Source organism: Panthera leo, chromosome D1 (assembly GCF_018350215.1).
Source record: "Panthera leo isolate Ple1 chromosome D1, P.leo_Ple1_pat1.1, whole genome shotgun sequence".
NCBI classification, from domain to species: Eukaryota; Metazoa; Chordata; class Mammalia; order Carnivora; family Felidae; genus Panthera; species Panthera leo.
In genome coordinates, this window is record NC_056688.1 from 30420202 (window position 1) to 30996917 (window position 576716).

General features: G+C 41.8%; 9 protein-coding genes, 2 long non-coding RNA genes and 2 pseudogenes across 17 annotated transcripts; 6 read left to right on the top strand and 7 right to left on the bottom strand.

Annotated features, from left to right (window-relative positions):
- Positions 1–12494: 12494 nt before the first annotated feature.
- Positions 12495–18007, bottom strand: SPATA19 (spermatogenesis associated 19). 4 transcript variants are annotated; one of them, XM_042906680.1, is made up of 7 exons: positions 17857–18007; positions 17629–17685; positions 17071–17163; positions 16803–16894; positions 14296–14373; positions 13917–14022; positions 12495–12670 (listed from the first exon to the last, which is right to left on the bottom strand). In XM_042906680.1, exons 1-6 carry the CDS (start codon positions 17932–17934, stop codon positions 13926–13928), a joined length of 495 nt encoding a protein of 164 aa, XP_042762614.1. In that variant the 5' UTR covers positions 17935–18007; the 3' UTR covers positions 12495–12670; positions 13917–13925. The 4 variants fall into 4 exon arrangements, with proteins under 4 accessions (XP_042762614.1, XP_042762615.1, XP_042762616.1 ...); XM_042906681.1 differs by having other exon boundaries at positions 13901–14022; XM_042906682.1 differs by having other exon boundaries at positions 13917–13992; positions 17857–18006.
- Positions 18008–19573: 1566 nt separating this feature from the next.
- Positions 19574–26208, top strand: LOC122200903. Its single transcript, XR_006193978.1, has 3 exons — positions 19574–19689; positions 22720–22927; positions 26047–26208. It is a non-coding gene; the product is annotated as an uncharacterized LOC122200903 (long non-coding RNA).
- A 6799-nt stretch (positions 26209–33007) lies between these two features.
- Positions 33008–44508, bottom strand: LOC122200902. Its single transcript, XR_006193977.1, has 6 exons — positions 44390–44508; positions 42602–42818; positions 37664–37864; positions 35950–36061; positions 35146–35215; positions 33008–33319 (listed from the first exon to the last, which is right to left on the bottom strand). It is a non-coding gene; the product is annotated as an uncharacterized LOC122200902 (long non-coding RNA).
- Positions 44509–61903: 17395 nt separating this feature from the next.
- IGSF9B (immunoglobulin superfamily member 9B) lies at positions 61904–108770 on the bottom strand. Its single transcript, XM_042906020.1, has 20 exons — positions 108707–108770; positions 97637–97834; positions 95733–95879; positions 90117–90268; positions 89729–89846; positions 88251–88392; positions 87800–87945; positions 84963–85105; positions 84508–84648; positions 84307–84423; positions 83874–84024; positions 82424–82547; positions 79864–80039; positions 78556–78782; positions 77540–77624; positions 75143–75304; positions 74723–74768; positions 72500–74149; positions 64708–64829; positions 61904–62112 (listed from the first exon to the last, which is right to left on the bottom strand). Exons 1-20 carry the CDS (start codon positions 108768–108770, stop codon positions 61904–61906), a joined length of 4320 nt encoding a protein of 1439 aa, XP_042761954.1.
- A 79446-nt stretch (positions 108771–188216) lies between these two features.
- JAM3 (junctional adhesion molecule 3) lies at positions 188217–310276 on the top strand. The gene is made up of 11 exons (XM_042907106.1): positions 188217–188324; positions 189050–189191; positions 226161–226328; positions 299129–299194; positions 299712–299825; positions 303930–304082; positions 304551–304753; positions 305750–305849; positions 307599–307728; positions 307826–307880; positions 308169–310276. Exons 1-11 carry the CDS (start codon positions 188217–188219, stop codon positions 308202–308204), a joined length of 1275 nt encoding a protein of 424 aa, XP_042763040.1. The 3' UTR covers positions 308205–310276.
- LOC122199947 (40S ribosomal protein S15a) lies at positions 292601–293054 on the top strand. Its single transcript, XM_042905339.1, has one exon. The coding sequence runs from the start codon at positions 292623–292625 to the stop codon at positions 293013–293015; it is 393 nt and encodes a 130-aa protein (XP_042761273.1). The 5' UTR covers positions 292601–292622; the 3' UTR covers positions 293016–293054.
- Positions 310277–311704: 1428 nt separating the features above from the next.
- NCAPD3 (non-SMC condensin II complex subunit D3) lies at positions 311705–377006 on the bottom strand. 2 transcript variants are annotated; one of them, XM_042906095.1, is made up of 36 exons: positions 376930–377006; positions 376439–376577; positions 374167–374321; positions 372527–372689; positions 364138–364322; positions 363328–363492; positions 363158–363219; positions 362875–362962; positions 361006–361139; positions 359285–359357; positions 357899–358024; positions 357515–357767; positions 355912–355968; positions 355566–355655; positions 350053–350126; positions 349117–349251; positions 347554–347774; positions 340279–340470; positions 339859–339956; positions 339649–339764; positions 335053–335160; positions 333282–333396; positions 333076–333180; positions 331699–331937; positions 330686–330765; positions 324751–324888; positions 324347–324480; positions 323898–324097; positions 321570–321680; positions 319556–319693; positions 318431–318597; positions 318073–318212; positions 316591–316668; positions 312511–312585; positions 312373–312433; positions 311705–312282 (listed from the first exon to the last, which is right to left on the bottom strand). In XM_042906095.1, the coding sequence occupies exons 2-36, from the start codon at positions 376500–376502 to the stop codon at positions 312174–312176; spliced, it is 4449 nt and encodes a 1482-aa protein (XP_042762029.1). In that variant the 5' UTR covers positions 376503–376577; positions 376930–377006; the 3' UTR covers positions 311705–312173. The 2 variants fall into 2 exon arrangements, with proteins under 2 accessions (XP_042762029.1, XP_042762028.1); XM_042906094.1 differs by having other exon boundaries at positions 333076–333183; positions 376930–377005.
- A 202-nt stretch (positions 377007–377208) lies between these two features.
- On the top strand, positions 377209–400042 carry VPS26B (VPS26, retromer complex component B). The gene is made up of 6 exons (XM_042904254.1): positions 377209–377885; positions 386668–386824; positions 392096–392260; positions 395087–395262; positions 397122–397264; positions 397676–400042. The coding sequence occupies exons 1-6, from the start codon at positions 377663–377665 to the stop codon at positions 397820–397822; spliced, it is 1011 nt and encodes a 336-aa protein (XP_042760188.1). The 5' UTR covers positions 377209–377662; the 3' UTR covers positions 397823–400042.
- Positions 400043–400484: 442 nt separating this feature from the next.
- Positions 400485–405893, bottom strand: THYN1 (thymocyte nuclear protein 1). Of its 3 annotated transcripts, none has more exons than XM_042904255.1 (8): positions 405807–405893; positions 405419–405563; positions 403499–403680; positions 402682–402750; positions 402282–402416; positions 401415–401510; positions 401011–401161; positions 400485–400690 (listed from the first exon to the last, which is right to left on the bottom strand). In XM_042904255.1, exons 2-8 carry the CDS (start codon positions 405477–405479, stop codon positions 400644–400646), a joined length of 741 nt encoding a protein of 246 aa, XP_042760189.1. In that variant the 5' UTR covers positions 405480–405563; positions 405807–405893; the 3' UTR covers positions 400485–400643. The 3 variants fall into 3 exon arrangements, with proteins under 3 accessions (XP_042760189.1, XP_042760191.1, XP_042760190.1); XM_042904257.1 differs by having other exon boundaries at positions 402282–402374; positions 405807–405891; XM_042904256.1 differs by lacking the exon at positions 405807–405893 and having other exon boundaries at positions 405419–405799.
- An 85-nt stretch (positions 405894–405978) lies between these two features.
- ACAD8 (acyl-CoA dehydrogenase family member 8) lies at positions 405979–424206 on the top strand. The gene is made up of 11 exons (XM_042904253.1): positions 405979–406139; positions 407882–407982; positions 408654–408823; positions 409491–409600; positions 409997–410073; positions 410678–410815; positions 415077–415212; positions 415307–415404; positions 415784–415936; positions 416572–416674; positions 423392–424206. The coding sequence occupies exons 1-11, from the start codon at positions 406031–406033 to the stop codon at positions 423442–423444; spliced, it is 1248 nt and encodes a 415-aa protein (XP_042760187.1). The 5' UTR covers positions 405979–406030; the 3' UTR covers positions 423445–424206.
- Positions 424207–436764: 12558 nt separating this feature from the next.
- On the bottom strand, positions 436765–437371 carry LOC122200119 (annotated as a pseudogene).
- Positions 437372–477751: 40380 nt separating this feature from the next.
- Positions 477752–537372, top strand: LOC122201162 (beta-galactosidase-1-like protein 2). The gene is made up of 16 exons (XM_042907107.1): positions 477752–477855; positions 478573–478665; positions 478813–479010; positions 492941–493009; positions 495538–495633; positions 496799–496907; positions 499720–499812; positions 503224–503305; positions 515323–515403; positions 516035–516141; positions 533452–533523; positions 534037–534124; positions 534805–534892; positions 535254–535365; positions 536115–536231; positions 536340–537372. Exons 1-16 carry the CDS (start codon positions 477752–477754, stop codon positions 536535–536537), a joined length of 1707 nt encoding a protein of 568 aa, XP_042763041.1. The 3' UTR covers positions 536538–537372.
- Positions 488412–489844, bottom strand: LOC122200212 (annotated as a pseudogene).
- Positions 537373–576716: the final 39344 nt, after the last annotated feature.

A 576716-nucleotide genomic window follows, 5' to 3' on the forward strand; every position in this document is an offset into this window, starting at 1 on the left:
CAGCCAACCTTTCATGTCTGGGCAGCTTTAGGGGAGACCTAGAGTTGAGAGAATAGGAGGGAGCTGGGCTCATATTCAGGGAGTCATGACCAAGTGGCTAAAATGCACAGGATCCCTCACCAAGTGTCCTTCTTTGGGGGAATTCTTCTGCCTCTTTGCCAAACACAGCTGTATGAGTGGTAGATCCCCCTGTAATTGTTCTCTATGTACCCCGATCACAAAGGATGGGGTGAGGACTTACTCCTAGCAATGAAGCAAGCATCCAGATAGGGACTGTAAGGCCAAAGGTAAGCTTCATGGAAAGATACAAATGGAGAGAGAAAGAGACCCACAAGAAGAGGAAGTCTGTAAAAACTGCATTATGCCTATCCTTTCTTTCCATCTTTGTGTTCCTTGAGAGGCCTCTGTGTTCAGTACTAAGCAGAAATAGCAACACCAAAAGATCACCCCTGAAGCTATTAATCACTATAGGAACCATCATCCAAGTAAACTTTAGAAAGATGTTTTCATAACCAGGGTTCATTTCTGGGGGGACCTCCTTACACCCTAGCAAGGTTTCACTCAGGGAAGGAAGCACACAATTTACACATCAGAGTGCAGACAGTGATTGGAGGTGAGGGGAATGGGCCATGGAAACATGCAACCTTTAGTAATACAGACAGGGTCTGAGTTAGCCCAGGTCCCAGAACATAACAAACAAATAGGCTTGCATTCCAGTGGGGTGATTTACACTACACTGAATCAAATCAAGCTCTACCGAGCACCTACTAAAGTGAACAAAGTGAACAAAACCTAGATATTGCCCTAAGGAATCTTACAATCTAGCAAGTCTGGCAGACCCATTACCAAAAAAAAAAAGGAACTATTTAAAAATATAATATGGGGTGCCTGGGTGGCTCAGTTGGTTGAGCATCTGACTTTGGCTCAGGTCATGATCTCACGGTTGGTTGTTTTGAGCCCCACATCAAGCTCTATGCTGACAGCTTGGAGCCTGGAGCTTGCTTCAGATTCTGTGTCTCCCTCTCTCTCTGCCCCTCCCCTGCTTGTGCTCTGTCTCTCTCAAAAATAAACAACATTAAGAAAATTTAAAAATATACATAATGTAAAAAATGTGCTAAATACAGATATACACAGCAAGATGTAGAAATAAACTTGATCTTTGTTGACAAGCTGGGAGCAAGTAAACAAGAGGAAACATTTGAGCTGGTCTTAAAGGGCAAGTGCAGAGTTCAGAACAGAAAATGGAGGTAGGAAGGGTATTTCAGCCTGAAGCATAGAAGATCCACAGAGTTGTAGGAGAGAGGAATAGGCTAGCAGTGAGGCCCATAGATGTGTTGGAGAAGCAGGGTCTGCACCTGTCTGGGATGGGTCATCAATCTTTCCTGCTGGGTGCAGAGGCACAGATCAAGTGAGCTCTGAAGATCGAGCCTCATCATCTAAAATCACTCTTGGAGGGGTGCCTGGGTGGCTCGGTTAAGCATCCAACTTCGTTCGGTTCAGGTCATGATCTCACGGTTTGTGAGTTCAAGCCCTGCATCAGGCTCTGTGTTGACAGCTTGGAGCCTGGAGCCTGCTTCAGATTCTGTGTCTCCTTCTCTCTCTGCCCCTCCCCAGCTTGTGCTCTGTCTCTATGTCTCTCAAAAAATAAATAAATGTAAAATCACTCTTGGAAGTCCAGAGATGCACAAACATCATGAAGAGAATTACACACATGCCCATAACTGCTTTTGGAGGAAGCAAATAAATTAGTTGTCCAAACTGAACTTCCTGGTGCAAACCCTCAGGGTTCCTGGGGTAGAAACCAGAAGGAGTCTCAGATTTGGGGATTTGGTAGAGAGGCAGCCTCAACCTGGCTTTATCCTCTCCTATTGCGGAAATGAAAACGATGTTTGTTCACCCATCAGGAACTTGACAACATTCCCTCTGAGCCTTTTCTCCACCCTTTCAAAGCACAGGGTGAGTGGTGCCTAGATAGAAACATAGCTTTTTTGATTTAAAAAAGTCCCCAGAGAGGTGGAGGCAGGAAAAGGCCATCGCTTCAGAGTCATACTGTTATAGTCACATTTATGGGGCCACTTTGTAAGGGTGCAGGGTGCTGTTCAAAGGTGTACATACACTTGCTCTGTTCCTGCCATGTAGATGTTATTATTCCCATTTTACCCATGAGCCCAGGGCCACACAGTCAATCCAAGGTTTGATTCCCTCAACACAATTTATCGAACCACAATTCTATGTGGTTCTCAAGGCCAAGCCCCTGGGATCTGCTACCCAAACCCAGCATGGGAGAAGAGAGCAGGCAGGTCTCAGAGGACTGGACAGAGCAAAGAACAGGCAGACATCAAAGTCTTGCCAGGCCCTTAAAGCAGGAGGGAGAGAAGGGATCAGCCACATCACAACATCCATCCATACTCCACTGATTTGTCCAGGACCAATTCTGGGTGCAGGTGCTTCAACAGTCCCATTTTCCAGAGAGGTAAGCTTGGGCCTAGATACACTGAATGATTTGCCTGAACGCTTGCCCTTCTGAACTCTGGAGAAAAGGAGTACAGGGAGAGGTCGGGGTAGGTGACACCACTGAACACCAGCTCTGCCAGGCAATGCTCAGGAGACTTCACACACATTGTCCCATGACACACATCTAGTGTCACACCAGCACTGAGAGGATACTCTTACAGCTGGCAAAAACCCAAGTCTAGAGAAGTGAGATGGCTCAACCATGCTGACACAGCTGGTGCCCAGCAATGGACACAGGGCTGCTGCCTCCATCCTCTTCTCTTGCCCCTTCCCCGTAGCTTCACAGACAGTCGACCAAGGGTCCTGAGAAAATGGAGCCAAAACAGTGCAAACACAAAGAAAAGCATCCTTTTTACTCCTTTTGCTTCACAAGGCATTATTTGATGCTGACAATAGGAGAGCAGGGAAACAAAATGCACACACACACACCCACACACCCTTCAGGAAGGACTCAGAACAAGCTAGAAACCAAGAGATCCTAGGTGAGAAAGATTAAAGAGAAGGAATCAAGGGAAGGGGAGGAGTATTTCATGGGCTCAAGTTGAATAAGATTACTGACATACCCAATTTTCTGGGACTTGTTTCTCTCTCTGCTTATTTCCCTTTTGTTAATTCTCTTGGACAAAGCAGAAGAAGCAGCCCTGAGATGACACAGGGGTAATTGGTAAAAGGAGCCCCCAAAGACCAGGTGAAGTAAGCAGCTGAAGTGAGTAGAATGTTCTGCTGGTGCTGACCCTGGAGTTCCCAAGCTCTCCTTATTAAGAAATGGCAGTGGTTTTTATCCCTGTGCATCTCAACACATGGCCTGAGGACAGCTGTCTCAGAATCACCTGCGTGGATCTGATAAAAATGCAAGTTCCTGGGTTCTGTTCAAAGCCTACCCTTTAAAATAAATCAGGTGGCGCTCAGAAATCTCCATCTTTAACAAGTGCCACCATGCTTTGGTGGGACTCGGCTGCCCACCAAACCTGGAGAAGCAGTGCTTTACTTCCAGCTCTGCAGAAAGTGGACTTGGTCCCAAAAAGGGATTCTGAATCCCTAGGACTGATTCACAGTGATTCTCCTTCCTTTGTCCACACATACGCTGCATACTCTCCCCCTCATTCTACTCCTCCTCGAAGGGCATCCCAGAAGCCCCAAGCGGTATGCAGCAAGGGGCTGCCGCTCTGTAGAGTGGCCAAGTGACTGCATTCCCCAGGCCTCTGCCTGCAGTTGGGGAGCAAGGCTCTTTCTACCCTGAAAACTAAGGCTACAGCCCTCTGCTTACTCCCAAACCAGGCAGCCCTGAGTGGGCAGAGGAGCTTGCCCCACCAGGAGGACACACACAGGAGCCAAGTGCAGGTGCACCGGTGCAATGGAGCACCGGTGGCAGGGTTTGTGGTGCACACGGGGCACACAGCTGAGAAATCCGCAGCTTGGGGTTGAATGGGAGGGGGAGGCACCATCTAGGGACCAGCAGCTGGCAACACTGGATCAACAGCATCACCTGCTGGCCACCACATGCCACACCCTCCCCCCTCCTGATCCAGGCCACGGAGGGGCTGCTCTCCTCAAAACTTAGGGTAGCCTGGGGTCAGAGGAAGCAGTGCCTTTTCTCAGTTGGCACAAGATCCAGAGACACTTCCCAGAGTGTGAGGGGAGTCACGGAGTCCAGCCCGTCCCCAAGGGACCATGTCCTGAGAGTCTGCAGAGCTGGGTCTTGGTTGTTCTAGGCAAACTTTGCCTCTCTTGAAGAGGTGCAATCCCTGACCTGACTGAGTGTAGATCTCCAACATACAGCCTCACGCACTGGGCTGTGAGTTTTATTTTCACTGTTTGTCTGTATTCCCCCAGCATCTTTAGATGCACCCAGAATCTTTCAACTTCCAATATCAGCTCCTACAGACCAGGGACTGAGTATTCTTTCACAGAGTGACTAGATCACCACCTCTCACTGCAAAGTGCTGAGGAGAGTATTTTATGAATGTAAAGAATAATAGCCAACCATCCATCACCGTCAGAAAGGGGTTGAACCAGGATGGATGGCTCTTCCTGGAGATAATCACCATCATGGCCACCACGTTTTGACAGTTGACAGTTTCCCAAGTGCCAGGCACACGCCGCACACTTGACAGGGGTGATCTCACTTGATCTTCCCAAAAATTCAAGGAAACTGTGTCACAGAGAGGTTAAGAAACTTGCTCAAGGGCACACAGCCTCTAAACAGTAGAGCCTGGATTCCGGTGCAAGCAATCTTAGCACTTGTTCTCAGCAGTTATGCTATATTGCCTACAAAAAAACAAAAAACAAACAAACAAACAAAAAACATGTGCACACACATTTAGTAAATGCATCCTCTTTATCAAAATATGCCACATGTAGTTTCTCACCAGGCCTTCCATGCATCCCACTTATAAGGCAGGCACTACTATAGCTGCTGGTCTCCTTGTAATGGCCTCTCACCGACCAAACCACTTCTCAGGGACCCATTCCTTCATCTGCAGGACTTCCAGGCCCACCCACAGAAAGGTGTCTTAGGAAGGGCACCGCAAATGAGGGCCCCCAGCAATGGTGGCGGAGGCCCCTGAACCAAGGTGCACACTAAGAAAATATTAACACAAATCTTGGAGGCCCAGACTGGGCACCAGAGACCCACGCAGCCACATATTCCTTCCATCAGTATTCACTGAGCACCTATATCAGACACTCAGTAGGGGGTAGAGGCACACACCATCCCCTGCAGGTGCACACTGTGAAGGAGCCCATCAGTAAGGAAACAAATTGGTCAGTAACCACAGTCAATGGTTATGCCCAAAGAGTTGTTCACAAGCTGCTGGTTTGGACCTTCTCCACTAACCAGCTGCTGCCTTTGCTATCATCCCCTCAAAGTCCCACCACCGCCTCCCTCGCTCCAACAAAACCCACTCATGGGGACTTCTGGCTGCAAGCCTTGGTCTCCACACTCCTTGAGAAAACCCAAGTGCACTTCCTCCTGCCGTGCTGCAGGATCCCCAGGTCCCACGAACAGAACACTGGAGGAGGAGTAGGGATAGGAGTTGAACAGGAGTGAGGCAAGCGAAGTAGACGGGATGCAGTGGAGGGGGGAGAGGTCGAGGTGGAAAGGGGTTGAAGGGATTGAGCGGGAAGGAGAGAGGCAGGGTAAAGTGGGATGCGGCAGGAGAAGCGGGGAGACAGAGGAGGGAGAAGGAGGGAAGCAGGGAGGGGTGGGGAGAGGGGCAGAAGGGCGGCAAAGGGAAGGGGTATGAGGCAGGGGGAAGGGAGCAAAGTAGGGTTAACGGGGAATGAGGCAGTGGGGAAGACAGCAAGGCAGAGGAAGGGGCCAAGGGAGGGGGAGAGGTGAAGGGGGAGCAAGGGAGAGAGGGAGAGACTGGGGGCAGACGTTGAAGCAGGGGGAGAGGGGAGACAGGGCACAAGTCAAGGCGGGAGTGGGGGCGGGGGAGACAGGTGGAAGGGCCAAGGCTTGCCGAGCGTGAGGCAGGGGCTAGGGGTGAGGCTGGAGAGAGGACCGGCAGCGCCCCCTGCCGCCTGCGGCCGCCCCGCTGGCTCAGTTCCGCCTGGCTGGGAGCAAAGTTTCCCAAGCTCACCCAGAGCAGCTGCTGCTCTCCCCTGCCTTTGTTTTCCCCTCTCAGGATGCGAAATGAATTTCGAGCATCGCTGCCGAGCCTGCCAAGTAATTGGAAAGCATGTCGAACACTGCGTCTGGTGGCTCTGCGAAGGTCTCCTGGTCGGCCCCCACCCTTCCAGGACGTGGCGGAGGCGGGCGGGCGGGGGTGGGGGGGGGTGGGGGGGGGTGGGGGAGGGGATGGGCACAGGTGGCCGAGCACCTGGGGAGGGAAGGTAAACATAAGCAGAACCAGTCCCTGTGGTGCGGGGGGCCACACGTTAGCATCCTCAGCTAAGTCACCCAGAAGGGGCCTGGGCCAGGCCAGGTCCCTGTTTTGTCTTCTGGACTGCACCCTCCCTACTCCACACCTGCAGCCACATCGTGGTGTTTAGTCCCAGAGTCTGAGGAAGGTGCCTGCAGGAGCTGGAGCCTGGGTTCCTCTGTTAAATGGAAAACTACAGAAGTCACTTACAGTCCCTAAACCGGGATTTGAACCTATCTAATTGCAGTTCAACCTCCCTCCGAAATGCTGTCTTAACCAGTCAGTCAGGAATTTTCTTATCAGTGCCTTTGAAGTAATCTGCCACCTGGACCCTCTCCAACCGCCCCCCCCCCCAAAGATGATGAGGCAGCCTGCAAGATAGAACCCCCTCCCTGCTCTCCCCCTAACCAGGCTCAACCTGACTAGGAAACAATCCTTTTCTTTCCCTAATAATTTTATCGCCCCACTCCCTTTCCTATAAAAACCTTCCATTTTGCACAGCTCCTGGGAAGCTCCTCTCTACTAGCTAGATGGTAGGCTACCCAATGGTTTAATAAAGACAATTTGATCTTCTAGTTGACTGGGTTGAATTGTTTTTTAACACCTCCCTGCTGTCTCCACTTCTCCTCCCCAGCCCCTCCCCATCTGCTCCTGGGCAGCCCATCTGCCTGGCATTGTCTACTGGGTGCCTTACATTCTCCTCTGGGGATGGACCAGAGCCCCACCCCACCTCTCAGTGGACACCCTCGGACACTGGCTGGGTCTTCATCCTGCATTTCCCCACATTTGGTACTGTTCATTACAGCATGTGGATCCTAAACCCCCTATATGGACCGCATTCTGCATTGACAGACTCAGGAGGTACTGGCTCCTCTCTCCTTTGGTGTCCCAAGCCTCTGCTTTGCAAAGACCAAGTCTGTCCTCTATGAGACACCAGAGGCCCAAGGCTGGGTCTGTGTCACTATCTCTGTCTAGAATTAACAAGTTCCTTAGGACATGACACACTCCTGGATGCTGAGAACAGGCCAACTTCCCCCCACCCCCTGCCACCACCACCACCACCACCAAGAAGTCCCAGGTATAACTTCTACAAGCATCAGCCTAGACCAACCCCCCCACCCACCCACCCACCCCTATCTCCCATGCCCTCCCCTCACAGAAAGATCCATGACCCACAAAGCCTTTATTAGCTCTTTCAGCTCCATTTAACTACACAAATGGCTTGGTCACAGCTGACTGATCCCAAATTTGCCAGTGATTTTCTTTTAATTTACCATGGCTCAGTCCCCCTGTAATACAGGTAGAGGAGGCATATTTGTTCCCAAACTCCCCTCCTGGGGTTAATCATGCACAGAACAAAACTCCATTTGAGCCACTTAATGATTTCATTTCCACCCTAGGTTTGAAGGAGCTCTGGCTATAATACTAATGTAGGTCCCTCTTTCCCCAAACTCCAGATGTTTGTATGTGAGAGAGCTGTGGGGGCTTGTGAGCTCCTTAACCATTACCTCCCAAGTCAGAGCCCAAAACTGTAGGTCTCCTTTTCTTTCTGAGTGCAGTGGGCTCCCCTCTTTTCCAAGTGCCTAAAGCTGGAACCCTATGTACCTCTCCTCTCTACAGAGAAGCCTTGCCTGACCAGCATTGCAGGTTTGGCTCATCTTTTCCTTGGCGTCTTGCAGCAGGTTTCGTGGGCTTATTTTGCACCCACCTGTGGGATCCCCACCTATGCACTACTCAACCTCCCTGCCCACTATTCTCCCCACCATATCCTGCATTCCAAACATTCAGGCCCAGGTCCAATGCCCCAAACATTCTGAATGCCTTGCCATTTGAGTATTCTCTTTGCCTAAAAGAACCCTCCTTCACTACAACAGCCTGGCAAATCCTCTACTTAAATGTCACCTCTGGGAAGTCTGGGAAGGTGCTGGGAAGTCTGCACCTTTTCTCTCAAGCAGAGAAAATCACTCCCTCTTCTGCTTTACCATATATACCCTTTTGGTTCATTTACACACAACATTGAAAATTTGTTTGCATGTCAGCCCCTCCACCACTCTGAGCTCCCTGAGGATATATGACAGAGTATTCATCTGGGTATCTCCATACTCTATCTAGCACAATGCTGGGTGTAAACACTCAATAATTTTTATTTGAATGAATAGCCCCTATATAGTTCATGTATGTGGATGTGAACTGTACCCATCATTAAACTAAGATACTCAAAGGCCTTCCATCTGTTTGGACTTCCCAAATCATGCTAAAATTGAAATCCTGCCACGCACCCACGGTCTGACTCAAAGACCAGTTCACCTTCAGAAAATGATTTTGTGTGGAAATGGCGCCATCTGGTGGTTTCTGGCAAAACAGCCTCGTAGGTGGGTAGTGAAGAGGGCTTTGTCCCTTCACAAAATGCAGCCCTGGCAAGGTAATCACCACTCCTTGCCTTCCCAAGATGATGAGTGAGGGGTTGAGAAGGCAAGGTCACATCCAGGACTGCTGAAAAAGGCCTGCTTACTTCTTGCCTACCTCTATCCTCCTGCAGCTGTCGACTCCCCACTGCAAGCCCAGTTCTGTCTATCCATCATCCACCTGCTTGACATCACCACTGAGATATTCTACAGGGGCCTAAATCATTACCCAAACTTAACTTATCTCCCCCAACCAAGACTCCCCTATCTGAGTAAGTGGCAGTTCCACAGACAGCTGCACCCCCAGGACTTTTCTTCTCCCCAATTCTTCTGGTGCCACACATCACCAAGTCATGTCTGTCCTGTTCAAATCCTTTTGTTCCTCTACATCCCCTCGCCTCCCTAAAGAGACCTCTCCTGAGGTCCCTGCTCCCACCCTGTAGCTCAGCCCGCCTCTACATATGTCATCCCCTTCTTCCTCCAACATTCCTGCATTTTTCATCTTTGCTAAGACAAGGCCCCCAGACCACATGGCCTGGCCCTGGCCCCCTCTCAACAGCTTCCTCTGTGGCCTTTCTTCCTCCTGCTCCCATCCAGCCAGAGTGGCCTTTTGGCATTTTCTCTGTCACATCATACTCTTCTCCTCATCCCAGAGCCCTCTCACCTACCACTGCCTAGCTCTGCTCCTCTGTCCCCTGGCTGCTCAACTCCTACTTTGTCCTTTGCCCTCTGCCTCCCCACTGGGGCAAGCAGGCAAGCAGGCTGGAAGGGAAAGGTGATGGAGAGGGAGAGTGCAGGCATTCCTGACCTCTGGGAGTAGTGGGGCATGGTGGATAAGGACGTGTCCTACCTCCACCTCTCTCCCTTCTACAGTGTCTTACTGGCCAAGGCTCACTACCACAATCAACCAAAATGACCCTTCCCCCAGCTTAGCTGCACAATGGAGTGGTTAAGGGCACTGGATGGCTGTGTGACATCAGGAGAGCTACTTAACCTCTCTGAACTTCCAGTTCTTCGTCTGTGCGATGGGGATGATGATTTTCAAATAATCAAAAATAAATCTGTTTTATTCTCTGATTAGGGCAAGTTCCCATTATATATAGTACTTCTCCTTTATAGTAACTGTGAAAATTGTGACTGTTTAAAACTTATCAAAACCTACCAAAATGAAGTTGAAGAGAGCAGAGAGAGGGTGGGTCCCACTTATTGTTTCATTCCCCAGGCCTAGCCCAGGCCCACACATAGTACAACAGTATGGCTGAGAGAGAAGTTTTGGGAGCCAGAAGCCAGGCCATGTTCTCACACTCTGATGTCACCAAAGTAACTCAAGATACTCGGTCTTGTGTTGTCTCCTTTCATGTGGTAATAGCATCTATATCAGAGGGCTGCTTGGATAGTACATGGCACACAGTAGGTGCTCAGTCCACGTTAGCAGACACTCAATAAAGACCTGAATAAGACTTGCAATTTCCAGTCTAATATGTAAAGAGCTTGCAATTGTCACTCCCAATCTTACAGTTAGAAAAAAAAGCCGAACAAACCAAAAACCAACAATAGTTCCTAGATCCATCAGAGAATTTAGGTCAAAGGGCAAAATGCTGACCAGAGAATTGGAGAGAGAGACAGGTTATTATGGAGAATTACATCTTAGACACAGTAACCTCTAGGAAACAGCATCAGAGTAGGGAAACTTAAATGTAATTGATGAATTGCTGGTGGCTCAATGTGGACAAGCTTGAGATTTAGTAAGTCCAGGGGCCCAATCTTAAGAGGCCCTCCACTTCTGAGTTTTCCCTCCAGAAGCCCAACCAGGTTCTCACAGTAAAGATTAGAACCCCTCCTTCTTGCCCACCTCAGCAAAGGGAGATGAAAATAGCCATTTTGAAACACGTCCAGAGCATTCTGTTCTCCTTAACAAAGGCCTGTTCTCAAGGTAGACTGTTTTTTTCCAGAGCCTACCCTGAGGGAAGGAAAACATCCAACTGTGGCCCTCTCTGGCCTTCCTGCCTCTCCTAACGTGGAGGTGGGGGGAGGGGAAAGGTGAGACGGACACAGCCAGGGGCACAGGCTCCCTAAGAGACTGACACCTGATCAGAGGACCCTAGAACCTTCCCCCTCTCGTCTCAGACCTCACCACCACATCACTAGTCACCTATAGAACAATGGGCAGTGGGCGGGGGGGGGAGCGGGGGGGGAGGTTCAGCTGAAAGAATTATAAGTCTCAGACCCTTTTTAAGAAAGAACCTCTGGGGAAACCTAACAACAAGGAAGACAAAAGCAAGGGGACAAAAAGAAATGCTAGTCTCTGAAACTACAGCTGCTGGAGAGAGGAAATGCAGCCTAACTCCTAACCAGATAAACATAAAACCTCACACTATCTGTCTGGGCTTCTTTATCTCATGCAGCATATCTGGCTTTCAACAAAAAATTATGCTATATGATAAAAGGTAAAAAAAATAAATAATAAATAATAAATAATAAAAAAACATACAGCCTGAAGAGACAAGGCAAGCATCAGAACCAGACTCGAATAAGGCAGAGATGTTGGGAGTTGTCAGACTGGGAATTTAAAGCTATGATAAACATGCTAAAGAATCTGATAGAAAAAGTGGATGATACACAAGAATAGATGGGCAATGTAGGCAGAGACAAAGAAAACCCTAACAAAAATCACAAGGGGATGCCAGGAATAATAAATCCTGTAATAGAAATCAAGAATGTCTTTGATGGACTCATCTGTAGACTAGACAGAACCAAGGAAATAAACATCGAGTTCATAGAAATGCCAACAAAAAGTTCTGTGACTAAAAAGTAAAGATAACAAAAGGAATGGGAAAAAATGGGGGAACAGAATGGGAAAAAAAACTGGGGCAATTATAGAAGGTACAATGTATGCATAATGAGAATACCAGGAGGAGAAAACTGAAGAGAACAGAAAAAAAATGGTCAAAGTAATAGTAGTTGAAAATTTTGCAATGGTGGACCCCATACAACAGATCCAGGAAGCTCAGAAAACCAAGCAGGGTAAACATTCAAAACTCTACACCTACACCTACTCTACACCTACACCTACTCTACACCTCAGCATAGTATATTCAGACTGCAGAAAATCAAAGACACGGAAAAAAAATTCTTGAAGCCTGAGTAGGAAAAAATCCTTACCTAAAGAGGAGCAAAGATAAAAATTCCATGTAACATCCATTCTTAAGCCATGCAAGCAAGAAGAGAGTGGGGCATGTATTTAAAGTGTTAAAGACAAAAAAAAAACCCTAGAATTTTATGTCCCTCAAAATTGTCCTTCATGAGTGAGGTAGAAATACCTTCTCAAACAAAACTCAAGGCAAATTGTCTCCAGTAGACCTGCCTTACAAGAACTATTAAAAGTTCTTCAGAAAGGGAAAGGAATAAGTCAGAAACTTGGATCTACATAAAGATGGGAAGAGAGCTAGAGAAGAAATAAAGATAAAATAAATACTTGAGTGAAACAAACAAGGCACACTTCCCCCAGAAGTCCTCCTGTCCTGGCCTAGCCCAGCACCCTTCTAGTGTTCCAGGAGCACCCCAAATGGCCTGCTGACACAGCTCTGTTCTGGCCTGTCATCTGCCTCCACAAAAAGCTGCAAGCTGTGAGTCCCCAGAGCCAAGCCCATGAGGTGCTCAGAGCCTGATGAATGAATGGATGGCAAAGCACTCACACCAGAGACCAGGACAGTGATTAAATACCATGTCTCTTTATTAGCAGTTCAGCGGGAAGATTCCAGTGCTGCACTGTCACAAGGAAAGGCTCACCCACCAGATTCTGCCCAGGTGTAGTCGCTTCTCAGGTCAAGGGGTAATAGACGTTCTTCTGACACAGGCTGTTCCTTGACCCTAAAGGACATGAACCTGGGAAGAAGAGGATTGCATCAGAGAAATGCAAGGGTGCATCACAGATATGCAGGATGGCTACAGGGCTTGATGATCATGCCTCCAAAGCCCACAACCCCAACATTCATTGAGGTGCACCTAGAGCAGAAAAACCCATGGAGGGAAAGGACGATAGTGTATCAGACAAAGCTGGGGTTGAAACTTGGCTTTCTTCAAACTTTAAACTTTCCATTTGAATTGACCTATTTTGAAAATACAAATTGAAATCTGCTTCTTCAAACTTCAGAAGACCCTGAAAGCACCCCAGATTCCTCATCTCTTTAATATGAGTAAACAATTGACATGGCACATCATGTCATTTACTAAATGCTGGAAGCCATTGTCCTCAAGGCAATGTTCTAAAGTCTGAAAAAATTGAGGCACATGGTGTTGGACTAAAAGCCAGTATCCTGTGCCATCTGTATAGTGGGTTTGAACAATGCCCTCCTCTTAAGGTTCTTTTGGATCAGATGAGAAATCTTGACAATGCCTTGTGCTGAAGCTGGTATACAATAAGAATTCCATAAATGCCAGTGCTATATCTCCATAGCCTTCCTTGAAAGTATGTTGGGGTTCTACTGTGTTTAAATCACTCCTTCAGTCCCCTATGACATCCAGTTCAGTCTTCACACCTGACAGGGGTGCAGTAACCTTTTCCTGAATGGATGGCCTCTGTAGTGCATCGACTGTCATTGGCCTTCCACCTACCAGAGCCATGTAAATGGCCACTATTATGACCACAGGTACCAAATGCAGGCCAAGAAGCCATGGGACCCAAAGCCAAGTCCCAACTGGTGGAAGGGTCAAAACATATATGCCCTCACTCCTGACCCCAGTGCTCTGTGACCTTGTGGTTCAAGTAGGGTCAGTAGACCAACAGCAGCAATGCCTTGGGGTGTTAAAAATGCAGAGCAGCAGGCCCTCTGACAACCTACTAACACAAGATCCCCAGGTGGTCCCTTACCTGTTCCAGGCTTAGAAGCACTCACTGTGACACCACAGCTAAAAGTGTCAGAGAGGTCAAATCCGAACTTGACTTCAAGTCCTTTCAGAAGCTTTAGAAAGGCATTGCAGAAGCCTAAGGTAACTTCATCACCAATCCCACTGGCCCCAAGTGTAGGCCTCCTCACCAAAATGAAAAGCTAAACTTTATAATCAAACTTCCACCCAGGACCCTGTCTCACACCCAGGACAGCATCTTTTCCTCACCTGTTGGCCCTCTCACCTGTAGCTCTCAGCAGTCTGCATAGGAAGTTCTGTTGTGAATCTCCTGAGATGATTCATCCGTAAGATTGCATAGGCTGCAGATGAAGAACATGGCAAAGGGGAGGCTGCCAGATGGCAAAGCTTACCCAGAGTGCACATCCAGATCATGGCGTGGAGCTGAGATGCCCACACAGCCCATGCGTCAGCCATTGCCCCATTCGGGTCCTGGAGCAAAGTCCCACAAAGAGACACTCAGCCAAGAAGGGCTTCAGGCATGGCCATGGAACCCAGGTGTGGTCTGGAGCCAGGGAGACCCACAGAGGAGAGGCTAACAGCCACCCCCAATCGCCACTTGCCCCCAGTTAGGAGTACAAATCAACTTGTCCCAAATGGCTTACCTTCGTCTCACCTGCTCTATTCGGTCTCGCATAACATCCTCCCTCACCTCACTTGGCACTTGGAAGATACGGGTATGGCTGAAAAACACCATTCAAACATTTGGAGTTCCTGAGTTTCTTTATAACTAAGTATAGTGAATGAGTTGGAATCATATAAACAATATTCTGTCGCCATGAAATTTTGATCTTGTCCTTCACTCCTCTTTCATGAGGCACACAAGGGTTGTTTTGTTTTGTTTTACTATCAAGTATCCCTGAGCCACTCAATAATCCTGGGTAGGTAGCAAATGGTCCTAGGGAAAGTCGAAGAAACAGAAAGTTTAAGTGCCTTTAGTAGAGTTGCACAGCAGGTGAGTAACCTTGTAAGACATGGAATTCACTCCTTCTGAATTCCTCTCCAACTTTCTTATCAGCTCTTTATGACCTACATTGTGCCATATTCACTATGGTTTAGAGATAATTGTAGAAAATTCTGTCACAAAGAAGCTGCAGACCCTTCATTGCTGCTGTTGTTTTATTTCACCATGCTGACTTGCCTTCCTCTCTGTGGTGCAATTCATGCCCCGCTCAACTCTAATTCTCCCCCCACAAGTCCTTCACTCCAGCAAAACCAGTGTGTCCACTATATCCTCCATTTTTGCATCTATTAAAATTGCCTTGTTCTAGGTGCTCTGGGGCTTTCAATGTGAAGACTTGAAGTCTGGGAGAGATAAATGTGCTCATTTACCACTCACACAAGGTAGAGCTGGGTCAGTGTCCAAAGAGAGGCAAGAGAGGATAAAAGAATTCCAGAGAAGGAAGAGATTACTCCCAACCCAAGGCAGAAAGCAGGAAACCTCAGAGAAGGGGCCACAGCACTGGGCACTGGAGGCCAGATGGAATTGGCTAAGTTGCCAAGGCTTTCGTGATCTCTTGACACACCCCTCATTCCTGCTCCTGTTTTTCCTGTCCCTGCCCAGCTTATGGGTCAGTCCAAGCAAATGTCCTGCTAGAAACCTCTTCTGGCTACTCCAGGCAGCAATGCCTAGAGCTTGTACAAGCTGGGTCTCCCATGCTATGCTCTTATAGATCCTCTTCATGGCTTTTCTGACATTTTCTCTAACATTCGCATACCTTATCCACCTAGTTCACTTTTATCCCTTGGAAACGGGGAACTCCATCTTATTTTCTCTCTCTTTAGAGGTCCTAGCAAACATCTGGTGGTCATCTACCCAATAAATGAGTATCCACTGATGCTTAATGAAGGGATATGTATTCCCTGACTACATATTTACTGAACCTAATAAAATAATACCAAAACTAGTGGATTGTAGGGGAACCAGTCACAGTTTATGGATTAAAAAAAATCCACAGAAAGTCCAGAGTGGAAAAATTATACATGGATAATTGACTGTAGGTTGTCTCCAAAGCTTTAATCTAGTTATGCCATACAGCTAATGTTTAAAAAATATCTGAAGATGATGTTCATATTATCCAGACCAAGAAATTGCAACATTTACAATTCCATATAGTGCAGCTATGTCAGGCAGGGACAGTCTCCCACATGCACAGCAGTGGTTGTATGCAGTCCCCAACATTTATGATTTTAGAATACGTTTCCCATGCAAAAAGTCTTTCCCAAGGAGGTCTCAAATTCCATTATTTGCTACCCTTCCCTATTACATAATTACTGAGCATTTGAATCCTGTTTTAAAATGCTAATGGCACTGTAAGGGGTAAACAGAGAAAACTGGATATCCCTCAGCAAAAATACATTTCTTGAGAAATATGTCCTCCTTAGTAGAAGTGAACAAAGCTGGTGATGGAGGCAGGGGAAGGAAGAAAAGAGTACAGAAATGAGAGGGGAGCTGTTCCACAGTTTCCAGGAGTACCTGTTTAATCCCACATTTCTTTGGCTGGGAAAAGAGACCCCGAGTGAACCCTAGTCCTGAAGGAAATAGGGACACTCATGCCAGAGAGAATGAGCTGGCTTCCAGGCCCATCTCCCTCCACCTCAGGTCTCAGCCCTTCAGAGCCAAGAGAGGCAGATGCAGGTGGTCTGTGCTCCAGCAGGCACAGCGGGAGGCTGGCAAAGCCACCATAATGTGAAGCACAGAATTCTAGCCTTGGGCACTGAGAAACCTCCTCTCACCTCAGCTGCAGATGAGGGCTCAGTCTTTTGCATTTTAAGAGCTTATTTTCTTTTTGCTCTTTAAAGTACAGCCACTTCTGAACAAATCAAGTGCAAAAGTAACAGAAGTCTAAAATTTATTCAGAAGCATTTAAGAAACGGTGAGCAAGCCCAGTTTTGCAACCCCTCAAGTCATGCTAAAACTTAGGAATGAGCTGGGCTTTCAAGATAGCAAAAATATTCACTTAAGACCCCAAAGACTGAAAAATTTCTCAGCCAAAAAGTCAACATCTCTGGAGAAGAATAGCTGTGAATTTGTGTTGGCCAGGAATACTGAAGGTGGGGCCCTTGTGCCTCCCTCCCCACAACGCGGCTCAGGGCAAATGAGATGTTTTACCTCCATCTTATGAACTGGATTCTCGTTCTTTCCTCCAGGACCTCTTGACTCTGGTTTGCCAACAAATCAGACTTTGAGAGATGGTGCTTCACCTAGGAAACCCAGGTAGGGTGCATGTGACTACTGTCCAGCAAGGACTCCCTGGGAGGGGTGGAACCCAGCCTAGACAAGCTCCACCCACTTGCCCAAGACCCTTTTCAATTGGACATTGTGCATGTCCGCCTATCTGCCCACTCCCCTAGGATGATTGCCTCAAACTCTCAATTACCACATCTCTGGTCACATGTACATCTTGGCCATGCGTGGGAGGGCAGTTGGTCAACATCTTCTCCTTTATGTCCTGGGAAGCCTCTTCTTCAGTCTGAAAGGTGAGTAATTTCCCCTGAAAGTGTTGCTCTGTATCTCTTCTTCCTTCTCCCTGTTTTCCCTACACATGCTGTGTGTCTTCTCCTACACACTCTATCTCTCAAAGTTCCATAGCAAGCTTATCTGTAGAATTCTAGGGGACTCATTAAATCCTTGGCCCTATCCCAAGATACTGCTGAGATGCCCAGTAGTAGCTGGAGGTGACACATCTGAAACTTCTCATCCAGTATCCTTGAGAAGCAGGGTGGGGATAGTGATGATTCCAACACATCTCTGATGAAGACACAAGCCCCAGCATCTTCTAGGAAATTTGGTGAATTAGACACAGTTCTAGGTAAGGTGTTTGGCAATGAATTTGAGTTTCCCAGGTTTAGGAGGAAAGGAGTCCAGATTCCTGCACCCGCTGAGGCCAGCGGTCTAGAATTTGGGGTACCCTGAGTCATAGAGAAATCTTACTCACCTTTTTCAGCCAGTGCTGTACTACAGATACAGCCTCACTTTCTACAACTTCAACGTCCTGTAACAAATTGGTAAGTTAATGCCCTCAGAATACCTAGAGAACCAGCCCTCCTCCTCCATTCTTATTCAAAGTTATGTTATAAGATCTCTTTGGAAGTGCAGTAGGGGGCTCAGAAGGGAGGAGATGGATGAGAAACAATTCCAGGTAGCTATCCCAAGCTCCACCTACCGAACTGATTTTTGGTGGGAAGGGGAACCCTGCACCTTTTCGGGCAAGAATGTACACAATCCATGTTGTAATTATCATCTTTGGACTTATGCCAGGCCTCCTTCTTGGTTCCCTCCTTCCATTGAAACTGCTGAAGAACTCCTCTGGAACAAGGAGGTCATTGACGGGAGGTGCTCACCTGATTGGCTGACCAATGATGATGTGACAATGGCCTCCTTTAATCTCCTGAGTCAAAGTGGAGATGGAAAAAAGAGGTCAGTAAGTATCTGCCTTAGTGATGGCTCAGAAATGGAGAGATGGGGGGATGGAAAGAAAAACAAGATATAACCAATATAAACCTGAAGAAGATCATTATCAAAATATCAAAATTATCAAAATCATAGAGATTTGATTGGGGCAGGGGGGTTATGTCTGGTCACCCTGTTTTGAGCAATGCTGAAGCATAAAGAGGTTTTTATAAATCAAAAGAATAAATTTGTAACAAAATGATCTGAGCCCTCTAGACATTTATGCAAACAATACCACAGGTACTTCTTATTCTTACATGTAAGGAAAGAATCTGTCCACCCCAAAAAAATCAAAGATGGAAGAACAAAATTCTCAACAAGGATATTTTCGTGTTTTTTTTTTACTTTGTTTACACCAGTGATTCAAATCATAAAAAAAAATAACCCAAACGATAAGAGTGAAAGCGCCATTTCTTATTAAAAAAAAAAAATATATATGTATATATATATATATATATATATATATATATATATATATATTTCCTGATGATTTCAAGTGGACTGCCTAGGGAAGGACAGTAAAATAGAAATGAAAAGGAGATTGTGCTATGACTTCAGAGTTGGGGCTGAAGTCTGAAGCCTGATAGAGGCTCAGGTGGCTGCTATTCCCACCTAGAACCTTCACCAAGAAATTGGAAGTTCAGTATACCCAAAGGATCCTGAGCAAATGTTCAGCTGCTCTCAAAAGTAATTGTAGCCTAACCCTGAGACTATTCTCAAGATCCTAAAAACCAGGGTTGTAATCCTGTCTTTACCATTAACTTGTTGTGTGATCTTGACTCGATTGTCTCTCGGGTTAAATTTTTTTTGTCTTCAAAATGAAAAGAACTGAATAAAGTCTGCAGTTTTCTTCTAGCTCTAATATTCTATAAAGGTTTTCATTCTTATTTTTTGAAGAATATAAAGAATATTTCACTCTCCTCAATTCCCCTCATATAGCCACTGTGTCTCCTCCTTCTCCACAAATCATCTCAATTTTACATCTTCTCTATTAATCAGAATACTCTAGGCTATGTTGAGCTAACAGGCTAGTTCCGAAATTAGAAAGGTTTACTTCTCAGGGCACCTGGCTGGCTCAGTCAGTTAAGTATCCAACTCTTCATTTCAGCTCAGGTCATGATCTGGCAGTTCATGAGTTCAAGCCCCATGTCAGGCTCTAATGCTGACAGTGCAGAGCCTGCTTGAGATTCTCTCTCTCTCCCTCTCTCTCTACACCTCCCCTGCTCACACTCTCTCAATAAATAAATAAATAAATAAATAAATAAATAAATAAATAACTTTAAAGAGGTTTACTTCTTATACAGGATGATGTAGGACACTGTTGAATCACTATATTGTGCACCTGAAACTAATATCACACTGTATGTTAACTGGAATTAAAATAAAAACTTTCACACACAAAAAAAAGTTTACTTCTCACTCTCAAAAACTTTAACAGAAGTTGAGCAACTCTTCAGGGTTCATGTGGAGATTTAGAGATCTGGGAAGAATTCCATCCTGTGGCTCCAAGGTTTCATCATGTACCCTTCACAGTCACAGAAACAAGGTGAGAGAACACATGGAGGAATAAAATCAGCTCTTCTGGTTCAGCCCAAAGGCTTGTTCTTAAAGCTTTTTGGCCAGTACTACTCATATGACCCCAACCTAACTCCCAGGAAGACTAGAAATTGTAAAATAGAAGATGAAATTACTTGACAACATCTCTGTTTCTGCCACTGTCCCCTAAAAGTTATGTTTCTACTCTGATTGATGTAATTTTTTTTTAATATAAAAACATTAATGTGATTCAAAAGTTAAAACTACATGAAAAGATATACTCAGTGGGTTCCATCTCCTCTCCTATCTGTTCAACCTTGTTCTTACTTCAGAAGTAAGATTTTCATAAGTTTTTTAAGATATACATCCTGTGTTTATGTTTCCAAAATAAAACAGACACATAAATCTATTCTCACTTTTTTATTACTATGTTATAAAATGCTCACAGTAGAACATACAAATACATGCACAGTTCAGAAAAATTAGACACACACACACACACACACACACACACACTTGTGCGCCCTAAACAACTTCCAGTACCCCAGGAGGCTCAAGTAACACTCTCCCACAAAGTGACCAGGATTTTGACCTCCAACAGCACAGGTTAAGTTTTGCATAGTATTCCTTTGTATTAGCAGAACACAAATTATTTATCAGATTTGCTATTGATGGACATTGTGCTATATCTATTTTGATGCTTTTTTAGACTAATGCTGCTATGAACACTCTTATACCTATCTTTTGGTTGAAATAGGCACTAAATCTCTTGAGTATATACATACCAGAAAGTGGAATTGCTAGGTTATAGGCTTTACTTATGTTTGGTATTAGTATATACCAAAGAGTATTGCAAAGTGGTTGTACCAACTTTTGTCCATAAGCAATATATGAAAGTAACATTTGCTTCATGTTCTTGCCAATACTCAGTATGTCATTCTTTATTGAATATTTAATCCATATGAAAGAATATTTATAGTATACTTTACGTACAGTTTAAAGAATAACAATACAAGAAAACACATTTAAGAAAGAGAACATTATTGTTACTCTTGAAATCCCTTGTGTAAACCTCCCTGATTCTACCTTTTTCTTTTTCTTTTTTTTTTTATTAAGTTTACTTAAGTTATTTTTATAGTTTAGCCAGATGAATGGAGATATATTGGTAACCAAGAATAGTTTAATTTGTAATTAATTAATTAATTAATTAATTAACGGTGGTAAACATCTGAGTTACATGGTAACTCTATTTTTGAGGAACTTTCAAAATGCTTTCTAAAAGGCAGCACCATTTTACATTTCCACCACAAATGTGTAAGAGTTCCAATTTCTCCGCATCCTTGCCAGCAGTGTTGTCTGTCATTCTAATTTTAGCCATTCTAGAAGTGTGGAGTGACATCCCATTGTGGTTTTGATTTGTATCTCCCTAATCATAAATGATGCTGAGCATCTTTTCATGTGCTTATTAGCCATTTGCATATTTTCTTTGGTGAAATATCTAATTAGATCCTTTCAACTTTATAATTGAATTATTTGGGGGTTTTTTGTTGAGTTTTAAGTTCTTTATATATTCTGTGTACAAGTGTATTCTCAGGTAAATGATTAGCAAATATTTACTCCTATTCTGTGAGTTGCCTTTTCACTTTCTAGATGGTATCATTTGAAGAAAAAAAAATGATGAATGAACTTAACATTCATCACACAAAATGGTGAATTGGACTTTCTAGTGAAGTGTAATTTACCTATTTTTACTTTTGTTGATTGTGCTTTTGGTGCCATTTCTAAAACATGCCTATTACCTTGTCATGAAGATTTATTCCTGTGTTTTTCTAAAATTTTAACAATTGTTGCTTTCACATTTGTGTCTATGATCAATTTTTAGTTAATTTTTGGATATGGTGTGAGGTAGGGAATCCAACCTCTTTTTACATTTCTAATTGAATTGTCGCAGCCCCATTTGTTGAAAGCAATTTATTTCTCTATTAAACTGTGTTAGCTCCCTTGTCAAAATTGAATTAGCCATAAATGTAAGAATTTATTTCTGGACTGTAAGTTCCTTTCCATTGATATATATACCTATCCTTGGGCAGGAAAGAGAGGTAAGGGGACAAGAAAGGTCTTTCTTATACAGACAGTTGTATCAGGATTTGGTGGCATCTGGGCATGGCAGACTTGCAGACTTGGCTCTTGCTCTCATTCGTAGTCATGCATTGCCCTCACAGATTCCCCACAGGATCTTTCACTAGAGATTCATTTAATCATCCATGCCTCTGCATTACCTCTCTCTAAAGAGAGGCATATATTACCACCTTGTTACCCCACTCTCTTGATTACTGTAGCTCTGTAGTATGTTTTGACATTGAGAATTTTGATTCTCCAACTGTTCTTTTTGTAAGATTGTTTTAGCTACTGTGAGCTTCACAAATTTCCATTGGAATTTTAAGATCTGCTTGTCAATTTCTACAAAAATAATTTAAAAGTCTGCGATAGGGATTGCACTGAATATGTTGATCTATTTGGAGAATATTGTCATCTTTACAACATTAAATCTGCTGTTCCATAAACATGGGGTGTTTTTCCATTTATTTCCTCCTCTTTAAATGTTTGTTTATTTATTTTGAGAGAGAGTGCAAGAGGGGAGGGGTGGAAAGAGAGAATTCTAAGCAGGGTCTATGCTGTCAGTGCAGAGCCTAATGTGGGGCTCAATCTCATGAACCATGACATCATGAGCCTGAGCTGAAATCAAGAGTCAGACACTCAACCAACTGAGCCACCCAGAAGCCCCTATTTACATCTTCTTTAATTTCTTTCAACAAAGTTTTACAGGTTTTAATGTGCAAGTCTTGCACCTCATTTGTTAAGTTTATTCCTAAGTAGTTTATTCTTTTTGATGATATTGTAAATGAAATTATGTTCTTATTTTTATTTTTGGATTTCTCATTTATAGTGTATAAAAATAAATTAGATTTTTTAATATTAATGTGTATCCTGCAACTTTGGTGAATTCATTTATTATAATAGTTTTTTGTGGTTTCCTCAGAATGTTCTACATATAAGATCATGTCTGCTGCTGTCAAAGTGAAGATCTTAATTGAAAAATAATGGAATCTTGAAAATTGGTATGGAGGCATATGGAAAAATCCTAATAAGGCTGGAAACATTTGACTCTTAAATAGTTTTTACTCTTCTTTGCCAGTGGAAGCAGTCCTTCTGTCTCATCTGAAGAGATTGATCCTGCTTTGCTTGAGGTACTTGCCTTGAAAGACATTGCTGATTCTACTCAGGACCCATCCTTATTACCCTGTTTTGCTCTTAGATTTATAACTACACTCAAATCCCAGCAGTCTGCAACAGGTGAGGTACAAAGTATGACTGATGAGGAGTTGCACTACACTCCAAAAGAACAACATGATTTTTCCAATTTATGCAGACATAAATTTGGGGAACATGTTTGTGGATAAATATGAAGAATAGAAGATAATGGTGGAAGGAATACAAAGTTTGGTCTGGCCACATTTATCGATATGGGCCTGCTATTCAGAGATTCTGCATTTAATATTGGAGCTCAGGGAGTTAGAAAGGGCTCTAATGGTTTGCTTGACTGTTAGGATGAAACATGGATCAAAAGATGACCTACACAAAATGAATCTGAAATGCCAGAATTGCCTTGGTATATTATAGAGGAAGGCATCTAAAGGTTGTGGGAGATTGGAATGCTAGAGTGTATTGATCATGTAAGACATGCTCACCCACCCCTGGAGGGTCCAGAGAACACAACTTTTACTATGATTATGAGAAATAAATTTGTGAGAGGAGCCCCAACATCCTTGAATAGCTCTTGGGTCACTCTTCTCTGTGGGTCAGAAATTAAAGTGGGAACTGCTACCACTTACTTGAAGAATCTAAATGCAATAGGGATATTTGGATTCCAGGTAGCAGGGGCCATGTGGCAACACTTAATCATCAAAAGCAAGATGGCATGATTAGTATAATGGACAGTGGAGTCAAAGCAGTAGTAAGAAGAGTCTGACTTCCAGAGACCTTTAGTGTTGGTTAGTTGCTCATGGTGTCCTTAGAAGTGAAACAGATGACTAGTGTACTAAATACTTGCCTGATATATATAAGTAGGAGAATTCTAGGTCAAATGAACAGAAGTCTAACTTGAATCATAAAAACAATCATGGCCCTTTGACCAATTCTGAATTGAGCCAGTTACAGACCCAGAAATCCTTGAATGAAGGAGAGTCCAGATCCCCTTGAGGAAGGACCCTCCTACACTACCAAAAGCACATACTGTTAATCTTTCTTCCAGCCTTCTCAAAGGGCTTACAACCTTTTACTGGGTTGACCTACATACTCAGCAATGAGAGAATCACCACACTGCTTCCCTAACCTGTGGAGTGAAGACTATTATGGTAGGAATGGTGAAGTGGAAGCCAGTAGAACTTCCTTTACCTGGGAAGAGTAAACCAAAAGCAATACCACATTCCTAAGGGATTACAGAGATTTGTGCCACCATTAAAGACCCAAAAGATGCAGGGATGGTGATTTCCACCAAATCTTGACACAACTTGCCTATTTGGTCTGTGCAGAAGACAGAAGGGTATTGGGGAATGGCAGTGAATTATTGTAAACTTAGCCACGTGGTGATTCCAACTACAGTTGCTGTTTCAGATGTGGTTTCATTACTTGAGAAAATTAAAACAATCCCTTGTACATGATATATGGTATATAGAAACTTACGTAGCTAATGCTTTTTTTCAATACCTGATAGTAAGAGCCACCAGAAGTAGTTCTGCCACTTGGGCCATATGATCCAGTAGATTCAATAGTGCCTGAAGTGTCAGTAGCAGATAGGGATGCTATTTGAAACCTTTAGCAGACATCTATTGGTAAATCAGAGTGGGAGCCATTAGGATTTGGAGCAAAGCTTTGCCATGCTCTATGAATAACTACTCTGTTTTTGATAAATACAGCTTTTCATTTGCTACAGGGCCCTAGTAGAGAATGAATGTTTAACCGTGGGCCACCAAGTTACCATGCAGCCTGAGCTGCCCTTCATGAACTGGGTGATGTCTGAACCATCAAGCCATAATGTTGTGTGAGCACAGTAGCACTCCATCATCAAATGGAAGTGGTATAGTTGAAATCAGGCACAAACTACTCCTGAAGGCAAAAAGAGTTATTTGAGGAAGTGGACCAAATATCCAAGTTCCCTCATCTGGCTACACTACCTTCTTTCTGCCAGCACATACCTATGGCCTCATGGGGAGCTCTTTATGATCAGCTGACAGAGAGGGAAAGACCCAGATCTGATTTACAAATGATTATGCATAATCAGTCATCAAAACCTGAAAGTATACTGCTATAGCACTATGACCACTTTCTGGGATGTCCCTAAAGGACGGTAGTGAAAGGAAATCCTCCCAGAGGGCAGAACTTCAAGTAGTGCACCTGGTTGTTCATTTTGCTTGGAAGAAGTGGCCAGACTTGTGATTATATACTAATTCATGGGCTGTGGCCAAATGGTTTGTCTGGAGAGTCAGGGACTTAGAAGGAATATGATTGGAAAATTGGTAACAAAGAGGCATGGGGAAGAGGTATGTGGTTAGACCTCTCTGGATGGGAAAAAAAATGAAGATATTTATGTCCCAAATGAATGTTCACCAGAGGTGATCTCAGCAGAGGAGCATTTTATTAATAAGTGGATAAGATGAGCCATTCTGTCGATACTAGTCAGTCTCTTTCCCCAGCTACCCTTGTCATCACCCAATGGTGGTAGGGACAGAGGCTGTGCATGGGTTCAGCGACATGGACTTCCACTCACAAAGGTTGACCTGGCTACAGCCACAAATAACTAACTGCCAGCAGCAGAAACCAATACTGAGACCAAGATATGGTGCCATTCCCTCAGGTGATCAGCCAGCTAGCAGACAGCAGGTTGATTATACTGGCCTATGTCCATTATGTAAGAGACAATGTTTTGTTCTTACTGGCATAGATATTTACTCTGCATATGGATTTGCCTTCTCTGCACACAATGCTTCTGCCAAAACTACCATGCATGGACTTACAGAATGCCTTATCTACAATCATGGTATTCTACACAGCATTGCTTCTGATCAAGGGAACTTACAGCAAATTAGGTGAAGCAACAGGCCTATTTTCATGGTATTCACTCATCTTACCATGTTCCCTACCATCCTGTAGCAACTGGTTTGATAGAACAGTGGAATGGCCTTTTGAAGACTCATTTAGATTGCCAGATAGATGGCAATACCTTGTGGGCCTGAAACATTATTCTACAGGAAGTGGTACATGTTCTAAATCAGTGTCCAATGTATTGTGCTATTTCTCTCATAACCAGGATTCATAGGTCCAGGAATCAAGGGATGGAATTGGCAGTGGCACTACTCACTGTTACTTCAAGTTATCCACTAGCAAAATAGTGCTTTCTATCCCCATAACCTTGTGCTCTACTGTTTCAAAGGGAGGAATGCTTCCACCAGAGGACACAACAATGATTCCAATGAACTGGTAGTTAGTATTGCCACCTGGCCACTTTGGGTTCCTCATGCCTTTGAATCAAGAAGCACAGAAGGTAGTTACTGTATTGGCTGGGATGATTGATCTTGATTGCCAAGAGGAAATTGGACCTTACAGCAAATTATGTGCAGCTGTAAGTGAAGGTAAGGAAGAGTATGTCTGGAATATAGGAGACCCACTAGGATATATCTTATTACTGTCATGGCCTATGGTTAAAGTCAATGGAAAACTAAAACGGCCTAATTCAGGCAGGATTACTAATGTCCCTGATCCTTTTATCAGTTTATCATTTTTTCTTTATATTATGCTTTTGTTTCATGTTTCAGGAAATAGCCTTACCACCAAATCATGAAGACATTCTCTTATGTTTTTTTCTAGAAATATTTATCATTTTAGAAGTTTTTATACTTAGATCTATGATCCATGTCAAATTAATTCTGTGTATTGGGTGATGAGTTATACATCCAGATTCATTTATATTTTCCCTTCCAATAATCATTAACCTGCTGAATAAGAGTGGTGTCTTCATTATAAACAGATGGCAGTGTATGTGTAGAGCTATTTCTAGGTTCTTTTTTTCTATTCTCCCTCCCTCCTTCTCCTCCTCCTCCCCTTCTTCTTCTTCATCATCATCATCATCACCAATAGCACTCTTCCTTAATTTTAATTTTATCATTGGTAGTGTAAGTCCTCCTGCTTTTTCATTCTTCTTCATGTTTTTTTATGTTGTCTTTCTAGGTCTTTTGCATTTCTATATATATTTAAAATCAAATTGTCAATTACCACAAAAAACTTCTGGAATTTTTATTAGTATTTTATTAAATCTATAGCTCAAAATGGAAAGAAATGACATTTTATCTAAAGTGAGATTTCCAGGGGTGCCTGGGTGGCTCAGTTGGCTAAGGGTATGACTTTGGCTCAGATCATGATCTCACAGTTCATGAGTTTGAGTCTTGCATCAGTCTCTGTGCTGACAGCTCAGAGTCTGGATCCAGCTTCAGATTCTGTGTCTCCTTCTCGCTCTCTGCCCCTCCCTCGCTCATGCTCTGTCTTTCTCTCTCAAGAATAAACATTAAAAAAAATTTAATAAAAATAAAGTGAGATTTCCATCCTTAAACATGCTATATTCTTCCATTTATTTAAGTCTTTAATTTTATCAACATGTTTTACAGTTTTCAGTATAGAGGATTTGCATATCTCTCATTAGATTTATCTCTAGATATTTGATATCTTAGTGCTACTTTCATTTGTATTTCTTTTTTCACTTCATTTCTATTTCAACTAGTTTTTGGTTGTAAAGAGAAATTTTTCTATTGTCCCTGTATCCAGTAAACTTGTAAAATTCACTTAATAATAGTTACACACAGATATTTTTGGATTTTCTGCATATGAAATCATGTTGTTTGTCATTGTTGCTGCGCTGTTGTTGTTTGCTTGCCCTTTTTCTCTAGCTAGTATCTTCAGTAAAATGTTGAATAAAAATGGTAAAAACAATCTTTGCCTTGTTTCTAATCTTACAAGAAAAGTGTTCACTATTTCATCATTAACGCTGGTTCTAGGTCCTTGGTAGATCCTCTTCACCCAGTTAAATATTTTTCCTCCTACTCCTAGTTTGCTGAGTTTTTGTCATGAAAGTGTGTTGAATTTTACCAATTTGTTTTCCTGTTTGTTGAGATGATCATATGGGCTTTCTTTTATTCTATTATTATAGCGCATTCTATTGACTGATTTTTAAATGTTAATTTTTTTAACGTTTATTTATTATTGAGAGACCAAGAAAGACACAGCGTGAGCATGGGAGGAGCAGAGAGAGAGAGGGAGACACAGAATCTGAAGCAAGCTCCAGGCTCTGAGCTGTCAGCACAGAGCCCAATGCGGGGCTTGAACTCACAAACCGTGAGATCATGACCTGAGCCAAAGTCAGACACTTAACTGAGCCACCCAGGCACCACGATTTTCAGATGTTAAAGCAATATTGAAATTCTATGACAAATCCCACTTGTTCAGGATATATATACATATATACACATACATATCATACATGTATATTATAACCTTATACACTATATACCTTAAATATAAATATATAGTTTTATTAGAACTTTTCCATCTATGATAAAAACAGATATTAGCCTGTATTTTCTTTTTTGTATTCTTTGCCAGATATTGATATCAACGTTGAACTGAAATCATAAAATGGATTTAAAAGCATTCACTATTTCTATTCTCTAGAAGAATTCATTTGAGATTTATTTCTTCTGTATGTGTTTGGAGGAATTTATCTGTTATCCATCTATCTGGACCTGGAGTTTTCTTTATTGGATAGTTTTAATTATAGAATTAACTTCTTTAACATATACAAGAATATTCAGATTTGTTTTACTGCTTGTGTAAATTCTAATGTATTTCTAAAGGAATGTATCCATTTTATCTAAGTTGTCAGAATGATTGGCATAAAGATGTTCACAATATTCTTTTGTCATCTTCCTAATATTTGTAGAATTTGATGTGAATTCTTTTTTATTTCTGATAATGTTAATATATGATTTTTGTCTTTTTATCTTCACTAGAGGTTTGTCTTTGCTTATCTTTGCTAGAGGTTTGGCAGTCTTATTAATCTTTTCAAATAACTATCCTTTGTCAGTTTTCACGTGTGTATCTGTGTTAAATTTCAATAACACACTCCTTTATTACTTCATTTTTTCTGCATTCTTTAGGTTTAGCTTATGGCTATTGTTTCAGCTTCTAGGGATGGTGCCTTAGATCATTGATTTTCATTTTTTTTCTTTTCTGATGTCTGCATTTAGAACTGAAAATTGCCCTCAAAACATTGCTTTAGTTGTGTCTCACAAGCATTTTTATTAGTATATAACTAAAATGTTTTCTAGTTTATATTATATGGTAATTTCTTATTTGAATTTTGGGTTACTTAGAATTGATCCTTAACTGAGAAACTTTCAGAAATATTATGATGACTAATTTATAATTTAATTCCACTCTAGCCAAAGCACTAGTCTGATTTCAGGCTTTTGATTAGTGTTCTTGCCCAGTATATAGTCTATTTTGGTAACTAATCCAAGAGCACTTAAAAAGAATATGTACACTACAGTTGTTGAGTGTAGAGGTCTACATTTGTCAATTAGTTCAAGTTAGTTGATTATTTGTTATATTTTCTAAATCTTTACTAATTTTTCCTTCCTTGTTCTATAAATCCATGAGAAAAATGTATTAAAATCTCCAACTATGATTTTGTTTGTCTATTGTTTCTTTTAGTTCCATCAATTTTGACTTCATACATTTTGAAAGTATGCTATTAGACACAAATTTAACATTTATTTGTCTTCCTATTAAATTGTCCACTTTATTACCATTAAAACAGCCTTAATGACCAAAAATATTCTTACTTTATTTGGTGAAGGCAATGGAAACAAAAACAAACATGAACTACTGGGACTTCATCAACATAAAAAGCTTCTGTCCAGCAAAAGAAACACTCAACAGAGCTAAAAGGCAGCCTACATAATGGGACAAGATATTTGCAAATGACATATCTGATAAAGGGTTAATATTCAAAATCTATAAAAAAAACTTATCAAACTCAACACCCAATAAACAAAGAACCCAGTTATGAAATGGGCAGAAGACACGAATAGACAATTTTCCAAGGAAGACATCCAAATGGCTAACAGACACATGAAAAAGATGCTCAACATCATTCATCATTATGGAAATACAAATCAAAACCACAATGAGATATCACCTCACACCTGTCTGAATAGCCAAAATTAACAATACAAGAAACAACAGGTGTTGGTGAGGATGCAAAGAAATGGGAACCCTCTGGCACTGTTGATGGAAATGCAAACTGGTGCAGCCACTCTGGAGAATAGTATGGAGGCTCCTCAAAAAACTAAAAATAGAACTACCCTACAATCCAACAATTGCACTATTAGTTATTTACCCAAAGGATACAAAAATACACATTCAAAGGGGTGCATGCACTCCAAGGTTTGTAGCAGCATTATCAACAATAGCCAAACTATGGAGAAAGCCCAAATGTCCATTGACTGATGAATGGATAAAGAAGATGTGATACACACACACACACACACACACACACACACACACAGAGTGGAATATTCCTCAGCCATCAAAAAGAATGAAATCTTGCCATTCGCAATGATGGGTGGGAGTGGGGGAAGAGAAGAGAGGGAAACAAACCACAAGAGACTCTTCATGATAGAGAACAAATAGAGGTCTGATGGAGGGAGGTGGTGGGAGATGGGCTGCATGGGTAATGGGTATTAAGTAGGGCACTTGTGATGAGCACTGGAATTGTATGTAACTGATGAATCACTGAATTCTACCCCTGAAATCAATATTGCACTGTATATTAACTAAGTAAAATTTAAGAAAAAAAATAATAAAATAAAATAAAATAAATAAAATAGACTTTATCTACATCTGTGCTACTAGAATAAACAAGGCCATTGGGGTCTTGTGGCATTATTTGATTAAACGGAGTCAGAATGATGGAGAAGATGGTAAAATTAAATTTTCAAAAGGAAAACCCCCAAATTTAAAAAGCCCTCATAAAAAATTTTAAGATAAAGTCATTAGATTTAGGCCAACGAAAATTTCCAGGGGGAGAAAAAAGCAAAAGATTAATCTAGATAGTAAGCCAATAAAACTCATTCCTATTAGAAAAAAAAAATGGCTTTGTCTGATTTAATAAGGCTTTAATAACCCTCTTTTTGTTAGTACTTCTATGATATATATTTTTAAATTTTATTGTTTCCTACCCACCTTTCCATTTATTTATATAATATGCTCCTATAAATATCAATGGTTGTGGTTTTTAAATCCAGTTTGACAATGTTTGCCTTACTAATTGTATTTCTTAGTCCATTTAAAGTCAATGTATTTACCAATATATTTTAGATAGCTTTAAGATTAATATATTTTTATTTGTATCATCTAGTTTTATCCTTTCCTTATTTTTTTTTTTTCGAAAAAGATATTTAAGTTTAATACAAATTTTATACAAAGAAAATGTGAAAAAATACTTCCATATGCTAAAAGCAATTAGGCTTCGCAAATAAGGCCAGCTAGGCTATTTTTTTTTTTTTTTGACACCTGCAATTCACAAATGTTCTTTCTCTCTTTTTCTTCTATACTCTCTTTTTAGTTCTTCTCTAATATGTATGGGGAACTAGCTGGAAACTGTACAATTCACATCCTCTTATCAACAATGAAGAGAAAGTAAACAGGACTAAAATATACAACAGAATGTACTGGAATGATACCGTACAGTTAATTTTCTCATATACATACATCACCTTTTTGCTTTGTTCAATGCGTTTTGTTCGACACAACATACAAAATGGTACTACCGTATACGTAGTGTGACATGTGACAGGGAGTGTGGCCGGCGTCTGGCATTCTCTCCCACTGCCTTTGTTTCATGCTTACATAAAAACGTAAAATCCCATCGTATAAATAATACATACATGCTTCATCCCGGACTCCCATGTCCTCTGCGTGCATCCTGCCTTTGAGTTTCTCACTTCCAAGAGGCACAGCATCTCTTACCAAGTATGTGTGAGTGTGTGTAAAATATCCTTTCCTTATTTTATTTTAAACCAAATATTTTAAATTATTATATTGTTTACTGAGTTATAGTTTGGCTGTTCCTTTCAGCACTTTAAAGATATTCCATTGTCTATGTTGAAAAGGCTGTCATTAATCTTATTGTTGCTCCTTTAAAGATAATAGGTTTTTTTTTTCTGAACCTTTTAAGATTTTTCTTTTTATCTTTGGTTTTTAGCAGATTGACTATGATGTGCCTGGTGTGTTTTCCTTTGTATTTATCTTCCTTATAATTCATTGAGCATCTTGAATCTGTGGGATATCTTCTACCAGTTTAGAAAATTTCTCTGACATTATCTCTTCCAATATTGCTTCTGCCCATTCATTGCCTCTGCCCTGTTTGGGGCTCCAATTATATGTTCCGTTAGACCTTTTTGTTTGTGTTCCACATGTCTCTTTTGTTCCATTCCTTTCTTTTCCCCTTTCTTTTTTGATTCTGCACTTCAGCTTTGGATATTTCTTATTATCCTGGCTTCTGGTTCCCTAGCTCTGTCTTCTGCCATGTCCAGTGTGCTCTTCAATATATTTTTCTGCTAGAAATGTAGTTGTGCTCTTTGAAGGTTGTAAGTTTAGCTCTTCAGGCTCCTTGCCCCATATAGTTTCAAAATCTGGCAAATGCCTTGAGGAAAAGGAAGGTTGTGTATTTGAGGAGGCCCCAATCTCCTTAAAGATTATGGGGTATTTCCCTCTGCCTCTTGATATTTTCCAAGTAACTGCCTACCTTCCCAGCCTCATGTGCACAGCCCCAAACTCAGAAAAATACCCTATGGCAAGAACTTATCATTTATTTGGGGCTCCTTGAGTTTCCAACCCGTCACACCAGCTCTGTGTGATCCCTAAAGCTTCCTGACTTCTGTTTCCCAGTATTGTCCATCTGAGGGGGCCAGGATTAAACATAGGACTGGTCTTAGAATTAATAAATGCCTCCAGAGTAGAAAACCACTGGCAGCGACCAATTTTCCTCAGAAGGGCTCCATTCTCTCTGGAATCCAAATTATTTTATTCTTTATTGCTAACATGATCTCCAAAGTATTTTAAAATACACTTTTATAATGTGTCTGACTTTTTAAAGTTGGACTGCTATCATCTAATCCAGAAGTAGATTCAAAAATCTATTCTTATTTCCCCTTTTTTCTTACTTAAAAAGTGTACACACACACGTGCACACACATTAGCCTTAAAAATGCCTCCACCCACAAGACCCCTGCTCCTTGATATTCATGTTTTTGTACAGTTTCTTTGTGCTTTGACTATGGCTGGACTGTATGAACACAATGCTAGTTTATAAAAGACATCACAGCCTCTGCTTTGGTCTTTCAGATTGCTTGATCTTGAGGAAGTTGGAGAACATCCAAGCAGTCCTGTAGAGAAGTATACATAAACAGTAACAGGCATTCCACCAACAGCCAGTATCAACTTGCCAGCCATGTTGAAAGCAGATCTTCCTGCCCCAGAAAAGACTACATGAGTGTAGTACCAGTTAACATTGTGGCTACAACTCCATGACAGACCCTAAGCCAGAACCAACCAATTAAGCTTCTCCCAAATTTCTGACTCACATAAAAGCAGAGAATAGAACAGTAGTTACCAGGAGCTGGAGGAAGGGGAAAATGGGGAACTGTTGTTCCAATGGATGGAGTTTTAGTTATGTAGGATAGGATCTCCTGTACAACAAAAGGCCTATTGTCAACAATACTGTATTGTGCATTACAAATTGTGTTAATAGGGTAGATCTCACGTTAAGTTTTTACCACAAAAACAAGAAACAAAGGGACACAAGGAAGTTTTTGGAGGTGATGGACTTACAAGGCTATGCTCATGTCCAGACTCATCAACTGTACACATGAAGTACGAGCAGTTTTTTTTTTTTATATATATCTCAATAAGGTTGTTTTAAAAAAAGAGCCAAGGCGGGGTGCCTGGGTGGCTCAATTGGTTAAACATTTGACTTCAGCTCAGGTCATGACCTCACAGCTCGTGGGTCTGAGCCCTGCATCGGGCTCTGTGCTGACAGCTCAGAGCCTGAAGCCTGACTCAGATTCTATGTCTCCCTCTCCCATTGTCGGCCCCTCCCCCATAAAATAAATAAACATTAAATTTTTTTTTAAAAAGAGCCAAGACAATAAATATTTATTGTTGCTTCAAGCCACTAAGTTTAGGAATAATTTGTTATGAGGCAATAGATAAATTATATTAAGTGTATGTATACACATTCTTTGCACTTTTAAAAAATTTAATGATACATCCTAGAAATTATTCCATATGATTTCAAGATCTTCTTCATTTTTAACAGCTTACAGTGCTATATTGTGTAGTTTATTGAACCATCTCTTATGAGTGTGCAAATCCCAATATTTTGCTATCAGAAATAATACCAAAATTAATAACATTGTGCATGTTTGTGTTGTCAGAGGCATAGCTTCATGGTAAATCCATAGAGAAGATTGCAGCTTCAATGTGTAATGTATTCTAGTTTTGTTAGATGTTACTGGATTTCACTCTATAAGCTTGTACCATTTTTACTCCCACTGGGAATATATGAGCGTGCCTATTTCCCCATGGTCTTACCAACAGTGTTTTATCAAGTTTTAGAACTTTTGCCAATCAGATAAATGAGAAACAGTATCCTTGTGTAGTTTAATTTTCCTTTCTGTAACTATGAGAAAAATAGAGCATCTATTCATTTGTCAAGAGCTATTAATATTTTTGTGAACTGTTCATATGCCTTACCCATTTACCTTTTGAATGTTTAATTCTCTTACTTGATTCTTTTTTTTTTTCTCTTACTTGATTCTTGAGTTCTTTGTACATTACATATATTAGCTCTCTGTCTATGAGGGAAAATACTTCCTCCCATTTTATCATTTTCCATTTTGGTCTTGCTTATGCACTTTTTATTTCATTTTTATTTTGCTTTACATGATCTTTTAGCCATGTAAAAATTTTGTAATTTTTATGTAGTCAAATTTATTAATTTTTAAGTGCATCTGGATTTTGAGTCATAGTAAAAATAGTTTTTCTTACACTCCAAATTATGTAGGAATTTATCCATATTTTTCCTAGCACTTGTGAGGATAAATTTTTTACATTTAGGCCTCCAATCTTTTAAGAGTTTATTATCAGTTTACCCTGTGTATAAGTTATAAATACATTACAAATAATAAATACATTATAATAAATACATTAAAAGTCAACCATAGAATGTCAGTGCATAAAACAATAAGTGTTTGTTCCTTATCTATCTGCAATCAGTTAGGTGTCAACTACATACCTCTCCTGACTCATCCAAATAGCTGGGGACGAGTTGATCTGCTCTGGCTTCTAACATCGGCTGGATTCAACTAGAGCAATTAGAGCAATGGGGCAATTATGTCTCATAATCTCATAAAGGCTACCAAGGGCATGTTCTCATGGCAATGGCAGAAACACAATAGAGAAGCCCTAAAGCAGGATCATTCAAGTTTTTGTGCATTATCTGCTGATATCCATCTCATTGGCCAAAGCAAGATACCTGATCAGTTCCAGAGTTCAAGAAGGACGGCACTAGAAAACTATATGGCAAAGGGTCTGAACACAAGAAGGGATAAAGAATGGAGGACATCTACTACATCCTGCAGTCTCCTAGATTCAGTTCATTCTAGACCTCCTCTTATCATATTGGGCTTCTTGAAAGTCTTCATGAGTCTCTCCATTTCCTCATCTCCCAGTTAACCTAGTCCACTGCAATTTGGATTCTTCTTCCAATCTTTCCATTAGACCTGTTTCAACAAGGTTGTCAATAGACTCTAAATTGTCAAATCAATGTGCATTTTTTGGTTCCTATCTTACGTAACAGAATCTGTTAGTTGAGCATAAATCTAAGTCCTACATTTTGTAGGCAGATCATGTTAGTACCAGATATCTTCTGATTGCCCTCAAGATCCATTATTCACCCCTCTCCTCACTCCTCTCTTCTACTGTATGGATTACTGTATCCTGTGACTTCTAATTGGCTCCAGCCTGTGGAAATCCTTGTCAGGATATTGGAGGAAGAAAGGAAAATGAGATCATGGTATTTATTCCCTTGGTTCCATACCTGTGAGGACATCTGGAGGTTGCTGTCTCCCTTTTCATTGCTCTCTCAAGGTGGCCTGCTCCATATGACACCTTCTCTTCCCAATTATGGTGACCTCTCCTTCTCTTCTTGCCTTCAGGCATAGGATGGTGTCAGTCAGCCACTAATTGCCCCCTGTGCCTGAACTACCTCACTGTGGTCTTCCTACATCCCTCCCACACTTATAAAAATAACCCCTGTAGAAATACAAATCAAAACCACACTCAGATATCACCTCACGCCAGTCAGAGTGGCCAAAATGAACAAATCAGGAGACTATAGATGCTGGAGAGGACGTGGAGAAATGGGAACCCTCTTGCACTGTTGGTGGGAATGCAAATTGGTGCAGCCGCTCTGGAAAGCAGTGTGGAGGTTCCTCAGAAAATTAAAAATAGACCTACCCTATGACCCAGCAATAGCACTGCTAGGAATTTATCCAAGGGATACAGGAGTACTGATGCATAGGGGCACTTGTACCCCAATGTTTATAGCAGCACTCTCAACGATAGCCAAATTATGGAAAGAGCCTAAATGTCCATCAACTGATGAATGGATAAAGAAATTGTGGTTTATATACACAATGGAGTACTACGTGGCAATGAGAAAGAATGAAATATGGCCCTTTGTAGCAACGTGGATGGAACTGGAGAGTGTGATGCTAAGTGAAATAAGCCATACAGAGAAAGACAGATACCATATGGTTTCACTCTTATGTGGATCCTGAGAAACGTAACAGAAACCCATGGGGGAGGGGAAGGAAAAAAAAAAAAGAGGTTAGAATGGGAGAGAGCCAAAGCATAAGAGACTGTTAAAAACTGAGAACAAACTGAAGGTTGATGGGGGGTGGGAGGGAGGGGAGGGTGGGTGATGGGTATTGAGGAGGGCACCTTTTGGGATGAGCACTGGGTGTTGTATGGAAACCAATTTGACAATAAATTTCATATATTAAAAAAACAACAACCCCTGTATAAGTAAACCTTCCTCTAATTATCTGTTTCTTGTTAGAACTCTAATTGATACAGTGTAGCATCATTCATTGCTTCCCTCTCCATCTCAGTATATACTTCTACATTTAGGACTCAGAGGCTGCTCCTTCTACTCATCTAATCACATCCAATAATTTATATTGAGGCAGAGAGGGAGAAAATGGAGAATCCCTGATCCCTACACTTTGAAATTTTAGGAATTTAGGCATCCTCATGGGAAACAAAAACTCCTAAAACAGAAAGAACTAGCACCCATGTATGCAATATGTGGCTCTCTTTAGACTATGGACCACAGCACTCATGTTCGCCTCCTTCCTGCTTATTTGGCAAATGAGACATGGATGATTTCAGTGGGAAGTTAATGTGATTTCACCCCATCTTGTGAAGACATATTATATTTTGACTCTATTGACTATTTCCTCCTTGAGACTCTCTACTCCCTGGTTCTCTTCCCCTTTATGATCTGTCATTTTAGGTCCGCTTTTCTCTGCCTTCCCTTACAGGTTGGTGTTTCCCAATATTCTATTCTTGGACCCATGATCATCCCCTTTGCCACGTTCTCACAAACAATCTTGACCACTTTCAAGATTTAACATTAGACTCCATTTCTTCCTCTGCAAAATGTTGACTTAGGTACAAGTGTTGGGAAAATCCCAGGAGCAGGAGAGGAACTTGGTGGGCCCTGGAGGACTCTTGGTGTACAAAGATACCTGAGCCCCAGGGAGGGGAAGTGATAATAGCCCATGAGTCTGTGCCTGTTCTCTCAGTCCTGCAAGGAGCAGAGGAAGAGCTGAACAATTGAGCTGAGTCTTCTCTCTCCCCAAGCCCAGAAGAATAAGAGATGATCAGGGAGCTGAGAGGCTTCATTTGGTGTCTTGAAAGAGGGTTGAAAACTCCCTGCTGCTATGTTGCTGTCAAAAGGAGTCAAAAATTGGATTTGCAGATAGGCATGGTCTAGACACTATATCACCTATGAGCCCATATAAGAAAAACACTTGAGGAAAGTCTTTACTGTCAAAAAAAAATTTTTTTAAGTCAAAGACTTCAATGTAGAATAATGTAGTGAGTAATAAATACACACTAATTCCTATATATGTACATGTGTGCATTCCAAGATATCATTTTGGCTAAATATGCACATATAGTCAAATGTGCATTGAAAATGAGCATCTGAGAATATATAATCTAAGAAATAAGGATTCTTAAAACAGAAGAGACCTATTGCAGGATAAAGTCTAATAATAGCTTAGAGTAAATGTATTAAACTCTCTTAGCAAAACCTAAGTGTCAGGATGGGAAAATAGAAGTAAAAATATTTGAAGCTATCATTTCAGGTTGGGGAAAAGGAAAGTAGGGAAGCAAAAATGTTCTAAAGTCTCATCTTAAGCAGGAGTAGGAAACAGCCAGATAATAATCTTGGTGGGGGGGGGCGGGAAATTGGCATTTACCACCATTTAATAGTGGTGAAGGAAAGATAGACCCGGTTGAGTACTAGGGAAAGGAACGTAATCTTTAATAGAAAAAGATGTGATGCGCGTGCGCACACACACACACACACACACACACACACACACACTGGAATATTACTCAGCCATCAAAAAGAATGAAATCTTGCCATTTGCAATCATGTGGATGGAGCTAGAGTGCATTATGCTAAGTGAAATAAGTCAGGGGGTGCCTGGTGGCTCAATCAGTTAAGCATCCAACTCTTGATTTCAGCTCAGGTCATGATCTCACGGTTGTGAAATCGAGCCCCATGTCAGTCTCTGCACTGAGCATGGAGCCTGCTTGGGATTCTCTCTCTCCCCCTCTTTCTGCCCCTCCCCCATGTTCTCTCTCTCTCAAAATAAATAAACATTTTTAAAAATTTAAAGAAAATAAGTCAGTCAGCGAAAGACAAATATCATATTATTTCACTCATATGTGGAATTTAAGAAACAAAACAGATGAACATATGGGAAGGAAAAAAGAGAGAGAGGGAAGCAAACCATAAGAGACACTTAACGATAGAAAACAAACGGAGGGTTGATGTATGGAGGTGGGTGGGGGATGGGCTAGATGATTGATGGGTATCAAGGAGGGCACTTGTTATGATGAGCACTGGGTGCTATATGTAAGTGATGAATCACTAAATTCTACTCCTGAAACCAATATTACACTATATGTTAACTAACTAGAATTTAAATAAAAGCCTGAAAAAAATAATAAACTCCCAAATTTAATAAAAGGGCAAAATAACAATAAATAGCAACCGAAAAATACATAGCAAACAAGCAAAAATAAAGAAAAAGAAAAAGAAAAAGAAAAGCCAGCAGACCACAAAATAAAATTAATAAAAAATACAAAATAAGATAGAATCCTATAAAAAGTGTAACAGTTGTTATTCAATGTGAATGAATTGAATGTTCCTTGGAAAAACAGACACCATTAGATTGAGTTAAGTAACATAGTTATAGGGATGCCTGGGTGGCTCATTCTACTGGATGTCAGACTCTTGACTTCAGCTCAGGTCACAATCTCATGATTTGTGGGTTCTAACATGCATCAGGCTCTGCACTGACAGCATGGAGCCTGCTTGGGATTCTCCCTTTCCCTCTCTGTCCCTCCCAGGCTTGCACAGGCACCTGCTTGTTCTCTCTCTTTCTCAAAAACAAATTTTAAAAAACATTAAAAGAAAATAAAAAAATATATAAATAGGCTCTTTAGAAGAAAAGAAACAGCATAGTTTAAACAAAAACTAAGAAAAATTGGAGACTGTCAGTGTTGGTACAAAGGCTGACTAGACGACCTAGAAAGATTCCTGCCTCAAAAAATCTAGAATGCTGGATGAAATAAAGAACGTATACTTCTGAAAGCAGAGCTGCGTTCATAAGAAAAAGTACTGGTAATTGCCAGTAGCCAAAAACTAAAGGGAATTGGAAACTAGAATCCTAAGCCTAAACTGATTCTACGGTTGACCTGAGTGGGGCTGGGTGGGGTAGGGGTGATGTGGAGGGAAAGGCCCAATCCTGTAAGTAAAGAGCTGAGGTTTTAACACCTGGGGGCAAAATCTGAGCCATAATTCTGCATAAGGCAAAGTGTTGGTCCTGACATACCACATAGAGCCAGAACCCCTGTAGGACCACATCCTCAGTGAAAAGAACAATCAGAAAAATCCAGCCACCAACACCAGGAGACAGAGATACTTGTCTGTCTCAGTCTGTGGTTCACATTTATTTAAGCTTTCTCTCATGTCTTCAATTAAATTTTACCATTTCATCTATAAAGTTTAGATTTATTCCTGTGTATATTATTTTGTTGTTGTCATCACTCTTATAAAAGTAACTTTAAAATTATATTTTCTGTTGCTAGTATAAAGAAACAGCACTCATCTTAAATCCAGCAATCTCACTTAGTTCTCTTACTATTTCTAATAGTTTGTCCATAGATGTGCACAGATTTTTTTATGTAGCTATTCACATTATTTGAAAACAATGAAAATACTGTTTTACTTTCTAATTTTTAAATCTCTTCTTTTTTTACTTTTTTCAACTATAACTGGTTGGATTTCCAGTACAATATTTCATAATATAATGGATGTGTTATTTCTTTTCTTATTCTAGGCTTTAAAGGGATGCTTCTAATGTTTCACCATTGATAATAATACCTTCTACAGGTTTTTGGTAAACATTCTGTTCTCAAAATGCATGATCAATCACCAGCCCCAGCCTGGAGAGGACAGCCACTGGTGAGCCTCTCACCCATGCTGCTTTGCTTTTCACCAACACATCCTTCTCTCCTAGGTAAATGGAGGGAGAGTCCTCCAACCCTCACAGTCAGCTGGTGGGTTTCCTGGTTCTATACAGTGGTCCATAGTAGCATGCCTACTTCTCCAAACCTTTTGACCCCTTCTTCCACAGGGAGTTCTGACATATCTATTTCACTTCATGGGGCCATCACATTCATCTAGTTTTCAAGATTATTCCATAAGCTACTAGAATCACTTTTCAGGGCTCTTGCAGGATTGTGAAGTCCTATGTCATGGGAGAGTGATCCCATGTCAACAAATTCTCCTGCAAAGAGTTTTATGTTCTAGCCCACAGGATCTACTTGCAGGCACACTCTCCCAGCCCCTGCCCAGGGCACATTAGCCAGGCCCCAGTGAAATCCCTATCTTCTCAGCAGACGCAACAGTTGCCCAGTGGGGTCACATGGAGGTTTGACTCTCATTCTTTTTCTAATGATAAGAAGGGAAGAATAAGGTACCTACTAAGGAAGTCAAGAATTTCTACTTGTAAGACATCTGCCTCATTTGAGACATCTGCATATTCTTCAAGCAAGGAGGGCTTCTATCTTCTAGCAAGAGGAAATAGCCATTTCTGTTTCAGAGGAAAGTGGAGGTTTAGGGTTTTCCATTGTATTCATCTATATATTCCCATTCTGGATCTCAGGGGCTCAAATCTGTGACTTTGGCACAGGAGACTCATCAAGCTGAAATTCAGCCTTCTCCAAAATTCTTTCCATCTCACAATTAAGTCCTGGGTCTTGTCTTCAGTTTTGTTTGCCCTTCTGTTGCAGGAGATAAAGTCTCTTTCTGGGTGCAAAGGAAGCACTTTGACTCACACTTTGCTTTAAACTGGTGATTGGTGGCCCTGATCCTGCATTTTCTCTCTTTAAGGCATCAATAGCATTCTGCAACAGCCACTCAATTTCACATTCTTATAAGTATTAGCTTCCCAGTATCTCTCAAATAGAAGATATTCTATGAACCAGTTTATCCTCTTCACCTGAACCCTGCCTCTGTTCAGCACAGGTGATATCTTAGCAATTTACACTATTGGCACATGCCTGGGGTTGAGGGGGCTCTTAGCACTGTATCCAGCACCATGATGGGGTCCTATTGCCAGCAAGATGGTAAGTGACCCAACGCCAGAATGTCATCCTTAGATTCTCCAGGCAGCAGGTCTTAGAATGGGTTCCCTATGTTCAGAGTCTAAGGCAAGCAATTGGGTGTATGTGATATGTGATATAAATACTCTTAGGGGAAAAAAACACACACATAAGGGGGTAAGAAAAGCTAGACAGATTTGGCAAAAGAGGAATGTAGTCTCAGCTGAATTCTAGTCTTGCACCGATCCATGGAGATCACCAAAGAGGTCCCCCCTCTTAAGGAAAGTGGGTGGTCTTTTGTATCCCTGTGTCAGTCACTGTTAGTCCTTGGCTGTGAGTCACCTCACAGGGAGGGGAATATAACCTCTTGGCAATAAGTCTTGTGTCAGTCAAGAGCACTTCTCTGGCAACAGGGAACTTGAGCCATTAGCTGCCACCACCAGTGAAGCTGGAGGATGGATGCACCTGTCCAGTACAGAGGATCCAGGTAGAACATTATAGCACCCACTGTGCTCCTGAACCTTTAAACAATGTCCTGGGAAACTTCCACTTAGTGGTCAGCAAATTATCCCATGTTATCAGAACTTTCCCTCTGCCTCCTAACCCTATTTTAGTCAATAGCCCACTTCAGCTTGGACTGCTGTCCCCACCGTTCCACTGAGGCTGCCCTTGTTAACACCATCAATTACATGTCTCTATGCTGCCCAAACCTGTAGTCACTTCTCTGTATTTACCTTACTGTTCTTCACTCAGTGGCTTTTAGTACATCTCTTACATACCTCTTCTATCTCCCTGCTTCCTAGGATTTAAACACCATCTGTCTGAGAATGATCACCCAATCCAGATCTCTGGTCCTTGTCTCCCTCTGGAATTCCAGACTCATATATCCAGTTGCTTACTGACATGTCCAGTTGAATGTTTAATAATCATGAGATATTACAAACTCTTGATTTCCCTCCTCTTCATATCTCCTCCTCCTCTGTCTTCTCATTCTCACTCAGGTAAAAAAAAAAAAAATTAGGAGTCATCCTCAACTCTTCTATTTCCCTCACCTTCCACATTAGATCTTTCAACAAGCCTGTCAGCCCACCCTACAAACATATCCCAAATTGGCCTTATTTCTTTCCATCTGTACTATGACTGCCATAATCTAAAACACCATCTTCTCAACTTTGGACTACATGTGTGGACTTTTCCCTGCTTCTGCCCTTGCCCTTCTACAACCCACTCTCCACCAGCAGTGGAGGGATCTTTTTAAGGCACAAATCAGAGCATGCCTTTTCCCAGCCTAAAACTCTCCAATGAGTTTCCATCACCAAAAGACAAAATCTAATTCCTTATTCAGGTTTGCAAAGCCATGGAATATCTCTCCAGCCTTATCTTCTGCCTCTCTGCCACTCTTTCCTGCACACTCACATCTCATTTCTCTTTGTTCCACAGACATACCAAACTCATTCCTGCCTTAGGGTCTTTGCATGAACTGCATCTTCTACCCACAATGCTCTTTTCTGGCTGGTCCCTTCTTATCACCAATGAGACAAGACTCAAATGTTACTTTGGAGAGGTCTTCCCTAACCACCCAATCTAAAGCAGCCAATGAGTCATTCTCTTTGCATAATGCCCACTACAATTTAACGTTGATGGATTAAGTGATTGGCTGATTGGCTGACTCCCTACCCCAGAATGTAAGTTGTGGCAAAGCAGAGACTCTATCTATTGGTTCCAGACCATTTCTCTCCTTTAAACCTAATCATTTGAGATGTGTGCCTTGCAAATCTACCACTTCTTCCCTCTTGTTGTTGCTCACATCTCTCATCCTGAAGACCCTTCCATTCACTGAAACTTTCAGTACCTGCCCCAGTTTTCCTCTCCTCCCAACTTCCACCATCATTCTCAGTGATGACTTGTCCAGGTGAGCCATCTATTACCCTGACTTCCTGTCCCTTTGAGCTCCTCACCTTTAGTGAATTTTCTCTCACTCTATCTGAGCCATCCATCTACAGTGACACCATAGACCTGATCAGCACCAGAATTGTTCCTCCTTTAAATTGTGAATACACTCTTACCAAGACCAGACCACAAGCTCCTATTCTTCAAGCACTGTGGCTCAACACTGCCCTCCCCCCAAAAAACCAAGTAGCAATCAAGACTCCAAACCATTGGACCCATCACTTAATATTTATCAATCCTGTTCTATCTTATTTACTTATTGACCTTGGATTCTATGATTTATTATAACTATTATAATCTCCCTCAACTATATTGTCCCTCTCCCTCCATATCATTCTTTCCTAGAAAATCCACAAGTCTGGATAAAACACAATATATTGTCATGAACCTCAAATTCATACACAAAATAGCCCAGCAATTCTTGGCATTTTTCAAGGAAGTTAACTTATTCTTCACATTTTTTCCACCACCACCACAACCCCTCTGATCTTTCATCTGATAACCTGGTTTTTTCACTTCATAAGAAAACACAAGTCATCAAATAAGAGCTTTCTCTTCCATTCCTATCACATCCTGGCATCTTCTTCCTTCCCATCCCAAGGGATAACATATCCCACCTTTTCTCAAAAGGCCTGTTCATTCATGTGTAGTCTGGATCCCCTTTTACTGTTATTTAATCAAGAACCATGTTACTTTTGTTACCACCATTCTCTCTGGTATCATGAGTCTCTCCTCCACTGGCTCATTCCAGCAGCATAAAACACACTTTAACATCCCCTGACTTAAAAATGAAACTTTCCCTTGTGACATCATGCCCTCACTACCATCCCATTTTGCTGTTACCCTTTGCTATGAGGTGTAGTAACTCTGTCTTTGTTTCCTGTACTCTGATGCATTGACATTGGGGGCCTTGTCAAGCCTGAAGGGACTACTCCTTCCAGAGCTAGCCAATACCTAGAGATAATAGATAATTTACCCACAAGTGCAGTTTTCAAATACAAACCAACCAATCCAGTGTGTACACCTCAACCAGCTCCTTTATCGGGCTCTCACACTCTAGACCATTATCCCCCTGCCCTAATGACCCCAGGGCCAGGGACCAGACAATTAGGAACAGTCCCAGTGCCCTGGAGCCTGCTGAAATTATTCAAACTAGCCAATCCTAAACGTGATTCCCCTGTTTTGCTCTTTCCTTCCTGTGGAAACTACAATAAAGATTCTTGCCTCAGCTCCCCTCTCCTTCTGCCTCCTGACCAAACTCTGGTGCATCCTTGTGGGGCCCCTAATAGCATAACTAACAGACTATCTTTTCAGTGACAATTGTCTGCTGATCTGTTGGCCTTACTATACCTCAGATTTTCTATTTTTTGAAACACTAGTCTTCTTGAAAGTATGGCTCATAGACTTGTCTTTCATGCTTATCCCCCATGCCTCAACCGTCCAGTCTGGTTTCTGCTCCCATCAGGACACTGAAGTTACTCTTACCAAGGTTACCAATGACCAGAAAATTCAATGCTGCCAAACAAAATAGGCATTTTCTGACCAGCCATTAATTCTTTCAATAAGTATTTATTGAACCTCTCTTTTGTGACAGGCGCTCAGACTTCAGCAGTAAACAGGTCAGATAGGACCCAATCCCCAAGGAGCTTACACATAAGAAAGGCAAACACACAATGAGCTAGTGTAACAGAATGTTAAGGCGCACTTAACAGACAATACTCCTGCTGTCTTCAAATGGGCAACTAAGACCCCAAACTGAGGATAAAGGGGAGCAAAGTACCTTTCCTTCTCAAGGTAGTTGCAGTCATCAAGAGGATCAGTTACTTCACCACAACCTACCAAAAGGAAGTGGCAGCACCCCAACCCCCGACCCATGCCTCTGCACTGGTGAGATACAGGCATGGAGAGGGGGGAGAAGGGGAAGACTCAAGCCCAGAGTGACTGCCTAATGGAGAGCATCTGTAGATTCTAAGAGGCTTATCTATCTCCTCCCTATGTGGGCAGAAAGGGTGTGCTTTCCAACCAAAGCCAAATAAAATAAGGGCTCCAAAATAACCTGTCATAGAGATTGGGATTGCCAGCAAGGAGAGAATGTCCTTTCTCCTTGGAATGCCATCTGGATGAGCTGCAGAACCTTGTGGCTCAATCTGGTGTTGCTAAGGGAATTCCCCAGGAGAGAATGACCAGTGTGTTTGAGACTAAGCGCCAACACAGAGAATGCACACGTCACACCCAGTGTTTCTTGAAGGAGGGAGGCTGACAAGAGTAGCTCCCTCAGCAAAGTCAACTGATTTTCCCAAATTCATCAGATACTCAATGGCAGAACCAAGACAGGATTTCTTCCAAGGGGGCAGGGGGACCACGAGGGATGGGGAGTAAACCATTGTAAATGTGGACAGTTTATAGACTGGGACTGAGGACATAAAGGAGAAAGTTTCTCAAGAGCAGAGTGAGCTACAATCTGAGATTTCAGGGTCCTAGGGAAAGACCTTGCCCACCTGCCTTGACCGATGAAGAAACTAAAGCATCCTGAGATCCTTCCTTAACACCATGTTCACAGATAGAAGGGTGCAGGGCCCCTGTCTGTAGAGGTAAAGGATTCAATGAAAATCAAGGAAAGGGCCCAAAAAGGGAACACTGGGGATACCAAAGGAAACTTCCACTAGTTTACAAGTCTAACTTGGGTGGCGCCTGGGTGGCTCAGTCAGCTAAGCATCCAACTTCAGTTCAGGTCATGATCTCATGGTCCGTGAGTTCAAGCCCTGCATCAGGCTCTGTGCTGACAGCTCGGGGCCTGGAGCCTGCTTGGGATTCTGTGTCTCCCTCTGTCTGCCCCTCCCCTGCTCATGCTCTGTCTCTCAAAAAATAATAAACGTTAAAAAAAATTAATAAAAAAACAAGTCTAACTTGGGCTCACCATGCACCACGCTGTCAGTATGAGGACAGAGTTTCCTTTACCACCCAGGAACAGCCTGGTTTCTTCCTAAAACCTAAACACAAAGGGTCTTGACCCAAGAAATCAGTAGTTTCTTCAGGTTTATGAAGCTTATAGTTTGCTTACCACATGGTCTTTCCCCACCTTTCTTTGTCACTGTGATTTAGCTGAATCTCCACTAACAAATGTATTGGTTTTGCTCAGTAGGGTTCCAGAGTCTCATCTACCAGACTCGGGTCTATATAACCTCACAGGGAGAATACAGGTATCCGGGGACTGGGAAATGTCCATCTGAAAGGAGCTTAAGGGAAAAAGTGTGGGACCAGGACTAATGTCTGAGGCCTCTTATTTTCTAAGCAATATCTTGCTGCCTTAAAGTCTTTGTGGAATGAGGAGTGGTATGGAAGGGTGGGAGGAAATGAGGGAATAGGAGAGGAAGTGGCAGGGTTCGGGAGGTGGAAGGAGGGATGGAGGGGAAGGGGAAGAGAAAAAAAGGGACATTGATTGGTTGGCTCATTTGTTAGTCCTCACCCTCTCATTCCTGTCTCTGAAAGATAAACACCTATTTTACTTAAGCCATAAAGTTACCATGAGCACCAAATGTGAAAGACTTGTTTAAAGCATGGAGCACTGGGTCAACATGAAGTTAGGGCTAATTTTAAAAACACATTGAAGTCCCTAAAATAACAGAATATAACACAAAGAAGGGCCTCCTGACCTAAGCTATTTAATTTTTCCTCACTACTTAATTCTTTTTTAAACTGAGCTTTGCCACAGAGCTGACAAATGTAACAGAAATGTTTGTTTCAGCTTGCAAGCTCCTCCTGTCACATTCACAGGGCTAGGAGAGGATTAAGGGGACTGCTGTGATTTATAGACTAACCTGGAGAAATTGAGCAGCTGGACTTTGCCAGGGTGGGTTTGAGCAATGTTGCCACTCTCATGTAAATAAGAGACTGAAAAGTGACCATCTATTGCTTTTTTTTTTAAGTTTCTTTATCTTATTTATTTATTTTGGGAGGGGAGAGGGGAGTGGCACAGACAGAGAGCCCAATATGTGGCTCGAACTCACAAACCGTGAGATCATGATCTGAGCCAAAGTCAGACACTTAACCGACTGAGCCACCAAGGTGCCCCTCATCTATTGCTTTTGAAAATTAAGACCAGAGTCTGTAAGAAGTATCAAAAAGATTTTCATTATGGCCTGCTAAGAAAAAGGGAGGGCAGAGGAAACCAAAGGGAAACTAGGTAGGAATGCAAAACTGTGACTAGTAACTGAGGCCAAAGCAAGTTACATAGATACTAGATTCTCTAGCATCACAGTCCCATCTCATGACGCTCAGGGAATCTTATATGGAGACTTTTTATACCATGGCAAATGTGTTTAAATTTGTAGATGGCCCTGTTTTTGTTTTTGCTTGGGTGGTGGGTTGTTTGTTTTCTTCACTTAGGACTCTGAGCATAAATAGGGATATCATGGTATTGCCTCCAACCTAAAGACCCAGTGAAATTAAAAATATGCATCCTAAGAGTTATAGATGCTAAGAGTTGATAGATAACGAGAGTACTGCAGAGATAGAACACACGGAAGGATACCAAGAAACAGGAAAGATGGTGGGTCAACGCAGGGAAAGCATGATGATTTAGGCAGTCAAATCCACCAAATCACCCCTAGGGATGATGAAATGAGATGTGGAAGCCTGCTAATCCTTTCAAGTGAAAGGAAAGACATAATTCCGGTACAGAGGAGTCATGGCACCACCGACTCCTGTATGTGACATTTTGCCCAGGGCCAGCCTCCATCAGAGAGAGGGCTCAGTTAGACAAAGATGGAATGAAACAAACAAAAAAATGATCTTCACATAACTGAAAAGTCACATATTTTCTCCTAGTTTATACAGCTCTTGGGCATTGTAAAAACAAAATCTACCAAATTAAAGAACTTTATAGGTTATTAGACCCTGAGCTAGCTACCCCTTTTAGTTTTTGCTCAAATGTTATCTTTCCAAGAAGGCCTCTCGGGATGATCTATTTTAACTGCAACCAACAGCCTCCCTCTGCACGCCACCTGCCCCTTATCCTGCCCTTTTTTTTTCCAAAGCACTTATCACCTTATTATATTCTGCACAATATTCTTTAGTATGTTTTTAATTTTTTTGATGTTTATTTATTTTTGAGAGAGACAGAGTGTGAGCAGGAGAGGGGCAGAGAGAGAGGGAGACACAGAATCTGAAGCAGGCTCCAGGCTCTGAGCTGTCAGCACAGAGCCTGACGTGGGGCTTGAACTCACAAACTGTGATATTATGATCTGAGCTGAAGTCACATGCTTAACTGACTGAGCCACCCAGACACCCCTATTCTATGTAATATTCTTATTGCAATAATTGCTTATTCTCAGTCTCCCCACCACTAGAATAAAAGCCCTAGAAGAATAGAAACCTTATCTATTTTGCTCACTGACAGATTCCTATTGAATGGAACAGGGACTCACATGTAATATAACCTCAGTACATATTTGCTCAATGAATGAAGTTGGTCCTTAATCTCCAAGCCTCAAATCCTTCCAAAATCAGGTTGAGCCATGAGTTTAAAAATTTAGGATTAATTAGGGAGATCTAAAGCCAGAGGTGAGATTAGAAAAGATAAGAAAATACTTCCTAAGTATAAATAAAAATTAGAAAATAAACTTTTTTAGCAAATGTTTATTTATATCAAAATACAAAACATTTCTGAAGCAGAGTAATGTTACATGAGGAGCAATTAAATACTAAACTTCTTTTAATTACTTTAACTTGCAACACTCCCAGGATACCTTCACTGGCTACACATCTTGTCGTTCGATGTGCACTTTCTCCTCTTTTTGTTTGCTTATGTACGTGTTTGCTTGTTTCGATTTTAACTCACTATATGAACATGCAGTGTTACTGGCGATGAGTTGGTTAGTATCCAGCAAGCCTGAAAATACCAGCGAGTGGAGCCTGGCATGGCAGCCTGAGCCAACACAGGCTGCAGACCTTCTCCCTAATTGAGTTTGGGGTGTCACTCGGTTTTTTAACTGGCAAGAGTCTAAGGCCAAAGGGTCCTTGGTAGCCAGGGTGGGCATTATTGCTTAGGGCCACAGAGTGGGCGTGGCTTAGGGGTCCTCTCAAGCAGGTCTTCCTTATGGATTGGGAAGAAGGAGTAGGACAGCCAATTGGAGCCCACCTGGAGGGTGGCAGCTAGAACAGGCCCAGGTCTAGGAATGGAGGACAAGGAGGACCCCCCTTCCCCAAGAAAGCAAACAAGAGCTAGAGAGAAGAAAAGCTCCTCCCCATCTTGGCAGTCTGTGATTTTGTAGTTAGAGGTACCTGCCCCTTGGATGGGCTTTTTATAGATGCTTAGTGTCTGGAGATTTTGAGGGAAAAGCACCTGGTTAAGAGTGTAGCTGTTTCCATACACCTCCATTCCCTGACAGAGAGGAAAGGGAAGGAGACAGGAAATAAGGGAGAAGACACACTCCCCCTCTCATTCATTACAACCAGCCCACTCCCAGAGCCAACCTGGGTCTCCCTTTCAGACCCCCAGTTAGTGCATTCACTTTGGCATTGTGCACCCATAAGCACTCCCACACACACATACAAACTCACATGCACACACACGCACACATACACACACACATGCACACACACACACACACACACACACACACAAATGCCTGGTTTCCCCTCAGAGTCTACTCAGGAAGCAGAACGGTGTCCCATCTTCATCATTATCCTCTGCTCCAAGGTGTCCCCTTGGCTCACAGGTCCCCAAGACCCAGCCCCAGGCTTGGCACACGCTGGCATTCCCAGGCTTTTGAGAAGAGGGTGAGAGAGCAGGAAGTTCACCAGAGACAGGATATACAGAGTGTAAATATGTTCATATAAGGCTTTGGTACAGCACCGATTTAATGTTCTTATAGTCTGATTTCTAAGTTGTCTCTTAGAAGAAAAAAAAAAGCTTACTGAAAAAATAGTGTTTTTATTTACTTTTGAGTTACATACCTGAAGTTCAAAAAGTAAGCCTCTAGTTGCCATTCAATTTCACACTTAAAGGTGTTCTGTGTGCAGCTGTACAATTTGTTGGTTTGTCTTTAATAATTAACCAAAGTCAGCCAACCAATACCATGAAGTCAGCTGCCCATGATAACTGACTTTAACCAGTCCATACATAAAGAAAAGAGAGGGAGAGAACACAAAAGCTACCCCATGTCTCCCACCCCAAACCCCTAGGGAAAAAAAAATAAAATAGAAGACAAAATACAGCAAGATTTAAGGAACCAGTGGGACGAAGGAGGTTCAGTCCAGCTGGCCTCTTCAAGAACAGCACCATAAAGCACCCTAGCGCAGTTATGTTGTAATACTTGACATTCAAGAAATGGAAACGAGGTTTGAATGGTCTTCACAAGAAGACCTGGCATGGGTGGGGAGTAACTCCCAAAGAAAGCTGAAGAAGGAAAAAAAAAGAGTTTGAAATGAGAGCAAGAACTCCCATGACGAAACTGATAGTCACATCCAGATTCATCAGAAAATAACTATACAAGAGGCTACTGGGCATCTGGAGGTATGGAGTTTTTAAGAGGTCTTGGGGGGGCTGCATTGGGACCCCTCCCCTCCCACTGCCTAGCCACCCCCACCCTCTGTGTGTCCACAGACCACTGGGTGAAACAGGGAAAAGAAACTCATACAAAATGGCCTCCAGGTGTGCGATGGAAGAAGTATATCCAGGATGACAGAATCTCTCCTGATGGAAGAGAAAAAGTTGAAGGTGAAGGGAACCAAGCATCCCTGACAGGAAGCAGGATGGTTCCTTCAAGTCAATGGCTGTGGAAAAGGAGCAACTGGGGAAAGCACATGCCATCTGTGCCCTCAGTTTCTGGCCCCACAGATGGTAGTGTGGAAATTAAATATGAATGAGACATTAAGACCTTTTGCGATTGATGCATACGACTTGGTAAATGGAGCTTTGAACTGCTATTCCTCCCTAAACCAATGATTTCATCTAAAGTTCCAGCAATCAAGATCATTCTATGAAGTGTTCCCTTCCAGTTCCTGGACACTGCACTGTGGTTTACTAAACAATAGCAGAGACCCCCACAGTCTGGCATTGTGGATAGTCCCTTACCTTATGGACAGGAAGAGCACTGTGTAGTTCTCCTGTTCCCCCGCCTCCCACTTTTTATATTGTAAGAAGTGGCGCAGCATGGTCACCTACAGCAAAGAGGAGAAGAAGGGCCTAACAAAAAGCCAAAGAGCAACAGACAAATTCCTCTTCCCCAAGCTACTGGTTGATAATAAAGGGGGAAAGGATATGACCCACCCCAATCTGTGGGTGAGCAATTCTCAATGACTTGGTCTACTCCAAGCTCTTGTTCCATGTAGCAGACAGAGGTAGCAGAAGAAAACTCCACAGGTTCCGCCACCAGCTACCGAAAGGGAAAAACCAAAATTCAATATCCCTTCCACCATATGGGAACCAAGGATAATGGCACAAGCATATGGAACAGCTCAAGTTCCCAGCAGGGGCTATGAGCTTCACAGGCCTAATCAGAGCACCCATCCCACCAACTTGTCCCATGAACTGAGAGGTTCAAAGACAGGAGATTTTTATTCCATATATAATCAGATCTCAACCCATTTTGCTCCATGTGCCTTTGTGAAAGGCTCGTTCTTCAGAGAAATTGGAGATCTACACTGGGCTATCTATCCTTTCCCCCTCTAAGGTCTACCTACCTTTTCACCATCTTTCTGAGGGCTTATGGCCAGGATTGTGGAAAAGGTAGAGGTAAGCATTACATCCTCTCCCAAGCTCTAAAATTTCAAGGTAGGGGCTATGTCCCTTGTCGTCACTTTTCCTTCCATAAATGAAGAGTCCAACTGGAAGTTAAAGAATGAAATGGGAATGTGCAGGTGACTTTTGACCTTGTGTACTTTGATGCTGCTGAGGATTCTAAGGATCAAGACTTGAGTATAATGTGAGAAGAAGTAGAGTTTTAGAGTAACTGCAGATCTAGCGATGGTACTAACCCTCTGAAGGGCCTGGGATGTTAAAGTGACATATTCTGCTGGTTGCATGAGTACCAGAAATGGGACAGGATCTATGTAGAAAGAAAGGATGACTGATTTAAGAGTCAAAAAAAAAAAAAAAAAAGAAAAAGAAAAAAAGAAAGAAAGAAAAAACCAACAATGCCAACAATGGAAAGCACTCTGTGTGAAGGCTTGGGTAGGTTAGAAGGTGGAGGGTGTGAGTGGGAAAGGACAGAGAATGTGCTGCTTTGTCTCTTGCTCAACCTCCCTGAAAAATCTTACTAAGAAACACCCGGCTGTATCCTTGGCCTCCCTGGAAGACTGCAGAAAAAGTTAGTCAAGGGTGGACACATTACCAATTGGACTCGGTATTGGAGCACTTCCAGTTCCGCAGACAGAGCCCATTTTCCTTCAGTGTCCTTGGAACATGAGAAGTGTTTTGAACAAGTAATCCCAGGGATTCTATGACAGTGCCTGAGTGAATGGCAGAGCCCTATAAGGTTCACATTATAGGGCCAGGAGTCAGACTCAAACTCCATCCCAACCTACTCTTCCCACAATACCCCAAAAATGTAAGAGAGCCATTCCAGAGGCTGAGGCATCTGAGTCTCTCTAATGACAAAAGCTCTTAGATAACACAACACTTTGGTTGGGGAGGAGGGGTTAGTATTGCCTTTTTTTAGTTGATGAGCAGGATGAGAGCAGAGAGATTTCAGCCACAAGTCTCTCCTGGCTGCCTGTACCATCTGGCCCTTTACCAGCTTCAAACACAACACTCTGAGCTCTTGGCAAGTCAGAAGAAAAAGCTAGCACCCAAGAGACAATTGTTGAGGCTGCAAGGTGCAGAGCCCTTGCAGCATATGTGAGGTCTTGAATTCTCAAAGAGGTATACTTCAGGCCACACAAAGTGTCCTGCTCCAATGCAAGCGAGCTCCCACTCTCCAAAATCTCCAATTGTGAGTGAAATTCTTCTAATATACTGTTCAGCTCTGTAAGTCCCAGGCCAGGTGGAGGAGGTTCCACCCAGCCCCATCCTCCCCATCATGCCCAGAGTTCTTCTCTCACACCTTATCCTCCCCTCAGTGTCACAGGATTGGACCATTCCATTTTCAATGACACCTTATTTTCCAATTAAAATAATAACTGAAAAAGCATATATGATGTATTTATACTAGATATCACATTCACACTAGTTCCAAGAATCTGCAGCAAGAATGACCAGGGTATTGTTCTCCACAACTGAGCCCATACAGTCAGCCTGGCAAAGCTCTCTCAAGATGCCTCCCTCTCACTGCCACATCTTCCAGGAGTGCTTGAATCAAGGTGCTACAACCAGAACAAGTACTGCTGTAAGCCTGCAGGTAATCACAACCTTCTCCTTTCTAAGGCTGCTGAGCCAGATTCCTTCAGAGGAACTGAGTACCAACCCCAGCAGTAAGAGGAGAGATTCACAGTCTTCAGCTCCCCATCTTCACTGCATTAAGCACCTGTGCCAAAGCGTTCAAGCCTCAGTGTCCTTTCCCAGTGACAAGAGACACTGGGTCCTGATTCTTTGGGGCTATCAGATCCAACAGCTTCCTGACAACCTTCAGTTCACTTGTCCTTTCTGCAAGTGGATTATTTGTTTTGTTATTTTAAAAAATTTTCATATACACACATTTCCATCAGAAAGACCCAAGCTACTCTGAACAGTGTTTCAAAGGAAAAGAAGCATAGAGGAAGGATAGGGAAGGTGGGGGCATCAAGGCATGAGCTAGTATTCCAGACCACCTGGGGAAGGCGGTCCTGCTCAAAACATCTCTAAGCACAGGTACAAAAATAAAGCAAACTATGACTTCATATAGATATATAGATATATAGATAAGCTAGCTAGATAGACTTTATATAGGTTTTCTGTATATTTATATATGTGTGCCGAGGGCATGAGCCCCACTCCTCCTGCCCAGCTTGAGTCTCCTGTCCTACCACTTCCCACTCCCCAGATGCCCCACTTGCCTGAAGCTTCCCACACTCAACTATTACATCTGATCCTTGTACCCACCCTCCCCTTACATAAGTTTCCCTCTCCTTAAAATAGAACAAATTTTATGTACTTATATAATTTTATATACAATCTCCATAAAAAATACACTAAAGATGGTATATTACTAATTTCGCCCTCCTACCTAAACAGAAGTTACCTATCAAAGAGTCAACCAAAAAGAGGGTCATCTAGGCCTGATGCTACTCAGGCAAATTAGTGTGTCCTTACAAACCTATACATACACACACACATACCACACACCACACACATGTACCCCAAACCAGCAACACATCCCACACCACACACACCACATACCACACACACACACACACACACACACACCACAAACACACCTAACAAAAACATCCATATTGCATCATAAACACACACCACACACCCACACACCACCAAAACACACCACACCCATTCACACCCACACACATACAGCACACACACTCTCACACCCACACATACCCTTACTTCCTAAGCCCAGGAAAGGAACACAGACTAGATAGCTGGCTGGGGCTGGCGACCAAGGAGATGGTCTGGCAACTGCAGAGGGACAGGTGAGACAGCCCCATTTCTCTGACCCAGCCAGGACACTGTCTACTCATGACAGACCTCTCATTGTTCATAGTAGGCAATATAAATATTCATTGATAGAATGATTGACAATTGCCTTCGAAGGATTGTAGATAACCATGAGGGGGGTTACTCCCCTCCATCAGAAATGAAGTTTTATAGGTGTCCTAGGACCAAAGGAAGCAAAAAGCCCCTAAGCCCTCATCACCCCTGAGGAGGGTCAACGTTTGCCCCTTTCATCTACTACGTGAAAACCTCACACATCGCCCAAAAGCATGCTTTCAGTATTTCTAAGGCTGAAAATGTAACCACGCCTCCCAGCCCAAACTGTCTCCCCTCCCAGATTCCCTTCCCTACCCAACCACCTCCCCATCATAAACCATGCACAAGGTCAGGATCCCTGGAGCCATAAAGAAGTGGGGAAGGAAAGACCTAACTGGTATGTATATGGGGTGGAGGTGGAAAGCTTGCCCTAGTTCCTAAAATGAATCCAGGAAATCCAGGAAGAGGTGGGAATGGCAGAGCACACTTCTTCAAGACCAAAAAGAACATTAGGCCCAGACAGCCATTCACGTTCCCATCTAGTGGAAAGGCAAACAGCCAAGGGACCAGGGATAGGAACTGAGAATTTGTACCACTCTAACTCCCCAATCTAGCTCTCCCAGCCAGTGCTCCAAAACTGGCAATTATTCTATCAGCCCTATACAGGAGCCCTAATTGCTATTACATAACCACCACAGAAGGGAATACCTACATGATTTCAACTGCTGGCTGTGGTCCGACCCAAGTATTTATTAATCAAGATACTCTGACTCTTCCTTCTATAAGGTGTGGTGAGCCATTAATGATATGTGCACTAATGCTTATTTTTTCCTTATCTTACCCAGAAACCCTTAGGTTTAGGTCTGTCTTTTTGGATCAGACTTAATCTATTGGGAATTATTTGATCAGCTTAAAATGAGGTTAGAAAACACTTCTACCCTCTCAGCACCCCCAAACACAGAACATCTGGTGGGGATGTTATATTTGTTCATGAAAGACTTATTTGAAAGTACAGATGGTGGGGGGAGCCAGAAATAAAGGATTGGACCAGTGTAGTTTCACAACTAGTCTGAGGGAGGGATGGCAATGGATACCCCTCCCTAACCAAACATCAAGGTGCTAAGAGGGCTGAAGTCCAACCTGAGCTTTGGTCCCTATTGACTTCTTCTAAAGAAGAGATTTTTAATTCTGCCTCTTGATCTGAAAGGAGGAAGACATCAAAGAGGACAAAGGAATAGCTGGTCTCACTTCAGGATGAAACTCTCTCATCCTTCTATGGCAATCAGACTGGTGGCCTCACCTTGTCAAAGGAGGAGAAAGTGAGGAGGACAAAACCTCTAGGTATGAAGCCACTGGGTGGCTTCATGGTCTGAAGGCAGTCTCTGTGCCCCAAGAAGAAAAGATGACAAATGCAAAAGCAACCCTAATCCCTCCTGTCCACCACTAGCAACAATGTCTTATAAGCAATTTAAGATCATGGGAGAGAAGGAAAAGGCCACCTGCCACTGCTGCTTATGAACACAAACACATGAAGCTCATGAGAATGAGTCTTCCTCTTTCTCTACTGACACAGAGCTAGCAATATGATGGGGATCTCAAGACAAGTCTCCCAGCTTTGGGCCTGAGGAACCCCTGAAAACAAACAGATGAAGTTGAAATACATCACAGAGAATATGTCCATGTTTGGTTTGGGCACTTAGTGTTATAGGCTAATTCTAGAAGAAGTAAGGAAGTCCAGCCATGAAGGAAGATCTTTTCCAAGATCCAGTCTGGGCCTATGCGCTAAGGTCCTACTCCACAGTCTTTTTTCAATGACTATAACAGTCTTCCACACCTATTCCCCAAATGATCTTCAAAGCTACCACTCCCCAGCCTGCCCCATCCCAGGCAATTGCTCCTCTTTCTTTTCTTGGGATGACCCCTGACTTGTATACTGCACCCTTAGGAGTAACTAAGTTATCACATGCTCCACAGAGAAAGGTAAGATTTGATGTCCCCTGGCTCTGGCCTTACTGTCCTATCCCAGGATCCCCACCTTCTACTCCATGATCAACCTAGCTCTCTATTCCCCTTCCAGCCTTATAGACACTTGGCTAAAGAATTCGACCTCCTTTCTATGCTCCAACTCTCTAAATCCCCTTCCTGAAAACACCCCACCTGATCAATTCCCTCATTCAGTTTAGATCTAGACCCTCTCCCCAAAGCAATAAGCATAGCCCCATGGGGCTCCATGCCTATAGCCTGCTAGAGCCTGCCTCCTTTTTATTTTGGAGAAGGTAAGAAGGCAGAGCTGGCCTAGAATGGCTGGTGAAAATGTGCACTCTTCCCCAGGGAAGCAGTAGGGATGCACTCAGGGGAGCTGCCCCTCACTCCCACCCATCTCTACCCTTTGACTCTTTCCTGCTGCTCCCCAGAAATCCGTGTGATGGCGCCCAAAGCTCCTTTACATGCAAGCAAAGCAAGCTCAAGATTAACCATTAGCTTCTCTTTCCTTATGTTTCTATGTAGTAATAAAATGTACTTTATGTACAATTCTCCCCCGCCCCAGCCCACCCCAACCCCACAGAAGGCTTTTCTAACAAAACTGGAAGAAACAGCTCCAGCCACGCACACCTCAGCCCTGGATTCTAATCCTGGGGAGTGGCAAAGTCACCCTGACTTGGTGAAGTCTGTTTCTCCCTTGAAGCTACTGTTTTGTCAACTCAGCAAAAACTCAAATGAGCTAAAACAAAAACCAAACTCATCAGGAAATTCCACATCTGAACCCTACCCAGTGTCTTCTGCATAAAAAGGACACAGGGAAACAACTGGAATCAGTTTAATCCTAAATATTTTAGATCCCAAATCAAAATAAAGACAGAGAGCACTGAAAAATATTAATAATTACTCACCCCAGTCTACCCCTGCTTGAGATGCCCCCTAGAGCATGATCATGGGACATAGGCCCCTCTTCTAAATGGGGCACAGACCTCACCAGCCCTGTGGGATGAAGCAGACTGCCTATAGAGAAAGTGGAATCTCCCAAGGCCTCTCATACCCCCCATCTCTCAAGGAAAGTCACAAGGGAGATATGGCGGCAGGGCTCACCAGCATGTGCTGAGCTGGGCCACAAACAATGATACACACACATGGCCCCACACAAGCCATGAAACCCACTCAGTGTGGTCAGCCAGCAATCAAGAAACAGGATTCACCTTCTCCTTATTGCTCATTTATTCCCCCTCAAACAATTGTAGTCTCAGATCCCCCTAAGTGCTTTCAGCCTCAGGCTCCTCTGAGAATCATTTAATCCTTTCCCTGGTCTGAGAATCACCTAACCCTGAAACAATCAGTTTCCAGTCAAGGTGTGGAATGAATGGATAGGCAAAAGTCTGAGACACAAGAATAGGTTTTTATCTGAGTTGCTTCTTCTGCAAAGCTACCAGACCATAAAAGAGGAAGTCTGGAGGACGTTTGATCACCCACAGAGTGGAGCACAAAAGTCCTAGGAAGCTCAAAAGTGCACATCGCCATTGTTCAAGTGCAGAGTACAAAGGACATTTGGTCCCAAGAAAAGGCTATACCCCCATCATGCACATGTTCACAACCACGCCCTCACACGCATGCGCACACACCCAGCACGGAAGCCTGTGCCTGTGACATCTTTACCCTCCATCAGAGGGACAAAGGGGACTGTATTCTGCCAATTTCCACCACAGCCTTAAAGGAAGGACTGAAATAGCTCCCAGGGCTGCAGGGAGGCTGCTGGCCTTCAAGGACACCATCACAAGAAGGAAGCCCTCTTGGGAGGAGAAATGAGTGTGAGGCCGTCAAAAGGTTAAGTTGGCTACGTGTCCTTTCCCTAGCCTTAGGGATGTCCCAGCATAGTTGCCACTCAGTGGCCAGCAAAAAAGCACAGCTCCAACCATTTGGTCTGATGCGCTGAGGTAAGGGGCACTGCCAGAGGAAGAAGAGAAGACAGGAGTCAGCACCTTTGTTAGCCCTGGATATGGCTCACTGGGGGTCCCTGGAGATGGCTCGCTTGGGAAAGCACAGCTGTAATCTGAGGCACCTCAGCCCAGAGATAGGCTCTCAGTCTTGTAGGACACCCTAAAATGGCAAAGCCTTCCACCCCATCTTCTCCTCTTCTGTAAGCTCAGGACCTAGAATTCCAAGCGCAGGGCTCAGAAAGATTGGCCCAATTCACCCTGAAGTCCTTCAGCCCTGGCATCCCACATTCACATTTCAGCCACGATCCACCCTGGTTGGCAAACAACATGCCCAGAGAGGGTTCAAACTGACTTGGTATGAGACCCATGTCCATTCCCTGCACGCCCTAGGAGAGGTACTCAGTGAGTCACTTATCGGGCACAGTGGCAGAGGTAGTGCTGCCTCTGAAAAGCAGACAGTCACCCGACCTCCGCTTTTCTGTTTTGCTGGAACTGCCACCTGGTGGTAAAGTGGTCTTGGATGCCAGGAGAAGTGCATTGGCCAGAAGGTCGAAGCTCCACCCCAAGGGTGCAAGGCCCAGTCCAGAGCAGTGGGGCAGTCAACAAGATGAGGGCCAGAGACTGCCCTCTCCCACCTCTGTCACCATGACTCACTGCCCTTAGAAAGGAACCATGGTTATGTGGCATGTAGCCAGACCCCAAAAGTGGAGTCGGTCCCCACTCTCTAGGCAAGAGAAAGGAAGCACCAGGGCTTGTGTGGCAGAGAAGAATCCATTCCCTAAGATGGAAGTTCCCAGCAGGGAGAAGCTCCCTAGCGCTCAGAGCCCCCCTTGCTGAGGTCATGTGGGCTAAACCAGTAGCAACTGCAGTGAGACCAGCAGAAGCCTCTAGAGCTTTGACCTGGCCAACATCCAAGCAGGTAACTGGGGAGAGGTAGATGTCCCCAAACCCACCAAGACAACAGCACCAAGAAGGAAATACTTCAAGGAACCTGACAGCCACCTTTATTCCCAGGTAGTCAGAACACAGGCTCCTGCATAAGAAGAAGGGAAAGAGCAGATGCACCCCTATCCATCTTCAGGACCTTCTGTCCTGCTCTTGGGCAGCACCATTATCTTACTGGAGATGCATCTTTAGTCACTGTAAGATGACTGCACAGAAGCTTCTGGGTGCTAATAGTTTGAACTAGGACAAGATTTTGGCAGAAAAAGGACCAGAGCCCAGGCCCCTACCTATCACCCTTCTACCTTCATCCCTTTGCCTCAGCCAGTTCCACAGAAATAAAACTGAGGGAAGAGAGGGGATCCAGAGTTGCCCCAGAATCTGGAAATCTGAGGCACCCTAGCTTCATGTGATCCCATCCTGTTGGAGCTTGGGTCCACGGAATGCAGGAGGGCCCAGGGCAAAGAAGAGTCTGCAGGCAGCACGTGGAGAGATGGAAAGGAGACGCAGGCGGGCTCCCCACAAGTGGCAATTAATCAATCTGGGGAATTAGCTCCCACAAAAGGAAAGGAGGAATCCAATCAGTGCCTTTGGAGCAGCGCTCCAGAGGGTGCCGAGCCAGAGGCAGGATATAAATAGAGCCGCGGCAGCTTGGTGTTCAGAACAGATGGCTCCGGAACGGGAAGCACTTTGGCCACAGGGCTTCTGGCCCTGGCTGGACCAAAGGGGACTGACGAATCAGCTCGAGTTTGTGCATCAGGACCTGCTTCTTGGCCCCACTGCTAAGCAGCTTCTACTTCCACAGCATGGGACAAACTGTGGAAGGAAGAAAGATGCCAGTCTGGCCCTTTGCTGGCTACCCTTTCTTCACCCAGGAACCAAGAAATAAAGGCTTGTGTTTAGTTCTGTGGTAACTCATTGCTGAACCCCCAAAGCAGGCAGCTAGGAAGCATTGGAAGACCCATTTCTGCTCTGGACAGGAGAAGGTAGAGTTCAGCTGAGAAGCCATGAATCCTGTTTCAGAAGGAAGAATACCCAGGACGGATATCAGATGCCCAGCTGGCTCTCAGCCAGTCCTACTCACAAACCCCAGCAGTCTGCTGCCCTCTACCTCCTTCCTTCACTGACCACAGAAATAAACAGCACTTTGCTTCAATGTACATATATATACATAGAGAAGCCCACAAACTACATACATATGCATTTGTATCTATATCTATATATATGTAGATTTGGAAGATGGGATGGAAGTCCAGCCCTCTTCCAGGATTTGAGAAACTGAAACACAAGCAGAGAGCAGTAAAAGCCATTGCTTTCCCCTTCTTCACTTCCAAAGATATTTGAAGAGGTGAGAAAAATCAAGCCAGGGAAGAGGGGAGAGGTGGGAAGGAGGCAGATCTCTCCCTGTCCCTGGTTCACTTTCTGATCTCTACCTACAGGTCTGCCCCTGGCCTTCTGTCCTGAAAGTGAGACCGGATGGCCAGGATTCAGAGGTTCCACTCTGGCCAGAGGCAGAATGAACAGAACAAAGGTCAGAGCAGCCCCAGAAACTGCCCGCCTGCTGGCACACCCTCATCCTCCCTTGCCCCTCAGCCCAGCACTGCCACTCAGGGAACACTTAGAGTTGTGTCGTGTCACAGCAGGGTGGCATGGCCAGGGTCATCATGATCCACGCTGTTGAGAATCGCCGTCTGGTCTTCCGGAAGCTGGCGGTGGCACAGGTCTGAGAGGCGGGCAAAAGGGTCAGGCCGAGAGTGTCTCTTCTTCTTTCGGAGGCAGACGGCTTCATCGGGCCACAGAACCTGGGAGTCTGGAAGCTGCTGAGCCTGGGAGGCAGAACCGTCTAGAGAGAAGGGAACAGGTGCACCAAACAAATGGGAAGAAAATAAAGTGGGTGAAAAGGAAGATTGTCACCTCACACACTCACCTTTTTCATCTGCTGGGACATCTATCCTGGCTTTCTAGTATGACAGCGAGAATCGCTGAGTGTAGCAGGGCCTGGAGGCCACTACAGCAGAGATCCCCATGTTGGTTATATGGGTAACCAACCACATACACTTGCTCCCTGCTTGTACTGAGCTGAGAAAGTAGGATAGTAGCATAGGTCTAGTCAATTGGCATTTTTTAATCTTTTATTTAATATTTAGTATATTTGTTTAAATCTGTTATCTAGTAGTTACTAGAAATACTTTTATTTTTATTACAGTAATATCAGTATTTCTTTTTTAGTGCCACTTGGGTACCAAGCATCATTCTAGGTGTTGGGGATCAAGGAATCTAAGAATGGGTTGGGACTCATTTTTTCACCCCTCCCCTGGCCCCCCCAGAAATGATGGACTTTGCCCAAGATTTCAATCCCTGCAATAGAACCAGGCCTGGCACTTCCAAGACTTCTAGGGCCACTCCTGTGCCTCATGGGCCTTCTGCAGAAAGGGCAGTAAAGCGCTGGGTTTCTAGAAGATTATACTTAAATGTGGGGTAAGGAGGAAGAAACAAACATTACAGACTTAAAAAATACAGAAATGAAATTTTCAGATACTGATAGCAGCACAAAGAAAGCTGAAAACAGGGCCATGTGAGAGCCAATGACTGATGCACACTTCTACTCTTGGAAGGAGTCATGCCTGAGTCTTAAATGGAGCCTTCTGAAGCTCCGAGGGAGAAGTGTTACCAACAGAAGGAAGGGAAAATGTGAAACCCCTGGGTTAAGAGCCAATGTGCCACATTTCAAAGACAGAAGGCTATTGCAGATGAAGCAGAATGAACAGAGGACAGAGACAGGAAAGACAGAGAATAGTATCGTAATCAGTTTGAAATCTGCTCTGGTTGCAGCAGGAAATTTCTGGAAGGTTTTAATCAGGTGTGTGCTCATGTGTTCATGTGTGTGCATGTGTGTGTGCACACTGCCATGGCTGAAAGAGGATGCTATTACATTTTCTAAAGATCACTTCAGTTTCTGGGTGTAGAATATGTTATAGAAGGAGCGAGGATGGAGCAGGATAACCAGTGAGGCAGTCACTGCAATAATCAGAGTGGGGATGAGAGTAACTCAGAATTTAGTTTTAGCAGTTGAGGTGGATTTAGGATATACTGTAAAAGTTGGGCCCACAGACCTTACCAAGTAGATTGCACAGGACACGTGAGAGCAAGAAAAGCAAGGCTGAAGGAGCCCAAGCAGTGAGGTAGGCAGCAGTGCCATTTGTGAGGTTGGGGGAGAAGTGAAGAGATGCAGATTTGGAGAGGATAATCAATAACTTTATTTTGGACATTTCAAAGGCTTATAAAACATCTAAGCACATGTTCAACAGACAACTGGAAATATGAGACTTGTGCTTATGGAAGAGACTGGGGCTAAAAACATTTGGGAGCCATCAACATATTATGGGGCACAGGACACTGTAACAGAACAAGAGGGAAAAAAACTGATGTGGCTCTTTTTGTTAAAAAAAAATAGATATGTACGTAGGTGGGTACATGTGACTTCAACTGCAATGAGCTTAAATAGGTTGAACATTCAGCTTTGGGCTCAATTTCTCACCCAAACCCTAAAAAAAAGCTTCTTCCTCTTTTCTGCCTCAGGACTCCCATCTATAAACTAATAGGATAATAGCACCACCCAAAGGCTAACTGAGAGACAAGTGCTCACTGTCTTCCAGAGAGTCCAGGGGCCTCTGCAGGACACTTTCCCAGTCTCCAAAGAAAGTTACTCTCCAGTGGTTATTAAAGATCTGCAAGGAAACTGTGCAGCTGTCTTTTTTTGACAGCCTATCATAAGATTCCTAAAACTATTGGTAAAAAGTACATGATAAATATTAAATAGTTTTCTAAGTGTAAAAAAGGGCTGAATTATTTTTGCACAATCTTAGAAGCCATCTATCACTGGTGGATAAACAGACATATTTCAATGGAAATGTCCTTTATATGAGGTAAGGAGATTTCATTCTATCTCACTGAGAAAAGTTTGGTCATCCAGCAGAGGCTGGGTCCATGCCACAATGTCCCTTAAGCACTGAGTAGGACCCCATAATTCCCATGTCCAACTAAAAGGTCTGAAATAATAGAGAAGAAATATATAAGGAGATAGGGATATTTCCAAAAGGCATATTACAAAAAAGAAAAGAAAATATGCTATTTATAGTATTTATGCTAAAAAAAAAAAACATGCTATTTAGGTCATGATCTATAGTTCGTGAGTTTGAGCCCCACATCGGGCTCTGTGCTGACAGCTTGGAGCCTGGAGCCTGCTTTGGATTCTGTGTCTCCTTCCTCTGCCCCTCCCCTGCTTGCACTCTGTGTCATTCTCTCTTTCTCTCTCTCTCAAAAATAAACATTGAAAAAAAAAATTTTAATTCTAGAGAAAACCCAAGGTTGGGACCCTGAGCCAAACAATCCCATAATAAAGGCAGAGAGAACTGGAAAGAGAGGATCCGCCGTTTACCGGATCGTTTCTTTGACTTCGAAGAGCCCTTGGATGACTTTTTGGGCTTCTTTATCCGTTGGTATTTCAGAGCCTCCAGCCTCTCAGGTGCAGCAGCATGCCCAGGTGCAGGTGGATGTGTTCTGGAAGGGACAATTAGAGAGGCACAGGTCAGCTCCCAGAAGAGGAAGCTTTTGAAGAGGGGCTGGAAGAAAACCACATAGCCGACCCACAGGAGGACAGAGTACAGTTCTATGGAGTCCCAGATATCCACAATGTTTCCTTGACATCCATCAGCCTCTTGATTGCTCCTGGAAGGGAGAAAACCCAGTAGAAAGCTCCAGCAGTGGGAGGACTACCTCAGATGGAAACCAGAAGACCTAAGAGAGGGAGAAAGAAACTTTAATAGTGAGCCCCAGCCCATATCACTCAAACATGGAGGAGGAAGGTCAGAGAAGAAAGCAGCTTCAATGTCCAAAGCTCTCAGAAATCCTCACAACCAAGACCTTTAAGTGAAAAGTAAAAAGGCAGATTAAAGCAGTAGGTGAGTAATCCCACCCCAATTAATTGTCCTCCTCCAAAAAGAGAAGGCCAGGGCTAAATGAGAAACCCAATATCAAGTGAGATGGAGGTACATAAAACCCAGCTTCTTTGGGCTTCTTCCTCTCCATCTATAAAAGGCAGGCGGAGCCCTAGCAGCTAAAAGTAACAGATACTTGCCATCTACCAACATTTCAGCAGGAGTGTCTCCCTGACCCTCTGCAATCTAGGCTCAGATGCCATCAGCCATGTAAGCAAATAAAAGAAGGTAAAAATAGATTATGATGGTTAGTGTCCAAATTCCTTGCCATCAGTAGCAAGTGTCTAGTGAATCTCTACATTTTAAGATTCAGTAGAGAAACCAGGGTTGGGAGAGACACCATGTATATCAGTCTCTCCTTCTCCCCCAGCTGCAGAATGGATGCTGTCATTTGCCTGATGGATCAACTACGAGGTTAGAACGAAGTCCACAATTTGACTGGAGCCTGTGCAGCCCATGTGACAAAGGGAACCAAAGGTAGCTGGGAGGATGGACTTTCTGTGACAATCTGTGCATACTGGAGAGAATTTTTCAAAAGTCATAAAAGCAAATCTAGAAGACTTGTATGTTATAAATGTCATTTCTTCTCAAAGTAAGCCAAACTCGGAGCCTGAGGAATAAAGGGAGAGAGAGAGGAGTCGCTCTTTCTTTCCCGCCGGTGCTGGCTTTAGCACACCATCAGGGAAGTAGGGACATTCTAGGACCATGGTGGACTGAGGTGAATCACACTCTTCCTCAATCCCCACATCTCCTTTTTCCATCTCCGTCACAACTGGTTTTGAGTAAATTCTGATTAAAGGGAGTAGGACAGCCAACCCTGTGAGGGGAAAAGAAGTCCCCAGTGGTGAGCAACAAGCAATTTGAGATCGAACAACAAATGACAGCAGGATGGGAGGTCTGCAGCCCCATCTCCCCAGTATTGGCCACATTTGTGGGGATGAAGGAAGAAAAAACTTACAGACTAATTGTTGATAAGCCTCTGGTCTCTGGGGTTTCCTGAATTAACTGGCAATGAAGAAACCTCCATCTTCTTTGATGGATATCATCAGTCCACAGTCTTTTAGTAAATAAAGTATCAAGACTCTCCTCCAAATTTCAGGTCAGAAACAACTTGTAGATTTCCCCCTGATAGCACAGGGCTAGGGGGCCCCACCTACATGCACACACAGGCAACACATGGTCTCATCTCGTAGAGAAGTCCAACTCACCAATAGAAGTCAGTCTTCCATCCCCAAAGCCCCAACCCACCAATTCCCCATCCCCTCCTCTTTTAAACTCTACCCACAGAGATCCTATATAGCAGGTGCTGCTGCCAGGGAATCTGGAAGGCAGGCAAAGGGTAGAGATGGCCAGGGTATGAGGGAGCATGACTTTGCACTGTTGGTAGAATGTCCTCACCCCCTTCTCATCCTTGACTAGAACTTCTTCAGCTGCCTAAAAGGAAAATCAAAGGTATGAATCCGCCATTCAGTTTACCTCTCCCCTGGTCTTGGCCAGCCTTTTCAGAAAGACCACACAAGGTGAATGATGCATGGTCTGAAGAGGCATATGACAAGCAAGTGAATCCAGAGAGCAGTGTTTAAATGACATAATCCAGGGTGACCTATGAGGGCATAAGAGAAACTGGTTCAGGGTGCCCCCAAAAATTCCTAGGGATTCTCCAAGCCAGGTAAAACATCCAGAGATATATGAAAATTAACATATCATTACTTTTATCATTTCCCTTATATAGCATTTATTTACCACTTACCATGCAAGTACTGATCTATGTTTTTTACAATAGTTCTCTTTAATCCTTGCAACAACCTTAAAAGGTAAATTCTATACTGATCCTATTTTTTCCATAGGGAGAAACTGAATGTGGAGGGTTAAGCAGCTTGTCTGATAATCCAGTTATTATGTGATAGAGCCAAGATTCTTAACATTAGGCTAAACTGCTCTTCTAACTTCTTCCTAAAGAAAACAGGTACAGAATCTATCTAGAAGAAAAACAGTGCTTCCATACCTCACCTGAGAAATCAGTGTGCCCTGCTGTTATAGTCATTGACAATCTCTGTTTCAGTGGCACAGTCAGGGTAAGACAGACCAGGGATTGGAAAAAGCTGACTGATGTTATATCTTCAAGCAAAAATTCCCAAATGGTAATGATCCATTGAGAAGGATAAGCCAAATTTCCCTTGTGAAACAGCCAAGCTCCAGCCCTTCCAGGACACCTGCTATCCACCTGTTTTTGCTTTGGGCTCAGGGCTCAAACACAGAAACATGACAGAAGGCTCCTCAAGGTACCAAGACACTCTATGGATGCAGGAGAAAAAAATAAAATAAAAGCAAGTGTGTCTGGAAGGGGTGGGGTGTAAAATGGATCTTTATTTTAAGCAAATTATACAGAAAAGACACATGGAATGTGGTCCAACAAACTTTACCTGCATCATGTAAAGCCTTTTGGAATCAAACTGCCTCTCTTTTCTAGGAAGGGTGACCTTATCCCCAGTCAAGCTCACAGCAGGAACTATCAGATAATGACATTTGGGTGATGGTGTCTCTCAAGACAGTGGGAAGCTTGGGTTAAGCAACTTCATCCTATCCCTGGAATAAAGTTGGTACGTGAATTTGAGGTTGACCAGTAGGTTACCCTGTTAGAACAGCATCCAACCCTGGGCTCTCCAAGAAATGGAGGTCACAGTTCTCTTCCCAAACTCAATTCTTCTAAAATCCAGCAAACTCTGGGGCTCTCCTCCTCCCAGGAAGTAAAAATATGAGGCCTAAAAGCCTAAGGGATTTTCTGGATCTTCCTTGTCATATGGGGTTTCCCCTAATCTCCAGTGCTCTGTCCCACTGATGTTTCTCTGCAGTTCAGAACCACCAAAGAATGCCTGGAATTTACTTTCTCACTTTCTCTCTCTCTCTCTCTTTTCATAAAATCCATAAGAAACCCAAATCACAATCATTTAGCCCAGGGGCCTTGGCTGCTTAGCTCTGTGCTTACCCAGAATAGTGAAGAAAAGACACAGTCAAAAAGGTTCAAAAAGCAGGCAAAGCCACAGGACAGAAAAGTTAAAATCCATGGGACATTTCCCACTCTTACTGCACTGAGGGCTGACCATTCCAACACAGTTTGCAGCTGCCTGTCCCAGTCAGCAGAGGCAGTGATTTAAGGAGCGTTTTCATCCTCTTCATGATTGCCTGACAGCAGACTCTGCTTGTCTGACCTTAGACTAGAGCAGAGGCTGAGGAAATCCACTCACATATGAGGCATAGCCAGGAAAAAGGTCACTTCATTCTCCATATACAAAGCAGAAAGCCAGAATTGTGAAGGTCAGCATCCACCCAGCATCCACTCCACTTTCTAGTGGGGTCAGAACTCAGTGTTTGGCCTCAGAACTCAGGAGAGATTTGTTTCCAAATGGGAGCTCCTTCCTGCAGTTCACCAGGAAAAGGGGGCCCATCCATCCTCCCAGACCCACCTGATTAGAGGCCAAAGTCGGCACTAACAGGACAGGGGATTCAAGGGTGGTGTGAGAAGAGGGTTGCTACTGGTATGAGAGAGGGAGCCGAGAGAAGCACCAGCCTCCCAGACGGCCACAGAAGGGGCAGGTCCACGCAATACAACTCCCCGCTCTGAGGTGGGAGTTGGGAAGAGGAGAAAAAGGGGAGAGAGAGAGGAGGAGGAGAGGCGGGAAGACAACTGCAGGTTTGGGGAGAAGGAACAGGAGAGAGACTGAAGGAAACAGGAACAGAGCGAGAACGAACGTAGACAAGACGTGTCACATCTTCTCCAAGCAAGACCGAGTGGAGACACATGCAAAGGCGCAGCATGAAGACAGCGTCTGAAGAGGAGCCTGACGCTTCCCAATGGCCCCAGCAGCTACCGCGCCCAGGGAGCTCTCAGCAAGCAGGAGTGAGCGGTGGCTCTTGCTGCCCAGCACCATCAAGGTCTAACTCCGAGGCTGCGGGGAGCACTTTATTCTCCTAGGCTGGGGATACTGGCCAGGCCCCAAGGAACCAAATCTCCCTCGTCGCTGCCCTTGGTTTCTGGGTTTGCCACAGCAGTGAGAGTATGATAGCTCAGCTCTCAGACCTGGTGCAGTGGGGACATTGTGGAGACAGGGATCAACAGCTGGGTGAGGGGAGTGGCAGTAACAATGGGGAATGAGGTCCAGGCATTTTCCAAGAGTGGAGTGAGAACTGGTCTTGGTGCTATCACCTCTCTGGGCGTGACAGAGGGGTCACAACTAGGGTTCAGGGAGAGAGAGTAATGAAGGTGGAGGATGGTCCAGTCACCATCCCCTGGAGCACCCACCCAGTAGGCCACAGGAGGCTCCTCATGAAGGAAGGCTCATAACTACTTCCTGACACCCTCCCTGCTCTCTCCAGTACTAATGGCTGCACTGTGGCACCCAACCAGCAGCAGACGCGATCCCAGGGCCTCTTGGCTGCTACAATTTTATAGCTACAGATCATAAAGAAATGGCACAGCATCCCAGTCCTCCTTATGGGAGGCCACTCTTATGACTGAAGATTTATAGTTCTGAGTTCGGATAATCAGCCTCCCTTGACATCACTAGGTGGGCAAGGGATGCCGATGCTTCTCACCTAGGGAAACCAGGAGGCTCTCCTGACTCCACACTGCTTGTTCCCAGAAGTACAGCCAATGGCGTCCATGGAAAAAAGAAGTATCTTAGTCACCATGAGAGACAGTGAGTCTCAGGTGACCCTAAGCCTCTGTAAGGGACTCAATACCCCTCTAAAATGCCCAAGTTCCTAGATTTCCACCTGGGAGAATGCCAGAAGAGGACCAACCTCAGTGGAGAGCAGAGCGCACTGCTTTACTGCTCAATTTCTTCCTGCCCAGGGGAAGCCTGTCCTCTCTCCCTGGGAAGATCCTCCCAAGACCCTAGAGCTCTGACCCAAGGAGATCAGGAGTGACTACTACAGGGACCTTGGAAGCTATGTAAGCCTGAGGGCGAGGTCTACATCTCAGTCCTGTAACAACCAAGAATGGGCTATAGAGGGCAAGGAACATGGGAAGTGGTGACATTTCCCTGCCCTTGCCCTCACAGGACTACAGGTGACCTGGTCCTAAGGAAGACCCAGCTATTGAGGGAAGGAACTGGGCCACACCCCAACCCTGTGCTCCTTGAGAATATTAGTAAGATCCCAAGAAGACTGTGAGGGACCAGCAACCTGAGGGGAAGATCTGAGTCTCTGCGGGGTCTAGGAAGGAAGGGGCTGGTGCTATGCCTGAGGGCAGAAGGGGGTCTGTTTCTGGATATGAGTGTGGCCCTGACGTTTCCAGAGGTGCAGAGATGCAAAGCAGATTTAGGCATTCTAGGCCCCTTGGGGTACATGCAGGGTCTCAGGGGGCTTCTGTGGGAGGCCCTGGATGTGTTGGCAGCAGGGATCTGAGTGAGGAAAACTGCAGAGAGGCTCTGGGACAGGCTTGGCATGTGGGGTGGGAATCAGAAGCTGCAGCTAGGCGGTGCCCGAGCGTGGCCTGGTGAGGCTGTTGGAGCAGCATGATGTGGGGAACCCAGAAGCCGTGGGAACAGAGCAGCAGAGGCTGCCGCCCACAGAGGGGGTGAGGGGACATGGTTTGGATTCCCCTGTAAAGGAAGCGATGGCCCTGCCGAAGCCCCGTCCGCCTGTCCACCCCCCCGCCCCACCCCAGCCGCGGAGCTCCCTTACCTATTGAGCTGAGGAGAGGCTTGTCTCGACAACACTGCCCAGATAGCTGAGATCAATCAGAAACAAAGCAGTTATCAACACGGGCCGTGGGGGAACCACCCACGCACACCCAGAGGGGAGGAGGGGAGGAGCACAGGGGCCAGAGAACCACAAGCGAGGCCAGAGAATGGGGTGAGGGGAAGGAGAGGAGAGAGACAGAGAACCAGACGGCACGATGGACGAGGCAGATGGGCGCTGCACAAAGCACAGACAGGGCTGCGGCGCACAGCATCTCCTGCACAGACAGAGGCACGGGGTCCCGTGGGCGCGCCACGCCTGGCGTCCTAGCTAGAGCTCTCCTCCACCTTCTCCACCTGCCAGGAGCAGGGGGGAGTGGGAGGGGAGGCTGTACTTCCAGGTACCAGAGAGGGTGGGAGTGCATGGGGCAGGGGAAGGGCGCTGGGCTCCCTCCTCTCCAACCGCCTCCCATCCTGCCTACCACCAGACCAGCCTCCTCTGGAACACTCTGCCCCCCTGCACAGGCGGCCACATCAAGAAAAGAGACCAAAGGACGGAACCAGAGAGAAAGAGAGAGTGGGAGGGAGGGCAGGAGGGACCGGGGGCACTACAGAGATGTGGTAAGCCCTTTGGAGCAAGTCGGGCCAACCCAAAGAAGATGGAGAAGGAAGAAAGACAGACAGAAAACCAGACTTGAGGAGGAAGGAAGGGGGAGGGGGAGGAGGAGGAGGAAGAGGAGGGCCAGGGAAGAAAGATGAGAGAAAGAGAGGCACAGACGGGCATCCAGGCTGACTCTGGTACCTGGAATACCAGCTGCTACAGTTTAGTGTGTGCCCTCTCAGGCAGGCTGGTCGCAGGAGCTTGTCTGTTTGTCTGTCTGTCTGTCTGCCGCTTCCTGTGAGGCACACAGGTTGGGGTAGGGTATGTGGCTCCAGGCACACAGCTCACAGGCCTGAGATTTTGCTCCCAGCCTCCAGGAGTGCCCCCTGGAGAGTCTGTGGGAGGGGCCCGGCGCTCTCTAGGCTGCTATGGGCAGGAGATTGGGAAGAGGAGCCCCAGGCCTGGTGGTCCAGGGAAATGAGGCTTCAGGGTCCTGCTTAGCAGTGAGGACAGCCCAGGGAAGGGAAGGAGGCTGGATACAAGGTCTCTGGGTAAACTCTGGAACCACCCCCAAAGCCAGGATCACGGGGATATGGAGAGCTCTCCACTCTAAGAGTAACTGAGGTGACCCCTCACTCGGACACACCACACCCTCCTCTCCTTGCCCACGTGTGTCCATTCCGCATCACCCTGGGGGCCTCCTGAGATCTCTGGGCTGGGTAGAGGAGATCCCTCATGCTCCTGGCAGGGTACCTGGGCAGGTAAGCCCCACCTTCAACCCCATGACCACACCCTGTCGATGCCAAGACCAGAACTCTCCCAAAGGGATGCTGCACCATGTCCAGACAAGCCCTGTCATTTGGGTTGATGGAAGGGGTGGAGGGCAGGTAAGGAATGGGGGGTGGAAGATGACCAGGTGGAGGTGGGCAGGAGAAACCAGCTCACACTCACCCTGAAGTAGGTAATGGCGGTGGGGGGGGCTCTGGTCTGAGCAGCTCCTCCCCCATCTTTCGAGGGGAAGGCGTCTGTCCAAACACATCCAGGTTGTCCGCAGGCCCTGCAGGGCCTGGCGGAGGGGAGGGGTAGCCTGTGGCCAGAGTGGTGAAGCCCATGGTGGGCCGGTAGCTGGGGCTCCCGCTGCGGCTGCTCTGGGAAGGGGAGCCGGTGGATGGCGTGGACTTGCGAGAGAAGCTGACAGCGGCCGGTGGCTGCAGGGTGATCTCCGACATTTCTGCCTGCTGCAGGAGGCCCGGGCGGGGCCGGGCCCGGGCGGCAAGCTCAGGGGAGCCGGTGCGGGAGCTCAGGGGACTTTGGGTCAGAGGCGAGAGCCGGGAGGGCTGTAGCACCACTTGATGTAAACTGGGCTCGGCGCGCCTGGCCTGCCGGGGGCTGGGCCGGGGCCGGGGCTGGGGCTCGTACCACCGGGTGTCCAGGCCAAATGTGCTGGGGCCGCTGTGCCCCCCCGGCTCAGCCGGCTCGGGGTAAGGCAACACGGGTATGCCCATACCTTGGCTGGTATGTCTTAGCTGCCCTTGGCTCACCAGAGGTTGCATAGGTCTGTCCTGCCACTTAGCGGAGGCCGGTGCTGGGACGGGGCCTCTGCCCGGCGACTTGCCTGCCCAGCCCTTGGGCGCCTCCAGAGACAGGATGCCCGGGTAGGCCGCGGGCACCTGCAGGGAGGTGGGGGGCAGTCCTCGAGGGAGGCAAGCCTTGGGCTGCAGACTCTCGGCTACGTCACAGGGGTGCAGCTGGTGGGGAAACATCATGGCCGGGGTTTCCAGTCCCCCAAAGGGGAATTCTGGCCGACCCCAGGGCTCAGGGGAGCGCCCTCCTGTGGGTGTCTGAGTCAAGGGCAGCGTGCTGTTGGAAGCGTTCTCTCCGTTTTCCTCAGGAATGGTGGGGTGGCCAAAAGGCCCCTCAGTATGCAGGGGTGGGGAGGACATGACAGAGCTCAAGGGGCTGCCCACTTCTGGCATGTAGAAGGGCGGTGGCTCCACCTCCCCAGGGCTGCTGCTGCTGAGATACCCATAATACTGGCCATGGTGGAAGGGCCGGGGAGCGGGAGGTCTGGCTTGGCCTGTGGCCTGGAGCCGACCTTCCAGGCCGCCGGGGCCCTCCAGCCCACGGGGCTGGAACCGAGGGCTGTATGCTGGTGGTGGCAGGTAGGACTCCTGGCTGGATGACAGAGGGGTCAGCTGGGACTTCAAGGCAGCCACAGATGTGGGCACCAGTGGGTCCTCGTTCTCCTCATCTGACTGGCGGAACTCAGGGTACATGTCCGTCTCCTCGGCAAAGGGAAAGCCCTCGATGCGCCTGCTCTTCATCGAAGGCTCCATCTCAGAGGGATCCATCACAAAGCGGCCATCAGGGCCTCTGCTGATGAGCTCAATGGGTGTCGTGGCCTCAGCCTCAGCCTCAGCCTTGGCCACGCTGTACTTCTTGCTGCTGATGGCCCTCTTGGTCTTCTTGTACAATGACAGCTCTTTCTCCCGGGTGGGACTCAGCATCCTCTTGGCTGCTGGCTGGCCTTGGTCATCAGAGGACTCCGATGGGGCCCGGAGAGTGCGGATGCTCTCAGGGCTCACCTTGCCAGATGACAGGCTGTGGGGGTGAGTGAAGGAGCCGGAGTGTGAGGCAGGGCACACCTGCTCCTGCACTTCTTTTTCTTCTCTTAACAAACAACCACAAACACCTAAGATAATACTAAGGAAAAGGGGTGCAGATGGGCTGCATATTTTGGCATGAAATACCTTGGCCAACTCTCCACTGTCTAAATGTGTGCTGGCCATTTTTTGAATGAACACCCACATTTCTACTTTTATTCTGCCCTGCCCTTATTGTCTGCCACACTCTGTCTAGTCACCTTCATTTCCAGGGTGTTCAAGCAATGCAAGCCCATCTTAATATTAACTTAAGCAAAACACACTATGAACGCAAATCTATTAGGATGAAAAAAAATAACAAACACGTTCCAAAGCTAAGGAGATTATCTGCTAATTTGGACTGTCCACTCTACTGCTCCCTCTGTTAATGTGGACAACTTAAAATTACCATGCAGATCAGTTAACAGCAAACAATTCGGAAACACTTGTCTTGGGGCTGAGTGAGACAAACCACCTGCCTGTCTCCACCCTCAACCCTCTGCCCATACGTCACAACAGCAGGGGCACTTACGGAGACTCCAAGCTCTTTCTGCAGTGAGTGATGGAGAGTGGAGGATCTGGAAGGAAAAAGAAGGGGAAGAGACCCTACTGAGGCCAGGGATACAAAATTTATCTCAGGTGTCCTCAGGGGCTGGAGCAAAGCCACATAGGACAGCAAGCCCTTCCAATGTTAGGCATCTTTGGGTCCAGTCCAGAGTCCTGTGCCCACCACTACACCTGCCTTCTCTCTCATTCTGGCCCCAGCACACCCTCCCCAGCATCCTTCTTCCTTACTCCCTCTTCCAGATCAAGTCCTGCTGGTAGTTCTACCCATAAGATTCCAATTTCCCTTTTTTTCGAGGGAGACCATGCTAAAAGTGGACCTTCTGTCCCAATGGGGAGCATTTGAAACTGAGCCAGGTAGAGCAGGGTGGTGGGGGCAAACACCCACCTTTTTTGCGCTTGAGCTTACGCTTGCGCTGCTTGTTGACAAAGCAGGCGGCCAGGGTGCTGAACAGGATGGCAGCTGCCAAGAAGCAGATGGTAGCTACGATTCCAGCCAACACAGGCCGAGCTAGCCCGTCATCGGTCAGGTCCGGCTGTGGGAAGATGTCTGCAGGGAGGGGCGAGGAACACACATGACTCCCTACCTCCCTCCCATAACAGCCCCCACCTACACTGACAACTACCTCCCAAGTATTTTTCCCTACCTCTGTAGAACAGACAATGTTAAAGCTCAGGCTCCATGTTCAACTCTAGCACTTGAAGAGGTTTGTATAGATGGGGAAGAGACAGAAAAGACTAGTTTATGGGAGTCAAGTGATAGCTACAGAGCTTGTAAAGAAGAAATCACATCTATACCTTACCCCATAAGGGTAATAATTTCAATAATAATCTATAGTTGGCTACTGCTGTTTGCAAAGGGCTCTCACGCATATTACCTGATACCCTCAAATGAGACAGAGCACATGCTATTGCTCTCATTTTCTAAGGTAAAGAAACTGTCATGGCAGAGTTTGTGCAAGTTGCTTACATAGATACTACGGATCAGTGCCCAAACCACAACACTGCTACTCTGACCTCCTGTTGGTATTTTCTGCCTTCTGCTATGTCATCTTAACAAAATGAGAGTGTAGATGTGAAGGTACCTTGAGGGAAAAATGCTATAGCAGGGAGAAGAGGTTGTGACCACAGAATTCAGATCTGTCTATTTCTAAGTCATTATAGCACAACTAAGCAACTTCTACAGGGAAGGTTAGCACGTACTGATCGTCTCAAGTTCAGAATACTGGAGCTAGCACAGACATTCAACACAGGTCCCACTTCATTTTACAGGTAAAGAAGTGAGTTTCACTTTGTGCCCAAATCCACACAGCTTGTTAGTGGAGCCAGGACTACACCCCATCTACTGTACCCTACTTCAAAGTCAGTTATAACAGTAAGTGCCACTTTTTAGGTTCTGTGCAGTCTGATATATTTGGCTGGAACCCATTGTTATGGTGATATAACGATGGATGAAAATAACCCAAATCACACTGATGAGTTGAGTTGGCAAATGAATGCTACAGCTTTTGGGAATGGGAGGCTTAAAGATGGGGGGAGGGGGGCTGAGGTTGCTGCACCTTCATTCACTCATGAGGAATCTTCCCTGTACACAGAATAGTTCACTGATGAAAACCTTCACATCTTCTATCCTGCAAACTCTGTTCCCTGTTCCTCTGAGTCTCTTCTCTAGAGGGAAGCCACGACAGAGGTATGTGTCCATAGCAGGACTTTTGTATGAAAGAAGAAAGAAAGAAAGAAAGAAAGAAAGAAAGAAAGAAAGAAAGAAAGAAAGAAAGAAAGAAAGAAAGAAAGAAAGAAGAGAAAGAAAGAAAGAAAGAAAGAAAGGGAGGGAGGGAGGGAGGGAGGGAGGGAGAAAGAAAGAAAGAAAGAAAGAAAGAAAGAAAGAAAGAAAGAAAGAAAGAAAGGTCCATGGTGCCTAGCATGATGCAGAAGTCACACCCCACTGCCCCAGGGCTCTGGTGCCTCTTCAGTCTTTCCTTCTCCTCCCCCAAGTCTGCCTGCTCTGGTGCTTCTATAGCTCTGTGAGTACTACTGCATGAGTTTCTTGGCCAAGCTCTGAGCCAACTGGTCCCAGAGGTCTTTGTGTGAGCAGTGCCCATGGAAATGGTGCCATTGCTTGATCACTAAGCAAAAGCCTCTTCCCAGACCTAGGGAGCCACTTCACTGGGCAAGGGAGGGGTTCTTCTGTGTTCAGGCAGGAACTGTAGCGGAGAAAGATGTGTATAAATGGGACCAGGGCCAAGACAAAGAAAGATAAATGGGGAAAATGCTAGGGAGTTGGCTGTATTTAGCCTGAAAAAAATCTAGAGAGACGAAGGGGTAGAGGGAAACAACACCAAACAGTAATTTTCCAAATAAAACCACCATAATTATAAAGCAGTCTTATAATAGGCACTCAATAAATATGTGCTGACCTGTTGTCTCTCCAGTTCACTGCCCCAGCCCATTATAGAGGACAACACTGGAGGAAACAGGGATTTTATAGCAAAAGAACTTAAGTCAAGTTATTTTTGACAACTATAATGAGATTAGCGACATTTCTTTCTGCAGCTATCTTTTAGAAAGTGTCATAAATGCAGCTCTTTAGTTGGAGAAATCCTGTCCATCATGGATGCAGAAGAATGGGTTGGAGGGCCTTAAGAAACACTACAACTCAAGCTTCAACCAGAGCTCTCCGTTGTTTCCAATTCAGCCTTCTTTCCTCATTTTAGCTATCTCACTGGGGGATTCCCACGTGGCTTTTACCCCCCACAGTTGTAAGAGAACCCCCCAGCCCAAGTACCTGTGCTGGAGACACCGGCAATGTTGCTGGGCTCACTGATCAGATCCTGCATGACGGCCAGAACCCGGAACTCGTACCAGGTGTCCTACAGTCCCAGGGATAATAGCCTGTCAGCCCAGAAATCTGAGACAGCCACTGACCCACCACTACACCCACCCTGCAATGACCTTTCATGGAATGGGGTACCCAAAGCAGTGGCATACTGCAAGTGTTGAACAACCAGCTCTCAGGTTAAAAGAAAAAAGTCCTGATTTGAAAAACGCACTTGCCAATTTCCATGATAAAAATACTCCTACCATGGCAGATTTCAATCTACAAAAGTGAGGGCACTGAAAGCAGAGTTGGAAAGAGATGCTCACACAGGCTCTCAGGAGCCCCAATGCTATCATTAAATGAGTGTCCAGGGAAGGAAGACAGAAAGATAGATGAGGCTATCTATATCCATGTAATAATAAGCTGTTTCCTCTCTCCAGCTAGAGTGACATCAAAGTTTAAAGCAGGGGGTCAGCTGGAATATATATATATATATATATATATTTATATGTATGTATGTATATTCCTCTAAGGACTCTAAATTGTTAAAGCAGGGGTCCTTCCCTGGGCAAAGCTAGAAGACAATCCTTCTGGGAAATCCTTCACCCAGCCCAAGTTAGACCCCTAGCAGGGAGATGAGGTCACTGTCTATTTACACAATCTGGGCTCCTAACCTGCTCTGCCTGGCTCCAGCTTATGTCTGTATGTGGAAAAAGCCCTCAAGGCAATAAAAGTCACCACTGCCAAACACTGGTCCTGAGTCTGTAGGACCCCAGTTGCCATGATCTACGGATCCCAGACCTCGGTAGCAGATCTGAGAATAAAGGAATCACGGTGTGGGGCAGCACATGGCTCAGCCTTGTACACCTTGTACACCTTGTACACCTGACTTGTACACCTCACTCAAAGCGTTCAGTGACTCCAGAGAGTCATGACACTTCCAGAATTTGGGAACAGCAGCAAGGAAAGGCTGGACACCTCACCTGTGACAGATCCTTGGCAAAGAAGTCTCCATCAGTGCCCGGGATGGCACCATCTAACGTCTCCCAGTGTTCCCCGACACGAAATTCCATGATGTAGCGGTCAATGGGAAAGCTGTGATTGGCAGGGGGTAACCAAGACAGGAGCACACCCTGCTGGGTCCGATTGGCTGTGAGGCACCTCGGTGGGGTAACCAGCACCAGGGGTTCTGGAGTTGTGATAGGGAATGCTGTGGCACAGAGGGGAGAGAGGGAAAGTATGTGGCGATGCCGAGATCATTGTACCCTCACCTCTCTAAAGTGCCTTCTGGCTCAGCATGTGTCTCTAGGGCACTGTGGCCCCAAGGCAATGGTCACTTTGCCATGCAGGAGTCATTTCAGGGACAAGAGTGTCACACAAAAGAGCCCTCCTCACCCAAGGGAAGTGGCCCACAGCCACAAGAACCTACTTTCTCAGCACTTCTAAAAACATAGATGAGGGAATGAAGTGTCTCAAATGGAAAAAAAAAAAAAAAAGAAAAAACAGAAATCACCGGGGTGGGGCGGGGCGGGGGGGGGGGGGGTCGTGTAGAGAGTTAGGAGATGGGAGAATTAAATGTAATCTTTTAAATAAGATAGTATCTTTAAAAAGATACTACAAAATGTATTTTATGTTCTCTTCCAAGGAGCTAGAATTGTCTTCTCATAGCACATTGTCTACTCTCAATTGCCTTCTTGGCACAGGTGGGGAATAAAAAGGCCAAGGAGGAAAGCTCCAGAGCAGGGGTAAGCATCCCATCACTGCTGCACCCCCTAGTGGCAGTAAAGGATCCAGGAACAGGCTGGAGGGGTGCCACCTGTTGACGGCCACTCTCCAGGTGGAATGCAGTAAGCCACTGGGTCCAGGAAGGAAGAGTCAGCATGACTAAGATTTGACAGGGAGAACTGGCCACACACCAGCCACCAAATGAGGCCAAGGGCCAGAGGAAAGAATAGGCAAGGGTGCAGAAGGAGGAAGAAGGATTCCTAGCCTGCCCTGTGAAGCCACAGGAAGATGCAAACATGTGGATTACCAAGGAAGGATAAATGTTGAAAGGAACCTGGCCCAAAGTGCTCTGATGTGGGTCAAGGCACTATGGTCCAGGCAAAACTCAAAGAATGGGATGAGAAGTCCTTCTTGGGAGATCAAATGACATGATTACCTGAAGCATGTAGCAAGGTGCCTGGCACATAGTAAGAAGTAAATGTTATCTGCTAGGATCATCACCATTACCGTCTTTACCCAGATCCTCCAGGAAATATCCTCAAGACATCCCAGCCCGGGGTCCTCACCTAAAGTGTTCACAGTGACCACCTCACTGAAGGCGCTCGTTCCCAGCTTGTTCTGGGCCAGGACGCTGAACTGGTATGCTGTCTCAGGCTCCAGGGCATCCACTAGCAACCAGCTGGGTCCCGGTGGCACTGGCAAAGATAGCCAGTCATGGGGCCCAAACTGTGCCCGCTTCATCCTGGCCAAAAGAAAGAGAGAGGATCGGGGACAAGGAGGTGGGGTGGGTTACACTGGAGACACGAGAATGCATGCAAGGTCCTCAAGGAGGTGGCATTGGGCAGACCTGGCCTTCCCTGCCTTTAGGATAGAAAGAGGAAATGACCAAGGTGGGATGACCTTCCCAACTCTGGCTGTGCCAGTCTTTAACGCCGGTCGCCAGCCACCAGTGGCATCACCTCTACTAAAAGGAACCCTTAGATATAAGTGAGGCTTACAATACTGGTCAAACTACCAATTGCACTGGGGGGCGGGGGATCTTTATCCTGGTCACAGCCCTAAGAGTACATCTGCCTTGGGAGAGTAAGGACAGTAGGAACAAGGCAGGTACCATCGTGGGGAAGTGAGGATGAGCAATTCAGCAATGGCAGGACTAGGGAAGAAATCCAGGTGACCTCAGCTGCCCACCCTCCCAGGGACAGTGAAAAGTAGGGAGTAAAGTAACCCAGAGGGCTCACTCAGTCCAACAAGGTTTGAGTCACCTGAAGAAGCCTAGGGTATAAGACAAAAATGAGCAGGGATTTCCCCACAGTGAGGACCAGGATCCTTAAGGCTTTAACAGTTAGAACTCATAATCAAGGGCAAGGTCACACTGTGCATGGAGGACCCTGGAACTAGGGGTGAAGGTTAGCGTTTGTTCTACACCTCCCACCTAACTCTCCATCCCTGCTATTTCCAGGTGCAGTGCCCTGGGATCACCACGGGGAGGAGACATCATCCTATGGGACTGAGACCCTGGGCAGCTTTCTTCCTGCAGCCCTGAGCTACAACTTAGTGGATGCCCGCTCACGGGGTTCCCTCTAGGTTTAAATGCTTACTACCATGAATGCTTAGGAGTTTGAGCTGAGGCAGCAAAAAGCACAGCAAAAAGAGGCCAGTGCCAAATGTCTGAGTCAATACGTGGAGAGTCAGAGGCAATCAGAACAACAGGAGGAACAACAGGAGGGAAGAAGACCTCCCCAAACTTTGCAACTACCCTTCCCACCCGCCCCCACCCCACCGCCCCGGGCACCAAAGCAAGTGAGCAAAGTGTGATAAAGCGGTGCAGATGAGCAGCAGCATGGAGCAGGACCGCAAGCAGTGAGGGAAACCCCAATCTACACCCAGACCTGCCACTTGGACATCCCCAAAGATGGCTTGGCCTCGCCAAAGGCCCTTGCCTGGACACACAGCTGCCCAGCAGCACCATGATTCTTGCAGCAGTCACCTGGCAGGGTTGTCAGGAGCCCTCCCCCGCCCAGCCCCCCACCTTGCCTTGGGAGGAACAGAGATTAAGGGGTGGAGGATGTTCTGGTTGCAACTCAGAGAGTTCCCCACACTCATCATCTAGGTTGTTTGCCTAGTCAGAACTCAAAACATCCAGAATATTCAGGATGTACCCACCAAAACATCATGATGGGAAAGAGGGCAGCTTCCTCTTAACCCCCCTTGATGTTGACTAGTGTATCAAGGGCTCTCCCTGAATCTCCATGAGTTGCCCTCTACAGGAATATTTCCTCCTTCCTAGGCCCTGATCGAGCCTGGCTGGAAATACATAGCCAGATGAGGCAGGTCTGAAAAGGAGGAAGTGAGAGGGCTCATCCTTCCCACTCAAGGATGTCCCATGTTGCAGGTGGCCAGTTCTTGGCTCAGGATAGGAATGTGGGGGAGAAAAACCCTTGCGTGATGGGAAGGAAGTCCACTACAGCCCCTCTCTCCACCTTTTCTGTGCCTCCTGACCTCAGCCTGATTTATGTATGCATCTTTAAGATCCCTTACCTACCCCAAGGTTTAAGCAAAGATCTCAAATCACTACATCTGGCCAAATTAATAGCAGAGATATAAACACAATAGAAACACAGGGTCCTAGAGAAAATGAAGATGCTGAAGACAAGGCCAGAAGGCAAGCACCACTTCACATCAGTTTCTGGAACCATTGGGAAAGCGAGAGAATAAAAATTAGATTCTACGCTTCCAGCTGGGCTGTTTCTCAATGCCACTGAAGATTGGGAGTCTCTTCCAGACTCCAGAGGACAGAGGAACCTAAAAGAAGCATAAACCAAGGACACAAAAAGGGGTAGTGAGATAAGCTGAAGAGAGAGCAGCAGAGGGTGATGGTCAATTCAGGCAACAGCCTAAATTGGCATCCAAACCTTTTAGGCTAGGAACGCAGAATGCCCCGAATCCCTCACAGACGTGCCCATTCCCCACAAGACCTAGTCACTATGTCAACACACCTCACTGACTGGAGGTCTAGCAGGCAAAGAACTGTATCCTTCTCATAACGTCCACCCGCCCCAGGGACTGACTGAAGTCAGGGGTTGGGGGAGGGAGAAGCAGAGAGCAAAGCATGCGGGGGTGACTCACAGAGGTCCGTACCAAACTGAGAATGTCTGCTCGAATCCTCCATCATAGCCTGGCTCCCAGGACACGTTGGCAGTTGTCATGGAGACCTGGACCCGGACACTGCCCGGGGCATGGGGGCTGGTGCCTGGAGACCAAGTGGAGTGCTCTCAGACTGAAATGAACTGGGCCCAGTGAGCTGGGCACCCACAGTGGCACTGCGTAGTAGCAAAATGCAGTGCCTCAAGTGGAGCGCGGAATGGTGAGGGATGCTGAGGAGCTGATGCCCTGAGCAGTAGGACTGCAGAAGAAAAGCCATCCCACTGTGCCATAGAGTCCTTCTAGCAAGATATGGCACGAACATCAGGAACATGGCCAAAGGGAAACCAGAACCTTCGTCATCCCAGGCCAAAATCCTGTGCTCACCTGGCAAATACAGAAACACTCTCCCTCAAGGTCACAGTCCAAGCTAAAAAGCCCCTCTCCTATAAAGTTCTCTGGCCTCATGAAAGGTAGCCATATTCCACCCGAACATCAAAGTGAGAGGCAGCACAACACAACTATTAAGAACTTCTACTTGCCGGGGCGCCTGGGTGGCTCAGTCGGTTAAGCGTCCGACTTCAGCTCAGGTCACGATCTCACAGTCCGTGAGTTCGAGCCCCGCGTCGGGCTCTGGGCCGATGGCTCAGAGCCTGGAGCCTGCTTCCGATTCTGTGTCTCCCTCTCTCTCTGCCCCTCCCCCGTTCATGCTCTGTCTCTCTCTGTCTCAAAAATAAATAAACATTAAAAAAAAAAATTTTTTTTAAAAAAAGAACTTCTACTTGTGTTTGAGTCCGGGACCCAGCAGTTATTAGTGATGTGATGTTCGGCAAGGTGTGTGATCCATGCCAGCCTTGGTTTCAATGATGTACACTGGGGAAATATCAGCTCTCACCTCATAGGTTAAAAATGATAGGGCACCAACTGGGACAGAGCCTAAAACTGGTGGTAAATGCTCGAAGTGTTGGCCACTGTTACAACTAGCTATCAGTCCCCAGAGGGGCAGGCTACAAGCTGAGGTCTTAGGGACACACACCTCAGGCAAAAGAAGTGGGAACATAACCCCTGGCACCCAGGAAATGGGAACGCCAGTAACCTCCAGGCCAGGCCCAGCTGCTGGAGCTCAGCACACTGGTCCCCTCCCAGATCCCCCTCATTCCATTCTTCCAGCTCCCCTTCTAGGCCTAGACACAGTCGCTACTGCCCACACACATGCCTCATTTCTATGGGGGGTGTTGCTGGGTACATTTTGCCAGAAAAAGATCTCCCCAGGACAGACCCCATGTTACCTTCCCTTGTATAGAGTCCACAGAGGGCTAGGGTTACACATGGCAGGCTCCTGATTCAGGGGTGGGCCAGCTCAAGAAAGATGCCCAGAAAGGGTAGACAGTGTCCGGTGCCCAGACCACAGCCCTCCTGCCCACAGCCCCCGTACCGATGACGGTCAGGTGGGTACTGGCAGTGATGCTGGTGACCACGTTGGTGGCGATGCACTCCCACTCCCCGTGGTCCTCCTTACTCAGGGCTCGAAACTGGAGACTCCCGCTGGGCAGGGCATTGTGCTTGCTTCTGCTGGGCTTCCCTACCTTGGCCAAACAAGGGGGCAAAGAGGAAGGCAGGAGCGGGTCGGCAGGGGAGGAGCCGGGTCAGCAGGGAAGAAGAGAAGCCACCAACACATCAGAGGCTCAAGAACAGGAGGAGCAAGTGGTGCCTGAACATTCAGCCCGCACCCCCACTGCCCCTCCTCCAGAGCACCCATCACTCTAGAAGTCAGCCCCACTGCTCAGCACCTGGCCCGGTCACAACAGAGCACTACCAGGTCTTGCCCCTCCAGCACACTTCCCAAGAGCTCCAGAACCTGAAGGTACCTTTCTCCAAGTGATGACAGGGAAAGGGTCCCCTGCAGCAGCACAGGGGATAAGCAGCTCCCGGCCAGCCTCCTGCCTATACTCCCAGCCTGGTAGCACCGTAAAATACGGGGGGTCCTAGGGAGAGCACAGCAAGGCCATGAAGTCAATCATTTCAGCTTGCCCACTCCCATGGAGGCCACTCTCAGCCCTGGGCCTCACCTTCAGGACAAGCCGTGCAGGAGCAGACTGGCCCATGGTCCCCAAGGTGTTGTAAGGCACACAGGTGTAAGTGCCAAGAGCCTCCTCTGTGGCCTCCTCAATCCGAATAGAGCCATCCTCCATCAAGGTCCAACCCAGGTTCTGTCAGAGCACAGACAGCAAAACAGGGAGCAATGGTCAGGGGACAGAAGCTCGGTCCCAGCCCCCACCAGACCAGACCTAACTTCGCAGACCTGGACACAGCACCAGCTAGTGTGGGGTAAGGGGTTGTCTAAGTTCCCTGGGAGAATGGCAAAAGCTCTACTAGAGTGTAGACCTGCCACAGGAAGCAGCTCTTTGCTTTCTCAGAGTTTTTTGGTAGGACTAGAGGAATCCTACAGGGAACCAGACCCTCAGAGGCAGCAGCTCAGCATCAGGAGAGTCTCACTGTGACCGCACATGCATCTTTTCAGCACCTTCTCAACCTGCAGGGGGCGGCCATCTTTGTTCCACTTGACCACGGTGGCTGGTGGCTCTGCATCCACAGGGCATCGGATATAGCCGTGAATTCCCACGGGCACGTAGATGACAGGGGGCATGTTGAGGACACGGGCTGGATCTGTAGAGGGGTAGCATGGGGTGGGAGAGAAGAAAGGCAGGAGGGCAGTCAAGGAGTGAGAGATCTGGGCAGGGGGCCAAGCCACCACATAAACCCCCGGGGTCTCATACAGACACTCCTACTCCAAGGAACTGCCATTCATACCCATCCACCCATTCAGTAAACACTGCCTATGTCCTCAGTGCTCACAACAGTGCCAGGTACCTGGACCACCATGAGGAACAAGACGGACAAAGCCCGGAGGCCACATCAGGCTGCCCCAGTGCAGTGTGGGCTGCTGGCGGCTTTTCATCTGCCCAGCCTACTGTATTCTTAAGAACTTCTGTTTCAAATGTCTGGAGGCACCCAAAGGCATGTTTTCACCTGCCTAAATCCCTAACACCCCTCAAATGCTCCTACACATGGACTGAACTGCAGACTAAGGACCCTGGATGTCCAGTTCCCCAGCCCCTAGACTCCAAACTCAAAGTCAACATTTGACCCTATCCTCCACCGACCATTCCTCATCCCAAGTGTCTCTTGGACACCAAGCAGCTCTCTCTCGCTCCACATCCTAAACCAAAAGTGGAACGTCAGTTCTACATTCTGTGTTCAGAGACATGACCACCAGTGGTTCTTTCCTCTCCTCTCCATTCTGCTAGCTGTCCAGCCCCTCTTGGCCTCAGTTTCCCCTCTGTGCAGCTGGAATATGGAATCAGCTTTGGCCACAGAATGGATGAAAGTTTCCCAGGAGAGCAGCAAAAGGAGCACATCCTGTGATGTGGGTGACTCATCACCTTTCCATTCTCCCCAATTTCCCCTGAGGGTGACCAGGAGAAAGATCCAGAACTTCCAGTGAGGCAGTGAGGATGAATGAGCTGGTATGTTTTAAGCATTTGGAGCTCTTCAGAGAACAGCATTACATAAATATCAGGCCGAGTTATATATTTAGACATAGCTTCCTTCTTTTGTATGTAGAGTTTTTTTGTTTTTTTTTTTTTTGCCTCCAAGATTTTCAAAGGGTTTATGAATGGGAAATACTCTGAACGCTGCTTTTTAGCAGAAATAAAGATCCTTGTCTCACCCACCTGAAAATCTCACCCCCCGGATTCCCTCTGAAGGCAAAAAGGAGGTAAAAAGGGACAAGCTGCAGTGGGTAATGGCACTGGGGAAAGACGCAGAAACCGCACACCCCTCTCAGCACAGAATGGCCCATGGCTTCATGGATGGGGGCCTTACTTTTGGTTACATTCCTCATCCTTCTGAAGACTACCCCTGCTGGTTCTCTCTCTGCCCCCTCCACCTTCTAGCCCAAGTGACATAGCTAGACAAGATGCTACTCCAAGTGGACTCTTCCCTGCCCTTAGCTCCTCCACATCTAGCACAGCTTGGGGCACATGGTAAGTCATGTTTAAATAGCTTCTTGACTTCCTTTTTCCTACTGCAGGTCAGGGTGGGACGTGCTTGATGTCCTGGGTCACACCACATAGCTTTCCTAGGGCCTCATAGCCCTTAAAAACTTAGACTCATCATACAGCATGCTAAAAGCCCTTTTTAAGTTGATGACAATGGAAGTGGAAAAATGATGCCTTTGTCCCCACAAGCAAAATCACTGCATGGAGAAGGAAACAATAAGCATGTGAGGTGAGAAGCTGGACAGGGCTCAAAGGTCCAGCTTGGCTCCACCACCACAGCGCCCACTCAGCAGTAGACAAGTGCAAACACCCAGCTGTGTGGAGTGGCTTTGGAGACCAGCCCCACTTCCTGGGGTCATCAACTGTCCTTCTGCTTGTTCTCAGCTCACATGCTGACCAGGGCATCTCTAGGCTATTGAACTTCTCACCCAGCCACGGCATGCCCTTGCGGGTGAGCAGTCTTCCCACACTAGCCCTCAAGTGATGAAAAGCCTGTCACCTACGGTAACCAGGCAGGGCCTTTGTTGTCTGAGTGACAGGGCCATCCACAAATCAAAAGAAAGAAATTAATCCTCATTACTCATCCTTCTGTCTCTTTCTCACAATGATCAGCTTGCCAGGGGGTGGGAAAGCATCGACTACACTGCCGGATTCAAGATTAGCAAACTGAATTATTGCACTTGCACAAAAGCCCTCAATTGTTCTGGCATGAGGAGCAGCTCATCCATTTGGATCTCTGACCACCCTAGAGAAGAGCTAGAAGAAAGCCAAGAGGGAGCCAGATGCTGGCAGAACTAGATCAAGTCACCCCAGAAGAGGGTTCTGTCCCCTTCACTCCAAACAGCTGTCCACAGTGGGGAAGGCATAGAGCTGGCAGGAAATCTAACTCTACTTCAGCTTCACCTACACTCCCTCATATACCTGAGAAAAAAAAGGACCAGAGACCATCTCATTCAACATCCAGAGAGAGGAGATGGCTAGCATTCAATACAAAGACAACTGCTCAAAAGGTCTACCGATCCTTGAATCCAACCTAAGCTTGTTGACTGATGGAATGAATCAGTTAACACTTGTAGTGATGCCTGGCCCATAGAGGACACCCAGCAAGCACTGTTTCACCTCAATTGACCAGCCCAAGTCTTGGCCTCATGTTGGGCTATCCCTGCTTCCTGTCATTCCTCTGCCCACATTCCCTCAAATGACACTCGGTCTCTTACTATCCTCCAGCCTCCAGTCTGGCTAATGTGGCTTGGATCTTCCGGAACCCCCACCACGTGTTGCTCTCCCTATCCCTACTCACACTGCACAGTTAAGTATGCTGAGGCAGAAGGGGAGCGCCCCAGGCTGTTGCTAGGAACACAGGTGTATTTCCCTGCATCCTCAGGTTTCACCCGGAAGATGATCAGGGTCCCATCGATCAGGATCCGCACTCTCAACTTCAGGTCACTACAAACACACAAAGAGACAAGGAGGGGTGGGGGAAGAGGGTCTTCCATGAGACAGTGGAGCAAGGCAGCGAGGAGTCCCCTCTCTGTGAACGAGGCAAGGAGAGCCAGAGCCTCCTCATATTCCTGGCCCATCTCAAGGCCACTCTGTGCAGACACTGGCCTTGCATGAGGGACAGATTAGACCTCCCTTCTGCAAGCTCCTAGAGCCCAAGAGCAGCCTGCAGCAGCCCCTGCTTAGAGGCCTTGCCCCTGGGAGGCCTGGTGTCTGGGGACCCCACTGAGAGGGCAGGGCAGCATGCTTACTTCTGGAAGTAGACGTTCTCGTCCTGCCAATACCAGGTGTAGGTAAGGTTGCCGGGATACGCCTCTGCCCGGCAGGTGAGCAGAGCATCCTGGGATATGTTGACAGTGATGTTCTCAGGAGGGGAAACGATGAAGGGAGGCCCTAGGGAATAGGAAATAAACATAACCTTACCTGGTATGGGAGGGGAGCACAGCAGTGCTGGGACCTCCCAGGAAGCTCTGAGAGGTCTCAGCAAGCAGTGCCTAAACTCCAGGAGGGAGCTGGAGGGTAGCACTGGTTCAAGAGGCAACAGCACAACCCTGGGCAGTCGCCACAGAGATGCTTCCAGCTACTGCTAGCACTCACGTTCTTACTCTCCTTACAGGTCCCAGAGATGCAAAAAGTCCTGGGGTGTGACCACAGTGAGCCCCAGCCCCCTGAACCAGCTGCAGGACACTCTTGTTGGTGTATACCTGCACCCTGCCTCCATGCACAAGCTCCCCAAACCAGCCATCTCACCCCTAGACACATAGACATACATAGCCCTTCCTGCTCATCCTTCTCTCCAGCAGAACCTGAGCAGGGGACATGTATGAGGGACAAAGGCCACTCTTTTCAATCCAGAGCAAGGAATAATCTTGCTTCTAAAGGAGTTAAAAGGCTTGTGCTGCTTATCAGCCAGAGGTCAAGAGGGCAGATTTGGGGAGAGGAGGCAGGGGGATAGCAGAGTAAACAGAGAGTGAAATCCCAGAACTCCCTGGTGCTAGCTTTCCAGATAGGCCACAGCTGCCACTTGGCTCTCTCCTGAGAGTGGGCAACTCTTCTCCAATCTACAAAGGGACCTCTGGTCCATGCTGCCACTCAACACTCCAAGTCAGAAGGAGGCAGAAAGAACATGTATCTCAGCAGGCCTGGCAGCCCAGACAGCCACCACTAGCTCTCACCCGCTCCTTCAGCAGGCAGCAGGTGGGAGGCAAAGAGGGTGGATGGGCTCAGTACAAAGAGATTCTGCCATCCTGACGCTAGTCCTTCTGGGGCATACTGGGGCCCCAGGCAGGGAAGACTGGCATTTCCCAGTGCTGACCATGCAGACCCCAGCTTTGCCAAATGCCCTCAGTGTTATTTTAAATGTCTGAGGCTTGGATTGAATTCCTATCTTTATTTATTGAAGCCGTCACTAACAGGGTGGAAACCTAAGGGAGGTCTTCTCCCCTGGGGAAGATGGAGGTACAGCAGGACACTACTCAGACAGAGTAACCATCAACATGGTGCCTCCTGTCATCCCGTGTGATGGCCACAACAGGCCACCATGGGCACTCGGGCTATGAACTACACAATGCTCAGGGGGAGCCCAACCCCACTCCTCATGAGCTGCCCATCTCTCCACCTACCTCAGCTGTGCCAGTCGTGCCCTGGGCAAACCCCTCTGCAGCTCAGATGGGATGGAAGTCCCTGTAAAAGGTCTGAGGCATGAAGAAGCCAGAGAAATCTCTCTTACCTTGGACAAGCAGGTGGGTGGTATGAACAGCCTCCCCCTGGATACTGTATGCGCGACAGGTGTAGGCACCTCTGTCCTCCCTACTGACCGATGTCACTGTCAGGCTGCCATCACTCACCTGGGGCCAAAGAGAGATGGAGCTCAGCACCCACACTGGGGCCCCACCAGGGGCTATCTCCTCAGGCAGAGATAGCCTCAGGGCTCATGCACTAGGGGGATATGGAGCCAGGCACTCCGTTCATCTCCCTTCAACCACAGACACCAACAAGGCTGCCTGCTGTGCAATGTTACTGGTCACATGAAGCAGGGGACCACCGTGGAGAGGGAGGAGGCAAAGGAAGGGCAAGCAAGGAGAAGTGCAGCAGCCCCAATGGAGAACCACACTTACCTGGTATTTCCCACTAGCACCTAGGAGTGTCCCCTCCTTCAGCCATGTGACAATGGGCTTGGGGTTCCCAAAAGCTGTGCAGGTCATGGTAACACTGCCGCCCTCCTTGGCCTCGATGTACTGGGGGGGTGTTTCCGTAAAGGTGGGAGGAGCTGCAGAGAGATGCAGGGTGGGATTAGCCAGGCTACCGCCCTGCATGCAGTGCCCACCCACGCTAGGCACCATGGCCATTGTGTTCATACTTAACCTTCCGCGAGGTGCTAGGATAAAGGAAGGAAGGGGGACACAAGTAAAATCCTCTGTGCCTGAGTTTTACAGGAGAAGAGGAGACCTGAATTTCAAAGTCAGTCTGGCTGGGTGCAAATTCTAATATTCTCCCATTGTTCTTGGCTAATTCCCAATAAACAAATATTTGCTGAGCACCTACAAGGAGGCCACCATGCTCAGCACTAAGGACAAAGCGATAAACAGCACAGCTCCCATGACTTGCAGAGCACACACTTGCTACTAGCTCCAGACTGTTCCATCACCCCCCACTCCAGTCTTTCACCTAAAGATCATCCCTGATACTCCAACTTCCTTAACCCCAGCCCAGTCAGGCCCCATATTTCCAGGATGTCTCCCACCTGAGCTCCATCTAGGCCTACTACAGACCACAGGCCATGGTGACAAGGAATCTCACTCTTCCAGATTAGGTAGAGAAAATTTTCCACCTTCTTCCTTTTCTGGCATCCAGACAGAAAGACAGCCCACTCTGCAGATTACTCCTTTTTTAATTTTCTTCTGATTATGCCAGGTTATCCCCACACTACCACCTGCATTGTTGTAGTTTTGACCAATATCCATCCCGTTTGGATAATCAACTGTTCAGAGACTCAGTCTCATCAGTCTTAGCTGCTTGTAGAGGCAATCAGATCATTCTTAACCTCTTGGACTTTCATTGCTTTTGAAGTGACAAGAAGGGGCCCCACTTTTAACCTTGAGTCCTAGGGTTCACAATGCCTGGCTGAGGCAGGACATTTTTAGCTCATCTCAAGGTACCCAAAGGTCAAGACCAAGTTACAGTGCAGCCTGCCACTAGTTGGGTAACCCTGAACAAGTTACTCAGCCTCTCTGGGCTTTACCCAAATCTGGCCCCCTCCAGTATTGAGGTGAGGAATAAGTGAGATACGGTTTGTGAAAGGGATCTTGTGAATGTAGATACGTGTGAAATGTTGGTTATTTTGCCATGACTATCATCATTGTCATCTCCCCAGAAACATCTGAGGCATCAGTGAGAAGCTTTGAGGGGCGCCTGGGTGGCTCACACAGTTGAGTGTCCAACTTCAGCTCAGGTCATGATCTCACAGTTTGTGAGTTCAAGCCCTACGTTGGGCTCACTGCTGTCAGCCTGGAGTCTGCTTCAGATCCTCTGTCCCCCTCTCTCCCTGCTCCTCCCTGGCTCACACTCTCTCTCAAAACTAAAATAAACATTTTAAAAAGAGAGAGAGAAGCTTTGAGATAGGTGTCACCTCTCCAGACAGCGTTGCCCCGAAAACCAGTCAGAGTGCTTTGAGGTTTGGTACTGTCTGCCCCCTGCTCTGCCAACCTCGTCTGCTACCATATACACCTTCACTGTGCTCTAGCCAACCTGGCCATCTTTGTCTTTCTCAAATGTGCTAAGAATGTCCGACCTCAGGGCCTTTGCATTTGCTGCCCTCTCTGTACCCAGACCTCACTCCTTTGGTTCATGCAAATCTTCGCTAAAATGCTATCTCTGCCTTAAGTGGTCAGCCCATCTAAGATAGCACTTCTAACATTCTCTACCCCCTTAGACTATTTTATTTTCTTTAAAGTACTGATCACTGACTCTCCCTGAGAACAAAGATTTTTTCAGTAAATCACACTGCATGCCTGGCTTTTAGCACAGTTCCTAGCTTGTAACAGAGCACTCAACAAATGTCTGCTGAATGGATGAATGAATTAAATGTACATAAATACACACACCTACAGACCAACACAAATTCAAACACATAAAACTTCCTAGTAACAAGACCATGGCAACACCACTTTCTTCCATCATTTCCAAAGCCCTTAACTCAGTGTGGGCACACAGAGGGCACTTGGAGAGTGAATACTGAGTGAATTAAGAAGCATAGTTCATCACACACAAAACACACACAATGGACACCTTCAAGCACATCAATACTCATCCAGCATCTAATATAATAAAAATGATGGCAAAAACCATCCCAAATCCTTATAAAGGAATTCTGGAATTCTAGCTTCCAGGCCTCTCGTGCTGCTCTGGAATGTGTGCTCATCTCCAACAGAGCCCCTCTTGCTAGGCCTGTCCCTGGAAATATAGCCACAGCCTCATTACCTCTGGTGTCAAGCTTAAAAGAAAAGATAATAAATTAAATTATGTCCTGAAGTGACAAATTAATTACTAATTACATAATTACTTTATTATTTAGGTGCTAATCAGGAAAGTGCTTTGAACAATCTCGAGTTTTCAGGAAAACAATGGTTTGACTCTCAATTATTTACAGAATTAGGTGTTAGCTTGCCAGCTGCATTTCTAGGCTTAATTCTTTTTTACAAGTGCTCTATAATTAATAGTGCAGGTTAGAAATAGACTGGCCTCTCCTCCAAGTAATTCACCAATGTAAAGCAAGACTTGGCTTGGGCTTTTTGGGTATTTTATGTGATAAAGGAATAATTGGGTCTGTTTCCACCCAACTGGTCTTTAAGAAAACACAGAAGGAGATTGAGACCATTTGTAATTCTAATTTTTCACTGGCCTTTCATTTTCCAAAGGTGATCTCTGTCAGAAAATGCCTGACACTAAACATTCTAGTTTGGAAGCAATGGAATGCTGGCACTCCAGACTCTTTCCTTCCATAATGGAAATATTTATGCTGGAAGGAACCTCAGAACTGGGGGTGAAAGCAGGAGGGAATAAAGGGAGACAGCTCTCTCACCTTCAAATGTGTCTGCTCTAATCTATCCACTTGGGAGGCAGGCTCCTTGGTAAGGGCAAAGCCCCAGTTTAAACCCTGGAGCAGATGAGGGAACATTCTTAGCTTTTCTGGCCAACACTTTCTATAAACAACCTCTATGAATGCACTGACTCTCCATCTGGGCATCTGGGCATGCTGTTCCCTCTGCATGGAATACCCCTGCACCCGGCTAACTCCTCCTCCCTAGTTGGGTCTCTGCACAGGAGTCCTTCCCTCAAAGAAGTTCTCCTCCTTTGTTCTCCCAAAGCCCATATTGCAATTTTCTCTGGACTTACTGCCTCTGGAAGTTTCCTTAAAGCTGAGTCTGGATTGGGCCCATTGCTGTGTCCCCAGAGCCTGCCACAGAGCAAATATCCAAGATGTGTGTGTGTGTGTGTGTGTGTGTGTGTGTGTGTGTGTGTGTTACTTCCCTTTATTTACAAAATCTACAAAAAGCACTCCAGCCTGATCTCCAGGCCCAGGATATACAGGTTACTCATGTAAATACTAAAAGCCAAGACTCAAGATGTGTTATGAATGGATAATTATTGGTGAGTTTATAAGAACTTTCAAACTACTACAGTCCTCTGCATCTTCCAGTCTGAGGACCTTCCTGTATACCACCTCCCTGCCACTACTATTTCATTTGATTTCATCTTTTTTCTCTCTTGAGAAAGAGAATGGCCAGCATCTGACCCACATGTAATTAATGTCACAGACACTGTGCAGGACACTTTCTTACACAGCATTTCATCTGATCTTCACAACAGCTCTGCAAACAGGCATTGGTTTTGGTAACTGAGGGAGTTGATGCCCAGAGAGTTGCCTGGGATCTTACAGCTACTGAATGCATGAAATAAACCAAACCTTTTCAAGGCCTTCTCCCATGCTTATTCCACTCTAAGTCATTGTGAACTCTCACAGAACCAATTCCCACTCGTGCAAACTAATATAGAGATGTAATACAACACACAATCTCCAACTAAATTCTACCTTCCTGTCACGTGAGTGCCTACTGAACACCTGATGTCTCAGGTCACTGAAGTGGGTGCTGCCAGGAGGACATGAAGGGAAAACAAGGTAGTTCTTGGAGATTACAGCCCAGTTTAGAAAGGGCATAAGAGAGAAAGAAAGCAACGTGGGGACTCTTGGCTCGGCGTTCAATCAGCGAAGCTTTTAGCAGCAGATTTACCTTCCTAATTATGTTTTGCTTGGGCTAATATTAAGATGAGTTTTCATTCTCGGCACACACAACAGCTGGCATCAAAAGGAGGTGACTCAAAAGCTTGCTATGTGGTGGGGACAGCCCACCCAAGACTTAAAGTAAGCCTCCAATCAGTCTCTTTGGACTGACTGAGGGGAGCCAACTATATCTAATGGGTTGGGCAGCCTAGACCAACACTGTTCTAGGACCACCATCGTTAACTCTGCTCTTCTCAGATAACAGTGCCCTGGCTAAAATACTCTGTTCTTTCAGGACCCTGGAGAGGTTCTCAAGCCAAGGAACATGGTCTGGCCCCCTTGGGAGGAATGACCCAACCCCACAAGGTAGGGCAGAGAGAGCCATCCTTCAGAGCAGATCAATACTATGAGAAACTTCCAAGCCAGGAACAACATCAATTTCTCTCTCCCAACCACAGCATCTATAGTCACAGATATCAAAACCACAAGGACCCAAGCTCTGTGTGGCACATCCAAAGCATATATGCCACTTCTCCAGATTTTTCTCCACAGTTCCAGCTTCTCCTGGCTCCTCTAGAGTATCTCTTCCCAAGTAAGGACTCCCAGGGACATAAGAGAGACTCTCTTGTGGAATGCACGCAGAGGGCCCAACCCCTGGTGTGGTCACAGCCTTAGAATCAGGCCCCCAGCCTGCACCAGCACTGGGAACTCAACTAAGTCACTTGGGCCTCTGCAAAGGGCTTTGTTGCCTTTTCCCAAACACTTGAAAAGCATCAACACATAGCAGTTAACTTAACTGAACTATAATAACTGATAGCCATTAAAACGGTTACTCTTCACAGGATTCTTACATTTTCTTAGACAGTAAACCCAGCACAAGAAGGGACCATGTCTGGGTTGGCTCACCATCATTTCTCTTCCCCTAGTGCAAGGCTAGGCACACAACAGACACTCATTACATATCACTCAAATGAACATATTTAACAAGGAACCAAGATATTAACCTAAAAAGGAAAATGGTTATGGTGGGGCTCCAGAAATCCCACTAGAGCAAGAAGCCATTATTTGGACTAGCAGGGTCTTCCCAAGGCTGGGAAATGGTGCCAGAGGGTATAAACTGGGCTTCAACAAAGCCTTAAACCTCCTGGTTCCAAGAACCAGCTACCTACCTACCTCTGAGGAACTCTGACTCCACCACCCACAGCAAACCCCACTTCGTGCTCAGGGAGCTGCTCCTCCTATGCACCTCTGTTAACCCAAGGCTCTAGGAAGACAACTGAAGGGGCGTAGGAGGTGAGAGCTACTAATGCAATGGGGCCTGGCCCTGATGAGGCTCCTCTTTGTGGCAGAGATTTGGGGCAGGAATAGTGGCTTCGCCTAAAGCAGGTCCTCAGAGAGCAGTCTTCTGGGTCATCTCCCACCCGCCCAGCCCCAGGAATAAGCCCATACACACCATTGATGGTAAGGTGGACCCAGCTACCATTGTGAAAGGTGTCATATTGTTGGTCCAGCATGAGCACTTTGCACTCGTACCAGCCCTGGTCCTCAGAGCGAACCTGCTCCAGTCGCAGGGATGCTTTATCATGAAGACTTGCCCGGCCTGCAGGAAGAAAGTGGACAAAAGCCCAGGAGGCCATCAGGGTGAGGCTAGCAGTGTGACACCTGCCAAAGGCAGAGGACCCATTGTAACCTTCAAGCCATTTCCCATGATAGGACCCCAAAATAACACCTCGCACCAATCCCAGGCAGTAGGCTGAAAGGAAAAGGCACGCAGCCTTGCCGTGGAGCCACTCTCCCAGTCTCGGCTGGCCCAGCCCCACTGCAACTGTAACTCTGGGTTTGGCCCTGGGAAGAACCTCAGTCCCTCAGAATACTCCTATTCTTTTGGAGATCTCTTGGGATAAAGGAAAGGCATGGGGGATGCAGAGCTGAAGAAAGAGAGTGGGAGGGAGCGAGGGAGGGAAGCAAAGGTGCAAATAGAAGAAGGTGAGGTATGGGACTCTAGAGCAGGCCCTAAACCTCAATTCAGGCTGAGTGACATCCTTCTCCCACCTGGGTCCCCACCACCAGCATCTCTCTGCCTGTCTTCCCTATGGTAAAGCAGAGGAAAGGCAGGCCAGGGACCAGGGTGGAGAGGTCCCCTCCAGGTGCTGCTGCCCATGCCTGAGGCACTGCACATCTAGCCAGAACCCAGTGTCCCCAAGAGCTAAGACGCCAGAGTCCATAAGCCCAAGAATGAGGACAGGGCTGGCAAGCAGAGCAAAGGCCCCCCAGCTACCCTCCTTAACTCCATCCTCCTCCCCATTAGGAGGCCATCTTTGTCTCACTCATGGTGATGAGATGGTAAGAATTGAGGCAGGAGCAAGCAGAATGGGAGTCTAAAATGAGGATACAAAGCAGCCCTCAGGGTCCACCTTCCCCTCACCCACCACCTCAGCCCAGCCCTCAATGCCATGTCACCACCTTCTCAGTTTTCATCCTGTCTCAACACTGGCAATCTGCCTAAAAACCAGAGCATCAAATGGCCAAAAACAGAGTGAGAGAGAGAGATAAATGGAAGCTTTCTGAGAGATGCAAATCAGACCTCAGAAGTCTGACCTCAAAGTCCTGCCAGCTTCCTGTCTTCCATTAAAATTCCAGCACACATATGCACACGTGCATGCACACACTCCTACACGCATGCATGTCCCATGCTCTCCTCCCTGGCAGGCTGGCAGACAGGCACTGGCAGTGACTCACAGTGAGGCCCCTTCTGGCAGGTGGAACCACAGAGCAAGACACCAAGGGGACCAGGAGGAGAGAGGCTGGAGCAGCAGAGGAAGCAGACAGCAGGTGCAAGCCACAGCCACAGCACTGCCCGGACCAGCCTCAGACATTTACTTCCACTGCTCACGGATGGGATGAGGCCCCAACTTCAGAGCTAGAGGGAGGGAGTGGGCAAAGGCAGACAGAACAAAGTCTACAGTGCCACCAGCACACGTGGCCAAGGGCAGCAGGGCTCTGACTCAGCTTCTTTCTGCACAGAGCTCCCCTTCTGCCAAGCTCTCCTCCCCTGCATGGTGGGCTCTCTAGGCTTCCCTGTCCTTACTCCTGCCTCTGCCCCTACACATCCATAGCTGTGCAGTGATGCTTTGTGTCTGCACCACCTCCTCTTCCCTCTCCTCCCCACCACTTAATTAAAACCTACCAAAGTGCAAACGATGGGAGGAAAGAGGCAGAGACTATGGAGAAAAGATAACAGACCAGTCAGAAAGATAAGAAGCAATAGAAAGGCAGGAGGAAGAGTGCCATGACCATAACCACTGAGAGCAAAAACCAGGAGAGGAAACAAGCAGCCCCCTGCAGCCCAGAACTTACCTGCATACTCAGGGTCCACATGAGGGGGATAGTAGCCAAACTTGATGAAGATAGGGATGGGCACCCCAAACTTGAACCACTCCACGACATAGGGCGGGGGCTGTCCCGTCACTGGGTGAATCACGTCGCATCGCAGGACCACGCCCTCACCGGCTCTCGCAGTAACAAACTCAGGCTCCTCTCGAAGGCCGTGGGCAGCTAATGGGTCAGCAGAGTTGGGATGCACAAAGGGAAATGACAAGGAGATCCTGCCCCAGCCTCCCAAGAGGCAGCCCCTTGCCCATGTCTAGGGACCTCTGCATTCCCACTTCCTCCCCAAGGCCAGCGGCCCACCCCAGCCCTCCTCCTGAAAAGTAGTCCAGTCACTTCCCAGAAGGTCCCCAATACATTTTTAACCCCCTTAATCCCCTCTCTGCTCATACCTCCCACAGCTCTGGGGGCCCCAGCTATCCATGAACCTGAGACAGGTAGGAAGGGGAGAAGAGGAGAGAGAAGCAGTTCTTTCCAGTCCTGCATGCCAAACCTTCCCTCCCCAATCCCAAAGAGCAGATCCATGACCATATCCTCCTCCTTTGAACTCCCAACAATCCTAAGGAGTCTGGCTACTGAGAAAGTAAAGGGGCCTCAGCCTCTCTGTGGAGACCTGCAGCCTGGGTTACAGAAGCCTGCTGTAGCGGAGGGTAAACATGGAATCTCTTCCTGTGCAGGATGCTTCCCACCAGAGCCTGGTAAGAGCTGCAGAGCCAGCCTCCTCCTACGCCCCACCCCCAGCTCAGCCTGATGTTCACAGCACAAAACAAGAGTACTCCATACAGGAGCAGGGGAATCCCTAACAAGCTGAGCAGAGGCTGCTCATGGCAACACCAGAGGGAAAACCCCACAGGCCTGACTAGCCTCTCCAGGCTCCTCCCTCCCACGCCCCACCGCACCTGCTACAAAGAGGGGAACAGAAGGGTCCTCCAGCCCTCCAAATTCCAAGCCCAAGACATCACCATTAGGATAGCAGTATGCTGGGGGCAGAGCAGGGATCCTGGGGCTGCTAAATTCAGCCAGCTATGGAGAAATCACCCCACCTTTAGTAGATGATAAAACATATGGCTGGATAGGGTGCACCTATCCTCTTGGCAGCAGAAGGGCAAAGTGGAGAGAGACCCATCCCCACCCACAAGCTGGAGGACACAGAGGACAGGCTAACTCAGGCACTGCTTCTCTCACTGGTCAGCCTGTTCATGAGCCCCTACAGGAGGCATGCCACCTCCACCTCCAGCCTGAAACTGCTCCCTCCCGCATGAAGCCTCCGTGCCCACAAAGTCACCTTGTCCAGCTTGCTTCCCAGTGAAAGGGACAGCCTGGAGAGGCCTCTTCTTCCTGGCTTCCCTCACACTACCCAACACAATTACAGAGGAGACCTCCCCGGCTCTCCCCATCCAAACTCACCTCCCCTCCCAGTCCCTGCTGGGCCGCTCCAGGCAGCACCAAGGACAGCAGCTGCTCTACTAGCAGTGCAAAGCCAAGAGCTGATGGACCCTCCCAACACAGAAAGGATGCCCAGAAGAACAGCGTGTCTGTTTGTCTGTCTGTCTGCCTATCTGTCATGGTGCTTCTGTATCTGACTCTTACTGCATCTCTGACCCCTGTGTGCTACTGCCTGTCTCCTTCTCTCATCTCTCTCTTTGCTTCATGTCTCTGTGTCTTTGGCTCTTTCTATGTGTCTGTCTCTCTGATTCTGTCTTCTGGTTCTGAGACAGAAGTCTCTCTCCTACTCCTTCTTCATGTGTCTCTGTGCTGTTCCATCTCAAATCTTCAAGTCTCTCTGTCTCTGTCTCTTCCTCTTTAGCTCTCCCTCTATGTGGATGCTTCTACTTGTCTTTCTTGGTTTGTCTGTGTGTGTGTGTATTGGGGAAAATATGTGGATTTCTTTTCACCTATGCACTGAGAAGGGATTCTGCCTGCTTTTCTGTGTGGAGATACCTCTATGTGCTTATGTTTCTGTGTTTGCGTCTTTCTGTGTCGGTCTGCATGTTGGCTGTTCATCTGTGTCTCTCCTTCTCTCCCTCCCCATCCCCCTCTCCCTCTCTCTCCTCCCTAAGTTGCGGAAGGAGGAGGAGGCAAGCCCTTCTAGAAGCTGATTGGCTACTGGTGACATCACTGTTTTCTAGAGAAAGAGCTAAGATCACAGAGTATTTTTGGAGCAGAGCGGAGTGTTGCACTCACCTGCCAGAGGCCCCAGCAGGTTTCCCAATACCCCCACCCCCAACCTTGCTTCAGGCTAGGTTTGAATTCCAACCCCTCAGGGAAAGCTCCAAGAAGGCCCAGCTGCAGCAGGCACCTCCCCCACAGCCCCAAAGGCACCTGGATAAGGACAGAGCCTGCCTCCTAGCCTCCAGGAGCACAAAGGCTGATCCTGGACCCAGAAAGAATGGGAAAACAGTGGGCACCATGTGTGAACAGGGGGAGCAATGTGTGTGTGCATATGTGAATGTGTATATGAGGCTGCTCTTGGCAAAAGGATGTATATGTGGATACATGCCTGTGTGCAGATGACTAGCTCTTAGCAAACGGACAAGGATGAGTCGGGGGGAGGGGTGCTGCATGTGTGAGTGTGTATACGTTTGTGACTGTGTGTGTATAGCACAGACTTTCCAGGAGGGTAAAGGAGGAAATACAGGAGCCTGGGAGAAGAGGAAGGAGGTATTCCAGGGCCTAGTTACCTGGTGTGCAGGACAGAGGCTCTCCACAGAAGGGGACCCCTTCCCAGGGCTTTGGCCCCTAGAGCCTAAGGCAAGAGGCAGAGAGGCAAAGGAAATGACCAGCTCTGCTGAGCAGGTGGTTGCCCACTTTTAGCAGTGAAGCTCGGCTCTGTAGCACCATGGCTACTGGGGTTGAGGGCTCTGGAGAGCAATGCCAGGAGGTAGGTTGGCTCCAAAATGGGTTCCCACAGTGCCTGCTGCTCAGTGCTGCCTCATTCTCACCTCCTGGCAATGAGGCAGCCTCATTCACACCTCCCCCAGCACTGGGGCTGGCTCCAGGTTTCCACTTCCACCCCCAGCCAGCCCCTGGGCTCAGGACTGAGCACCCAACCCAAGGCCCACCCCCAAGCCAGTCAGCCCCATCCCTCATCTCTGCACAAGGACCCTTTCAACCAGGGACAAGCAGCTGGAGAGAGGACTCAGTGAGATAAGCATCCCAAATATGATAAGCAAGGCAGAAAGAGATGGAGTTTCCCAAGAAGAAAGCAGAGGCGTGGGAGCTCCTGGCCCAGCCTCTGCACTTGGTTCAACCCATTTGGTTTTCTGAACCCTGAAGTATTTATCACCTTCCTCAACTCCTCAACACACATACATACACACACACACACACACACACACACACACACAGCACTCTCACTCCATCACCTACAAGCACTTCTTCCTAAGCCTGATCCTTCCTGAGCCAAAGCATGTCTAATAAGACACTTTCTCTAGAAAAGCTCAAAGCAAGAAACAAAAGTAAACAGGGTGGCAGTAAATAGGGAAGGGGTGCTTGATGGAGGAGAAACTCTCACCTAGGACACCAAACCCAAATTGAAGACTTTGAAAGAGACTCAAGAAACCAGGAAGGAGAGAGACACAGAGACAGACACAGTGCAAACCTGACACAGGAAGAGCCCAGCCCACAGCAAGAAAGAGAACTCTGGGGCACAGAGGACCCAAAGACATAGGCCTTCATAGGAGCCCAGAATCAGGAAGACAGAGCAGAGGCTATTCGTTCAAGAAGCAAGTGGGCTTCTCCCCAGCAGATTGACTGGAGCAACTGCCAGTGGGCAGGGGGCAAGAGGAGGAGAAGGAAAGGATAGAAAGTGACCTGAAGTGAGGAGGGGCTGCAAGAGGAAGAGACACCCCCAGGCCCCTTCCCCACCAAAGAAGCCTACAGCAGCCCAAAGAGGTGTGGCAACAATCTCAGAGGGGAAACTGGCATCTGCAGGAGTGAGGGTGGTAGGAGCCCATGAGGTGCCCTGGATTCCACATACCTGTTTTAGAGAAGGCAGGAAACAGCAATACCCTAAGCCGAGCAAATCTGCATCTTGGGGCTCTGCCCAGCCCACTTTGGAGTTGTTTTCCCAGGATAGGGTAGAGAAAGCAGGAGAACAAAGGAAGATGAGGTAGCCCCTGCAGTCTGGCTGACCTTTCAGGAAGCCCATAGGGTACAGGTCTCCTGCTCTCTAGGCCAGGTGGTGCCCAGCAGGCAGCCAAGTCCAGGTTGCCATTGGATCCCCTGTGGACATAGAACCATGAGGAGCCAGGCTCTGGCACAGCCCTTGGGCCCCACACTTACAGCCTGGGGCTCTTCCACCAGAGCAGGGCTGGGGGAGGAAGGGTACCTGAGAATGAGAAACACTAAATGCCTAAGAAGTTCTAGGAGCCAGGCCAGGGAGAGCTTCAGCTGTCAAGCAACCAAACTTCCTCTAAATATCTACCACATACCAGGCTCTGTGCCTGGCGTGTAACACAAATTTCACTTAATGCTCACAATGCCCACCTATTAGAAATACTACCAGCTCATTTTCACAAATGAGCAAACTGGGAGGCTACCTGGCTCAGCCAAGTCACTCAGGTACAAGTAGGGGAGTCAAGCTCCAGCTGCTGTGTCTCCTCCTCCTCTTTGCCCACACTCATTGACAATATCCTGACCAACCACAGGCCCAGGTACCACAGCCTCTCCCACATTGCATCCCAGACATCCCAGACACTTTCCTCCCTGAGTCAGAGGGCAGACCTTCTCCACTACACATTCTGCTTAGGTTCCAACAGCCAGACCCATGCAGCCCAAGACCAGAAAAGGATGACAAGGTGGGTCTATTTCAGAACGCAGCTGGTGCTCTCTGGCTGGCTCTGGGCTCAGCACTACTCAGCACCTCTGGCTACGTCTGGTAGTGGCTACCATAAGGGAAGACCACCGGGTGAGGACCAGCCTCCTTCATTCATGAGTACAAATCCTTACTGGAGCCGCTGCTGCTGCCTCCTCCTTCTCTTCCTTCTCCTCCTCCCCTTCTTCCTCCTGCTCCTCCGCCCCCTCCTCCCCCCCCCCCCACCCCGCCTCTTTGTCCCCAGCCCCCTCATCCTCTGGGCACCAGACTCCCAAACCACAGGCCTGTTGTCTAATAATACCAGCGACAGCCACCGCCACCTCCATCTGCCAGCCTAAAAATAATCCCTGCTAGTCCAAAAAAGGCACAGCCCCCAATAGTCCCCCAATCACTCCTCCCCAACAAGCCAGAAGGCTCCAGGAGATTCCAGGAAGCCGGGGACTCAGGCTCCCAAGGAGCCTCCCACAGAGGTACACACCCAGAGGGATGGCATGAAGAAAGCAGAGAACAGAATCCCTATTGCCCAAAGCAAAGAACACTCTACAAATATAAGATAGACAAGAGGCCTGTGTCCAAAACATCTGGCCATGTCCTTGTTCTTTCCAGAAGGCAGGTGGGCTAGAAGTCATCTGGCCATCATTCTGCCTCCATCAAGAGCCCCTGCACCCAGCCTAAGCAGGTTCTCAGAAATGTCCCTACCTTCCATGGTCTCCATCAGTGTCCTCCCAGCCCTTCTGGCCCCCACTCTGCATCAAACCTCTCAGGGTGGGAAGTCAGAGGTCAGGTGAGCCCAGACCAGCCCTAGCCAGCAAACCCTCCCATCTTCCAAACAGCAAGGCATGGAGGAGGGAGGGGCAGGAACTGCAGGCCTCCTTCCTCCTGTAGGTGACTCCTTCCTAACCCTCTTGGCTGGGCTCCCCTCGAAGCCCATGAGGCAGTGATGCTATTAGCAACCTTAATTTGCTCTCAGCTAGATTGTATTTCCAAGAGCCTTTTTCCCATGAGCCACTGACAGGAAGCAGTCAGTAATTCAACCTCCACTCTGCTCCTTTAATGGCTCCTCAGCAGAAAGGTAAAGCCACACCCCACCCCTGCCACCTGGGCGGAGGCCTGCACCCTCCACACTCACATGTGGCCATGTGCACACATGTGTTCCAGAGCAAACAGACAGGCCAGCCCAGCCAGGTGAGGGCACCACGAGCTCTGCCTGCCACTAGGCCACCCTCCTCTCCTCAAGGAAGACAAGATAAGAAAGAAAGGGGGAAATTGAAGCTCCATATTTACTTACAGTAAGGTATCAGCATTCCCTACTCTGAAGCCAGAAAATGAGGACAATGGCTCACCTTATACAATTTGTGAAGGCAGGCCTGTGTGCAAGCTGTCTGCCACAGACCTTCCTGGTGGGTGCCTGTGACCAGGAGGGAGGTAAGGGGAAATGTGGAGGGGAGGGGGGGCTGGAGATACAATGACAGGCAGAGGGGACTATCCCAATCCCCTCTTTTCTCAGAAGGACAGTTAAGCTGGTTGCCACTTCCCTCAAAGCTTTGGCTCACATGGAATTGTTCTCCAAAACCCTTACAGAGGCCCTGTCTCTGCTCACCAGTCTCCTGCTTATTCACGCAAGAGAGAACAGAAAAGCAGGAAGATTCCTAAGAAAAATAGGTCAGCTGCCTCGGGCAGATCACGCTGGCACCCGTGGGCAGTGCCCCTGAGGGGGCCAGGCTACAAGCTGCCTCTGCAGTCCCAGCACCCTCTCCCATATCCCCAGGGACCCAGCCCCTTCTCTACTCTATCTAGAGTGCACTGGGTTAACAGGCAACTGATGCCAGAGCCCACTGTAGTAAAACAGGCCCATTTTTTGTCCCCTGGAGCTCTGTCTGGGTTTGTCCCCCATTTAGGCTTTCTCTCAGGGACATCAGGCATCCTTCAATCCAGTCCCTGGGCTAAGCCTCCAACTTTGGAAACTTCTGGGCTGTCTAGACTCAGGTACAGAGCAGGGGGATAAGGAAAGTAAGGCATCTGCTCTGAGTACAGTCTGGCTGCCAACTATAGCACTTGGAGGGGAGTGACTCCCCACCTCGTGCCTGGAGCTTAACTGTCCCCCTGTCATCCTGCATTCTATACACGTGCATGCAAACACTCAAGTGCACACACACACACAGGTGTGTGCACACACATGCACACACATAAAAGCACAGGCATGTATACATACACACACATGCAAACATGCACACACATAGAGGCATGTGCACACATCTCCAGACAGCTCACACCAATTACAGCTATTTTCATAATTCAGATCCACTCTTCACACAAGCTGCTTAACCAATGCTAGGGAGCAGACAGAAGAAAACTGCCCCCCTGAAACCCTGGGCCCCAGCCTGAGAAGGTCACAGGATGTGTCTAGGAAAAGAGGATACTTTCAAGGGGAAGAAAAGTGCATTAAATCTCAGGCCTAGCCCCGTATAGGACATATCTCCTGGCCTTCACTTCCCTCCCCCTGCCAGCACACAGGAAGGCTGGGAGAGAGAAGAAAGCAGCCAGCAGGCCTGAGAAAGACAGGGCCAAGGGAGAAGAGAGAGCAGCAGGCCAGGCTCTGAGAGCCGCACCCTGGCTGGGGCGGGCAGAAGGGAGAGAAAACGCAGGCATCAGAAGAGCAGTGCCAGGAGCCAGGAAAGAGGGAGGAGCAGAGAGATGCTGAGTTTCAGCATCTCCCCAGCTAGGCAGCCTCTGCTCCTTGGGTAACCAGATCCCAGCTTTCTGTCTCAGAGCCACAAACATGAAACCACTGAGCTCTGGGACCTGCCTACTCCAAGTCTGGCACGTGTTGGGCCTCAGGTCAAGAGCTGAAAGCTGATTCTTCCCACTGCCCCTTTGCCATGCCCTTTCCAACACATCCCTTCCTCAGCTTCTCCCAGGGTGTGTGCTGCCAGACACACCCCTGTCTCTGGCAAGTGTGCGGGGGATGCACACACACAGGCGCGCGCACACATACACACACACACACACACACACACACCACTTGGCTACTTGCTGAGCAGAGTCCTTTGCTGATGGACTGCCCATGGGGTCTTGCTAGCAGCCTCCTGGTCCAAATCTCCTCTCTCTCATCTTCATCAGCAAAGGGAAGAAGGGAGAGTTAAGGCCAGGCACTCTACCAGCAGGATCTGAGTCAGAACCCCACTTTATTTGGGGACGCTGTAGTCAGGGATAGTCCAACCACAGAATCTGTGGTTGACAGGAGGAGGCAGCCTTGGGAATAAAGGTCCAGACTTCTTCTCCCCTATGGGAGGTCCAGAGTCATCTAGGCATGGCCCAAGGTCCTGCCCCAAGTTTCCTCAGTCTAGGATGTTGAGGCTTCAATCGCCATCTTCCAGATTCCAGATGCCTATCTTCTCCCTACCCTCCCCAAGCTCTCCACTGACCTCAATCACCTCCCAGACACACATGATCAAAGTCAGATGGGAAGCCCATCCCTAACTGTCCCAACCCGACACTGGCTTAGGGGCCCATTCCCTTTTACCCCTCTGCTAAAGCAGCCCCTACTTTGGCCAAACCCTAAAGGTGGCATCTGAAAGTCCCTCCCTGTCAGAAATCTCCCCAGAAGTCACCTCTGCCAGTCAGAGAAGAGCTGAGCTGTCACACAGAGCCAGCTTTTGAACAGTGACTGGTATTTCCCATATGAGCCAAAACCCTGCCACACAGATCCCCTCCCCCTCCCCCCAGAGTCTGTGATGCTAGGACCTGCTTGGCTCCTGGGCTCCCTGCATCCTTCCCACAAGCCTCTCTGGCCACTGACAAACTCTGAGTTTTGCAGATCTTTCAAAGAATGTCCAAGTAGTCCTGAGGTCTGCACACCCTCTGCATACCTCCCTGGGATTCAGAGGAGAAAGGGGTTCTGCCCAGGCAAGGTCAGCCTGTGAAAGGGTACTTGATTCCTACAGAGGCAGTCTTCTGAACTTCCCTCAACACACTTCTAGCTCCCAATGCCCTGAATGGTCCAAGGGAAAGAAACTGAGAAGGGGCCTGGAACTCCAGAGATACTGAATGTAATAATAATAATATTCACATTTATTGAGCAATTACTATATAACAGGTAGTCATTCATTTCTTTACAGCACTAATGTTCACCAAAAAACCCTGCAAGCTCATACTGTTAATCCAATTTTTCCATTGAGGCAAGTGACATTTAAAAGGTTGAGCAACTTATCCAAGGTCACAGGGCCAGCAAGTGGCAGAGCCAAGATATGAAACCAGATCATGTGACTCTATACCTAGGTCCTCAACTACCATATATATTGGCTTTTTAAGCTAAAAGGACTCCAAGACCAACAGAGGTGGCAGGCTCAAGGGTGCATGTCAAGCCATCCCAGACAGAAGGACCTCTCCACACCCAGAAAGAGGGTATAACCTTCATGCCCAATAACCTTCAATGTTGTTTGGAAGTCCTTCCTTCTGTCTAGCCATTCTGTGTGTTGCTGCCATTTGCCTTTATTCTGTGCTTAAACTTGCACAAAGTCCATTTCCCTCACCCTGACTTCTCCAGTTTAGAAGCTATTTCAGAGCCTCCTTTCAGTGTCTCTTTTTTATTCAAAGATCCCAGCAGCTCCTTTTGGTGCTTTCAGCGACAGTCCCATAGCAGGAACGTACCAAAAAATGGAGGGGAGGAGGAGGAGGGCATTGGAAGACTACAAGGAAATAGGGGAAAGGAGGAGGCTGAAGCTAAGAACAATTTCTCACACACAACTCGACCGATCTCACACCTACCCCCATTTCATAAGCTTCTGAATTCCCCTGGCCTCAGTTTTCCCACCTGACAAATGGAGTTTTTAAACCATCCAAGGCAACGTACCATTTAATAAAATTACCCTCCCTTCACCTTCCTCTGGTTCGGTTTTCAGACTCACTCCCCTCCTCCAATAGCATGGAAGACATTCCATTCTAGAAACTTTCTCAAATCATTCCTTTCTCCCCCTACACACCCTCAGACAAGAGAGGACCCTGTCTGTAAAAGGCGCCTCCAGCGAACCCCCTCTACCCTAGCTCGGCTGGGAGCGGGTTCTCTCTTTGCCGGGTCCTCCCTGCTGACTTCCACCCACCGACGGGCTATCTCCCCGCTCTCCTCTCCTCCCAGCTGTGTGAACTTGCCCGCAGCTGGGTCGTGTCTGCGTGGTGAAAACGGTGAGCTCAGAGTCCTCGCACCCTCCGGGCTCCGCTCCTACTTCCATACAAGGGCCGAGAGCCTGGGGTGCCACCCAGAGGCTTGTAGGTCGCTTTGCCCGTCTCCAAAGCAAAAGCGCGCGCGCTCACGCACGCATCAACCAAGTCGCTGGCTTCCCTCTTGTCTCTTCCCCAGCTCAGACAGAGAAACCAGAAAAAGAGAAACCTCCCTCCGCTCCGAGATGAGGCAGTGGGGACCCCTACCCCGCCACCCTCACACCCAGCCAGCTCTGCCTCACAGCCGGTGAGGGCGACGTGGAGTCCGCACGCCTGGGGCCCGCTCTTAGGGAACTTTTGCCTGGCCAGGGCCCAGGTGAGGCTAAGACGGGCGCGGGCGCCTGGCAGGGCTAGGCAAAAGCGGACACTCCTTTGAGCCGGCCAAGAGACTCCCTCGTTTAACCTGCTCTTCTCTTTCGGGGCTGCCTGCGCCCCCAGCCCCGCAAGGGGAATCCAACCCCTAGCTGCCAGGATGTGTGATCAGAAGGGATGCGAGTTGGAGTTGGGGCGCCCGCAGGGTCGAAAAACCAGTCCCTTTAGCTAGCTAGCCGTGGGTGCCGAGAGTCCCAAGGCTGGTCTGTGGAGCGGTGGCGCTGCGCGCGGCTCGTGCGTGCTGCAGCCTACCCAAACACCCACAAACTACCCGGCAGCCAGAGTTAGGAAAGCCGCCGACTCCCCAGCGCTAGAGAAGGCGGCTGCTCCGGCAAAGAGCACCTGGCTCGGCACGCCGGTATGAAACCCTGAGGCCGAAGGTGGACAAAGTCGACCCGGATCCCAAGATCTTTTCCCGAGTGCCAGGCAGCCCTTGGATTCGGGCCCCTTCCCACCCGGCCCCTTCGGCCCGCGGCCCACAGCGCTTCCCCGCAGTGCTCCGGAGCGCTCCTCACCCGAACCAGAGCCTCGCCCGCGGAAAGGCGCAACGCTCAGCGGGGACGGGGAGCCCGAAACGAAGAAGAAAGGGCTGACGCCGGGGAGGGCCAGAGGAGGGGCGCTGCACTTCAACTCACCTTGAGCCGCAAGACCTCGGGTGCTGATCACACTTGCTATCAAAGTGGCCACATACCAAATCATAGTACTACCGCGCGCCAGCCAAGAGCCTCATCCTATCGCAAAGTGCTCCTGCGCCCGCACACTTCTCGCGCCCGAGCGCCTGCTCACGCCCGCTCGCGCCCGCCTACGCCCCACGCCGGTGCTCCTGCAGCCCCGCCGGCCCGCTCTCCATCCCTCCCCGGCTACGCTCGGCTCGGCGCGCAGCCTCCCCGGCCCCCGGCGCAGCGGCACCTGCACTACTAGCCCAGGCAGAGCGCAGCCAGCTCCACGGTGAAGCCTACCAGGGCCGGGCCTCCGGGACCGCCCCCGCCGCCCTCCCATTGGACACTGCTCGCAAGCCTGGGGGCCGATTGGCTCGAAAGTCTGTCCATCGTGGCGCGAAAGAGGCGAGCCCATTTCAAGGTGCGTTGAAGTGTGGCGAGCTCAGAGCCGCAGAATCATGCGCATTGCCAGGGAGAAGGCGTTGTAGCGTCTCTGCTCTGTTCTGTTCTCTGCTCACACTGCATGGCAAGTTCCTGGTGAAGGGAATGGTAGCTTCTCGGGCTTGCTAACGGGACCCTGGGAATCTCAATTACCCCAGAAATGTCCGAAGGGACGTCGCCCCCGCCCACCCAGGGAACCCAACATCCGGTTTCCAACCAGCAAAAAGCAGTTCCCTAGAGGACCATGCTGATTCAATGATGGGGAAACCCAGGAACGGGCAGGGCAGCCTGGGAAAGCTAGGGAACGTCCTTCACTTGGAGATCTTTTCAAAGAGGTCACACAATACCCCCCGCCCCCGCGCCACTCCTTTCCACACACGGACATTCTTCCCTCAACAACGCACCCCCTTCCACCCAAACATGATATTGTTAAGTTACGCTCCATCCGGCCTGAAGGCAGGGGGATGACTAAAATGACCTCCAAAAGTCACTCCAATTTAGAATGAGTCATTGGCTCAGCTGAGGGAGTGTCAGAGAATCTTCTCCCCCCCACACACACGTACACACACTACCACCCCCAGTGCAGGTCATTGTTGCTCATCATTAGTAAATCTCTACTTTGAGCAATAAAAGTGTTTTTTTTTTCCTTAAAAAAGGCTGCCTCTTCATGCATAAAATTCCTCCCCTGCTCACCTATCTGAGAATTTAGTCCCATCTCAGCATCATGAAGCCAGGATGGATTTGTAGAGCAGTTTAGGGGTTTGGGATGGAGGGACCCAGGGAAAGGGGCTGATGGACTTCTTACTCCTACAGAGGAAGACAGATGAGGCAATCGCAAGGCTCCATATTTCTCAGTCTCTCTACTCTAACCTCTCATCCCCTCCCCCAACACAGTTGTATCTGCAGAAGAAATAAATGAGTGTCATGGAAACATCTACTATAAACAATCACCTCACACCAGTGTTCTGAGGCTGCAGTGAAGATGTTTGTTCTTTCAAGGAGTGAAAGCAATGTGAGAGTGGCACAGTTCCCTAGGATGGGCTGTGGGCCAAGGAAGGAAGACATAGGGGCAGCAAAGGGGAGTTAAGGAATTTCACCCTCTCAAAGCATTCATTGGACACAAAGCACTGGCTCTGAGACATGAAGCTCCTAAAAGGACATGAAGCTCATAAAAGAGCAAGAAGGATACTTGCTTCTGGGAAAACACATCCACACAACATGCATCAAAACTTGCCTTGAGTGCTAGAGGAACAGCTTTCTCTGAAACCTGAGACCTTTTAGCTCACAGTCAGCCAGGAGGTGGAAAATTGGGATCCCCCCTCCCCACCGCAGAGTACCAAACCCATGGTAAAGGTTTAGCATCTGGATATAATCTGGAGAACCAGAACATCCTACCACTACCCACCCACTCCGGTCACGTAAACACACTCAAGGTGCATAACACTGAGGCCATCTCTCCTTGGGCCTTTGCTTTAGTTTCTCTTTCTCTGCCTAGATGCCTTTCTTGGGAATATAAATTGAATTGGAAGCTCTGAGCCCCCATTGATGGGCTAATTCCAGCCAGTATGCCAAAGAATAACAACTTCACTCTCAGCATATACATACACACACACACACACACACACACACACACACACACACACACACACTTTCCCAGAGTTCTGGGGCTGTAAAGCCTTACTGGGATCCATTTGCAGAAATAGTGATAAGAGAATTCTTCCCTTTCCAAAACCTCCAAGCAGCTAACTGGGGTAGAGAGAAATGCTGAATTCCCAAGGGCAAGCCCCAGCTCCATAAGGAAGAAAGAGGGGTGAAAAGCATCTGTGCTCAGGTAAACATTCTTCCAGTGGCATGCAGGGTAAGGAAAAATATGGAGCCACTCTCACCATCCATCTTGATTGTATCTGCTTGGCAATCTTCTTTGTCCTACTCACTGTAGTGGTTTCTGCTAGGGAATTAAAACTGTCAGGTTGGCAGGAGGGGGAAAAAACCCATAAAGAGCTTGATAGCATGAGTTGGGTTTGGAATGTGTACAAAAGAACTATCTAAAAAAGAGGCTAAATTTCTTCTGAATAAGACTATCGGAGATGGGGTGGAACAGGGAGTGAAGACAGAGAGCAAAGGAAATAAAATTGAGATACAAAGGGAAAAGTTAATAGCATCACCACCACCACCAACATCATCATCATCATCATCATCATCATCATCATCATCATCATCAGATATGTCTCAGTTTGGTTTCATCTCAGATCAAAAGAGATATACTGTTCCAAGTCACAGTGAGGAATAGGTCCCAGTAAACCTTCACCTCTTGGCATATGGCTAATTTCTGGACCCAGGAAGGATGGCAGACCCTCTCTGGCATGGACACATCCAATAGAGTATTTGAGATAAGCATGGACCCCAGCTGTCCAAGAGGGATGTTAGGGAAGAATGGAGCCTCTCTCATGAGCAGCTTCTAGGTACATGATTAATAATCAATGACAGTAATAAATGCAGTGTATGTATATCAGGTATAGGAGTATATGGCATCCCTTCTTTTTGGAAATACAAAATGCTAGTGTTATCAGTTACTCTATGAAAAAAAATACATCTAGCTGCCTACCTATATATATCCATAGGCCCTTGAAGCTGACAGAAGCTTCATATCTAGGAGAAGAGGACACCATCCGTACTCCTTCCTCATATCCACTGAGCAAGTGGGACTCAGAAACAATAGTTCACTCACCTGTCATCATTTAGCTTCCTCAGCAGTTGCAGACATCTCTGTAGAATCTAGGTTAGAACAGTTGTTAGGACAGCTGCCTGTGAGGAAGAGAGGCAGCTCTAAGTCAAAGCAATTTACCCAAAATAAGCACCATGTTTAAGCATGTTTAGTGTTTATATAATTAGGGAACTGTATCAGTTATCTTGTCGTATAGAAAACCATACCAAAATGTAGTAATTTAAAACAACAAGAGTCAATTATTTCCAAAAAAAAAAAAAAAAAATCTGCAATTTGGACAGAGCTTGGTGGGGGCAGCTCTTGCCTACTTTGTATGGTATCTGACCAACTGGAGGATGGAGGCCGTGTTTCAAGATGGCTCACTCTCATAGCTGCCAAGTTGATGCTGGCTAGTTAGCCAAAGCTATAGGCAAAGCTGTAGTTCTTCTCCATGAGGGCTTTTCTACAGGCTGCTTGGACTTCCTCACAGCATGGAGGTTGGGTTCCAAGCGCTGCCAATCTAACAAAATCAAATGGAAGATGTTTTCCATACTGTTTGCCTGAGTGGCTGCACCAGTTTGCATTCCCACCACAGTGCAAAAGAGATCCTCTTTCTCCACATTCTCGCCAACATCTGTTGTTGTGTGAGCTGTTAATGTTAACCATTCTGACAGGTGTAGGTGGTATTTCATTGTGGTTTTGACTTGTATTTCCCTGATGATGAGTGATGTGGAGCATTTTTTCATGTGTGTGTTCACCATCTGGATGTATTCTTTGGAGAAGTGTCTATTCATGTCTTTTGCCCATTTCTTCACTGGATTATTTGTTTTTTGGGTGTTGAGCTTGATAAGTTCTTTATAGATTTTGGATACTAACCCTTTATCTGATGTATCATTTGCAAATATCTTCTCCCATTCCATCTGTTGTCATTTAGTTTTGCTGATTGTTTTCTTCTCTGTACAGAAGCTTTTTATTTTGATAAGGTCCCAATAGTTCACTTTTGCTTTTGTTCCCCTTGCCTCTGGAGACATGTTGAGTAAAAAGTTGCTGCAGCAGAGGTCCAAGAGGTTTTTGCCTGCTTTCTCCTCTAGGATTTTGATGGCTTCCTGTCTTACATTTAGGTATTTCATCCATTTTTTAAATTTTTTGAATGTTTATTTATTTTTGAGAGAGAGGAAGAGAGACAGAGCATAAGTGGGGGAGGAGCAGAGAGAGAAGGAGCCACAGGATCCAAAGCAGGCTCCAGGCTCTGACCTGTCAGCACAGAGCCCAATGTGGGGCCTGAACCCACAAACTGTGATATTATGACCTGAGCTCAAGTCAGACGCTTAACCAACTGAGCCACCCAGGCACCCCATTTTCATCCATTTTAAGTTTATTTTTGTGTATGGTGTAAGAAAGTGACCCAGGTTCATTTTTCTGCATGTCACTGTCCAGTTTTCCCAGAACCATTTGCTGAAGAGACTGTCTTTATTCCATTGGATATTCTTTCCTGCATTGTCAAAGATTAGTTGGCCATATGTTTATGGATCTATTTCTGGGTTCTCTGTTGTGTTCCATTGATCTCAGTGTCTGTTTTTGTGCCAGTATCATACTGTCTTGATGATTACAGCTTTGTAATACGTCTTGAAGTCTGGGAGTGTGATGCCTCCAGCTTCGGTTTTCTTTTTCAAGATTGCTGAGGCTATTCGGGGTCTTTTCTGGTTCCATACAAATTTTAAGATTGCTTGTTCTAGCTCTGAGAAGAATGCTCGTGTTATCTTGATAGGGATTGCAAGACAAAAATGAACTTTAGAGAAAATTCCTACAAAGAAAGGGTTTGCAAACACTATCTAGATCTTAGAATTTTCTCACTTCAATTCAAGCTGCTGCCACTAGTCCCAGGCACACAGGAATGTAAACTTCACCCTTATAAAAGTCTAGCCCATGTTTGAAGCAAATCTTTTCACCTTGTTTTCTCTTAATACTCCAGGGACCAGTCAGCATGTTTTAAAAGAACTTGTAAGGAGAGAAGAAAACAAACAAAGGAAATTAGATTTCGAAAATATAAATATCTAATCTTAAAATCTGATATAGGAGAAGTGGATTAAACTTTACAGGATTCTCAAAACTTCTTATCATAAGAATTTTCCATCTCAGCTCAAAATGCTTGCAAAACTTTGTAGGCACCTTGCTTGGCTTACTTCTCTCCCAGATCCCTCTTGGGCAGGTGGCCCCTGGTCATAAATTGTTTTTCTGGACACAAGTAGTTCTTCTAACAATCCACTTTGCCCTCTCCAAAAATAAATTCCTGAAGACTATGTCTTAATAAAATTCAAACTGAATTATGATTCAAACTTTTCAGAGGTTCAAAACTTTCCCTAGTCTGTTCCCACTTTCCCTAAAGGCTACATCTTGGTTAGGTGGTAATGATTGGCCCAGAGACAGATCCAGTCCTTCATGGCTTAAGACACTTGTTCTGATCACCATAGGATCATTTTATGATATTTCACCCAGATGAGTCCCCAAGCATGGGAAGAGAAACTATCTATTATAGAAGGGCAGTAGGACATTGCTTAACTATACACTAGTCATCAATCATGTGCATATGTTAGATACAGCACACCAGTGAATGGGAAGGAGATGACATTCTCCCACAACATGCCCTGATCATATATGTGTGCACAGGTGCCAGTTCCTGGAACTGTAGCCATACTATATTCATTTCTTGTCTGACTGACAAAGGAACAAGTTCTTGTCCAAGGAAGAAAGTAGATCCACTACTTAAGATAAGTTTATCTGAAAACCAGATACATAGCCCCCTCAGCCATACCAAATTCCTCTCCTCTTTCTTCTTGGTTTTCCAGACCAGCTATGAACAATCTCAAAGAAGGCATGTTTCATGTTTCTCTGGCTTAATCTAAAAATGCAGAAAGGAGGTTCTCTGTTTTATATCAAATTTGTCCACAGAAGTCAGGTGCCCCCATGACAGCCCTCCTTATGAGGTGCCCCACAAGAATATGCTGCCATCAGTCTTCAGCAACCTCTCACCTTGCCAAGGACTGCATCATATAAAATGTTATTTACAGGACTCCTAGGCAACTCTGGCCCACCTGAGTATACTCTTGCCTACACAAAGCTAAAGGCCCAGCCGTGAGGTGCTGAAACTGCAGTGACCCCCCTTACACAGAAGTCTAAAAGACAGCTAGGAATCAGGACTCTGCCAAACCATCCCAGCTCTGGCCTTAGGAAGTTGGTGTTCTGAGTCATTCTTTTGTCTGAGTTATGGTTTCCCAATTTGCAGAAAGGACAGTAGACCGAAGGTCTGCAGAAAAAGAATCTAAAGATTCTTATGTGCTGTTGCTCTGTCTCAGTCCCAAACAGTCTCAAGCCATAGCCCAACTCCACGCTCCTGTTATACTATATAGGAGGAAATTTGGACCTAGCTTTACCCCAAGACTTTTGAATTCTCAGGGATTCTAGTACAGTATAGAAGCTTCCACAGAGGTAAATGGAGTCATGGACTAGAGCAGCTGGCATCATTGAAATTGGCAAAATGTTGACATGAGCAGAATATCAGAAAGATGTGGGGAATCAGCCAAGAAACAGGTCATGCTAGAATGCAAGAAGGGAGAGATCAAGGACCTAGGTCAAGAAACACCAGAAGAAGGAATTCTCCAATTAACAAGTAGCCGCTGAAGAGCAATTCACAGTCAGCACTGTGCTAAGTATTGAGGACGACACAACAGTGACAGACCAGGATCCCTATCACTCAGGAGCTTAGTATGTAGTTGGAAAGATAAACATGACCACCTGAGCAACACTTAATAAACTCTGTCAACATGGAACCTAGAGAGAGATGGTGGCCCAGACTTGAATTGCTGCAGAACCTCAAGAAGGTGGAGATGGTAGAAACAGGTGAGAGCTAAGTAGAGGAAGTGAGATGTGAGCCAAATCTCAGAAAAAGGAGAACAAGAGACAGGATGGATGAAACAAGGCACTGCAGTCAAGGGTAACTACTGGTCTGTCACCCCCTGAGGGCAAAGAGTTTACTAGTTTACTGCTCTCTAGTATCCTAGTACCAGCACGTAGTGGATGTTCAATAGAGATTCGTGGGAAATGAGTGTACAGAAGTGGTAATAAAATGACATGGCTGGCATGTCTGTGGCATAAGGCAGAAGCTTCCATGTTTAGAGCAGAGACTATGTTAAGGGGGAATGAGAAAATAGGTCAGCTAAGAAAGGTGAGAAGGAGGAGTAGGCAAATAGGAGTAACACAAGTGCGTATAGGGTTAATTAGAAAGGTAAGGAGGGAGGTGGTGAGAAACAAGTCTGGGCCCAAGAAAAAGCTGAGGAGAAAGCTCAAAGCCAAAAGCTCTCTCTTGGCTCAAATAAAACCAATGGGCAAGGAGTTGGGGGGATGGGGAGTGACAAGTAGTCCAATAAATAGTGTGGGAAGGGTCTGTGCTTCTGCTTTGGACCCACAGATGGATGGGTTGGGGATGGGGGAGGAGAACAGATTCTGGAGCCACAGCTGGAGGGCTTTACGGGGTCTATTTCTGGCACACATTCGACCCCCAGACCTCTCATTCTTGGACCCCTCCACATTTAGTTCTCAACCCCCACACAAAAGGGCCTTGTGTGGGAGAGCTAAGAGATGCCAAATGCATCTTTATTCCATTGCCTCCCCCTCCACCCCTTCCCCAGAGCCTTGGCTCCAGTATCGCTCTGCCAGGTGCAGGAAACAGGAAGAGAGGGGCTGGGGACCAGATGTGAGCCAGAGGTCGGCTGGAAATGTCAGCTCCATCCTCCCTGCCTCCAGTCCCCTTACTCTCTGCTGCCTCCTCTCTAACTCCCCATCAGTGACACCCTATCCTTACCCCTTCCCCTTTTGTCCCTGTCCCCATCCTTCTTTCACTGCCCCCTGTATCACAAGACCTCACTTCTCAATCCTCTCTCCTTCTTTTCCTCTCTATTCCTCCCTTTGTTGGGCTTTAGAGTGGTGTGGAGAGCCTGGAGACAGAACTGGATTTATTCTTGGAAAAAACACCCATGGCAGAGGGTACCACAGCAACAAGTTTCCATGGTGCTTGGCCACAAGGTAAATATGCTATGAAGGAGCAATTACTGGACTCAGAGTTAGAAGACCCGAGTTCCATCCCTGACTTACCTCACCAACAACATATCCTGAAGTGACTTGTGTAACTTCCCTAAGCCTCATTGGGAATTCCACAAATGTCCAACCATTTAATCAATAGCTGGCATTCACAAGTATGTATTGAGTACCTGTTATGAGTCAAGCACTCTGCTATGTACAGGACGAGCAATGTAGACATGGTTCTTGCCTTCATATAACTTACAGTTAATAACTAGTAGGGTTGTTCAGAAAACTAGAGTGAGCTAAAGGGTTAACACAATGGCCAGTCCATAGTAGGTATTCAAGAGGCACTGTGCACAGAAAATATTTCAGAATCCCAGTAAGGAGAGCAGTCTGGCCTCATATCCCCCGTGATATGAGCTGCTACATACATGTAGCAGCTGCTACAACACTGGTTTAAAATTAGAAGATGCTGCTGAACTTCTAACCTTGCTTGCAGCCCAGTGTCTGTTTCTAGGTGGTTAGAAACTAGGGAACAATGTGAGATACTAAAGATTTATCTGCATAGGAGACAAGATTGCCCAATCTAGGAAGGTTCAGATATGTGGGAGATTCTGGTGGATGTGCTTGAGAAGGGTGTATTCCTGGGGGTAGGATGGGAGAAATATATAAATGGTGATAGGAATTATTTGGGAAAGGAGAATAATTCATCCAGAACCCTGACTTCTGAGGGTTTAAAAGCTAAGCTCCTTCCCCAATCCCTTTCTAGGAAACCAACTTGGAAAATCTTGTGGACTTGGGGGTAGTCACAGATCCCAGGGAAGCCCATGACAGGAGTATCTTATGGAAGAAGGCCAGTTGGGGCACTGAAAAGAGAGTCTCATAGGGAATCCCAGACAATGAGTTGATAGAAGGAGGAATGTGGAGAGAAGGGGGATAAAGGGGCAGGCTGCCATGACGGCTGCTTTCCTGGCAACTTCCCAAGGTTAATGGAGGGGCACCAAGAAGCCTCTGCAACATTCCAACAAGAGGGAGGCTGGTTTGAAAAGAGCATTTGCTGTGGGGAAAAGGGGCCTTTCTCTGCCCTAGGCTGCTGTTCTTTTGAGGCATGAGTCCTGAGAAAACACACTGGGCAGGGGCAGAATGGATGATTTGCCATTCATCATCAAGGCAAATGATGTACACCTAGAAGACAAGAAGAGGTCAGAAGCTAGGTCAGCTGAGATGATGGTAGCTGAGAAACTTCTATATAAGGAATTCCAGAGCCTAACTGTACCCCATGAACTATGGGTATTTAGAGAAGGGCAGAAAGAGAGAGAAGGGGAGAAAACTGAGTATTAACTGAAAACTGAGGAGTACTTGTAGAGAGAAGGGGGGATCAGGAGTTTACACTGTAGGAGAAGATGTTGACCCTTCCCAAGCTCAGGGCCCTGTGTCTAGGTTGAAGAATTTGACTTAAGAATGCCCAGGCTTTTACCATATGGTAAGTTAAGACAACTAAAACCTCCATTCTACACACACACACACACACACACACACACACACACCATTGCACACATACCCACTGTCAGGACTCACATACACATATGCAAAATCACACACATAAATGCAGGATGCTCTTATGAACACATTCAAGGCAGAATCTCTTCATATAACCACACATATGTCATATCTACATCTGTACATATTTACAAAGTCCACATCCTCTTTTTTTGATGTTTATTTATTTTTGACAGAGAGAGAGAGAGAGACAGAGCATGAGCGAGGGAGGGGCAGAGAGAGAGGGAGACACAGAATCCAAAGCAGTCTACAGGCTTTGATCTGTCAGCACAGAGCCCAACACGGGGCTCAAATTTACAGACTGCGAGATCATGACCTGAGCTGAAGTCGGACGCTCAACTGACTGAGCCACCTAGACGCCCCCAAAGTCCACATCCTCTTAAGCTGCTCATAAGGGCAAGTGGATGCCATATCCTCACGCATCACAAGGCTGACACACATTGCCCCATAGTTTATATGTATGTGAGATCTCCTGCTTTCCCATACCAGAACTCCCAGCATAGATGTCCCTAGAATGTTCTCTTCCTACTGGCCAATTCATGTCCCAAGGAGACTTGTCCACATGAAACCCACCTTCCTAAAACTCATCCTGAGCCCAGTGTCCAGGTTGCCCTAGACTTCACCCTACATTCTGTCTCTAGGGTGCCCAGCTCCCCACCCCCAACTTGTTATGACGCTGGGTAGCAGCTACCAGCAGGTGGCGCCAGCAGGAGCCTCAAGTAACCAGGATTTGTATTAATGAGAACAAATCCACATTTCTGAGAGGAAAAGTGGTCATGCCAGTGTGTAACCCTCCTTACTGTGTCCAGGGATGAGCCCAGTGAATGGATATACTAAGAGCACCAGGTCAAGGAAAGCCACTCCCAAGGAAGAGGGCAAAAGATGCTGAGTTCAAGAGAAGATGGGAAGCTAAAGATTAGGGATAGAATGGAAGAAGGAGGGAACTGAGAGCATTTCTGTACAATTTGTCAGAGGTTTGGACATGTGTGTGCTCCTGTTTTGTGTGCACATGTGTGTTTTCATGCACATTTGAGTGCCGTATTATATTGCTGATAGGTTACTTGTGTGTCAGTGGATACAGAAGAAGTAGGTGTGAATAGGCTTGAGAGTGCAGGTGTGTGTATGCATCTGTGGGTGCTGCTGTGTGTGGTATGGCTCATGGAGACAAAAAGATGAAGCTGAGCAGACTAGACTCCTCACAACTACAGTGCCATCAGCACCACACACACCACAGTTGTTAGCCCCCTCCCACACACTTTCCACACACACACACTCCAGGGACACACACACACTCTTACACCACCCACACAGACAGGTGCTATGCTGCCACGTACAGACCTGCCCACCCACACACTTTCACACATATATACAGGCCCTGTACAGAACCACAGGGATACATATAGATGCGGCCAAGATGCACACAGAAGGGTGTATTCCTGGGGGTATGATGGGAGGCACACATTGACCCTGCATGCACCTGCACATGTTTGCACACTTGCACATTCTGCGCTGTATGTCCAAACTCTCAGTACTCCACGCCACTCACAGGAAAAGGGGAGAGAGGTTAATAGATAGTAGATAACTCTTCTAGTCTGTAAAGCATCCTAATTTCTGTTCCTATGGGGATTAAAGAGAAAAATATGAAATCTGACAACTTCTTTGTCTGAGGATTGTGGGAACACATGAAACAACCACTCTACACACCCCTCTACCAGAGTCAGGAGCAGCAGTGGTAACTCCCTGGCCCACAGGTCCTGCAGAGATCCCTCAGCACTGTGGACAGCGCCTCAGCTAGCAGGAACCTGTCAACCCAGAGCAGTTCTCAGAGCTTCAGGGCACTGGAGCTCCCTTATCTGCATCCAGAAGGGCAACTGAAGTCAGACACATCCAAATTCCAACTCCTTTGACTAGAGTTGGAACTCCCCAGCACTGTTCCTGGCACACATCAGAGGAAACTATAGAAATAATACCTGCTCTGGGGTTCATACCCATGAATTCCAGACCAGACAGTGAACAGTCTGTGCAAAGAGTATTGATGGGCTTGGTAATATGGCATTGCTGTGTTGTGGGGCCATAAGCCAGTCGATTTGGGTTCAACCCCAACCTTTTCAAAATTTAGCTCTGAAACCTAGGCATATCGCTTACCCCATCTAAGTCATGGTTTCTTCTTCGGTTGGCCTGGAATAATAACAATAATGAAAATAATGCTAATTTTGATCCCCACACCCCAGGCCCTGTTATAAGTACCTCACAAAGATTAAATCAATGGGGCACCTGTGTGACTCAATTGGTTGAGTGTCTCACTCTTGGTTTCAGCTCAGGTCATGATCTCTCAGTTCATGAGATTGAGCCCTGCATCGGGCTCCACACAGATGGTGCAGAGCCTGCTTGGGATTCTGTCTCTCTCCCTCTCTCTCTTCCCCTACCACTACACTCTCTATCCATCTCAAAATAAATAAACTTTAAAAAATAGTAAATCATTAAATCCTCATGACATTAAAAATTGGTTATTGTCCCCATTTTATAGAAGAAGAAATGAAAGCACTTGCTTAAGATCATACCAATAGTAGAAACAGAGACAGGATTGGAACCCAGATAGTCTGCCTCCAGAATCTGTGTTCTTAACCATGACACTGCATTACCCCCTTCACAGTGAGTGGTGTGCATCAAATGACATCACGGGTATAAAAGTAGTTAGAAGATGGCAAAGCATTATACAAATCTGAAGGTATACTGTTATACATCTCAGCCAGGCTCAGCCTATGAGTAATTGCACAAGGAGTGAGAAGCAAGATGAATACAGGAAACAGGATGGGGATGGGTGCCATCTGGGACTGGCACATCACATGAAGAAGAGAGAAATGGGTAGAGGATAGACCAAAGGAGCAAGCAGCCATGAGTATCTTTGCATGGCTTTTCACTCTTAACCCATTACTAGCCTGGAGGTCAAACTACTGTATAAAACATTAAGAAGGTCATTTTCAAGTCATCCTGAAATGTTCCTCTTAATTTTAACCATGGTCTCACCAGCTCCTTTCCCCCTCTACACCTTCCATTACCACTCCTCGACCACAGTCCCTAGTGTAAAACATGTCACCTACTCTGTGATATATTTGAGGATCGTGGTTATGGGGAACTGCTGTTATTGCAAGAGCATCCTAGGGAAGTGCAGTCAAGCCAAGTGGCCCCTATGGATCAGAGCATGTCTCTCTGCTATCTGAAAGAGGAGGATGTGGAGACCAGGAACTTTGTTAGCAACTTATTTCAGGAAAGAGAGACCTCTGGACACTCTCCCTGATCCCCCCTCCCCCGGCTCATCCTGATATGACCTACTGCTTTCTGGAGAAGACTCTCTAGTTCTCAAAAAAGAACTCTTCCATGTACATGAGGAAAACTCCATCTTTTTGGAAGTTCCACATCTCTCATCCTGGCTGGCTACATTTAAGACTGAATAGTCACTGACCAGGGAGGGAGAGTCCTTCAAACCTCTTACATTATGCCACCTCTTACTTTTTCCCCAATTCTCCTGTTCTTTACAGAATATCCTCCAGCCTAGTTATTCCTCTCTTCTTCTCCTGGCTGATGAATCCATTAGAGCAGAGTTCTTTTCTTTTGACGCTCAAGCTGGCAAAGTGAACCCAAGCATTTAACAGGAACGACTGTGAGTCTGACACCAATAACAGTGCAGTGAAGGCACACAAGCACTCCTGGATCTCTATATGATTCTTGTTCCCTTTCCATTTCCTAACATAATTTCTCTACAACTAAAGCTGGACCACCCCCTACCACTGCCTATGAAGGCTATGCTAGCTCCTTCTCTAAGTCCAGTCGAAACACTGTGAGGGAGTCCCAGTAAACCTCAGAAGAGCCTGGGTTTTAAAGAATTGTCATTCCACCCTTCCCTCTTTATTCATGGCTTAGAGAGTCCACTCTCTCCAGCAGCTTCCCTTCCTTCTTCCATCTGCCACAGGCAGACAAGATGCCCCACCATTTATGTTTCCTCTTAGCTGTTCCTTGACCTGAGCTGGAACTAGCTGTTTTCTAACATCCTCCCTCCTCTTCCCACTCCTTAAAGTCGTGTTTCTCCAAACATGGCTCCTGGACTACCTGCCCTAGGATCACGTAGAGCATATAATTAAAAAAGATTCTGGGCCCCATCTCAGCTCCACCTCAGACCCACTGAATCAGAACCTCTGGGGGTAGGACCTGAGAACCTGCAGCCTGCAATGCTTCCTGTGGCTCAGGCATACTACAATTTGAGGAACTACTGCCCTAATAGAGTAGAAACCATCCTCCAAAGCTTCCGGGTTACTTTTTTTCTCATTAACCTTCACCCCAGATGAGTAAAAGTCATACACATGCATATCTGTGCCTTATTTGAGAATCACTGAAATGGGAAAACCCCTATTACAGCCTAGAGCTGGTTCTGAGCTATTATCCCACCTCTACACCTAAATCCTTATGGGAGATTAGGCAAGTCACTCTGCACATGTGCCTCTGTTTCCTTATCAAAAAATGGGGGCATGATACTTATGTTTTCACCTCATAATTACGTTGTAAGATTCAAATGAGTAAAGAAGAGTGAAAGGTTGTTGAAAAGCTAGAAGTCTTAAATAAAAGACATATGTTTTTATTATGCAAGAGATGCATGGGAGTGAAAGATATAGTATTCATCAAGAGATACTGTTCCCACACTGCAGATAAGCAAGGGCAGAAAAGTGAGAAGTTCCCTCCAGTCTCCATTACTCCATGGGTGATCCTTTCAGAACCTGTCCTGAGCCTGGTAGAAAATGGAAAGTAGAGTTGGCATAATAGGTACAAGGGAGAATGCCCTGGATCCACTTAAATAAGTCTCTTCTCCACCATACTCTACCAGTCTGCCCCTAGGCCAGCAGCCCCATCAAGGGCAGTGGGCCCAGCCCTTGGCGTCAGCTCCTCTCCCTCTAATTACTTTTCACACACTCTGGCTCCAGGCCTTCTAACCAAATAACAATTGATTCTTCACTCCTCCTGGATCAATGCCATCGACCCAGAACAAGGAGGATGAATCCAAACTCACCCTCTAGGAAACCAATGGCCCAAGGCAAAACCCAGCAGAGAGATCTACCTACCCAAACTTTGGCACATACATGCACACACACACATGGCCACACACACATGTATGCACAGAAGGCACATGAATGAGGATGTGCATGAAATGCACTGGGTCACGAATAGATATTCTTATCTATACACATATATACCTAGATATTCTCATAAATGTCTACACATGTGTACACAAACACACACATATATTCTTACATGGGGGCACATACACATGCCTGTATTGACTAGGAGAAGGCCCTTTGGAACCACAGAAAGCATCTTTTGGCCAAGTGTTGAACAGAATTCTGGCTCCTTGCCAGCCCCCTTTCCACCTGCCCTCTGAGCTGCACACTCAGGAGCATGCACTGCCTGTGAGTCATGGTATGATGAGCCCAACACACTTATGACACACACCTCCAGCAGAAGCTCTTCTGCCAGTTGTGTGGGACTCTGGCTCCCACTCCTCTGGGATGTGCCCTGCCTGCTAATCTCTTCAGGGGTGTTGGAGAAATGCCCAGCCACTTCTATACCAGACAGAGCCCATTATAACTCAGCTGGACTTTCTCTACACCTCCATCCTCAGAGGAGCCTGGAGTACCTCTGCACCTGAGGCCCCAAACAACAGGAAATGAGGTGCCAAGCCTTACAGAAGCCAATGCAGAATGACAGCCACCAGCCTAATACCATCAGGCGTAGATATGGGGACACAAATAGAATGTCAAATACAGAGTAGAGAGAATACAGAATGGTACCACACATTCAAAATAGTGCAAGCACATGACTACACTACCCCCTGCCCTTGAGGTCAAGCTTGTCTACTCTCCCTTACACATATACTCAGGCCACTGGCACATCCACCTCTGGGTCAAATCACAGAAATGCAGAACATCAGAAGTATAAAAGGCCTTAGAGATTTTTAGATCATTGTCTCTTCATTCTCTCAATGCCTAAATTTCCTTAATGACTTTCTCAACAAGTGACTGTCCATCATACTGAACATGTTCACTGGGACACCTTGGGGAATGGAGGACTCTTATTAAGCAGCTTGTTTTCTGGCTGAACAACTATAAAATTCTCTCAACATAGAGTCACAATCTTCCTTCCCATAATGTCCACCAATTGGCATGAAGAAGAAGGAAATTAATTGTAAATGTTTGGTTGTCTTACTGAAACTGCTTACAAGAAGGAACACTGTCTTATACTTCTACTGACATTCCTCAATATGAGACTTTGTGCAGATGTTGAAAACCCAGACATCGGATGCTATCTGACCCTTGGAAGGATGTGCAGGTGATCTTAACCTCCCATATGTAAGAAGAAGACCTTGAAAATCCTAAGATAGTTTTCAACCTATTGAAGAAGCACAATTGAGCTTTTGTTTCTAATTTTATCTACTAATTTTCCTATGTGACAATAAGGAAATTCTTTCTTGGGACACTCTGGGCTCAGCCTTCCCCAAAATAAAATGAATTAATGGGATTAAAACAGATGATGATGTGTCTAAGGTCTGAGAACATTTTCAGTGTTTTGTGTGCCTGTACATTGACACCAAAGCCTTGGCTCCAGCACTAGAATCAGAAACTTCCCACATGAGGAAGTCTCTGAATTTGTGTTCTCCAAGTGCATGGTTTAAAAATTCTCTGTGTAATCTATTGCCATTCCTCACTCACAGAGAGTGTTTCCAACCCCTCCCATAAGGGCCTGAGGACCATCAGTTATGCCCCCGCTGCCTCCACACCCCCCACTACCTCTAACTGCTTGGACTGAGGAGCATTTCTTGCCATTTACCTGTCACTTGCAAGCCAGTAGAGGGTCATCTGATGCAGAATCACCCACCATGTGAATTAGATCCCACACACTACATGTAGTTGCATAAGATTTGAAAGACAAACAAGAGATGGAGGTGATCTTTGTGGAGCTTCTGATGGTTATCAAGGCCATAGTAGTATTACAGGAGTTTTCAGTGTTCATTCTTCATTTTCCACGTTTCAAAAACAGTAGCAACAGCTTCTTTATCTGACTGCTTAATCCCTGGATTCTACTGTCTATTCTCCCATCTCCAGATCTCCAGAGGCTTCTGGAGCATGGTAGTTCCAATGGTAGTTTCAACCTTGATGTGCTTAGTCCCAGTGACACCTCAGAGGTGCAGCATCCCTAATTTTGCATTGCTGTAGGAGTCGTTTTAATAAGCTCAATACTGTATCTGCTTCTTCTGCCTTTATAACAATTGTGTAAGATCCTACATTTCTGTATTAAACCCCTTTCTGCTTTAAATATCTAGAGTGGAAATTTTTCATTCACTTAATCTTGACAGACAAGGTGAAGCAGGGTTAAAAACAGTTTTGTTGTAGAGCTCAGTTCAACAAATATTTAATAAGCACAAACCATCTTGACACTCTACCCATAGAGACACATAAGGCACAGTTAAGCAAGGTCCTGACATGGTGGGATAGGAAGGGCATAGGAGAGCAGAAGTTTTAGTATCCACCCAGGCAGCCAAGCTGAAGGGAGAGAGGCATGAAGAAGAAAGGCAGCCTCTGGAGGCAGACAGATGGGGTTGGATCCTGGCTCTGGAGGTTACCACTGAATGAACTTGGGCAAGTTGCCTACTCTGTCTAAGTTTCAGTTTCTGTGCTTTACTCTTGCTATTCCTTCTCTGCTTTGTGCTTGTTATTCATTCTTCAAGATACAGGACAGATGTCCTCTCCCTGAGGTCTTCCTGGATCTCCTCCCTCAATGCCTCTGTTCTATGCTAACCTATCTCCTGACCCTTTCCATGTGGTTCATGGAAAGTGTTCAGTAGATTGAATTAATCTGATTCATTCTTTCCATATTCTCTCTCTGTCTCTATCTCTCTCTCTCTCTCTCTCTCACACACACACACACACACACACACACACACACCTCACTGGAGTAAACTATGTCTAAGTTCGGGTTTCCTAGGTGTAGGACTTGAGATGTCAATTCTTGTGCAAGGGATTTATTTATGGAAGGCTCTCAGAATATACCTAAGAGAAGCAAGGCAAGCAGTATGTGTAGGAGAAGAAACCAAGGAAGAGTGGAGTTTCAGCTAAAGTTCTGGAGTTCTGCAGCATGAACTCCATGGGCACCGCAGAGCTGTCCCACCTTGAGGAAAGAGGGATTGCCCTTTGTAATCTGTATTGATCACACTACATTGTCCCAGGTTGGGGGCATAACCTCCCAAGAATTTTCTTGCAGGGAAGGGTACAGTTATAAACCAATAATGCCCAACACTCACGGAGCAACTAGGGTGGGCATTCCATCCCGATAAAGGGATCTAGGAAAACACCAACTGCAAGAGATATAAAATAGCAAATGCATTGCAGTATCCTAAAGAATAAGAATTGGGCAGGTGGGGTCAAGGGAAAGATAGCAGGTTCCTAATCAAGTTGCCTTCCTCCTCCCATCAGCTGAGCCAGAGCTTGGGCAAAGCAGATTCCCACCAAGACAACAACATGGTCATAACAATGAATTGGCTATGTTTGCAGATGTTTAGGGATTAATAGCAAGCTTATTAATTAAGCAACATAAAGCTGCAGGATGTTTTTTTTTTATTATTTACCACAAACAGAGCTGTTGTTTTGGTTACAATGAATTCTAAACTGTGTGGTCAGACCTGGGGGCCCCCAAAGGGCACAGTGGGTGGAAGGTACCTGGAGCTGTGCTTTGGCAGAGAGCATGACACTCTGCCTGAAATGCTTTCCAAAGCCACACTGTCTCAGTTTTTCCCAGGATACAATGGAGTGTCTGGCCCATCCTCTTTTTGACTAGCCCGTAGGGAAGCCTCCTTCCTCCCCAGCTAGGAGTCAGTGTTGTTCTATCCAGAAGCCAGGAATGGACAAGAAAAGTTTTGTGTCCAGAATGCAGTGGCAGCCTTGTAAAGACACACATAGCAAATAGAGAATGTATTGCCTGAACCAGTCATTAGCCCAGAAAGAGAAAAAGCAATGCTGGCCAAAGCTGGCCTTCCCCCAGAGAAGAGACACAGTCCAGCAGCCTGTAGGGTGACCTGTATCCTTGCACTTTGGCAAGGAGGGACAATGCCACAATGACCTGATGCCTAGGATTCTGTGCCCCGGAGCCTTACATAAGGACCATACAATACCTACCTTCAAGTGAAACTCTAATCTTAGTTCATTAGATTTTTTCTCACCTGTAAGCCAGAAATCTTTTGTCCTACAACCCCTACAACAGACTTCTTTGGGAAGCCAGACTCACCAAACCAAGAAAAGAAGTGCTCTGGGAAATTCTGCAGAGTGTTTTCTAATCTGATCTTCTTCCTCTACCTTCAGCATTACTGCCTTCTCATCTCTGCCTTTTCTTGCCCTAATGGAGTAGGTGGCGATTCTTCTCAGAACAGAATTGGCCCAGGGGAGAAACTCCTCTAGCCAAGAAGAGAAAGTGACAGCAACAGGTCCCAGAGAATATGTCTGTCTGGAGATGTTGAATGCCAGAGCAGTGAAACCTGACCTGGCCCCTGCCAGCCCCAGGTCTCTGGCAGGGTGCCCCCACTCTGTTCCCAAAGAGACAAGACAACTGGTGACTTCCTGCTCACTAGCCTGGCATTGTGTGAGCCATAGTCAGATTGACTCTTATTTATAGCATTGAGCCAGAACATTGGAGAAAGGGTCATTTTTGCAATAGGATCATTCCTCATATGGCAATAAACTTCTAGAAATGGAGCTTTAAGCCAAGAAGATGAGACTTGGGCTCCAAGGAATTAAGAAAGATGGTGATGATGGGCCTGGGGTGGGAAGAAGGGAGTACCAGGGAGCAGAGCACATACAAGCGTATGGTCTGCCTGGATCAAATGGTGGGCCCTGGTCAGTCTCTCACACTAAAATCTACCCTTATTACCTTTCACATCCCTCATGTCCCCCATTCAGCATCACCCACTTACCTCTTCAACCTCTGCAATGCTGCTTCCTCTGTGGCAATCACAGCATTGGCTCCACTCCAAAGACTGTTCCTTCTTAAGTCATTTTCTTAAGCAATTTCTGAAAACTAGAAAGGTAAGGCTTAGTGAATCTGGGGTCATACAGAGAGGCCAAGCCACTCAACCCCCTACCTCTAGAAATTTACACCTCCTAGAATGTAAGGTATTCTCCTATTACTATGTATAAGTCATGTTAAGACAGAAGATTATGCTTGGCCAGGGACCCAGAGCTGGCTTGCCTACATCTTGCCCTGCCACAGCCACTGTTAACTTCATGCCACCCCTGTAGTGTTCCCGCAGAAAGAGATGCCTATGTGGAGGGCAAAGCCAAGCCAAAGCATGCTCTTGAAGTTTGTGCTGCAAACCCTAAAACAACCCCTGGGGAGCAGTCTATACACATAGAGGTCTCCTTTGGCCAAGAATGAAGGCAGGTGTTCTTCCTTTTCTCTCTAGGTCTACACCCTCTTGACCAGAGAAGAAAGAGGACTCCAGAGCAAAGCACAAAATGAAAACAGAGCATTTGTCTTTAGGCCCCTGCCAGGAATCCACAAGTCAGGACACTTCACCAGTAGAAGAGGAAGAAAGTCGTAGGCTTCACAGTCCTAAGGAAAAGAGACCATACTTGTAGCACCTTGGCCCCAAACCATCCTTTCCCTTGGCCCATGGAAATAAATCTTTTTTTTCCACTTGTACATGAAATAAGGGAGGGTATAATGGGGTAGAGGAATCCTGAAGCTTCCCCTGGTGTCCCAGGTAAGCTGAGTCCCTAGGTCAGTCATCACTTCCCTGCATAAACCTGTTAGGAATCTGACTGTATCTCCAGTGTCTTCAGGGTCCTCTTACTCTCACCTGAGCTAACATGATGAGAAGCCAAATTACTGATGCTGTGGGAGGCTTCAAATGGTGTTTCCTGTGGGTATTATTTCCAGCCTAATGTTGTATTAACATAGCTCTGCTTGGTGATTACTATATTATTATATATTAATATATATTAATCATAGGATAATGATGCATACTCACCTTGCTTCTCTCCTCAGTCAGTTAGATCCTACCTAAAGCCCAAGGCACAACACCTGCTCTCCCTGAATCTGCACCCCCATCCCACCCTCAGGGGTCAACCTTGGGCTTAGCACCCCTTCTTACAGGTAAAGTCAGAGGAGGATAATTTTGTGTGTGTTTGTCTATGTGCCAAGCTAACAGTGTCCAAAGCTGGAGTTTGGAGCCCATGAGTCTGGACTACCAATTAGCCCTCTTTCTTACCCTTAATTGAGGAAAGGTCTTGAAGGCAAAATAAGGTCCAGAAGAAATGAAAGATGGCTTTGATGGCTTTCTGGGTCCAGAAGAAGGAGAAAAAGACTGGAGCTATGGCAATTTGAGCCTTGTTAACTCATCCAAGTACTGATTTAGCATTACTTTGTGCCAGCATTCATTCATTCATTCATTTAGTAAATATATGTTCAGCCTTTATTTGACAAGTATTTTTTTGAGGCAAAGAAAGAGATCCTGCCCTCATGGAACTTTATTTCTAAAATAGTTTCCATGACAGGACTCAGAGATACAACAGTGAAAGGTTGTTGTTCTTTACCACTTACTGAAGACAGTCAAACCAGTCACTTAAGGGTGTGGTCCAGGTCCTCACTGGGACACTGACTTAGAAGGAGAGAAAGATACCCCGAAGGGAGAAGACTAACTCCCTGACATCAAGGAATATATAATCTAGTAAAAAAGAAGTACAAATGAACATATTACAACTGATGAGGCACCAAAGAACCAAGGGAATGTGCCACTGAAATGAGCCTGATGAAGATGTCATAAGAGTATCTGCTCCAAGGAGTCAAAGCCTATGCCTGTGATTTATACTTTTCCCTTGAAGGCCTGTGCCTTTCTTCAGGAGTCTTTGTATATCATGAAGGCCATTTATACATGCACACCCACAATATGACCAGGGCACAGACCACACCCAGACATAGGGTATAACATCCTGTGCTTAATGGCTATTAATGATGGTAGAATGAAAAGAAGGAAGCTAGTGGTGGTGATGATACCAGAGATAAGAGGATTTCCTAGGCAGGAGAATTGGTAACCTGGAGATAATATAAGCATATGCAAAGATCAACCCACACCAATTTATTCACAAGACATGTGCACTACAGGGAATTTGTTCATCTTACTCATCTTTGTATCCTCAAGTAAGCACTCTACAAGATGGCTCTCAATGCTCTTGGACTTCTTGAATCCATGTTTTTATACAGTTGCCTTCCTTAGGGCTGACCAGTGTTTCCAACAGAGCGCTATGGATGTGATGGTATGCAACTTCCAGTGTTGGATCATAAAGGTATTGTGGCTTCTGCCTTTGTCTCCTGAATTACTCACTTGGAGGAAGTCCTTGCCATGGAGAGGAAATGAACACTTCCACCAGGAACCAGAGCCATCTTGGCAACATGTGAGTAAGCCACTTTGGAAACGGGTCCTCCAGCCCCAGTCTGGGTTTCAGATGATGACAGCCCAGGCTGACACCTGATTATAATCTCATGTGAGACTCCAGGCTAGGACCACCTAGCCAAGCCACTCCTGAATTCCTGATCCACAGATACTATGAGAGATAATAAATGTGTGTGATTGTTTTAAAGTTTGGGGATGATATGTTATGCAGCAGAAATAACCAATACATACCCCTAGTGTTAGCACAATTCCCAGGACACAGCAGGTGCTCAGGAAATATTTGATAATTGAATGAATGAATGAATGAATGAAGCCTGTTAGCAGAGGAACTACATGTCAAACATTGTGACCATTGGTGGGAAAGGGGGAGTGGTCATAACCAGGAGAACAAATATTCAAAACTTGGAAAGATAATAAAACTTAACCCATAAATGTGCATGCTCAAGTAATGTCCTAGTGCTTCATTTTCTTTAACTCGAAGTAAATTGACTCAAAGCCACTATTGTTACCCAAGATCCCTTTCTACCCCTACTTCAGATTCATTCAAGAATCTGAGAAAAGACCCCATATGGGGAAAGTGCCTCTACTCCCCAAGTCTATTAATAGTCACCTCTGATGCCTTCAAAGCCCACACACCCTGGCTCCTTAAAGCCATACTACTCTATAACTATAGGGACTTTCCTGGAAGTCTCAATGTCCAGAATGTAGTCTCTTAGAAATACAATAAAGTCAGTCTCTTCTGGAGTCCTACACTTAATTTAGTCATTCATTCAACAAATATTTATTGGGTACTATATTAGGGGTCACCAGACAAAAAAGATCAATACAATATATAGAGAGATACACACATATAGGGTTACATACAGATAGGTAGATGGATGGATGGATAGATAGATAGATAGATAATAGATGATACATAGATACATAGGTAGACACATATAGATGATAGATAAATAGATACACATAGATAATAGAAGATAAATAATAGCTACATAGATAAATGATAGATGATAGGTAGGTAAGTAGATAGATGATAGATAGATAGATAGATAGATAGATTTAAAGGAACTGGCTCACATGATTGGAGCTCCAAAATTCCAAAATCCCTAAGGCAGGCTATCAAATTGGAGACCTGGGGAAGAGCTGATTTTATAGCTCAAGCCAAAGGTAGTCTGCTGGCAGAATTCCCTCTTTCTGGGGTGACCTCATTTTTTTTCTCCTAAAAAGAGAAGGCCTTCAACTGATTGGATGACCCACACACTTTATGGACTGTTATCTGCTTCACTTAAAATCTACCAATTTAAATGTTGATCCCATCTAAAAAGTACCTTGATAGCAACTTCCTGATTGTATTTGACCAAATATCTGGGTACCATGGCCTAGCCAAACTGACACATAAAATTAAACATCATAGATGCCATTAACTGAACTAGGCATGAGGCTATAGTAGTAAACCAAAACAGACAAAATCTTTGGCCTGCTGGAGCTTTTACATTCCAGGGGTGGGAAAATAAACAAATAGTCACATACATATATGCCAAGTAGTTCTGATGTTAAGAAAGAATATAAATCGGGCATAGTGAAAGAAACCACTGAAGGTTGCCATTCCTGAAAGGCTGGTTAGGGAAGGTCACCATGGGAATATAATGCTTGCGCAGAGACCTAAATGAAGTGAAAAAACAAGTATCTAGGCAGAAGAACCCTCTGGACTGAGCAAACAGCAAGTGCAAAGGCCCCACTTATCAGGAAGGTTGGGCATGTTTCACTCACTGCTGACACAAGAAGGACCCCTGTCCCAGCCCCACCCCTCTGATGTTCTCTTCCCACCTCTTCCATTCCCAGCAGAATTCCTCCAAGGAGCCCAGACTTTCAGGAGACAAAAGCTGGGAAGGAAATTTGTGAGCATGTTCTCTTTTGGCAATACAATCTGTTTAAGCAAGGGAACAGAATGTAAAAGACCTGGCTGCTTTCTTGGAAAGGAGTGGGGTGGGGAAAATATAACAAATCAGAAATTAATTTCTCAGAAAATCAAACAACCACAGGAACAGCTGCTCCCCACCCCACTCCCACTACCAGCTGGGGTCTTCAGGCAGATTTGGGGTGAGGAAAGGGGAACCAGGGTAGGAGAAGAAAGAACTTTCTCAATTTTAGAACTTTCTGATTGAGAAGAATTCACAAATTTCCTGACAAAAACTAAACTGTAAACTAAACCAAACTGTAGGCTTCTCCTTCCCCAAGAAATCCAACATAGATTGGTGGGCTGAGCACTGTAAAAGGCAAAGGGGTAACTCTCCTTTCACACAACCTAAGAAACAGGAACCAAGAGCTCCCTGGAGAGAAAGCCACATGGCACCTGCTATACCTGACTCCAGCCTGGGGTCAGGCCCTGGGTGCTGAGAAGAAGCCTTCTGGAAGCCATCCCCAGACAGATCTGAAGCCATAGTGACCACTCCCCAAGGGACAGGGAGTCAGTAATGGGCAGTGGCCTCCATGATTGAGCCATTATGGACTTAAGGTGGAAAGGCTGGAGGAGAGGTTAACTGACATCCAATATCTTCTGTAAGAATACTGAGCCTAAAGCCAGAGACCTGGAGGGAGGCAGGAGAGGAAAAGGGGTCAGGATGGCTTAAGGCCAAATGGTCATGAAAAGATAGTATGGCTCCCCTGAACCTTTTCTCTCCCTCACCCGCTTACACTCCAGCTCCGACACCCACCCACACCCACACATGCACATGCACATGTACTCACACACACAGCCCCCAGAAAAGGTGGTATCCAGGAAATTGAAATCAGTTCGATTCAACAAATCTGTATCCATTAATTCTCTCCTCCATGCTAGGTACCCCACCAGTGCTGGGAATGCCAAGAGAAACAAAAGTCACCTCCTGCCCTCTAGAAGCTTACCCAAGGTTGTGGCATGAGAACTGGTGTGTCATTGTTATGACTAAAGTTTGATAAGAGTACAGAGGAGGAAAAAATTAATTCTGCCTAGGGGCTTGTGCAGGAGGAGCAGATTCCTCCCAGGAGGTGACATGTGACCCTTGGAGACTGAGTTGGGGTGTGCAAAGATAGCAGCTTTGTCAAGGGTGAGTGGCAGTGCTCTTCCCAGAGTGGTCTCAAATGAGGCTGGGGAGGGGCCTGTAGTCCCATTATGAAAGAAATTGACCTTAAGGCAATTCCTTAAATTAAATATTACTAAACAGGGAAATGCTCCTATGAACCCTCAGCTGTATCAGCAGCATGGGGTGAGGGTGCAGTCGAGGGGAAACGTTATCAAGGAGAACATGGAAGAGACTGGCAGTCCAGGTCAGTGGTCCTGCAAGAAGATTTGCCAGCCCCTGTGAGGATGGAGAAGAGAGGCACATCTAAGCAAGATTTCAGTTGGAATACCTAGGGTTGGGGAACAGCCAAATAGGGCAGATGGGGGCATAGAGCACCCAAAGATCACTCTCAGGTTTCTGATTTGGTTGGAAGAAAATGGGCTAAAACATGAGCCCCATGAGGGCAGGGCTAGATCTATCTCATTCACTGTCATCCCCTAGCCCTAGCACAGTGACCAGTAATAGAAGGCCCCAGTAACGTTTATGGACCAAATGAGCAGAGGAATAAAGGCAGAGTGGTGAAAAGGAACAGTCAACTTGCCTGGCACTTTTGGAACTTCTATGCAATCCCTCCTAGGAACAGCTGTGTTTCACAAAAGGGCACTTAACATGCAGGAAGGGCCCACTGCTGACAGAATTCTGAGCATCACTGTAGACAACATTTCTAGTTGGTGGGATCTGCCACTTGCTCCTGCTCTGCCTAGCTTTCAGACTAGGGTCCAGTGGTGAGTGAGAACAGCAGACTCTGTAGTGAAATGAAAGCTGTCAGGAGGCAGAAGGTACAGTGACCACAGCAGAACAGGCAAGAAGAGAAAAGCAAAAGAACTCTAATCTATTAACAGCAGGAAATCCTTAACTGGGTCTGAGGCCAAGAAAGGGATTTGCAAAGAAAATTCTATTCACGGTGTATTTCCTTCTTATCACAGTAAATGGTCTGCCAAAGTGGTATTGCTCTGTATTAAAAACCTGCTATCCTTTCAAAATTGCACACAGACACCCATGCATTGTATCTGCTGTGTGTACATAGAGAAACATATCCATAGCTCCCATTCATAAATGCAGGGCCTGAGGCGTTCTGATTGAGGTGGGGTGAGAGAGCAATTTCTGTAGTAGAAACACTTGTCCCTGATGCAGGGTTCATACTACAATTGTGGATTATCCTAGAACTTGTGCTTCTGGATAAGTTCCATTCTTTCCCTTTTTAAAGATATTTTAATTTATTTAAAAAGTATTGACTCCCTTTTCCATTGGTGTATAATTCTGTGAGTTTTTACATATGTATAGATTCATGAGACCACTACCATGACCAGGACACCTAAGCTGGTCACCCCCCAAAAAAACTCCTTCAACCCTCACCTATTCCCTCATCCCTACCCCTCACAACCATTGATTTGTCTTCCATTACTATCATTTTGTCTTTCCCAGCATTTCAAAAGCATACAGTATGTAGCCTTTGAGACTGGCTTTCTTACTCAGCACAAGGGTTTGGATATTCTCGGAGCTGTTACCTGCACCAGCAGCCCATGCTTTCTGTCTAGTTGTGTTCCACAGAATGGAGGGACTACAGTGTGCTCCCCTGCTCTTCTAGTCCACTTCATAAACCCTTAGTACCTTTCTCACAGAGTGGACTGAGAAAGAAAGAAGGAATGACCCACTGACTTTTCATCTTCTTTCACTCAGTAAGTACTGTCTGGGCCTCCAACATGTGCCTGCCACTGTTCTATGCCTGGAGATGCACAGTGGAACAAAGCAGGCAGCACTCCCTGCCTTTGTGGGACTATAGTTCAAGAGCACCATGAACATATAAGCTAATGGTATGGGATGGTAAGAGGTGATAAGTGCAATGGGGAAAAGCAGAGAGGAGCAAAAGGAGTCAGAAGTGTGGGGAAGAGCCTGGGTTTAGAAATGGAGGAGACATTCAAGGACTTGAAGAAGACAGACTGTGCTTCTCTGGTTCCTGAAGAGCAGCCTGGCAGAGGAAGACACCTTTGTGAGGGAAAGATCTGGAGGGTTCTGTGGATGCAAACTAAACAATGTGGCAGGATTTGGGAGAAAAGCTCAACCACCACCATGCCCCTACAGCTCCCTGTCACTGCAACATCTCAGAACATCCAGGATAGCTAGCTGTGTCTCAATCATCTCTTGATAGCCAAGTTCAGAAGAGGTTCTTAAAGTAGACTCAAGCATGTGCTCATGGTGGGGAGCCTTTGGCAGGCTTCCCTGAGCCCCATCATGACAGCCAAACCCAAAAACAACCTCACAAACTGAAAGACTCCTGGGTCCTGACCCAAGAGACTTTTCTCTGCTCCCAGGAAAGTGGTATTTTTGTCACACTCTGCCAGCACTGCCTTAAGCCAAGGAGCCAATAGGGTACATCAGGGGTCAGAAACAACCTGAATCCTGGGGGCACAGGCCCCATGAAGCTGAGGTCATAGGGACAATTGAGTCTAGCAGGCATCCCTCAAGAAAGCTCTTATTAAACTCTTCTCCTAGAAGCAGTCAGAAGAGCACTGATCCATGCCTGAACCACTGGCTAGGGTTCCAGATCTCATTAGCATTTACAAAAAATTATTTAATCCTCCCCTGAAAATCTGGTGGTTATTGATTTTTATTTTTAACTCTTGTTTTATGAAGATAAATAAAGTGCTTTCAGCAGCACAGATGTTCCCAGAGGTACAGAAAAACAGGAGAGAGGGGAACCAGGTGTTCAGACAGATCAAAGGATTTCTTGTGGCCTGGACAATCAGTCCTGGGAACAAGATAGTATGCTAGAATGTGGCCAGTCAATTCAACTGATCAGGAGCACAGAAGATGCCCAAAGAGGACATAGAGACCCAAAACTCTAGTGCCCCAGTTAGGACCATCTGCAGCTGGTAGAGACAGCTCTGATTCATCTTAATCACATGCAAGTTAAAAATAAACACCAATAACCAGTGCCTGGAGAAAGGGGGTGAAATTTTGAGGTGCAAATGAAGTGGGAAGTCCCAAAGCTAGGCAATAAGAGTGCCCGATCTTTGATCTCCTCAGCATACCCTGGCCTGAGAACAACACAGAGGCCGCCCACCAGCCCCCATACCTCTGAGGAACCAGCACAAACAGCATCTACCAATTTTCCAGCGCTGGAAGCGTGATGTCCTATTGCATCCAGCACCTTCACAGTCAGCAAAGGTATGCTGGAAAAACTTGGATCCCGGTGATAGAAGCTCAGCCATGTCCCAGCTCACATAGCTGAGTCATAGACCTATAACACCTCAGTTAAAAGACATGATACAGGTACAATGCCCAGAAAAGTCATGGTGCATAATAGGTGCCAATAAGAACTTTTCTTTCATTCATGTTCTGCTTCTCTCAGAACACAAAATTTACCACTTAAAAAGTTGGTTTAAATTATAGAAAATAAAAATCTTAATTAAACATCTCATACTAAATCAGGTGCCAAGGACTGTACAGGAATATGTGAGATCCTTGGAATACATATTAAATAATAAATTCCCAACCCCTACCCACACAGAGCTTAAGAAATCAAAGAGGGGCCACTGAGCATGAGAGAAACTAGTTGATAAAGGCTGTGTTATCCACTTCCATGTAGATATTGCTGTTCATCTCAGATTCTGTCCTGCCTAGAAGTAATGGTGAGAGGGGAGGAGAAAGGCAGTTGCCTTTCTGTATTTTCTGTCTATGTGCCAGGCATTTCCACCTACAATATCATATTTGATTGTCACAGGTTTGCACATGAGGAAATCGGAATTCAGATGAGCAGGGGGACTTGCTCAAGCCTGGGAATCAGCCTATCATCCTAGACCCTTGGTTGCTGCTCATCCCACCCAGACATGCAGTTAAGAGAACACCAGTCCAGAAAAGAGATGAACTAACTCACTGTGATTGACTCACTGTGGCAGCCTGGCAGCAGGGCCCTTTCCTGACAGGGCTCCTGCAGGGCTCCAGCCCCTCAGAGCACATCCAGCATTCTCTAACTTGCCCTCATTACCACAAACTCCCTGAGCCCCTTTCCTCATGTGGTTCCGCTCAGCTTCCAGCGGACTTTTCTCCACTCAGCTCCAGAGCCCACGGGTCTGACAGTCTCCCAAACCACCACCACAGCCCCTGGGGGGGCAGTGGGGGCCTGAGGGAGGGCTCAACCCACTGTCCCTCTGCTGTGGAGCCAGCTCACCTCTGGGGATAGGAGAGACATATATCTGTAGAGAAATCTTCAGTATCTCGTCCTGGTATGGGGGATCAGATGCAGCAATTGGCTGATTAGGAAAACTGCATTAACACCCAGTCAAAACAGCTCCTTAAAACAAGCTTTGACAAAATTGTCACATTAGATGTTTCTGAATAAAGTCAGCCGGGCGGCTGGCAGAGCACAATTCTACATCATTTTGACAGCCTGCGTTAAGAAGCTGCAGGCACCACCGGGAAATTACCTCCAAGCGAAGTCCAAATTATAGCCAATGCAGCATATTCAATCTTTGGTGGGTGAGGGGCTGCCAGGGAAGGGGCTTGGAGGGCAGATGATGGACATTTTTCTCCCCTCTCTTCCCACAGTCAGGAGTGGAGAGGCTCCACCGCCTGCTGGGGAAGCAAAATGGATTTTAGTGCAGCTAGGGAAGACTCTTCTTCCTTCCATCTGAGTAGGAGTCCTCGTGCCTGCACTTCTGTCTGGGCTCCCAAGTTTGGGGCCTGGGAAATCCTGGATGTGGAGGCTGTAAGTCCAAGTCTACCTCCCTCCTTCTGTTCCTAATGAGCTGTTTGATCCTGGCAACTTACCTTTCCTCCCTGGCCTTCCATTTTTCTTTCCTGGAAAAAAAAAATCAATGTTTTGTACACTGTGCTCCTTAGATCTCCAGAAAGTGTCCCAGAGTGATCTGATGGGAGGGTACGTGGAGAAGGCAGAATTCTTTCCATCCTCAACTATGCATTAACTGAACTGCTGCTGTTTTTATCCGTTTTATATGCTGTGCATCTAGGGAAGATGCCATTGAAGGGAAGTTTCTGTTGCTAATTTAAAAAAAAAAGGAAAAAGGAAGGAAGGAAGGAAAGAAGGAAGGAAGGAAGGAAAGAAGGAAGGAAGAAGGGAGGGAGGAAACTAAGGAAAGAAGGAAGGAAGGAAGGGAGGGAGGGAGGGAGGGAGGGAGGAAGGAAGGGAGGGAGGGAAGAAGGAAGAGGGGAAGGAAGGAAAGAGGGAAGGAAGGAAGGAAAGAAGGAAAGAAAGAAGGAAGGAAGGAGGAAACCACCAGCAATCAGGAATAACCAGACTTCAAATTGCTCTAATAGTCTGTGCTTAAAGGACCACATATTCTAGTGCTCATGGTATGTCTTTTCCAGAAGTAATCATCCTCATAGGCTTTGGGCAAGTAAGGCAACCTGTGCATTTTGCATTTTTCCAAATAGGGAGATCTGATGGCCTGAGCTTTGTGGCCCCTAGAAGAGGGGAGGTAGTGAGAGCTAGGACCTCAGCCCTCCTGCATTCTCCCATCCTTGCAGCTCAGGAAGGAAGCTTGAGCTCTGTGGGCCTCCGCCCCACCCCCATCTGCAGATGTGAGAATACAATCTGATGGAGCAGGCTGGGTTGGAAGACACTTGAGAGAGGAAAATGCAAAAGGGCGTGAGGGCTCTGAATATTCATGTTGCTAATTAAGCAACAGCTAATTGGAAAATGTTGGATTTTATTAAGACCTCAGACTTATATCTTTGCAACAGTCACCAACACAATAACAATTATCTAATGGGCACTTTGGGTTCTTTCCAGAGTTGCTTTCCTCTCTCCCTGGCTATTAATGTGCAGGAGAGAGCAAGCCAGTGAGCAGATGAGGCCAAGGGAGCTAGATTTAGAGCTTGGTTTGTGCAACCTAGAAGCAAAACAGTGGACTGGATGATGGCCTATGGAGACTCCTTCCACATCATCATGAGTGGAGCTGCGAAAGGAAGGATGGAGGGATGTTCTGTCTTCTCTGCACCCAGGATTCCTGAGATTGGAGGGGCAGAGAAACATGTGCAACGAATATATTTGCTAACCTCAAAGGTGGAAGGAAGATTCCACACTGAGCATGACGCCTTTCACTCAGCAGAGAGTCAATAAAAATTAGTGGCACTGATAGGAGCAAATGGGCTTTAGGATGAAGTTCCTAGAGGGAGGTCTGCAGTCTCACTGACTTGCTCTCTCATGGAGCTGGGTACCAGTTGTTCCTCAAATCTTGGGAAAACATTTCTCAAGGTCTATGCCAACTGGAAGCATCGAAAGTAGCTCAGAAGTGAGGGAAGCTCAAGTCTACTAATTTAATTCCCCTTCCCCATAGAAAGGAAGAAACACCGCCTTAAAAGGAAAAAGTATAAAAAGTAAAGAGTGCTCTGGATCCTTTGAAAAATGTCTAATATGACACTGATATTACATTTGAGGGCAAAATGCGATCATACCTTCTCTACCTTCAGATTTGCTAAAACAAGGTAGGGTATGAAGTAGAACAGGGAGGGGCTGTCATGGAAGCCCCCTCCTTGTGTGTGACAGTATCAGAGCTCAATCCTACCACAAGCACACAGTTCCACCTGTATTGTAGAAATGACAGAGAAGGAGGAGTAATAAACGCTGAGTTAGAAAATAAGAACTGCACATTGGAATCAGGGAAGGGAAGTGGCCATACATACCTCCTGATGAGTCATGTATTTGATTAATCCACGGCTTTGCAGAACAGCCATCATCACCAGTAACAGGTGACTACTTCTCTGGCTCCTAAGACACAGTGGGAGAAAACAGGGACCCCTGAATTAGGAGCAGGATGCAGAGTTGTTCTTGCGCCCCATCCAAATGAGAGGTGATTCCCTTCCCCATTCCACTGCAGACCACCACCACCCTCTCTCTATCACCACTACTTTTCCCAGCCCAGGCCACAGGCCCTTCTAACGTGGCCTTCAGGTAGGTCCTTTCAGGGATGGTCTTCCTTAGGCAAATGGGGCATGCCTGAAATCCCACACAAGCACCAGGTGAGGAGGAACTGGAACACAGGTTCAGGCATGGCCAGGAGACACTGGATCCCTGCAGCAGGTAAGAGTGCTTCTGGCCAGGAAACAGAAGCAGTCAAGACAGGAGCATCTTGAGGAATGATTCACTATTTGAGGGACTTTTTCATGAGGAAAGGATCAGCAAAGGCCTAAACTCTCAAAATATCTCATTAGTTTCCTTTTTTTTTCCAACTGTGGCAAAGATTTATTTTTATTGGCAAGGAAAAATGTTTGTTATATTAAATCAAAAAGCAAGTTGGAGGGGAGCCTGGATGGCTCAGTCAGTTAAGCATCTGACTTCAATCCAGGTCATGATCTTGCAGTCCATGAGTTCAAGCCCCACTTCGGGCTCTATGCTGACAGCTCAGAGCCTGGAGCCTGCTTTGGATTCTGTGTCTCTCTCACTCTCTGCCCCTCCCCTGCTCACACTCTGTGTGTGTGTATCTCTCTCTCCCTCAAAAATAAATAAACATTAAAAAAATTATAAAAAAGCAAGTTGGAGAGCAGCAATCTCTATGCAGATTAAAAGCAAACAATATATTTCTTTAAGGTTTTTTTCCTTATTGGTTTGCTATCTGGAGGATAGGCCAGATTGCTATCTGGGAAAGGCCTTATGTCCCTCTTGTAGAATCTAGTTTGAGATGTAGTGTTACTTATGCCCATGGTTCTCTTACCTCTGTCATCAAAAGCTTATTGAGAAAAACACGTTGATGAGGAGACCGGGAACCCTCATGCACTGTTGGTGAGAATGGCAGTTGGTGCCGCCACTATGGAACACAATATGGAAGCTCCTCAAAAAATTAAAAACAGAACTACCATATGATCCAGCAATCACATTTCTGGGTATGTATCTGAAAGAAACAAAAACATTAAATTTGAAAAGGCACGTTTGTTGTGACATTATTGACAATAACCAAAATATAGAAGCAACCCAAATGCCCATCCATAGATAAATGGACAAAACACATGTGGTATATATGTAGTGGAATATTATTCAGTTGTGATAAAGAAGAAAATCTTGCCATTTGTGACAGTATGAGTGGACCTTGAGGGCATTATGCTAAGTGAGATGAGTCAGACAGAGAAAGATAAATACTATATGATCTCACTTATATGTGGAATCTAGAAACACAAATAAAAACAAAACAAGCTCATAGATACAAAGAACAGATTTATGGTTATGGAGGCAGGGGAGGCAGGGAGTAACATGGGTGAAGGGGGTCAAGGGATACAAACTTTCAGTATAAAATAAATAAGTCAAAAGGATGTAATATACAGTTAATAATACACCGTAACATATTTGAAAGTTGCTAAGAGAGTAAATATTACTTACAAGTTCTCATCATAAGAAAAAAGAAGTTTCCTAATTTGTATGGTGAAAGATGTTAACTAGATTTTTTGTAGTGATCATTTCTCAACATATACAAATATCAAATCATTATGTTGTACACTTGAACCTAATACAATGCTATATGTCAATTATATCTCAATAAAAATTAATTAATTTCTAAAAAAGAAAAAAGATGATGGATAGATGGGTTGATGATAGATAATAGATGATGATAGACGTAGATACAGTTGTGACAAGAGATGATAGATACAGATATACAAAACAATGCAAAAGCTCAATGCTTAACAATATTTAAAGCACTTTCCCAGAATATTTTTAAGGCACTTCTCTGTCTTTCGTTAGAGGCTGTAAAGGTTGCAGGGCAAATGCTCTTATGCCTATTCCCACAGATGAGGAGCATAACACCCAGAGAGGAATGTTATTTGCTCCACATGGCACAGTCCAGAGTTTTTTGTCTTCTGATTGACTTCTCTCTTAATTCAAGAGAGCAATTAGTTATTAGCATTTCTTTTTTTAAATGCTTATTTATTTTTGAGAGAGAGAGAGAGAGATTGAGAGAGAGAGCTCACAAGTAGGGAAGAGGCAGAGAGAGAGAAGGGGACAGAGGATCTGAAGCGGGTTCTCTGCTAACAGCAGAGAGACAGATGCGGGGCTCAAACTCACGAACGGTGAGATCATGACCTGACCGTAAGTCAGACGCTTAACTGACTGAGCCACCCAGATGCCCCAGTCAATAGCACTCCTGAGTCCCAGCTAAGGACTGGGAGCAGAATACAACAAATTCCGTCAAGGGCGGAAGCATAGCTACAACCTCTGTGGGGATAATGCTGTATCTAAAGCCAAGAGGAGTCACAGATGTGAAGTTTCGCTAAGTTTCCAGGGTTCTTCTGTGTCATTCTCTCAAGGTTCAGAGGAGCCCTCTAACCATCTGTGCATCCTGTGGCCTGCTTGTGGATATACCTCAGCACTTTGGAGAAGTCCCAAGGGAGGCTCCTACTCCCATGATTACACACACCTACCTGTCCAGCCTTCCTGGAGCCACTATCATCTCGCTGCTTGCCCCATTTTAGGAGCAGATTAACTAGGGAAGGAGTTGCCTCATGGTCTGCCAGTCACAAGGCTAAGAGAGAAAAATGAAGATATTTATACTTTTCCAGCAATTTGTATCAATTACTACAGTGTCAGCATCACCCAGGGGTGGTTTCCTAGCAGGACAGACCGTGGATCTTAGGACCCCCTGGGACTAGCTCATTGATGTCTGCCCTTATCTGCCCTCAGCCCCAGCAATAATCTCTCAACCCCTGATGTTCTGGGGATAAGGGCTCCAGTGAACTGACGCAGTAAACTCTGGCCCAGACAGACATCTAGGCCTTCCTTCAGTCTGAACCATGGTGTCCCCATCTGCAGGTGGCAAGAGTACATAGCGACCAGGGTCTGTGGAGGAAAAGTGCCTGGACATCTTTGTACATAGTGTGTTAGTCAAAAGCTTCCCATAAGGTCTGGGGTTGGTCATAATCCCAGGCTCTGCTGCACTACAGAAACTGAGCCTGGCTCATACTTAAAAATCTTGGGGAGGTGGGCTCAAGCAGTGGATATCAGTGAAACTGGGCACGGAAATGAGGGTGCTTACATGAGAGTGAGGGTCAAAAAAAGGGGAGAGGGCATGACACAGAGGGTCACACTGGACAGAAGTAAGGGCAGCTGCCTCCACCAGCGCAGAGGGAAGAGCAGCAAGGCCAGGCCCATGTGGCTCCCTGCCGTGGGATACAGACATCCTAGCCAGAAGCCTGTCCTCACTGCAGGCAGTCTGGCGCCAAAGCCCATTCGCCCCACCATATCAGGCTGCCTCAGAGGAATCCGCAGGGAGAAAAAAAGAGCCATTATTTTCCCAATTTCCACGTTTTCTTCTTTTTCTTCTCTGCATGACCGTGTTTCATTGAGAGGAGATAGCCAAGCCAGATGAGGCCCTGTGAGCCTGTCTCTCCCCACTGCCAGCTTCACCCACCACCATCACCACCACCCGCCCTAGGGCTGGATCCAGACTGCTCTCCTGGGGCCTGGAGCAGATCTGCTTCCCAGACACAGATAGCCCTGCTATGGAACTGCTTGCTTTGTGCCCCTTTGGTGGCACAGTGTTAATAGCTGTCCCCATCCCACCTACACTCTGAGCTCCTGAGGACAGAGCCTCTCTTTCCTTCTCTATTCTCCCACAGGGTGTCGGGCAGCAATAACTAATGCAGGGTTCTCTCCTTTCAGCAAGTGTGCATCCGGTCTCCCAGGTGGCAGCCACAGTGCCAGGCACCAAGGATCCCAACATGAAAGGTTTCAGACCCTGGTTGACTGACACTTTAGCAGAAAATGCTGGGGGAGGCCAGAGAGACCTTAGCCTGCCCTATTTCTCTGTCTCTTCACCATCAATAATGAAAGACCCAGGAGCAGACTCCCCCAACACTTCCTTAGCCCAAGCAACCAAGTAGGAAAGCAGGTCCAGGCAGCAGCCCCACAGGGGGTCTCCAGGAAAGGACTGCAGACACAAGCTGCCCCCATGCTGTCTCACATGTCCCTGGCCTCATCCTCTGAGTCTTTAAGTGACAGATTTGGCTTCTCCTCACCCCACTGTCTGGCTGTCTCCCTGCCAGGCCTGGGTTTCTGCTCCCTCTGAGTCACCCTGACCCCAGCTGCCACTATCAGCAGGCTCTGTCGGCCACGGCCGTCTTTTCCTGGTAAGTGACAGGTCTGCTACATCACTGCAGCGCGGCAGCACACTGCGTCCTTGAAGATTTTCTCCTGCCTGCAGTGCATGCACGCGGCTGTCCCCTTGCCCTCTGCAGCCATCTCCACACTCTGCGACCAGACTGCTCTTGCCACCCTGAACCCCCAACATCTGGGGGACACCTGAGTCACCTCAGCCCCGGCTACACCACAGCTACATGTTTAACCTTGGCAAACCTCTGACCCTTTCTAATCCTGTTCTCTCACCTGCGAAATAGCAATAACAATGCATCCTCACCCACGTCACAAGATTACTGGGAGGTGAAATGAGATCACGTATGCGGATTTGCAAAGTACTGTAAGGCTCTGGTTATTATTATTCTCATTCCTGTCCTACAACACATCCGAAACCTGAGCATCATAAAGCAAGACTGAGGGCAATTTCAATGCCTAAGAACTGTCACCTCCTACCTTCCCCAGTCATATTCTACTGGAGTCTCTCATGGCTTAAATCCAGCAAGCTCAGTTCTCCCAGGTCTTAACATGCAGAAAGAATATCAAGGCCCTACGTGGTTGTGATGGTTAATTTTATGTATCAACAGGATGCTCAGTTATTATGTGTGTCTGCGAGGGTGTTTTTGAATGAGATCAACATTTGACTCTGTAGACTGAGTAAAGATGATTGATCTCCCTAATGTGGATGGGCCTCATCTAATCAGTTGAAGGCCAAGCTAGAACGAAAGGACTAACTCTCCCACAAGTGAGAGGGAAGTCCTACCTGACAGCCTTGAGCTGGGACATCAGTCTTTTTCCTGCCTTGGATTCAATCTAAAACTCAGCTCTTCCAGAGTCTTGAGCTTACTGGCCTTCAGACTGCCACTTACACATTGGCTTTCCTGAATCTCCAGTTTGCTGACTGCATATCTTGGGACTTGTCAGCCTCCATAATTGCATGAGCCAATTCCTTATAATAAATATATTCATATATAAGTGTCTTGTTGGTTCCATTCCTCTTAAGAACCCTGACTAATATACTTATCTTCCAGTGGTCTTTATTAAGCAATGTGTGGGAATGGAAACATGTTGGGGAATTTTTTCGTTGTCAGAATGACTTGGGAGAGGAGGCACTACTCGCATTTAGTGAATGAGGGCGAGAGATGCTAAATACCACCTAATACCCATGCTTGACTCACCCTAAATACCAAGAGCACTCCTTTAAGGAAGTCTGGACTGATGCCCTGCCAATCTCTCTTAAGTTCATCCCCCTTTGGTGAGGCTCGCTCCACCAAAGCCACATGAGCAACACTGGCCTCCTTTCCTGTTTCTCAAACACAGCAAACTAATTGCTACATAGGAATTTCATGCTCCCCATCTTCTCTGCCCAGAGCAGTCCTCACCCCCACCCCCAAATGGTTGTGTCATTGGTTCTTCATGTCCCATGTCACCCCTGAAAGAGGCCTTTCCTGATAACCTGATTGATCCACGGTGGTCCCTCCACCCATGACACTAATCCTCTATTCTCTCTCCTGAGAGCACTCCATTCCTTATGAAATGATCACACACATTTGCTTGTTTGCTTTGCTATTGTTCATTCATTCCCATGAGGACACGAACTTCATGTCATTCACCCTTGTATTCCAAGAACATGGTAGGAACTAAATATTTATTAAACCCTAGATTGGGAACTTGTAATAAGACAGACACCCTGCTGGGCACTGAAAGATACAGAGTAGAATAAGCTCTCCTCCACTATGGGGGAGGGGGCAGCTCAGGAATTCCTTTGGCAAAAGCAGTCATGACCCCTAGCATTCCTGGATGAAAGCCCCAGACACCTACATGTTCACCAAGGTCTTTGTATAACCAGGCTTGCCTCCATCCTCCAGAGCACCTCGTCACCTCTAGGCTGCTTCACCACAAACTCAGCCCTCTTCCTCCTCCAGCCCTCACCAACTCCCTCCCCCAGGGCACTTCAGACCAATTGTCTCCACAAGTCTGATTCAACGTGTGCTGAGGACCCACCAGGACTCTGCAGCCAGTCTCTTGCTGGGTTTTTCCTAAGTTGCCCTCCTCACATCTGTCGGCCCAGAGTTGTCTTGAGTCTGTCCTGCCTCTCTAAACACTTCATCAAGTGCCACCTGTAAACACAGGAAGCAGCCATGGAACATGGGCACATTTCCCAAAGCTCTTACTCTATGTAGGTCTAATTTCTTATGGTTCTCCAATTCAGGTTTCCAGAATCCCAGCTTGCCTTGTATACACAAGCCCACTTAAATTCAGAATGACAGACACATCCTTCCCAGGATTTGGTCTCAAGAACATTTGAATAGTGACTGGCTTTTTTTTTAATTTTTTTTAATATTTACTCATTTTTGAGAGACAGAGATAGAGAGATTGGGGGAGGGACAGAGAGAGAGGGAGACACAGAATCGGAAGCAGGCTCCGGGCTCTGAGCTGTCAACACAGAGCCTGATGCAGGGCTTGAACTCACAAACCGTGAAATCACGACCTGAGCCGAAGTCGGATGCTTAACCAACTGAGCCACCCAGGTGTCCCAAATAGTGACTGGCTTTTAACTTGGTCCCAAGTATCTCCTCACTGGCCCCATGGCCCTTCAGGTTAGCAAAGTCTCGGAAGCTCATTGATGAATCTCTTACCTGATGACACATGGGGAAACCCAGGGCTAGGGCTGTCTCTGCAGAGAACAGTGGCCTTACTCAAGACAACAAATGGTGTAAGAAGAGGCCTCAGGCATGCCAGTGACCTGGCCAAACTTGCTCCACAGGTAAACACCCCCTTGCTGTGACTTGAGGTATCTGCTCCCTGCCTCTAATTCCCTCACTGTCTCTAGAAGTTTTTTGTTAAAAATGTAAATGTTATTATTAATATGCAAACTGGAAGAAGTAAAACATCAATATTACCACACTATCATTTTTATCATACCAACAGATCACTCAAGGAGAAGGGAACCAGAATAGGGTATAGAGAAAAGCAAGGGAAAGCAAGTGCTGCAGACAAAAATTTTTGTTTCAGGATTTTGCCTCAGGTCACACCTTCGAGATATTCTCTCTGGAAGGGAATACCCCAGGCAGATCACCAGATGTCATCCAGCTCACTTGGCGGTCTGCCTCAGCAGTACCCTGTTCCCTGAGTGGGAGCAGTCACTGCCATCCCTCCCTGCCCTTTAGGGATGCTGATCTGATCTCTGAACTACACTAGAGTGTGAACAATGATCTTTGTTACCTTAGATAAGCCGATATAACATGGAAATTATTCAAAGAGAATTCTTGAAATGTAAGAGGAGAAAACACAAAATGAGAAACTAGAAAATAAAGGCAACTTTTTTCTTCCAACACAAGGTATCTTTTTCTACAGGTGGGAATAACCTTGCTTACTGATAGAATGTCCAATTCCCCTCAGGATTTGAGATTCCTGTTCATTAAAAATAGTATTAAATCAGGGCACCTGGGTGGCTCAGTCAGTTAAGCATCCAACTTAGGCTCAGGTCATGGTCTCACAGTTTGTGAGTTCAAGCCCCGCGTTGGGATTTGTGCAGAATGTGGAGCCTGGAGCCTGCTTCGAGTTTTGTGTCTCCCTCTCTTTCTGTCCCTCCCCCACACCTGCTCACACACTCTCTCTCTCTCAAAAATAAATAAACATTAAAAAAAGAATTAAAAAATATAAATACATAAAAATACTATGTCCTATTTCTCTTCAAATTGAGTTTTATTATAACTTATTTGCACAACAGCAGGATACATTCTAATAAATAATATAAACTGTAATATAGACTGGAGGCAAATATTCTACTATCAGGCATTTTCCTTTGATCTATAAATCATATCTAATGTATTTATTGAAACTACCTGGCAGCTGGGAACAGAGGCCTCACCTGGACCTCAAACCCGAAGTAGCTGCTGGTTGAGTCTTTCTGGGGCAGGGCTCACCTGGGTGTCTAGTCCAAGCAGGGCTGTCTTCCTTCCCTCAGCCCAGGCTCCCATGGCCACGCCCTGGTCTCTGCTCCCAACCTGAGGGAGGAATTACTCCCTCTGACCCACAATGCATTTCAGTTCCTGAAATTGAACCGTGAGGACTCTTCCTTTGTCCTTCTGCTGGAAGAGTCTGTGGCTCTCAGCCCTGGAAGCCTCTTCTCACCTCGGCCTTATCTCTGTCACTAACCAACAGTTGTCAAGGTTCAATGAGATTTATATTTGGGACTAGGCTCTCTACTTCTGTGCCATCCAATAGAACTTTCTGTTATGATGGAGATGTTCAATATGGTAGCCACTTGCCAGCCACATATGATCTTTGAGTCTTAAAATGTAGCTAGTGTAACTGAGGAACTGAGTTTTTAATTCTATTTAATGGCAATTTAAATTTAAAGAGCCAGATGTGACTAGTGGCTACCATGTTAGTGCGACTCTAGTCCACATGGCCCACGAACACTACTATCATGCTGGCATTGCCTGGCTCATGTCAACTGCCTGCCCAACATTCCCTTTAAGTTACAAGAACACGTACAGTGGATCTTACATTCAAACCCTTATTTAGTCTAAGCGATGTCTTATTTTCATCATAGTTGCAAAGCAGATGTACATCTTTAACTTTCAGTTATACCTTTAACCCACTGAATGATCTGTTTCTTTTCAGTTTAGGCTACTTCCTGCCACTTCTCCAGTAACTTCTTTCTCATGGGTGCCTGAGAGGCTAAGGAAAACCCCCTGACTGGAAAGGAGAAAAAACCTTAATATCAAGAGGAAAGAGTTTAGATGTGATGACTTAAGAAATGAAAAATCATTGAAAATTTCATAGCCAAAAGTGACAAAGATAGCAGGCATTTGAAGAAAACCTGAGAGATTGGAAGTCTACACGAGCAGGATTGGCATCTTCCTAACTAGCTGTGAACAAGTGACTGGACATTTCTGAGCTTCAATTTCTTTGTCTGTAGAATGGGAATAATACTCACTTGTATTAATCCAGTTTCTCCAGAGAAACTGAGCCAATAGGATGTGTATACCAAAAGACGAAGAGATCTAGTTTAAAAAAATCAGTTCATGTGATCTTAAATCTGCAGGGTGGGCTGACAGGCTGGAGACCCAAGGAAGAGTCAATGTCACAGCTCAAGTCCAAAATCTGTCTGCTGGCAGAGTTCCTTTTGCTCAAGAAGGTCTGGCTTTTGTTCCATTCAGGCCTTCAACTGATTGGATGAAGCCCTCCCAGAGCTTTGAGAGCAAACTGCTTTACTAAATGTTCATTTATTTAAATGTTGTTTTCATCCAGGGATGCCTGGGTGGCTCAGTCAGTTAACATCTGACCCTTGATTTTGGCTCAGGTCATGATCTCATGGTTTGTGAGTTCAATCCCCATGTCAGGCTCCTCACTGACAACATGGAGCCTGCTTGGGATTCTCTCTCTCTCTCTCCCTCTCTCTCTCTCTCTGCCCCTCCCCCACTTGCTTTCTCTCTCTCTCTCTCTCTCTCTCTCTCTCTCTCACACACACACACAAAATTAATAAACTTTTACAAAAATAAATGTTGATTTTATCCAAAAGTCACACTCACACAACATACAGAATGATGTCTGACCACATATCTAGATACCATGACTCAGCCAAAATCAACGTAAAATAAAACTAACCAATATGCTGCCCTGTAACAAGGGTCATATTCACTTACATATTGACAGAATATATATGAAAGTGTTTTGAAACTCTCAAGTGCTGTAAGAATGCAGTCATAATGAAAACAATGCCTGTGGTCCAGAGGTGATAAAAAGAACTGAGCTGAGTGAACCTAGAATCCAAGTGGGTAAGGCAAGGCAGGACAGTGCAGTAATGGCTCAGAAGATGTGGCCTGGTGGCCATGGATGAGTGTGGAATGAGGAAGCAGTGGGTATGAGTGCTGTTTTAAAGAAGGAGGCCCTGAACTTGATAAGGAATCAGACATGGCAAGAGAGAGAGAGAGAGAGAGAAAAGGGGCACTGCTTCCTTAAATGTGACAAAGTACCACTGGCAGAGGCAGGAATGCTGTACCACAGGGGAGGGGAGCAGTAGGAATGTGAGTGACGATTTCAGTTCTGAACATGTGGAGTTTAAAGTGGCAGCAAGTTATTTCAAAGAACTTTTTCATAAACAGTGGAAGATTCCAGTTTTAAGTAGTGTGGAGGGTCTGAGATTTTATTCCAATTGCAAGTTAACAAGGTAGCCTGCAACAGCCTAATGGATGCTGGCAGAAGATATGAGACCACTGGGTCAGAGACAAAGGACTCACAGCAATGACAATAGCCACAATGTCAGAGCTTATGCCAGTTCCCCAAGCTCTACTCCCACAGAACACCATGAAAAATGGCCAGGCAATGCCTGTACCACTGGGATGGGTGCATTCCAGGAGCGGAGCTCTCAGTTCAGAAAACTCAGATTCTTTATAGTGAGCTGTAAGCCTGCTGCCCTTTGTCCTAGGGGAGGACTAAGACGTACTGGACAGTAATCAAGCCTACTCTTTACTCTGAAGGGAGACCGGATCTCAATCTCCCAAATCCATTTGCTCAACAAACAACCTTAGAAAGATCATCTGGAAAAGGAGAGTCAGTACCTGTGTCCACAAGATGTGCAGGAGCATGAGACCCATGGAGAACTGGTTCCCAATATCAGTATGGATCTTAAGGAAGAGAAACAAACAACTGGGGGTTTGGATTTGGGAATCATCACCAGAAGTCCAAACCAAGCGAATGGATTCATATTCCTCAGTCTTTATCAGGCAGAATCCTGGTGGAAAAAACGAATTCACCCCTGCTGATTCACAAGTAGAGATTGTAATGGCCAGGTGACTTACAGAGGCAAGTGCAGGGTGAAGGGAGGGTAGGAATATGCACAAAGCAAGCACTAGCCCTTGATGATTTGCAAGGGTCTCAGGTCTGATGTGGATGTGGTGCTTTACAGTACCAAAGCAATTTCACCCCATCCTCCTACTTAACCCCCACAACAGATTGGGGTATCTGGGGCTCAGAAATGTTAGACAACTTGCCCAAGGTCACAGAGTTGGGTCTTGGGTAGTTCTATCTCTTTCTACCATGCCACACAGCTGTCCCCAGATGGGGGGACATGGTGACATACCTTGTGAAACATCTACAATTTAAGCATATATCTCCTGACAGTGCCTACTCTATGGTAATTGCTCCCAACAGCAGTGGAGCACATAGCAGCTGGAATGATCCCTTTAAATGTACATCAGATGATACCCCTGCAATGACTCACCACCCCCAGTGAATAAAAGGAAAAGTCCTTACTTTTGTCGATAAGGCCTTCCACAATCCATCCCCAGCAAGATGATCTCTCAGCCCTAACTTTTTCATTCTCCCCTTCCCTCAGAATATTCCAGCCAAACTAGGCCCTTGTTCTTCCACAAACATGTCAATCATGGGCATCATCTCAGGGCCTCTACACTTGCTTTTCCTTCACCTGGAATTCTCTTCCCTCAGGTTCCATATGGCTTGCTTCCTCACTTTATTCAGGTGTCCACTAAAAAAAAAAAAAAATTTCAGGAGGCCTCTAAACACTGCAAATGTAGTCTCTCTTTCTCTCTCTTTCTCGATGTCTCCCTCTCTCACTCTCTCTCACACATACACACACCTCACCATCTCTCATCCCTCTCACCTTGCCTTTCCCCTCTTCATTTCCCTGATCACTACTTGGCAGTTTATTTACCTGCTTACTGTCTGAGCTTTTCACTAGCAAATAAGCTTCATGAAGGTAGAAACTTTTTTTTTTCTTTTCCACTCTATCTACAGTACCTGGGGCAGCACAGGGAACATATTAGGGACACAAAAAAATCATTGCTGAATGAAGACTGAATGAACACATGTATTTGTGAAGAGGATGGGGAGAGATAAGAGGGTGCAGGGGTTCCAAACTGGATGGTTCAGCCCATCTCTTTCTGCTCCTTCCTCCTCTCTTCCTGATGCAGACTGCAGCTGTGATCTTCCAAAGGTTGACTCAAGTGCCTCCTTGTGGAGCTTGGGTCTGCTAAATATTGCAAAGCCCTCCTGGGCAGAACAGATGCTGGATGTCAGGAGAAGGTTTGTCTTCAGGAACAAAAGCAGGAAATGCTCTCACCACTCTGAGCCTCCAGATGTTGGGGTCCCTGACACAGCAGGAGGGAGCGTTGGCTAGAAGTCTTTCCCTTTAATGGAGAGAGTGATGCTCATCTCATCCCATTCCCTTGTTCCTTATGGGACTTTCTTCAGGGTAGATAACTGCCCCTTGTTCCCCACAGTACCTTCTCCCAGTTTGCCTTCCTTATTATCCCACAGAAGTACGAGGTTCTGGTGAGAAGGGCGAGGAGGAGGATTTTACTTATTTTTCTCCCCATCCAAAGGAGAGTGGTTTGCTAGTTGAAATGATTTTTTTTTTAAGGCAGGGGCAGGGTGTCTGGGTGACTCAGTCGGTTGAGCATCTGACTTTGGCTCAGGTCATGATCTCATGGTTCATGAGTTCAAGCCCTGCATCATACTCTCTGCTGCCAGCCTAGAGCCTGCTTCAGACCCTCTGTCCCCCTCTCTGCCCCTGCCCTGCCTGTGTGCTCCTCTCTCTCCCTCTCTCACTCTCTCTCTCTCTCTCAAAATAAATAAACATTAAGAAGAAAAAAGACAGGGGCTTCACGAGCAATATTTCCAAATACAAAGTGCCTGACACATAGGAGCCTACTACATATGTTGTAACAAAAGAATAATGCAATATTGCCAACCTACATGAGTTCAGGGTGGGGTGTACAAGAAGGCCACTACCATTAGTACCTTGAGGAGGCTCACATGAAAATGAAGCCAAAAGGTCTATTTTTCATGCTGACACCACAGTTTTGTTTTACAAAGCTGGCCTTTGATGTGGCATCAGGTCATCTCCCTCTTTCTGGCCATCTGCAAGCACACTTGATATAGTCCTTTACATGGGGAACCTTAAACAAGGAAAGAGGTAAGGCTGCCCTCAGAACTCTGAGAGGTATAATTACAGATTTTCCAGATCATTCACCACTGACACGGTGATCTCTAAACACCAGAGGGAAGACTCTCTTCCAAAGTAGGGAAGCCACCGCAGTGCCAGCTACGGGGCCACAGGTCAGGGCTTCCATGGTGGCAAAATTGCAGCCAGCAGTCATGAGAGCCCAAAGTGGACTCCAGCCATGTGGATGGGAGCTGGGCAAGGCATGCATTCAGGCCTCTCTGGACAGAGCAGAGGCAGGCTGCAGCCCACCTCTAGGCTCCTGCCACAGTGGACACCTTGCCAGGGCACTAAAGGCTACAGAGAGGCCCATAGTAAAGCTGAGGGGCCCCCTTCTGGGAACTAGAAGGCCTGTTTCTGGATTCAGCTCTGCCGCTAAGTTACTGTGTGCTTTGAGCAAACCATTTTACCTGTTGGAAGCTCATGTTTGCAAGGCCAGTGATGCACCCCTCAGACTTGAGAGGATTCCATGGCCCCCCACACAGTGCCCACCTCCAGCCCTGCTGGGAATGACCTGCATTTCCCACCCCCTCAGTCCTCTGCTTGCCCAGCCCTGCTCAGTGTGAGCTGGTGGAGGACACTCCTGCCTCCTTGGCCAGGACAGGGATGAATGTCCATACCCCAGCTCTGTCTCTGCATCTCCAGCTGTGACACATGACCTGATACAAACGAGAGGCAGGGGGCAGAAGAGGAGCCCAGGAAGCAGCCCCTACTGCTGGGCCTTGAACCAGAGGGACAGGGAGCAAGCAAGTCCGTGGAGCAGAAGGCAGGATGAAGAAAAAGCCAGGAATTCTCTGGATTTTTTCCTTCAGGTATGGATATTTGTTTGTTTGCTTGCTGAGAGGAAGCTGTGCTTGGGGCCAGATCACAGTAGGGGTTAAGACGGCCACAGGGACACTGATGCTGAGGTCCCCTAATTCCCACCATTGTACTTCATTTCTCCTCTTGGATTTAATAAAGGGATCTAATATACCTACAAGAAAAGGCTTTGAGACAAAGCTGGTCTACTGGCTCGAGGTCTGTGGTAGGCATCATTAGAATCCTTCTGGGGTGACTAACTAATGTGGTTTGTCAGGTACTGAGGAGTTCCCAAGACACCACCGTATCCTTCCCCGCTCCTAGCAAGCACGGTCTCAATAACAGGACAGGTGACCTTATTATTCTAAACCTGCCTTCTCTCTCAAATCTCCCCACTTTCCACAAAACCCTCCAGCCCCTATATCTCCCTCCACTTTTGCACTGACAGCATCTCCTCCAGCCCAGGAAAGAAAGAATTAGGGACGTTCTGTGTCCATCTGAGTCCATGTTCAGGGTAGGACTAGTCTTTCTAGAAGCTGACCTGGGATAAGGAATGAAGGCAGAATCCAGAGGTGAGTGAGAAACCAGAAGAAGGCCCAGAGCCATTCTATTAATGAAATACCACCCACATTTTTGAAAACCGGGCCCAGTCCCCCAAGATCTCCCCCTTGGGACTCTGCATGTTCCTAGTTCCTTGCTATACTTGAGAAGCAGTGACATCCTGCTGACAACTTTGACAGAAGCACATCTAATTTAGACACAGCAGAAAAGCAGTCACTGTCTCCCTGGGCCCACAGGGGATGGACCTTCGGCCCCAGGGGAGTGTCCCTTGTCCCCTCCCCTAGGGACAGGGTCAGGCCTCCACTGCTTGGACAGAACCTTATCTTTGAGGAATCATGATATTTCTGAATTTTAAGAGCATTTTAAACCTTTATAAATGATATTGTCCATACAACATCTTTTTTTAAAAGAAATTTTCTTTATTTTTCCATCTTTATTGAGATATAATTGACATATAACACCATGCAAGTCAAACCATCACATCGTATACCTTAAATATGTGTCATCTCTTGATCTTCACACAACCCTGGGAGTTCCTGGAGTCTGGGTGATTCACTCAAGGTCACACAGCAGAGCTGCGCTGAGGTCCAAATTCTGTCTGTTTGCTCTTTTCTGTGGCCTGTTTTGCTTCACTCGTGGACAACGCTGTCAAACAAGGCCTGCCAGACTCTGGGGTGGCCCAGGCAGATGAGGAAAGTGTCAAAGCCATATCCTGATGAACACCAAGCCACAGGCACCAATGACCTGAGACATGGCCCAGATGTCACCACCTCCAGGGGCTCCACTTTAGCTGTCTCAGCCTGGCCTGAAGCCAGAGGAAACACCTTTCAGGACAGACTGTACCTGCAGAGCTGTCCACAAGAGCTCAGCGGGTCCCTAAATACCAGTGCTCTTTCCAATAGACACCAAAATATAACAGAGCTCTTTTAAAGCGGCATTTTCTATAGTTTTTCCAAGTTAAAGAAGCATTCAGCAACCTTATATTTTCTGGGTGATTTCCTGCCAAATGAGAGGGGAAGAAAGGCCATACTTACACACCAATGTTGAAGATGTCTGGACATAAGATGTTTCCTACATAGTCCTTCTTCTAAGACATTAGCATTAATAAGAGACCAACAATAGGGAGACAAATACAAAAGGGTCCGGTCTCTCCAATCTTTTCTTGGAAACTTCTTTGAATCATTGTGTCAGGACAATTCTTATTCCAAATGGGAATTGCAATCTTTGATGACAAACTGGAGAGTATTGTCCATGGGCCTTAATTCACACATGCTAAACACTTACAGTGAAGCTGTGGGCACTCAGCTTCTCTGTGCCTCAGCTTTCTTCATCTGTGAAGCAGGAACCTTCATAATGCCCATATGTGGCAGTACAGACTTGTAGAGATGGGTTAAGTGAAAACAAATCAATAGGAAGTGTCCTATAAATCTTGGCTACTCTCATTCCTATGCACAGAGAGCACAGAAGGAGGTACTCATAGGGACTTACATGGTTGTCTAATCCTTACAAGGTTGTCTAATCCTTTTTAAAGGATACCTTGAAATGTACCATATAAATCCATGTTTTACAGATGAGGAAATAGAGTCTTGGGTCGCAGGGAGATTGGGGGTGAAGGTGGTGCTAGGAAGCAAAAGATGGAGGTCACTTTTAAAAACACAAATCCTGCTTGAAGCCTTCCCGGGCTTCCTAGTGCACTGAGACTGAAGTCCCAACACCTGGCGTGGCCCACAAGGCCCTGCTCCAAGCCCACCTGCATACCTGCCTTCCCTGCCTCTTCAGGGCCCCCCTCTTGTGTTCTGAATCTTGTCTTTTTCAGAGTCTTCATACATCTTGTTCCTTCCTTCCCAAGCACCTGTCACCTTGCTACCCCTGGTGGCACCTTCTCAGGGGCCACCTGCCCATAGAGTGACCATTGTGAACAAGGAAAAGGCATCCACACTGGGCGGTGCTGGCCATGCAGGCACTCGGCCTGGAGGACATATGCAGGCAGGACCTGACTGCTACTCCCACTCACAATCGCCACACAATTCAGAGTGACTCCCAAGCTCAAATATCCCTCAGAGAGGCTCCCTGACACATAACACTTGCAAGTCATGATTGTGTATTTATATGTGTTTATTTGTCCATATTTGCATCTCATTCTAGACTCAACGAGAGCAGGAACTGCACCTGATCTATTACTGTCCCTGGCACATACTAGGTACTAAATAAATAAGAATTGAATGAACAAATGAATGAATGAAACAACAACAGATGCCTGCATGAACTAGGTCATCTATCTGGATTTTGAGAGCATCCTTGATTAGGGTAAAAGAATATCTTTGGTGAGACCTACAAAGGGACCTTAACCTGAAGATCTGGACCCACTTATAGTGCTCAGTATCATATTCTCAATTCCAAAATAGTGACTGCCATCACAATATGAAGGCAAGGACTTGCTCTTCTTGCTTACAATTATTTCCCCAGTAATGACATTTAGATGGTCAGTCTTAATATAGTTTTTGTTAAATGAATAAATGCTTCTAGCAGGTGTGGTTTCAAAGCAGTTACATTTCTGTGTTTAAGCCAGAATCCTATTTCATTGATCAAATGTAAACAGGAAAATCATATTCTTTGGAAATTGTAAGGAAGATCCCTGGAAATTATGGGTCTGAGCTTTCAAACATCACGATGTTGAATGGGTAGATGTTGCTGCCATAGTCTCATTATAAGTAACTAATGCAATGCACACAGTAAATACTAATAATCTCCATCCAAATCCAGTCTCTGCCATTTTCCATCATACGTCCTCTAAGCCTCAGTTTACTCATCTGTAAATATAGGGGAGTAAGAATGCCTACCACCTAAGGGAGTTGTGAGATATTACCTGGCACACAGAAAGCAACTATTATTATAATTGCTTAAACAGAAGGCATCATTTCAGAACTAAGCTGTTTAAAGCTCTGAGAATATACTGTCAGAAAATGTCCCTGACATCATTAGAAATACAGAAAAAGTGAGGAAATTCCTTGAAATGTACTATCCTAATAAGAGTATTCCCTCCAAATTCCACTTCTGCCACAATCAACTATCCAGTTTGAGGTGTATTCTGATAGAAATTATAAAAAAAAAATTGGCAACAAGAATGTATATTGCAAAACAAAATGTGTTGCTTTTAAAGTGATTTTGGAGCTTCAGTAATTAGTCTAGCAAGTTCCAAAGATACATTCTGTAGTCATCATTCAGTATTTGTTTCATTTGGTAATCTGCCTTTCTAAAAAAATAAAATAAAATAAAAATAAAAATAAACTGGGGTAAAAACATCTGTTATGAAGCTGTTTGGGACCAAAGGACCCCCCCCCAGGCTTTGTTGAGCTCCATATTACAAGGAACCCCCCTTGGATCCCACATTCTTTCTTCCTGCCAGGCTGCTCCTGGGTCACTTCTCAGCTCTGGTGGCTGCTGAAACAAGACAGATGCTGCTATACAAAATAACTCAAGAACATACCAGAGCCTGTTGCTTCCAGCACTTGGAAAATTTGACATTCAAATATGCAAATATTTTATGGCACGAAGAGAAAAAAAAGAGAAAGAAGGAGCTGGAAAGTCACATTTGAAACGAAACATACTAGAGATGTAAGCAAACTGGAATTTACACTTCTCGATTATAATTAAACTGGTGCTATCATCAGAGAAGAGCGCGGAATTTGCCTTGATCCACTGCAAGGGTCTCTTTTACTGCTGAAGCCACCAGATATACCACCCAGTCTTCAGCACTGACCGGTGATGGCATGGCTGTAGTTGAAGCCCCAGGATGTGAACCTCCCTCTCTGCCTGACTGAAAGCATCCGTTGGCACAAAGGGCAGCTGGGAAATCAGAACACAGTCTTCACCCCATTTTCAATAGTGCAATATTTATGTTTATTTAAGAAATGGGATGCCTTTAAATATGTGGATTAAAATTCTGTCTGATATTCATCAGAGTGATCCTAGACTTTGAGTTGGTTTTCCAGGAGCAAAGTCAGTCTCACTGCCTCAAATGGTGAAATGAAAAGAAAAACAAACCAGAAGTCCAAAATCAATTTGGGTCACACCATTAATAGCAGAGCTATTTTGATCAGTCGCTTAACCTCTTGGAGTTTTTATGTCCTCACGCATGTTAGTGGAGTTAGTCTACATGATTTCGAAGTCACCTTCTAGATCCTAGATTCTGTGAAAAACTGCCATCAAAAGATATGAATCAGACAGACCCAAATTTGAATAATGTTTTCATTATTTACCTGTTTGGTGGACTTGGGCATGTTACTTAATATCACAAGACCCTGATTCTCATCCATAACACAGGGATAATAATAGCTTCTGTCTCACAAGGTTGCTGCAAAGTTTAAATGCAATTATGGTAAGTGAAGCTTTTGCAGTGAGGTAAAACTGGTTTTACTTCCTCTTTTTTAAAAAAAAAAATCTATTTATTGGGCACCTGGGTGGCTCAGTTGGCTGAGCGCCCAAATTGGGTTCTGGTTGTGATCTTGAGGTTCACTGAGTTTGAGCCCTACATTGGACTCACTGCTGTCATCATGGAGCCCACTTCGGATCCTGTGTCCCCCTCTCTCTCTCTGTGCCTCTCTCTCTCTCTCAAAAATAAAATAAAAACATTTAAAAAATTATTTATTTAAATTCAAGTTAGTTAACATGCAGTGTAGTATTGGTTTTGGGAGTAGAACCCAGCCATTCATCACTTTCATAAAACACCCACTGCTCATCCCCACAAGTGCCCTCCTTAATGCCCATCACCCATTTGGCCCATCCCTTACTTCCTCTTTCTTATAATTTCTTTTGTGATGCAAGCTACAGAGTAGAGCTGGACGATAGGAGTGTGGCTGGGATGCCTGCAGCATTAACCTCATGAATACTAAAATAACTTTTGAAGGTCTGGATACATGGGACTAGTTGCTTAAATGAAAGACCACCCATGGCACTTTTTCATCTGTAATTGTCCATCCTCTAATGCCAATTGCACTCCTGATGTCCTATCACCCTCAAGTGGTGTGTTAGTTAGTGACAGTGGTTGTTGTTGTTTTTTATTTTTTAGTTTATTTATTTATTTTGAGAGAGAGAGAGAGAGAGCAGGAACATGGGAGGGGCAGAGAGAGAGTGCAGGAGAGAGAATCCCAAGTAGGCTCCACCGTCACCACACAATGCATGGCTCAATGCCAGGCTCAAACCCACAAACCATGAGATCTTGACCTGAGCCAAGATCAAGAGTCGGACACTTAACCAACTAACTAAGCCACCCAGGTGTCCCGACAGTGGTTATTTTTAATACCAATCTAGCAATAAAGTGTGAACTTTACTACCTGACTTCCCCTCCCTTATAAATCACAAAAAGATACACAAAAATTAGTTTTATGGTGCTTTGACTTTATCAGTAACACTATTCTCCCTTATTTGACATAGAACCTTGACAGTCATTGATTTCATTAATTCAGCTGATTCCACTGGCATTTGCTCCATATTTTTTACTACTGAGACATACTATTTACCAGGCACTATGCTAAGTATGCAAAATAAATGAGAGGAACATTTCTTCAGTTTGGTAAGATAAAGGAATTCTGATTTATCAACAGGCTTGGCTACATTAAAAGACATTATTGGCAAGGACACAATGAAAGAAACCGATTCTTAGAGAAACACATTGTATTAGTTATCTACTGCTGTTTAACAAATTACTCTGAAACTTAGTGACTTAAAACAATAAATGCTTCATGCAGTTTCTAGAATCCGGGAGGAATCCAAAAGCAGCTTTGTTGGGTGGTGTTGGCTCAGGGAGTCTCATGAGACTGCAGTCAGGTGTCAGCCTGGGCTGCTGTCACCTGAAGGCCTCCTGGGGCCAGGGGATCCACTTCCAGAGTAGCTTCCTTACATGGATGGAAAGTTAGTCTGATTTCTGGCAGGTGCTCATCCCCTGGTGGACCTATCCATAGGGCTGCTTGGTATCCTCATGACCTGGGAGCTGCTTCCCCCAGGAAAGAGCAGTCCAAGAAAGAGCAAGGTGCAAGCCACAGTGCCTTTTTCGGCCTCATCTTGGAAGTCACGCTCTCACATCTGCAGTTTCCTTCTGGTCTCAGGTCAAGCCAATTCAGTAGGGGAGGGCTTTGAAGGGTGTGAATACCCGCCTTATTGGAGGTTGGCCATCACATGGATTAGACAGAAAGAGATTTCTGAGTTTAGGCCATGGAGGGGACACTGGGGCAGCAATTCTAATCAAAGAGTAAAAGAGGAAGGAACAAGGTCATCCACTGGGATAAAGGTCAGAGAAGAAACTGTTCAATACATTTAACCTCTTAGGAAGGTAGAGTGGGTCTCCCACCAGAGGCGAAGCACCCACCACAGGGAGTGAAGGCAGGAAGATTGTAAAGGGGTCAGAGGCAGCGGGTCCCAGGAGGGCTGATGCTGCCCATCTGGGGGTCCACTACACAGAAAAAGGAGGCTTTGGGGGGCCAGGGCATGGGCAGTGTGATCACCTCCAAGGCAGCATCCTGCTGCAACATTCTGGGACACAAAGGGAGTCAAGAGGGTCTGGGGATAGCCATGGGCCATTGCCCTGGACTCAGCCTGTGGTTTTCTTTTCATCAAAAGAAACAGTTCAACTCTTGCATTTAGCCCACACACAGGCTGGAATTCCAGTCTCCCTTCCCTTGTTCCACATTCCAAGCCACATTCCTTTTCCTCCCATGAGGCCAGGACAATCCCAAGAAAGAAGCATTTATAAAGACCTTTCATTAGGAAGTTTTACCTGGACATAAACCTCCATACAGCCCATCAGCTAAGACCCTGAAAACCAGTTCTAACTAGGATTTTTTCCCTTTCATAATTTATTCAGTCAGTACTGTAATTGAGAAATTATAATAAATTATGTTTAAAAGTGTTATCCTATAAGGCCCCATTCCAACACTCCCTGTTCCCCATTTCCCACTAAGCAGATAAATGTGGCTCTGTTTTCTTGCCCTGGGCATATCCTTGAGGGAGTGCCTCCTGGCCTCTAGGCCCAAGTCTACCCAAGCTGTTTGCTAGTGCTAAGTATTTCCCTATAACCTCTGCCCTAGAGTGAAGTCCCAAGAGCAGAGATGATTGTGTATCTGCCACTTTTTGAGATGCTGATGAGTAACCAAGCCTTTACCAAGGAAGCCTCTCTCCCTTCCCTGTCTTGAACTAAAGGTCTCAAATGTAAGGAAGATGAGGTAGGGGAGGAAAAACTCCCCACCGTTATGTTACTCTCCTTCAGGGGGCTGACATAGCAGAGGACTGGTGTTATTCCTTTGGGGACCCCAGCTCTGTGGGGAAGTGAGTCTAATATCAGAGATTGATGTGTTTTGCTGATGCTGCTTACTTCAGTGAATAATAAAATCAGGGTCAATCTGCTCAGAACCACCTGGCTTCATCCCTCAAGGGACAATATGGTGCAGGGACATGCTGACTGTGAGATGGAAGGGCAGCTGGGACCTTGTCACCCACAAAAATTATGTCATCTGATAAGAGAAGATCTGGCCTCAGATCTTCTTGGGGGAAGAGCTTCTTTCCTGACTTCCACACCCTTCAGGGCCCCAGGTAGGTGTCAGGATCTCTGCCAGAATGGGGCAAACCAGACTAAATGAAACACATTATGCAAACAGAAGACGGCCAAAGGGTGAATCTAGATGCAAAAACTAAGGGTAGAGATAACAGTATTTCCCTAAGCCCTTTTGCTTCAGCAAAAAGATGGTTCACCTTCTGCTTCCATCCAGGAGCTCCATAGTTACCTGAAGAAGCCACCAAAGGCCTTGCCAACTCCTATACCTCTGTCCCACTGCCCCACAGTGATGGTAGGCTCATGTAGAGCATCTTGGCCTCTGAGTTCTTCCCTTTCCATGTAAACCCTACACCTAAGAGATTCAGTCACTTTACTTTTCCTGAGAGCTGAGAGCTGTAAAACGGTGATAAGCTTTGCTCATGTTTTTTTGCATGGATTATATCATACATGGTTTCAAATCTTACCTTGATTTGGAAAAGTCATATCTCCAAACGCATTATTTGTTTCTCCTAGCACAATTCCCCAAAAGAGGAGAATCTGCATATTTTCCCCTTCAAGGAGAAAAGTCCTTAATCTGAATCCCTAATCTAAGTGCCTAATCCCTTACCTAATGGCCTGGCAAAGGCATCCCTACCTTGACAAAGGGCTTGAATATATATATATAGACGTGTATATATATATATATATATACGTCTATATATATACGTCTATATATATATATATATATAATAAGAAATTTTGTATAAGAAAACATATCTAAAAATATTTTTTTATTTTTTTATTTTTTTTAACTTTTTTTTTTTAATTTATTTTTGAGACAGAGAGAGACAGAGCATGAATGGGGGAGGGTCAGAGAGAGGGAGACACAGAATCTGAAACAGGTTCCGGGCTGTCAGCACAGGGGCCCGATGCGGGGCTCGAACTCACGGACCGCGAGATAGTGACCTGAGCCGAAGTCGGCGCTCAACCTACTGAGCCACCCAGGCGCCCCTCTAAAAATATTTTTAAATGCAGACACCTCAAAAGTAAAATGGACAAGAAACCTGAACAGGCAATTCATAGAAAAGAATATCCAAATGGCCATTATATGTGAAAATATCTCAGCTTAAATAGTGATCAAGGAAATTCAAATTAAAACCACAAAGAGATATCACTACATACCCATGAGAGTAGTTTAAATTAAAAGGAGTGATAATATAAAATTTTCACCAGGATATAGAGCAACAGGAATTCTCATATGTTGCTGGCAATTGTTCAAATTGGTACAGCCACTATGGAAAACCACTTGGCAGTACCTACTAAAATTGAACATATGCATCCCCTCTGACTTAGCAGCCTTACTGCTAGATATAGACCCAACAGAAATGCATGCACACAACCTCCAAAAGACATGTATTGAAATGTCATAGCAGCAGCATAATTTTAATAAATTTAATAAATTTTAATAAAGCCTGAAAACAAGCCAAGGTCAATCACCAATGAAATGAATAAATTCTGTTATAGTCATATAATGGAATATTATTCACTGATGAAAATTAACAAACTATAGCTACACAAAACAACATAAATGAATCCCAGAAGCGATTATTAATAAAAGCAAGCAAAGATGGAAAAACATGCTGTTTGATTCCACTTATATAAAATTGATAAATGTGCAAAACTACCAGTTGTTTTCATAAGAGAAATGCTCATGATTCTCTCTAGGGCAGTGGAGAGGTGGTGATTGGGAGGAACTACTAGGGTACTGGCAGTATTCTGTTTTCGTGATTTGGGGTAGTCAATATTTGGTTTGTGATTTTTAGTTTTTGATAAGTCATTGGGCTGTACATGTTTTCCATATGTTGTTCTGTTTGTGTGTATACTTAGCAATAAAAACAGTGGACAAAAAAGTCACCCCTTCCAGCCCTACATGCCACTCATAGGATGTGGGTTAAGGACAGACATGAGTTCAGGTCCACATAGGATTAAGTCATGGCTCCTATCTTATCATCTATATGACTGTGGCAAGTTATTTAACTTCTGTAAGCCTCAGTCTCCTTTCCTATGTGATGGGATGATAATGATTAATAAATAGGGTTAATGAAATGGTTAAATGTCCAAGAATATATTAAGAACCCAGTACAGGGCTAGAACATGGCAGGTGTCCAACAAATGATAGGTGAGTGTGGCAGCTTCTATTGCTTCTTGCTATTGCTATTCACCTTGATCTATTCCACCAAAACTGTGAGCGAATGGAAAGTACTCTGAATTTGAAATTAGGTTGAGAGAGCCATTTGTCTTCTTTAAGATTCAGTTACCATATCTTTAAAATGTGATGAGTAATACCTGCCTCAGATAGCTCTTATGAAGATTAAGTGAGCTAACATACGAACATGTCTGGCATACAGTGAAACCCCAAAGTTCATTTCTTTAGCAGTTTTTGTTTTGTTTTGTTTTGTTTTTTAACATGGCACCATCCATTAGTGAGGCACTGTAGGAAGGAGCACTGCATGAAGAAAGACTGGCTGGGAACACTGAGTTGCTGCTCTGGTTTTCTATTGTTACATAACATTTAGATTATCCAAAACTCAATAGCTGAAAACACTTTCCTTGTATAAATTTCTTTTATAATTCCATGGGTCAGAGAAGGGAAGGAAAGCAGGGGTCAGCTGGGTAATTTTTGCTTGAGGTCTCTCGTGTGGTTGTATTCAGATGTCAGCTGAAACTACAGTCATTTGATGGATCAACTTGGCTGGTCACCCAAGAGGTTACTTACTTGCTGGCGGTAAATGCTTACTTTTAGCAGAAAGCTCAGCTGGAGATATAGACTCTTACTGAGCACCTGCACATGACCTCCCCAATTGGTTTGTACTTTCTCAGAATATGGTGGCCCCGAGACTCTAAAGGGGAATGGCCTGATGGACAAGGCAGAAGCCACATTGCTTTTGATGACCCAGCCTTGGAAGTCATCTAGTGTCAGATCTGTGTCTGACCCCAGAATCTGTTGATCAAAGCAGTCACACACCTGCCCTTATTCAAGGTATGGGTACAGAAAATTTGCAGCCATCTTTTAAAACTGTCACAGGTACTAGGAACACTAAGATTGCATGTGAATCCTGAAAACCTTCCCTCTAACATTATAGTCAACCTTGTATAAAGGTTAAGAATGCTGTCTGGGTTCAAATTTTGATTCTACCACGTATTGCTGCATATCTTTTAAAAGTTACCTAATGTTCCTGTCTCTTAGGTTCTTTATTTGTAAACTCAAGATTGTACCATCTTCATTGGTCCCATTAGCAGAGTGTGTGGCCCATGGTAAACATGCTCAATGAATGTTAACTTCTAATATTGTTTCTATCCATAAATGTATCCAATTCCATGACTGTGGACTCTAGTTGTGTCACTCCCAACATACTTGGACCTCTACATGTTTCCTATGCATATCACCTCCTTCCTGGGATGCATGCTATTTGACTGCTTCTGGAGATGGAAGAAACAGGCACCTATGTTATAGTGGGACAAAGACTTGAATTGGAGTCAGCTGGTTCTCAGTTCAAATCTTAAGGCTGCTTTTTTTTTTTTTTTTGATGGATATGGGATATGGGATAAGTACATTCTCTGAGATGCAGTTTCCGAAGAAGAAGAAGAAGAAGAAGAAGAAGAAGAAGAAGAAGAAGAAGAAGAAGAAGAAGAAGAAGAAGAAAAATAAGACCTCCTTAATGAAAGGGCTGAAAAAATTAAATGAGAAAGTTTATAGAAGCACTCAGCACAGAGTCCAGCTCTGGGTACTTGGTATTTGGGGGTTTTCAGGGGTTTTTTTTGTTTTGTTTTGTTTTTTAGTTTCCAGGAGAAACAAAACATGACTCAGAAATGGTAGTCAAAGAAGCATTTCTTAGTGGCTGAAACAAACCATCCTCTTCAGCCTCAATTAAACCATCCTCTTCAGCCAAGAAGAGGCTAAAAAGAATAAACTCCTGGTCAAAGATGGCATGATGATTACACTCCCAGGCATCACATTTCCTCTTTCCTCTTTGCCTCCTCGGTACCTCCCTCCCTAGTTCCCTGCTTCCCCTGAACCTGGACCTCACAGCTTTTCAGCTGTTCTCTACAAATACACAGTTTAGATGGGTAGACTCATGTGACCCTCAATGCCTCTGGTTCTGGTATTTTTTCTAATGGCTTGTTTTCCCACTGTGGCTGCTTCAGCACAGTGGCTTCGTGCTGGGACCTTGTTAGGCTCTGCCCTCAACCCAACTCATGGACAAGCCACTCTGGTACTTACAGGAATTTTCCAAAGAACAAAACATTGGGAAAGGACTTGGGATCCTTGGTGGGAGCAAGCCAAATCCCTTTTCATCTGTTCACTTCTTTCTCTGTTTCTTCTTTGTGTCAAAGAACTCTTATTCTTGGCCTGTTCTTCTCTGCACCACATTCATTTAGTCAGTCGTGCTCATTCATGTAACAGATAATTCTGAAACACCTACTATGCACAAAATAAACAAAACTCTCCTCTCCTGGCCTTCATTTTCTAGTGAGTGGGCCTTCACTGCCTCCCAAAGGGTCTTCCACAACTGCTGCCTCTGACAAGAACTCCAGAAGAAGATACAAGCCCACCCAAATGGCCCAGATGGGGTATTGCAGAGAACAAAGGTTTGTTCTGGTAATGGCCCCTAAGAACTTGTGGTTACTGCCATGGGTGGAGCACAGGGATAGTTTGGATGAATGTGAAATGAGGTTAAGGGGTTCAGTGGCAAGAATTCAAATAGCTAGAGGCATAGATATCTGAATTTGTAGAAAATATCAGTGCCAGAGTTAGATGAAGCACAGTTGTTGGAAGGGAGCTGCAGCAGATCTGATCAACAACATCACGAAAGAGGGCCAAGAAAATATGGGGTCCAAGGGCATCTGGGTGGCTCAGTAGGTTGAGCGCCTGACTCTTGATTTTGGCTCAGTCATGATCCCAGGGGTCATGGGATTGAGCCCCAAGTTGAGCTCCACACTGAGTGTGGAGCCTGCTTAAGCTTCTCTCTCTCTCTCTCTCTCTCTCTCTCTCCCTCTCTCCTTCTCCCCCACTTGTGTTCTCTGTCTCTCTCTCTCTCTCTCTCTTTCTCTCTCTCTCAAATAAAAAGAGAGAGAATATGGGGTCCAGAGACAATTGTTTCCTCTCTCGGGGATTTAGGACCCATGAGTAATATCAGTGGCACTAAAGATGCAGGATGAATGATACTCTCCCGCTGGGGCATTATTAACTGCAAACTGGGAGACAGCTCTGCTTTTGAATGTGGAAGATGCCATTGAACTCAGATCCCCTGAAACAGGGGCTCTCCTGCTCTCATCTCTGGTGAGAATGAGATACTGGGGGGTACCAGGGGCTCTTAGCTGTGAGAAAAGCAGAGCTGCTTCAAATTCCCTGGATTCCAGCTAACAATGAACTTAACCATTTCTCCATCCATAAGATGTGAACCACTTTTGAGTTCCTAGATGGAGCAAAGCCTGCCTACCCCAAAGTAGACTTGAGTGTAAAATTTTTAAGTAATGATTATATATACAGTATACACAGGATATTTCCATATAGTACTTAAAATGAAAATTGTAGAAATAGGTCAAAACTGAAAAAATGAAAACAGGTATTTTACATTTTTGAAAAACTGCCCAAAAGTTCATCAATAGTACTCAGTTCTCTTGAGTCACTTTATGACCTCTAGCTCAATCCATCTCTCACAAGTAACGAATCAGCATCGAATCATCATCTCTCACAAATCAGCAGCAAAATTCTATAATCAGAAGGTCACATATATCTGTTCTATGTCCTCTAAAAAGAACAGACTTAGAAAATAATTTAGGATACAAGGGAGGGAGAGTTTCCCACATGAGGGAGCAGCCTGGGACAGATTAACCAAATTGTATCAGGGTAACAAACACACTTACCTTGATCCATGAATGATATAAATGCTTAATGTTTCCTGTTACTTTTTAAAACTTTGTTCTTTGTGTCCTGTGGATGGTTGCCCATATTGTGACATCTGTCTTTAGACTACTGATTTCTCCAAGACAAATTGTTGTCTCAAATAATAATTGTTATTTAAAAATATGAATAAGTACATGATTCTGCTTGTTTTTCAAGAGCATGGAGAATAGAATTCTGGGTATACCCTCAAGAAAAAGCAAATCTGTCCCCCTACCACCATTCACTTTCTATCCCATCCTTTTCCCCTCAACTTAAGATGCACTTGAGGGGAGGCTTGTGAAATTTGGAAACATCTTGGGCAGAGATATTAAAAGAAGTGAGGCCATCATGCCTAGAGAGTGAGAGCCTAAGCACTCTTAAGTTGCTGATGGAAGTTCTGGAAGAGAGGGAGGGAATATCCCAATGGCAAAATGTTCTCAATCATTAAGAACAGAAGGTTCATAACTGGAAAAAGCAGACTAGAGAAAATATTTGTCAGGGACACATGATTAAGTATTCAAAGAAGTATGATCCTGAAACTGGAGTAGACAGAGAACCAGGAAGCCATTAAAGCCAAGTTATAGTTGTTACAGAGGGCAGTGGGAAGCCATCAGAAAGTTTCAAAGATTCATGCAAACTTTCACCCAAAGTGGGTGTGTTCTTACACTTTTAATTTTAGGGTTCACTGGACACACAGGCTTCACTATCAAGTTGGACTGATACAAAAATAAAGCAAAGCCTAAAACCAAATGCATCAGCCTCCCCAACCTTATCAAACTGACTCATTGTTCAGTCTCCAGAGCAAGAGCCTGAGACGTGTGCTGTGGTCGGCCCGTGCTCTAAAGTCTCACGCCTTCCATGGAGAGCTCACACCCATCCCTGCACTTCTCCTTGATCACGCTGTTCCATGGGTATTTTTAGCTTGGCTCCTTGGCAGTTTCTCAAAAGCTTTGCAGGATACTTATGGGCACATGTTGAGAATTACACTGTACAAAACTGGGGAAACCTGCTGGCTGCATTTTTATTCTACAGCCCCCACCTTTGAGGGTCCCTATCTTTCTCTCTGTCCCAATTTTCCTCTCTGACTATGCTTGGGTGCCAGAAGCCCAGGATGGATCCAACCTATAAATCAACTTTAACTCTGGCATGAAATAAAAGATAAAGCTTTTAAAGATATTGCTTTTTTTTTTGTCATTAGGCAAAGAGTCAGCTCTCCAGTGGACTAACCTTTATTTGACTTTAGGGGGCTAAGCATATGGCTTATGAGCACAGAAGTTCTGATACATTAACTTCAACAAGAGAAGGCTAGACAAGTCCACAGGAAAAGCAAATTTGCCTATCTTACACCTATGAAAAAATACATAAGAGTAGGGCCCCCTTCCTCTCCATTTACTGAAAGAGGTTAGGAAATATGGCAGCAAGACAAATGAAAACTAGATAGAAAGACTTAGTTGACGTTAGAAAGCACGTCCTGTCTTAAAAGATTGAGAGACACTTCAGTCATCTTCTACATACCAAACTTAAAAACACTTTCCATTTGGGTGCCTGGTGGGCTCAGCCAGTAGAACATGCAGCTCTTGATCCCAGGGTTGTAAGTTTGAGCCCCACGTTGGGTATAGAGATTACTTAAAAATAAAATATTTTAAAAAATACACTTTCCCTTATAAGATATTTAGGAAGAGGATGGCTTAAAAGCAATTGCATCTAAATGTAAGGACAAGATGAACTACAGGTGAGTTGGAGTAGTGGGAAGAACATTGAGGAAGAAGTGACTTGAAGGACAAGTCCTTTAACATCTCTGAACTGCACATTCCTCCTCTATTAAAGAAGGGGTTTAAGTGAAAATCTTTAAGACCGCTTTGACCTCTCACAAAGTATAATTCTGGAGGTCTTCTCCAGACTGAGAAGAATTTGGTTCTAAATAGTGAGTCCTGGGGTGCCTGGGTGGCTCAGTTGGTTAAGGGTCCGACTTCAGCTCATGTCATGATCTCACGGTTTGCGAGTTTAAGCCCCAGGTCGGGCTCTGTGCTGACAGCTCAGAGGCTGGAGCCTGCTTTGGATTCTGTGTCTCCCTCTCTCTCACCCTCTTCTGCTCACACTCTGCTCTCTCTCTCTCAAAAATAAATAAAAATTAAAAATAGTTTTTTAAATATGTATTTAAAGGGGCGCCTGGGTGGCTCAGTCGGTTAAGCGTCCGACTTCGGCTCAGGTCATGATCTCGTGGTTTGTGAGTTCAAGCCCCGCATTGGGCTCTGTGCTGACAGCTCAGAGCCTGGAGCCTGTTTCAGATTTAGTGTCTCTCTCTCTCTCTCTGACCCTCCCCCATTCATGCTCTGTCTCTCTCTGTCTCAAAAATAAATAAATGTTAAAAAATAAAATAAAATAAAATATGTATTTAAAAAAATAGTGAGTCCTAGAGTTTGTAAGGTTACATCACTGGTAACTAGCATATCAATTGTCTCAATCACTTGTAGCAGAGTCTTGGACTTCTCTGAGGCCTCAAAAAAGAATATATGTCAGTCAAAATGCAAGTTCATGGAAAACCCCCATTAACAGTGTCAATAGGACTGATAGTTTTCGAATTAAGGAAGAACTTTTCACTTGGTGGGGGTTAATGGAAAGAATGGGGGCTAAAGAAGACATAAGAAAATATGACAGGAGAACCAAGATCTTCTTTTGGGAAAGCTCCACCATTTGGGAGACTTGCAGGTGATAGGAGGGGACATGTATGTATACCTGTCCAAGGAAAAGAGAAAATCATGTCAGAGAGAAACTTGTACATATTTATTCATGCTCCTAGACAAATCACAAGCTGAGCCAGGAGACACTGACCTTATCATAATATTTATGCCCAGATCTTCCATTGTCCCTTTTAGACATGAGGCAGGTGACAGGGAGGGCAGACTCACTGCTCCCTGCCAGTGATAAATGTTCCTGCTGCAAAAGAGTAGCAGTCACTAGGACTGAAAGCATGGCAGTGTCTTAAAACAACTACTCTCCATTCAAATATCTATGCCACATATCTGTTCTGTATGGTCTCCATCATCTGGAAAACCCATTGCTATTTCCTTTGATCCAATACATTGGCATTGGCCTAACCTGGTCAAAAAGCACTATGATTGGGTACTAGATGCATATCTGCCCTCACTTTGAGAACTCATCTCTCTTTCCCACCTGTGAAATGATAGATATCAAATAGGCAAATTTGCCCTCCCTTGTAGCATTTTTCCCCTCCTCTGGACCAGCCTTCTTTTGTTGAAGTTAAGGAATCAGAACTTCTGAGCTCATGAGCCATGTGCTTAGTACACTAAAGTCAGATAAAGGTGACTATCGGCCACTTTTCATATAGTGGTAAGGTGATCAAATAAGTGAATGTTTATGAGAAACTCCATGTTAATGCAGGCTGTTCTCACTGCCTTCTCTGTGCTCAGTGCATCCCTGTCATGTTAGACTTAGTTGCCACACAAAAGATTTCTCTGTCTCACGCCACCTGGCACAGACATCTTGCTTCTGTCTGTTTCATTGGCTACTGTCTTATTCTCTTCCTTGCGTAAAAAAATCTCTTCTCCCTTGCTGGTGTGTCTTAATTTCCCTCTCCCTTGACTGTTATTTCAGCAGCTCTGCTATTTAGCTCCATGGTGTCATATCAGACAGTTGGTGGGAAAGAAACTGTGCTAAATGACATAGCATCAAAATCCAGGACTGGTTTCTTGGTGGTGAGGAAGCCCTCTTCAAAGCTCATTGCCATTTTGTTGCTTTGCAGGGAGTGGTTCCCTTAGTTGGGAGAAGAGAAAACACCCTTTAATCCCACTGCTTCCCACCTCATGCATATATCACATGTTCCCCTAAGAGGTCATCTGGAAGTCTTTATGGCCAAAAAGGGCACAGCTCTGACTGTTGTTCCTCCCCTGGTGGAAGAAGACACAGAAGCAAGAGGAGCTTGGGTATGCCAGTCCCTATTCTAGAACCCCAAGAGCCTGATTGCCTCTTGCTGTTAGAATATTTGCAGAGTGTTTCCCTACTTGTACATTTTCTTCTCAGCATTTGAACTTGGTAAAGCTGGAGGTAAAGCTGGTAGGCTGCCTGGCATGCATGATGATGCCTTCTGGCAATCAAGAGACTAGAGTTCCATGCCAGGCTCAGCCTCTTACATGCTGGGTCACCATGAACAGTTAGTTCCCTTTTCCTCCATAGCCTCAGTCTCCAGATCCATAACAGAGCTCACAGAACTGTCAGGACATTACTGCCTTTGTCCTTTTACCAAGAAGAATCATGATGCAGTAGAAAGAAAATGAGCCTTGAATCAGGTGGTGTTCTAAACTGAGCTCTGTGCCTACTAACTATGTGACCATGGGTGAGATGTAAAATGAGAATCATATGACGAAAGATGTAAATCTTCCATTCCTATCCACATCTTTAAGGATTTTAAAGACAAAATAATAGAATTTACACCATGCAAGTCTGTAAGGAAATTGGCCAGGATATAAGACCCCTTATGTTCCAGTAGTGTATAATTCTGATTCTTTAATAGACTCATAAATCCTGAAGCTAGGGTTATAATCATCAGCAATTACAAAATCAATTATTTATTGAAAACCTATTGTGTATTACTCTACTCTTTCCCTTGAAAGACTTAAAATATATATTGGCTATATATTTTTTAATTACTAAAATATAAGATAAGCATATGCTGAGTGACAAATGATGGAATTGTACAAGCCAGATGCCCTCCTGATTTCTGAGGAGGAAGTGATTATCCAGGGTGCCATGGTAACATGCTTTTCCCATCCCATCCCCCACATGACTCAGGGCTCCACTGACCAATTTCCACCGCAATCAGAAGAAGCCAAGCAAAATGAGTAATTGGGAGGATTTCAAAAATTCCAAGGTTTTCATTTCCAAAGATACAGCAGATGATCCTTAGGCCTTACATGAAAGCACTTCTCCTGCTAGCCCCATGGTTTGGGAAGTAGTTTAATGGGAGTTCCCCATGATGGCCTCTATGAGGGAAAAGGGCGCTGCTCTCAGCTGTGTTCATCTTTTTTTTTCAGATGGGAACAACAGAGGAGAGAGGCATTGTTTTTATCTAACCAATCATCAGGCCAGAACCCAAGTCTTAGCATTTCTCTGGGCTTGTAAATGAAAGCTGTTAAGAAATTTTCTTCCCCATTTCAGAGATAGAAAACTACATCACAAAGTAGAGAGCGTTGTTTACCCAGACTTCAAATACATCAAAGTAGAAACTTGTAGAGAGCACTGCTAGGCCAGAACTGTGAAGGCCAACCATTCTGGAAAGACTCAAAGATGAAACCTGAGTTCCTCTCCTTGATCCCCCCCCACCCATGGCCCCTCCCACACAGAGTGGGTTTAGCCTGAGCATGAGGAAGGCCCTTTCAGCCTGGGAATGGCTTGCAGGAGGAGAGAAAGAGGAAAGAGCTCTTCCTAGGGAGCCAGTTGTTCTTTTGCTGCTTGGTTTATGTTTTTGGAATAAATCGCTTTATATAATAATAGAAATGAAAGCGCTGGAGTGAAACATCATTACAAAAAGATTTCCCACTGGCATTTCAATCAGTTGTGGTTTTTGTCCCCAATGTCCTCTTGCTCATAAGCAAAGAGAACCCTGGTCCAACAAAGGGAATGAGCCTCTCTTTGTCCTCTCTGGTCCAATCTACCCACCAGAAGGGACAGTTTCTCTCATCACCACCTTTAATGATCCCAATCTGACTTCCTAGGAGGAGGTCTTACTGTGTATGAACCTTATATGTTTTTGTTTTGTTTTGTTTTGTTTTGTTTTGTTTTGTTTGGAAGACACTTCCAGAGCTGGAAGAGACTTTAAAAGTCATCTTATCCAATTCTCTCACCTTTCATGAGGTAAGGTTCAGTGATTTGCAAAGGTCCTGTAGTTAGTTCACAGGAAACCCAAAGTCCATACCTGTGTCTTTTTTACTCCCTTTGCAGAAGACCAATATAGGTCCATTATGCTATAGTGAAGCCCTGGGTATAGTTGATTGCTTCCTCATTCAACCGAACACTCCTCAGAGGGCAGAAACCCTGTTTTAGGTGACAGTGCACTCCCAGCATCTGGCATAGTGCCTGACACATAGCAGGTATGCAACAGAAGTTTTTTGGATATGTATAGAATTGCACATATTACCAGTAGGTATCTGGTCTGCTGAAAGATGTATGCCCTACCTCTGGGCACTAGTGAACCTTCTGTGCTCTTCTCCAACTTGGGGAGAAGAAAGTATGTCTGACAGGGACAGACACAGTACTGAAAGGAGCAACACGTGGAGTGGAGGAGGCAACATGGAGGTGGATGGAGGGGAGGGAGCACTCTCAAGATCAGTTGTGGGAGTAGTGATGATGACAAGTCCAAGTGTAAGGAAATGACAGCAGTCACTGGGAGAATCATGAGCCACCCTGGATGTAGGAGAAATGAAGGAGACTGAGCAGAAAAGCCCAAGTAATGAAACCAGGAGACTCAAAGAACTTTTGTGACTTTGTTCAGAGCTCTGATTTGTGCAAAGTCTGAGATGCCTATCCAGGCTTAATGCCCAAAGGGTCATGCCTCCCAATGTATTTCTCCCAGATGTTTTCAGGCCAGGACAGACCTCAAAATATGCATGACTGTTGGTGAAAGGCACAGGGTGCCTGAAAAGGGTTTGATTGGCAGGGTTGCAATTCAACTACCAGAGCGATGCGGCCATGTCATCAGCAAAGCTCCCTATTTAGACAAGGCTCAGTCAGCAACTGTGAGGGCCAGGAGTTCGATGACCTGAGTTTTAATCTTGCTCTTCTGCAAGATTTGCCAATGTGCAAGATCTTTGGCAAATCGTTTCATCTCACAAGGCATCAGTTCCCTCGTCTGGAATCCCAAGTGTATATTCTAATTCTATGCTTCTATGGTTACCTGCCCCTCAAGCTCCCTCTGTGTGATCCTGTGCCCCAATCTGCTCTCCTGCTCCCGAACAACTGGGGGGAGGGATCAATTTTGCATCTCAAATGCCTTATAGTGACAAAGATCTGGTTGTAGCAGAAATTCAAAGTAGGAGGATTTGAGGAGGACCAAGACCCAAACTCGCAAATAGAGAATGAACAGCAGGAATCTCAGCAAGGAGGACACATTCTGAATGACCGCTTGCTGACTGACAGATGGAGGGAGGAACAGAGCACAAGACCAACAGCCTGGGCCCAGCTTAGGTCCTCCCTTCCCCTTCCTATCTGCTCCTGTGTGTTGCAGATGGGGGTAGGCATTGTGATAAACCCCCTATTAAAACACTTCCCACCTCCTTGACAAAGTGGCAGAAGCAGCTGATTTCCCCACGTCTAAGAAGCTACTTTCTCCCTCAAAGAGGCTAACCTGGCTCTGTAACATTCTCTTCTCCTTTCTTGCTTTGCTCTCCTTATATTAGCAGCTCAATCTATATGCTGATTGCTGTTGTCCATGCATTAAATGGTAAGAGGCTGCAACCCATGAATGTTAAGTGGGGAGGAAGCTTCACAGGAGGTGGTTTACTTCTCTGCAGCTGGTGGAAGCTAAAGCATGTGTGAGGAACAGGATGTGGAGGAGAAGAACTAGACTCCGGGTTGTGGAGAAGAGTGCTTTGTAGGCCATTGGGCATCTCCCACTGTAGAGTAGAATGCCTCCAAGTAGATGCAAGAATTGGGACTTTATTTCTAATGGTGTCCACAGGTGATGATTTGGTTACATGGCTACCCAGTCTGATGGTTAAATCATCCCCATTTGTGGAGTTCTTCTAGCTAACAAAATACTCTGGGTGCAGTCTGGATCCAGAATTCAGGCAGACCCAAAGCCCCGACCTGCCAAGGGACACTTGTGAAAAAAATGACCTTTGCTCTTCCCAATTTCATAATAAACACTGAGTGATGGAAGAAAAGCTCTGTATAAATCATGTGCACCTCCTGAACAGACTGACTCATGGCATGAGTCCCTAAAACAATCAGGCGGTCAAAGATATCAGAGCAGAAAACAACAACAAAAAACACACAGAATGGAGAAAGAACATCTCAGAGTGAGCCCTGGAAGAATCCTAAGTCCCTTGGTTGGGCCACCTTCAGCCATGGATCCAACACAAGAGCTCTGGGGCACTTGAGAAGCTGTCTAGGAGCATGCCTTAGTCTCTGGCTAATGTGTCCTTGAGGTTAAAGAAATGACATCCCTAATCTTGTCTATTTTCATCTCCTGTCAGTCATACCCTAACCCCCAACCCTGTCCCTGCATTCTGGCAGCTGTGCAAAATCTAATCTTCATTCTTCTTACTGGTCAAGTTTTCTTCTCCTTTGGGATAAAGATAAGTCAAAAAAAGAGTTAGATCTTTCCAGGCATATTTTGATGTTGCCCCAGCCAGAGATGGAGCATCTGATGAACCCATTCAAAACCTAGCCACTGCCCCATGATACTATTTGCTCAACCTCCCTCAGAGTGACAGCATGAAAATAGCTGGACTAAAGTGTCTTCATTGTTCTATAGTCAGCTCTTCTGAAAGCTCACTGCCTGATTCCTAATTCTTAAGACTCTAAACACAAACAGAAGCAATACCAACTAAGTCTCTTCAAAAGCCAACTGAACACTTTCAAGATAGGTGTGCTTTGGTACCTTCCCCAAAAGTGGTTGCCAATAATAAAACAGTCTCTTTTATGAAATATTTATTGTATTTTCTTGGCAATTTGCATCCTCATGTCACCCATCTTACCATTTCACTGTGACAACAAACAACGCATAAGGTCAGGTTTTATCCTCTTTGGAATAGGGAAGAGAGAAACTAAGGAGAAGTTAGCACTTCTTCTAAGGCACAAGCTTCGTGTTATCTCTGCCTGTGGCTGTTTCCCTCCACAGGTCCAGCCTCTGCTCTGCTGAATGCTTCATGTGAACCATCTCATTCAGTCCCCACAGTACACTGTGAGTAGGAACTTTTATCCTCTTTGTAGAGTTGAGGAAACTGGCACTCAGAGAGGCTGAATTATTTGAGCAGAGCTTGTGAGTACACATTGGGATCCAGGTCCACATCTCTTTAACTATACAGCCTTGGTTTAGCATCTCACACCAGAAAGTTCCCCAGAGCCCCCACTTCTTCTGATGTGGGCACATCACTGCTTAGCCTGTCCAGAGCCCTGGCAAGTGCCCATCCTGGGCTCCTGCCCCTAGTTCTCACAGAAGATCCCCAACCTTGGGGCGCCTGGGTGGCGCAGTCGGTTAAGCGTCCGACTTCAGCCAGGTCACGATCTCGCGGTCCGTGAGTTCGAGCCCCGCGTCAGGCTCCGGGCTGATGGCTCGGAGCCTGGAGCCTGTTTCCGATTCTGTGTCTCCCTCTCTCTCTGCCCCTCCCCCGTTCATGCTCTGTCTCTCTCTGTCCCAAAAATAAATAAAAAACGTTGGAAAAAAAATTTAAAAAAAAAAAAAAAAAAAAAAAGAAGATCCCCAACCTCTTCACATTATCCCTGGAAAATTAGAGAAAGTATCTTTGATTCAGAGTCTCAGAAGCTCCCCAGCTTAAGAAATGTTGCCTTTTTTTAACTGTCTCTGAATCACTCACCTTTTCAACCAGCCTCCCCCCTCCAGGCTGCAAGTGGGGCAGGTGAGGCAGGAGAACAGAGCAGCAATGAGCCAGCTTTAGCCCTGAGTCAGTGATGATTCCCAGCGGTTTTCCTCCACAGATTAATCACCTCCAATTACAGCTTCTGACTGGGCCACGAGTCATTCACAGCATCGCCTCCTTTGTCTGACCCGCGCCTCCCTGCCATCAGGCTGCCTATTTGTCCAAAATGCTGGCTGCGTGCTACACTTCCCAGCACCCCAAAAAGGTACCCCAGCAGCCAAGTGACTCAAGAATAAAGACTCCACCCTCTTCCCCCTCACCATCTGCTCTCAGCACCATGAGCCTTTTGGGGGCAAAAAGAAGAGGGAACATGAAATTGTTCTCCTTAGGAGCCTATAGATGACTATGAACCCTCCATTAGCTGATTGGATAATACCTTGTTGTGTTTCTCCTCAGCAGTGGCTAGTAAAGCTTTTTCTCATTTCTACCAATTACCCCCTCCTCACAGAGAAGGATGCCACACAGCCCTGGAGGGTGTTCCATGGCTCACCCCACAGCCTTGCCCTCACTTCTCCCTCTGGCCTCACAGGGACACCTGCCTCCCTCCCACCATGCCAACAAAACCTGGGGCAGTTGGGCCCCTGCTGCCTTTCTGCTTCCTCCATGCAATTCTTAAGTATCCTCACTTTGGCTGCTGACCCAGGCACATGGGTACCACAAGACACCATGCCATCTGCCCACCTCAGTGGGTATCACACTTGGCTCCCTGCCCTGAGCTGCCAGCCAAGGGTGGTGCACAAAGCCCCCCAGGAGGTGTGAATGAGAACTCAAGGTAGGGTATTGAATACATCTCTGTAGCTTGGCTCAGTTTACCAGAACTTTCCTAGATCTTGTTTCACTTGACCTTCATGTAATCAACTGGGATTCTTACACCCACTATCCTCTGAGAAAACGTGGTGCCTTATTATTCCTGTTCTTTAGAGGTCAGGAAACTGAGGCCCCATAAGTGGCTATGACTCCCCCGCCCTCAGTGAGTGGCCACCCAAGTCTAGAGCTTGTGTTTCTCCATGTTATCATGATCTAGCCCTAGCATTAGGATTGTGAAGCACCACTGAAACCCTTGTGGGCATGCTACAGGAGCTTAGAATTAGGTAGACCTATGGTTGAATCCTACCCTAGCTCTATTTTATTTGGTAACAGAGACTATTCCTAGCACTTTTCAAATACAGCGCCAACCCTTTTAACTCCCACAACTTCCTTTGGGCAAGGAATTCTCGGTATCCTCAATTTGCCACTGTGAGAACACAGGCCAGGCCACACAGATAACAGGGTGCATCCTGGGGTCAGACACAGGCATCTTGGTCTAGGGCCAATCTCTTAACCCCTCCATGAGGCTGCCCTCACTTCTCCGACTTCTGACTATATAAACTTGGACGATCACTTAAGTTTCTCGTTTCAATATTCTTATCTTCTAAATGGTGGTCATAAGAGAACCTGCTCCTTAGAACTGTATGAGGGTTAGATGGGAAGACTGTGCATAGTTTAAATAAAACACCAAGTTCAGGGTCTGACACACAGTAAACATTAGTGATTAGCACAATTAAACCAGGGCAAAGCTGCAAGACAGGAGAGTAAGGACAGAATATTTAGGGTGGCATTAGGAGAAAGATTCCCAGAGATTCACAGTGGGGCAAACAGTAAATCTAAGGGCACTCTACAGATATGGACCAGGTAGCATGTCATCTGCTCCTATCCTGGCCACACTCATTCCTTTTTCTAAGCATATCTCTCAAGCCTGCTTGATAACCACGATCTAAGATAACTCTGAGACTGAAAGCAAAAGCCTCTGTAGTTAAGGTTCTTACCTACTAGGGACCTTAGTCATCTTTGAGAATCTGATAAAAACTATAAACCCTTTCTCTAGAAAACTCCACATATACCCAATACACAAATTTATTCTTAGAAGTTCAGGGATAATCATCAGATTGCCAAAAGTCCATTGACCCCCAAGTTTAGCATCCTTATAATTATCATGGCTGAGCTTGCCAAACCCTTTCCTTTCCAACTTCTTACCTTGGCACTTTCTTCTCTCTCTCTCTCTCTCTCTCTCTCTCTCCCTCATACACACACACACACACACACACACACACACACATACACACACAGATGCATACTCCCTAACTCCCTGCTTCAATCCCAAGCTTCCTTGGACACTGCTCCTGGCCAGTGCAGATGCTACAGTGGTGGTTGCGATGGCAGTGGTAATGGCTGTTGCTAAGGGAGCCAGGAGGCCGGGGAGGTGGTGGCAGGGAGGTGAGTGGGCAGCAGCCCAGCAGGGCAGCAACCCCCCCATGCAAGTCTGAGTGCCTCAGGCCCTGGAAACAGTGTTCCCAGCTGGCTGCCATGGCAACAGCAGGCTTGGGAAAGAATTCTTCATGGTCTAGACAGATTTCTACAGCTTGCACTTGCTCTTTCTTCTCCCTAAGTGGCTAATTGAGGTTTGAAAAGGTCTGCTGTGAGTGGGCAAGGGGCACAAAGGGTAAAGGGCTGGTCACATGTCCTGAATGCAGCTCCTTGGAGCTCTCAGCTCCTTGGGAGGCTGAGAGGCCAGCAAGGGTCTGAGCTAGCACCCAAGCAGACAGCCTAACTGCTGGGGAGGCAGCCCCAGAACACAGATACTCATCCCTCTTCCAGGGACCTCTGCCCATCCTCTTGCTAGGAAGCACTTGCTCGTTTCCCAAGAAGTCATCCTAGGACGACAACAATGCAATGTGGTCACCACAGTAGATCCTGGGCTTTAAAAGACCTACAGGCTATGTTCAGGTGAGCCAGCAGCCAGGTGTGATCTGGTCACTCACAGCAAAGCCATTCAGGAGATGCAGACTCTAGAGGCTCAGGCTTATGGGGAGAGGTTGAGAGATTGGGTCTAATTTACATGAGGCTAAAGGACAGATCAGATCAGAGTTAATGAAGAAGTTTAAAGCCTCACCACAGTGTAAGACAACCAATTCACTCATCTGGTTGTAGGTGATTTACATTAGTATCATGTAAAAGCACCATTCCTGTTATCATTTATTGGGTGGTGATTACATGAGGTGCCTATCTCAACTTGATCTTTGAAGCAAAAGAGATTGTCCTCTTTTTACAGGTGGAAAAACTGGGGCTTAGAGAGTTAAAACCACTTGACCAAGTCATGCAGCAAGAAAGCAATGAAGCTGAGACTTGAACTTCCATCTGTCTACAGATCCCATCTCTTACTGCAGGTAACAGACGGCCTGGTGCAGGTATGACCTGTTCACCTCTCAAAACAAGAGCAAACACGTCAGCGTGGGGTTTTGGGGTTCAGAGCCTTCATGGCCAAAAGTGCTCCCTGCCACTGTGCATCCTGCAAAGTGTGGTTTCAGAGCAGCCTGATGTCTTTTGAAGCCCAGGATCTACTGTAGTGACCACATTGCATTGTTGTTTTTATTTTTATTTATTTATTTAGTATTTATTTTTGAGGGGGGGTTGCAAGTGAGTGAGGGGGAGAGAGAGAGAGAGAGAAAGAGAGAGAGAGAGAGAGAGAGAGAGAGAAGAAGGGTTCACCCAGGGCTCATGCTCACCCGAACTAGGGCTTGAGGTCACCTGATGTTGTGAGATCATGACCTGAGCCAAAGTCAGATGCTTAACAAGTGAACCACCCAGTCTTTAAAGCATATGTACAAAAGTGGAGGAATCTCACCTGTGACCCAGGGCTCTAGTTGCCTGGTGTGACTCCCAGGGAGATCCCACTGGAAGATGACCCTCGGTGAGAATCACTGGACCCTCCTCTGCCAGAACTGGGTGAGGTAGGGCATCTCAAGTTTGTCTGGTCTTCTCTGTTCTCAGAAGCTGAGAGCGCAGAGAGAGTTGGCTAGGCCCAGCTGGGATTATGGAAGGGAAGGGAACTAGTATTTAAGAACATGTATTATATTCTAGGAATTCTAGTACATGTATTTGTTTAATATACACAACAAGTCTTTATGGTTGGTATTATCATTGCCCCATATTATGGAGTGAGAAACTAAGCTCATAAAGATCTGGTAAGTTGACCCAGGGCAAAGAAAGCTTCAGCCCAAAAATAACTGGCTCCAAAATCTGTCAGGTTTCTATTCCAGTCTCTGACCTCCCACAGGTGCTAGCTGCTTCTAATGGCCCACTGAGACAGGAATCCCCAACTCAACCTCTGAGCAGAGTGTCCAAATGGTCTTCTTCTTCCTAGAGGCTCCCTAACCCCCCACAGAAGATGATCATCTTTCATCCTCCAGCTGTATTTATTTCTCTTTCTCCATTCTTCTTACCCTCCTGTTTCCATCTAAGCAGGAGACCAGAAGCCATAGCCAACAAGTCAGAAGCCAAAGCAAGGCTCTCACCCCATCTTCCTCCAGCTACAGAAAGGAGAGAGGGGTCTTCACCAAGCTTGAGTGCAAAGGAAGAGTCACCAGGAAAGCCTGGAGATTGGGGACTCCATCCTCAAGCTGGCCTTGGTGCAGGCTGTGCCCTCTCCAAACTTTCCTCCCTGATCCCTGCTTCCTTGGGAAGCTCTCACACCTGCAGGTCCTGCTGGGATCAAGGAGGAAGTGGGGGTGGGAAGCCAGTGCCCTCAAGATTCTATTCATTGTCTGGGATAGAGTCTCTCAGCCTACATCTGACCTCCCCTTCCTTGCCAGACATAGACCTCAAACTCAGTCTCTTTGGAGTGTTGTGTCCCCTGTTGTATTCAATTCTTAGGAGGTAGTTTGCAGTCCTGGGAAGAGCTCAAAACCAGGAGTCAGGGACCTTTGCTCTATTTCCAGTTCTGCTACCAATAAGCCACTAACTTAGCTTTTCTAGGCCTCACTTTCCTCCAGTAATTATTGGACCAACTGGTCCCTTCTAACATTCTACATTGCTTCTCTGAGTTCTGTAGCTCCTGATACCTATTCCACATCTCCCTCCCCGAACCAACAGTCCCTTCTCCCCCCAGTAGGCAGATGTCCTTACCCTAGCCAGACCTGCCAAACTATAAAGAGTACAAGGCAGGGGATTTGTTGCTGTTATGATTTCTTTTCAGGCAGGAAGCTGAATTTAAATTGTGCCCAATCAGTAGAAATGCTGGGATGCTCAGGTCTTCTACACAATGGATTATATAAAAACAGCTCACCTCTTAATGCCGTCTCTCTTTGTTCCTGCTCTTTTCCAATCACTCAGTCAAGTAATATGTATTAAGTGGATGTGTCTGCAAGGCATGGTGCAGAAATGTAATCCAAAACGACAAGGTTCTTGTCCAGGAGGAACTTACAATTCCACCAGGATACAACCAAGACAGAAGCATTAAATGCAAGCTTGCTGCCTTCTTCAGCGAGGAAGGACAAAAGATTTCTCACTGCCTTTTAATGTTTCCTTTACCCACTTTCGTTGTTAATTTCATAGTGATATCATGTATCTGGTACCTGTCTTTGAGTCACAATGCTTCCTTCTGTCTTCTTATCTATGATGGAAATCAAGCTGCTCAGAGACACCAATCCCCTCTCCTGCCTGGGCCTCACATTCCTACCTGGATGTGTTGACCTAATTTCCGCAAATCTGCAATGCAAAGACAAGGGTTTGAAGGCTGGGACATGTAGTCTGTGTCTGTCCAAGCAAAGGATGATACTACATACAGGCAGAGGTTGTAGAGACAGTGGAGATCTGCCCTCCTCATGGCTAAGGTCTCTGGCTGCCAGGTGTCTGTGTTCTCTGAATTCCCTCACTAAGCCTGTTAGAGGGCAAGTGCTACTTGCTGTCTCCCTCTTCTCCTTTAGCCCCAATGTCTCAACATCTGCTCCATAAATAATAGTTTCTCTAGAGCTCTTTATAATTTACAAAGTGCTTCACTTGTATTTCCTCATTTAATCTTCTCAACAATGCTGTGAGATAGGATTATTATTGGTCCTTCTTTACAGATAAGAACCTGAAGCTCAGGGAGACTTAGTGAGTGGCCCAAGACCTCACAGCTGGACCCAGCTGAGCTGTGCTGGAACCTAACTGAGCTCTTTCAGCCCGAGATGCTCCCTCATGGTCTTCTACATGAAATCCGAGGGAGAAACTGCCTCTCACCTGGATCTTCACTCTCCTAAGATGTCACAGCACCACATTCTCACTCCATCTACTTGTACTGCACATGAGCCCAGAGCACAAACACAAGAGATAGGGCTCAGCAAAGGAGTAAGAGGAGGGGCAACAGATGAAAATGAGTCAGGGGTGTGCTTGTGCCCACTCCCCACCTGCTGGTCTGAGGCCCAGACCGATGCAGTTTCTTTGGTGGCACTATTTTAAAATGTAGAGTGGGTTTTGAAGGGTTTGTTTGCTTGGGTTTGGGTTTGTTTTTTTGTTTTCTTTTTTTTTTTTTTTTCTGGAAAGAAATAAAAAAGAAACATTAAGGAAAAAGTAAGTCATTGGCCAGGAGTCCCCTACAAAAACAAGAAAGTACCTGGGTGTGGAAGAAAAACCAAGCCAAGCCAGGGAGGCAGAAGGGAGGAGTCCCAGGGCTAAACTGTTCTCATTGACTACTGGAGGTTGGTGTGTGTTAGGCAGGAGAAAGGGTGTCTGGAGTTTCCCTGTGAAAAGGATGTCTGTCTACTGCACAGCTGCTGAAGGGCCCTACAATGGGGCCTCTAGGTGAGCCTCTGGCTGGGGGGCAAACCTGCCACAAGTGTACATTGGGTGGGGCTTCAGCTGACAACCCCCATGAGGCCCATAAAGAAGACAGCCACACGGGGAGCACCCTGGGAGTATAGACCAGAGTCAGGAGCCATAGGGGAGGAGTGTGACAGGCCAGTTTCCATCCATTCCTACATGGACTCTGCTTCTGAGCCACTTTCCAGCCACCATGAGAATACACTGGCTACTTTGCCAGTGAGCCAGGAAGTGGGGCTTATGAGGAGGTGCTCAGGGAGCAACGAAAGGTAAAGAAATGGGAAACACGGAAGAGACATAGGACAGAAGGAAGGGCTGGACCCCGAAGATGTAGGGGAAAGACAAGCAGGTGACCTGAAGGTGGGATGGAGAATGAAGAATAAAGCAGAGAAGGGTTTCTGAGGCCAGATGATGAACAGGCAGAGAAAGGAGATGGAGGAATAATTGGGACTGGGGAGTGACTCACTAACATGTGGAAACAAGAGGACACAGTGCTGCCATCCCCACCTCCTCCCCCTGGTGGCTACTGTAAAACTAATGGGCATCAGGAGAGGACAGGGCACTGGCACTCACCTGCCACTGGCCCCTCTCCCTCTTCTCTCTTCTCCCTCTCTCTTCCCTGCTCCCAGCAGACTGGGTGCAGTTTCTCACCTGACTCCTTTAACTGCTGCTTTCCACCTCTTTTGGGTTCTTTCTGCTTGTTCACCTGCTACATTCAAGGGACTGAAAATCCCAAAGTGGAGATTCTGCTTCTAGTTCCATTCCTCAAGTGCTGAGCTGCCTGTTGGAGTGACATCCACACTAAACACCACAGTTTCTTCATTTATGAGACTCCCATGAGAGTTGTAGGGGGATAACAGAACAATGTAAAAGAATTGTAAGATCACCAAAGGATCAGACACTTTAGATCCTAAGTTTATTTCAGGACTGAACTCGTCAAATCCCTTGAAGGGGAGATTCTTGCCCCAGACGCTCCGTGCCCTCTGCCATGTGTCTTGACCGAAGCACTGTGGCTTGTCTGTCTGGCTTCTATACCCCTTACAGCTGCCTGGCCCCAAATCAGAAGAGCCAAGAGTGAGCCATGCTTGGGGAAGAATAGGTGGGTTTACCAACATTTTCTAGGCAATTAATCCAGACTGGGGTCAGAGACGGGGACCTAGAGTCACAGCCTGAGAAGTTTTATTCCTGAAGCAGATCTAGGCTTTTCGCACATAGAATCATCTAGGTGGATTTTCAAGGAGCTATTGAATATGCATGAGAGAGGGAGAGACAGAGAGACAGAGAGAGATGGGGGGGGGGGGTGAGAGGAGAGGAGAGGAGAGGAGAGGAGAGGAGAGGAGAGGAGAGGAGAGGAGAGGAGATAGAGACCGGGGAAAGGATAGGGAGAAATGAGGAGCAGAAGGAAGGTTCTGGGAGAGAAATAAAGAGGCCGAGAGAGCAGAGCCAGGAGCTGGTGGTGCAGGCAGATGGAACAACAGAGACAGAGAACAGAGCCAGAGGAGTGGGCATGCAGCGAGGCCTGGCAGCCAAGCCCTGTGGGTTTCCGTGGGAAGCAGATGCTTCCAGGGACCAGCAACCGATGGTCCCCAAGCACGTGGATCCTTGTTGACTCCAGGCCCAGGGCAGCCTCCTCGGCATCCAGCCTTAGCCAGGAGAAGCAACCCAGGTTCAGAGAGGTAGATGAACAACAGCCCTGCCCCTGTGGGGCTCCACTGCTTCTCCTCCGTTCTCGCCCAGCCTCCACCACCCCTTTGCGGGTCCTGGGAAGCCATAAGCTGTCACATCACGCCTGGAAGAAAGCAGGCTGTGTTGGAGGGGTAAGTGTGAGCCACAGCATGGGTGTGCAAGTGTGTGCAAGGGTGTGCAAGCTGGTGGGAGGGGCAGGGGATGCAGAGCAGTAGCTCTGGCAGCATGGAGCCTAGTGCCAGGAGTTTGCAATGTGCTGGGATGGGATTGATCCCCAGCAGGGTACTCCTGGCCAAGGGGAGCAGGGAAGGTCATTCCTTCCCCTATGGGTACCCACCATGAACAACCTGCAGCTTCTGGCTGCCAACATTTTTTTCTTTTGCCCAAGCCACTGGACTGCCACAGCCCCTTCTCTGCAGGAAGGAGCTGGAAGTAGGCTGGGGTTCTAGGTCAGAAGAACCTTGGGGCTTCCCTGGCCTCATTCTCTCCCGCCGCTACTCACAGGTCACTTTCCAATTGCTGCTGCGGACAGAGAGCAATATGTACAAGACTCTGACTTGGGAGACCCCACCCCTACCCCCAAAATGCAGTCTAGTAGGAAGGAAGCTCAGAAGGATCTGAGGAGAAGGAGGTTTTCACGAGGACCAAGCCCTCTCTCCAGTCCAAAGGCTATTTCCATTCTGTGCTCCACCACCCACCTCAACACCCCTCCAACGGCATCCCCAGAACACTGCAGTGACCCCCACAACAGGCTCCCCAGCTGTGCCTGGGGCAGTCCCCCAGGCTAGAGGAGTCCCTCACTTCCCTACACCAAAGGTCCAGGGCTCCTGCCAGTAACCCGAGTGAACAAGAGCAATGCCCTGGGAGGGAAGTGGTAGAGGGAGAGGAGGAGGGTGGGGAACACAGCGTTGGCGTGGAGGCACAATTCAGTCGAGTGAAAGACAGGTACCACGGGAGCCAGATGGGCCAAGCAGAAACAGAAGTTAAGTAGGAAGAGACGGATAAACAGCAGACACCAAGCAACCAGCTAAGCATATGCTCTGCAAGCAGGCGATACAAGCACCCAGTAGGGTTTTGGGTGGGGGAAGGGACACGGACCCACAGGAATGGGACAAAGGGTTTGCTGTGGGCTGACTGTTGCCTGGTCAGAACTAGGGATCCAATCTTTCTCCATGGAGCCTCAGAAAAATGGAGCGCAGCTGTGCTGGCAAGGAAAAGGCGCATTTGGCAGGGTGGGGGGAGGGGTGCTTGGGCGGACTGCCCCTGGGATTGGTCTTCGGTGGAAGAACCAGAGCCCCAGGCATGGAAGTCTGAATAGCCATGTGCCATTTCCGAGACCCCCAAGCAGAGACCCCTAAGCTGAATAAGATTCAGGACACAGAAGAGAACCACCGCCTGGCGAAGCCGGGAAGTCCTTCAGCCAAGCAGGTGCGGCTTCCCCGCTAGCGAAGCCCTTCTCGGCTGGAGCCCTCAGTCTGGGTGATGTCATCCCTTTGAGCTCCAGGCTGGGAAGGGGTGGAGCCAGGCTGGAGCTTTGCAGTGTTTATAGGCTCCACCCCCAGGCCGGTTCTGTTTCTGGTCCCTGTCTGCCCAGCCCCCTCCAGGCCTGGCTTTCATGCCGGCCTGCTGGAAACCTGGTGCTGCTGCAGAGCTGGAGGAGGGAGGAGGGGCACGCAGAGTCACTCCCTGCAGAAAGCGGGACCTGTGCAAGGGATAGGCTTACCTGGGGCCCCTCTTCCACTACACCCATGTTCATTCCCAGGTTCACTTATGGGAGCCCTGAGCTTCCAAGGCCCATTAGCCAGTGGCAGGAGCCCAGTTTCCTGGTACCCCAACCTCAGTCCACTTGGCATGTCCGGAAACGTTTATCTGTACCCGGTATCCCACTGGAATTTTTTCTCTGAACAGTGATCCAGGGAAGAGTAACTGAAGGAGACAAGTACTATCCCAAATTTGTTATTGCTGAGCTAAAGAAATAAAGGCTCTGAGCTGAATCTGAGATTATTCTAAGCCCCAAAGCTAGACAGCCCTCCCTCAGAATGGCCCCTTCACCTCTCACATGCTCTTACTGGACATAAGCCAGCTCTGTGCCAGCTGCTGGCCTCTTTCCAAAGCTGGCATTGGCCTCAATTGTCCTGCCTCCCCTCTTCCAGGGCTACCCTAGCCTGTACCAGCCGCTGTGGCTTGGAGCACTGAGGACTCACTCTGGGCTAGGCAAAAATTGGCCTTCCTGTACCATCTTAGATGTTAAGGTGCTTTTGGGGGGTTGCCACAAACCTAGGCAGGGGAGCACAGGTAAAAGATTCAACCCTGGAGTGAATTGTCATGTGGAGTTCACCACACCATGGCGGCTCTAATTCTGGACTCAGCTGGTTAGCACAGCCCTAGAGTCCAGGAACAGAGAACTCTCTCCCAGGTGTAAGCCTGGGAGCCAGGCCCATGTGTAGATGCTTGCCCAGGGCAGATGCTTGCTCATGCCCAGGGCAGATGCTTGGCTCAGTGCTGGTGATCCCTGGCTCTGTAACCATGATGTGTCTAGAACAGACAGAAGTGAGAATGAGGGTGAAGAAAGAAGAAACGCAGGACCAGGAATGAATTCCTTGAGCCCTAGACCAGCAGCCCTTGGCAAGACCAGCAGCACTAGGACCAGCTCACACAAGGAAAATATGGTCCCTACCTTTGCCAGCTCTTGGACTGCACTCGTGAAACAAATTGCCCTAATAGCCCAGGGTATGATGCACATTACACTTTCAGACTTCTTTCTTATGTATCAGGTTTGATGCACATAACATTGCCATCATGAAGATAAAGCAGACAGTATTTTAATCCATTTTATGGATGAGGAAACTGAGGCTGAATTTTAGTATCTATCTATTGAAGGCCTCACGAGGCATGTGAGGTTATACAAAGATAAATGAGCAAAATAACTTATAAGAACCCATGCTCTTAGACTCCTACCAGCATAATCTTTCCCTTCTGTGACAATGCTTCACATACTCAACTCCAGAGGAAGAGATGTGGCTAGGGGAAGAAGTTTCCACCTATGGGATAGCTGCTCAACCAAGAGGTGAAGGAAAGAGAGCAGAGCAGTTGTGTGATAGAGTGAATTATCACATAGGTCTGGGATGGAGAAGCATGGTATGTGCATGTGGGCTGCACAGTCCTGTCTCTAGGTATGTCCGTACACTGCATGTTTAAAAGGCTGAGTTAAGAAAGGGTATATGCATGAGCTTTAGATAATTCAAAGTTTTATATGTTAGCATATATGCTGATGACAATTGCATGTACGGGAAGAAAGAAAGAAAGGAAAGAGAAGAATGTTTATATGGAGATATGAGTAGGGTCTGCATATATTTTTCTGGTAAGAAAGAAATTATATAGACAGGTTTAGAATGTGTCTATTAGCATACGACTGGTATACTGGGTGTGCAAATATGTACTGTATAGGCACGGGTGAGTGTGTGAAGACAACTAGCACCAACTGGAGAAGAGCATTTCCTGCAGCTGAGTCAGTTGCCTCTCTATTCTCCTTTCCAAGGGTTTCCTCCCTGAGACAAAAAGGTGAGCATTCCTGAGCCCTGGCAGTGGCTCCATGAAGCCTCTGCTACCTTGCAACACCTCAGGCTTCACTGCTCTTCCCTCTCAATCCCTCAGAGGACCTAAGCAGATCAATTATAGTTAATAACATTTAAATTCTGGCCTGGACACATGAAAAGATGTTCAACGTCGCTCCTTATCAGGGAAATACAAATCAAAACCACACTCAGATACCACCTCACGCCAGTCAGAGTGGCCAAAATGAAGAAATCAGGAGACTATAGATGCTGGAGAGGATGTGGAGAAACAGGAACCCTCTTGCACTGTTGGTGGGAATGCAAATTGGTGCAGCCGCTCTGGAAAGCAGTGTGGAGGTTCCTCAGAAAATTAAAAATAGACCTACCCTATGACCCAGCAATAGCACTGCTAGGAATTTATCCAAGGGATACAGGAGTACTGATGCATAGGGGCACCTGTACCCCAATGTTTATAGCGGCACTCTCAACAATAGCCAAATTATGGAAAGAGCCTAAATGTCCATCAACTGATGAATGGATAAAGAAATTGTGGTTTATATACACAATGGAATACTACGTGGCAATGAGAAAGAATGAAATATGGCCTTTTGTAGCAACATGGATGGAACTGGAGAGTGTGATGCTAAGTGAAATAAGCCATACAGAGAAAGACAGATACCATATGGTTTCACTCTTATGTGGATCCTGAGAAACATAACAGAAACCCATGGGGGAGGGGAAGGAAAAAAAAAAAAAAAAAAAGAGGTTAGAGTGGGAGAGAGCCAAAGCATAAGAGACTGTTAAAAACTGAGAACAAACTGAGGGTTGATGGGGGGTGGGAGGGAGGGCAGGGTGGGTGATGGGTATTGAGGAGGGCACCTTTTGGGATGAGCACTGGGTGTTGTATGGAAACCAATTTGACAGTAAATTTCATATATTAAAAAAAAAATAAAATAAAAATTAAAAAAAAAAATCCTAAAAAAAAAAAATAAAATAAAAAATAAAACATCTTTAATTTCGGTTTAACTGCTAAAAAAAAAAAAAAAATAAAATAAAATAAATTCTGGCCTGGAGGTGCTGAGGAGGCCATGGGAGAGAAGAAGGAAAAGGTGGCATGGATTTCAAAGGAGGGACTTGGCAGATCGAATCACTTGGCTCCTGCAATGTCCAGTCCCAGAGTCAGACACTTGAGCCCTCTGATTTGTGTGGAAGCCATGGCTGGGCCAGAAGATTAAAGGCCACAGGTGACATTAGGAATTGCCCACTTCCACGCCCCAGGAACAGCACAGACCCACAGCATATTGCGTCTTGGAGCAGACCTGCTATGCTTCTCTACCCCTCTCTACCCCTCTCTACCCTTCAAGTAGGTGACCCAACCAGACAATGGGAGGGGAGAGGACTCCTCTGTGCAGGGCACCCCTTCTCAGATATCTGTAATGAGTACCAAGGAACAGAGAGGCCTTGCAACATCACAGGAGGGGCCCAGCTGCCCAGGAAGCCCCCGGTGGTTATTACCACAGAAAAGCGCACTTCCCCTCCATCACTAAGGGTTTGGGCTGTGCTGAACCCTCCCCCATGGAACTGTGATTTATAAGGCTGTAACCTCTGCCAGAGCAGGCAGCCTTAGCTTCTAAATCCCCATAGCAGCCACTGCAGCCCTGGCCCAGGCAATCAGCTGCAGGGGGAAGCAAAGTGGTGCAGGGGGAGGAGGTTCTGAGCTCTGGGGGTGGCCAGGAGCACAGCTCGGAGCAGTAGCTGGGAGTTTTCCTCACCAGGGCTCAGGTCCAGCCCCTGGAATCAAGGGCTGCCACACCTGGAGACTCCCTCATCACCCCCGCGCCCTCCCCCACCCCCGCTCCTTGTCCTGTGTCCTCAGTAAAAGACATACCTGTGTGCCACCATGACAAAGACTCAGGGCACATCAGAGATGGAAGGAACCTCAACTCTACTTCAGTGTCCCAGCCCTTCTTCACTTCACAGACAAGACAAATGAGACCCCAAAGAAAGAAAGAGAATTGGCCAAGGTCACAGAGTTCACTGGCAGCCTCACCAAGATTATAATTTAGGATTTTTGCAAATGCATATTTCTGCTGTTTGGTAGAATTTAGAAATTTTTCAGAAAGTTAGAGTCTGGGCCAAGCAGCCAGCTTCCCCTAATCCACTCTGGTAGAACACTGTGATTACAATTCAGCTACACAGCTCCTGCTGGGAAATGCAGTGATATATCCATCAGTGCAGGCCACACAGCTGCCTCCCACTCTTAAAAACAGGGGCTCTAAACCCAAGATCATTGCATCAGCTTCCTGGGCTCAGATGCCCATCAAATTATAGGCAGATGTTTGAGTGTCTATGCTCTAGATATTTTTCTGGAAAGAAGTTCACAGCTTTAATCAATTTATAAAGAGATGCATGATGTGGAAAAGGTTGAGAATCACTGCCTTAAAGCATCAGGAATCCAGGATCCAGAGAAATCAGATCTTAGCAATCAGTTGCTAGGTGCCTTAGCAGCATTCACAGACATAAAAGCGTTGGACTATTGCTCCCTAGATATATGAGTATATGTTTTGCAATATTAAAGAGCTTCTAAGCTCTAGATTTTAAATTCCTCAAGGGTAAGGTTGTTATCTATTTGTTCACCTATCTAAGATATCATCCTGGTTCAGGGCCTGGAGTAAAGAAAAATGTGATTAATTAATTTTTGAGTATCTCTCTCCCCATATCCACTACTGCTTGGTCTCCAACAATGACAAGAATTATAACAGAGAAGTCCTGATGTGAGAAGTGCAAGAACTATTTTATGGTTCAACGTTGAGTTTCAGGACCTTTTTCATCTACTGTTAAAGACCAATCACCTTGAGGAAGTCAGGGCAGTCCACCCAAAGCCCAAATTTAGATCTCCTGATGCAGTTTGTGTTGCATTCCACAACAGCCCAAGAACTTGCGGGGATGCCTCCTTCTCCAGTCAGAAAGAGAAAGCTCCTGCAAGCAGGGCCAGATGGGCTCAGCTTGTCTCAGACCCTGGACCTCAGGAGTCTGAGTTCTCCATTGTTAAAAGAGAAAAATTCTAAATCTAGAAAGGATCCGGGTGGACCTTAGCCTCAGAACACAGGCTCCAATTCCTCAGCCCCTTGATCTTCTGTTTGATCGTCTTTCCTTGTCCCACTTTGCAGCTTCTACGTGCACTGGAGATTAAGAAATTGGGGAGAGGGATGGGGAGAGAACTCATCTTGGGAAAGGGTGGCTTTCTGAGAAGGGAGGAGGGGATGGGGTTCTCAGGGCCCTGCTGGGCCACTTTCCTCCCCTTCCTCAGCCTCATCCCCACAGCCTGGGCCCTCCTTTGGAGAAACGTGCTGTGAGAGGTGGTTATACAGTAATGAGAAGCCAGAGCTGGGCCAGAGCTGTGCAGAGGACTCAAAGGCAGGAGGGAGAGAAGGTAGGGTGGACACAAGCGCCCCCAAGATGGGGGAACAGAAAGAGGGAGGGTACCACCTCAGGACTCTTGACTCTGCCTCTTGACTCTTAACTCTGGTCTTCTCTGTTGTCCCAGAAAATCCTCTAGAGAAGGGATAGCCTTCCTCATTCCCATGCTTCTGAGGGGACAATAAGGCATAGAAAGGTAAAGCCAGCTGACCTGAGTCATGTACCTAACATTTATGAAGACCTTACCACCTGCCTATTTTCACTGTTTTAAGCACCACAGACATAAAGGACCCTATGATGTAGGTATTGTTAGTATTATTCCCTTTGACAATTAAAGAAATGAAGGACCAGAGACATAAACTCATCAAACTCAGAGTTGGAAAGTAGGGGCAGGATTCCACCTCAGACAGCCCAAGGGCAGAGCCCACACTGCTAGCCACAGCCAAGGCTGAGGTCCCAGATCACTCAGGGCACCAAAGGCTGAAGAAGAGGAAACAAAGTCCCAGAGTGGCCCCAGAAGAGGGCACCCCAAGTGAGATGGGCATGGTTACCTAACATCTACCTTCTAAGGAGCTCATCATAACCATGGACACATGACATGTTTCTGGGTCCACTGCCCAGCAGCCACTTCCTCAGACTGGCTTCAAATTTTTAGGCAAATCCTCTCTAGCTGTCCCTTTCACCTTGCATGTTTCCACTTCCCCATTTTCTTAAAAGGTTCAGGGACATGGTGCCTAGTTAAGTCCTGGGAAGTAGGGACCCCAGAGACTCAGCCAGTGGGTCATGTTTCTGTGAATAGACAGTTAGGGGGCACCTAGGGACCTTTCTAGCCTGAGTGATGTAAATACTTAGAACCAAGCAGATTTGGGCTTCACAGAGAGGGGTGAAGGTGGACAGAGGATGGAGGAAAGGATGTAAAGGGGAAAAGAAGATAAAGGAAAAGAAGAAAGGAGGGAGAAAGAAGAGGGGGAAGGGAGGGGAGAGAAAGAAAGTGAGCAAAAAGTGGGTTCTCAAGGCTGGCTGCCAACCTGGCCACTCTTTCTAGACTAGAGGAGCCTAAGAGGGGAAGGGTTAGTCCTGTGGGGTATGTAGACAGTTGCAGTGGAGGGAAAGAGGATGTCAGCAAGAGGGTGGGGGAGGAGTGGACCGTGGTGTCCCCAGGATTGCAGGATGCTGTAAACACTGCTTCAGTCCTGTCTCCTCTACAGATGCCTCTGTTGCACTTGCCTGTTTAAGGCCTAAGCACACACCATCCTCCCACAGAGCCACTAATGCAATTAACAAAACACATTCATAAATCTTGCATGGCGTCCGGAACTGTCTCCTCTCTCACCAGCAGTGAGGCCAGCTCTGGAGATCCTGTGCAGAGAGCTGTCTGGCCCTCCAGCATCAGAGCCTCCTGAAGAAAGCAGCGCAATCCTTAGTAGGACAGCAAGACCACCTCTTCCTGCGGGCGTCCCATTTCAAGATGGGGAAGGGGACCAGAAATAGTGAGAAGTCAGAAGAAGCTGGGAGAGGAGGTGGATATGAATATGTGTTTGCAGGGGACTGGGGAAGTGGATCATGCCTTCCAAGCTCCAGATGAGAGCATTCCCCCAGAGGCCACAGCATCACCCCTCTGGGGGGTATTTTACCTGGGAGTTCAGAGTCTGAGCATGTATGAGACCGAGGGCATCTGCATGAGGATGTGTGCATGACTTGGCAGCGTGACTGGGTGTTTGTGTTTTGTGGGGTGTGTGTGTGTGTGCACTCAGTCTGGAAAATTTGTGAGTCACTAAAAAAGGGAGCTTTCTGATCTGAAGAGCTTATTTTCAGCTATTTTTATCTCCTCTTGTCTCTTGGCCCTTTTTTTCCCCTTGTCTTTTTCAAATGTAGAGGAATTTGGGGGCTGTGAGTGCTGTACGTGCCTATGTGAATTTCAGCTTGAGCCAAGAGGTCAGAACCCCCCTGGAAGTGCAGAGATAAATGCACATGTGGGCTCCATGGGTGTGCAGTGGGGACACACTTATACACAGATTACCATAAGGTATAAGCAAATGTGAGTGAGGCCAGAAATGTCCCTGGACGTTTCCATGCCAGCTACCTGAACTCTCTGATAGGATAGGTATAGAGCTCTACGTGTTCACATTGAGACTACGCCCTAGCTCAGGCTGCACATAAACTCATGTGAACACACGGCCCTGCACCCACCTCACACTTACCCAGGTAGACACACTCACTTGAACATGTGGCTACAGGCACAATCCTGGGCCCCTGTCTTAGGAAGTGGCCCTGGCCCCTGCATCTTCTCTCTTTGTCCAGCCATCATCACCCCCAAAATGTTGACATCTTATCAGGAAGGTCCTTTCTCTGTTCTATCAACAGAGAACAAGACATGAGCTGCTAACTGGGCTTTGGCCATGACTCATTCAGCCCATCCCACTCACCACCACCTTTGGCCCTGAGATACCATGCTCCCTAATCCAACAGTCATCCAGTCATCTGGGGCCAGCTTGTGTCTGAGCTGGCAGGGCAGGGCCAAGAGATATATTCCTCCTCTTGTCCTCATGGGAGCTCATTCCTCCAGCCCATAAAGAGGGAGAAGGGAGGGAGCTCTCTGAGTACTCTGCCTCAGAAACCCTGCCTGCAAAAGAGAGACCAATGTGGCTTCCAGGGAAGGCATTCCAAAGCATCTTTCTCTCCCTCCATCCCACAAAGGGAGCAGGGCAGAGAGAAGACTGCATTCTCTAGAGTTCTAGAATGCCTGTGGGTCCCTTGACCTACATTCTATGTTGATAGGACCATATAAGTACACACATGTGCTAGTATTGCAGTACAGAAATGCACATGTCCTGACAGAAATGCACACAGCATGTGGCACATGCTCACAGTGTCACTCCACACAGGCATGGGCCCCACTGCCTACCTTCCCACATGAGCACACATATTAACACATACTCACAGTGGGCACACACATGCATGCTCACTCCTACTAAACCTCATGAGAGCTAACGGGAGGATTCTATCTGACAGGCAGCCTGAGGTCCACCACTTCCTTAAGACTGCAGTTTATGCATGTCTCAAAGGCCTCCTGCCAAGGGGGCCAAACTCCAGCCATTTGTGGCTCCTCCAGCCTTGTACTCTTTTGAGGGGCCAAATCAGCCCATAGGAGAAGCGCTTTGTCTAGTTTGTGTGCCCAAAGACACTGTTGCTCCTGGTGTCCGGTGTATCACACACCTCCCCACTTCATCCCATTCCTCAAGCATCTGGGGGGCATGGGCTCATGCAGGTCATCATTACAAAGGACAAACCAGACCCCCCAGATCTCTCACAGTCTGGCAGGGAAGACAGACATCTGCACAATTAGCCTGACAGAATGTACCACCAAGGCTGTGTCTGTATGTGAACTACAGGGAGTTATTACTTCTTCCTGCTGGGGCATAGGGGCCTGCACAGAGAAGAGGTCAGGAGTTTTGCCTAGGCCTTGAGTGGTGAATAGACTTCACCAGGTTGTGGAGGAGCTTGTAGGGGAAGCAGAGTGCAGACAGTGACTAGGGAAGGGCATGATGAGTGGCAGGAAAACAGCAGGCTGGACAGGGCACATGAGGGAGAAATCTAATCCTGCCAACAGGTAGCCTGGGTTCAAATCCTGCCTTGACTAGTCTGTGGCCCTGGCCTCAAGGAGAAGAGATTTTGAATTATCTCCCTCTGTTTTACGCCACTAGAAGGAAAAAGTCTTTGCCTTTCTTGAAAGATCTGGATACCTTCCAAATGGGTGCCTTTTAAGCACCTATAAAATAGGGATACTAAGAGAGCCTACCCTCCAGCAATGTTCTGAACTTAAATGACACAATCCATAGAAAGCCGTTAGCACAGAGCTAAGTAGGTTTGTACTAAGTTATTAGCCTGTGTTATAGCTAAAACAGTGATTCTTGACGGGGGCAATTTTGCCCCCCAGAGGACATTTGTCAATATCTGGAGCCATCTTCGCTGTTAAAACATGGGAGGCAGGGCAGCGTGCCATTGGCGTGCAGTTGATAGGGCCTAGAGATGCCGTCGAGCATCCTGCAGTGCACAGGAAGGCCCCACAACAACACATTATACAATCCCAAATGTAAATAGTGTAGAGATCAAGGAGTTTGCCTCTCTCCTGAAGACAACGAGGTGATGTCTAAGCAGAGATGACATAATGAAATCTAAGTTCTAGAAAGAAAATTCCAGCAAAGTGTGACATGACTAAAGAGTTCAGCCAGGAGGCCATGCAGGTCTGCAGAGGGGACTTGAATGGCAGCACAAACTCAAGGGGCGTGGGAGGGAGGAGAAGGTTGGGAGAGGTAGCTAGGGTGGGGAGAGGGGAACAAGCATGAGGGGTAGCACTCTGAAGCTTGTGGGACTGAGCTGATGTTGAAGCCACCTTTCAACAGCTTCTAGGAGGAGGAGGCTGTTTAGCTCTCCAGAACTCCTACTTAAGGGTGAAAACTCCTCCAACAATCTGGATGTCAACTGTGACCCCTCCATGCCATATGCTTCCACTACTGCCCCCCTCTCCCAATGCAAAGGACCACCATTCAAAAGACCCTTCACCACAACTTTCAGGGCCCAGGAGAGGTGGCATCCCACTGTGCCATTTCTCTCTCCATCCCTTGAATGGATGGAGATGGAGACCCTGAAAGAAGGAAGGACTCCCTGTGGCCCTAAGCAGACCAGTCACAGATGAAGATGACCACTCTGGGCTCCTGATGTCCAGCATCCATCTGTCTTTCAAGACACTGAAGCTCCTATGGCCTGCTGTGGGCACAAAACAGGGACTCTGGAAGCACGGGCACACTGGGTCAGTCTGTGTGAGGAGAGACTGAGCCTCCTTACCATCCCAATTCCCCTTGTCCCCTCAAATGAGCCCTGAAGACAAGTTAAAGTGTTGTATCCCAGTGCCTTGGGGCCTGAAGCAGGTCTCTACACCTCAAAAAGCTCCAGCTACCTTACCCATATAGATTACTTCTAGTTGTCTGGCTTGTGGATGGTAGTAGCACTTCTGATGGGTTAGTGCTGATCTCCTAAAGCACTGTGTTGAGAAGGACTCTGAGGCAGCATTTGGGCTTAGCAGAAGTGCTGTGGTTAATTAGTGATGCCTGGGTTGAGTGCTAACAGATGCTGTAGCAATGTAATCGCTGCTTATTAACTACTCCTGAGTAAGAACAACTGACCGGGATCATTTACAAAGACTCTTCCAGCTCTCAAGTTCTATGGTTTAAATGGTAAATTTCAAGGCACTGGCTGGAAGCACAATAAGTCAGGGGAGGAAGAGCTTTGTGTGGGTTAGAATCACCAGGAAAGACTTTGGGAAGAGGCGGCTCTTTAGCTAGGCCTTGGAGTGGGGGAGTATGAGTAGCTGTACAGAAGGTGGGAGGACATTTATGTGCATAAAAATTGGGCTGAGCATGGGCTGTTTTTGATACAGGAAGGAGGAGGCCAGCATTGCTGGAATGCACTGTCTTTGTTTGGGGCAGATGAGACATGCAAGGCTTGGTCATATAGAAAAACAAGAACTAACATTTATTAAGAGCTTACTATGCAGAAAGCCACAGAACAAAGATGACTTTCCACAAAATATCTTGTTCAACCCTCACAACACGCCCACAAGGTAAGTCCTATTACTCGCCTTCTTTTATAGAATGGAAACACAGAGACATAAAGGACTTGCTCAGGGTCATATGGCTAGTTGGAGGTAGAGTCAGGTTTTCAGCCCAGGCAATGTGGTTCTGATGTTTGCAGGTATAACCTCTCTGCTCTGTTGTGCCCCTCCTCTTAAAAGTAAGCACAGTGAGGGAACCCAACGAAGCAGTTGAAACATCATGGGTGATTCTCTGAGGTCCAGAGAGAGGGCAGGAACAGCTGCATCTTGAAGAAAGGAGACCTAGGACATCAATCACAGGAGCAAATCCGAGCCAAGAACTTGGCAGTGTGGATACAGATCACACTAACCACTAAGCGCCCTGGGTCCCTGCTCCTGGACACTTTCCCCAAGCCCTAAATAATCTACTGGATGGTGTCCCAGCACTGCAGATAAGGCAGCAGGGCATGATATTCCAGGGATTTGGGGCTCAGCATGTGAAGGTAGAAATAGATCCAACCCCGCTTGTACCACAAGCTCAGAAACAGAAGGCGGCAGCCTGAATCAAGATCTCATTTTAGAGATCTTAGCTTAGCCCTGCCTTAGCCCTGGGCTGCAGCCTCTGGCCATCTTGGCGCTGTCCCTGCCTAGCACCTGGTGGTGTGCAGGGGAACTTATGTCCCTTCTCCCTCTTTTCCTAGCACTCTCTCATTCCTTCATTCCTTTCTGGGTTTAGGGACAAGTCCAGCCTCTCTCCAACTTGGACTCTTATCTTAGTTCAGTAGGACCAGAGAGGTACTGCTGTGCATCTCCCTGCTTCCAAGCACCTGGGAAGAGGAGGAGACTCATGTCTTCTCATTCTTCCTTCACCACTAATACCACTTGACCCGGCCACCCAACAGCCCTGTACCATGCAGGCATGGCTCAGAAATCTGGGGATCAGCATGAAACTAGCCTGGGAACTTCCAGCCTTTCTCACAATCTCGCTCTCTGCACCCCGACCCTCGTTCTCTTTCTCAGCTGATTCTACTCACTCTCAGGACTGCCTTGAGGCCCTTCCTTCTGGCTTCTCCATCTGGCTTCAGGGAGGCCTCTTGCTGCCACTGCACTGATAAAGGGACAGAGCCATAACAAATGACTGGAGGCTCCCGCAAACCACCTGCTAAGCTTCCACTTTTGTTTTCCAGAATATGTTCATTGACCAGAGACCTGATTTTGTAACTCTCTTTCCAGAACTTTCCTCCTTCCCAGACTATTGGACCACAGTGGCCATCCCCACTGTCAGGAATCTCATCCTCATTTTCCAGCTTACCTTCTCAAATGCCTCTATTCCTTCTTGTTCTGGGGATTAGCAGGACCTGACCCCACAGTCACACTATCCTTAGTACCCTGCCCCAGCAAAAACAGTTACCCAAAGCTTACAGCCCCAGCCTCTTGGACCTGAGGCACTAAAAGAAGGCTTTCCGTCCAGCCAGTAGCAAAGGAAAGAAAACCTAGACTTTTTTTTTCTGTCTACCTTGGAGAAGCCAAGCGGAAGGCCCCACAACTCTCCCTAGACCCCTGAGCTTTGCTTTCTCCCCAGTGGACCCAATAGTCAGGTGTCCTGAGCTAGGCAAATCTCCAGCAGCCAACCTCTCCTCTCTCTTGTTTCCTTCTCTTCTCATGTATCTCCCTCCATCCCTCCAATCATTTCAGAAGTTCTCTGGAGCTATCCCCCATAGAACTCATGTTGTGTCTAGTGTTGGAGGCAAGAAATGCAATACTGAGTCTCTCTCTGTCTGGGGAGCAAGGCCATAAGAAAGTAGAGGTAGAGAGCTCTGCCAGCAGCACTGGAGAGGGAACACAGCCCAGAACAGAAGCCAATGCCCTGACCATCACCTGCTGCTTGGCTCATGCAAACTCTGGAGTCCTGGGGTACTATATTCTCACTGCCCCTAGCTGGTGTGGGACTAACAGGAGAGAATGGAACAGACCCCCAGAAGGCATGGAGGCATTCCCATGGAATTCATGAAGATAACCCCAACTATTTTCCAGTGGAAATATGTGTCTTTGGCCTTTAGCCCTCAAAGTGCTATTTCCTAAGGGAAGGGCATGTCACCCAGCTGGTGGTTAGGAGGGACTAGAATAGGTGGGTGCCATTGCTGGAGGAGTAGCAGCCATTTTGACCCCATCATACCCTGTTGTCTGTGGAATAAAGGCCCAGTTACATAAAGCTCCAGCTGACTTGGTATAAACTATGACTAAGAAAACTTTCTAAAGACAGTTGGTGGTCCTCCACCCCCCTGCAACTGGTGAGAACTACCCCCACAGAGAGCAGAGCAGAGATTAGGGCTCCTAGCTCCATGGCCCTGACTCATCACACACACAAACACTCCCCAACACTTTTTCCCAAAACGGTTCCCCTCCTACCCGTCCACCCTCCTACCCAGGCTGGGTGACAAAAATGAACACCCCAGAGATCTTTCCAAGTTCTGGGCCAGGCTGAGCCCAGGGAGTATGAAATTCTCCACAGAATGGGAAGGCCAGCTCCCCCACAGAAACAAAGTCCATTCAAAGGAAAGTCACCACTGACCCTACTATCATCACTGTATTGTTTCTCAAATAGCTTGAACTACCTTCCCTCAAAAGAGCCAAAGTGTGTAATCATAAAATATTAGAGCTTAAAGGAAACTTAAAGGTCATCCTTAACCCCTTTTCTCCTTCCCTATTTCCATGCATCTACTCATATATTCATCTATTTATCCACTCATGAAATAGTTATTGAGTTACTACTATTTGTATATATGGTGCAGGCAATGGGGATCTAAGAGATGCAGTGTCTCCTCAAGGAGCTTATCATCTAGATGGTAGGAAAGGCAGGTGAAAGGAAGTTGCTATAGTGTGATAAATACCGTGACAGGAAGGACATATGTTCCAGAAGCACCAGGAGGGCAAAGCATCCAAAGGACTAGAGGCGGGGTGTTCATGACACTTACTGGGAGAAATCATATCTAGGATGAGATACAAAAAGGAGGTAAATTCCATTTCATTCAGTAAGGGGTCTGTTCAACATGTAATATGGACAAAGCACAGTGTTAAGCATCCTACCTGAAATGAATTCATGTGGTATCCACAAATGGATGGGGGATATAAAATAAAGCTACAAATGACCAGAATATACTATGAAGCACCCAAGAGAAGGACCCATGGAGTCCTAGGGAGAATTTAAGAAAGGGTGAGGAGAAATATCCAGTTGGGAAAATCAGAAAAGCTACATAGAACAAGTGGAATTGGGTTTTATCTTGGGAATGCATAGAATTTAGAAGCACAGGTGGGGTGGAAGGGCATTCCAAGCAAAAATAATGGTATTAGCAAAGCTCAAGAATCAGTGATGTCTGTTTGAGAGAATGAGAATATACCAGTTTGACTAAAGTTTATAAGACAAAGCAATGGTAGATGCAGCTTAAACATAGGCCAAGGTCTTATAATAATGGATAATTCTTAAATTTAAAGCAAAGCCCAGAGAGATTAGGCAATTTAATGAAGGTCACAGAGTTAGTAGAAAGCAGGTCTTCTGGAGGCACCTGGGTGGCTCAGTCGGTAAACAACTCTTGATTTCGGTTCAGGTCATGATCTCACAGTTCGTGAGATTGAGCCCCCAGTCAGGCTCTGCGATGACAGTGCGAGGTCAGCTTGGGATTCTCTTTCTTTCCCTCTCCACCCATCCCCTACTCTCTCTCTCAAAATAAATAAATAAACATTTTTTTTTTTTTTCAAAGAAAGCAGGTCTGTCTTCTGGATTCAACTTCAAGGCTCCTTCTGCAGGTACTAGGCATGCCAGTTTCTCTCCTTGCCACAATTAAGCCCCCTCTTTGATGGAGGAGCACTGTGGCTGATTCCTCTCTCCTCTTGTCAGCGGGGCTCTCACTGCAAAGCAAGCTGACCCCAGGCTAGCAATTCAAACTGCTCTATACTCTCTCCTGCATTTTTTAGATGAATATGTAGATTTTCTTAAAGAAGGTAGAAGAATAGCTAACAGACTGGGTTAGGTTCTCACTTTGGCCCTTGTCCAGCCCAGTTTGAAATATCTGGAATTCCAAAAAGAAAGAAAAGAAAAGAAAAGAAAAGAAAAAGAAAAAGAAAAAGAAAAAGAAAGGAAAAGGAAAAGAGAAAGAATTCAGGAAAGACCTGAAATTCCTATGGATGGTCTTCTTTCTTCTTCCTCCCCAAGGCATCTCTCCCCCCACTGACCTGTGGTCTCTTTAGGGTTAACCCTTTATTGTTTTAAGTACAGGCTCAGTTCTATGCTTGAGTCTATGTGGGTGTTTATGACTACAAGTTCTCAAAATACTGAGAGACACTGTACACAGAATTCCCTTTGAACACTCAAGCACGGAACACCAAACAACTAATCATCTAAAGCTGGTAATTGGCATGGAAGGGCTGGCTTGGGGGAGTGGCAGGGAGGGGGCGGGTAAGGAATTGTAATGGCAAGAGCCAGCCACAAGGTGGTGCCGTGAGGCTGGCGGAAGGGTTTGCTCGGCTAGAAGCGGAGCTGCGTTCCTGCCTCAGATGGTGTGGGCTCGGGCTGGACAGCTTTCCCCTAGGAAGGCCACAGACCCGGGCTGGCAGCGGAATCCAGGAACGCGGGGTGTAGACTCACAGACGCAGTGTTTGCTCTTTGCTCTCCTCTTCTCCTTTTACAAGCCATCCGTGACCAAGAGCAGCACAGGGCGCACCTAAGGGTCTCCGCAGTTGGATCCTGCTCTACAATGAATGGGGAGCAGCAGTGGGGACTCAGCCTAGCATCAGGAAGAAATCTGTGCCTGTGGGTGTTTATCTATGTCCTTGAGGTTTGAGAGACTAAATGGCGGGGTCAAAGATGCTTTCTTCTTAGCCTAACAAACTTCTTGGAAACAAAGCCAGTTCCTGGAGGGAAGCTGCTTGGACATTTGCTGCTGCCCCAGAATGGGAGATTTTAAGGGGCTTTCATAAGATAGGGTCTGGATGCCTCTAAGAAGTACAAAAGAGTTTCCTTTCTGTTTTCCATCCAAAATTCACCCTACATATAAACCATACAAATCAAATATTTCTCTCACTTCAATTCATACCTGTTGTTAAATATGTATTTCTACAAATGCCCTTTTCCAGATACCTCTCAATAGCTTTCTGCAAAGTACTGCTCAGAAAGACATCTGTGCGCACACACAGGCGCACACATATCCATCTTCAGCCCAACCATGCATTCCACACATACCACTTCCACCCTCTCCATATCTCACACAAGGATCCCGCACAGAGTTATATACATATTTATCGCGTATGCATTTCTCCACACAAAAAGGCAAAAGCATGCATGTGTGCATGCACACACACCCCAAGATGGTAGCCCCCGTGTAATGCAGAGACAAGAATAACAAAACCCATGCAGGGTGAGTGCCAAACCCCATTTGACCTTGCAGTGGGATGTTTGTTTCCATCTTACACATACTAGTTCTGAGCTCAGCTTGGGGAGGCAGAGATGAAGAAGGAAACACAAAAGAGAGTTTATCAAAGAGGCTGACTGCAACCTCTCCTCAGCGATGAAGACAAAAATTACATAATGAGAGACAGGTTTTGATTTGGATTTTTTTGCAAGGTCAGCAAAGTTTGAGACAGATGGACTCAGTCTCAGTATGAGCCAGGAAGAGTTGCCTCAGACCTTTGAATTGCCTTTCACAGGTCAATCAAGGGTCAGGGTGTTTGTTGATGTAAGAAAGAGAAGTTAAATGTGTGTGGATCTGTGTGTGTGAGAGAGTGTATGAGTAAATAAGTAGGGGAGTGGAGAGCAAGGTGGGGAAGAGGAAAGGTCAAAACCAGAGAGGTGGAAGTAAGCTATTGAGAAAGAGTACAGACTGTTAAAAAAGAAAGAACAAGCCCAAAATGGAGTCAGTCATATGACTCCAACAACACCAACAACTTAAATGGTTTCAATCTCTCCCAGGAATGTCACCTTAACAGTCAGTCTGAAATTTCCTGATCAGCACTAGTGAGGTCATCTTCTCGGCAAAAAACCTGCCATTCCCTCTTCACAAAAGAGATGTCCTGGCCTGAAACAATCCTTTCTTTTCTTTTGCTAGTAGCTTCTTTGTCCCACCCTCCTTTCTCTGAAAACCTTCCATTGTGTACAACTCCTCAGACCATCTCTCCATTGGCTAAATAGAATGCTGCTCAATTGACGAATCACTGAATAAAGCTATTTAGATCTCCAAACTTAGTCGAAATTTTTTAACAGATTTGGTGGCAGTGGTAGGCTCTGAAGCAAACTTCTGATGGTACTCAGAAATAAACAGGCATGGAGCCCAACAAACCCTTTTGAGTTCATTGTCTTTCTCGCCATTTCTGAGGGCTATGAGTAAATTTCTGTCAGTTCTAAGCTCTGTTTTCTTTGCATTGAACTCCTGATTTAATTGGCTTTCCTTTACAGGGAAGGTCAACTTGAGCTGGCAGACAGTTCTGCCCAGAGCCCAACTGAACTGGCATATCTGCCCAAAGCCCAATTAGCTAGCAGATGGTTCTGCTTGGAGCCAAGCCCCTAGCCTTTCAAACTGCAGTTCCCCAGGTTGAAAACCCCAGCCCTTAGCTCTGTCTCTGGATTCCACAGTGGGAATTCTGATGGTTTGGTTTGCAATTCCCCATTTGTTTGGAATCCCTCCCCAAATTCCGTGTTGGGAACTGGTGATGAGTTCCCAGTTCTCCATTTGTTTAGAATCAGTCCCCAGGCCCCATTCCCTCCAGGTTCAGTCCTCTCCCCATTTTTCAGATTATTAGTGTGACTCCAGGAAAATGAAAGGCCTAGCTAAAAGAGAGGGGTTCCTTTATTTCCAGAGAGCTGTGCATGCCACCTTCTGGCACACCTACTTACCTTATGTATGAGAACTAGATTTCTATAAGTTGCAGATTATCTAGTAAGATGGCAAAATTTTACTAAAAACAACCTTGAATTACAATGGCCATTATGAGGAATGTTCCAAATAGATAAGATCATTTAAAAAGTACACTCATGTGGTGCCTGGGTGGCTCAGTTGGTTGAGCGTCCAACTTCCACTCAGGTCATGATCTCCCGTTCCTGGGTTTAAGCCCCGCATCAGGCTCTGTGCTGACAGCTCAGAGCCTGGAGCCTGCTTTGAATTTTGTGTCTCCCTCTCTCTCTGCCCCTCCTCTGCTCATGCTCTGTCCCTCTCTGTCTCTTAAAAAATAAAATAAAACAGTAAAAAAAAATTTTTTCAGTACACTCAAAAGCAAGGGGTTTCAAATCAAACAATGAGATGCCTGTTTTAATTAGTATGCAGAAGCCTTCAAAAGCTTTCAAAATTCTAACATAGCTTCATAGAATGATTCATTGCAAAAGGCTAGTGAAAAATTAAAGAGATAAAAGATATGTAAACAAAAGCTACAACCCAATTCTTTGGGGAATTGGAAAGAGCTGCTTTTGTCATATAAATCTCTGCCAGGCCAAAGGTGTTGCTCTAGAAGTTCAAAGTTCACCTTCCCCTTCCAATCCCTTAAACCTCACCTATTCCTCTCAAAATGCTTGAAAAGATAAAAATATTGGAGATAAAATTGTTCTGCACTCAATCCGTATTTTGTGATGTAGATTTTTATCCTCCTCTTCTCTAGGATCAAAGAGCCATTCTTTGAACTTCAAACTTTAGGGAGAAGTTTCTTTTCAGAAGAACAAAGAGAAAGAGAGGGAAGTATTTGAAAATTGGGCCTAAAATGTCCTCTCCACAAATATTAGTAAAAACAAAAACTATAAGATTTTTGTGTCAGTGTGTGTGTACATGCATGCACATGCATATAGTAAATATGAGATATTTTTCCATCTCCAGATGGTATTGCTAAAATTAATTTTTTTTTAATGTTTATTTATTTTGAGAGAGAGAGAGAGAGAGTAACGGGGTGAGGGGCAGAGACAGAGGGAGACAGAGAATCCCAAACAGGCTCCACACTGCCAGCACAGAGCCCGATGCAGGGCTCAAACCCACAAACCGTGAGTTCATGACCTGAGCTGAAATCAAGAGTCGGACGCTTAACCAACTGAGCCATCCAGGTGCTCAACTAAAATTAATTTGTAAGAGAGCTCTATTTAGCCAGTTTGGAGGCAAGCACTTATAAGGATGGGGCATTCTTTTTTTTTAATTAATTAATTAATTTTTTTTCCTCTACGGGAAAGACTTTGTTTTTAACATTTAATTTATTTAAATTCAAGTTAATTAACATACAGAACATACAGCATAGTATTGGTTTCAGGAGTAGAACACAGTGATTCACCATTTACATATAACACCCAGTACTCATCCCAACAAGAGCCCTCCCTAATGCTCATCACCCATTTAGCCCATCCCCCACCCGCCTCCCCTCCAGCAACCTTCAGTGTGTTCTCTGTATTTAAGACTCTCTTATGGTTTGCCTCCCTCTCTGTTTTTACCTTATTTTTCCTTCCCTTCCCCTACATTTTTCTGTTGTATTTCTTAAATTCCACATGTGAGTGCAATATATTTGTCATTCTCTGTCATTCTCTGATCGATTTATTTTGCTTAACATAATTCATTCTCGTTCCATCCACATCGTTGCAAATGGCAAGATTTCATTCTTTTTGATCCCTGAGTAGTATTCCATTGTATATATGATGAAGCAGCATGAGGCAGGCTGAGGGCAAAACACAAACTAGCACCCCACCCCATCCTAGGTGGGACTTATGATATTCCCTGGACACTCCCGGCTACCCCAAAAAAGAAAGAACAAAAAACAAATGGTTAAACTGAAAAGAGTCTCCACCAGTTTACCAGAAAAAGGCAATCTCATCAACAGCCTAAAGTCCAGGTACTCCTTACTGTCTAAATGTTAATGTGTTGCTAGAGGGAGAAACAACCTTATCTTCACAATAGCTAAGCCTCTAGTAAGTCTTTAGCATGTGAAAGTCTCTTTGGAAACTCCCTCTTGACTTTACCTCTCTAGACTCAACCCATACTCGTAAAGTGAGGCTCTTCCTGCCCATTGGTCCTATCTCCATGCTTTAATAAAATCACCTTTTTGCACCAAAGATGTCTTCAAGAATTCTGTCTTGGCTATCAACAATGGACCCCACAAACCTCCCATAACCCCAAAACTTCATCATATATATCCCACATCTTCTTTATCCATTCATCAGTCAATGGACATTTGGGCTCTTTCCATACTTTGGCTATTGTTGATAGCACTGCTATAAACATTGGGGTCCTTGTGCCCCTTTGAATCAACATTTTTGTATCCTTAGAATAAATACCTAGTAGTGCAATTGCCAGGTCATAGGGTAGTTCTGTTTTTAATTTTTGGAGGAATCTCCATACTGTTTTCAAGAGTGGCTGCACCAGTTTGCATTCCCACCAGCATTGCAAAAGAGATCCTCTTTCTCCGCATCCTCGCCAACATCTGTCATTGCCTGAGTTGTTAATGTTAGCCATTCTGACAGGTGTGAGGTGGTATCTCATTGTGGTTTTGATTTGTATTTCACTTACCATGAATGATGTCGAGCATCTTTTCATGTGTCTGTTAGCCCTCTGGATGTCTTTATTCTGTCTGAGTTTACTAGTTAAATTCCTGTTGTCCTATTGCAAAACTGTCAGCAAAAAATTGATGACTAGAATGATGGCTGAGGGGCACCTGGGTGACTCAGTCAGCTGAGTGTCTGACTTCAGCTCAGGTCATGATTTTTCAGTTCGTGGGTTCAAGCCCCACATCAGGCTCTGTGCTGACAGCTCAGAGCCTGGAGCCTGCTTCTGGTTCTGTGTCTCCCTCTTTCTTGGCCCCTCCCCCACTCGCACTCTGTCTCTCTCTCAAAAATAAACATTAAAAAAATTATTAAAAAAAAGAGTACACTTACTGTGATGAGCACTAAGCAATGTATAGAATTGTTGAATCACTGTATTGTACACCTGAAAGTAATATAACACTGCATGTTAATTATATTGGAATTAGAAAAAAATAATTTAGGGACATCTAGATGGCTCAGTTGGTTAAGCATCTGACTTTGGCTTAGGTCATGATTTCATGGTCCATGAGTTTGAGCCCTGTGTCAGGCTCTGTGCTGACAGCTCAGAGCCTGAAGCCTGCTTCAGATTCTATGTCTCCCTCTCTCTCTCTGCCCCTCTCCTGCTCATTCTGTCTCTCTGTGTCTCTCTCTCTCTGAAATAAATAAACATTAAAACAATTTTAAAAAAGGATTTAAAACTGTGAAGTGAAATGTTGGGGTCTGGGAGCAAACAGTCAAGAAAGAATTTTTAAGACATCTTCAGTGCAAAAAAATGGTTTTATTAAAGCACAGGGACAGGACCTGTGGACAGAGAGAGCTGCACTGGAGTTGTGAGGAGTGGCCAGTTATATATTTTCAAATTGGGAGGGGGTTAGGGATAGCATAAGTCTCTAAGGAGTTTGAAAGCAAGGTTTCCAGGACCTTGAGGGGCTAGCTGCTGTTAGGATAAGGTCATTTACTAATGTCTAGTATATCCTTAGTCATGAGACTCTTCAGTGAGTATCAGTGGGTCATGTGCTTGGAGGATCATTTCAAACATATATCTTGGGAGGTGGGTAGAGATAAAGGAAGTTTTCAAAGGGATTTTTATATGTTAAAGGAGAATTACAGGATTCTGGAGGTCAGGCTAATGTCAAGCTAAGGTTGCCTTTTGCCCTTAGCAAAGTATTAACATCCATGCAGTTGAATTTCTGGGGGAAAGTCACCATGCCTGTCCCAAGTACTTGTCAATGGGCTGTAAGTTGTAATGAAAGTTATTTTTTTTTCTTTTGCCCTTGTTCTTGACATCAAATGTAATTTACTATTTAAAAAGGTCAGCTGGCAGGGCATCTGAATGCCTCAGTTGGGTAAGCCTCTGACATCTCACTGTTTCATGAGTTCAAGCCCTGCATTGGGCCCTCTTCTATCAGCACAGAGCCGTATTCAGATCCTCTGTCCCTCCTCTCTCTCTGCCCCTCCTGCATTCATGTGCATTCCCTCTCTCTCTCAAAAATAAAGAAACATTAAAAAAAAGTAAGCTGGCAAAATTAGATTTTGGCTTTCTCATTGGCGTTTTGGTCTGCTTTTGATAACAGGTCATGAAAGTTTCTTTACCTTTTAAATGATCTGCCCAGAAAACAAAGATTTTACGTTTTATCAAATTAATTTACTGTGTTTACTGTCTCTATCAGGTCTTTCATTACTTAGGAAAACAGAATCATCTTAATATTAAAAGAACTGGGGAGCCTTGGTGGCTCAGTTGGTTGAATGCCCAACTCTTGATTTCTGCTCAGGTCATGATCCCAGGGTCATGAGAGATCCTCTCTCTCCCTCTGCCCCTGTCCCTTGCTCACACTCTAAAAATAAAATAAATCTTTAAAAAAATTAAAAGAACTAAGTTTTGTTAATAGATAATGATGTATTAAGTTTCATAAAAATCTGTGATTCTCTGCAACTAAGTTCTTTAAAACCATATATATGGGTTTTTGTCTATTTGTGTGTTTGTTTTTACAAACTTCTCAAAACCAAATTCTAAATGAAGTATTTTTGGTCTGGAAGACACTTTGGGATTTTTTTAGAGGGGCCCTGGAATATTCCAAAGTGTTTGTTAAACTGATTAGGTTTACCTGATATGTTAAATTATATGGGAAACTGTCTCATAAGAAGTAATACTAAGCCTTCTTTATGTTGTTTTTGTATAGGTATATAAATGTTCTACAAATTACATAAAATTCCTAGAAATCTGATATGTTCTGCTATAATGTTATCTCTTGTATGTCTAACTATTATCTTAAAATGCTGTCTTATATCCTTTGGGACCCCGATTAAAAAAAGGGCAACAAGTAAATGGTATTACTGGAGTTCTTTTACTTTCTGAAATTGCTGTCATTAAAACTGAGGCTTACACTAAAAGGACAGAGCCTGAGTATCAGGGAAATCTATAAAAGGGAAACTGAGACAAGATGAACAGGCCTTTGGACTATGGTTCTTGCAATTTCCATCTGAGCCCCCTTAGTGTCCCACCGCTCCTGTCACTATCCTGTAATTCTTTGACCCGCAATAAGGTCGGAACATATAAATCTGTCCAAATAAAATGTTGCATATAGGGAGGGGGAAAAAAGATTGTGGCACATGTGAATGAAGTCTATTCTGCGTCTGCAAAAAATGTCCCCTCAATGCCAGACTTTTGCCATCCTGATGTCCCTGTAGCATGGCAACAGTCTGCTCCTGAACCAGAGAAACAGGTTGGTAAATAATAGCTGTAAATTGGAATGCTTGGCCAGCTTGGTTGGGGGAGTGTGCAACTCTTGATCTCAGGGTTATGGGTTAGGGCCCTGTGCTGGGTGAAGAGATTACTTGAAAATAAAAGCTCTAGGGGTGCCTGGGTGGCTCAGTCAGTTAAGCATCTGACTCTTGATTTCGGCTCAGGCATGATCACAAGGTCATGGGATTGAGCCCCATGTCAGGCTCTGCACTGGCAATGTGGAGCCTGCTTGGGATTCTCTCTTTCCCTCTCTCTCTCTCTCTTCACTTCTCCTTCTTGTGTGCATGTCCATGCATGCTCTCTCTCAAAATAAATAAACATGTTTTTAAAAATCTGTAAAATAATAATATCTGTAAATTAAACAGTCAGAACCATGGTAAACCCAAGATGGCTGCTTGATTCTTCTTGGCTCCCTATCAAATCCAATTTATTTGTTTTTGTATTTTTTCACTCACTTTTGCATTTAAGATGACTCAAATTATGAATTGACATTGGTGGGGAGACTTCTACAAAATTGTGAAAACAGTCTATCAGCAGGCTGGCCTGTCAGGTCCTTTATCCTGGAAACAATATTTTTGTCCCTAGAGGCCTCAGACCTCTCTATGGATCCTTTGAACACCTACAGTGAAACTTCATTCAATTGCCACTTAGTCTAGGTTTTCAATATGCTCCTGTTATTGTGTGTGTGTGTGTGTGTGTGTGTGTGTGTGTATGTTTTCTTTTTTAAAGGTTTTTAAGTTTATTTATTTTTTTTTGAGAAACAGAGCACAAGCAGGGGAAGGTCAGAGGGAGAGACAGAATTCCAAGCAGGTTCTGCACCATCAGCACAGAGCCCGATGTGGGGCTCAAACTCACAAACTGTGAGATCTTGACCTAAGCCGAGACCAAGAGTTGGATGCTTAACTGACTGTGCCACCCAGGTGCCCCATGTGTGTGGTTTTTTTCCATATGGATTGAAGCTTTCCCCTGCCACAAGGCTAATGCCCTTCAGTGGCAAAGAAGCTGTTGGGTTTCCCACTTGGGGTATACCTTCCATGAGCTCCAATGATCAAGACACTCACATCACTGGCTAAATCATACAAGCCTTAATGAAAGCCTTGCAAACTTCTTACAATTAACACTGCCCCTATCACTCTCAACCACAAGGCAAGGCCAAAAGAACTAATGGGATCCTAAACTTCAATTTTTTAAACCTGCAGTAACTACTGGACTTCCCTGGTCCAAGGCATTGCCTTTGGTCTTATTGACTATATGCAGTACCCACTCTGGGAAACATAAACTCACTCTGTATGAGATAGCCACTGATAGGCCAATATCTGTTGGTATACAACCTTCTGCTGATCACTTGTCTCATGCTAGTATGGCAAGCTACTAGGAGGCTCTAATATTTTATGCTCAAGCCTGTCATCAACAGGTTAAAGAAGGCTTCCTAGATCCCAGTTCGAAGGATCCTGTTGGCTATAATGTAGGGCCTGATGACTGGGTTTTCTGGAAACGTTATCAAGAAGACAGCCCTCAAGTCCCATTGGAAGGAAGCTTACCAAGTGCCCCTGGACACTGTAATTGCTGCAAAAGTAGAAGGTATGAAGCTTTGGATACACACCTCATAGCTAAAGAAGGCCCCACCTGACAGCTGATTCTGTACAGACACGGAAGACCTCTGAATCAAACTGACCAAGAAGAGAAATAGTTGACATTGAAGTAGACTGTTTTCACCCAAGAAGATAAAACAAGACTTCATACTTTAAGCCCAAAACCCTTTATCCTTCTTTTTCTTTCCTTTACTCTGACACTGGCCTAGAAAGATAATGCCCTCATCTGTATCATTTCAGGCTAGGAGAAAATGTAATCATATCTCTAACTTCTCACAAAGCAAATAAGACATTGCATTGACCAAGGCCTCTGAATTTACATTTTCAAGTTGGAAGAGAGCAGCAGAAGTTTGTATATGAAGGCTTTCGTGATTCAGGATTCACTCCTTTTGGCAGGACTCTCCTTCTCTGGCTAGGAATAAATATAAATGAGGCCTTGATCAGGAACTTCTCCTTAATTCTTTTTTTTTTAATGTTTATTTTCTTAGTTTGAAAGAGAGAACATGGGTAAGTGTGAGTTCATGCAAGTGGGGAGGGGCACAGAGAAGAGAGAGAGAATCCCAGCCTCCATGCTATCAGTGCAGAGCCCAACTTGGAGTTTGATCCTACAAATCGTGAGGTCATGACCTGAGCTGAAACCAAGAATCAGATGCTTAACCAACTGAACCATGCAGGCACACTGAGGAACTTCTCCTTAATTCTTATTGCAGAATCTGCTGCTGAAGTAATAGCAGCCCAACAAAGTTCCCTAGACTCTCTGGTCAATGTTCTTCTGGATAATAGGATAGCCCCTGATTATCTTTTATCTGAGCAAGGAGGTACCTGTGCTATGGCCATCTGCTATACCTCGATCAACACTTTTGAGGAGGTTGGAAACCCCATTACATAAGATCACTGAGCAGCCATTTGGCCTGAAGGAGTGATTCCTTTAAACAAGATCTTTTTTTGACTCATTTGATTTTGATTGCTTTGGGTTTGGGGGACAATGGCTTCAAAGTACACTCCAAACATTGGGAATTATCCTGCCTATGATCTCCCTGGTGTGCTATATCATCTCAAAAGCTTTATTTATTTTTTTAATTTTTTAACGTTTATTTATTTTTGACAGAGAAAGAGAGAGACAGAGCATGAGTGGGGGAGGGGCAGAAAGAGAGGGAGACACAGAATCCGAAGCAGGCTGCAGGCTCTGAGCTGTCAGCACAGAGCCCCACGCGGGGCTCAAACTCACAGACTATGAGATCATGACCTGAGCCAAAGTCAGACACTCAACCGACTGAGCCACCCAGGCGCCCCTCATCTCAAAAGCTTTAAATGCATGTTTACAGCTGATAGCTACCAAGCGGATGATCTCCCTGAGACTAGAATGTTGGAGGAGAAGGAGCATGACTGACTTAAGGATTGTGAACCCAGAGTTGTTATCTGAGAGTATCACAGGGATTAAGCAAAAAACCATCATGACCTGTGAATATCACACAGAGGATCAGTGAAAAACCATAAGAACCACAGAGCAGTAGCTGAGAGTGGCACTAGTGCCTTAATTTGTGATCACACCTCTTAGGCTGACCAAAAGAGGGCAATTATTACAAAAGAGACAGGCCCAAAATAGAGCCATCGGCCCTCACAACAGCAAATCAAGACTTAATTACAGTTTCAATCTCTCCCAGGAATGTGACCTTTAAAGAGTCAATCTGAAATTTCCTGATCAGCACTAGTGAGGTCATCTGCTCAATGAAAACTCTCATCCCTCTTCACAAAAGAGATGCCCTGGCCTGGAGCAAACCTTTCTTTTCTTTTGCTAATAACCTCTTGCCCTACCCTCCTTTATAAAGGAGGTTTTGCTAATAACCTCTTGCCCTACCCTCCTGTATAAAAATTGTACAACTCCTTGGAGTATCTCTCTACTTGCTGGATGGGATGCTGCCTGATTCGTGAATGATTTAATAAAACCATTTAAATATTCAAATTTACTCAGCTGAATTTTTTTTTAAACAAGACAAAAATGTAAGTCAGAGAAAACAGAGAAAATGTAAGTCAGAGAAAGGAATATAAATAAGGAATGTTAACTTAGAAGTGGAAGAGTAGGAATAATAAATGATAGGAAAGAGAATCAAATCTGAGAAGTGATTGGGGAGAAAGAGGAGAGGGAGAGAACTTGAAGGCAAAAGAAATGAAGGAGGGTCAGAATGGCTCAGCAGGCGTCTGAGAGTCCTGCTGCGCTGTGCCCACTGTGCCCAGCAAAGTCCAGCCCAGCAGGACCTCAGGATGGCAACTGGCTCATCTGTAATTTACAAGCACAAGCTCTCCTCAATCCTGATTAACAGGAATTAAGTGGCATATGACTAATCCTCCTTGCCACAGTTAATACTTTTCAGCCCCTGCATAGGGAACTAGGTAGCCTTTCTTATTCAGGAAGGAGGCTTCACCCAGCCTGGCACCTCAGGCACTGGCAGGGCTGGCTCTACTATCCATGTCTGCTGCAGGAGAGGCTCCAACACGAGATTATCCAGCCAGCCAGGAGGAGAAGGAGAAAATGAAGTGGCTGGAAAACTTTCTCTACCTCCTTGAAGAGAATAGTAATCCTCTGCTTGTGTGCCATTTGCTTTTCCTTCTTCCAAAAGGCTTTTGTGTCTGCCATTTCACTTTAATAATCACAGAAAATCTGTAAGGGACAGAAGATATGTAATTGTCATGACAAAAAATTAGGAAAATAAATCCTAGAGAATTGAAAGGAATTAACCAAGGACTACTCAGTAGCCAAGTTTGGGTGTCCTTCCTCCCAGTCCAGCCTAATTTGTGGAAGATGGTGGCTGATTTGCTCCAAGAGTAACAACAAACAAACAAACAAACAAACAAAACCAAAAAAAAAAAACAAACAAACAAACAAAAGGAAAAGGAGAAAGAGAGGGAAAAGAGAAGAGGGGAAATGGGAAAGTGGAGAGGAAGAAAAAAAAGGAACAGGAAAAAGATGAATTTCTGACAGTGGCCAGAACACAGTAAGGTATACTGTGAGCCCCAATTGAGTGCTTTGTGATTAAGGATTTGCTCAGCTTTATAATTGAGCTGGTTATGGAATCCTGGACTGCCTTCTCATTTCCCTCCACACTTTGAAGCTATTATTCCATTTTGTTCCTGGCTCTGCTATCACTATTGCTGTTTCCTTGTAAATAGCCTACCTTTTCAACATAACTAGTGTTGAGATTTTTCTTTTAGTTTGGGGTTCTAATATTTCACTCTATTATGTCTAGGAATGACTCATGTGGCTAGGGGTGACTAAACAAAATGAGATATTTCTTTATCATGGGATGTTGTGTTTAGGATAGCTTCTTCAAACTAGGGATTTATGACCCCCATCAATTCTAAAACATTTTGAGCGATTACTTCCTAAATGACTGCCTTTTCCTTGTTCTCACTTTATTCCTACACAACTCTTACTCTGTTTTGCATGTCTCTTAACATCTTTTTCATATTTTCATGTCTTTACTTCTCTGTGCCTCATTCTTGGTAATTTTCTAAGATCTAACTTTCATTTCACTAATTTTTTTTTCAGTCAGCTATTAATTCATCCACTGAAGTTTTTTTTTTTCCCAGATGTTTCATTTTTTAGAAATTCCATATGGCTCTTTTCCTTATCTGCTTATTCTTTTCCAGCATCCTTTTATTTCTCTGTTTTCTAGTCCTTTTATCTCTCTAAACTTTGTAAGCTTACTTATTTTATTATCTCTTTTGGGTTGTTTCATTGTCTCAAGATTTGGAGGTACTGATTCTCCGGCTTGTTATGTGTGTTGACTTTGCCTGTGGCAAGTGATTTCCTCCTGGGGTTTGTACACTTACTGTTAAAGTCTTCATTAGGGAGTGTTTTATTCTGTGGGGGCCCTGTATGTTCTCAGGACATGCCAGGAAGAGCTGTGCATTTGCTTCTACCAGTTGGCCCAAAGGCTTCCTCCATGACTATGGTAACAAAAAAGAAAGGAAAAGGAAAAGGTTTTACATTAATTTTGGGGTTTGAGGACTTCCATCCCATGAGATAAAGTTAAGTCACATCACACACCAGAATATGACATAGGTCTGGAAGTTTGAGTTTCTCCTAGGAAACTGATTTCTTTCTTCCCCAGAGCCTTAGGGCAGAAACCAATGGATGGAGATTTTTTTCTAGCCATCTTTCTCTGACAGAACAGGATTTCAGTTCCAAAGCCCTGCTTCCAGTGGGTCGTAGGACATGCCCCCTCATGCACGTGGGTGTTAATGGCTCCCCCAGTTCTAGGGCTCCCTCCTCCTGCTGTTCACACCACCAAGGCTTTGGTTTGCAATGCTACTCTTTTGGCTTTAAATTCCTCCCTGTTACTGTCACTTGAGGATTTATTTCTTTACTTCAAGCTCAATATGCATTTTAATTTTTCTGTTATACTCTATTCAGAATTTCCCTGCATGGTTCAGTAAAGCAGTAGATATCCATACCAGCTCATTCTGTGAGTTACTAGACCCCTAAGGCATAATTATTTTTGTTCCTGTCTCTCCCACTGGACTGTGGGCTCCATGAAGAAAGAAACTATGCCCTTATTATCTCTGGTTCCTAACTCGTACAAGAACATATACAATATAATGTGTGCTAGATGGAAAATTAAATGATAGAAGGTGATTCCCAAGGTTATACAGTTTTTCTAGATCTCCTCAATCTGGAAGAAGGTGACAATTTCCTCAATCATTCCGAGCACAAGGATATTCTTCCTTTCTTTCCTTTTCTTTTTCTTTCTTTCTTTCTTTCTTTCTTTCTTTCTTTCTTTCTCTCTTTCTTTCTTTCCTCTAATCTCTACACCCAATATGGGCCTTGAATTCATGACCCTGAGATTAGGAATCACATGCTCCACCAACTGAGCCAGCCAGGTGCCCCAGCACAAGGACATTCTTTTGTTCTGAAAATCTTTGTGGGAGATTCTGTAACATATGTCCTTGTGATACCTATGTCAGTGTGTTTTACTTAACATTCTAACATGTTTATTAAGCAACCACTATGCAGTTGGCCCTTAGGAGGACAAATGTAGAGATATACCACAAGCCCTGCACTGAGCTCATGGTCCTCCAATTGCAGAATATGATGTGGAAGGCATAATTATCACATGTGTTTTGCAACATTGATAGTTGCATTTGCCATGATTTTATTCATGGAGAAGACTATGTTTATTTGGAAAAAAGTGTTTACTAGGCCTATTTGGGAGAGTAGCTAAGGCTCCAAGGAACTTGAGAATAGAAGAAGCTGCTCTGAGGCAGACAAGGATAGCATTTTTCTGGTTGAGCTAGAGGGAGAGTGAGGGAGAGGAGGGAAGACAGGGAGAGGGTGAAAGCCTCAGTGCTTCATGGTGTCATGAGAATGGTACAACACTCCTGAGACTATACGCCATGTAGTTAAGAACAAAAAGCATTTCGACAGAATTGTAATGAAATTATGAGAAATCCATAATCATAGTGTAATATTTAACAAATCTTTCCCAGAAATTACTAGCTACATTTTTTTTTAAAAAGGCAAAAATATTGTGGTGCCTGGGTGGTTCAGTTGGTTAAGCGTCTTACTTTGGCTCAGGTCATGATCTCACAGTCTGTGAGTTGGAGCCCCACGTCAGGCTCTGTGCTGACAGCTCAGGAGTTGGGAGCTTGCTTCGGATTCTGTGTGTCTCTCTCTCTGCACCAACCCCATTTGCACTCTGTCTCTCTCTCTCTCTCCCTCAAAAATAAACATTAAAAAAAGTTTTTTTTTAAGAGGCAAAAATATTGAAGTTTCAAGTAGCACAATAAAATTTAACTGAGTGGATATATAAAAGACCTTATACCTAACCATTAGAGAATACATTTTTTTTAAGTATGCAGGAAGCATTTAAAACAACTCACCCTCACTAAGCTGTAAAGTCACTCTCAGTGAATATGAAGCACTGATTTCACACAGACCTTGTTCTCTGGCCACCGTGCAATAAAACTAAAAGTCAGTAGGGGCACCTGGGGGGCCCAGTTAGGTGTCTGACTCTTGATTTTGGCTCAGGTCATGATCTCTTGGCTCATGAGATCGAGCCTGTGTGCTGAAGATGGGGCCTGCTTGGGATTCTCTCTCTCTCCCTCTCTCTCTGCCCCTCCCCTGCTTCCTCTCTCTCTCTCTCTCTCTCTCTCAAAATAAATAAATAAATAAATACTAAAAAAAACCCTAAAAGTCAGTAATGGCCACATAGTCCCAAGTCCCCAGATATTGAGAAATTAATAAAGCAGACTTCTAAATGACAAATTGTCAAGTAGAAATCATATAGGACATTAGAAAATACTTGGAGCCAATTGATAACAAAGGCAAATATATAGCATAATTTTTTGGGATGCAGATAATGCAGCATTTAGAAAGAAATTGTAGTCTCAAAGGTGTATATTAGAAAAGAAGGAGGGTGGAAAACTATTAAATTCTAGAAGTCTGAAAACAACTACAGAGAAAATATGGCATTAGAATACAATGTGATAAAGTGTAAAATATATGCAAGCATAGTGTATTATGGAAGGACAGAGGAGGGGCACCTAAATCATCTTGGAAGGAGTGGGATTGAGCCCCATGTTGGGCTTTGTGCTGAGAGCATGGAGCCTGCTTGGGATTCTCTCTCTCTCCCTCTCACTCTGCCCTCCCCCCCCCCTCAAAATAAATAAATAAACTTTTAAAAAAAGAATCATAGAATCCAGGTAATAGATTCTTTAAAAAAAAATCATCTTGGAAGGAACAATGTGGTCAAGAAATTCTTCCATGAGGACGTGATGTTTGAAGTGGTTCCTCAAAGACACAGGAAAGCTAGAAAACTGAGTGGGCTGAAGAGGAGACAATGTAGGCAAAAGGGACCATGTAGGTTACTCCAGTGGCTTAAGAGAGCATGACAAGCAGTAAGAAGTTCAAATAACTGAGAGTAGCTAGATTCAAGGCTATAGATGAGGGTGTAATACGAGATGTTGACATGATGTTATTCATGACCAAAGGACTTCTTTATTTCAGCCATGACTTTTTTAGTTATAGAAGAGATTTTAACTGGATTCTGAAGGTAATATGGAGCCACTTAAGAATTTTAAACAGAACAACATGAGCTGATATTGGGTTTATAAGATGAAGAGTCTTATAGGCATTCATTCCACGGATATTCGTTGAGCACTTACCAATGTTCTAGTCCCTGTGCTACTCACAATTTTGAAGAGAAAAGTCTAGAGACAGAAGATACAGGCAGGTGCCTGCAGATCATTTTAATAATCTGAATGGAAACTGATGCAGTTTGCTTTAGACTGGTGGCAGTGAGGTGGCCATTGCTGTGGGGGGTGCGCAAGGAGTATCTTAGTGCTTAGCAGAGCTCCCCACCTCTTCTGGGAGTCTGTCCTCAGCAGCTGCTAATGCTAGGCTTGAACTACACTAGGCAGTGCAATTCTAGGGAACAAGGCCTGGCCAGAAGACAAAATACTGCCTGCTAAGACTGATAGGAATAAGGGGAGACCTCAGAGTATAAAGGGTGCAGACTGTAGACACTCTTAGGAGATGGTTCTCTGACCTTTGTAAGGCTACAGTGGCCTCCCAACTGCAGTAAATCTCTGCATTGCTATTGAGTATCTTGAGTACTTGATATCATCACAGAAGACCAAACACACCCACTCCTCCCAATCCCAAATTTTGTGGGAATACAATTCCATGAGATTAAATAGAAACTTCAGAGTCTTCTCTAAAGCCCTTATCATTTGCTTAAGAGGCCTGGGATTGAATAATCTCTGGAGGGAAAAAGGCTTGTGACATAATCCTCATCACATTAGAGTTCTGGGAAATAGAATGAAATACCCACTATTTCCAGTCCTGGAACAAGATATCCAGAATCTCTGCAATGGCAACCACAAAAAGATCCTTCCTTCAGTACAAATTACCAGGTCAAACGCTTGGACCCAAGGCCATCAGGAAGAACTTGCCTCTTCCTCAAACTATGTAGTAGAGAATTGACCCTCGAAGGGAATCCAAAGGAGGCGCAAGATTCCCTGCAGTGAAAGAGGGAGAATAGCAGAGGCCCTGGTCTCTCTTTGGTGCTGCCAGGAAGTAAACACTCGATGGTACAATTTGTAGGAAAAGAAAATTACCTCTAATTGGAGGTTGGGATAAAAATATCTCCAATCTGTAAACAAAGTTGTTGGAGCATCCTGGAGGCACACAACTTGAACTGCAGAGCTGCAGATATGCTCTCTACCCACTGTTAGTTCCACACCTTCCCCTGAATCGGCTCCTCAGTCTGGCTCCAAGATAATCCCCACTGGTGCTCATGCTCATTGGTGTCCTCAGTACTGAAGCACAGATGAGGGAAAGCTTCCCATCTTCTCCCCAGACCAGTGGAAATATTCATCAGGGCAAGCAGAGGAGAGAACTGGTCTGTTTTATCTCATCACAGGTGTCCTTCCTAAAGGTGGTCTGGGAAGTGTTTGCTAGCTGTCCCTAACACCTTTTCTCTCATGTCTGGATAGGGCATCCAGCCAAGCCCTGCTTCTCTACTTCCTCGAAGAAAGAACTGAGGCAGACACCTCAACAGGGGAACTTGGGATTCACAGTTCTTAGGGCCCTCAGCCCTGGAGCAGCAAACCCTAGTTAGGTTTCCACTGTGGCCATGAAATTGTCCATTAAGTGTTGTTTGTTGTGCTGTGTTTTCAGGTCCACTGGTGAGTAAAGAGACCTTGGCTGATGGTGATGGGACACTCTAATTCCTCCTGTAGCAGAGGTAAGTGACTCTTTCACCCATGGCATGTATGATATGTTTACTTAAACACACACTACACAAAAACACACACTAACACACTCTAGCACACGAACACCCAGGCTCTTTTCGGTGAAATATGAAAGGGCTGCTAAACAGCTTCTTATAAAGGTGTCTCTCTAGGAAGACACTTTAAGCCAAAACTTTGGCATTAATATGACCTTTCTCAGCTGTGCCACTACAAAAGAAAGGACCTTGCAAATAAATTGAACTACAAAAGAACTTCCCTTCCTCATATAGCATGAGCAGCACATCTCGTTAGAAGGGGTGAAGGTTTTATCCCCTACTGTTTCCTTAGATTGCGGGGGGATCCTTCTATTTAGATGAAATTAAAGAAATACTTTGAAGAGAAGGAGCAGGACCTGATAGTTGGGAGAACATGTGAGAGACCAGAGTTGGAAATATTTCAAGGAAGAGGAAACTTGAATGGAGGTAAGATGGAGCAACAGGATCTTTGATAAACCCTGAAGAGGAATGCTTTTATAGAATAACTCTAGGGTCACAGACTTCCCTCAGTCAATGGATCTTACTTCTATCATGCTGTGAGGGTTGACTTCAAGTGATTGTTCAGGTGTATAATGGCATAGTGAAGGGGCAGAAGCCATAGCCATGTTACTTTTTAAGAATATAATCACACTGAGAGAACAAATACACATTGATGTAAAAGTTCCTCTTTGCTTCTCATTCTCTTTGACCCAACCGCAGACTGAAGGTACTTTTCTTTATCAAGACTCTCCAGGAATATTGTAGTCATTTTTCCCATTCTGAGCCAAAATAGTAGGAAACGGAAGGGGCACAGGCAACAGATATTTACTGAGCACCTAGTATGTTTTGGAACTTTATTTCACATGATCTTCACAACGACCACTTGAGGTAGGTTTGTTATCCCTATTTTACAGACAAGGAATCTAAGGCTTAGGGAAATTAAGTAACTTTCCCAACTTTACAAAAGCCAAGAGTTTGAATCATTGTCCATCAGACTTCAGAGCTTATGTCTCCCCTCTTGTAATTGCTGATTCCAGGACCTCTCCAGTTTGTTTAGAGGTGATTCTCACAGGAAAACCCTACTCTTTGCTACTTGATTTACACTTTGCATTAGTATTGAAAAGTATTGCACATGCTTTTGTTCAAGTTTAGCACAAGTGTATTTAGTTCCCTGAACTCTTTTAAGAAATGAATCTCTCCTTAGTAAATCACACATTAGAAACAAGCATATTCAGTTGGATAATGTGGTGATAGAAGCACAGACGCCACGGCTTCACTCACTGAATGCTTCCAGACCTCTGGTTCCCTTCTGAACAGGGCCAAAACTCTCCTGGGAATAATTAGATCATATGAAGAAGCAGATCACTTGACAGCCAGAGGCATTCTACCCTGTCCTGGTGCATCACCAGTTAGGCTCCATTCCAGGATTGTGTCTCAACCACCAGCCATGACATGCAGACTCCATCTGTGGAGGAAAATCAATGTTTTACAATGAAGCACCTGCATCCACTCTCATAGGAACCTCTGTTCCATATAGAATATTCATGGAGCCTTTCTCTGTGGTCTTGTTCTGAATTTCAAAAGATTCCCTAACAGAGAAAAACATTTAACAGACAGAACCATGTCACAATGCAAACACAGGAAATCAAGCAGGAGAAAAGAGGCACTAGTTTCTGAAAACTATTCTGTCCACAGTCAGACACCTCATACTTCCCAGGTAATCAATATGGTTCTTTTAGTAAGGCAAATATGCCTGATTATATTTCCAAGAACTAAAGGGAATGATAAGACAAAAGAAAACAAAAGGAAAAAAGTCAGTGGGCCTAAGAAGATTTTTTCTCTTTTTAATTCCTGTATGTTGTGTTTGATGAAGGGAGAAAGGCTGCCATGATAATATAATTTTCACCTATTTTTATTTGTGACTTTGGAATATGGAGAACTGGAACAGAAAGAGGGTTTAAGAAAAGAAAGACAAAATCATAATAAGTGGTTGAGTTATTTTTAAAGTTTTTATTCTGTCTTTATGAGATTTTGAAAATGTAATTAATTCACACTTGCAAAGGTTTGAGCAATTATAAAAAGTTATAAAGAAGATCATAAAGTGATGACAGTTGAAGAATGTCCTTGGCAACAGCCTCAATTTATTTCATGTTTCTTGGCATTCATAATTTGGTATATATGTGAATTATACACACACAGTTTCCTACTTTGTGAAAGCTAAAAATACTAAATGCTAAAAAAAAATGTAGGGTGACTGTGTGAAAAATGAAGTCTTTAAGTTAAACATTTTTAAAAGTTATTCATTTATTTTACTTTTGAGACAGAGAGAGAGAGAGAGAGAGAGAGAGAGAGAGAGAGAGGAGAGAGAGAGAACGCAAGCGGAGGAAAAGAGAAGGGGCAGGGAGAGAGGGAGAGAGGGAGAGAGAGAATCCCAAGAAGACTGTGCACTCTCAGTGCAGATCTTGACATGGGGCTTGATGTGGGGGTTGATCCCATGATCTGTGAGATCATGACCTGAGCTGAAATCAAGAGTTGGACATTCAACTGACTAGCCACCCAAGCACCCCCCACTAAGTTAAACATTAAAAAATATTAGTTGCTGGAGGGGTGCCTGGGTGGCTCAGTCGGTTGGGTTTCTGACTTTGGCTCAGGTCATGATTTCATGGTTTGTGGGTTCAGGCCCCGTGTTGGACTCTGTGCTGACAACTCAAAGCCTGGAGCCTCCTTTGGATTCTGTGTCTCCCTCTTTCTCTGACTCTTGCTTGCTCGCACCATGCCTCTCTGTCTTTCAAAAAATGAATAAATGTCAAAAAATTAAAAAAATATATAAAAAATATTTGTTGTTGTAAACTCTGGCATATTTTACTAATAACTATACTTAGAATTCTGTTTTCACTCTGTTGTTTCCTGGAGCATTAGGGATACTTTCTATATTAGATATAATAAAAGCTATTTCAAGATTTTTCCACAGTACTTTTTATTTTTTAGAGAGAGAGACAGAGGGAGAGTGGCAGAGGGAGAGAGAGAATCTCAAGCAGGCTCCATGCTCAGCATGAAGCCCAACGTGGGGCTTGATCCCATTACTCTGGGATCATGACCTGAGCTGAAATCAAGAGTTGGGTGCTCAACCTACTGAGTCAGCCAGGCGCCCCAAGAATTTCCATGGTAGTAAGTGACACTCAAAACCTCCTGCATCCCTAGGTCCAACTTCCAGTACATTTTATCCTTCTCTTCATCTTATCTGCTTGTCTTCATAAGATTCTGCTCCATTTTTCTACCCTAGCCTTATCATTTTCCAATAATGAGAAATCAGAGCAAAGAATTATCATCCTGCTTTTCTGCAGAATAAACTATGGGCATGCCATCATGCTTTTGATCTACCACAGAAACTATGTATTGTGTTGAAAGACATCACTTTTTTAAAAAAAAATGTTTATTTTTGAGAGAGAGACAGGGAGAGAGAATGTGGGCGGAGGTGGGGGCAGAGAGAGAGAGAGGGACAGGGGATCCAAAGAGGGCTCCGCACTGACAGCAGAGATATGGATGTGGGGCTCGAACTCAGGACCCCTGAGACCATGACCTGAGCCGAAGTCGGATTCTCAACCGACTGAGCCACCCAGGCGCCCCGGAAAGACATCACTTTTATATTCTGAATAATATATGTCTTGCTTATGTTTTAAATAGATTTCAGCGCTTTTTGCTTCTATCACATTTGGAATCAGTGACTCAAAAGAGGTGCAGGCTATAATGCTTTAAAGACAATTAGAATGCATCCTTATTTGTGGAATAAGGATTTGTGGAAATAATTTGAGGAAATACTTCATTTCCAAGTTTTAATTGAGTGCTCCTTCTCTGATCTGTAGTGTTCCATTCATTTTATACCTATGGAAATTTACCCCGCCCCATTCTTGAACACGTTTCTTTATCTCCTCCCATCAAATTCGTTGAATGAGACCTCATACGCTTGGGTCCTGAGCATCCCTGAATCCATAGCGACCAAATTTCAGCTTCCCTTGTTACTATGGTGACGGCTGTGCTGGTCCAGGTGGTCGCTATGGTAACTAGGGGCGGGTAGTCGGGGCCCCGGCAGGCAGGGCGCATGCGCACGGGGAAGCCTAGCTGCGCCGCGCGTCCGCGGCCCCTCAGCTCCCCTAGACATGGCGCTGAGGCGGCTGCCAACGGTCCGGCTCTGCGCCCGGCTGTCTGACTTTTTCCTCCTGCTGCTTTTCAGGGGTGAGTGTGCATGTTTCTGCCTTTGGGAGAGGAGGATTTGGGGCGGATGGGAGCAGAGCGGGCCCGGAGCGACTGAAGTGGTTCCTGGCGGGAATAGCGGTCCCGGCTCCGGAGACGCTGGGGGCTCGGCCGGAGGAGCGGCGCGCGCCCGCGTCCCGGCGGAAGGGGGTCGATCGGGGGCCTCTGGGCGGGGTCCCAGCCGGGTCGTTGCGGGGGTGCAAGGGGCCGGTGCGAGGCCCGAGTAGCTCCCTCCAGGCGGTGGGCCGGTTCCGGGCGGTGGGCACCGCTCTCTGGAAAGAAGGTGGAAGCTTAGGCGTGGGCTCGGAACTTGCTAGAACACACTGCGGAGCGAGCGCGTTGCCTAGAAGTCGACAGTGAGGGGCCTGCCGAAGTACCAGCGAAGCGCAACTCTGAGGCCTGCCTTCTTGGTCACAGCCCTCTGGGGATGTGCTGTTCATTTCTCTCTTGTTGTAAACAAAAGGAACTGAATTGGGCAAACCCAACTTTTCTTTGGGGGAAATAAAATGCCATAGATTTCAATCAAGTATCCTTTTTGTCTCCAGCCTGGCCCAGGAGACCCTGCAGACCCTTACCCTGAAATAGCATCTTGGCCGTTTTCATCAGGTGACACTGACAAACTTCGGAGTTTTGTTTTGTCTTTTCCACTGTCCAGAATTCTCTTAGATTTGTGTGTCTCAGGACAGTTGGATGGAGGGTCTAACGTAGCTTGTATTTAGTGAGCATGTACTATATACTAGGCACTTTGAAATCTTCTCATTTAGAGCTTACAATAGCTTTGTGAGGTGGATTTAATTAACCCATTTTCAAATAAGAGAACTAAGACCTAAGTCAAGCCACCTTTCCAAGACTGCATCCTGAGTGAGTAGTAAAGACTGAAACCCATGTCTACCTAAAGCACACTACACAACACTTCTGTGCAGGACATCCTCAGGTAACCAGATGAGGTCTTATAGTTCTTAGGTCATTTATTGTTTGGCTCAGTTGCTGTTGTCATCCCGTGATGTTTTCCAAAATATACAAATTAAAACACAAAGTGACTGGGAGTGGGGGTGGACAGACCAGAAAAACAAAGCACTCCTGTGTTTGATGTTCATTCTTGTGGAATGTTCATAATGGTGGTAGATAAAAGTGAGGGTCTGAGGCAGAAGCTGTGGAAACAGGGCTCTATGATGAAGGATAAGTTTCAGAATATGGGTAGGTGTTGTCATATACTTTGCCCGAAAGTGATTTCCAAAAACATGTGGTTGGGAGATATAAATGATCAAAGGCTAGCCAGGGGACAAGGGTGTCAGGAATGTCCAGCTCCCAGTTTTGTTGGTCACACTGACACTGTCCTATTCACAGACTGGAACAACTCCCCATTGTTGAAAAGTTCTGTTCACATGAAAGTTTGCAGTTTTTATTGCAGACACATTTGGCAGTTGAATTTCAACTTGGTTGCTTGTTAATAAAACTAGAAGATGCTAAGGACTTTGTATACCATTAACTTTTTACTTTGTTTTTCTGGAGGTACAGGGTTTGTGGCTTTCTTGATATTAAGGGCTGGGATTTACCTGCAGAGCATAGGAGGAAGAATAAAATTTTGCAAAATAGGACTGATGACAAGGAATCAAGGTGGTAGGTTGTATTAATACACCTTGAGGGGCTATAGCTATCTTTTTCAGTAAGGCGCTCTTTTTCTCTTATTTTGTGTGTACTCTAAACACACTATAATACCTTGAAAACTTTACTCTTCCGCAGGTCATGACAGCTCTGTCTTTTTTATTTTTATGATTATTCTTTTCAAATACTATTATTTTTCACTGTTGTCATTTAAAAAAAAATGTTCCTGATATAATACATTGTTTTTGTTGTTGTTCCTAATACAGGACATTCTTTATTAACCTTTGCCAGGCTGTTTAAGAATTTAATATGTAATTCATTTCATATTACTAACAACTTTAAGAGATTGTTAAAATTATTTTGTTCATTTTGTGCATGAAGAAACAGACTGAGAGATGCAGTAACTTGCTCAAGGTGATAGCCTATGCGTTTTAAATTTGGGAGTTTTGAACTATTTCTGTTAATTAATTTGTGGTTACTTGTGTCATTTCATTTGACAGTCGATTTGTTATGCATCAGTTTAATAATTTATCAAATGTTCAAAGCTTTGTGGTTTGCATATAAAATATTCTTTTGTTGTATTGGTGACAGGTGCAATTCAACCTTACAAATGTTATGCCACATGGCCTTTTTGAATGATTATGTAGTAATATTTTTTGGCTTCCAAATCTTTTGATGTCCTAGAGAGAAGTGCTTCATTTAGAATTAAAACAGTAATAGTTTGTATTCTTGATATAAAACAAGCTTGTGTGCTTAAGTTTAGCAAAATCTAAAAATTAAAATTTCCTGGAAAAAAATTTGAAAAGTATTCTAAACCATTTTTTAAGAATGACTTATTTTATGTTATAATTCCTTTTAAATTTTCTGGCAGATATAATTGCTATCAGATGTGTGTGTGTGTGTGTGTGTGTGTGTGTGTGTGTGTGTGTGTGCAGAAAAGCAAAGAACACCTGCCCTGCATTATGCAGTGCCTCAAATCAGCTGTTCATTCTCAAATGACTTGTTGATAGGCATTTATTCATGAGTTCAGGCTTCAGAGACTGAATGGATAGCTATTAGAGGTACTTAATCATAAGTAATTGCAGTATTATATCCAGACAAAATTATAAAATTATCATACACCAGCCCCTAAGGTCTGTGTAACTTGCACTTAAGGAAGCCTAGTAGGATAGGCTTAGAACAGTTCTGAAAGAAACCAGATTTGTAATTAAGCACACTTTCTGAAATGGACACATAATGTAACTGAAGGAGCTATGGATTTAGTATATCAAGCTAGCAGCTGTTAGAGATGTGATATTAGCAGATTCCTTCTCCATAAATTCTTTGAATTTTTTCAAAGCACAAGTGGGGTAAAAGAAAAGAAAATATGTGTATGAATGAAGTGAGGATGTATGGAGGCTGTTGAATGATACTCTATTCATGAAGCTGGATTCTTTTTTTTTTTTTTTTTTTTTTTTTTTTAAAGATATGTTTAGAATCAGGTGGTGTGAGTATGATGCTGTTAGGGTTGAATACAGATTTCAGAGCTCTCTCTACCCTCTGAATGCTAACCATATATGCAAATAGCTTCACTGGAGTATAAAGAGATCCTGAAAGAAAGTTTTGGTAAGCACATTCTTTTACACGTAGTTTAGCAAGGACAGTATCCACCATAGTACTCTATATGGAGATCTAAAGCTTTAATTTACTGCCTCTTTGCCACTTTTCATGACATACAGAAAGCTTCCTGAGAATTAGCCTTTGTTTCTGATTTAAAGGAATACTGTAGTATTTTGTGGTGGTGTGTTTTCTTTGTTTTTAAGTATCTATTCTATGTTACATATTTCCCATGAGTAGTTCATATGTTCAGTGGCAGTTTCAATGCTGATTGTGTAGAAACATCAAACTTTTTATAAGTTAAAACTATACAAACATTTTAAAAAATTTTTAAATGTTTATTCATTTTTTGAGAGAGAGAGGTGGGAGGCGTGCGCGCGGGCGCACGAGAGAGCACGTGCATGCGCACAAGTGGGGGGGGGGAGAGCGAGAGAGAGAGAGAGAGAGAGAGAAAGAGAAAGAAAGAAAGGAAGGAAGAAAGAAAGAAAAAGAGGGAGACACAGAATCCGAAGCAGGTTCCAGGCTCTGAGCTGTCAGCACAGAGCCTGAGGTGGGGCTTGAACTCAGAAACCACGAGATCATGACCTGAGCTGAAGTCGAACGTTTAACTGACTGAGCCACCCAGGCACCCCATATTTCTTTAAAAAAAAAGTTTTTAAAATTTATTTATTATTTATTTTGAGAGAGAGAGAGAGCATGCATGAGGGGCAGAGAGACAGGGAGAGCTAGAATCCCAAGCCTGCTCCACGCTGTCAGCATGGACCCCGATGCAGGGCTTGATCTCGCAAACTGTAAGATCGTGACCTGAGCGGAAATCCAGAGTCTGACGCTTAACTGATTAAGCCACCCAGGCGCCCCTACAAACATTTTTTTTTCTCATGTTATTTTTCATTTTCACAGAATCCCAAAGCTTCTATGGTTCAGACTTCTTTCTGTGAATTATTGCCAAAGTCAAATTATGCTATATTCATACTCCTACTCTGCCTAACCTAACCTTGTCTCTCAGTGACCTTTCTTATTTCTGTATAAGCATGACTCTTAGTTTGTAGTTCAGTTTAGTATAGCAGTCATTCATTGAATATCTGTTCAATATATTGAACAGGCACTGTTGTGCATACTACGGATGCAGAAATGAATAAAGCATCCCCAGCTCTTGAAGAGCAAGGATAGTTGTATGCTGAATTACATTGGGTTTCAATTATTGGGTATAAATACATTCTATCTTTTCAATGACACTAAAAACTCATTAGAAACCGAGGCTTAATTTCATTTCTTTTGTATCTTTCTAGAGATGACTATAGTAAATATTCTCTTTGTCACTTGTAAGTCAGTTAACTATCTTAAGTACTTCCTCTGTGTCTAGGCATTTTTTATGTATCTTAGCTCCAGTGGCCCCCCGGAACTTTTGAGAATTCTTAGTTTTTACTGCAGTAGTTTCTTTGAAAGAAAGCAAACGGTAAGTATTTCTTGGTTTAATTTAAAAATCTTACCATGTATGCAAGTTATACATGGTTAAGAAGAAAAAAAAACATGGAGAAATGTTTATGAATAATTTAAGTGACACAAGCTGCAGGTAGGATTAGCATATACATATGATTACAGTTATGCAAAAACTAATCTTATGCTTAGGGGGAAAAAAAAACCCCTGGAATCTAATGAACCAAAATGTTGATAGGTGCTGTTTTTGAGTGGTAGGTCTTATGGCTGATTGTTTTCTACTTTTCTCTTTTTCTGGCTGATTCTTTTGTCCTTTTCCCAAGTTTTCTTTATTTTCCCCCCAAGTTTAATGAGGATGTTTTTTAATAATGAAAAAAATTGTATTTTGTTTTGGCCTCTGATAGATAAAATAGTGGAATTTTAGATTTGACAGTAGTAAAGATTTTCTTTTCTTTTTTTAAGTTTTCCTTTTATTTTTTAATTTTTATTTATTATGTTTTTATTTAAGCTATGGGTCATTTCCTGCTTTTCCTTCATGGTCTGAGAAGCCAGGTTTCTTTCTCTGTAATGAAGCATAAGTAAGATCCCAGACAATTCTTAAGTTTATTTTAATGTGTATTTATTTTTGAGAGAGAGACAGAGACAGGGAGTGAGTTGGGTAGGGGCAGAGGGAGAGAGAGAGAGACGGAGTGTGAGTGGGGGAGGGACAGAGAGAGAGAGAGAGAGAGAGAGAGAGAGAGAGAGAGAGAATCCAAAGCAGGCTCCAGGCTCTAAGCTGTCAGCACAGAGCTGGATGTGGGGCTCAAACTCATGAACCGTGAGATCATTAGCTGAGCCAAAGTCAGATGCTTAACCTACTGAGTCACCCAGGCACCCCTAAAGATTTTCTTTTAAAATGGAAAAACTTGGTGTGCCTGAGTGACTCAGGTCATGATCTCACGGTTTGTGAGTTCAAGCCCTCCATCGGGCTCCATGCTGACAGTGTGAAGCCTGCTTGGGATTCTCTCTCTCCCTCTCTTTTTGCCCCTTGCGCATGAGTTTACTCTCTTTCTCTCTCAAAATAAATAAATAAACTTTAAAAAAAAATGGAAAAACTTTGAGTCTGGGTGGCTCAGTTAAACATCCAACTCTTGATCTCAGCTCACATCTTGATCTTGGGGTCATGAGTTCAAGCCCTGCATTGGGCTCCATGCTGGGCACGGAGCCTACTTTAAAAAAAAAATTAAAATGGAAAAACATTGTTTAGTTCAATGTGATAGCATGTTGATTGTGAACCTTAATTAATGTCAGCCACAGTGAATGAAGTAGGGAGGGGCTAACTTGATTCAGTTGTTTGATCATGTCTTCTTTGTGACTCATTTGAGAGGCTTGTTACTGGGTTTTGGGTGGGGGAGCCAACTGTGGCATCCTCAGCAAATGGTTAATTGGAAAACTGAAAGAGCTGATGAGAAAATCTGCCTCACTACCTTGTTTTCTTGTTTTTTTGTTTTGTTTAAACAAGCAAAATAATCTGAGTAGTTGCTTTGGTCTGCCTGTTCAGAGTCAGCCAGCATTTATTGAACACCTCCTTTGTGCTAGCTGGACTCCTGGAAAACTGTTTTCTTTGTCTTTGGTGAGAGGAACACCAGGTCAAATTGACTTCCTTGGAAAATAGACTCTGAAAGATGTTTCCTGAAGAGAGCTGTCAGCTGATGTATCCTTATCTCTTCTTCCTGCCCACCATGGACTTCCTTGTCTGATGTTTTTCTGTAAGGAATATGTATAATGTCTTTAGAATGAAGCACAGCTGTCTGGAAGGTTACAAAGAATGCAGTGAATCCTAAGACAGCTGCCTACCCCCCCCCCCCCCCCCCCCCCCGCTCCTGTTTTTCCTCTAAAGTATCTCTATCAGGGTATTAGAACTTAAACAGCCAATCCATATTTATTTGGCAGTCTCTGTTTTAACGGCTGTAAAGCTTTCCATGAGTAAAACAGGAAAATCTAAGATGAACACCTCTTTAGACCAGAAGAAACATGCAGTTTGGATAGTTAACAGAATAGCATTTTTGGAAAATGTTTTAATGTGTTTAGAAGTGAGAGCACTTACTTGCTCTGGCCTGGTAGACAAGAATTTCAAGAAGGAGCTGGACTTTTAGGGATAATTTTGATTTACCTAGTGCAGATTTGGGGGGAATGGAGGTGTTGGGGGCCAGTAAGGTGAAGGAAATATTGAGCAAAGGCATGGAGTTGGAAATGCCTACATTGTATTTTAGGACCAATGAGTTATAATAAGAAATAATACCACCTACCATTTATTAAAAACTATGTGGCAGGCAATGTGCTGATAGCTTCACCTGGGCTATTTTAATTGATCTCAGAATTCAGTTTTTATAGGTTTCATTTTGCAGATGATGAATCTGAGACTCAGAAAGGTTAATTACCTAACTTAAGGTTACAGTTAGTAAATTAAGGAGCCAGATCGTCCATGTAAAGAACATTGGGGAGTAACTAGATTGTAAAGTGCTTTCGATGCCAGGCTAAGATTTGGATCTTGTTAGGTAGGTTCTAGAGATTAATGTGGCAGTTTGAAGCAGGGAAGTGATATGATCATATGATTTTAGGAGCATTAATCTGATATTCAAGAAGATTGGAGAGGGAAGGTTGGTTAGGAAGTTCAAGCTCATTTCCTTCAGGGTAGGCCTCTTGATCTTCAATTCACTTTTATGCATATATAAAAATATATTTATTTTCTTGAAATATAGGTTTATGGATGTGTAATTTTTGGTTGATAGTTATTTTGTCTTAGAAACTGGAATATGTAACTTAGATGCTTTCTGGTTTCCATTATTACTGTGGTGAAGTCTGTGCTTCAGTTCATCATATCCTCAGTCTTTTCTAGGTTGCCTGTCTTCTCTCCAGCTACTTTAAAGATCTCTTCTTTGTCTTTGGCATTCTGAAATGTTACTATTTTCCTTGTTAATTTGCTATACTTTGTGTACCTATGACTTTATGTCTTTGCTGAAAATTCTAAGGTTTGTCTGTTTAAATACTGTCTACTTTCTGTTCCTTAATTCTTTCCTTCTGGAACTCTCATCAGATATATATTCATTCTATCTTTCAAGACTGTTAACCTTTCTGTCATAATTTCATATTCCCTCTGTGCTATTTTGGGTTTTATTTAGCTTTGATTTACAGCTCTTTTTTTCAGCTGTGTCTAATCTGTTATTTAACCAATACAGAGAGTTTTTTTTTTTTCCACCAATTATATTGCTCATTTTTGAAATTTTTACTTGGTTCTTTTTATAATCTGGTCTCTTTTGCTTGCTCATATTTTTAAGTCCTTTTTAATTTTTTAAGTTTATTTTTATTTATTTTGAGAGAGAGAGATAGCAAGTGGGGGAAGGGCAGAGAGAGAGGAAGACAGAATCCCAAGCAGGCTCTGTGTTGTCAGTGCAGAGCCTTATGTGGGGCTCAAGCCCATGAACCGTGAGATTATGACCTGAGCTGAAGAATCAGAAGCTTAACTGACAGAGCCACTCAGGCACCCCTAAGTCCTTTCAAAAAAAACATTTCAAGTGTAGCTGTTTTATAATCTTTATCTGATACTTTAGGTATCTGAAGTTCCTGGAGATCAAAATCTAATGTGTGTTGTTTCTTATGACTGTTAAGGTGGTTTGTTTGTTTTTTTTTTATTCATAAGCTGACACTTGGTTGATCGTTATTAGTGGAAATATGGGTCTGACCTTATGATGCTTCTTATGAGAGTAGCTTCCACCAGACAGTGGCCACCTGGGATGACTTTACTCCTTTGAGGGTCCCTGGGATTATTTGAAGATGCTCAACTTCTCTGCCTTCCTGCTGGCCCAAGGGCACAGTCTCCCCACTAAAGTGTTAAAAATGAGCATTTGCTCTCAGAGTCACACCCCCACTTATCTTTCTGGTTTCAGCCTGTGGCTGTTTTATTTTGCAGATCCCCCCATCTCCTGGGAGCCCAGAGGTATATAAGAAACTATGGTGTGCATTGAACCTTGTTATTGGAATGAAAAGGCCTTTTGAAGTATCTAATCCATACTGCTGGAAACAGGAATCTCAGCTTTTACTTAACCTGCCCCCACCCCCCCCTTTTTTTAAAGATCATTTTAATTTATTTTTTTTTCTTTTTTGAAGAGACAGAGAGCGTGAGTGGGGAGAAGGGGCAGAGGGAGAGAAAAAGAGAATCTTTAGCAGGCTTCATGCTGAGCATGGAGCCCAATGTGGGGCTTGATCCCACGACCCTGGGATCATAACCTGAGCCAAAATCAAGAGTTGGATGCTCAACCGACTGAGCCACACGGGTGCCCCTGGTCCCCCTTTTGATTAACATAAGAGTCACATACGTTTCTTTAAATGTTCATATTGTGAAGGCAATTTGTTTTCAGTTTTCAGATATAAAATAAAAAATATTGACTATGTGTTTTCAGAGCACATATATACTCAGAGAGGTTGTGGTATGCATGAAGGAAAGGATTACATGATTCTTGCTAAGCATCACTGCTTTGAGGATGGGGCTATATTATTTTAAAGATATGCCCAGTTGTACAACTATAATCTCTGTGGATTGGATTCTCTGAGAAGCAACCATCTATCATTCAAGATACAGCAACTTAAAATTTGGAGAATTACAGCTGTTTTGCACTAGACAGGCACCTGAAATAGCAGCTTCTTACTCTGCTAGGAACAGGTATAGGTGAAGACATTCAGCGGTAAAATGTAAAAGTAACCTTGAGCTTTATAGCTGATATCTGAATCTGAGATTCAGATTCCTACAGAATGAAATGCTGGTTCTCTGAAAGGCTGATCAGTCCATGTACTGGGAAGAAGAAAACCACCCACTGCATCTTGGGAAGGCTCCATTGTTTGTAGCCTTTCAGATACTTTTCTGGTTGAAGGAAGGAGCACAGCATCGTGGGTGTTAGGCATTCTGGATTCATTTCCCAGCATTGCATGTGATTCATATTTGGACCTTGGGGAGATAATATTGGTTTTAATCCAAATCATTTGAAAGTAATTTAAACACCATTCCTCTCACACTACCAGCAAAACATATACATTTCATTCCCCTTATTAGATGGCTCACTTTAACTATATGAGTTTCACATCAAAAGAAGTGATTTTATGAGAAATTAAGAGAATTTTTAACTGGTTAGTTGGATTAGTTTATTTGTTAATTAAAAGTGCATTAGAAGTTTACAAAAATCTCTTTCTTTACTGAAAGTTTAGAAGTGTTTTAGAAACAGGTAAACTTGGTTTGAACTCTAAGAGGTTGGGAATATTCATCTTTCAGAGCCTCAGGGTTTTTTTTTTTTTTTGTTTTTAAATCTGCTACAGCCTTACTATGTCTAATGTTTTAAGAGTTTCTGTGTTTCTTGGGGCACCTGGGTGGCTCAGTCAGTTAAGCGTCTGACTTCAGCTCAGGTCATGGCCTCACAATTCGTGGGTTCGAGCCCTGCATCCGGCTCTGTGCTGACAGCTCAGAGCCTGGAGCCTGCTTCACATTCTGTCTCTCTCTCTCTCTGCCCCTCCCCCTTCACACTCTGTCTCTCAAAAATGAATAAACATTAAAAAAAAAAAAAAAGTTTCTGTGTTTGTTTACCCTGAAGAAAAAATTGAGAACTATTTGGTTAGATTGGTGTTCTTAATTCAGTTTGATTTCTTAGTATCAGATATGAAGCTTCACTCTAACCATAAGTCCACTGGTAATAAAGAACCAGTTTAGAACCTTAGTTGTGAGGCTTTAGAACACTGGTTCAGTAAGAACAAATATTTAAGTGTCTTTAATTTAATAGGCACTGTTTCAGACTGTCCAGATACATTGGTGAAGTAGCTTATGGTATGAATACTTCATAGGAAATAAAGCTACAGATCCTTTCCTCCAAACGGTATTCTTATGTACATATATTTAAAAAAATATATACTATTTTTGGGGGTTTATAGCCCCCAGAAGATTATTTATACACCTCAGGTTGAGAAACCTGCCCTAGGGCTCAGGATCCTTATGGGGAACACATCCTTAGAATGAATGTTTTTTGAAATAGATGCTTACTGCATATAGAGTTCAGGAGCATTACAAAAATGTTATTTTATTCTTATGTTATTTCTTCTTTCCATTAATTCTGTTATAGCCCAACATTTCTGTTAGACTCTTTATATATTATGACTCTTAGTGTCAAACATCTGGTTATATTCTCTATACATTTCCAATTTAAATTTCTCTATAGGTAAGTCAGAGAGTGAAGAGTTTGATTTAAATGGAAAACAAAGCATACATGTAACTTTAGACATGCTTAATTCCATAATTTTCAGTGTTTCATCATGTCAGTACAGCTCTAGGAGGTATGCAGGGGTAAGCCATATGAAAGACAGAGTGAAATGCCAAGATGAAATTATTGCTGGAATTCCTCTTCCATCTATGTCTGGTGTCTGTTTATAGCAGGTTTCGCTGTCTCTGTTCCTCCCTGGCTCACTCTCTTTCTTTTACTTAGGCATTAGTGATGAGAGGAGTCCTGAAGATGTTTCATAACATTGGATGAGGGACTTCACTGAAGCCAGAATAAATATTTTCTCCTTCTATTACTCTGTGGCTAATATGCCACATGCTGTTTGCAAATTACAACAAACTATTCCTCAGAGTGAGTTCAGGGTTAGGTAATTTTCTTGAGAAGGAGTATGTTTTTGTGTTTTGTTCTTTCTTCAACTCCCAGGTTTTACTTTCTGTGCTTTTCTTGTCAAGTACGTTTTCTACATGTAGGGTAAATAAAATCTGTTAAAACTTTGGTTGTTTCTATTATATGCGAGCAGCACCTTTTGGCTCATATATTTTAAAAGCTACTTTTAATGAAACCTCGAGGAAGAAAATGTAATTGGAATTTAGAGGCCCGGTTTTAAGCCTCATGACTTGCCTACAGCATGATGATAATGTGATATGTTTGGTTGTAAAGCCTTAGTTTCCAGTGGAAATCACTGCTTTGCCTTCAAGGGAGAGATTACTAGACTTGGGTTTCCTCATGACAGAGGTGAGGCAATTCTTTACCTGTCCACAGCCACCCTTTTCATTGAGGCATTGGATTCTAGAGAAATGTTTCTTTCTCTTTTTCTTGTGCAAGATTATGGCCATGTAATAAAGGGAACATAGATCATAAGACTTTGTTTACTTTTTATTGGGAATCATGATTTGGAGCATGTTCTTTATCTCTGTAAAATTGTTTCATTATTATCTTCTGAGTAACCCTTGTTTATTCCATTTCTATCTTATTATCATGGCCCGTCTACCCTGAAATATGGAGTATAGTCTTCTTCTTCATTCCTACTTATTCCCTAGTGTCCAGCTTAGTGTACTTCTCTGTAAAGTCTTTTTTAGATCTCTAACCTGGAGTGATCTTGTCCTCTTCTGAATTCCTATTTATTAAGAAGAGCATAAACTAGACCAAGATTTGGGTCTCAGCTCTGCTATATGACTTGCCAAAATTAATTTACTTTAAAAATTTACTGTAAAAAATAGTGATAATGTGTAACTTTGTACGATTGTTTTTCAAACCAGTGACTATATGTAAAGCTGCCATCAAAGTATCTAAATAAATGGTAACAAAGGTAACACTAATTAATATAGCAAAATTAAAATTAATTACATAATTCTTATAAAGTGCTCTGCAGAGAGTCAGGCAAAACAATACGCTTTTAGTGTTAGGTTTGTTTTTTGTTCTTGCTGTTGTTATTAGTCAGTAAGTGGTAGAGATTTACTTTATTACTGTTGTTGCTGTTACTGTTACTGTTTTACTACAGTTCATTTGATCCTTAATTATTCAGAAGCAAGTTTAAAGTGAAGTTTATCAAGCTTATGCTTTTGGACTCCTCACTTAAAAAGGGACCCCTTTTGGGGCACCTGGGTGACTCAGTCGTTTGGGGCTCTGACTTCAGCTCAGGCCGTGATCTCATGGTTTGGCTCTGTGTCCAGCTTTGTGCTGACAGCCTGAAGCCTGCTTTGGATTCTGTGTCTCTCTACCCCTCTCCTGCTCATTTTCTCTCTTTCTCAAAAATAAATAAACATTAACAAAATTTAAAAATTTTAAGGCCCCGGATTTCATGCTAGCAATATGTCCTTAAATTTGCATAAATTAGATGCCATAGCTATAATCAATTAAGATTTTTCTCTTCTTCCACTTTGCCTTCCCCTCTGTCATACTTCTGAGTAGTATTGTAATGGTCACAGGCATTTTCCCCAGCTAAGGGGAAGTGAGTTGGGAACACATTCAGTTCTGGTTTTAGTGGAATTGTTTATGTGGTCCATGGTCACTGGTATATAGAGCTGTTATTGCTAACCATCTCAGTGTAAGAATGGCTTCTGAGAATATTCAGCCATGTTGTTTGACTTACGAGGATTGTGATATGAAATTGTAGAGCCTACTGTGAGTGCCATTTTTAAGCCCTCATAATGCCATTATAGTGAGTATGTGGTTGAAAAGTAGGTGATGAGTTTTCTCATGTCAGAGTATTTAAGATTTGTCACTGTTCAAGAAAACTCAAAATATTTTGAAGTCGTACAGCTTAAATGTGAACGAAATGTTAGATAGAAGTTTTTGCAAATTTAACAACAATACTTAACACTTTGCATGATTTGCCAATAGTGCATATTTTATTTTCCTGTGATATTACCAATAATGAATAATGAATTATGAAGCAGAAACTTTCCTAAAGTATCAATATTACATTTTTTTATTAATCATGCTGAAAGAAAATCTTAATTATCATTGTTATTTTCATAGGCAATATTACAAAATGATTGGCATATGATAAGGTGATTTAAAAATCCCAAGATAAAGGAAAGATTGTAGAGTACCAAAGGAATTAATGAAAATATTGTTATATGTCTAGATTTTGTGATATTTGTGTGGCCAGCTTTTAAAACTTATAATTTTTTTTGTGATTTTTGTTCTCTTTCTTAATAAATATTCACTTACTACCTAATTTTGTATTCATAATTTTGTATTCATTTTCCTATTGAGGGACTCAAAATTATAGCATCAGGCTGCACAAAACCTAGTGTACACTAATTATACTCTAATTTGAATCATATCTTTGGATGTTAGATTGACCTAATTTAAATTATTAATGGCAGTATATTTTTCCTATTTGTGTACCTTTGACTCTTCAAGTAGTTTGCAGTTTGAGGGTAGAAACCTTGTCTTAATGCCTAGCATAATTCTTGAAGTAGGTGTACAGATATAGGTATACAGATATTCATTGATGAGAGAACAGTATGGCAAAAGGAGGTTGTGGGTTTGAGAAAGGGGTAGGAGCTTCACTAGCTGTTTTAGATGGGGGCTGACAAGTATTTCTGTTCAAACATATTACAGTCTTGACAGATGAGAAGCCATGGTCTAATTTTTATGTTTCTTAATCTTTATTTTAAAGTAATTTGGAGCCAGCAGACCTGGTTTCTACTTTTCCACTTTGATCTCTGATACTTTCAAGTTTTGAGGTTATAATTGTCTCCTAATATATTTCAGACTTATTCTCTTAATCTAGGAAGAGATTATAATACCCGCTTTATAGGATTGTTACATGGATCAATTGAGACAGTAAGTGAAAGTGGTACTTTGCCAAATGCTACACACTTTCACAAGTGCTACAAATGTAAACTATTACCATTCTTTGCTTTATTCCTTTTGGGTGCTCAAGTTTTATTAGACCTCTGGTTCTCCAAAACTTTAGGTTACAATCCTAATTAGAGGAACTTTTTTTTAAGTAGGATTACACCCACTGCAGAGCCCAACATGGGGCTTGAACTCAAAACCCTGAGATCAAGACCTGTGCTGAGATTAAGAGTCAGACAGTTAACTGACTGAGCCATGCAGGCACCCCAAGGAACTTTCTTCTATTAAAGCTTCCCTGATGGTTTATTTTGATGAGATTGCCAGTTAATTTTTTTTTTTTTCTATGTAGGGAAGACATTTCATCTAAAGTACAGATAGTGTCCTTAATTAAAAACAAAACAAAACAAAAACCAAAAAACAAAAAAAACTAGTTTTAAGTTTCAAGAGTAAAGAAGAAAAAATTCTCTTTGACATTCTGGGATTTAAAAAATGGCTCAATGATATTTGTAGAAAGGATTAGACCTTTCATGCTTTGGGAAATTTTCATGTCTGAACTAGCAAACTTTCAATAATAAAAAGCATCGGTGAGAATTTCAGCATATCTTTAGTAAAGGGGATGCCAATATAAATCAGTGAGTTTACATTAAAAATAAATGTCTTATTAGATAAATAGATATTAAGAATGGATGAGTTCAGGATAAGAAAATGCCTTATGAATCAATAGATCTCCATGTTTCATAGGCTATTTCCACCCGAGAGTTTTAGGTTGCCTTTTCCCAAACCCTTAGTGAAATGAAGTGACAGAATTTCATGTTCTCAGATAAGTGTGCCATATAATGTTAGCAGTCCTTCAGATGAAGTGCTTTTTTTTTTCTTTTTTTGCATATGGGAGTATGAAGGAAAACATTTTGTAACTAAGCAAATAAAATACCTCTGTTTTTTTTTAATACCTCTGTTTTAAGGCCCAAAGAATATATAGTTTTAAAAAATGCTAAAACCATATGTTGTTATTAAACCAGAGCATTATAGGCATTAAATTCTGGGCTCCCAGCTCTCTCTCACAGATTATATTTTTATTTATTTCAAAGCATTAGTTGAAGTCTGGAGAGTCTGAATGTATTAACTACTGCTCAAAGTTAGAGGCACTCATTCATTGGAGGGCCAAAATTTGGAATCTGTCTTGTTACAAACCTAGGTAGGTAAGATACTTAAAAAAAAAAAAGTCCTCTTCTTTTGAAAGTCATTCATGTTGGACTTCTCTGGAAGAGGGAACTGTCTCATAGGCCAAATCTAATTTCTCAGTAACTGGAGTGGTTATCAGGAGATCTATACTTTGTCACTGATGTACATGATGACCTCAGCAACTCATTTAATCATCTTGTGTTAAGTTTTCTACCCACCAAGGTAATATTTACCCCTCTCAACTCACACAGATATATAGCTTATAGGATTTTAGAGCTGAAAGATCTCATAAGACATGGTTTCTCCTTCCTTCCTTCTTCTTTCTTTTCTTTCCTCTTCTTTCTTTCTTTCTTTCTTTCTTTCTTTCTTTCTTTCTTCTTTCTTCTTTCTTGTTTATTTATTTTGAGGTGGGGGGGCAGAGAGAAAAGGAGAGAGAATCCCAGGCAGGCTTTGCATTGTCAGCACAGAGGCTGGTGCAGAGCTCCATCTCATGAACCTAAGCCAAAATCAAGAGTTGGGTACTTAATCGACTGAGCCACCCAGGCACTCCTAAGACATCATTTCTTAACCTTAGCATTGTTGACCTTTTGAGCTGGATAATCATTTGTTATGGTGAGTTGTCCTGTACATTGTAGGATGTTTAGCAGCATCCCTGACCTCTAAATGCCAGTAGTAGGACTGCTAGTTTTGATAGCCAAAAATGACTCCAGACATTTCCAAATATTCTGTGGATAGCAGTATCTCTACTAGTTGAGAACCCCTGCTGTAAAAGATTATTCAAGATAAGATAGCTGAGGCCTAGAGAAATTCAGTCACCAGCTTTAGATCACATAAATATTAAGTGGTTTAGCTGGAAGTAGAACCCAACTTTATTAATATAATCCCAACCCAATTCCCTGGTTTCCCCCCTTCCCTCTTTTTTAAATGTTTGTTTGTTTGTTTGTTTGTTTGTTTATTTATTTTTACTTATTTTTGAGAGAGAGAGACAGAGGCAGAGAGAATCTCAAGCAGGCTCCACATGTCATTGCAGAGCCTGATGTCAGGCTCAAATTCATGAACTGTGAGATCATGACCTGAGCTGAAATCAAGAGTCAGATTCTCAGTTGACTGAGCTACCCAGGCACCCCTCCTGGGTTTCCTCCTTAAATTAATTTAGAGTTTCATTCCATGTCAAAAGCAGTGGCATACATTTAAAATTTTGACACCAAAAGAAATATTGACAAATCTACATTTACCAGTTTTGTATTACCCACTCACTTCCATCCCACCACTTCCAAAGCTCTTAATCATACATCCCAAAGAACCTTGCTTTCCTTAATTCTTAAACACTTGAAAAATACTTGAGCACCACTTTAGCTCCTGCTGTCCCAAAAGGGCACCCTCTGCACAGAGCCCTGACCTATGCCCACTTCAGCTCCATCTGTCCCATCAGGCCCCTAGGCTGTGCCCAGTCCAACTCTAGCCATCCTGCTGGGGTGGCTGGTACAGAGTGCTTCAGGACCACTGGTTCGTGCCCACTTCAGTTCCAGCTAGTCAGCTAAAGCTTTCAGGCACTCACAGTCTGCACTGGGCATGTTCCCTCATAAGGCCACTCCTTCAAGACTGGGAGGCATAGCTGTTTTCCTTAATTCATACACAAAAACAAACACAAAAAATCAAACAAAATGAGGATATGGAAATATGCTTCAAACAAAAGAGTGAGACAAAACTTAAGAACTAAATGAAATGAAAATAAACAATGTATCTGATAATGACTTCAAAGTATTGGTCATAAAGGCACTCACTGGACTTGAGAGAACAGTGGATGAACTCAGTGAGAACTTCAACAAAGAGAGAAGTATAAAAAAGAACCAATAAGATTTTTAGAATACAATAACTGAAGTGAAAAATACACTAGAGGCAATCAACATCAGATTAGAGGATACAGAAGAATGGATTAGCAATCTGGAAGACAAGGCAATGGAAAGCACTCAAGCTAAACAGAAAAGAAAAAAACAGAGAGAAAAAAAATAAAATAGGTTAAGGGACCTCTGGTACAGCATCAAGCACACTAACATCTACTTTCTAGGGTTCCCAGAAAGAGAAGGAGGCAGAAAATTTATTTGAAGAAATAATAGCTGAAAACTTTCCTAACCTGAGAAAAGAAACAGACATCCAGGTCCAAGAAGCAAAGAGAGCCCCAAACAAGATGAATTCAAGGAGGTCTGTGCTAAGACACATAATAATTAAAATGTCAAGAATTAAAGAATCTTAAAAGCAACAAGTGAAAAACTACTATTTATTTATGTACGAGGGAAACCCGATAAGGCTTTCAGCTGATTTTTCAGTAGAAACTTTGCAGGCTAGCGGGAGTGGAATAGTATATTCAAAGTGCTGAAAGGGGAAAAAGTGAAATAAAAAAACGCTGCAACCAAGAATATTCTGCCTGGGAAGATTATAATTGAGAATTTAAAGAGAGATAAAATTTCCCCAGAGAAACAAGAGTTAAAGGATTTCATCACCGCTAAGCCAGCCTTACAGGTAATGTTAAAGGGACATCTTTTAGTGGAAAAGAAAAGGCCGTAAGTAGAAAGTGAGAAAATTATGAAAGGAAAAATTTCACTGGTAAAAGCAAACATATAAAAGATTCAGTCCTTTATAAAGCTAGTATGAAGGTTAAAAGACAAGAGTAATTGATTTTATCTAAAATATTAAAGGATTGTTGAAATGATGAAATTTATGACTTCATATACATAAAACATGGAGAAGGAGTAAAAATATAGTGTTTTTATGCTTTTGAATTTAAGTGACCATCAACTTAATACAGACCACTGTATACTTAGGGTGTTGTATGTGAACCTCATGGTAACCACAAATCAAAGACATGTAATAGATATAATGTATAACAAAACATATAACAAAAAAAAAATGAAGAGAAAGGAATCCAAGTATAACGCTGAAATAAGTCATCAATCACAAGGGAAGAGAAACAACCACAAAACAAAAAACAAGAGAGGAAAAGAAGAAAAGAAAAAAGAACTACAGAACAACCAGAAATAGTTAACAAAATGACAATAAATATGTATTATCAATAATTGCTTTAAATGTAAATGTTCTAAATGCGCCAATCAAAAGACAGGGTGACTGGATTTAAAAAAAGAAACCATCTCTATGCTGCCTGCAAGAGACTCACTTCAGACCTAAATACACTTATGGACTGAAAGTGAAGGGTTGGAAAATATATTTCATGTAAATGGAAGTGTAAAAACCTGGGGTAGCAATACCTTATCAGATAAAATAGACTTTAAAACAAAGATTGTAACAAGAGACAAAAAGTATCATTGCATAATGATAAAGGGATCAATCCAACAAGAGGATATAACAATTTTGAGTACCTGTGCATCCAGCATAGGAGTAACTAAATAGATAAAGCAAATATTAACAGACATAAAGGGAGAAATTGATGGTAATACAATAGTAATAGGAGTGGATTTTAAAACCCCACTTACATCAATGGATAGATCATCCAGACAGAAAATAAGGAAACCGTGGCCTTGAATGACACATTAGACCAGATGGACTTAGCAGATATATACAGAACGTTCTATCAAGAAATAGCAGAATACATTCTTTTCAAATACACATGGAACATTCTTTAGGATAGATCACATTTTAGGCCACAAAATGAGTCTCAGTAAATTTAATAACATTGAAATCATATTGAGCATCTTTTCCAACCACAATGCTATGAAACTGGCAATCAGTTGCAAAAAAATGGGAACAAACCCACAAACACGGGGCTCGAACTCAAGAACCATGAGATCATGACCTGAGCCGAAGTTGGATACTTAACTGACTGAGCCACCTAGGTGCACCATAAAATCTTTGGGGTTTTAGAACAAAAGAACAAAAGAAGTTTTAAGAGTGAAGTTTTTAGTGATACAAGCCTACCTCAAGAAACAAGTAAGATCTCAATCTAACCTCAACACCTAAAGGAACTAGAAAAAAGAAAAAGCCTAAAGTTAGAAGGAAGGACATAACAGTAAAGATCCGAGTAGAAATAAATGAAAATGGGTACTACAAAACATTTGAAAAGATCAACGAAACTAAGAGCTGGCTCTTTGGACAGATAAACAAAATTAGTAAACCTTTAGTCAGACTTATCAAGATAAAAAGGACTCAAATAAAATTAGAAATGAAAGAGGAGAATTAATTAAAACCAACACACAGAAATACCCAGGATAATAGGAGACCACTATGAAAAGTTATATGCCAACAAATTGGACAACCTTGAGGAAATGGATAAATTCTTAGAAACATACAGTCTTCCAATATTGAATCAGGAGGAAACAGAAAAGCTGAAAACATCAATAATAGTGAAATTCAATTGGTAATTTAAAACTCCCAACAAACAAAAGTCCAGGACTAGAGTGCTTCACAGTTGAATTCTTCTAAACATTTAAATAAGAGTTAATACCTATCCTTTAAAAAATATTCCAAAAAATAGAAGACAGAAGAAAGCTTTCCAAATTCATTTTATGAGGCTAGCATTACTCTGACACCAAAACCAAAGACACTACAAAAAAAGAAAATTACAGGTCAGATTCCCTGATGAACATAAACACAAAAGTTTTCAACAACATATTAGCAAATCAAATTCAACAATACATTAAAAGGATTATCATACTCAGTGGCGAAAAGCTGAAAACTTTCCCTCTTAGATCAAGAACGAACAAGGATGTCCACTCTCATCATTTCTATTCAACATAGTGCTGAAAGTCCTAGCAGCAGCAATCAGACAAGAAAAAGAAATAAGAGGCATTCAAATTGGTAAGGAAGAAGTAAAACTTTCCCAATTTGCAGGTGACATGACACTGTATATAAAAAGCCCTAAAGAAACAAAAACAAGACAAGGATGTCCACTCTTACTACTTTTATTCAACATAGTACTGGAAGTCTTAGTCACAGCCATCAGACAACAAAAAGAAATAAAAGGCATCCAAATTGGTAAGGAAGAAGTAAAACTCACTATTTGCAGATGACATGATACCATATGTAGAAAACCTGAGAGATTCACCAAAAACTTAGTAGAACTGATAAATGAATTCAGTAAAGTCACAGGATACAAAAACAATGTGCATAAATCTGTTGCATTTCTATACACTAATAATGAAGTATCAGAAAGAAAAATTAAGAAAATAATCCCATTTATAATTGCACCAAAACCATAAGATAGCTAGGAATAAACCTAACCAAGGAGGTGGAAGACTTATATTCTGAAAACTATAAAACATTGATGAAAGAAATTGAAGAAAACACAAAGAAATGGAAAGACATTCCATGCTCCTGGATTAGAAGAGTAAGTATTGTTAAAATGTCTGTACTACCTGAAACAATCTGCAGGTTGAGTACAATCCCTATCAAAATACCAACAGCATTTTTCATAGAACTAGAACAGACAGTCCTAAAATTTGTATGGAGCCACAAAAGACCCCAAGTAGCCAAAGCAGTCTTGAAAATCTCAAGGTATCACAATTCCAGACATCAAATTATAATACAAAGCTGAAGAGATCAAGACAGTATGGTACTGGCACAACAATAAGACACACAGATCAATAGAACAGAATAGAAAACCCAGAAATAAACCTACAAGTATATGGTCAGTTAATCTTCAACAAAGGAAGAAAGAATATGCAACAGGAAAAAGACAGTGTTTTCAACAAATGGTGTTGGGAAAAACTGGACAGTTACATGCAGAAGAATTAAAGTGGACCTCTTTCTTACACCATACACAAATATAAATTCAAAATGGATTAAAGACCTAAATGTGATAGTGGTACGTGAAGCCATAAAACTAAAGGAAGCACAGGCAGTTATTTCTCTGACATTGGCTGTAGCAACATTTTTCTAGCTGTCTCCTGAGGCAAGGGAAATCAAAGCAAAAATAAACTGTTGGTACTATATCAAAATAAAAAGCTTTTGCATAGTGAAAGAAACAACAAAACTAAAAGCAAACCAAACTGAATGGGAGAAGATATTTGCAAATGACATAAATGATAAAGGATTAGTATCCAAAATATGTAATACAGTGTTTCTAAGCACCTACCACATTCTGTACTGGATAGTGGAGATTCAGTGAACAATTCCTGCTCTCTGGAACCCTGCATTCTAACAATATGTACATAACCAATATACAGCATTCTAATTCTACATACATTATTGATTATATTTGCAACAAAGGCTATCAAGAAAAGTATAGGGGGCTATGAAAGCATATAACAGAAAGTACTAATCCGAAGAATTAGGGAAAGCTTCCCTTAAGGAAGTGACATTTGGGATTGAATCTGATGAGAAGGTAATTCAACCCTGCAAAACGGTGGCCAGATAATATATGCACTGGGAAACATGTACAGTATCTCTGAGCAGCTATGAGAAAATAAAAACCAGGAAAGCTAACTATAGTGAGCAAAGGGACAACTGACAGGAGAGAAAAACAGACAGGTAAAAAAAAGGCTCAAGAATTTGAGCTAATACTAAGAGTAATAGAAGTCCCTCAAGAATTTTAAACAAGGGCATGAAAAAAGTAGAGAACAATGATATTTAAAGTATGAACTCAATTATTTCTAAAAATTTACAGAAAAATGACAAATATATAAAAATGTTAAATTGTTGTAACATTGTCCTGGTAAGATTATGATTATTTTTCTTATGTATACTTTTTAAACTTACCAAATTTTACAGACTATAAATTCTCAACAGTGAAAAAAAAAAAGTCCAGGTCACCAAATATAACACAGTAGTGGCTCCATTCTTCCCTTGCTTCATGCAACCTTTCCATTGCTACACACATTTATTTGCAGGATACATCCTCCACCCCAGACCTAGTCTTTGCCCCTCAATTCTACTACCAAAGCTTAACTCTAAGGACCACTTCTAACTGCCCTTCAGTAGTAGTCTAATCCACATTGTCTAGTGTTAGTTCATTTTCTAGGGGAAAATAACACTAAGAATACTGATACCGAGAAGAATGAAATTTGTGAGAATCTTATTAGGTAGCCAATGCTTTAGCTTAAGATAGTTTATAATGTACTTAGAGGAAAAAACAGCAAGTAAATATAAGCATGGCAGATAATTACACTTAATGTTGAATGGCTCCAGTTTGTCTTACTCTCCAAACCCCTAAGTTTGGACTTCAGGAACTTTCATATTGTGAACTTATGCATGTTCAGAATATTACATAACAACCCAGTTGTATCTGAGTTCAAAAATTTCAATAGATTAAAAAAGCATCTTCAAAGCTCAGTGTCTGAGGTTTTCAACATTGCAGGAGTCTGGAATTTTCAAAAGATATACAGCTGTGTTGCACAGCTATCAGAGAAGAGATTCTGTTAATGAGACCACATGAAATCAGAGATGTCCTTAGCACAGAGCTTGAGGTATTCCAGAATCCAGATGTTCAGATGACTTACCCTGATTTTAAAGGAAAGTGTTTATTTATAAGCTCTCCTACCTGACAGTGAGTTTCTTTTCTGACAACTAATTTTACTCAATTTGCTCTTCTTATCTGGTTTTCCTTTTTTTATGTCTTCCCCTTCATGTCCCCAAGCCAAGCCTGAATTTCTACATACTGAAAACCCAAGATATGATAAACTGAAACATTAGATATGGAATTAAACAACTAAACAAAATTTACCAAGTGCTACTATGTTTCCAAACATAATGCTTATTAAAACCCATAAAACTTGGAAGTACATAAAGAATGGAAGATATAAGAAGGTTCAGCATAAACCTTAGGTAACACAGAGATTTAATTTAATACATGGGCACTAGAATTCAGAAATACATCTTCTAGAGACTCTTGATCAGAACAAAATTCACTACTTTTCAATACCCCGTACATCATATCCAACTTAAATTTACCAGTATGACTTACAATGCAGATTGAAATCTTCCAAACCATCCATTCCAATTGCTCTTAAGTGTTGCTCAAGCATTTTTTATTGAAGTATGGTTGACATACAACATTGTATTAGTTTTGGGTGTACAATATAATGATTTTAAGATTATGTGTATTACCAAATGCTCACCACCATGAGTGTAGTAACCATCTGTCACCATACAAAGTTGTTATAATATTATTGACTATATTCCCCATGCTGTAACTTTCATACCTGTGACTTATTTTGTAACTGGACATTTGTACCTCTTAATCAGCTTCACCTGCTTCACCCATCCCCTGACCCCCTTCACTCTTGCAACCAGCAGTTTGTTCTCTGTATTTATTCTGAGAAAGTAAGTAGGGGAGAAGCAAAGAGAGAGGGGAATCCCAAGCAGGCTTTGCACCATCAGTGTAGAGACTGATGCGGGGCTCGACCCAATGACAGAGATCATAACCTGAGCCAAAACCAAGAGTCGGACTCTCAACTGACAGAACAACTCAGAAGCCCTTGTTCTTTGTATATATGAGTCTGTTTCTTGCTTGTTCATTTGTTTTTTTGGATTCTACACGTAAGTAAAATCATAGGGTGTTTGTCTTTTTCTGTCTTTATTCACTTAGCATAATACCTCCTGCATCTATCCAGGTTGTCCTAAATGGCAAGATTTCATTCATTTTTAGTAATACATACATACCACATCTGCTCTATCCATTCATCTATGGATAGACATTTAGGTTACTTCTGTATCTTGGCTATTGTAACTAATGCTGCAATAAACACTGGAGTGCATATATCTTTTTGAATACATTTTTCAATCCTTCAGTGAAACATCCAGAAATGGAATTATTAGGTCATGTGGTATTTCTATTTGTAATTTCTTGAGGAACATCCATACTGTTTTCCATAGTGGATGCAGCAATTTACATTCCCACAAACCGCACACACGGGTTCCCTTTTGTCCACATCCTTGCTAACATTTGTTATTTCTTGCCTTGATAGTAGCCATTCTGACCAGTGTGGGTTGATACATCATTCTGGCTGATTTGCATTTCTCTAATGATTAGTGATGTTGAGCATCTTTGCAAGTGCTTTCTGGTCATATCTATGTCTTCTTTGGAAAAATACATATTCAGGTACTCGGCCCCTTTTTTAATCAGATTATTTTTTGATGTTGAGTTTAAGAATTCTTTATATATTTTGGATACTGATCCTTTATCACATGTATCATTTGCAAATATCGACTCACATTGACTAGGTTGCTTTTTTGTTTTGTTGATTGTTTCCTTCACTGTGCAAAAGCATTTTATTTTTTTATTTATTTTTATTTTTTATTTAATTAATTTTTTTTAAAAATTTATATCCAAGTTAGTTAGCATGTAGTGCAACAATGATTTCAGGAGTAGATTCCTTAATGCCCCTTATCCATTTAGCCCATCCCCTCCCACAAAAGCATTTTATTTTGATGTAATCTCAACACTTTAATTTTGCTTTTGTCTCCCTTGCCTGAATAGACAGAAGCAGAAAAAACATTGCTAAAGCCAGTGTCCAAGAGTTTACTGCCTAATTTTTTTTTGTTTTTGGTTTCAGGTCTTACATGTAGGTCTTTAATCCATTTGAGTTTATTTTTGTGTATGGTGTAAGAAAGTGGTTCAGTTTCATTCTTTTACATCTTGCTGTCCAGTTTTCTCATTTATTGAAGAGACTCTTCCCCATTGTATATTTTTTACTTCTTTTTTGAGATTAATTGACCATATAAGTATGGGTTTATTTCTGGGTTCTCTATTCTGTTCTATTGGTCTGTGTGTCTATTTTTGTGTCAGTGTCATACTGTTTATTACAGCTTTGTAGTACAGTTTGAAATCATGGATTGTGATTGTGCTCTTCTTTCTCAAGATTGCTTTGGCTCTGCCAGGTCTTTTGTGGCTCCATACAAATTGTGGGATTATTTGGTCTTGCTCTGTGAAAAACACTATTGGCATTCTGATATGGATTGCAGTGAATTCTATAGACTGGGGTAGTATGGACATTTTAACAATATTAATTCTTCCAATCCATGAGCATGGACTGTCTTCTTATTTATTTGTGTCATCATCAATTTCTTTCATCAGTGGCTTGTAGTTTTCAGAGTACAGGTCTCTCACTTCCTTTGTTAAATGTATTCCTAAGTTAAGTATTTTATTTTTTTTGCTGTGATTGTAATTTATTTCCTCTTTCTGCTACTTTGCTATTAGTGTAAAGAAATGCAATGGTTTCCTCTATATTAATTTTATATTCTGCAACTTTAGTGAATGTATTAGTTTCAGGTGTGCAATACAGTGATTCAGCAATTCCAAACATCACCCAGTGCTCATCACAAGTACAGTCCTTAATCCCCATCACCTATTTCACCCATCCTCCCACCCACCTCCCCTCTGGTAACCATTAGTCTGTTCTCGATAGTTAAGAGTCTGTTTCTTGATTTGTCTTTTTTTCCCCTTTGCTCATTTGTTTCTTCAATCCACATGAGTGAAATAATATGGTATCTTTCTGACTTATTTTCCTTAACAGTATACTCTCTAGCACCATCCATGTTGTTGCACATGGCAAGGTTTCATTCTACTTTACAGCTGAATAATATTCCAGTGTGAATGTGTATACCACATTTTCTTTATCCATTCATCTGTTGATGGACACTTAGCCTGCCTTCCATAATTGGCTATTATAAATAATGCTGCAATAAACACAGAGGTGCATGTATCCCTTTGAATTAGTGTTCTTGTATTTTTTCTACTGTAAACATTTAGTAGTACTGGATTGTAGGGCATTTCTATTTTTAACTTTCTGAAGAACTTCCATACTGTTTTCCATAGTGGCTACACCAGTATGCATTCCCACCAACAGTACACAAGGGTTCTTTTTCTCCACATTCTTATCAACACTGGTTTTCTGTTTTTTTTTTTTTTTGTTTTTTTTTTTTAATTTTAGCCAGTCTGAAAGATATGAGGTAAAACCTCACTGTAGTTTTGATTTGTATTTCCCTGATGATGAGTGATGTTGAGCATCTTTTCATGTGTCTGTTGGTCATCTATATGTCTTCTTTGGAGAAATCTCTGTTCACTTCCTCTGCCCATTTTTTAATTGAATTATTTGTTCTTTGGGTGTTGATGTTCAGTATATATTAATAAATGAATGAATGACAAAACATTATAGGCAGCCATCCTCTTAATTCATAATACCTTTGCTAAAATATATACTTGGTAGTGATACTGATATGGGAGCTATTTCTTCCTGAGAGAGAAAGAATAGCCCCTATTTAGTGTATGGCCATGTAGTAACTTAATAGCAGTCACAACTCAGTATTTCTATGGTGTTTTAACCTAGACTTTTTTTTCTATTTAATTATTTAATTCCCTTTGCCTGATTTTATATGACCACAAAACCTTTAAACATAGTCTTCTTGTACCAGTAGAGAAAATAGGGGTTTTCTGTATTTGTATGTGCAAAGAGATATTAAGAATATATTTTAAACAGATGTATTTTCCCACTTATATTTGGACTATTTTGTTATAAAACCTAATTTTAACAAGTAGGAAAACAGGTTGGCTTTTCTCTTTTTCTATTGAATTTTTCATCTGTCACATTTGTTCAGCAGAAGTCTAAAATTTAGCACATAGCAAATGAATCATCTTCTCTTTGCTGGACTCAAATACAACCATTAATGTTGTCTGGCCTTTAGAAGCCCTTTATATAATGAGCTGCTATTGCTGGAGTAAGGTCTGAGTTGAATATAAATAGGAAGGACCTGTATACTCTGATTTTGGTCTGTTCAGTTCCATCCAGAAGTTCTGGGTCTGCAGATTGGTACAGTGGCTTCGTATGTGGAGATAAACTTTAAGTGCTTTTACACTTCTTGTTTTACTTCATACTGCATGGTAAGTATATAGCAGTATTTGGGAAATTCCTCTATTTTAAGATTCTTCTGAAATACAGGTACCGGTTATTTGGGTTGAGGTTTACTAGAGACTCTAATCACCTGTTCTTCCCCCTGAGGAAAGGCAGTGTCTTTGGAGTCTCAGTTCTGTTATCCAAAAGATGGTTCTACATTTACCTGCGTCTGGTCTTTCTTACTCCCAGGAAAGGCTGAGTCTGTTTGGACATTTCCACCTACCTTGTGCTTTGAACTGACTTCTTTGGTGTGTTGAGGTACTCAGTTTATCAGTGGTAAACATATTTGGATTCTTCTTTCCTTTGGTAGATGCTGGCCAGAAGTACTTTTTTCTTATCTTGTACCAGTCAATAAAAGACTCCTCAGTTTTTGGTTTCACATAATTCACCAAATTTAGTGTATTTAGTTAATTTTATCAGTATATTGTTTGTTGAATGTTCACATTGTGCTTGACACTTTCCAGAACTCTGGGGATTACCCAAAAAGTACATGTGTGTATCTTGGGTATTGTGGGAGAAGGCTAGAATATAGCATTGCCCTTGAGGGGTTCTGTTGTGATGTGTAATATAGAAAAGCTTTCTGCACGGTCCCCTTCACCACCTCTATGCTTACTTTAGGCAGAGCTTCTTGGCATGAGGGGGAACAATTAAGGGAGGAATAGAAATAGTGACTGTGTCTTAATTCCTCCCTACCATCTCCTTTTCCCCCAAGAGTTTGAGTGTTACTTAGAAACAGTTTCTAAGTGGGAATTTCCATAAATAAGTATTACAGAAGTTGGCAAATTGTGGAAACAGTTTTAGCATCTATGGTTGATGTTCTACCTTGCAGAACATTTTTGCACATAGGTTCGAGGCTTAGCTGATCACTGCCTTCTACATCATGTATGCAGGAAGAGGTACATTAACAACACCTTCATTTTAGACTTAGTGAAATACTCCACAAGTATCTCTGGATCTTTTGATAAACCTCTTTGGAACATTTAATGACAACTTAATGTGTTTTACAGAGACATCTCTTCTTACATCTTATAAGTACTTAATCTGTGCTGGTTTTCAGAAGCAGGCTTGACTTCTGGTTGCACAGTCAGCTAGATTTTTTTTCTACTTGTGGAGAAGGAAGGTATTATCAGAAATGGAAAATCCAAATTTGCAAAGTATTAGAAACAATTTAAAACTGTATTTTACTTTGAATAACATTTGCTGTATATCTGACCTAATAATGTTTACCTCAGGGCAATGTTTTCTTGAATTATTTTTATATTTATAAGATGCTAATTCCCCCCCCTCCCCAATTTATGGAAGGTAGTGTGAAGGGGTGATCTTTAGTTTTTAAAATTAAAAAATCTGTTCTTAATTTTCTTATTCTAGGTATATACTTTCTTGGCACTGTAATATTGATATTGACCTCTCAACAGAGTAGGTTTAGTGGAAACATACCGCAACATAATAAAAACCATATATGAATAACCCATAGTTAACATCACTGTAAACTGAAAAACTGAGAGCCTTTCCTTTAATATCAGGAATAAGACAAGGATGTCCACTCTCACCACTTCTATTCAGCATTGTAGTTGAAGTCTTAGTCACAGCAATTAGACAAGAAAAAGAAATAAAAAGTATTCAGGGGGAGATAAGATGGTGACAGAGTAGGAGGACCCTAAACTCGTGTCTTCTCTCTAACGCAACTAGATAACTATCAAATCATTCTAAATACCCCAGAAATCAACCTGAAGACTGACAGAACAAACTCCACAACTAAAGGGATACAAGAAGCCACATTGAAGAAGATTAAAAAGTGTGGAGATATGGTTTAGGGGAGAAACATACTGTGGGTGCTGCAGAAAGGATGGAGCCATGTTTGTGGAGAAGGAGAGGGAGAGAGGAGCACACAGGGGAATGCACAAGGAGAACATTTCCCCAAAGCCATTGGCTGGGAAGTGAGAGGGGCTGATTTTCATGAGTTCTGGCAACCAGAGGGGCATAAAGACTGGAGTTTGAAAAGTCAGTGGGTTTTGCTGGGATAGAGCCTGGAGGACACTGCACTGTTCCTGGAGAGAAGACAGGCAAACAAACCAGAGGTGGACAGTGTGGAAATAGTGATCTGAAAAATGCCTGGATCATACATAGGGGAGGTTATTCACTTTTCTCGGAGTACTCCCCTGAGAGGCAGTGTTCAGGGAGATGCCTCTCCTCTCTAGGGAGAGCCAGCTAGTGCCATTTCTCTCCCCAACCCCTCAGCATAAACACAGAGTCACCTACAGTAAGCAGCACAGTGCTGAAACTGGCTGCCTAACCTGCTTACACCAAGTCCCACACCCTTGCACTCTTGCAGGACTGCCCCTGTCCGTCAAGTTGGCCCCAGTCCCAGTGTGGTGGGCCCTGTCCCCAGAGGACCAGCAGACACCCCAGCCCACACCAACCAGATAGTTCTGCAGGGCTTCAGTTCTTTTTTTGTTTTTATTTCTAATTAATTAATTAATTATTAAATTTAATCCAAGTTAGTTAGCATATAATGCAACCGTGATTTCAGGAGTAGATTCCTTAATGCCCCTTACTCATTTAGCCCATCCCCCCTCCCCCAACCCCTCCAGCAACCCTCTGTTCTCTATATTTAAGAGTCTCTTATGTTTTGTCCCCCTCCCTGTTTTTATATTTTTTTTGCTTCCCTTCCCTTATGGTCATCTGTTTTGTATCTTAAATTTCTCATATGAGTGAAGTCAAATGATATGTCTTTCTCTAATTTAGCTTAGCATAATAGCCTCCAGTTCCATCCTTGTAGTTGCAAATGGCAATATTTCATTCTTTTTGATTGCCGAGTAATGCTCCATTATATGTATATACCACATCTTTTTTTTTAATTTAACTTTATTTTTTTTATTTTTAAAAATTTACATCCAAATTAGTTAGTATATAGTGAAGCAATGATTTCAGGAGTAGATTCCTTAATGCCCCTTACCCATTTAGCCCATCCCCCCTCCCACAACCCCTCCAGCAACCCTCAGTTTGTTCTCCATATTTATGAGTCTCTTTTGTTTTGTCCCCCTCCCTGTTTTTATATTATTTTTGTTTAACTTCCCTTATGTTCGTCTGTTTTGTTTCTTAAAGTCCTCATATGAGTGAAGTCATATGAGTTTTGTCTTTCTCTGAGTGACTAATTTCCCTTAGCATAATACCCTCCAGTTCCATCCACGTAGTTGCAAATGGCAAGATTTCATTCTTTTTGATTGCTGAGTAATACTCCATTGTATATATATACATTTTCTTTATCCATTCATCCATCGATGGACATTTGGGCTCTTTCCATACTTTGGCTATTGTTGATAGTGCTGCTATAAACATGAGGGTGCATGTGTCCCTTCGAAACAGCACACCTGTATCCCTTGGATAAGTGCCTGGTAGTGCAATTGATGGGTCGTAGGGTAGTTCTATTTTTAATTTTTTAGAGAAACCTCCATCCTGTTTTCCAGAGTGGCTGCACCAGCTTGCATTCCCACCAACAATGCAAAAGAGATCCTCTTTCTCCACATCCTTGCCAACATCTGTTGTTGCCAGAGTTGTTAATGTCAGCCATTCTGACAGGTGTAAGGTGGTATCTCATTGTGGTTTTGATTTGTATTTCCCTGATGATGAGTGATGTTGAGCATTTTTTCCTGTGTCGGTTGGCCATCTGGATGTCTTCTTTGGAGAAGTGTCTATTCATGTCTTTTGCCCATGTCTTCACTGGATTATTTGTTTTTTGGGTGTTGCTTTTGATAACTCAACAATTTTGGATACTAACCCTTTATCTGATATGTCGTTTGCAAATATCTTCTCCCGTTCTGTCGATTGCCTTTTAGTTTTGCTGATTCTTTCCTTCGCTGTGCAGAAGCTTTTTATTTTGATGAGGTCCCAGTAGTTCATTTTTGCTTTTGTTTCCCTCGCCTCCGGAGACGTGTTGAGTAAGAATTGCCGTGGGCAAGATCAAAGAGGTTTTTGCCTGCTTTCTCCTCGAGGATTTTGATGGCTTCCTGTCTTACATTGAGGACTTTCATCCATTTTGAGTTTCTTTTTGTGTATGGTGTAAGAAAGTGGTCCAGGTTCATTCTTGTGCATGTCGCTGTCCAGTTTTCCCAGCACCACTTGCTGAAGAGACTGTCTTGATTCCATTGGATATTCTTTCCTGCTTTGTCAAAGATTAGTTGGCCATATGTTTATGGATCTATTTCTGGGTTCTCTGTTCTGTTCCATTGATCTCAGTGTCTGTTTTTGTGCCAGTACCATACTGTCTTGATGATTACAGCTTTGTAGTATAGCTTGAAGTCTGGGATTGTGATGCCTCCTGCTTTGGTTTTCTTTTTCAAGATTGCTTTGGCTATTTGGGGTCTTTTCTGGTTCCATACAAATTTTCCGATTATTTGTTCTAGCTCTGTGAAGAATGCTCTTGTTACTTTGATAGAGATTGCGTTGAATGTATAGATTGCTTTGGGTAGTATCGACATTTTAACAGTATTTGTTCTTCCTATCCAGGAGCATGGAATCTTTTTCCAGTTCTTTGTGTCTTCTTCAATTTCTTTCATAAGTTTTCAGTGTATAGATTTTTCACCTCTTTGGTAGATTTATTCTTAGGTATTTTATGGTTTTTGGTGCAATTGTAAATGGGATTGATTCCTTGATTTCTTTCTGTCACTTCATTGTTGATGTATAGGAATGCAACCAATTTCTGTGCATTGATTTTATATCCTGCAACTTTGCTGATACATGAATCAGTTCTAGCAGTTTTTGGTGGAATCTTTTGGGTTTTACATATAAAGTGTCATGTCGTCTGTGAAGAGTGAAAGTTTGACCTTCTCCTGGCCGGTTTGAATACGTTTTATTTCTTTGTGTTGTTTGATTGCAGAGGCTAAGACTTCCAATACTATGTTGAATAACAGTGGTGAGAAATATCACATCTACTTTATCCATTCATCCATTGATGGATGTTTGGGCTCTTTCCATACTTCGGCCATTGTTGATAGCGCTGCTATAAACATTGGGGTGCATGTGCCCCTTCGAGACAGCACACCTTCATCCCTTGGATAAATACCTAGTAGTGCAATTGCTGGGTCATAGGGTAGTTCTATTTTTAATTTTTAAGGAACCTCCATACTGTTTTCCAGAGTTGCTGCATCAGTTTGCATTCCCACTAGCAGTGCAAAAGAACCTTTCTTCTCCACATCCTCACCAACATCTGTCATTGCCTGGATTGTTTGTTAGCCATTCTGACTGGTGTGAGGTGGTATCTCACCGTGGTTTTGATTTGTATTTCCTTGATGATGAGTGATGTTGAGCAGTTTTTTCATGTGTCTTATTTGGAGAAGTGTCTATTCATGTCTTTTGCCCATTTCTTCACTGGATTATTTGTTTTTTGGGTGTTGAGTTTGATAAGTTCTCTATAGATTTTGGATACTAACCCTTTATCTGATATGTCATTTGCAAATATCTTCTCCCATTCTGTCAGTTGCCTTTTAGTTTTGCTGATTGTTTCCTTCGCTGTGCAGAAACTTTTTATTTTGATGAGGTCATTTTTGCTTTTGTTTCTCTTGCCTCCAGAGATGTGTTGAGTAAGAAGTTGCTATGGCTGAGGTCAAAGAGGTTTTTGTGCAGTTTCAGTTCTAATGGAAGTAGCATCAGGTCTCATTTAATAAACAGACCACAACATACCTAGTTAAAACTCTCCACATTGTGGCCAAGGACCAAACACTGCCCACTGCAGGCAAGGAGAGATTTTCAGATGACTGGCCTGAAAGATAGAGTAGCCAAAACACAACAGCAGAGTACATGCAGCACACACCAGAGGCCCTCCCTGTAGAGTCAGGCCATGGACACTATATGACTTCTTCTTCATGAAGCCATTACCAGGAGCAGAAAACATACCAGGCTTTTCTTTTCTTTTTTTTTTTCTTTTTTTTTTTTTTTTATCAGTTTATTTATTAAGAGAGAGAGAGAGAGACAGCACGATTGTGGGAAGGGCAGAGAGGGAGAGAGACAATTCCTATCAGGCTCTGTACTGTCAGCAGAGCCCGATGTGGGGCTCAAACTCCAACCATGAGATCATGACCTGAACCAAAGTCAAGAGTTGGATGCTTAACCAATGGAGCCAACTGGGCACCCACATAACAGGCCTTTCTAACACACAGAAGAAGACAGAAACTTAGACAAAATGTCAAGATGGAGGAGTTAATCCCAAATGAAAGAACAAGATAAAGTCATGGCCAGAGATCTAAGCAAAACAAATGTAAGTAACACAGCCAATGGAGAATTTAAAGCAGTAATCATAAGGATACTTACTGGTCTTTTTAAAAAAAAATTTAATGTTTATTCATTTTTTGAGAGAGAGAGAGAGAGTGAGAGCATGAGTGGAGGAGGGGCAGAGAGAGAGCGAGCGAGACACAGAATCTGAAGCAAGCTCCAAGCTCTGAGCTGTCAACACAGAGCCCGACATGGGGCTCGAACTCACGAACTGTGAGATCATCGAAGTCAGACGCTTAACCAACCGAACCACCTAGGTGTCCTGGGATACACACTGATCTTGAGAAAAGAATGGGAAACTTCAGGGAGATCCTTATTGCTGAGATAAAAGAGAGAAAAAAGGAAACAAAAATGAAAAATGCCATAACTGAGATTAGAACCAGGCTTGCTGCAATGAACACAAAGCCAGAAGAAGTAGAGGAAGGAATAAGTGACACAGAAGACAAAATAGTAGAAAATAATGAAACTGAACAAAAGAGAAAAAAGAATTATGGAACTGAGAATAGACTTAGGGAACTCAGTGGCTACATCAAATGTAGTAACATTCATATTATAGGAATCCCAGAAGAAGTGAGGGAAAAGGGGCAGAAAATTTATTTGAGGAAATAGTAGCTAAGAACTTACCTAATTTGGGGAAGGAAACAGACATCAAGATCTAGGAGGCACAGAGAACTCGTGTCAAAATCAAGAAAAATAGGCCAACACTAAGACATATTGTGAGTGAATTAGCAAAATATAGTGATAAAGAAACAAAATCTTAAGAGACAAGACAAAAGAAGTCCTTAACTTACAAGGGAAGACCCATAAGGCTAGCTGCAGATTTCTCAGCAGAAACTTGGCAGTCCAGAAGGGAGTGGCATGCTATATTCGAAGTACTGAATGTGAAAAATCTGTAGCCAAGAAAGAATACTCTATCCAGCAAGGCTATCATTCAGAATAGAAGGAGAGATAAAGAGTTTCCCTGACAAAAGCTAAAGGAGTTCATGACCACTAAACCAGCCCTGGAAGAAATATTAAAAGAGATTCTTTCAGTGGAAAGTTAAGACCAGGGACACCTGGGTCACTCATTCAGTTAAGTTTCTGACTTTGGCTCAGGTCATGATCTCACAGTTTATGAGTTTGAGCCCTGCATTAGACTCTCTGCTGTCAGTGCAGAGCCCTCTTTGGATCCTCTGTCCCCCGTTCCCTCTCTGCCCCTCCCCTGGTCATGTGTGCATGCTTTCTCTCCCTCTTCCCCCCTCAAAAATACATAAACGTTGAAGAAAGACAAAAACAAAAGTCACAAAGACAAGAAAGGAACTGAGCAAATCTCCAGGAACAACAAAACAAATAATAAAATGGTACTGAATACATATCTATCAATAATTACTGTGAGTGCAAATGGAGTAAGTGCTCCAATCAAAAGATACAGGGTGTCAATGGATTAAAAAAAAACAATATCCATCTATATGCTGTCTACAAGAGACCCATTTTAGACCTAAAGACACTTCAGATTGGAAGTGAGGGGATGGAGAAACATTTATCACAAATGGATGTCAAAAGAAAGCCAGAGTAGCAATACTTATATTGGACAAACTGTACTTTAAACCAAAGACTGTACCAAGAGATGAAGAAGGGCACTATATCATAATAAAGGGGACAAATACACCAAGAAGATCCAGCAATTGTAAATATTTATGTACCCAACATGCAAGCCCCCAGATATATAAGACAATTAAAAATAAACATAAAGGAACTTATTGATAGTAATACAGTAATAGTAGGGGACTTTAACACCCCACTTATATCAGTGGACGGATCACCTAAGCAGAAAATCAACAAGGAAACAGTGGCTTTGAATGACACACTGGACCAGATGGACTTAACAGATATATTCAGAATATTCCATCCTAAAGCAGCAGAATGCACATTCTTTTCAAGTGCACACGGGACATTGTCCAGAATAGATCACGTACTAGATCACAAATCAGCCTTCAACAAGTACAAAGAGATTGAGATCATTTCATGCATAGTTTCTGACCACAATGCTATGAAACTTGAAGTCAACCATAAAAAAAAATTTTTTTTTGGAAAGATCACAAATACATGGAGGTTAAACAACATGCTACTAAAGAATGAATGGGTCAACCAGGAAATCAAATAAGAAATTAAAAAATATGTGGAAACAAGTGAAAATGAAAATACAATGGTCCAAAACCTTTGGGATGCAGCAAAAGTGGTCCTAAGAGGGACCTTAAGAAGCAAGAGATATCTCAACAACCTAACCTTACACCTAATGGATCTAAAAAAAGAACAACAAACAAAGCCTAAAGCCAGCAGGAGAAGGGAAATAATAAAGATTAGAGAAGAAGTAAATGATATAGAAACTAAAAAAAAATGGGTGAAACCAGGAACTGGTTCTTAGAAAAAAATAATAAAATTGATAAATTCCTAGCCAGACTTGTCAAAAAGAAAAGAGAAAGGACCCACATAAAGTCACAAATGAGAAAGGACAAATAACAACCAACACCACTGAAGTAGAAACAATTATAGGAGAATATTATGAAAAACTATGCCAACAAATTGGACAACCTGGAAGAAATGGATAAATTCCTAGAAACATATAAACTACCAAGACTGAAACAGAAAAAAATGGTAAACTTGAATAGATCACTAACCAGCAAAAATTTCCCAACAAACAAAACTCCAGGGGGTCAGATGGCTTCAAAGGTGAATTCCACCAAACAATGAAAGAAGAGTTAACACCTATTGTTAAACTATTCCAGAGAAAATAGAAAACCAAGGAAAACTTCTAAATTCATTGAATGAGGCCAGCGTTACCCTGATATCAAAACCAGAAGACTCCACTAAAATAGAAAACTATAGGTCAGTATCCCTGATGAACATGGATACAAAAATTCTCAATAAAATACTAACAAAATCCAATAGTATATTAATCATTATGTACAGTAATGTACTCTAGTACATTAATCATTAATTAGAATCATCCACCAGGATCAAGCGGGATTTATTCCTGGTCTGCAAGTGTGGTTCAGTATTCATAAATCAATCGATGTGATACACCACATTAATAAAAGAGAGGATAAGAACCATATGATCCTTTCAATAGATGCAGAAAAAGCATTTGAAAAAGTACAATATCCATTCATGATAACAACCCTCAACAAAGTAGATTTCAAGGGAACATACTTCAACATAATAAAGCCCGTATAGAAAAAACCCACAGCTAATATCATCCTCAATGGGGAACAACTATAAGCTTTTCCCTATGGTCAGGAACAAGACAGGGATGTCCACTTTCACCACTGTTATTTAACATAGTACTGAAAGTACTAGACTCAGCAATAGACAACAAAAAGAAATAAAAGACATCCAAATCATTTGCAAGGCAGAAGTCAAACTTTCACTGTTTTCAGATGACATGATAGTCTATATAGAAAACCTGAAAGATATCACCAAAAAAGTGCTAGAACTCATACACAAATTCAGTAAACTTGCAGGGTACAAAATCGACATACAGAAATCTGTTGCATTTTTATACACCAGTAATGAAGCAGCAGAAGGAGAAATGAGGGAATCGATCCCATTTACAATTGCCCCCAAACCCATAAGATATGTAGGAGTAAACCTAACCAAAGAGGTAAAAGGCTTGTACTCTGAAAACTATAAAATACCAATGAAAGAAATTGAAGATGGCACATATAAGAAATGGAAAAACAGTCCATGTTCGTGGATTGGAAGAAAAAATATTGTTAAAATGTCTATATTACCCACAGCAACCTACACATCTAATGCAATCCTATCAAACTACCAACAACATTTTTCACAGAGCTAGAACAAACAATCCTAAAATTTGTATGGAACTACAAGAGATACCAAATAGCCAACACAATCTTGAAAAAGAAAAGCAAAGCTGGAGGCACCACAATTCTGGACTTCAAGTTATATTACAAAGGTGAAGAGATCAAGAGTATGGTACTGGCACAAAAACAGATGCCTAGATCAATGGAACAGGATAGAAAACCCAGAAATGAACCAACAACTATATGGGCAATTGATCTTCAACAGAGCAAGAAAAACTATCTAATGGAAGAAGTTCTCTTCAACAAAGAGTTTTGGGAAAACTGGACAGCCACATGCAAAAGAATGAAACTGGATCATTTTCTTACACCATACACAAAAATAAATTTCAAATGGATTAAAGACCTGATTGTGAGACAGGAAACCATTAAAATCATAGAGAACACAGCCAGTAACCTCTTTCATATGGGCTGTAGCAGCTTCTTACTATATATGTCTTTTCAGGCAATGGAAACAAAAGTAAAAATACACTATGAGGACTACCTCAAAATAAAAACCTTCTGTACAATGAAGAAAACAGTTTACAAAGCTAAAAGACAACCTATGGATTGGTTTCTTTTTCTTTCTTTCTTTCTTTCTTTCTTTCTTTCTTTCTTTCTTTCTTTCTTTCTTCTAGGATATTTGCAAATGATATATCTGATAAAGGGTTAGTACCCAAAATACATAAAGAACTTCTAAAACCCTACATCAAAAACCAAATAATACAATTAAAAAATGGACAGAAAACATGAATAGACATTTTTCCAAAAAAGCACATCCAGATGGCCAACAGACACATGAAAAGATGCTCAACATCACTCATTAACAGGGAAATGAAAATTAAAACTACAGTGAGATATCACTTCACACCTGTCAGAATGGCTAAAGTTAACAACACAAGGAACAGGAGGTGTTGGTAAGAATGTGGAGAAGGGGGAACTGTCTTAGGCTGTTGGTGGGAATGCAAACTGGTGCAGCCACTGTGGACAACAGTATGGAGGTTCCTCAAAAGTTAAAAATAGAACTATTGATCCAGCAATTGCACTACCAGGTATTTACCCAAAGAACACAAAAATACTCATTCAAAGGGATACATGCACCCCAGTGTTTATAGCAGTGTTATCTACAATAGGCAAATTATGGAAAGAGCCCAAATGTTCTTTGATGAATGAATAAAAAAGAAGTGGTATGTATACGTCTATACACACAACAGAATATTACTCAGCCATGAAAAATGAAATCTTGTCATTTGTAATGATGTGAATGGAGCTACAGAGTATAATGCTAGCCAAATAAGTCAGAGAAAGAAACATATCATCTGATTTCACTCATATGTGGAATTTAAGAAACATACCAAAGAAACATAGGGGGGAAAAAGAGAGGCAAATCAAGAAGCAGACTCTTAACTATAGAGAAAAAACTGATGGTTACCAGAAGGGAGATGGGTCAGGGGATGAGATAAATACATGGTGGAGATTAAGGAGTGCATTTGTTGTAATGAGCATTGGGTATTATATGTATGTGTTTAATCACTAAATTGTATACCTAAAGCTAATATTACACTGTATGTTAAGTAACTAAAATTTAAATATCAAGAAAAAAAAAAAAAAAAAGGAAAGGCACCCAAATTGGTAAGGAAGAAGTAGAACTTTTACTGTTTGCAAGTGATGTGATACCATATATAGAAAATCTTAAAGACTCCACCAAAAAACTACTAGAACTAATAAATGAATTCTGTGAAGTCACAGGATACAAAATTAATATACAGAAATCTGTTGCATTTCTTTAATAGTGAAGTAGCAGATAGAGAAATTAAGAAAACAATCCCACTTACAGTTGCACCAAAAATAATAAATTAGGAATAAGCTTAACCAAGAAGATGAAAGATCTGTACTGTGAAAACTATAAAACATCAGTGAAAGAAATTGAGGATGATGCAAGTGGAACGATATTCCATGCTAATGGATTGGAAGAATTAATATTGTTAAAATGTCCATACTAACCAAAACAATCTACAGATTGAATGAATGCAAGTCCTATCAAATACCAACAGCATTTTTCACAGAACTAGAATAATAATCCTAAAAATTGTATAGTACCACAAAAGACATTGAATAGCCAATAGAATCTTGAGAAAGACGAATAAAGCTAGAAATATCACAACCCCAGATTTCAAGACCTACTATGAATCTGTAGTAATCGAAATGGTATGGTATTTAAAAAAAATAAACACATAAATCCATGTAACAGTCTATGTGAAAGGAGGAAAGAATATATAATTGGAAAAAGAGAGTCTCTTCAACAAATGGTGCTGAGAAAACTGGAGAACAATATGCAAAAGAATATAACTGGACCACTTTCTTAGAGCACACACACAAATAAAACTCAAAATGAGTTAAAGACCTAAATGTGATGTCTAAAATCAAACTCCTAAAAGAACAATAGGCAATATTTTTTTGACATCAGCTATAGAAACATTTTGCTAGATATGTCTCATCAGGCAAGAGAAACAAAAGCAAAATTAAAGTATTGGGACTACACCAAAATAAAAACTTTTGCACAACGAAGGAAACCATCAACAAAACAAGACAACTGACTGAATAAAGAGGATATTTACAAGTGATATATCCAATAGTGGGTTAATATCCAAAAAATACAAAGAATTTCTACAACTGAACATCATTACAGATGGGCATAGGATCTGAATAGACACTTTAAAAAAATTGTTTCAGTGTTTATTTTTTGAGAGAGAGATAGAGCATGAGTAGGGGAGGGGCAGAGAGAGAGGGAGACACAGAGTCTGAAGCAAGCTCCAGGCTCTGAGCTGTCAGCACAGAGCCTGACACGGGGCTTGAACTCACAGACTGCAAGATCATGATAAAGCCGAAGTTGGATGCCTAACCAACTGAGCCACCCAGGGAACCCCTGAATAGTTACTTTTCAAAAGAAGACATACAGATGGCTAACAGACACAGAAGATGTTCAACATCACTCATCATCAGGGAAATGCAAATCACAACCACAGTGGTACATCACCTCATGCCAGTCAGAATGGCTAAAGTCAAAGACCAGAAATTACATGTTGGTGAAGATGTGGAAAAACAGGAACCCTAGTGGTGGGAATGTATATTGATGCAGCTACTGTGTCAAACAATATGGAGTTTCTGCAAAAAACTAAAACAGACTTACCATATGATCCAGTAACTCCACTACTGGGTATTTACCCAGAGAAGATGAAAACACTAATTTAAAAAAGCATATGTACTATGTTTATTGCAGGATTATTTGTAATAGCCAAGATATGGAATTAGCCCAAGTGTCCATGGATAGATGAAAGGATAAAGATGATGTAGTATATATCTATAATGGAATATTACTTAGTTACAAAAAGGGAATGAGGTCTTGCCATTTGCAACAGCATGGATGGACACAGGGATTATATGCTAAATGAAATAATTCAGAGAAAGACAAATACTATATGGTTTCACTCATGTGGAATTTAAGAAACAAATCAAATGAACAATCAAAGAGTATAAAATCATTTAAATACAGAAAACGAACTGGGGTTGCCAAAGGGAAGTGGGCAGAGAGGTAAGTGAAATAGAATAGATAAAGGAGATGAGCACTGAATAATGTGTAGAATTCTTGAACCATTATATTGTACACCAGCAACTAATACTGTAAAGTGTACTTCAACTAAGAAAAGCTATAAAAATTTTAAAAATAAAATATGAGCCCTGTATTTTATGTGAGATGACAAAGCAAAGAGAATCTTGATGCACTCAAAAACAGAGCAGTGATGCCTGGTGATGATCCTCACCTGGTGGACACTCAATAAAAGCATTAATGAGTGAGGCCCAGGCTCCTGTACAAAGGCTCAGCTCCTTGCTACTGCCCTCAGATGCACTAAGTAGGGCTTTTCAAAGGCAAAGTAGGAAGTTTTTAAAAGGGCCTGAGGCAGAAGACTTGTAAACCAGACTGAGAAAGTGGTCAGTTTAATCCTATCCTGCAAACTCTTTTACAGCCAATTAGGACATGTAAGACTGGAAGCCTGCTGTCCTCCCTACCCTCTCCTTCTGTCATTGTCCCTTTTCCCCAGGCCCATGGTGGCCTTTTTGAATGCTGCTCTCCTGGACTGTACCACAGGGCTCAGTCTAGGAATTGTCTGACATCTGTACTTCACACCTGTCCCACTTGAACTTCCCACATACTGTTCCCTCAACAGGTGATGAACTAACCAAATAAACTTTCTGACTGGATGTCTTCCGGTGTTGTATTTCCCACACTTGGTAAGCTCTACCTGGGAATTATATCTGGGAGACTGGAGCTAGACATGCCATAGCTTCCTTTATAGCATCAGTGTTACTCCAAGATTTTGGAGAAAATATAACATAATTTGGAAACACATAGATGTATTGTGATGGAAAATATAAAATTCACTTGATTTTAAGGTAAAACATAAAATTTAGAAATATAATACAGTTGGTTAAGTCACGTCTCTAGACACTCCTCCTTCACCCCCTGTCCTACCCCTGTATAGAAACCCATTCTCTTCTAGAATTAAGGGTGCCTTGGCGGGGGGGGGGGGGGGGGGGGGGGAAGGTAGTTCATGCCATTATTAATGGCTCTAGCCCTTGAGTTAGAAAATTTAGTGCTTGCTTAGTTGTGATGACTGTGTTAGTTTTTTTTTTTTCTAATCATTTGCAGCGTGTACACTGTATGGGACACACAGGAAACATCTCCCTCAACATTTCCCATTTCATTCCCAAAAAATCTGGATTAGATCCATCCCCTGTGTCTAGTCAGTATTTATTGAGTGCCTGCTATACATGTAGAGCATTGTGCTAAAACATGGTGAAGGCTCTGTTCTCCAGGAGAAATACTATAGTTGTGGAGAAGACTGAGTTGGCCATTTCTTTTACTGGCACCCACACCATGCATACATAGAACATCATGCATATGCAGAAACTTCAGCTGCATGTGGGCTATTTTTTAAGAACACGGACACAGAAGTTCAAAGAGGAAAGCTAAGAGCAATTCCAAGTTAACTAAAATTGTCTGTTTTAAAAGAGGTCTGTTTATAAACTGCAGTAGTTTTTACAAAAAGTGCAGTAACTCAAACCAGATAAAACCCATTAGAAGGTTTGTGTGAGATATTTGGGATTTGCAAAATTAGCTTAAATGTGTTGGGAGAAAACAGTCAACTTCTCTTACTTGGGCAAGATTTTGCTTTTCTTGTGTATCTAAAGTCAAAACCAGTCGTCCCTTAGGCTGAAATGTCTCTTCACAGGTAGGCCAGGTAGACAGATGTGCATTCTCTTTCTAGCTGGGTCAGCCATCTTTCCTACATGTTAGGGTTACCTCTAACAAGATAGCTGAGGTGGCAGAGAGAAATCCTTTGCTGCCTCATACCAAGGGCATTGTCAAAATACACTAAACTGAATTAGGCAAATAGCAACACTTTATCTTTCATTTTTCTCAACCTGATTTTTATGGCATACTGATCTTCCTAACTGAATTCTGAGTCAGCTCTCTGAGCTTGACAAGGTGGGTTCCCCCCTGCTGATGTTTGTGAGGGGTAGCTTGGTAAGTACTGTGCTTTTCCCAGAATATCTTTCCCACTGATATTTCACCATTAGAGCATACCTTTGGGTTCAGTCAGAGTCTGTGCAAAGTCTCTGGTTATGTGAACCTGTGCTGCGTGGGGTAGAAATGAGATGAGGTAAATGTAAGATGTGAGGTGAACGAGGCACCTTCTTGGGAAAAGCAAGCCCAGGAACAAGTTTCAGAGTTTTATCCACATTGTTATTAGAATGTGTTTCCGTTTTCAAGATTTTTCCTTTTCTTACCCACTCCCTGCTACTTAAAAAGGAATTTGAGGATGCATACATAATGAGGAGTCTGTTTCCATCCTTTTCTCTCTTATTCTCTCTCTCTTGTGGTGACGGTGGCAGAAGAGACCTGTCATTTGTCGTGCACTGTAACTGATTAGATAACTGTTCTCAAACGTATATTTCTGTTTAGAAGAATACTTTGAGGTGACTCCCCCCTTCCCCCTTGTCTCTGAATCTTCAATGAGTTGATCACTTTTTTCTAATCCAGGCAAGTTTCTGTGATTCTCAATTCTGTAGGGCCCTTTTGTCCTCTGAAGAGTGATTGCTTTCTGCATAACATCCAGTGTTCTTTGCTGCTTTCCACCCACATAGCCTTTCTAGCTGAGGAGGAGGTGTTATGTGGAAAAATTATGAGTGCTTTTCAAACCCATTTGAGTTGAAGGCCCAGATGGTGAGGAAAATCCCTTGGGGAGCTAAAAATTGAATAGGTGATAGAATTTAAAAAGTCATAATTAGACTCACGTTCTTTTAAGACCACTGTAGAGTTTCCAGTCTCACTTAGGCATGTGAGTTCCATTTCTCAACTGATTAGTGACCTCCTTGAGGGCATTCTTGGTTTGTATACCACTGCAACTCCAACACCTTAGAAAGTGGCTCTTTAATAGAGTCATAATAATCCTTAACATGGATTGAATGCCTTTTATGTGTTAGGTACTGTACTAAGTGCTTTACATATGCTGTTTTATTTAATTTGTACAAACTTAAGAGGAAGATATTGTAATTTATACCCATTTTATGGATAAGAAAATACAGAAGTTGAGTAAGACCCAAATTGCAAATACCTGGTAAGCAGTTAGAAGCAGAATTCAAACCCAGGCATTCTAGAGTATGAGCTTTAAACCACCATATTATACCCTTATTAAGTACTTAGTTTTAAAATAAATTTTTGTTGAGCAGAAGAATGAGTGAACCAAACCTAAAATTAATTTCCTGAAGTCACACAGTGATATTTTACCTCTTCTTAGAATGAACTACTCAGCGTAAGTGGTCAGCCAGAGTGTGTGGTGCTGTGCTTGGTGTTACTCAGTTCACGGAGATGTCACCCATGTTATAAACACTCAACATGGGATAAGAGTGTTAACACTGAATTTTATTCTCTTCTTATAGCCTTCTTCAAACAACCAGGAGCAGTTTAACAGTGATACTTGGCTTATAAACTTAACATATATTACTTAATGGTAATGACAAGTTAATGTGGCATAGATAAAGTGGTGCTGTCATATAAGTACAAATTAAATGTAGATTTTCATTCCAGTTCTGTATTTATTAAGTAGTGCTGTGGGAACTTCAACATATTTTCAAGGGGGAGAGACACTTAACTATAAGCACAACCATTTGATTTGTGAAGACCAGAGTATTTGTTAAAAGAGGGGTTGCAAGGAAGTAACTTGGCTAAGGATGCTATCTCCTAGTGGAGGGAGCATTGGACTGTGAGTCAGGATATCTAGATTTTAATTCTCTCTCCACTTTAAATTTCTGTTGGGTTTAGCTAAAGCATTTATGCTGTAATACTTTGCTTTAATATCAGAAAGTGTCCTAACTACACTAGAAAATATGGTGACTTTCTTTGTGCCTTTATAACGATACAGTGTTTGTTCTTTTGGTAGAATTTTCTTTCTTTTTCTTTTTTTAATTTAATTTTGATAGAATTTTCTATCCACCACAAGTATTGCCTTTTATCTTCTTAAAAACAAATCTGATCACATTACTCTCTTCTTCACCAATTTTTATTAAGTGCTTGCTCTCTGCTAGAAATTATTATAGGTCATTTATGTGCAGTAACTCATTTAATTTTCTCAATTACCTTTTAAGGTGGGCACTAATACCCATATTTCATAAATGAAAAAACTGAGGCACAGTAGTACCCAAAGTAGCATAGTGAGTGATGGAGCTGATATCAAACCCAGACAGTTCAATGCCCAAACCACCACTGTCAATTACTACTCTTTACTGCCTGTCAATGAAATATTTCATTCTTGAAAATCATCAACAAAAACACTTATGAGCCCTTGATTTATGCCAGTTACTACTCTAGACACTGGGGATTCAGAGGTAACCAACATCCAAGCACTGGGGTTCAAATAATCTGTCTGTAAGAGTGTACTTGATTAGAGTGCTTTCCTAATAACCTTTCTGGTGATTTAATAGGAGCATGAGGCCACCCCAGCCCCCACTCTAGTACACAGAAAGCAGAACATCATACTTTATCCAATACTGGTCTGGTGGCTTTACACCTCAAACACCATAGGATTTTCATTTTTCACCCTTCCCTTTTCTTACTGGAAGAAATCTGTGTTAGCATCCCCTTACGCAGGCAGGCAAGGCAGTACAGCAGTGTGGGAAAGAGCATGTTTCTGGAGCCACAACCTGGTTTATCTCTCCTGTACCTTATTTTTTTTTTAAATGAAAGATTTATTGGAGAAAAATAGAACCGCCATGTACACAGGGAAAAGAGCAAAAAAATTTAACTGATACAGAACAACTGAAAGTCATAATTACCCAGTGTTGTTTGCAGTTACTTTTCAATTTCTTAAACAGTACCCCCTAACTTGTTTTTTAATAGTCTTGCTAATTTTTCAGTTGAAACAGCAAGTTTTCAAAAAACAAAGAGCCTCAAGGAAGGGACCAGCTTCTAAGAGAACAAAAATGACACCAAAAGTCTTCTCCTAACAGGGACCAATTCTACCTAAAAATTCCTTAAGAGTAACTATTGAGTCTTGTGAAATAGTCTGTATATCTCAGAGGCCACCAGGGATGAATTAGGACACTGACATAGATGGTTCAGTGTGGGGAGAGGACAAACAGAATAACAGTATTTCCTTGTCAGATGAGCCTATGCAAGGAAGCCAGAGAGAAGCTGAGAAAATCCAGGCAATGGCTGCTCAGAAAGAATTAAGAACGTGTTCTAAAGGCCACATGTTGTTAACAATGTGCAAGCTGATGCAATTAGAGAGTAACAGGAAACTTTTTATAACAGCTCGTCACAGGTCTTGAGAACTCAAGAAAACAAATAATGGTAGACACAAGAGCCAAAAGTCCCCTTAGTTGACCATTAGGATCCAGGTACTCTTCCTAATGGCTCCAAATAGTCAAGGAAATAAAATGTTGCCAAAAGCATCAAAGCAGTTCTGATTTTAAAAAATCCAAACGAAATTTTCTGCCTTTCTCTAAGATCAACTCCCTTCAAACAAAAACAAGGAAGCAACAAAAACAGAAACAAGATGAAAAAACCCACAAAACCAAAAAATCCACAAACCCACTGATGCTAAAGAGCAGCCTTTTACTGACATTACCAATTCCATTAACAATACTTTTGCTGTTTTCTATGAATGGACAGTCCTAAAACATCCCCTGGAAAAGTAGATGTCCAGGGGGCTATGAGAACTCTTTAAGAAATTTTGGAAGGAATAAGATCAGCATAATACAGATTTTGAAATTCCCAGCCAGGGGTTATATGGGGAAAATAAAGGAGGACCTTTATGTCTAGGGCTTTAGGAAGTTAGAAGGATGATAGGAAAGGTTTATTTACCAACAAAATTCCCCTGTATCACCTTAGTAGCTGTGTGACCTCTCTGCAAGTCATTCTCTTCATCTGTAATGGGGAGGATCATTGGCTCTGTCCCCACAGGATCGTTGGGAAAATGAAAGCCCAGTGGTTTAAGGAACTTGTCACATGGCACGTAGGAAATTCTCCTAAAAATGTTCGCAGAGGGGTGTTTGTGTGCGTGCGTGTGTAATGGCACATGGGCGTATCTATATGAGCATGTGCAATTTATGTAATGTACTTACACACATACATAACATTCTTGTTTAGATTATGATTATAGTTTGACTTGAAACCTGCACTTCGATTTCTGATTCTGAGTTTACAGCTCATTTTAATTTGCTTTCCTATAATAAAAATGTTACCATATGAGATGGTAATTTTCACATACAAGTTATTTTTTCTATTTTTAGAGATCCACTGTCCTCCTTGATTCTAAAAATATAATTCATGTGGTTATGGAGGTTTCAGTAGGAGGGAGAGGCTAGACTTCAGATCTCTGGGTTGGTTGGATGCTGTGAGCATGTTGGGCTTCTATAATAACTCTGAAATTTGGTGTGTGGGTATCCTATTAATTTATGGATCTACAGAAGCTAAAAATAAAATCCTCCATTTAGAGGAATTATGTAAAAGGAAGGTGGATATCCCTGGTTTATTGTTTATCTGGAATGAGAGCACTTTTCTTTTTTCTAAGCTTCAGTTTCTTTTTTAATGTGTGATGTTTACCATTTCCCCTTTCCCATTCTCTTTCTTATACATTGTAGTATCTCATTTTAAAGTTCAAAACCAGGGCCAAAAGCTTAATTCTGGGATATTTGGGGAGGAAAATTACATGGTATAAGAAAACTTAAGAACTTCTTTCTTTTTAATACTATGATTTTCCTAACCCCCCACCTTTCCCCCTTAAGATCATACAAAGTGGGAAATGAAATTGCCTGGATTTTCATGGGTGTCTTTTTGTAGTTGAGTTAAATGATGGATGTGTGTTGGGGTGGAGTGTAGGCATGTTGCACAGGCATAGAAAAGGTAGAGTAGGGACGAAGGAGCTCTTCAAGGAACCATAGTAGTCTATATTCTTATACATTAAGCTTCTCACAGAAGGAAAAGTTTGGGATGCCTCCATATCTATGCTGAGTATTAGGAGTGAGGAATTCTGGTTTAGAACTACAGCATCCTTATTCAGCAGGTCTCTATGTCAGAGGGCCACACATCAGACTTGTTTTTCAATTGTGGATGTTTTATAAAACACTTGAGGTGTAACTGACACAGTAAACTGCACATATTTAGCGTACAGTTTGATAACTTTGGCATATTTGTAAACTCTTGAAACTACCAACCCACTCAAGATTTGAACATAACCATCAGTATCAGAAGTTTTTTAGTGTCCCCTTGTAATCCTCTTCTGCACCTCCATCTCTATCCCAACCCATCTGCACTTTCCCTAGGCAGCCATTTATCTCTTCTATCACGGCATGCTACTTTGGATTTCCTAGGATTTTATATAAATGGAGTCAGACCATATGTAATCTTTTTTTGTCTGGCTTTTCTCACTCAGCATAATTATTTTGATATTTATCCATCTTAAAGTATGCATCAATAATTCATTCCTTTTTATTGGTGAATAGTACTATTCCATTGTATGGAAATACCACCTTTGATTTCTCTATTCACTGTTCATGGGCCTTTGGGGCTGCTTCACTATTTAGTTATTACAAATGAAATTGCTATAAACATTTGTGTGCAAGTATTTGTATGATCATGTAATTTCACCTTCTTTGGTAGGTGTGAACCAAATGACAGGTGTATTTTAAATTTTTAAGAAACTCCTAAATTGTTTTCCAAAGTGGTTGTACCATTTTACATTCTCACCTGCAGTAAATGAGAAATCCAGTTTTTTACATTCTTGTCAACACTTGTTACGGTCAGTCTTCTTAATTTTAGACATTCTAATAGGTTAGGTGTATGGTGGTATCTTATTTTTAAATTGTATTTATTTATTTTAAAGTAAGCTCTGTGCCCAATGTGGTTCTCAAACTCAGACCCCAACGTCAAGAAGTCATATGCTCTACCAACTGAGCTAACCCCAGGTATCTTACTATTTTAATTTGCATTTCATCAATGGCTGATGATGTTGGGCATCTTGTGTTTATTTTTCTTCAGTAAGATCTTTTTCACAATTATGCAACTCTGCCATTTTAGAATGAAAGCACCCATAAACAATATTAATGAATGGGTGTGGCTGTGTTACAATAATATTTTATTTACCAAGACAACAGCAACAAAAAACACAGGGATAAAAAAAAAAGTCTATATACAGGTTGTATATGGACTTTGGATTGTAGTTTGCTGTCTCCTAACATAGATGGTCATGTCCTCTGCAAATAAAGATAGATTTATTTCTTCTTTTCCAGTCTGGCTGTATTGGAAAATTTCTTATTTTTAAAAAAATGTTTATTCATTTTTGAGAGAGAGAGTGGTGGAGGCGTAGACAGAGAGGGGGACAGAGGATCTGAAGTGGGCTCTGTGCTGACAACAGTGAGCCCAATGTGGGGCTTGAACTCATGAACTGTGAGATCATAACCTGAGCTGAAGTTGGACGCTCAACCGACTAAGCCACCCAGGCACTCTGGAAAATTTCTGTTCATTCCTGATTGTACTGTCTAAAACTTCCAGTACAATACTGTCTAGAAATGGTCAGAACAGATATCCTTGACTTGTTCTGATGTTTAGGGGAAAAGCATTCAGTCTTTCCTCACTAATTATAATTTTATCTGTGAGTTTGTCATGGACACTATTGATCATGATTAGGAAATTCCCTCTATTCTTAATTTTGGTTTAATTGAAGTAGCTTTTGGTTTATTAACTTTCTTCTATTTTTTTTTTTCTGTTGTCTATCTCTGGAAGTTCCTTTCTATTCTTAGAATAGAATATTTTCATCAGGAATGGATTTTGGATTTTGTCAAATGATATTTCTGCATTTATTGAGAATATCATAGTTTTAACTTGTTCTTATGATGAATTACATTGATTGTTTTTCAGATGTTAAGCCAGTCTTGCATTCCTGGGATAAACCTTGTTGGTCTTTTAAAAATATTTTTTTTGGGTTCTCTGTCTCCTCTCTGCCCCTCCCCCCAAAGTAAATAAATAAACTTAAAAAATATAAATATTTTTGGATTTGATTTCCTAAGATTTTATTTAGAATTTTTCATCTGTGTTCATGAGATATATTGGTCTGTAGTTCTCTTGTAATGCATTTGTGTGGTTTTGGTATTATGGTAATGTTGGCCTCATAGAATAAATAAGTTATGAAATATTTCCTTCTCTCTCTCTACTTTTCTGGAAGAGTTTGTCAGAATTGGTATTTTTTCTTTTAATGTTTGATAGAATTGACCAGTGAACCTCTCTGGGCCTGGAGGAGTTCGTGTGTTTGTTTGTTTGTGTGTGGGGGATTAATATACATGAGGATATTCAGGTTATTCATTTGTTCTTGAGTGAGCTTTGGTAATTTGTGTCTTCCAAGAAATTTATTTTAAGTTGTCAAATTTAGAAGTATAAACTTGCTTGTAATATTGCCTCTTTTTAAAATATCTGTACAACTGTAGTGTTGTCCCCTCTCTCATGCCTGATACTGTGTCTTCTCTCAGTTTTTTTCTGCAGTCTAAGTAGACGTTTGTTAATTTTATTGATCTTTTCACAAAACCATCTTTAGGTTTTACTGGTTTTTCTGTTTTCTATCTCATGGTTTCTGCTTTGATCTTTATTATTTTCTTTATTTTGCTTACCTTGGATACAATTTGTTAATTTCTTCGTACTTTCATAACATAGAAGCCAAGGTCATTGATTTGAGACCTTTCTTCTTTTCTAATGTAGGTGGTTAGTGGTGTAAATTCTACTCTAATTACTGCTTTAGTGGCCTGATACAAATTCTGACCTGTCATGTTTTCAGTTTTGTTCAGTTTAAAAATACTTTGAATTTCTCTTTTGATTTCTTCTTTGATCTATGGGTTTTTGAAAAGTGTTTAGTGTTTACTTTCCAAATATTAGGGATTTTCCAGATACCTTTCTGTTATTGATTTCTAATTTAATGTCACTGTGGTTAGAGAACAACAGACTTTGTATACTTGAGTCTTCTAAATTTTTTTGTGATTTATTTTATGGCTCAGAATATGGTCTACTTTGCTAAATGTTTCATGTGCATTTGAGAAGAATGTAAATACACGTCTTTGAGTGAAGTGTTCTATAAATATCAACTAAGTCAAGTTGATAGTGCTTTTTAAAGTCTATATTCTTACTGATTTCCTGTTTTCTTGTTCCATTAATTATTCAGAGAAGAGCATTGCAATTTAACAACTGGATTTGTACATCATATATTTTGCAGCTTTGTTATTAGGTACATCATTATATAGGATTGTTATGTCCTCTTGATGAATTGACCCCTTTATCATTATGCATGACCTTTTTTTATCCCTCGTAATATTATTTAAAAAATCTACTTTGTCTTATATTAATATAGCCACCCCACATTTCTTTTGACTAGAAATATACTTTTATTTCTACCCTATTTGTGTCAATATTTAAAGATGTCTTGCTTTAAAAAAAATGGAATCTCACAGCCTCTGCTTTCTAATTGGGATATTTCAACCATTTAATTTAATGTAGTTATTTATATAGTTAGGTTTAAATATGTTCTCTTGCTGTTTGTTTTCTCTTTGTCTTGTTTCTTTGTCTTTTCCTCTTTTTTTTTTTTTTTTTTTTCTTTTCTTGTCTTCTTTCCAATTAAGTAGTTCTTATTCTGTTTGGATATCTTCTTTGCTGTTAGCTGTAACTTGTGACCTTGACATATTTAAAGAGTAGTAGTTGGTTATTTTGTAGAATGTCAATCAATTTGAGTTTGTCTGATGTTTTTTCATGATTAGATTTGGGTTATAGATTTTGTGGGTTAGGGGAGGAGAATACCACAGTGGTGTAATAACCTTCTCATCATACGTATCAAAGGGTACATAATATCATCATGACATGTTACTGATGTTACCTAAATCTCTAGGTCTAGGTGGTATCCTCAAAGTTTCTTTACCATAAAGTTACTAGTTTTCCCATTTTGAACTCTGTTATTTATAAGAGCAGCCTACACTCAAGGGGAGGGGTATTAGGATTCACTTCTTGGATGGAGGAGTATCAAATGCTCTTCCACATGTAGTTGTATGATAAAACCACCACAATAACTAATGAATATTTTGGAGGATCAGATATTATGAAATAATTCAAATACTCTGTTTCTCCTTAAAATTTTTTCCCTAATTTTGGCAATCATCAGTGGATCTTGCCTGCAGCAATTATTACTGTGGTCTAAAGGTGATTTTTTTTTATTCACCTAATTCTTTCTACATTAATTAGTTGGAATTCTTTTACAAAGAAAATTTATTCTCATTTATTTGCTTATTCATTTATTTATGTCATCCTGGACTCATGGATATTTATTTCATCCTTTATATTATTGTCTAGTGCTCTCACAATTTAATTTTTGCTCATATCTTCCAGCTTTAACCACTGAAGTTCTCTCAGTTTAGCTCCTGGTTCTTGGATATTATATTGTTTGAGCACTACCCGACTTTTTGACACTACAAGGTGGTCCAGCGTATCTTGGATTTTTCCTGCCCTAGCCCTAGAACCAGCCATTTCTCCAAGGAACCCTAGGTCCCTTTTCTGGAGTATGGTATTTAGAAACCAAGATCCGGGCACTGAGTATGCTTTTTGTTACTGAAGTGTCAGTACTTTTTTTTTTTTTTTTTTGGAGTAGCAGAGAGGGAGAGAGAATCCCCTGAGGGACAGAGAGAGAGAGAGAGAGAGAGAAAGAAAGAAAAGCAGGACTCATGTTCACCTGATATGAGCAGGCTCAAGCTCACCCAAAGCAGGGCTTGTGCTCACCTGATGTGGGGCGAACCATTAGATCATGACCTGAACTGAAGTCAAATGCTTAACCAACTGAGCCACCCAGGCATCCCTGAAGTGTCAGTACTTTCTAAGTTCTCTCAGTAGACAGAGCTAAGAGATACATGTATTTATACTAACCCGTGAACACACGTATCCCTGTTTCTCTATTTGTATGTATATTAAAATAAACATTAGTTAATATTGGTATGTCTAATTCAGTAATACAGGGTTAATTCCAGCTTTTCCCCCTTATATATTCATAACTTCATTCTTTGATAGTGAGAAACTTGGCTCTCATAGTCTGTGGCATATTTATAGTTCTTATTTGTTCAACCCTGTTATACACATAAAGTATTTTCAGAGTTGCTAACCCATACCACTGTGTGAAACAAATTTTTCAACTAGAATACAGTGTTTGTGTAAAATTTTTTTGTTGGTAGCCTTATGATAACAGTAAGAACACTATTTTTGCAAAGTTATTTATGTTAGCTCCTTTCTTCCCTACCCTCACAGATGTGGTTATATTATTGGTAATACTGTTAGTTTCATTTGTCAGTCTGCATTCCATCCTGGATGATATATTTTTAAAAATTTTCATAAAGTTCACTCTTTGGGCTGTACTGTTGTAAAGGGTTTGATAATGCTTAGTCATGTATTCTCCATCACAGTACCATACCCTAAAAATTCCATCATGTAGCTCTTTTGCAGTCAATCTAAAAATAAAGTTATTTATTAAAATAAATTTTTTATTTCATGGATCCTTATAGTGTATTTTGTTATTAAAGTAAACCATAGAATGCTGAAATCAATTTTTCAGAGTCACTTTTGATATGAAAAAATAAGTAGACTAGCCAAGGCTGGAGTCATTAACTTTTGTTAGGTTGAAATTAGCAGTAGGGAAATTAAGCTAAGACCATTATTTTGTTTTCTTTTTCTTTTAGAATGATAGAAAGTATTTGTTGTGGCTTTCCAGAGAATATTTTCCCCTCAAAATAGGCATCTCTAATTTTTCTACCCATTGTAGAGCAGTTGAAGATGAGCGAATGGTAACCATTTTAAAAATCAAAGGTCACTTGTTAGTGATGACTGTCTAAAGCCTGCCACTATTAACATTTCAAAATTCTATTACACTGTAATGACATAGCATAGCTGTTACTCCATTTTCTTTATCTTTTTTTTACACGTTTGCACTCTTTTCCTATGCTCATTGTATGTTCATTGATTCATTGAGTTTTCTACATTTAGTCATGACTATGCATGTGTCACTAAACTCTAGACTTTACTCTTTTTAAAATTTATTTTGAGAGACAGAAGGAGGGAGAATGAGCAGGGGAGGGGCAGAGAGAGAGAGGGAAAGAGAGAATCCCAAGCAGATCCTGACACATTGCTCACACTCATGAACTGAGATTATGACTTGAGCTGAAATCATGAGTCAGATGCTTAACTGACTGAGCAACCCAGGCACCCCTAGATTTGACTCCTATATTGACTTTTTTACAACTGGTTTTAATATAAAATTAAAATAATTTTTAGTGTTAGTTGTATTTATTGAATATATTCTGGTCTTAAAATGTAAATGGATTGAATATTTTCTTCTTCATTGAGGTAAGAAAAAGCAAATTAAGTTGCTTTTTATATGATTTGTTTAGTCTGTGTATGAATCAGTGGTCATCAAGAGAAAAAGATCTTCTGGGGCACCTGGGTGGCTCAGTCGGTTAAGTGTCTGACTCTTGATTTCAGCTCAGGTCATGATCTCACAATTCATGAGTTCAAGCCCCGTATGGGGGTCCATGCTGACAGTGCTCAACCTACTTGGGATTCTCTCTCTATCCTTCTCTTTCTGCCCCTCCCCCACTCTCTCTCTCTCTCTCTCTCAAAACTAATAAATAAACTTACAAAAAGAAAAAGAAAAATATCTTCTTACCCCTGTAAGAAGAAATACTTGGTAGTTGATTATCTTTTCTACCTCAGATGGGATTGCACTAAAACTAATATGAACATAGAAGGATTTAACTTTTTTGTGAAGACCACCTCCTCCACTTCGCCCACTCCTCCAGTAGGTTAGTCCCCATTGGGATATTTCATACCATTTTAAGAAACATGTTAAACCTGAAGTGCATGTGTTATAGCTTGAATATGTTTCCTCTTGTTGATATGTTAGTAGAATAAAACAAAACAAAACAACCAGCCCTTATCTTTTATACAGTGGATCTTGTAGGTGAAATTACCTTACATGTTCAAGCCTAGAGCCTTTGAGGTGGTTCACCTATTCAGATTCTATAGTAGGGTGATATGCTTGCACTGCCTTTTATCTTAACAGCAAAGGCTGTTTCCAGCCTCTGAAGGATACAAAGATGGAGTGGACTCTAGAGAGGACGTGTTGGATAGGCTGACTGCAGTGTCTGCAGTTGGAATGCAGATGTAACTTTGAATTATTTCTCTATAGCATGTGAGAGAACACACTTTCCAGAATGCTCTGATACCAGAGCATCTGTAATCAATATGAAACTGTTACAGGTCTGGGCTCACACAGAGAATAACATTATGCCAAGGTCTTATGCTCAGGTCTTATGCTCAGGTCTTATGTTTGGGATAATTTATTTCCAGATGAGGTATTTTACAGAACAAGAATGTGCCTGGACACATGTTCTGTGTTTAGTTACATGAATTTGTCATGCCTCAGTACCTCTAAGATGGGTCTCACTGCAACAGAGAATTTTATGTGTTTATCTGTGCTTTAAAGCCAAGAATATTTTACAGTTGGTGTGATGGGTTTGCAGTTAGAAAAAGTGACAGTGTGCTATATTCATGTAAAGATGGTGACTGCCTCTCCACCAACCATTTGTATAACTTCATTTCCTTATTTCAGTGCAAAGCAAAGCTCCTCGTGAGTGAAGGGAAATACTATACAGTTTGTTTCCATTGCAGAGAATCTTTTTAAACCATTGTAAACACTGAGAAATCATTGCAGTGGAAGTGCCATTATTCTAGGTAATTCCTTCCTGTGTTCCTGTCTTTCTCTTCTGCCTTCCCTCTGCCTATTCCCCCCATTTCACTCTTCTCTGCTGCTCCACTTCCTGCCTTCACCCACTTTTCCTCTTGCTTTCAAAACTTTCCCCAACCACTAGTTTAGGATATTTTATCCATGTTTTTACTTGGTTGTTTGCTGAAAGGGCATGTAAGACCTAGCCCTTTTCCTTTTCCCTGTTGGTCTTCTCCCAGAGCTTTCATTAACATGACAGTAATTTCTTCCCCACAATAATCCTGGGCTTTCTACTAAAGCTGTATAAACCTATCTATTAGACATAGAATAGGGATGGAGAAAGGTTCTTCCAGGTAGTTATTTCTGCAAACACTTCTATTTAAGGTGACCACTAGATGGATTTTCACTCTAGTGTTATCTGACATGGTTAGGCAGACTCATGGTCAAACCATCTTTGATGCTTTGGTTTAGATGTAAAATTAAATAGAAACACTAATAGTATACTCAAATCAGTAGCATCTCATCTCATGTCTTCCTGCTAGCTTAACATGGAATCTGACATGATATTGCTCTGACTCTGCATTTAGGGTTGCCACTGAAAGAGTTCTTCATGGAGCATATGTGCAGGAAATCACATAGATTTTTCTTTTAAATTTGAGATTCGAAACAAGAAGAAACATAGCCCAGTGTATTAGTCAAGGTTCTCCAGAGAAACAGAATCATTGGGTGTGTGTGTGTGTGTGTGTGTGTGCGTGTGTGCGTGTGTGTGTATGTGTATGTGTGTGTGTGTATAGAATGGAGTCGAATTTATCTATTTTATGTATATATCTTTTATATATATATAAAGAGTTTTATTATAAGGAATTGGCTCATGTGATTAAAGAATCTAGCAAGTTCAAAATCAATAGGATAGGCCAGCAGGCTGGAGACTCAGGAGAGCTGAAGGTGCAGATGAAGTTCTAAGGCAGTCTTCTGGAGAAATTCCCTTTTGCCTGGGGAAACAGGTCTTTATGATTTATTTATACCTTTCAACTGATTGGATGCGACCCACCTACATTATGAAGGGCAGTGTGCTTACTCAAATTTCACAAACTTAAATGTTAATCTCATCCCAAAACACCCTCCAAGTTGATATATAAAATGAACCATCACAACGAGTGTATTTGGAATTCTATATTTGGTTTAGTCTTTTTATTTAGGTCTTTTATTTTTTAAAGGTCTCTGTGTATAAACATTTATTTAAACCAAAGTAACAATGGGTAAGCTTTACCAGGGCCTCAGCTGACTATGTTCTTTTCATAACCCTTTTTTGCTTGATTTACTATATATTCTTAGCTCTGTGTATAGGTGAGTGGCTCTGGAAAGTATCATTGGCTGACATGTACTTTCTCCTGCTCTTGTTATTAAATTCTTTAAAAAGTTGGTTAAGGAACTAAATAGACATTGTTGAAAAGGTTATTTTATTTGATATTTTCTTCTCTAAGATGGATTCTGCTAAGCAAGCTAACAGAAGTAGTCTTGAAGAATAAACATGTAAATATTCTTCACTGGAAAGCCTGCATCACCATTTTATATTTAGACTTGACCCCAGTAGGCCAATGAGGTCTCACAGTGATGCATGCTGACATGCACCCACACGACTATAGTCTCAGTCAGGGAAAAGTTTCTTTTGAGCAGGGGAAAAACTGGACAGAATGCCAGAAGTCTAATTATAACTTTTTAGAGAGCCAGACATCCATAAACTAGTTCTTGGCGAACACATCTGACTTAAAGTGAAAACATTTTCTAAAAGAAAATTATAAAAGAAAAATTGGTTTATAATAATGAGTATAAACCCAAATTAATTTGATTTACTTGTGTAGAGCTAAGACAGCCACTGATTTTCCCCTTTTAGTTCTCTCAGCAGTTATATGATAATAGCCATTATTAAATACAGAAAGAAGCTCCTTCATCTCCTGGTATCCCTGTCATGAGCCAGTAAGCCTGTTTTGCTGTTCAGATTGGTTTTGTTTCCATAAGAGGAAAAGACAAGTAGTTTGTAGTTTGAGATCTTGATCTTCCTGGCTGTGGGTTGGATGGTCACTTTTGGAGTTTAGTTTTTCCTGGACTCTTATTCTTCCTCAGAATGCTTATACGAGTGTGCCAAGGCTCTTCGAAGAATCAATCAAAATAAAGTCAGCCTCTCCTGAATCAAAGAGTTTGTGGGCTGAGACTGACATTACCTCAAGATCCATTATGGTTTAAATGTATTTTTTATTATAATATTCTATGCTATTATTCTTTTGCCTGAGGCTTTAGAAGCATTTTATAGCCAATAATTCTTTAGTAAAGCAAAGCAGTCATCATCCTCATGCCCAACAAAGGGCTGTGCTTCTGTGAACACAACTCTAGATTTCTGGTTGGGCCCATTCATAATGAATAACTTAGTCATAAGGTTCCCTAAATGGGACTGCACATAAGAGTCACCTGGGAGGCTTGGAAAAAAATACAGATCCAGGCTTTTCCCAACCCACTGAATAAGAATTTGGGGTGCATGTGCTTTAGGGACTGAGGAGATGTGTTGGGAAATAGCATTTCAAACAAGATCCTGAGGGGATCATCATGCAACTTATCTGGCATCAGATCCCCAGACTCTGGCAGAATTTCCAAAAGGTCTCTCAAAACCAGAATAAGAAACTACAGTTGTTCTGCACAGCTGCTAAAATTGTTTCAGATTAGGAAAGGGAAGGGCAGACAAAGAACACAGTGGTTCCAGAGAATAATCTGAGGAGCCTGCATGAACTGGGAAGGCCATTGTGAACCTCAGCGTCAGCGTTTCCTCTCCTGCCTTATCATTCCCATCTGCCTGCTCCCTTCTCTGCCCCTTCATTCAGTTCCACATCTTTCCTAGAAGGAAGAGATGGTTGTGTTGAAGATGCCAGTGCCATCTGCATATCATTCCAGAGGCTTTTTTTCTTTTTTAAAGGCCACTTCCTTTGCAAACTCATCTAAGAAAGGGTTTCAGTAGAACAATGGGATATAAGTTTAGGCTTCAGGGTCTGAGTCATGTTTCCCGTTTAGTTCCAGATCCTCTTTACACGTATTTGTTGCAGTCTCTTTTAGTTCTGTCTAGATAGATTTTAATAATATGTTTCTTCTTATATAAGAAAGATTATGAAATAGAACAGGAAGTGGAGACTAGGAGTCAGAAGTCCTGGCTTCTGGTTTTTACTTCGTACTTCTAGACATTGATCTCTAGGACTTGGTCTTCTAACTGGGAAATGAGCGTAGTCATCCTTACCCACCTTGATGGAATACTGGAGGCTTAATTAGTGTTCCCAGTGTGCTGTTGTACCACCCAAACAGTATTCATAAGGATGTGCAGTTCATTGAATCCCCAGCAGCACTATGTACTTACCCTGTAGTTCCCTCCTACTTTGTTAATTATCAGAATGTTGGTGGATGGAAGTCCAGCATCTGCCTTGTTCTCTTTTCTCTATATTAGGCATTCATCCTGCAGGTGGAACAGTCCTGTTCAGAAGTACCTTAACAGGTCCAGCTCTCCTTTTTAGCAGAGTAGGGAACTGAACTATGAGAAGCAGCTTACCATCACATTTACTACAGGTCAGAACAGTGTTATTTGTGAGACTAATGGTCTAACTTGTCTGTCTGCTCTTCTTTCTCTGAGCACTGCTGATTGGCTTTTTATAGGTGAAAGTTTATATTCCGTATGACATCCGTTTGCCAGCCCACCCTTGTCTTCTCAGGAAAAGCGGGTATTTTCTTTGTAGATCAGTGTCCAGAGGAGTGGGATACTTGTAATTCTTGAGCCCAGTTGCTTAACCAGATTATACTGGAACTTAGAAATTGACACCACAGTCCTCCGGCTCTGTTCTGTGTGTGCTGTGTTCAGGCTCCCTAACCAAATGAGGCAAAGGCTTATGTCAAATGTGGTGACTCATATGTAGATGAATGGCCACAGTGTGCTCCATCCCTGCTATCATCTCTCTTTTGTTTTTCTGCTGAGCCCGTGCTGCAGTGCCCAGCAGGTTCATTTATATGCATGTCTCTGGCATCTGTTTCTGAGAGCAGAGAGGGAACCCCCTGACTGGGAAGGGCCTGTGCTCTTTATTTTAGGGCAGTCCCATGTTTCTGTTTTCTCAAGGCAGGATTCCCAGCTGGGTTACTTCTCTCCATGTAGTGCCTTGTTCCTCTGACTCTTACTTCAGGCAGTGTGGGCAGGGACACACAGATATGGGAGAAGGGGGCACTTAGCTGGGTTGGTCTAGGAACTGTGTAGGTGGAGATGGGTCAAGAAATCTGTGACAGAGCTAGGACAGCAGTCACAATTTCTTGTTCAGAACTTCTTATGTAGAATAGAAAACTTTTGCCAGAAACCACTATTTATGCCATGGGGTGTGTGTTTGGAAGCAGATCTGTCCCATGTTGTGACCTTTCTATATCTTGGTTTTGTCTCTTCCTCCTCAAGTCTTGCTGATTGTACCTAACTGTTGTGCCTTAAGGATATCAGTAACTTGCCGTGCCTCTGATAATGTTATATGGTTAGCATCAATATATTGGTGATAACCTGGCCCTCTTGCATTGTAGAATAGCATTGCCTTTGGACCATCTTAGAGCCATTTAGCATTTGGGAAATAAGTGTTTAGAAGAATTTTCCAATTTTTTTATTATCTCTTGCCACATATCTTGTCAAGCACATACTCATATGAAACCAACCAAATGTTAATTTCTTTCATGTATTCCCTGGAGAAAAAAAGGAAGTGTAGACAATACAGTGTAATGGAAGGAGTATTCGACCTGGAATCTGAGGACACAGCTTGAGTACCAGCTTCATCAGTTAGCTGTAGACTACAGGCAAGTCATAAATTCATTCATAAATTGGAAATGATACCACTTACATCAGTATTTTAGAGGGTGATCTAAGGAATAAGTTGGTGTCATTTTCACTTCCTTCCTCACCTCAGGAACTGTGACATCTCTGATGGCCTTGGTTTCAAGAATAAGAAATAATGCCATTGTGTAATAAGCCATTTCAAAGCTTGATGCCTCTGGAAATGCAGAATTAGCTTCATATTTTTCAAAAAAGTAAGCCCAGTGGAGAATGGAGTGACAACTGCTACTCCTAGAATAACATTAAAAGCATAGAGGAGATAAAAAGCAAGAGACAATGTGAGGCTGGGCCTGTACACCTGACCTTCCCATCATTACATGTGTCTTCTCAGAGCTCTTTATTCTCTCTGTCCTTGTGTCTGGTTTGACATAGGTGTTGTGCTGGGAGGTACTTCCAGGCAGAAAGCATTTATTGACTCTCACAGTGAACCAAACAGTGGTATTTTTTCTTATTAAAATAAAATCAGAGCCTTTGGGAGTTGTTTATAGAAAAAAGAAAGGAAAAATGAGGTTTGCTTCTTAGATTTTAGCTTTGGCTTGACACTGGGCTGGTATATTTTCATAATTATTATGAGCTTGAGAACACACCAGCCTGAAGTCTTCTCCTTAATGTAGTTGGAAATGTCGTATTGTGTGGTTTTATAATTCCTTTTTCTCTGCTCATCTGCGGAGAGCCCTCCAGGAGTGGATGCAAGTGTCTGCATTCTCAGAACTCCCCATTACCCAGATGGGATTAAATATCATTGGATTAGAAGACTAAGAGCTTTTGCCAGCTATGAATTCAAGCATATTTGGATGCTCAAAAATTTAGAATTTCTGGATTTGGTATAAAAGAAATTCTCATTTTTATGTTTTCATTTATTTTTCTTGTCTTGCCACTATTTAATGTTCTCTTTTTTAGTTCCTCTTGCCCTCCCTTCTTCTTTGTTTCTTTCCTTTTTCTTTTTTAGCCTACCTCTCCTTAACCTGCCTCAGACCTCATATTGAATTTTCTTGTGATTCTCATTTATATTATTCCACTCATGGTATTTGGGGTAAATATATTTCTGGTCTTAAGTGTAAAGCCATTCGATTTTAAACTTACTGTTCCTTCAGCTACTAGAAAGGCATTGATCTCTATATAGCAAATATAGCTATGATGTTAAAGATAATAATAATTAAATGTTTCTCCATCTTCAGTTATTAGTGAAAGAAGAATAAAAAGTTTCTAATAGTATTTTACAGTTGGGAAAAGTGAAGAGTACAGTCACACTTAAAGTCAGTAAGAGTATTAAAAGTAAGGCCCATAAAATTTTAAAAAATAGGGCCCAGATTTCTTGATAATACTTTACAGCTTTGGCATATAGAAGAGGTTTGAAAATGGAATTACAAGCACAAGACTGGTTATATCTCTATACTGGATTGGGTCACCTGGTTCTTCTGGGTTGAGAAAACATTTGTCAGTTCTACTTGAAGCATTTTGTCAGTTCTGAGAAAAATAGAACATTTATCAGTTTTACTTGAAGTTAAGTCCTAGGAAATCATGGAATCCAAAAATGCCACTTTCCCAATTTATAGTGAAAGCTACATTGTTAGGAGAAACACTAAAAGGCAAGAAGTGAGTCAGACAGCTCTGGGTTTGAATCCTGGCTCTTCAGCCAGCTGTGCTGTATACTCTGTAGGTTTCTGACATGTAGATTATCATATTGTATTGAAATTGTATCTCTCTCCAATTTTCAGTCAGTATATTTCCCAAAACTTCTTGCATCTCTGGTACGACTGTTGGGAATTGGAGGTGCAAAGATGAATAAGAATGGCTGAAATAACAAATAAAAAATGAAAAGAGCAGTAATGCTAGTTTGGTGTGACATCAGCAAGAGGTAGAATAGGAAACTCCAGCCTCCTATTCCCCCACAGAAACATTGAAAAAACCCACAAACAAGCAGTAGGTGAACCAACTTTGTAGGAGCTTTGGAAAAAGGTTGAAGGTTTATAGTAACCAAATAAATGCCCAGTTGAGGAAAAACAGTCTTCAAAATGATAGGAAAATTGTTTTTTTAAGTTTTTATTTATTTATTTTGAGAGAGAGAAACAGTGTGTATGCACACAGGGGAGGGGCAGAGAGAGAATTCCAAGCAGGCTCCACACTCTCAGTGGAGAGCCTGACACGGGGCTTGATTTCATGAACCATGAGATCATGACCTGAGTCAAAATCAAGAGTCGGGTGCTTAACCATCTGAGCCACTCACGTGCCCCTAAAATGGCAGGAAAATTTTATGACATTTTTACTCACCCTTTCCCCAAAACAGTCTCTCTCCTTCCCTGTCCCCTCTCCCCAAACTGGAGCAGGGAAAACCATATTTGCAGGTTATTGGGTATATTCATTTTAACTTTTCTGGGGATACCTGAAGGACTGACATGAGGTGCTTATCTTTGTTTCACATCACTTGGAATGCATATGGGAAAAGCAAGTAGCCATTGCTTGTAAAAGCTACAAGGGGACTATAAACCCACAATTGCTGGAAGAGATTCTGGGAAGAGATACACAATCTCTAGGCTCAGAAGAGAAGTTGTGATGAGACTAGGAAATTAGGACATTCAGAGCAGCAGCATAACATCTCAGGGTGATCCCTACACTCAGAGTAGCCTAGCTAAGAAAGGGGTGAAGGAGTGCCCCTGCACAGAGTGTCTGCAAAGATGTGGGAGAGAAGAATGTTCTCCTTTTTGTGTGTGTATGTATGTGTGTTTGTTTCAGTTCTTGGCATTGAGGAAATCTTTATCAGAACAGGAAATGTCTGTCAGAACATTAGCTGAAGAGAAGGTAAGGGAACCTCAGTGACCATGTTTAAAAAGGAATAGTGTTTAAGAAAAAAAAAAAACTGGAGCTCTCAAAACAGATACTATATAGTCTTCAACAATAATTAAACACATGCATGCATACACACACAGACACACACACACGGACACACACACACACACACACACACACACACACACAGAGCAAACCCTGGGGAAGGATAATCTGATTTCCTGAGTAATAGTTTGGTAATAGTCAAATGCCTAATTTTCAGCAAAACCTGCAAAGCATATAATAAGCAGGAAAGTGTGGTTCATTCAAAGAAACACAATGAATGAAAAGAAGCTGTCCTAGAGGAAGCCCAGACATTGGATTTAGTAGAAAAAGTCATTAAATAATTTATCTTATCTATGTTCAGAAAGCTAAGGGAAAACCTAGAAAGGAATTCAGGAAAACATTATATGATCAACAAAGTATTGACAGAGAGAAATTATAAAAGGAATAAAAAATTCTGGAGCTGAAAAGTACAGTAACTGAAATGAAAAATTCACTAGAGAGGACAAATAGCATATTTGAATAGGTAAAAGAAAGAATCAGTGAACCAGAAGGTAAGACAATATAAATTATGAAATCTGGGGGGCGGAAAGTAAAATAATGAAAAAGAATGAACATAGCCTGTATTAGTTAGCCAGGTTGCTGTCACAGAATGCCACAGACTGAATGACTTAAATAACGAGGATCTATTTTTGTCATAGTTCTGGAGAGTAGAAGTCCAAGATCAAGGTGTCAGCAGGTTTGGTTCCTTCTGAGGCTTCTCCTTGGTGTGCAGATGGCCACCATCTTGCTGTGTCCTCACGTGGTCTTTCCTCTGTGCACACACATCATTCTATGTATCCTGATTTTCTATTTATTTAAGACACTAGTCAGATTGGATTTGGACTCCTAGTAGCCTCAGTTTAACTTCTCATCTTTTTAAGGGCTCTGTCTCCACATCTAGTCATATTCCAAGGTACTGGGGGCTGCGGCTTCAAAATATGATTCTTGGGGTGTGTTGGGGGGTGGGGGACACACACTTCAGCCCATAACAGAGCCGAAGGGACTTGTGGGACACTGTCAAGCTAACCAACATGTGCTTTATGGGAGTCTCAGAAGAAGAGAGATAAAAAGGGGCAGAATGATTATTTGAAAAATTAGTGGCTGAAAACTTCCCCATTTTGATGAAAGGCATGAATCTACAAATCCATGAAGATCAATGAACTCCAAGTAGGGTAAGCTCAAGGGGACTCATCTTGAGACACATTGTAATCAAACTGTCAAAAGCCAGAGACAAAAAGAGAATCTTAAAAGCAGCAAGAGAGAAGTGAATTATCACTAGGGAGACCATTAATAAAGTTATCAGCTGATGTCTCATTAGAAGTGTTGGAGGCCAGAAGACAGTGGGATGGCGTAATATTTAATGTGCTGATAGAAAAAAGAAAACATGCAAACTGAAATTTTTATATCTGGCAAAACTGACCTTCATAAATGAGGGAGAAATTAAGACATTTTCAGAAAAACAAAAGCTGTGGGAGGGAGTTCATTACCTGCTCTACATAAAAATGTTAAGGGAAATCCTTCAGATTGAAACAAAAGAACTCTAGACAGTAACTCAAAGCCATATGAAGATATAAAGATCTCTGGTAGAGATAATTACACAAATATAAAAGCTAGTCTTTGGAGAGTGTTATACTAAGTGAAATCAGTCATACAGAGAAAGACAGATACCATATGTTTTCACTCTTATGTAGATCCTGAGAAACTTAACAGAAGACCATGGGGGAGGGGAAGGAAAAAAAAAAGAGAGAGGGAGCCAAACCATAAGAGACTCTTAAAAACTGAGAATAAACTGAGGGTTGATGGGGAGTGGGAGGGAGGGGAGGGTGGGTGATGGGCATTGAGGAGGGCACCTGTTGGGAGGAGCACTGGGTGTTGTATGGAAACCAATTTGACAATAAATTTCATATTAAAAAAAAAGCTAGTATTACCATAATTTTGGTTTGTCAGTGCACTTTTTATTTTCTACAGAATTTAAAAGATAAATGCATAAAAGTAATTACAAATATATGTTATATATAAGGCACACAGCATGTAAAGATGTGATTTGTGTCATTAATAATATAAAGGAAAGGACAGAATAGAGTTTTTGTGTATAATTGAAATTAGGTTGGTATCAACTCAAATTTGTTATAATTTTAGAATGTTACGATAAACCTTATGATAACTACAAAGAAGATATCTACAGAGTTTACACTAAAGAAAATGAGAAGGCAGTCAAAATGTGTCACTCCCCAGAAAACACTAAAGAAAACAGTAATGGAGAAAATGAGAGGCAAAAAATGATACATACAGAAAGCAAGTAGCAAAATAGAAATAAGTTCATTATTACTTTAAATGTAAGTGGATTAAGGGGCTCCTGGGTGGCTCAGTCGGCTGAGCCTCCGAATTCGGCTCAGGTCATGATCTCACAGTCTGTGAGTTCGAGCCCTGGATCGGGCTCTGTGCTGACAGCTCAGAGCCTGGAGCCTGCTTCGGATTCTGTGTCTCCCTCTCTCTCGGACCCTCCCTTGTTCATGCTGTCTCTCTCTGTCTCAAAAATAAATAAACATTAAAAAAAAATTTTTAAATGTAAGTGGATTAAACTCTCTATCAAAGGCATAGATTGGCAGAAAGGCTAAATAAGTGATCTAGCTACATGCTGTGTATAAGACATTCACTTTAGATCTAAACACAAATGGGCTAAAAGGATGGGAAAAGATATTCTGTGCAAATAGTAACCAAAAGATAAAATAGAATTTAAGTCAAAAACTGTTACGAGTCTTTCCGCCATCTTTCCGCGCCGCCATAATGGTGCGCATGAATGTCCTGGCAGATGCTCTCAAGAGCATTAACAATGCTGAAAAGAGAGGCAAACGCCAGGTTCTTATTAGGCCATGCTCCAAAGTCATCGTGCGATTTCTGACTGTGATGATGAAGCATGGTTACATTGGCGAATTTGAAATCATCGATGATCACAGAGCTGGGAAAATTGTTGTGAACCTCACAGGCAGGTTAAACAAGTGTGGAGTGATCAGCCCCAGGTTTGATGTACAACTCAAAGATCTAGAAAAATGGCAGAATAATCTGCTCCCATCCCGCCAGTTTGGTTTCATTGTACTGACAACCTCAGCTGGCATCATGGACCATGAAGAAGCAAGACGAAAACACACAGGAGGGAAAATCCTGGGATTCTTTTTCTAGGGATGTAATACGTTCATACAAATAAAATGCCTCACTGGACTCTAAAAAAAAAAAAAAAAAAAAAAAACTGTTACGAGAGACAAAGAATGCCAGTTTATATTGGTAAAAAGATAAGTTGATCAAGAAGATATAATAATTACAAATGTGTACATCAGACGTCTGAGCCTCATAATATATGAAGCAAAAATTGACAGGATTGAGGGAGAAATATTTTTACAATAATAATTGGAAATTTCGGTGTCCACTTTCAGTAATGGATAGACAAGATAGAAGATCAATAAGGAAATTTAGGACTTGAACAACGTTATGAACCAATGGGACCTAATGGACATATACAGAGCACTGCACTCAATAACAGCAGAATACACATTTGTCACAAGTACACGTGGAATATTCTCTAGGATTGACCATATGTTAAGCCAAAAAAGTATTAATTAAAAAAAAAACATATGAAGTATCTTTTCTAATCACAATGGAATGAAACTAGAAAGAAGTAACTGAAAGAAACTAGGAAATTCACAAATACATGGAAATTAACACACCTTAACCAGTGGATCAAAGAAGTTACAAAGCAAACCTTGAGATAAATGAAAACATACCCAAATTTATGGGATTCAGAGAAAGAAGTACTAAAGGCTAGAATACTTCAGATTTCAAAAAATAAAGGTATAAAATCAATAACAATGTTACACCTTAAGGAACTGGGAAAAGGAGAATAAACTAAACCCCAAACTAGCAGAACATAGGAAATTATAAAGATTAGAGCAGAAATTAATAAAAAAGAAAATTAGAAAAACAATAGAAAATAAATGAAAATAAAAGTATCTTCTTTGAAGAGCTAAACAGAATTGGCAAAGTTTAATTAGATTGACTAAGGAAAAAAGAAGGTTTGAATTACTAAAATCAGAAAGGAAAGTAGGGGGAGTGCAACAGTTTGTCAGTTTCTTAAAAAAACTGACCATGCAGCAACATACAGTGGAGCACTTGTACTCTTGGGTATTTATTCCAGAGAAAAGGAAACGTGTTTATAGAAAAAGCTGTATACATATATTCACAGTAGTTTTATTTGCAATAGCCCCAAGTGGAAACCACCTAGGTATCTTGTAACAGATGAGTGGTTAAACAGTGGTATTTAGTATTCCATGCTATGGAATACTACTGAGCAATGGAAAGAAATGAACTATCATTGTACCCAAGTTGGATTCAAAAGGGCATTATGCTGAATGAAAAAAAGTCAATCTCAAAAGATCATCTATGATATATTTCCATTTATATATATTATATATCTCTAAATGACAGAATTATGGAGATAGAACCAGATTAGTGGTTGCTAGGGGTAACAGATGGTGTTGGGAGTAGATGTGATCGAAAAGGGTAGCATGAGGGAGATCTTTGTGATGATGGAATAGTGCTGTATCTTAACTGCAGTGGTGTTTATAGGAATCTTCACATGTGATAAAGTGACATAGAACCATACACATTTATTCTACACATGTCAGTTTTTGGTTTTGATATTGTGGGGAATTATGTAAGATATGACCAATGGGAAAATGTGGGTAAAAGTTATACTGAATTTTAATGACCACATACTGAAACCATAATATATTTGAGACTTACCATACCTGCCTCTAGAAGAGAGTCTTAAATTTGGTTAAGAGGTTTTGAATAGAAACAGACAACTACACCTATCTTAGATCCTAAGTCCAAGATTCAATAATATGTTTCTAGGCAGGATGAAGAAGAGAGTGCCCACATTATAGCTCTGTGAGAAAATGGAATTCAACTAAATGATGCTTTGGAAAGCTCAAGTCAAGGAAATACAATATAGAATACAAAAAATGCACTTTGATTTATTCAGCAAACACTTTTCAGTTACCTACTAAATATCATTCAGTCATGGAATTGAAGATGTAAAGATGAAGAAACATGATACTTGTTCTTTTAAAATTTTTTTAATGTTTATTTTATTTTTAAGAGAGAGAGAGTGTAAGCAGGGGAGGGGTAGAGAGAGGGAGACAGAATCTGAAGCAGGCTCCAGGCTCTGAGCTGTCAGCACAGAGCCCGACGCAGGGCTCGAACTCACAAACTATGAGATCATGACCTGAGCCGAAGTCGGATGCTTAACCGACTGAGCCACCCAGGCATCCCTGAAACTTGTTCTTTAAACTAGAGTGTGAGCTCCATGAGAACATAGATTTTTATTTGCTTTATTCATGTAATCATGGGTAATGTTTAGGCCAGGATCTGGCACACAATAGGTGCTAAGTAAAAATTGCTGAATCAATGGATTATCCTAAAAAGCTTAGAGTCTGATAGACAAGCCAAGATAGGTAAGAAAATAAATAGGGACAACATGTGATAGATGCTATCACAGACTTTCCCCCTTTTTCTCCTTTCAAAAAACCCTTTGTTCAGTCTTAAGTAATGCAATCACTGTGTGGGTATTCTGCTAGTACTGGAGTTAGGTATGTGCAAAATTAAACTTCAGGGCTGGCTTCCAGACCCCATTTCTACTGGTTCTGTCAGAGTCTTACCCTCAGGTGGGGATAGTGTTCCAGCTGAGTCACTGTGATACCTTCAAGAGTTGGGTTTGTTCCAGCCCTCACAGCACTGTTCTTTTACACACGGTATTGCTATACAGTTAGCCCTTGAAGAACAAGGGGCTAAGAGGTGCCCCGCCCCTGCAGTTGAAAATCCTAGAACTTTTGACTCCACCAAAACTTAACTATTAATAGCCTACTGTTGACAGAAGCCTTACCTATAACATACACAGTCGTTTAACACAAATTTTGTTATGTTGATTGTATTATATGCTGTATTATTACAATAAAGTAAGCTGGAGAAAAGAAAATGTTAAAACCATAAGATAAAGTACACTTACAGTACTGTATGTGTATTTAAAACATCTTCCATAAGTGGGCTGGCAGGGGCTGGGACAGAGGGTGGCAGCAGTGAGCCTGGCTCTGGGGTGACACTGTTCCTTAGCTTGGTGGTCTCTGCTCAGCATTGGCAGCGGCTGGGCAGCCCACAGGCACTGGGAGTGTCCTGGAGGTGCCATATAGCTGCCCCAGCTGCCTGGAGTATATGGCTGGCTATAGCTAGCAGCAGCTGTGGCCTCTGGGAGGCTGCCAGGATGCATCAGTGCTGGGCCAGGAGGGACCAACGGCAGCTCCAGTGCAGCCCAGAGCCCTCTGGGCATGTTCTTCCGCTCCAGCCCAGTTCCTCCTGCCTGCCAGCCCTGGGCGTTCCACTGGACCACTCTGTTGGCACATGGGGTGACCTGCAGCCCTATCTAGTACCAGGGGTCCGGGGCTGCAGATGGCCTCTGTGGGCATCCCTGCCTGGGTTCTCAGAGGGCAGCAGGTGCAACTTCTGTGCCAGTCTCTTCGATTCTTCTGTGGAGACTAGGGTGGGCAGTTGTCAATAAATCCTATGTGGCTTTTGCTGTCCACTCTTAAAAACCCACCTAAAAATGGATCTGTGCAGTTCAAACCCATGTTGTTCAAGGGTCATCTGTATTTTAAAGTAGGGATCTGGGTTAGTGAGGATGGGTAAATGAGGCGGTATAGAATACTTGTAAATTTAAGACTTGTTTAAGAATGGAAGGAGAATTTTGAGGGAGGACTCTCAGTGGGACCACCTCACACCCTGGGCCCAGCTGTCGTGAATCATCACTTGGGCTAGAACTTCACTTGCTTGTAGTGGTCCTCTGTTGTTGAATTTTCTTGGGACATCCAGGACTGGCACAAGCAGCTGTCTGTGAAAACTTACCCAGGGTCGTTGGGCAGTAGAGGGTCAGACCAAGCCTTTATTAAGGAGTATAGAGCACTCACTTCTTTGCTGCAGAGTAGAGGGATTAAAGAGGTGATTATTTCCATTATCTGGGGCATGTTCCTTTAGCTTCTTTTAGGTGGTAAGAAACAAATTGGCTTATTTCACTCTAGAGGCTTATTGTAAAGAATGTGTCTCAGTTGGCCTTCATGAAAATTTGACATTGTTGCAGACACTAGAGTAACTTCAGTGGTACCTCTTTGTCTTCCAGTTCATTTGTTACCAACTGTAGTGTTTCCATCATTTTGATAGCTAATCTTTCACTCTACTTCCACTCAGTTTCTTGGGTGACTATGCACTCTCTAATTCATTCTTAATTTCTCTCAGCAGGAAAGGGTCAAGTTGGGTTGTCCAATTATTTATTATCCAGTTGGACAAAGCTCTCATGAGTTACCTCAAAGGCTCCTTAGATGGCCTCTCAGTTGGAAGCTGATTACTTGTCATAGTTCTTTGTAACCAGAGTCTTATTTTCTCATCATCTAAACTATGGTGATCATACTGAAAGAACTGTCTATGGTCATTTCCTTAGAAGGAACATGTGTGTCCTTGGTAGATATTCAGAGCATCATTTATTACTCTTTATCAGTGGGTCACTGGGAGTTTTCAGACTAAAGGAGATGTAGAAATTGCTGCAGATACACAGGGTATATTTCTGGTTTCCAAAAGGAATAGCCCGTGGCTAACCAAAACAAAATCAAATTATCTTTACTTGTCCTGGTTCAACAACCTTTTATAGAAATCATTGTTTTAGATACTAATAGCAACTCAGGTGTACATATTATATTTCTGATTTTTATCCCTTTTAGTTTTTTTTTAATGGCTTTTGCTATAACTAATGAAGTCTTACTAAATAAGAAAGGATCAAATGTATACTTGGAACTATGCATGAAACTGAACCATTAAATATGATTAAAAATGGGAAAAGAATAGATTGTTGTGACCTTCATCCCACCTAATGATTCAAGGTGTTAGAAAAAAAGCAGCTTAGAGTACACATCTTTGCACATTTTCTTTATCTGGGATAGTAAGTAAGCTAAGAACCAGAGACCTTAATGAGGATTTTTTTTTAAAAGATTTTATTTTTAAGTAATCTCTACACTCAACATGGGGTTTTGAACTTACAACCCCAAGATCAAGAGTTGCATGTTCCACCGACTGAGCCGGCTAGGCACCCCATTAATGAGGGTTTTATATATGAAGGCCTTCTTTGGGGAATGCATATTTTTCTAGAGGCCAGGTAGCTGAAGAATGACATTTTGTGAGTGGTCAGTCTACTACTTGATCTTCTCCAAGAAAATTAGTAAGACATTTTGAGACCACAATAAACTAGTTTTTAAAAAAAAAAATTTTTTTTTAACGTTTATTTATTTTTGAGACAGAGACAGAGCATGAATGGGGGAAGGACAGAGAGAGAGGGAGACACAGAATCGGAAGCAGGCTCCAGGCTCTGAGCCATCAGCCCAGAGCCCGACGCGGGGCTCGAACTCACGGACCACGAGATCGTGACCTGAGCTGATGTCGGACGTTTAACTGACTGAGCCACCCAGGCGCCCCACAATAAACTAATTTTAATGTTTGTTGAAACACATAGAGAGTCAAAGCTAGTTTGAAAGGGATTACCACGCAGTTGGTATATCCTGATTTCATCAGTGGCTTCATTCAACTTAGCTTCATGAAAATTACTTTATTATTTTTCTCATTTTACTAAAAACTAGTGAAAACTTTTTAATGGATGGGAATCACTGGGTTGCATGGTTAATATTGCACGGTGGTCTCTTAGCTGGTTTGGCCATACCAGAGAGTGTCGTGCCATCCTGAAGGGGAGAGCACCTGGCCGTGAGTCTATGCCATATCAAATCCACCAAGAGTGCTGTTGCCGGGTAGGAAGCCTTAGAGGGGAGGAGAGTTGCAGGAGGCAGGAGTGACAAGAAGACCCGGGTGGGTCTGGATGAAGGATGTTGACAGGATTAATAATGACTCTGAGCAAAAAGAAAATTCTTAAAGGAAGAGTCTTTAAAGCCCCAAGGCCATTTTGTTATGGAACTAAGAAAGAAAATGAATTCTTAGGACTCTTCTCTCAGTTCATTCCAGTGAGGTCAGACTGAGAAAGAAAGCAACTTGCTCTATCTAAGAGATTTTGTTTTGGAATATAATATTTTTCTATCCTCTGTGGTAAGTGATTGTAGCCTATTTAGAAGGGAAAAATCTGAGCTCAGTTGGAGAGTTCTCTGCTATTTTAGAGTTATGTCGTCTCTGATTTTACTTTATTTTTTTTCCTTCAGGTTGCTTGATTGGGGCTGTGAATCTCAAATCCAGCAACCGAACCCCAGTGGTACAAGAATTTGAAAGTAAGTACAAGGGAGAGACCACTAGGAGAATAGGCGCCATCTAACGGACACTTGGTTGTCTTACAACCAACTGAGGACAAACACACACACTGTAGTGCCAGAGATGTTCAGGTGGGTGGCCCCTTGGCAGTGCATTTGGTGTACAGGTGGGTCAGTACAACACTGCTTCAGCAGGCCAACAGGGAACTCTGTAGCTTCTACATGGGCTAAAATCCGATTTCTGCTCTGGCTTTATACGTATACCACAAAGAATTTTCATGTATATAAGCAGAGTATTAAGGGGGAATGTGTATTCTATTTAGTAAAAGTCCTTGCTAATCATATGTATTATTTTTCTGGCTAAAATTTATCTTTTGTTAAGGTCACTTGGATCCTGGAGATAGGTAGATTTGTAACCTGCATGAAAGACGTCTCTAAAATTTGTGATAACTTGCAGGGTCTGGGTACACAAATGATTGTAAAATTGTTTCACATCCTCTGAGAGTTCTTTTCTTCTTCTTCTTCTTCTGCTCATTAGGTGTGGAACTCTCTTGTATCATTACGGATTCACAGACAAATGACCCCAGGATTGAATGGAAGAAAATTCAAGATGACCGAACTGCATATGTTTTTTTTGACAACAGAATCCAGGGTATGGCCCTCTAATCCCTTCCTTTGTCCACAAGGTCCAGGCATGTACTTGTGGCCAGAGACTTTCCTCTGACTGGTCCTGCATCTGTAGCAAGGATTGGTTTCTTTTTTTGTTTGTTTCACTTATAGAAAACTCAAACGTAGAAAAGTAATGAGAATAGTGTATTGAACCTCCCCATCCCTGTCATCCAGCTTTAACAAGTATCACCTCTTTAGTGAGGATTTAAGTCTGTCTGCCCATCCTGTTGGAGTATCAGAGTGAACATTTTGTTAGGCCATCCTCTTATCACAGTCCATGACATTTGTGATACAAGCTGCATGAGTTAATCAGAAAGATCACGTGGAGCAGCAGGGAGACAAGTATTTACTGAGCATCTACTATGTGCCACACTTCCCATGTTGAGAAAGCGTTTGCTAGAACAGAGGTCAGCATAGGGTGTTCTCGGGTTGCATGAAGTAGGGGCAGGGTGGGTGGTGGGGAAGGCTTCCCAGAAGTGACATCTAGACAAGGTGATGAAGCTGGGTAACCAGTGAGGGGCTGGTGAAGAGGGGTGGATAAAGGTGTTGGGCAAGAAAGAGTGTTGTATATAAAGATGTGGAAGCAAAAAGCAGCTTGGCTCAGGGAAACTGCAAGTTCTCCACCATAGCTGGGACTTAGGGAGGGGAGAGAGGAGGGATTCTCCACAGCTGGGAAGGCATGCCAGGGCCAGGCAAGAATGAGGGTCCATAAAGATTTTTAGGAGGAAAGTGTCATGATTTCATTTACACTTCAGGAAGACTGACTTGCCTGCCTTGTAGAGAAGAGATTGGAGAGGGAAACTCAGAGCAGAAGTGCTAATTCTGAATTTTTTGCATATTGCAGAAGGGAGTTGCTAATGGCCTGAGCTAAGGTCAAGGCAGTGTAGAGAGAGATGAGGAGGGGTTGCTAAGGGCTGGCTGTGGCAAGGGAGGGAGAAGGAGGAATTACAGATGAATACCATGGGACCTTCCCTTCACTCTGACAGGAGGGACATGGTAGACATGAGGGACAAATGCAGCAACTTCTAAAGGCTGGCTTCGGAGTTGTCAGAGAACCTGCTAGTTGAGGCTTCAGAGGAGAATGGAGATTTTGTGGAAACAGCCTAATCTCAGTCTTCCTGCTTTGGGTCCCCAATATCATCAGGAGTGATAGGCTTTTAAATATCATTTTTTCCCTCACCAGTGTCTCCCCCACCCTTAATTTTGAAGAGATGGAAATATTTTTCCCAGAAAACAAGTCCATTTTCTCTGGCAACTTAGGCTGCTGCTGATAAACCCTGTACACGCACTGGTGATCATCAGAAAAACCAAGTAGGAATTTTCTTAAAGCACTTCTGTTTCTGGGAATTAAACACTCTTAGCCAGAGGGAGGGGGAAGGTATTTACACACAAAATATGAAGGCTGGAGGAAAACTTGAATCTGCTTGGTCTCTCCTCTTGCCTCAGTTCAGGTCTGTGCTAAAAAGATCCTGATAGATCTTTAAAAATTTTATTATTGAAGTATGGGTGAAATACAGTGTTCTATTAGGTTCAAATATACAGCCTAGTGATTAGACAAATCTGTACCTGACTCAGGCTCACTGCAAAAAGTGTAGTCGCTGTACATGACTACAATATCACTGATGATATTCCCTATGTTGTACTTTTTATCTCTGTGACTTACTTATTTTATAACTAGAATTTTGTGCCTCTTAATTCCCTTCACCTCACCCTCTTCCCCTCCAGCAACCACCAGTTTGTTCTCTGTATTTATTAATCTGTTTGTTTTTTTTCTATTGTTTTGTTTTTTAGATTCCACATGTAAGTGAAATCATATGGTACTTGTCTTTCTCTGTCTGACCTCACTTCACTTAGCATAATACCCTGTAGGCCCATCCATGTTGTCACAAATGGCAAAATCTCATTCTTTTTTATGGTTGAATAATATTCTCAATAATACACACACACACACACACACACACACACACACACACACACACACCCATATCTTTGATAGATTTTTATTTACTAATTTCTTAAATTGTTGAAATTCTAATCCTCTACTGAGGGCTGCTGAATAACAAACCTTCCTATAAGAAAATACCTTTGGAATGTTCATCCTTTGCAATAAGCATTTTGCTGTTTTTATTATATTATGGTAAATCCTTCCTGTTCTTGCCACCATTCAGCAGGTTTAGTAATAATTAGTTTCTATGTTTGTGTCATTTTCCTCCTAACTCCTTCCCTTATTTGTCATTCTTTAGGTTCTTCATGCTTCTTTGAAAGAGTTACCTTTCTTTGAAAGAGTTACCATCTTTTTGTGCTTTAAATGTTTTAAAAATTAAGATACAATTTGTATAGTATAAAACTCATACTTTTAAAGTGTATACTTCAGTAGTTGTTAGTATATTCAACAAAGATATATATCTCTCACCACCATCAAATTCCAGAACACCTTCACCAGCCTCCAGAGAAACTACATGTTTATTAGCAGTTACTCCCCTCCCCTTTATCCCCTCCTCCTGGCAGCCAGTAATCTCCTTTGTCTCTGTGGATTTGCCTGTTGTGGACACTTCATAGAAATGGAGTCTTACAGTGTGTGGTCCTTTGTGACTTCTTTGACTTAGCATATTGTTTTCAAGGTTCATCCACATTGTAGCATGTGTCACTACTGCATTCCTTTTTATATGGAAGAATATTCCATTGTAAGTGGGCTACTTTTTAAAATCCATTTATCATTGATGTACATTTGGGTTGTTTCCAGTTTTTGGCTATTATCAATAATGCTGCTGTGGGTATTCATGTAGACATAATGGTTTTTGTGTAAATATAAGTTTTCATTTGGGGAAGATAAATGACCAAAAGTATAATTGCTAGGTAATATGGTAGTTGCATGTATAGTTGTTGTTGTCGTTGTTGTTTTTAAGAACTTGCCAAACTCTATTCCAAAGTGGCTACACCATTTTACATCCCTTTAGCAGTCTATTTCCCCACATCCTCACTAACACTTGTAATTGTTCATCTTTTCAGTTCTGCCCTATGTGGGCGTGAAGTGGTATCTCATTGTGGTGACTAATGATTTCGAGCATCTTTTCATGTTCTTAGTGGACATTTGTATATTTTCTTTGGAGAAATGTCTACTCAAATCCTTCGTCCATTTTTAACTAGGTTATTTGTCTAATTATTTTTGAGTTGCAAATTCTTTATATATTCTGGATACTAGCCCTTTGTCAGATTCATGATTTGTAAATACTTTCTCCAATTCAGTGGGTTGTCTTTTCAAAATTTGCATGTGTCCTTTGAAGCACAGAAGTGTTTAAATTTTTTATGAAAGTCCAGTGAAGGCCAATGTAACTTTTTTTATCCTTATGGTTTTGGTACCATTTCTAAGAAATCATTGCTTAATCCCAGGTCATGATGATTTATGTCGATGTTTTTTTCCTAAGAGTCATACTGTTAACTCTTACAGAAAGGTCTTTGTTGTGTATGGTGTGAGGTAGGGGTCCAATCTCATTCTCTGGCATGTGGATATCCAGTTATCCCACCACCATTTATGAATACTGGTTGTTTTTTAATGTTGTTTGTTTGATTTTTTTCTCTTTAAATGGGGAATCCTGGCTGGGAATGATGAAGAGGAAATGAGGTCCCTGCTTTAACAACAAAGACACATGTAATGAGTCCTCTTACACACCAGGTACTATTTTGCTGCTCAGTGTCCTCAGTTCATCTCTGTTGTAGAGGAGCAGAAACAAAATCCAGTCTGAAATCTCCTAATTGAGACATTAAATGCTGGCTCCAGAAGCCACCTTCTTTAAGTGGCAAAGATGTTCTTACTTTTTATTTTTATTTTTTAAAGTTTTTATCTTTTTATTTATATTGAGAGATTGAGAGCAAGTGGGGGAGGGGTGGAGAGAGAGGGAGAGAGAGAATCCAAGCAGGCTCCACACTGTCAGCACAGAGCCGGACATGGGGCTCGAACTGCCAACCATGAGATCCTGACCTGAGCCAAAATCAAGAGTCAGATGCTTAACTGACTGAGCCACCCATGCTACCCCCAAAATGTTTTTAAACAGTTTTTTGTGTGTGTTCTGTTTCCTCTTTTCTATAGGAGATTTGGCAGGTCGTGCAGAATTATTGGGTAAAACGTCTTTAAGGATCTGGAATGTAACCCGGACAGACTCAGCCCTTTATCGCTGTGAAGTGGTTGCTCGAAATGACCGCAAAGAAATTGATGAGATTGTCATTGAGTTAACTGTGCAAGGTAGTAACTCACATGAAGTTAAAACATGTTCTCCCTTTCAGGCCTCATGAGTCTGTCTATTAAAAAAAAAAAAAAAAGGATTGGGGAAGGGGAAAAAAGAATAAAGATCAGCTCTTTCTTTCTTTCTTTCTAGAGCTACATCCCAGGGGGTATTGCAGGACTTGCAGAGCTTGGACTGAGTCAGGGTGGAAGGTGAGAAGGGAAGTGGAACTCCTGCCACTCCCCTCCACCAGCTGTAGGAGGTGCTCCTCAGGGAGATGGAGGCATTAAAAATGCTTTGTGGGACTATATGTGGGGGGTGAGCTGTGAGGCAGATGCAGTGGCAGATCAGAGCCTGCAGGCAGGATGTGGGGATGGCAGTGGTGCAGGAATCTCCTGGCTGGTTTTCCTGGTTTTGGAGATTTATTGTGGGCTTTGATAAGAAGCCATGTTGCTGATTTTAAACCCCAACCTGTGTTTCTCCCACAGTGAAGCCGGTACCTCCTGTGTGCAGAGTACCAAAGGCTGTACCCGTGGGCAAGACAGCCACGCTGCAGTGCCAGGAGAGTGAGGGCTTCCCCCGGCCTCACTACAGCTGGTATCGCAATGACGTGCCGCTGCCCACAGATTCCAGAGCCAATCCCAGATTTCGAAACTCCTCTTTTCTCTTAAACTCTGAAACAGGCACTCTGGTAAGATCTCTTCTCAGAGGTGAGGATAGAAACGTCTTTATTGGGGAAGGGATTCCTATTGTGGAAAGAGCACTTATTGAGAGAGACGATGAGCTTTATAACACAGGAGCTAAAAACCCATAATGTTGGAGATTCTGTGGGAAAAATGAACCTCCCCTTCTTTCTATAAACAAGTTCTAAGGGGATAAAATAAAGGGAAACCTGGAGAATAAAGTGTGATTATGTGATTATGAAGGGATAGTAAACAAATGTAATGGGTGGATGATGTTAGGGTCCTGATATGAATAACCAATTATAAAAATCATGAGACAATCAGGGAAATTGGATTACTGGCTGGATATTTGATTAAGGAATTGTTAGTTGCTTTAGGTACGATCATGGTATTGTTACAATGTTAAGAAGCTCTTGTCTTTCAGAGATGCATACTGAAGTATTTATGGATAAAATGTGTCTAGAATTTTCTTCAAAATGACCTAGTGGTGGTGGTGGGAAGTGGGTGGGGGGAGAGACGAAGTAAGATTGGTCATGTGCAGAAGACAGAATTGCCCTCAGCAGCATCTCACCGAGCTTTTACCACAGCTACATCTCCTGATCTGTGGTGTATCTAATGTAGCCACAAGCAGGTTATACTAGGATCCTCTGTATTTGTATTGCCCAAGTGTTGCCTGAGAAACAGTCATTATCAGAGAGTCCCTTTCCCTGAATAAAAGTAAAGCTCACATTGCATTCTGAATGTTATTAGGCTTTGATGTCTCCAGAAACCTAATGGGATCTCATTGTTCAGGAGCTCTTGGGCAAGACTTGGGAAAAAATTATCGGGGAAGAACCTGGACACTGACCAGGAAACCAAAAGGAAACTAAGAGCAAATAGACATTTTACTATGTTCTGAACTTAGCAGCTTGGTGGGGGAGAAGCATGGCAGTATCTTCTCTTCTGTCTCCAGAGGTGCACCCTGTTGATTAGTCTCGTGTTTTACTTGTGATTTCCGGAAACAGGTTTTCAGTGCTGTTCACAAGGAAGACTCTGGGCAGTATTACTGCATTGCTTCCAATGATGCAGGCTCAGCCAGATGTGAGGAGCAGATGATGGAAGTCTGTGAGTTATTTTTTGAAAATATTTCATCTGAAGACTGGCAAGTGGATAGAACATTTTTAATTTAATATTAGGCCATCAGTTTAGACAACTATTGTGCCATAGGTCAGCTTTCTTCTGGAGATGACTGGATTCACCAAAACCCATTAGGGGACATTGAAAGGAAAGATGAGAGAGTTCTGAGTAACAGCTAAATGACTAAGAAGTGGGTACTTGCAATATGTTTATCTCCTCAAAATAGACCTTCAGGAGTCTTCTGGTGTTGGGAACGTAGCTAATCATGTCACTTTTCAAATAAACTCCATTTCTTTGGTTATTGATAGGATTATCAAAACATAACATTGTGTAAGGTCTCCAGCAGTTTATCCAGTTATAACCATTTTGTTATAAGCTGAAACCCAGAGTTTTAGCCCCAGTAACTTTACCCTATTCTGTGATGATGCTGTCTCTAGGGTACTGGTTCTGAAGGGGTGGTGTTGGGGGCAGGATGGGGCACACCTCCTTCCTTCCTGGGTATAACTGACCCCAGAGCAGTGTTTTCCAGACTTGCCTGATCATGAGAATCATTTGAGTGCACTTGCACATACAGATTCCAAGGCCTCACCCCAGGCATATGGACTCAGTCCCCAGGGGAGTGTCTGTGGAAATGTCTGTGTGTAAAACATTCCAGGTGATTCTTGTCATCTGTCAAATTTGGGAAACTGCTCCAGGGCAGGAGGAAGATTCCTGGGCTTTGCCCCAAACCTATTGAATCTCTAGTGATAGAGGTTGGGAATTGGATGTTTTAAAGTCAGAATTTCAATTTTTAAATGCACACTCACATTTGAAATCACTGCACTGAGATAAAGGAGAATTTTAACAACTTCCAAGTTGTTTTCCATTATGTTTTCCATTGCATTTTTATTTGCATGAAGGAAACACCCCCAGTGCCCCAGCTGACAGGGACTGAGTATCTTTGCCCTGTATATAGAAATGGGAAGAGGAGGGGATCAAGGGGTTTCCTCTAAGAGGGCTTATAGATATGAGGCCAGGCAGCTGCTGGTGAAAGGTCACGTTCCTGCCTCATATTTTTACCTTTAAGTACTGTGTGAAACTAGTTCTCTTCCTCCAAATAATCCACAGCAAAGGGAATCCCTGGAAATTAGGAACTTTTTCTTCTTTGAGATTCCTGGCACCTTATTCTGTCTTTATAGTGAAACCATTTCCTCCATTAATAATATTTTCAGGGATTTAACCAGAGGATTTTTTTTTTAATTTTTAAAAAAATTTTTACATTTATTTATTTTTTAGAGACAGAGCACAAGCAGGAGGGGCAGAGAAAGAGGGAGACACACAAAGCAGGCTCCAGGCTCTGAGCTGTCAGCACAGAGCCCAATGCGGGGCTTGAACCCACAAACCATGAGATCATGGCCTGAGCCAAAGTCGGACGCTTAACCGACTGAGCCACCCAGGCACCCCAAGGATTTTAAAGCCTTTTTTACAACGCTAAGCCCCTTTTAATACAGGATTAAGTATAATAGCATTTCAACTGTGGAGGTCTCAGTAGTTTTACAAGTGAGATCAGGAGTATGGGGTCCTATTTGTTAATGGGCTAGAAAGAGTTTTAAGTGCTCTCACTCTGCTGGCTGGGGTGGGCATGAGGGGGCAGGGCGGCGATGTGGAAGGATAAAGGAGGGAGGCACAGCGGGGTCAGGGGCTTTTATAAGACCAGATAGTGTGTATTCTCTCTTCCCTCCATCCATCTTTCTCCAGATGACCTGAACATTGGTGGCATTATTGGGGGGATCCTGGTGGTGCTTGCTGTATTGGCCCTGATAACAGTAGGCATCTGCTGTGCATACAGACGGGGTTACTTCATCAATAATAAGCAGAATGGTGAAAGGTGAGCCTGTCTTCTGTCTTAAGTGACAAAACCAAAGTTTAAGTTGGCATCCTATGAAAAATCAGTAGTCACTGAAGTCCTTTCTCTCGTATTTCAGTTACAAGAGTCCGGGGAAGTCAGATGGAGTTAACTATGTCAGGACAGAGGAAGAGGTAAGGAAAGGACTTTCAGAACCTAGAAAGGGGGGTCTTCAAGCAGGAAAATGACATTCCTTCTTGGAAACTCTCCCTATATAATATTTTATACACTCTGCCATCATAGTTCTCAGGCTCTAGTAGATGTTACATTTGAAGAATGGTTTCATTTGATTTGTTTTGCCTTAAGTTTCTTCTTCAGGAAAACCGTGATTAGACCTGACTTCCTCTGTTCTTCTTCCTGTCCTCCTCGGGCCCCTTGGTTGGTAGAGGATAGCCTTGTCTAACCCTGTGCTGGCCTTGCAGGGCGACTTCAGACACAAGTCATCATTTGTGATCTGAGATCTGACGGTGTGGCTGAGGGAGCACACGCAAATACCTCCACCAGAAACTCCTATCAAGAACAGCCCGGGGCCAAGTGCACTTGGACAGAGCTACACACTTGCGCAAAAGCTTTTTATTTGGCCAAAGTTGACTGCTACTCCTTTCTTACTTTTTAACAAGCCACATAAATAAAAGAAGTTTCCTCCAGCTGGGCCCAGTCATCATAAGGAAAAAAATTCTATTTCACTGAGGCTGATTCCCAGTCTATTTCTGGCCTTGTTCCCACCTGAGTGTTAGGGTCACTGTGAGGCTCTTGCTCACAGAAGCTGGGCTGGGCACCATGGGCCTCTGAAGGCAGTGTATTTGCCACTCACTGACATCAGCTAGGGTGAGCCCCATGAGAGGGGCCGCAGGGCAGCCACATAGCACCAGTACTGCAGGACTTGAGAGCATGACCCACCGTGAAACCTTGCAGCTGGAGTTTGAACCAGTCAGTCCAGAAAAGTGGCATTTTATGCAATGACCTTGTTTCATAGTGGCCCACAGTCAGCACTGTACTCATTGTTCTTAAAGGTTCTATTGATCAGTATTTTAGTGTCCATCCTGGAAAATCTCTTTGGAATTTTATTAAAACAGCTCAGATCAGGAAGATATATTGTTTGTTGGAAGAAGGGATCTTCTCACCTGTAGGAACCCTGCTTGCCCTTTGGGGGGTGGGGTGGATGTGTGGGATGTTCAGTATTTAAAGAAAACCTTCATTTTAGGTGAAATCTGAAATGGTACTAAAATCATGTTCTGCTTTTCTATGGGTATTTTATAAAATTTTACATTCTAAATTTTTGCTAAAGATGTATTTTGGTTATTGAAAAGAAAATTTCTATTTAAACTGTAAATATGTTGTCAGTACAGTGTTAAATAACCTATTTTTTTAAAAATTTCAACTTAAGGTAGGAGTTCCAAACTACTAGTGTTAAATTGGAAGATATCAATGATTAAAGAGTATTTTGACCCAAGAAATCCTCTCAAGGAGGCTTATTGGAACATTCCTTTTTTCCACATAAGTATCAGCATTTTTCACAAGAGAACTTAATGTTGGCTATACATCAGATCATTGTTACTTAGAAAACCTTAAAAGAAAAAATTCCAGTTGAATAATGTTAGTATCTGTTTGCATCTCTCCTAAAGACATAAGGAGCTCTAAGGTTAGCTTTGAATGGCCTCTTCACTCAAACTACCTGTGCCCAAAGACCACCCAGAACTGCTTAGACATACATGTGAAATGTCAGCCAATCCCTGGACTTGAGTCTTGTGCCCCACTCTAAATACTGGCTACTAACATGAAGGCTGGCCAGCATGCGCACTGCCATCTTTAATGCTCAGACAGTGGCTCTATGTTAGCTTTACTGTGTTGGACAGTTCTAAGGTGTACACTTCAGGAAGGGTAGGTGTCCTCCATGTGTCATCCCAACCTTTGGGTCCCCTGTGACAGAGCTCTATTTGGTTGTGGATGGCTCATGAAAACAAAGCAGCGGCTGCTGTTTGGTTTTAAAATTCATTTTACTTATTTGTGTAGTTCCTAAGACTGTCCAGGGCCAAAGGCAGTTCTGAAATCAACTACAATAATGTTTCTTAAGAAAATGAATTCCACTATTGCTCTTTGCCATGAAGAAAGCACAGACACCGCAGGTTGCGTCTTGCTTCACAATAAACCATTATGTGGCGGCAGAGAGGCCAGCCTTTTGAAGCCGGTTGGGTAGTGCAGCCAGGGCAGAAAGCCTGATGGTGAGAAAAGTGAAATGCCTGAATCAAGGCCATTTTCTGATTTTGATTTTAAAGTCTTTTTCTACCCAAGCCACTGCAGCTCACTGTGTGTGGGACATTAGAAACATCGTTATAAAGCCTTTGTTCTTCAAGAGCAGATGTTCTTCGCCTCAGATATGTTGCTGTGTTAAACTCACAATGTGAAGAGGTTTGAAGAAGGAGCTGCTCAGAGGAGCACCCCCCAGTTCCACTGTGTGCTTAAAGGATGGTTTTTGTGTGGAAAGATGTAGTCATCTTGGTATTAAACTTCAGTGTCTTAATTTTTTCTACTTTGGGTTTTTTTTTTTTTTTTTTAATTGAATACTTGAGACTTATGTTGACTTTTCTTTTGTAAGTTATGTGAATACTTTACCATGGGGTGTTTGGCAGAAGCGGTGGGCAACTCTTCATAATTGCTTAATGGTACCCATCTTCTTTTCCATTTGGGTCTTGAATGCTTAGACTTAAGACTGTCCCTTCATCTTCACCCCTATTTGGTGGAAAGGGATAGTGTCCCCGTTCTCTGGGAAGCAACACTTTGACTGCCATCTTGGTTGTCATAGTGATAGGGCAGCCTTATCGTCTCCCTTCTTATGACCCTAAAACCTCCTATCCTAGTGCCATGTGAACTGGGTCTGACAGAAGCGAATATGGAGTCTGGGAAGTAGTTGCCTAACGTAAAAATGTAAGCCGAAAAGGAACATTCATGTGTTTTTAAAATGTGAATGCGACTGAAAACTCGAAGCCTCTACAAGGCTGTTGTGGCCTTTGGTGTGGCTGTTGCTGTACATAGAGACTTGTACTAACACACCTAGAAGTTGGTATTTGTTAAACCTCATTTATAAAAGCTTTAAAAAAAAACCCAAAAAACCCTGCCTCATTATTTCTCTTTCTTATATGCTCTTACCTTGGGTTTACCTCTTTTTCCTAGCATTTTGTTAGGCAAATACATTTAAGATGGTATATAGTCCCAGGTTTAAAGAGAGACTGCCATCAAGTACCGTCTACCTGATCTGGAGATAAGTCTTTACTCAAGAACACTGCTCTGTGATTTCCTCTGCCAATGACAACGTCCATGTGTGTCACTGTTCATATATGGGAGAGCTGAGGGGTAGAGCACAATGACATTCTACCTTTCAGATCCAATTACCACATTTATTTAAAAAAATAGCAACACAGTAACCCTGCACTTTTGCTTCTGTAGTCCTGGGATTAAAAAGTGAACTGACTGAATTTCTTCCCGGTCACTCTTGGACAAAACATGAATGGACATGTTTTAAGGTTACCCAATGGCATCAGAAGAAGACGCCAAAGCCATTCTCCCTCGTGGGAGCAGTCTTTGTGGAGCTTAAGACAAGCCAGCATTAGTGCACGCAGGTCAGGACCCAAGGGGGGACTTTCACGAGCAGGCCTACATTCACACACTAAGAAGGATGTGTGCTGTTAGGAGGCAGACAAAGGGACAGGAACTGAACATTACTGACAAAGGCTTTTTTTTTCCCCCTACAAGGAAAGTTGGGTTTTATTCTTTTTTTTTTTTTTTTTTTTTTTAAACAGACATTTATTTCTCACAGTTCTCCAGGCTGGGAGGGTTTTATTATTAAACATTTCATGTAAATTAAAATGACTACCAGTAAAAACCCTGTGCTAAAAATAGAAATATTCTTTTGAACATAGAAGGCTGTATTTGTTTAACCTTTATTATTCCATTTTACAAAGCTGTACACTTTAAAAACTTCTAATTTATAAATAAGAATAAAAAAATAATTACAGTCAAACTTTCATCATTAGATACAGGAAACTATGTAGGGAATTCCAAACAGATAACAGAGGCCTGATTTATATAATAGAAAACTCATCTGTTGTGTTCCTTAAGGACCAGAATACAGTTTACCAGAATGAACTTGATACTTTCAAATGGAGTAAAGTTAGAATATTTTAAATAGCTAAGACATTTCTCTAATATTTTACAACTTTTTTCATATTTCATATATTCATAAAGAGAAATGTAAAAGGTTGGTCAGCCCACACAGGTGAACAGTTATGGGCTGGAATCACAGGAACGTCTCTGGTATCGCACACTAAAAGCTGCCCTCTCCCTGGGGGTGAGGGGAGCAGACTCTGCACAGACAAGACACACCATGTCCTTAGAGCTCTTGCCTCCCAGACACTCCCAAACACATGGTTTCAGTTGGCTGTTTTCAGTGGGGTCTTTCGGAGTGACCTCCTGCTGGGGGCCGGGTTATCTTTATTTCTGGCTGGGGACTTCACGTTCCACTGCTGAGGCTGCGGGGCCCTAGGGAAAGGAAAGAGACAATTACTCTGGAACTAAAGATAAAACACTGACAAAAACATTTACCTCAAAAGGAACTCTTGGTAAACTTACGGTTTATCAGGAAGTGATAAACATAAAATGTCATTTCCTTGACACTGGGTTTCAATTTTCTCTGAAAGGGAGTCAGACACAAATTCAGATTTCCTACTCTCAAAAACAGCTAATATATCTGACAAGAAGGGAACTTGCCTTTGATTGAAGAAGGCGTCCGTGGTGTGACTATGTAGCTGACTCCTGCTCCAAATGTGACATCATTGATGGTCCCTGGATAAAGGGGAAAAGCAGCACCATTAATGAAAAGCCAGTAGGAAATATACATAAAGTCACCGGAGCAAAGCCCTGGAGCTTCTGCTACAGTCTTACTCTTATTTGCATCAGGCCCCAAGTGCTGTCAAATCTAAATCCAGGGGCCATATAAGGCCTCAATTAGACTTTTTGCAGGATGAGACTTCGTCTTCCTGATATTCTTCCCATCTGTGGTCCCCTGGCTCTCTCCTCCTTGGACCACTCCCTCCTCAGACAGCTTTGCTGACCCCTGTGTACCCACTGTTCACGGCCTCTGGCTCCTCGCCCACCCCATGTCTCCTGTTACTGCCAACACACCAGTAACTTCACCCAGCTCTGACCTCCCTCCGGAGTCCTGCGTTTCCTACTCCCACACTACACTCCCTGAAGACACTTAGCCAACTCATTACCCCTGCTCCTCAGCACACCTTCTGAATCTCTTTCCTATTGATGGTCTGTCCAAGCTGGGAATGCCAGGTGGGAAAGCTAGTAACAGGTCACGTCCACCTTCCTCCTATCTCCTCTTCCACTCCAACTTAGCACAGTGGTCTCCACCATGGCCTCCCCTTCCTCCAGTTCCCCCCCTGGGAGGCAGGGAGCAGAGTGTGGGAACAGACTTGAATCAGACTTGATCGGAATTCTGGCTCTGGGTCTTACTAGCTGTGTGAAATTACTCTAAAAACCTCAAGTTTCTTTATCTCCAAAATGGGATACAGATGTACCTGCCTCAGGGTTGTCGGGATGAAATGAGATTATTTATGTTAAGTTCTTAACACAGTACTTGGCACAAGGTCAGTGCTGAAGAAAGGCTAACAATTATGTAATTTATTAGCAGTTATCCCCTATGTCACTAAAGTTTAAAGATCTGGTGAGGTGGCTGCTCTGCTTATGCATCCTGATGGCTCAGTGTTCTAGAGGAGGCCTCAAATCTAGCCTCTGTGTAAGCTGGACATAACAACCTCTGTGTGAGTCAGCCCCAAGCCACCCTTACCAACCCACTTGCTATATTCCCACACTGTGGGCCACCGTGTCCGATTATCACTGTTCTCTTCCTGGCTCCGGTCTGCACGTGCAGTCCCTGCTGCCTGGAACTCATCCTGCTGACAATGCCAGTCACTTGAGACCTGGGTGGTGACACCTCTCCCAGGGACTTGCTCCCTCCTCTGTGTCCTGTACCATCACACTTGTCGGGGATACACAGCACAGGCTCAACAGCTGGCTGGCCGTTGGCTATCCTGTCAGAGGCTGCGTACCTCCCACAAAACCAATTGCGACATAAGCTTTCTCCCCCTACACTGTAACCTTCTTAGAACACCAATTAGATCTTTCTAGTCTGTTTTAAAGTCTACCAGTGCATGTGCAGTGCTATGTGTCTGTGAACTACTTAAGCTATGTTAACTGATAAGAGATCTATATTTTCATCATGGTGCCACTCAGCTCAGTTGTGCTCATTCCTGTTTCTGGGAGGCCTCTTCTCGTGCTGCGGTTCAAACTCCCTTTCCTTATGTGCACATTCTGTTTCCAGTTTGGAAACCTGAGCACATCCAGGCAATAGGCAGCGGTTTGGTGGCCCTCAGATTCCCTGTATACATCATGAGCGCTTAGAATCAAAGGCAGGAGCATCTTTGCTGCCCGAGTGACAGCAGTAAGAGGGACTTGCTGAACCCTGAATAGATTTCCACTTAAGATCTAGCTCTGAAAATGACTCATTTCCATTTAGCAAAGCAACTTTGCTCATGCTGAACACCATTTTTCCTCCTGCTTCCGTAGAGTGGAGGCCACTTCCTGAGAGTAACCCCACCTAAGAGTTGTCAACAGAATTTGTATTTATAAACCACAGAACAGACAGAACTGAGTGTTTTTACATGATCTAATAATTCCCAGGAAGGAGAACTAATGGGAGATCCTCCTCACGTATTCCTTCCTGGTTAAGAATAAGGATGGCCAGAAATTTTACATTCAAGAGACTAGATAAAGAAAAAGTGCTCTGTCGACCTGGGGACACCTGAGACGGCTCCATGCACACAAATCCAAGCAGATTTAATGCAACAAGCCAGGCTTTGCTGCTGAGGAGCTCAGGCTGCTAGGAAACCAACCAAGCACTGAAATGAGAGGCTCGTGGGGATGAGTGGAACTAAAACGAGAGGCACTCCCCATTTCTGGGGCATATGGTTCCTAATGCCAAAATAGAAGTACTCAGTGCCTCTGAACCAAGAACAAACAATATACAGAAAACTTGTCTGTTTCAAAGAGGTTGAATTTTTCACATATATAACATTATATCTGTTCCATAAACAGGACCCCCAAATTACTGCTTTTAATGACAAAAGCAGTCCTGATTCAGTTGTCATCAGAGGACGGGTGGGGTATGAGTTCTGCTGGTCCGTTCATCTCCTGTAAAAGGAGGACCTGGATGGAAGCTCTGTAACCCACTAACTAGTTAGATCACAGCACCTCAGGTCCTAGACCCTCCAGGCAAGTAGCCAGAACACATTATGTGCTCAATCAACTCAAACTGACTGAACGCCTGCTCCTGGGCTGCTCCATTACCAAAGAGAAGAACACATGTGCTCATCCAGCAGTCATGCCCCAAGAGCAGCAATGCCAGGGCAGAGAGGCTGTAGGACACAGGGACTGCAGGCAGGAAACCATCGCCATTCAACCTGGCACTTAACATCTCTCTCACTCCTACCATGTTGCAGGCACAGTGGCAGCCCAGTGAGTAAGCTGCACAGGACAGCTTGTATAACCATAAGGACAAATGAAGGAGGGCAGCTGTCCCCGAACAACAACGTGGGTGGGGGGGGCTGCCACCACCCTCTCCATAGTTGAAAATCCACGCATAATTTCTGACTCCCCCAAAACTTAACTACCAATAGCCTACTGTTGACCAGAGGGAAGCCTTACTGAGAGCATCAACAGAGGATTAACACATATTTTGTATGTTACACGTGTCACATACTGTACTCCTAATAAGGCACGCTGGAGAACAGAAAATGTTAACAGAATCACATGGAAGATACGTTTACTGCACTGCACTATAAACAATCTGCACGTACGTGGACCCGTGCAGCTTAAACCTGCATTGTCCAAGGGTCTGCTCTATGTAGAGGCAAGGTGAGCACTACTGAGGTGGTCAGAGCGCCGGCAGGGGGCATCTCATCTCACCTGTAGAGTCCAGGAGGCTTTTTGCTGGAGGGTGAGGCAGTGGCTACTGGGGAAGGGGAGGCTGAAGGTGAGGACATGCGCGTAAACACCCTCCTGTCAGGAAAGAGGGAGTGCGTGCAGGACCCAGACACCACTGCCAGGGCTGATGTGCAGAGGACAGAGGAGGTGGCAAGCGAGAAGGCATGAAGGGCACCGAGACACGCCTGGCAGGGCCTTGCATGCTGCACTAGACTGCGGACTATAAAGCAAGGCAGTGGGACAAAGTCCTCTCACTTCTACTTTGAAATAAAAGGAAATAACAAGATTAGGAAAACCACCCAACGGGGTAAGACAGGCTCTCCACATAGCTGGCAGTGGGTCCTCAACAGGCCACTGAACCCGAAGGCTTGGCTGGCTCCACAGCTGATCTCCGTGACATACACAGCGCCTGCCAGGGCCCACATGTGACTGCCACCCAGCAGGGCTGCCTGAGGCCGGCAGGAATATGCAAGAGGGGCACTGTCCAGGGAAGCTGTGCCTCAGCTTCCCTGTCTGTCAAATGAGGAACCTCACCAGGTGGTTGGGAGTTGCACTGAGTTCATATGTATAAAAGCATTTAGAAGAGCGCTTGACATTCAGCTAGTGCTCAGTCTATGGAGTTACTGCAATTATCATGAGACGCTGACAATGCACTACAATGTGGTTGACCATCAGGAGCACCCTTATCTAGTAAAAGATGTGTCTCACAACAGAAGGAGTCCTACTGCAGCTCCAGCAGACACACTGTGACCACAGGAGATACTCAGCAGGAGCTGGCTTATTCACGTGAGAACTTACTCTCAGGGGTGCTGATCGCTCGTTTCGTTACATGGTCAACAGCTCCGCTGGACTCCTGCTCCAAGCTGTAGGAAGTTGCTAGGATAAAACAGTAAAGTTTTATCTCTCCCAAAACACCCGAACACAATATCAAAGGGCAAAACAACCAAATCAGGAAAAATATTAGCAAAATATCTGATGAAGTTATTATCCCAAATAAGGTGTTCTTCTAATGAGGTAATTCAGAAAGATACCAAAAATGATAAACCTGAGAAACAATGTCCATCTCCACTAGGAAAATGAAACCATAACCAGTTTTGGTCTACAAAGCTCGGCAAAGAAGAGGGAAAATTGGAAAACCAGTGTTTCTAAGAAGCAAAAGGGACACTGGTGTACCTTTGCTCCCACCAATGTACAATGTGGAGTGAATGACAGAGGGCAGTCTGGGGCTTTAAAAATGTTCATGGCCTCTGAGTGCTGGGAATTAAATCCTAAAGATTACATATATACAAGGATGTTCACTGTGACATTACTTACTTCAAAAAATTGAAAAACACCTATATTTCCAAGAATAGGGTAATAGTAAATAGGTTCCAGTACTTCCGCAAGATAGAAAACTACAAAGCCACTGGGAGAAAAGATAGAAAGAAAAGTTCATGGAAAAATGTTCACTGTTGTTGTCAGTATGTGCAGAGAAGTGGATTACAAACCAGAAATGCACACTAAGATCATAACTTAAATTTTTTTTCTTAAGTTTATTGAGAGAGATGGAGACAGTGCAAGTGGGGGAAGGGCAGAGAGAGAGGGAGACACAGAATCTGAAGCAGGCTCCAGGCTCATCAATGTCAGCACAGAGCCCAACATGGGGCTCGAACTCATGAAACCATGAGATCATGACCTGAGCCAAAACCAAGAGTCAGATGCTTAACCGACTGAGCCACCCAGGTGCCCCTAAGATCACAATTTTATAAATAAGGCCAAAGGCATGTGTGTGTGAGGAATAAAAAGACTGGAAGAATTAACACCTTACTGCTACAGGTGAGTTTTCACTTCACTCTTTTCCAAATCTCTTATAAATATGCACTGTTTTATTACCTAGAATCCCAAATCCCCAAAGTTGTTTGTTTTAAAGATAAGAAAACAGAGGGGCGCCTGGTTGGCTCAGTAGGTTAGGCATCCAACTTCGGCTCAGGTCATGATCTCGCGGTTCATGGGTTCAAGCCCCGTGTTAGTCTCTGTGCTGACAACTCAGAGCCTGGAACGTGCTTTGGTTCTCTGTGTCTCCCTCTCTCTCTGCCCCTCCCCTACTTGCACTCTGTCTCTGTCTCAAAAATAAATAAACATTAAAAAAAATTTTTTTTGAAGATAAGAAAACAGAAATCATTTTGAAAGCAAAGAAAGGGAGACCTGTTCTGTCTTTTCATCTGTGTGTTCACTGTGTCTGCGATACAAAACCCCACACATCTACCAGCCCCTGGAGCCACCCTGGGACTTGGGACTTACCACGATGGCACATTTTGTCCAGGCTTTGAGAACTCAAAGGGAATGACAACCCTCCTGTACTCCGACTCCGGTGACTGCTGTTGGACTCCACAGCCTTCTTGACAGAATTCAGGATTGCGATGGTGCTCAGGGACATGCGCCTGCAGAGGAAAACAGGCCACAGGCATGCAGAGGAGGCTGAAAACACTGGAGTGACTGCCCTCTGCCTCTTGATTGTGCCCTCATCCACACCCATTTCAGATTTGAGTGCGAGGAGCCTGGAGGGTGTGGGTGAAAACGCCCAGTGGGGAAGATACAGATGCCACGGAGAAGGTGGTGTGAGGCAGGGGTCCCTGTTACTGACACACCGGCTCCATACCTGCCTTTGGGCATAAGTGTCTTCAACAGCCCTGTCTCTAGGGAAGAAGGTAGAGGCGGTGCCTGGCCAGCAATCGCCCTGGGTGTTGAGGGCTGGCTTGCAGCAGCGGGCACAGCAGCACCTTCTTGGCCAGCCAGAGCTGGCATTCCTTCGAAACTCGGAGCAACCTGTCAGGGAAGATAAAGAAAGACTATTTATCTACTGACACTTTTATTTATTTATTTTTAAATAGAAACTTTACATGCCCTGAGTAAGTCCATAAGTAATTTATTTTAAAACCATGTCAGCCATGGGCACACAGAACGTTCTCTCCAGAAACAGTCGTGGCAGATGTGGTGTTAAAGAGAAAAAAGATTAAGTTAGTTTGTCCTAATCATTTTTTAATGCAGCAGATATGTCTGGATTTCTCAGAGAAGTGAGCACACTATGTCTGAAAATGAACAGCAGCTCACCTAGAAATACCCCAAGTGACATTCTGTCCGAAACAGGGGCACACAGGAAGCAGGACCATAAGTGAATGGAGACACCTAGGGGGATCTGGTTAGCTGTGATCACTATAATCAGATTAAATAACTCGACTACCAGCTTGCTTTCTGGGTATTCACGTACTTCCCCCAAGTATTACTATGACTTTCCAGACAAGTTCATGTGATCTGGCCATGAGGGAAGGGAAGCCTCCCTGATCGAATGATCTGCATGGCACACGTGGCAAAGGAACACACAGCAGTCCCGAAGGTCTCACTCACACCAGCCTCAGCTTGTGTGTGGGTTTCTTTTTTTAATTTAAATTTTTTTTTTTTTCAACGTTTTTTATTTATTTTTGGGACAGAGAGAGACAGAGCATGAACGGGGGAGGGGCAGAGAGAGAGGGAGACACAGAATCGGAAACAGGCTCCAGGCTCCGAGCCATCAGCCCAGAGCCTGACGCGGGGCTCGAACTCACGGACTGCGAGATCGTGACCTGGCTGAAGTCGGACGCTTAACCGACTGCGCCACCCAGGCGCCCCTTGTGTGTGGGTTTCGAGAAGCACTGGGAAAGCTGGTGGCAGAGGGAAGACTGTGAAGGTGGGCCACCCCGCACCTGCTCTCTGTGCACCTGCCGGCCCTGTAAGCCGCCCCACTCACGTCTGCCAGTCTCGCCAGCTCCTGCTCCTGGGCTAGCTGTTCGTTGTACTTCTTCATGTCGTACTCGAGCTCCGACGCCAGCTGCTTGTCTAATGCAAAGAAGTCCTTGATTTCATCGCGGTAATCCTGCATCACCTCCTAAAACAGATCCCAGAGGCACACTTTAGTAAGTTTTCTTAAATAAATAAGCTCTCCAACCTGACCTGACAAATATTAACACGAACAGGAAGACATGTGTTGCTGAACTATTTCTAGTATATCAACCAACAAGTTAAGTAACATAATGGTGTTTTCCCAGGAAATGCCAACCATGCATGTATTTACCACACAAGCCAGTGAGCTCAACATGAGACATTAACTATTAGTTCTGATCTCTTACGGAGCTTCCTGCCTATCTGCCAATTAATAGGAAATTTCCCAGGTTCCTGATGAAGGACAAAGGACAAGGAATCACACAATCTTTGCCTAAAGCAGAACTTACAACAGAGGCACAGAACTGCCACCAATAAGCTACCGCCTTTCCATTCTTGAAGGCTGGGGTGGGGATGGTGACATATCTAGGTGGTTGGGCTTGGCTCTAAGTCAAGGATCTAGTTTAAAGGGTCTTGTAGTGTCAGGCCCCTTAGAAATTGAAGCAAGAGGTTATATGGGCAGGTAATACATGGCACGTCCTGGTGCAGACAGGGCCTCTGGAACACGTTACAGAAAGCAGCGCAGTGTAAAAGTTGCTCATCTATCTGTCCACACTAGCTTTCTGAGAGGACTGCAACTGTCTTTGTGTCTTTTGAAAATAGGACAGAAAACCTTTTATCATATGAACGTAAGAACATTCTCAGGTCTGAAAAGGGGCTTCCAGGGACCAGACCTCCTTGCTAAGAGAAAGAAACCACTTCACCTAACAGTGCTAGAGGGAGAAGCTTTATCGTAGCCCCAACTGCAAGGGAAGTCCCAACAAAGGGAAGGAACTCTATGAATGCTTCCAGCTGCCACCGAGAGGGTTGCCCAAATGAGACGAAAGAGTGGCCAGAGCTGCTTGCACAGAAGGCTGCCAATGCACACGTGCTACGCTGCTGGAGCTGGAGGAAGGCAGCTATGTGGCGATTCTCTGGGCATGTGCTCAGACAGGAGAAAGACTCATTGTTCGGACGCCTTTCAGCAGTTTATTGAGGGTCTAAACTCCTTTCTTTCTGAGCTTTAAAACAGGGCAATAAAAGTATAAGAATAACTGGAAGTTGTCATTTTTTCCCACACAATTATCCTATCTCTCCTACCTTAACTTTCTTTAAAGAGATTATTTGAAGAATTTACATTCAATTTGGTGGTAGCCAGTATTGGCAAAAAAAATTTTTAGCATTTTTTGGGGGGGAAGAAAATAGCATAGTGTAAACAGAGAAAGGAAAAAATGTTGCATTTATTTCTGATCGAAAAATTTTGCCAGAAAGGTCAGGGGCCTCATTTATATCTGCACGGCAAGTCCACTTATCTTGGGTGCTTAGACTGCAACCTTTGATGGCTTTGGATTCCACTGGTGATGGCAGCCCAGCCCCATCAGTGCTCCCCAAGACCCACTGCTATTTCCTGATGCAGAGGAAGTCTTAAAGGTAAACACCCCCAAATTAAACATGATGCCCAGTCACTTTATCCCTCACCAGAATGAACTAAGATGATACCTTTGTACCTTGACCCTAGCTGAGAAAGCTTTCAGAACTAAATCTCAAAACTGGCATCAAGGACACACATGCTCAGTACAGTGGGTCAGCCCTTCATAAACTCAATTGCATGAAAAAGGCAAGAACTGGCTTCTGTGGAACCTATGGTCAAACTCTCTCTCTTCTCCCCCACAGTCAAAGGGCTGTCTGGCTGGTCTAGTTCTAGAAAAATGTGAAGCTGGTTTTGTAGCAGTTTGAGCTCCTAAATTCACTGACCAACTGCACCATCATAACTGCTACAGATTCTGACTACTGAGCTGGAGACGGGAGACACCCCAACCACAAAGCACAAGGTCATCTTTTACCCTGAGATAGGTCATGAGTTCCCGCAAAGCTGGGATCTTATTTCTCTCTAGCACAGTCTTCAGGGAGATGATAATTGGAATAATATTTTCTATGAAATTCTTCTTCTGAACCTGTAGTAACACAAACAAAGGCATGTTTTAGGTGGATAAAGTTCTGAGACAAAGGCTTCTCCTTGACCTAGTTCTTTCTGTACAGCCAATCTAGGGTGCTACAGAAGCTTCTTATTTTTTTATTATGATACTGGAGATTGTAGAGGACCCAGCACCTTTGTCCTGGAGACTTTATAAGCATTACCTCAAAACACTCTGAAGGATTTGTGAAGGAGGATGAGGCTATTCTTACTTTCTAAACAAGAAGCGGGAATTAGAAAAATGTTGAATAACTTGACAACAAGCTCCAAACGTCCATACAAATCCATCTCAGATGCATTCCATTCCTCCACTCAGGAGGAATGAAAATGAGCTCAAATCTGGCTACCCAAAAGAGACATTTTTTTTTCCTGATGTGAAATGACAAATAGTTGAGAACGGCAAACATGAGTCAATTTGGTATCTCTCTCTTTTTGTGTGTGTCTAAACTTTGCACACATTTAGAAAAGGGTTATGTATTTATACAGTACCTGATTTGACCAAGGCTTCAAATTCTTTACCATGAATGGTCACTAGCCACAAATATTTTGTAATAAATCTCTTAGAATTAAAAATAATCATTATAACAGCCCTCATATGTGGTAAGATTTATCATTTTGAATCTGACAAGTATTCTTTTTCCTCTCATTTATACTCACTAGTATAGGTTCCTTCCTTGTAAATCACTATTTCTAAAAACGTCTTATCAGAGCTCCTGAAATAGAAGGGCAATTGGTAGAGAAATAAACACTTAAATATGAGTCTGAGCAGATGGTTAAGTATAGGGATAGTCTTAAACAGTGGTCTAAGTGAATTCAACTCAATAAATGTTATCAAATGTCTTCTCTGTACCAGACACAAAGCTAACCCCTGGGGATGTAGAAACGAAGCCAAGAATTCTTGCCTTCAAGCTGCTTCTAGACCAGACTGTGTGCTCTGATGTGTGGCATGGTGTGACAGCTGGCAGGATGGTGAGGGATTTATAGACAAGGGATGCCTAGAGAGGCAGAGGCTTCTTTTGAAAAGATGTAGGAGTTTGGTGGCAGGAAAGGAGGACAGGGAGGGAGAGGCCCTGCAGGCAGACAGACGGGCAGCACACAAAGACACAACGGCAGAAGCGACGCTTTCTACCCAAGGAACCAACAGTGACCTGGATGGGATGGTCAAGGAGGGGGGCGTAGAGACGGGAGGCGCAAGGGCGGAGGGACACCCAACAGCTCTGTGTGTCTTGAAAAAGAATCGGGATTTTACTCAGAAGATGATTGGAAGCCACCAAACGACTGACTAAAGGTAGCATTAGTGGGCTATAACTTAGATGTGATAAAATTTACCCATGTTAAGTGAACACTTTGATGAGTCTGACAACAGTACAGAGGTGACTAACCAACACTATCGTCCACATAACCACCTGTAATCTATCACCCTGAAGGTTCCCTGCTGCCTTTGCAGCCAATCTCCCTCCAAGTCTCTTTTAACCAGGAAGATAAAATGATCCAATTTGTCCTTAAGAAAGACTGCTGTGGCAGCAAAGTGGTACACAGCCTGGAACAGAAAGAAACTAGAGACATAAAGGGTGCCAGAAATGGCACCAGGTTAAGTGTGTGCAGAACTGGTTGGAATGGGGTAGAGAGATGGGTTTGTGAGATAAAATATATAGGATCTGCTGACACACTGAATGACATCAAAATCTATTTCTTTGAGGTCCAAAGTTTTCAGGGCTCAGGTGGGAAATAGAGCCTAGTAATTGAGGCCAGGTGTAAGAACTGGGGCCTTGTGACTATGGCAATTTAGCACTCCCTGAAATCAGTCTAATCCCAGTTTTCACACTCTGGCCAAAGGAAGCATGCACCTGGCATGCCAGACTTCAGGTTCCCTAATGGACAACTTGGTAGATAACATTCTCCTTCTCTACAGTAGAGACTGTGGGAAGAGAGACAAAGAGGAGGAAGAGATGAGTAACTCTGTTTTGCCACAGTAAGCCTGAAATGTCTGTGGCACATTCAGGCAGGCAAGTGGGATGTGTTCAGTCCATGAGAGAAGTTGGAGCTAGAAACACAGAGGCAGAAACATCATCACTGGGGTGCATCTTAAGGCCATGGGTGAGAATGAAATCTGGATCTGAGGTAGACCACCAGTAGTTAGGGGGCGGACAGAGAAGCATGGGCGTAAACAGGCCCATTTATGGAATAACAAACTCACCTGTGAGATGAGCCTCTTCTGAGCTTCCTGCATGACTGCATTGGCCAAGGCTGTGTCATCTTCTTCCATAAGCAGGTCCTTATCTGCTTTAGATCTCATAGCCAAAAGCTTGATCTCCTTTGAGCTGAGGACCTCAAATGTATCTGAGAGCAACTCACTGGCTTCCATGTCCAGCGGCAGGATGCCGTCAGCAAAGCATGCTGGAAAAGAGCACAAAAGATCAGCCCCTGAGAAAGAGTCCAGCCCCAGGGTGGGGGAAATGTATCCCACAGAGCTAGAAGGGCTCCTCTTGGCTTCAAGGTGGGGGTCTGCATTGGCACAGCTGATGTCAAAGAAAGCAAAAACGGGGTCCTCCCACAGTACGAGGGTCTCATTTGCTGCTGGTCTGCACTAGCCACACAGTATTTCATTTGGAAACATATACTTTATCCCAAACACACCAGGCCTACCCAAAATACTAAGGCAGATTTTAGAAGTGATATTGAATCGCTGTTCATCTGTGAAGTGCTCCAGAAGAAACTTGTAGATTTTCATTCGTTTCTGCTTGTTTGTCTTCCCCTTCAGTGAAAACAGCCGCTTCTCTCTATAGCAAAATGGGACAATTTTATCACACATCACGTGCGCAAGGGTACAAGGACATTATTTTCTACAGCATTCTGCAGCATCCTAAAAGCCGTCTACGCAAGGCTTACATAAGTGCACAGAGGAGATGACAGACAGTGCTTCCCAGAGGCACCTCCTTTAGGATGCTACTGTGAACTGCCTGGAGTCACTGGCCAAGAGAAGGAAGGCCACCACAAGGAATGCCGGGGCCGTGTCCGTTCACCCAGCCCTTCCCAAGAGCTTCACTAACCTCTCTGACTGGGGGAATTTGTTATACTTCTCATGCTTCTCATAGTTATTGAAGTGGAAGATACACTCAATGAAATGCTGGAAGAACATGACAGGATTCCTCTTCAGTAACAGGTGAGCCAGGCAAAACTCCCCAAAACTGCAAAGAAGGAGGAAACAGAAGAAAGAGACCTGTTTGCGGTTTGTAGACAGTATCTAAAATTACATAAGAATGCTGAGATGTGAATAAGAGAAAGGGATATGTAATCTATCCCAATACCCAGCTTCATTCAGATCAAAAGCAAGATACAAATTTAGCTTCTTTTGTCTGTCCTTGCTCAACAGCCTCCTTTTTGAATCCAAGGTCAGCATAAAGGCTTTTTCTACAAGGATTCCTTTCAAAATTCTAACAAGGTGTTATTATTCAGCTACACTTCAAATATGGGAGAACAACCAACTGCCCCCAAATTGCTCTTTTAAGCAAAACCCTGTGGTCCTCATGGCTGATGCAACAACAAACCACCACCAAAAAATGAATATTTGGCTTCCCCACCCCACTTTGAGGTTTGTTGCCCACAATAATGAGCAAAACCTGTTTTAGTAACTGGGACTTTTTCAAGAATTGGGATTAATTACAAGAGCCTCAGAGTTTGGGTCAGCACAGATAGCGAAGGGCTCTCACTGAGCTTTGGACTCATCAGCAAGCCCTGGGCACTCTCCTTTCTCCTGTGCCCCCAAATCTTGGAGAGGCATCCAACATGAGATACTGATGTCACCAGCACCGCACCCACCTGAAGAGCAAAACACTAACAGTTTCCAAAGTCAAATGGACATGGACAAAGGCAGGCTATCTAACTACAGGCCTCAGACAGTTTGTTTAGTAGGGGAGAGAGTTTGCCCAGGGAACAGTATGGGGTGGTGCAAGGCTGGCTCTGATCCATTCAGATTGTGCAGACGACTGTCTTAATTTCATTTCAGAGATAAATGCAATTTCAACCTGCACAGGGGCACCACTCAGCTCTCAAGGGTGGGTGGTAGTGACAAGGATGACCCAAAACAATTCTTGGCTTTGGAATGCATAGGACTTGCAGGAGATTCACCTTCCCCTAATGATCCTTCTGAGGCTAATATTAAAATCACTCTGTATTCAAAGCACACCATCAATTAAAACTTAAAGAAGGTAGTTCCAAAAACGATGTTGAAGTAAGCCTAGGTAAAAATTTCACTGTAAATAGCAGCACTTTATCTATTCATTCACCCAGGAAATAAGGGAGCAGCCTGACATTCTGAACCCAAAACAAGTACAACTCTGTATCATAAAGGGAATCTCCCAAGCAGAATTTCACTTAAGGCCAGCTAGAAGCACCTACTGATCTAGGAGCCATTTGTGACCACCATTAAGTAAACAAAAACTATTCCCTCCAAAACAACAAGATGTCACTTTCTGCAGTGTCTTATTACGGTTAACCTTCCATGGCACAGCAGTTCTTACAACTACCTGCGTTTTCTCCTCATATTTGAAGTCATTCACATGACAATAAGATCAAACAGAATCCAGGAACTCTTCTGCAAGAAGAAGGGCTGCTCTGAGCTTCAACTTACGGGCTTCAACTTGATGTCAAACATTCCTCTACTCGGAGTTCAGGTCAAGAATACATACTGGGAGAGGGAACTAACTGATGGGCAAGATACTGCAGTCTACTCCCTAGTGAATAACTGGCTTAACCAACTACACAGATATATCTAATAGTAACAAATTATGCAAAGGATTCACATGCTCAGGGCTGGAAGCAGAGTGAGAGGGCTCTGCATCATGAGAAGCCAGAAACCACAGTCAATGGGGTAACATCCAGCACTAATCCTGCTGCTGCATTTACTGGGGCTTAAAAGGGTACATTTCATCCCTGACTGGATCAAACTCACAGATCTTACTAGCTTGACAAACTGGGGAAGAGAGACAATTCTGCATTTTTTTGTTTGTTTGTTTGTCAGCTGTAAAGTTAAAAAAAATGAGCAGTCCAAGCAGTGCTTCCTGGAGCATTCCTTTAGAGTGGCAGAAGGCAGCACTCTTCAGGTACCTGGAACGGAAAGCTTCAACAGCCCCAAAGACACCGCACTAAGTTAAGATCTCAGCATCCTTTCCCACCACTTCTCATCCCTCAGGACAATTAAAAGAAACAGCATGTAATCACACCACCAATTCAGGGATACCCTGTAGACATTTTACACAGCATTAATTGTATTATATAGAAGACCAGCTAAATCTGGGTCATAATAATCTTGTAGAAAACAATTATTACTCTCTTAGTATGAATCCAAATCCAGATTTCAAACAGCCTTACTTCCACTTTCAGTATTAGTAGGAACATAAAAATCTGACTATTTTCAGATGTTTTCCCATGCCAAATGCTATTCTGAAGCAGCTATCTGTTCAATAAAGGCCACTGTTCATGGACTCCTATTCCTGATCTGGCCTACAACATGGTCTATCTCAGACCGACTTATGCCAGAATTCTCTTTGAAACCTGAGGTAAGTAATTTCCCACATCTATGTGCTCCTTGGCTACACCCCAAATCCAGGCCCCCTTGTTACCCAGTCCTCCTCATCTCTCTCACATCCCTATACTGTTCTGTTTCTTTTCTCCTCATCTCACTTCCCATGGCTCCTTTCCCTGGCCTTGAGTGCTTCCACAGTGTATACTGTACTTCCCAGGAGTCAGCTCTCTCCCCTCTCCACACTTCCCTTCTTCGCAAGTCAGGGCTGGCTTTCCTCTGGGGACACCATTTCCCACAGTCCTCTTAAGGGAAGGCCACTTGCTGCTTCTCCCAAATGCCAGAGTCGAGGAAGGAGGACCATATTCCCACACCCACTACCCCCGCCCCCCTGTCATAATATTTTCATTCATTCATTTATGAAATGTTCATTGAGGGTCCACTTAGTCTCAGGCTCTCTTTTAGGTGCTAGGGATACCGCAGTCAACAAAACAAAATCTTGGCCCCTCCCGGATGCTTATATTCTAGCAGGTAGAGAGATGTTATACATACAAATATGCTGCCACAAGTGCTCTGAAGAAAAGGCTATTTGAAGAAGGTATAGGAAAGAGGGAATGGTGGGTTGGCTTCCTCCACCTGGTCCATGTAATAATACCTTTTCTACAGAGCCTTCTCTACAGAGGCTCTGGCTATCTATTTGCCCCCCAACTGCTTGGTAACCACTTCCTACTTTTAGTTTTTTCCATTCCAGATCCCAGCATCACTGCTATGGTCTGAATATTGTGTCCCCCACCCCTGCCCCATTCCTATGTTGGAAACCTAGACCCTAAGGAAATGGTCTTAGGATGCTGGGCCTTTGGGGTTAGTGAATGAGATTAATGTCCTTATAAAATAAGCCCCAGAAAGATCTCTCATCCCTTCTACCATGTGAAGATACAAACAGAAGCTAGCTATCTGGAGGAGGACCTTCACCAGACCCCAACCGTGCTGGCGCCCTGGTCTCAGACTTCTAGCCTCCAAAAGGTGAGAAAGAAATTTTTGTTGTTATAAGCTACTAGGTCTGTGGTATTTTGTTGTAACTATCTGAATTGACCAAGACAATCTCTCAGAGCATCTTCAATGTCTACAGATGGGCTCATTTAACCCCTAACTTTCTGTTTTTCTGATTACATCGGCTCTAGTGACCCTTACGTCTATGCTCTGGGAACCTACTCTGCAGCCCCATCCAGAACATGTCACTACACCTGGAACACCCACTTCTGAAGTCAGCTAATCTACCTCATGATCACATACACATATCCTTCCAGCTTTCTGACCTCATCCCCATTCCTCTTGTTCCACAGCTTCACTAAGCCCTCTAGGTACTCACTTCCTCTCCTCCAAACCAAACAATCTCTGTCTTTACTTCCTTTTCTATCTCAATGGCCGTTATCTTAGTCATTCTCTTACCCTGAATCTCTCTGGCCGTCTTTTGCACTTCTGCAGCATTTGCCCAGTTAACCTCAAAACAACCAGCCTGTAACCTTTCAATCTGTGAATGCTGTACCACAAGGACACCACCTTGCAGGCGGAGGGGAAAGTACATCAATACAGTTTTGCAGCCTCCAAATTGTGGGTGTGTATGACCAATTAAAAATGTCATGCGAATTTGCTCATGCCAGAATCTTCAGGAAATCCTCCTGGGCCAGAAATAAATGCAACAGGCTCTGTCACTAGTCTCTTTGGAAGATCTGTATTAGTAGATACATATGGAAAAACTAATGTGTTTGATGTAAGCAGACTGGCCTGACCTAAAACTAGGGAAAGAGACTAATTTAAATTATAGTTAACAAAGGTAGTCATCAGCTTATCAAAGCTGAAAATCAGGACCCACATTTGAACAACTGTTTAAACACACCCACAATACAGGGATAAAATAGACTTAAAAAAGAAGTATCAAAATACTGTAAGAGGCACTGATAATTTTACTATGGTGTAATTACCTATCCGGTTTTCTAATTTCTTTCTGATTCATACTCTGATCGCCTATACAACAGGTTCTGTGTATGTTACATACTGATCAATGCTCTTGTTAACATACATGCATAGGAGCTGAGAAAAGTAAGTAAACCCAAAAGTGCAAGTTAAACAACCAATCTTACCTCCCAGGCTCATCATGTGAAAACCTTCTCAACACTTCTAATTATGCCAGCTTCTGGGCTACACATTGTATAGAGAACGCCATGACAGCCAATCTTATGGTAGCAGAGTAAAGGTGAGAGGGCAATGCATCGCTATTTTGGTCCTTTCTCTCTCAATTATATACACAAAGAAAAAGTAATAGTCTTAGCTTTTTATTTCTGATTCTAGATAGCATTAATTGGAATGTTAACCTTCTACTAGTTTAGTATGTAAAATATTCCTTCTTGGAAAATTATACCCAAAGAAAACTGAACGGAAATTCTTCCATGGAACTCAGAGTAAATCATTGGTGACCATATTTAGAAGCAGAGGGACCCATTATTATAAGCTATTTATAGTTAATGAACTCTATAAAGACCTTTTCCCAACTGTGGCAGCTTTTGCCATGGCATTCAACATTCTATTTTCCAATTGCAGACTTGCTTTAAAAAGAATTATTCATGCAACATAATCAAGGTTAACTAATTCTGTGGGATCATTTCTCATCCCCTTGAAAATAAATCCTTAAAAAAATTATAGAATGATAGGAATTAACAAGTGACAAAGCAATTCCCTTCCCTTCCAATTCCTTGGGAATTGATAGGGAAGCCTTGTAATTTGTATAATCTCATTTTACACTGTGTGATTGTCTTAATTCCTAGAATTTCTTCTTTATAATTTCTACACTTAAAGAAAGCCTTAACTCCATCAAAACTGACATTTTATTGGCCTAGAAATCAACACAGTTAAGTCAACAGTTAATGGCTAAAATTCCATATAATTTACTATGACAAAGTCATATACTGCTGTTCATTACTCCTTTAGGGAAGAATCAACAATGTTAGCAAATGTAGTAATTTCTGAGATTATTTAATAGTCAATCTGGATGAGCAATTTATTTATTTTTTTATTTATGTGCAAAATAAAGCTTTGTTGGGGCACTAGGTGGCTCAGCTGCTTAAGTGTCCGACTCTTGATTTTGGCTCAGGTCATGATCTCGGGATCACAGATCATCCTCTGCGCTGACAACATGGAGCCTGCTTGGGATTGTCTCTCTCCCTTTCTCTCTGCTCCTCCTCCACTTGCATGTGCATGCCCTCTCTCTCTCTCTCTCTCAAAATAAATAAACATAAAAAAATAAAGCTTTGTTATATAGCTTAAAAATCTGCTAGTTTCCTGGCAACTATCAAAAGCTCACTAAATCCTAAATAACTCAACTCTAAACCAATTTTAGAGAAAAGAAATCTAATATATACCAGAAATTTGGTAAATCGTTCAATTATCTGACATGTGAGGAAAGTTACCTGGCGATGTCCGGGTGTGAATCTATCAGAGTGCTAACAAATCGAAAGAACAGAGAGCCCTTCCATTTCACAAATTCTTCCTGTATGAAGAGAAACCGGAATGTTTAAGGATGAATTGTAATATACAAACTTTAAATGCATTCAGTTATAAAACCAACTGTTAACTTTCTTTTGTTTAACATCACACCTGTCAGCTACTCAGTCTGTCTGTGGCACATTAGCGCAATTTGTTAGCACTCACTTCCCAACCATCTTAAAAGCACATACATTTGTTAATCACGAAGAGAAGTGGAAGGATATGTGGGTAGAAGAGCATCATATCTACTCTATTAGGAAAATGACTCAAAGCACATGGCTTTAAAAGGGAGAGTGCCAATGGTGCCTTCGTCAGGTACCTAACCAACCACGTAAAAAAATAAGCCTACAGAACATACTAGAATAGATATACAACTTGGTTAAATGCCTTCTTTTTAAAGATCAAATATTTCCTTCCTCACTATAGGCTAAACATAGGTTCTCAGTGGGAAGAAAAACATTGAATGCTCTGTTCACTGAGAGTTCTGAGTTCACGAAGCTCTTTTGCCCACTAAAATGTCTCATTGGACTCTCAGAGCAACTCTGAAACAGCAGGGCAGATATGATCCTCACTTCACAAAAGAAGAAGTTATGTCTGAGAAGCACTGATTTGTTCAAAGTCAAGAATGACAGAATCGGAACTAGAACTACTGTCCACTGAGCAGGCTAATCCTTGCATGGAGTTTATTTGCAAACATGAAACTTCATTTTGGCTGATGGGATATCTGAACATACACCCAAAACAAGTATTAGGAAGTAACAATCTGTTTAAGAAGGCTGTACAGAACAGTAGAATGATATTTTAAACCAGAGAACAGGCTGATTATTTTTTGATTCTATTACAGAGCAGCACATTTCCTATACTACTCAAATATTCCTTGAAACCAGAAGAAATAGTGGAAGGAAAAAAAAATGACGGGCCCAATTCTCATACATACCTGCAAGAGATTGGTAAGCAAGATGAGTGTCTGCTTTCGGATGAATGGATTTGAATCCTTCAGACACATGGAGATATTGGGAATGTACTTGTCCACCATGACGGTGTACCGGATACAAAGGTCGCACATCACAATGACAACATTGTTGCGAACAGCCACATCATCACACACCTCCAGCTCTCGCACAAGAGCTGGGATGCTCTTCTTTGCAAGATCCTCATGCTGTAAGCACAACTTACCTGTCACAGAAGATGAAGATGTCTTGACTCTAATAACTCTATGCCTAAATTTTCTCCAGATATATCCTGCTATGGATTTTACTTGATCAAAGTTAAAATATCATGTCAATAATCACAAACAAAACAAAATAAAAAACAAACCCATACTACTAAATATAAGGAGGTTCAAAATACCTAAAAATAATGTCCCCCCCGCTCTGGGGGGGGGGGGACCCCTCGGCCCCTCCAGGGTTCCACGAGACATACACTAAGAGATGTTCCTTCACTGGAGTAAAACTATCCTCTTTTTAAAGTCAACATTTGAATTTGAGAGTTATCTACTTCCCTTCAAAATGACTAACAAAATCTAATAGCTAAAAAGTTTAGCAATGAATTCGCAATCTGAGCTAGGCAAACAGGAAAGAATAACCACCTCATTTTATTTCTCGTTCACAGTTAGGAGAAGGAAGGCTGTTGTTGAGTTTTGTTGGTTTGTATTTTTTTGTGACCTGGGGAATGTTTTGCTCTCATTCACAATTCTTAGATTTTTGAAAAATAACTGCTATTACAAAAAATTTCATAAATCCTATCCAGCATAAAATACATAGTTATACTTAAAAAAAAATTAAAGTATAGCACAGAGGTCCACCTTTTCAAGATTAACAACAATTTGAGTCCATGGGGAAATGTTTAATAGCTCATCTACCAGTTCTGGTAAGTATCAGATAAACTATCTCCTTTTATGAACTGAACTGCAAATTTATTTTTTCATTCCCAGAAATCAATGTAGCGCCTGATTCTGATTAGTGTAGTCTCTTGATGAAGACTTTATGGTGCTGCATTATGAGTATTAAAAAACAACCCACAGGACAGGTATAATTGTGATAAATTAACATAAAAAACAAAAGCTCCCTCCAGGGAGTGCCTTGAGTCTGATCATCTAGGGTAGCTGCCAACTGAGGGCTCTCATTATCAGCACTCTGGTATGCCTCTGAGCTGGGGGTTGCTATCAGAATTCCCTTCCAAATTCACAAGAGCTAGAATAAACACTAGCTCCGTGTATGTAACATATTTACTAAGGCTGGCTTATTTGAGACAAAAAGCTACCTATGGAACTAAACTGAACAAACAATACTTTCCCCACATTATTCCCACTTACCCAAGGTAATGATGGCATGTGCTCTGATCACGGAAGGCATGACAGAGCCTCTGACCTGGGAGAGTGGCTGAAACGCTGGGGCTTCACTGCAACCTGGAGGTGATGCTGCTACAAGGAAGGAAAAGAGGACTTATTTACAGTATCTCTCTCAGGGGCCAAGTCCGCCTTAAGATAGCACATGCAGAGGATAATTTCAAGTGCCTTACAATGATCCACATCAACAGAAGAAGCGAGGATGGACTGAATCAGAAGGAAGGCTCGCTTCTCCACTCTGGCTGGACAAAGCTGGGCTATATCTCCCAAGGTAAAAATGTACTTCACCTGAAAAAACAATTGGTTTTGCAATATAATAAGGCAAAAGAAAAATTAACTCTAGCTAGATTAAAGACATGTCAATATTTTTTTGTTCCCCAAATTAAAACAACCATTTTTTTCATAAAAATAGTCACTGTGAAAACTTAGTCATTACTTGCTAAAATTCACTCTACCTTTTATGTCAATATATATAGTTAATATGTTTAATGACTACATAAGTACATTAAAAACTATGATGTTATCATAGTTTACTCCATTATTAATGAACATTTACATTGTTTCTAATCCTTTGCTATTGTTTGCATTCCCTCTGAGGAACACTTTTGCACCTTTAAGTACTGTTCCACTTCCTTAGAAGTAATCTAGGGTTTAAAGGGCATAAAGTTGTTTTACATTTTAAAACATATTTCCAAAGGGTGTTCCTGACTGGTTTACTATTTAGACTCCTATCAAAAACGTGTAAGTGCTAGCTTCCTCAGGCCAGTAAGTGTATGATATTTAAAAAATCCTGAACATGTATCTCTTAGTGGATGAAAGGAATACTTACATTATATTTAAAGAAGAGTGAAGTAAACAATATTATATAGGGCAAAACTTCTCCATATATATTTTGACTGAAAGGTAGATTTTGGTGACATATTTAACAGTTGAAAAGAAAAATCTTAGAAGGAAAAACTCTCTGGTCATGACAAGCATTTTTCTTAGTTTGGGCAGTAGCTGCTCAAATTAGAGGTGCAAGACCCTCTAGAAAGCTTGGGATGGGGCCATCCTACACATCACAGCCCCCTACACTGAAATGTGTGGATTCCTACTGATAATAGTTTTATTACTGAAGTGTTCACATTAATGCCTCAGCACAACCGGTCTCTTGTCACAAATCTCAACATAGTCTTTGGTCTCAAGGTACAAATGTGAGGTGGCAAAGCAGGCAAGCACAGAGGAGAGGAACAGATGAGGAAAATGGCCAGTTCTGGTGAAATGATGGCTTATACTGAAGAGCATGAAGAAGCAGCTCGTTATTTGCTTTACTGAGTGTCAGATGTTGGAGTAAGAATGACTGCAACATGTTTTGTGGACGGTCAGTTACGTGAATCGGGAAATTGCACATTTACTGGCGCACAGGACTCTCTGGCACCAACAAAATTTCTAAAGCAGGGTGCCATGTCACCCAATCTTGCTGCTCCAATGTTATTTGTGTTTTTAGTTGTCAAATATTTTACTGTATTATAGGCATGGTTCAGAACGGCTCCACATGATTCCCTAGTTCTACAATCTGATATTCAAACAGCTTAGCAGACACATTAGAATTTAAAAACATATTGAACAAACAAACCAAAAGAACAAGGAGCACCCTCACTTTATTCTTTTCTTGCCCTATTATTTCATAATATGCCCTGTGTTTTCCCTAATGGATCAGGCACCTCACAGGCTCTAACTGGATGAAGTATATCCCATCAAGTTTTCCCCAAGATAATAAGAACATGAGAGAAAAATGAATAGGTCGGTCACCAACACAGAAATTCTTCTTTTTAGAAGAGTAAGCTCTAGGCTAGAAAAATCCTTTTCTTGCTAATAGTATTAAAAATACACATTAGAAAGTCATCTTTAGAAAATCCCAGCTGATAGAAAGGAAAACAATAGTTAAGAAAAGTAATTACTTACGAACAGGTCTTCATCCACATCCCCAGGGCCACTTTCCTTCAGAACTATGTTGGACAGAGACTGCACACAGGTGGAGAGGACATCCCCACACACCCGCTTCAGTAATTCCTGCAGCAAGTCAAAGGTAATCTCTGAAGGATCCCACACATCTACTAGACTGTCCATGAAACAATTGTCTCAGAAGAAACTCTATGGTCTTCAAAGGCATAAACCATAAGAAGCCTTATGAGAAGCCTCAGCCATCATGCTTTTGGATCTTTGCTCTTTTAGCAATCTGCCTATAAGGACTAAGCAGAATTTACAAAGAACAGTACATATATACAGCATACACACACATATATAGATGCCATAAATATGTATGTGTGTGTGTGTGTGTGTAGATATCATATCTTTCTACATGTGCCCTTTAAGAGCAAAAGGCAAATATCTGGGAAGATCTAGCGCCCTAACTGATAAGAGTTCTGTAATAGCAGTGCTGCTCCTTTAATAGAGAAAAACATCACAATTTGTCCAGTATGTGTAGATGGTGAAGTAACTACTATAGTAAATAGTATATTTTCTAAAGACATGGAATAAAAAAAAACATTTGTTATCGTTTTGAAATGTATTCCTTAAAGACAAGTTTTCAGTGCTTTTTATTAGTTAAAATAACCTCAAGGGGTCACCACAGCTGGTACACAACACTTCTATGCTAAGCAAGGGAGCTGAATCACATTCTACAACTTTAACTACATTTCCTGTAGGAGGCCAGTCCAAAATACCCAGGTTGAACTAAGTGGCTCCAACCCAAGACTTCCATATTACCCTATGCTCACTTCTCTTTTAGGAATGATTATATTATTCCTAATATTATATATTATGTTGAAATCACCTGTTTCCATGTGTGTCTGCCCTATTATGCTGTGGGTGACTTAGGAAGACACTGTTTTATTCATTTTATTTTAGAGAAAGAACACGAGCAGGGGAGAGGGGTAGAGTGTGGAGAATCTCAAGCAGGTTCCACACTGTCAGCGAGGAGCTGGGGCCCAGCAGCACTACTGCAAAACAGTGTTCAATGTTTACCATTGCAGGAAACTTTCACTATGATCCAAATGTTTTTTAGTCTGACTTGGCCTAAAATGTTTCAAAATGATTGTCTTTATTACTTTTTAAAGAATTATTGCACTTAAGATTTTAATAGGTTGCACAGCCAGGGCAAGAGAGCTTCTGAAATCCATATGCTCTACCCTGGCAAGAAGACAAAGGTTAACTTATGTGAGGCCTCAAGCCTAGAACTGGGCTGGGTGGTTGGACTAGAAACTTTTGGAATAACAGAATCTGGAAGAGAACTGTAATGGTCATCTAATTCTGGGATTCTCTCCACATGGGATTCATATCAAGTTGTTCAGTTTTTCTGTGAACACCTCCAATGACCCAGGACATGTTTTGAGGCAAATCCCTCCTTTGTAGGCAGACCTCTGTATGGCTTTTCTTTGGTTGGCCAAAATTTGTCTCCTTGCAATTTCCAGTCATTGGTCCAAATCAGTTCTCTGTGATGCCAAATAAATTTAATTCTTCTTTCATTTTATGGTCCTTCCTGTATTTCAACTTAGCTAGGCAGCCTATCCCACATAGTTGTTCCCTTCTTGCTAAACACCCAGGACCTTTAGCTGTTCCTTATACAACCTGCTTTGTAATCACCTCATCAAATTGCTCTCCCATCAATATATTCAATTTTATCAACATTTCTCTATAGAGTTGCCACTGGAGTTAAATTAGAACATGCTGACTTAGGGGCACCTGGGTGGCTTAGTCAGTTAAGTATCTGACCCTTTTTTGGCTCAGGTTAAGATCTCACAGTTCATGAGACTGAGCCCCATGTCAGCCTCCTCACTCACAGTGTGGGGCTTGCTTGGGATTCTCTGTCTCCCTCTCTCTGCCCCTCCCCCACTTGAGCGTGCATGCTCTCTCTTTGGCTCAAAATAAATAAACTTTTTTTTTTAAACAGCATATGACTTAGATTTTACCAGTATAAAGAGGGCCATCACCCCTCTTACTATAGACACTATTTCCATTAATACAGTCCAAGATCTCATAGATTTTGTTCAATAGCCACAAAACACTATTTTTTTAAGTTTATTTATTTGAGAGAGAGAGAGAGAAAGCAGGGGAGAGGCAGAGAGAAGGAGAGATAGAATCTCATATAGGCTCCTTGCTGTCAGTGAGGAGTGTGACGTGGGGCTCAATTCCATGAACTGTGAGATCATGACCTGAGCTGAAATCAAGAGTCAGATGCTTAACTGATGGAGTCATCTAGGTGCCCCAGTCACAAAACACTATTAACTGGTACCAAGCTTATAGCAACAATGCCTCCAAACCTATGTCTTTTCATATACAGTGCTGTTGAGCTAGATCCTGATCATCTGTTCTTTGGGCAATTGTTTTTTGCAGTAAAATATAGAATGTTCATTTATAGAGAAAAGAAAAAGAGAAGTATGTTTAGGGGAAACAACCAGGTCACACAGATTTAAAATATCCTAAGGTTCTGTGGGCGCCTGGGTGGCTCAGTCAGTTGAGCATCCGATTTGGGCTCAGGTCATGATCTCGTGGTTCATGGATTCGAGTCACGCATCAGGCTTTGGGTTGACATCTTAGAGCCTGGAGGCTGCTTTGGATTCTGGGTCTCCCTCTTTCTCTACCCCTCTTTCACTCGTGCTCTGTCTCTGTCTCTCAAAAATAAGTAAATGTTAAAAAGGTGTTTAAAAAAATAAAATATCTTAAGATTCTGGAAAATCTCAGGGCCTTAGTCCAGTGTCTACTACCAAGGGAAGTGGTATTGCCAAAGCTACAATTGTGGCCTTTTTTCTAACATAGTAATAAACTCTCTCCAGTTCTCAATTTTTAAATTTTTTAAATGTTTATTTATTTTTGAGAGAGAGAGAAAGACACAGCACAAGTCAGGGAGGGGAAGAGAGAGGGGAAGACACAGAATCCAAAGCAGGCTCCAGGCTCTGAGCGGTCAGCAGAGCCCAACGCGGGCCTTGAACTCACAAACCTTGAGGTCATGACCTGAGCCAAAGTCGGACACCTAACCAACTGAGCCACCCAGGTGCCCCTCTAGTTCTCAATTTTTAAATGTTAAGATAACTCTGTCTTCCTCACAGACTCTAACAATGATGTAACTAACGACTATGGGCCATTAGTGAGTAAGCCAGTGGCTTCTGGCCCTGACTCCCCCCAAGTACTATAGATCACTCTTCCTCTAGCCAGTGCTGGTGAAGAAAAGACTGGGAAGACAATCAGAGGCCTTAGTTCTAGGCATGGCTCTGCCATTAATCAGATGTGTGCCACTGAGAAATGCGGGATGACTGTTTCATAATCTGCCATATAAATTTCTCCCCAGTTTTCCTATATCATTCTTTCTTTGTGACCACCTTTTTGCTTTGTTTTGACCTGTTTTCTGCTATTCAAATATGCTCCCTACTTAGGTAATGCTCCTTATTTAAAAGTTTTTCTTGGATCAAGAGATAAACGGCTAGAAAAATCAAACAAAACAAGCATCCCTTTCATCAGATGAGCCAAAAGGTAACATGCCAGGAAAACACCAGACACCATTTACATGGAAAGAGCTGGGCATTTTTAGGTAAGTACATTTTAACCTGTTTTAAGTCCTAAGCAAAAAAAAGTTATAATATACTTTCTTATTATATCTGTTCCTACAAATAGAAGATGTAACTTATCAAGGAAGGACTCTCTTTAAGGAACTTATATAAGAAAAGGAAGCAAAGGAATGTAGCTGGGTAGCTCAGATGAAGCAAAGGTATTTTTATTCTGGGAAACTTAAATATATTCCAGCGATTATTTAAATTAACCTTTGGCTTCTAAAATCATCATTTATCACCTGAGCCCTAAAATTTTTCATTATGATTAGCTTTGTCTAGGAGTATATTTCATGATAAAAATAGGATACATGGCAGTAAGATAATTTATTATTAAAACTGATATGGATACCTTTTTAAGGAGTCAAAGTAATGCTCTGTCTCACACAAAACCCTGGTTTGGATTTGTGTGTATGCATCTGTAGAGAACATCAGTTGTAGGCTCTGATAAAGCAAGAGGTGTTAGAGTAACTTAGCCTTCTAGTAACAGGACAGGTATTTTCCAGGAGAATGACCTATCAAATGATCAGAAATCTTCTGATCTCGAGGGAACGCCCTGCCTAGGTGGAGAATCATTGGTTAAGCTTCTTGGATGAGGTAGAAGTGAAGGAGGAGGAGATACAAAGCTATTGTAAGCATCCAGGCTACAACTTGTTAAAAAATAGCTGCGCAGTTTTCGTTAGAAAATATATGCCCAGAAGGCATGCCTTCCTAGAAGGCACTTGTACCCAGAACCAAGGTGGTGACTTCCTGAGGGAACCGTGTGTCACGAGTAGCCAAGATCTTCTCAGAGAATGTCAACTGCTTGTCACATAAATGTTTCCTTGTAGTATCAGCTGCTGGGGACTACCCATTTCTTATAGGTTCTCCACCGAGAACACTCCTCAAACTTAACAACAGAGTAACATGTCCAAGTACAGATAAACAACAAACATATCCAGGAGAATTTCTAGTGTACCTGTTCCTCCATTGGTGTCTCTGCAGATGCTCTACAGAGTCTTTGCAAAGTATCAACAGCTGAGCTGATCAACTCTAGAGACCACTGGAATCCATTCAGCTTACACTTGACCACATCTAAAAAGAAATTAAAACCCTCAAAATTTAACTGCTTAAAATATATTTAAAGTGAGAGGCAAAGCTTTTTCAAGATTCCCCAATACACACTCACCAGTCACCTTGTCCCGCATGCTCTTAGGAAGATGCTTTGCGATATGCCCAATAACACATAAAATATGTCCTAAGGTGTTTGGATTGGGATTCTGTTGACTAGGAAAAGGGCATAAGGAATATCAACATACAAATAAACACTGCCACCAACAAAATACTCTCTGGATTGTTAACACTGGAGGAATGTAAGGAAGCATGGTTTAGGAGTCAAGTTGTAGGAGCATTAAGGCACTTAATTTACTTGGACAAAGGGTAAAACTGAAAGCTTAAAACTGATTCTTATTTTTCATGTTTGTTTTTATGCCAGAATTTAAAGACCTGTGTATACAAACAGTTAGGAAACGCCCACTTCCTTAAGGCATGAGCTTTGTTTCCAAGAATCTTTAGTGTCTATCAACAACTATATTATAAGCATGCAAACCTGCTGATTTTCTCCCAGGACTCTATTATTTTGGTATAGTCCAGCTTGGGTGATGAGCAAGCAATCTTGGAAAGCAGCATCCAGGCTGGTGCAGAATGTTCTGTGCCAGTGTAGGATATCACATTGTTTATAAAACTGGATGAGAATTTCTCTTTCTTGGACCAGATATGAAAAGCCTTATTTAAATAGCGGCTGGAAAAAAGATGGGAAAGCAGAATTGTAACTGTAAATATACAAAACTGTTCAGAACAGCCCTCAGTGAAAGGTTATCAACTTCTGCTGCTCCAGGACTCCCCTGGCACATGAAAGCCAATGCAGAAGTTCCTGGCTAGTGACATATTTGATAACAAATCAGGTATCTTTAAAATTTTTATTACACAGAATAAGATATATTTATTTCTCCCCTTCTAAAGTATTTCTTTTTAAAGCAAAGAATAAAATTTCGTAATTCACTTGAGACCCTTCTTATCCTCATTCCCTCCCAAATTTCTATACAAACATTAAGGGATAGGTTACCAATAACAAATACATCCACAGTTTATAGGGTTTTAGTGACAAAAAAAAATGTAGACAGTGTTGTTTTTTGAATGGAAGGAATGGATAGAAATGGCACCCTAGCATTTAAATATGGTGATATTAAACAAGCTAAACTTTGCCATGACCCACCAATACCATTCAGAAATCCATATTTCAAACACTTTAAAAGTAAAACAAAAAAAAAAATACTTCTGGTATATTAAAGTGCTTGTGTTATGTCACTTGTTGTTTTAAGTAATTTATTTGACTTCCTCCCACAGCACTGGATGAGAAAACATTACCCATGGCACAAATGCAGTGTTATATATCTAAGTAAAGTGAAAAATACACTTCTTCCCACAATTAATTTTTCTTAGACTGCTAGGAACACACATGTGATCACACATTGCGTACACACCCCAACACTTTCTCATTAAATGAAAAAAAAAAAAAAAAGGAATTCTAAAAGCATCAGAAGGCAACTGTAACAAAATAAACACATCTATATACAATAAGCATGCCCATATAAATTGTTTTAATAAATTACCTATTGTTAAAAAATCTGTCTATAAACATCTAGAGTTTTACTGCAGATAACTCATAACTCATATATGATTATGGTCCAAAAACAACACATGGAATCAGTAAATATTTTAAAATTTATTAAAAAGAATCACACAAAATATTAAGTAATGTTTACTATAAGACGTGAACAGAATGGGGAAAAATTCTCTGAACTTCCAGTTGAAACCTCAAATTTGGCTCTTAGGACAACTCACACCCTTCCACATGAGTTGAACAGTTTCCAAAGCCTCCCTCATTTAGCTTACCCCTCAATTAGCCCCATTGTTGATCATAAGCCACTCCCTACCAAGTCAGAATGTTTTCAATAGAGAGCAACCTGTGTCTTTTGTACGGCACCACTGACCTCTATCTTAGTATCAAAATCAATCCACTCTCTTTAGTCTCCATTTTCCATGACCTCTACTAGACATTATTGACCATTCTCTCTGCCCTTGTACTCTGGTCTACTTATTGGATCTCTGTTCTTTTCCCTTCACTAATTCCTTTTTTCAAATCACTCTTATGGCTGATTTTGAAAAGTTCTATTCTTAGTCCTCTTCTCTTATCTACAACTGAACGCTGGGTGATCTCATCCATTACCAAAAGCTCTCCACTCAGACATGTCAAAGCATTGCAAGCACACATTTAAATTGGGCTCCATCTCCTGCCTTTGCTTTCCATACCTCAGTCAACAGTAATCCCATTGACCAGTTATTTTGGATAGCCTCATGGAGCCTTCAGGCCTCTAAGCCTTTGCATTGTTATTTTCTGTCTGGAAACTCTATTATGGCTGCCTGGTTAATTTCTATTTATTCCACTTCTGGGAATAATTCACCTCTTGCCACCATTAATAGCTAAAACAAGGAAAAAGATTAACAAACAAAAACAAAGACAAAAAACTACCAAACTGCTCTATGCCCTCCCTCTTTGCTCCTAAAAGTCTACCAAAACTGTGAATTTATTTGGTCTCTTTCCACTAGACTGTGAGCAACCTGAGTAGAGGAAGTACACTGATCTCTTTCAACCCTCAAATCAAACCTTTACCACCTCTGTACTTCCCCTTGTTAAACATCTTTAAATATACCCCATTCTCTTCATGCCCACTGCCTTATCCTTGATGCAGGCCCTCATCACCTTTAACTTAAATCACTTCAGTGGTAGCCTGTTTTCTTAGATTCTAGTCAGCTCCTGGTCACCCAACATAAGCACCTTTGCTACCCTTCCTGTGAAACTGAATAGAGGAAACCTCACTGGCAGTGGAGCTGGGAGGCCAGCATGGCGAGCTCTCATGCCTACCACTGGTCATCAACTGCAAACCCAACAGGAAGGGATAGGACTCCCATACCCAAGAGGAACAAACAAGCTGCCCTTTACTACTCCAGCAAGAGGAAGGATTTCTTCTTGCCCAGCAACAGCCCAGCCAATGAGAGTCTGTCACAACTCTGCCATTGAGAAACCATCGCCACCTTGAACTCTCACTTTCTTTCAATGGACTTTTCTTCAAAGCAGCCCCTCCCAACTTTCTCTTTTTTAAGAAGAACAGTTCTTTCCTTTGATTTCCAGATTTTCTTGTGGTTTGTCACAGTGTGCTTGTTTCGAATTGCAATTCTGTGCTACTTCCATATAAACCCATTTTGCTGGTAAAATAACTGGGTGTTTTATTTTCAAGATTAACACTTCCTAAAATATAAAACCCTGTATTACCCATCCACTTCATATTCACCAGCAGCCTCCCCCTGCCCACTCTGTTTTCTCTAAAGTCAAACTTCTCAGAATGCTATGTTACAACTCTGCAGTATCTGGGCTCTGCTTAACTTCTCCAGTTTCATTTTATATCCAGCCAGCCCTATTTCCCCAGCAGTGAAATCCTCTGGCTCCTGAACAGTGCACACTGTTTATGCTTCTATGGCTTTGCACCAGCTGTTTCTTTTACATGGACATACCCTTTTGCCCCCTTATGAACCTTCAAGATTCAAATTCAAAATTCATCTGTTCTGTGAAGTCTCTTTTCCTGAACATTCGCTGATGTTTCTAGTTACTTTCTGTTTATCAAAGAACAAGTCACAAATTTTGTTTACAAATGTTTATAGAACTCTATTCTGCTAGCCCTCACATTTCTTAATACTCCTTTTTGAAAAATTCATTCTCAAGTTCAGTGGCTCTCATACTTTTTCATTTATGGGTGCCTTTTTTTTTTCTTTTTCTGGGCACTTTTGAACTCAAAACCTACAGACCACCTTGAAGAGCTTTGGTTTTGTGGGCCATCATATCTATCAATATTTGTTGTGCCAAAATTAAAACTGAGAAATTTAAAAATATTTATCTATTAATCTAAAAATAATAATAAGCCAATTACATGTTAACAGATGCACTGCTTTACAAAAACAAGTTAACAATCTTTCTCAAAACAAAATAAACTTGGTGAAAAGAGTGTCATTGCTCTATACTTTCGTAAATCTATTTAAAGTCTGGCTTAAATAGAAGACAGGTGCATTACTGTAACTGCTTCTGCATTCAATTTGCTTCAATATCATCATACGGTTCTAGAAAACTGTACTGTACTTCTGTGAAAGAATAAAAGTGAAAAATGGCATATATCATCTTAATATTATGATCAAAACAGTCTGAGCTCATGAATCCATCCATTACACTTTGAGAATTTGTACCATAGCTCATTTTCTATAATGGTTATTCCAAAACTTCTTTACACTTAAGACCCTAATTCTATACTCTCCTTCCTAACTTTGGGCAAATATTTTTTTTTTTCCTTTTGTTAAAATAGATAATAGAGTTTTTACCATTTTAACCATTTTCAGGTGTACAGTTCAGTGGTGTTAAGCACATTCACACTGTTGTGCAATTATCCATCTCCAGAACTCTGTTATCACCTCATACTGAAACTCTGTACCCATTTAACAGTAACTCCCCATTGCCTTCTCCACAGCCCCTGATAAGCACCTTTCTACTTTTTGTCTTTAAGCATTTGACTATCTTATATATCTCAAATAAGTGGAATCATCATTAATTGTCCTTTTGTATTAGGCCTATTTCACTCAGCATGTTTTCAAGGTTCATCCATAGTGTAGCATGCATCAACATTGTTACTTTTTTAGGCTGAAAAATATCCTGTTGTATGCGTATACCACATTTTGTTTGTCCTTTCACTCATCCATGGACAGCTGGGGTATTTCCACCTTTCTGGCTACTGTGTACAATGCTCTGACACTGCTGTACTGAGTAAATATTCTATTACTGTACTGAGAAGAGAAGGTGAGGAAGCTCTAGCATTCATATGATTTCCTCCTTTGTACTTTTCTTCTTGTATTTTTTTTTTCAATGTTTATTTTTGAGAGAGGGACAGAGTGCAAGCGGGGGAGGGGCAGAGAGAGGGACACAGAATCTGAAGCAGGCTCCAGGCTCCTAGCTGTCAGCTCAGAGCCTGATATGGGGCTCTGACTCACAAACTGTGGGATCATGACCTGAGCTGAGTCGGACACTCAACTGACTGAGCCACTCAGGTGCTCCCCTTCCTGTATTTTTTTGTTTCCTTTTATTTCTGAAGTTCTCTCCTTCTACCTTATAAAGTGAGTCCTTTCATATAATATTGTTCTTTTTCAGAAACTCCACTAAGTATTCCTTTCATTCATCCTCAGTATTTTCTATCTCCCCCTTTCCTTCTGACTTCAAATACATATAAGCACATTCCCTTATGTGAAAATAAAAAACAAGGCCTGTGAAGGAAACTATGGCACATCTTAATTGCAGGTAAGCTAAAGACCTAAACATAAAAGGAAGAAAGAAAAAAACAAACTTCTAGATTATATGGGAGAATATATGACCCTGAGGTAGGAAAAGTACTTCTCTAAAAAATATATTAACCATAAGGAAAACCACTGACAAAATGAACTCATCAAAAGATACCATCAGGAGAGTAAAAAGGCAAATCATGAGGTAGAAAAGGACATTTGCAATACATATAACAATGGCTTGTCTACAGAATATATAGTGAACACTTTCAGATGAGCAAGCAAAAGAGTGACAGTCTAAAAGGAAGGCCAGTGGGGCACCTGGGTGGCTTAGTCAGTTAAGTGTCCGACTTCAGCTCAGGTCATGATCTCACAGTCCGTGAGTTCGAGCCCCATGTCAGGCTCTGTGCTGCCAGCTCAGAGCCTGGAGCCTGCTTCGTATTCTGTGTCTCCCTCTCTCTCTGCCCCTCCCCTGCTCATGCTCTGTCTCAAAAATAAATAAAAACATTAAAAAAATAAAAATAGAAAAATAAAAGGAAGGCTAGAGACCTGAGTAGGTAATTCATAAATGTGAACATTATAAATCCCACACCTACTAGAATGCAATATAAATTGGTACGACCCCTCTGGAAAACTTTCTTGCAGTATCCATTAGAGGTGCCTAAAAATGTACTCAACAATACTGTTCCTGGGTATATAACCAACAGAAATGCATGTACCTGTGTATCAACAGATGTGTACAGGAATATCCATAGCAGCATTATATATAATATTTTAAAAATTGAAACAACTCAGTTATCAACAGAATGGATAATTATGTTTTATTCATTAAATCATACACACACACACACAACTGCAATGAAAGTGAATATGCTATAGCTACACACGATAACGTGAATGAGCCTTCTATTGTTTTGAGTATTAGGAGTCAGATACACAAAGAATATATACCACATAATTCCATTTATATAAAGTCGTAGAACAGAGGAAACTAATCACAGCAGTGGTTACCTTTGACAAGGGAAGGACAGTGATGGGAAGGAGTGTGAGGGTATTACTTGGGCTTAGCAATGTTCTATTTCTTGACCTGGGAGGTAGTTACATGGGTATATTTTCTTTTTTATACTTACTGACCTACGTACTGACCTACTATACTTTTCTATGCATGTTATATTCCAGTATAAAAGTTTTATAAAAATAAAAATAAATGAAATAAACCTCCCAACAGCATCTCATGAGCTATATATATAGTAGGCCTCTCCTGCTTTTTTGTGAAGAATGGCTACTACTTTTTATGCTGAATTTTAATATGTTGGGGTTGCTTATTGAGATGTCCCTAAGAAAATCAAAAAAGTAAGTGATTCTATTGCTAGCTAAATTCTCCTCTCTTCTAAGAATTTCAGCCAAGCATATAGCTGGTACTGAGAAAATATTTAATGAATGAATATGCTTTCAGTCATAGTGTTTTAATACAAAAAGGGACCTGAAGAGATCATGTAATCCAACTGGCTGCTCTTACAAATGGGAAAACCAACGTTCAGAGAGATTAGGTGATTTTTGCCAGGACCACAGAACAGTATTTTATGATCAAAAAAATCTATTACATTTCTATTGTATGATAATTCCTCCATAACTACATGTAAATAAATAGGAAAGTGTTTCCTACATGATAAAAAAAAAAGGAAAAAAATAGTCAAACTGATTGTAAGATTACTGCAATATAGATTAAAATATACTGTTATAGGTGCTAACTCCTCATTACAGTGTTCACTGTGTAGTGTACACTCGGCAAATGTTATCTAACGGGAAAGAATACTGCAGTGGTATTAAGTCAACTAATCCAATAAAATGTCAGAAGTTTAATTTCTAAGAACTAAGAAGTCATCTTTCATAAAAACTAGTATTATAGAAAGTTAATATTAATACATCATATCCATCAGTGCTTTCTACTATATATTAAGACATCAATTAAAACTAAAATCACTCAGAGAAAAGCAAAGGAGGAGATCAAAGGCTTCACAGAAAATTGTCATCATGAAAATGCTAGATTTGAATTGGGTCAAAAAAAAAAAAAAAAAAAAAAAAAAAAAAAAGACCAAAATCGAGTCTTCACATATACTAAGTAATTTGGAAAGCTGATTTTCCAAGATCAATACAGAAATATTTTTAAAAAAATGTTTATTTTTTTATTTTGAGAGAGGGTCAGAGAGCGTGCACATGTGCAAGAGGAGGAAGGGCAGACAGAGGGAGAGAATCCTAAGCAGGCTCTGCACTGTCAGCACAGAATCCTATGCAGGGCTCAATCCCATGACCATGAGATCATGACCTGAGCTAAAATCAAGAGTCATATACTAAACTCACTGAGCCACCCAGGTACCCCTAATACAGAAATTTTAATAACAACTTTTATGGCTTTCTATAAGGAAAACAAATCACACAATTAACATACCTCAGTTCCTGGTTTTCTGTACTAAGGAGAGTAAGAAGTGCCCAAGCCAGTACCTGGCTGTTGTCTCCAGTATGGAATTTATTATAATGCTTAATGTTCTGCAACAGGAGCTGGTCAAGGCATTCCAGAGCCTTTTCCTGCACAGTGCTCTCACAGTCCATCACAGCTGGAATGATCCCTGTTAGCCAGGCTTTCTGTATCTGGACACATCCAGGCTGGGCCTTAGGAATTAAACATCATGAAATCATAAAGAAGTCTGATGCTAGCAGAAGTCTAAACATGTATCAGTGAGGCTGTGGTCAATGTTTTGAGACTTGTGTGTGGTCACACACACAAGTACAAATAAACAAGTGAAAAAAAAAATCAACACTTGAAATATATATTAAAACAAAGTTCAATCTCCAGTTACTGTATATCAGTGAATACTGAAATTTTAAACTTAGACAGTCATTACTGTATTATTACAGTAAATCAGCACTTTTTGGTAATTACATTATTTTTTTTAATATTTATTTATTTTTGAGAGAGAGAGAGTGAGTGAGCAAGAGCCAGGGAGGGGCAGAGAGGAAAGGAGACACAGAATCCGAAGCAGGCTCCAGGCTCCGAGCTGTTAGCACAGAGCCGGACGCAGGGCTCAAACTCATTAATGGTGAGACCATGACCCGAGCCAAAGTCAGACGCTGAACCAACTGAGCCACCCAGGTGCCCTGATAATTTAAGATCAAGAGCAAATAAAAAATATTTATCCCAAAGAGAAATTAAAATAGATGCTGACAGAGGAAGTCAAAGTATGCATTGTTTAATGCTTTCTATCACAAAATAAAGAAATAAACAGGCTTTAAAAATTCTTCAAAAGCTCATTATTTGGCAGACATAAATTATATATTGGATTAGTGGATCTGCTATTTTGACAGTATCATCTAATAGGTCTTAATGTTCAAAAATTAATCTAGGCCTCTGGCCTAACCAAATCTATTTTACCACTCATATTTCTATGTGAGATTTAAGCTGAAGTCAAGAAAAGGCTAATCACTAGCATGCTCTAGCATGAGTCCATAATTATATTAACATGAGACATAATCATATGTAATTGAAACATACCTCTTCTCTTCCACTGTATAGTCCTTCAGTAGACCTGGTAGAATTTCCAATAGTCAATTTAATATTTTGCAAAAGGCAATTATTAGGCTGATTTATTTATTTATTTATTTATTTATTTATTTAGTGTGTGTGTGTGTGAGAGAGACAAAGAGAGAGATAGAGATAGAGAGAGGGAGAGAGAGAGAGAGAGAAAGAGAGAAAGTTACATACGTGTGAGAAGGAGGAGGGGTGAACAGGGGGCAGTGTAGAGGGAGAGGGAGAGGGAGAGGGAGAGGGAGAGGGAGAGGGAGAGAGAAACTTAAGCAAGCTCCACTGGGCATGGAGCCTAGACACAGGACTCGAACTCATGACCCTGAGATCATGACCTGAGCCAAAATCAAGAATCGGGCACTTAACCAACTGAGCCCCCCAGGCACCCTGTATGCTGAATTATTTTTAATGTAAAAACACACTGTCTCTCACCATGAGAAGTTCAGTAAGAGACTGTAAGGCCTGCTTTCGGACAGACACTGCAGGGTCCCGACACTGGTCCTGCAGAAGCAATAGCTCTTCTTTCATACCCAAGATGTCACAGTGTTTCAAAATACTCACTAATACCTAGAAGAAGCATATGTAACATGAATTATGTATAGAAAAAAGACTTATGTATAGAAAAAAGACACACTGTAGACAAAAATAAGACTTAAGTCTGTGGTTCTTAACATTTCTGAGGTACAGATCCATCCCTCCACCCAGTAACATCCCACCTTTTCAGAATCTGATGAAAGCTCAGGCCTCTCTCTGGAGAAAGTCTGACATACATTTATATAAACAAGCATTTACAGACCATTTTGGGGGTTACATGCACCCTATTAAAATTCATTCATGGTCCCCAGATTAAGAATCCCTATTCTAAAATGAGAAATTAAGAATATAAATATGTAATTCTTTTAAAAATTTTTGTATTAAAAAAAATTTTTAATGTTTATTTTTGAAAGAGAGAGAGAGAGAGAGAGAGAGAGCGAGCGCACCAGTGCGGGAGGGCCATAGAGAGAGAGGGAAACACAGAATCCGAAACAGGCTCCAGGCTCTGACCTGTCAGCACAGAGCCTGTCCCAGGGCCTGAACTCACAAACCGCAAGATCACGACCTGAACCAAAGTCGGATGCTTAACCAACTGAGCCATCCAGGTGCCCCAAAATATGCAATTCTTAAAGTCAACAACCCAGCAGGAATTTTAAAAACAGATAAACCTTTTAGTTCATCTCTGTAATTTATACATACAATGGGATCAAAATGAACAAATGTTAGGTGAAAAACAAGTTAAATAATGAGCATGGCAAAATTTTTATGAAATATTTCCAGATCTTTAGTGCTTGAAAAAAGAGCACATTCAAGAATACCTAGAAAAACTCACACCTGGAGTGCAGACTTCCGGACATTGGTCTTCTCATCCCTAATTCTCTTTTTCAGCATTCCCATGACACATCTCACTGTTGAGGAAATGCCAAAGAATCATTATACAGTCTGAGAAAAACTATATTTATAGCATCTAACATCTCACCACACAGTTCTGAGAAAATACTCTAAAAAACTGACTAATTAGCTTGTTTTAAATCCTGAGAAATCTGAGTATGAAATAATGTAGGAAAAAAAAGAAAAGTCAAATAATTAGGTATTCACAATAATGCAAAGGGCACAGTATTATAATTTTAAAAGGGCACAAATTCTGAAATATTAAAAATTCAGTTTTAAATCCTGGCTCTTACATCTAAAATTCTGAATGAATTATTTGGCTCTTCTATTTTATTTAGCTACAAAAAAGGAATATCCAAATCATAATTTTTTTTTAAGACTAAAGATAAATAGCAGCTTTAAAACTTTTTTTTTTTTAAATCTTTATTTATTTTTGAGGGAGAAACAGTGTGAGCAGAGAGGAACAGAGAGAAAGGGAGACACAGAATCCGAAGCAGTCTCCAGGCTCTGAGCTGTCAGCACAGAGACCAACACGGGGCTCAAACTCATGAACCATGAGATCATGACATGAGCCCAAGTCAGACGCTCAACCAACTGAGCCACCCAGGTGCCCCTAAAACTTTTTGATCACAGGCCCCTTTACACTACTAAAAAATCACTGAAGACTTCTAAGGGCTTTTTTGGTAAAAATCTCCAGTTAAGAGATTTAATAGTTCATTTTAAAAAAGGAAGATATGCCACTATGCACAGTATATTTTTAAATAAAAAATAACTATATTTCCCCTCCAAAAAAAATTTAGTGAAAATAATAGCACTGTTTTACATCTTTGCAAACTCTTTAATGTCTGGCTAAATAAAAAATATCTAGATTCTCATCTCTACTTCAAAATCATAATGCTGAAGAGTACAAGTCTTGATATTATTATGAAAAAAAAATATTAACTTCAAGGACCTGCTAAAGGATATTATGATATTATTATGAAAACAATATTAATTTGAAGGATTGGCTGAGAGAAGCTAAGGGATCCCAAACTACTCGGAGAGCCGCTGATGTATAAGGAAGTATGTTACAAAACGAAATGATGGGAAACAATAGAAAACATCAATGAAATCAAAAGTAGGTTCCTTGAAAAAGATAAACAAAATCAACAAACTTTTAGCTAGACTAAGAAAAAAAATAGAAGATTCAAATTGCTAAAATCAGGAAAGAATGAGGAAACATTACTGCTGCCATTACAGAAATAAAAAGGATTTGCAAAGAAATACTATGAAAAATTTTATGTTATATTAAGTAATCTGGATGAAATGAACAAATTTCTACAAAGATAAAAACTATGGACATTGACTCAAGAAGAAATAGTCTGAATATACCCATAACAAGTAAAGAGATTGAATTGGAAATCGAAAACCTTCTCACACGTGTACAGAAGTCCAGGACCAGATGGCTTTACTGGAGAATTCTACCAAATGTTAAAACAAATATGAGCACCCATTCTTCATAAACACTTAAAAAAACGGTAGAAAACACTTCCTACCTCATTCTATTAAGCCAGTATTACCCTGAGAGCAAAACCAGATAAATACATGTCAAGAAAAGTAAACGATAGACCAAAATCTCCTGCAAATACACACATGATATCTTCAACAAAATATCAACAAATCAAATCTAGCAAGATGCAAAAAGGATTATATACCATGCTTGGGATTTATACCAGGAATGAAATCTTGGCTCAACATGAAAATCAATCAATGTAATAAAAAACCACAGCAATATAATAAAGGACAAAGACCACATGATATTCTCCACAGATGAGGAAAATGCATTTGTAAAACCCAACACCATTCCATAATAAAAACACTCAACAAACTCAGAAGAGAAGGAAACTCTGTCACACTGATAAAAGCCATTCTGAAAAAAACTCACAGCTAACATCACACTCAATGGTGGAAGACTGAAAGCTAAGTACAGAAGAAAGATGAGGATGTCTGCTCTCCCCAATTCTTTTCAACATTGTACAGAGGTCCTTGCCAGGGAAAGTAGGCAAGGAAAAGACAGAAAAGATATCCAGATGGAAAAGAAAGAAAAAAAACTCTGTTCACAGATGGCATGAGCTTATATACAGAAAATCCTAAGGAATCCACACACACACAATTAGAGCTAGTAACAGATTTAGCAAGGTTGCAAGACACGAGATCAAATCATCAAACATCAGTTGTAAAAAGTAGCAATGAACAATTAGAAAATGAAACTAAGAAACCAATGTAACTTATTATAACATCAAAAAGAATAAAATTTTAGGAACACGCTTAAAGAGCAAGAATTGTACAATGAAAACTGAAAAACATCAGTGAAACAAATTAAAGAAAATCTAAATATAGAGAAAGGCATCCCATGTTCATGGACAAAACGGCTTAATATTGTTAAGATGGCAATACTCCCCAAAGTGATCTACAGATCAATCCTTACCAAAATCCAAGCTGTTTTTTTTTTCCCTTTCAGAAACTGACAGGTGATCCTAAAATTCATATGGAAATATAAGAAAAACAGAATAGCCAAGTCAACCTAGAAAAACAAGAACAAGAATGCAGAGCCTACACTTCCTGATTTCAAAATTAGTATAAAGTACCAGTAATCAACACAGTGCGGTACTGCCATAAAGAAAGACAACGGAATGTCAGTGGAAGAGAACTGAAAGTACATAAGCTCATGTGTCTATGGTCAACTGATTTTTGACAAGGGTGCCAAGAGCATTCAAAGGAGAAAAAAGTCTTTTAAACAAATGGTGCTACATCAAACTGGATATTCACATGCAAAAGATGGACCCCCACATCCCATTATATGCGAAATTTAACTAAAAATTGATCAAAGACCAAAACATAACAGCTAAAATTACAAAACTCTGAAAAGAAAACATAAATGTAAATCTTTGTGATAAATTAGGCAGTGATTTCTTAGCTATGACACCAAAAGCACAAGCCAGAAAAAAAAAAAATGGATAGCTAGATTTCATGAAGGCTAAAATGTTTCATGCCTCAAAGAACACTATCAAGAAAGTGAAAATTTAACCCCCAGAATGAGAAAAAAAAGATATTTGCAAATCATATATCTAATAAGGAATTTGGATCCAAAATATATAAAGAACCCTTTCAACTCAAAAATATAGACAAATAATCCATTTTAAAAAATGGGCAAAGAACTTCTCCAAACAAGACATATAAATGGTCAATAAACACATGAAAATTTGCTTAACATCATGAGTCATTAGGAAAATGTAAATCAAAACCACAGTGAGAGACATACTTCACATCCACTAGGATGGCTACAATAAATAGACATGACAAGTGCTGGTAAGGATGTGGAGAAATAAAATTTATTACACATGCTAGTGGGATTGAAACATGGTGTGACCACTCTGGAAAACAGTTTGGCAGTTCCTCAAAATGATAAAGGTAGGGTTAGCAAATGACCCAGCAGCAGTTCCACTCCTAGGTACACACCCAAAAGGAATGAATATTTACATACAAAATTTGCACAGGAATGTTGATAGCACCATCATTCATAATCGCCAAAAGATGGAAACAACCCAAGTCCATCAACTGATAAATGAACCTTGAAAATGTTATGCTAAGAAGACATACACAAAAAAAAACCATATTGTATGCTTCCATTTATGGAATGTCAAAAACAGGCAAATTGATAGAGACAGAAAGCTAATTCGTGATTGGCAAAGGCTGGAGGAGGGGGAGAATGGGGAGTAAATGCTAATGAGTACAGGGTTTCTTTTTGGCAAAGGAAATATTCTGAAAATTGATCAATTTTGTGAATACACTAAAAACCATTAAATCATAAACTTTATTTAAATGGTGTTTTATGGTATGTGAATTACATCTCAAAAACAAAACAAAAGACCCACCACAAAGAAAGCACTTAGCACTTAAGACTGGAGTCAACACATTCAACATTTTTCCAGAATAATTTTTTTTATATTTTAGAAACTCGGATAATATATAAATTGAATTACTGCTCATAATTTGAATAACACATGCTAATATCTAGCCATATAAATCCAATTCCATGCTAATCTTTCAGGCCAAAATAAGTAATTATCCTCATGACACTTTACAGATTGACTTCAGTACTTATCTCACACCTTACTATTTTATATATATATAAAAATATGTAAAATCTGTATACATGTATATTTATTACTCCCATTGCTCCCCAACAGATAGAACTATGTTTTATTAAAGTCAGTATCTACAATGCCTAGCACAGATTAGAAGGGACCAAATAAATGTTAACAGAATAAATTAATCTAATTATATAATTAAACCTCTATACACATATTTTCTCACTTATCTATCTTGAAAAACCACTTCTCTTAACATTATTTTCATAGACTGACAACACCCCTCTGTGAAAGGTGGAGAAAGTGTCAGATTCAGAAAGTGACAATTAGGGTGCTTTGCTGACTTCCATGTCTTAGTCAAGCAGCTATTTAGCAACAGAACTGATACAAGAACTCAGACTGCCTCTCCTTTCTAGTGTGTTCCCCACTATTTCATGCTATGTCATTTCACAGATGAATAAGGAGCCCAGAGAAGTAAAGTGACTTTCTCAAGACCACACAGCTAGACAGAAACAGAATCTAGGAGTAGGCTCCAGGTCTACCTACTATCTAGTCCATATTTGTTTTTTTTTCCTCCTGAATCACATTAACACTTAAACTATCCAGATTACTCGGGGTTCAGTAAGTCAATGAAGGAGATCAGGCATCCCTCGTATTCAGAATCCTGTGCTGGAGTCCATGGGAGAGAGGACCCCCACAACCATTCCATGTAGTAAATATGGTTCATACTATTAATGAAGAGAAATTATAATCTAAATTCTGAATTGTCATTTTCAGTGGGAGCTTGGATTTACAGTTCCCTATCATATATTAAAGGTGAACTCTGGGTTGCCTTAATCAGAGTCAAGATGACATAGTGAAAAAAGTACAAGAAATTAAAAACAGGAACAAGACTGGGTAGAATAATATTCTTCATCTTTTCCCTTTTTTTTGTGATGACTTTTCTACAAACACAAATTTAATCTGTGCTGCACTTTCTCTAGTAGCTGGTCCCTTTTTGGTCAGCAATCCCAAGAGTTCACAATTGTCTTTAATAAATAAAATATTTGCTAATATTCTCTTAAGTATTACAGAAATACTGAGGTTCAGTACGTCCTAAGTGGAACATAGCTTGTTCTTTACCTTAAGATGAAACAGAATGCAAGGATATCAATTAAAGATATAATAAAATAAAAATTATTCCTTTCTTAAGAAGAAAGAAAGATGTCCCAATTCTTCAGGATAAATTAGTCAGAAAAAAATTCTAAGTTTTTTAGACTCTACTTACAGTTGTTGAAATCCAACAGTTATTATTCATTCATCTGACAATGATAAAATCTGACATACCCCCAGATCCATCAGTTTCACCACTGTTGTCTATACTGATCACTCCTGAGCTTCCAGAAGGGTTAAGTGTTTGCCTCTGATAGGGAAAAGCTTAAAAATAATAAATTTTAAAAAAGGCTCAGTCATTGAGGTAAGAAATTGTTATACCTCTTAATAATATAAGCCTGACATATTACACATTTAAATTACATATTACTGAAATGAATTTTGATTTCCTTGAAAAAGAAAAAAAGTTCAATATTAAAATAGGTAAATATGGAGACAGAAAAAAGCATGTCAAATACCCAGCAAGTCCTTTAAATAAAAAGACAATTATTCAATATTGGAAAATATATTGACCCATTACCTGCTGAATTTCTCAGTAAGGTACCAGGGTGGCTGTCTGCTCTTGAAACTGCAGGACCTAAAAATAAGCAGACACATAAGAGGGAAAAATGTCATAGTATCATAATCCCCAAGTAAATATTCAAAGTAATCAAAATCAAGATAATTAGGCCTAAACACAAGACAGATTCCAAACTGCTGACAATTAATAATGTTCTCCTCTATATGCATTTGAAATGGATACTAGGCACAATACAGCCATTACCCAACAATGCAAAGTAGTGTATAGGCAGCCAACAATCTCACCTCTAAAACATGAATATCTAAAATACTTTAAAAGACCTCTCAAATGTATCAGTCTTGTCTACAGGCATACATTGTTTTATCACACTTCCCTTTATTGTGCTTCACAGAAACTACACTTAAATTGAGTCTGTGGTAACCATACATCATACAAGTCTATGGGTGCCATTTTTCCAACAGTATTTGCTTACTTTGTGTCTGTGCCATGTTTTGGTAATTCTCACAATATTTAAAACTTTTTCATATTTATGGTGATCTGTGATTAGTGATCTTTGACTTTACTATTATAATTGTTTTCGGGTACCATGAACCATACCCATACAACACAGCAAACTTAATACATGGTGTATGTGTTCTGACTGCAGATGTGAAAATATCAAGAGAAACAGAATCAGAAGTGGAGCTCGAAGATGTGACTGTGTTGCTGCCATCTCATGATAAAACCTGGAACAGATGAACAGCTCCTTCCTACAGACAAGCAAAGAAAGAGGTTTCTTGAGATGGGATCTACTCCTGGTGAAAGAGCTTTGACAACAAAGGATTTAGAATATCACATAAACTTAGTTGGTAAAGCAGCAGCAGGGTTTGAGAGGATGGACTCCAATTTTGGAAGAAGTTCTACTGTGGCTAAAATGCTATCAAACAGCACTACATGCTACAGACAAATCATTTGCGAAGAGTCAATTGATGAGGCAAACTTCAGTCTTACTTTAAAAAATTGCCAAAGCCAACCACCCTTCAGCAACCACCAACACAGAGGCAAGAGCCTCCACCAGCAAAGAGATTACAACTTGTTAAAAGCTCACATGATGGTTAGCATTTTTAGCAATAAAGGTTTTTGGGGTTTTTTTTAGATTTTATTTTTAAGTAATCTCTCCACCCAATGTGGGGCTCGAACTTACAATCCCAAGATCAAGAGTCACGTGCTCTAGCAACTGAGCCAGCCAGGTGCCCTAACAATAAAGTACTTTTAAATTATGATATGTACTTTTTTAAGGCATAATGCTAGTACCACTTAATAGACAACAGTGTAGTGTAAACATAGCTTTTGTATGCACTGGGAAACCAAAAAATTCATTTGACTTGCTTTATTGCAATGTACACTTCATTGTGGGTGGCCTGAAACCAAACCCAGAGTATCTCCAAGGTATGACTATGTTTAAAAAGTTATTCACATAAAATATACTGATACAGGTTTATGAGGTTAATAGTATATCATATTGTATCTATTACTTTTGCAACAACAAAGAATGATTCCCTTACAGTCCAGTTTCTCCACAAGCACAAGACAGGCTCCCTGTCACAACTGTCACCACACTTACTGTTAATCAGAAATTCCAGGATGCTCTCTGATGCAGTGGTAACAGACACCTCCAGGCAGTGTGCAAAACTGGACAGTGCCTTGCTGCGGACGGTTGGTGCTTTGTCTACACAACGGTCAAATATAATTTCCTGCACCAAGAACTTATGCTTTATGATCTTCTGATGCTCCAAGGAGAGAGTGTTATCTACTGCTCTTTCAGGCAGTTCCAACAGAGCTAAGACAACATCCAGAGTAAAAACCCTGTGTGGGATCTGATAAAACAAAATCATAAAAATCTCCATCAGACAGGAATGAATACCAAAGGATTCCTTGCATATTCAGATCTGGCTGTCAGGAGGTTGCTGAGTCAGGAACCGAGATTTTATGCAGACGTATCTCCTACCTTGGAACTTCGTGAATATCTGTAAAGCCAAGCAATGAATGTAGCATATTCCCTACTGGGAAGTTTGCTGAGCAGCTGGACCAGGGACTGGGCTGCATAGGTCCGGTACTCTGATTTGTCAATCACCTGAAACATAAACAGTGAGAGGCCATTCAGCCAATATCTACCTGTAGGACAACTGAGACACATGTTGTGACATAAGTGGAAAATTAGTGAATATAACTATTTGGTGAATCTTTAAATGTTATAGGAATTACTAACAAATTTTAGGTTTTGGACACCTTTGAAAACTAACCTATAGGAAACTGATGAGCCCTCTCCTCAGGAATGCAAATTTAGCACATAATTTCAGAGAGTTTATGGACCTCCAGTACAATGTACTGGGTTCAAGGTAAGAATCCTCTGTCTAAACTGCTATAGAAATTTAAGGGATAATCATAAAAATTTGAACATTGGATATTTGATGATATTAAGAAATTATTATATATTTTCTTTGGTGTGTGGTGTATTTTGTGGTTATGTTTTTAAAGAGTTCTTACCCTCTAGAGACACATAGGAAATATTTAAGTTATCAATGGTTATGACAGAATTTGCTTCAAAAAAAACCCCCTAGTGTTCATACGTTTTGGGGAAGTTATACCTTATAGGTGTATTAATGCCATAAAATTGTTGAATATGGGTACACATCACTCTATTCTATTTATATGTGTGAAATTTTCCAAAATAAAAAGGGTTTTTCACCCAAAATAGAATACTCTGTCGTGGGAACATGTAGTGAAAATATTAAATAAAACTACTCTCAGTAACGATAACAGACTCTTCCCCAAAACAAATATATACACAAACACATGGGGCACTGGGTGGCTCAGTTGGTTAAGTGTCTGACTCTTGGTTTCAGCTCAGGTCATGATCTCACAGTTTGTGGGTTCAAGCCCCGCATTAGGCTCTGCACTGACACCACGGAGCCCGCTTGGGATTCTCTCTCTCTCCCACTCTCTCTGCCCCTCCTTTGCTTGCCTGTGTGCTCTCTCAACATAAATAAATAAACTTAAAAAAACTTATTAAAAAAACAAACAAAAAACCAAACACAGATATTTACCTTCACACATATATTTTTATCATTATTATTTTTTTTTTGGAGAATCTTTTTTTAAAATATTTATTTATTTATATTTGAGAGAGAGTGCATGCAGGGGAGTGGCAGAGAAGGAGAGAGAATCTCAAGCAGGCTCCGTGCCATCAGCACAGGGCCTGACGCAAGACTCAAACTCACAAACTGTGAGATCATGACCTGAGCAAAAATCAATTGTTGGATACTTAACCAACTGAGCCACCCAGATGCCCTTTCATTATTATTATTACTAGTACTATTAAAGCAAATGGTACCTTGGCACAGATGTGCTGGAGTAAGATACGAAGGACTGGGAATATATTCTCCTTTAGTTCATCCACAAGTGAGCTATTAAAAAATAAATAAAAACCACATTGTTTACAATACACCTATGACTATATAAAATAGCAATTTTTCTTTGACTCTGTTCTCAAACACCATGACCCCTATATTTTAGAAAGCCTGAATACTGAAAATATTTACCCTGTATTGCAAACATTGCCTCAGTGAATAAAGAATACAGAGTGTCACAGCAGAAAACCATTCACCACGTCCCATGTATGGTTTTAGAGAGCTGGTGCCGAGCAGACAACTACAGTCAGAGAGGAGCAAATTTGTAATTTTTGAATGACTCTTTTGACTATTTATTGAATTTCACATTAATACTGAAATACAGTATATCCTTTCAGGGTAAATAATAGATTAAGACACAGCACCACCGTGTGGTAGTTCAGTGAAATGCTACTATTTCATTGGATTTGTAACAGTACCTGCCAAACTTTAACCCAAGATTACATAATGCCCAGATGTGACCCATCTTTATGCTAAGTTTATCTGTACCACTGGATGTATACTACTGAACTTGGAGACATTATAAACCAAAAGTATCTTATGTACTTAATGTTTAAAAAATCTGTAGTCAAAATAAAATAAAAATACACCTAGCGAGAGATAGTTGCACAATGATCACGTGACAGCCTATACCTGGATTCCACCAACCACACCCCATATCTCCAACAACACTGCATTCCTTGAATACCGGCAGGCATATACACACTCTCATATACTTACCACTTCATTCCACTCCCTCCACATTGCATGCCAAATATTCAATGAAGGAGGGAAAGAAAAGCCAATGACATAGCAAATATGTTTTCTCCAATAAAGCTGAGACACAGAAGTTTTTAGGTGAAGCTAAGTGATTCATGAGAGAAAACTGCTCTATCAATTATTACTAGAGAAGTAAAAATCGACTTAATTCTTCCCTTTAGGAAGTACTGCTTGTAGGGGGAGGGGGGATGGAAAAGTGAGAAGAAACAAGAAAAAGTGCAAAGGAACAAAAAGAAAGAGACACAGAGAAGACAGAAATAGAAAAGGGAAAAACAAGACAGACCTGTAAGAGAGGCAAACACTGAGGCAATGATAAAACATAAAAGAAGTTGGGGCGCCTGGGTGGCGCAGTCGGTTAAGCGTCCAACTTCAGCCAGGTCACGATCTCGCGGTCCGTGAGTTTGAGCCCCGCGTCAGGCTCTGGGCTGATGGCTCGGAGCCTGGAGCCTGTTTCCGATTCTGTGTCTCCCTCTCTCTCTGCCCCTCCCCTGTTCATGCTCTGTCTCTCTCTGTCCCAAAAATAAAAAATAAAAAACGTTGAAAAAAAAAATTAAAAAAAAAAAACAAAAAAAAAAAACATAAAAGAAGTAACTGTCATTGCTCAGTGCCTGGCCTTACAGGCTGGTGGGAATCAAGCTGGAGGCTGGTGCTAGCCCATGAATTAGATTCTGTACCCCTCAACAAAGCCCCAGTGCAAAGGCTACCAACAGTGACCCAGACCACATGAACCACAGGAGCTCTGAGGTACTTTACTTTGATCCCAAAAGCACAACAGGACAGAAATCTGTTAGTTTCCATAGGTGTCAGTAACCTCGGTAATACAGGGCCCAGAAGACTTAAGGGAGAGTGATAAAGAGAGTAAAATGCCAAGCTATGTGTGCTTCACCTGATGAACTGCACTGCCTGGTTTCTACTGTTGATCACTGGTGATGTAACAGTAAGGGGAGCACGATGGGCTCCTTCGCCTGCTTCTACCATTAATATCACATTTAGCATTTGATGGAAAACACAACCTATAACCTGGAAGAGAAGAAAATTCTATTTAAGGCATGACTGAGAATTCAAGGGCCTCAAAGATAGACATGCAGACCACAGTAAACCATTCCAAGAAGATAAGGCAGATTAAGACAGCTTTTGGGTGACCACTGGAAATGTTTCTTGGATAATTACCAAGTATTCAATCAACACATGATGAAAACAGTATGAAAACACTGCTTATAGATAATGACAGGAGTATCATTTAGTTTCTCTCCTCACCCTCTCAAACTGCAGCCCTGAAATTAGGGCAAATAGAGAATTAATTGTCACTTCTAAACGGCAAAAAAATGCTATTGATAATCTCTCACAGAATCTCTTACAGAAACAAGAATACTTTACACTTGAATTTTCCTGAAGTTTACATTGCACCTTCCAACATTTCTCATATAATTTACTCACCTAACCAATTCATTCATTCTGTAAATAAAACATGTACTGAAAACCAAATATGTGGCAGGCATTGTGTTAAGTTCATATGTATTACTAGATTTTACTATATTTGATCTTAAACCTCACAAAAACTGCAGGAGGTAAGCAAGGCATTCCTACTTCATATGTATTATTATTTCCACTTTACACCTAATAAAAGAGATTCCAAAGGTGAACTGCCCAAAGTCAAGTGATTAAAAGTCTGGCTGAACCCGACATTGTCTAACATCAAGTCAATACTTTCACAATTAAAAAAATCCTACATCTTTAGAGGCACTGTGGACCTAAAGGCATAAATTTCCCAATCCAGCTAATCTTTCCAATTTTATCAAGAGCATGGAAATTGAAAACATTCATGTGAGTTCTAACACAGCCATACTTTAAACACAGAAATGATAACGGTATAATAAATGATAAAATATAGCACATTTTCTAAACAACAAGCATTATGTTCCGCATCTGAAGGGCATTCTTTCATTTACTCCTCCTGACACACCTAAGAAGATTGAGGCTTTGGAAAGGCTGAGTACCTCATACAAGAATACACAGCTAGACAGGGTGGAGCCAGAATTGAAACACAGGTGTACAAAACCTGGCCCGAGAGCCTCAAACCTTCTTATTAACCACCATGTAACTCGTCCTAGAAATTATGTGTAGCACAGCCACCAAAAGTCATATGACTTCAGTCTATCACATTTTTGGCATGATCTTGTTTTATTAATGATATACAAGTGTATTAACACCATAATGCTAAAACATCCTTGACTCCAATGTTTAGATAGTGATACTGATAAGGCAGCTCAAAGGGCAAAATCCACATATGAATACTAACCAGGAATGATAACTAGTAATATTTCTGTAGAATTCTCAACTAAAATGATATAAACATTTTAGAAATACTGAAGTGCACATGAAACTTGCCAAGCATTGCCAAGGAAAACTTGAAAATTCCATGACTGTCTAGTCTTTTCAGAACAACCTGGTAACTATTTCTCTAAATATAACACCCTGTTCAGTGTTCTTCCTACCTAATCTACACTGGAACCATTTTTTATGTATGAAACCTAACAATAATTTGCCATGGCCTCCAAGTATTTGAATATCAGTTTGGTTATGAAGAATAGGCAGCAAATAGAAGTGGTGATGCTTTTTATGCTACACATGATACAGAGTCGCGAAAATGACCTAGTTAAAATGGCATCACATCAAATGCTGCCAATGGTTTTCCATTATGATTCAGATTCTTTCAATTCAACTAGGAACTAAATTAAGTCCTTGTCTCCTTTACCTTATCTCCCTCTCCATGAATTGGGGAGCATAGCAAATACAATCCATGATAGGCCAGTTCTGGTATGTACTTTGCTTGGTTAAGGCTTCTAAAGAAAAAGACAGAAGATTAGTTAACGGATATGATTTTACTTGGAATATTCACTAACCCTATAATCAACCACATCCAAATGAATAAACTCTACCTATGTGCCAATTAGGATAAAATAGCATTTATACTTCTGTGAGATCAAAATTTATTACATTACATTTAAATTTCAGCATTGGAAGAATGAGAGCCTCACCTGGCCTGTGTAACATGAAATTCATGAAGAACTGGTTCAAAATTAGTTAATGCAACAAAGACCTAGAAAATAGAACAAAGAAGAGGCCTGATTATTCCTATTCATTAAGTATTAGCCATCATCTCTGCCCTTCTGAGGTTGCCCCAAGGATTTTTGGAATTCTCACTTACTTCTATACAATTCTGTATACACTGTGGCTTTTCTTTCAGGGAAAACTTGGACAGAAGCCGTAAAAAATTCTTCAACAGGTGAAAGATGGCATTTCGAATTTGACAAAGGTCTCGGGCAGAAAAGCAAATACTTTCCTCATCTTCCTGTTCTTCTAGTTCATCCACCTAGATTATAAAGCAATATATAGGTGACTGCATAGTAATGCCTAACACTTTGTCCAATGGTTTTCAATGTACTCAGATCAAGTCTGTTAAACTCCAGGTGGTTGCTGAGCTTCTGAGGTTATGGGACCCTGATCGGGTCCCTTAACTGCTCTGTTTCCACAGCCAGAACAGTAAATCATTGGGCCAGATGACTGTACAGTAGTTTTGAGCTCTGCGTTTTTGTGTCAATGGGAATTCTTATGTTTCTTGGAAGTTTTCTCTACCTAGTCAGCACACAAGAATTTGGAATTAATGTTATTCCATTATGCTCTTATGGACATGAGTCCTTAGGATACTTCAACCATCCTCTCTGATGACAACAGATGATGTGCAAATATACATGTTCAGATATTGTCAAGCATACCTGGGAACAAGGCTGGGGAGAGATTATGGGGAGGCTGGAAAGATGAAAAGGTAGAGATATATATTCTCAGCAGTAAATGAAGCCTGAGAAGCAACTTAAAGTCACACTGGAAACCTGATGATGCTTTAGGATCATTTGGTTATAATCACAATGCTTGAAACCATATTTTAATATAAAGTTAACACTTATATCACAATCATGTGTTCGTACAGATACATTTTATTATTCTACTTACTTCTTACCTCAATATCTTCTTTCCTGGGTGGCTTTCCTCTTTTCCTATTTCCTCTTGGATTAGCCTCAGTGTTCTTAGGCTGTTCTTTCTTTCTTTTCCGATTCAAGTTAGATTCCTGAGGCCAACTCTTCTTTAGAATCTGAATACATTTGTCAAACATCACCTGGTGGAATACTTGATTGGCTACACTGCCTATTCATAAAGAATAAAAGTGGGTTAGATTTGTCTTTTTTTTTTTTTTTTAAGTTTACGTATTTGAGAAAGACAGAGAGTGCAAGTGGGGGAAGGGCAGAGAGAGAGAGAGAGAGAGGGAGAGAGAGGGAGAGAGAGGGAGAGAGAGACAATCCGAAGCAAGCTCCACGCTGCCAGTGCAGAGCCTGACGCGGGCCCCAAACTCTTGAAACCACGTGATCACACATGAACTGAGCCAAAACCAAGAGCTGGATGCTTAACCGATTAAGTCACCCAGGTGTCCCAAAAATAAAAAGAATTTTTAAAAAAGGATGTCATTATGCATTGAATATATGTAGACACTAGTCTGTTTTATAATTTACTACCATGAAATACACACAAATCTATCATAAAAGTTAAAGTTTATCAAAACTTACACACACAACACTTACAGGCTGTATGTGGTGGAATGCATGGTTGAGAGAAATATAAACATAAAAATGCAGTGTTAAGTTATAATGGCATACAGCTACTGTACTACTATCATAATTTTATAGCCACCTCCCATTCATATTGCAATGAGCTTGAATACTGTGGGTACCCACTTAACACCATTTGATGCTAATCATCTCAGTATAAGCAGATTGTCTCTACAGTAAACTGTGTATTGCAGGAAAAAGTGATCTCTTGCAGTTTTTGAGTATTTTTCACTGTGTTTAGTCCAGTGCTGCAAACTGTGAACAACACCATGGAGCCCATATGAAGTGCCACTAGTGAAGTGCTCACAAGAAACAAAGAGAATTCATGACATTACAAGGAGCAGCCTGACTTCAGATTCTGTCTCTCTCCTGCACTGACAGCACAGAGCCTGCTTCGGATTCTCCGTCTCTCTCCCTCTCCACACCCCCCCTGCTTGTGCTCTCTCTCTTTCTCAAAATAAACATTAAAAAAAAAAAGAAAAGAAAAGAAAAGAAAGTGCAGCTTTATGTGGGTGCAGGATTGTTATTAGAAAGCTATACCTGTATGATTCAAGAAAAAGCAAAGTCATTATATGACAACTTAAAGCAAAAGGAAGGTGAAGGATCTAAAGTAAGAGAATTTAATGTCAGCAAAGGATGGTTTGATAACTTTAGAAAGAGATTTGGCTTAAAAAAATGTCATGATAACAGGAGAAACAGCTTCCACCAACCAAAAGGCAAGCAGACAAGTTCCCGGACACCTTTAAGAAAATCACTGAGAAGAAAGGACATCTGCCTGAACAAGTTTTTAATGCAGACAAAAGTGCCTGATTCTGGAGAAAAACATCCCAAAGGACATTTATTAGTTGAGGGAGAGAAGCAAACACCAGGATTTAAGGTAGGAAGGGATAGGTTAGCTCTACTGTTTTGTGCAAATGCAGTCAGGTTTATGATCAAGACTGCACTTTTCTATATAGCTGCTAACCCTAGAGCGTTGAAGGGAAAAGATAAACACTAGTTGACAGTCCTTTGGTTGTAAAACAAGAAGGCCTAGATAATGAGAACCCATTTTTTGGATTGGTTCCATTGATGCTTTGTCCCTGAAGTCAGGAAGTACCCTGCCAATAAATGACTGCCTTTTAAAGTTCTTTTGATACTGGACAAAGCCCTTGGCCACCCAGAACCCCATGAGTTCAAGACAAAAGGCAGGGATCTACTTGCCCCCAGACACATCTCTAATACAATCTCTAGATAGGGAGTCATAAAGACTTTTAAGATTCATTACACACGGTACTCCATGGAAAGGACTGTCAACCCTATGGAAGACAATCCTGACAGAGGGCACATCATCGAAGTCTAGAAGGATTACACCACTGAAGATGCCACTGTTGTTATGGAAGAAGCCATGAAAGCCATCCAGCTCCAAACAATAAATTCCTGCTGGAGAAAACTGTGTCCACATTTTGTGTATGACTTCACAGGACTTATGACAGAGCCAATCAAGGAAATCATGAAAGAGACTGTGGATATGGCAAAAAAATGTGTGTGTGTGGGGGGGGGAGGGGGTTCAAGATATAGATCTTGGAGAAATTCAAGAGCTAACAGGCCCAACACCACAGGAATGAACAGAAGATGATGTGCCTCTGAATCAGTGCCAGACAATGAGAAAGAAGACACTAACAGGGGTGCCTGGGTAGCTCCAGTCAGTTAGGTGTCTGACTTTTGATTTCATCTCAGGTCATGATCTCATGGTTCGTGGGATGAAGCCCTGCTTCGGGCTCTGCACCAATAGTGCAGAGCTTACTTGGGATTCTGTCTCTCCCTCTCTCTCTCTCTCTGCCTCTATTCTGCTCATGTTGTCTCTATCAAAATAAATAAACATTAAAAAAAAAAAAAAGTGCCAGAAAACAAATCAATGTTAGACAATCTAGCAGAAGGGTTCTGATCATTTAAGACTGCTTTTCACTCCTTTCTTTTATTACATGGACTCTTCTATGATATGGGCACTGAAACTACAACAAATGATGGATAAAGGATTGGTACCATACAGAAACATTTTTAGAGAAATGAAAAAGCAGAAATTCAGACAAATTACAATGTCTTTCTGTGAAATGACCCTGTGTGTACCTCTCTTTCCACCTCTGAGAGAGCGAGACCAACCCCAGCTCGTTCTCCTCCTCCTCCTCAGCCTACTCAACATGAAGACGACGATGAAGACCTTTCTGATGGTCCACTTCCACTTAATGAATAACAAATAATCATCATGCTGTACAGTCAGTGATCTTATCTGCTGTGCATGTGTTATCTTCGTGTGAACATCTAATAAGTGTATAGCAAGAACTATACAAGGTGTTTCTGTGTTCTCATCATCATTACCTAAGTATTCACGGTGTAGGACACCATGTGCAAGATTTGAGTAGAAGTGGACAGCCTATTCTTACATAGGCATAAGGTGAGTGATATTTAACATAAAATTAACAATATGTTAATTTTCTTACTGTTTTAGAACTTTAGGGGCACCTGGGTGGCTCAGTTGGTTCAGCATCCAACTCTTGATTTTGGTTCAGGTCATGATCTCATGGTTTGGGAGTTTCAGCCCCATGTCAAGCTCCACACTGACAGTGCAGGGCCTGCTTGGGATTCTCTCTCTCCCTCTCTCCCTGTCCCTCTCCTGCTCTCTCGCTCTCTCTCAAAATAAATAAACTTTAAAAAGAACTTTAGTTTCAGGGGAGCCTAGGTGACTCAGTTGGTTAAGCATCCAACTTTTGATCTCAGCTCGTGTCATGATCTCATGGTTTGTGAGTTTGAGTCCTACATTGGGCTAACACACTGTCGGTGCAGAGCCTGCTTGGGATTTGTTCTCTCTCTCTCCGTCCCTCCCCCTGGTCCCCCATGTGCTCTCTCACTCTCTCTCTCAAAATAAATAAATAAACTTAAAAAAAAAAAAAAAAGAACTTCACTTTCAAAGAGTTACATTACCATATAGTATCTCTTTTTCTCTGGTAACTGAAGAAACTGTGTATCAGCCTATCATCACAGGTGGTTTTTTTTTTTTTAATGTAACAATGTTTCCAATGCAGCATTATGAATACAGCTGTAATACCGTATGCCATAAAAACTTCATAATGATTCATTCATTAGTGTATAGCCTAGGCTCCCATGAACTAATCTTATACTACACTACCATAAAGCAATCATTTTGCTGCTTATCAATGCATGAATCGTTATACCTATAAATAAATATGAATTCCTTTTTCATGTTACCTTTTTATTTTTTTGTCTAATGTTAATAATACATATAACACCTAAAGTGTTTTGTATCCCATAAGACAACACTGATATAGGTACTCACAGCAAGACAATTCATCTTGTAAAGAAAGAATGTAAACTTATGGTACCGATACAGTATAGTACTGTAATGTGTTTTCTTTATGATTTTCTTAATAACATTTTCTTTTCTCTAGCTTACTGTAAGAAAACAGTATAAAATAAATACACAATAATATGTGTTAATTGACTGTTTATGTTATTGGTAAGACTTCTGGTCAACAGTAAGCTATTAGTTAAGTTATGGGGAGTCAAGAGTTACACAGGGATTTTTGACTGCGCGAGAGGTCAGTACCCCTAAGCCCTGTAATAACATTTCAGGATAGTCCTCAAATATTTGGAAATTGGATACACTATTAAATAACTCAGAGGTGTAAGGAGAAATCACAAGAAAAATCAGAAAACTGCTTTCGCTTCAATGATAATGAAAACAAATCATCAGAATTTGCAGGGTGCAGATAAAGCTGTACATAGGGAAATTTGCCAGATAAGAGAAGTAAGTGAGAACAAAGATCTAAGCAACCACCTTAAGAAATCAGAATAAAAGCAAATTAAACCAAAGTAAGATGGAAGGCAATAAAAGACCAAAATCACTGAAATAAGAAATGGACAAAGAATAGAGTATAATCAATAACATCAAAAGTGGTTCTTTGAAATGATCAATGCAATTAATAAACCTCTATCTACAGGGATGAAAACAACAACAAAAGGAATACAAATTATCAATCAGACATGAAAGAAGACATATCACTACAGATTCTGCAAACAAAAATCTTTCCAAGCAAACTGCATGCCTACATGACTTCATTATTGAATTCTACCAAAAATTTAAGGCAGAAGAACAACCAGTTCTTCACATACCTCCAAAATATAAAAAAGGCAAGAACACTACCCAACTCATTCTATGAGACTGGTATCCTGAAACCCAGGCCAGACAAAGGCATATCAAAAAAAGAATGTCCCTTATGAATACAGATGCAAAATCTTCAATAAAATATTAGCTAACAAAATCTGACAACACATAAAAAGGTTATACACTATCATCAAGGAAATGCAAAACTAGTTTAACATGAAAATCTATCAACATAATACATTCTATTATTGGAATAAAGAACCACAAGACCATCCCACAGATACAAAAAAAGCAAATAATAAAATCTAATATCCTTTCATAATAAAACACTCAACAAACTAGGAAAAACAATCTCATAAAGGTGATTCTTACAACAATCACAGTAAATATCATATACTTAAGGACAAAATACTGAAAGTTTTCCTTCTGAGATCAGGAACAAGACAAGATGTCCACCTCCTGACTTCTGCTCAGTACTATACTGGAGGACCTAACCAGGGCAATTAGGGAAGAAAAAGAAATAAAAGGCACCCAAACTGGAAAAGAAGTAAAATCATGTCTACTTACAAGCAACATGATCTTATATATAGAAAATTTTATTAGTAACAATAAATGAGTTCAGCAAAGTTGCAGGGTATGAGATCAGTAATAAAAAATCAACTGTACTTTTCTGATTTAAAAAAGGCAGAAGACCTGAATAGACAGTTTTCCAAAAAGGACATACAAATAACCAACAGGCACATGAAAAGAAGTTCAAAAATACTAATCATCAGGGAAATGCAAATTAAAACCACAATGAGATATAACCTCACACCTGCCAGAATGACTAAAATCAAAAAGACAAGAAATGACAAATGTTGGTGAGGATGTGGAGAGAAAGGAATCCTCATGCACTATTGGTGGTAATGTTGGTACAGCCACCATGGAAAGGAAATAGCACAGAAGTTCCTCATAAAATTAAAAATTGACATACCCTACAATCCAGTAATTCCACTACTGGGTATCTATCTAAAGAAAAACACTAAATCAAAAATATAAATGCACCCCTATGTTCACTGCAGCATTATTTACAATAGTCAAGACATGGAAGGAATCTAAGATTCCATCAATAGATGAATGGATAAAGAAGATGTGAGATGGAAGTAATGGAATACTACTCAGCTATAACAAAGAATGAAATCTTGCCTTTTGCAACAACACACATGGACCTAGAGGGTATGTGCTAAATGAAATAAGTCAGACAACGGGGAGCCTGGGTGGCTCAGTGGGTTAAGTGTCTGACTTTGGCTTAGGTCATGAACTCGTGGTCTGTGAGTTCGAGACCCGGGTTGGGCTCTGTGCTGACAGCTTGGAGCCTGGAGCCTGCTTCAGATTCTGTGTCTCCCTCTCTCTCTGCCCTTCCCTGCTCACACTGTCTCTGTCTCTCAAAAATCAATAAATGTTAAAAACAAAAAAATAAAAAAGAAATGTCAGACAAATATCGTATGATTTCACATATAAGTGAAAACTAAACACAAAACAAACAAAAAAAGCTGAAACAACCCATAAACACAGAAAACAAACTGGTAGTTGGTAAAGGGGAGAGGGGTTGGGAGATGGGCAAAATGGGTGAGGGGAAGTGGAAGGTACAGGCTTCCAGTTACAGAATGAGTAAGTTATGGGGATAAAATGCACAGCACAGGGAATATACTCAATGGTATTGTGACACCATTGAGTGGTGACAGATGATAGCCTCACTTATGGTGAGCATAGCATAAGGTAGACTTTTCATACAGACTTATCCAAACACTATATTGTACACATGAAATTAACATAACATTGTATATTGACTATACTTAAATAATAAATAAGTAGATAAATTGTACTTCTACACACTACCAGTAAACAATCTGAAAATGAAATTGAGAAAACAATTTCATCTACAATAGCACGGGAAAGAATAAAATACTTAGGTATAAGTTTAACCAAGTAAGTGTACGTTGATAAGTATAAAATGTCATTGAAACAAATTAGAGAAGACCTAAATGGAAAGACATCCTGTGTTCATGGATCAGAAGACGTAATGTTGTTAAGATGGCAATACTCCCCAAATTGATCTATAAATTCAGTGCAGTAACTATCAAAATCGTAGAAACCTTTTTTTGGGCAGAAATTGACATGTAACTCCTACAATTCACATGGAAATAAAAGGGACCCAGAATAACCAAAACATCTTGAAAAAGAACACACTATGATTAAAAATTAAGTATCAACAGCATCCCAACCATAATCTGGAAACATTTAAAAACAGAAGGTAATTAGCAAAAACACTCTCTGGAAAGATGCAAGTAGCCAATAATGAACAACACTCTTTGCTTTGGCATAAATCTCAACCTTAATCAGAAGGATCTGCATCTAGCAAGGGAAGAGAAGAGTAAAACTGGGTTCCTAAAATCACCACTCTTCTGTGAGACAACTCAGTTCCAACTGAGATATTGCTTAGCAACTAAAGTCTTTAGGAACTTATTTCAAAAGTCATGATTGGGAGCTTTAACAATAATATAAATTAATGTTCAAGGCTTTATATGTCTTTTTACCAATTCCCAATCACATGGAATAAATCCTTAACATTCATTACAAATGAACTTGTGTAAACTATGACAAGCAGCATAAATGCTGACTAATCTTGTGATTTTCTTGTCTATATGAACTTTAGGTTCTCCAGCCACATCTCCCTCTGTTCCAGCCTCTCTTACCTTAGGTTTGGGGTGTGTAGAAGGGACTCCTTTATTGCGCACAGGAGGAACAGCCACCTGAGCGCTCTGACAATAAGAGAAGTAGAAGAGTGCTCATAAATAGACTCCTTTCCTGTGCTTTCCTTCATCAAGCATTACTAGCTATTCTCATGTTTTCTTTATTAGAATGGTTTTAACCTATTTTTCCATATCTGCATAGGAGAGAGATATATATATAACACAATGACTCTCCAGCAGTCTTTCTCAGTCTGGACGGGGAGTCAGGAGATGAGTGGGTGGTATCAGGTTTTTATACTAGATGGTGGTGGGTGGGAATGGAGCTCTTATAGCTTGGAAACAAACCCCTTCAGCCTTATCCCTCTGATATTAATCGTATTAGGTTATAGACACAGCATATTACAAAACAAACACACTTAAAGAAACGAGGCTTGGGGCGCCTGGGTGGCTCAGTCGGTTGAGTGTCTGACTTCGGCTCAGGTCATGATCTCACAGCTCGTGAGTTCGAGCCCCACGTCAGGCTCTTTGCTGACAGCTCAGAGCCTGGAGCCTGCTTCTGTTTCTGTGTCTCCCTCTCTCTCTGCCCCTAACCCACTTGCATTCTGTCTTTGTCTCTCTCAAAAATAAATAAACACTAAAAAAAAAAATTTAAAGAAACAAAGGAAACACATTTCTTGAACACCTATAACAAGCCATGTTTTTCACAGACTCATTGTATTTAATTTTTAGAACGACTCTATAAGATGGGTTGCCCCTGCCTCATTTTATAAGTGAGAAAAAGAAATACAAGAGTTCAAAACAATGTAGAAATTTAAAACAAAAATATATTTATCTTATGATCAAATATCTACATACCTGGTACTTCCAGCAGCAGAAAATAAAGCCCAGCAGCATGAAGGCCATACTGTCGATATTGCACACTGACACTTTTCTTATGGACTGTTTGAACAAAGTGATAGAACAATGCCACCAGTGTCCTGTGAGAAATACTGTTTTCAATGAAGAAGGCCCATATGCTCTGTGGGGAGGGAGAAACATAAAAGCCAATAATTAGAGAAATTGGAAAATCTCCTATTATTTAATTTTTGCAAGTATTTAGTACCTTATTTAAAAAAAAAAAAAAGACCAACCTGGCTCTTAATTCTAAACGTTTGCTATCTTCTAAGGGATTGAAAAAAAATTAAAATGTAGTATTCAAAATTATAAAAATAAATAAGTATATAAGAAATTTAAATAATTAGATATCAAAATAATTTGGGGATAGGTTTGAAGCATATATATTTCTGAAATTATCATAGCCAAAAACTATAGTAAGACCTTTAGGACACCCTATATTTGTGTTTACTCAAAGAAGTTACCCATCCAGCTATATTAAATGTACTCAAAATCATTTATCGCTCTAATTACTAAATGAAGAAATTAGAGCCGTTTACTTAAATGTAAATCTCTATGGGCAATGGGAACAGGAAAAGAAATACCTGAAAGTTTCTCCCTCAGCAGATTTCATAAGTAGCCAAGGTGAGAAAGGAAATATACCCTAGACTATAAACCACTATTTTATTAATTGTATCGTGGTTCCATGTTTTGCCAATTAAACACATGATAAGGAAACGGGTTATTTCTATAAACCAAACAGCAGGGAACTAAATGATTTATCCTAGAGTACCTTGAAAAAAACACAGGCCCACGGAAGTTCAAGCAATCAGACCCTATACTTGCTGCTCCCCTGAAGACAGGGAAAATGGCAAGTAATGCCTTGGCTTAGCTACACTAGTTAGCATGTGCCACTTTTACAGAAGAGCCCATTTAAAATCCTGTCAGTACTCTGCATTCTTTCACCATGAAACTTCTGGAAGAAATCACCTCCTACCTTTATAGTAGTTACCTCCTCATTCCTAATGCCACTTCAGCTCCACCCCACTTCCCTGTAACTGTGACCTTACAGGTCACCAAGGATGATCCAATCACCTCTGAGGGGTGACTGTGCCTGCCCATGACCTCTGCAGCATGTGGTACCTGGCCACTTCCTGGTCTTCATATCAACACTCCCCACACTCTGACTGTGCACCTATAGGTCACCCTCAACCAGCTTTTTTAAACTTGTCCTGTCCTCTTCTCTTCCTCCCTGACCTCATGCATTGTTGCACTTCATCCATCACCTTGACTCAGAATTGAGAGGACTCTATCTATTTTATTAAATCTTCACTTCTTTCCTAGTCTTCCAATTCACATTTCCAGTGACCCATTACATCTCTCTAAGAATTTCCTAACAGAATCTCGCATTTCAAAGCCTAAATCTGAATTTCCCCACTTGACTTAGCTATTAGCTACTAGGATTTTCTAACAGATGAACCACATTCTTTATGCTATTCTTACCATACTCCTTATGAACTATATACTAAAAAGGCTAAGCTTCAGATTAGATTAGACTTTCATCTTCCACTTCTAACACCTAAAGATGGCTGGTTCGATTTTTTTTTTTTTTTTTTTTTTACCTCTGTAGATCCATGTTCTTCAGTAGCAAAGGGAAAAACACTTTCATATAGTTTTATAAATGCATTCAATCCAGACTCTATGATTTCTGCTTCTATGCTGGGATCCAAAGGTTCGGTCTCTGTAAAATCCAGTTCCCACACTGTGTCCACCCATTCTAGTGGGAAAATGCAATGAAATCAATAGTTTTTCTATCACAAGTAAAACACCAATCATTTTAGACACCAGGCACGTTCAAAAACAAAAAAGGAACTAGTCATAATTCACCAGAATTATACAATAGAAGTGTAGCATAATTAAACGAAAGCAGAAAAGGTTAAAACATCTTTTTTAAATCAGAACTGACAGCTGCTAAAAGATTGGTCATCTTCTGAAATTATCAAGAAGGAACACACATTTTAGATATGACAGCCTTATGGAATGACACATCAAAACACTAATGATATGGCTACCCCATAAGTTCATTCTGGAGACAGAGAGGTTAATAAAAGAATGCCTCAGATGTCCCTGTGTGAACTCTTGCAATCAAGTTAATAAACCCAAATAAAGCATATAAGCACAAAGGGGCATGTGAAACAACTGACGGTTTACCACAATTTAATTATTCATTCACTCTTTCCTAATCATTCTCCTAACAAATACGGTCTTCTTCCTAAAAACATTCTATCTTTTCCTGTCTCTTTCTTTCATATATTCTCCCATTTATTTTATATGCATATTTTTAAACATATACCAGTATTTTTACTTCATTTCTGGATTACACCTACCCAAGTCTCAATGAAAAAAGAAAAGATCTGGTGTCAGGAAATAAAAAAATTCAGGGGAGCCTTGGTGGCTCAGTCAGTTGAGTGTCCAACTCAGGTCATGATCTCACAGTTCGTGAGTCTGAGTACATCAGGCTGCTCACTGCTGTCAGCACAAAACCTGCTTTGGATCCTCTGTGCCCCTCTCTCTCTACCCCTTCCCTGTACTCTCTCTCTCAAAAAAAATTTTTTTTCAATAAATGATAGCTACTATTATTATTTTTACGATGGATCAGTGTTAAAACAGTAACAGGTATGTAAAACACTACACAGCATAACAGAAAATATTATGGGAGAGGTGGGAAGGATGACAGAGGTGGGAAGAATGATTCTGCTTCAATTGGACCTAAATGTGGGAGTTTACCAGGGAAAGAAATGCAAAAAAAATGCATCCCAGACAGAGGGAACTAAGAGAAAGAAAGTATAACCTGTTTAAAAATGAACAAAATAGTTATAGCACTCAGTCTTCGTGTGAAGGGGGAGAGTCATTATTAGTATTCAGCAGTTACTATGTGCCAGGTATTAAATTAATCTTCACAAAACTGTGAGGTGGATATTATTTTAATCCTCATTTGACATGTAAGGAAACTAAGGCTTAGCAAGGTTAAGCGTCTTGCCCAGTGATAGAGATTGTAAGCTATGGAACCAATCCCACCCACTATTTTGACTCAAAAGGTTAAGCTCTTAGAAAAGAACACTGCAGTGAATGGTGAAAGCTCTTACAGGGTATGCCAAAGATTTGGTATTTATTTAACAAATAGAAGGGTAACATTAAAGGTTTAAAGACCTGACAGGGTGACGATGGTGTTTTCAAAAGTGACCCCAGAAGAGATGCGGGGAATGGGCTGGAAGAGTTAGCATGAGAAAGCTGCTTGGATAATTCAATTGCATAGGTTGCCCATAATAAGGGCTTGCTGATGGACAGCAGCATCAGGAAAAGGAGCAAGGAGAGACATCTCTGAGGGGAGGACAACCGGTGGTTGTAAGCATGAAAGATGAAGGAAGAATGTTATGACTCCCAGGTTTGTGGATTGGCTGCTACCATTAGCTGGCTTCAGGAATCCCAGTTTCACGCATGTGACGTTTGAGGTGCCTGTGAGACATCCATTTAAACCAACGAACATGAACTTCAGGAAGTAAGTCTGAACGAAGAAATAGATTTGCTATGTAAAACCACAAAAATGGATGAGGCTGTCGGTGAAGATTTGCAGAATAAGCAAGGCCGAGAAAACATGCAAAAGAACTAAAAGACCAGACAATATAAGCCCCCCCCCCTTTTTTTCGTTCCTTTACTAGGTTGAGCCCCTATTCAAGAGCTGGCTCGCCAATGCCCTAGAGTGCACAGACCTGGAGATCCCAGAGTCTGCCAAGAGGAGGGCCCCACCCCCACCCCAAGCCCGGGCAGAGGAGCACCGCGGTGGCAAAGCACCACAGTTCGGCCTCCCCGAGACTCACGGCCTCGTTTTCTCACCAGGGCTGAGATCCAACGGGCACCAGGGCTGCAGGCCACTCCCAAGGCCCGGCAGCGCCACCATTATCTCCCAAGAACCGGCTAGCCACCACGGTGGTCAACTTTCAAAGCTCGCTCCCGCGCGCGCTCCAAGACGTTCCTGCGGACCAATCACAACGTGGTGGAATTTCCCACCGACTAATCATAGCGCTCAGCCGTTTCCACTCTATTAACCAATGAACAAAGTCTTCTACCGCATGCGCAAAGAATGGGGCGGATAAGGGACTGTAGATTGAACCAAGGTTCCACGGGGTGACTTTTTAGGTTTCCCTTTAAGTTAGGGGGCGGGGGCCAATAATTAAGTTAAAGCTTAATAGAGTTTTTCTCGCCTTATATTTTTTGATGGGACGACTCTTTAAAGAGAATTTAAGACAGGAACCTTCGTGTATTAAATGTCACCTTTGCCCCCCATCAAGCGACATTTCCCGTGAGTGTCAAAGGGCTACCTTTACCCTGTCAGACAGCGATCGAACGTTGTATATATTCGAATGTGGATGGTAGCCTAACGTTTATCGAACTAAAACAATAAAGGAAAACAAACAAACAAGCACTCAGAAAGTGTATCTGCAGTTCTTTTAATTCTACGGGATGTCTGGCCCCAAATTCTGGCAAAACGCCGTAACTGCCATGTCAACTAAGGGAAAGGCCGGCCGCCCTTTCTACCACTGCACATGCGCAGTGAGCACACCTTCCGGCAGCCGGGTGGTGAAAGCTACAGAGGCGGAGGCGAGCGCATGCGCGCGGTGTCTTCAGCGCGTCCGGGCTGGAGACTGCGCCCCCCTCTGCACCTCCGCCCGAAGCTGCCGAAGCACCTCGGTGCGTTGCACCTCCAGAGGCCAGGGCTGGCTATCTGTGCTGCTCAGCCCCGCACCCCACCCGGTGGGCGGCTGTGGCCACGCACGCCAGGGATCTGCACTGCCCCCCTCCAATTGCATTGACCGCCCTCGCCCCTCACTGCCGCCGGCGGCTCGGGCTCACTGGACACTGGCGAGCAGCGGTGCACTGGTACCCTGGGCGCTGCAGACGGCCCTCCCCCCTCCCCGTGGAGTCGGGAGTAGTGCAGTCGCCCGCCGTCTGGCAGCGGAGCTGGGTCCCGCGTCCAGCCCTCCGGCCTTTGCTTAGGGCCCCTGATCCGCAAAGAGGAGCGGTCTTACCGAGGCCGGCCCGGCCCAGCCCGGCGGTGAGATGAGCTTCTTCGGCTTCGGGCAGAGCGTGGAGGTGGAAATCTTGCTGAATGATGCGGAGAGTAGGAAGCGGGCCGAGCACAAGACGGAGGATGGGAAGAAGGAGAAATATTTCCTCTTCTACGACGGAGAGACGGTCTCCGGGAAGGTGAGCCTCGCACTCAAGAACCCCAACAAGCGGCTGGAGCACCAGGGCATCAAGATCGAGTTCATCGGGCAGATCGGTGAGTGGGCACCCGGGCCTTCCTCACCGGCCGCGTACGCCGGCCCAGAGCGCCGACTTGGAGGCGGGGGGAGCGGGGTGGTTCGGGGCCCAGCTCCGATGAGGCCTGTGGGAGTCTCTTGTCCACTGCAGTCTGAGGCCCGCCCGCCGGCGACAGCCCCTGCGTTGCCGGCTTCCCTGCCAAAAGTGACAGCGCACCGCGAGGGCGGTGGGGGTGGCTGAGGAAGACAGGGAGCCTCCCCGCCGAGAGCCTCATTGTTGTGGGTACCTTGCCCTGAGATACTCTAGTTGTCCCTTCAAACTGCCGCTCAGCTTTGCTTCCTGCCTCCAGGATTTCCGAGTGAGACGCTCTCCTGCCATAGCCTGCAGGTGGGTTTGTTAGGGGGATACCTTGATCCAGTACTGCTTTTACCATTGTCTGGACATCCACAGCTGTCAGATCCAAGTTAAGTTGGTCCTCTGTGCCTCACTAAGTTCACTCCCATCCACCCGCTTTTCCTTTTAGATGTGGAGATGGAGAGGGCTCCCCACCCTTCTCCTGTCTCACCGTAGCTCTGATCCCCTCTGTTAGAGATAGAAAAAAGTTATCTCAAAGCTAAGGAAGGGTGTTTTGAGAAAACAGCTCTGCAGTCTTCAGTCTTTCTGTCTACTTAGCTAGTGTTTCTAAGATTTATTAGAATGCTAGTTTTCAGTTGACGAATTTTCTTCTTACAAAGAAATGATCCTTCTAAGTCCAAAATTAAATGATCGGGGCGCCTGGGTGGCTCAGTCGGTTAAGTGACCAACATTGGCTCAGGTCATGATCTCATGGTTCACGAGTTTAACCCCAGCATCAGACTCTGGTTGCTAACAGCTCAGAGCCTGGAGCCCGCTTCAATTCTGTCTCCCTCTCTCTCTGCCCCTTCCCCACTCGTTCTCTGTTTCTCTCTCCTTCAAAAAAAAAAAAAAAAAAAAAAAAAAAAAGATCATAATTTCTCGATGCTCTAACAGTCTTCAACCATGATTATTAATAATTAAAACTAGACTTTAAAAGGCGGTAACAATATAGAAGATTTGGGAGCTGCCAGTGAAGGTGGGGTTGTCTCTAATGCTAAGACTATTTGAAGTCTTGTGTTTTTAAAAACTCTCAGGTACTTCTGAAATGCATGGTCTGTGTCATTAGGTCAGGAGTAGATTCACAGCAAATACTCCTGTGGGCTGAAAAAAACTTCTATCAAAGGGTTCATACCCTATAACACACTCTGCATGTATAACCCTGTTCTTAAGGACTTCCTGAGAAAGCTCGTCAAATACTTTCTCTCACATCCTGAGAGTTCAACAAAGAATCTGTTCTCCCTGTTTTACAGAGGCAGAAAACACTGGCACAGTAGGAGGAATCCTAAGAAAAAGAGTCTATGTGGATAGTGCTCTGGCTGAAGTATTTGCCTCTGGTATTTAAGAAAATGAAATCAGGTCAAATACTGTCTCTTTACATAGGAAACTTTTTTGTTATTTTAAATCCAGAATATGAGTGGCCTTTTATGTAGCTGAAGGGGGCTTGAGAGTGAATTTTATACCCTTTGTTTTCCTGCCTCTAGCTTGGATAGTGTTTCTCAACAGTAGTACTGTTGACATTTTGGGCCTGATAATTCTTTGTTGTCACATGACATTTAGCAGGATATTTACCCTGGCTTCAACCCACCAGATACCAGAAACACCCCTAAAAGGCACCCACAGAGATGTCTTGAGATATTGCCTTATGTCCCGTGGAGAGTAAAAAGCACACCTAGTAAAGGACCACTAGGTATATAGGGTGAATCCAAAGCATTTTATGCTAAGCATATTGTATGAGATAGTTGAGAAGTCCTTGCCTACTGAGCATCTGTATTTTCAAGTAGTTTTAAAGCTACTGCATGGATTCTTTGGCTCTGTAATACAAGTGTAAACAGGCACACTCTGTGTCTTATACCATCACTACAGGTGATGATACCTCATCAATACGTGAAAGATGATCAGAATGTCCCCCACCCAGCAGTGTGACATGAGCTGTTCTTGGGGAACGGGGACAAGGCCTCCCTCTAGTTCAAGTGAAAGGAAGTTGCAGAAGCTGCTTGCTGGGCCTGCCCTGCCTGGTGTTTTGTCTAACTCCTTGAATCCCAGGACAGCAGCCCTGCCAGGTTTTCTACCAACCTTTTATCTTTCCTTGATAACTCTTCCCAAGCCTCTGAGCACTGTGGGCAGTGTTAACCCTGTGACTTTGAGGAAGCTGTGTCCCTCTCTGGGCCTCAGCTTTCTCACCTGTAAGGCAGCAATAACAGTCAGCTTGTGAGAATAATGTTGAGCTGTCAAGGGATTCTTCTTCAGGCAGAGTATGATCTATTTTTGTTGACAGTCTACTGACCTCAGGGCACCAGAGCGAGGCTAGTGAGTAACTTTGCCGAGGTTGTGGTCCCGTGGTTTTCTCCTTCATTGCATCTTTGACTATGAATGAACTGGGTGGAGCTTTGGTGGAGTTCCTTGGTCTGGCTCTATGAGTGACATACAGTATAGATTTTACTGTACTGGAGTAAGAAAGTTGATATCATTGTGCTCTGTTCACCTTCCTTGTTGATTTCCATTTTAATTCAAAAGCATTCTTGTAAACCATAGTCTCTTGGGTTTGTTTCTTTCTTTTTTCCTTCTCTCCTTCCTTTCTTACAGGGAACAGTTCCACAGCTTGAAAATCAAGTGCTTTACATAATTAACCTTTTTATCTTTATGATTAATTTCTTTTTTCTCCTGATGAAAATATATTTGTCCCACCTGTGTATTCATTTGAATGACAGCCTGGTACATGATTAAGGGTCAAGCAGACAGTGTGACTTAAATTAGATGGGGCTCAGTTTATAATAGCATAGTCTTTGCTAGGGTCTTGTGAAGACCAGAGATAATATACGTGATGTGCAGGTCTTGGCACACATCATAGGTACGCAGTAAAAGGGAGTTAAGATGATCATTGTCATTTTCTCTTGACTCATCAAGAAGTTTCCAGGCACTAGACCTTTAACACATGTCACCTTGCAGTCACCCTGATTTCTGTGCAGACCATCCATAAGAAATGTTTGGACCAGGTTTGCGTCCCCTTTGGTCTGCTTGTTTGTCTCCCCCCCATTGCCTTCCACTGTTTTCCGAAAGGTGTGTTAGTGCAAGTAAAAACCTATGAGAGGGACTCTACACAGAGTCTTTGTTGAGACAGTTATTTGGCCTTCTGTTGCATTGGACCTCTTTGGACCCCATTCCTCATAGTTGCCCAGACCCTACTTAGAAAAGCTGCTATCTCAGTCTTGATTTTGGAGGTCCTACCTCCAAAAGGAAGAGGGTAACTTTTGTTTCTTGTCCCTTCTCTATAACTTGCTCTGGCAGTCTCATCCGCACTCGTATATTCTGATGATTCCCAACCTCTTTCTTTGTCCTGACCTGAACTCTACTGAGTTCCATGCCTGTGTTTCCGACTGCCTGCTAGGCACTGCCACCTGGATACCTCATAGGTCCCTCTGAAACACATCCAAAACAAAACCCCTTTCTTTCTGTGCTCCAGCCTCAGCCCTGCTTCTTGTCCTGTTTGCTCCACTGTGACCTATGTCACCTGTGTCCATTCAGCCTCAAAAATCTGGAAGCCATCTTAGACTAACTCCTCCCACATGCCCAGCTGGTATTCCAACAACTCTCTGATACGTCCCTATTCTGTGGTTCCTCTCCATGCCAATGCTACTGCCTTTTGTAACTCTTTTGACAGCCCCCTCCTAACTGGCCTTCCTGCCTTTGCCTTCCTCATCTTTCAGTTCATTCTTGTCTTTTAGTTCAGTAAGAATGAACTTTCTAAAAGGCAGTTCTGACATTGTCAGTCCCCTCCTTAAAATTCTGCTCATCAACTTTCTATTGGTTGAAGGGCAAAAGTGTACCCAGCTCCTTCCTGAGTGGCCCTGCCTTTCTGTCCAGGCTCATCTCTCCCTTACCTTTCATCCTCACCCTTGTAACTTCCTTAAAATATGTTTCTTTTAGAATCTTGGCATCTTCCCTTTGTGAACATCTTTCTGCAAGGTATGACCTTCTTCCCAGGCTCATACTCATTCCGAAAGCCCCCAGCAAACAGGATATCCAGATGACTTAAGCCTTTCTTCCACTGTTCTTCTACAGGCCTTCCTCACTGAAAACCAGTGCGGTAGCTAATCTCTAGTCTCAGTGGCTAGCACAAAGTAGGTGCTCAATAAATAATTGCTAATGGTACATGGTCAGATCTAGGAATCAAAGGCTGTGGTCCAGATTTTTTTCTTCCAACTCCTCCTAGATAAACCAGAGTTACTTGAATGAAGGAAAGGGAGAGTGCAGATTTGCTTTGCTGCTTACTGTTAGGAGACAGGGTTTCCTGCTGGTGCTGGTGGCTGAGGCATTGGTGAGCTAGGTGTGGCCCTTACTCCAGGCCACTGAGAACTAAGATGACTTACCCACTGACAGTCACCCATGCACAGCATCTTCACTGAGGGAACTAGGTACAGAAACATTAAAGCGGGTGTCAGTTTGCTTGCTTTTGCATGTTTCTTTGATCAAATTTTCTTATTCCAAGTTGAGGCAGGTTTCTCCCTGAGTATAAGAAAATACGAGTTGTGATCCACTCAGTCCTACACCAACTGCTTGGATGTTGCACTTTGAATGGTGCCCCCTGAGAGTATAAGAAGGTCTTATTTATTCACCTGTGTTGTATATGTTTTCTGTTACTTTCAGTAAGTTTTTGAGACATATTGGGTTTCTTCTTGCACCTAGTATACTTTTTCCAGTGGCTTGGTCTGTTGTAACAAAACCAACAAATGTGTGGTGAAGGCATCTCCCATGTCACTGTGACAGCTAATGGCCTACTTTTTTTTTTTTTTATGTTATGAAACATTTATTTATTTATTTATTTATTTTAATGTGAAATTTATTGTCAAATTGGTTTCCATACAACACCCAGTGCTCCTCCCAACAGGTGCCCTCCATTTTTAGAAGAATGCAGTGTGGTATATAAGGAGCATAGAGGGAAGTTTTTTAATTGTTAAGAGAGACCATTTTTTCCGCTGCACTCATTTGGGGGGACTCTAACGCAGGACATAAGGCAGAGCTGGACCACCTTGGAGACTAATGGGGTTAAATAAACCAAAGGTAACTAGAAGGTCAAAATTACAAGGGAGAACAGACATGATTACTCCTGTCTTCCAAAGCCAAATAAACAATATTTGGATTTTTTAAAAAAGTTTTTAAAATTAATGCCACTGGATGGATCTGAACCCATCAGTACTAGTCAAGTGTATACTTCTAAAAACTCCAGAGGCTTTCTGTATTTTTATTCATTAACCCATGAAAAGCTAAGTAAAAGGCAATTGAGATTAAATGGATTGATTCTAGCCTAGTAGTGAGTTGTTGCAGGGCTTAGAGAGCCCTGGAGAGCTGTATCTTGCTGGGGATGGGGAGCCTGGGGCTGTTACTGTTCCAGTGTCTGGGAGATCTGGGTGGGTGTGGCCAGCGTGAATCTTGACTGGATTGCCAGTCAGCAAACAGTGGCTGGGAAAATCAGGATGAAGACAAGGCTCTTTGGAAGTCTTTTTGCCCTTGCTGACTTAACTTTCTTCTAAGACCTGCGTGAAGCTTGGACCAGACGTGGTTCCAGCCCTGTAGCAGGTCTCAGGTCATCTCTAATGGTGACCCTGTGATGCAAAGCTGGCTCAATTTCCTTCCAAAGTGGCAAATTCACTCCTTATCCGTTGGTGGCAAGTTTCATCATGAAAACATCCCAACTACAAAAGTTACTTCCTCCTATTGGACTGAGAAAGACAATCAAGACAGGGAAGTTACCACAACAAAAAACATGGCCAGTTCCTACTTATAGCTTGAGATGGCTTGTTGCTGAGGGCTTTGGAGTTTGGAGAGAACTAGAGATGAATTGTCACTGCATCTTTGAAATAGATACAGGCCATTTATAGTCTCTTGATAGCCTAAACCTCTTGCTAAAACAGCATTGGGATTTCTGTTCTAATTTATGTGAGAGAAAACCAGACTTTGTGGCAAATAGTGAAGTATGGCTGCTATTTCTGCCCCTTTGCACCACAATGTTTGCAAAAGCATTGCAAATGGCTTATAAATTATAAATTAAAAAGTACAGTCCAGCCCCACTCAGACTACACACTGGCCACTGTTCCATGACAATTAATGTAGGAGCTAGTATTAACATGTGTCCAGGGAGAAAAGCACTAAGGAGAATGTGACACTATGCAGGGAAAGACCTCTCTTACCAAAGGTGGCCACAGCCAGGTGCCCTTGCTGGGTCAGGCAGAATGTTGCTAGGATCCCCAGATGCTGGCAGTCTGCATGTTCTCTGAACGCTCTCAGGTCCTTCTCTTTTCTGTTTCTCATGTTGCCTTTGGGCTCTGTGATCACAGTTGTCTATTTTTCCATCCTTCTCTTTCCATCCTTTTCTTGACTCTGGGATTTCTCATTTAAAGATCATGGATACTAGGGCTCTGCCTTGCCTGCTTCTGTACCCTGAAACTATGGGCAGAGTCCAGTGCTTGGGAGCTAAGACACCAGGTCCCCCAGTTAAGGGGTCAGTTCCCACGTAGGCTCCAGGACCATCAACAAGGACTTGTATAGCAGCAGATCCAGGAGAGTAAGTGAAGGAGCCCTTGTCACCGAGGCTCTTCCCACCTACTCACTGCACTTCCTTGCATTTATTGGCGGGGGGGCGGGGGGGGGGGGGCGGCACAGTTCTTGGATTTTAAAACTAGCAATGGATTGCTCACCTTTCCCTGTCCTTTCCCTTATTATTTGTAAGTGTCATCTCCCATTTAGTGACTTTGTGGAGTATTACTCACCACCCAGAATGCTACTTGCTACTGATTCCATTTAGTGTTTGGAAGAGAGAATGGATTGTTTGTAATATAAAGTGGATCAAAGTGTAACTACATAGGAAGTCAGCAGCAAGATGTAATCACAGAATACAATGTAAATTAATACAGAAGTGGCACTAGTTTGGGATTAACCATGCTGCTGCCACCTTCCTGAGTTGCATAAATCTTAATGACAGAGCCCACTTTGCTTTAGAATGCTTCCTTGTCTGGGCGGTGGGTGGGGGAGGGGTGGAAGCCTTCTCATGGAATAGGTTTGTCAGAACCAGCTCCTCGGGCAGCAAGGGGTTGATTTTGCACTCAGACTGAAAGCACTGCTTGAAGCCATTTTCTCTTTCTGGGCATGGTTCTCCCCTGGGGCAGGGCTGGACACTGCATTTCTTGGGCCCAAAGTTTCAGTCCTGATCAGGGCTTACATCTTGTGCTGTCTGAGGCTGACCTGAGCAAATGCATCTCTGCCCCACTGCCCTGATGCTCTGGTTCTGAGAGAGATTACCTGCTGTGCTCTGGAGATATGGGAGCTGGTTTGGTAGGCGGTTGTCCCAGACACTCCCCTCCATGGACCTGTTTCTTTATCCCCAAGCAGCCAATAGCAGAAGGAGTGAGTGTACTCTACCTGACCATGTTCCCAGTTGGTCTACCCTATCAGAGTTTGCAGCCTCACATAGGACCGGAGCCCAAAAATGCTTGAGATGTGGTACCTTGACTGTAATGTGGCCATGTATATTCATAGTCAGTATTAAGTGTCCCCTCTGCACAGCCACGTACTGAGGAGGTGCCAGGAACCTGGGGATATAGGCCTTATCTCTAAAGACCATGCATATAGAGTATCCTCAAATAGCAAAGTACAAATAGGTACAAAATAATATAGGATAAATTGATAACATGAACTTAGAATTAAGACTCGAATGCCAGAACTATTTCTAGAGGAGGATGAATTTAGAGCAGTGCTGCTTCTCAAAGTGTGGTCCCTGGAGGACCAGCAGTACTAGCATCCCCTGAGGGCTTGTTAGAAATGCAGATTCTTGGGCCTCACCCCAGACACTAGAAGTGAGTCTGAGCAATCTGGTTTTAACAAACTCTCTAAGTGATTTTGGCACTCCCTGAAGTAGAGGAACCCCTGATTAAGATGGAGGGAATAACATTAAAACTTCTGCATCAAATTGGCCACATGGATTCCCTTGAGGGATAGTAGCAGCCAGCAGCTAATATGTTTTGAGTGTTTACTATCTATTGGGTACTATTCTGAGTCCTTTACCTGCATTACTTCCTCTAATTCTTATAGAACCTTACGAAGTGGGTTATGTTATTACTCCCATTGTACCAGGTCATAAAAACAGATTCATTCTAGCAGGAGATCTCTAATCTCAGCTTTGCAGCCAACTCTGCAATTCTAAGCCAATCATTTAACCATGCTATGTCTCAGTTTCCTTCTCTGTTAAATGGGTGACAAGGCCTGTCCTAGATACTTCAGAAGATTATTACAAGGAAGATAGGATTAAATAACTATGAATATGCTTTCAAAAGTTAGAAATAGTTTTAGAAATGTTTTTAAAACAGTGTGGTGTTTTTGTTACCGGTTCCCCTGATATATCTCTTAAAGTACCAGCCTGATGTGCTAGAGCAGGGTTATATTGGGTTTTTACTGTGCCACAGAATTTCTCTATATAAAACCGAGTGTTTGGAAAGTGGGGAGGGAAGGAGACCAGTATATGGAGAATGCAGTGCAAGAGCGGGATTAGGAAAAGAAAAGGAGTCAAAAACAAGGCTGGGGGAAGTTTGTTTTGGAGAGAGGTCTCTCAGAAGCGGGGGTCCTGCAGCCTGGGATCCCCCTTGTTAAGCCCTGTGTAGCTTGGGGTCCGGTTGTAGAGGCTGACGCTCTCTCTCCAGAGCTCTACTACGACCGTGGGAACCACCATGAGTTTGTGTCCCTGGTGAAGGATTTGGCCCGGCCCGGAGAAATTAGCCAATCACAGGCCTTCGACTTTGAATTCACCCACGTGGAGAAGCCCTATGAGTCATACACAGGCCAGAATGTGAAGCTCCGGTAAGTTGTAAAGTTGTGTCTGCTGTTTCCCCACCTTGTCCCTGCTGTTTCCCCACCTCACCTCTGAAGCTGTCTACATTTGAGTCTTTTTATATAGGTATTGAGAAGGAAGAGAACTGAGAGCAGTGGCATGCTGGTAAATGTTTAACAATGGACTCTCTGGGAGGAGAAGTCCTAGTTTATAGCATTTGTCAGTTTCTGTCATGTAAATATTCCTACCGTGGCCAATTTTAAGCTCCCAACCTGAGGTGCCTGATTACAGAGTTGGGGAGAGATGTACGGTAATCACCTTTACATAGCATTACTGTCAGACACTAGATGTTAATTCCCCTAAGAGCAGACAAAATCGGTAAACTGTAGCAAGATTATTAAGAAACAATGAGTTTTGAGTATGTATTACCTTTGTTTTTAATAGAATCCATTTAAGTTTAGATAATTTAGGTTTTTTTAATTTATGTTTATTTTTGAGAGAGAGGGAGAGGGAGAGGGAGAGAGAGGGAGGGAGGGAGGGAAGAGCAAAGAGAGAGGGAGACACAGAATCCAAAGCAGGCTCCAGGCTCTGAGCTGTCAGCACAGAGCCCAATATGGGGCTCAAACTCACAGACCACAAGATCATGACCTGAGCCGAGTCAGATGCCCAATTGACTGAGCCACCCAGGCACCCCAAGTTTAGATAATGTTTAAAAATTGCTATGTCTAACAACCAGTTTATAAAATTCCTGAAAACTGAATAGTCAGCTTTCATACACTGGGATGAGCTGTATCCCAGCACACCATGGGCTGCACATCAGGACCTGCGAATCCTCGGTCCAGCTCTGCCACACAGCAGCAGTGGGATTCTGAGCTCTTGCTTGAAAAGTAGGTAATAGATTTGGATTCTAGTTCTAGGTCTGTCCTCCACCTTTTGGGGTGACGGGAGAATAAAACATAATACAGATTTTCAAAAAATTTAATAAACACAATTTAAGTACATGGGACTGTTTTTATTCTTCTGGTTTCTGAGGATAGGGACTGATTCCAGGGGCCTCTTGGGTAAAAAAAAAAAAAAAAATCCAGGGGGTGCCTGGGTGGCTCAGTTGGTTAAGCATCTAACTTCAGCTCAGGTCATGATCTCATGGTCCGTGGGTTTGAGCCCCACATTGGGGCTCTGTGCTGACAGCTCAGAGCTTGGAGCCTGTTTCAGATTCTGTGTCTCCCTTTCTCTCTGCCCCTCTCCTGCTCACCCTCTGTCTCTCTCTCTCTCTCTTTCTCAAAAATAAACATTAAAAAAAATTAAAAAAAAAATTTAAAAATCCAGAGCAGCTCTAGATTCTTGGATGTAACTTGAGATTATGTGAAGTTACTGGGACAAAGCCAACTTCCTCCATCACTCTGGACACCTGGCTCCAGGTTTAATGCCACCTTAAGATCAGCTCATCTTTATCACCTCAAGGCCTGGTTTTCGGATGGTGCGGACTACAGGAAGACCTTTCCTCTCCTTCTGTCTCCCTGGTCTCCCCTCTTCCGTCAGAAGAGTGATTGTAGGCTCTTCTTTTTCAATCTTTGCAGAGAGGTCTAAACACTGACGTTACCCAAACTAAAGACAGTGTTTCCTAATTGCATTCAGAAAAGGCTACAACAGGGAGGACTGTCTAGTTGTCACCTAAACTTGCCTGTGGGACTTACTATTATTTAATTTAATATTTTCAGTGGATTGCTCTTAAATGTTTTTAAGTCAGAAATAAAGATGTTGAAAAGAATAGTGATACTTCAGAATATGAAAAATAGGATTACCATATGATCCAGGAATTCCATTCATGGGTACACACCCAAAAGAAGTGAAAGCAAGGGCTCAAACATCAGTGTACACCCACACTCATAGGAGATTGTTCACAATAGCCAGGTGGACCAACGTAAGTTCCATCAGCAGATAAATGGATACACATACAGTGGAATATTATTCAGCTCTAAAAAAGGAAGAAAATCCTGTCATATGCTACATGGATGAACCTTGAAAACCTTATGCTAAGTGAAATCAGCCAGCATAAAAAGACAAATACTGTATGATTTCACAACAATGTGAATGTGCTTAATGCCACTGAAGTATGATTAAAATGTTAAATTTTGTTGTATATATTGTAGGGGAGGAAAAGGGTTTTTTCCCTTTGTCAATCTTAGGTCGACTGGCTAAGGCTCTGCAAATCAGACTGACAGAAGATAGGCTAGCAAGAGAAAGGCAGACCAGTTGATTCACATGTGCATTGTGCATACACACAGCGATTGGTCATGAAATGGAGTCGTTAGAAGTCGGAGCTTACATGAGCATCTTAACAGAATAATAATTTCACAGAGAAATGACGAAACAAAGGAAAGGGGCTTTGAGCTTTTAGGGGCAACAAATTCTGGGAAGGTAAATATATGGGGGAAACAAATGGAAAGTAAGAGTTTGTTTAGTAAGATTTGTTATGTAGATTTCTCTAGTGCAGTCGCTGGGCTGATAACAGTTGTCTCTGATGATTAAGAATGTTCTGCTCTTCCTCCTAGAGAGTGGGGAGGGCAGAGAGTTTTTCTTGTGTCTGCTTCTTGTTGCTCTATATAATCCTTATACCAGAGTGGCATATTTTGGAGTGGCATACTCTAAATCCCTTCTGTATTTTACCACACACATGCACACACAAAATGAATAAAAGAGAAAAAAGTGTTGCTGTCCAATTAGATGAAGACTTCAGGATTCATGTTGAGAGAGGAGGTCAAGAAGAGAAAATTAGTTGAGGGCAGTTTATAAATTTCAGTTCCAGATTAAGGGCTTTTATCTTATCAGGCAGAGGGAAAACATGAAAAGATCATTCTGGACTTCTCTTTCTTTATATTTGGTTGAGGGAGTGGTTCTTTTGGACAATTAGTTAGTCAACCCACACTATTTGATGAATGGGTGGAGTGCAGAGACAAAATTGTTAGAAGGCTAGTATGAGGTCCTTCCTAAGCATCTTACCTTAGTAGACACAATGGGACCAGGCAGAAAATGAGGAATTTAATAGATATCAATAGAATTGACCAGTGAGTGGAGATGCAAACATATGGCTATCAGGAAGAAGAGATGATTTATATTTTAAATGATTCATCCAATTTTAAAGCCTGCAGCACTGGCAGAATGTGTGAAAGTTCACTAGACAGTTGGAAATGCAAGCCTGGCACTCAGGACAGAGAAATGCACTGTTGGGAGTCCTCTGCTCAGGGGTAAAAGCTGGTACATTTTTCAAGAAGGAGAGCTGAGGGAGAAGAGCCCAGGCAGGATCTATTGGGGCATTTGGTGGGGGGATAAGAGGGTGGGGCGGGGAGAGAAGCAGGGTAAAGCCCTCTTGTGGAACTATAGAAAGAGCATTTCAAGGAAGAGGAGGAAGTATTATACACTCCAGTGTAGAAACAAGCTAAAAGAAAAGATCGCTGGATTTAGAAACTAGGGGGCCATGTGTTACCTTCAGGAGGGCAGTTTCTGGTGGTGGAGACAGAAGCCAGGGGTGAGTAGTAGTGACTGGAAAGAAGCTGCAGTAGTTAGAACAGGACCCCTCAGTGACAGCTGTTCCAGAACGGTCAAGAGTGTAAGACCTGGAATGTTGGGGGATTGATGAGTTTGGGACTTTGTATAAACTCAAAGAAGGAGGACTTTATTGGAGAGAGATTCAATATGTTGAGAAAATTGGAAAACTTGAAGAGTGAAAATACCAGACAGTGGTTCTCTACCAAGGTTCCTGTATTAGAATCACCTGGGTGGTTTTAAAAAATGTTGATGCCTATGTCCCTCTGCAGAGCAGTTACATGTCAGCTCTGCCTGGGCATCAGGATTTTGGAAGCTGCTCCCCCACCAGGGTGATTATAATGTGCACCCAGAGTGAAAGTCATTCTGCCTGATGGAGGAGGAGAAAGGTCTTGAGAGACCCAGGTGCCGTTGGAAGGAGGAAAGAATGGGCAAAGATACAGATGCACATTTAAGCCCTAAGTTAGAAACAGCACAAAGCAGAGAAGGGAGACAATTAGAAATCTTGACTTGGAAGGCCTTCCTCTTAGTAGAGTAAAAGCTGTGAATCCCACAGAGAGGGGGAAAGGAGGCTTGAAAGCCTGAACAATTAGAAAAGGGTTAGGGACAAATAAGTCTTGGGGAATGTGGCAGAAGTTACTGAGATGAATAAAAGGATTGCCAAGCATCAGTCAGGGCCACACAGAGGAGAGTAGCCTAAATGTGCAGTCGATCTGGTTAGCAGCTTTCTCCAGGAACAGTTGACAGTGATGCAGATTATCTAAGTTTTATTTAGAAGAAGATATTAAAAGGGTATTCCTCCATTCACTGGGTATTAGCACAAAGTAAGTCCAGGGGACACGGCTGCACTAGGGTGGCTGACTGGAGAGGTCAGGCTTGGCTTACTAAGCCCTTCAGGGGCCGTGTCTCTCTGTTCTTCCCTACTTGTCTCCTACTGCAGCAACACCTCCCCAAGGATCCACAGTTCGGCCAGAGACTGTCTTTGTTCAGGACCTCTCCCACCTCTGCTGCTTTACTTTTAAGGTCTGCTCTGCCTGAGTGCCCTTTTCTCTCTCTCTAGCACTTGATTCCTCTATCTGATTTAGCACTTGCTCTGTGTTCTAATTTTTCTGTTTGTTGACCCACCCTCCCCTGTGGACCGTGAGCTTCCCATGAGACTATATCTTATTCATCCTGTGCCAAACAATAAACGTTTGCTGAATGAAGAGCTGACTTACTTTCTCCATTCCCTATTTCTCCCATTTAACTCGAGGGACTTGGAAAATGCTTATTGATTGAATATTGTTAAGTAAACAGGCATGCAAATAGAAGAGTGTAAGACAAATCCCTGTGCCTGAAGAGCCACGAGTTAGTTGAAGAAGTAAAACCCATACACAAATATACATGGTAGGCAGTAGTAAGGAGCATGAAAGGCATAGGATAACTTGCTATAGGCATATAAAACAGAAACCATTTTTATTTAGGGCAGTGTTCTCAGCTCAGAGGATGGGCTTGAAAAGGGATTTGAGGGAAGGTCTTTGAACTCCCTGGAGCTACAGTTACAAAATTTCATGTTATAAGTGCATGTTAATTTTTGTTTGTTTTGTTTGTTTGTTTGTTTTTCCGGGAGAAGGGTCCACTGAGGTAAATTCTCAAAGGAATACAAAACCCCAAAGGTGAACCACCGTAAGGGCTTTTCTCCAGTGGCCCTGTTTGGTGAGTAAATAAAGGCAGCATCTAGAAACCAGAAGTGTTCACCATACGTCTATCTCCTATAGGTATTTCCTTCGAGCCACCATCAGCCGCCGTCTCAATGATGTTGTCAAAGAGATGGACATTGTAGTTCATACACTCAGCACATATCCAGAGCTGAACTCTTCCATCAAGATGGAGGTTGGGATTGAGGACTGCCTGCACATTGAGTTTGAGTATAATAAATCCAAGTAAGTATCTGGGGCCTCATGGTTGTGAACTATTGAGGGAGGTTAATAAGATAGTACTTAATGAGAATGCAAGCTGGTGGAGTCCTGGCCTTGGCTGGCTTGAAGTGACGTGTTCACTGACATGGTACCATAAATATATGTGCCAGGCTGGTGAAAGGTAGATAGAGTAGGAAATCAAACTTCATTCTACTTAAACTAAACTGTTTGCAATTAAAAAGGTACATTTAAGTCAAATACCCCGCATTGTCTTTCAGAGTCAAGCTAGACAAACTTTAAGGTTGTTTTGGATCCAGGTACAGCTCTTGCCTTCTACTGATGACCACGAAGCATCTCAGAATACCATTCCTGTTATCATTTGTGTGTGTCTTTACAGATCAATGTGAAGAAACCAAACACTGACCACAGTTTGTTGCTTCCTCCTGAGCTTAAATGAATTGTAGCAAAGAACACCTTTTTATAAAGGTCTTTAAATTTTAGCTGGCAACTTGGGAAGCCATGTCTATTTTAAACTGTGTTTGCTGTCTGAACATGAAACTATTTAAGCGCTTATAAATCACAAAACTTACTGACACTTCAAAAATGTACCACAGACATCTTTCTTTTCAGTATAATACATTCCTGAAAACGTTTGAAAATCAAACATGCAAAGTAAAAGTGTATTCTATTCAGAGAGAGCTAAAAAAAGAAATTAGAGTCTCTAACTAGGGTTCTCACTAGGGAGACCCTCACATCAGACCCACTGTTTTCAAGAGCAACAGGGTTGTCAGGGGGAGGCAGGGGGGTGTTGTGGAGCCAATTGGCTCTCCTGTGAAGGGAGAGGAACAGAGCTTTTTAAAAAACTAGCAACATACATGCTTCCTAGAACAGGGGTGAGGGAAAGGCATATTTTTTTCCCCTGCCCTCTGGCCTGGAATGACTTGTGACCCAGAACGGGCCCTGCTTGGCTGGTCCCACCTATGGAATGGGGTGGGGTGAGCTGGGAGGGGGTGTTGATCTGGGCCAGGCAGGGACACGTAAGGAAACAGCCTTCTTCCCCTTTCTCCTCACAGTCTCAGGGCTCTTTGAGCCTTCTGGAAACGAGCCACCAAAAGTGCATGCCCACCAGTGCTCCAGCCACCTGGTAAAAGGGGTAGTTGGCAGGCAGTGCTACCTTGTGGAGCTCAAAATAGCTGTCAGTCAGCAATATGTTCAGGACCAAGCATGGTATGTGAAAGGCACTTCAGAAAGTTTATTTCATAACATCAAGAACTGGGTGTTCAAACCTGTCCTGCCCTCTCAGCAGGCTGTGCTGTGCAAAAGCAGACAGTCTAATGGAGAGCCTAATCCCATTCTGCCATTAAGGATTGCCCTTGGGGTAAGATTAGCAGGTAACACTTTTATGCCTCAGGTTTCTCACCTGAAAACTGGAGTCCTGGATCAGGATAATGGGTTTCAAACACATACAGAAAGGATGAAGTGAAAGAAGAGCCAGGAACCAGGGTTCTATGCCCTCCAAAGGAGTGAAACTTTTATGTTTTTCACATTTTAGTGCTTCCGTGTAGGATTTCATTGAGAATAAAGGAATTTCCAGGGGCACCTGGGTAGCTCAGTTGGTTGAGAGTCCAGCTTCAGTTCAGGTCAGGATCTCAAGATTCATGGGTTCGAGCCCCATGTTGGGCTCTGTGCTGACAGCTCAGAGCCTGGAGCCTGCTTCAGATTCTGTGTCTCCCTCTCTCTCTTCCCCTCCCCCTCTCGTGCTCTATCTCTCTCTCTCTCAAAAATAAACATTAAAAAAGATTTAGAAGAAAAATGTTTAGTTTTTCAAAATTTGAAAACCCCTAGAATCTACGATCTCTCCGCATTCCTTCTAAAATGCTGGGAGTGGCCTACGTGCTGCTTTTGTAAGTGTTCTTAAGTTATCTACTGAGAGTGTCTGCAGTCTTCCCAGTTAGACTGTAAGCAGAAAGGCAGAATGAAATAGAGGGGAGAAGACAAGCCTAGAAATTAGGCACCTGGGCTTACACCCTGTGTCTGTCCCCTACTCAAATCTGGTGCAGGTTTGAACCAGGGGTTCAAGATAGGGGTTCTATCTTCTTTGAACTTTCTTTTCTTCACCTGTAATATAAGGAGGTTGAATTCTAAAGTCCCTGCCAATACTTACGTCCCATGATTCTGAGCTTCAGGTTTGAAGATTTTCCCCTCTGCCTGCATGTGTACACACAGACCACTGGTACTACAGACTGACTCAAAAGATTGAAAGGTCAGAAAGCATCGTGCAGCATGGCTGAATTCACAACAGCTCACAGAGCACACACCATGTCAACAGGGCCCAGAGAGAAGGTGCCCATGGAGCAGTACGCATGCCCTGGCCTGTCACATCCACAGCAGACGAAGCTGCTTGCTGCAGGCCACCAAGGCCCACTTCCCAAAAGACGTCTTGTGGAGTTCAGAGACAGAGAGCAAGACCTGATTCCTGTATTTGTGGGGCTGGACTCCCATACATCAGGACATTTGAGACAACACATACACAAATACACAAGGCATAAACAGAATTAAAGCACTGGGGAGATAGATCAGATGAGCATATAACATGCAGGAAAGATGTCCTGTGCTTACGTACGGAAGAATGGAAGGGATAGGGACTACTGTGATTCAAGTAAAGAGCATAGTGGGAAATCATTCTGCAGTGGCAGTTGTGGTGAAAATATGAGTGAGTGTGCACCATGACTCCCCATCTTTAGCCAGCCTGCATGGCGGCGCCCCTGTCCTAAAACCCAGAAGGCCTGGAAATGTGCACAGGTCAGCTGCTGTACACACATCTTGTTTTCTGTGCTTTCTCTTCCCCAGATACCACTTGAAAGATGTCATTGTAGGGAAGATCTACTTCCTGTTGGTGAGAATCAAAATCAAGCACATGGAGATAGATATCATCAAGCGGGAAACGACGGGCACAGGCCCCAATGTGTACCATGAAAACGACACGATAGCCAAGTATGAGATCATGGATGGGGCGCCCGTGAGAGGTGAGCATCTTCGCCCCCAAGCCCACAGCCACCTCCCCTGTTCTCCCAGGCCCAGCATGGAATTATGGAGGGGCCTGGGGTGGTTATACTGCTAAAGTAAGATTGCCTGTTCACCTATAATTTCTCATCTCTAATTGTTTACTGTGGATCCCAATAAAGAGGAAAAGAAGGGCTGGGTATGTGGAACTCCAAGCTCCTTCTCTACCTTCACCCAGAAGAGCTCCACCTTGGCCTTGTTTACACATTGAGCTTGTACTGGAGATTTCATCTTAAGAGTTAACAAGTCTTAAAAACAACAACAACAAAAGCTTGAAAAGTACTGGTTTAGCAGATAGTTTGCACATTTTACCTACTGACATTCTTTGCTACTAGGGAGCAAGATATTAATGCAGAATAACCACTTTTGTTCCTTAGTTCTAGCTCTTGTGAAATGACTCATTCTCTGAATTCATTCACCAAGTGCACATACTCCATCCAGCACTACCAGGTGCCACAGACCACACCGGGAACGGGACAGAAACAGTGAGCCTCCGCCCCACCCACCCCAGAGCTGACATTACATCTGGAGTGAATGGAGTTGCAAGCTTTGTTATTTGGGGAGTCTGTGATTATTTGGGAGTAGCAATCATTTATGTTCTTCTGGCCCTGCAGCCATTGATGATGAAGAATATATTTTTTCATTTAGAAGTGCTTGGTGATGCCAAGGTTTTATTCAGTTTATTCCTACATGTCTTCCATGTGGAAGGAGGGGACAATGACAGCTGATTCTTGGGCATCATCATTTTAGGTCCTTGCGGGGGATAGGACTGAACTCTCCTGACTCTCTGCATGTTCCATTTTTTTCACCAGCTGTACAAGTAAACCCACTTGTCATTTCCCCTGAGAAATAAGACAAAACAGTAGATAATTAAAAGTGCATTTATATTTAGCTTAGACTACATTATAAGTTTGGCCTTTCTCAGTAGAATTACTGTCCTAATTTCATTTCTCTTAAATTAGGAAAGGCACAGTGTTAGAGCTGGAAGGGACCTAAAATATCATGTAGTCTGATTCCACAATTTTTCACATGAGAAAATTAGGGTCCAGAGAAAGCAATGGACTTACACAGAAGTCATACAACTGGTTAATGGAGAACTGGGACCAGAATGAGGATTTTCTCTTTTTCAGATCACTATACCACCCTGTTTATCCATCTTAGAGTGGGATGTGTTTTGCGGGGCATACACCATTTAGGTTGGAGGAAGGTGGCATTGAAATTGCTGACTGACATGATGAGTTAGCTGGGGCTTGGCAATCGGCCTGTTAAAACACAACAACTGGGGCGCCTGGGTGGCTCAGTCGGTTGAGCGCCGACTTCAGCTCAGGTCACGATCTCATGGTCCGTGAGTTCAAGCCCCGCATCGGGCCCCTGTGCTGACAGCCCGGAGCCTGTTTCAATTCTGTCTCCCTCTCTCTGACCTTCCCCCATTCATGCTCTGTCTCTCTCTGTCTCAAAAATAAATAAACGTTAAAAAAAAAACAAAACAAAAAAAAAAAAAAAAACCACAACAACTAGACACATTACATATAATCAAAAGATGCTTAGCAGTAGTATCCTGTGCTGTTCATACTCACTGGTCTCTATGTTGGAACAGTGAGAGAAGATGCAACAGGACCTGGAATCGAATTGCAGAGTCACGTTTTTGCTTCAGAAGATCACTGAGCCAGAGAATGCAACTTCCCAAAGGCTAGAAGCATTCCCTTGAGTGTGCCATGACACGCTCAGGTGGCGCCTCCCTTGCTGTGGGCAGAGAGTGACTTGGTGTAAGGTAGGGTGGGTCACTTTGCCCTTTGCTCTGACTTCTGCCTGGCCCTTCCAGGAGAGTCCATCCCGATCCGGCTCTTCCTGGCGGGCTATGAGCTCACCCCCACCATGCGGGACATCAACAAGAAGTTTTCCGTGCGCTATTACCTCAACCTGGTGCTGATAGACGAGGAGGAACGACGCTACTTCAAACAGCAGGTGAGGCCCAGGTACCTCCCTGAGACCCCTGGCTGCCCTAGAGCCAGCACAGAAAGGGTATCATCCCTGTGAAGATCAGGTTCCATTTCTGACAGATTAAGTGGAGTGGTATAGGGGAGAGAGACCCAGGTGCCACTTGTTGGTTCACTGAGAGGGAATCCCATGACAAGAATGAGGGTCCCTACTTGACACCTCAAGTTCGCTTTTGCAGGCCTAAGGCCAGTGACCACTCTGCCCTTCCTGCCCACACCAGAAGGAGCCCTGGGTGGTGTGGACAGTGGCTGTCTTTGGTGAGAGAGGAGCAGAGGAGGTTTTGCTAAGATTCCTGGGAGAAAGTTAGAGCCTCTGGGAACCCCACCCTCATGCCTCCCTCTCAAGATAACATGTCACCTCCTTCTCCCAATTCTGCAGGAAGTGGTGTTGTGGCGGAAGGGTGACATTGTACGGAAGAGCATGTCCCATCAGGCAGCCATCGCCTCACAGCGCTTCGAAGGCACAACCTCCCTGGGTGAGGTGCGGACCCCCAGCCAGCTGTCTGACAACAACAGCAGGCAGTAGGCCCCCAGGGCCAAGAAGCTGCTGGGCTTCCACCCAGCACCCCCGTCTACCAAACACCAGCGGCTGGGGGAGGGGAGGACGGTGTGATGTTCAACTGACCCGTTACTTGCAACCTGAAAACAAATCATGTTTTGACTTAAATTCTTTTTTTCTGAAGAACCTAAGGGGCTTGGGTTGGGAGGCAGTCTCCTTGAGATTCTGTGGCTGATGTGAGAACAGGGAGAGGTAGCATCCTGGTAGCTGGTCTCTCTGGGGAAAAGAGCCTTTTGTTGAGGCCTTCCATGGGGGGCTGCCTCACATCTTGCAGGGGAGCAAAGAGCAGGCATCCTTGGATCCTGGGTCTCTGAGCTTCCTGATACAGGAAGCATGTCCTGAGCATGTCCCTGGGATTCTGAACTGCCAGCGGGGCCAGGGGGTAGTCCTATCTTATTCTCCCCTCTGCTGTGTCTGAGGTAGTGGCCAAAGAAGCTGGTCCTTCCCCATCCTAAATGGCAGCAGGGAGACTCAAGATCGGGAAGCTACCTCTTTGGGAGTCTTGGATGTGGTGCTTTGACGTTTCCACAAGCCACCTCCTTTCTGGCCTTTCTCTCACTGCTGGGACCCAAGCACCTCCCTTCTCCATCTTCTACGGACTCTTGTCAGTAACGTCCTGGAACAGAAGCTTGTGGAAGGGCCTTTGGCTGTTGTCCCCTCACCTGTGAGAAATTCTGGGCACAGAGACACCTGGGGTTAGTGTCATGCATGGATGGCAGCAGTGTTGGATATAAGAGGCCAAGACAGAAGTATGGTGACTATGTGTGGTTGCAGTCTGCCTGTACCCCATGACTGCACTCTCCAGCCCTGAGGGCTGGGTGGCTCTAGGATACTGCTGTGTGCCACAGCAAGCCCAAATAAGGGCATGTGTTTCCTCTAAGAGATCCCGGGAAGGCCTTGATCTCTTTGCTTCCCTAAGAATGGATCCTCATCACTCCTTGCTCTCCCTTCATTTAATTTGTGGGAAGTAGGGCTTGTAAGTTTTGTTCTTACTGTCACCCATGCCCCTTCATTCTCTGAGTTTCAGGAGGGAGAGGAGAGCCTCAGCAGAAGACTCTGCTACACAACTTCAGAATAATTCTGCTTGCCAAATTATGTCTTCACCTTCACCAGTTGGCTGACCAGACTTTAGGACCATTGATGTTTTTGTTTAAAAACATACAGAAACTCTTGTGGGTATTCTTGTTACATGAAAGGAAAGGGGACCTTCCCTCTGTTGCACTGTGCTCGGGCCTATTGGAGTAAAGGTGTTGACATCCTTTTCTGCCTCATCTGGAAATGACCTATTGGCCTTCCTTCCCTTCAGGCAGACCCCATTGGCCAATAAGTCCAATATCTGTGGGTCTGAGTTCTCTATAGTTTGGAAAGCAGGGGGTTTGGTTCCTTTGTCATCTTTTAGTGTGGAAAATGGGGACTCCTCTTTTCCTCAGAAATCAGTGTAGTCGTGGGCCTCTGACTGGGCAGGGCTCATGGGTCAGGACTGAGACTGGGGGGAGAAGACACTGGGATGACACTAGAGGTTGACTGGGGACAGCAGAACCACAGAAGGTAAGGTGGCTCCCCCCCATGCTGGACCCCGAGTTCAGGTGCGACGGACAATCTCATGGGAAGAGAATCACCCATCCAGCTGCCCCTGGATTATCAAGTTTGGAGTTTAAGGATATGGGGGAGGCAGATTGTGTGCTCCTTGGCTTTTCCAGATCATGAGATTAGGCTCTGGTGTGCCTCCCATAACAGCTGGTATTCTAACTAGAAAGTTCCTCTGCCTCCCAACTGATAACCCAAATTCATTTTCCAACTTTCATAACATCTTAAACTTTTTTTTCTGGGAGAACTAGAAGATAGAATTTGCTTTTATTCTATCAGGAGCTGTGCACAAGCCAGGTCTTCTGTTTTCTCTCACTCTGCCCCCATTCTCTACTTCTCTATGCGACTGTGGAAGTGAGGGGAGGGACCGCCCCCTCCTTTAAAGGTCCCCATACCTGGGAGTGCATAGGTACTAAACCAAGCAGTGCAACTTGTAATTAAGCAGCTGCAGTGTTTACATGTTTCTTAATGTGTCGTCTTTTCAATGGCTGTATTTTAAAAAAAAAAAAAGAAGAAGAAAAAAAAGAACACTTGTTTCAATTGTCTCTCTGATTAAAGGAAGCCCCTGTGGCTTGGAGGCATTGTGCCCATGGTCCACCAGGTTCTGTGGTTTCTTCTGTCTTATACTGTCTTATACTCACACAAAAGGGGAGACAGACACCCACCCTGATCCAACATGACACCTGCCCTCTCTGTGGCTGTGGCCCCTGGCGAACACTGATGTTTTATTCACACCCATTTTAGGTAAGCATATGCTGAGAAAGGAATCCCAGCTGTATTCTCACCTGGCAACCTGTGCTGATGTTGCTGGTGGTTTAAAGCCCTATGGGACCCAGATGACTTCAGGGGCATCTGAGGAAGGCTGGTGTAGAAAGACAAAAGTTCATTTCAGTAGGGGTAATAGACAGAACCCTGCACCCTGGAATTTGCTACAGTAAAGGAAGATGGTAGAGGGTAACCCTGCACCTTACTGATGGGCAGAAGATCTGCAGTGGAGTAGTCTACCACACCCAGTGCTACTTTAAAAGAAAAGCTTCCCAACTTTGATATTAATGTTTTATTGAAAAAGGTACATGAAAATCACCTACGTACACAACCCCAGGTCAACATAACAAGAAACCCTTCTCACACCTCCTTCTGTCTTACAAAAGCTTGAATTCTTTGGAACAATGTCTTGCCTATTCCAGCAACATGGTCCCAGTTAACTTGGTTCCTTTTCCTCCAGGCTCAAAATAAAATCGAACTCCTCTACCAAAAAAGGGGGAAAAGAAAGCAAAGAATTAGGAGGTGTGTCTCTTAAACAGGGAGGTTGTGTCAGACATTTCATATTGTTACTGAGGTAGGTTGTCATTCATTCAAAAACTATGGAATGTTTTACTATGTGCCAAGCACTGCTGGGCACATAGTAATGAGTAACTCCAGACCTATTTCCTCCTTCGTGGATATTATAGGTGAGTAGACAGGCTCAAAGAGGTTAAATACTGTGCCCAAGCTTAATCAGTAATAAATGTGAGTTCACGTAGTCATTCTAGTATGTGAGTAATATAAAAGAAAGGGCCCACTCTTACCTTGGGTCAGGGGCTGAATTGAGAGTCTCTGGCGACTGAAGAGAGCCATATTTTTTAAGGGGCCTCCAGTGGCTTTGTGAGCTTGGTGATGGGTTTTGAGCTCAGCCAGGGTGATGAAACGCTTCATCATCCGAACAAATTGTACATCCACCTATGTGACAGAAAGTGTATGGGACAGAAAGACACGTGCAGGTAGATTCTGTCCACTGTGTGCTTTAGCTTCTTATGGGAGGTTCTTATAGGTAGGGCTGCCAGTGTTCTGTTCCTATTCCCAAAGCCAGGGTAACCTCATCTGAGTAAGAACTGGACTCTATACCTTGACCTAAAGACACCCCACACCTTCTTCCTCCCTCTCTTTGTCCATTCTTTTCCTTTCATGAAATAGGAAAAATAGTAATCTTTACCATGGACCATTTGGGGTTGTCTTCCTTGCTGGATGGGTCATAATGGGGATTGTTTTTCTCAAACTGTGTGTGGTCTGGGTAAGCCTCCTTTACAATCTGAAAACAAAACCAAGTCTCCAGTCATTTGCCTGGACAGTCAGCTCCATGGCCGTTTTTTAAAAAAAATTTTTTAACGTTTATTTATTTTTGAAACAGAGCAGGAGTAGGGAGGGGCAGAGTGAGAGGGAGGCACAGAATCCGAAGCAGGCTCTAGGCTCTGACCTGTCAGCACAGAGCCCGATGTGGGGCTCAAACCCATGAACCAACCGTGAGATCATGACCTGAGCCAAAGTTGGATGCTTAACTGACTAAGCCACCCAAGCGCCCCTCCAGGGCCAATTTTTAATTCTAGTCTGACTTTCACTTCTGACCCTGCACATTCTAACCTCTTCAGCTGTGCCGTAGAGCCAATGAAGGCTCAGATATCTGGAAATAATATACAGGCAAGCATAGGAATCAATCTTATTTTGATAAAATCTTAAAAGTAATGTTCTAAAACCAAGTATTAAAGGTTATTATTGGTGCCACTGTCTTTCCACCTGCAGTTCATAATTTTATCCTAGTAACTTCTGATCTGGAAGAGCTATCATCAGGCCTGTTTTTGAGTGAAAGACCAAGGCACAGAAATGAGAAGTCTGTACCAGCGGGACCTGAAATGAAGGCCTTGTTATAGTCCTTGTCATACTGAAGAGGCCTGAGTGGTGACATCAGGGATGGGGAGGAGGGTACTTCTTTTTTGTTAACTGATTTAAGCTTTGTTCCTTTATATCTACATGAGTAAGTTTCCCTGAAGGGAGAGGGATTAAGACCAATGCCTATACAACTGACCTTCACAAGTCCTGCGATGCCTGGCTCTTTGCAGTTGCTATGGTAGAAGAAAGCTTCTTGCTCCAGCTTCATGGCTCGAAGGAAGTTCCGGGCCTGTCCCAGGGGAGAATAAACAACTACCTTCCTCCTCACCCACTGGAAAACACTAGCTGTTAGTGGAAATCAAGTCTGCTTTCCTTAGATGAGGTTTTCTTTTCTGCAGCTTGCCTTTACTGAAACACCCAGACTTGTATCCAGACCATTTGCAAACTGCATGCAGAGTAATTAAGGTATTTTTGAATACATTTTCTATTTTATTATCTGGGCCATTGGCCAAGAGATTTTGCTACTGAATAAGTCATGGAAGGAGGCAGGCATTTACCCAACGCCTGGGTCTCAGGCCCTGCTTTTACCCTCTTACCTGGTAGTTGCGAACACCATCCCAGCATGCTGTCTGCTTGGGCTGTGCTTTAAGATCCTCGATGCTGAACTAGGCAACAGGAAATGAACCCATTCATTAAACAATTTTGACGCCAACTGGAAACAATATGGAAGTAGATAGTTTCTTCCCCTACACTGAGGGTGCTACTTGCTATAGTGGGAGTATGTAGTTTACTGGGAAGTAGTTCCGCAAAGCCACTTCTGTTGGGCACATGTAAGTAAGCCTTGTATTAACTTGTTATCCTTGTTAATTAAGAAGATCAGTTGAATGGATAATCCAGATGATAATGTGTTTGTTATTTGTATTTTACTCATTAAGGTACTATATATTTCTTCTATAATATTTTTCTCCAAGCTATTATTAAAATTGGTTTATATTAATTCACTGAATAAATATTAGCTGTTGGCAGAGAAATATGTAGGATTATGGCAGGTGGCAAGAGTAAGGCAACATAAGATTGAAATGTTGCCCAGGTCAGGGTTTGGCAAACTATAGGTTTTAGGCCTGATTTTGTAAATGGTTTTATTAAAACACACCCACACCATTTATTTACATGTCGTCCATAGCCACTTTCTTGCAACAGCAGCAGAATTGCAACAGCAATGAGAAGACCTGAAAACCTAAAATATTTATTATGTTGCTGGTAATAAACCTTGCTGATTTTATTCCTTATTTCCTTATTATCTTTCCCTTAACTCTACCCTTCGGAGAAGCTGGTGGACTCTGTGGTGTCCCATATTTATTTCTTATCTAAAAAAACAGCTTGAAGGGATTAAAGACAGGTACCTGGTCTCACCTTCACATCTACACCTTTCTCTAATCGGCTTTCTGCCTCTGACTTCATCAGCCAGTAACTACTTAGATACTTCCCACAGGTTTTGGAGGCTGAAGTCTTCTGAGGGCTGGAGTTAACCACTTGAGCCGATGCCCCCACTGGGTTCTTAGTCTTGGTACGTTTTCCTGCCGGTCCCTTATTGTCTGCAATAGAAACAAACAGCAGAAACTGGTCATGCTGGCTGAGAAGTAATGTTGCATTGTGGGGAAAGCACATGCTTTGGAGTCAGACCTGGATTCAAATCCTGGATCTGTCAATTACTAGCAGTAGCAACTGAAATGCTGAACTTCAGTTTATCTATAAAAATGGGACAGGAATGCCCATCTTCACAGGGTATCTTCTGGATTATCCATTCAGTGGGATAAGAATACCTTACATGGTTGTGGGTTAGGATTGACAGTCCTAGCAGAGTTCTGACTTGTGTTAAGTAATTTTCTTTCTTTACCTCACTCTCTTCTGTGCCCTTGCTGAGGCTATTTCTCTCCAATGAGGAAACCAAACACCTACTCCACAAACTTGTTTTAGAGATTAAGTACAATAGTGCTAACAATGGGTTTAGACAATGCCTGGCATTATAATAAATACTCAATAAATATAAGCTATTATTATAATTATCATCTCATAGTTCTTTTTTGCTTGCTCACTGTGCTTTGTGGCCTGCTTCCTTCCAGCTCCTTGAAGGTGCCAGAAGAAGCTGGATAAAACAGCTCATTCTGTACTTTGTAGACTTGGCAAAGATGACTTTATCCTAAGAGAATTAGAGAAAATGTTCCTGGAACATATTAGGCACTCAATAGCTTAATATGAGTTGTTAAATCCATACTCTATGACAGACCCTGAGCTCTATTTGTTACCCTAACAGTAACTCAGTTAATCTGTATAATGAGATATTCTGTTCATCTGCTAAATGTGTCCCAGATTACACACTTAGTAAACAATATAATCAGGAACTGTCCCCTGGTCTATCTGGATCCACCCTTAATGACTGTACCACACTGCCTCTGAATTTAGTCCCATCTCTCCTACATCAGCCCTCATTAAGTATCATTTATGGGTGTCTAATACTCAGAACCTCCCTAGCCTAGTTGATCAGGTGGTCCCTTTGGAGGTAAACACACTGCAAATACCATTATGTGTTGTTAAATAACACAATGTATTGTAGTCAATCTGGAACTTCTGCCATTCCCAAAAGTACTTTAATTGCTTTTTTCTGCACTTCATCTACTTAGAATGCCATTCATTCTTGTGAATATAAAAATGTCATTGCATTTTCTCTGCCTGAGGAAAGACTTCCCGTTCTTTAAGGCTAGATTCAATTCCACTTCCGTTTCTGGCAGTCCTTACTGCCCTCACACCCTTAGCCATCTAGTTTCCTAGACCTTTTCACTCATGTCTGTTTGCATTCTCCATGACAGCAGAACTAGGCTTTTTTTTTTTTTTTTTTTAATTTTAATGTTTTATTTATTTTTGAGAGAGAGCGGGACCGGGAGCTGGGGAGGGACAGAGAGAGAGGGGAACAGAAGATCTGAAGCAGGCTCTGCGCTGACAGCAGCAAGCCCTATGTGGGGCTCAAGCTCACAAACTGTGAGATCATGACCTGAGCCACTGTCTGACGTTCAACGAACTGAGCCACCCAGCAGAACTGTATGTTATTGACCTTAGTACAAGCCACCCCTTATCTACTATTGCTTTAATGAACAAACAAGAAGCTCTGGGTATAAGCTTGGTGGGAAGAATAAAGAAGATGGAAGTCAATTAGGAATAACGTAACAGAAAATCCGCGAAAGGATTCTCCCGACAGACAGGGAGTTGAAAGTGAGCAGTACGAAACAGGTCCTAGAGAAACTAGGGCCGCCTTTTTGCAGCCTAGGTGCAGCTCACCTGGCCCAGCAGGCTCGGCAGACCCAGCAGACCCAGCCAGCCTCTTCCGGGGTCTCGGCATGGTGCCCCTGCGAGGGCTGAAGTGCAGAGGATTCTGGAATCAACCAAGAGTACAAGAGGCAACTCTGAATCTGCCCCCAGAAACCTGTGCAAAGCGAGATGCAGACAATGAGAGGAAGCGGAGTTTCAGTCCCCAGGGTCTTTTGCGGACCTGGACTTGGGCCCGTCAATCCTTCCCCCAGTTATCTATTCCATCTTGCATAACCTGCCGCTAACGTCTCCTCGGTTAGTAACCTGATCCTTCTCCCATTTATTCACCATTCTCCCGCTACACTGACCCAACCGCACAGCCTACACAACCCCAACCAACCACCCCAGGCTCCAGCACCTGGTCACAGCGTCCCAGTCCGGAGCATTAAGTAAGACCCGGCTCTGTTGCGCCGACACCCCGGCATCTCTGGGAATTGTAGTCCTGCCTCTGGAGCAGGCTTCCCTGAATCTGGGCTGTGAGGGTCGCCGGATGCACTACAACTCCCAGGGTGCACTACGGGCCTGGCTCCTGCAGTAGCGAACGCAACCCGCTTGCAGATCCTGTGTGGAGCAGAGGCTACTATGTTGCTCAGAGGCTGCTGGAGGCTGGGAAGGCCGCTCATCTGCCTGCGTGGTGGTCTGCAGGCCCCCGCCCAGAGCGGCCGCCGGAGCTTGGTCTCCTGCATCGACCGTAAGTCTCTCCCCCGGTGTGCGGGGAGGGAATGCAGTGGTCTGCGCGCCCGTAGAGCGCATTGTCACCCCTGGCTTGTCGTGGGCCGTCACCGGGGTCATCACCCCAAGGCCCACCTGCCCTCTCCCAAGTCGGCTTCCCTCGCTGGAGGGTCTCCCCATCCCGTCCACCTGGCTGGCTTTCCTTGGCCGCCCTCACTCTCTGCTGTTTCCATCTGTTGCGCCCCTGGCCCTCGTCTATTACTCTTCCACCCTATCCCCTCCGTGGTCGGGAAGCCAGGCGTCCGAATTTGTGCTCCAGGCCTTCTGCTTAAGCCCTGTCTTTCCTCCTGCCTACTTCACAGGGGCCCTCTAAAGATATATTAAGATAGGAAAATACTTTGTAGTTACAGCTTATTCTTTGCTGCTGATGCTGTTTGTTAATTGTTCAAATCTCCTTAAACGTAGTTGATATTATCGACTTCTTGATACATTTAATAAGTTTACTTGTGAAAACAGTAACTAAGGGTTTTACAATTATCCTCACAACTCTGAGGTAGATTCTGTTACGATCCCTGCTTCCTGATAAGGAGTGGATATAGAGGTGCAGAAACTCATGACTTTGTTTCATTTTATTTTGTTTTAATCATAGGTCATTTAAGGGTCATAAAGGTAGTAAGAATGTAAAAAGCCTGGTGCTGGTTGTGCTAGATGAAGGAATGCTCCTTCCTTATGTGACACAAGATTTGCTCACATAAGTTTTATGATGTAACACCTAAAACCTTTTACTATTGAAATTCCTGCAGGGAAAATAATTATTATTGCAAATGGGAAACTATGAGAATTGACAGACCTGAATGTTTTTAAGTACCAAATAATTTGGATGTGAAGAACAGAGAGTGATAGGGGCCTAGGCTGACTAGGGATAGATACCCAGCCACTTTGTGATTCTGTCAAGTACCTAAGCACATTTTTTCTTCTGAAAAAAACAAAAACAAAACAAAACAAAAACCTTTCGAATAAATGACACTTCTTCATTGTAGAATAGGTGATGAATCCCTTAGATTACACCCAGATCTATAATATACACTAGTATAGAATACTGTTTTCTTCTCCATGTCCTAAAACTCCTTCATAAGTTGCTGCCCTGTTCTAGCATTTAGAATTTGGTAAACAAAATTACCCTTGCTGATACCAAGGCAGGTAAGGAGTTGTTCTGGCAACAAATAGATTAAATATTAAATAGGTTAATATTAAATAACAAATAAGTTAAATATGTTGGAGTACTTCCATCAGCTAGTTGTGTAACTTCAACCAATGAGGTACTTTTTCACCTTTAAAAGAAAGTATCTCTCAATCAGTAAAATTAAAGGAAATTGTCCTTTAATGTATCATTCCACATATTAGAATGTCAAATTAATGGGAGTGATTAACAAATATTTCTTTGTTTCATTGCATATTTTAATAAGTGAAAAGTGATTAAGACAATTATGATTTGTATTGTATTTTATGTATCATATATTACATATATACTCATTATGTATACTTTCCTCATTCTACAGATGAGGAAATTTACTCAGTATATAGTGCAGCCCCCTCATTTTACAATGGGATAACTGAAGTTGATTGGGGTTCCTGACTTAGCTTATTGTGTAAGAGAAATGCTGTATTAGGTCGACTGTCCCAGCTTTGTGGTTCTTGCTCCTGGCAATATCCTTCCCTGACCCCTGTCCTGGAACTGAGTATATATAATCTTGCCCACAGCTTCCATGGGACTAAATGAAGAGCAGAAGGAATTTCAGAAAGTGGCCTTTGACTTTGCTGCCCAGGAGATGGCTCCACATATGGCAGAGTGGGACCAGAAGGTGGGAGTTCTCCTTATGGCTAGATGTTCCAAAAATGCCTCATGTGGTGACCAAGATCTCCTTGTAGTCCTAACTTTTCAGTGTTTATTCTCCATGCACAGTTCTTACTGCAGATTAGAGTACTGGTAATGGCGTGATTCCTTTCCTAGAAACATCCTCATCATCTTGTAGAGACCTGTTGTTTTGTTTTTTTTTTTTAACTAATTATTTAAAATGTTTATTTATTTTGAGAGAGTGTGTGCAAGTCGGGGAGGGGCACAGAGAGAGGGAGAGAGAGAATCCCAAGCAGGCTCTTTCCTGTCAGCTAATATGGAGCTCCATCTCCCCATCATGAGTTCATGACCTGAGCCTAACTCAAGAGTCGGTTGCTTAACCAGCTGAGCCACCCAGGTGCCTAAGACCAGTTTTTTTGTTTTTTTGTTTTTTTGTTTTTAATTATACAAAGATTTGGACACTCTTAAAACCAAGGCAATTCTGATAATAAAAAGAAACTTTAACACTAGAAAACCAGTACTTCCAGAATGCGTTTTAACTGTTATAGGTAACAAATAGCCTGTTATGTTAAGGGAATACTACACTCTCCCAAATGCAAACATCTTAATCCCCCATTGTGCCATTTAAAGAAAAGTCCATCTGTGAATCATTTATTGATGACCCTGTTTTTTTTGTAGGAGCTGTTCCCAGTAGATGTGATGCGGAAGGCTGCTCAGCTAGGCTTTGGGGGGGTCTATGTACGAACAGATGTAGGTGGGTCTGGACTGTCACGGCTCGATACCTCTGTCATCTTTGAAGCCTTGGCTACAGGCTGTACCAGCACCACAGCCTATATAAGCATCCACAAGTGAGTGCCAAAGTTTGGTGAGCACAACAAAGTGCTCATACCGGTTGACTGTGAAATTTTCAGATAAAGAGAGAAAAGTTCATCTTTGAAGGTTGACTGCCGTTGAGGAACCTAACTGTAAAAGTTCACACTAGGCCTGCTATTGCCTCTTGGACTGGAATCTGTCATGTTGTATGTTGCTTGGAGAATGAGGTCTGTCAGCTTTCTCTCAAATCCTAGATTGAGCTGGAACCAAATAGACTTCTCTAGGACAGTGGTTAGGGCCCTGATCCCCTCTTCCTCAACCCAAAGACAAAGCCTCCAGGAATTTGCAAAAGTACCTATATAACTCTTTGATTTTTAGGGACCTTATTGAGCCTAACTAGAAGTAGCATGAACAGCCAAGTGAGAAATACCTTGATCCTGATTATCTGTGGGAACTGTGTGTTCCGGGAGTATGTTTTAACCTAGGCCTTTCCTTTAAATTTGAATTTCCTCAGAGGCAGCTTTTCTCTTCCCACTCTCTCTTCTGCTTCACTCTGCTTTGCTACCTGTGTTCTCCTTCCCCAGACCTTCCCCCTTCAGATGTCTTTTTCTCCATATTAACTCTGTCATTGTTGTTTCTTCTTCTTTCTTTTTTTTTTTTTTTTTTTTCCTTTTGGTCTTTTCTTCTTGGTTTACCTGTCAGCATGTGTGTCTGGATGATCGATACTTTTGGAAATGAGGAACAGAGGCACAAATTTTGCCCACCGCTCTGTACCATGGAGAAATTTGCTTCCTACTGCCTCACTGAACCAGGTGGGTTTGCCACACTGCCAGCAAGATGAATCAGGAGATGCTGCTCAGGCAAAGCATATAACCCTTATTTACCATGAAGTTCAGCCATTCCTGTGGCCTGATGTCACAAGACTCAGAGGCCTCTAGGCCAGAGTCTATCCAGGCTGTCGACTGGAACTTCCTTGTAGGAGGCTCACTGCAAGCCGGTGTTCTGGGAGATGGAAAATGATCTGATTGCTGTCCACCATTTTCACCAAATACAGAGAGTTCCTTTGGCTGTCTGAGTTTCAAAGTAGGAAACACTGAGCTGTTTGTTGTAAGGAAAGATTTCCTTGGAAGTGGAGCCATGCTGAGTGTCCCTTAACTTCACTGACTTTCTCTCCTACCCTCTCTGCTTCCTTTTGATCCCTGCCTTAGGAAGTGGCAGTGATGCTGCGTCCCTTTTGACCTCAGCGAAACGACAAGGAGATCATTACATCCTCAATGGCTCCAAGGTACCAGCATACCCACCTTACAGAATTGTTCCCATCTTCCTGCTGATATCACCTGGATCCTTGCTCTCTGCGAGTTAATATTTCCTGGGATTTTTACATGTTGGGTAGAGAACCTCTGACCTATTTCCCTTTATTTACCTTCACTTTCTCTCTCTTTTTCAAGTTTATTTATTTATTTTGAGAGAGAGGGGGAGAGAGCGCAAGTGGGGGAGGGGCAGAAGGAGAGAGACTCCCAAGCACACTCCACACTCAGTGCAGAGCCCAACACAGGGCTCCATGTCAATGACCTTGAGATCATGGCCTGAGCCGAAATCAAGAGTCAAACACTTAACCGACTGAGCCACCCAGATGCCCCGCTTTCTCTTTCTTCTGATCTGAGTCCAAATAATTTTCCTCATTATTGTTTATCCTTTTTATAGTCTCATCAGCTAGATCCCTGATTCCCCAGTCAGCACAGGTTCTTTTTACCCCTTCTTCATTTCTCTGTGCCACCATATACCTCTTAGCAACCTACTGTTGGGAGAATCCCTATGTTTTCCCAGTTGTTAGGCTGCAGGAATGCATGTGTTTCCTGATCCTTGTGCACCCCCTCTCCAACCACCAGGCCTTTATCAGTGGTGGAGGTGAATCAGATGTTTATGTAGTCATGTGCCGAACAGGAGGACCAGGCCCCAAAGGCATCTCATGTATAGTTGTTGAGAAGGGAACCCCTGGCCTCAGCTTTGGCAAGAAGGAAAAAAAGGTGAGTGGCTAATGGACATGAAGCAATTCAAGTTCAAGCAATTCAAGAATTTGTTACCTGCCAGACCTATCTCTGTTCTATTTGTTTTGTTTGAATAGGTTCACATACTTGCTAACTTGCATTGGAGGCAGTTGCTCCTATTACAGTTTCAACAGGAGCAGGTGAAATAAAATAGGGCATGTCTACAGAAATACTATACCACTGGCAAAATGGTGGAGTTTGTCAGTAAGTTCCATAAGCCACCTGTCATTTTAGTGTGAGGGATTTCTCTATTGTCTGCCTCACCTCCACTTTTGACTTGTGTTTTTTTTATTTCATTTTTTTTTTAAGTTTACTTATTTTTGAGAGAGAGAGAGAGAGAGAGAGAGAGAGAGAGAGGAAGAGTGCGAGCCAGGGGAGGGGCAGAGAGAGAGGTAGAGAGAGAATCTCAAGCAGGCTCCATACTGTTAGCACAGAACCCAGTGCAGGGCTCGAACTCACGAACCATGAAATCATGATCTGAGCCAAAATCAAGAGTTGGATGCTTAACTGACTGAGCCACTCAGCCATAGCCCCTGACCTGTGTTTTTTATCCAACTTCTTATTTTAGTGCACTCTTTTATCCCAGGAAAAAATACTTACAGAAGATCTGTTGGTGACTAGAGGTCTCAGGAATGAAAAGCATATCAGCCACTTTTCTTCTTTAAATAAAAATAAAATAAAACTCATTGGAGATGATTATGGGTATTTCAATAATGTAAGAAGAAGGGTGTTTCCATAGGTGGTTTGGAAAGACATTTCTAGGATTAAGAAATCCCCTAGTCAGGCCATGAATAGTAAAACTATGATTACATAACTGTAGCTGGTGGTAAGATGAGACCATTCAGATTTGTTAGGGCAGGTGACCAGAATTGTCATCTGCCTCCAATATGTACTTTTACAGTTATGACTTTGGGGGAGATTTCAGGTAATGAAATGACCCCTAAATGTACTTCTCCTTTCATAGCTCCTAGGGTTTCCATATTTCCCTTCATGAGCTTTCCTGATATTTTATAAACTGCCAAAGAGTTAGAAGTATTAGTGCCCCTTATCTTTTATAGGATAATAGGTTTTTACTAGATTCCTGCCATGTACAAAGCCTGATGCTGGCTCCTGGGATGGGGAGGATACAAAAGTCACTCCTAGCCTTGTCTGAAATTATAAGACATATTCTGTCTCACGTGTATAATGTATGTGAAGTTATACAGCTATAGGATATCTTAATTCTAGGAATGTCTGCTTTGGGCCATATGACATAGATCAACTTACATAGTCTGGCACATAATTTTACAGGATTGAGTTAATGCTGATTCAGGTTGTCTGTGCTTATAAAGGTTGTGATGGTTGTTTCAATACACAAGGGTAGTATCCACCTCAGTATTCTGTTGACAGAATACCAAAGCTATCAAGTTTAGTGCCTAGAGAAAAGTTGTAAATAAGTTCCAGAAACAAAAAGTATATCTTTTCTTCCTTTCATTTTCTATTTTCTCTCACTTTTTAAGTGTATACATTTTCTTTTTTTGTTGTATTTTTTTAATTATTAGTTTTGCTTTATGTTTCAATGTAAGGGAAATCTGGAAGGACATCTCTTTATGCATTTGACAGCTGGTGAGTGCCTACTGTGTGCCAAGCATTCTTCTAAACAGTAGGGATGGAGCAGTGAACAAAGACAAGCTCTGCCCCCATGGAATTAACCTTCCAGCAAGCAGAGATAAGCCACAGACAGGTGAATAAGCAAGGTGACTTCTGGAAGTGTTCTGTGCTGCAGAGGAGATAAAACAGGTTGATAGGATACTGATTGAGGAGAGCTTGGGAGCTTCTACAATAGACCTGAACTCTGAGAGGTCATGACTTTTGAGATGAGATCCCAAGTATATTAGAAGGAACAACCATAGGAAGAATTCTGGGCAGAGACAACAAATAGACAGATGGCCTATTTGGGAAATGGAAAAAATGTTCAGTATGGTCCTAGAGAAGTGAGCAAAGAAAAGAATGGTGTAGGTGTAGGATGAAATTGGACAGCAAGCAGGGCCTTGTAGGCCGAGATGAAGAGTCACCCATTGATCCCCATGGTTGACCTGACTGTTCTGGTGACCCAAGCAGCCAGCCTTTCTCCCTGTTCCATGCCATCTTTCGTGCAAGGATGGCTGTGACTTGGCATATTTAACACATTATATAGCTGAGAGCTTTAAACTACTAGTTTTGCATTGACTTTATGGGAAGGTAATGAGGACTTTATATTGGATTTAATTGTTAAAAGGTTTTGCATAGAAGAATGAGTTTTGTCATGGGAGGGCTGGAAGTGAGGACTCCCAGAAGAGGGAATAAAGATAATATGTAGGACAGAAGTCAAGAGTGACAGAAGGAATGGGCTCTAGTGGTAGTGGTCCAGCAGTTCAGGGCCTTCAGAAAGGGAAATGGGATATCTGTTCTCACTGGCTAAAGCTACTCAGGGGCCCAGATAGGATTAGGAAAAGAATTCTCTGCATAGGGGAGGAAGGTAGATGTTTTTATAGTAAGGGGTTAGAAGTGAAGAGGTAGCAGGTATTTGTTTTGAGCTCTTTAGAAATATTATTAAAATAATAATTTTTGTTTCAGTCTTGCTTTCAGGTGTTTATTTGGGGAGATAAGTTCTCAGGTAACCCCTATACAGGCCAATATTGGGAGGTTTGAGACTTGTAGAGATTATGGGAGCCTAAAAGAGAAGTTCAGTGTTGGCTCAAGTGACCTAGAAGGCCTCAGGAGGTTTCATTTAAGCCAGACTTTGATAGAGAGAGCAGAATAAGCAAAATATGGATTGAAAAAAACCTAGTGGAACAGTACACAGACCAGTTTGAATTGAGACTACCAATAGGTGACCAATAGAAGAAAAGGCTGGTAAAGAAGGACGGGCCCAAATTGTAGAAGACCCTAAATGAAAGGTTGAGGAATAAAGTTTATTTGCCAACAGAGGGAGCTATTGAGTGTTTTTATGTAAAGAAATGGTCAAGTAAAGGCAGTAGTGTTTACAGAGCTATACGAGAAGTGGGAAATTTTACATAGTCTTGTGCTTTTAAAAATCTGCCTCATTGAGCCTTAGAGTTCTTTGAAACCTTGAAGTACCTTGAAGAAGAGATGAAGAGGATCAAGTAGTGAGGGTCTTTATCTATTTATATATGAGACTTCTGAATAAGATTTTATTTGAAGAAAGTGGCCCTGCTGGCTTTCCAGTCCAGTTCTCTTGCATAAAGGAAAACCGAGGCCCCAAAGAAATCAAGTGATTTGTTCAGAGATAAATACAGCTAGTTAGTTTCATAACATGGACTACATCTTAGGTATTTAGAATTCTCTCTGGGCTCGTGGCTGACATATTCAGCGATGTCCTGGTAAATCAGCTCTCCAGGAAAAACAAAAACCAAAACACTCATCTGTAAAGCCACCAACCTGTTATCACTGAATGCCACGTTAGGAAAAGATGTGTGTAATTGGCTCATGTGAGCTGCTGACAGCAAGTCGTTAGATCTCTCTGCAGCCAAACACTCAACCAGGTATTGCCAGCACAGTGAGTGTTATTCCTCTCATCTAATGATAACACTCTTAGAAGTAACACTAAACTTTTAAAAGGAGAAGTGTGACTGTTGTTCTTGATAATCCTTGTTATCCTTATAGAAGGACAAATCAAATAATCCTTATATTGTCTATGTTTTTTTTTAATGTTTGTTTATTTTTGAGAGAGAGAGAGAGAGAGAGAACACACAAGCAGGAGAGGGGCAGAAAGAGAGGGAACAGAGGATCCAAAGGGGCTCTGTGCTGACAACAGAGAACCCAACACAGGGCTCAAACTCACGAAATGTGAGATCATGACCTGAGCAAAGTTGGACACTTAACCAAGTGTGCCACCCAGGCGCTCCCCCCCCAACTTTTTTTTTTTTTTAATAAAAGAATATACTTGTAGAGGCACTAAAAATGAGGACAGTTCTGCCCCAATCCTCAAAGAAATTGTGAGAAATGTTTGTGGATAGGTTAGTCTGGTAAAATAGACATTAGAAAGCAGATAATATGTTAAAAAATGTTTCACTGAAAAAACAATCTATGACAATTGACAAGTGTTTAAGTCTGAACTTTTGTATTGTCTCTGATTTTAAGTTCTCAAGGTCTAAGTCCCAGGATAATGGAACCTGTACTTCACAGGGTTTCATCAACAGAGAACGGTGCCCTAAATGCTGCCCTGTTGGGCAGCCATACAGTCCCTGATTTTTGCCAGGTGGGGTGGAACTCACAGCCAACCCGCGCCGTGATCTTTGAAGACTGTGCAGTCCCCATGGCCAACAGAATTGGGGATGAAGGGCAGGGCTTCATCATTGCCATGAAAGGACTGAATGGAGGGAGGATCAATGTTGGTGAGAACACAACAGGATGGGGCAGGGAGGTAGCGGACTCCAGCAGGCAGCACTGTGCTGGCTCACTTGAAATGTTGGCACTCTTCCTTTCCAGCTTCCTGCTCTCTAGGAGCTGCTCATGCTTCGGTCATCCTCACCCGAGACTACCTCAGTGTTCGGAAGCAGTTTGGAGAGCCTCTGGCCAGTAACCAGGTCATTTCCCAGATGCCCTTGCATTTGTTTTCAGCTCTGTATGAGATCTGCTTTGTGGTCCACATCCTCTAGGAGGGTGAGGCTGTGATTTCTCATTGGAATTCTGCCCCCATCTTAGAACTTATGTTCTAATTTTATCAGTAATCTTTTTCAGGAGGTAATATTGAAGTGCAGGGCAAGCGAAGTGGTCTTAGAACTCACAAGGTGATACATTTTCTCTGTAGAAGATACATTTCTCTGCAAAGTCTGAAGGAGACTTTGAAGCTTGGGGTCACTTAGAAAGGGTACCTCATCAGAGAAGGCTTGTGGAGGACCCCAGATCAGGTGCTGGTCTAAGCCTGTCTATCTTGTCTGGTTCTCTTCTCCCCTGTTGCTGCAGTACCTGCAATTCAAACTGGCTGATATGGCAACAAGGCTGGTGGCCTCGCGGCTGATAATCCGCAGTGCAGCAGTAGCTCTGCAGGAGGAGCGGGAAGATGCAGTGGCCCTGTGCTCCATGGCCAAGCTCTTCGCTACAGATGAATGCTTTGCTGTGCGTGATGGTGCCCTCTGGCTGTCTTGGGTGGACAGGGGCCAGCTTTTGGGTCCAGGGATGTTGAGAGCCATTAGTTAACTCCTCGGATGCTGCAGAGATTGCCTTGGGGCTTACGGATATAAATGAACAAATGAGAGGTCTGCTTGGGAGCTGACTTTTTATCTGCCCTGTGCCATTGCACACTCCACTGTGGCACTGTTAATTGATTGTGTTCTAGATGAGACACTTCTTTTGGAAGAAGGTTCAGAGCCTTCCAGTGCCTCTTGTTCAAATTTAGCACTATGCTGTGTTTAAAATGTCAAGGGTTAAGCCGTTTCCACATGAGGCTGCATTGCCACTAGATGACACCATGACTTCACATAATCCCAGCCAAAGTGCTTGTGGGCAGCCTCTCCCCTGCAGATAATAAGCAAGAAAGGCAGAGCTTTCTGAGTTGCCCACCTGGTGGGAACTGGTAAGTTTAGTAGTTGTTGTCCAATCACACAGAATATAGAGCCCCTTTTTGAGCTTGGCTGGTTATCTGTAGGTTGTTCTCCCTCATATTAGTTTATAGGAGGCTGGGGTGGAAGGAGAAGCCACTTGTTCCATAGTCTTCCCAAAATCAGAGATGTGTAGTCCCTATCTCCCTGCAGATCTGCAACCAGGCTTTACAGATGCATGGAGGCTATGGCTACCTGAAGGACTATGCTGTTCAGCAGTATGTGCGAGACTCCAGGGTCCATCAAATCCTAGAAGGTAAAAATTGCCAGAGGTTATTCTCCAGAATGGTTATAGGGTCACCACTTTCCCTGGCCTGTCTGTCCCTATGCTGGCTGGTTCTCAGATCCTGTCTGTCTTTTGCCTTCCTCCTTCCTCTTTTTCCTGACCCTACTCTGGAAGTGCTTTTTGATGCCATACAAGAGCACTATCCTGGGAGTCAGGAGGCTCTGCTTTGTCACCAGAAATAAGCTGCCAAATCACTCCATTTCTACTCTTTTTCTTTGCAAACTTTAGAGAACATTCAAACTCAGGTAATACATGAGAAAGCATTTTGAAAACTGCAGCAGTAACTGTTCTTTACTCTCATAAAGTACTTGGTCCTCAAGGATCCCCAAACTTCGGTACAGTAATTAACACAGCAAATGTGAGCTAATTTGATCACCAGGAACCTCTATAAATTCATATCTTTATAATATGACTAATGGATTTTTCAGTAAACTAAATCATATGGGTATCTTCTTGGTAATCACAGAGTGGATTGGTCTGGGAAATGTGTAAGCTGTTGGAGTATGGCTCAGGGCATGGCCTTCTCCACACTCCACACCAGTGACTCCTGTCCCAGTTAGTGTAAACAGCCAGGGGTGCTCACACTGTAGAAGAGCCAGATGGGGCAGAGGCTTGTCTAAGTGACTTTCAGTGGTGCGATGTGGGGCTGCTTCCATGGTGGCAGAGGAGAGGCTTGTGGGCATTGGTCTCTCTGCCATTTTCAAAGCATTCTTCTCAAACCTGAAGAAGTGTCAGAATCACCTAGAGGGCTTGTGAAAACAGATTGCTAGGCTCTGTGCCCAGAAGTTCTCACTCAGTAGGTCTTGGGTAGGCCTAAAAATTTGCATCTCTAACAAGTTTTCAAACGAGACTGTCACTGTGTGTCTGGGAACACCACTCTGAAACTGAACCCACTGCTCTGGTGTGATGACCAAATCACAGTTTGTAAAAGTTAGAGTTCGCTTTCTTCTGCAAACCCCATTCCTGAAGCACATCGATGAGGTCAGTCACTCTTGCTCAAATTCTTCTGATTACTCCTGTGGTTGTTTCCTTACCCAGCTTTTATGAGTGTGTGAGACTTCACCTTTATTCTAACTCTGCCTTTTAACCTTATAAGAAGAAATGGGAAAGGCCAGATACATAGATTTCAGGCCATGCCATCATCCACTTCTAGAAAATTTGGGGCACTGGTCTTGATCACTTTGTTTCATTGTGGACTTCGTTACTGGATAAATCTGAAATTTTGGCTTGGTTTTATTCGAGATGTGTGATTACTCATTCCTCATGGGGGTTCATATTTCTCTTTGCATTAAAACCCACTGTAAAAATGAAGCAAGAAGTTGACCCCTCCTTTCAGGGAAAATGTTTTTGTTTGTTTTTTTAAAATTCAGTGTTGGGGTGCCTGGGTGGCTCAGTCAGTTAAGCAACTGACTTCGGCTCAGGTCATGATCTCACGGTTCGTGGGTTCAAGCCCTGCGTCAGGCTCTGTGCTGACAGCTCAGAGCCTAGAGCCTGCTTCAGATTCTGTGTCGCCCTCTCTCTCTGTTCCTCCCCTGCTCGTTCTCTGTCTCTCTGTGTCTCTCAAAAATAAATAAACGTTAAAAATTTTAAAAATAAAATAAAAAATTCAGTGTTTTTGTTTGTTTGTTTGTTTTAAGATTTTATTTTTAAGTAATCTCTACACCCAACATGGGGCTCAAACTCACAACCCAGAGATCAAGAGTTGCATGTTCCACTGACTGAGCCAGCCAGGCATCCCTAAAATTTATTTTTCTGATTACCAATGAAATTGGTATATTTATTGTTGAAAACTCATAAAATATAGGAAAAGTAAAAAAAAAAAAAAAAATGACTCATGTGTCCACATTCAGAATTCATATTTTAGATTATTTATATATGTAAGTCCAAAATATCTCCTTTGGTGCTTTTTCTGTGCTTTTGTAGGTGCATTTTCTTAATGTGAGGCATAGTGGCCATACAATATTATAATAGTTTCAGGTGGACAGCATAGTAATTTGACAATTGAAATAGTTTGAGAAGGAAAGGTATTAACTCTTCTTTAATGTTTGTAGCTGTCCAGTCCTTGACTTTTCTTTGTTGGGAGGTTTTTGATTGCCAATTCAATTTTGTTACTAGTAATCAGTCTGTTCAGATTTTTTTAGGCTCCATGCTCAGCACAGAGTCCCGTGCGAGGCTTGAACTGACATCCCTGAGACAAAGACCTGAGCTGAGATCAAGAGTCAGACACTTTATTTTTTTTTTATTTTTTAATTAATTTATTTTTTTAATATATGAAATTTACTGTCAAATTGGTTTCCATACAACACCCAGTGCTCATCCCAAAAGGTGCCCTCCTCAATACCCATCACCCACCCTACCCTCCCTCCCACCCCCGATCAACCCTCAGTTTGTTCTCAGTTTTTAAGAGTAGGAGTCAGACACTTAACTGACTGAGCCACCCAGGTGCCCCCAGCCTGTTCACATTTTCTATTTCTTCCTGATTCAGTCTTGGAAAATTGTATGTTTCTAGGAATTTATCTGTTTCTTTCTTCAGGTTGTCCCGTTTTGTTGGCATATCATTTTTTGTGGTAGCGTCTTAAATCCTTTATGTTTCTGTGGTGTTGGTTGTAACTTCTTACCTTTTATTTCTGATTTTACTTATTTGAGTCTTCTCTCTCTCTCTTTTTTCTTTTCTTTTTTTTTCTTAATAAGGCTGGCTAGGCGTTCATCAATTTTGTATATCTTTCCAAAGAACAAACTCTTGGTTTCACTGATCTTTTCTATTGTTTTTTTAGTCTCTATTTCATTTATTTCTGCTCTGATCTTTGTTATTCCCTTCCTTTTACTAACTTTGAGTTTGTTCATTCTTTTTTACAAATTCCCTTAGGTATACAGTTAGATTGTGTGTTTGAGATTTGTTTCTTTTTTTTTTTTTTTTTAATGCTTATTTATTTTTGAAACAGGGAGAGACACAGAGAGACAGAGCATGAGCAAGGGAAGGGCAGACACACACACACACACACACACACACACACACACACACACACACAGAATCTGAAGCAGGCTCCAGGCTCCAAGCAGTCAGCACAGAACCTGACGCAGGGCTCAAACTCACAAACCATGATATCATGACCTGAGTCCCAGCCAGACGCTTAACCAACTGAGCCACTCAGGCAACCCTGAGATTTGTTTCTTGAAGAGGGCCCATATCAGTATAAACTTGCCTGTTAGAACTGCTTTTGTTCTGCCCCAAAGATTTTGGAATGTTGGCTTTCCATTTTCAGTTGTCTCATGCTATTTTATTTATTTCCTTTTTGATTTCTTCATTGGCCCATTGGTCGTTTAATAGCATGTTGTTTAGCCTCCACATGTTTTACACCATTGTGGTTGAAAAAGATGCTTAATATGATTTCAGTCTTCTTAAATTTATTAAGACTTGTTTTGTGGCTTCACATGTGATCTGTCTCAGAGAATGTGCACTTCCATGTGCACGTGAACAGGATATGTGTTCTCACCTTTTTGGATGGCATGTTCTGTATATATCTGTGATATCCTCAAGTCCTATCTGTTCTAAGGCATCATTCAAAGCCATTGTTTGTTTATTGATTCTCTGTCTGGATGACCTATCCATTGATGTAAGTGGGGTGTTAAATTTTCTTACTATTATTGTATTACTGTTAATTTCTCTCTTTATGTCCATTAGTATTTGCCTTATATATTTAGGTGCTCTTGTGTAGGGTGCATCAATATTTATAATTGTTATGTCCTCTTGTTCGGTTGATCCTGTTATCATTATGTAATTACCTTTTTCATGTTTTGTTATAGTCTTTATTTTAAAGCCTATTTTGTCTGATATAAGTATTGCTTCCCTAGCTTTTTAAAAAAATTTCATTAGTATAGAAGATCTTTTTCCATCCCTTCACTTTCAGTCTGTATGAGTCTTTAGGTCTGAAGTAAGTCTCCTATAGGCAGTTTATAGATGGATCTTGTTTTTTAATCCATTCAGTCACCTTTTGTCTTTTGATTGGAGCATTTAGTCCATTTATATTTAAAGTAACAGTAATATTGATAGCTATGTACTTATTGCCATTTTGTTAATTGTTGTCTGGTTGTTTTTGTTCAGTTTCTTTTTTCTTTTCTTTCTGTCTTCCCTTGTGATTGATGACTTACCTTAATGTTATGCTTGGATTCCTTTCTCTTTATTTTTTGTGCATCTCTTACAGGTTTTTGGTATGTGGTTACCATGAGGTTCATGTATAACACCGTATGTATATAGCAGTCTATTTTAAGTGATGTTTGCTTATATTCAAACACATTATAAAAGCACTACATTTTTAGTACCTCCCCCATTTTATGTATTTGATGTCATATTTTATATCTTATTTTATGAGTCCCTTAACTAATTTTTAGATATAAGTGATTTTACTATTTTTTTCTTTTAACCTTCACACTGGCTTTATAAGTGATTGATTTACTACCTATATTACGTTTGCTTTCACCAGTGAAATTTTTCCTTTCATAATTTGCTTACTTCTAGTTGTTGCCTTTTTTTTTTTTTTTTCAACTTAAAGAAGTTCCTTTAACACTTCTTATGAGGGCAGTTTAGTGATGATGAACTCCATTAACTTTTGTTTGTCTGGGAAATCCTTCATTTCTCCTTCAGTTCTAAATGAAAACCTTGCCAGTAGACTATTCAAGGTTTTAGGTTTTTTCCCTTTCAGCACTTTGAATATATCATGCCACTCCCTTCTGGCAGCAAAGTTTCTGCTGAAAAACTGCTCTTACCTTTCTGGGTACTTTCCCTTTTATATAACTATTTGCTTTTCTCTGGCTGCTTTTAAGATTTCTCTTTATATGTAATTTTTACTATTTTAATTATATTATATTATATTATATTATATTATATTATATTATATTATATAATATATATTATATGTCATGGTTTATCTTGTTTGGGGCTTCCTTTGCTTCCTGAAACTAGATGTCTGTTTTCTTCCCCAGAGTACGGAAGTTTTCAGCTATTACTTCTTAAAATCAGTTTTCTGCGTCTTTCTCTTTCTCTTCTCCTTCTGGGACCCCAATAATGCAAATGTTAGTATGCTTGATGTTGTCACAGAGGTCCCTTAACCTATTTCTTTAACTCTTTTTCTTTTTGCTGCTCATCTTGGGCACTTTACACACTACCCTGTCTTCCAGATTGCTGATCCATTCTGAATCTTCTGATGTTAATTCCCTTTAGTGTATTTTTCATTTCAATTACTGTACTCTTCAACTACTTTTTGTTTTATATTTTCTGTCTCTTTGCTGAAGTTCTCACTAAGTTCATCCAGTCTTCTCTCAAGGCCGTGAGCATCTTTATGATCATTATTTTGAAAGTTTATCAAGTAGATTGCTTATCTGTTTTATTTATCTGTTCTATTTATCAGTTCTTTTACTGAGGTTTTACCTTGTTCTTTCATTTGGAGCATATTCTTGTCTTCTCATTTTTGTTTTTGTGTATTAGATATCCCAGCTGTGTCTCCTGGTCCTGAAAATAATGTCCTGTATAGAAGGCATCTCGCTGGTCACTAGAACCAAGCATTCCAGGGGTGTCCCCTATATAGGATGTATGTGTCCTACTGTTGTATCTGTGCTGGTGGGTGGTGTTAGCTCCCACTGTGGCTGGCTACCAGGCCCAGCTCTGGGTCGTCTGGGGGTGCTAGTGGGCAGCAGTCACTTTGGGCAGGAGCGGGTACTGATCCAAGGTGACCTGCTGAATATGGTGGGTGGTATCTGCTTGAAGAGACATCTATCTGCTGGGTTGAGTGTGTTAAGCAGGGAAGGTCTGCGGAGGAATGCCAGGGTGGGACAAACAGTGCTAGCAAGGTAGGTGGAGAGTGTCAGATCTTGGTCCCGCAAGCATCTCGCTAACTAAGCTGTAGGAGTACAAGAAAAATGCACTTGCCAACACTTTCATTCCCAAAGTTCCTACAGATCCCTGTCCCTCTGGCACACACTCAAACATTAGTCATTAAGTCTCCCTCATGTATGGCCCAGGAGCTTTTCAAACAACTACCTCTGTCCTGAGCTCCGAGTGACTGATATTGTGTGTGGGCCCTTTCAGTTTCCTGTAGCTCCCTGGCTCTCCTGGAGTTAAGCCCCACTAATTTGCAAAGCCAGACAATATGGGGCCTCATCTTTCCAGTGAAGATCCCCAGGGCAGAAGGTGCCTGATGTGAGACTTGAACTTTTCACTCCTCAGGAAGGACCTCCACACCTGTGATATCTTCCTGCTTATGGGTCACTACAATGGGGTGTTTTGGCTCTTGACCATCTCTGCCCTTCCTACCCTCCTCAATGTGATGTTTTCTTTATATCTTTAGGTGTGGAATAGCTGTTCTGCTAGAGTTCAGGGTCTCAGAGTTAGTTGCACTGTATGTAGTTTCAGCCTTAGTGTGTCCATGGGAGGAGGTAAGCTCAGCATCTTCCTACTCAGTCATCTTCCCTCTCCCAAGAGAGGTGTTTTTAAGGGTACGTTTATTTCTTACTTCCTGACATTTTTCTGTGCTTTGGAAAGCAGTCTGTGATAATCCCATCCCTCTCAGTGTTAAAGCAACAATTGTAGTTTACACCTACTCCTATCCTGAGTGAGGCTTGGAGCACCCTAGTTAGAGGTTTACGGAGCTCTCAGACTTTGCAACTAAATCCTTATTCTTTCTGTCTTTGCAGGTAGCAATGAAGTGATGAGGATGCTGATCTCTCGAAGCCTGCTTCAGGAGTAACACCCAGACTTGATGTTCAGGCATGACATTTAATGTACAACTTGAATGAGCATTGAGTGGTTCATGTGGACTGTTGTGTTCCAGTTGAGTCATGGATTAGATTGGAGGCCTGAGCTCTTTCACCTGGGCCCTTCATCTGTATGTTGGGAGCAGCATCAGCTAAAGGACTGGGACAGAGTCTTGAGCAGAACTGGAGGAGCTGCCCTGACTGGGAGTATCACAAGTAGACATACTACCTTGTTTTCCTAATGCAGAAAGGTGACCAGTAAAGATTCATCACCAAATCAACGTTCTCTCTTGGATCTACATTGTCTTGACTTGTGTGCATTTTGCTGGTTCCCCGAATCCTGCTTCCAGGGGTCTGGATATTTCCATTGAGGGTTTTTCCTGATTATAAAGCAAAGGTGTAGGACAGGAGAAATGGAGAAAAATGTAGTTTTATCTTTTGCTGTCCTCTGAACCTCAGCTAAACATGCAGAAGGTTTCTGTGGGTTGCATTTTCTTTGTAGTACTGCTGTGAATGTGAATGATGATAATATGAATATTCAGGCAACCTAACTCCTAAACTGTGATTTAGGGGATAACCATACTTGTAGACTTGTGAACATCAAAGGCTGAGATTATGTGGAACTCTGAATATTTGTTGTATTCTTTTTTAGAAGTATATGATCTAGGAATGTTATTCAAGTTTCTATAACCCTTCCTGATAAGTACTTTGAGCATATTTTTTTTCTGCATTTTTCTTTCCTTTCTTGAAGTTGCTCCTCTTTACAAATATTTTAGTCATTATAAATATTTTAGTCACTATATTGATAAATAAAATCTATCCCCCTCAGTATCATCTCCAGTTCTGTTGAAGTTAATTTTTATTTTTTAAAAAATTTTTTTAATGTTTTATTTATTTTTGAGAGAGAGGGAGAGACAGAGTATGAGTGGGGGGAGGGTCAGAGAGAGAGGGAGACACAGAATCTAAAGCAGGTTCCAGGCTCTCACCTGTCAGCACAGAGCCCGACACAGGGCTTGAACTCATGAACCACGAGATCATGACCTGAGCGAAAGTCAGATGCTTAACCAACTGAGCCACAGGTGCCCTAAAGTTAGTTTTTATTTTATCCTCTAAGCCTTTACAACAATTTTAAAAAATTTTTTGATATTTAATTAAACATTTAACTAGATTTTGGAATAATAAAAAATCTCTTCTTAACCAAAATAGCTTATAAATAATAGGCTCCTTATATTACTAATGGATTTTTAAATTAAGAATTGTTTATGGGTTACCTGAATGGCTCAGTCGTTGAGTGTCCAACTCTTGATTTTGCTCTGGTTATGATCTCACAGTTTGTGAGATCGAGCCCCATGTTGGGCTCTGAGCTGACAGTGTGGATCCTGCTTGGGATCCTCTCTCTCCCCACTCATCCTGCCCCTTTCGCACTCATGCTCGCATTCACTCTCCTCAGAATAAATAAACATTTAAAAAAGAACTGTTTATAATTTATGAAAGTAGATTTAAAGTAATATTTAAATGGAGACTTTTTGGAGAACCCTGTTATAAATTATGATCATTACAAGTGCTCATCATAACAAGTGCCCTCCTTAATCCCCATCACCTATTTAACCCATCCCCCTACCCATATCCCTTCTGGTAACCATCAGTTTGTTCTCTATAGTTAAGAGTATGTTTCTTGGTTTGCTTCTCTCTTTTTTCCCCTATGATCATTTGTTTTGTTTCTTAAATTCCACTAATGCATGAAATCATATGATATTTGTCTTTCTTGGACTGACTGACTTCACTTAGCATAATACTCTTTAGCTCCATTCATGTTGTTGCAAATGGCAAGAATTCATTCATTTTATGCCTGAGTAGTGCAATTGCTGGGTCATAGGGTAGTTCTATTTTTAACTTTTTGAGGAACCTTCATACTGCACTGGCTGCACTGGTTTTGCATTCCCACCAACAATGTAATAGGGTTCCCCTTTCTCCACATCCACAGCAACACCTATTGTTTCTTGTGTTGGTGATTTTAGCCATTCTGACAGGTGTGAGGTAATATCTCACTGTAGTTTGAATTTGTATTTTCTTCATGATGAGTGACATTAAGCATCTTTTCATGTGTCTGTGGCTCTCTGTAGGTCTTCTTTGGAAAATTGTCTTTTCGTGTCTTCTGCCCATTTTTTGATTGGATTATTTGTTTCTTGGGTGTTGAGTTTTGTAAGTTCTTTTTGTAATTTGGATACTAACCCTTTATCTGATATGTCGTTTACAAATATCTTCTCTCATTCCATAAGTTGCCTTTTAGTTTTATTGATTGTTTCCTTTGCTATGCAGTAGCTTTTTTATCTTGATGAAGTCCTAATAGTTTATTTTTGCTTTTGTTTCCCTTGCCATAGGAGGCATCTCTAGTAAGAAGTTGCTACGGCCAGTATCAGAGAGGTTACTGCCTGTGTTCTCTTCTAGGATTTTGATAGTTTCCTGTCTCATATTTTGGTCTTTCATCCACTTTATTTTTATATATGGTGTAAGAAAGTGGTCCAGTTTCGTTCTTTTGCATGTTGTCCAGTTTTCCCAACACGCTTTGTTGAAGAGACCATCTTTTTTCCATTGGATATTCTTTCCTGCTTTGTCAAAGCTTAATTGACCATATCTTTGTGGATTCATTTCTGGGTTTTCTATTCTGTTTCATTGATCTAAATGTCTATTTGTGGCAGTACCATACTGTCTTGATCACTACAGCTTTGTAATATAACTTGAAGTGTGGAATTGTGATGCCTCCAGCTTTCCTTTTCTTTTTCAAGATTGCTTTGGCTGTTCGGGGTCTTTTGTAGTTTCATACACATTTTAGGATTGCTTGTTCCAACTCTGTGAAAAATGCTGTTGGTATTTTGGTAGGGAATGCATTAAATGTGTAGATTACTTTGGGTAGTATAGACATTTTAACAATATTTGTTCTTCCAATCCATGAGCATGGAATTGTTTTCCATTTCTTTGTGTCATCTTCAATCTCATTCATCAGTGTTTTCATAGTTTTCAGTGTACAGATCTTTTACCTCTTTGGTTAGGTTTATACCTAAGTATCTTATAGTTTTTGGTGCAATTGTAAATGGGATTCCTTCATTTCTCTTCTGCTTCATTATATATTGGTGTATAGAAATACAACATATTTATGTATTTTTGTTTTGTTTCCTGTGATTTTACTGAATTTGTATATCAGTTCTAGCAATTTTTTTGTGAGTCTTTTGCGTTTTCATTATAGAGTATCATGTCATCTGCAAATAGTGAAAGTTTGATTTTTTTCCCTGCCAGTTTGGATGCCTTTTATTACTTTTTGTTGTCTGATTGCTGAGGTTAGGACTTCTAATACTATGTTAAATAACAGTGATGAGAGTGGATATCCCTGTTTTGTTCCTGACTGTAGAGGAAAAGCTCTCAGTTTTTTTTCATCATTGAGGATGATTTTAGCTATGGGTCTTTCATATATGCCCATCATTATATTGAGGTGTGTTCCCTCCAGCTGCACTTTGTTGAGGGTTTTTGTCATCATGAATGGATGTTGTACTTAGTCAAATGCTTTTTCTGCATCTGTTGAGAGGATCATATGGTTCTTATCCTTTCTTTTATTAATGTGGGGTTTCATGTTGATTTATTTGTGAATATTGAACCACTCTTGCAGCCCAGGAATAAATCCCACTTGATTCTGGTGAATGATTCTTTTAATGTACTATTGAATTTGGTTTGCTAGTATTTTATTGAGAAGTCCTAATTTCTAATACTAATTTCTCACCTAATTGGATGACTTTAGGTAAGTCTCTTAATACCCTTGGGACTTTTTTCCCCTAGTAATTAAATGTATTTCTGTTGGTCTAATATTTTTTTTAATTTATTTATTTTTTTTTAATTTACATCCAAATAGTTAGCATATAGTGCAACAATGATTTCAGGAGTAGATTCCTTAATGCCCCTTACCCATTTAGCCCATCCCCCCTCCCACTACCCCTCCAGTAACCCTCTGTTTGTTCTCCATATTTAAGAGTCTCTTATGTTTTGTCCCCCTCCCTGTTTTTATATTATTTTTGTTTCCCTTCCCTTATGTTCATCTGTTTTGACTCTTAAAATTCTCATATGAGTGAAGTCATATGATATTTGTCTTTCTCTGACTAATTTTGCTTAGCATAATACCATCCCATTCCATCCAAGGTCTAATGTGTTTTTGATTGCCTCCTACATGGATGAACTTTTCAGAACAATGGGAAGGATGCATGGATAAAACAGCTGCATCTCCTGAGTCTGACAGGTTGAAACACTACCTTACATTGTAATGTATACAAGGATAGAAATGTATCCAAAGCAAAAAGTCTGTTTTGTCATTCACTCTGGACTGAATGTTGGCTTCACCCTAAACCTCATATGTTAAAGCCCTAATCCCCAATGTGATGGTATGTCTACTAAACATCACCCCACATGTAGTTTTCTTTTGTAGGTGGAGCCTTTGGGAGGTTATTGGGTCATGAGCACCGTTATGGGAAGAGACATGAGAGAGATTATCTCAGACTCCACCTTTTGAAGGCATGGCAAGAAGGTAGGCACCTGCAAAACAGGAAATGGGTCCTCACCAGACACTGAATCAGCAGCAAGTTGATCTTGGGGACTTCCCAGCCTCCAGGACTATGAGAAATAAATGTTTGTCTTTTTTTTATTTTATTTTATTTTATTTTATTTTATTTTATTTTATTTTATTTTATTTATTTTATTTTTAATGTTCATTTATTTTTGAGAGAGAGACAGAGTGTGAGTGGGGAAGGGGCAGAGAGAGAGAGGGAGACACAAAATCTGAAACAGGCTCCAGGCTCTGAGCTGTCAACACAGAGTCTGACATGGGGCTCAAACTTGGGAACAGTGAGACCAATATCTGACATGAAGTTGGACGCCTAACTGACTGAGCCACTTAGATGCCCCGGTAAATGTTTGTTTTTAAACCATTCTATCTATGGTATTTGTTACAGCTGACCAAGATGACTAGGGCAGTCATTCATACAATTTGCAAATATTGAACCACACTTGTGGCCCAGGAATAAATCCCACCTGATCCTGTTGAATGATTCTTGTTTTTTATCCATTTCCACACCTTATGTCTTTTTATTGGAGCATTTAGTACATTTACATTCGGATAGATATGTATTTAGTACCATTTTATTGCTTGTTTGGTCATTGTTTCTTGTCTTTGTCACTTGTGGTCTTTCCTTTCCATTCAAAGAGTCCCCTTTAATATTTGTTGCACGGCTGGTTTAGTGGTCATGAACTCATTTAGGTTTTTTTGGTTTTTTTTTTTTTTTTTTTTTTTGTCTGGGAAACTCTTTATCTCTCCTTCTATTCTGAATAATAGCCTTGCTGGATAGAGTATTCTTGGCTGCAGATTTTTCCCATTCAGCACTTTGAATATATCATGCCCCTCCCTTCTTGCCTGCCAAGTTTCTGCTGAGAAATTTGTAGCTAGCCTTATAGGTTTTCCCTTGTAAGCTAAGGATTACTTTTCTTTTGCTGCTTTTAAGACTTTTTTCTTCATCATCACTATCTTTTGTATATTTAATTACAACATGTCTTGGTGTGTTGGCCTGCTTTTGTTGATTTTGATGGGTGTCCTCTGTTCCTGGATCTGGATGTCTTTTTTTTCCCCCAGATTTGGGAAGTTTTCAGTTATTATTTCTTCAAATAAATTTTCTTCCCCCTTTTCTCTCTCTTCTTCTTTTGGGACTCCTATAATACAAATGTTATTACATTTGACTGTGTTCCCTAAGTCTATTCTCATGTTCCATACTTCTTCTTTCTCTCTTTTGTTCAGCTTCATTATTTTCCATTATTCTGTCTTCCATATCACTGACTCATTCCTCTGCTTCTTCTAGTCTTGTGTTCATTGCATCAAGCCTGTTTCTGGTCTCAGTTATGGCATTTTTTTTTTTTTTTTGACTGATTCTTTTTTTAATCTCTTTTATCTCTGTTGTAGGGGTCTCCCTGAAGTCCTCCATTTTTTTATCTCAAGTCCAGTGAGTATCCTTATGATTGTTGCTTTAAATTCCCCACCAGGTATGTTACTTATATCTATTTTGCCTAGATCTCTGGCCATGACCTTGTCTTGTTCTTTCATTTGTGATGAATTCCTCCACCTTAGCATTTTGTCTAAGTCTCTGTCTTCTTTTTTGTGTTAGAAAAGCCTGTTATGTTTCTCACTGCTGAGAGTAATGGCTTTATGAAGAAGAGCTTCTATAGTATCCAGGGCCTGGCTCTTCAAGGAGGGTGTCTGGTTTGTGCTGTGTGTGCTCTGCTGTTGTGTTTTGGTTACTCTCTCCTTCAGGCCAGTCATCTGCAGAGACTCTTCTTGCCTGCAGTGGGCAGTGTTTGATCCTTGGCCAGAGTGGCAAATCTTAACTAGAGATGCTCTAGTCTGCTTGATAAATGAGACCTGATGCTACTTCAACTAGAACTGGTGCCCTGCAGAACTCTCTGGTCAGGAGACATGGTGTGGACATGTGGCAAGTTTAACAGAGTGGGGCAGTCCTGCCAGACCACATGGTGTGGGACTTGGTGTAAGCAGGTTAGGCAACCACTGTGAGCACTGTCTTGCTCCCGCAAGTGGCTCTGTTTTGATGCTGAAAGGTGGGGGAGGAAAATGACACCAGCCAGCTCCTTTGTCCCCAGAAAGGCATCTCTGCGAAAGCTTCCTTTCAGGGAAGCACTCCACGAAGAAAGAATAATCTCCCCTCTGTATAACCCATGCATTTTTCAGATTGCTTTTTCCATACTGTCCACCTGCGGTTGTTTGACTGCCAGGAACAGCAAGTGCTCTCAGGGCTCTATCCCAGCCAAGCCTACTGACTTTTAAAACTCCGGGCTTAAAACACAAAACAAAACAAAACAAAAACAAAACAAAACTCTAGGCTTTAGGGATGTGGTGTGGGCAGGCCCTGCACTGGTCTTTTGGGGAAGGGTCTTGTAGTGGTGGGATTCAAGCAGGTTTTACTGAGAAGAGCAGTGGCACCAGAGAACAGTGGTGTGTGACTTGGAGTAAGCAGGCTAGGTGGCCAGTGTCAGGGCTGAATTGCCCTCCACAGGTGGGTAGGCATTCAGGCTGAGGGACATTGGAGGGGCAATTTTCCCCAGAGAGGCATCTCTGTGAACACTACCCCTCTGGGATGCACTCCAAGAAAAGCGAATAATCTCCCCCATGTGTGACCCAGGTGTTCTTCAGATCTCTGTTTCCACACTGTCTCTGGGTTGTTTGCCTACCTTCTCTCCAGGAGGAGGGCAATACCCACAGGTCTCTATCCTAGCCAAGTCCACTGACCTTTAAAACTCCAGTCTTTAAGCCCCACTGGTTGCAATAACTTAAAAATCAGCTTCTCTCTTTTTCCCAGCCAGTGCCTTTCGGAAATGTTCTTGTGCACTCCCCTTTGTGCTCCTCTCTCTCTTGCCTTTCTCTTCCCCCACGGCTCCCTCCCCTTTGCAGCACCCATGATCCATTTCTCCCCCAAACCATCTCTCTGCAGTTCCTACCTTCTTTGATGTGGCCTCTTCTCTCCCTGTAGTTGTGGTGTTTATTCTGTCAGTCTTTAGGTTATTTCTGGGGTATTTAGAATAATTTGGTAGTTGCCTAGCTGTGTTCATGAGATGAGGTGAGCCTAGCGTCCTCCTACTCCACTGCCATTTTCTCAAATTCCTAAAGGCCTTTTTAACAGCTGTAGTGCAAGGTAACGATAGGTCTATAGTAGAGAGAGAGAGTGATCTAGCAAAAGTGATAAGTAGGAAGGGATTCATAAAGAAGGTAGGAATTCAAATTAAACTTTTATGAAAATGCATAATATTTAAAGAGAACCAAGAAAGTCAGTTTCAGATAGGAAAGAACCCAGAGCAGTAAAAGTGAAGAATTTGTGTGAGAGCTGTTTGCACCTTTCTTTTGTTGTGCTTTGGCCTTGGTATGGGACAGAAAGAAAATGTAAGTTGAATCTGGATGGAGAGTTATAAAAACCAAAGGGTTTGTTTTATTTTATAAGTAGTGGAGAGGCACAGAATGTTTTTAGTGAAGATATGATGAGATAATTCGTTGATGAGAACATTCTGGAATGCATATGAAAGATGAGTAGGAGTGGGGAAAGACAAAGAAGATAAGGCATACCCAATCCATAGGTTCTGGAAGTAGTCAGGTATGAGGCAATTTGAGCCTGAACTTGGAAGGTAAAGAAAAGACGAGATGTGAGAAGATATGGACTCATGCTTAGAATGTTGCTGTGGAGCATGGAACATGAATATCTCTCTAGTAATTGGGCTGCTTTCTGGCATTTAGTTCTGAGAGACTTCTGTTCAGACTTGAAGCAAAAATAGGTGTTATATTGATATCTGTTTGTTCCCTTCATAAGAAGTTGATGAAATGCTACTTATTACAAATGCAATGCACACTGTCACCCTCAGTTATTATTCAGAGTTCAGTTTACCAGCAGCCTAGCAAGGGATTTGACCCCTGCAGCAAGGACATAGGGAAAGTCAAGCTAATCTCCGTCACTGTTCATTTGGCTGTTCCATAAATAAAACCAAAAGGAGCAGAATAGACATGCCTTAAAGAAAACCTCCGTGCCAAGTGCTATATTAGGTGCAGCATATGTACAGATAAACCCAATTTAACTTGGATGGAGTTTATGGGCCCAGAAAGCTAACAACTAGAAAATATAATTTCAGTGTGTGATAGCTACAACAAAGACATTCACAAAGTGCTTTGGGACACAAGTAGTCTTGTGATCATAACATGATGACCTCAGTCAAAATTGGATTTCCAAGTTGTCTGAACTTTTCAATATCTTTTTAAACTATCTCTCATTATAGTACTCTTACAGTTGAAGGGAAAATCTAATTGCTCTGATTTTATATATATATATATATATATATATATATATATATATATATATATATTTATTTAAACAGAAGAATGTTTAGATCACCTATTAAAAATTTCATCCTTTGTAGATTCAGTAAATTAGAAATGCCTTATTTACTTATTTGCTTTAGTGCTTATGTGGTTATACTTTTATTTTAAAAACACTAGGACCCAGAAATTATACTACTAGGTATTCACCCGAAGGATACAAAAATACTGATTCAAGGGGCACATGCACCCCAATGCTTATAACAGCATTATTAACAATAGCCAAACTATGGAAAGAGCCCAAATGTGTATTGATTGATGAATGGATAAAAATGTGAGATAGATAGATAGATAGATAGATAGATAGATAGATATAGATAGATTGATCTCCACAATGGAATATTACTCGGTATCAAAGAGAATGAAATCTTGCCATTTGCAATGCCATGGATGGAGCTATAGTGTATTATGCTAAGTCAATCAGAGAAAGACAAATACCATATGATTTCATTCATGTGTGGAATTTAAGAAACAAAACAGATGAACATGTGGAAAGGGGGAAAAAAGAGAGGGAAGCAAACCATAAGAGACTCTTAACTATAGAGAACAAACTGGGGGTTGATGTAGGGGGAGAGGGGCTAAATGGGTGATGGGCATTAAGAAGGGCACTTCCTGTGATGAGAACTGGGTTTTATGTGTAAATGATGAATCACTAAATTCTACACCTGAAATCAACTTTACCACATATGTTAACTAACTAGAATTTAAATAAAAACTTGAAAAAAAGAAAACTAAATGCCAAACAAAACTAAACAAAAACAAAAAACTACTATAGGTCTCCTCCATAGATCTCCTCCAAAGCACTTTCCTATCAATTGTCTCACATCTCTCTTGATTTTCACAAGGGGCTCCCTGCATGAATAGGTACTTGAGATACCTTTTGTGTTAAATTGATCTGAATTGACTTGAGTAACAACCCTGCTGAAAACAGCAACTACCAGTGTTGCTATTCAGTTAAGAGACTGGGCTCTGAATTCAGGCCCCCTGGTTTGATTGCCAGCTTTGCTCACTAACCATGTGACTTTAAGCCAAAACACTGAACACTCTGTCCCTGTTTCCTTATGTGTAAATTAGAGATAATAAAGGCTCCTGCCTTGTAGAACAGTTGGTGAATCAAGTGAAAAAATCCATATAAAGAGTACATTAAGCAATCTCAAATATTAGTAGATACTATCAACCTTATTTTATAGATGAGCATAGTGAACTGTAAGGAGATTAAGTGTCTTGCTTAAATTTACACAGGTGGCAGGCTGAAGTTTTAAGACACATCTTTTCCAAGAACCTTTAAAAAGTTAGAATCATGACTAGTATTCAGTTAGTACTGAATACCAGATATTTCTGGTCTCTCTTCCAGGTAGGTAAGTGGCAGGTTTGCATTTCTCTTTTGCCAGCTTTACAGAAACATGTAAGCACATAAACAGATTTCTAAGGTTTCTCCCAGGATCTTACAAGGGACACAGAGCTTAAGCTTCCTTAGCATCACAGTAAATTCCTATCATCCATCGTCTTTGCTTTATGTGAACGTTTCCATATATATTCTTCTACCCAAAATTTATTTTTTCTTTGGCACTCAAGCTCTTATCCCTGGGAATTACAATCAGCCAAACACCATGTGAATGAATGCTCTCCATGTGAGTGTGGAAGGGTGAGGAGTGCCTGCTATGGTGGCGTGATAAATGCACTGGAACAGCACAGGTCCCTGCATCCCCACTCCAATTCCCGATTAGTGACTCACACTATTCTGGCCTTTATACAGAAAATCTGTAAGTATCATCTGTCTCCCCTTTTTCTTTAAACTAGTCTGTGGGCTTAATGGGCCATAAGATTTTTCCACCAGACTTTCAAGTTGTCAGAAATATATCTGATTCATTTCTTTATTCTTGTGTTTTCCTTGCATATAGTAGGAGCTATATAGTAGGAGCCTGACGTTTACTGAGCAGATAAAGAATGGAAAAAAAGCCATCACTACCAATGTAATACTCATTGTAGCAGCTGGCAAATATTATGAAGTATTTGCTAGCAATCAAAAGTCAGCTAACTAGATACACAAGAACTTGGATGTAGCTCCAGGGAAGTTTTGTGAGTGGAAAGGTAAACTCAGAAGGTTGTGTACTGTGTGATCCCATTCATACAGCATTCTTGAAATAATGCCATTATAGAAGTGAAAAGAAAGATAGTAGTTGCCAAGGGTTCCATTAGGGGAAGAGAAAGAGGGTCTACAAAGTGTAGTATGCTGGGGCTGGGGGTGGGCTTGTAGTGAAGGAACAGTTCTCTATGGTGATTGTGGTGGTGGCCATAAGTTGATTTGCAACCCTCCTGGAAGCTTCCAAGGTGTAATCTGAAACCAGCCTTTTGCAGAGGGCAGAGATCTATCAGAGAAAGAGGCAGGTCACTCTAGGTTGGTAGGTTGCAGTTTTAATAAACAAGAGGAATTTCTATATGAGGTTTGTCTTGGGCAGCAGCAAGACAGGTGGATCTCTGCACTGGCCGGTTAAATCTTAAGAGCCTCTGAGTGCCCAGGTCTAGCTGTAGAGTCAATCGGCAGTCAGGTCTTTTTGACCAGGTTCCCCAACACTGCACAAAGCCACAGATGTGATACAATTGCATACAACTGTACACACAGACACATGCAAGTGAGTATGAACATAACTGGTGAAATCTGAATAAGCCTTGTGGATTGCACCGATGTCAATCTCCTGGTATTTATATTGTATGCTATGCAAGAAGCTACTGTTGGGAGGGCGGGGTAAGGGTGACTGGGACCTCCTTACACTTTTTTTACAACTTCTTGTGAATCTATAACTACTTCAAAAAAAAAAAAAAATAGGTCAACTAGCTGATGAGAGACCCTGCTTGCCAGACCTAGCCTGTTCTTTGCAGACTTAGCCCTCCTCATCCCCTGCTATTGGTGGCAGCCTCTACACCCTACAGTACAGTTCACTGAACTTGCTTAGGTGAGGGCGCAGGCGACAGAGGGTTTGACCCAAAGGAAAGTGGGAAGACTGGGTGAACAGGGCAGTGGTGGGCCAGGTGGTTTGGACTGGGTTTCAATTTTCAAGCCAGGGGGTCTGTGCCTGCAATTCAGGCTCCTGAGAGCAAGGTTCAGGAACCCCCTGCACTTCTATAGCATTCCTTGGTGGAGATCAAGACCCTTAAAGACCCACAGCTCTGAGAAGATTAGTGTTATCCTTCCCCATTCCCCTGCTAAGCAATATTAAATTATATAGGGTCCTGTATGCCAAGGAGTTGGATTTTATTCTGTGGTAATAGAGAGCACAGATGGATTTTAACAGGGAGAGGAACTTAAAAGATTTACTTTTCAGAAAGCTTATTTGGTAGAGGTAGAAGACATGTATTAAAGTTGGACAACAAGTTTGATGGTTGTGACTAGCAGGAGAGCAATGAGGGAGGCCTGCACTGTGGCCACAGAAGCAGAGAAGATGTACAAGCACCCATTAAGGTAAACTGAAAAGACTTGGTCACAAACTGGATGTGGGGTGTTGTTGAAGAAGGAGTAGGGATGATTCCCAGGCTGGAAGAAATGGGAAAATTGAGGAAATGAGAAAACAGTAGAAAAAAAAGAAGGTTTGGGGATAAGAATAATAAACTAAATATTTTGCAGTCTGATATGGTGCTCACTATGAGACCTCCATGTGAGCTGTAGAATAGACTGGTGGGGAAATGGTTGTAGCCTTCATGAGAGAGATTTGGGCTGAACATGCTGAAGCTTGCTTGCCCACACACTGAGTCAGACTGTCCAGTTCTTTTCAATAGTGCTGCACACTATGACTTCCACTAAAACTTCCAATCAGCTGTCATTTCTCCTGAGTGTATTTGCAGTCTTCTAGGGTTTAAAAAACTGTTGTCTTTACCCTCTTTCTACAGATGTTCCACTATTTCGAATTCGTTGGTGCTTTGCCAACTTGCTTTACTCATGAAATAAAGAATTTTCTGCATATATAAGCCCTTAGATATTTTCTTGAACAGTGTATTTAATATGATGCTACAACCAGAATTTACAATCAGGAAAGTGCTAAAGACTTGCTATATTCAACACCAGCATTTGTTGCACGATTGGTGGGAGAACAGACTAAAGAAATGCCATGGACTGAAATAGTTTACTAAAAGGTTATTGTATGATTGACTGTCCTAGTCACCTTGGTCAGCTCTAACAAATACCATAGGTTGAGTGGTTTAAAAACAAACATTTATTTCTCATAGTCTGGAGGCTGGGAAATCCAAGATCAACTTGCTGCTGATTCAGTATCTGGTAAGGACCCAGTTCCTGTTTTGCAGATGGCTACCTTCTTGCTTTGACTTCAAATGGTGCAGACAGAGATCATCTCTCTCATGTCTCTTTTTTTTTTTTTCTGTTTTTACTTTTATTTGCATGTATTTCATGCAGAATTTACTCCCAGGCCATAAGTTTTTGTTTCTTCAGTTTCTTCTGGGATATCTTTTTCTTCTGTGCAACCTCCTCTTCTGGTTTAGGAACAATCTGCTCTTTTTCAGTAACGATCATCTCAATGTGGCAGGGAGAGCTCATGTATGGGTTAATCCGACCATGAGCCCTGTAAGTTCTATGCCGCATTTTGGGGGCTTTGTTCACCTGGATGTGCTCAATGACCAGAGAACCTACATCTAAACCCTTAAGTTCAGCATTACTCTCTGCATTTTTAAGCATGTGCAGTAAAAATTCGGCACTCTTTTTGGGCCACCGACCCTGTGTCCAGCCCCACTGTTTGGCCTGGGCACACCTACCAACTCCACCATTGTAGCGTCGGAATGGCACACATTGCTTCTGCAAAGTGACATCTTTCAGATACTTGGTGGCTTTTCGGATATGCATACCCTTGATGGCCTGGGCAGTTTCCCATGTGTTCTTAAAGTGAACACGAAGATTTGAACCTCTTGATTTTTCATGATTTTGTCGGGTTTTCCGGGTCAAGTGAATAGCGAACCATTTTCAGAGATCACCTCAGGCCGCTTACGGGAAGAGCTCATGTCTCCTTTTATAAGGGTGCTGCTCTCATTCATCATGTCTCCAGCCTCATGACCTAATAACCTCCCAAAGGCTCCACTTACAAAAGACTTGATCACAAACTGTATAGTAGACATACCATTACACTGGGGATTAGGGCTTTAACATATGAGTTTTAGGGTGAAGCAAACATTCAGTCCAGAGCGAATGACAAAACAGACTTTTTACTTTGGATATATTTCTATCGTTCTATACATCACAACGTAATGTAGTGTTTCAACCTGCCAGACTCAGGAGATCCATCTATGTTTTATCCATGTGTCCTTCCCATTGTCCTGAAAAGTTCATGCATATAGGAGGCAACCAAAAATATATTAGAACAACAGAAATACATTTAATTACTAGGGAAAAAAAAAATCCCAAGGATGTTAAGAGACTTACCTAAAATCATCCAATTAGGTGAGAAATTAGTATTAGAAACTAGGACTTCTCAATAAAATACTAGCACATCAAATCCAAGAGTACATTAAAAGAATAATTCACCAGAATCAAGTGGGATTTATTCCTGGGATGCAAGGTGGTTTAATATTGACAAATCAATCAACATGATACACCACACATTAATAAAAGAAAGAATAAGAACCATATGATCCTCTCAATAGATGCAGAAAAAGCATTTGACAAAGTACAACATCCATTCTGATAAAAACCTTCAACAAAGTAGGGATAGAGGAAACATACCTCAACATAATAATGGCTATATATAAAAGGCTCACAGCTAATATCATCCTCAATGATGATAAAAACTGAGCTTTTCCCCTACAGTCAAGAACAAGACAGGGATGTCCACTCTCACCACTGTTATTTAACACAGTACTAGAAGTCCTAGCCTCAGCAATTAGACAACAAAAAGAAATAAAAGGCATCCAGATGAATCCAACATGAGAAGTAGGGGGACCCAAAGTTCCCTCGTCCCTCAAACACAGCAGTATTGAGGCCAGAAGTCTTGGAATTCTGAAAGTCTGAGCTGCAGAGTGACAGAGATGTCTTCAGGGGACCACGAGGAAAACCTGGTAGGTCATAGGTGCATGATTGTGAACTGGGAGAGATAAAATGGGTGACATAGGCATGGAGGGGAAGGATTCCCTTCTGCAGAGAGACAAAAGAGAAAGAAGCTGTGAAAGTGTAGGATTGTATTTGGACAAGAGAATAATCACAGGCCCGAGATCGGAAAAAAACAGAGGAAAATCCAATTTCTAACTGCAGGGTTTTCTCCAGACTGGAGACAGCTGCCCTGTTCGTGCACCTGGTGAGGCGGGGAGCCAGCCCTGGACTCAGTAACTAGTTCAGAGGCTAGTCCTCAGTAGGAGAAAGCAATCCCCTTCCTTCAGTACTGTGGGAAAAAGGTATATAGCCGTTCAAGGGACAAAGGACCCTGCCTGTGCCAACCAGCTAGAGACCCTTTATGGGCAGGGTGGAGCAGCACTTCCCCAGAACCGGGGTGCACAGTAGTGGGATCCTCTAAGACTTTGAGGCTTCAATCCAAGTGAGCACCAGGGAGGCTCCAGAGTTGGCGGAGCAGGACAAACTGCCTTGTTCATGCCTCTGGGGCACTGTGAAGAGGCCCTTCATCGGTGGGGCAGAGTAGCACTTCCCCAGAACTGGGGCATACAGAGCGGGATCCTTTAAGACATTGGGGTTTAAATTCCAGACAGGCCCCAGGGAGATGTGGGAGACTTTGGAGAAAAAAAACCCAAACAAAAATGGCCCTTTCACACCCTCACAACAATGTGAGAATGTACTGAACAGAGTGATTTGGGACACCCGGTCCAAGGAGGAGAGACTGGGGTGTTGCCATTTTTCTCCCCATCACCAACAAGGTGGGGCTTCAAGGAGTGGACAGCAGGCCCACAATGGAGGTTGGGATTGGTCTACACCAAACCAGGCCCCTTAGCACCTGGTAACTGTGAATCTACCAAAGAGAGATTGATGCTGACCAACCAGACAGCCCCTCCTGCAGACCAGCTCTGCCACCAGTTCCAAGGCACCCAGCAGTTTTTCACTTTCCGATTTAATTCTTGGACAAATATATACATTTCTTACTTCCTTTTCTCGTTCTTTTTCTTCCCTTCTCTAGTCTGGTTATTCTGGTTGTTGGTTTGTTTAAGCAGACATATTTAATCTACTCTCTTTTCTATATCTCCTCCTTTATTTTCCTCTCTCTCTGGATTAAGCCAATAGTTTCCCTGCCTGATAAATTTTCTTTTTTTCCCCACCCATGTCATTTCTCTCTTTGTATGGGATAAGGCTCTTCCACCACCACCACCACCCCTTAAATTTTTTTTTTCCAGGGTTACTTCAATGAGCAAATCAAAGCACACCTGTTGGAGGGTCCAAAACATCACTACGGGTAGGGAGATAAAGCAACCAGAGTCACAACAACAGAGAACACATAACACACTCCAAAAAAACACCTGAAGAGCCAGACCCTGGTCAGTGTATGACCTCTCTTTAATATACTAGTGCTCACAGGTGAAGGACACATAATAAGCTTTTAAAACACATAAGGGTCAAAAAAAAAAAAAAAAAACAAAAAAACAAAAAAACCAAAAAAAACAAAAAAACAGCCAAAATGATGGAACAGGAGAATTCTCCTCAAAAGAAATTCTAGGAAGAAGTGACAGCTAAAGAATTGCTCAAAACAGATACAAACAATATATATAATAAAGAATTTTGAATAATAGGCATAAGATTAATTACTGTGCTTGAAAAAGGCATAGAAGACAGCAGACAATCTATTGTTGCAGAGATCAAGGAACTAAAAAATGGTAATGACAAATTAAGAAATGCTTTAAATGGGGTGCAAAATAAACTAGATGCAGTGACAATGAGGATTCAAGAGGCAGAGGGGAGAATAAGTAAAATAGAAGATAAAATTATGGAAAGAGATGAAGCTGAGAAAAAGAGAAATAAAAAAAATCTAGACCACTGAGGGCAGAATTAGAGAACTAAGTGATTCAATGAAACATAGTAATATCTATCTCATAGGAGTTCCAGAAGAAGAAGAGAGAGAAAGGGGCAGAAGTTTACTTGACAAATCATAGATCTGGGGAAGGAAATAGACATTGAAATCCAGGAGGCACAGAGAACTCCCTTCAGATGTAAAAGGAATCGACCTTCTCCATGACATATCATAGTAAAACTGGAAAAATGCAAAGATACAGAGAGAATTCTGAAAGGAGCTAGGGACAAACAGGCCTCAACCTACAAGGGTAGACACATGAGGGTAGTAGCAGACCTATCCACTGAAACTTGGCAGGCCAGAAGGGAGTGGCAGGAAATACTCAATGTACTGAACAGGAAAAATATGCAGCCAATAATTTTTTATCCAGAAGGCCTGTCATTCAGAATACTAGGAGAGAGAAAGCTTTTCCCAAACAAAAACTGAAGGAATTCATCACCACTAAACCAGCCCTACAAGAAATCCTAAGGGGGGACTCTGTGAGTGGAATGTTGCAAAGACTACTAATGTTGCAGAGACATCACCACAAACATGAAACCTACAGATAACATGACACTAAATCCATATCTTTCAGTAATAATGCTGAATGTAAAAAGACTAAATGGTCCAAAGACACAGTGTAACAGGATTCTAGCACACAGAGTTATGACACCAAAGCTTTTCTTTCTAGGGAGCCACTCCATTTTTGCTGGCACCATTCAGTTGGGTTTGTACCCAAAGAACTGAGCCCCAAACAGCACGTAGCATAGTTTTTTTAAATATATACTTTGTACTTCCTGTCTCCCATATATGGTAACAGACAAACATGTAGTCTGATAAAGTGGTCTCATGTTACAAGGTCATGAGAGACGTTGTCACGTATGCATATAGTCAGGTTGCTTTGAGGGTTTTTTTTCTTTCCTTAGGGAGGGGACCCTACCACAATGGGGTATCAGAATGGATAAAAAAAAAAAAACAAGATCCATCTATATGCTGTCTACAAGAGACCCATTTTAGACCTGAGGACACCTTCAGATTGAAAGTGAAGGGATAGAGAACCATCTATCATGCAAATGGAAGTCAAAAGAAAGCTGGAATAGCCATACTTATATCAGACAAGCTATATTTTAAATTATAATTATGGGGTCTGTCCATCAAGAAGAGCTAACAATTATAAATGTTTATGCCCCCAATTTAAACACCCAAGCTATATTTTAAACTATAATTATGGGGTCTGTCCATCAAGAAGAGCTAACAATTATAAATGTTTATGCCCCCAGTTTAAACACCCAAATATATAAAACAATCACAAACATAAGCAATCTTATTGGTAAGAATGTGGTAATTGCAGGGGACTTTAATACTCCACTTACAACAATGGACAGATCATCTAGACAGAAAATCAGTAAAGAAATACTGATCCTGAATATACTGACCCTGAATATACCTGAAATACTGGTCCTGAATGATACACTGGACCAGATGGACTTGACAGATATATTTAGAATTCTACATCCCAAAGCAGCAGAATATAATTTCTTCCCAAATGCACATGGAACATTCTCCAAGATAGATCACATACTGGGTCATAAAACAGCTGTCAATAACTATAAAATAATTGAGATAATACCATCCACACTTTCAGATCAAAATGCTATGAAACTTGAAGTCAACCACAGGAAAAAGTCTGGAAAACCTCCAAATGCATGGAGGTTAAAGAACATCTGACTAAAGAACGAATGGATCAACCAGGCAATTAGAGAAGAAATTTAAAAATATATGGAAATAAATGAAAATGAAAACACAACAATCCAAAACCTTTGGGATGCAGCAAAGGCAGTCCTAAGAGGAAAATACATTGCAATCCAGGCTTATATCAAGAAATAAGAAAAATTCCAAATACAAAATCTAAAAGCATACCTAAAAGAACTGGAAGCATAACAACAAAGATACCCCAAACCCAGCAGAAAAAGAGAAGTAATAAAGATCATAGCAGAAATAAACAATATAGAACCCCCCCCAAAAAAAACCCAAAAGCCCTACAGTACAACAGATCGATGAATCTAGAAGTTGGTTTTTTTGAAAAAATAAACAAAATTGATAAACCTCTAGCTAGGCTTCTCAAAAAGAAAAGAGAGAGAACCCAAATAGATAAAATCACGAATGAAAATGGATTTATTACAACCAACCCCTCAGAAATACAAGATTATCAGGGAATAATATGAAAAATTATATGCCAACAAACTGGACAATGTGGAAGAAATGGACAAATTCCTAAACACCCACATACTACTGAAACTCAAACAAGAAGAAATAGAAAATTTTAACAGAACACATAACGAGTGAAGAAATTGAATCAGTTATCAAAAATCTCCCAACAAATGAGAGTCCAGGACCAGATGGTTTCCCTGGGGAATACTTCCAGACATTTAAAACAGAGACAATACCTATCCTTCTCAGGCTGTTCCAAAAAAATAGAAATGGAAGGAAAACTTGCAGATTCATTCTATGAAGCCAGCATTACCTTGATTCCCAAATCAGACAGAGACCCATCAAAAAAAGAGAACTACAGGCCAATATTCCTGATGAATATGGATGCAAAAATTCTCAACTAGATACTAGCAAATCAAATTCAAAAGCATATAAAAAGAATTATTCACTATGATCAAATGGGATTCATTCCTTGACTGCAGGACTGGTTCAATATTTGCAAATCAGTCAATGTGATACTACACATTAATAAAAGAAAAAACAAGAACCATACGATCATGTCAATCGATGCAGAAAAAGTGTTTGACAAAATAGAACACACTTTCTTAATAAAAACCCTCAAGAAAGTCGGGATGGAAGGAACATACCTAAACATCATAAAAGCCATATATGAAAAGCCCACAGCAAATATCATCCTCAATGTGGAAAAACCGAGAGCATTCCCCCTGAGATCAGGAACACGACAGAGATGTCCACTCTCACCTCTGTTGTTTAACTTAGTGTTGGAAGTTCTAGAATCAGCAATCAGACAACAAAATGAAATAAAAGGCATCAAAAGTGGCAAAGAAGAAGTCAAACTTTCACTTTTCACAGACAACATGATACTCTACGTGGAAAACCTGTAAGACTACCAAAAGTCTGCTGGATCTGATACATGAATTCAGCAAAGTCACAGGATAGAAAATCATGCACAGAAATCAGTTGAATTTCTACACACCAATAATGAATTAACATAAAGAGGAAGCAAGAGATTGATCCCATTTAAAATTGCATCAAGAAACATAAAATACTTAGGAATAAACCTAACCAAAGATGTAAAAGATCTGTATGTTGAAAACTATAGAAAGCTTATGAAGGATATTGAAGAAGACATAAAGAAATGGAAAAACATTCCATGCTCATGGATTGGAAGAATAAATATTGTCAAAATGCCAATACTACCCAAAGGTATCTACACATTCAATGCAATCCCAATCAAAATTGCACCAGCATTCTTTTCGAAGCTAGAAAAAGCAATCATAAAATTCGTATGGAACCACAAAAGGCCACGAATAGCCAAAGTAATTTTGAAGAAGACCAAAGCAGGAGGCATCACAATCCCAGACTTCAGCCTCTACTACAAAGCTATAATCATCAAGACAGTATGGTATTGGCACAAAAACAGACACATAGACCAATGGAATAGAATTGAAACCCCAGAACTAGACCCACAAATGTATGGCCAACTAATCTTTGACAAAGCAGGAAAGAATATGCACTGGAAAAAAGACAGTCCCTTTAACAAATCGTGCTGGGAGAACTGGACAGCAACATGCAGAAGAATGAAACTAGACCACTTTCTTACACCATTCATAAAAGCAAACTCAAACAGATAAAGGACCTGAATGTGAGACAGGAAACCATCAAAACTGTAGAGGAGAAAGCAGGAAAACCTCTCTGACCTCAGCCGCAGCAATTTCTTACTTGACACATCCCCAGAGGCAAGGGAATTAAAAGCAAAAATGAACTATTGGGACCTCATGAAGATAAAAAGCTTCTGCATTGCAAAGGAAACAATCAACAAAACTAAAAGGCAACCAACGGAATGGGAAAAGATATTCGCAAATGACATTTCAGACAAAGGGCTAGTATCCAAAATCTATAAAGAACTCACCAAACTCCACAGCTGATAAACAAATAATCCAGTGAAGAAATGGGCAGAAACATGAATAGACACTTCTCTAAAGAAGACATCCAGATGGCCAACAGACACATGAAAAGATGCTCAATATCACTCCTCATCAGGGAAATACAAATCAAAACCACACTCAGAGACCACCCCACGCTAGTCATAGTGGCTAAAATGAACAAATCAGGAGACTATAGATGTTGGCGAGGATGTGGAGAAACGGGAACCCTCTTGCACTGTTGGTGGGAATGCAAACTGGTGCAGCCACTCTGGAAAACAATGTGGAGGTTCCTCAAAAAATTAAAAACTAGATCTACCCTATGACCCAGCAATAGCACTGCTAGGAATTTTCCCACGGGATATAGGAGCGCTGATGCATAGGGGCACTTGTACCCCAATGTTTATACCAACACTTTCAACAATAGCCAAATTATGGAAAGAGCCTAAATGTCCACCAACTGATGAATGGATAAAGAAGATGTGGTTTTTATATACAATGGAATACTACTTGGCAATGAGGAAGAATGAAATCCTGCCATTTGCAGCGATGTGGATGGAATTGGAGGGTAGTATGCTAAGTGAAATAAGTGCGTCAGAGAAAGACAGATATCATATGTTTTCACTCATATGTGGATCTTGATAAACTTAACAGAAGACCATGTGGGAGAGGAGGGGGAAAAGTTACAAGCAGAGAGGGAGATAGGCAAACCATAAGAGGCTCTTAAATACAGAAAACAAACTGAGACTTTATAGTGGGTGGGGTAGAGGGGAAAGTGGGTGATGTGCATGGAGGAGGGCACTTGTTGGGATGAGCACTGGGTGTTGTATGGAAGCCAATTTGACAATAAATTATATTAAAAAAAAAAACATTGGCCTTAAATGACACATTAGACCTGATGGACTTAAGACATTTACAGAACATTCCATTGAAAAATAATATAATACACATTCTTCTCAAGTGCACATGAAATTCCTCCAGAATAGATCACATGTTAAGCCATAAAACAAGTCTTAATAAATTTCAGAAGATTGAAATAATATCTAGCACATTTCTCACCACAGTGCTATGATACTAGAAATAAATTATAAAAGGGAAATGGAAAAATCGCAAATATGTGGAGATTAGACAACATGGTACTGAACAACCAATGGGTCAAGTAAGAAATCAAAAAAGAAATTTAAAAAAATCCTTCAGAGAGATTAAAATGGAAATACAACATCATAACTTATGGAACACAGCAAAAGGATTCCCCAGAGGGAAAATTCATAGTATTAAATGCCTACATTAAGACACAATAAAGATTTCTAATAAGCAACCTAACTTATACCTCAAGGAACTATAAAAAAGAACAAATAAAGCCCCAAATTAGTAGAAGGAGAGAAATATCAAATATCAGAACAAATTAATGATAATGATAATAATAATAGAGAATAAAAATAGAAAAGATGAATGAAACTAAAAACTGGTTCTTTGAAAAGATCAACAAAATTGAGAAATATTTAGTCAAGAAAAATAAGATTGGTCAAGAAAAATAAGAGACAGGGCAAAAATAAAATCAGAAATAAAGGAGAAATTATAATTGATAACATAGAAATGCAAAGGATCATAAGAGACTACTACGAACAACTATATGCCCCAAAATTGGACAATCTAAAAAAAAATAAATAAATCCCTAGAAACACACAAATATTCCAAGTCTGAATAATGAAGAAATAGAAAATATGAATAGATCGATTACTAGTAATAATATTAAATCAATAATCAAAAAACTTACAACAAACAAAAGTCCAGGAAAGATAACTTTACTGGTGAATTCTACCAAATAGTCAAAGACTTCATAGCTATTCTCAAACTATTTCAAGTCCATCTGATCCAATGTATCATTCAGGGCCCTTGTTTCTTTATTGACCGTGTATCTAGATGATCTATCCATTTCTGTAAGTGGAGTGTTAAAGTCCCTTGCAATTACCACATTCTTATCAATAAGGTTGCTTATGTTTATGAGTAATTGTTTTATATATCTGGGGGCTCCGGTATTCGGCGCATAGACATTTATAATTGTTAGCTCTTCCTGATGGATAGACCCTGTAATTATTATATAATGCCCTTCTTCATCTCTTGTTACAGCCTTTAATTTAAAGTCTAGTTTGTCTCATATAAGTATGGCTACTCCAGCTTTCTTTTGACTTCCAGTAGCATGATAAATAGTTCTCCATCCCCTCACTCTCAATCTAAAGGTGTCCTCAGGTCTAAAATGAGTCTCTTGTAGACAGCAAATAGATGGGTCTTGTTTTTTTATCCATTCTGATACCCTATGTCTTTTGGTTGGCGCATTTAATCCATTTACATTCAGTGTTATTATAGAAAGATACGGGTTTAGAGTCATTGTGATGTCTGTATGATTTATGCTTGTAGTGATGTCTCTGGTACTTTGTCTCACAGGATCCCCCTTAGGATCTCTTGTAGGGCTGGTTTAGTGGTGACGAATTCCTTCAGTTTTGTTTGTTTGGGAAGACCTTTATCTCTCCTTCTACTCTAAATGACAGTCTTGCTGGATAAAGGATTCTCGGCTGCATAATTTTTCTGTTTAGCACACTGAAGATATCGTGCCAAGCCTTTCTGGCCTGCCAAGTTTCAAAAGAGAGATCAGTCACGGGTCTTATAGGTCTCCTTTTATATGTGAGGGCACGTTTATCCCTTGCTGCTTTCAGAATTTTCTCTTTATCCTTGTATTTTGCCAGTTTCACTATGATATGTCGTGCAGAAGATCGATTCAAGTTACGTCTGAAGGGAGTTCTCTGTGCCTCTTGGATTTCAATGCCTTTTTCCTTCCCCAGTTCAGGGAAGTTCTCAGCTATTATTTCTTCAAGAACCCCTTCAGCACCTTTCCCTCTCTCTTCCTCCTCTGGGATACCAATTATGTGTATATTATTTCTTTTTAGTGTATCACTTAGTTCTCTAATTTTTCCCTCATACTCCTGGATTTTTTTTTATCTCTCTTTCTCTCAGCTTCCTCTTTGTCCATAACTTTATCTTCTAGTTCACCTATTCTCTCCTCTGCCTCTTCAATCCGAGCCGTCGTGGTTTCCATTTTGTTTTGCATTTCGTTTAAAGGGTTTTTCAGCTCCTCGTGACTGTTCCTTAGTCCCTTGATCTCTATAACAAGAGATTCTCTGCTGTCCTCTATACTGTTTTCAAGCCCAGAGATTAATTTTATGACTTTTATTCTAAATTCACTTTCTGTTATATTATTTAAATCCTTTTTGATCAGTTCATTGGCTGTTGTTATTTCCTGGAGATTCTTCTGAGGGGAATTCTTCCGTTTGGTCATTTTGGATAGTCCCTGGAGTGGTGAGGACCTGCAGGGCACTTCCCCTGTGCTGTGGTGTATAACTGGAGTTGGTGGGTGGGGCCACAGTCAGACCTGATGTCTGCCCCCAGCCCACTGCTGGGGCCACAGTCAGACTGGTGTGTGCCTTCTCTTCCCCTCTCCTAGGGGCGGATTCACTATGGGGTGGTGTGGCCCGTCTGGGCTACTTGCACACTGCCAGGCTTGTGGTGCTGGGGATCTGGCGTCTTAGCTGGGGTGGGTAGGCAAGGTGCACAGGGGCAGGAGGGGCAGGCTTAGCTCACTTCTCCTTAGGTGATCCACTTCAGGAGGGGTCCTGTGGCAGTGGGGGGGAGTCAGATCTGCTGCCAGAGGTTTGGCTCCACAGAAGCACAGAGTTGGGTGTTTGCGCGGAGCGAGCAAGTTCCCTGGCAGGAACTGGCTCCCTTTGGGATTTTGGCTGGGGGATGGGTGAGGGAGATGGTGCTGGCGAGCGCCTTTGTTCCTCGCCAAGCTGAGCTCTGTTGTCCAGGGGCTCAGCAGCTCTCCCTCCCTTTGTCCTCCAGCCTTCCCGCTTTCTGAGCAGAGCTGTTAACTTATGATCTTCCAGACGCTAAGTCGCGCTTGCTGTCGGAACACACTCCGTCCAGCCCCTCCACTTTTGCTAGCCAGACTCGGGGGCTCTGCTTGGCCAGCAGGCTGCCCCTCCACCCCGGCTCCCTCCCGCCAGTCCATGGAGCGCGCACCGCCTTGCCGCCCTTCCTACCCTCTTCCCTGGGCCTCTCGTCTGCACTTGGCTCCAGAGACTCCGTTCTGCTAATCCTCTGGCGGTTTTCCGGGTTATTTAGGCAGGTGTAGGTGGAATCTAAGTGATCAGCAGGATGCGCGGTGAGCCCAGCGTCCTCCTACGCCGCCATCTTCCAACCTCTGTCTTCTCAAACTATTTCAAAAACAATTTAAGAGGGAATACATCCAGCCTCATTTTATGAGGCCAGGATTGCCTGATGAAAACCAAACAAAATCATCAACAGACAAAAAAAATTACAGGCCAATATCTCTGATGAAATATATGCAAAAATCTTGAAGATATTAACAAATTTAATTCAATGATCCATTAAAAGGGTCCTATTACCATTATCAAGTAGGGTTCAATCTAGAGATGCAAGGATGATTCAATATCTTCAAATCAATCAACATGATACACTACATCAACAAAATGAAGGATAAAAATCACATGATAATCTCAATAGATGCAGAAAAAGCATCTGGAAAATTGAACACTTGTTTATGATAAAAATTCTGAACAAAGTAGGTGTAGAGGGAACATACCTCAACACAATAAAGGCCATATACAGCAAACACACAGCTAACATCATACTCAACATTGAAAAACTAAAAGCTTTCTTCAAAGATCAGGAATAAGAGAAAAATGCCCACTCTTCCCACTATTATTAAACATATTATTGGACATTCTAGCCACAGCAACAAGGCAAGAAAAATAAGTAAAAGTCATCTAAATTGGAAAGGAAGACATATTTTCAGACATGATACTATATATGTTGGAAACCCTAAAAACTCCACAAAAAAACTGTTAGAACTAATACATGAAATAAGTAAAGTTGCAGGGCACAAAATTAACATACAGAAATCTGTTGCATTTCTATACACTAATAACAAATTATCAAAAAGAGAGACTAAGAAAACAATTTCATCTAAAAGAATAAAGTACCCAGGAATGTATTTAACTGAAGCAGTGAAAAACCTGTACACTGAAAACTATAAGACATTGATAAAAGGAAGCTGAGGAAGACACAAATAAATAGAAAAATATGCCATCCTATGGTATGGATTGGAAGAATTAGTATTGGTAAAGTGTCTATACTACACAAAGCAATCTACAAATTCAATGCAATCTGTAGCATTTGTAGATCTGTGACATTTTTCACAGAAATAAGAACAATCTTAAAACTTGTGTGGAACCACAAAAGGCTCTGAATAGCCAATGCAATCTTTGGAAAAAGCTGGAGGTATCATGCACCATGATTTTAATCCATACTATGGTAATCAAAACAATGTGGTATTGGCACAAAAACAGATACACTTATCAGTGGAACAGAAAGAGAACTCAGAAATAAACCCATCCAGGGGCACTTGGCTGCCTCAGCTGGAAAAGTATACAACTTTTGATGTTGGGGTTGTGAGTTCGAGCCCTATGTTGGGTATAGAGATTACTTAAATAAATAAGTAAACTTAAAAAAAAATGCATATGTGATCAATTAATCTAACCAAAGGCAGCAAGAATATACAATGGGAAAAACATAGTGTCTTCAATAAATGGTGTTGGTTAAATTGGACAGGTACATGCAAAAGAATGAAGCTGAACCACTCTCTTATACCATCTAAAAAAAAAACTGACTCAAAATGGGTTAAAGACTAGAATGTATGATCTGAAATCATAAATTCCTAGATTAAAATATAAGTGGTAATCTCCTTGATATCAATGTTAGTAACTTTTTTTGGAACTGACTACATTGGTAAGAGCAACAAAGCAAAAACAAACAAATGGGAGTAAAAAGGTTTTGCACAGTGAAGGAAACTATCAACAAAATGAAAAGGCAGCCTACTGATTGGAAGAAAATATTGACAAATCATACATCTGATAAGGGTTTAATATCCAAAATATATAAAGAATTCATACAACCTAATAGCAAAACCAAACCAAACCAAAACAAAACAAAACAAAACACCCAAAAAACAAAAAAAAAAAACCACCCCAAAGGATTCAATTTTAAAATGGGAAAAAGTTCCACATAGACATTTTTCAAAAGAAGACATACAGATGTCCAAGAGGTGCATGAAGAGTACATGAAAAGTTGCTCAACATCACTTATTGTCAGGGAAATGCAAATCAAAACCATAATAATATCACCTCCCTCCTGTCACAATGGCTAGTATAGAAAGAAAGAAATAAAAAGAAAGAAGGAAAGAGAAAGAAAGAAAGAAAGAAAGAAAGAAAGAAAGAAAGAAAGAAAGAAAGAGGGAAGGAGGGAGGGAGGGAGAAAAAAGGAACAAGTGTTGGCAAGGATGTGGAGAAAAGGGAGCCCTTGTGCACTGTTTCTAGGAATGTAAATTGGTGCAGCCACTATGGAAAAGAGTATGGAGATTCCTCAAACAAAAATAGAACTACCATATAGTCCAGCAGTTCCATTCCTGGGTATCTTTCTGAAAAACAAAAACAAAATCACTAAATCAAAAAGCAAAAATAAACATTGCAGCAATAGTTGCAATAGCTATGGAATGGAAGAAACCCATGTGTCCATTGATAGATGAATGCATAAAGAAGATGTGATATATACATATAATGGAATATTACTCAGCCATAAAAGAAAGAATGAAATCTTGCCATATGCAACAACATGGATGGACCTTGAGGACATTATGCTAAGCGAAATAAGTCAGAATGAGAAAGATAAATACCATATGATTTCACTTATATGTGGAATCTAAAAAACAAAACAAACAAAACAAAACCAGACTAATAGGTACAGAGGATAGACTAATGGTTGCTAGAGGAAAGGAGGTTGGGGTAGGTGGAATGGGTTGAAAAAGATTATGAGGTATAAACTTCCAGTTATAAAATGATTAAGTTATATATATATATAATGTACAGCAAGGGCACATAGACAACAACATTGTATTAAATTTGTATAGTGACAGATGATAACTAGACTTATTACAATGATAATTTGTAATATATTTACAAATTTGTAATTATTTTAAAGAAAGAAAGAAAGAAAGAAAGAAAGAAAGAAAGAAAGAAAGAAAGAAAAAGAAAATATGAATATGTTTTCAGCCCCACCCTCACCTCTTTATTTTTTGTTAATTGAGGCATGATTGACATACATTATATTAGTTTTAGATACACAACATAATGATTCAGTATTTGGATACATGTCTAATTAGCATCTATAACCATACATAATAACAAAATGTTTTCCTGTGATGAGAACTTTTAAGATCTACTCTCTCAGCAACTTTCAAACATGCAATATGGTATTATTAACTGTAGGTGCCATGCTATCCACTATGTCCTCTTGACTTATTTATTTAAAAAAAATTTTAACGTTTATTTATTTTTGAGAGAGACAGAGTGCAATCTGGGGAAGGGTAGAGAGAGACACACACAGAAGCTAAAGCAGGCTCCAGGCTCTAAGCTGTCAGCATAGAGCCCAATGCGGGGCTCGAACCCATGAAATGCGAGATTATGACCTGAGCTGAAGTGGATGCTTAACTTACTGAGCCAGTCAGGTGCCCTTGACTTATTTATTATATAACTGGAAGTGTGTACCTTTTGACCCCATTCACCCATTTCTTCCAACCCCATTACTCTGCTTCTGTCAACTGCCAGTCTATTCTATCTATGATTTTTTAATTTATTTCACATGTAAGTGAGATCATACAGTATTTGTTATTCTTTCATTCATCACAATGTTCTCAGAGGCCATCCACGTTGTCACAAATGGCAACATTTCTTTCTTTTTAATGGCTGAGTAATATTCCTGTGTATACACACCACATCTTCTTTATCCATTTATCCATGGATGGACACTTGTGTTGCTTCCATATCTTGGCTATCATAAATAATGCTGCAATAAACATGGGGAGGCAGATATCTTGTTGACTTAGTGCTTGTATTTCCTTTGGATAAATACCCACAAGTGGCATTGATGGATCACACAGTAATTTTATTTTTAATTTTTTTGAGGAAACTTCATACTGTTTTCAATAGTGAATACATCAACTTACATTCACAACAACAGTATACAAGCATTACCTTTTCTCCACACCCTTGGCAACACTTATTTCTTGTCTTTTTTATAATAGCCATTCTAACAGAAGTGAGGTGATATCTTACTGTGGTTTTGATTTTTATTTTGCTGATGACTGGTCCTGCTGACCATGATTTCATGTACCTGTTGACTATATGTTTTCTTTGGTGGGGGGAATGTCTATTGAGATCTTCTGCCCATTTTTAAATGTGTTTTGTTTTGTTTTGTTTTTTGTTTTTTAGCTATTGAGTTATATGAGTTCTTTATATATTTTTGATATTAGCCCTTTATCCAATATATGATTTGCAGATATTTTCTAGGTTGCCTTTTCATTTTGTTAAGGGTGTTATTTGCTATATAGAAACTTTTTTTTCGATTAATGTAGTCCCATTTGTTTATTTTTGCTTTTGTTGCTTTTGCTTTTGGTGTCAAACCCAAAAAATCATCACCAAGATAGATGTCAAGGAGTTTATTTCTTATGTTTTCTTCTAGGGGGGTTACAGTTTCAGATTTTACATTCAAGTCTTTATTCCATTTGAATTAGTTACTATAATGATGTACGAAAGTGGTCCAATTTCAATCTTTTGCATGTACCTGTCCAGTTTTTCCATCACCATTTACTGAAGAAAAAATCCTTTCACATTGCATATTCTTGGCTCCTTTGTTTTAAATTAATTGACCATATATGCATACATTTATTTCTGGCCTCTTTATTTTGTGTTTCTCTAATCCCTGTGTCTGTTTTCATGCCACTGCCATACTGTTTTGATTACTATGTAGCTTTGACATCATAGAGGCTTATGCCTCAGCTTTGTTCTTTTTCAAGATTGCTTTGGCTATTTGGGGTCTTTCATGGTTCCATACAAATTTTAGAACTGTTTGTTTTATTCTGTGAAAAATGCCATTGAAATTTTTATGGTAATTTTTATTTTTATTAAAGTATAATTAACATATAATGTTATATTAGTGTAAAGTGTATATCATATTGATTCAATAATTCTATACATTACTCAATGCTCACCATGATTAATGTAGTCACCATTTGTCACCATACATTATTGAATCTGTACATTGCTTTGGTTAGTATGGGCATTTTAACAATATTAATTCTTCCAATCCATAAACATGTGATATCTTTTCATTTATTTCTGTCTTCTTCAATTTCTTTCATTACTGCCATAGTTTTCAGTCTACAAATCTTTAACATCTTTGGTTAAATTTATTCTTAGGTATTTTATTATTTTGGTGCAATTGTAAAAGCTTTACATTTCTCACTGTTTTTTAAACTCATCATACAAATGTCATGTGATTTTGTCATTCAGCTCTAAACATTTTTCAAAATCTATTATGAGTTTCTTGATGCATTATTTTTATGAGTATGTGTATATGTCTGTGTGTGTATTTTCTCCAAAATTCTAATACTATTGCACTATTATCAGAGAGTCAATGAATGCAACTTATATGATGCTGACTTTTGAAATTTGCTAAATCTTCTCTCAAAGCAGTTGATAAGCATGTTTAGACAACTGTTAATATATTGCCATGATGCTTTCTAAAAAGTGTCATACCTAGCAGCAGAGAATGATAATTCTGAACTAGAGAAAACTGCCCGTTTGCCATATTGGAATCTAGAATATTTTGGAATGACAGTATTTTTTATTTTATTTTATTATTTTGTTTTAAAGTTTATTTATTTATTTTGACAGAGAGGGAGAGGGAGAGGGAATGGGAGAGGGAGAGGGAGAGGGAGAGGGAGAGAGAGAGAGAGAGAGAGAGAGAGAGAGAAATGAAGCAGGGGCAGAGAGAGAGGGAGAGACAGAAAATCCCAAGCAGACTCTGAACTATCAGTGTGGAGCCCAACACAGGGCTCAAACTCATGAACTGTGAGATCATGACCTGAGCCAAAATCAAGAGTTAAACACTTAATTGACTGAGCCACTCAGGCCTCTCTGAACTGAATTTATTTTAAATTTTAGTGAGATTGAACAAAATTTTATAAATGTATTGAATATTTGTATCTCATATTTTGTTTATATTCCTCAATGTGACTATAACTAATTTTCCATTGGATTTTATATTTTATTGACTGGTAAAAATTCTCTGTAAGATTTTTAAAAAATAAAATTTGCCAGGGGCACCTAAGTGGCTCAGTCAGTTAAGTGTCAGACCCTTGATATTGGCTCAGGTCATGATCTTGGGGTTGTGAGATCAAGCCCCACATTAGGCTCTGCACTCAGCACGGAGCCTGCTTGGGATTCTCTCTCCCTCTCTCTCTGGCCCTCCTTCCCTTGTGCACATACATGTGCTCTCTCTCTCTCTCAAAATAACAATAAATAAATAAATAAACTTTTGCCAAACATGATAAATTTTTATAAATATTTCAAACATATTTTCAGTCTATCTTTTTTTGAGAGAGAGAGAGAGAGCATGCACAAGTGAGGGAGATGGGTAGAAGGAGAGAGAGAGAGAGAATCCTGAGCAAACTCCATGCTCATCTTGGAGCCTGACTCAGGGCTCAATCCCATGACCCTGGGATCATGACCTGAGCTGAAATCAAGAGTCAGATGCCCAACAGACTGAGCTACCCAGGCGCCCCTTTCAGTATCTATTTGATAGGTTATGGGCTCTATATATGTCTACCAGGTCAAGCTTGTGTAATTGTGTTGTTTAAATCTATATTCTTACTTAATTTTACTGTACTGAATCTATAAGCTTAAGGTGGAAATGTATTAAAAAGCCTTACTATTATTGTGGATATATCAATTTCTAGTTAAAATTTTATTTTTGCTTTACTTATATTAGAATTTATATTACTTTCTTAATGGGTTATTTCTTTTATCATTTCATACTAACTCTTTCTATCCCTGTTAATATTTTTAATTAAACTTTATATTATGAAATAATTATAGATTCACATGCAATTTTAATAAATAATAGTCATCCTTATACCCTTTGCCTAATTTTTCTAATGGTAACATCTTGCAAAACTATAGCACATCACAACCAGTATGTTGACATTGAGACAGTCAAGATACAAAGCATTTCCATCACCAAAAAGATCCCTCCTATTGTACTTTTATAGCCACACACACCCATCCTACCTCTTCTCCATTTATGCAATCTTTTGGGGTTGGCCTTTTTTTACTCAGCATAGTATTCTGGAGATTCATCTAGGTTATTAGGTATATCAATAGTTTGTTCCTTTTTCTACTGAGCAGTATTCCATGGTGTGGGTACACCACAGTCTCCTTAATCATTCTCTCATTAAAGACATCTAGGTATTTTTCAACTGTGGATGAATATTATGGAAAAAAATTTCATGTACAGGTATTTGTGTGAACATAAGTCTTTATTTCATAAGTCTGGGGTAAATTGCTGGGTCCTGTGGTAAGCCCATTTTTAGTTTTAAAGAAACTGCCAAACTATTTTCCATGACAATCCCACAAGCAATGTACGGGTAATCCAACTTCTCCATATCCTCACAAGCATTTGCTGTTGTTTTTATTTTTTTTTAATTTTAGTTATTTTTATAACTGCATAATATTTCATTGTAGTTTTAATTTTCACTTCCTAATAACTATGATGTTGAACATTTTTTCATGTGTATTTTTGCCATATATATCTTTGTTAAATGTCTCTTATCTAATTGCATTGCTTCTTATTTTGAGTTTGAGAGTTCACTATATATTCCAGACACTAGAAGCTCATTGGAAATGTGGTTTACAAATTCTTTCTCCTAGTCTGTAGTTTATCCTTCCCTCAGCTTAACAAGATCTTTAAAAACAGACTCTTAATTATAGAGAAAAAAACTAACAGTTATTGGGGATAAGGGGATTGATGAAATAGGTAATATGGATTGAGGAGTGCACTTGTTGTGATGAACACTGAGTGATGTATCGAATTGTTGAATCACTGTATTGTACACCTGAAACAAATATAACAGTGTAGGTTAACTATATTAGAATTAAATATATTTCACAGAGCAAAGGCTTGTCATTTTGATGAAGACCAATTTATCTATTTTTCCTTTTATGGATTATGCTTTTGGTGTTAAGTCTAAGAACTTTTTGCCTAGCCCCACATCATGAAAATTTTCTTGTATGCTTTTTACTAAAAGTTTTATAGTTTTATGTTTAACATTTAAGTCAATGATCCATTTTGAGGCTAGGTGTCTTCCTCAAAGGCTATACCAAACTTTTATACTGTCCCTACGGTCCCAGAACAGAAAGTCAATTCAAACTAGATATTCTAGTGTTTTCATTTTGCAACATCTCTCTCTTAGAATTTATTTTTATATTACTATTAATAATAATACTGATAACACTAATTATTATATTAGCATTTGCATTAGTATTACTAATTATATTTTATATCATATTATTTTATATCAACATTATGACTACATTTGTGGGATGAAAATATATTATTATAAAATCTGGCATATAGGTAAATATTTATCAATTTTGACTTATTTGGTGTCTCGATTGTCAACTGGGAGAAGAGTCAATATTTTCAAAAAGAAAATATGCACACTAAATTAATAAAATACGAGTATTAAATATTTAACCAAATAATAATATTGATTTAACCAAAATCATGGTATAACTGTACTGGGAGGATAGGTAGAGAGAAAGATTAGAGTAGAGGAAAAGAGTAGCAGGAGTGCAGGAACCATAAATACTAATTTTTTATATCAAGAAATAATAAAATGATTCAAAATTAAAAATCAATACATAGGAATTTAAGCATATTATTTAGAAATTGGGATAATAACTAGAAGGCATAGATGAAATTTTTGAAAATGACTCTGTCGAATTGTGGAGAGAAATGGGAAAGAGGGTTACAGTTTTCGTTAAAAGCCTTGTGGAGGGGCACTTGAATGGCTCATCTGGTTAAGAAATAGACTTGATTTCAGCTCGGGTCATGATCTCACAGTTTGTGAGTTTAAGCCCCACATCAGGCTCCACCCTGAGCATGGAGCCTGCTTAGGTTCTGCCTTTCCCTCTTTTTCTCCCCCCCACCCCCAACTTAGGCATGTGCTCACGCACACTCTCTCTCCTACTCTTTCTCAATAAAAAAAAAAAAAAAAAGCAAAAAATTTGCCAAAGGCAGTTCTACATCACGTCGTGCTATCTTCTGAGAATTCACCATCAATGTTAAGAACAGTGGCTACTCTAAGGGAAATGGACTGGAAAATAAAAGTAGTCACCAGACCAAAGAACACTGCATGCTCCCATGCTTCAGTGGACACACCTTCAGGTGTGCATGTGTGGAAGAAAAGAGCAGCTATCTTCTGGTGAGTTTGGAAATCACTTTAGTTAGATCCCACATGACCAGGAATGTGTGGAAACTGATACCTGGAGCTCTCCACACAAATGGAGATGACATCAGGTGCATATGCAGTACTAAGTGACCCACTAAAGAATTGGTGGCCTGGAAAAGACCCGGCCATGGGTAGATCTGATTTGTCCCATAGATAAGCTACAGGACCTTAAAATAACTTGCATCCATTTTTATGGGGGAAAGGACTCAATTCTCTCTGAGGTTGACATGTTAACATTTGAGGAAACAGAATGCTTGTTTCAAGGCAAAGAAAGAGGTTCTGAGAGCCTGCAGGGGCTTGAGGTAGCTCTGGTTGGGTTGTTAGCTCCCATTCAGAAAGGTCAGGCACCAGGGATAGGTGGCAGAGGGCTGGTGAGGGCACAGGATGTCTCAAATTTAGGAAGCTTTTCCACTGGGCCCTGTGGACTCGTCTCCTGCAAACTTCCAGAATACGTCTACTACAAAAGTGGCTCTGTGAGAATCTTGGCCAGCCGTGCTCACTGGAGCAGCATGTGGCACCAAGGACCCAAGGGTTATGATCCCAACCCAAGGAGCTAATCCTTAGGGATGGCAAGTGGAAAGTTCTTTCATGCCAAGAGCCACCTTTTAAGCATTAAACATTTTTTTAATGTTTATTTATTATTGAGAGACAGAGAGACACAGAGTGTGAGCAGGGGAGGGGTAGAGAGAGGGGAGACACAGAATATGAAGTAGGCTCAAGGCTCTGTCAGCACAGAGCCTGACTTGGGGCCTCCTTTTAAGTATTTTTATGTCCCTAACTTCTCTCCCCACACCATGTCAAGTGCATGAATTTCCTTCATACAGCACTTATTCAACAGATAGACAAGTGTTACTTTCAATTGAAAATGCAAGTGTTAGTCTCTTAGACACCAGTTTGTATGTCACAGAAAATACTCTATTGTATTTTGTATCAACGAGATTTTCTCATCTTGGGAAAGTAAGTTCGTGTAATGAAGTAACTATTACCTCAGTTGGGAACATCCCGTAGAAAAATCCTTGTCTTTTAATCAAAACCTCAAATAGAATATTATTATTTTCCCAAGTTACTAAATTTGTCAAATTTCTAACAATAAGAAAGAGGCAGATTATAAGAATTCATATTTGTTATGGGGGACATTTTTTGAGTTGTTGTTTCTGAGAATTAGTCAAATCAATGGAAAATTGACACAAATATCAAAGATTAAGTTTTTAAAAAGTTAAAATAAAAATCAACTTGTGGAGACTAAATCATTGGCCTAGATTAGTGTGCTGGGCCACTGTGTAAAAACACTTAACAATGAGGGAGAGAGAAAGAGAGGGAGAGAAAGAGAGAGAGAGAGAGAGATCAGATAAGTAATTCCAAAAGTATTCATCAAGAAGAGATTTAAAAACCCAGAGCCTCTCAGTACCATACTCCCTCACTTCATACTATTTTTTTTCAAAGATATTACTTTTTTTAAAAACAATTTCAGGTTCACAGCAAAATTGAGAGGAAAGTACAGAGATTTCCTATACACCCCTGCCCTCTTCCACTATCAACATCCACCAGCAATGTGGTACATGTGTTGCAAATGATGAGCCTACACTGACACATCATCATCACCCAAAGTCTATAGCTTACATTAGGGTTCACACTTGGTGTTGTACATTCTGTGAGTTTGGACAAATGTATAATTACATGTGTCCATCATTATACTATCTTGCAGAGTATTTTCTTTTTTTCAATTTACTTATTTTTTAATTTGCATCCAAGTTAGTTAGCATATGGTGCTATAATGATTTCAGGAGTAGATTCCAGTGATTCATTCCCTATGTACAACACCCAATGCTCATCCCAACAAGTGTCCTCCCTAATACTCCTTACCATTTAGTCCACCCACCCACCCACAATCCCTCCAGCAACCCTCATTTTGCTCTCTGTATTTAAGAGTCTCTTATGTTTTGTTCCACTCCTTGTTTGTATATTATTTTTGCTTCCCTTCCCTTATGTTGATCTGTTTTATATCTTAAATTCCTCATATGAGTGAAGTTATATATTTGTCATTCTCTGACCGGCTAATTTTGCTTAGCATAATACCCTCTAGTTCCATCCATGTAGTTGCAAATAGAAACATTTCATTCTTTCTGATTGCCAGGTAATATTCCATTGTATATATATGCCACTTCTTTATGCATTCATCCATCAGTGGAATTTAGGCTTTTTCCATACTTTGACTATTGGTGATAGCACTGCTATAAACATTGGGGTGCATATGCCCCTTTGAAACAGCACAACTATAGTAATGCAACTGCTGGGTCTTAGGGTAGTTCTATTTTTAATTTTTTCAGGAACTTCCATACTGTTTTCCAGACTAGCTGCACTAGTTTGCATTCCCACCAGCAGTGCAAAATAAATCCTCTTTCTCTGCATCTTTGGCAATATCTGTCGTTGCCTGAGTTGTTTATTTTAGTGATTCTGACTGGTGTGAGGTGGTATCTCATTGTGGTTTTAATTTGTATTTCCCTGATGATCAGTGATGTTGAGCATTTTTTCATGTGTATGTTAACCATATAGATGATGTCTTATTTGGAGAAGTGTCTGTTCAAGTCTTTTGCCCATTTCTTCACTGGATTATTTGTTTTTGGGGGGTTGAGTTTGACAAGTTCTTTACAGATTTTGGATACTAACCCTTTATCTGAAATATCATTTGCAAATATCTTCTCCCATTCCGTCGGTTGCCTTTTAGTTTTGTTGATTGTTCCCTTCACTGTGCAGATGCTTTATAATTTCATGAGGTCCCGATAGTTCATTTTTGCTTTTGTTTCCCTTGCCTCTGGAGATATGTTGAGTAAGAAGTTGCTGAAGCCAAGGTCAAGGGGTTTTTGCCTGCTTTCTTCTCTAGGATTTTGATGGCTTATTGTGTTACATTTAGGTCTTTCATCTATTTTGAGTTTGTTTTTGTGTATAGTGTAAGAGTGGTTCCAGGTTCATTTTTCTGCATGTTGCTGTCCAGTTCTCCCATCACATTTGTTAAAGAGACTGTCTTTATTCCATTGGATATTCTTTCCTACTTTGTCAAAGATTAGTTGACCATATGTTTGTGGGCCCATTTGTGGGTTCTCTATTCTCTTCCATTGATCTGAGTGTCTGTTTTTGTGCCAGTACCATACTGTCTTGATGATTATAGCTTTGTAATACATCTTGAAGTACGGAATGGTGATGCCTCCAGCTTTGATTTTATTTTCAGGATTCCTTTGGCTATTTGGAGTCTTTCCTGATTCCATACAAATATTAGGATTGCTTTTTCTGGCTCTGTGAAGAATGATGGTGTAATTTTTATAGAAATTGCATTGATTATGTAGATTGCTTTGGGCAGTATTGACATTTTAACAATATTTGTTCTTCCAATCCAGGGACATGGAATAAGTTTCCATTTTTTTGTGTGTGTCTTCTTTAATTTCTTTCATAAGCTTTCTATAATTTTCAGTGTATAGATTTTTCACCTCTGGCTAAGTTTATTCCTAGGTAGTTTATGTTTTTTGTGCAATTGTAAATGAGGTTGATTCTTTGATTTCTCATTCTGTTGCTTCATTATTGGTGTATAGGACTGCAACCGATTTCTGTGTATTGATTTTATATCCTGTGATTTTGCTGAATTCATGGATCAGTTCTAGGAGTTTTTTGGTGGAATCTTTAGGGTTTTCCTTATAGAGTATTATGTCATCTGCAAAAAGTGAAAGTTTGACTTCCTCCTTGCCTATTTGGATGCCTTTTATTTCTTTGTGCTGTCTGATTGCTAAGGGTAGGACTTCCAGTACCATGTTGAACAACAGTGGTGAGAGTAGACATCCCTGTCATGTTCCTGACCTTAAGAGGAAAGCTCTCAGTTTTTTCCCCATTGAGTATGATATTAGCTGTGGGTTTCTTATATATAGTTTTTATGATCTTGAGGTATGATCCCTCTATCCCTACACTCTTGAGGGTTTTTATCAATAAAGGATGTTATATTTTGTCAAATGCTTTCTCTGCATCCATTGAGAGGATCATGTGGTTCTTGTCCTTTCTTTTATTGATGTGATGAATCACATTAATTGTTTTGTGGATGTTGAACCAGCCCTGCATCCCAGGTATAAATTCCACTTGGTTGTGGTGAATAATTCTTTTAATGTATTATTGGATCTGGTTGGCTAGTATTTTGTTGAGGATTTTTGCATCCATGTTCTTCAGGGAAATGGGTCTGTAGTTCTCTTTAGTGGGGTCTTTGTCTGGTTTTGGAATCAAGGTAATGCTGGCTTCATAGAATGAGTTTGGAAGTTTTCCTTCCATTTCTATTTGTCGTAGACTCTGGTTCTGGAGTTCTCTCTTGTCCAGCAAGAGAGTGGACACAGGATTAAAATTTGAGAGAGGCTAATGTCCGGGAGGAGACAAGAGCCCCCAAAAGGGTCCTTGCTCCATTTTTATTGGGATCAGAAGGCTTGCAAGCATGATGGGCATGCACAAAGAGACAATGAAACCATGAACATTAACTCATGTATGTGAGGGAAAGGGGCTTTCAAAGATATGCACTGAGAGTTTGGGTCAATACAAAACAAAGTCCTGGCACGCAGCAGATGGTTCTTTATGGCAGGTATGAGGCGCCATGTCTGTTTATCTTAGCGAGCCTAGGGAATAAGACAGATACAGCATGCTACTTCAGGGTCAACAAGGCACCTTTCTTTTGCTAATTAGCTCCGCTCCTGGCAACTTTACTCTGCTGAGGTCTATAGCCCTATTTACCAGTTTACATACTGGTCCTTCCCTCCTCTGAAAGCAGCTTTCTGCTACTGTACTAAGTTGGGGATCGCTTCCACCCTGAATATCTAATCTTGATTACCTAATCTTGGATGCATTCATCCTGAGGCTTCTTATTCCTATATGACTTATTAACCCATGGGTGCAAGCTCAGGGAATTCTGAAGCTTATTCCCCACATCTATTTTTTTGGAACATCTTCAAAAGAATAGGTGTTAACTCTTCTTTAAATGTTTGGTAGAATTCCCCTGGAAAGCCAACTCCCCCACCCTGACTCTTGTTTTTTTGGGGGAAATTCTTGATTACCAGATCTATTTATTTACTGGTTATGGGTCTGTTCAAATTTTCTATTTCTTCTTGTTTCAGTTTTGGTAGTGTACATGTTTCTAGGAATTTGCCCTATTCTTCCAGATTGCCCATCTTATTGGCATATAATTTCTCATAATACTCTCTTATTGAGCTTGCATTTCTGCTGTGTTGATTGTGACCTGATCTCTTTCATTATTGATTTTATTTATTTGGATCCTTTCCTTTTCTTTTTGATCCAACTGGTTAGGGTTTTATCAATTTTGTTAATTTTTTCAAAGAACTAGCTCCTGGTTTCATTGATCTGTTTTTGGTTTTGGTTTTGGTTTGGTTTTGATAGCACTGATTTCTGCTCTAATCTTTATTATTTCCTGTCTTCTGCTGGTTTGCGGTTTATTTGCTGTTCTTTTTCCAGCTCTTTAAGGTGTAAGATTAGGTTGTGTATCTGAGACCTTTCTTTGTTCTTTAGGAAGGCCTGGATTGCTATGTACTTCTCTCTTATGACCACCTTTGCTGTATCCCAGAGCTTTTGGGCTGTGGTGTTATCATTTTCATTGGCTTGTATGTGCTTTTTAATTTCCTCTTTAACTTTTGGATAGCCCATTCATCCTTTAGTATGATCTTCTTTAGCCTCCAAGTATTTGTTATCTTTCCAAAATTTTTCTTGTGGTTGATTTCAAGTTGCATAGAGCTGTGGTCTGAAAATATGCACGGTATAATCTCAATCTTTTTGTACTTGTTGAAGGCTGATTTGTGTCTCAGTATGTGATCTATTCTAAAGAATGTTCTATGTGCACTCGAGAAGAATGTGTATTCTGCTGCTTTAGGATGAAATGTTGTGAATATATCTGTTAAGTCCATCTGGTCCAGTGTGTCATTCAAAGCCATTGTTTCCTTGTTGATTTTCTGTTTAGATGACCTGTCTATTGCTGTGAGTGGGGTATTGAAGTCTCCTACTCTTATGGTGTTATTATCAATGAGTTTCTTTATGCTTGTGATTAATTGATTTATATATTTGGGTCTCTCACATTTGGGGCATAAATGTTTACAATTGTTAGATCTTCTTGGTGGATAGACCCTTTATTTATGATATAATGCCCTTCTTCATATCTTGTTACAGTCTTTATTTTAAAATCTAGATTGTCTGATATAAGTATGGTTACTCTGGCTTTCTTTTGGTTACTATTAGCATGATAGATGGCTCTCCATCCCCTTACTTACAATTTGAAGGTGTCTTTAGGTCTAAAACGGGTCTTTTATAAACAGCATATAGATGGATCTTATTCTCTTATCCATTCTGTTACCCTATGTCTTTTGATTGGAGCATTTAGTCAATTGACATTTAGAGTGAGTACTGAAAGAAACGAATTTATTACCATTATGTTCCCTGTAGAGTTGGAGTTTTTGGTGGTCTTCTCTGGTCCTTCTAGTCTTTGTTGCTTTTGGTTGGTTTTGTTTTTGTTTTTCACCTTTTTTCCCCTCAGAAAGTGCCCCTTAAAATTTCTTGCAGGGCTGGTTTAGTGGTCACAAACTCCTTTAGTTTTTGTTTATCTGAGAATGTTTTTCTCTCTCCTATTTTGAACGACAACTTGCTGGATAAAGAAATCTTGGCTGCATATTTTTCTGATTCAGCACACTGAATATATCCTTCCACTCCTTTCGGCCTGCCAAGTTTCTGTGGATAGGTCTGCTGCAAACCTGATCTGACTTCCCCTGTAGGTTAAGGAATTTTTTTCCCTTGCTGTTTTCATGATTCTTTCCTTGCCTGAGTATTTTGTGAATTTAACTATGATATGCCCTGTTGATCGTTGGTTTTTGTTGAATCTAAGATCTCTGTGCTTCCTAGATTTTGATTTCTGTCTTTCCCCAAGTTAGGAAAGTTTTCTGCTATGATTTGCTCACATACCCTTCTACCTCTTTTTCTCTCTCTTCATCTTCTGGGACCCCTATGATTCGGATGTTATTCCTTTTTAGTGAGTTACTGAGTTCTCTAATTCTTCTACCATGCTGTTTTGCCTTAGTTTCTCTCTTTTCTTCTGCTTCATTATTCTCCATAAGTTTGTCTTTTATATCATTGACTTGCTGCCCTGCTTCATCCATCCTTGCCACCATGGCATCCATTCAAGATTGCAGCTCAGTTATAGCATTTTTAATTTTGTACTGACTGGATTTTACTTCTTTTATCTCCACAGAAAGGAATTCTATGCCCTTTTTCAACCCCAGCTAGTATTCTTATTATCATGATTCTAAATTCTGTTCAGACATCTTGCTTGTATCTGTGTTGGTTAAGTCCATGGCTGTCATTTCTTCCTGTTCTTTCTTCTGGGGTGAATTCATTTGCTTCATCATTTTTAAGGAAGGAAAAGAATTAACAAAATAAAATATTAAAAAAATAAAAAATTAAAAATTAAAAACAACACAAAAAATAAAGTAAAGGATGCTAGCTCCTAGGTGTGTTTTGGTCTGTTGTTGAAGGAAGCTTGATAGAATAGAGAAGAAGGAGAAAGAAAGGAAAAGGAAAACATTTGAAAATTTTAAAAAATGAATACAATAAAATGTAATAAAATTAAATAATGAAAGTAAAATAGGATTTAAAGAACGTACAAAAAGATTTAAAAAATAGTAGATAAAATTAAACAAAAATCTTTTTTCTTTCTTTCTTTCTTTCTTTCTTTCTTTATTATTTATTTATTTATTTATTTTTCAATATATGAAGTTTATTGTCAAATTGGTTTCCATACAACACCCAGTGCTCATCCCAAAAGGTGCCCTCCTCAATACCCATCACCCACCCTGCCCTCCCTCCCACCCCCCATCAACCCTCAGTTTGTTCTCAGTTTTTAACAGTCTCTTATGCTTTGGCTCTCTCCCACTCTAACCTCTTTTTTTTTCCTTCCCCTCCCCCATGGGTTTCTGTTACGTTTCTCAGGATCCACATAAGAGTGAAACCATATGGTATCTGTCTTTCTCTGTATGACTTACTTCACTTAGCATCACACTCTCCAGTTCCATCCATGTTGCTACAAAGGGCCATATTTCATTCTTTCTCATTGTCACGTAGTACTCCATTGTGAATATAAACCACAATTTCTTTATCCATTTGTCAGTTGATGACATTTAGGCTCTTTCCATAATTTGGCTATTGTTTAGAGTGCTGCTATAAACACTGGGGTACAAGTGCCCCAATGCATCAGTACTTCTGTATCCCTTGGATAAATTCCTAGCAGTGCTATTGCTGGGTCAAAAGGTAGGTCTAGTTTTACTTTTCTGAGGAACCTCCACACTTTTTTCCAGACTGGCTTCACCAATTTGCATTCCCACCAACAGTGCAAGAGAGTTCCCGTTTCTCCACATCCTCACCAGCATCTATAGTCTCCTGATTTGCTCATTTTAGCCACTCTGACTGGCGTGAGGTGATATCCGAGTGTAGTTTTGATTTGTATTTCCCTGATGAGGAGCGACGTTGAGCATCTTTTCATGTGCTGTTGGCCATCTGGATGTCTTCTTTAGACAAGTGTCTCTTCATGTTTTCCACCCATTTCTTCACTGGATTATTTGTTTTTCGGGTGTGGAGTTTGGTGAGCTCTTTATAGGTTTTGGATACTAGCCCTTTGTCCGATATGTCATTTGCAAATATCTTTTCCCATTCCGTTGGTTGCCTTTTAGTTTTGTTGGTTGTTTCCTTTGCAATGCAGAAGATTTTTATCTTCATGAGGTCCCAGTAGTTCATTTTTGCTTTTAATTCCCTTGCCTTTGGGGATGTGTCAAGTAAGAAATTGATATGGCTGAAGTGAGGTTTTTTCCTGCTTTCTCCTCTAGGGTTTTGATGGTTTCCTGTCTCACATTCAGGTCCTTTATCCATTTTGAGTTTATTTTTGTGAATGGTGTGAGAAAGTGGTCTAGTTTCAATCTTCTGCATGTTGCTGTCCAGTTCTCCCAGCACCATTTATTAAAGAGACTGTCTTTTTTCCATTGGATATTCTTTCCTGCTTTGTCAAAGATTAGTTGGCCATACGTTTGTGTGTTTAGTTCTGGGGTTTCTATTCTATTCCATTGGTCTCTGTGTCTGTTTTTGTGCCAATACCATGCTGTCTTCATGATTACAGCTTTGTAGTAGAGGCTAAAGTCAGGGATTGTGATGCCTCCTGCTTTGGTCTTCTTCTTCAAAATTACTTTGGCTATTCGGGGCCTTTTGTTGTTCCATATGAATTTTAGGATTGCTTGTTCTAGTTTCGAGAAGAATGCTGGTGCAATTTTGATTGGGATTGCATTGAATGTGTAGATACCTTTGGGTAGTATTGACATTTTGACAATATTTATTCTTCCAATCCATTAGCATGGAATGTTTTTCCATTTCTTTATATCTTCTTCAATTTCCTTCATAAGCTTTCTATAGCTTTCAGCATACAGAGCTTTTACATCATTGGTTAGATTTCTTCCTAGGTATTTTATGCTTCTTGGTGCAATTGTGAATGGGATCAGTTTCTTTATTTGTCTTTCTGTTGCTTCATTATTAGTGTATAAGAGTGCAACTGATTTCTGTACATTGATTTTGTATTCTGCAACTTCTCTAAATTCATGTATCAGTTCTAGCAGACTTCTGGTGGAGTCTATCGGATTTTCCATGTATAATATCATGTCATCTGCAAAAAGGGAAAGCTTGACTTCATCTTTGCCAATTTTGATGCCTTTGATTTCCTTTTGTTGCCTGATTGCTGATGCTAGAACTTCCAACACTATGTTAAACAACAGCGGTGAGAGTGGACTTCCCTGTCGTGTTCCTGATCTCAGGGAAAAAGCTCTCAGTTTTTCCCCATTCAGGATGATGTTAGCTGTGGGCTTTTCATAAATGGCTATTATGATCTTTAAGTATGTTCCTTCTATCCCGACTTTCTCGAGGGCTTTCATTAAGAAAGGGTGCTGAATTTTGTCAAAGGCCTTTTCTGCATCGACTGACAGGATTATATGGTTATTATCTTTTCTTTTATTAATGTGATGTATCACATTGATTTGCGAATGCTGAACCAGCCCTGCATCCCAGGTATGAATCCCACTCGATCATGGTGAATAATTCTTTTTATATGCTGTTGAATTTGATTTGCTAGTATCTTATTGAGAATTATTGCATCCAAATTCATCAGGGTTATTGGCCTATAGTTCCCTTTTTTTACTGGGTCTCTGTCTGGTTTAGGAATCAAAGTAATACTGGCTTCAGAGAATGAGTCTGGAAATTTTCCTTCCCTTTTTATTTTTTTGGAATAGCTTGAGAAGGATAGGTATTATCTATGCTTTAAATGTCTGGTATAACTCCCCTGGGAAGCCCTCTTGTCCTGGACTCTTATTTGTTGGGAGATTTTTGATGACTGATTCAATTTCTTTGCTGGTTATGTGTCTGTTCAAGCTTTCTATTTCCTCCTGATTGAGTTTTGGAAGGGTGCGGGTGTTTAGGAATTTTTCCATTTCTTCCAGGTTTTCCAGTTTGTTGGCATATAATTTTTCATAGTATTCCCTGATAATTGCTTGTATTTCTGAGGGATTGGTTGTAATAATTCCATTTCATTCATGATTTTATCTATTTGGATCCTCTCCCTTTTCTTTTTGAGAAGCCTGGCTACCTGGCTAGAGGTTTATCAATTTTGTTTATTTTTTCAAAAAACCAACTATTGGTTTTGTTGATCTGCTCTACAGTTTTTTTTTTATTCTATATTGTTTATTTCTGCTCTGATCTTTATTATTTCTCTTCTTCTGCTGGATTTAGGCTGTCTTTGCTGTTCTGCTTCTATTTCCTTTAGGTGTACTGTTAGATTTTGTATTTGGGATTTTTTTGTTTCTTGAGATAGGCCTGGATTGCAACGTATTTTCCTCTCAGGACTGCCTTCGCTGCATCCCAAAGCGTTTGGATTGTTGTATTTTCATTTTCATTTGTTTCCATATATTTTTTAGTTTCTTCTCTAATTGCCTGTTTGACCCATTCATTCTTTAGTAGGGTGATCCTTAACCTCCATGCTTTTGGAGGTTTTCCAGACTTTTTCCTGTGCTTGATTTCAAGCTTCATAGCATTGTGGTCTGAAAGTATGCATGGTATGATTTCAATTCTTGTATACGTATGAAGGGCTGTTTTGTGACCCAGCATGTGATCTATCTTGGAGAATGTTCCATGTGCACTCGAGAAGAAACTATATTCTGTTGTGCTGGGATGCAGAGTTCTAAATATATCTGTCAAGCCCAACTGATCCAATGTATCACTCAGGGCCCTTGTTTCTTTATTGACCGTGTGTCTAGATGATCTATCCATTTCTGTAAGTGGAGTGTTAAAGTCCCCTGCAATTACCACATTCTTATCAATAAGGTTGCTTATGTTTGTGAGTAATTGTTTTATATATTTGGGGGCTCCAGTATTTGGTACATAGACATTTATAATTGTTAGCTCTTCCTGATGGATAGACCCTGTAATTATTATATAATGCCCTTCTTCATCTCTTGTTAACAGCCTGTAATTTAAAGTCTAGTTTGTCTGATATAAGTATGGCTACTCCAGCTTTCTTTTGACTTCCAGTAGCATGATAAATAGTTCTCCTCACTCTCAATCTGAAGGTGTCCTCAGGTCTAAAATGAGTCTCTTGTAGACAGCAAATAGATGGGTCTTGTTTTTTTATCCATTCTGATACCCTATGTCTTTTGGTTGGTGCATTTAGTCCATTTACGTTCAGTGTTATGATAGAAAGATATGGGTTTAGAGTCATTGTGATGTCCGTAGGTTTCATGCTTGTAGCTATGTCTCTGGTACTTTGCCTCACAGGATCCCCCTTAGGATCTCTTGTAGGGCTGGTTTAGTGGCGACGAATTCCTTCAGTTTTTGTTTGGGAAGACCTTTATCTCTCCTTCTATTCTAAATGACAGACTTGCTGGATAAAGGATTCTCGGCTGCATATTTTTTCTGTTTAGCACACTGAAGATATCGTGCCAATCCTTTCTGGCCTGCCAAGTTTCAGTAGAGAGATCGGTCACGCATCTTATCAGTCTCCCTTTATATGTTAGAGCATGTTTATCCCTAGCTACTTTCAGAATTCTCTCTTTATCCTTGTATTTTGCCAGTTTCACTATGATATGTCCTGCAGAAGATCGATTCAAGTTACATCTGAAGGGAGTTCTCTGTGCCTCTTGGACTTCAATGCTTTTTTCTTTCTCCAGATCAGGGAAGTTCTCAAGTATGATTTGTTCAAGTGCACCTTCAGCCCCTTTCTCTCTCTCTTTCTCTTCTGGAATTCCTATGATACGGATATTGTTCTGTTTAATTGCATCACTTAGTTCTCTAATTTTCCCCTCATACTCCTGGATTTTTTTTATCTCTCTTTTTCTCAGCTTCCTCTTTTTCCATAATTTTATCTTCTAATCACCTATTCTGTCCTCTGCCTCTTCAATCCAGGCTGTAGTCACCTCCATTTTATTTTGCACCTCATTTACAGCATTTTTAGCTCCTCATGACTATTTCTTAGTCCCTTGATGTCTGTAGATTCTCTGCTGTCCTCTATGCTTTTTTCAGGCCAAGTGATTAATTTTATGACTATTATTCTAAATTCTCATTCCATATATTGCTTAAATTGGTTTTGATCAATTTGTTAGCTGTCGCTACTTCCTGGAGTTTCTTTTGAGGAGAGTTCTTCCGTTTCGTCATTTTGGGTAGTCTCTGGGGTGGCACGGAACTATAGGGCACTTCTGTGCTGTCTGGAGCAACTTGTGTTGGTGGGTAGGGTGGCAGTCAGACCCGATGTCTGTCCCCAGCCCACAGCTGGGGCCACAGTCAGACTGGTGTGTACCTTATCTTCCTGTCCCCCAAGGGCAGGACTCAATGTGGTATGGTATGGCCTCTGTCTGGGCTACTTGCACACTGCCAGGCTTGTGGTGCTGCTTTGATGGGATCTGGCATATTAGCTGGGTGGATCCATAAGATGCACAGGGGTGGGAGGGGCAGGCTTAGCTCACTTTCCCCTGATGGTCCCCTCTGGAAGGGGCCCTGTAGCACCAGGAGGGAGGCAGGCCTGTCAGAGGGTTGGAGCCACAGAAGCACAGCGTTGGGCATTTGCAAGTTGGTGCAAGCAAGTTCTGTGACTGGAACTGGTTCCCTTTGGAATTTCAGCTGGGGGATTGTAGAGGGAAATGGCGCTTGCCAGTGCCTTTGTTCCCCCGCTGATCTCTGTCTTTCTGGGACTCAACAACCCTCCCTCCTGGCGTCCACTTGCCCTCCCTGCTTTCTGAGAGCAGAGCTGTTGACTTTTAAAATTCCAGATGTTAAGTCCTGCTGGCTGTTCAGAACTCATGGAGTCCGGGCCCTCCACTTTTGCAAGTCAGACTTTGGGGGCTCTGCCTTGCCTGGCAGGCTGCCCCTCCTCTGCCCCGGCTCCCTCCTGACAGTCTCTGTAGCACACACTGCCTCTCCACCCTTCCTACCCTCTTCCGTGGGCCTCTTGTCTACGCTTGGCTCTGGAGAGTCTGTTCTGCTAGTCTTCTGGCAGCTTTTTGGGTTATTTAGACTACGTGGGTCAAATCTAAGGATCAGCAGGATAGCATTGGACATAACTGGACAGCAACATGCAGAAGCATGAAACTAGACCACTTTCTTACACCATTCACAAAATTAAACTCAAAATGGATAAAGGCCCTGAAAGTGAGACAGGAAACCATCAAAACCATAGAGGAGAAAGCAGGAAAAATCCTCTCTGACCTCAGCTGCAGCAATTTCTTACTTGACACATCTCCAAAGGCAAGGGAATTAAAAGCAAAAACGAACTATGGGGACCTCATGAAGACAAAAAGCTTCTGCACTGCAAAGGAAACAATCAACAAAACTAAAAGGCAACCAACGGAATGGGAAGAGATATTTGCAAATGACATATCAGACAAAGGGCTAGTATCCAAAATCTATAAAGAACTCACCAAACTCCGTAGCTGATAAACAAATAATCCAGTGAAGAAATGGGCAGAAAACATGAATAGACACTTCTCTAAAGAAGACATCCAGATGGCCAACAGACACATGAAAAGATGTTCAACGTCACTCCTCATCAGGGAAGTACAAATCAAAACCACACTCAGATACCACCTCACGCCAGTCAGAGTGGCTAAAATGAACAAATCAGGAGACTATTGATGCTGGCGAGGATGTGGAGAAACGGGAACCCTCTTGCACTGTTGGTGGGAATGCAAACTGGTGCAGCCACTCTGGAAAACAATGGGGAGGTTTCTCAACAAATTAAAACTAGATCTACCCTATGACCCAGCAATAGCACTGCTAGGAATTTACCCAAGGGATACAGGAGTGCTGATGCATAGGAGCATTTGCACCGAAATGTTTATAGCAGCACTTTCAACAATAGCCAAATTATGGAAAGAGCCTAAATGTCCATCAACTGATGAATGGATAAAGAAGTTGTGGTTTATATATCCAATGGAATACTACGTGGCAATGAGAAAGAATGAAATATGGCTTTTCGTAGCAACGTGGATGGCACTGGAGAGTATTATGCTAAGTGAAATAAATCATACAGAGAAAGACAGATACCATATGTTTTCGCTCTTATGTGGATCCTGAGAAAACTTAACAGAAGACCATGGGGGGAGTAGAAGGGGAAAAAAAAAAGTACAGAGAGGGAAGGAATCAAACCATAGGAGACTCTTAAAAACTGAGAACAAACAGGGTTGATGGGAGGGTTAGTGGAAGGGGAAAATGGGTGGTGGGCATTGAGGAGGGCTTCTGTTGGGATGAGCACTGGGTGTTGTATGGAAACCAATTTGACAATAAATTTCATGTTTAAAAAAAGGCAATAAATGGATGCTCAGCATTACCTGAATAATTTCATTATGTAAGCGTCTTGTGCAGTTATTACACTTGGGTGGAAGGATTGAACAAGTTAACTTGTCTTCTGCTTTTACCTAAGCACTTCCACCATGCACATTCATTATCTGCTTACAATCTTGGAAACTGCCCACTTGAACCCTTTCAGGATATTCAGATACAATCATCTTTTATTTGAAGACAAATAGCAAAGATGTGGAGAAGTTTTCTATGGAGATTGAAAGGTGTTAGCTGAGAGTGTGGATGCTTAGAGTTTAGAGTTTATGGGTTATGTTTACCAGCAATGAACACTAGTATATCCGTGTGTGTATATGTGTGTGTGTGTGTGTGTGTGTGTGTATAGTGTCAGGTTTACATATATTTTATGTATATGTGTATGTATGTATATATACTATCTAGGATTAATATATATATATATATATATATATGCCCATGAAATGGATCCCTAATGCCTGGTGCTAAGTAAGTTTGGTTTTATGATCTTACCCATTTCACCTCATCAGTTCAGGGCAAAGGAAAGAGAAAGATTGGTTTGTTACCAAAATGTGAGGCTTGGCAAAGTAGGAATGTGTGAGGTTAAGGAAATAACAACTTCTGACAAGGAAGAAAGCATCTATTTGAGATAGCAGAACACAGTGTGAGGCCAGAAGGAGTGTGACAAACTGAAGAAAGAGACTAGGATGTCAGCAGGGAACCTTACTTCCTGTCTTTAGTTCTTTTTTTAAAAAAGAACTTTTTTTTAATGTTTATTTTTGAGAGAGGGAGACAGAGTGAAGTGGGGGAGTGGCAGAGAGAGAAGGAGAAGGAATCTGAAGCAGACTCCAGGCTCAGAACTCTGAGCCATCAGCAGAGAGCCCCAGTAGTGCTAGAACTCACAAACCAGGAGATCATGACCTGAAGTGGTGGTCCCTTGGACTGAGCCACTCACGTGTGTCCTCAGTTCTTGAATTTGGCTCAGAAAGAATTCACAGCCCAACTCTTCAGTAAGCAAGCATTTATTAGCAGCCATAGTGAAAGTGCACTGGAAAGGAAAGGAAGGTGGAGCAGTCTCTGAGAGGGGGAGGGGAAGGGGAGAGGGACAAAAAGAGGAAGAGGGACAAGGGAAAAGGGAGAGAGAGAAACCCATTGTGTAGGGTACTTCCACCTTTTTAGCTACAGTTTCTTCCTGGTTCTTTGGTCCCACCCTTTCCTCCCCTCTTCCCCCCCCCCCCCCCCCCCCCCAGATTTCAGCATTTAGTCTCTGAACATTTAGGATGTTTCCCATCAAACCTCCTGAAAATCCACGGGGTGGGGGCATGAAACCCCAATGTAATCGTTTTATAATGAAATTAGGGTCCTTTGAGGACTCAAAGTCCGCAGTCCTACTGAGGGTATAGGGAGTGTGCATGTGCTTGTCTTTCAGGAATTTCCCCAGCTATTTGTGCTCTGGAGATGGGTGGTGGACCCCAGCTTTTTTCAACATTTGGCAAAACCCCTTCCCTGCTCATGTCTGTCTGCCTACCCTATCAAGAAGACTGGAAATTCTTCCCTGAGGAAGGATCTAGGTGATGCAAAAACAAACACAAACAAACAAACAAACAAACAAAAAAACCACAAAAAAAAAAACCCACAAAAAACCTAGAATTTTAAAGACTGAGGAAGAGCAAGCAAGTTTGGGAGATATGGTGAAAAAAATTACTGTGGCCAGAAAGCAGAATTTTAGAATCTTACACCTTAGAAATGAAATATATTTTATTGCAAATGAGGATATACAATTTGATAGATGAAACAGTAGGGGTATGATACCTGGCATTAAAAGGGTCAGGTCTTGGATGGAGATGTCATCAAGGGTAAAGTCTGGGAAGGAAAAGAGAAGGCTGAATCTCCTGCTGAAATAAATTAAGTAGGCAAAAAGGAAGTCAGTAGTGAAAGAGAAAGAATAGTCTCTGCAAATTATGGGTAATAACAAGTAGGAAAGACGTTGTTGGGAAACAGCTGGAAGCAACAGGCTAGTTGTAAATTAAAACTATGTAAAAGTTCAGATGAACATTAGTGGAGTGGATTTTAAAAGGAATTTTTTTCTTCTGATGTATTTGGGTGGCAGTACCGAGAGTAGAAAGGGGTTTTAAAAGCAAGGAGTAAAGACAGGGGGGAAACAAGTGCAATTATGCAATTAAGAAAGTAATATGAAAGGGAAAGAATCAGTTGCAAATCTCCTGGACATCAATCGAAGTTCCGGTTGGTTACTGGTAGAGGCAGAGCAGTGAAAGATCCACCAATATGGTGAAGAGTAGATTGCAGTAAAATACAGCCTTATTCAAAATGTAGACACCGCAGGCACTGCTGCCTCTGGAGAAGTTAACCCACTGGGGAATGCAGCTTGCAGGACATCTGTGGTGTTCTCTTTTCAGTTCCAGATAAATTTGCTATAAAAGGGAGAGTTTAACGACTCTTGTAGCCTGGATCTGGATTGTGGATAGATCCAGCTGTGAGAACTAAAAAAAAAAATGTCTTAATGTTTATTTATATTTGAGAGAGAGAGAGAGAGAGAGAGAGCGCAGGGGAGGGGCAGAGAGAGGGAGACACAGAATCCGAAGCAGGCTCCAGGCTCTGAGCTGTTAGCATAGAGCCTGACGCGGGGCTGGAGCCCATGAACCACCAGATCATGACCTAAGCTGAAGCCCCAGGCTTAACCTCCTGAGCCACCCAGGAGGTCCTGAGCCGTGAGAATTTTAAATACAGCTATGTCTCCCATCCAAGAGGGAGCCTGGTTGCCCACCCCAAAAGCTGAAAGAAGGGCCATGGCAACCACACAGGTGTGTCTGCCTTGGTGAAATTAATTTAGACGCTCCGCTACCTCTACTTCTAACCCCCTACCCATTCTGCTTCCTCGGGGTCTTCTCCAGGCTCTGCTGCGGAGAAAAGGGCAGGGGCGGAGAGGGGAGCTCCACGTTAGCGTGCTTTAGAATTGGCGGCTCAAACACGGAATGCGGAGCCTCAGAGTTTCAGATTCTGTAGGGCTGAAATGGTACAGAACATCTGCATGTTGACCAGTTTCACCTAGGCCACGTGGGCCAGTGCTGCGGGCCGAGTTAAGTTACCAGCTTGAGGGTGGGTACGGTAGAGGAAAACGGTCCGCCTCCCCCAAGATGTAGGTTGGCCTTGCTAGGCTTTCCTTACTGAGGTAAGAGGATATTCCTTATCCGTGTCCTCAGCACCCAGCAACAGGGCAACTGCGGTTTGTGAACACGTGCTGAAGCAGCATAGAGAGAGGAGTGGTGGTCGGCGTGCAGAGGAGGGCAGCTCCTCCCCCAGCCCAGACACTCGGGGACGGTAGGAGGCAAGTGGTGGTGGGGAATAAATCCCGCTGCTGCCGACAGTTCGCCAGTCGCTGGGTTGCGCTGGCTCCCAGACCCCGGAGGTAGCTCAGCGTCGGGCTGCGGAAAGGGAGAGTCTGTGCGCCTGTGCGGATCTCACACTCAGCAGAGGCGGAGAGGCAGGTCTCGGGAGAGATCCCTGGAAGTTAGCCCCGCAAGTCTGCGGAGGTGGGGTGGATGGAAAGCTCCCTGCACTCCGCAGAGGGGGTGCCCAGAAACTGTTCGCTGTCACAACGGATGGAGTCCCAGGGACGTCTGGGTGCCTCAGCTGGTTAAGCTGAGACTCTTCGTTTAGGCTCAGGTCATGATCTCATGGTTTTGTGAGTTCGTGCCACGCATGGAGCTCCCAGCTGACACTGCGCAGCCTGCTTGGGATTCTCTCTCCCCCTCTTTCTCGGCCTCTCCCCTGCTCACGCTGTCTCTGTCACTCTCAAAAATAAATAAACTTAAAACAAACAAACAAAACTGTTGGAGTCCCTAAAGCCAGAGCCAGCCTTCGGGACTCGAGGACCAGAGGGGCGGAGAGGGCCAGCTGAACTCACAGCAGCTTCAGAGTTCCGCCCCGCCGTTCCTGGGCTTCGGACCCACAGGCGCAAGGCCCGTGAACGTGGAGGGGTCTACTAGCCAGCGGGTCGGCCCAGGGGTCTGAGGTGGGGGCGGATCAGCGGAAGGGAGAGAGGATAAGCTACCCGGGAGGGAAAGGGGCTACAAGGGGAGTGGCGCGCTTGGAGGCTTGGGGGCAGTTCTGCCGCTGGGAGAGGGTTGTGTGGAAAGGTCTGTCAGGGGCTGGGTTGAGAACAGGTAGGCGGTGGGGAGACCTGCAGGGGCGGGGTCGTCCCCAGGGTTGGGAGAGGGCTCGTGTGCGGTGGGGGCGGGGCACCGGAAGGTGGGAGGTAGTTCAAGGTCCTGGCTGCCCGGGGGGAGGAGCGCGGTGCCGGTTAGTTTCCGCTGTGTCCCCCGCCTGGCGGCTGCTACCCACCCACCTCTGCGAAGTTGGCGTTGGAACCGCTCGGCACCGGGTAAAGTGGGTTCCGGCCCGGATGACCTCCGGAGCACTCACGCCCGCGACAGCCCCGGGACCTCTCCACACCTCCCGCGCTGTGGCCTCTTTACCAGCACTGGGTCCGCCCGGCAGCCCTGGCCCCTCGGGTATTCTCATTTTCTTGAATTTTTCTCTAGGACCTTTATTCAGGTTCCCTCGAGGTTCTCCGTCCTTTCTGTCTTTCCCCCGGAATCTCTGAGCGTCCCCTGATCTCATTCGGTCTCCCAGGACTCTTCACGCCCACAGTGAGGAGACGAGTGGTGTCCAGAGGGTCGTGCGCGCATTTCTTCCCCGGTCTGTCTTCTCTAATCCCTGAGCCCCATTCTACTTTCCATCCGATTTCCCTACAGAAAACAGTTGGGTTCTACCTTCTCGACTCTGCCTAACGGAATACTCATGAAGCCCCATGGTAAAGCTTATGAAGTTTATGGAGGCAACGAAGATGTTTTACTGATTCTGGCAACTGCTGCATTTGTTCAGAAAACATTTGTTGAGCACTTGTAATTCAGGCGCTGCTCTGGGGAGTGAGGACACAGCCATGCCCCATGCAGAGTGCTTCCAGGCTTAGAAGCTGTGCGCCCCCCACCTCCACCCTGGCTTTGCTAGGCCGCCCTGGTTCTGCCTACCTCGGACTCATAGAACTTTTAATATCTGAAGGAAAGAGCAATTGTCCCAGGGTGAGCAGTATAAAGAAGACCAAGGGCCACACAAAGATGAGTGTGTTCTGGGAGCTAATACGATGGTGTCCTGCAGTAGCAGAGAAGTAGAAAATTGGGTTGGGGATAGAAATTGGGACCCCGCTACAGAGGAAGTCCTACATTCCAGCCTAGTTCTCTGCTAAGCAGCACATTATTAGGGTTCATCCCTTAACAATAGAAGGTCTCTGGAAAATTTCCCAGAGATTATCCTCTATTTTGTGAAACTTACTTGACTGAGGCTTGCTCTTCCCTAAAATGTAACTGGTATCAGAAAACCCAGTTATTATCAAGATGCTCTTGGTGCTGCTGCCCTCCCTCCAGTCAGTAGACATGGCCTTAAGGTGCTGTCTGTTGTGAGTCCAAGTGGTGCAGAAGCCAAGATACAGCTATGCAGAATTCTGCCTTCCAGTCAGGCTACTTCTATCTTCCTCACCATCCTCCTTGGCCAAGACCTCACTCAGCTCTGCCTCCTTCTCTGCCTCCAGGGTGTCTGACTTCTGTTCTGTCTTCTCTGTTTAGCATGCTGACCTTCTTGTTGAGACCTGTGGGCATTCTGTGCCTGTCTTCAGGGTTATTGGTAATGGCTCAATTTGGAGGAGACCTCTCACCCAGGTATGTTTGAGAGGGAAAGGGTGGGAAGTTTCTCTTTGCACTGGAAGTGTACTTAGGCCCCTGAAGGAAAGACCTTCTGATTTGCCCAAAATGTGTGCCACAGGGGGAACATCTTTAGGACTTCATGCACCTCCTCTGTCCTTGCAGGATGAATCAAGCTTACCTGACTCCCTTCCACATAAAGAATCGCAATGTGGGTCTGAAAGTTGAAGGTTCAAGCTTCACACTAGATGGCTCTCCTTTCCTGATCATAGCAGGCACTATTCACTATTTCCGGGTGCCCAGGGAGTACTGGAGGGACCGCTTGCTGAAGCTGAAGGCCTGTGGCTTCAACACTCTTACCACGTGAGTGCTAGCTCCTAAGTAATTATTTCATGAATTTATAGTTTGAATTTCTAGCTCTGAGACTTTATTAGACCAGTCTAAGGGTTGACCCATTTAGTACCTTCTTCATTGTTCTTAGGATGTCTGAGTCTCCACTTGATAATCTCTAGAATATCCTATTGATAGAGCCTGCTCTGATTGCTCTGAAAGAGTTCCTTCTAAACAGGGTCCTTGTGGCCTGTACGCAAGAGTCTAACTTTCAGAGGCAGTGGTCAGTACAGGTGGCTGTGGGTCAGTGGTCCCTAACTACTGAATAAGTTCAGTACAGCAGGCCTCTCTCTTCCTTGGATATCCTCACTTGCCATACGAGTCATAGCCCCAGTGATGATTCCTAGGATAGAATACTGTTCCAGAAAATGTGTTTCAAGTTGGGTTTCACTGAGAACCAGGCTTGGCAAGTAATGTAACTATCCTCATCCTAAAAGCTGAAATTAACAAAAATTAGTAATTTCTTTCTAGGCTTCTAAGCTTGGAAAGTGCTTATCCATTACTGTTTGGATATCAGTTTTAGTTTTCTCTTTTTCAATGGTTTGGTTTTTAAAATATAGGTTTAGAAGAAAAAAATATTTAATTGGAATTTGACTTGGTGAGTGACATGAGTGATGCTTTAAAGTATTTACCCTCTAAACTGTCATAATGCCTTTTACACACCACATTATTTTCCCTCTTTCTTCCTCATTAGTTTGTTCCTTTGTATAGCAGTGAACTTACAAAAATAAGTAAGTAAGCAGTTGCTTACAAAAGTAATAAGTGTCACTGTTATTTCATAAGCTATAAGATATTCTAAGTCTCTCAAAGAGGAAGAGAACATTATCTCAGAATCAAAGCAGGCTTATACATTGGATACATTAGAATATAAAGACTGAATTGTCTTAAGTTTTTTTTTGTTTGTTTTTTGTTTTTGTTTTTTTTTTTTTTTAGAAAGAGAGAGAGAAATTAAGCAGGCTCCATGCCCATCCCAGAACTGTGAGATCATGACCTCAGTTGAAATCAAGAGTTGGACATTTAACTGACTGAGTCACCTAGGCTCAATCTTTTTAAAAAAGTTATTAAAAACGAATCAGCCAGTCTTGCAGGAACAAACCTAGAGTCTGACAAAATCAGATTTGCTGACGTTCAAGGAGGGAGTGTGTTCCAGAAGAATGGTGGAATGCCAGTCTCAACAAAGGGGAAGAGAGAAGAGACTTTGCAAGGTTAGGCTCCAGGTGAAGGACTCTGAAGGGAGTCTGAGAAAAGCAGGGACAACTTCTGGATTTGTTATTGTGTCTGATGCAAGATTAGAGGAAGTGGGTTAGTCAAGGTTGGGTGCTGGCATGAGGTGAGGGTAGTTTAATATTTTTTTCATGTTTATTTATTTTTGAAAGAGAGAGAAAGAGAGACAGAGCATGAGCAGGGGAGGGGCAGAGAAAGAGGGAAGCACAGAATCTGAAGCAAGCTCCAGGCTCTGAGCTGTCAGCACAGAGCCTGACGTGGGGCTCAATCCCATGAACCCTGAAATCATGACCTCGGCTGAAATCAGGTGCTTAATTGACCGAGCCGCCTAGGCACTGTGGTGAGGGGAGTTTAGCAATTAGGCCTCCCTAGAAGTAGATGGGTAGAGCAGAGAAGCTCTGGGGGTGTGTTTGGTGAGAAAGCAATAATCATTCAAAGAGGTGACATTTTACAACTGCTACACTGTTTTGGGAGCAACACTGTTTCTTATTAACTTTTCAGGGGGCTTTAATCTGTGTCTGCCTTCCAGTCTGAAAATTGCAGGGCTGGTTTTTCATTTTCAATTAAGCTGATTTCCATTCTTAAAATCTTAAACACGTTTTCAGTCTTTAAACATTTTTTACTATGGATTCACAAAAACTTCGGTATCAGATCTTGACCAATGTTTGAGAATGCAATGATGGGTTTTAGTTCCTGGCTACCACTGGTTACATTGTATTGTCTATTCATTCTTGCACTATCACAACACTTAATAATTTTATCTTTCTGTTTTAGTTGTGTTTGTTCCCCCTTTTTCCAAATATGATAGTGGGTTTCTATCTGTTTTAGTATCTGATAAAACAGTATATTCTGTTCTAGTATTTGCTAGGCTAGGTTGCTTTCTCAGCCTTTTATTGCCTGCCTTAAGGAATTATTTACTTTACTATTTCTAGGGTCGCCTGGGTGGCTCAGTCGGTTAAGCGGCCGACTTCGGCTCAGGTCACGATCTCGCGGTCCGTGAGTTCGAGCCCCGCGTCGGGCTCTGTGCTGACAGCTCAGAGCCTGGAGCCTGTTTCAGATTCTGTGTCTCCCTCTCTCTGCCCCTCTCCTGTTCATGCTCTGTCTCTCTCTGTCTCAAAAAAATAAATAAACGTTAAAAAAAATTACTTTGCTATTTCTAAAAAAATATTGTCTTCTTTTGGGATGCTGGAGTATCTATTTCCTTTCTTCTGTTAGCTTGAGAGGGATTTACTCTTTTACTGGATGCTCAAGAATTTATAACATTCATCCTTGATTTATCAACTAATACTCTCTTATACTTTTACCCACTCTATAATACGAAGACATTAGAATGCTTTATCCCTAGTTATTTCTCTCTTAATGTGTGTGTTATTGTTATGTATTTTAATTCTAAATAACTGAAGACTATTATTGCTGTTCTGGAATCTTCCTGCATGAAGAACACATTTTTGAATTTTCTGTAGTGTAAATTTGCTGGTGACAAAGTTCTCAGTTTTTTGTTTATCTGAAAATTTCTTCATTTTCTTTTCATTTGTGAGGAGTATTTTCACTAGTATAAAATTCTAGGTTGGCAGATGTTTTAGCATTTTGAAGGTAATGCTGCTGCCTCTGGCTTTCATTATCCCTGTTGTAAAGTCAGTTGTCCATTTAACTGAAACTCTTTAGAGGGCCATGTATCCTTTTCTGTAGTTACTTTGAGGACTTGAAAAATTTCCTTTTTCTCCCCAAATTTTGTCTATTGTCTTTTGTCTATTTTCCAAATAGACATTATTTTTTAGAGGAGTTTTAGGTTCACAGCAAAATTGAGCAGAAAGTATAGAGAGTTTTACCTCAGGGGAGGGGAGAGGTAATTACCAATGGGAAGGTTGAGTTAATTACCAATGGCCATAATTTAATCAATTATACCTATATAATGAGGCCTCCATAAAATGCTAACTGAAGGGATTTGGCGAGCTTCCAAGTTGATGAACACATTCAAGTGCTGGGAGAGTGGTGTGCTCAGGGAAGCCATGGAAGCTCCCTGTACTTTCCCTGTACTTGTCCTATGCATCTTTTCTATCTGGCTGTTCCTTAGTTTTATCCTTTATAATAAACTGGTAAAGCTAAGTGTTTCCCAGAGTTTTGTGAGCAGTTTTAACAAATTATCAAACATGAAGAGGGGGTCATGGGAACCCCTGAATTGTAGCTGGTTGATCGGAAATAAAGATGACAACATGGAACTGGTATCTGAAATGGAGGAGTGAGGAAGCCATCATGTAGGAATGAGCCCTTAACCTGTGGGGCCTGTGCTAACTCTGGGCAATTAGTGTCAGAATTGAGTTAAATTGTAGGACACTCAGTTGGTATCTGCTGGAAATTGGAGAATTGCCTGGAGTGGAAAAACCTACATATCTGGTTTGTATGACTAAAGGGAGATAAGTTTTTCTTGAAGCTGGCAATTCTTTTCTTTCAGCACTTGAAAAATATTGTGCTACTTCCTGCTAGTCTCTATAGAGTAGGGTTGTACTCCATGTCTCATAATTGACTGTAATTCCCAGTGGGGTTCCTCTATAAATAATACATCATTTCTCTCTGGCTGCTCTCAAGATTTTTCCTTTTTTTTGTTTTTTTTGTTTTTTTGTTTTTTTGTTTGTTTGTTTTTTAGTGTTTCAATGAAAAAAGACTTTAATTTTTAGAGTATGTAGTTTTAGGTTTATAACAAAATTGAGAGGAAGGCATGGAGCCCCCACCCCTGCCAGAGCCTCCCTCACTATCAACATCCTCCATCAGAGTGGTATATATGGATCTACACTAACACACCATTAATCACCCCAAGTCCATAGTTTACATTACAGTTCACTCTTGGTGTTATATATTGCATGCATTTGGACAAATGTATAATGACACATATCCACCATTAATAGTATCACAGGAAATAGTTTCAATGTCCTAAAAATCCTCTGTGTTCCTTCCTTCTCCGCTAACTCCTGGCCACCAATGATTCTTTTACTATCTCCATGGTTTTGCCTTTTCCAGAATGTAACATAATTGGCATCATGCGCTATGTGGCCTTTTCAGATTGGCTTCTTTCATTTAGTAATATGCATTTAACTTTCCTCTATGTATTTTCATGGTTTAATAGTTTACTTTTCAAAAAAAATGTTTATTTTTGAGAGAGTGAGACAGAGCGTGAGCAGGGAAGGGGCAGAGAGAGGGAGACACAGAATCTGAAGCAGGCTCCGGGCTCTGAGCTGTCAGTACAGAGCCCGACACGAGGCTCGAACTGATGAATCATGAGATCATGACCTGACGCTCAATGGACTGAGCCACCCAGGTGCCCCGATAGTTTACTTTTTTTCTGTGCTAAATGATTTTCTGTTGTATGGATGCACCATGCTCACTTACCCATTTACCTACTGAAGGACATCTTGGTTGCTTCTAAGTTTGGGCAATTATAGCTGATATACACATCTGTGTGCAGGTTTTAGTATGACCATGTGTTCAACTCATTTGGGTAAATACTGAAGATCACATGGTAAGGTTATGTTTAGTTTTGTAGGAAATTGCCAAACTCTTCCAAAGTGGCTGTATCATTTTGCATTCCTACTAGCAAAGAATGACATTCCTGTTGCCTCATAGCCTTGTTAGCATTTGCTATTGTCAGTATTCTAGGATTTGGGCATTCTAATATGTATGTGGTGGTATCTCATTCTTGTTTTAATTTGCAATACCCTAATGACATATCATGTCGAGCATCTTTTCATATGGTCATTTGCCATTTGTATAGGCTTTTAAAATGTCTGTTCAGATCTTTTGCCCATTTTAAATTACATTGTTTTTCTCTTATTGTTGAGTTTTAAAAGTTTTTGTATATTTTGGATCATGGTCCTTTATGAGATATACCTTTTGTAAGGATTTCTCCCAGTTTGTGGCTTGTCTTTTCATTCTCTTGATAGTGTCTTTTGCAGGGCTTATCTTTTTAATTTTAATGAAGTTCAACTTAATTATGACATGCAATGTGCCTTTAGTGTTGTATCTAAAAAGTCATTGCCAAACCCTAGCTTATCTAGATTTTCTATGTTATCTTCTAGGACGTTTGTAGTTTTATACTTTACATTTATAAATCTATGATCCATTTGAGTTCATTTTTGTGAAGGGTATAAAATGTCTACATCATCTTTTTTGTGCATGTTGCTCCAGCACCATTTTTTAAAAAGACTATTTTTTTTTTTTCTTTACTGGAGAGCTTTTGCTCCTTTGTCAAAAATAAGTGGACTGTATTTATGTGGGTCTATTTCTACTCTCACTATTCTGTTTCCTTGATCTATTTGTTTTTCTTTCACCAGTGCCACAGTGTCTTGATTACTGTAGCTTCATGATGAGTTTTGAAGTTGGATAGTGTTATTCGTCAATTGTTCATTGCTGTTAAATAAGAAAAAGATTGACTTTTGTATATTAACCTTGCTTTCTGCAACCCTGCTATTGATTGCTTGGTAGTTCCAGGAAGTTTTTTGTTTGTTTGTTTGTTGTTGTTTTTCTGTCAATTCTTTTGAATTTTCTAATAGACAAATTATATCATCAGTGAGCAAAGAAAATTTTATGTCTTTGTTACCAATTTTTATACCTTTTATTTCATTTCTTGACATATTGCATTAACTAGGCTTTTTAGTACAATGTTGAAAAGAGTGGCAAGAAGGGACAACTTGCTTTGCCCCTAATCTTAGCAGGGAAGCTTCTGGCATGAGCTGCAAGTTTTTTATAGATGTTCTTTATTAAGTTGAGGCAGTTCTCTCTTCCTAGTTTATTGAGAGTTTTTGTCATGATTGGGTGCTAGATTTTCTCAAATGCTTTTTATGCATCTATTGATAAAATTATGAACTTATTTTTCCTCTTTAGCCTGTTGATGTGATGTATTATATTAGTAATTATTCAGGTCTGACTGAATAGACAAAATTGACTGGATGAGTCCTATCCCATTAGGGAGGGCAATTTGTGTTACTCAGTGTGTCAGTTCAAATGTTAATCTCATCCAGAAACACTCTAAACTGCTGTTCGACCAAGTGCCAGAGCACCTGATTGCCCAGTCAAGTCGATGTATAGAATTAACCATTACATCAGTTGTCTCTCACTCTACCTTTTGCGGCAGCAGTTTTTCCTGTGACTTCACTTCTTTGATGGATAAGAAGAGTTGTTGCTTTTTAACAACTTTCAGCTTTTCAGCTTTATTCTTGTTGTGAAGATAGGAGTGACAACTTCCATGGTTTTTACTTCTTGGATCAGAGAGTGGAAGTCCTAATGATGCCTTCTGTTAATGAAAAACTTGCTCACTTTTTCTTGTTTTCCTCATTAGGAGGTTTGGCCCAAATTGCCTACTACTCTGCTGGTAGTAAATATTCTCAATTATTTTTCCCCCTTTTGATTTTAGTCTTATTTTGAAGTAATATTTTATTAAAATTTAACATGTATATAGTATATAAGGGTTTAGCTCAATGAATTTTGATAAAGTGAACATACTCCTATAACCAACCCCCAAAACTCTGTAGTACAACAACATCTCAGAAGCTCTCCTGTCCCTTGTACAGTCATTACTTCCCTCCAAAAGATAACTACTACTCATGATTTTAACACGTAGATTACCTTGGCCTGTTTTTGAATTTTGCATATATGGAATCATACAATATGTAGTCTGTTGTGTCTGATATTTTTTGTTCAAGATTTTCTTTATGATATTCATCCTTATTACCAGATATTTTAGCTTGTTCATTCTCATAACTATATGGAATTCTATTGGTAATCATACCAAAATATATTTGTCTTGTGGTAGACATTTAGGATATTTTTGGCTTTAGCCATTAGAAATAGTGGGGCTATGAACAATCTTGTACTTGCCTTTTGTTGAGAATATGTAAACATTTCTGTTGAGTATACATCTAGGAATGAAGATGATGGACAATGAGGTAGGTGTATGTTTAGTTTTAGTAAATAATGTCAACTAGCTTTCACAGATTCCAAAGACTTTACAAAGTCAGTGGCATTCTATAAATACACATTGTTTTGCTACCATCTGCACTATCAATACTCAAAACTTTTTCATCATTCCATACTATTCTGTTAAAAAACAACTCCCCATTCTTTTCTCCTTTCATTCTCTGATAACCACTGTTCTTTCTTTCTCTGTGAATTTGACGTTTTTAGGTAACTCATATACATAGAATCATATATTTGTTATTTTATATCTAGCTTATTTCACTTAGCATAATGTGCAGAATTCATTTATGTTGCAGCATGTATCAGATTTCATTTCTTTCTAAGGTTGAATAGTATTCCATTTTATGTATAAGCTATATTTTGTTTATCCATTCATCCATTAGGCACTTGGGTTGTTTCTGCCTTTGGGCTATTGTGAACAATGCTGCTATGAACATTGGTGTATAAATATCTATTTGTGTTCTTCACTTCAGTTCTTTTGTATATGTACCCAGAAGTGAAATTGCTGGTTCAAATTGTAATGCTTTTGTTTTTTACAGGAGCGGCACTGTTTTACATTCCTACCAGCAAAGCATAAGCATTCCATCCTAATGATGGTATCTAATTGTGATTTGGATTTGCATTTCCCTAATGGTTAGCAGTGCTAAGCATCTCTTCATATATTTACTGACCATTTATATATCTTTTTTGAAGAAATATCTATTCAACTACTTATCCTTTGCACATTTTTCAATTGGGTAGTTTCTTTTTTTATTGTTGATTTGTAGGAATTCTTCATGTATTCTGAATATTAATACATCATTGGATATGTGACTGCAAACATTTTCTTTTATTCTGTGAATTATGCTTTGTTGAAAGTGTCCTTTGATGAACAAAAGTTTTAAAATTTCATGAAATTCACTTTGTCTATTTTTCCTTTTCTTGCTGTACCTTTGTTGTCCTATCCAAGAAATTATTGCTATATCCAATGTCATGAAGCTTTCCCCCAACATTTTTTTCTAAGAGTTTTATAGTTTTAGTTCCTAGAATGTGAGCTTTGTGAGAGCAGGAATTTTCTTGTCTGTTTTGATGATCTTTGGTGCTTACAATAGTACCCGGAGCATAGTAAGTGCTCAAAAATTTATGAATGACTTCTATTTTTTTCAGTTTTTTTATATTAAGTTCATAAAATGAATTTACTTTGATTTGACATGGATTACACAGCATGGTATCTTGGAATTTGATTTTTATAATTGAGAAAATAATTTATTAAAAACGTCATTTTTGATGATGGTGTTGGTACAAGGGTTTGTATCTTTAGAGTTATTGCGGTTTTCTTCCACATTTTCTAATTTATTCAAATTTTCTACTTTTATTCAAATAGGTAATTTCTATTTCTCAACAAAGTTTTCCACCAACTAGAGAGTTCCACATTTATTTGTATACAATTTTGGCATTACATTCTATAAGCTTTTTAACATCCTTTACCATATTAGTTCTATTTCTTTTTAATTTCCAATTTCCCATGCAGTATTTTTCTGCTTTTTAAAGTTCTATTTATTTAATTATTTGTGTGTGTGTGTGTGTGTGTGTGTGTGAGAGAGAGAGAGAGAGAGAGAGAGAGAGAGAGTAAGTGAATGAGCAGGGAAGGAGCAGAGAGAAAGGGAGAGAGAGAATTCCAAGCATGTTCCCCACTGTCAGCCCCAATGTGGGACTCAAACCCATGAATAGTGATATCATGACCTGAGGTGAAATCAAGAGTTGGATGTTCACCAACTGAACCACCCAGGTGCCCCTCCTGTTTTTTAAATCTTTTTTTTTTTTTTTTGGCTTGCTGAGGTATAATTGACTAATTAAATTATAATTGATTTATTAATTTTTTTTTTTTTTTTTTGCATAGCATAGTGAACTTTAATGTCCTCCATTTGGTGTGGGGACGTTACATTCCCCACTTTTGGAGATGGCCCTTAGGTTGTCTGGCCCTTTGGTACAGAAAGGATTAGGTCCAATATCTTGTTGGCTTAAGACACTGATAGGCACATAAAATTGGTGGCTCAGACTCCTGTGGCCTGGGGTGGAGCAGGAGGTGGACAAGGAAGTGATTTGTAACAAATGAGTAGAACTTGGATGTGGGCTCAAGTTCTTGTTTACAGAGGTAGTTGGTCCTGGGAAGATGCTGGGGCAGCTGAAGTCACCTTTAGTGCTCAGGATGGGTAAATGCTGCTGTGGTGGCTCTCATCTGCCCAATTCACCAACTCATTGCTTTGGAAGCTCAGCTGGATCTTTCTCGGGGTCCCTTCTACAGAGTTTCTGGTGTGGATGACACTCTTGCTGATGTGGACAATAAAGTCTCCACAGTGGTGCCAGGGGTGACCTCAGCTGAGTTGGTGTGGACCATGTTGGGGTCTTCCCAGACCATGGCCTTGCAGGCCATGACCACTGTGGGGCCAGAACTCCTGTAGCTGTTGAACAGTAGGTAGGAAGTTTTTCTCTGCAGGTTGTAGGCCATGGTAATGCTCAGCAAAGATGCTGTCTGGCACCTGCAGCATCTTCATCCCCAGCCTGAAGCCCTTCCTCTTAAAGTACTGGATCCTTTCCCTGATAAGTTATCTCTGCACCTCATCTGGCTTCACTGTGACCAGTGTCCACTCTCAGATCCAAGAGGACTCTCCTGAACTGGGGTGCACAAGTAGGCTCAGGTGGGCAGGTAGGCCACACACCTGCCACACAGTTGCCCCACAGCAGGATGCCCCTGAAGAGTCCACCTGAGCCTCTTGGCCATTAACTGAGCACTGATAGCAGCACTCCTTCCCCTCCCCCAGAGGGAGTCACTGTAATATATTTAAAATATACCATGTGATGATTTGATATATGTATACATTGTGAAAAGATTCCAACCTATAATCCAGTTAATTAACACATCCATCACCTCACATATTTATCTTTGTTTGTTTGTTTTGGTGAGAACAATTAAGTCCTACTCCCTTAACAAATTTTAGTTCTACAATATAGTATTATCAACTATGGTTACATTACACATAAGATCCACAGATTTTATTTATCTTATAATTGAAAATTTGTACCCTTTTACCAATCTCTTCCCCTTTCCCCCACCCCTCAGTCCCTGGAAGCCTCTATTGTGTTCTATTTCTATGAGATCATTTTTTTAAATTTTATTTTAAGATTCCACATATAAGTGATACCATATGGTATTTCTCTTTTGCTGTCTGGTTTACTTCACCTAGCATAATGCCCTGCAAGTTCATTTATGTTGTCATAAATAACAGGATTTCCTTTTTTTTTTAAAAAACTAAAAATTATTACTGTGTGTGTGTGTGTGTGTGTGTGTGTGTGTGTGTGTGTATCACATTTTCTCAATCCATTTATTTGTCATTGGACACTTAGGTTGTTCCCATACTTTGGTTATTGTGAATAATGCTGCTATAAGCATGAGACTACAAGTATTTCTTTGAGATAATGATTTCATTTCCTTTGGATGTATACCCAGAAATAGGATTGCTGCATCATATGATATTTCTATTTTTAATTTCTTGAGGAAAGTCCATATTGTATTCCATAGTGGCTGAACCAATTTATATTTCCACTAACAGTGCAACAAGTATACCTTTTTATCCATATCCTTACCAACCTTTGTGATATATTGTCTTTTTGATATTAGACACCCTAACGGCTGTGAGGTGATACCTCATTGTGGTTTTGATTTGCATTTTTCTGATGATTAGAAATGTTGAGTACCCTTTCATGTACCTGTTTATACAGGTTCTTTGCCTGTTTTTAAATTGGGTTGTTTTTTGCTATTTAGTTGTATGATTTCCTTGTATACTTTGGATGTTAACCCCTAATCAAATTTTCAAATTCTATTAGATTTTCAGGTTTGCAAATATTTTCTGCCATTCAATCAAGGTTGCCTTCTCATTTTGCTACTGGTTTCCCTGGCTATGTAGAAGTCTTTTAGTCTGAAGTAGTCCCACTTGTTTATTTTTGCTTTTGTAGCCTTTGTTTTTGGTGCCAAATTCAAAAAATCATTGCCAAGGCTGATGTCAAGGACTTTACCCTTGTTTTTTCTTAGAACTTCTGTTGTTTCACATCTTAACATTTATGTCTTTAATCCATTTTGAGTGATTTTTGTGTGGTGTAAGAGAGCTAGTTCTTTCATTTGTATATGGCTGTCTTGCTTTCCCAACACCATTTATTGCAGAGACTACCCTATCTCCATTGTATATTCTTAAGTGTTTTGTCTTAAGTTAATTGACCATATGGGCATGGGCTTATTTCTGGTCTTTCTATACTGTTCCATTGACCTATATGTCTATTTTTGTGCCAATTCTACACTATTGTGATACTGTGTAATATAGTTTGACATCAGGAATTGTGATACCTCCAGCTTTGTTCTTTTTCAAGATTAATTTGGCTATTCAGTCTTTTGTAGTTTCATACAAATTTTAGGATTTTTTTATTTTTGTGAAAAATGCCATTTTAATGTTTGTAGAGATTGAATTGAATCTGTAGATTGCTTTGGGTGGTATAGCATTTTAACGATATTAATTCTTCTAATCCTAGGGTATGGAATATCTTTCCATTTATGTTGTTTAATTTCTACATGTTTGTGAATTTTACAGTTTTTTTCTTATAATTGATTTCTAGTTTCATACCATTGTGGTCAGAAAAGATGATTGATAGGATTTCATTCTTAAATTTTTTTTTTTAATTTGTTTCATGGCTTTGCATATGATCTATTTTGGAGAATGTTCCATGTGCACTTGACAAGAATGTGTGTTCTGTTGCTGTTGGATGGAATGTTCTACATATGTCTAATAGGCTCATCTGGTTTAATATATAGTTAAATTACAGTGTTTCCATATTGGTTTTATATATGGATGATCCATCCATTGTTGAAAGTGTGGTATGGAATTAAGTTAGTTTTTGAGGATCCTGGATTTTTTTCCCAAAGTTTTTATGTAAAGTTCTGTATTTAAATTCTTAAATTAAATTCATGATTTGCTTCCTTTCTTTTCTGCAAATATAAAGCTATCAGTATAGAATCTTACAGTGGTATGCTTCCATTTCACTTTCCTCAACTTTTGTGCTGTATTGTGTCATGTACTTTGTGTTTTATAAGACATAAAATTCATAATACATTGCTATTTTTCTGCTTTGAACATCTACTTATATTTGAAAGAAATTTATAGTGATAAAATAACTTTTTCATTTATGCACATATTTACCATTTTTGGTGCTCTTCATTCCTTTGTATAGATTACAATTTCCACATGGTATTATTTCCTTCTGCAGAAGAGCTTCCTTTGGAATTTCTTATAGTACAAGTCTGTTGGTAGTGAATTCTCTTAGCTTTTGTTTTTTTTAAAAGTTGATTTTTTCCATCTTCTATTTTGAGGGATAAATTCACTGAGTATAGAATTCTAGGTTGATAAGGTTTATTTTTGTTTTTGTTTTTAATTTAAGTACTTCAAAAAAATATTTCTTCATTGTCTCCTGACTTGCACATTATCTGATGACAAATCTGTTGTATTTCTCATCTTTTTCCCCCTCCTTTGGCTGATTTTAAGATTTCCTCTCTTCCACTGGTTTTCAGCAATTTGATTCTGATGTGCTATGGTGTAGATCTACTTAAAAATTCTGCTTGTGGTTCACTGAAATTCTTAAAAATGTAGGTTTATAGTTTTAATCAAATTTTGTAAAATTGTGGCTCTATTCCTGCTAATATTTTTGCCTGCCCCCCCTTTTTCCCCCAGGACTCTAATTCCATATATGTTAGACTTCTTGGTAAGAAACCACATATCCCTGATGCTGTGTTCATTTTTATTTTTAGTCTTCTTTTTTTCTATTTTCCATTTTGGATAGTTTCTTTGATCTGACCATTTATTCTATTGTATCTACTCTGCTGTTTGTCTCAGCCAGTACTTTTCATTTCCTGCTGTTGATAGTATCCAGAATATTTTTTTTTATTCCAGATACTGTATTCTTAAATTTTTAGAAGTTCCATTTGGGTCTTTTTTATATCTTCCATTTTTTTCCTCATCATGGTTATGCATTCCTTTTACCTATTAAAGATATGGTAAATATTTGTTATACCTTATAAGTATTTTTTTCTGCTAGTTTTATCCTATATGTCATTTCTGTGTTTGTTTCTATTTCTAGATATTTTTTTCTGGTTTCCATCACATTCTCCTGTTTTGTTTTGTTTGTTTGTTTGTTTTTGCATGCCTAATAATTTTCTTAATGGATCCTGGGTATTATGAATCTTGTATTGTTGCTTGCTGGCTTTTATTTTATTCATTTAAAGAAAACTATACTCCGGTTCTATAAACTTTTCAGCTCTTTCTGGTTTCTGTTTTATGGCTAGTGATTTTCTTTTTTTGCCATTATAGATATGGATTTAAATTTTTATATGTTTTCATTAGTATTTTTTAAAATTTGTGGTTGCACCCCAGATGACATTACATACAAATCTGTCTTACCTGAAGTTCAGAATCAAGGAGCAATATTGGCTGCTTAGATCTGCAGTGGCATTTAAAGGAGGAGATTTTGAAGTTAATACAAAGTGCATTCACACAGAGGATTGGCTGTTGAAATCTTCAATTTCCTTCACAGTAGAGATAGCTCAGCTGCTATATTAAAACTGGAGGAATCAGTATGGAATAAGGGCAAATAAGGTAAAAGATTTTTATATTTATTTTTTTTTCCATTGCAGGCATATTCCCTGGAACCTTCATGAGCCAAGAAAGGGCTGGTTTTATTTTACTGCAAACCTGGATTTCATGTATGTCTTAATGTGGAGGCCCTATCTATGGCCTAAAGATAGGGGTTTGACTCTACAGGATCAGATGAACAAAACCACCTTATTTTCTGTTTGGAGAATCATCAGGAAGCTCTGATAATTTTGTTCCCTGGTTTGAAACCCTCTAGAGCAGTGAATCTATTAACTTGCAGTAGAGCTTAGACCTTAATATCTGTGGTGCATTTTACTTACATTGTGATTTAGAAGGTCCACATCTTGAGTGCTGTAGTTTTAATCTATCATGAAGAACCTGCTTTCTCAGTTATTAGAGGATATTTCTGGGCTATAGTTTACAGTGTTTCTAAGATATGACACAGCAGAGTACAGTCTCCAGCTTAAAATGGTGTTTTCACTTTATGATGGTGTGAAAGTGACATGCATTTAGTAGAAACTGTACTTCAGATTTTGAATTTTGATCTTTTCCCAGACTAGCAATATGTTGTACTATACACTCTTATGATGCTGGATAGCAGTCAGCTCACCCTCCCAGTCAGCCTTGCAGTCATGAGGGCAAACAGCTGATATGCAACCATTCTGTACCCATACGACCATTCTGTTTTTCATTTTCAATATAGCATTCAATAAGTTACATGAGATATTCAATATTTTATTATAAAATAGGCTCTATGTTAGGTGATTTAGCCCATCTGTAGGCTAATGTAAGTGTTCTGAGCACATTTTAGAGTATGTTAAGCTAAACTGCCATGTTCAGTACATTATATGTATTAAATGCATTTTTGACATAATATTTTTAACTTATGATGGATTTATTGGGATGTAACTCTATCTTAAGTTGAGAAGGTCTATAATTGTTTGTTAACACATACGTGTTTACTATCTGCTGTAGTTAAGACATTGTCTTTGGTGCAGGAGATATACAGATAATACACTTTGTGCTGTCAAGACTAAGGATTGTCTACAGGGAAAGAGACAAATAATATACTAAGAACACACAACCCAAACTAGGGGAACAGATCAGGGAAGACAACAGTGAAGTTATAGCTGAAATAAATTAAAATGTTGAGCAGAAGTTTGCTAGAGGGGGCTGAATGGTATTTCAGGTAGAGGGTCCCATGAAGGCAAAGTTAGAGATGTGAGAACATTTTACATTAATTAAGGTGATGTTAGCTTCTGTAGCAAGTATCAACATCTTTATCAATAAAGGTTTATTTTCATTTAAGTAAAATCTAAAATCACCATTCCTGGTAAGCATTATATCTCTTCCAAGAAATAATTGAGAGATTCAGGGTCTTTCTGTCTTGTGACTTCACCATCTTCATCACATAGCTTCCAGACTGCTACTCTTGTCTGCATCAAGCCAGCAAGTGGAAGAAAGAGCATGGAGAATCTTTTTAGGAAATTATAATGCATCCCTCCTGTTCATCCTGTTGGCTTAAAGTTAGTCACATACAAATACCTCAGTGCATGGGAGGCTAGGAGATGTAGTCAGTCTGTGAGCCCAGGAAGAAAAGGGAATGGCTTTGGTGATTAACTGATTATATTTTCTGGAAACTGCAAATAATATGTCTGGTTGTCCTACTAATTTAAGTAGAAAAAGTGCCAAAAAACAAAGCTGGAGATATAGTAGACCACATCTTGCCTTTATATTTACCATGTTACAGAATTTGGAATCTTTTCTGAAGGCATTGGGAGTCATTTGAAGAATTTTAATTTGGGAAATTTGTGCGTTTAGAACGATTGTGCCAGGAGCATTTTAAAGAGGCAGAATAATATTGTAGTTGATATTTCATTTCTGGAAGCTCTCTGCCTGATTGTACTTTTAGCTCAAAATGTCACATGTAGGAAGCTCTGACTTATTTGAGCTTTTATTTTCCTATCTGTAAAATGGAGATGATATTGATACCTAGTTCACAGAATCGTCAAATAAAATAATAGTCCTAAAGAATTGAGCTGTATGCGGGATGGTGATATGAGGTAAAAATTAACTCCTACTTTTGTTGTTGATGATTATGGACATAACTGAAGAAGCCTGGAAGAAGGTAAGAAGAAGGAAGGAAAGAAGTCAGAAAACCATTGTAATAATGCACATGTGAAATGAGTTATTTAACAAATGTGGTAGCACTAGAAATTAAGAGGAGTTTCACATTTGAAAACATTAGGTAGGAGGAATAAACAGGATTTGGTGACTAAAAGTAGGATACGAGGAAGAAGGCAGAGCAAGATTTGTAGGAGTCTGCCTTAGATGGCTTTCTTTTGTGGTGGTGGGAGATACATGGGGAGGAGTGGGTTCAGGAGGGAAGGTGGGTGTCTGGTTTAGGATTTTTGGACTTTCACTTCCTGTCCTGCTTTCTAGCACCTTGAATGAGCCCCTTTCCTGTCAAGTGTAGGGCTCCATGTCCCTTTGGTTCATGTCACCTACAAAGACTTTTGTAGACCAGGCTGGGAGTTCCTCCCATTCTGACCTCAAGCAGAGACCTCAGAGAGCAAAATAGCAGTGATTCCAGGCCTCAGCCTAAATAATATATTATCTTTATTGCTTCACTTCCCAGGGCTTTTATATCCATTGCTTCAGAGGTGGGGCTGTGGGTCATTCTGTGTCCAGGCCTCTATATTGGTAGCGACTTAGACCTTGGAGGCTTGCCTAGGTAAGTAGTAGTCTGAGGCCCCTGGCCATGACTCCATGTGGGGCCCTACCACATTCAAATGGAAGTTAGAGCAAAGGGTTTGGCTGGTTTTCAGTGTACATTTTTAAACTACACTATTCTTTTCCATTTAGTGACATAGAAAATGAACTTCAATATACTGGGATTTACATACTATGTATTTGTTTTATATAAATCTCCATCTCATTTCTGCAGTGTAAATAAGATAAAGCATGTTTTTTTTATTTTAATAAAAAGTAATGGCTACCACTTAAGTAATACCTTTTTAAGTTCTAGTTTTTGTGATGGCTGTACAAATGGTAATAAATTGAGTTGATTATCTCTTTTTAAAGAGAGGTTTTCCCTTTTGCTAGCTTCTACTTGTTTTCTAACTGTGGTAAAATACACAGCATAAAATTTACCATTTGAAAGTACACAGTTTTGTGGCAATTAAGTACATGAAAAATGTTGAGCAATCATCACCACTTTCTAGTTCTAGACTTTTTTGTCACCTAAAGGGTGTATATTTCATATAAGTGGAATTATACAATATGTGACCTTTTGTAACTGACTTCTTTGCTTAGCATAATGTTTTCAAAGTTCATCCATCCTGTAGCATATACAGGTCTTCATTCCTTTTTTATGGCCAAATAATGTTCCACCAAAGCATTTTTTAAAAACTTTGAAACTGCTTTATAAAAATCTCACTCCTGACTAGGGGTTGGCAAACCTTTTCTGTAAAAGGCAAGATAATAAATAGTTTCAGCTTTAAGGGCCACATACATTGTCTGTTGTGACTATTCAGTCCTGGTGTTGTAGCAGGAGCACAGCTGTGACAATAAATAAACAAATGGGTGTAGTGTGTTCCAATAAAACTTTATTTACACAAGCAGACAATGGGTCTAATTTATCCTGTGGGCTGCAGCTTGATGACTCTGGTCTGGATCATTTCATCATTACACAGCTTTTATGTGTATTTTTGAGAAAAGAGGTGGCTAAAGTGCTGAGCTATTTATAACTGGAACATAGATTGCTTTTTCTTAAAGATGGATTAAGATCTCAAAATATACTGTTCCAGTGTGACTGTCCATGTTTTCCAGCCAAATGCTTGAACACTTCTTATTGCTCTTTGCTACCTCAAGAATTATTCCCATGTTTTTAATTCTAGCTGGTTACTCCAGGATCCAAAAATGAAGCTGAGAACAACTTACAAGGGCTTCACTAAAGCAATGAACCACTATTTTGATGAGCTTATTCCCAAGATAGTACCACTCCAGGTAAAACCCAATTCTCCATTCCTATGACCAAGGGAAGTAATTACCTGAATTGATTTCCTAGATAGGGCTAGCCTATTTTCTATCACGCAGAAACAGGAGTGTATATAGCAGCTCCTTCTAATTCCTTATTTAAGAAATATTAGATTTTTATTATCCTGATTTTATGCATATTTCCTATCTACTGCCCCGCCGGAAGCCTTGTCCCTGGCAGTGCACTTGATATTGCACTCTGTATACTTTTGTTTTCTCTTCTCCTTTATATCTTTGCCCTTAGTCACCATAAATAGGAAATTAATGATAATCCTCAAAATGTCTTAATTTAGCTGCTAAAGTAGCTACTTATCAGTACTTCACACATCATAATAGATTAGATGGGTGATCTTAGGTCAGTGATTTTGTAGAAGTTGTAATTTATTTGTTTTTTAATATCCCTCCACCAAAATAAAACGATGGTTCCAAACATACTCATTGGTTAGTGCTACTATTTTTCTAAAATGGTTGGAAAATATAAAAAGGACTGTATACTAGGTAGAAGATGAACAGGGGGAAGGAACAAAAGTATAACATTTACTAGGTATCAAGCTTTCTGTGAAGTAATCAACATTTACCTAGCCTGTTTCATTCTCATGGTAATCATTTGAAGGAGATAGTATTGTAGATTGAATGGAGGCAATGGCAAACATGTACATGTCTAGGACAGGGCTTCACAGAGTGTGAATTTGAATTTACTATGGACAGAATTGGTTCCTAACATTGTCAGTATCTCAGAGCTAATCATACTCAGAGAAACCAACCACTACATGACTGAAGAGTGTGAATCAGTGTGTCATTTGGGGAGAGTAGAGATAATTTTCTACAATGATTAGAGTCATGCTGTACAGTATGGTAGCCATAGCCACATGTAGCTACTTAAACTTAATTAAAATAAAATAAAATAAAAATTTATTTCCTCATTTAAACACATTTTTAGTGCTCAGGAGCCATGTCTGGATGGTTGCTACCATATTAGACAGTGCAAATACAGAGCATTTTCATGGGCATGCTGGGCAGCATTGAATTAGAGTACTCAGCCCACCCCAAATCAGACTTCTCAGTCTTGAACCTCTTAGAAAACTAAATTAGTAATCAGAACCTTGCTTAATGAGCACAAAATGAGGGCCTGAGGAGGTTGGGAGGTCTTTGAAAACATTTTATCACTTGTACCTGAATAGCCTTCTTTTAGAACTGTCAATCCAGTTCAGGGTCTCTTACGGATCCCAGGTACGGTCAACTTCTGGATCTTCCCTCTTCCTTATCTATTCTCTAATCTGTGAGATTCATAATTGGATGGATGGGAAAGGGGAAGACAGAATCAGGTTCTGAAAATGTTTTTCAACGTTTGTCAGCAGAGGATAAGATTTAAAGGTTTGGGAAACATTCTTTTGGGCCTTGTGTCCTCTTGTCCCACTATCAGTATACAATGCAGTTATTTCTTGATTGCTAAAAAATCTTCCATTTCAACTCTACACCCAGCTGCTCCTGGGCCATGGTGATCACAGGTTTTAATGAGCAAACACTTCAGTGGCACTTATACATAGTCCTGGGTGTTGCCCAGATTCCTATTTGCATGGTTTGTATGACTTCTTAGAAGTCAACACTATTTGTTTCTGCATGCTGGGAGGAGTACTTCATGATTGCCCATGTATTCACAAGAGTAGGTTGAGGAGATGCAGATGTCAGCACGATGAAGCTTGACTAGGGTGTGGCAAGTGCAAGATATGGAGAGGAAATACATTGGCTGGACTGGAGAGGGCTATAAAGATAAAGGATGACTGAGCATGTTACCATCAACAAACAGGAGTCAGTAGGGATGGGAAATGTGAAGATGTTTGAAAGAGAGCATAATTAGGGGAGAAGAAGGGGATGTGATCCAGCACAGAGTTGGGATTAATAGAGAACCATGAGAAACACAACATTTAAAAGGTGAGTAGGGCAAGAGGATCTCACAAAACAGACTGAAGAGTAGTGACCAGAAGGCAGGCCAACAACTAGGAGAGAGCAACAAAAGACCACAGAAGAGAGGGTTTCAAGAAGGAGAAGGTAGCCAAGATGTCAAATATTGCTGAGAATGATAGTAAATTAGGATTAAAATTTATTGTTTGAACTTAGCAAAGAGAAGATAATGTTAATGGAAAGGTGGAATATAAAGAGTGGAAGTGAGTAAAAGAGTAAATGAAAGGATAAAAAGTCAAGAGTGAGTGCAGAAATATTTCAGGCTTTGTCCATGAAGGGGAAGAGGACAAGATAGTGGGAACTGAAGGGGGAAGTGGTCCAGGCAAGTTATTTTAAATGGAGGACTTTGAGTCAAGTTAATGATGACGTGCAGGGTTTAGTAAAGAAGGAGGTGAAAATACAGAAGACAGAAAAGTACTCCAGAAAAAGCGAAGTTCCTGAGAAGTGGGAAGGAGGTGAGACAACCTTTATATGGGATGAGAGACCCTTGACTCATTAACTGTTGCTAAGGTAGAAAGAATGGAAGTAGAGGTGTGAAGCATCACACTTAATGCATTGAATTAGGAGAGAAAGGGGGTGGGAGTCTGTTAACAGGGTATACTAGAAAAGGTAGGATTTTAAGAACAGTTGACCTCCTAGAGGGGACTACTGACTTTGGAGTGAGAGAAATTGCCTGAACTATAGTGTAACTTCGAGTTGAGTTTAGGAATAGGTTATTTTTATGACACTCTAAATATGTGTGTGCAACAGCAAATTGAGAAAATCCAGCCTTTCCCCATCAATAGCTTCACTTGCAAACTCTTGTCTCCTTGACCCTCAGTACGGAAAGGGAGGCCCCATCATTGCTGTGCAGGTTGAGAATGAATATGGTTCATATCATCGGGATAAAAGATACATGTCCTATATTAAAAAGGTAGGTGCTCCTTTAATTTTCCTCCATATTTACATACTTCTTTTCTCACTTTGTTAGTTTGTGGAGCAAACATATCCTGAGTAGCTATAGTTTGCATGATATGAAGATGAATAAGGTCCAGTTTGATTTTTCCATGCATTTATATCCTAGAGAGGGGACAAGAAACTACCTACACAACTCTTATGTAAAGTAAAGAGTGATGTTAAAATATTTTTCTTTTCTGTGAACATCACAGCTGTCTTTTGGTTAGTGTTTGTATATACATACTTTTCTATCCTTTTACTTTCAGTTATTCTGGATATGTTTAAGATACAGCACGATATAATTAGAATTTATTTTTGTTAGCCCATTATGAAAATTATTTCTCTTAAATGAGGTATTTGGCCTGTTTACATTTAATATAATTAATGACAGTTGCATTTAAATCTATCATCCTGTTACTTTCTATTTGTCCTACCTGTTCTATGGTCTTTTTTCTCTTCTTTTTTTTTCTTCTTTTGGATTAAGTATTTTTTATTTTTCCATTTTCTTCTGTATTAACTGGTTAAAAATTTCTCACTTTTCATATTGGCCATAGTGACTATAGTATTCATACTGAATTATTTTTTTTATTTTTTTAACGTTTATTTATTTTTGAGACAGAGAGAGACAGAGCACGAACGGGGGAGGGTCAGAGAGAGGGAGACACAGAATCTGAAACAGGCTCCAGGCTCTGAGCTGTCAGCATTAGAGCCCGACGCTGGGCTCAAACTCACCGACCGCGAAATCATGACCTGAGCCGAAGTCGGCCGCTTAACTGACTGAGCCACCCAGGCGCCCCTCATACTGAATTATTAATGTCTAATATAAATTAGTATGTTTGCCAATTCCAAGGCAAAGAAAGCACCTGAGAACAGTTTAATTGCATTTCTTTCCTCAGTACTATTATTATTTCTCTTAATTCTCTATATATTTTATACCCTCAAAATATTATTATTTTTATTATTGTGTGGAGTCAATTAGATTTACTCACATAATTTACTTTTTGTGGCCTTTCTCTCCTCTCTGCATCTCTGAGCTTTGTCTCTGTTACATTTCCTCTGCCTAAAGAATATCTATTTGTATTTTCTTTACTGCAGGTATGCTGTTAACAAATTCTCTCACTTTTTGCTTCTTTGAAAATGTGCTTAGCTCACCCTCATTTTGAAGGATATTTTTACTGTATGTAGAATTCTAGATTGACAATTTATTTTCTTTGGTGATTCCCTGGTGTACATTGTTTCTATTAAAAAGTCAAGTATTGATAAAGTTATTGTTCCTTTGAAGGTAAAATGTCTTTTTCTTCTGGCTTCTTTGAAGATTTACTTTTTGGTTTTCATCAACTTTACTGAGATTTGGCTAAGTGTGGTTTTCTTTCTACTTTTATTCTGCTTATATGTGTTTGCAATCTTCAATATGTGGCTTGAAGTCTTTAATCAGTTTCAGAAGATCTTCAGCAACTGTCAACTCCATTTTCTCTCTCCTCTCCTCTAGGACTTCTGTTGTACAAAATTATATATTTTCACCATATTCCACATAGCTGTTTTGTTCTTTTTTGAATAGTTTTTTTCTAAGATGTCTTGTAATTTATAAATTTTCTCTTCAGCTTTGTCTACTTTGATGTTAAACCTAGTTTTTAATTTCAAAAATAGTGATTTTTTTAGTTCTAGAATTTTCATTTGATTCTTTTCTATAGTTTGCTTCATTTGGCCCAAATTATCCATTTTTAAAAAATTCCTTGAACATATTAATTATAGTTATTTCAAAGTATATGTTTAAGGGACCTAATATCTAGTTCCCTATGTATTTATTCTGTTGTCTTTTTGGCTCATGGTTTAAGTAAAATAATATCCTGTGGTATACCTAATTATTTTTCAATCAAATTTATTTATGAAAACATGACTGAAATCATTTGAAGCTATTGGTAATCTTTCAGATGGAATTACTTTTGCTTCCAGAAGGTAACTGAAATGATTTGGAGCTGAGCTTCAATTCTTATGAAAGCAAGTCTAATTCTTGTTGAGCTTCTCTTCTAGGGTATAGCCCTTTGGGTCCCAGCTGAAAACCTAGAATTGTCATGGACCCTCTTCCATCTTGGCAGTCTATGAACTACAATTTATTTCCCCACATCTCATAAATTGCTGGGAAATCTGCTCAATTTTTTAACCTCTCAATTGATGTTTTGGAAATTAGACAATGTCTCAAGGAAAAATACATAAGACATGCTAGCTTCACCTCTCTAAGCTCCCTGACTTTCTGGAAACTTGACTCAAGTCTTGCTTTGGTATAAATCTAGTATCTTCAAATAAGTTAAAAAAAAATTTGTTCTAGTTGTTATTAGCAGGATGGTTAGTCTGAAACAAAGTTGCTCACCATCCCTAGAAGTGGAATCTGTTGCTGTCTCTATGAGCAGTGGTCCATGAGTCTTGGTTAACACCTTTTTTCATTATCAAGAGTTCTAGTTTAAATGAGAAGCTATGTGGTTACCTACCAATAAGCCATATTGCTCACTGGAGGTAGAGCTTTGAAATGTTGCATCTAATAAGACCTATGGTAGTGGAAGTTTTACTGTAATTCGTATATGACATGGTGTTTCTTCTCACTCATTCTGTTCACCTCTCACCCTTTCCAGTTTTTCAGAAGAGTTTGGTAGAAACAAACCATCTTCTCATAGCCAACAAGTAGCCTTAGAATAATTGCAGGAATAGTTCCACCTTCAGGATATTGTGATCCACAGGCCCAAGAAGGCACACTTTTGGCTTTTCTTGGAACTTATGACCATAGTCTCAGTATTTTACCTTTCAGGTAGATAAGTTTATTAGCCTCTTCTCTCTCTCTTTGATTTAGAATCTCCTAGATTTATTTCTAGTTGAAGTGGAGATATTAAAGTCTCACAAGGCAAAAAGTGTGACCATAGATTGACTAAACCAGAATTTACCTGAGTTTGCCATTGCCCAAAGGAAAACCAGCATTTGTGTGTGTGTTCCCTAATCTGTACTGTGAGTTGGGTCCACAGTGTGTGGTTAATTTGAGCACATGTGTGGAGGAGGTGCTCTCTGATGCACTAGACAAAATGCAGGATTCAGGTCCTTAAGGGAAGACACTGTATTAAGGTGAATGCAAACAGTCCCACTGCCTCTTCCTTTAGGTCTGACATTTTTTTTTAGGTCTGACATTTTAATTGTCAGTTTGGCCTTCCTGAGTGTGGCTGAGGCAGGAATGATGTTTTTGTTCTAATCTACTAACTTACAAGTAGTTGGATGAGGGAATTAGACTTTTCCTCTATTCCTCAGCTTCATTCTAGTATTTTTATTGCCATCATTTTTTTTTCTAGAGAGAAGTGATCCCATGGGACCAGGGACAGTTCATTTACCTTACCAAATTTCTCTATAGGCCCTGGTCACTAGAGGGATCAATGTGATGCTTATGACTGCTGATGATGGAAAAGAACTGAAAAGAGGCCACTTAAAACATGGTACTTTTTCTCTTTACCCTTTTTGTAGTAGTGAAGTCTGAAACAGAACAAGAGTCCTTCTGGTGCTTTATTTCTCCCATTTCCCATGGATGAGGCCCCATAGATTTTAGGGAAAAGTGGTGGGGCTGAGTTAAGGAACCAGTCCTCACCTTGTTACTGTACCAGCCATTACCCCCAGAACGCAACAATGCAGGACACTTCCTCCATCCTCTTCAGTCCCTGGTGACAAGATGGGGCTTGGCTGGGACCAGAGTAAAGACTATCTTCATTGTTGTGAAATGGCTATGACTGAACAACATGAAGGAGAAGCAGAGTCAGAGAAATGGTATTGTCATGGACTGAGCCCCAGGAGCACAGGGGGTAGAAAAGTTTGGAGACTAGACACAGTAGGGAAACATGGAATAGAATTATAAGGAGGAAGTATGGATTAATACTCAAGAAAATGGAAAAAGGCTATGTGCAGACAAGTAGAGCCAGAGAACAGTGCTATTTGGAGTTCTTTCACCCAGCAGCCTCTCAGGCCTATTCTCCTCTGCCAGCCTCCCCACTGTCTTTTGGCATCCTGCATCTTGTAGGAGAGGCAGGATAGTGTTCTGAATTAGAAGTCAGGAGATCTATAGTCAAGTTTAGGTCTTAGGCTATTCACCACTCTGGGCTCAGTTTCATTTATTCACCAGCATAATGTAGTTTATTTTAACTGCCCTTATTGTCTGGGTAATTTATTGTAAATGCTAAATGAAGGGATGTATGTGAAAGCACTTTGTATGGAGCAGGTATAGACCCACATGCAGGATCATATCTTTGTTATTAACCACAATCCATAAAGTGTTCATGAGAACTACTTGTGAGGTGTATGTGCAAGAGTGTGGAGTCTCAGCTCTTCATTGTGTATCTGAAAGCCCATTCTCCCCTCTGTCCTACAGTGCTTGTAGCAGGACTTATGCATAGTGTCTCCTTTTCCTCCACAGTACTTTCCACTCTCCACATGAAAAATATAAAGAAAGAAACTTATGATACACTCTTTTCAATTCAGATAAGGATATTTCAGAGATGGAGATGTTTTGATCTTGTTCATGCTAGGACCTGATAGATCACTTCTCAATAGTAATTAGTTCAGTTAAAACTTGGATCCTTTATGCCCTTAAAATGCCTTCTCCAGGTAGTTTGGGGTATAACTAAATTAAATTCAAATGCTTACAATGCCTGGCCCGTAGCCCCTTAGAAGGATACAGGATGAGAAACATAACATACTAGCAGGGCAGCATCAGTGGGAATCTCCACAGAAGTCCAAGGGCTGTACCCCCGCCCCAAGCGACAGCTCTGGTTTCAAAGAATGGGAGCCATTCTGGCAAAGAATCCTCAGTCTCAGGAGAAGAACCAACCACTATCCCTTTTCATAGCTCTATAGGCATAAATTTTGGGTTGCAAGCACACAAGAATCTATGGCTTCATTAGGAATTTATACATCATTCATAGTTTTCCAATTCAGATACTATTTGCTAATCAGAGGGCATTTTAACCATACCAATCTACCTGATAACATGGATAACATCCATGAGGTTTCCAGGTACACCTAAAGTCAGCTTGCATGAGCAAAGAGAAAAAATTTATTAACCCTTTACTCATGCCCCATTAATCTTTACTTATGATCCAGTGAGAAAGATACGATATGTAAATAACACAAGATAGGAAGTGCTAGTTGCAATAAAACTATTATTGAGTAACTGGAGATCAGAGGGTGGCATAGATATCTGCCACCGGCTAGATCCATGGTTACATGTTTCCTTTTGCATTGGATTGAGATATGTGGTATTAGGAGCACAAGAAGCATCTATTAATTACCATCACTATAAAACAATGCCTGAAATTCCTGTTTCTGCTCTCATACACTCCTAGAGTCTGAGATAGCACTAAGATTTAGGGAAGAGTACAAAGGGATGTGTATCCAGCATAATGACTGGGCCAACATCAGGAAATGGTGCAAGTAGCTCAGAGATGTTGGGGTGAGTGCATTCCAAAAGAATATGAAAAGGGAGTATAATTCTCAGGGCAAAGTAAACACTCAAATAGATGCTAACATCATGATTATGAGGAGGAAGAATTGGCAGGGGGAAATCAATAAAACCAATGAAATCAGGAGTCAAAGTGATATGCTATCTATTATTAGCAAAGTCCTGAAAATGAGGTCATTTGTTTATTCATGGAGTCAGTCAGTGAATGTTTTTAGCACCTACTGTGTGCCAGTTAAGTACTTTTCAAGGCATGGTATATAAAGCAGTGAATGAAGTCTATAAAAGCAGAATTTTTGGAGTTTATATTTTAGTGGTAAGATAGGTAGACAACAAACAAAGGCAGATATAGAGTATGAAGTACTAACAAGAGCTAGAAAGACATTAGATGATATTTATATAGACAGCTTTTAGTTTGTATAATCTTCCCTTTTTTTCATGTTTCTTTCTTTTTTTTTTTTTTTAATTTTTTTTTTCAACGTTTTTTATTTATTTTTGGGACAGAGAGAGACAGAGCATGAACGGGGGAGGGGCAGAGAGAGAGGGAGACACAGAATCGGAAACAGGCTCCAGGCTCCGAGCCATCAGCCCAGAGCCTGACTCGAACCCAGAGGGGCTCGAACTCACGGACTGCGAGATCGTGACCTGGCTGAAGTCGGACGCTTAACCGACTGCGCCACCCAGGCGCCCCTCATGTTTATTTCTTAAATCACCATGTACAAAACTATTAGTCTTATTCCCACTTTGGAGATGAGGAAACCATGACTTAGGAAGGGGAAATTACTAATTTGAGATAACACGTGGACGATCAGATCATGCAATTGAATAATCCAGGCTTAATTAAACTCAAACCTTCTGCCTCCAAGTACCATGCTCTTTCTACTGTCTTATATCATCCACCATCTAAACTCCTTCTCTGGTGAGAAAATGCTTTGATATAGTAGTGGAGCAATCACAGGAATTAAATAGTGAAAATGAGTACCAGTAGCTTTAGAAAGCTCATTGTAATTTGTCTCCAGTGCATTTCTTATGTGAGAAAGTGAACATGCGAGAAACACAATTCTTAGGGACAGATGTTGTAACTGAATATGGGGAGAAAGCAGAGATTTTGAGCCTCTATTTTGTTTTTGTGTTCTCTATCAAACATATTTCTTTCCAAACTGGACAAGATAGAGCCTACATAGATTGGGGGAGGGGGAGAGCTAACACTTGAACTGGAAGAGAAGTTAAATGTTTCAAATTTAGATCAGAATGAACACATTATTTTGAGTGGGTACCTTGTGCCAGGTCCAGTGCTAGGCTGTAGGTATATACTAGTGATCTATATATAGTATAGGCTCTAGGTATATATAGTGATCTAACAGATATCGTCTTTGCCTTTGTGGAGGCTATATCCAGGTTTGTTCACTGAATATGGGGGCTCCGTTGTTGGTTTTGTTCTGTCTGATCCTCTCCTGAGGGAAAATACAGAAGCTGTGCTTATCAAGATTCCAAATAAGATAGCTAGAAAGGAGTGCTCACCCACCAAATGAGGGAATCTGCTGTGTCACAGTAGGCTGAAGTCAATACACAGTAATTACAAAGTCTCTGCATTAAAATTAAAAACAAAACAGGAACAAAACTGAAATACCAAAATGCAGATAGGAAGAAATCCATCCTGATAGCAGTCTATATGAAAGAGATTTAGGATGCTCTTGATGGCAGCCTTCACTTAAGTCGTATCAGTAACATATACCGCCAATAGTTTTGAAAACTTGGGTTTTATTACTCTGACAGACATTACCACACTTCTCCTTACTGGTAGGAGCACATTTGAAGTATTTGCTTTTGTTTTTCTGCTCAGGCCATTGTGTCTTCCACTTAACAAAGTGGAATGCTTCCAGGAAATATAATTTAGAATTTTTCTAAAAATAAATGAGGGGCACCTGGGAGGCTCAGTCAGTTGATTTTAGCTCAGGTCATGGTCCCAAGGTTGCGGGATCAGACCTTGCTTCAGTCCATGCTGAATGTGGAGCCTGTTTAAGATTCTCTCTCTCTCCCTATCTGCCCCTCTCCCAGGCTCATGTGTTCTCTCTCTCTCTCAAATAAAAAATAAAATAAAGACAAAAACAAATGAAAGGAACTGGGAGTTTAGTTTGGAGTTGACCAAGATGGTGGTACAGGAGACTCCTGAGCTTCCTTGCTCCCACAGATGCCCCAAATATACAGACACATGTGAACACTTCCCTCTGAAGGAGGTCCAGAAACTAGCTGAGTGGCTCTAGAGATTGTGAGAATGAGCAAATAACCACATCAAAATGGGTAGGAAAGTCTGAGACACATTGTCACCATAAACCCCACCCCCCGGTACAATGTCACAATCAAGATAGAACCTTCAACTCCTAGCTACTCCCTGAAGAGTGAAGAGTTTGGACTCCACATCTAGTGCTCCAACTTTTAAGACTTTCACTGGAGGTATGGGCCTCCAAACACCTAGCTCTGAAAGCTATGTCCATGAGACCCACAAGACTATGAAAAAAAGAAACAACTGCAGTGGCACAGAAGGACAGACAAAATCCCAGTCTGTCCCTGAAAAGGTTTATCTACATACTTTAAAAGTTGCTGCCTGTGGGCCAGGCTTCTAATTTATCAGGCAACTAGAGACTGGCTGCAGACTTCCCAGTTCTGGGAAACTGACGGTCACTTCTCATACCTTCTTTCAGTTCACTCCAATAATAAAACCAAGTCCCCAGTATCTCCCTAGAAGGAACTTGTGCATACATTTAGTGCCTAGCTTTTGCAGTAGCCAGCCAAGGAACAGGCTACTGGATCATCTGGTTCTAATAGCCAAAGGGGCCTGCTTTTACAAGTACCACAGCACCATAGCAAACAAAGAGTCCTTAACAAGCACAGAAACACCTCCTTCCCCAACTATAAATCTGGGCCCAGCACAGGGGAAGCAAGCTAAAATTCCCATCTCCCAGTTTCTCCCTGGATGGGGCTTAACAACATATTTTCCTTGCTGGTGGCTGAGAGTCCAACCTCTAATCAGCTTGCATTTGATTGCTGACTGTGATCTTTCCTCTGGGACACTGTCAGTTCTTGGCACACACTCAACTATTGTGAGCCACTAAAAACAAAGAAGATAGCTTAGACAATCACAAAAGTTTGAAAGATAGGTACATGGGCCAGGCTGATCAACAAGGTTCATCTCTTATATCAGATCATTCTATCAAGATGGGGAGAAATGGCTGTTTTATCTAATGCACAGAAATTAGCAGAGAATCAAAGAAAATGAAACAAACAAACAAACAAAAAAAAACCCAAAAAAACAGGAACAAGTTCCAAACAAAAGAAGAAGAAATTCCAGAAGCAAATCTTAATGAAATGTAAATAAGTGATTTGCCTTATAGAGAGTTCAAAAATAATCATCATAGAGATAGTTATTGAGGTCAGGAGTGTAATACATATGCAAAGTGAGAATTTCAACAAAGAGATAGAAAATATTAAAAAAAAAGGCCAAAAAAATCATAGAGCTGAAGGATAAAATAATTGAACTGAGAAATCCAATAGAGGGCTCAATGACAGACTTGATGTAATGGAAAAAATGGATCTGCAGATTCAAAGACAGGGCAGTGGAATTCATCCAGTCTTAAGAGAAAAAGAGAAAAGAATGAAAAAAGTGTGAGGATAGCTTAAGGGATTTATGGGACAACATATGGGACACATTAAACAGAACAATATACACATTATAGAGATCCTGGAAGGAGAAGAGAGAGAGAAGGGATTAGAAGGCTTAATCAAAGACATAATGGCTAAAAACTTACCTAACCAAGGGAATGAAACAGACATTCAGATCCAGGAAGCCCAGAGAGTGCCATATAAAATGAATCCAAAGAGACTCATACTGGGACATATATAACTAATTTGTTAAAAGTTAAAGACAAGGAGAAAATCTTAGAAGAGCAAGAGAAAAGCAACTTGTTACATAGAAGGAAAGCCCCATAAGGCTATTACAGATTTTCAGCAGAAATCTTGCATGCCAGAGGGAGTGGGATGATATAGTCAAAGTGCTGAAAGAAAAGAACTGCCAACCTAGGATAACCTACCCTGTGAAGGTGTCCTTCAGAATTGAAGGAGAGGTGGAGTTTGCCAGACAAAGCTACATGAATTCATCACAACAAACTAGCATCACAAAAAATGTTAAAAGAAATTCTTAAGCTGAAAAGAAATAGAAACTAATTAGTAACAGGAAAAGCTAGTTTGTAACAGGAAGACATATGAAAATATAAAGCTCCCTGGTAAAGGTAAATGTATGGTTAAATTTAGAATAATATTGTGACGGGTAAATCACTTTTAACTCTAGTATGAAGGTTAAAAGACAAAAGGATTAAAAATAATTCTAACTACAATAATTTTTTAATGACACACAAGGTAAAAAGATGTAAATTGTGATATCAAAAATATGTATGGAGAGAATTAAAAATGTAGAGCTTTAATACATGCTTGAAGTTAACCTGTATTAGTAGAATAGACTGCTATCAATATGAGATGTTTTATATAAATCTCATAATAGCCACAAAACAAAATCCTGTAGTAGATATACAAAAGATAAAGAGACAGGAATTAAAGCATACCAGTACAGAAAAATCATCAAACCACAAAAGAAGAGATCAAAAGAGGAAGAAAAGAACAAAGGAATTACAAAACCATAAAAGAATTAACATAATACCTATCAATAATTATAATGTAAATGGACTAAATCCTCTAATAAAAAGAGATAGAGTGGCTGAATGGATTAAAAAAATAAGACTCAAGTATCTGTTGGCTACAAGAGACTCACACAGCTTTGAGGACACAGACTGAAATTGAAGGGATAGAAAAAAGATATTCCATGCAAATAGAAGCCAAAACAAAGTAGAGAGTAGCTATATTTATATCAGACAAAACAGACTAAGACAAACTCTGTATCAACAAAGAAAGTCTTTAAATGATGATAAAGGGGTCAATTCAAAAAGAATTGAGCAATGTATATCAAATGTGTATATAATAATTGTAAATATTATGCACCCAATGTAGAAGCACCTAAACACATAAAGGAAATGTTAATAGATCTGAATGGAGAAATAGTGATACAATAAATGCAGGGGACTTAATACCTCAATTCCATCTAGACAGATAATATCATCCAGGCAGATAATAAAGAAGGAAACATAGGACTAAAATTATACATTAGTCCAGATGGACCTAAAGAATATTTACAAAAATTCTAACCAGCAGCAACAGAATGTACATTCTTCTCAAGTACACATGGAACATTCTCTAGAATAGACCATATGTTAGGCCACACAACATGTCTTAAAAAATTTAAGAAGATTGAAATCGTATTTTCTGACCACAGTGGTATGAAACTAGAAATCAATTACAAGGAAAAAACTGGAAAATTCATAAATTTTTGGAGATTAAACAGCATGATCCTGAACAATCAATTGGTCAAATAAATAAAAAAAGAAATTAAAAAAATCATGAGGCAAATGAAAATGGAAACGCATCTCAAACCTATGAGACGCAGCAAAAGCAGGTGTAAGAGGGAAGTTTATAGTGATAAATGCATACATTGATAAGGAAAAGATCTCAAACCAACAACCTAACTTTACACCTCAAGGAACTAGAAAAAGAACAAACTAAGCTCCAAGTATTAGAAATAAGGAAATAAGAAAGATCAGAGCAGAAATAAATAAAATCAAAACTAGAAAGATAATAGAAAAGATCGATGAAACCAAGTTTTTTTAAGAAGATGAAACTGATAAATATTTAACTATACTAAGAAAAAAAGAGAGATAAGACTCAGTAAATAAAATTTTAAGTGGAAGAGTAGAATTACAACTGATACCACAGAAATATAAAGGATCATAGTTTCTACTAGTATGAACAGTTATATACCAACAAATTAGACCACCTGGAAGAAATAGATAAATTCCTGGAAGCATACAGACTATGGATAATGAATCATGAAGAAGTAGAAAATTTGAACAGACCAACCAAATATGAGTAAGAAGATTGAATCAGTAATCAAAGACCTCCCAACAAAGGAAAGTCCAAGACCAGATAGCTTCACTGGTTATTTCTATCAAACATTTAAAGTAAAACTAGCACCAATCCTTCTCAAACTCTTCTAAAACAAAGAAGGGGGGAAACACTTCCAAACTAATTTTATGAGGCCCGCATTACTCTGATACCAAAGCTAGACAAGGACATTATAAGAAAAGAAAAGTATAGCCCCAGTATAGATTCATGAACACTTAATAAAATATTAGCAAACCAAATTCAGCAATACATTAAAAGGATGATACACCATGATCAAGTGAAATTTACTCTGGGGATACAAGGTGTTGGGAAAACTGGATATACACATGCAAAAGAATGAAACCAAATTCTATCTTATGTCATAGACAAATATCAACCCCAAATGGATTAAAGACTTGGACATAAGATTTGAAACCTTAAAACTCCTAGAAGAAAGCATACATGTAAACTCCTTGATATTGATCTTGGTGATAGGGTTTTGCATTTGACATTAAAAGCAGAAATAAACACCTGGGACTATATCAGACTAAAAGGTTTCTGCACAGCAAAGGAAACCATTAATAAAAGGAAAAGGCAACCTATGTAATGGGGGAAAATATTTATAAACCACATATCTGATAATTGCTTAATATCCAAAATGTACAAAATCTTGTACAATGCAATAGTAAAACAAACAACAACAACAAAAACCCCAAATAACCCAATTGAAAAATGGCCAAAGGACTTGCATAGGTATTTTTCCAAAGAAGACGTACAGATGTCCAACAGGTACATTAAAAGCTGCTCAATATACCTAATCATCAGGGAAAGGCAAATCAAAATACAATAAGATATCACCTCACTCCTGTATAGCTGTCAATTATCAAAAAGACGGAAGATAACAAATACTGGAGAAGAGGTGGAGAAAAAGGAACCCTTGTATACTGTTGGTAGAAATGTAAACTGGTCCAACCACTGTGGAAAACAGTATAGAGGTTCATAAAAAAATTAAAAATAGAACTGCCATATGATCTAGAAGTCTTATTTCTGGGTATATATGCAAAGGAAATGAAATAGTTATCCTGAAGAGATATCTGTATTCCTATGTTCATAGCAGCATTATTTACATAGCCAAGGTATGGAAACAGCCTGTGTGTGATAATAGATGAATAAAGAAAGTGTGATTGTTTTATATGTATATAAATACTGTATATGTACTTAAATAATGTATATGTATATAAATGTGATTTTTTAAATATGTATATGTAATATTCCATGGTGTGGGTGTGGAATATTACATGGCCATAAAAAATAATGAAATCTTGCCATTTGCAACAACATGGATAGATCTAGAGTGTATAATGCTAAGTGAAATAAGTCAGAGAAAGACAAATACCATATGATGTCACCCATGTGGAATTTAATAAATAAAACAAATGAGAAAACAAAGAAAAAAAGAGAGACAAACACAAAACAGACTCTTAAATACAGAGAACAAACTGGTAGTTCCTAGAGGGGAGGTTGGTGGGGGGATGGGTGAAATAGGTGAAAGGAATCAGGCTTACATGATGAGCACTGAGTAATGTATAGGATTGATGATCCTGAAATGTACACCTGAAACTAATATAACACTGTATGTTAATTATACTTGAATAAAAACAAAACACAATTCTGGGATTTGGAAATTCTTACTTAATTGGATTCAACCTTTTTAGCAGTCATTTGTTGAACATTTTTAGTGCTTCCCCTGGGTCAGGTGCTTCTTTACTAGATCTCTAATCTGGTCACTTAAGGGAATGAAGAGATTCCATTGTTCCAGAAAAGGAAATGTGGCAATGGCAGTTGATTTTACCAAAGCTCGAAGAAGTCCACTGAAACCCCAAGTGGAGTAACAAGACCAGGGAAATTATCTGAGAGTGGAGAGTAGAACTCAGTTTGTGGGCAGTTAGAGGATGCTCTGGATTGTAAAGGGGGGTTGTGAGAACTGAAATTTACAGTTCCCTCCTAAGCAATACACGGATTTTAAATTGCAACAAAATTTACTAAATTGACACTTCATTTTTCTCAGGGTCGTACCCCCATACTGATGATGGTGTATACAGCAAGCTCTTTGGATGGATGGGGTGCTGTCCACAATACTTTGGACTCACATAGTGAGTATTCCTTAGGTCCTTTCTCAGGAGAATAGATGATACAGATGACACTGGCCTGTTGTTTTTTGTTTTTTTTTTTCCTTCTGGTTAGAGTACTTGAGATTTAGGGGACAAGGCTTCTAGGTCTTATAGCTTTATAAGTATCAATGTGATTAAGTAATCACCTTAACAGATATCTCTGCAGGTCATTGTAACTGAAATTCAAATTAGCAGGATCAGATTTTATTTTATTGAAGCTATTAAAGTAATCATAGTTCTGAGTTGTTCTGAGAGGGCAATTCAATTAGAGTGTATTGGGTGAATGTAGAATTTTCTCTGGTCCCACAGTGTCTGCCATGTGCTTTCAGAAGAGTTGGCAAAGATCATTAAAATGTAGTTTATGGATAACAGGTTATGGAGAACAGGTAAATGTTCCCGTTACCATGATTTTAGATTATGCACTGTGAGAAGTCACTAAGTGCTTCAGAACGCTGAGCTGGACATATATTTACCTAAGACTATGATGAATACACAAATGTTTAAAACATGCAGTTTGAACATCCCTCAAAGGGCTATTAATTCTTTCAAACTTTAATTTTCTCCCCCATTTCTCCTTTTCTTCCTACCTATGTGGCAGTGTTAATGAAAGAGATACGTGATATGTTCAACTACAGTTTCTCCCTCAACTTCTATATGTTCCATGGTGGCACCAACTTCGGCTTCATGGGTGGATCTGCAGTTTTGGACAATTACCTCCCTATGATCACAAGCTATGGCAAGTACTTGTCCCCCACAACTGTCTCCAACCTAGCCATCCCACCATTTGAGACTGGAGTTCCTAAGGTGGGTCTCTGGAAACAGTCACTGGGACTGTTCATCTGTTTTGCCTTTAACAAATGCTGGAGATTGAGAGTTTAATATTTATTCTTCTTGATGGTATTAGAATTTACCAACCCCTAGAATGTAGGCTGTCTGGGACTTTGCAGGCAGAGGCATTGGTTGTTTAATCTTGTCTATCCACTGTGCAGACCCTAATTTTTAGAAGTTCACTGCAAAACCAGTTACTTTGGATCTCTTGATAACACCAGGGAATTGATTAATAGATCTTCCCCAGTCTATAACTCTACTGAGAGACCAAATGAAAAGTCAAGAGTGAAAGAAAGGAAGAAGTTTAATTAGAAATTGAATAGAAGAAGCCAGTGGATTGGAGTAGTCTGGGCTCTTATCCAGGACTTACTAGATATCCAGGGAATGGTGTTATTTGCCTTCAGTTGAAAGCCTTAGAGAGTATGGCAAATGTCTCCTGGTTTGGACTAATTGGGACATGGTGTTTTCTTGTCTAATGCCAAAAGTTTTTTCTTCCTTTTTTTTTTTTTAAAGTTTGTTTATTTATTTTGAGAGAGAGAGAGAGAGAGAGAGAGCGCGCGCGCTCACTGCCCCTCTGGAGAGGAACAGAAAAAGAGGGAGAAAGGGAGAGAGAGAGTATGTGTGTGAGTAGGGGAGGGGCTGAGAGAAAGGGAGAGGGAGAGAGAGAGAAAGAAGAGAGAGAGAGAGAGAATGAGAAGGGGAGGGAGAGAGAATCCTAAGCTGGCTCTGCACTGTCAGCACACAGCCTGGCTCAGGGCTCGATCTCATAAACTGTGAGATCATGACCTGAGCCAAAACCAAAATTGGACTCTTACTTGACTGAGCCACCCAAGCACCCCAAAAGTTTTTCCTGCCAAAGCTTCTATATTAAGGATCCTTTTGCTCAGTGCTAATTTCTTATATCTTCCTTTGCTGAAGTTGGAGCTTTCCTGGGGAAAGTGACAAATTTCTTTATATTTTTCAGGGTATGGGGCACTGCTAACAGAGAACGGAGAATATACATCTGAGTACCTCGTATTTCAAGAGTTTTTTACCTCTTCTTTTGGTATCTAGCAACAACCTCAATCTGAAAGATAACTCAGCATCTCAATTTGTCTCTGTCTTGTGAAGAGGAGATTGAGGGAATGGATAAAGATGTGTTTTTTGGGAGATGTCCAGTTTATTTTATCATTAGGCACTGGGGATTCAAATATGCACAAAATACAGGGCCCACCCTCTAGGTGCTCAACATCAAGGCCTATGTTTCTTAGTCTTGATTGTACATTGGCGTCCTCTGTGGAACTTGTAAAAGCCAGAGGTGCCAGGCCCTTCCCAGAGCTGTTAGATAAGTATGTCTTTGTTGAAAAGGGGGAGGGGAGGGTCAGAATCTGAGCATATTTATTTTCCCATTGGACTTTAGCAGATTCTGATGAGCATCCAAGGGTTTAGAGCTACTGGTCCAGCAGTGGGCTTGATGTACCACCTCCTTTTCCAGGACAGCAGGGCATCCTGCCTTAGAGCTGAAATAGATATGAAAGGAATCTCACTCAATTACTGCCTACCTCATGGTTCTTTCTGGAATTGGGAAGAACTGGGCCCTTCATTCTTGGTGGTTTGGGAATAGCAGGGTAAATGGTGCCCTTGAATGGGTTGGAGGAGGATCTCAGAATGGCTCAATCTCCTATTTTTCATTGCAGGGGTTCCCATGCCTCAGCGACCAGATTTAATACCTAAGGCAATATATAAGTCACTGCGAACACCATACTACATTGCACTGTGGGATGTCATACCCTACCTAAAGGAGGTAAGCTTTTTCTGGGTGTAAAAGCATGGGATAGCCTTTGGACAGAAGAGAGAGGAGGGAAAGGCTTAGCTCAAAGAATAGGAAGTAAATTATTAGGGAACCCAAAACAATCCTTAGTCATTTTAATTCCATCTCCTAATTTTACAGTTCAGAATAATAAATAAGAATTATTTAGAATTCTAGAATAAGAATTCAGGAACATACAGAAAATTTAAATTTGAAGAAACAGTATAAACATTACAGGATATTAGGAAATGTCCTTTCAATAGTGTAGCCAAGAAGAGATCCCTGCCTTCTGAAGATGGTTACAATAAAGGCACACTGATTGAATCTAAGGCAATGATTTTTAAACTTTTGGTTTAGTAGGGGGACTCCTTCAAACTCACTGCAATATTCAGTACATAAGGCATGTACTGGTTAAATCAGGGGTGGTAATTCTGAGGCTCGGTACTTACATCCTATGAGTCAGCCATCCTTTCCCTAGGATGGCATATATTAGGATGGCCCATGTGCCACTTCTGACTTACCTGTAGGGTTTGAAGGAGCACAGTTTGAAAACTGATGGTCCAGAGGAAAACCTGCAGATTTATTCGCATAATACTTAGTAAACATTGGTGTTTGGAGAATTGTATTGTCAAGGTGTTGTTTTGGGGAACTTCCAGTCTAATAGGGAGGAAAGGTGAGTACAGTAGCAATTAGGGAGTCATGGGTCCTACAGTAGAGGAATGAAGGCAGCACAGCATTGTCAAGGGAACACAGTGTTGTGTTAAAGAGTCTAAGCTCTGGAGTAAGATTAGGTTTGAATCTTTGCTCCAATATTTACCTTGGGGTGCTCATTTAACCTCATTCTAAGTTTCCTTATCTGGAAAATGAGACTAATAATTGCACTGACCTCACAGGAGTGTGGTGTGGATTAAGCCACTAATATCTGAACCTGGCACACAGTAAGTGCTGTGTGTGCGCTAGCTGTTGTATTATTATTTAGAGATATGGTCAGCATGCTGGACAATCACAGGACCCAAGATTATATCCCAGTTGAGGTGATTTTGAGATCCAAAGGATGATTAGGGGCTTAATGTGAGGAACAATGGAGTAGAATAGAGGAAGGAAAGGAATTTGAGGCATAGCGGACACCATTTGCAAAGACATGGAAGGAACTGCATGCTTGGGGAACTGCAAATAGGACTGGAATGAAAAGTATTTGTGGGAGAGCACCAAGTAAGGAACCAGGTAGCATATGTTGGAGGGCCTTTGTGTTTTGTTTTAACCATTTTCTTATGGAATTTTGAAGACATGAACAAATGGCAGAAAAAAAAGTAATGAACTTCTATGTGCTCAACACCCAGCCTCAACTTTATTAATGTATGTTTCATGTAATATTGTTAAATGAAATTAATATTGTTTCATTTATACACTTATTCTCCCCTTCTTCTACTCTTTTTAACATTTTTTTTTTAATGTTTATTTATTTTTGAGACAGAGAGAGACAGAGCATGAACGGGGGAGGGGCAGAGAGAGAGGGAGACACAGGATCGGAAGCAGGCTCCGGGCTCTGAGCCATCAGCCCAGAGCCCGACGCGGGGCTCGAACTCACGGACCGTGAGATCGTGACCTGAGCTGAAGTCGGACGCTCAACCGACTGAGCCACCCAGGCGCCCTTCTTTTTAACATTTTTGAGAGAGAGAGAGAGAGTGTGTGAAAGGGGGAGAGGGGCAGAGAGAGAGAGAGAAAGAGAGAGAGAGAGAGAGAGAAAGAGAGAGAGAGAGAGAGAGAGAGAGAGAATCCCAAGCAGGCTCCACATTGAGCTCAGAGCCCGATGCAGGACTTGATCCCACGAAACTGGGATCATGGACCAGAGCTGAAATCAAGAGGCAGATGCCCAACTGACTGAGCCATCAGGCACCCCAAGATTATATAATTTCAGCTACAAATAATTCAATATGTATCTGAAAAGATAAGAACTCTTTCAGTGATTTACTAGGAAATATTTTTTAATAGTTTTTTTTTTATTTTGTTTATTTATTTATTTTGAGAGAGAGGAGGGGCAGAGAGAGAGAGGGAGAGAGAGAATGCCAAGCAGGCTCTGTGGTGTCAGCACAGAGCCCTACTCCGGGCTTGATATCACCAACTGTGAGATCATGACCTGAGCTGAAATCAAGAGTTGGAAGCTTAACCCACTGAGCCACCCCTGTGCGTCTCCTGGGAAATATTTAGTAATAGTCGCTCTAGAAGAAAAAACTCTGATTAGTAGTGTTTGCCAATTCCTGTGGTCTAAGTACTCCCACTATAGCTAATTTCAAGCCTCTAGCATGACAACACTGAATACAGAGGTAAAATACAGGGTTGGGAAGAGATGTGCACAATTGGCCCTCATGAGCTGGTCCAGACTGGCTTATAGCAGAGCACTGCTGAAAATCATAAAATATCCAGGGTTCAGATTTTCTCAATTATCTCATAATTTTTTTAGCATTTAGTTGTTAATATCAGGTCCAATTGAGGTCAGTTACACATTGCATTTAGTTGATAGTCTCTTAAATCTCTTTTAATCTAAAGATGTTTTTTCCATCTGTTTATTGCATTTATTTGTTGAAGAAGCTGTAGAATTCCCCACTTTCTGGATTTTGTTGATTAGGTCCCCATGTATCTGAGAATATATCTTTATATTCTCTACATTTTCTGTAAACTGATTTAGATGCTTGATGAGATTTAAGTTAGGTGTTTTTTAAAAAATTTTTATTTTTGAGAGGGGGTGGAGGGGCAGAGAGAGAGGGAGACACAGAATCCAAAGCAGGTTCCAGGCTCTGAGCTGTCAGCACAGAGCCCGACATGGAGCTCAAACCCACAAAGTGAGAGATCATGACCAACTGACTGAGCCACCCAGGCGCCCCTAGCTTAGGTGCTTTTTAAAATATTGTTTGCAAGTATACTTCATAGGTGGTGCTGTTATATTTTTTATGCATCATATTCCAGGCACATAATGGCTGGTCATTTCTGTGTTCATAATTGATCAGAGGGGTTCCGGAGTAGTTAGCCCAGTCTATCCATTGTCAATGTTCCCATCAGCCTTTTACCTAATGGTTTTAGCAGTCATTAACAATTATTACCTACATCCAATATTTCATTAAGGCTTTTAAAATAGTTTAATTCTAATTCTATCATTCCTTCTGCATGTATACACTTGAAGTCTTCTACGTAGAAGAACTTCCCTTCACTAATTTTCCTGTCACCTTGATGTACAGTTTGTAAAGAAAAGTTAGGACAGAAATTCAAATATTTTCTTTTATCAGAAACTGAATTTATTCCTGGATATCCTCCAAAGGTGACCAATGAGGTGTTTTGCTGTTATTGTCTTTGATTATAACTCACATTAAAAATATTATTTTTAATTGAAGTATAGTTGACATGTAATATTATGTTAGTTTCAGGTGTACAAGATAGTGATTTGAAAATTATGTACATTACAAAATGCTCGGCACAATGAATACAGTTACTGTCACCATACAAAGTTATTATAGTATTACTGACTATATTCCCTATGCTGTACTTTTTAATCCCCGTGACTTATTTATTTTATACTTGGAATTTTTACCTTTTAATGTCCTTCACCTATTTTCTTCAGTCTTGCCATACCCTCCCATCTGGCAATCATCAGTTTGTTCTCTGTATTTATGAGTCTCTCTGTTCGCCTTGTTTTTCAGATTCCAGATATAAATGAAATCACATGGTATTTGTCTTTGTCTGACTTATTTCAGTTAGTATAATACTCTCTAGGTCCATCCATGTTGCTGTGAATGGCAAGACTTTATTTTTTATGGCTGAGTAATAGTTCAGTGTGATATATATATATATATATATATATATATATATATATATACATACCACCTCTTCTTTGGCCATTCATCTATCAGTGAACATTTAGGTTGCTTCCATATCTTAACTATTGTAAATAATGTTGCAATAAACATAAGGGTACATATATCTTTTCAAAATAGTGTTTTTGTTTCCTTCAGGTAAATGTCCAGTGGTGGAATTATTGAGTCATATGGTGTTTCTATTTTCAAATTTTGAGGAATCTCCATAACTGTTTTCCACAGTGGCTACACCAAATTCCCACCAAAAGTGCATGAAAATTACTTTTTCTCCACATCTTTGCCAACACTTGGTATATTTTATCTTTTTGATATTAGCCATTCTGACTGGTGTGAGGTGACATCTCATTGTGGTTTTGATTTGCATTTCCCTGGTGATTAGTGACATTTAGAACTTTTTAATGTGTGTATTGACCATTGGTATTTCTTTTTTGGAAAAATGTCTATTTAGGTCCTCCGCCTATTTTTTTTTTTTTGATTATTTGTTTTTTATGGTATGAGTTCTTTATGTGTTTTGGATACTAACCCTTTATTGGATATATAATTTGCAAATACTTTCTCCAAATCAGTAGGTTGCCTTCTCATTTTGTTGATGGTTTCCTTTGCTGTGCAGAAGCTTTTAGTTTGATGTAGTCCCAGTTGTTTATTTTTGCTTTTGTTTCCCTTGCCTGGGGAAACAGATCCAAAGAAAGATTGCTAAGGGTGATGTCCAAGGGTTTATGGCCTGTGTTTTCTTTTAGGAGTGTTATAGTTTGAGGTCTCACATTTAGGTCTTTAATCAATCCATTTTAAGTTTATTTTTGTGTTAAACATGGTCCAGTTTCATTCTTTTTGTGTGTAGCTATCCTCCCCAACACCATTTATTTTTTTAATGTAATTAATTAATTAATTAATTAACATTCAAGTTAGCATATACTGCAATAATGATTTCAGGAGTAGATTCCAGTGATTAATCCCGTATGTGTAACATCCAGTGCTCATCCAAACAAGTGTCTTCCTTAATGCCCCTTACCCATTTAGTCCATCCCCCCCCCCACAATACCTCCAGCAACCCTCAGTTTGCTCTCTGTATTTAAAAGTCTCTTATGTTTTGTCCCCTTCCTTGTTTTTATATTATTTTTGCTTCCCTTCCCTTATGTTCATCTGTTTTGTATCTTAAATTCCACCTATGAGTCAAGTTATATGATATTTGTCTTTCTCTGACTGACTAATTTCACTTAGCATAATACCCTCTAGTTCCAGCCACAATGAGATATACAATTGTGTATATATACACAATATCCATTGTGTATATATACACCACATTTTCTTTATCTTTCCATACTTTGGCTATTGTTGATAGCACTGCTATAAACATTGAGGTGCATGTGCCCCTTTGAAACAGCACACCTGTATCCCTTGGATAAATACCTAGTAACCTCATCACCATTTATTGAAGAGACTCCTCCCCATTGTATTATTGCCTCCTTTGTAATAGATTAATTGTTTTATTGTGGGCAAGGTTGGCTCTCTCCTCCTCAGGCCAGAAGTTGCTTTGGAGGGACACTGGTGTAGGCCAGAGCTGCCCAGAAAGTATGTAGTGGGGCAGTTGTCACTCTGAGGGGACTCTGGTCCCAACTAAGGCTGTGCTTTGGGACCTGCTTTGGAAGGGTGCCTGCCAAAGCTGGTCTGTAGGAGAAATCCAGGGTGGATCAAAAGGTGCTAGTAAGGTAGATGGATAATGTCAGAACTGGCTCGCTTAGAATGGCCAGGAAAATGGCTCCTATCAGTGCTTCTGTTCTGGGAGAAATCACCTACAGATCTCTGACCCTCCTGAGGCACATGCCCTAAAATCAAACAATAAATTTCCTTTTGCATAACCCAGCTGCTTTTCAAACTGCTGCCTCTGTGCTGAGTCTTGGACCAAGTGATACATCTAATTCTAGCTCTTTAATGGCAGACACTTTGTTTCCTATAGCCCTGTGATTCTCCTGCAGTTAGGCCCTGCATGACTTTCAAAGCAGATGTCTTCCTGGTATAGGTCTCCAGGACTAAAGGTGCCTGATGTAGGACTTGATCCCCTCATCCCTCAGGGATGAGGAGTAATACTGTAATACTCCTGTAATTGCCTGTAATACTCCCCCTGCTTATGAGATGGTGTGCCAGGGGTTTGGTTCCATCGCATCTTGGCCTCCTCTTTATGTTTCTAGCTATGGAACATCAGTTTTGCCAGTCTTTTGTTTTCAGAATGAGCTGTACAATGTTCACCTGTAGCCTTGATGTATCTGTGGGAGGAGATGAGGTCAGATTCTTTCTCTGCTGTCATGTTTCCAAGATCCTCCTGAAAACTCGCCCTTTTCTCTTTTTTTTTTTAACGCATTTAACATATTTCTACCTCATTGCAGTCATTCCTTTTTTCCCCCCAATGGAAAGATCATTTAATGGTTTTTTTTTTTGATATTTATTTATTTATTTATTTATTTATTTATTTATTTTTTAATCTTCCAAATCTTTTTTTTTATTTTTTTTATTTTTTAATATATGAAATTTACTGTCAAATTGGTTTCTATACAACACCCAGTGCTCATCCCAAAAGGTGCCCTCCTCAATACCCATCACCCACCCTGCCCTCCCTCCCACCCCCCATCAACCCTCAGTTTGTTCTCAGTTTTTAACAGTCTCTTATGCTTTGGCTCTCTCCCACTCTAACCTCTTTTTTTTTTTTTTTTCCTTCCCCTCCCCCATGGGTTTCTGTTACGTTTCTCAGGATCCACATAACAGTGAAACCATATGGTATCTGTCTTTCTCTGTATGGCTTATTTCACTTAGCATCACACTCTCCAGTGCCATCCACGTTGCTACAAAAGGCCATATTTCATTTTTTCTCATTGCCATGTAGTATTCCATTGTGTATATAAACCACAATTTCTTTATCCATTCATCAGTTGGTGGACATTTAGGCTCTTTCCATAATTTGGCTATTGTTGAGAGTGCTGCTATAAACATTGGGGTACAAGTGCCCCTATGCATCAGTACTCCTGTATCCCTTGGATAAATTCCTAGCAGTGCTATTGCTGGGTCATAGGGTAGGTCTATTTTTAATTTTCTGAGGAACCTCCACATTGTTTTCCAGAGTGGCTGCACCAATTTGTATTCCCACCAACAGTGCAAGAGGGTTCCTGTTTCTCCACATCCTCTCCAGCATCTATAGTCTCCTGATTTGTTCATTTTGGCCACTCTGACTGGCGTGAGGTGATATCTGAGTGTGGTTTTGATTTGTATTTCCCTGATAAGGAGCGACGTTGAACATCTTTTCATGTGCCTGTTGGCCATCCGGATGTCTTCTTTAAAGAAGTGTCTATTCATATTTTCTGCCCATTTCTTCACTGGGTTATTTGTTTTTCAGGTGTGGAGTTTGATGAGCTCTTTATAGATTTTGGATACTAGCCCTTTGTCCGATATGTCATTTGCAAATATCTTTTCCCATTCCGTTGGTTGCCTTTTAGTTTTGTTGGTTGTTTCCTTTGCTGTGCAGAAGCTTTTTATCTTCATAAGGTCCCAGCAATTCACTTTTGCTTTTAATTCCCTTGCCTTTGGGGATGTGCCGAGTAAGAGATTGCTACGGCTGAGGTCAGAGAGGTCTTTTCCTGCTTTCTCCTCTAAGGTTTTGATGGTTTCCTGTCTCACATTCAGGTTCTTTATCCATTTTGAGTTTATTTTTGTGAATGGTGTGAGAAAGTGGTCTAGTTTCAACCTTCTGCATGGTGCTGTCCAGTTCTCCCAGCACCATTTGTTAAAGAGACTGTCTTTTTTCCATTGGATGTTCTTTCCTGCTTTGTCAAAGATGAGTTGGCCATACGTTTGTGGGTCTAGTTCTGGGGTTTCTATTCTATTCCATTGGTCTCTGTGTCTGTTTTTGTGCCACTACCATGCTCTCTTGATGATGACAGCTTTGTAGTAGAGGCTAAAGTCAGGGATTGTGATGCCTCCTGCTTTGGTCTTCTTCTTCAAAATTACTTTGGCTATTCGGGGCCTTTTGTGGTTCCATATGAATTTTAGGATTGCTTGTTCTAGTTTCGAGAATGCTGGTGCAATTTTGATTGGGATGGCATTGAATGTGTAGATAGCTTTGGGTAGTATTGACATTTTGACAATATTTATTCTTCCAATCCATGAGCAGGGAATGTCTTTCCATTTCTTTATATCTTCTTCAATTACCTGCAAAAGCTTTCTATAGTTTTCAGCATACAGATCTTTTACATCTTTGGTTAGATTTCTTCCTAGGTATTTTATGCTTCTTGGTGCAATTGTGAATGGGATCAGTTTCTTCATTTGTCTTTCTGTTGCTTCATTGTTAGTGTATAAGAATGCAACTGATTTCTGCACATTGATTTTATATCCTGCAACTTTGCTGAATTCATGTATCAGTTCTAGCAGACTTTTGGTGGAGTCTATCGGATTTTCCATGTATAATATCATGTCATCTGCAAAAAGCGAAAGCTTGACTTCATCTTTGCCAATTTTGATGCCTTTGATTTCCTTTTGTTGTCTGATTGCTGATGCTACAACTTCCAGCACTATGTTAAACAACAGTGGTGAGAGTGGGCATCCCTGTCGTGTTCCTGATCTCAGGGAAAAAGCTCTCAGTTTTTCCCCGTTGAGGATGATGTTAGCTGTGGGCTTTTCATAAATGGCTTTTATGATCTTTAAGTATGTTCCTTCTATCCCGACTTTCTCAAGGGTTTTTATTAAGAAAGGGTGCTGGATTTTGTCAAAGGCCTTTTCTGCATCGATTGACAGGATCATATGGTTCTTCTCTTTTTTTTTGTTAATGTGATGTATCACGTTGATCGATTTGCGAATGTTGAACCAGCCCTGCATCCCAGGAATGAATCCCACTTGATCATGGTGAATAATTCTTTTTATATGCTGTTGAATTTGATTTGCTAGTATCTTATTGAGAATTTTTGCATCCATATTCATCAGAGATATTGGCCTGTAGTTCTCTTTTTTTACTGGGTCTCTGTCTGGTTTAGGAATCAAAGTAATACTGGCTTCATAGAATGAATCTGGAAGTTCTCCTTCCCTTTCTATTTCTTGGAATAGCTTGAGAAGGATAGGTATTATCTCTGGTTTAAACGTCTGGTAGAACTCCCCTGGGAAGCCATCTGGTCCTGGACTCTTATTTGTTGGGAGACTTTTGATAACCGATTCAATTTCTTCGCTGGTTATGGGTCTGTTCAAGCTTTCTATTTCCTCCTGATTGAGTTTTGGAAGAGTGTGGGTGTTTAGGAATTTGTCCATTTCTTCCAGGTTGTCCGATTTGTTGGCATATAATTTTTCATAGTATTCCCTGATAATTGTTTGTATCTCTGAGGGATTGGTTGTAATAATTCCATTTTCATTCATGATTTTATCTATTTGGGTCATCTCCCTTTTCTTTTTGAGAAGCCTGGCTAGAGGTTTGTCAATTTTGTTTATTTTTTCAAAAAACCAACTCTTGGTTTTGTCTGCTCTACAGTTTTTTTAGATTCTATATTGTTTATTTCTGCTCTGATCTTTATGATTTCTCTTCTTCTGCTGGGTTTAGGCTGCCTTTGCTGTTCTGCTTCTATTTCCTTTAGGTGTGCTGTTAGATTTTGTATTTGGGATTTTTCCTGTTTCTTGAGATAGGCCTGGATTGCAATGTATTTTCCTCTCAGGACTGCCTTTGCTGTGTCCTAGTGTTTGGATTGTTCTATTTTCATTTTCGTTTGTTTCGATATATTTTTTAATTTCTTCTCTAATTGCCTGGTTGACCCACTCATTCGTTAGTAGGGTGTTCTTTAACCTCCATGCTTTTGGAGGTTTTCCAGACTTTTTCCTGTGGTTGATTTCAAGCTCCATAGCATTGTGGTCTGAAAGTATGCATGGTATAATTTCAATTCTTGTAAACTTATGAAGGGCTGTTTTGTGACCCAGTATATGATCTATCTTGGAGAATGTTCCATGTGCACTCGAGAAGAAAGTATATTCTGTTGCTTTGGGATGCAGAGTTCTAATTATATCTGTCAAGTCCATCTGATCCAATGTATCATTCAGGGCCCTTGTTTCTTTATTGACTGTGTGTCTAGATGATCTATCCATTTCTGTAAGTGGGGTGTTAAAGTCCCCTGCAATGACCACATTCTTATCAATAAGGTTGCTTATGTTTATGAGTAATTGTTTTATATATCTGGGGGCTCCAGTATTTGGCGCATAGACATTTATAATTGTTAGCTCTTCCTGATGGATAGACCCTGTAATTATTATATAATGCCCTTCTTCATCTCTTGTTACAGCCTTTAATTTAAAGTCTAGTTTGTCTGATATAAGTATGGCTACTCCAGCTTTCTTTTGGCTTCCAGTAGCATGATAAATAGTTCTCCATCCCCTCACTCTCAATCAAAGGTGTCCTCAGATCTAAAATGAGTCTCTTGTAGACAGCAAATAGATGGGTCTTGTTTTTTTATCCATTCTGATACCCTATGTCTTTTGGTTGGCGCATTTAATCCATTTACATTCAGTGTTATTATAGAAAGATACGGGTTTAGAGTCATTGTGATGTCTGTATGTTTTATGCTTGTAGTGATGTCTCTGGTACTTTGTCTCACAGGATCCCCCTTAGGATCTCTTGTAGGGCTGGTTTCGTGGTGACAAATTCCTTCAGTTTTTGTTTGTTTGGGAAGACCTTTATCTCTCCTTCTATTCTAAATGACAGACTTGCTGGGTAAAGAATTCTCGGCTGCATATTTTTTCTGTTTAGCACACTGAAGTAATCGTGCCACTCCTTTCTGGCCTGCCAAGTTTCAAAGGAGAGATCAGTCACGAGTCTTATAGGTCTCCCTTTATATGTGAGGGCACGTTTATCCCTTGCTGCTTCCAGAATTTTCTCTTTATCCTTGTATTTTGCCAGTTTCACTATGATATGTTGTGCAGAAGATCGATTCAAGTTACTTCTGAAGGGAGTTCTCTGTGCCTCTTGGATTTCAATGCCTTTTTCCTTCCCCAGTTCAGGGAAGTTCTCAGCTATAATTTCTTCAAGTACCCCTTCAACACCTTTCCCTCTCTCTTCCTCCTCTGGGAACCAATTATGCGTATATTATTTCTTTTTAGTGTATCACTTAGTTCTCTAATTTTTCCCTCATACTCCTGGATTTTTTTTATCTCTCTTTCTCTCAGCTTCCTCTTTGTCCATAACTTTATCTTCTAGTTCACCTATTCTCTCCTCTGCCTCTTCAATCCGAGCCGTCATCGTTTCCATTTTGTTTTGCATTTCGTTTAAAGCGTTTTTCAGCTCCTCGTGACTGTTCCTTAGTCCCTTGACCTCTGTGGCAAGAGATTCTCTGCTGTCCTGTATACTGTTTTCAAGCCCAGCGATTAATTTTATGACTATTATTCTAAATTCACTTTCTGTTATATTATTTAAATCCTTTTTGATCAGTTCATTAGCTGTTGTTATTTCCTGGAGATTCTTCTGAGGGGAATTCTTCCATTTGGTCATTTTGGATAGTCCCTGGAGTGGTGAGGACCTGCAGGGCACTTCCCCTGTGCTGTGGTGTATAACTGGGGATGGTGGGCGGGGCTGCAGTCCGACCTGATGTCTGCCCCCAGCCCACCGCTGGGGCCACAGTCAGACTGGTGTGTGCCTTCTCTTCCCCTCTCCTAGGGGCGGGATTCACTGTGGTTTGGCGTGGCCCATCTGGGCTACTTGCACACTGCCAGGCTTGTGGTGCTGGGGATCTGGCGTCTTAGCTGGGGTGGGTAGGCAAGGTGCACTGGGGCAGGAGGGACAGGCTTAGCTCACTTCTCCTTAGGTGATCCACTTCAGGAGGGGCCCTGTGGCAGCGGGAGGGAGTCAGATCCGCTGCCGGAGGTTTGGCTCCACAGAAGCACAGAGTTGGGTGTTTGCACGGAGGGAGCAAGTTCCCTGGCAGGAACTGGTTCTCTTTGGGATTTTGGCTGGGGGATGGGCAAGGGAGATGGCGCTGGCGAGCGCCTTTGTTCCCCGCCAAGCTGAGCTCTGCCATCTGGGGGCTCAGCAGCTCTCCCTCCCTTTGTCCTCCAGCCTTCCCGCTTTCTGAGCAGAGCTGTTAACTTATGACCTCCCAGACGCTAAGTCGCGCTTGCTGTCGGAACACAGTCCGTCCGGCCCCTCCGCTTTTGCCAGCCAGACTCGGGGGCTCTGCTTGGCCGGCGAGCCGCCCCTCCGCCCCGGCTCCCTCCCGCCAGCCCATGGAGCGCGCACCGTCTCGCCGCCCTTCCTACCCTCTTCCCTGGGCCTCTCGTCTGCACTTGGCTCCGGAGACTCCGTTCTGCTAATCCTCTGGCGGTTTTCTGGGTTCTTAGGCAGGTGTAGGTGGAATCTAAGTGATCAGCAGGACGCGCGGTGAGCCCAGCGTCCTCCTATGCCACCATCTTCCCTCCCTCTCCCCTCATTTAATGTTTTGACCCCAATCCATGGATAGATATAAGCAAGTTACAATATTCCCTAAGGCTTAAGATAACAATGTTATCCTTGAATTACATAATTTTTATAGCTAGTTTTTGACCATGGATAATTTATGGATTCTGAATATTATAACCAGAGCCTAGCCTAAAAATCATAGGGTATTGCAAAAAAGATGCATATTGGGTTGATCTGCAATCAGTAGAAAGTTAAGGGGTGTTTTCTTTCATTAGCATTGCTGCGAGTAGTTTCTTCTTCCACTGGTATTGCTAAAAATTGCTGTTTAAAATTTTCTATGCACCACTAATTTAAGACAACTATGCTAGATTAAGTTGTTTCATACTAGTTCATTTAGGGCTTCCATTTGCACTCCTCAAAGGTTTTATGTATTTCTCAAATGCTTCATGACTCATTAATTTATCCAGTTCTGAAGGATTATTGAGTGTTACCTTGATCACTACATAACCATCTTTGAAACAAGATTTGTTGACAAAACATGGATTTTCTGCAAGACTTCATTAATTTCATTACTTTTCCTGTTAGAGGAGAGTAGAGTTCGCTAGCAGTTTTCACACTTTCCAAAGCACCAAACTTCTCTTATTTGTTCAATTTTGTCCCAACTCAGACACACTACAGTAAACAACATCTCCTAAAGCTTCCTGTACAGAATTGCTGATTCCCACTGTTCCAATACCATTTTCTGTTGTTATCCATTCACATTTCTGTGAATTTACTCTTGGAGAGCAGAGCAGGTGCCTGCACTCAGCCCCTGGCCCATGGCAGGCAGGGCATGGCAGGTACAGAGAGGGTGTCCAGGCTGCAGGCCGCATGCTCTGCACCGCTCCTAGTGCCCTGTGCCTGCAGTCATTCCTTTTGATACTCAAATTGTCCCATCTCCTTTAGGCTGGCTCCTTTGCCCTCTTGACAGGAGTCCAATAGCTTTTGATATCTTCTTTGCATTTTGGTCCCCCAGGATGTTTCAGGCTGTGTGGCTCCACAGACTTGAGTATTTCTCCAAGGCAGTCTGAAGGGCCATGTTTTTATACTGAGAAACTTGAACATCTCCCTGAAAGTTGTAGGAAGCTATTTTATTTTATTAAAAAACTTCTAATGTTAATTTATTTTTGAGAGAGAGAGAGAGAGAGAGAGAGCGCATGAGCTGGGGAGGAGCAGAGAGAGAGAGAGGGAGAAACAGAATTTAAAACAGGCTTCAGGCTGAGCTGTCAGCACAGAGCCCAAAGCGGGGCTCAAACTTGGGAAGGGAGAGATCATAACCTGAACCAAAGTCAGGCACTCAACCAACTGAGCCACCCAGGTACCCCTGTAGGAAGCTATTTTAAAACTTGGTAATTTGATGACCAGCTTTGCATTTCAGAATGATATCTTTGGTAGCTCTATGGGGGAGGGAGTGGACTGTGGCCCTGTCAGAACACTGAAATTGAGTAGAAATCTACAAAAGTGGAGTTTAGATAATGGGAGTGAAGGATTAGATATTTTGAGTCAGACTCTAAAAGAGGTGATGACTCGTTGATGGGAGATATTGGAGAGGAGGAAGAGGGGGAGACATTGTTCATGCTTTTTACCTTCTTGACTGGGTGGTTGGTGTTGCTCTTTTGGGAAAGGAAAAAGAGTAGGATGGGTCAGTGTGGTGAATACAGTTTGGGAGATACTGTGCTAGAATCATCTAAGCATTTTCAGATGAGGAAGTCCAGGGGTGCCTGGATGGCTCAGTTGGTAAAGCATGTGGCTCAATCTTGGGGTTATGGGTTCGGGCACCATTTTGGATATATAGATTACATTAAAAAATTATTCACTTAAAAAAAAATCCAGATAGAGAAATCCGACAGATGTGGGGGTTAATAGACATTAAGTGCTTTAGGTCAGTGTTAGATAAGCAGATTCATGAATAGAATAGTCATAGTCAGACCATGGGTTAGGATAGTTTCTCTTAAGTAGGCTTCACACCCAGCGTTGGAGCCCAATGTGGGGTTTGAATACACCTGAGATCAAGACCTGAGCTGAGGTCAAGAGCCAGAGGCTTAACCAAGGGAGCCACACAGGAGCCCCAGGATGATTTATCTTAGTGTATGAAGGTACAAGAGGAGAAGGCCAAGGGTAGACAGAATCTGGACCTGGAATGGAGTTCCTGAAATCTGGAGTCTAGTCCAGACTCTATTATGAATTGTTGAGCAAGTTCAACAGATCAGTCTCTTTCCTTGATTTCAGCTTTTCCATCTGAAAAACAAGAATACATTACTGTCTAGCACATGCAGAAATATATGATGCTGGTTTGGAAAACAAAAGGGCATTTATATGTGACACTTAAGCATGATTACCATTACATATTCCTTTGTTATACTCCTGTCCTTGAGACTCTTGGGGCAATTCCTTTGGAGAAGTGGGCTTTGGGTTCAGGTTTCTGAAATTTTTCTCTCCAACCTGATCATGCAGCCTGGTTTTTGTTCCTGTTTCTGCCACAGGCCATCAGCTCTGTCAAGCCCATTTGCATGGAGAAGCTGTCTGTGAACCAGGGGAACGGTCAGTCCTCTGGGTACATACTTTATGAGGTTATGATCTCCACTGGTGGCCTCCTTACCACAAAGAATCATGTTCAAGACCGAGGTCAGGTAGGGGCCAGTGGATGGGTCCCCCAGTGACATTTCTCTGCTGGTAAAATCCAGTGGTGTGGCTAAGGTGAATTTCTAAATGATAGTCAAATCTTTTTGACCTTCAAAAAATCATCACTATTTCTTAACCTCTGTCGCTTCAGTGAAATGTTCGATATGTAAGCTACTGCTGTCACAGGTCTAAGATATGTAAACATTCCCAGGGTGGGAGTACTCATTGAACCCTTATAGGAGTTGATGGGATTCTTTATGGAGACTTGGGAGGAGCTTCAGAAGTCCCAGTTCTTATTGTACAGTAATCCCTACATTTAAATAACACATTAAAATTGGCTCTTCTCACTTAATTCACAAAACACTCATCTAAGATATTTATTACAAATGACACCTCAGAGAAGTTTAATGGTTGTTGACTAGAAAACAGCAGAGCTTAGTGGAAAGGCTTCAACATTACACTCCAAGTTAAGAGCTGGCGGAGTTTCCTCAGGTCTTGGTGAAATTCTCCTTCTCTTACCACCTCTGTGCCATTTGTGTCATCTTTTTCCAAAGGTGCTGGTCCTCCTGAAGGTGACACCCTTCCCTCCCTCACCTGAGCTGCAGACCCAGATTCCCTGTTTGCTGAACATTTTTCTTCACTTAGATATTATGTGTCATTGACTTTTCAAACTCCTCACGTCCAGCACCAGATTCATTACCCTCCTCATCCTGTGCTCCTTACATCAGTCCACAGACTTGTAGCCTCCCAAACTGAAAATGCTGCTTCCTTCATTCTCTCTTTATACCTTGTTCTCACCTGGCTCCTGCATGGTACAGTATTACTCAGTGGGTCTTTCTTTCTTTCCTTCTTTCCTTCTTTCTTCCTTCCTTCTTTCCTTCCTTCCAAGTTTATTTATTTATTTTGGGTGGGGGAAAGACAGAGAGTGAGGGAGACAGGATCCCAAGCAGGCTCTGCAGAGCCCTACTTGGGGCTTGAACTCAAGCACTGCGAGATCATGACCTGAGCCAAAATCAGGAGTTGGATGCTTAACCGCCTGAGCCACCCAGGCAGCCCTCAGTGGGTCTTCTTTCAAACTCCATGCTGACATTGCCTTAGAAGCGCCCTTGTATCTTTCCTATACTACCGTTAAAGCCTCATAACTCTATATCAGATAGCTCACTTTTCCCCTCTTCCTTGCTAAATCCCTCCCTCACAGTGCCACCCATTTCCTTCCCAAGGTAAAATCCTCAGCGTTCCACCTGTCCCACCTACAGTTTTCCATTGATTTTCCCAGTCACTTGCCCATATGTTTGTAAATAGCCTGTACTCTGCTGGGGGTCAGGACTTGTTACTGCCTCCTCTGTGCATCTGTGGCATTCTGTTCTCAGCTTCATGTTAGCTATTGTGAAGTGTTCTAGTCATTTCTTTGTGTCACTCTCCAAGTTTCTCAGTGGCTGGGGTTCTGTTTTAAGCTTGGTGACTCCTTGCCCAAGTCATTCAATAAATACTTATAGAGTATATACACCTTGTAATTAGACTCTAAATAGCTTAAAGAGTGAATTCTGTGTTCTGTATAGTATTAACATTTGTGTTTTTAATATTTGTGGATTCTAATTTTTATAGTTTCCTAGTCCAATTTCATTTGAAAATTATAACCTAACTCAAATAATCTCAGAGGAAAATTATGTATCCTTCTGTGGTCCTGCATGGCTAGAGCAGATTCTTGAGGGTGACTTCATCTGAATCTGAAGCAGTATAACAGGTAATAGAAAAGAAATGGATGTACATCCAGATCATTCTTAAAATGAGAAATAGTGGTGGCAGAAGCCTTTCCAGATTAGGATCTGGGGAAACCTGGAAGATTGGATTTTTTATGAGAATGAACCATGCAGGCCAGACAGGTGGATGCCTGCTGTACTTGTAGCCCCTGCCTGCCCTTAGGCCACCATTTCTTTTACTTTTTTTTAAGAGAGAGAAAGAGTGCTAGCCATAGAGAGGGAGAGAGACACAGAAAGAGAGAATCCCAAGCAGACTGTGTGGAGCCATCCAGGTGACCCTGACCACCATTTCCTTTACAATATCCATTAATTCTATACCTTCCTTTTCTCCTCATTCCTTGAAGGTCTTTTGAGTTTCATTATTTCCCTCCTTACCCTGTAGTATAGCCAGGGCCCATATTTGGCACCAGGACATTCTTCTTTGGATTTTTCCTTATATATCTCATGGCTCTATTGCTTTGAATATGTTTTAGGTTTGTGGACTTGTAGTCACCTTGTAATATTATGGGAGACAAAGTTAATCATTCCCCTAGAACTTGTCTTCTTTGCTTTTCCAAGGATCATTTTGTCCCTTTTCTTATGAGGCCCTAATAGTGCTTTTCTCTTTATTTGGCAGGTGTTTTTGAATGAGAATTATCTAGGGGTCCTGGACCATTTCACTAACCAGCTGACTATTCCCACCAAAATGGTATATAATCCAATGTTAATATAATCCATGGACTAATAGTTCAATGCCTGCCTAGGCCGCAGGCTCATTGTAAGCATGACCTGGCCCAGTGATAGCCTGTTTTCTCTTCCACTTTGGAATGTTCCTTGCATAGGAACTCACAAAGGATGAGGGAGAGTTGTATGTGTTTCTAAATTATAGGTATACATGCTTTGGGTGAACAGAACTTCACCACATTGGATATTTGCTGCTCAAAAAAACTCTAGGTTTGTTGCCAGCCTCAAGAGTCTCTTGTAAAATATCCAAGTGACTATTTTCTGAAAGGTTTGATATGGGGTTGGGGGTGAGAGTGCAGGGGATATGAAGATCAGGGGCCCAAAGGTTTGCCTCTAGAGCTGGAGGTCTGCATGTTTCTGAGGTCTGCTGTCTGTCTGTCACCCTGCATATGACCTCATCCGAGTTTCAGAGGATTCTTAAGAGATCTACAGAAGAGTGCTTGAGTGGTACCCATTCTAACTGGTCTGTCTTGGACAGGACTACAAAGATATCCCAACACTGAGGATCCTGGTGGAGAATCAAGGCCGCCTTTCCTATGGGAAGGACATCAATAAGGAGAGAAAAGGTGGGCCCCCTTCCTTCCAAGGGTGGAGAAGGTTGAGACCTTAAGGCACTGAATTCCTGTCATTCTGAGGACAGTCATGGCCAAGTGCATGGTTTGGAAGACAGCAGGATTTCTCAGCCAATGAGACAGTCATGTATAGAAACAATGATGAAGTCTTGCTTTGCTAGGAGAGGATGATGGTGCTTTCCCTTAAGTGTGTTCTCTCATTACCAAGCCAGAGGAAGTCTTTCCTCTTCCAGAAGGGTTTTAAGGAAAGCTGTAAAAAATATGGTTAGAATCACTCACTGGGACCTTTGATTTTTTTCCTTCCCTAGAGCTCAGTGTCTGCATGCTGGCCTCCCCCTGGGCTCCTGGACGCAGAGTCACACACACCTTCCTTCCCCTGCTCCAAGTGTTTTAAAGTACTTGGGAGTTAAAGGTAGCCTGAACTGCTGTGCTGGCCAGACCTGACAGGAAGTGCAGTGACTTTGCACTGTTAATATGGGAGATACAGGTATACTTTAAGAGGTATACGTGTGTAACTGAAGGAAGAATTTATGTAGGATTTTGCAGAAATCTTCCATATGATGAGGCCAGGAAAGCATTCTCCTTCAGGCAGAGCCCTAGTCACAGCCTATTCACATCTCTGTGTTCACATCCCTGCTAGTCTTCTTTGTGTTCCCTTTATTCCCCTCCTACTGGATTAATTGGGGATATATATCTGAACAATTCTCCATTAAGAAGATTTAAAATCTACAGCCTGGATATGAAAACTAAATTTCTAAAAAGGTGGGTGCCAGACCATTGACTCAAGGTGATTAATCAAAGTTGTTTCCCATTTAGAGATGGAAAGAAGCTCTCTGAGCTTCTAGACTAACCTCCTTGGTTTTCAGATAAGAGAAGGCAAGATCCAGAGTGTTGAAGGAAATGACCCCAAGTTTCACAGTTGTCTGGGGCAGAGTGGTGACCATCCCCTCATTCACCTAACTCCTGGTTGGGTGGGTTTTTTTCTCCATCATGCCCCCTGAGAGGCATATGATTGTGCTATAAAGGGGATTCCAGGCTCAGGTAGAAAGGAGCCTTACCTCAAAAGTCACAATTGACATAAAGAAGGGCATGACTTTTCCACTGGTGTTTGACTCTCTCTTAGGGACCTTCCTAACATTTGGAAACCAGTCTCATTCAAACCTCGGGGCCCTGCCTTCTTCCTTGGTATCCTGAGAATGGGTAATTACCCCAAAGACACCTTCATAAAAATGGAGGTTAGTGATATTTCTCCCCTGCCTATGTTCTCCTACCCCCATCCCAAAGGAACATTTGAGAAAAAAGCTCCTTGGTGCATGGGCCCTGCTCTGTGAAAGGAAATGTAAGCTCTCTGGGACCTCAGCTACTCCATAGCCAGCTGGAGGCTGCCCCTCCCTGGTGTTGACGAGGGTGAGAGGTGGATACTTAACACATGTGACGGAGACATAAGTAGTGTGTTCTAGTGGGAACAGTTGTAGAATCTACTGCATGAAGAATTTGGTGAGCATGATCCACCTGTCCCCAGACATAATCCAAGATGTTGAGTCCCTCAGCCCCTTCAGAACACACATCCAGTCTGTGGTGGGGATATTGAGATTCTAATGCACATTTACTGCCATCCTAAAATTCTACAACTCAAACTATGCTTTGGGCCCAGCATGTTTTGATGAATATCTGATGGTAAATGGAAATACTCTTCCCTGCCTTTGGGCAGATATAGGGAGATGAGTTAGAAATAACTGCTTTCTTTCTTGAGGCTATGTGTTGAGCCAACCCAGTCCAAGAGAAATATCATAGAACTGTCCAGGTAACCTTCTATATAAGGCCATGTGTGGTAATCCACTCTTTCTGAGTGTGTCTGTGACTAGGATCAGGTGTGTTTATGGTGTGTGTGTGTGTGTGTGTGTGTGTGTGTATGTGTGCCTTCACCCTTGTGTCTTTACATTTAGAACTCAGATCTTGAATCCTCCATTCCAATCTTTTTCAGGGTTGGACGAAAGGTGTAATATTCATCAATGGACGAAATCTGGGGCGCTACTGGAATATAGGTCCCCAGGAGGCCCTTTACCTTCCAGGACCCTGGCTTCATCCTGGATCAAATGAGGTAAGCTCCCCCACTATACTCCCTCATCCCAGTCCACGTCATTTGCCTTTGCCTGAAAAGAGTCATAACTTGACTCTTATAGCCACCAAACCTCCTTCCTCTTGACAGATCATTGTGTTTGAAGAATTTAGACCTGGCCAGGAGATCCGGTTCACAAACATATCTCATCTAGGTATGGTATTCTGGAGGGTAAATTTGCAGCATCTGAGATCATCCTTCTGGATCTTTCTAGCTGAGCTAGAGATAAAGAAGGCAGAATTTACTATCTTCCAGGAACCTGAACTCTTCCTCATTGCCTTTGCATGATAGACAGCTTTTCTCTTATACCTGGCATAGTCTGCTCATCACTTCCTGTTTCCAAATTCCTGACTAGCTGACTCCTCTAACAGTCTTAACCCAACTCCCTGGGCCTCCCTTCCTTCTACACATTTCCACAGTGCTTTCTGGATGCCTGCCTCATAGTAAACCAAGGTCCCAATGTTTTCCATTTCTTGCCTTTTCTGAAATATGTTTCCTATTACTCTCTCTTATGCTACCATGTTTGGTCATTCCAAGGCACTTTTCCTAGTACTGCTTCTCAGGTTGCCACAGGGAGGGAACACACAGCCTAGTCACCACGACTAAGAAGGCTGCAGACCCTCTGTGCTTGCCCATAGTGGATGATTGGTGCCTGTGTGCCCAGCCTCCCTGATCCTTTTGTTGACAGCAGGGTCCTGATGTTCTTTTGGAGAATCATCCATGCTCCCTTCATTAGAGTCTTTGTGGGACTGATAATCAACCTGCCCTTCTTCCCCACCTGCAACTGTCCTTCCCTGCCAAGGGTGGGCATATGATATACAGGAGACCAATCAGATTTTCTTTTCCAGGATATTGAATCTTGAGTGGTGTGACATAAAGTAGGAAATTGTGATGAGTCCCATCCCCGGGGATGTGAGTAACCTACCCATCCTGACACCTTGGTTGCTGGAACTAACCTGTCTTCTCAACTTATCCCAATTTCTGCTTTGGGCCCACCATCCACTTCCTAACTTGCCAGTACATTTCTTTTTTGGCATAGGTTAGGTAACCTTTTTCTGATGCTTATAACAAAATAAACCTACTCCGTGCACACTCTTTGTCATATTGCTTCAATAAAGGTTGTTCAACCACCAAATAAAATGCTAAAAAAATGAGAATATGGTCAGAATACTTGACCTCACAACTGTAAATCTGAAGCAAAAGTGATCTTTCAAGGAGATTAAATAAATGTAAATGTTAATGCAGGAAATGATAGGCAGTTCATATACACTCTGCATTTGCAATGTTTATATAAAAAAGGTACTTTCCTTTTATCCTATGGTGCTTGTTCCACATCACACCACTGGCTTTTTCATACTCAGGGGAAAGGCCTCCTTCTTTGACACATATGACAACCAACTACCTGGTCCAGTGCTTCCTTATCACCTTATTATTCCTTACCCACCTCCTGGCTACCACCTTCGGTACCTGATTTGCAGTTCTTGATTCTGAGATCACCCAGTCCTCTGTGTGCTGTAACCCTTCTGAGGCACAGCAAGGGCACAGGGAACCATTTAGGTGTCAGTGGTAAATCAACTTTGTGGCACAGCCTGGGCAGGCAGAAGGGAGTTCTGTTGAGCTTCACTTTCTAAAGCCATGCAAATTCCAGCATGGTATAAACCAGCCCTGGGGTTAGTTGACAGGCTTTTTGGGAGCTTGGGAGAGTGGGTTACCACAGAGGTGAGCTGGCACTGCATCAAGGCTGCTGAGGAGACTTCCAACCCAAGACCAAAAGGAATCATAACCGGACTTCAGACCAGTTGTACAAGGAGCTGCATTCCTCCCAGAGTAAAGATCCTGAGTCCCTTCTGCATGTGCAAATGCCAGGAGAGCAGCAGCACCCAGGTGGACCAGGACTTCCACAGCCCAAAGAGGTTGAAGAGCATTAATTCCTGCTTGGCCCTTCCTTTGCTGTTCCGCCACACTGCCCCGTCTCTCAGTCCAAGCTGCCAAGGAGGAAACAGCAAGCTGGAATCAGGGATCCTTTCCTCTATCTCTTGCTTCCCCTCCCACCATCACCCAGAGCTGGAAAGCATCAGTGGTCCCATATCGAAGCCTCTGACTTCCATAGAGCATAAGCCTTAGTGTGGGCATCAACTGGAGGACTTGTTAAAACACAGATTGCTGGGCTCTATCCCCAGAATTTTTGGTTCAGTATGTCTGGGGTGGGGCCTAAGGATTTGCATTTCTGCCAAGTTCCCAGGTGATATCAATATTACTGGTCTGAGGACCACATTTTGAGCTCTTTTATCATAGAGCAGGATGGATCTCAACCTGTCTCAACACTATTATTCTGTTGGGCCAGATAATTCTGTGTGGTGGGGGCTGCCTGTGCATTATAGGATGCTAAACAGTATGCCTGGTCTTTATGCACTAGATGCCTGTAACACAACCCCCCCAGTTATGACAACCAAAACATATCCAGATACTGCCCACTCTCCTCTGGAAGCAAAATGCCTCCAGGTGAGAAACACTGCCATAGACCAAACCTGGTTCTCCTAGTCAGAAGTTATGTTTTCCCTACCTTACAGGAAAGCACTAGGAATTGGGGCCTTGGGGATCAACCCTTTATAAATAAAAGGCAAAGGTGACAGAATTTGGGAAATCCTCTCTTAAGACAGTAGTCCTATCAATGACTCTGTTTTTCTTCTGTATAATCCTAGTTCTGAATGACAGAAACAGCTTATTCTTTCTTTTTTGCACTGTTTTTGAAATAAATTCCAATATTCTCACAGATAAATGGATTCCTAGAGTAAATTTCAGTTAAAGTCCTATATAGACTAGGGTGAAAAGAAAATCATGTTATACTTTTACAGATATTACTCTATAAACATATAAACACAATATGGTGTGATGTGTAAAAGGTACAGCTCATTACAGTTTCCTGGCCTTCATGATTCCTTAGTGTTCCAGGTAATGTAGAGAACACTCAGGCCAGTCAAATACTCTCACCTAATCCATGATATCCTAGTTGAAGTAGCTTTAAGGCAATTTAATGTCTTGTTTTTCCCCTGATAATCATATGTTAGTGCCTCGGGTGAAATACTAGATTAACTATAGCCTAAATATAATTTCTCCACTCAAGTGAGTTGCAGTGTGAATATTTGTCCTTCTTTAACTGTTGTGTCTTTAGGGTCAATCTGTGTTAAGTATAGAGATGCTCAAGCAAAATTTAATCAGATTGAATATTTTCATCTAGATTCTGCCAAAAAGGTCAACGGGGGCCCTGTTTTACAGGGGCGGGCTGAAGAGGTTGGGGCTTACAGAGAAGTCTGTTCTCTCCTGTATTATACAGAGGCATTTGCACAACAGCAATATTTCTGTCCATAAGTTTTCTACCCTTCTAACCATAGGAACACAAATCTGGGAAGGAAGTGGAGAACGTGAAACCATTCTGTAATCAACTAAAAGCTTAGCTGGTTTTCTCCCTTTAATTTTTTTTTTAATGCAACCTAAGTTTGTACAGAATATGCAAGATTTGCTCACTGTTGACAAATGCATGGAAGTTAAACAGCATGGGGGCCTGGAAGGTCTTTATGTTTGTTATCCTCTGTAACTTGATATTCCTCAGGGGATAATTGCTCTCCATTGCCATGTCAGTGTAACACTATCGACGTCCAGCCGATAACTGATTCACCATCCCTGGCTTACTAACATTTAGATGAGCAAATGTCTCACTAGTTTTGAATGACCAGAAAAAATCCTAATTGGCAGTCCTCCATTTCTGAAGAGACGGCAAAACCAACCCAACAGAGAACCTTATATTCTGGAGAAAGGAGTGGTAGAGTCCTTTGTTACCTACCCATCAGAGCATCATCCTCTGAAATCACTTTAGTAGCTCTTGCCCCTGGACTAGGTGACACACCCTCCATGACTGTGCAGTACAGACCAGAAGAGAGGCTCCTCTGGGAGATGGGACAGACAACAGTACTGCCAGGAGCTGGGGTGCACTCTCTGCTTGATTCCATCACTTGCAGTAAGAATCCTTCCAGCAAAAGCAGGGCATTTTCTCTTGTTATTTTGCTTACTGAAACCCATGAAAAGGAAAAGTGAACCCACATCATCTGGAAAGAAGAGATTATGTCAGATAACAGATCAAATAGCCAAACAGTTAAGAATGGGGCCTGCTTGTATAAGGTAGTGGTTCTTCATTCTTGGTGTGTATCAGGTCACCTGGAGAGCTAATAAAAAATATAATGATCCAGGCTTACTGAAGTAGCATAGGGCCTACATGTCCTAGTCTTACCAAGTTCCCCAGGTGATGCTGATAAACACCAAAACTAGAGAACATTGCTCAAGGGCACTAAATTTGACTGCACATTGGAATCATCTGGGGGAAATTTGTAAAAATAATATATTTATGTTCCATCTCCATAGGGTTTGATTTGATAGGTATGGAGTACAGTGTAGATATCAAGATTTTTAAAACAATAGTTATTAATTAATTTAAAAACAATATAAATAAACTCACTGTTTTATGAAAACAAATTTTAGAAGTATACTTTAAAAAATTCAGTGAGAAGTATTTCATTGTTTTACATTTTGTCAAGTGTCTTTAGGCAAAATAGATGATAGCTGAATTCTCATATCTGTTTCCACATTCCTTCTGTTGTGATATGTTGTTTTGGCTGAAGCATATGAAGAAACTCCAGCCTAGCATAGATGTGTAACTGGAAAAAGGAGTATTTTAATAGCCTGAACAGATAATTATTATGGATATTATTCTATGGTATTACACCAAAATTTTACAAGAAGTACTTTCTTAAAGATTAGTAGAAATGTGGAATCTAAAATCATATAAACTTCTTTAACTCAGTTAAGATCCATTGGTCTAGCTTAACATGGATCTTTTATTCAAGCATGTTCTTGTAACATCATGCATTGGTTCACTGACTATGATAATATTCAAAATATTGACACATTTCATCATCCAATATGAAAAAATTCAGTCATTAATATCACCACCAGTATCATAGGAAAAATCTTTCAAGATTTGAGGGGCTATCAAGCTACTGGTGATGGATACAAATCTTCCAAAATACTAATTTTTATTTTTATTTATTATTATTTTAAATGTTTATTCATTCTTGAGAGACACACTGAGCATGAGTGGGGGAGGGGCAGAGAGAGAGAAGGAGACACGGAATCTGAAGCAAGCTCCAGAGTCTGAGCTGTCAGCACAGAGCCCCCGCGAGGCTTGAACCCATGAAGCATGAGATTATGACCTGAGCTAAAGTCAGACGCTCAACTGACTGAACCACCCAGGTGCCCCCAAAATACTAATTTTTAATTGAAAGTTTGAGGTTTTTTCATTAGCAACAAGTATTGTCAGTTATCATCCTTCAAGTGATAGGCTCACTTTGTTCTCTTTTTCTTTTTTTAAAAGACAATTTTATTGAGATATAATTCACATTACATAAAATTAATACCTTTAAAGTGTAAAATATAGTGGGTTTTAGTACATTCAGAGTTGTGCAATGATCACCACCATCTAACTCTAGAACGTTTTTATAGCCCTCACACCTGTTAGCACCAACTCCTCATTTCCTCCTCCTCTCAGCCCTGGGCAACCTCTAGTCGACTTTCTGTCCCCATGGATTTGCCTATTCTGGGCATTTCATAAATAGAATGCTACAATGTATGGTCTTTTGTGACTGGCTTTTTTTCATTTACTATGTTTTCAAGGTTCATCCATGTTGTAGCACGTATCAGAATTTTTTTTTTTCATTTCTTTGGCTGAAGAATATTCCATTGTGTGGATAGACCACATTTTGTTTATCTTTTCATCATTGGTGGACGTCTGAGTTGTTTCCACTCTTAGTATATTATGAATAGTGCTGCTCTGAACATTCATGTGCAACCTTTTGTTTGGATATGTGTTTTAATTTCTCCTGGGAATTCTCCTAAGAGTGGCACTGTTGGATCATATGGTAACTGTATGTTTAACATCTTGAGGAACTGCCAAACTCATTTCAAAGTAGCTGTATCATTTTACAATCCCACCAGGTATATGAGGGTCCCGAAATCTCAACATCCTCACTGACATTGTTAACTATCATTTTGGTTTTAGTCATCCTTTGTTTTTGTGAAGTGGGTACTTCACCATGGTTTTGATTTGCACTTCCCTAATGATAATATGATACTATGATAATGAATGATAATGTGGAGCATCTTCCATGCATTTTTTGGCCATTTGTTTACCTGCTTTGGAGGAATGTTTATTAAAATCTTTTGACACATGCTTTATCATTTTTAAAATTTAGGTCATTTTTTAATTGTTGAGTTCGCATATTTTACATACAAGGTTCTTACCAGATAATATGATTTGTGAATATCTCCTCTCATTCTGGGGTTTCTTTTCATTTTATGTATAGTGTCGTCTGAAGCACCACAGTTTTTAATTTTAATGAAGCCCAACACATCTATTTATTTTGTTGCTCATGCTTGATGTCATTTATAGAAACCATTGCTTAACTCAAGGTTATAAAGAAGTTAATTACATGTGTTCTAGGAGCCTTATAGTTTTAACTCTTACATTTAGGTCTATGATGTATTTTGAGTTAATTTTGAGGGTCCAACTTTATTCTTTTGCAAAAGGATATCCATGTGTCTCCTCACCATTTGTTGAAATGACTATTTTTCCCCCATTGAATTGTCTTGGAACATTTGCCAAAAATTAATTGGCCATAAATATGTGGGTTTATTTTTGGACTATCAGTTCTGTTCCATTCACTTTTATGTCTATCTTTAGGCTATTCCCACACTGTCCTGATCACTGTAGCTTCATGTTAAGTTTTAAAATCAGGAAATGTGAGTCTCCTGATTTTGTTCTTTTCCAAAGTTGTTTTGGATATTCTGGTGGACACAGAGGTTTTTAAAAGCTTTCCAGATGATTCCATTTTGCAGCTAGGTTTGAAAATCACTGCTTCTAATGGACACAAATTGTTTGGATATCCTCACCACCTTCCTAACCTCTCATCACTTGTAAGTTTGACAATTGTCTCTTAAATGTTTTATCCGCAAATTCTGATGGTTTCTATTTACTTTTCAACATCTTAATCTTATTTTCCTTTTCTTTGTATTATTGAATTAGCTATAATGACAACAAAATTGTCTATTCAATAGTCTTTCCCCTTTCTTCCTTGCTAATAACCGTGATTTTGTTGGAAGGCAATGTGCCCCAGGTCATCAGATTTAACTCTCATCAGGTCAACAATCAATATTATCTACACATATCCTACCAAATGTCTTATTCAATGATACAAGTGGAGAAATATCCACATTAAATTCTGGGGAAACACAGGAGCTCCCAGGAGCTTCCCTATCACCATTTGTCAACATTTTAGTGGCAGTCCTAGCCAACAAGACAACAACAAAAATTATACATGGAAAAAAGAGTTGAAATACAAAATACAGAATTTTAATTGTGAACAACATGATCATCTTCATACAAATCTCAAGAGAATTCATTGACAACCTGTTAGAAATTAGAAAGTTACTAGATTCAAGGTTGAAATATAAGAATTAATCAAGAGACTACACGCCAGCAAGCACCAATTATAGCATGTCATAGGAAAAATATATTGTTCATAACAATAGATACTATAAACTTTCTGAGAGTAAGCCTAACAAAAGGTACAAGACCATTATGGAGAAAAATGTAAACTTCAATTAAAATACATAAAAGAAGACTTTAATATATGGAAAGATATACCCTGTTTATGGATAGAAAGACTTAATATTATTGAAATTTAATTAAGGTATACTTTAATGTAATTCCAACCAAAATCCCAATAATTCATGGCATTTATCAAAGTAATTCTAAAATTCATGCAGTCCAATAAGAAAGCAAGATTCACTCTGGCACTTATTAAAATGCCTGACAATAATTACAAAAATTTAAACAGTGTTCCTTATGTGCTAGGCACTGTTCTGAGAGTTTTATATTTACTACATTAACTAATACGATCAGTCCTCATAAATGGGCCTGTGTTGTAAGCATGTTAATTGTTAACAAAAGTCATGTCCACCAGCTTTGAGTGAGGACTAGAGCAAGAAAGGCTGTCATACAAATGCAGGGCACCTGGTGGGTCAATCTCCATCTCAAAAGCAGCTCTTGACTCAGTGCAACCCTGGGACATCAAGGGACCACCACATTAAACTGCTGTTGTAAAATGCTACATTTGAAACTTTTCTCCTAAATTAATACCTGAGAAACAGGGTCCCATAATTTTATTAACTCCAGAGTTTCAAAAAGGTGACAAAAAACTGACTGGAGCAGTAAGGGAAAGAAAACAAACCCAGTGCAAGTGCCCCCACTCTGCCCCACTCCATTCTTAAATCCTGATGCCTGCCTCTCTGTCACTGGGCTCCTGTTTTCTTCTACACCAGGTCAGCTAACTTGGCAATTATAGGGCTTGTGCACACCTAGTTATAGCCTCTGTACATGTTTGGGGTGGGCTGGGAGACTTGCTAGTATAGATCCTGTCAGGAAACAAGTCAGGAACTGCTATATTTTTCTCTATTTTAGTATTTTTTTTTAAAATAAGAAGATGCACAAAAAGTAGAATTTCTTATTTCAAAGCTTAATGCATATGAAAAAGACATTGCAGTAATGATTCTGTATACAAGTAAGAAAAACAAAATATTAGGAGAGAGGAGAGTGTGGGATTATTGCAATTCCAAAATAAATAATTAACTGTACTTAGCTCTTAGTAGACACGTAATAAGTTTTTCCTATTGCTATCCAAGACATAACATCAGAGACTCCCAGGAAAGGGGAGGAAGAGAACACCTCACAGACATGCTGATGTCTGTGAAAATTTATAATAGAGTTGTAATTTTTTGTTATGCTAGGGAGAAATTTTACTTACAAAGAATCCTAGAGAGACAGCACATACTGAAAAGCCCCAAATCCCACAAACACAAGAGAGTTGTCACTCAGCTTATACTCCTATTTAGATTGAAATTTCTGGTGTTCCATTACTTCAAAAAGCTGCCCTACAAAGGGCATCAAGGAACTCCCAGCATAATTTAAAATGTAGAAAGTGAAAGGAAAGAGAACCTTTTTTCACTAGTTCAGATGTTGAGTGAACTTTATTTATTTTGGTCTTAAAATGGAAATGCATCCATTTTGCTTTAAGAACTCTGAACACAGAGGCATTGAATCCTATCATGAGAGCTTATAAACCTGGAAAAAATTCTACCCAAGAATTAAAGAATCAGAATCAGGATCATGCAAAACTGGTCTGAGCAGACTCACACGGACTTGCTTCCCAGCATGCCCCGTACCCTCCTCCAATGCACTCTGGGCCTTAAACCTGCTTTATCCTGACCTAATGATGGACATCCATTGGTTGACATTTCTCAGAATAGAGAAAAGAAAAGGAAGCTGCATTGTAGATAAGTACAAATCAGTAAGATAAATGAATGGAGTATCTTTCAGAATTCCCTGTTCAGAGCAGTGGCCACTGATGGAGTGGGGAGATAAAGATAAGCTTTCTATTTTGGTCTTTAAGAAAGCATACTTAATTACAGCATTCCACAAACATTGCATGACACCCAAGCACAGCTGATTAAGAAAGGATCGGCATTGAATTAGGACAAAATCCAAGACCCAATTTCCTAAAGGGCTCATCTTAGGAAAAATCTGTGGGCTTCAGCCTGGAGAGACATTCTACAGCCAATCCAAGATAAAAAGCCAGTCATTTAGCCACTAACTACAGAGAAAAAAGCCCAGCACTTGGTTGGACTCTGAAAATTGTAGACAGTACATCTCACATAAGGGATTTTTGCTGACGCAATTATCCTTAGTCACTAGACAGATGGTCAAATTTCCTGGGACCTCCTACAGCCTTGGAAGTAGTCTAGAAGAGAGTAAATCCATCATTTCCACAGAATGTCCTACTTCTCTGACCCTACAGGATTACTAGTATTTGTGGCCACCTCAGAGCCAATTGAAACCTTTGGCAATAAGGCTCTACTGACATTATCAGTCTCTGTGCTTTTGGGCTTGAGGACTTCTTTTTTCTGAGAAGTTGTGGAAGAGAGGTTGCCTTATAAAACCATCATAACTATCTGATCCATCATTTTCATCTTGAAAATGGTCCTCTCCATCACAATCCCAGACTTTAGCCTCTACTACAAAGCTGTAGTCATCAAGACAGTATGGTATCGGCACAAAAACAGACACATAGACCAATGGAATAGAATAGAGAACCCAGAATTGGACCCACAAATGTATGGCCAACTAATCTTTGACAAAGCAGGAAAGAATATCCAATGGAAAAAAGACAGTCTCTTTAACAAATGGTGCTGGGAGAACTGGACAGCAACATGCAGAAGAATGAAACTAGACCACTTTCTTACACCATACCCAAAAATAAACTCAAAATGGATGAAAGACCTAAATATGAGACAGGAAACCATTAAAACCTTAGGGAAGAAACCAGGCAACAATCCCTTTGACCTCAGCCACAGTAATTTCTTGCTCACCACATCTCCAAAGGCAAGGTAATTAAAAGGAAAAAATGAACTATTGGTATATCATCAAGATGAAAATCTTCCGCACTGCAAAGGAAACAATCAACAAAACTAAAAGGCAACCAAAGGAATGGGAAAAGATATTTGCAAATGACATATTGGATAAAGCGTTAGTATCCAAAATCTATGAAGAACTTACCAAACTCAACACCCAAAAAACAAATAATCCAGTGAAGAAATGGGCAGAAGACATCAATAGACTTTTTTCCAAAGAAGACATCCAGGTGGCCAACAGACACATGAAAAGATGCTCAACATCACTCATCATCAGGAAAATACAAATCAAAACTACAATGAGATATCAACTCACACGAGTCAGAGTGGCTAAAATGAACAACTCAGGAAACAACAGATGCTGGTGAGGATGTGGAGAAATGGGAACCCTTTTGCACTGCTGGTGGGAATGCAAACTGGTGCAGCCACTCTGGAAAACAATGTGGAAGTTCCTCAAAAAACAAAAAATAGAACTACCCTATGACCCAGCAATAGCACTACTAGGAATTTATCCAAAGGATACAGGAGTGCTGAGTCATAGGAGCACATGTCCCCAATGTTTATAGCAGCACTTTCAACAATAGGCAAATTATGGAGAGAGCCCAAATGTCCATCAACTGATGAATTGATAAAAAAGATGTGGTTTAAGTATACAATGGAATACTACTTAGCAGTGAGAAAAAATGAAATCCTTCCATTTGCATAACATGGATGGAGCTGGAGGGTATTATGCTAAGTGAAATAAGTCAGTCAGAGAAAGACAGATATCATATGTTTTCACTCATATGTGAATTTGAGAAACTTAACAGGAGACCATGGGGGAAGAGAAGGGGAAAAATAGTTACAAACAGAGAGGGAGGGAGGCAAACCATAAGAGACTCTTAAAAACGGAGAACAAACTGAGGGTTGATGGGGGGGTGGGGGACTAGGGAAAGGGGAAAATGGGTGATGGACATTAAGAAGGGCACTTGTTGGGATGAGCACTGGGTAAGCAATGAATCACATGAATCTACCCACAAGACCAAGAGCACATTATGTACGCTGTATGGTAGCCAACTCGATAATAAATTATATTTAAAAAAATCTTCCAATGGAAGATCCCACAGTCTACACAAAGAGAATCAAATTCCTCATTGATCATGACCCCCCCACCCCCACAGACACACACAATGACCCCATCTACATTTCCAGTTATTTCCCACTACTTCTCTGCACATACTAAAATTGGATTTTTCACTGCTCCCTAAATCATAGCTCCATTCATGGTCTTCTTTCCATTAAAAATCCACCTTAACCAAAAAAAAAAAAAAAAAGAAAGAAAGAAAAAGGAAAAGAAGAAATCAGTCCTTTCATAACTAAATTTCCATCTTGTAAAAAAAAAAAAACAAAAAACAAACAACAACAAAAACAAGAAGCTCCACTATGGTATGAAATTGATACGTCCTATTATTAGCTACACTTGCCTCCAAAGACAAGCATCACCTTCATATGCAGGGAGTCTTTTCCTTACCCCAACTTAACTTTGCCTATTATATTACTGGATTGGGGTCTTATCTATAAGATTTAATACATGAAAAGACAAATTCATTCACAGGTGAAGTAGTTTGCCCTAAAATGGAAATATCCAATAGAATTTGAAGCCGTCTAACATAGAGGTGATAAATTGCCAATAGCCTCACATAATTGAATTATTTCACAGTAGGTTTAACTTCAAAGGTGTTCATGGCTAAAGAGCAATGTCTGGAATACCTTTACATAGACCAGGAAAATACAAATCAAAACTACAATGAGATATCAATTCAATGAGGACCAACAATAATGTCCTAACTGTAATCTAGGACTGGATTATGACAGACCTCTACATGGAAACAGATACAATTTACTAGATACTCAGTCTTTATGTGACATGTGCATGTAACAATGCAAATATGCATGAAGCAACAACATCTAAAGAAAGTTATCTGGACTGCGATCCCCCCAAAACAGTTCTTTTAACATGTATGGGAACTACCATTCTCTCCATGGAAGCAGTTCACCTGGCTCTTTTCAGTCATTTATGTGTTGTGCACAACCATACCACTCTATCTTTGGCTCAGCTCCCAGGTATCCAAAACTCAGGGGCTGGGGAACTAGGAGAATTTGAAGAGTAACAGAATATTTCTCTCCTTTTTAAATGATTAAGTACCCACCTCTTCTATGTTTTCTCCTTTGTGCCAGTTCAATCTCAGCAGAAAAGTGGACATAGATCATATTGTGCTTTCTTTTTTTTTTCTTATGCAAGAGTCACATCTGTATTCACAAAGTCACAGGCAGTGGCCAAGGGGGACATGGATGCCTGGGTTTTATGTGGGTTTAATTAATTAATTCAATAATTAATTTAAATATGAAATTTATTGTCAAATTGGTTTCTTTTTGTTTGTTTTTTGTTTCTTTTTTTTAAATATGAAATTTATTGTCAAATTGGTTTCCATACAACACTCAGTGCTCATCCCAACAGGTGCCCTCCTCAATACCCATCACCCACCCACCCCTCCCTCCCACCCCCCATCAACCCTCAGTTTGTTCTCAGTTTTTAAGAGTCTCTTATGCTTTGGCTCTCTCCCTCTCCCTCTCTAACCTCTTTTTTTTTCTTCCCCTCCTCCATGGACTTCTGATAAGTTTCTCGGGATCCACATAAGAGTGAAAACACTGTCTTTCCCTGTATGCCTTATTTCACTTAGCATAACACTCTCCAGTACCATCCACGTTGCTACAAAAGGCCATATTTCATTCTTTCTCATTGCCACATAGTATTCCATTGTGAATATAAACCACAATTTCTTTATCCATTGATCAGTTGATGGACATTTAGGCTCTTTCCATAATTTGGCTATTGTTGAAAGTGCTGCTATAAACATTCGGGTACAAGTGCTCCTATGGATCAGCACTCCTGAATCCCTTGGGTACATTTCTAGCAGTGCTATTGCTGGGTCATAGGGTAGATCTAGTTTTAATTTTTTGAGGAACCTCCACACTGTTTTCCAGAGCAGCTGCACCCGTTTGCATTCCCACCAACAGTGCAAGAGGGTTCCCGTTTCTCCACATCCTTGCCAACATCTATAGTATCCTGATTTGTTCATTTTAGCCACTCTGACTGGCATGAGGTGGTATCTGAGTGTGGTTTTGATTTATATTTCCCTGATGAGGAGTGACGTTGAGCATCTTTTCATGTGCCTGTTGGCCATCTGGATGTCTTCTTTAGAGAAGTGTCTATTCATGTTTTCTGCCCATTTCTTCACTGGATTGTTTTTCGGGTGTGGAGTTTGGTGAGTTCTTTATAGATTTTGGATACAATCCCTTTGTCCGATATGTCATTTGCAAATATCTTTTCCCATTCTGTTGGTTGCCTTTCAGTTTTGTTGTTTTTTTTCCTTTGCAGTGCAGAAGCTTTTTATCTTCATAAGGTCCCCAAAGTTCATTGTTGCTTTTAATTCCCTTGCCTTTGGGGATGTGCCAAGTAAGAAATTGCTGCGGCTGAGGTCAGAGAGGTCTTTTCCTGCTTTCTCCTCTAGGGTTTTGATGGTTTCCTGTCTCACATTCAAGTCCTTTATCCATTTTGAGTTTATTTTTGTGAATGGTGTAAGAAAGTGGTCTAGTTTCATCCTTCTGCATGGTGCTGTCCAGTTCTCCCAGCACCATTTGTTAAAGAGACTGTCTTTTTTCCATTGGATGTTCTTTCCTGCTTTGTCAAAGATGAGTTGGCCATACGTTTGTGGGTCTAGTTCTGGGGTTTCTATTCTATTCCATTGGTCTATGTGTCTGTTTTTGTGCCAATACCATGCTGTCTTGATTACAGCTTTGTAGTAGAGGCTAAAGTCTGGGATTTTGATGCCTCCTGCTTTGGTCTTCTTCTTCAAAATTACTTTGGCTGTTCGGGGCCTTTTGTGGTTCCATACAAATTTTAGGATTGCTTGTTCTAGTTTTGAGAAGAATGCTGGTGCAATTTTGATTGGGTTTGCATTGAATGTGTAGATAGCTTTGGGTAGTACTGACATTTTAACAATATTTATTCTTCCAATCCATGAGCATGCAATGTTTTTCCATTTCTTTATGTCTTCTTCAATTTCCTTCATAAGCTTTCTATAGTTTTCAGCATACAGCTTTTTTACATCTTTGGTTAGGTTTATTCCTAGGTATTTTATGCTTCTTGGTGCAATTGTGAATGAGATCAGTTACTTTAGTTGTCTTTCTGTTGCTTCATTGTTAGTGTATAAGAATGCAACTGATTTCTGTACATTGATTTTGTATCCTGCAACTTTGCTGAAGTCATGTATCAGTTCTAGCAGACTTTTGGTGGAGTCTATCGGGTTTTCCATGTATAATATCATGTCATCGGCAAAAAGTGAAAATTTGACTTCATCTTTGCCAATTTTGATGCCTTTGATTTCCTTTTGGTGTCTGATTGCTGATGCTAGCACTACCAACACTATGTTAAACAACATGGATGAGAGTGGCCATCCCTGTCATGTTCCTGCACTCAGGGAGAAGTTCTCAGTTTTTCCACATTGAGGATGATATTAGCTGTGGGCTTTACATAAATGGCCTTTATGATGTTTAAGTATGTTCCTTCTATCCTGACTTTCTCGAGGGTCTTTATTAAGAAAGGATGCTGAATTTTGTCAAATTTTTTTCTGCATCGATTGACAGGATCATATGATTCTTTTCTTTTCTTTTATTAAGGTGATGCATCACATTGATTGATTTGCGAATGTTGAACCAGACATGCAGCCCAGGAATGAATCCCACTTAATCATGGTGTATAATTCTTTTTATATGCTATTGAATTCGATTTGCTAGTATCTAGTTTAGAATTTTTGCATCCATATTCATCAGGGATATTGGCATGTGGTTCTCTTTTTTTGATGGGTCTCTGTCTGGTTTAGGAATCAAAGTAATTCTGGCTTCAGAGAATGAGTCTGAAGTTTTCATTCCCTTTTATCTTTTGGAACAGCTTGAGAAGGATAGGTATTATCTCTGCTTTAAATATCTTGTATAATTCCCCAGGGAAACCATCTGGTCCTGGACTCTTATTTGTTGGGAGATTTTTGATAACTGATTCAATTTCTTCACTGGTTATGGGTCTGTTCAAGTTTTCTGTTTATTCCTGTTTGAGTTTTGGAAATTGTGGGTGCTTAGGAATTTGTCCATTTCTTCCAGGTGGTCCAGTTTTTTGGCATATAATATTTCATAATATTCCCTGATAATTGGTTGTATTTCTGAGTGATTGGTTGTAATAATTCCATTTTCATTCATGATTTTATCTATTTGGGTCCTCTCCCTTTTCTTTTTGAGAAGCCTGGCTAGAGGTTTATCAATTTTGTTTATTTTTTTAAAAAACCAACTCTGGGTTTCATTGATCTGCTCTACAGGTTTTTTTTAGATTCTGTATTGTTTATTTCTGCTCTGATCTTTATTATTTCCTTCTTCTGCTGGATTTAGGCTGTCTTTGCTGTTCTGCTTCTATTTCATTCAGGTGGGCTGTTAAATTTTGTATTGTGATTTTTCTTGTTTCTTGAGATAGGTCTGGATTGCAATGTATTTTCCTCTCAGGACTGCCTTCGCTGCATCCCAAAGCGTTTGGATTGTTGTATTTTCATTTTCATTTGTTTCCATATATTTTTTAATTTCTTCTTTAATTGCCTGGTTGGCCCATTCATTCTTTAGTAGGATATTCTTTAACCTCCATGCTTTTGGAAGTTTTCCAGACTTTTTTTCTGTGGTTGATTTCAAGCTTCATAGCATTGTGGTCTGAAAGTGTGCATGGTATGATCTCAATTCTTTTATACTTATGAAGGGCTGTTTTGTGACCCAGCATGTGATCTATCTGGGAGAAGGTTCCATGTGCACTCAAGAAGAAAGTATATTCAGTTGCTTTGGGGTGCAGAGTTCTAAATATATCTGTCAAGTCCATCTGATCCAATGTATCATTCTGGGCCCTTGTTTCTTTATTCATGCTGTGTCTAGATGATCTATCCATTGTTTTAAGTGGAGTATTAAAGTCCCCTGAAATTACCACATTCTTATCAATAAGGTTGCTTATGTTTGTTATTGTTTTTTATATTTGGGGGTCCCATGTTCGGTGCATAGACATTTATAATTGTTAGCTCTTCCTGATGGATAGACCCTGTAATTATTATATAATGCCCTTCTTCATCTCTTGTTACAGCCTTTAATTTAAAGTCTAGTTTGTCTGATATAAGTATGGCTACTCCAGCTTTCTTTTGGCTTCCAGTAGCATGATAAATAGTTCTCCATCCCCTTACTTTTAATCTGAAGGTGTCCTCAGGTCTAAAATGTGTCTCCTGTAGATAGCAAATAGATGGGTCTTGTTTTGTTTTTTTTTTTCCATTCTGATACCCTATGTCTTTTGGTTGGCGCATTTAGTCCATTTACATTAAGTGTTATTATAGAAAGATATGGGTTTAGAGTCATTGTGATGTCTGTAGGTTTCATGCTTATAGTGATGTCTCCAGTACTTTGTCTCACAGGATCCCCCTTAGGATCTCTTGTAGGGTTGGTTTAGTGGTGATGAATTCCTTTAGTTTTTGTTTGTTTGGGAAGACCTTTATCTCTCCTTCTATTCTAAATGACAGAGTTTCTGGATAAAGGATTCTCAGCTGCATAATTTTTCTGTTCATCACATTGAAGATGTCCTGCCATTCCTTTCTGGCCTGCCAAGTTTCAACAGATAGATCCGTCACTAGTCTTATCAGTCTCCCTTTATATGTTAGAGTGTGTTTATCCCTAGCTGCTTTCAGAATTTTCTCTTTATCCTTGTATTTTGCCAGTTTCACCATGATATGTAATGCAGAAGATCGATTCAAGTTATGTCTGAAGGGAGTTCTCTGTGCCTCTTGGATTTCAATGCCTTTTTCTTTCCCCAGATCAGGGAAGTTCTCAGCTATGATTTGTTGAAGTACACTTTCAGCCCCTTTCTCTCTCTCTTCCTCCTCTGGAGTCCCTATTATATGGGCATTATTACATTTCATTGCATCACTTAGTTCTCTAATTCTCCCCTCATACTCCTGAATTTTTTTATCTCTCTTTTTCTCAGCTTCCTCTTTTTCCATAATTTTGTCTTTTAATTCACCTATTCTTTCCTCTGCCTCTTCAATCCAAGCTGTGGTCGCCTCCATTTTATTTTGCACCTCATTTATAGCATTTTTTAGCTCCTTCTGATTGTTTCTTAGTCCCTTGATCTCTGTAGCAATAGATTCTCTGCTCTTTATACTTTTTACAAGCCCAGTGATTAATTTTATGACTATTATTTTAAATTCATTTTCTGCTATATTGCTTAAATCGTTTTTGATTGGTTTGTTAGCTATCGCTACTTCCTGGAGTTTCTTTTGAGGAGAATTCTTCCGTTTTGTCATTTTGGATAGTCCCTGGACTACTCCAGGGCATGGAACTGCAGGGCTCTTCCCCTGTGCTTTCTGGAGTAACTTGTGTTGGTGGGCGGCGCTGCAGTCAGACCTGATGTCTGCCCCCAGCCCACTGCTGGGGCCACAGTCAGACTGGTGTGTACCTTATCTTCCCCTCTCCCAGGGGCAGGACTCACTGTGGAATGGTGTGGCCCCTGTCTGGGCCACTTGCCCACTGCAAGGCCTGTGGTGCTGCTTCTATGGGAGTTGGCGTATTAGCCAGGGTGCATCCTCAAGGTGCACAGGGGCGGGAGGGGCAGGCTCAGCTCTCTTTGCCTTCAGTGATCTGCTGCAGGAGGGGCCCTGCAGCACCAGGAGCGAGGCAGATCCATTGGAAGGATGGATCCACAGAAGCACAGTGTTGGGTGTTTGCATGGTGCATGCAAGTTCCCTGATGGGAACGGGTTCCCTTTGGGATTTTGGCAGGGGATGGCACTGGCCAGCACCTTTTTTCCCGCTGAGCTGAGCTGTGTCCTCCAGGGCTCAAGAACTCTCCCTCCCATTGTCCTCTAGCCCTCCTGCTCTCTGAGCAGAGCTATTGACATAACATTCCAGATGTTAAGTCCTGCTGGCTGTCAGAACACACTCCATTGGCCCCTCTACTTTTGAAAATCAGACTTGGGGGCTCTGCCTTGCTGGGTGGGCTACCCCTCCACCACCCCGGCTCCCTCCCACCAGTCCATGTAGTGCGCACCTCCTCTCTGCCCTCCCTACACTCTTCCGTGGGCCTCTTGTCTACACTTGGCTCCAGAGAGTCCGTTTTGCTAGTCTTATGGTGGTTTTCTGGCTGTTCTTTCTTTGACTTCAGTGGATGGCCTGACAGTTCACATTGGCCAGAACCAAGACCCACCTAGAAAAACTTGAACTTGGGCATTGACTACCTGGGTTGTCCTATGGCTGCCCTCTTTGGCTTCTTTGGTCACATGTAATAAAAGCATGGAAACTGTGGAATTCATTTCTCTGGGGGAAAAGACTGGCTGATTTCCAAGAGGGGATGATAAACTTCAGTTAGGCAAATGTAGGTCAGAACTTGAAAGGTGGGATGGAACAAAAGTGGAGTGAAAAACTTTCTTTTCCTATTATAGAAATGGAACTAATAGCCCCAAATAACCATAACTACTGTTATAGGCAGTAATTCATTATGCAAACATTTCATGATACTGGATATGTCACTTTCATCTGTCCCAGACCATGCGTTGTTATGGATGTCTCATTCTAAGACACAGTTATGGAAACCACTATGCTGTGCTCAGTGAGAACTAGTAGAGATAATAATTATATTTAATGCTCCCTAAAGGACATGGCAGTGAATTTATAGGTGATAAATATGAATGGCTCTGGAGTTTTCTGTTCTCCTAACATCTAGTTAGCTGAGCAGAAAGCTGGCTTACTAGGTCTGAGTTAGGTCAACAGAAAGCTGATAGGAGCTGATTATCAGCCTAAGATTTTTCTTTTTAATGTCACTTCTTCAACCAGAGAACCTCCATTATTATATAGACATGTGTATGTTTCTTGACTTCCTGACCTATAAATGTGTAGGTCATTATAGGTTAGGGCTATGATGCATACTGATCAGTTGGCTTAAGCACTGGGATGATAAGAGTTGAGGAGAGGGAGAAATTGTATAAATTCTACTACTTTGCCAGTTGTGTTTGTCCCCAGTAATGCTTAATGTGTATATGTATTGTGTGGCAGTAATGGTGTGTGTTTGGAATTCCTTTGTACATTTCTGAATATCCATGCTTCCACTCTTACTGATGTACAAAACTTAAGTTTTGCTGCAGAATCTATGCCTTAGACAAGGATAACCCCAACTTCTGGCAGAAATAAATTCTCATTGATCTAAGCCAATTATGGTAATCCTATTGTGTTTATCAGTGATTGGTTTGGAGGTGGGCCTATGCTCTTATAATGAACCATGAGACATAAGTGAAGTCTGCTGAAAACTTTCTTACTTTTAAAACGAGATACACAGACTCAGAGTTAAGATGGTGGAGGAGTATGGGAATTCTGAGCTTGTCACCTCTCTGAAACACAGCTAGTTCAGCACCAAACTATTTTGAACACCTAGGAAGCTGATCTGAGGATTAATGCAACAATATGCATAACTTGAGTCACAGAACTTGGCAGGTATGTAGTGCGGAGAAGTGAACTGGGGGGGAGAAAAGCTGTAGAGGGTAGGGAGTTATTTTGGTGGAGAGAGGACAGAGAGAGAAAGAGAAAGGGGGAGAGTGCAGCACATTGGGATTTTGCAAGAAAAGCACTTGCCTTGAAAGTAGAGAGAAAGAGAAAGAAACAGAAACACTTGCAGGGGATTGAACTAGAAATCTGTTCCCCAAAACCATTGAGAAGGAGAAAGGAGGCTTCAAAACCATCAGGATTCTATAAACAGTGGAGTGCAGGGTTTGAAGATTTGGAGTTCAGTGCCTGGCAATGCTCTGGTGAGGAAGTAGGGTGAATACCCAGGAGAAGTCAGTGTGTTCTAAGGGATCCATGTGCCACACAGGAAGAAGTGGTTACCCTGCTTGGAGCTCACTTAGTAAAGGCCATGTGGCTTCCCAGCAGGCAAAGGTCCCAGCATACCCTGGAAAGCAGCACCTTTGCTGGTATTGGACAAAGGCATCAGAGTGCAGTGAAACGTGGTCCAGTTTGTGTGTTGTGATTTGCCATAATCTCTAAACCTTTGCCACTGTGGAATCGCACATTTTCTGTCACATGCCGGCCTGATATTGCTCAGCGAGACCTTCCCCCACAAGCTTGGAATGGGTGTAAGCTGTGGGGGTCTCTCAAGTATGAGGTTTTGAAACACAGCCCCATCTGATATAAAATACTGGAGAGAGGTTTCACCTGGCAGGTGGACAGCTTGGACACCAACAGTGTAGAGGTGGGGAGTGGACAGAGGCCTGAGACAAAGGAAGAGTGCTTTATCTCAGATTGGTGAGAGCACAAAGATCCTGTACCAGAGACTAGGGAGCTCGGTGAAGCCATTTTCACCTCTACTCGGCACATGGATTCACCCCAGTAAGCTAAGCAGTACCACCTAGTGGAGAATTGAGCCATTACACCAACCCCTGTCAAATGCACACAACCGAGAAGACAAGCACAAATCCTTCCACCTATTGGACTACAGTGTGCTTCAAAGTTTCAGTTCTAGGGGAAACTGGATATAACTTGATTCGGGTTTTGTTCTGTTTGCTGGCTCGTTTATTTATTTATTTTTGTTTTCTTTACTTCTGTTTTTACTTAGATTCTTTTCTTTTTTCTTTCTTTTCTTTCTCTTTCTTGGATAAAGAAAGTAAATTCTTTTTTATTTTTTAATTTTATTTATCGTATTTTTTAAATTTTATTCTATTTTATTTTCTTAATTTTATTTTATTCTATTTTATTATATACATTTTTAAAATGTTTATTTATTTTTGAAAGAGAGAGAGACAGCGTGTGAGTGGGGGAGGGACGGAGAAAGAGGGAAACACAGAATCTGAAGCAGGCTCTAGGTTCTATGCTGTCAGCACAGAGCCCAATGCAGGGATTAAACTCACAAACTGTGAGATCATGAACTGAGCCGAAGTTGGCCATTTAACTTCCACTGAGCCACCCAGGTGCCCCTGTACATTTTTTTTTAGTTTTTAAATTTTCTTAATTTTTTTTCTTTACTTTCCCTTTTTCTATCAAGCCTCTTTAAACAACAGGCCAAAACACACCTAGGATCCTTTATTTGATTTTTTCATTTTGTCTTTAATTTTTTAATTTTAATTTTTAATTTTATTATTTTTTCTTCCTCCAAAATGACAAGATGAAAGAATTCCACCCCAAAAGAAAGATGAAGAAGAAATGAAATCTAGAATTTAATCAACACAGATATAAGTAAGATGTCTGAACTAGAATTTAAAAGCATGATTAAAAGATTACTAGCTGTGGTTGAAAAAAGCAGAGAGGACACCAGAGAATCCATTTCTGATGATGTAAAAGAACTAAAATCTAGTCAGGCCAAAATTTAGAATGCTATAACCAAGTTGCAATCTTGAATGGATTCCATGGTGGCAAGGATGGATAAAGCAGAACAGCGAATCACAGATATAAAAGATAAAATTATGGAGAATATTGAAGCAGAAATAAAGAGGGAAACAAAAGCAAAAGGTCACAATACAAGACTTACAGAACTCAGTGGCTTACTAAAAGGGAATAACATCTGAATCATAGGAGTCCTGGAAGATGAAGGGAGAGAAAAAAGGGCAGGTTTGTGTGAGCAAATTATAGTGGAAAACTTTCCTAATCTGGGGAAGGACACAGACCTCAAATCCAAGAAGCACAAAGAACTCCCATTACATTCAGAAAAAAATGATCATCACCAAGGCATCATAGTCAAATTCACAAAATACACAAAGAAAGAATTATGAAAGCAGCAAGGGGAAAAAATTCCTTATCCAAAAGGGAAGACAGATCAGGATCACAGAAGACCTATGCAAAGAAACATGCTGAATCAAAAAAAAAATGCAGTGAAGAATTATTTATCCAGCAAGACTGTCATTCACAATAGAAGAGATAATTTTGAAGACAAACAAAAGGAGCTCATGACCACTAAACCAGCCCTGCAAGAAATATTTATCTATCTATCTATCTATCTATCTATTTATTTATTTAATTTACATCCAAATTAGTTAGCATGTAGTGCAACAATGATTTCAGGAGTAGATTCCTTAATGCCCCTTACCCATTTAGCCCATCCCAACTCCCACACCCCATCCAGTAACCCTCTATTTGTTCTCCATATTTATGAGTCTCTTATGCTTTGTCCCCCTCCCTGTTTTTATATTATTTTGTTTCCCTTCCCTTCCTTTATGTTCATGTGTTTTTTCTCTTAAAGTCCTCATGTGAGTGAAGTCATATATTTGTCTTTTTCTAACTAATTTGTCTTTCTCTGACTAATTTGTCTTTCTCTGACTAATTTGTCTTTCTCTAACTGACTATGTTTCGCCTCGCATACTACCCTCTAGTTCATCCACGTAGTTGCAAATGGCAAGATTTCATTCTTTTTGATTGCCGAGTAATACTCCATTGTATATATATACCACTTCTTTATCCATTCATCCATCGATGGACATTTGGGCTCTTTCCATACTTTGGCTATTGTTGATTGTGATGTTATAATCATTGGGGTGCATGTGTCCCTTCGAAACAGCACACCTGTATCCCTTTGATAAATACCTAGTAATGCAATTGCTGGGTGGTATTTCTTATTCAGTTTTTTGAGGAACCTCCATACTGTTTTCCAGAGTGGCTGCACCAGCTTGCATTCTGAAAAACAATGCAAAAGAGATCCTCTTTCTCTGCATCCTGGCTAACATCTGTTGTTGCCAGAGTTGTTAATGTTAGCCATTCTGACAGGTGTGAGGTGGTAACTCATTGTGGTTTTGATTTGTATTTCCCTGATAATGACTGATGTTGAGAATTTTTTCATGTGTCGGTTGGCCATCTGGATGTCTTTTTTTGGAGAAATGTCTATTCATGTCTTTTGCCCATTTCTTCACTGGATTATTTGCTTTTTGGGTGTTGAGTTTGATAGGTTCTTTATAGACTTTGGATACTAAACCTTTATCTGATATGTCATTTGCAAATATCTTCTCCCATTCTGTCGGTTGCCTTTTAGTTTTGCTGATTGTTTCCTTTGCTGTGCAGAAGGCTTTTATTTTGATGTGGTCCCAGTAGTTCAGTTGTGCTTTTGTTTCCCTTGCCTCTGCAAACATGTCGAGTAAGAAGTTGCTGCGGCTGAGATCAAAGAGGTTTTTGCCTGCTTTCCCTTGAAGATTTTGATGACTTCCTATCTTACATTTAGGTCTTTCATCCATTTTGAGTTTATTTTCATGTATGGTGTAAGAAAGTAGTCCAGGTTCATTCTTCTGCATATCGCTTTCCAGGTTTCCCAGCACCAATTGCTAAAGAGACTGTCTTGATTCCATTGGATATTCTTTCCTGCTTTGTCAAAGATTAGTTGGCCATACATTTGTGGGTCCATTTCTGGGTTCTCTATTCTGTTCCATTGATCTGAGTGTCTGTACTTGTGCCAGTACCGTACTGTCTTAATGATTACAACTTTGTAGTATAGCTGGAAGTCTAGGATTATGATGCCTCCTGCTTTGGTTTTCTTTTTCAAGATTGCTTTGGCTATTTGGGGTCTTTTCTGGTTTCATACAAATTTGAGGATTGTTTGTTCTCTGTGAAGAATGCTGGTGTTACGTTGATAGGGATTGCATTGAATATGTAGATTTCTGTGGGTAGTATCGACATTTTAACAATATTTGTTCTTCCTATCCAGGTGCATGGGATGTTTTTCCATTTTTTTTGGTGTCTTCTTCAATTTCTTTCATAAACTTTCTATAGTTTTCAGTGTATAGATTTTTCACCCCTTTGGTTACATTTATTCCTATGTATCTTATGGCTTTTGGTGCAACTGTAAATGGGATCGATTCCTTGATTTCTCTTTGGGTCGCTTCATTGTTGGTGTATAAGAATGCAACCAATTTCTGTGCATTGATTTTATATCCTGCAACTTTGCAGGAATTCATGAATCATTTCTAGCAGTTTTTTGGTGGAATCTTTTGGGTTTTCCATATAGAATATCACGTCATCTGGGAAGAGTGAAAGTTTGACTTCCTCCTGGCTGATATGGATGCCTTTTTTTTATTTGTGTTGTTTGATTGCAGAGAATAAGACTTCCAATACTATGTTGAATAACAATGGTAAGAGTGGACATCCCTGTCTTGTTCCTGACCATAGGGGGAAAGCTCTCAGTTTTCCCCATTGAGGATGATATTAACGTTGGGTTGTTCATACATGGCTTTTATGATATCGAGGTATGCTCTTTCCATCCCTACTTTTTTGAGGGTTTTTATCAATAAAGGATGCTTTATTTGTCAAATGCTTTCTTTGCATCTATTGAGAGGATCGTATGGTTCTTGTCCTTTCTTTTATTGATGTGATGAATCACGTTAATGGTTTTGCAGATATTGAAGAAGCCCTGCATCCCAGGTATAAATCCCACTTGGTTGTGGTGAGTAATTTTTTTAATGTATTGTTGGAGCTTGTTGGCTAATATCTTGTTGAGGATTTTTGCATCCATGTTCATCAGGAAAATTGGTCTATAGTTCTCCTTTATAGTGGAGTCTCTGGTTTTGGAATCAAGGTAATGCTGGCTTCATAGAAAGAGTTTGGAAGTTTTCCTTCCATTTATATTTTTTGGAACAGTTTCAAGAGAATAGGTGTTAACTCTTCCTTAAATGTTTGGTAGTATCCCCCTGGAAAGCCATCTGGCCCTGGACTCTTATTTTTTAGGAGATTTTTGATTACTAATTCGATTTACTCACTGGTTATGAGTCTGTTCAAATTTTCTATTTCTTCCTGTTTCAGTTTTGGTAGTGTATATGTTTCTAGGAATTTGTCCATTTCTTCCAGATTACCCATTGTATTGGCATAAAATTGCTTATAATATTCTCTTAGTATTGTTTTTATTTCTGTTGTGTTGCTTGTGATCCCTCCTTTTTCATTGTTGATTTTATTTATTTGGGTCCTTTCCTTTTTCTTCTTGATCCAACTGGCTAGTGATTTATCAATTTTGTTAATTCTTTCAATAACCAGCTACTGGTTTCATTGATCTGTCCTACCATTTTTTTTTTTTTTTGGTTTTGATAGCATTAATTTCTGCTCTAGTATTTATTGTTTTCTGTCTTCTGCTGGTTTTGGGTTTTATTTGCTGTTCTTTTTCCAGTTCCTTAAGGCGTGAGGTTAGGTCGTGTGTCTGAGATCGTTCTTTCTTCTTTAGGAAGGCCTGGATTGCTATATACTTTCCTCCGCCTTTGCTGCATCTCAGAGCTTTTGGGTTGTGGTGTTATCATTTTCATTGGCTTCCATATACTTTTTAATTTCCTCTTTAACTGCTTGGTTAGCCCATTCATGCTTTAGTAATATGTTCTTCAGTCTCCAAGTATTTGTTACCTTTCCAATTTTTTTTCTTGTGGTTGAATTCAAGTTTCATAGCGTTGTGGTCTGAAAATATGCACAGTATCATCTCGATTTTTTGTACTTGCTGAGGGCTGATTTGTGTCCCAGTATGTGATCTATTCTGGAGAACGTTCCATGTGCACTGAAGAAGAATGTATATTCTGCTGCTTTAGGATGAAATGTTCTGAATATATATGTTAAATCCAACTGGTCCAGTGTGTCATTCAAAGCCCTTGTCTCCTTGTTGATTTTTTGATTAGATGGTCTGTCCATTGTTGTAAGTGGGTGTTGAAATCCCCTACTATTATGGTATTATTATCAATGAGTTCCTTTATGTTTGCGATTAATTGATTTATATATTTGGGTGGTGCCACATTTGGCACATAAATATTTACAATTGTTAGGTCTTCTTGGTGGATATATCCCTTAATTATGATATAATGCCCTTCTTCATCTCTTGATAGAGTTTTTATTTAAAGTCTAGATTGTCTGATATAAATATGGCTACTCTGGCTTTCTTTTGTTGACCATTAGCATGATAGATGGTTCTCCATCCCCTTACTTTCAATCTGAAGGTGTCTTTAGGTCTAAAGTGTGTCTCTTATAAACAGAATATAGATGGATCTTGTTTGTGTATCCATTCTGTTACCCTATGTCTTTTGATTGGAGCATTGAGCCCATTGACACTTAGAGTGAGTACTGAAAGATATGAATTTATTGCCATTATGTTGCTTGTAGAGTTGGAGTTTCTGGTGGTGTTCTCTGGTCCTTGCTAGTCTTTGTTGCTTTTGGTATTTATTTATTTATTTATTTATGCAACTTTTCTCCCCTTAGAGAGTCCCTCTTAAAATTTCTTGCAAAGATGGTTTAGTGTTCACAATCTCCTTAATTTTTTGTTTGGGAAAATTTTTATCTCTCCTAGTTTGAATGACAGCCTTGCTGGATAAAGAATTCTTGGCTTCATATTTGTCTGATTAAGCACACTGAATATATTCTGTCACTGCTTTCTGGCCTGCCAAGTTTCTGTGGATAGGTCTGCTGCAAACCTGATCTGTCTTCCCTTGTAAGTTAGGGACTTTTTTTCCCTTGCTTCTTTCATGATTCTCTCCTTGCCTGAGTATTTTGTGAATTTGACTATGATATGCCTTGTTGGTCGGTTTTTGTTGAATCAAATGGGGATCCTCTGTGATTCCTGGATTTTGATGTCTATGTCTTTCCCCAGATTAGGAAAGTTTTCTGCTATGATTTGTTCACATAACCCTTCTACCCCTATTTCTCTCTCTTCTTCCTCTGGGACCCTTATGATTCTGATGTTGTTCCTTTTTAATGAGTCACTGACTTCTCTCATTGTTCGTGCTCTTTTGCCTTAATCTCCCTCTTTTTTTCTGCTTCGTTACTCTCTATAAGTTTGTCCTTTATATTGCTGATTCTCTGTTCTGCCTCATCCATCCTTGCTGCTGCTGCATCCATCCGTGATTACAGCTCAGTTATAGCATTTTTAATTTCATTCTGGCTATTTTTTACTTCTTTTATCCCTGCAGAAAGGGATTCTAATCTATTTTTTGACTCCAGCTAGTATTCTTATCATGATTCTAAATTCTGGTTCAGACATCTTGCTTGTATCTGTGTTGGTTAAATCCCTGACTGTCATTTCCTCATGCTCTTTCTTTTGGGATAAATTCCTTCGTTTTGTCATTTTAAAGGGAGAAAAGGAATTAATGAGGTAGAAAAATTGAAATTAAAAAATTAAAATTAACAAAATATTAAAATTAAACACACACACACACACACACACACACACACACACATTGAATAGATGATGCTAGATCCTAGGTATGTTTTGGTCTGGGTGTTGAAAGTGGTTTGACAGATTAGATAAAAAAAAAAAAGGGGGTGGAGAAAAAAAAGGAAATTGAGAATTTGAAAAAATGAATACACTGATAAAGTGAGATGATGGGGGTAAAATAAAATTTGAAAAAATATACATGAAAGTAAAGATTGGAGTACAAAAAATTAAAGAAAAATATTAATAAAAACTAAAAATAAAAGTGAATTTTTTCTTTTTCTGTATTTAAGAAAAAAAGAAAAGTAATGAAAAATAAAAAAGTTAAAAAAAAGAAAAAAAGAAACAGTTGGAAAATTTGAAAAGTGAGTACAGTGTAGTAGACTAAAATAAAATAATGGAAGGAAAATAGAATTTGAAAACATTTACATAAAAGCAAAAATATAGTAATAAAAATTAAATAAAAAATTTTTAATAGAAATTGAAAGTAAAAATGAAGTTTTTCTCTTTCTGCATTCAAAATAAAAAGAAAAAAAGAGAAAAAAGAAAAAGAAAAAAGGAAATTGAAAATCTGAAAAGGTGAGTACACTGAGGTAGACTAGAATAAAATGATGGAAGTAAAGTAGAATTTAAAAAAAATTGTACAAAATTTAAAAATATAGTAATAAACATTAAATAAATAATTTTAATAAAAATTCAAAATAAAAACTAATTGTTTCTCTTTCTGTATTCAAGAAAAAGAAAATAATTTTAAAATAGAAAAGGAAAAAAAAGAAAGAAAATTGAATAGATGAGCCTGCTCAGAGATTGAAGTAGGACTGAAATTGCTTCGTTTTCCCCTAGAAGTCAGTCTATGTAGCTCTTTATAATCTATAAATTAAGCCGGTGGTGAGACGTGTGTTCTTGAAGAGTGAAGTTGGACCAGTTGGGTGGGGCTCAGTGTAACTGCTCCGCTTTCCACTAGATGGCACTGCTGGCCTACTGGGGTGGATTGTTGCAGTGCTCACAGGTACCTCTGTGCATGCGTGGGAGCGGTGAAATTGGCACCACCCAGCTACCCAGTCTGTTCTCCCAGATTAGCAATTGCACACCCGTCCTGTCTTCAGCTCTCGTCCACTCCCTTTTTCACTCTCCATGACCAGGCCCCAGGCATTACCTGTTTCCTGAGTTTTGTCACAGATGCGGCTGTTTTCCCCGACCCCTTACTTCTGAAGGACTGTGGCTTTGACCCATTCTGGCCCTCTGTGGGAGGATGTCACTGAGAAATAGCCAAATGCCAGCTGCACCCAGGAACACTTGCTGGACCCTGCTGCTGCCGGTGCTCCAGGACTGCGGCCGGGTACCAGCCTGCCCAGAAAAAGTTCATGAGATAGTGTAGCAGCAGCGTTTCAGAGATTATGGAAAATCACAACACACATCTGGCATCAGGCTGCACCCTTAAAGACCTTGCCCGAGCCTCAGCGAATGTGGCTGCTTTCTGGGGTCTGGTGGGACAAGGTGGCTTCACCAGTCTCTACAAAATGTCTTTTCAACAGTGGAACCACTTTTCCCCATGTGGCTGAGAACCTCCTGGACCCCACTCTGTTCCTGGAGATTCACCCTTCCCACCAGAACACCACCAGGTATTGAGCTGTGGAGTTGCAGCCTTTGTGCTCCCCTTATTAGAGTCTTAATGGAATTTAAACCCTCTCCTTTCTCCTTTCTCGATTTTAGTTTAGTCCCTGTGGCTGTTTACAATACTCCACTTTCTCTTCAGCTGCTTTTGTGGAGGGGTGCTTTTCCCATATTCTCCACTTTTCCCCATCTCCATCCTCTCTCTGCCCGCAAAAGTGGTTCCCTACCTTTTGTGTCTTGTCGATCCCCAAGTTCAGCTCTCTGTGCCATGTACCTGCTGAATTCTGTGGTTCAGGTTATGCAGATTGTTGTGTTAATCCTCCAGTTTTCTAGGTGTACAGGATGGTTTAGTGTTGGTCTGGCTGTATTTCATCGATATGAGACACACAAAAAGCTTCCATGCTGTTCCGCTATCTTTGCTTCTCTGGCCCAAAAGCAACCTTATTGATAAGAATGTGGTAATTTTTTATTTTAATACCCCACTTACAACAATGGATAGATCATCTAGACACAGGATCAATAAACAAACAAGGGCCCGGAATGATACATTGAATCAGATGGACTTGACAGACATATTTAGAACTCTGCACCCCAAAGCAACTGAATATACTTTCTTCTCGAGTGCACATGGAACATTCTCCAAGATAGGTCACATAGTGGGTCACAAAACCGCCCTTCATAAGTATAAAAGAATTGAGATCATACCATGCACACTTTCAGACCACAATGCTATGAAGCTTGAAATCAAGCACAGGAAAAAGTCTGGAAAACCTCCAAAAGCATGGAGCTTAAAGAACACCCTACTAAAGAATGAATGGGCCAAGCAGGCAATTAGAGAAGAAATTTAAAAATATATGGAAACAAATGAAAATGAAAATACAGCAATATAAACGCGTTGGGATGCAGGGAAGGCAGTCCTGAGAGGAAAATACATTGCAATCCAAGCCTATCTCAAGAAACAAGAAAAATCACAAATACAAAATCTAACAGTACGCCTTAAGGAACTAGATGCAGAATGACAAAGAAACCCCATACCCAGCAGAAGAAGAGAAATAATAAAGATCAGAGCAGAAATAAACAATATAGAATCTAAAAAAAAAAAAAAAAATCTGTAGAGCATATCAATGAAACCAAGAGTTGTTTTTTTGAAAAATAAACAAAATTGATAAACCTCTAGCCAGGCTTCTCAAAAAGAAAAGGGAGAGGACCCAAATAGATAAAATCATGAATGAAAATGGAATTATTACAACCAATCACCCAGAAATACAAGTAATTATCAAGGAATACTATGAAAAGTTATATGCCAAGAAACTGGACTACCTGGAAGAAATGGACAAATTCCCAAGCACCCACACACTTCCAAAACTCAAACAGGAAGAAATAGAAAACTTGAACAGACCCATAACCAGCGAAGAAATTGAATCGGTTATCAAAAGTCTCCCAACAAATAAGAGTCCAAGACCAGATGGTCTCCCTGGGGAATTATACAAGATATTTAAAGCAGAGATAATACCTATCCTTCTCAAGCTGTTCCAAAAAATAGAAAGGGAAGGAAAACTTCAGACTCATTCTCTGAAGCCAGAATTACTTTGATTCCTAAACCAGACAGAGACCCAGCAAAAAAAGAGAACTACCAGCCAATATCCCTGATGAATATGGATGTAAAAATTCTCAACAAGATACTAGCAAATCGAATTCAACAGCATATAAAAAGAATGATTCACCATGACCAAGTGGCATTCATTCCTGGGCTACAGGGCTAGTTCAACATTTGCAAATCAATCAATGTGATACATCACATTAATAAAATAAAAGAAAAGAACCATATGATCCTGTCAATCGATGCAGAAAAAGCATTTGACAAAATTCAGCACCCTTAATTTTTTTTTAATGTTTATTTATTTTTGAGACAGAGAGAGACAGAGAATGAACGGGGGAGGGACAGAGAGAGAGGGAGACACAGAATCAGAAGCAGGCTCCAGGCTCTGAGCCATCAGCCCAGAGCCCGACGCGGGTCTCGAACTCATGGACCGCGAGATCGTGACCTGAGCTGAAGTCGGACGCTTAACCGACTAAGCCACCCAGGCGCCCCTCAGCACCCTTTCTTAATAAAGACCCTTGAGAGAGTCGGATAGAAGGAACATACTTAAACATTAAAAAGCCATTTATGAAAAGCCTACAGCTAATATCATCCTCAGTGGGGATACACTGAGAGCTTTCCCCCTGAGATCAGGAACACGACAGGGATGTCCACTCTCACCCCTGTTGTTTAACATAGTGTTTGAAGTGCTAGCGTTAGCAATCAGATGACAAAAGGAAATCAAAGGCATCAAAATTGGCAAAGATGAAGTTAAGCTTTCCCTTTTTGCAGATGACATATTATACGTGGAAAACTCGAGAGACTCCACCAAAAGTCTGCTAGAACTGATATGTGACTTCAGCAAAGTCGCAGCATACAAAATTAATGTACAGAAATCAGGTGCATTTTTATACACCCATAATGAAGCAACAGAAAGACAAATAAAGAAACTGATCCCATTCACAATTGCACCAAGAAGCATAAAATATCTAAGAATAAACCTAACCAAAGATGTAAAAGATCTGTATGCAGAAAACTATTGAAATCTTATGAAGGAATTTGAAGAAGAGACAAAGAAATGGAAAAACATTCCGTGCTCATGGATTGGAAGAATAAATATTGTTAAAGTGTCAGTACTACCCAAAGCTATCTACACATTCAATGCAATCCCAATCAAAATTGCACCAGCATTCTCTTTGAAGCTAGAACAAGCAATCCTAAAATTTGTATGGAACCACAAAAGGCCCCGAATAGCCAATGTAATATTGAAGAAGAATACCAATGCGGGAGGCATCACAATCCCAGACTTTAGTCTCTACTACAAAGCTGTAATCATCAAGGCAGCATGGTATTGGCACAAAAACAGACACATCGACCAATGGAATTGAATAGAGAGACTCCAGAATTGGACCCACAAATGTATGGCCAACTAATCTTTGACAAAGCAGGAAAGAATATCCAATGGAAAAAAGTCTCTTTAACAAATGGTGCTGGGAGAGCTGGACAGCAACATGCAGAAGAATGAAACTAGACCACTTTCTTACACCATTCACATAAACAAACTCAAAATGGATAAAGGACCTGAATGTGAGACAGGAAACCATCAAAACCATAGAGGAGAAAGCAGGAAAAAACCTCTCTGACCTCAGCCGCAGCAATTTCTTACTTGACACATCCCCAAAGGCAAGGGAATTAAAAGCAAACATGAACTTTTGGGACCTCATGAAGACAAAAAGCTTCTGCACTGCAAAGGAAACAATCAAAAAAACTAAAAGGCAACCAACGGAATGGGAAAAGATATTTGCAAATGACCTATCAGACAAAAGGCTAGTATCCAAAATCTATAAAGAACTCACCAAACTCCATAGCTGATAAACAAATAATCCAGTGAAGAAATGGACAGAAAACATGAATAGACACTTCTCTAAAGAAGACATCCAGATGGCCAACAGGCACATGAAAAGATGCTCAACGTCACTCCTCATCAGGGAAATACAAATCAAAACCACACTGAGATACCATCTCACGCCAGTCAGAGTGGCTAAAATGAACAAATCAGGAGACTATTGATGCTGGCGAGGGTGTGGAGAAATGGGAACCCTCTTGCACTGTTGGTGGGAATACAAACTGGTGCAGCCACTCTGGAAAACAATGTGGAGGTTTCTCAACAAATTAAAACTAGATCTACCCTATGACCCTGCAATAGCACTGCTAGGAATTTACCCAAGGGATACAGGAGTGCTGATGCATAGGAGCACTTGTACCCGAATGTTTATAGCAGCACTTTCAACAATAGCCAAATTATGGAAAGAGCCTAAATGTCCATCAACTGATGAATGGATAAAGAAGTTGTGGTTTATATACACAATGGAATACTACGTGGCAACGAGAAAGAATGAAATATGGCCTTTTGTAGCAACGTGGATGGTACTGGAGAGTGTTATGCTAAGTGAAATAAGTCATACAGAGAAAGACAGATACCATATGTTTTCACTCTTATGTGGATCCTGAGAAACTTAACAGAAGACCATGGGGGAGGGGAGGGGGAAAAGTTAGAGAGGGAGGGAGCCAAACCATAAGAGACTCTTAAAAACTGAGAATAAACTGAGGGTTGATGGGGAGTGGGAGGGAGGGGATGGTAATGGGCATTGAGGAGGGCACCTGTTGGGATGAGCACTGGTTGTTGTATGGAAACCAATTTGACAATAAATTTCATATTAAAAAATAATAAAATATAAAATAAAATAAATAAAATACAGTAAAATAAGATAGACACAAATAGGTGTCAATGCTAATATTTTGAGTCTGCACTAGGTTCCTTTCAGCACCATGTTACTAGGAGGCCAGCATAAGAGCAATTTGGTCTCAGAGGGCTTCAGAGAAGATGAATATACCCCTGAAATAACTGATCCTAGAATCATTATCATCCAGATTTCTTCTTTTGAGAAATAGCAAAATATTATTGTAAGGAACCTGAATAAAAACTTTCTGTACTGATTCGTACCTTTATCATGTTAAAGAATTTCCACACTATTTCCAGTTTTCTGAAAGTATTAACTTTTTTGAAAGTATTATTATTAGTTGTTTGTGTATTGACTGATTTTCTGCATGTATTGAGGTGATTAAATGACATTTATCCTTTGATTTTTTTAAAGATTATTTATTTATTTTGAGAGAGAGAGAGACAGAGAATCCCAAGCAGGCTCCATGCCACCAGAGCAGAGCCCAATACATGGCTCAGTCCCACAAACTGTGAGATCATGACTTGAGCCAAAATCAAGAGTTGGAGGCTTAACTGACTGAACAACCCAGGCACCTCTCTTTTTATCTGTTAATGTGGTAAATCACATAGATTTTTCCCCATGCTGCAAATGAACAGTTACTTTGCTCAGATAAACCCTACTTACTATGTTTTAGCTTGGATTTGCTATATGTACTTAGAATTTTTGCATGTGTATTTATTAGCCATTTAGTATTATTTCATTTCATTATTATTATTTTATTATTATTCAGTATTATTTCATGGTATCATTTACTATGATTTTCTTTCTTTTCTTACATTCCCTTTGTGTGGTTGATTTGCCACACAAAATGGACTTGGTATATTTCCACCTTCTTCTATTGTCTGGAACCACTTGTATGAGATACAGGTCATTTATTTTGTAAACATCTATAACTCTGTTTGGGCTCATAGTCTTGCAGCCTCAGAAACAGAAATTGGTTCACAGGGCATTTATCAGGAGTGCTTGGGATCAATACCTGCCCTCACTCATGCATAGGCAGTAGTGGAAAACTGCAAGACATCTGTCCTCCCAGAACATAGATAAAAACAGGGAATATTTGCTTCCTGTGTGTGGTCTGGCTCCAAAAATCTCCAAATGTTGATGTGTAGCATACCCAATTTCATTCAGTTCTAAATACTTAAAAATATGTATTCTGATTAGTTTTTTAATACATGGATTATTTTAAGGTATGATTTTCATTTCTAAATGCATGGTTTTTTAATATATTTTTAAAATATAAATAAAAGTTTATTGTACAAAATTAAGGTCTTCAAAGTATTCAAAGTATTTCAAAGTTCATTAAGGCTAAAAAAACTAGGTATGTTTTTAATATCATCCACAAAAATTCACTTTCACTCCCCTTCAACTATTAAAATGGCCTGACCAAATGTCATCGAAACAAACACTATAAATTCCACCAAATCCTTTAAAGACAACTATCCAATAGGTTATATCTTGGCATAGGTAATCTTCACGGCATGGGGTGGTATTTTTAAATGCCTGAAAGACAGGGCAGTTTCAGCTTTTCTATTGTTTTCAAATTCATCAAAAGCGTGTCATGCCTCCCAGGTACCAAACAATATCTATGACATGGCCAGGCTGAAAAAACAGGGCATATAGGAATCTCTTCAATTCTTTTTTAATCTTGTCATTGATATTGTTGATATAAACTGTATGATTTGGTCTGACATCCATGTTTTGTGTTAAACTGTTCAAATAACCTGAGGCCTACACTGGGTTTGGTTTTTAATCTTTTTTTTTTTTTAATTTTATTTATTTATTTATTTTGAGAGAGAGAACATGAGCAAGGGAGGGGCAGAGAGAGGGGGATAGAGGACCAGAAGTGGGCTCTGCACTGACAACAGTGAGCCCAGTGTGAGGCCTGAGCTCAAGAACCTTGAGATAATGACGTGAGTCAAAGTCAGATACTCAACTGAGCCACCCAGGTGCCCTGCTTTTTTAATGGTTTTGATGGTGATTTCCAATTCAGTGTTTGTGTGTGGAAAATACTTCTCATAAAATGTCAGTTAGTTGAAATTTTCTAACACTTCTTTGGAACCTAACATATATTCAAATGTGGAAAATAATTTGTATGTGTTTGTTGTACTTTTAAGAGACTCTATAATAATCTATTGGCTTAAGTTTAGTAAAAATGTTATTCAATGTATTTGTTTTTGGTCTTCTTGCGAGTGTTTTCAGAGAAGTATATATATTAAAGTCCCCTGTATAACACTGAAGTTGTCAATTTATCTTTGTAGTTATGTTACTTTATACTTTATGTATTTTGAGATTACATTGTTAAATTTACACATGATCAGGATCGTTACGTTTTATTTGCAGATTTCTTTTCCTCATTTAACTACTCTTATTCCTTAATGTTATTAAATCCTTTTATCTTAAACCCTATTGTGTCACTTATTAAGTGTTACTATACCCACTATTTTGGGAATTTTATTGGCCATCTATAGCTATAACTATTTATTTATATATTTTTCCTGAGATCAGTGAATTATGTCTGCTCTAACCTTAAATTTTTGTTCCCCTTTGCATAGCTTAACATCCTTACATCCAAGTCCCATACATGATCCCCAGACTCCTGTTTAAACAAATTGGTTTCATTTGTTTTCAATCCAAACAAAATGCTAACACTCTTTAATCTATAGACCATTTCCTCCTGGACCAGGCATTGTATTCTGCTAGTGGGCCATGGTGAAATGGGGGATGGCTGGCTTAAGGGAAGGTTGGAGGGATTTGTTCTCAGCCCCATCTGTGTCTGCTGGTACATGACTGAGTCCACTCTCACTGCACCAGTCTTCAACAAATTCTTTCTGATTTTCTTCCCTTTCCCTGAGTTGGACATTCAAAGCTTTTATGTTGTCTTTTCTCCACTTTTCTTGAGCAGTGTACACACCCTACCTACTTCACAGTTTTTGTAACCACCATTGTTGCCATGGGAACCAGTGCCCAGCCTCTTGATCTCCTAGTGCCTGTCTTCCACCTGCACTCCACCCATGCCTGTCATGGTGGCAATTTGCATAATCATGCCACCCACCAACTCCACCAAGAAGGTTATCTTTGTGTTTACTAAATGTCTTTGTAATTAGTCCCCAAACCTCATTTTAAAGATCTATTTTCTGGGGCCACTTCTTGTATCAGTTACTCTACCAGTTAGGTTTTCAGCAGGGAAGAGGAGGTACACTCAGAAGGGGTAACTGAGGTAACGGGTGAAGTTAAAGAAAACCAGTGAGGGATAATGAAGCACTTTGGGGCTTGCCATTAGCAGGAAATAGGAAAACCACTTCCACACCTACACCTGAGGGCCAAAGGGAGTGAACTACTACCAGAGCTGGCAAAATATGCAGTTGAATCAAATCACTCTCTCTGTAGTCTGACCCTGCGCCTCCTGTAATTCCTGGATTTCACCATGCTAAACTTGGGGCTCCCACAGATTTCTCCCTTCTTTTGTGAGGTTAGGCCCTCACCATGGCCATTCTAAGTGGTTATGCTCTTTTATAGAATCCCATTTGTTTTTGTTTCCATGATATTCCTATTTTTTCAAACTCTGAGCTTTTTCCCCCTTGATTTTGAGTTTAGTTATTGTTCACTTATTGAAAATAACATCTGTCTTCTCGTTCATTTCCACTGTTGATCCTAGGAGGAAGACTGCAGGAAATGTCCATATAGCTAGTTTGAAACTAGAACTCTATGTACATTCCAATAATAATGTCAAAATTTTCAAGTTTACAATCTCTTATCCATAATTTTGCCATTCAAAAAATTATGTAAAACTTTTTTTTTTCACTAACCAATTTGGCACCAAATCTTGACTCAATGTGAGTTAATATGACAAAATTAACAAAATTAATTAACAAAACCTTTTATGAATTGACCTGACACTTTTTAATCGTCTTTATTTATCCTCCTTAATATGAATGTTCAGATGTTTCACTGGAGAAATATTACTTTATACAACTGATATAGATTTATTCTGTTAAAATACTCTTTTTCTATGATTTCATCTTGGTGCAGGTGGGGGAGTTGAGCCGGTACCCTTGGCACTTTGTGGATTCAGCTCCAGGCTCTCCCACTTTGGGCAAGTTGTTCATGCAAAGCCTTCATTCTTCAGATAGAAAATGGCGGCGATATTTTCACTGGTATCAGTTGGTTACTGTGAAGCAAAAGTGAGATAACAGCACATTTTGCCTATTATTTAGCACAATGCCTGAAGCACAGTGAGCTCTCGAAATTTAGAAGCTGTTACTGTTATAATGATCTTGTTCATTTTAGCAAGCAACTCACACATGAATGGGACTGTACTGTGCATACTGTTCTGTAATTTGCTTTTTAAACTAAACACTATGTTGTCAACGTGTTTCCATGTCATTAATTTGATCTTTGTGTTTTAATGGTTTTATAGGGCAATCTCTACTTCCCCTTACAATACATTCTGTCTGCTACCACCTAAAAGTGCTTGCTGAAATATGAATTTGAGCACATGTATCTCTGTTCCAAACCTTAACTGACTCCTCTTTCCCTAAAGTGTCAAGTCTAAACTCCTAGCATAGTCTGAACACTGCTTCTGTAGCCTCATTTGCCAGGCCCATCACCTTTTATGTTCTGCTTTAGGAATTCCAAAGACCTGTATTTCTCTACTTCTGATGTGTTATGGCCTAAAAGTCCTTCCACATTAATACACCTGGAGAATTTCTCACCCTTCATGAGCCTATTTAGGTGAATAAACACTTTCCTGACAGAATGAATCCCTTTCTCCTTGTAATGCCTTATGCAGGGCTCTCTCCATTGTGATGCTTAACTTATGACCTTGACACTTGAACTTCTCTTTACATGATTACCACCTCCTCAAGTCTAAAATTGCCTGAGAATAGGAAACATATGATTGGTCTTTGAGTCTAGCACACAGTATCACCCAGGAGACACACACACACACACATATTTTTGAACAAATTTTAAAAAATGATTATTTCTATACTTTGCACATACTTCTCTAATTCTATATTTCAGAAAGTAAGGTGATATTTTTGGAAACATATCTATTTCCTCTGGTTAAAGGTACTCTGTGGAGGATTATGCCAGATCTCATTTGTTACTGCTTCCTCATTGTCTCGTACACTACCTGACACAACAATAGTGGGAAAGTGGGAAATAGTACTAAATTTAACCATGAGAAGACACATCTCAGAGAATTAAGTAAATTATTGAAGTCATGCATTTAGCCAGTTGAGGAGCTGAGGTTAAAGTTCTGGTCTTCACATTCTGGGGATATACTTTTTCTTCTCTTTGAAAATATCCTTTCTTTAGTTCCCAGCTCCTTGCTGACCAGTTGATGTGCTTCTCCTATACCCACTAGAGGTATTCAGTTCTTTAGGGATCTTCATGTAGCTTTTAGTATCAAAGAGGACTTTGTTTCTCTTTAGTCAACATAAATTTGTCTATCAGGTTGCTTGCAGGGGTTCATTTTTTGTAGTAGTCACATCAAGGAGCTTTGGTAACATCTCTGTACTCATTCAGTAAGTAGACAAAGAACATAATCTAAAGTCTTATACTGGGTTTATTCTTACCAGAGAGTCTGACTTCCACATGGTCAGGACTGCTGTGCAGGTTGCCAGATTGCTTGTAAAGAAAACAGTAGGGAATATGAGTCTTCTTTAGTTTTCTCTTTCTTTGTTTTCTCTGGATATATTTAAAGTAGGGGGGCCTGGAATTAAGGGATGGCCAGGGGAGAGTCTCCTCCATATTCATTTTCTTCCTTTCTATAAGCCAGGAACCTTGCACCTGGGCTCTCTTTCACAATCCCTGAGCATTTTCTATTCCCACCCACTCTTTATTTTACAGCCCACACACTTCCAGCATCCTTTTGATTTAGTCTCTGTTATCTATCCCCACCTCACCTCACTGAAACCTGAGATCAGTTTTACTTGTCTATATCCCCATATCCTGATTTATTTTGCCCCTTGGCTGTATCATACATCACTTTCTTTTTTAACCAAAGGGAACTTTCTAGACCCCGTCCTAGAGCTGTTCTACTTGAAAGGCCTCTTGGCAGAAAATCAGACTTCTCTTTTTTCATTTATCAGTGTTTTTAGGATCAATTATTTGGGTCCTTCCATGGACCAGAGTGATTTGTCTCTAGCTGGAACAGTTTCCAATCTACCATGGATTAAGACTCTTTCTTAGAGTTACTGAACAGGAAGCTACTTCATCAAGAACAGCCATTGGATATTTTCTTGACTTTGGGTATCCCTTTCCTATATTATTGGAAAGCCGGTTTATGGATCATACTTAAAACATAACCATTCAGCTTTTCAGTAACAGCTTCTGTTCCTGAAATCTGTTCCCACCCTGGCCACTAACTCTCTGATGGGTTTCCCTAGGCTACACTCTCCACTTCTGATAATATGGATGTCAGTCCCATTTGTGGGGAGAGCTGCAGGTGTGTACTGGTTCCCACTGAGTTAAGTTTGGATTTTAAAAAGCACTAACTTCAGATCACAGAATTAGTTATAGAGATATGTGAAATTAGAGTTATTTGTTTTATAGATATTTTTATTAATTTCACCCTCCCTCATAAAATTAGAGTACACATTTATTTTGGTGTGGAAAGATTGCTGCAAAGCCAAGACAACATTGGCAACTCAGTTCTAACAGCATTCATATTAA

What these genes read in the sequence shown, in the direction of transcription:
- LOC122201162 (XM_042907107.1), top strand. Translation starts at nt 477,752, where the DNA reads ATGAAGCCCCATGGTAAAGCTTATGAAGTTTATGGAGGCAACGAAGAT. An exon ending in ACATGTCCTATATTAAAAAG is followed by an intron (nt 499,813 to 503,223) that starts GTAGGTGCTCCT and finishes ATTTCTCTATAG; the next exon opens with GCCCTGGTCACTAGAGGGAT. An exon ending in CATCAATAAGGAGAGAAAAG is followed by an intron (nt 534,125 to 534,804) that starts GTGGGCCCCCTT and finishes CCCCTCCTACTG; the next exon opens with GATTAATTGGGGATATATAT.
- JAM3 (XM_042907106.1), top strand. Translation starts at nt 188,217, where the DNA reads ATGTGCCATTTCCGAGACCCCCAAGCAGAGACCCCTAAGCTGAATAAG. An exon ending in CCTCCTGCTGCTTTTCAGGG is followed by an intron (nt 226,329 to 299,128) that starts GTGAGTGTGCAT and finishes TTTTTCCTTCAG; the next exon opens with GTTGCTTGATTGGGGCTGTG. An exon ending in GGAGCAGATGATGGAAGTCT is followed by an intron (nt 305,850 to 307,598) that starts GTGAGTTATTTT and finishes ATCTTTCTCCAG; the next exon opens with ATGACCTGAACATTGGTGGC.
- SPATA19 (XM_042906680.1), bottom strand. Translation starts at nt 17,934, where the DNA reads ATGATAATTACAACATGGATTGTGTACATTCTTGCCCGAAAAGGTGCA. An exon ending in TACAGCACTGGCTGAAAAAG is followed by an intron (nt 17,164 to 17,628) that starts GTGAGTAAGATT and finishes CTCACCTTTCAG; the next exon opens with ACTGAAGAAGAGGCTTCCCA. An exon ending in TACATGTGACCAGAGATGTG is followed by an intron (nt 16,895 to 17,070) that starts GTAATTGAGAGT and finishes TGGGTTTCCTAG; the next exon opens with GTGAAGCACCATCTCTCAAA.
- ACAD8 (XM_042904253.1), top strand. Translation starts at nt 406,031, where the DNA reads ATGTTGCTCAGAGGCTGCTGGAGGCTGGGAAGGCCGCTCATCTGCCTG. An exon ending in GCCTATATAAGCATCCACAA is followed by an intron (nt 408,824 to 409,490) that starts GTGAGTGCCAAA and finishes TTTACCTGTCAG; the next exon opens with CATGTGTGTCTGGATGATCG. An exon ending in CTACTGCCTCACTGAACCAG is followed by an intron (nt 409,601 to 409,996) that starts GTGGGTTTGCCA and finishes TCCCTGCCTTAG; the next exon opens with GAAGTGGCAGTGATGCTGCG.
- VPS26B (XM_042904254.1), top strand. Translation starts at nt 377,663, where the DNA reads ATGAGCTTCTTCGGCTTCGGGCAGAGCGTGGAGGTGGAAATCTTGCTG. An exon ending in GGATGGGGCGCCCGTGAGAG is followed by an intron (nt 395,263 to 397,121) that starts GTGAGCATCTTC and finishes TGGCCCTTCCAG; the next exon opens with GAGAGTCCATCCCGATCCGG. An exon ending in GACGCTACTTCAAACAGCAG is followed by an intron (nt 397,265 to 397,675) that starts GTGAGGCCCAGG and finishes CCAATTCTGCAG; the next exon opens with GAAGTGGTGTTGTGGCGGAA.
- THYN1 (XM_042904255.1), bottom strand. Translation starts at nt 405,479, where the DNA reads ATGCCGAGACCCCGGAAGAGGCTGGCTGGGTCTGCTGGGTCTGCCGAG. An exon ending in GCATCGCAGGACTTGTGAAG is followed by an intron (nt 401,511 to 402,281) that starts GTCAGTTGTATA and finishes TTTTGTTTTCAG; the next exon opens with ATTGTAAAGGAGGCTTACCC. An exon ending in ACAACCCCAAATGGTCCATG is followed by an intron (nt 401,162 to 401,414) that starts GTAAAGATTACT and finishes TCTGTCACATAG; the next exon opens with GTGGATGTACAATTTGTTCG.
- NCAPD3 (XM_042906094.1), bottom strand. Translation starts at nt 376,502, where the DNA reads ATGGTGGCGCTGCCGGGCCTTGGGAGTGGCCTGCAGCCCTGGTGCCCG. An exon ending in ACAGAAAACCAGGAACTGAG is followed by an intron (nt 340,471 to 347,553) that starts GTATGTTAATTG and finishes TCTTTTTTCCAG; the next exon opens with CCGCTATTTAAATAAGGCTT. An exon ending in AACTCATGACCTATCTCAGG is followed by an intron (nt 319,694 to 321,569) that starts GTAAAAGATGAC and finishes GATCTGTTTTAG; the next exon opens with GAGGTGATGCAGGATTACCG.
- IGSF9B (XM_042906020.1), bottom strand. Translation starts at nt 108,770, where the DNA reads ATGATTTGGTATGTGGCCACTTTGATAGCAAGTGTGATCAGCACCCGA. An exon ending in GGTCCACCTTACCATCAATG is followed by an intron (nt 90,269 to 95,732) that starts GTGTGTATGGGC and finishes ATCTCTCTGCAG; the next exon opens with CTCCTCCCACCTTTACGGAA. An exon ending in CTGCACGGCTTGTCCTGAAG is followed by an intron (nt 84,424 to 84,507) that starts GTGAGGCCCAGG and finishes TGCTCTCCCTAG; the next exon opens with GACCCCCCGTATTTTACGGT.
- LOC122199947 (XM_042905339.1), top strand. Translation starts at nt 292,623, where the DNA reads ATGGTGCGCATGAATGTCCTGGCAGATGCTCTCAAGAGCATTAACAAT.